The 576,716-nt window shown below is 44.6% G+C and overlaps 4 protein-coding genes across 4 annotated transcripts; 2 read left to right on the top strand and 2 right to left on the bottom strand.

The window, feature by feature from the left end:
* Positions 1–51,045: 51,045 nt before the first annotated feature.
* On the top strand, positions 51,046–78,449 carry NEDD9 (neural precursor cell expressed, developmentally down-regulated 9). Its single transcript, XM_040432321.1, has 7 exons — positions 51,046–51,165; positions 63,418–63,837; positions 72,747–72,845; positions 73,331–73,420; positions 73,970–75,100; positions 76,972–77,061; positions 77,151–78,449. The coding sequence occupies exons 1-7, from the start codon at positions 51,154–51,156 to the stop codon at positions 77,658–77,660; spliced, it is 2,352 nt and encodes a 783-aa protein (XP_040288255.1). The 5' UTR covers positions 51,046–51,153; the 3' UTR covers positions 77,661–78,449.
* Positions 78,450–122,962: 44,513 nt separating this feature from the next.
* Positions 122,963–144,466, bottom strand: SMIM13 (small integral membrane protein 13). Its single transcript, XM_040433374.1, has 3 exons — positions 144,379–144,466; positions 127,130–127,214; positions 122,963–124,511 (listed from the first exon to the last, which is right to left on the bottom strand). The coding sequence occupies exons 2-3, from the start codon at positions 127,203–127,205 to the stop codon at positions 124,318–124,320; spliced, it is 270 nt and encodes an 89-aa protein (XP_040289308.1). The 5' UTR covers positions 127,206–127,214; positions 144,379–144,466; the 3' UTR covers positions 122,963–124,317.
* An 86,785-nt stretch (positions 144,467–231,251) lies between these two features.
* ELOVL2 (ELOVL fatty acid elongase 2) lies at positions 231,252–365,054 on the top strand. Its single transcript, XM_040433078.1, has 8 exons — positions 231,252–231,421; positions 329,726–329,789; positions 332,148–332,335; positions 346,329–346,406; positions 347,541–347,712; positions 353,206–353,330; positions 355,348–355,482; positions 363,743–365,054. Exons 1-8 carry the CDS (start codon positions 231,419–231,421, stop codon positions 363,866–363,868), a joined length of 891 nt encoding a protein of 296 aa, XP_040289012.1. The 5' UTR covers positions 231,252–231,418; the 3' UTR covers positions 363,869–365,054.
* Positions 365,055–381,663: 16,609 nt separating this feature from the next.
* SYCP2L (synaptonemal complex protein 2 like) lies at positions 381,664–483,763 on the bottom strand. Its single transcript, XM_040432502.1, has 30 exons — positions 483,618–483,763; positions 482,055–482,082; positions 472,623–472,708; positions 472,426–472,514; positions 470,430–470,464; positions 459,613–459,755; positions 459,005–459,057; positions 458,550–458,595; positions 456,851–456,943; positions 456,612–456,672; positions 433,210–433,358; positions 425,730–425,784; positions 425,159–425,222; positions 424,500–424,548; positions 422,728–422,789; positions 422,272–422,329; positions 421,553–421,602; positions 418,436–418,478; positions 414,563–414,683; positions 413,708–413,760; positions 406,003–406,144; positions 403,182–403,267; positions 402,013–402,070; positions 399,616–399,735; positions 398,615–398,739; positions 394,082–394,176; positions 387,364–387,463; positions 386,368–386,426; positions 383,148–383,199; positions 381,664–381,772 (listed from the first exon to the last, which is right to left on the bottom strand). The coding sequence occupies exons 1-30, from the start codon at positions 483,747–483,749 to the stop codon at positions 381,725–381,727; spliced, it is 2,355 nt and encodes a 784-aa protein (XP_040288436.1). The 5' UTR covers positions 483,750–483,763; the 3' UTR covers positions 381,664–381,724.
* Between the last annotated feature and the right edge of the window lie 92,953 nt (positions 483,764–576,716).

Below are 576,716 nucleotides of genomic sequence, written 5' to 3'. Positions count from 1 at the left end.
GTTACTTTTCGCATTTTTCTTGTGATGTGACAGCCCTACGTTATTCTTGTACTGTTACTTCATGTGCATGTGACATCACTGTTGGTATAATTCCAGTGTTGTAATATCGCTGAGTAGATCATTCCTGTACTGTGACATCATTGTCTTTATTATCTCTGTATGATGACATCAGTGGGTGTATTTTGCCAATGTGTGCATTGTCCCTATACAGTGGCTTCACTGCGCACATGATTCCACTATTATTACATCACTGTGTACATTATGCTTGTACTGTGACATCAATATGTGCATTCCCTGTACTATTACAGGTATATCAATGTGTGCCTTAGCGCTGTGAATTAGAAAGACCAGTCATAAGCTTTATCTGAACATGTTGCTGAATGTGGTCATGCTGGAATGGGGCCCACATTTTAAGATTTGTATGGGATCCCATAGTTACTAGTTACAGCTCTGGCACAGAGTAATGACGTTTAGCTCTATCACATTTAGACGAGTTCTATTACCATAGGATGAGGCTAATGGTTTACCAACCAGGGTGCCAGGCCTTTCATCCGCTATGGGGCCCAGCTGCTGTGGAGACCTGGTTTTGCTGCTATACAAGCCTCAGAGTTGAGAAGTAGCTTTCTGATTCCACTGTTGATAGTGAACAGTGTCTAGAGGTTCCCATTCTAAGTTTTTCTATGGGACCTCATGGCTACTAATTACACCCCTGCTTTTAAATCTAAAGAAATTCAAGGTGACTTCTAGTATTCCTAATCATTTAGTGCATAAAAGGGATACATTTTTCCTCCTAACTCACATCTGCGTCAGAGTTTCCAGGAGGATCCTTGGTCACAAATTCGGGCCTACAAAAATACTAAACACCTCTGCATGCAGCAGTACTTTGTCTGGCAAAGTACAAGTATCCATTTATTATAATTATATATTTTTTTTTACTCACTTATATAGAGCTTCTATATTCCGCAGCACGTCACAGACATTAGCATCAAGCTGTCCCCAATCAGGCTCACAATCTAAGTTCCCTATCAGTATGTCTTTGGAGTGTGGGAGAAAACCTACGCAAACACGGGGAGAACATACAAACTCCATGCAGATGCTGTCCTTGGTCAGATTCAAACCTAGCACCTCAGCGCTACAAGGCACCAGTGCTAACCAGTGAGCCACATGCTGCCTAACATGCCAGAAAGCCAACAGGCCCCATTATAGCCAGGCACCGGCAGTGTCTTACAGATGCCCTATCCGGCAATTCTGGTGTTCTATTTCTATACTGAAACAGAGAACTGGAATTTCACTGCAGATGTGAACCTAGCTTTATACTGATCTCTGCAAAACCTTGCATCAAGAAGTAGTTATTCAGCCAAGTTGCACTATAACAATGTCTGTCGGCAGTTCCCATATAATAATGGAAGTCACAGTGCCAAGAGTTATAGTGTGGCCTTTCTTTCATCCTAGGTTCTGATCCAACAGGAAAGAGACATATAAAGCTTTCCTTTATCCATTTTTCCCTGTTGGATCTAACAGAGGGTTTCGCATTATTTTATTTATCACGTGCAGTGAATGCCACAATGCCAGATTTATTTATCACGTGCAGTGATAGCACAATGCCAGATTTATTAATTTTTTTATAATTATGCCACAAAAACAGTATCAATAAAAACTACAGCTCCACTCACCAAAATATCAGTCTACACAATAAAAAAATAATTTGGGCGCCATATATGGCTATATAGGTGGGAAAGTAAAAAAGGATGAGAAGGCGGGGAGGGAAACATGAAAACATTTTTACTTGGTCCTTAAAGGGGTTGTGTCACAAAACACATTCTACATTTTTCAAACCAGCACCTGGATTTTTATGCATGGACAATTAAATCTTACCGGTAATAGATAACAGTTATAGCATTCATCACTAATATCTGCATTTAGCAATACTTGTTTTGAGTGCAGTAAATAATAAAATTTTCTGTTCTGGTATAGTATGTATCAGAAAACAGCCTACTAAGCCTAAAAGTATGTCAGGACTACCTTTTCCGTACAGATCAGCAGTCAGCAGTCATCTCATTATCATCACATGATTCAAATGATAGATAACCACTCTGTATCGATAACACAGGATCCATTACTTATAATAGGCAATGGATATAGTAATCTACACCCTTCCGGAACATGGAGTATGTCTAGAAATTTCTCCTATAGAAGCCAACAAGTCCCCTCCAATCTATTGTGTCTATAGCCCTAATTATAGGTGGTACATTCCCTTTAAGTAGGAGTGATCTTTAAAAGCAGGCACAACTACTGCCACATTATTTAATCTTTTTTGTATAATTAAGTTGTAAAAAAAAAAGTTCAAGAAGTAAAGAAGCCAGAATAAATTAGGAAACAGATCATCTTGTATAACACAAAAACCACAACCCAGTTTCACATGAGTTTGCAATGTGTTCAGCAGTTAACACAATTTTCACACATTTGATGCAAAAACCCCACTGTAGTGCCTCTGCATACTTTATTCTAAGAATTTTCAATTGTTAAATGAAAAGGTTATAGCTAAAATACATTTATGTAGCCTAATGTGCAAACCACATACATGTAAAACAAAAAGTTATAAATCAAGAAAAAGCCTAAACCTCCTAACATCATTCTAGCAATCGTCACAAAGAATAAAGGTTTATTTTCCATGCATTTCATACAAGTACGGTAGTTCAGCTGCTTTGCTCCTTCTGGAGGTGATGCTGGTTGTATGTTATCAAATATGATTGTCAAGTCAATAACTTTAATTAACCCCATTACAACCAAGCAACATACATGTGAGCGTCAGATTTAAGCTCCTACAATCACTGACAGTCGGGGACCCAGAGGAAAAGACAGAACTAGTTTATTACCAATTATGCCTTCTCCTTTCCTTGGTGCATAGCGCTCAATTAGTTATATGCAGTGAATAGAGGAATGTCCCAACAGGAGGCTGTTTTCCCCTGTAATTGGGCTCTTTTGGATGCCCCGGTTAAAGTGGGTATAGTTCAAAATGCAGAAAAAAGTGTCCCGGATCTTATGGAGGCATCCGCATCAGTTAAAATTTCATCACACTGCACAGTGATGTAGAATTTGCTTAAAAATTTTCATGGTTGTCAGAGTGCCGCAAAATACAATTTTCAATAACACAGTGTTGGCTAGGAATGATGAATTTGGGTCCAATTGATGGAGTGATTATTCTGGAAATACCGTCGTAGTTCCGACCATAAACAATTGCAGACTAATTTTTTCACTAAAAGAGCGTATTAGTTACAATGAATTTGGGTCCAGGTGGTGGAGCAATTTGTGTGGTTCACTGAAGGGATTGCCGTGTGTCTAACCTTCGCCGACAGGTGGCGCTTATGCCTCAGCCTTGTAAGGGAAACAGCCGTCCAATAACGTCTAATTAAAGTTGCTGCAGTTAAAATGCTCCTCCTTGCATTTGTAACATAGTACATAAGGCCGAAAAAAGACATTTGTCCATCCAGTTCGGCCTGTTATCCTGCAAGTTGATCCAGAGGAAGGCAAAAAAAAAAACCTGTGAGGTAGAAGTCAATTTTCCCCACTTTAGGGGAATAAAAAATTCCTTCCCAACTCCAATCAGGCAATCAGAATAACTCCCTGGATCAACGATTCCTCTTTAGTAGCTACAGCCTGTAATATTATTACGCTCCAGAAACACATCCAGGCCCCTCTTGAATTCCTTTATTGTACTCACCATCACCACCTCCTCAAGCAGAGAGTTCCATAGTTTCACTGCTCTTACCGTAAAGAATCATCTTCTATGTCTGTGTACAAACCTTCTTTCCTCCAAACGCAGAGGATGTCCCCTCGTCACAGTCCTGGGGATAAATAGATGATGGGATAGATCTCTGTACTGACCCCTGATATATTTATACATATTAATTAGATCTCCCCTCAGTCGTCTTTTTTCTAAAGTGAATAACCCTAATTTTGATAATCTTTCAGGGTACTGTAGTTGCCCCATTCCAGTTTTTACTTTAGTTGCCCTCCTCTGGACCCTCTCCGGCTCTGCTATGTCTGCCTTGTTTACAGGAGCCCAGAACTGTACACAGTACTCCATGTGTGGTCTGACCGTAATAATGACACTAAGTTGAATACTACCAACTCTGTGTGAAGAATCAATTTATTTGCACTGCCCACACTGTGTTTAATAAGACCACTCTGTAACACTAATTTACAATAAGTTTGGCTAACAGAAGTGGTTAAATATCAATGTAGACACGCCCCAAACAATACAATGAGACAGGTGTATCATCCCAATTTGTGAATCAGGGACTAATAGAATTGATTTTCTATTAATGAATGTGGACACCCCAATATGGACATCATTCAGTTGGATTGCTCTGGTCCCTACACCGCGATTGATTCAACCTGCATGGTCCCTTATCCCTACAGCTTCAGATGATTGTCCCTGAATTGTCCCTTACACTCTCGCAATTCAGTTTTCTTATTTTTTTAACAGATTGTCAGCTAAGCTTCCACGTCTCTCCCTATGCGCAGGGAGAAATGGTGACAACCAAGCGGGATTAGGCTTTAAAAGGGCTGTGACATCGGTGGACAGCTCTGAATTGGCTGGCTGTGAGGCATTATGGGTGATCTTGCGTTCCCTGGCTTGTCTCCCCTACACTTACTTCCACTTTGTAACACGTGCAGCCACCATTTTAGGGAAAAAAAATCTGATTTGTTACTTTGAAGCACCAGGAAATTCAGCTTTGGATCGGATTCCACTTCATTAACTTAGATTCGCTCAACACTACCTGTAGCTGCTGACTGTCCTCACTAAGCTCATCCTCGCTGAAAAGTGGAGCAGAGTCAGCAGAATGTATTACTTGCTGAGCAGAAGGAGAAGCAAAAGAAAGAGGCAGTTGCAGGACAGGTGAGGGCACAGAGGTTGTTCCTGGGCCATGCCAACTAAGTGTGTGTCTAATGTCACTTGAGATGATGTTGAAGAGCGAGTCAACCATTCCAGTACAGTTGGATTGTTAGTCAAAACACGACCGCTGGATGACACTGGCAGCTCTGGCCTGTTGCTGCCGCTGTTTCTACCACCAACCCTTCTTCTGCTGCTACTTGTGCAGGCTGCAGCTACATTTTTGCCACTGCCCTTTCCTTTTGAGGGTCCATGCAAATGTCTGTTGGCCACAGTGTACAGTAACTGAATCAGTAATGTAACTATGTAACTAAGTATGAATGGCGCAGCAGTTGAACTAGATAAACACGCCTTTATATTAGACCGCCTGTTGTCAATGACTCTTAACGCACAGTAAGTCTATTTATAACATGCTGCACAGACGGATCCGCACCGATAATGCAAACGCTTGTATATGTTCAGAACGGATCCGTTTGCATTACCATGAACAAAAATATATATATATATATATATTTTTATTTTTTTCATGATAATGCTAACTGATCCGTTTTGACTTACACTGAAAGTCAATGGGAGGCGGATCCGTTTTCAATTGCACCATATTGTGTCAGTGAAAACGGATCCGTCCCCATTGACTTACATTGTAAGTCAGGACGGATCCGTTTGGCTCCGCATCGTCAGGCGGATATCAAAACGCTGCAAGCAGCGTTTTGGTGTCCGCCTGCAGAGCGGAATGGAGGCTGAACGGAGGCAAACTGATGCATTCTGAACGGATCCTTATCCATTCAGAATGCACTGGGGCTAAACTGATCAGTTTTGGGCCGCTTGTGAGAGCCCTGAAACGGATCTCACAAGCGGACCCAGAAACGCCAGAGTGAAAGTAGCCTAAGGGGCACATTTATTAAGACCGAAGTTTTAGACGCCTGTCTTAAAGAAGTTGTCCGGCCTTTAACTATTGATGACCTATCCTCAGGATAGGTCATCAATATCAGATCGGCGGGGGTCCGACACCCTCGCTGATCAGCTGTATGAGGAGACGGTGTGCTCAGTGTGCACATGCCGTCTCCCTACTCTCTTCCTGTCCGTTGCTGCTGTCTATGGTCTTTGCCATAGACAGCAGCAGCAGAGCAGGAAGAGAGAAGGGATACGACATGTGCGCACAGCGCATGCCATCTCCTCATACAGATCTGATATTGATGACCTATCCTGAGTAGCAGCGGAACTGTCTCTTCTCACACTGGAAACACAGGAGCTGTCTGGGCTGGGCTGAAGGATTAATGCAGCAGCTGAGCTTTCTCTTCTCACACAGGAATCACAGGAGATGTCAGGACTGTGCTGTAGCAGGGCTCACTTCTGTCTGTGGAGATCTCTCAGTCTCTCTATGTGCTGGCCATGCTGCTGTCTCTAAGATGGCTGCTGTTCCTCTTCCTTCCTTAGCCTTTCTCCCTGGTCCCCCTGCTATTGGCTGCAGGGAGGAGCAAGTGCTCATGGGATTTGTAGTCCACTTCACCTTATGGCATCATACTTAAAAACACTGAGGCTGTAATTGCTGCCAAAGATGACTTAAAGGGTTTCTGTCACCAGAAATACCTAAATTAAACTGGCTGACATTAGCGATGTGCTAATGTCAGCTGAACCTAACTAACCTATTCCTAATTGTATCCATGCCCCCGTTACTCCATAAATGTAACTTTCATAATATGCAAATTAGCCTCTAGGAGCGGGGGGAAGGGGGTTGCTCCTGCTCCTAGAGGCTCCGTTCTCCCACCTCTGTCACCTACCTCCAAGTCTTGATTGACAGGGCCAGGCAGCGTTTGCATGCTCCTGCCGGCCCTGAGTGCATGGTAAATCTCGTGCCTGCGCCATGCCGTTTAGTATTCGGCGCAGGCACAGTGAAGGAAGGATGGTCACTGGCTGCCGACTTCCTTACTGCGCCTGCGCTAAATACTGACCGGCATGGCGCAGGCGTGAGATTTACCATGCACTCAGGGCCAGCAGGAGGATGCGAACGCTGCCTAGCCCTGTCAATCAAGACTTGGAGGGAGGTGACAGAGGTGGGAGAACGAAGCCTCTAACATCCTTCCCTTTCTCATCATGGGATATTGAGTGCAGAATGATGAGAAAAACTAGATTTTTTTTTTTCTAGTACAAGGCCACAACATAACAAAATGTGAAACTTTCCAAATAATACATTTTTTACAGCATTCATAAAGCAGGATAAATAAGGTGATAATTTAATAAACTGGGTCATTACGGACGGAGAGATACCATTAATGTGTAGTATATACACTCACCTAAAGAATTATTAGGAACACCATACTAATACGGTGTTGGACCCCCTTTTGCCTTCAGAACTGCCTTAATTCTACGTGGCATTGATTCAACAAGGTGCTGATAGCATTCTTTAGAAATGTTGGCCCATATTGATAGGATAGCATCTTGCAGTTGATGGAGATTTGAGGGATGCACATCCAGGGCACGAAGCTCCCGTTCCACCACATCCCAAAGATGCTCTATTGGGTTTTGATCTGGTGACTGTAGGGGCCATTTTAGTACAGTGAACTCATTGTCATGTTCAAGAAACCAATTTGAAATGATTCGAGCTTTGTGACATGGTGCATTATCCTGCTGGAAGTAGCCATCAGAGGATGGATACATGTTCTCATTCTGTTTACGCCAAATTCGGACTCTACCATTTGAATGTCTCAACAGAAATTGAGACTCATCAGACCAGGCAACATTTTTCCAGTCTTCAACAGTCCAATTTTGGTAAGCTCGTGCAAATTGTAGCCTCTTTTTCCTATTTGTAGTGGAGATGAGTGGTACCCGGTGGGGTCTTCTGCTGGTGTAGCACATCCGCCTTAAGGTTGTGCGTGTTGTGGCTTCACAAATGCTTTGCTGCATACCTCGGTTGTAACGAGTGGTTATTTCAGTCAACGTTGCTCTTCTATCAGCTTGAATCAGTCGGCCCATTCTCCTCTGACCTCTAGCATCCACAAGGCATTTTTGCCCACAGGACTGCCGCATACTGGATGTTTTTCCCTTTTCACACCATTCTTTGTAAACCCTAGAAATGGTTGTGTGTGAAAATCCCAGTAACTGAGCAGATTGTGAAATACTCAGACCGGCCCGTCTGGCACCAACAACCATGCCACGCTCAAAATTGCTTAAATCACCTTTCTTTCCCATTCTGACATTCAGTTTGGAGTTCAGGAGATTGTCTTGACCAGGACCACACCCCTAAATGCATTGAAGCAACTGACATGTGATTGGTTGACTAGATAATTGCATTAATGAGAAATAGAACATGTGTTCCTAATAATTCTTTAGGTGAGTGTATATTTGTTGTTGTTTTTTTCACTTGAAGTCCCACTAGGAGAATTGCACTTAGAATCTTTTATCACTGGTAATATACATTACAATACTTCTGGCAGGGTCAGCTTCTGTACCTAGCAAGCCTGAAGGCCATCATTGGGACCCTGCATAAATTGGGTCAACGCAAGTGTACAATTGCAAAAAAAAATTACAAATGCAGCTTTTTCATAGAGAGTCAATTAATTGATTGTATTTATTTCACCATATTTGTCAAACAAAAATAAAATAATAACCTGCATAATAATTTTGATTATTGTACACATACATTGTAGCTTTGCTGGTAACTATGCACACCCAGAACATGAGAGAACATTGGAAACTAGTTGTTAGGTCATGACCTGACCCATGATCTGTCGTAGACAATCTGTAATTTCAGCAGACACCGTCTGCACACATGGAAACAGTATTTGTAGCTGCTTTGCATTACCATTGCAATACACTTTCTATTACTATATAATTATTTCCTACAAATTTTGCTGCACAAATACACTTTAAACCTGTTCTTAGTTCATGGTATGATTTTTGCTATAAAATTTACTTAGATAACAATGTGCAATTTGTTTAAAGCAATTTTACCAGTATGCTCTATGATTCATTGGACAACTCAGAACTAAATTTGCTCCTAGGATACCAAGTAAAGTGATTATATATTTGCATTATTTTTTATTGTATGCCACAAATACATAATGTAAACCATCAGCTCTAATAATGTCTGTGTTAGAAATAAGATGTGTAAAAAAAAAAAAATAAGAGAAAATGAGCATGAATATACAGTATATAATATTAATAATAATAATTATTATTATTATTATTTTATATAGTTCATGAATGTTTGTGGGGAAGGCAAATTGGGGCCTCCATGCTAGGGCTGATTCACCCAATTTCGCACTTTCTTAAGAATTTGCAGCACTATGAAGGTTGTATGTTACACAACTTCTACTGGTACAGAGGTAGAATCACTGTTCACATCTAAAAGTGGTATAAGAAATAAAGAAGCAGACTGGACACTTTAAGCTCTTTGTGCATGAAAGATTTGAATCTTACTGTGTTACCTATATAATAGGAACAATATGTCTGCAGTTATGGACACACTGGCTGACAGTTATGGTATGGCTATTACTGTTCACATGTCTCTGTTGCTGTCACTTTTATGACAATACTATAACTTTGAAAGCATGTTCACACATGGTGGATATGCTGTGGATCTGTCAGTGTGGCTTTTCAACAAATCCACAGTCATGTACATTACCAGCCAAGAAGATGGCATTTTAAGGAATCCACACGTGGGGGAGGGGGGGGGAATCCACAGTGTAAATTAACCTGCAGTGTGGATTTAAAATCTGCAGCATGTTAATTTATCCTATGGATCTCCAGTGAAGATTTCACTCTTTGCAATGCATTGGGTGAAATCCACAGCCATTTCCGAGACACTTTACATTTTAAGGCCCGATTGTAATAAGGCTGCCATAGAGGTGCATGAGGCCTCTTCTTATGCCTCAGATTTCACAGAGGCATACAGAGCTTTTTTTTTTTTTTTTTACTGTTTTTGATTCTGTATGAAGCAAAACTGTGGCTGAAATTTCTTGTATTTGTGGGCAATTCACATAATAAAAGACTAAAACTCACATGAGTTTCAGCTCTGATTTCTCTGTTTCACTTTGTAAGAATCCAACTGATAGATTGGTACAGAAAATATGAAAGTGGGCAAAAAGGAAATTCTATGTAATTCCACAATTCATTGCTTTGTACAATATGATTTTCAAATGTTCTTTCCTTGTGGGAGGACAGATCGAGTTAATAAATGCCAATTTACATCCATTTGTTTCCAGTTTCCTCTACAAAGACAACAATCAGCACAGTGTACCAGAGTGTGACTCAGGGATATTGCAATAAGAGTGGACGCTGATCGGTCACTCAGAAAACAATTAATGCTTTATGTAACATTGCAAAATAGCATTGGCATAGGGGCAATCATATCAAGGAAACACTTGCTCTTGAACACTCCTCTATTGTACAGAGGTAGCCTAGACAAACAGTGCATAAAGACATTCAAGATCTAGGACTAGAACGCGTTAAGATTTAAAGGAGTCGTCCGAGATTTTGATATTGATGACCTGTCCTCAGGATAGGTCATCAATAACTGAATGGTGGGCTGAGCTGAAAATAAAATGCTCAGGCGCTGTCCAATAGACGGCACTGTGCTTGGTAAGCTGCATGGAGGCTGTGGCACACACAGGAGCACCATGGCCTCCTCAAACAGCTGATTTGTACAGGTCCCGAGAGTCAGACCCAAGCCAATCTGATATTGATGACCTAACTGAAACACATAAAAGACCACTGAAATACTGAAGTCCTGAACAGAATCCAGATGGGCCTCATTATAGTCAATGGGGTCGGTTTATTGCTATTTGTCTCTGGCACTCCTGTTATTTTTGCTATTAAGCAACAGAAATCATTAGTGCCAAAGTGAACAAGTCAACATCATCCAAAATGCTGGAAATATTTTTGTAATTAACTGATTCCTTACCAAATTCATAGAGACCCCTGAGGTGCATGTGGCATAAGAGGCTGCCCCAGAATGTAAACATTTCTCACCATCTATAAGTATCAAAGGGACATCGTAACATGCCTTGCCAACTTAATGTACATTTCAGCTTCCTGTCATCACAAGCAGTTGGGCTCCATCAATTCTAAAATAATAGTTTTTGGGTTTTTTTTATTACAGAAAGGTGACATGTATTAGGGGCTAGATGTCGAAACTGTACATTGGCAAAAGTTATTAAGAGGTTTGTAGCATCAGGGCAAACTCAACTGCTTATATACAGTACCTCTTCTGACATGGAACTGATCACTGATAGTCCTTCTGCTGGAAACCCCAATGATCCGCTGTTCTTATACAGTGAGAGCTGCATTTCGGTGGGTTTAAGTGGAAAGTTCTTCTGCAATCACATCAATTTGCCCCGATAGGACTACTGTCACTAATACATATTAGGAATATTTTCTCTCATTTGCAAAAGCATATATCTTACTGATCTTACTGGAGAGTAAACATATAATTACATACATTTTATATGTATAGCCTAAGTTGTTAACCAAATGGTCCTTTTATATAGACCGATCATCCCCAATTATCAGGGATCAGCATTTGTAGAAACTCTCATTCCCGTCATCTGGGGAGCTGGTGGGCTCCTTATCTCTGCTCCTTCACATTATAAACACTCATTAAAGCTCAATCCTTATTTTACTGATAAAAATGTGGCTTAAATAAGTGTTTATGATGACATCTTAGTAGTTTAGCGATAAGGGTTGTTAAATGACTGGCACAAAGTGAAAGTGAAAGTACCAGTCACAGCTAGAAAAACTGTTAACCCTTTGTGACAGAACGGCTCAATATTTTTAATAAAGGCCAATTGAAAATATTATTTTAGCCAAAAATGAGTAAAATGCAATCATAAACAAAAATTGCCTCCAACTGGAAAAGTTGCTATGGCTATAGTTAAACCAAAAATGACTCATTTATGAGTATTATAACTATGCTAAGTTGATTTAAAATAGATCTAACCTCTTATGACTCTTTGTACTAGCAATTGAGTAAAGTATTTTGGCAACAGATGAGCAAATGATGCCAGAATAAATTAAAGATACTTTATTTATTTTACTACTTTTACTTGCCAAATCTCATCTGTTGTCAATTAATATACAAGAATCTCCAGTCACTGATCATTTACTAAAAATAGAAATCAGTGCAAAGAAAGTGAGTGCAGTGTTATTCTTAGGAAAAATACATTGTGTCATCTCCTCTTGATGACTCCTGTTGTAGTCAGTTTAGAGGTAAAAAGGGTTGTCCGCTTTGGACAATTTATATAGTTTTTAATGTTAGAAGGATCTCCCAGCAATAATCTGATCACAGAGTGTCCCACTACTGGAACCCTAAGTTATAAGCTGTAATATAAGTGGACGAACCCAGCCATAAGTGTTCAATTTCCCTACAGTGCCAACTCAGGGTAAACAAAGCATTGTACACTGTTTCCATTTAAAAAAGCACTCTAGAGTTTTTTTTATCTTATTTACATATATTACTAAGTCACCACCAGTATTCTAGCAGTGTAACCCCTCTCAACCATACTCAGTTGCATCCATTTATTATTGAACCTTTTCATTACATGAATGTGTATACAGGAACTTTGCCTCTCCCTGTGGCTGACTTCCTATGAACTACAGCATGACATCATCACCAATCAAATCCCTTCTGGCAGCTAACAGACCCCGCCCCCCCTCACTCTATGTTCTTATGTATATCTCTGTATCATGTAAAGTAGGTTTGTGTATACAGTGATTAGCTGCAGTTATATAGATCTTCTGACTCACACTGCCCATCTGTACTATCTGTGTGTGTTGACTCTCCAGTGTAGTTCTATGGGATGTAGCTTCACACTGGTCTCCCTGCCTCCTGCATGTAAAAGCTCACAAGGGAGAGAGAGATAACAGGGCAGAGAGAGCAGACAAGCTCAAGCTGCATCACATAGGAGAACATGGAGACCCTGCAGTGTCAAGGGATATCAGCTATGCCCTATCATAGCTGCCCTCAGAAGACACAGAATAGTGTGGTAATACTCCACCCCTTCTGTCTCTGCAAAGCCAGGCATGATGGGAAATGTAGAATTCATTAGGAAAACCATATCTCAGAGAAGGAGTTAAGTTCCTTTTGGTATTAGGCATGAGGGAGTCTCCTGTTCCTTCAGCTGGGAAGGAACAGGTCATCTCTTGTCCTGACACTATATCCAGGGCCCTTTAGGGTCAGATAGGGCTCTAGGTTCCAGTGTATGAACATTCTTACCATTGAAGTCTGTTCATACTAATAGTGGTCAGGGCTCGGTTTAGGGATTCACTAGGTGGTGACCTTTCCCCTTTCCCTAGTTTTCAAGCCTAGTACCTTTTCCCTTCCCTCTTGTGGTTGGTGTGGAGTTTACTCCCCACATCGCACCGTGACATTATCAACCGCATCAAACCGTCATTTTTGTTTGTGTCAGTGAGGCTATGGATCCAATCGCTGCACTGTCTGGACAATTGTAGGATCTGTCTATAGAGGTAGCTGACCTCCGCACACAGATCCAGGGATCACAGGCTGCTGGTGCCGGTAGTAGTTACTAGGCCTATCCTGAACCTAAGGTTGCACTTCTGGACAGATTTTTGGGAGGAACCGATAATTTCATTAGGTTCAGAGAGTTGTGTAAATTGTACTTTAAGTTACGTTCGCTCTCATCTGGGGATGAGAGTCAAAGAGTGGGTTTTATCATGTCGTTGCTTAAAGGGGACGCTCACTCTTGGGCTTTTTCTCTACCGACTAGATCACAGTCCCTCCGGTTGGTAGATTAATTTTTCAGAGCTCTAGGTCTTATCTACAATGACCCGGATCAGATCTCCCTGGCCCAGACGAAGTTACAGGGTTTACGGCAGGGAGAGCGTTCTGCGGAGATCTGTTGCTCTGAATTTAGGAGATGGGCTACGGATACGGCGTGGAATGATCCAGCTCTCCGTAGTCAATTCTGTCAGGGATTATCCGAGAGGCTAAAGAACACGTTGGCCTTTCACGAAAATCCTGAGTCATTGGAAGCGGCTATGTCCCTTGCTGTACTTATGGATAGACGCCTGAGAGAGAGATCTAAGGTCCCTCACTCTCAGGATGAACAATCATATAATGTGGCGGCTTCCTCTGGCACCTTGGATGGAGAGACTCCCAAGTTTATGCAGTTAGGGGGGAACTCTTCCTGGGCCTGCTTGCAAGAGTTTTAGTCATAAGAAGGGAGTATGTTTTTTCTGTGGAAAAAGACATTTTGTTAATGTTTGTCCTTACATTCAGCGTCAACGTGAAAAAGAAAAAGACGTTTAATTCCCATCTTACTCTTGGTGGCTTGGGTGGGGAGTCAGAGAACTTACTTTTGTGTTTACTTTGCTTTATTGGTTTTCAAGCATGACTTTCTAGAATATTGTATTCAAAATAAGAAGAAAAACTTAATTATAGGATCTCGCAGGATCCAAACATATTGTTATAGATAAAGAAATAAGTTTAAGCAATTGGGTTACAAGAAGAAACAAGATTGGAAGTAACTGTTCCGTTAAGTAAGTATATGACAAGATGAGCGTAAAACTATACGTGTTGTAAAAATGAGTGGAAAGCTAACTTCCGTGATCCAAGTTTACTTAAACCTCCATTTGAGGAACAACTTGTATATCTATTAAATAAAACATAAGCAAAACAGTCAAGACATAAAAAAAAGAGAAAGAGGGGAGGAAGGAGAGGAGAAAGAAGATAGGTACGAGTTACTAGAAGTAAATGGAATAGAGGACAGGAAAGATGGAAATGGGAGGGAGGAAAATTTGTATATATGAGGAAGTTCTAGCAATCTCCAGACATCACTCCGCCATCCAGATTGGTAAGTTCCCCTATCTTACTCAAGAATTCCGGAGATTGGAGAAACTCCACCAATGGATTCCACCTAGCGCAGAACAAGCCTTCCAGATTATGCGAATGTGCAATCAGTTCCTCCATTCTCAGTAGATGTCTGAGTTCAGTCACCCATGCACAGAGAGAGGGCGCTCTAACTGTTTTCCATTGTCTTGGGATTACCATTCGTGCTGCTGTAAGAAAGAATCTTAATGGATTTTTCTTCAAATTAGCGATAGAGCGTGGAATTAGCGATAGAAGAGAGATTTTGGGAGAGTTAGGTATGGTTTTTCCTGTGAATTTGTTGTAGACAAGGAAAACTTGGTCCCAAAATTTTTTTATTATTGGGCAGGGCCGCCAATTATGGAGAATTGAACCTACCTCAGTTTTGCACATCCAGCAAAGGTTAGAGACATTAGGGAACATTTCGTTAAGAGTCGAGGGACAATAGTACCACCTAGCTAGGATCTTGAAGTTCTTTTCCTTTGCCTGAGCCGCTATAGACAATCCATGAGAGAGTGTACACATCTTAAGGACATCTTCTGACGAAAAGGTCATTTGTAGTTCGGATTCCCATTTTTTAAAGAATGGAGCTATATTTGGATTGCTGCAGTCTATTAAAAGCTTATATAATTGGGATAGGAGCTTATAGTGAGCGTCAGGTTTTATGTAGATATTATCAAAGGCTGTTAGGTCGGGACATGACTTTTGATCAAACAAGCTGCGTATGAAAGATCTTATCTGGGCATACATTAACCACATGGAACCATTTTGTCTGTCCTCCGGAACAAGGGACTCATAAGTTTGGATATCTGCTTTTTCCATCATGTCTCGGACCCTGGGACATAAAGATTTGTCCCATATCAGTAAGTTTGTAGCCTTTTCACCAGGTAAAAAATCTGGGTTACCCATGATTGGGGTCATGAGACCCGTTTTTTGCGAAATCTGGAACCTCGAGGTCCAATAGTCCCAATAGGTCAGGGTAAGTCTCACTAAGAAAGGCCAGCTTTCTTGAGATGGTCTGTTATTCACCCAGGGGGCTACTGACAAGTTCATTGGGGAAAGTTCCTTTTCCATCTGAATCCACAGTTTCGGGGAATTCCTGTCTGACCAGTTTATGACTCTTAAAAGTATCGCTGATGCATGATATAGTTTAAGATCTGGCAGTCCCATTCCTCCTCTATTTCGAGGTTTGGTTAATACTGAAGTACTTATCCTAGCTCTACTGGATCTCAATATGAATCGTGTTATAGCTTTTTGTAGGATTACAAAGAACCCTCTAGGTACGCTTATTGGGACAGTTTGAAAGAGATATAAAAATCTCAGGAGAATGTCCATTTTAATGATTCCCATTCTTCTGAACCATGACAGGTGTTTCGAGGAGTATTTCTGTAGGTCTTCCAGTACCTTTTTTTGCAAGGTTAAATAGTTGAGGGGATATAGCAGATGTAGTTGTTTCGGAATTTGTAGGCCTAAGTATGTTATACTAATAGTCTGCCATTTAAAGGGAAAGTTACTTTGGATCTGAGAAGCTGTTACTGTCGAGAGTGAAATATTTAGCATCTCGCTTTTAGTAGGATTCATTTTAAAATTGCTAAGAAGGCCAAACGTTTGAAATTCCTGAAGAATAGATGGAACAGCCACGTGAGGATTTGAGATATACATAAGGAGATCGTCTGCATAGAGAGCTAATTTGTGGTGTGTGTTCCCTAAAATTATACCTGTGATATCTGGGTTGGCTCGCAAAGCATTAGCTAAATGTTCCATAGCTATTACATACAATAAGGGCGAAAGCGGGCAACCTTGGCGAGTCCCATTTTTAATATTAAAAGAAGAGGCGAGTATGCCATTGGTCCGAACTCTAGCTGAAGGATTCATGGATAAAGCACATATTTTCCCTATTACTGTAGGGCCCAGACCAATCTGTCTCAATGCAGCAATCATAAATCTCCAATTAACTCTGTCAAAAGCTTTTTCTGCATCTACTGCAAAGAGGCAAAAAGAGTCCCGTGAGCCTTTGCCCTAGAGATAAGATTGATCGTTCGAATGGTGTTATCCCTAGCTTCCCTGTCGGGAATAAACCCCACTTGATCACCATGAATGACACCAGGGAGTGCCTTGTTGAGGCGATTTGCTAGGAGTTTGGAGTACATTTTGATGTCACAATTAATTAGAGATATGGGTAGGTAGTTAGTGCAAACATTTGGGTCCTTATTAGGTTTTGGAATTACAACTATGTGCGCTTCCAGTGACTGCTTAGGAAAGGGGCAGGTAGGTGATATGCTATTGAACACTCTTAGAAGAAAGGGTATTAGCAGATCTTTAAAGTTTTTAAAAAAGGATGCTGTAAAGCCATCTGGGCCTGGGCTTTTCCCTCCTTTCAGGGATTTCAGAACCTCGCCTAATTCGTTGTCTGAAAAGTCTTCCTCAATCTCTGCCCCCATCTCTTTAGATATCATGGGAAGAGCTGTATCCTCTATATATGAGTTTATTCGCTTATCAAGTGCCTCCTCCTGCATGTCAGCAAATTGCCCTCGTATGTTATATAAGCTCTCGTAGTATGTTTTAAAGGTCTCTGCTATTTGCATCGGATGGCGTACTAGGGTACCTCTAGCATCCATTATAGTTGGGATGTAACTAGCCTGTTGTCGAGGGTGTATATACCGCGCTAGTGCTTTCCCGGGTTTATTGGAGTTTTCATGCAGATAACTTCGAAAGCGTTCAGTATTTCTATAAATAGAATCTAAGAGTAATCTTTTAAGCTGATCTCTAGCCGTAGTGAGTTCAAGAAGGGTGTTTGGGTCTAGTGATTGTTTGTGCGAATGCTCAAGGGTAGCTATCTGCGTCAAGAGTTGCCGTGTCTTTGCCCCCTTTTCCCTCTTGAGTCTAGCTCCGTGGCACACGAAGACACCCCGTATCACACATTTTAATGCTTCTCATTGCAGAGGGAGGGCTGTTTCGTCTAATGAGTGATTTTCCATGAATTGCTTAATGTTGGATTCTATGTCAGCTCTGCATACACTATCCTTCAACAGAGTTTCATTCAATCTCCATGTCCATTCTTTGGCTATCAGGCCTGGAAGATCCAGAGATAGGAATATTGGCGAGTGGTCTGACCAAACTGGGGTGCCTATGTGTGAGCAGGGCGAGAAGGATAACGTGTGATGGGAAAATAGAAATGTGTCTAGTCTGCTATAGGACTGGTGAGCTGAGGAGAAATAGGTGAAATCTTTGTCTTTAGGGTGGAGTATCCTCCAGACATCTACAAGCAGTCTAGCATGTAACAATTGTTTTGTTCTTGAAATTGTTGACCAAGGAACCGACGTTCTACCCGTAGAAAAATCCAACAAGGGCTCCATGATCATGTTAAAGTCACCCCCCAGCAACACCACTCCCTCAGCGAAGGTGTCTATTTTGGACAGAATACCTGAAAGAGCTTTGCTTTGTCTGGTGTTTGGTAAATACAGATTCCCGATGATGTACACTCTCTCATGGATCCTCAGCTTCAGAAACAGGAACCGTCCCAAGGGGTCCGTTTGTGACTCTAGAAAAGTATAAGGCAAAGATTTATGAAGAGCAATTGAGACTCCCTTAGATTTAAAATCTGGATTGGTGCTGTGGACCCAGTAAGTGTAGTATTTAGAGAAGATTTTTGGTATGTGGTCTTGTTTGAAATGTGTTTCCTGCAGCAACAATATTTGTGCTCTCTCTCTGTGCATGCCATATAAGACCCCCGAGCGTTTCTCCAGAGTATTTAAAACATTTAAAGAGGCAAGTCTAACACTAGGCGGACCCATTATCATAGGACCCTCAGGCGTTTACTCTCGTATGTGCTAGAAAATGTTGTGAAGGGAGAGAGTCAAGAGATAGCCCAAAACTCCCCAAAATTCGAAAATGCTTTAAGGAGGTTTTAGTGCTTCCTGACTAGTGGAAGTAGGGATTTAGGGTAAAGGAAGGGAAGGAACGAGAGAGAAAGAAAATAAAAAGTAAAGTAAAGAATCAGGTAACCGTCCCTAGTAAAGGGACTGACTCGTCTCTTACACAATTAGGACGAGAGTTACAGTAGGAGACGGACTTCCAATGACAGAACGAGGAAGCCGCCACAAGGCTGAGAAGCCTATTAGATCCATAACTATTAGTTAACATTACAAACTGTCTTGAACAGAAACTAACATTTGGCAATGCAGTGCCTAGGCAATTAGGTCTGGATAAGAGGTAAAGCCCTGTTAAACAAAAAGAGTTATCACAATATATGTATGAAACTCAATTGAAAAAAATAGGTAAGTAAATGAAGACTTGCAACAACACATGCATTATCTTTCATGGCGTCTAGTTGCTTGCTTCTGGAATTAACAGAGGGACTTTGCGGATGTTCTTATATAACAATCCCTGTGGCTAATTCAAATGGGTTGCTGCGGATTTGCCATCCTTGGGATAGATCTTCTAGATTTACCGCTTGTGGAACGGGATGAAAGAGCTGGAATAATCTGCCAGTCCGGTAGCTGAATGGATGGCAATTCTAACGCTGTGAGAAACATATCAAGGTCATCAGGATCTCGCAGTTCCACACGGTGACCATTCTTGCGGACTATCAGCTGGAATGGGATGCCCCAAGAATACGGGATGTCTTTCGTTCTCAGAAGATCTAATAAGGGTTTGAGTGCCCTTCTCTGGGCTAAGGTAGCTCTTGATAAATCTTGCAGTATCGTCAGGGTAGCCCCATCAAAATCGATCGTGGAAAAGTTACGTGCCTTTTTCATTATTTCCTCCTTTACCGCATAATAGTGGAGACGGCAAATCACATCCCTGGGCCTGGAAGGATCCGGACTAATGGGGGCTAGGGCTCTATGTGCTCTATCCAATTCTAGCCGTTCTGAGATAGGTTTCCCCAGGATAGTGCTGAATAGACCTTGCAATGTGGGGAAAAAGTCCTCCGTTTTAGTTGACTCAGGTAGTCCTCTGATTCTTATGTTGTTTCTTCTATTACGATTTTCAATCGTCATGAAGGCGGTAGAGGTGACTAATGTGACGATCTCTGTTTTCCCCTTGAGTTATCAGTTCATCAACTTGAGCTGCTGTGTGATCATGTAGAGATGCCACCTCCTCTAGTTTCTCCTCAATAGCTTGCACGTTAGCTTTAATTGTGGATAACTCTTGCTCATATGAGTTTTCCAGCCTTTCAACATATTTCTCCATCTCATGCTTAGTAGGTAGGAGTTTAATATACTCCTTTAAGTCCCAGTTTTCTCCTGAGTTCCCACCCTCTGCCATATTTATGGTACCTGGGGTCTGCGATTCAGCGTAGCAGGGCTGAGTGGATTGAGCTGCGTCCCAGGATGGCGACTGCCACGTGGTGCCGCTCTGCAGATGAACCTGCCTGGTCTTGGTCAAGTCAGGTGAGCGCTTTGTCTCCGTGCTTCTCGGGGTTTGTTGTTGTGCCTCCTGTGTACTCGGCCGAACCTCCGTAGCTGAGGAGATGATGTGTCGGTGCTCCGGAATGAAGGGAGCTGCGCCCGGGTTACGGCCTGACTGTGATTTGTCACCAGCCGTCCCCGCTGTAAAATATCTGTGTAGGCTGCCTTTATCGCCGGGGGATCTTGCTGAGGGATCACCCGCTAGTGACCCTTTGCGTGTGCGCACCATAGGAGCTTTTTCGGGTTCTTTGAGAAGTATTGCCCCTGGATTCTCAGCCTTGTGGCGGGAGCTCCACAGTCGTGCATCCTCACACTGCCATAGTCCGGCCACGCCCCCCAGAGAACTTACTTTTGTCATTTACTGGTAGTAATTGATTTTTCCTGTCTGCCGAGGTGGCGCTAGAGTTCAAAACTGCGGGAATTGAGGTGTTTATTGACAGTTGGGCAGGGGTTAACCTAGTTGATGGTCAGTTCGCCGTTTGCATGGATTGATGACAAGTGCATTAGAGAAAAATATTTCGGTGTTTGCAATAGACTCCGCTCCACTTACTCAGAAATGTTTGTCAAAGATAGTGCAGAACATCCCTTTAAGAGTGGGTGATTTTCATCAGGAATCCATTTAGTGTTTTGTGCTGGAGGGTCTGCCTGCTCCGTTGGTTTTGGGTTTACCATGGTTGAGCAAACATAATCATACCATTCAGGTAAGTAGATAAAAGAAAGTAGATGGCACTCACCGCTGCAGGGTTCATTCCTTTTATTCTTGACATATGCTGAATACAAGTTGAATGTATGCATCAGGGCTGGGGCGGACTGTTCCTACACAGAATACTGAATGGCGCCGGCCATTTTGCACTAACTACGCTTCCTCAGGCCAATAGCTTACGGCGCAGGTCTGCAGTCTTTTCTAGCATCATCACTCACGGTTGTCATAGTAACCAGTGACGCTTTTTTGATTAGTTAAAAACACACACATATGCTGCTACTTAAAACAATTCTCACTTTTCTATCATCATCCCTCAACCTAGAGTCCCCACAGTGTTATAGTGCTGCTCGCTGTGCCCAGGCCCCAATACCACAAATACTATCCTGAAGAAATAATAGTGCCCCTATAGTAATAGTGCTCCTCATAGTCCCACCAATAGTAATTCTCTTCTAGAATGCCTTCATTAGTAATACTGCCCCCTACACTGCCCCACATTAAGTAATTTGCCCCCCACACTGCCTCACATTAAGTAATTTGCCCCCCACACTGCCCCACATTAAGTAATTTCCCCCCCACACTGTCCTCCATTATGTAATTTGCCCCCCACTAAGTAATTTTGGCCCTACACAAGTTAATTTTGCCCCCAGACTACCCTCCATTATGTCGTTTACAGCCCCCCCCCCCCCCCCGTACTTGTGTCACTGATCCTGTACAGTCTGTACTTGCTGGCTGAGCGAGCATGAGTTCACCTCGGGAGGTCACGGGTCTCGTGGGATTGCGCGCCAAAGTGACTGAACTCATGCCCGCGCAGCCGGCAAGTGCAGGATCAGATCAGCGACACAAGTACAAGGGGGCGGGTGCTAGTGGTGTTGGGAACTTGGGTTTGGCGGGTTACACCCCATCAGACTGGTGTCACCCGGTGCAGTCCGTACCAGCCGCACCCACCTCGCAAAGCCAATGGCGGCCATACTCCAGAGCGCCCCCAGCAAGAGTGCGCTCTACGCGGTGGCCTACTCTGCTTATGGGTGACGCCGGCCCTTTATTTGGGTGTCACGGCTGAGGATGGGGGAAATCCTCAGCCGTGACAGTATGACCACAGAGGCTTCTCGCGTGGCGCTCCCTCGAAAGAGGGTAAAGCATGCACCGCTATCTACGGATGGGGTGCATGCGCGTTCTCCGGAGGGAGAGCGTTATGGGGCTTTCACCATTTACGGCGCGGTGAGTGGCATTCCCCGCCATTCCTTGCTCACCGTTGTCCGTGTTGGTGTCCCCTTTTGTTTGTCTTTCCCCTCCCCCCCTCCCATTGTTTCTTTTGCCTCACCAACTTTCCCCTTTTGTTGTTGGGAGGGGCTTTGAGGGGTGGGAGTATGCTTCCCTCGAAAGAGGGTGAAGCATGTACCGCCGTCTTCGTAGGGGTACATGCGCGCTCTTCGGAGGGAGAGCGTTCTGGGGGTTTCGCCTCTGACGGCGCGGTGAGTGGCATTCCCCGCCATTCCTTCACCGTGCTCTGTCTTGGCGTCCCCTGATATTTTTATGGCACGTGGTGTTTGTTTGGGTTGTGTTTTGCACACCTTCAAAAGAGGGTGCAGCATGCAGTGCCATTCGCTTTGTGGCCTGCATGCGCGTTCTCTGGAGGGAGAGCGTTCCGGGGGGATCACCGTTAACGGCACGGTTGGTGGCTTATTCCCCGCCACCTTACCTTCCGTGTCCGTGATCCCTCGTCCCTCTCCATGTTCCCATCTCTGGTCGTTTGCTGGCAGCACTCCGTAAGTGGTCCGGCTGCGTGCTGGTTAGGAGTGTCTGCTGGCAGCGACTGGAGTGGGGACGTGAGTGGAGAGTCCCCTCGTCCACTCTCAGTGGTTCCATTCCCGTGTCGCTGGTGCGGGCTGCAGGCCTCGTCGGACTGGCTGTGTTGTGTGCTGGGAGAGGATGCAGCTGACAGCGACTTCCTGGGAACCATGTCCTGAGAGTGGACGTTCCCTTCTCCTATCCCCTTGTGTTAGTCTCTCACCAGTTTTCTTTTTTTGGTGGGGGGCTTTGAGGGGTGGGAGTGTCACGGCCATGGCTATGACCGTGACTCCTTAACCGCATGCGGTTGCCTGCGGCTTGTTTTTGGTAGTTCAACCACAGGTGAGGGCTACTTGTGTGTTGCCTCACTTGTGGTTGCCGCTGGCAACATGTGGTTGGAGATTGTCGCAGATAGCAGCCTGAGCTGGTGCTAGGCAGCTTGCGGCATCTTCATGCGGTTACACCTAGCAACCTTTATGTTAGGTGTGTGTGTGTATGTTATGCACGTTGTATGTATTGTGTGCACTTCCCGTTTAAGTGGTGTTTTTCCCTTCTGTGGTGTTGGAAGGGTTAACTCCCTTCCCAGTGTGCGTGTGTGTCACTGGGTGTGTCTGACTGTGGGTGTGGCTACTTGGCCTATAAAGCCTCTCACTTTTACATGGCTCAGGAGGTTGCTTCAGTCATGCTGGCTGGAGCAGCCTCCTGTGTTTCTTCCTGCCTGAGAGAGCCACCCCTGTGGTCATAAAAATATTGTCGTTATGTTTATGTCTTCTTGTATGTCATGTTGTATGTGATGTTCTGTTGGGACCTTCCTTGTTACTTTGTGCAGTTTACGGTTCTGGATTCCTGTTGCACAGGGATCCAGTCAGCAAGGCTGTGGCAGGTTGGTGGAACTTCTAGTTCGCCTGCCATACCCGTAAAGCTGTTTGTGTTCCCCTTTTTCCCAACAGCTTGGCCAGTGAGACTCCTGCTCCTCCGCATCTAGGAGGAGTAGGTCGTCTTACCCTGACTCCTAGCGCAGGGACCGGACGGAGGGTGAGTTAGGGATCCGAGGTTCCTGCGCATGGGTCCTCCTAGCTTTAAGGTCGGCCCATGCAGTTAGGAGTTAGGGTCAGGGTAGGGACGCTGTTAGGAGGTGACCTGCTCCCTATCCTGTTCTCCTGGCCGAGTAGGCCAACAGCATCTGGCATCGCACGGCTGTGGATTTCCCCCATCCTCAGCCGTGACATTGGGTTAACGAATACTCCTGCGGTTTTCCAGCATTTTGTTAATATCTTTTAATCATCTGGTGGGGAGGTTTGTTGTTGTGTATCTGGATGACATACTAATTTATTCTCCAGATATGGAGACTCATCAGGATCACGTGAGACAGGCGTTACAGATCCTAAGAGAGAATAAATTGTATGCTAAGATGGAAAAGTGTGTATTTGCAGTTCAGAAAGTGCAATTCCTGGGTTACCTACTCTCATCTTCAGGTTTTCGTATGAATCCAGAGAGGGTCCGTGCTGTGTTGGACTGGGTTCGACCCAAAAATCTGAAAGCGCTTATGCGGTTTTTGGGGTTCCCCAACTACTATCGTAAATTCATTTTGAACTACTCAACTATAGTTAAACCTTTAACGGACATGACTAGTAAAGGTTCAGATGTCTCAGTCTGGTCTGATGCGGCATTACAAGCCTTTTCTGCGGTGAAGGAATGTTTTGCTTCTGTTCCTATACTGGTGCAACCAGATGTGTCACAGCCATTCATTGTGGAAGTTAACGCATCCAAGGTAGGGGTAGGAGCAGTCTTTTCGCAGGGTCCTTCATCTAGTAAATGGTGCCCATCTGCATTCTTCTCTAAGAAACTCTCGGCTGCAGAAAGGAATTATGACGTGGGTAATAGAGAGTTGCTGGCCATTAAGTTGGCTTTTGAGGAGTGGCGTCATTAGTTAGAAGGAGCAATTCATCCTATTACTGTGCTTACTAATCATAAAAATCTGGCTTAGCTGGAGTCGGCTAAACGACTGAACCCAAGGCAAGCCAGATGGTAGTTGTTTTCTACCAGATTTCCTTTCATCGCCCTGGGGTTAAGAACGTCAAGGCTGATGCTTTGTTGCGTAGCTTTCCTAAGGGAGGGATTCGGAAGATCCTGGTCGGATATTGTCTGAAGGGGTACTTATATCCGCCCTATATCCCGACCTTGGGGAAGAGGTGTTGGAGGCCCAGGGAGATGCACCGGATTCTTGTCCGCCGAGGAAGTTGTTTGTTCCTTCTGAATTACATCACAAGTTGTTCGAGGAACATCACTGTATGGTTCTCACAGGACACCCTGGGAGAAGATCCAGTGTCGATCTCATCTCTCGTAGATTCTGGTGGCCGTGGTTGCGTAAGTGTGCTGAGGACTATGTGTCTGCTTGCAGTATTTCTGCACGTGCTAAGGTGATACATACTGGGCCCTGTCGGATCTTTACTTCCGTTGCCTATCCCGTCCCGACCTTGGACTCATTTATCCATGGATTTCATCACAGATTTGCGTAATTCTTCAGGAAAAACTGTGATTTTGGTGGTTGTTGATCACTTTAGTAAGATGGCGCACTTTATAGCATTGCCAGTTCTACCTAATGCTAAAACTCTGGCACAAGTGTTTGTCGATAACATCGTGAAATTACATGGTATTCCTTCTAATTTGGTGTCTGATAGGGGGACTCAGTTTGTTTCCAAATTCTGGAAGGCATTCTGTACTCATTTGGGGGTACAATTGTCCTTCTCTTTGGCCTTTCATCCTCAGTCGAACGGACAGACTGAACGCACGAATCAGAATCTGGAGACTTACTTGAGATATTTTGTCTCAGAGAACCAGGATGAGTGGTCTTCATTTTGTCTTTGGCCGAGTTTGCCATAAATAACCATAGACAGGAGTCCACTGATAAGTCACCGTTTTTTGGGGCATATGGGTTCCACCCACAATTTGGCACATTTTCTGGTACGGAGACTTCTTGTATCCCTGAAGAAGAACGATTTTCCTCTTTTTTGTCTTATATTTGGCGGAAAATTCTAAATAATCTGAAAAAATAAAATGGGCAACAAGTATAAACAAGAGACGTATGAATGTTCCAGACCTGAGAGTGGGTGATTCTGTGTGGCTGTCCACAAGAAACATTAAAAAGTACCTTCTTGGAAGTTGGGTCCAATGTTTATTGGTCCATATAAGATCACTGTCATTATTTCGTCTTGATTCCTCAGGCTTTGAAGACTCATAATGTGCTCCATAAGTCGTTGTTGAAGAGATGTTTCGAACCTGTTGAACCGTCTTCCTTGCCTCCTGCTCCTGTCATGGTGGATGGTAATCCAGAGGAGAGGATGTGGGCTCCAGCGGCCGACGTTAATGCTAGTCGTCTGGTGAAAGCCTTTCAAAGAGCTCATCCGGATAAAGTCGGTCCTGGGTGTCCGGAGGCCACCCGTAGAGAGGGGGGGTATTGTCAAAGTCTCTCCTGTGACAGGGCTCAGAAGATCTAACAGACTGGCTGCATGTGATGTGATCTGACAGCCTTGTTGGTTTCACTTGTTTCTGTGTTGTTGCTGGGTATGACCACAACTCTTGTCTCAGGGGTAGCTTAAGTGGCCATTCCAACTCCTCTATTTAGTCTGGTCTCACCCATCTGGCTATGTAGTTGATAGCTCCTTTCTGGTGTTGAAGTGCTGGTGTCTGCTTCTCCTCTGAGTTCCTGCTCGTCTGCGTACGTTGGAGTTAAGTGTCTTTTCCCTATTTCTTGTTTGTTGTCTTCCCCTTCCTTTTGATATTAGGCCTGAGGGAGTCTCCTGTTCCTTCAGCTGGGAAGGAACAGGTCATCTCTTGTCCTGACACTATATCCAGGGCCCTTTAGGGTCAGATAGGGCTTTAGGTTCCAGCGTATAAACATTCTTACCACAAGGTCTGTTCATACTAATAGTAGTCAGGGCTCGGTTTAGGGATTCACTAGGTGGTGACCTTTCCCCTTTCCCTAGTTTTCAGGCCTAGTACCTTTTCTCTTCCCTCTTGTAGCTGGTGTGGAGTTTACACCCCACACCACGCCACCTACATAGCTTTTGGCAAACTGCAAACGGGACTTCTTATGGTTTGCTTTCAAAACTGACTTTCTTCTTGTCACTCTTTCATAAAGGCCAGGTTTATGGAGTACACAATTAATAGTTGTCCTGTGGACAGATTCTCCTACCTTATCTACGGATCTCTACAGCTCCTCCAGAGTTACCATGGGCCATTGATTTCTCTAATTAGTGCTCTCCTTGCTTGGGCTGTCAGTTTAAGTGGACAGCCATGTCTTAATAGGTTTGCAGCTGTGCCACACTCCTTCCATTTTCGGGTTAATTGATTAAACAGTGCTCCACAAGTTTATCCCTGACCTGTCTGGTGTGTTCCTTAGTTTTCATGATGCTGTTTGATCACTAATGTTTGCTAACAAACCTCTGAGGCCTTCACAGAACAGTTGTAGTTATACAGAGAATAAATAAAACACAGGTAGGTTCTATTTACTAATTACGTGACTTCTGAAGGCAATTGGTCATGCTGGATTTTATTTATGGGTATCAGAGTACAGGAGGCTGAATACAAATGCATGCTACACTTTCAGATTTTTATTTCTTAAAAGTTTTGAAAACCATGTATTATTTTCTTTTCACTTCACACATACATGCTGCTTAATGTTGGTCTCTCACATAAAATCCCAATAAAATACATTTTTGTTTGTGGGTGTAACGTGAAAAAATGTGGAACCGTTCAAGGGTATGAATACATTTTCAAGGCAGTGTAGATGCATGAAGAAGCTATAAAATGGGGGTCACCTTTCTTGTGAGGAGACAATCTGTTTACTGCCTGTGTATATCAGACAGAGGGCTCACAAACATTACTGTTGGCCATAGACATAAGATGCCAGATGTGTGAATGCCAGAAGCACAGACGTCGTCTGATCTTTAGGGATAGCATTAAAACATACAACTTATTAGACTCTAAATGCACAGGACTGTAAGTAAAACAAAGGCAGAAATAAATAAATGGCCTATTTCACCATGAACTTCAGCCAAAAACATCCGAAATGGTAGACTTATATTTTTACAGATCTGTCGTTACTGGTAATTTCCATGAATTAATGTAACTAAATAGTGGGCAGCAATGGAGATATCAGTCAGAATCATGTTTTCATCCAATGACTATTTTCTGTGACAATCTTATAATTAAAGAGAATCTTTCACTACATTTAAGATAACTAAACCACTGTGTCCTTGGGGTAGGGTCACATCTCCAGCACAAACTCTGGTAGACTGTTATGGCAGAGAAACAGACTTCCAGTGTTTACTGTATCGTTATAGCTGGATACCACTGCACAACTCCGTATCCCCATTGACTGTAAAGGGGTTCTAACGGGGATCAGTCGCTTTCCGGTATAAATGGCAGCTTTCGGCCTGATAAATATGGCTGCATGCAGCTGGGGTTTAGCTTTCTAAAGACGTCCCTAGCTATTTTAGAATTATGTAAAAAAAGAATAAAAGAACTTAAAAGTAATAAAAGAACTTATCCATTACTCAAGTGCAGAGATGAAGTCTGGGGGCTTCAGACCCATGCACATTGCACATATGAAGCTGAGGACAGTACACCTCAATTCAGTACTTCAATATCCCAGTACTATTCTGTTTATGTGCTTTTACTTATATTGGCTTTGTTTGATTGTTTCCTCTTATCACATTCTTATCTAAGTATTTCGGAAGGGTGGTGACCTAGACTCTGAGAAAAGCAGATTTTAAGAAACTTAATTCTCCTAATTTTGGCAAAACAATAAAAACATTATGGTCATTCTAAATATATCTGCAACAGAACATTTTCTATTACAAAGAGGAAGCAGACATTTTAGGAGCAAAATGACTTCTATGCTGGTTACTAAAAATAAGTGAAACCAGGTTCAAATAAGTGAGCTTCCATTAAAGGGAGTCTGTCACCAGATTGTGACCTTATAGACCGCTTACATAGCGCTCTAGCATAGCAGTCTAGGATTCTAATGGTACCTTTGAGGTTTGCTTGTGAAGTTCCCCCAAGGCAAAAACAGACTTTTATTCATATGTAAATTAGGGCTCGCAAGTGCCCAGGGCGGCGTTCACCTCGTTGGAGCCCAGGCTGTTCTGCCTCTTTTCGTCATATCCCCGCCCCAGCCTCTTCCTCTGCCCGTCCCGCTCTTCCTTTGCGTCCTCCTTCTCTGCAGCGAGATCCCGCGCCTGCACTATCCATTGCTTGGCCGGGGCATGCGCACTGCGATGCCCATTGTGGGCACGGCATCGCAGTAGCTACTACGCATGCGCCGGCCAACGGCGAGAAACAGCGGCGAGGAGGCGGACCAGAAACACCCACAATGAGCGGTCTATTAGGTCAAAATCTGGTGACAGACTCCCTTTAAGTAATTGGGTCATGTGTTCTCTATATCTAAAAATGTAGTTCCGTGCTGATTTTCTCTTTCCTAGCTTCAGGACTATATAATAAGGTTACTTACACACCAGCGGTAGCTACAATCCGCATGTTGTTCCAGCAGACAAGTGGAGGATCAGCTGGACACAAACCTCAGCTTGCAAGCCAGATCCAGACGTAATTTCCGCCGAACCCCATTATACTTAATGAGGCCGGTGGACATCCCGTCCATATTCGGCAGTGCCAGATCCGGTGAATTCAAGCAGGCTGCACTATTTTATGTTTATTTTCTTCAAGTAATTTGTGATCTTCATCTGTGTTCTCAAGCAAAATGGCTTCTTAAGAATATTCACTAGCATTTTGCTTCTTTTAACTGCAGAGGCCAGATTAGACTTTTTTGTCCTTTCTAAAAAATCACCTGAGAATAAGTAGCACAACAGGACAGTAAACAATGTCAGAGAAATCTAACCAACAATCATATAGCACAAATAGCAGAATCAAATGCACTTTCATTACATTGCAATAAAATGTTGTATGTAAAATAACATAAAATATTACTCAATAAAACATCATCTACAGTACACAAATGAGGAGGACAAGGGGCACTTTGCTCAACAAGTCCATCAAACTTGCACTGGGGTCTTTATTAGTCTGGATTCACATACATGGTTTTGCGTTGTTCTTCATAGGCTACATTCACATGACAGAGTTTTTATTGTCCATTTTAAGAACAATGATAGTCTATAGGGTTGTATACACGGCCATTTTTTATTTTTTACGGCCAGTGAATAACGTGAAAAAATAGAAAATGTTCTAATTTGCCAGTTTTCACTGACCAACAGCCCCATACAATTGAAGAGGACCATTTTTTACTTCCGTTACTCAGAAAGGCATCAGTGAAAAAAAACGGACATTAAAAATTGACAATTTTTTAACAGACTTTTTTTTTTTCATTCTGTGAATGTAACCTTAGTGTATGAATTTGCTTTTTTTCTGTGTTTTTAGTTAAAAAATTGTGCAGACAGAAATTGCATTAAAGACTATGGCAAAATGTCTACATACAATGTTTTTGTTGTTTTTGTGTAGCTTTTTGGGGTCAGTGGCATTTTTATCTAAATGCAGCATGCTCACGGGACTTCAACAAAGGCAGAAAAAAGGCTGTTTAACACCAAGGATGGGATGGCAATACAATTGAATCAAATGCACTGGACGAGCTGAAGGACCTGTGGTGACATCACAGGTCATGTGACCAGTAAAACAGGCAGTGGTTGAGAAGGACCTGCGATGATGTCACCATCATGTGACCACTGCAGGAGAGGATGGCAGTGAAGAGGAGAAGTCCTAGGAGAAAAAGCTATGGTGATGCCTGCTACATGAGGAGAGGTAAGTAAAGGGAGAGGCAGAACAATGCTGGGGGTCATGTTATTTACATGGGACTGTATGTTGATGGTGGCTGTAGGAGGAAGTGATGTCATTTACATGGGACTGAATGATGGAGGGGCTGGGACAGGGTGATGTTATTAACATGGGACTGTATGTTGAAGGCGGCTGTGGGAGGGAGTGATGTTATTTACATGGGACTGTATTGATTAGCGTTGTGGGAGTGAGTGATGATACTTACATAGGACTGAATGTTGGAGGGGGCTGGGGCGGGATGATGTTATTTACATGGGACTGTATGTTGATGGCGGCTGTGGGAGGCAGTGATGTTATTTACATGGGACTTTATGTTGGAGGGGGCTGGGGCAGGGTCGTCTCCTGGGACATCTCCTGTCATGTAGACGTTCTCTTTTCTCTTCTCCTTTTTTGACCCAGATCGCCATGACAGATTCTTTCAGCTGCATCTAGGCTCTGCAGAGTTTGTTAAAAACATGATAGATTTCTTAATTTTTCTATAAGCCTACAAGTAATGCCCATGTACAAAAAAATCCCGCCATAGTGCCCCAGGATTAAAATGCCGCCCAGTGCATCCAGTAATGTCCCATATAGTGCCCTCATTAAAGCATTTCCTGGTAATGTTCCCTGTAGGGCCTCAGTGTTAAAAGTCCTCAGTGCTACCAGTAATGGCCCTTATACTGTCACCTGTATTAAACATTCCTCTAGAGTCCCCCAATTATGCTGCCAGTTTTAATGTCCCCTAAAATGCTTCTCCATTAGTAATGTCCCCTACAGCGCCCTCCACTAGTAATGTCCCCCACTAGTAATGTCCCCCACAGTGCCCTTTCAACAGTAAAGCCCCCACAGTTCCCTTCCAGTACATATTTCCCCACAGTGCCCCTCCAGTAGTAATGTCCCCCAAAGTTTCCCTCCAGTAGTAATGTCCCCCACAGTGCCCCTCCAGTAGTAATGTTACCCACAGTGCCCCTCCAGTAGTAACATCCCTCACAGCTCCCCTCCAGTAGTAACGTCCCTCACAGTGCTCCTCCAGTAGTAACGTCCCTCACAGTGCTCCTCCAGTAGTAATGTCCCTCATAGTGTCCCTCCAGTAGTAACGTCACCCACAGTGTCCCTCCTGTAGTAATGTGCCCCTCCTGTATTAATGTCCCCCACAATGTCTCTCCTGTAGAAATGTCCTCCACAGTGTCCCTCCTGTAGTAATGTCCCCCACAGTGCCCCTTCAGTAGTGTCCCTCATAGTGCTCCCATTGAGTAATGCCCCAAAGTGCCCCTTCAGTATTATGTCCCCAATGCCCCCTGTAGGGCTATCCTTCCTGTTAGTTAAGGCCCCCAAGTTGGCAGTGAAAAAAAAAAACAACTAATACTCACCTGTAACATACGTTCGCCGGTGTTCACGATGCAGGCCATAACCTCTTCTGGTCTACGGCCACATCGCTTTACTGTGTGCCGACGCAGGCTGTCTAAATATATACTATGTATACTGTATAGCCTGCAGTGATTTGGATGATATTTCTGACTTGGATGATATTAATTTAGAATGTAGCAGGGTTTCTATGCCCTTGAGTAAAGGTAAACTTCTCTACTATCATCCAGTAGCACCTATTAAAAAGCAGTACACAAATACAAAGAAAAGTTAATGGAAGTTTCATCATTAGCGATATTGTACCAAAAACTGAAAACCCATAATAAATAAAGATGTGTACGGTGGCACCTATCCACCAATGTTTTACTCTCCTTCCCTTACATGCAACCAAAAAACATGCATACACTTGTGTGGACGTGGATGTTTACCCTGCATACATTTTCATTGAATATGTATTTGTCTCTGTATGTTAGAGTTCTTTACACTGGCAGATAAATTGCCCATAATGATATAGCAAGGCCATTGGTGCTCATATAATTGCAGAAATATGTTTTAGTTATCATCCCTTTTATAATCAAATATTAGTTATACCACCACACTATGTTGGATGTATGGAGGTATAATGTCACAACCCAAACTATTGTAAATAAATTGTGTGAACTGGGTATCTTAAAGAGGACCTTTCACCTGTATAAACTATGGGAACTGAGTATGCTGCCATATAGAGCGGCGCCCGGGGATCTCACTGCACTTACTATTATCCCCGGGCGCCGCTCCGTTCTCCCGTTATAGGCTCCGGTACCTTTGCTTCTTAAGTTATAGTAGGCGGGTCTTCCCTTGTCCTGTGGGCGTCTCCTTCTCCTAGGCTACAGCGCTGGCCAATCGCAGCGCACAGCTCACAGCCTGGGAGGTTTTTTTCTCCCAGGCTGTGAGCTGTGCGCTGCTATTGGCCAGCGCTGCAGCCTAGGAGAAGGAGACGCCCACAGGACAAGGGAAGACACCGCCTACTATAACTTAAGGAGCAAAGGTACCGGAGGGGATAACGGGAGAACGGAGCGGCGCCCGGGGATAATAGTAGGTGCAGTGAGATCCCCGGGCGCCACTCTATATGGCAGCATACTTAGTTCACATAGTTTATACAGGTGAAAGGTCCTCTTTAAAACATAACTTTTACTATATATTGTTAAAATAAGTATAAATTACACCACATTGTTGTGAGACAAAAATTGCACTTTGACTTAAGCGCCACTAACTGATGTCACAAAGTGAGTGAAAAAAGAATAATTGGGTGGATCTTACCACGTCCTGTAGGGAGATCCACACCTGGTGGCGATTGGTCATTTTGTGAGGTGGCAGAAGGACACTGGTGACCGGTACACTTGTGTTTAAGGCATACATTTGTTCTCCTATTTTTCCCTCACATACATCCCTACCTAGAAGGAGGGCTGGGGGCTGAACTGGTTACCTGCCTATCAGACACAGAGCACCCGCCCCGACAGGGGCGACCCCATACGGAACCTTTCCCTCTGTATGGGCCTAATCCTAAATTGTACCCTGTTTATAAAGCCCTACATGCCATGTTTCATTCTGATTTACCAGAAATCATCAGGGGACTTCAAAGAACATTCAGGGTTAACTAGAAAGGGAAATACAAAAATACACAGAATATTGGTCACTTACAATCCTGAGTGACGGATTATATACAGCAAAATGTTAAAATTATATGTTAGTATCTACTTACTAGAATCGAAGGTAAGTTCCCCGTCGTATTCTATAAATGGATAGTCAGTGGCTCATATCCATGCTGGGTATAGGGAAGTGTCCCATATAGACCTATGTCTCGCCGCAATTGGTGGTGGTTTGGGAGAGCAACTGTTTATGGTTAGTCCCTCCTACATATACTCTGTATCCGGCTAGTTCAACCCCCAATTACCTACCTCACCTGGCTCAAGTGGCGCGAACACTTTGCTCCGCGTCTGGAACGCACGCCATCTGCGTGCGTTCCACCGTGCCGGAAGTAGGAATCATGTGATCCCGGGTTGCCGGAAATGGGGTGGGAACCTGTGTGTGAGCGTCGCCCGCCGCTTAGCAACAACGCGACTAGTACAGACAGTGCCAACGTATGCCGCCAATGATGTTTTGACAGCTGGTAAATAATCGCAGAATCGCTTAAGTGGATTTAAAAGAACAAAATGGCTGAATACATTTTAAGATACTGATTAATTGTGATATACAGCAAAGGATTAGTCAATAATCATTCATTCAGGTGTCACAAAGAGGTGTTCCAAGAGAAGTATTACAAGGGAAAAGAGGACGAGGCAGCCTTAATTTTAAATGAAGCTGCTATAATTCAACTGCTCATTAAGTCCTAAGGGATGGGTGGTCTTGAGGTAAAAAATCCCTTTTGCCTCACACTGGAGGATTTTCCTGTCCAAATCGCCCCGTCTCACCCCTGGCTTAATCTTCTCAATGCCCATAAATGAGAGGCAATCTGTCCTCCCTCCATGTTCAGCTCTGACATGTTGCGAGACAGACGTGTCCCTAGCATTTTTTACGTCACCTATATGTTCACCTATCCTCCTCCTTAGTTCTCTTGTTGTTTTGCCCACGTACTCTTTACCACAGTCACAGGTGATTTTGTAAACCACTCCTGTGGTTTTGCAATTAATGAAATCCCTGACCGTGTACATCTTGCGGGTGTTGCTACTCTTAAATGTTTTTGCATTGGTCATATATCTACACGCCATGCATCCTCCGCATCTATAGTTGCCGTAGATGCCTCTCTCTAGCCACGTTTTATTTGTGGGTGCTGGTGTGAAGTGGTTGTTAACCATCAGATCGCGAACACTCCTACCTCGCCTGTACGTGATACTGGGGTACTCTTTAATGACTTTACAAATATCCGGGTCTATCCTCAGTACATGCCAGTGCCTAGAGATGATCTCCCTTATTGCAGTAGAGGATCCATTGAACGTACTGATAAGGCGAATTTCTCTTTTATTCGCTTGAGAGTGAACCCCCATTAGTTGTTCATTTTTAGGGGTAAGAAGGGAAACACAGTCACAGTTGAGGGCTGCTTGGTAGGCCGGTGTCAGTATACACGCCGGGTAACCTCGGTCCATAAATCTGGTTCTCAGATCATCAGCCTGTCGTATAAAGTCAGAGCGTCTGGAGCAATTCCTCCTTAGCCGCAAGTATTGGCCTCGGGGGATCCCTTTCTTGAGGGGGAAAGGATGGCTACTCTCCCACCTCAAGAGAGAGTTGGTAGAAGTAGGCTTTCGATAAATTGAAGTGTCAAGGGTACCGCTGTGGTTCTGGATGACACATATGTCAAGGAAGGGGAGTTGTGTTGGATGACATTCAGATGTAAAATGCAGGCCTATGTCATTGTCATTTAGGCTTCTGGCCCATGTAGAGAATGTCTCCAAACTCCCCTTCCAGATGACAAATATGTCATCTATAAAACGTGCCCACATTTGGACCCGCTGTAGTTCTGGTGTTTGTTCATCTCTGAACACTAACGTATTCTCCCACCAACCCAGGAACAGATTTTCGTACGATGGGGCACAGGGACTCCCCATCGCCGTGCCCGTGAGCTGGTGGTAGAATCGGCCATTGAACAGGAAGTAGTTCCTCTTGAGTGAAAACTCAAGCAATTTAAGAACAAAATGATTATGGGCTGAAAACTGCCTCCCCGTGTAGATAAAAAGTTAGCCACTGCATGCAGACCCCATTTATGCAGGATTGACGAAATTCAGTGAGAGGGAGAGGTCGGGGTAGAAGAAACTACAGAGGGGGCTCGTATAATAGAGGGGCCCAAGGTTTTTTAGATCTGAACCCTCAAGACTCATCAGACCAGGCAACATTTTTCCAGTCTTCAACAGTCCAATTTTGGTGAGCTCGTGCAAATTGTAGCCTCTTTTTCCTATTTGTAGTGGAGATGAGTGGTACCCGGTGGGGTCTTCTGCTGTTGTAGCCCATCCGCCTCAAGGTTGTGCGTGTTGTGGCTTCACAAATGCTTTGCTGCATACCTCGGTTGTAACGAGTGGTTATTTCAGTCAACATTGCTCTTCTATCAGCTTGAATCAGTCGGCCCATTCTCCTCTGACCTCTAGCATCCACAAGGCATTTTTGCCCACAGGACTGCCGCATACTGGATGTTTTTCCCTTTTCACACCATTCTTTGTAAACCCTAGAAATGGTTGTGCGTGAAAATCCCAGTAACTGAGCAGATTGTGAAATACTCAGACCGGCCCGCCTGGCACCAACAACCATGCCACGCTCAAAATTGCTTAAATCACCTTTCTTTCCCATTCTGACATTCAGTTTGGAGTTCAGGAGATTGTCTTGACCAGGACCACACCCATAAATGCATTGAAGCAACTGCCATGTGATTGGTTGACTAGATAATTGCATTAATGAGAAATAGAACATGTGTTCCTAATAATTCTTTAGGTGAGTGTATATGTTCTATCTATCTATCTATCTATCTATCTATCTATCTCATATCTATCTATCTATCTATCTATCTATCTCATGTCTATCTATATCTATCTATCTCTTATCTATCTATCTATCTATCTATCTATCTATCTATCTATCTATCTATCTATCTTATTATCTATCCATCTATCTCATATCTATCTATCTCTCATATCTATCTATCTATCTCATTATCTATCTATCTATCTATCTCCTATCTATCTATCTATTTCATATCTATCTATTTCTATCATTATTTATCTATCACATATATATATATATATATATATATATATATCTATCGCATATATATATATATATATATATATATATATATATATATATACAGTACAGACCAAAAGTTTGGACACACCTTCTCATTCAAAGAGTTTTCTTTATTTTCATGACTATGAAAATTGTAGATTCACACTGAAGGCATCAAAACTATGAATTAACACATGTGGAATTATATACATAACAAACAAGTGTGAAACAACTGAAAATATGTCATATTCTAGGTTCTTAAAAGTAGCCACCTTTTGCTTTGATTACTGCTTTGCACACTCTTGGCATTCTCTTGATGAGCTTCAAGAGGTAGTCCCCTGAAACGGTTTTCACTTCACAGGTGTGCCCTGTCAGGTTTAATAAGTGGGATTTCTTGCCTTATAAATGGGATTGGGACCATCAGTTGCGTTGAGGAGAAGTCAGGTGGATACACAGCTGATAGTCCTACTGAATAGACTGTTAGAATTTGTATTATGGCAAGAAAAAAGCAGCTAAGTAAAGAAAAACGAGTGGCCATCATTACTTTAAGAAATGAAGGTCAGTCAGTCAGCCGAAAAATTGGGAAAACTTTGAAAGTAAGGGCTATTTGACCATGAAGGAGAGTGATGGGATGCTGCGCCAGATGACCTGGCCTCCACAGTCACCGGACCTGAACCCAATCAAGATGGTTTGGGGTGAGCTGGACCACAGAGTGAAGGCAAAAGAGCCAACAAGTGCTAAGCATCTCTGGGAACTCATTCAAGACTGTTGGAAGACCATTTCAGGTGACTACCTCTTGAAGCTCATCAAGAGAATGCCAAGAGTGTGCAAAGCAGTAATCAAAGCAAAAGGTGGCTACTTTGAAGAACCTAGAATATGACATATTTTCAGTTGTTTCACACTTGTTTGTTATGTATATAATTCCACATGTGTTAATTCATAGTTTTGATGCCTTCATAGTCATGAAAATAAAGAAAACTCTTTGAATGAGAAGGTATGTCCAAACTTTTGGTCTGTACTGTATATATATATATATATATATATATATATATATAATTATCTAACTATCTATCTTTGCAATGTATAATGTATATTTATATATTAGCAATGTCACTTGTTTTTGGAAAATTAATAAAAACATGTAAATCTAATTAGACATCTTGGAGATAAAGTAGCTATCATAGGGCCACAAAGCTGAAAATAAAAGACAGCCCAACACTATCATTGAGATTGTTAAGAAATTTGAAGAACATAATGTAAAGAAGGCAAACAGAAAAAAGACAGAAAAGCAGAAAGAAAGCCTTCATCAGACATAAGCAACTTAATAAACAAAAGGGAATGAATTGGACCCTTTCTTAGCTGTGATTGTTTTCATTGTGCTGCATTCCTCTTTTTTGGCCCACGCATAGCTTGGATTCCTCCTGACTGCTTTGCTTTCCTTCCATAGTGAGGCTTAGCGTGCCAAGTAGACTTGAGGAGTCCAGGCAGACCAGACATGAGCTGCACACCAGCCATACCTCACCATTTAGCTCACTGTCTGACAGCTTTCAGACACAGCCTAAGCTTTCTTTATAGGCAATTGAGTGGAAGTTTGCAGAGTCTTGTTCTAGTTTTCTTTCTTTGTAAGTAAAAATACAAATTAATCTTTGTACAATTTTTTATTTTTGCTTTTATGATATATTAATACACATTTATCATATGTTGCTTATTGTATAAATGTATTGTAACAATTAATATAAAAGAATAATGGTTACATCTATTGAGGTTGTGAAATATACTGCCTGATGCTATGTACAGGGGCATTCTTTGTCTAACAGTGCATAGGCCGGGGCTACATGGTGACATGTAGTATGACAGCAAGTCGAAGAAAGCTTGTGCGACAGAAAACATTTGTGTGACTTGTCTGCGGCTTTCTGTCGCGCCAGTATTTTAGAGCCGTGATTTTGCTGGGAAAACAAAGCCGAGTGGCAGAAAAGTTGCATGTCACACGTGACTTTGATTGTGGTCTATGTGACAAACAACAAAAAATCCAACAGTGGTAGATTTTCTGTGATTGTCGCTTCGAAGCTACAGCATGTCATGTGTTGCACTGCAACTCCACTGACAATCATTAGATGCAATGTCGTGAGATTTTTCTTTTACGTGACACATGTCCCTGTGTAGTCCTAGCCTTATGGGGGCACTCTTTGTCGGATAATGTTTATGTGGGGAAACTCCAGTGTTGACAGTTTTTATAGAGTGCCTATGGGATCACTCTCTGGTTGACAGCAGTTATGCATGTCTGCTCTGGCCGACTATGTTTATGTGCCTGAACTGTATGGCTGACAATACTTATGGGGAAACTGTCATGCTGGCAATGTTTATTGTGGCAGTCTATGGCAGACTGTGTTTATGTTGGGGAACAACTTAGCTGGCAATGTGTATGGCACAGAGTCTGGCTGACAATGTTTATGGGGTATGCTACATAGAGCTCTGTCTTCAGGCACTCTCTGGCTCACAATGCTTATGGGCAGGACTGGTGCAAGGATTTTTGCCACCCTAGATGAAAGCTAATTTTGCCACCCCCCCTTGACTCAGCCCATTGACCACGCCCTTTGACCTGCCCCTTTTTCTCAGCCACTTATTTAATGATTGTTGCATGCAACATTTTACTTGACCAGCTAATTTTAGATATTCTAGATATTCTTGGTGGTCCTCTGTGCCATTTTGGCCTCAAAACACTATATGACCCCCTACACTACATTACATTATTGACAACTGTAAGTTTTTACCTTGACTGGTGGTGGCCTAGGTGTGTTTATCAGCAGGTCTGCTCCAGTCACTGTTATGGGGAATCTGTGGATGACACTGTTATGAAGGGGGATCTGTGGATGACACAAACCGTATATAGCATCTTATGCTATATGTGTCATCCACAGATCCACCCCATGACAGTGTCATCCACAGATCCCCCTCCCTATAACAGTGTCATCCACAGATCTCCCTCCTCGCCGCTCACAGGAGTATACATTTATAAACTGTAATCCGTATACTGCAGTAACTTTAACTTTAAATCAGCGCTCATCTCTTTACTACCTTACACTCAGCTCCAGTAACAGGCAGTGAGGGCGGCAGCGCTCACTCACTGATGTCACGTGCCTGCGCCGTCTAGTGGGAGGAGCAGGTGCGTGACGTCAGTGAGTGAGCGCCGCCCGTACTGCCTGTTACCGGAGCTGATTTAAAGTTAAAGTTACTGCAGGATACGGATTACAGTTTATAAATGTATACTCCTGTGAGCGGCGGGGCCGGTGTAGAGTAGCGCAGGAGAGTCAGAGCGGAGAGCGCTGTGACTTCTATTGCGGCCAGAGCAGCGCTCCCAGCAAGAGTGCGCTCTACACGGTGGCCTACCTTGCTTATGGGTGGCGCCGGCCCTGCTTATGGGGGCACCTCTGCCTGGCATTGTTTATGATGGCGTACTTTGTCTGCACTATTTATTGAGGTCTCTTTGGCTGGCTCTGTTAAATGAGACACTCTTTGGCTGACAATGAATATGGTAGACCTCTAGCCGTCCTTTTTAGGGTGAGGCTTATGTTTAAAAAATATGAACTATATTTTTGTGCAAATACATTTGATGAAATTAAGAAACATATATGTTTTGATACTGATGACCTCAGGATAGACCATCAATATCAGATCTGTCACCACATACCCTTGCCAATCAACCCACTAGAAATAGGTGTTGGACTACGCACAGGGCCAGTTTTAGACAAAGTGTGGCCCTGGGCAAAATTTTAAGTGGGGCCCCAAAAGAAATATTGCACAAACAACACATAGCCTGCCTGCACTGATTGCATATTACACATGTTTTTTCCACGCAGATTCTCGTGCAGAGAAACTGCAGTGTAATACAGTACCAGCAAGGTGTATAAGTTTATCTTTAGGATAGGTCATCAATATCAGATCGGCTGGCGTCCTTCTCCCGGGACACCTGCCGATCAACTGTTGGGAGGCCAGTGATGTTACTTTATATCAGTCACACGGCTTAGTTGCAGTTCAGTCCCATTCAATTAAAAGGAGATGAGCTGCAATACCAAGCATCGCTGCTGTCTAATGTACGGTGCTGTGCTTGGTAAGCTATAAAAAGACCGCAGTGCTTACCGGAGCTCTGGTGAGCACCGTGGCCTCTTCAAACAGCTGATCAGCAGGGGTGTCAGGAGTCGGATCTACAATGATCTGATACTGATGACCTATCCTGAGGATAGACCATCCATATCAAATTCCCAGGTAAACCTTTTAACTGAAAAAAACAAGAAGCAGGTTGGAAAGACAAACAAATATAGCCTTTAAAATGTAACTCTCTTTTAAAAATACTTTCTACATGTCATAGTGACCACATACCTCTTACATCCAGGGACATCTCCTGTCATGTAGACCTTCTCTTTCCTCTTCTCCTCCGTTTGACCCAGACCGCCATGACAAATTCTTTCAGACGCATCTCGTCTCTACAGAGTTTGTAACATAGACACGTTAGATTTCTCAATTTTTCCATCAACCTCCCCATCCTGGTGTCCCCACAGTGTCAACCCGCTGCCCATACTATGCCTGTTGTGCCCCCCAATGCCCCAGGTACTATACTGCTGAAAAATTAGTGACCCTAATAGACATAATTGGGGTCAGTTATCAAACTGGTGTAAAGTAGAACTGGATTTCCAAAAGAGCTGTCAAAAATTAAAGGTGAGATCTGATTGGCTGCTATGGGCAACTAAGCCAGTTCTACTTTACATTAGTTTGATAAATTACCCCAAATGTCCCTATAATGTCCACAGCAACTATAATGTTACCTAGAGTGCTCCAGGCAATATTCCCTGTATAGTGTCCCCAGAAATAATAGAATTGCCCCTACAGTGCCTCCCCAATAGCAAGGCCCCCCACGCTACCCCATATAGTAATTCCCCCATAGTAATTTCCCACACACTGCCCCCATAGTAATTTTCCCCCCCCACACAGTAATTTCCCCAACATAGTAATTTGCACCACACTGCCCCACACAGTAATTTCCACCACACTGCCCCACACAGTAATTTCCACCACACTGCCCCTATATAGTAGTTTGCCCCCACACAGTAGTTTCCCCACACTGCCTCCACACAGTAGTTTCCCCCACACTGCCCCCACACAGTAGTTTCCCCCACACTGCAGTTTACTCCACACTGCCCCCACGCAGTAGTTTACTCCACACTGTCCCCACACAGTAGTTTACCCCACACTGCCCCCACACAGTAGTTTCCCCACACTGCCCCCACACAGTAATTTCCCCCCCTCTGCCCCCACACAGTAGTTTCACCCACACTGCCCCCACACAGCACTTTCCCCCACACAGTACTTTCCCCCACACTGCCCCCACAAAGTAGTTTCCCCCACACTGCCCCACACAGTAGTTTACCCCACACTGACCCCACACAGTAGTTTACGCCACACTGTAGTTTACCCCACACTGTCCCCACACAGTAGTTTCCCCCACACTGTCCCTACACAGTAGTTTCCCCCTCACTGCCCCCACACAATAGTTTCCCCCACACTGCCCCCACACAGTAGTTTCCCCCACACTGCCCCCACACAGTAATTTACCCCCACTGCCCCCACACAGTAGTTTCCCCCACACTGCCCCCACACAGTACTTTCTTCCACACAGTACTTTCCCCCACACTGCCCCCACACAGTAATTTACCCCACACTGCCCCCACACAGTAGTTTCCCCCCACATCACCACATATAGTAATTTGCCCCCCACATAGTAATCCCTCCCATAATAATTTGCCCCCACATAGTAATCTCTCCCATAATAGTTTGCCCCCACAAAGTAATCTCACCATAATATTTTTTCTCCACATAGTAATTTGCCCCATACTGCAATTTCCCCGATGTACTATCTCTTCACATGTCCGCCCCATGTCCCCCAAAGTTGGCACATAAAATTAAAAAAGTAAATAAAAAAAAACTAAAAGCTAAATACCGTACACACCTATGTACAGGCGTGCACACTTCACTGTACTGCGTCCCGACACAGGCGCGCGTGATGACATCATCACGCACGCCTGTGCCAGGATTTCACTACCGCATAGGCCTCAGGCCTACTAGGCCTGAAGCCTGCGACTGGGTAGGGAACTACGCGCTCCCATGCCCCGACGCAGTATGTGGGCGTTTGGGTCGGCGTTGGGCCACCCGAATGTCATCCGCCACTGACTGGAAGGGGGCCCCTTTGGTGATGGGGGCCCAGGGCAATTGCCCAGTTTGCCCCCTTCCCCCCAAGCCGGTCCTCACTACGCAGCTCCATTTTCTGGATAGTGGACCGAGCTGGTTACTGCAGTGCCACTCACGTTCAAGTGAATGGAAGCAGCGCTGAAGTAACCTACTCCATCCCCCACAGTGGACAGAGTGCCTTCTGATCAGTGGGAGTGTGGGGTGTCAGATAAAAATCCTGGAAAACTCCTTTAAGCCATCATGTGGTGCCTGGTTCATATGCATTTATTTGTGGTCCAAAGGACAGCTTCCTAACTTTCAAGCGTTAAATTCATAAATTCATAGAACCAAAAATAAGTCTGCCTCTTCCTAAAATATAAAAACCACTTGCTTTGTTATTAAAATAAACAATTAATACAGGGGTTCACACAGGTCTCATAGGGCCCTATATCAAAACTTTGTATACCCCTCAATTTGTTGAGTTGTGCTCTACTTCACTCACTTTACTTGACTTCTATGTTGGAAAATGCATAGAAGGTGCTTCATAAATATGACGCTTTTCCTGAACACCATATTGTTGAATGTATTTACACCAGAAAATTGGGCATAAATACACTGATAAATCTCCCCCATACAGCTCTATGGGGCACATTTATTTAGGCCGACGTCTTAGACACCAGTCTTAATAAAGCCCTGGGCTGGTGGAGGGTTTTGGGTGTAGAAAATGATGAATGAGACAGGTCTGCCGGCCCGCCCCTTCTCTGCCCACAGCACACCCCCAATTTTAGAACCATCTGCGCCTGAAATATGCTTAATTTAGGCATTATGTTTCCTGCTTCAATAAATAACCGACAAGATAAAACTCCACCTCTAGGGGGAGCCCAGTGCACTGAAATTTATACTGTTACCATGGAAGTTGTGAAAATCTTTGCACTGATGTATGACCAGCCAACCATCTAAAGTGTATGGCCCAATTCTCTCACAAGCAGATGTCTGGGACTGGGAGGCTTTGGATCAGGCATGTTGGATTTCAACTGCTTGATTATCGGGATGATAAGTCGCTGCCATAGGAGTCTGACAGCAGCTTTTTCCATCCCTCTCCCTACTGAGAACACGTGTATGATCAGTCGAGTCACTGTGTATGAGGAGGATGTGTATGGAGGGATACGGAGTATAGCTGTCCTAAAAGCCTATTTCATTACTGTTAAAACCAGTAATAAAAACTGGCTATTAAAGGTTTGTCTGCTTTTTACTATTGATGACCTATCCGTCAATATCAGATCGGCGGGTGTCTGACTCCTGGCACCCCCGCCGATCAGCTGGTTGAAGAGAAGGCAGAGCTCATACAAGCACTGCCTTCTCTGCTCTGTTTACCTGCTCGCAAATGCAGTGGTGAGCAGGTGTAATTACAAGTATGGCATCCCCATTCAATTCTATGGGATGGATCCGTCTGTTCAAGTAAATACTACAGAGCTGTCCCATGGAAATGGAAAGAAAATACGTTTGTGTGCATGAGCCCTAAAGATCGCTGGTATGAGCTCTGCCTTCTCTTCAAACAGCTGATCGGCGGGGGTGCTTGGAGTCGGACCCCCGCAGATCTGATATCGATGACCTATCCTGAGGAAACAACCCCTTTAATACATCAAAATTTATGTTTAGGACATTGTTTAATAGTAAATGGTCATCCTCCGTCTTTTCTATTTAACTTCACTTTATGTATGATTAGAATTTGTCCTGGTCCTGAACTTAACGAAGTTTTTATGGAGGTGGGGACCTTCTCAGGGGTCTGTACATAGTGAAACATGTAAATGAACCTAATCTAACCTTCTCATGACTCCTTAAAGTCTACAGAAGTGAATGGCAGCACATTTCATGTAGCCTGCAGGCGCATTTTCAGTCCACTTCATTTAAAAAGGGTGGAGATGCACATTCATTTGCAATGTAAATTGAAGAGCTCAATGTAAGATGTATGTCTGCTGTGGCTGCTATTGTGCTGGAAGAGAGAAGTGCTTGGTATTGTGGGCAGGCTGGGAATCTGATTCCTACTATGCATATTTTGGTGAGGGGAGGATGTGCTTCTGTATTTCGTCATCTCTTTTTGGCTGGCTCCTGGTAGCCTCAGGGCCCACATTTGTAATACGTGATAAGCATAATGTTAACATTCATGCAAATGTACCAGAATTTACAAGGGGCAACAGGTGTTTACATCACTTACATAGGACCTGCACCTTTATATGAAGATGAAGTGATGGGAACATATGGGATTTGGAGGCTGTACTAGCAATGATGAAAAAATGACATTAAAATATATAAGACTGAAATACAAATAAATCGCCCTGATCCTAAATAGATGCAGTATGCCACAGTAAGTAGTTCATATGGGATAGGCATAAGGCTATCCTTCATATAAGATAGGGCCAGGGGCTATCCATAGTATTCAGTATATTGGGCAGACTAGATGGGCCAAATGGTTCTTATCTGCCGACACATTCTATGTTTCTATCTTGTTTTGCCATAAATAAATATTTTTTCCTATTTACTAAACAGTTGGGGTCATCAAACTGGTGTAAAGTAGAACTGGCTTAGTTGCCCATAGCAACCAATCAGATTCCACCTTTCATTTTTCAGAGCTCCTTTGGAAAATGAAAGGTGGAATCTGATTGGTTGCTATGGGCAACTAAGCCAGTTCTACTTAACACCAGTTTGATAAATGACCCCAAGTATGTTTGCCCCTTGTTCCTATTCTTCATTATTACAATAACACTGCATTTACCTTCTATATACACATACATTGGTTTGTATATTGCTAATGGACACCTCCTCTATGGGTGTGAGCGGTGGCAAGTTGTAATGACACTTCTATAAATATACCGTATTTGTCATAAATCGTCTAAAAGCCATCTATCAACAGGGCGGATCCCTTTATTTGAGGGAGTCGTTAAAGGGCTTCTGTCACCCCACTAAACAGTTTTTTTTTTTTGGTTACTTTTAATCCCTATACTGCGATTTATGCATACATACTGTAATTAATCATTTTGGTTCAGCAGATTATGTTAAAAACGTACTTTTAAAATATGCAAATTACCTTGCTACCAGCAAGTAGGGCGGCTACTTGCTGGTAGCAGCCGCATCCTCCTATCCTAAAGACGCCCCCTCCGCTTGTTGATTGACAGGGCCAGCGGATGGGATCTCTCTCTGCTGGCCCTGTTTGCATTCAAAATCTGGCGCCTGCGACCGTACCTGTCTTCAGTCGGCGCAGGCGCACTGAGAGGCGGACGCCCGCTCGGCGCTTCTTCCTCAATGCGCCTGCGCCGGGTGTAGATGTGACGTCATCGGCGCAGGCGCATTGAGGATGGAGCGGCCGAGCGAGCGTCCGCCTCTCAGTGTGCCTGCGCCGACTGAAGACAGGTACGGTCGCAGGCGCCAGATTTTGAATGCAAACAGGGCCAGCAGAGAGAGATCCCATCCGCTGGCCCTGTCAATCAACAAGCGGAGGGGGCGTCTTTAGGATAGGAGGATGCGGCTTCTACCAGCAAGTAGCCGCCCTACTTGCTGGTAGCAAGGTAATTTGCATATTTAAAAGTAAGTTTTTAACAGAATTTGCTGAACGAAAATGATTAATTACAGTATGTATGCATAAATCGCATTATAGGGATTAGTGGGGTGACAGAAGCCCTTTAAAGCTGGCCATACACTCATTTGGCAGACAGCTACCTCACCCCACTTCATCCATGTTTGGCTTTTTTTCACTAGGGGAAGTGAAATAAATCTTTTCTCTTGTGGGTAAAAAAAAAAGAGGAATTTATGATTCCACCCCATGCCAATGATGCCAGTTTTCTATGCGTCTTTATGATGGTGTAAAAGTCTGATATCTACGCCTGGCAGCGTAAAACTGCGGTCTTTGATAAATTCTCCCCCTGCCCCACAATGTAATGTGTAAGTTGCAATCCAAAAAGCCTGTCCTTTTTTGCCCCATTAGATCATTGGCCAATCCCATGGCTAGCCTCTCTGTAACGTGTCTAGCACAGTGGAGAGGACCAGCGGCTGAGTCTTTGGCAGCATTCTGATAATTCACTTGTGTAGGGAATGTAGAATTCGGTAAACCACAAACTTATCTAAAGGGACTGATTCTGACTCCCAGCACCCCCGCGGCAATCGCACAATGTTTACCTGCACGCTGTCTAGGTAGTAGTGGCGGTGCAATGTAATGACAGCTGTTCATCCGCTTCACTTGAACGGGAGCGGAAGTTGGAATTACTCTGCCATCATTACAAAGTAGACGCTGTGCAGGTAAACCTCATGCAAGCGCCATGGCCCCTCGAAACAGCTAATCGTTAGGGGTGCAAGGAGTCAGGCTCCCACCATTCTGATAATGATCACCTGTCCTGACGATAGGTCATCAATATCATGGTACTGGACAACCCCTTTCATTGCAGATTTAGACCCCATGCACACGACCGTATCTGTTTTGTGGTCCGCAAATCACAGATCCGCAAAACACGGATCCACCCGAGTGACTGCCGCCATTTTTTTTTTTACTTCTGTAGAAATGTCCTATCCTTGTCCACAAAATGGACAGCACACGGTGTGGTGTCTGCGTCTTTTGTGGCCCCATTGAAACAAATGGGTCCATATCCAATCTGCAAAAAATTCAGATCAGATGAGGACTGAAAATATGGTTGTGTGGATGAGGCCTTAAACTCCATTCACGTTAATTGAAGATTGACTAATAATTCAAAAACATTTCGCAAACTAATGGGCATGAAAGTATGATTTGCGTGACCAAATCCGCATGCCGATATCCGCAGAATTTACTTGGGGATCGGAAAAGGCTTGTATTGTATTGTACTTCACTGGGAGCATTTGCACTGCTGAATCTGCACCACAAATCTGCAACATGTGAACTTGGCCTTATGCTCTGTTTGTCAAGTCCATTTTTTCAGGTTTCTTTCTTTTTACTACATTATTCTGACAGTCAAAAAGCAAGGTAAACCTAAAACTAAAGCCTCATGCAGAAGTCCGTGGAACACGGTCCGTGAGATACTGGACAGGCATTTGTAGGAGCACACGCCGTCATAGCAACCAATGACGCGGTGCACTCCTGCAATGCCAGTCCGGTATCTCACGGACCGTGTTCCACGGACGTCTATATGAGGCTTAGGCCTCATGCACACGTTCCGTGTCCGTTGTTCCGTGATTTTCTGCGGACCCATTGACTTTCGGCTAATGCACCGTTTGTCATCTGCGTCCGTGATCCGTAGTTTCAGTCCGTCAAAAAAATATAACCTGTCCTATTTTTTTCACGGAAAACGGTTCGCGGACCCATTCAAGTCAATGGGACCGTGAAAAAACACGGAGGCACACAAGATTGTCGCCCGCGTCCATTTTTTTCCTATCCTTTGCATCGCAAACTTGACTTAGACTTTTTTTTACTTTCCTTCATGTCTGGTGGTCCTCCAAAAATAAAGGAAGACACACGGAAACGGAAACGGATCACGGAACCCCATTTTGCGGAACGGAACACAACAACGGCCGTGTGCATGAGGCCTTAAAGAGGTAATGCACGAGTCAACAGAGCCTTAGGCCTTATTCATACTGTATGTCCATGTCTGTGGTGAGGCCTGTGACAAGACAGTCAGTGTTTCATCTGCCAACATGTCTGTGTATCTGTTTTTTGCCTTCTGTGTGTAATCTGTAACCCATGTGCACTGCTAGGCTGAAAATGGGATTTCCAGAGCATCTCCTACCCCTGGTCTGTCACATAAAGTCCAGTAGGTGTGTTTGGTCTGCATCACGGACCAAAGTAGTTCACGTGTCCATTGTTTTTTCAGAACACATTAAGCCTCATGCAGATGTCCGTGGAACACGGTCCGTGAGATACCGGACTGGCATTGCAGGAGCGCACGGTTTCATTGGTTGCTATGACGCCGTGCGCTCCTGCAATGCCAGTCCGGTATCTCACGGACCGTGTTCCACGGACGTCTGCATGAGGCTTTAAGGGTCCATTCACACGTCCGTTGTTTCTTTCCTGATCTGTTCTGTTTTTTGCGAAACAGATCTGGACCCATTCATTTTCAATGGGTCCTGAAAAAAAATCAGACATTGAGCTGTCCGTTTTTTTTCAGGACCCATTGAAAATGTATGGGTCCAGATCTGGTCCAGATCTGTTCCGCAAAAAATGGAACAGATCAGGAAAGAAACAACGGACGTGTGAATGGACCCTAAAAGGGTTTTCCAAGACTTTAGATTTAATGACTTATCGTCTGGATAGGATCGGTCAGTGATCGGTGGAGGTCCAACACGATCAGCTGTTGAAGAAGGCACCGGCGCTCCAGTGAGCGCTGCAGCCTTCTTACCGCTTACCATGTACATTGTATCGCGGTTGTGCTTGGTATGACAGATCAGCTCCATTCACTTCTATGGCGCCTAGGCCACGTGACCAATGAAAGTGACGTCACACGGTTTAGAAAAAGCTGAGGAATGGATGCGGCACTACAGTGAGCGTGTCCCTGGTGTCAGACCCCCAACGATCCGAGGGCTAGCGATGAGCGAAGCGAGCTTCAGATGTTACATCCAAAGTCACTTCATTTAAAACTTCGTATTAATACTGTACGGAGATCCATCTATGTGCAATATTAGAATGTATGGGCTCCAATGAAAGAAAGTTAGCTATTTGCGAAGTCGCGTGTGACTTTGGTAATTGATTTTTAAAGTGGAAAACCACTTTAAAACTTGAAACCGAACTCGGCTGCGGTTCCGATTGGTACCTCGAGTTCGGTTTCAAGTTTGAAAGTCGTTTTCGACTTTGCGAATAACTAACTTTGGCTCATCAGAGCCGTACATTCTAATACTGTATGGAGATGGATCTTCGTACAGTATTATTCCGAAGTTTTGAACGAAGCGACTTCAGATGTAACATTCGCTTTGCTCATCTCTACTGATGACCTATTCTGAAGATAGGTCATCAGTATTAAAGTCTTGGAAAAACCCTTTTAGGGCTTGTTGACACAAACGTTTTTTTGCGTTCCGTATACGGGCCATTGTTTTTAGTTCTGTATACGGTCCGTATACGGAACCATTCATTTGTATGGGTCAGCAAAAAAAATGAAATGTACTCCATTTGCATTCTGTTTCCGTATGTCCGCATTTCCGTTCCGCTACATTTTGAGTCCTATTATTGTCCGCAAATCATGTTCCGTGGCTCCATTCAAGTCAATGGGTCCACAAAAAAACAGAACACATACGGAAATACATCCGTTTGTCTTCCGGATCCGTTCTGTTTTTGTGGAACCATCTATTGAAAATGTTATGGCCAGCCCAATTTTTTCTATGTAATTACTGTATATGCCATAAGGAAAAAGGGAACAGAAACAAAAAACGGAACAACGGATCCGTGACAAACAGACCGCAAAACACTGAAAAAGCCATACGGTCGTGTGAACAAGTCCTAAGGCCCCATTCACACGTCCGCAATTTCGTTCCGCAAATTGCGGACCCATACATTTGTGCGGCCCGGCTCCGGAAATGCGGACCCGCACTTCCGAGTCTGCATTTCCGTTGCCGAAAAAAATAGAACATATCCTTTTCTTGTCCGCAATTGCGGACAAGAATAGGCATATTCTATTAGTGCTGGCGATGTGCGGTACGCACATTGCCGTGTCCTGCGGATCCGCAAAACACTCTACGGACGTGTGAATGGAGCCTAAAGTCGATGGATCCGTGGAGAACAGAAACAGCACCCGCGATTCACCGACGTGTGAATAAGCACTAGAGAATAATCCTTTTTTGCAAGCTTTGATATCACTGGGTGCAGCTTATTCCACACTCCACATTCTTGTCCCTTTATGTCAGGACACTTTGCTGACACATGGCCGCTTGAGAGGCTTGACAGCTGCTGGACTTTGAAGTTCCAAGGAGCACAAACAAGAGCCTGAGGTAAAAAGACACAAGTATGGCTGAGGGGGCAATGGACAGACATTTCTTTGTCCCCCACAGCCTACCTACTACATAGCACAGTACTGCGAGGAGACCTCCACCAGGAAGCCATTTTGTCAGCACACAGGAATGCTGGCTGCCGTGTTGCGAGCGCATTTCTGTGCCCTGATATAGAGATCTCCTCACATCACCGCGACGTCAGGCAGTCTGTGCGCGCGCTCAGAGGGGACTAGAAGAGCCCGCTGCCGGGAAGCCCCGCCCCGACCAATCAGGCGCCAGTATGCTAATGACACTCACACTCTGCATTGTGCAACCCAAACAGAGTTCTCAGATCTCAGCGCGGCGCCCAGTGCGACAGACGAGCGTCCTCTGCCCCGCAGACATTGCTGCACACTTCACTAATGTGGACTTCTTAACGGCAGAGACCGGGAAACCTGCAAACATGAAGTACAAGGTGAGGGGGCTGTGAGCTCTTAGAGCCTATGTATGGATGAAAAGTGGGTGACAGAGCAGTTCTGCCTCTATGGCAGGGGCTAGCAACCTCCTAGCACTGGTGAAACTACAACTCCCAGCATGCTCCATTCACTTTTATGGGGGCTTTGGAGAACAGCCAAGCGCGTGTGCATGCTAGGAGTTGTAGTTTCACCACAGCTGGTATGCTGGGTACTATGTGGAGATGTGTGTAGAAGCCCCCCACCTCCGGTATGTGGAGGCTGAATGACAGAGGTTAACCCCTCGGAGGCGGCTGGCACAACCAGTAGTTTGATGGAATTCCGGCAAGTCAGCTACTACTAATGAGACCGCATGCCAAGTGACTCCGCTGGTCTCTTTGGTTGGAAGCTGGGCTACTTTGTTTTCAGTATTTTCCTAAACTTTTATCTATTAGTCGTTAGTGATGAGCGGCACAGGCAATATTCAAATTTTGCGATATTTCGCGAATTGTTGGCTGAATATTTGCCATGAATTCGTGATCTCGTCATTGTTTACTTAATTGTGAAAATCGGCAATGCAATATATTCGCGATTAGAATATTCAACACTATTCGCAAATAGGAATATATAGCACTATATTCTAAGTATTCGCGACTTCTTTACGTGGCGATATTCACGATTAGAATATTTGCGCTCAACACTATTAGTTGTCGGCGGAGGTTGCACACTGTTGGTAACTATTGTAGTCTTGTGCGATTTGCTTGTTGACCAACTTTTTTTCAAGGGAAATGAAAAAATTTCACCAACAAAAAGATTTACAAATGTACTATGCCGGATCCACCAGAAGTCTTCCTCCGACACATAAAACCTGGCATGCATGCAGTACGCCGGAGTTTTAATGTGTTTTAGACTCTTTTTGCGCCTCGCAAGGGGTTCAGAAAAGGAGTTTGGCTAAGTGGAGGCTTAAGATGATCAGTGATGTGCTCCAAAATGGTCTGAAGTGAGCCAACCAAGAGGTGGGGAAAGGAAGAGAACAGGGTCTGACCTGTCAGTCAAGGTGCATCAAAGCTATCTTATTCTGATCACTTTGGTTCTCGTAAGGTTTATGTTTTCTTAATTTTAGACAGTAGTAGTCAAGCTGTTTCTGTGTGTAGCCCCAGCCTTGGATAGGATTGATGGTGATCCTAGAGATTTCACTTTACCATGTGACATGACTAATAGTTATCATTATGCCTATAACACCTTCATAATTAGGGGTGCAGGTCTTAATGAGTTGAGTCTGGATGTGTTGTAAAGTTCTCAGGAGTGATGGTGACCTTATTTTGGCAACCTGACTAGCAGTGAGTGGCCTCCATGGCTCATTGAACATACTGGTTGAGCATCTTACCTAGACAATCAACAACTAAATGATCATTTAAAGGGACATCTCAAGCTGGCCAACCATCCAATGTGGACAGAGGCCACCAGACTCTCCCCAGATGACAGGTATCAGAGGAGAGAAGATTGGGGCTGTTTGATTTCATCTGCACAACATCTTGTTGGGGACATAAGAGGTGTCTGGCAGCAGCATTCTCCCTTTTTCACTCTTAAAGACATGCATGCTTGGTCGAGTGTGTATGGAGGGATACGGAGAGATAGCTGTTAGCTGAATGTTTGGCCAGCACCTACTGTATATAAGGTGTGAAAACCCGTTCGCATTGCATTTTTTGCTGGTGGAATTTTGGCACGGACTCCCACACCAAAGTTTTGCTGGTGGCTGCATGGTTTCTGTCTCCCTTTCATTTCAAATGGGAGGCAGCCCTGAAGATCGCGAAGCAGTGAACAGACGTGAGTCACCAGTATTTAATGCTGGAGATTTCTTGTACAAGTCATTCTAAGGGCTGTTTCACACGAGCGGATGCCGTGCGTGACATCCGCTCCGTGAATGACAGCTAAGACCCGATGCAGACTGCAGAAGCACGGAGCATTAACATGATTGATAATGCTCCGTGCCTCTCTGTGATCTCTTTACTACGAAATCACAGTGACCACTTTATCTCACTGTGATTTCGTAGTAAAGAGATCACAGAGAGGCACGGAGCATTATCAATCATGTTGAAGCTCCGTGCTTCTGCAGTCTGCATCGGGTCTTGGCTGTCATTCACGGAGCGGATGTCACGCACGGCATCCGCTCGTGTGAAACAGCCCTAACTGTGAAGTTCAGTTGGATGACTAGCGAAATGTCTTCAAGAGAAAATACACGTCCACTTGCTCTGACTTATTACTATGGACACCTCATTGAAAAGATCACCCCCTCATCTATATCAGATTTTTTTTTTTTTGTGCCAAATTTCCAGTTCCACCATATATTTTTCATGCTGGCCAAACTGTTTGAGAAGACCACCCACTAGAAGTCCACTTTTTCAATGTCATTTTTAGTGGTCCTCTCACTGTAGTGTGGTTTTCTGACTTTTTTTTTGGAGAAACAATGTGGCAGATATGAATAAATTTTTTTTCCCCCCACCTAGGCTTGTATGCGTGTTAACATCTTGCGTGTGTTGTATCGTTGTATGTGTGTAACTTTTGTCACTAATTGGAAATATGTCAGAATATGATGGATGCACAGCGGTGATAACACCGACCTAGTTTATGAATGCCTAAAGGTCAGCATTCACAAGCTGGTACAAGCTGAAGAGGTGAGGGATTCCAGTTTCAGCATGCGTGCATGTCCCTATCTACATGACACTGTGTCTACTGTAAGGTGCAGAACAAGCTCTTTGTGATTGTCGAGTAGATAACATGTTGAGTAGCAAAGACCAAGAGACACAATGAGCTACTTCTTATTCTTAAGGGTGTATTCAAGACCTTCAGGCAGTAGACCTCGCATTCATCTAGCTCAGGGATCAGCAACCTCCGGCACCTCTTAGTATGCATTTCATCTCAGGTCAATTAAAACTAGCACTTTACCATGGAATTTCACATCTTATTACACTCCTCAACATTGAAATTGCAAGACCAAGAAAGACGAGCTGTAAGGTAATGCAAATCAAGGAAGTAGCAGGACTGATCTGCAAATGATCAAATTTTCAAGCACCTAGCTCCAATCTGGCATGTGGGAGAGAACCTCAAAAATCTGATCAAGTCATGTGGGATTATTGGTCTGGAGACCACGTGGTCAACACCATGAAGAGGCCTTCACATGGGAACATCACGCCGGCCCCTCTCCCGGGATTATGGAGTGGGGTGGCATAATGTTCAGTAGCCAGTCCCCTATAGTCTTCATTTCAACAGCTTGGTGTTACATTGACTTGGTCATGGAACCAGTGGTATGGCAATTTCTCCAAAGTGTCCCACAAACCATTTTTAAACTGGACAATGCCAGGCCGTGTGTTACACTTGCTACTGAGAGCACATCTAGGATACCATTGGTCAACAGTTGCAAAGGGAGCTGCCAGCAGCAGATCTTGATGATCTGCGTGGCCAAGTGCATTCAGTGTGGCAGAAGGTTCCTCAGACAACCATTAATACCCTCATTGATAGCATGGCGTCTAAGGGCATGCGCGTGGCGCTAGTACTCCAATACTTAATAAATCAACATATTTTGAATATTTTGTTTCCATTTTTTTTATCATTTGCATATTATTAACACTTTTATCAATCCTGTGGTTTCTATAACACCTCTATTTTTTTCTTCTTGGTGTTGCAATTTCAGTGTTGAGGAATGTTTGTTCCTGCGTGCTGGATGTCAAAATACAGTCCTGGCCAGTGTCTTCCTTCGTATAGCATCATTGCATGGGTTCATTTCAGGGCATTCAAGGGCTTGTATACTTACAGGCCCCTCCTCGTCAGATTTACAAGTGTTATTTGGGGACATATTTCCTCTGAAGGTGCAGGCATGCTAGTACTAGTCACATTTATGAGAAAATAGCTTGGTTAGTATTTCCATTCGGGCGGAAGTGGGCAACAATAAAATGTCTCTCTTGACCCGTCGCTGACCATTTCAGATGGAAAGTTGTCTTTGGAGCTATTTTCATACTTAGAATTATGGCACATCACTGTTGACTTGGCACGTGGGATAAATTTTAGGACGGTATAGGATTGAATAAACTGTAACTGCTCTGATATGACGATGCAGATACTTCATGGTACCTTATACCAGTTACAGTGGATCATAATGAGAAAGAACACAAGTCCAATACCAAGTAAGTCTATGATACAAGTCTCCAGAAAAAAGAAATGGGATCATATTTCAAGTAATTTGGTGGTTTCCACTGATATGAGTGGTACAGAGGTGGTAAAATCCCCCTGATATACAGAGCTGTGGGGATTAGTGTATTGCCTGAGGCTCTGTTAATTATATGGAAATGATGGAGTAGGAGAGATAGCAGTTCTGCGTCCACTGCCACCTATCAACACCATTTGGTCAATCCTCTAAGCAAACTAAATGCAATTAGTGTAAAAGTGGCCATCTAGCCATGGGATCAGGTAGTTTGGGATTAAGTTCTGAGTTTCCGTAAAGCTCCACCTGGCAGCTACTATCAGATTTAACAGACTCCTACATAAGCTTCATGATGCATCATCTACAGTTTTGGTATGTGATGTGCAGTTCAAAAAACCAACATATAAAAAAGTTGTACATTGAATTATGGGCACTGTAAATCCACCTAAATCATGTGTAATGCAAAAAATTTGCAGTACCATTATCACCATCAACAAAATACTATTAGAGGTCAGCATTTCATCCATGAAGATGTCTGTGAAGGGTTTGTTTTTGGTGTTTTTTTTTTTTGCCCTCAGTGTATCATCTGTATTTCATTGCATTGGTAGACTGAAAATTTGATTTCCAGAGCATCTCCTACCATCAGTCACGGAAAATATGGATGTTCTGTCAATGGTTTTCACAGGCCCATAGACTTCACTGGGTGTGTTTGGTCCACATCACAGGCCAAAGTCGTACACGTCTCAATCGTTTGTTCATTGACCCATGGTCAGTGGAAACAACATGGATAAAACACATTCAAGTCAATGGATTTGGGTGAAGTCCGTGGAGAACAGGCAGGACATGTCCGTAATTAATTGACGTGTAAAGGAGTCATTAAAGTGATACTCTGGTTGTTAAAAGGTATTCCCTAGGACATAACCATTAGATTGGGGGGAAGGTTCCTATCAATTGGCCTGCCACCAATCATGAGTATAGGTACCAGAGCCCTCCAAAATGAATAGATCATCAGGTTAGGCACGTGAATTGTTGCTCTTTTAATCTCTATGGGTGTTTCTGGAAACTTCTGAGTGATTTACTTGGCTGTCTCCAGAATTCCCATAGAGATGAATGGAGCAGCAGTGAACATGCTCGACTTGTCTCTCTGGTCATTTCTGGGGGCTCAGAGGGGTTATGGGGTAGCTGTTCTCGGTGTGAGTCCCAGCGGTAGGACCCCCACCAATCTAATAGTTATCCTCCATTTGTAGGTAGGAGAAAACATTTCACACCCTGAATACCCCTTTAATTTACCCATATTATATAACTGTTTCTTAAACAACCCTACATGACAGCAGTCAAGTGACTTCTTTCCGAATGTGCTATTGTGGCTTTTACTGATTTACAGCATTTTGCCCTTTAAGTAGTAACAAAAGGCAATCTGCAGTGTTCTTGTGACAGATCGCTGTATCCAGACGCCATGATGACTAGATTAGATTGGAGTAGTAAATAAGGCTGCACCAGGAGACGTCTTCATGGCCTACAGTCTATTAGCCTGGGTTTCCAACCCTCTAATTAGTATGTAAAGAAATGGCAATAACTGCAAATGAGAGTTTTCTTAAAAAGTCAGCCTGGTTAACTTCAAACAAGTTTTGTAGTAACTTACAAAGTACCCAAGTCTGTAGCAACATGGGAACTTTTACTGGAGAGATTCACAGGAATAGCAGGAGAAGGACGGTAATTACCTAGGCAACACACGACTCAATGTATTTGCTATGTAGAGAGGAGAACAGCATGTGCTTTGTGGGCTCTGCGTCTCCCTCACATTCCTGGCCTCTGAGGCCGTTAAATGTCCACTAACTTTGTAAATAGGGCTGTGAACCAATTCTGGAGAACATCCCTTAGACAAACTAACTTCTCGTGAAAAGCATGACATAGCTCTTCACTTCAGACAGGCCGGATGCCAAAATAGATGTGTAATTCACATCTACTCAAGGTGATGTTATGGGAAATATGACTGCAATATCTGCATATTTAACACTCATTTATGTAGTCATATGATCAGCGTAAGAATCGAAATTTATTAAAAGGTGTTTCCAAGACTTTAATACTGATGACCTAGCCTCTGGATAGGTTATCAGTATCTGATCCTTGGGGGTCCAACACCTGGGACCCCTGCCGATCAGCTCTGTGCTTACCAAGCACAGTGAGGTACATTGTCTAGCTTGGTATCAGCCCCTTTCACTCCTATGGGACTGAAATGTGCCTAGGCCACGTGACCAATGAACGTGACATCACGCGGCCTAGGAAAAGCTGAGAGAAGGCCGCGCAGGTATTGCAAGCACCAGTGCCTTCTCAAACAGCTGATTGGCAGGGGCCCAGGTGTCGGACCTCCACTGATCAGATACTGATGACCTATCCTGAAAATTGGTCATCAGTATTAAAGTCTCGAAAATCCCATGCAAAAAGATCATTATTTTTTCACTGAAAAGTTATGAAGATCTAGATGAGATGAGATTATTTGACAAAGAAACATCTTAAAAGGATTTTCCAGGACTTTGACACCAATAACCCATCCTCAGTATCAGGTCGTGGGGTTTGGACTCTCGGCACCCCTAGCAATCAGCAACTAGCAGGAGCTGGGGCCATGGGAACTAACAGAGTATGGAGCTAGAAGCCCAGAAGTAGACTTCTCCGTACACTGTTTAGTGGCTGTGCCAGCTTATTCTATTCTTCAGAATGGGAGCTGAGCCATTACACAGTGTACAGAGCTGTCTGCTTCCAGGTTTCTGCACTGCTAGTCCTACTAGCAGCTGATCGGCTGGGTGTTGGACCCCCCACCAATCTGATATCCATGACCAATCCTAAGGATGCATCATCAATATCAAAGTCCTGGATAATAATAGACTTTTACTTTCCTGCAGCACTGTGTGCTTACTAATTCCATCTGGACGTATACTTTAAGACGTAATTTGAGATGTACAAATAGGTTTAGCAGATACTTCCCCAACAGGGAGAGATACTCATTGATGTATACTGAATGAAGTGACCCTTTTTGTAATGGCCTGATATTTTCTAAAAGTTGACAACTACTGCTCAATGCTCAAGTCAGTGCAGACATAAAGATCCAATGAGAGAATTGTTTTCAGGCGAAAGGAAAGAATTGGTCACGCTCATGCAAGCTTTATTCAAATTGAAGGTCTTTTAGGAAAAAGTGTCCTATTCACTTCAAATCTGGTTGCGGTTCCACGAATTTCAATGGTATAATGGGTGCTGAACGATGAAGTCTTACTGGGAATTTAGAAGGCCCGCGATGAAAGCCTTTGTGCAGCAGACATCCAAGAGTTACGTCACTGGAAGCCACCATCAAATAGCTTTAGGATTAATTATGAAAACATTTGGGCTCCCTGGCCATGGGTGAAAATTTTATGTTATGGTATTAAAAATCTTAATAAACAAGCTTTTAAAAATTATTCCATTCCTTTAAATATATGCAGACAACTGAAGCCAACAGTGAAAGGTGGGACATGTTGTACTGTACGTGTAGATGGATCACAGAGGAGGTCTACAGTTTTATTCTACTGTATAATTAGAGAGGTGGCCCACCCCATGTTCGCTTAAATGCAGCAGGTGTGAGTTCTAACCTCTCAGTAGCATTTGTATATCTTTTTCATCTTATTAATAGCCCCTTGCTGAATTAATTAGCTTCATGTTCCCTCTCCATCTGAAGAAGCCTTTGCTATCATCACCTTTTACTTTAAGTACATAATAACACACCTTGCCAGAGCCTGGGGTAATGAACCTACGACTTCACACACGCCTAGAAGGAGATGTTTGTGTTTTTACTTGGTGTGGCCTCTTTTAGTCATAGTGAGATCATTTACCTGTGTGATAGTGCTGTGTTTTTTGCTTTTCTAGGCTTGTGCAGTCATGGATTTGCAGCTTTTACTGAGTGAACATAAAGACAATACCATACATATTTTTATTAGCCTGTCAAACCCTGCCCTAGGTGTTGACTAATAATAGTGTTTCTGGTTTAGCCCTTAGGGCAGATCCTTCTGTAAAAGTAATGTGTATATTGTATCCCTGAGGATTTATCTATCTAGTCCTGAAATTGACAGACATCCCATTGATTTGAATCAGGAATGTGTAATACCCCATTTTTCCTGGGGTGGTGCTGCAGGGAAACTGAATATTTGCTGCCAGATTGCAGATTACAGCTGCTGCAGGGGGCACTTCTAATAATCTTATTGTCAAAGAACCCTTCTAACAAATAGCACTTGTCCTAAATAAATAATCCCTTTACTTTAGCATGCATATAGCTTTGTTCACATTTGCGTCAGAAGCTCCATTAGGGGCCTCCGTCGCAGATTCCGTCCCGAGCGGAAACCCAACAAGCCCCATGATATTCAAGGTTGGCATTCTTGCAGCTATTCTTTAGCTTCAATCCTATAGATTTTCTCATAAACATGCATTCTCAGTTGAGTACGCATGTTTATTTCACTAAGGAGATGGGCAGAAGGCACTGATAGACAACGCTGAGCTTTTGAACCCATATGTAGATGAAACTGTGCCAGTCGCCACACATTTGTGAAGGGAAAACCCTGGCTTTACCTGCAAAAACACGTGACCTCTGGCAACCAAGGGTTAGCTAAGTTTTGTCCATATGCCACGGCCGAACCATGTATGCCGCATATATTTCAAAAGCATAACAGTGGGCAGTAACTGATCAATCATGATCATAATGAGTCTCTATTACACCCCATTCTCATCCAGTTTTTTCTTCATCCATCCTTTTGGGAAAGGGAAAAATCGGGGTATGATCAACCCTAAATTAGTCATTTTTATTGTGTATTTTTTATGTCCATGAAAAATGTGCTATATCACCACAGGACATGATTTACTTCACTTTCATGGGACGTGACTATTTGCAGCTTTACTGGTTACACGCAGACGTATGTTTATGACAGTGTTTATTGTTCAAGGTGATTTAGATCAGGCACCTTCCTTTTTCAGAAGTGAATGATTGACTTTTTATTTTTCTGCTGCATTTGGACATTGCAATGACTCAATGAACTGTATAAATATCTGAATACCATTGGTCAGTGCGTCATAAGTTTCAATTTCACCTGAAAAACAGTAACCTTTCCATATGAATTCTAAATATTTTAACTTATGGGCTACTGTAATATCGAGAGGTCCCATACACACCAGGAAGAAGTTATCTATCATTGGCAAATTGAACCTTTTTTTATTACTATGGTTGGTAGAAAATCTTGTTTAAATCTTTATGCTCAATGTCTGATTTAAATGTACTCCAAAAATGATGATGGTTTTTATGGCATTGACCACCGGTAACAAACTATTATTCCTGGACATGTAGTATGTGGATGTGAGATCCACGTTTTTCTTTTTTTTCTGGATATTCCTCAACCTGTTTTTTTTTAAATAAAAAATAACTATCACAGTACATAACAGAATTCCATTAGCAGCATGGTGGCTCAGTGGTTAGCACTGGTGCCTTGCAACGCTGGGGTCCTAGGTTTGAATCCCACCAAGGACAACATCTACATGGAGTTTGTATGTTCTCCCCGTGTTTGCGTGGGTTTCCTCCCACACTCCAAAGACATACTGATAGGGAAATTAGATTTTGAGCCCCACTGGAGACAGTTGGATGCTAATGTCTGTAAAGCGCTGCGGAATATAGTAGTGCTATATAAGTGCATAAAATAAATAAAATCTTGTCTGGTGGTGTAGTCTCCAACCTCTCCTGAGCGATTTGGTCATAAATCAGCTTAGAAGATCATAGAGAAGAGCTGGAGACCAATCCATCAGACAAGCCTTCTGGTGGATTTCACGGAAAATGACCTGCTATATACTGTGATACTCAGAAGCTGCAAAAGCCAAACAAAGCTAATTTTTTATTAAATCCATATTGTAATACCGCTAGTCTGCCAACATTTCATGCATTTATGTAAAGAAAAAATGTCCCAAAGGTGTCCATAGTCTTGAATTATGGGTTTACATGGATCTTTTGGGTTGAGAATGTTTTAGGGGGTAGTTATCCATACAGACCTTCTGCTTAGAGCACTTATTAATAGACCCATCAAATTCTGTCTGATATTTATCAGCAGATTTCTTCAGACTCTATCATAATTCTTCCTAGTGATGTTGTTAGCTGGTCAGTTATGGTTGGCTTGTATTATCCTCTTTTGGACCTCATCAAAAGAAGTACTATGTTGATGTATCTGGTACATGTACCTGTATGAATCATGGAAATTCTGCTTGGCGCTTATCTGATGCCACTGGGTTGTGCAAGGAAAGAAGTCTGTGGTAAAGGTTAGTTTACCAAAGGTGTGAAGTTCCAATAGTAAGTGTCTAAGTATAGTAAGAGAAGTCACTCGGGATAATACAGGTATTTTGTTGTTGCTGACTAGCACTTGTTGCTGTATATTCTCTTCTGGTGGAGAACATACCCTTGGAAAGTAGTTTTCCTGCAACCTTTGCCAAAAAGTTATTGCATCTTCCAGCAGTAATTCTATTAATAATGAAATGAATGGAGTGATACATTTGTACATACCCATAATGCACTTGCTCACGTCAGTCCTATTGTTTACTGGTTGCTATCATTTGATCGGGCTGAGGAGCCAGTGCTTATATCCTCTTCAATATTGCAGTATTATAAGACTGTCACAAGGCTAAAGAAAGATGACTCCTGTTATTCTGCTTTTTTTGATCTTGCCCTTACTTGGAGAAGTTGCTGAAAGATAATTCTCCAGTCTGAAGCATTATGGCATTCCTGAGGATCACATTGTTTCTCTCAGTGAAGGATTTATTAAATGTGCTGCCGCCATTACAAAAAGGAGGGAGGGGGGGGGGGGGGTAATCACACTTTAATAACTTAGAAAAGAGCTTTAGTGGTGCACCTCAGTTCATTTAGGTTATTAATTTAGATTTTTTTTCAGACATGTTTAAAATAAACCACATCCAGTTGTAGAGAGGAGACTTATCTACAGAAAAATATGCCATTGTTCCCATGCTCAGTAGTAACCTGCAGTATTTTGTGTGAAATCAAGCATCAACTAAACATGCAGAACAAATAGGTGAATTGCTTACAGCGGTAACAGTAGGCAAGCATGAATATTCACTCAGCACTGACTATAGCCAGGTTCTGCATTGTAAAGTGGGTGCTCAGATGTTCAGTGATAACTAGCAACCTGCTTTTTCACATGGGAGTTAAAGGGGTAGCATTTATCATGTAGAGAAAGTTAATACAAGGCACTTACTAATGTATTGTGATTGTCTATATTGCCTCCTTTGCTGGCTGGATTCATTTTTCCATCTCTAGTCTAAGATAAATCTGTGATTTTTAAGATGAGGGTAAATGAAAACTACTTAAAGAAGCCCTCCATATTTAAATTCTCTGGCCTATTACAAAGGTACATGATGTAAATTATAGTGACGGTAATCTTATTACCAGTGAGTGTATTCTTGAGTTATCCTCTCCCTGCTGGTCCTCAGCTGTCATGTGACCGACACACTCCAACTGACACAGCATCTGTATTCATTCTTATGACAGCGACATAAGACACTGTGTCAGTTGGAGAGTCAGAGTCTCGGTCATATGAAACTGCTGAGGAGCAGAAGGGACAGTATAACTCCCGAATACAGTCATCAGTTAAAAGATTACATTCAGAACACTTTGGCCCATTAGAAAGATACATGATGTAAAGTGTTGTGAATGTAATCAGTTGGAGTGTGTCGGTCACATGAAACTGCTGAGGAGCAGAAGGGAGAGTATAACTTCCGAATATAGTCACCAGTTAACAGATTACATTCACAACACTTTACATCATGTATCTTTTAATAGGCCAGAGAATAAAAAGTTTTCTGGGAGTGCCTTTTGATAGACAAAAAAAACAACAACAACAAGAAAGTAGAAATAAGACGATTGAGATGTCTAATTTCATGTTCACCCATGGCGGATTTAGTAAAAATCCATGCAGGTTTACGAATCAGATAACGGTATATTACTATACATCTAATATATATATGATAAATAAATGTTTAATTAACCAAAATCATTTTCTTTTGTGTTTAGAATCTGATGGCGAGAGCTATGTACGATAACGTTCCAGAATGTGCCGAAGAATTGTCTTTCCGGAAAGGGGATATCTTAACAGTGATTGAGCAGAACACTGGAGGTCTGGAAGGGTGGTGGCTCTGCTCATTACATGGTCGCCAAGGCATTGCACCAGGAAATAGACTGAAGCTTCTCATTGGGCCTGTGTCAGACCCTTCTAAACATGATGATCTTCCAAAGCAGGAAGCGTCTCCTCAGTCCTGCTACCAACAGCAAATTTATCAGGTGCCACAAAGCTCTATTCAGGATTCTGTCTACCAGGTTCCTCCATCTCACTATAGTCCAGCCATGTTTAAGGCTTACAGGAGTCATGATTTAGAAGACCTAAAGAAAACTCCACAGTTTGTAGAAAGTATGGACGGTTCTCCAGGTGTCAAGGTAAATTGATATTATTTAAAATAAAAAAATATATATTTATTTTTTATTTCGTGAATTTACTTTTTTGTGTACTTGAAAGGTTAAAAAAAAATACTGAAATCTGCAGCAAAATCTGGGAATCAGCAGTGGAAATTCCAGCCAAATCTGCACGAGAAACGCTGCCCCTGCGGCCGTACCCTAAAGAGGTCATCTCCTCACAGACTAACTCCTTTAGTTTAGCTGGCCAGACTTCATAGACCATTGGCGAACAGCAGTTTTTTTTGCCAGGGGATGATTTGGTTGACTATGTACCGGTAGTATTCCATGGTGGCTATTCAGATTAATATATTGCATGAACGACCCAGGTCCTATTGTTAAAGGGGTTGTCTCATGAAGACAACCTTTGTCCTTATGTCCCCTCCATATGGACATCATGGAGGGAGGGGCTCTCCACTTGGGATTAGCCCTATGAGCCAGAACGGAGATACATACATTACAAGGATGGAGATTGATCACACTGATAATGCAACCCCTTCAATGACTCTCTGATCTGGCTCATAGGGATAGGGATCCGGGACCCCCTTCTGTGATGCCCAAGTGCCATTAAAGTGCATAGTGCTTATGCATGGCATTTTAACAGGGAGAATATTACAAAGTGCAAGCATTAAAGGGGTTGTCCCACAAATAATATTCTACAGTTTTCAAACCAGCACCTGGATCTGAATTATTTTGTAATTGCATATAATTAAAAATTTAGCATAGCCACTGATTTATTCAATAACATGTATCTGTATGGCGCCACCTGCTGTTTTTTCTTATCTTTGTCTGGCTCACTGAGATGGCCGCACATGCTCAGTTTCATCCTTCAACTGCCACCTGGGTTGTGAATGGGAGAGCGCTGCAGCAGAAAGGACACACCCTTTGAGCTGCAGCTTGATATGAATCTAGCTGAGCAGTGAATGGGGAGGTCTCTGGATCCATGTGAGGTACAGGGCTGGTTCTAGCTTTGTTATAAAGTGGCTGTCATGTACTATATGATGTCTGATTTTCGTTTTTTACATTAGTCAGGGGATAGCCCCTTTAAGTAAGTATAGGACATGTTAAGCAGCTTTTCAACAATGAAGAGTACAGTGGTTTGCGGTGATGGGTCTGTGTCTCAGCGCTCTGAAGCACCAGACTTTACAGACAGTTGTCAATATGTTTTCGCCATTTGCGAGCAGACGCCGGCAGCGCAGTGAAGGAAGTGCTTGGCTGCTATTGCAGTTTAGCCTTTGAAAGCCAGCTTATATTGGCAGAGAGGTCAGACGTTTTTCTCCCCAGCTCACAGACCTCTGTAATATTTCTTGTGGGACTTGTACTCCAGCCGACTTTTTTTTTTCCGCTCGTTCTAATGCATATTTGGAAAACCAAGGCTCCCATGTGGAATTTCTGTTTCATAACACTTGGAGAAGCTCCTCTTGGTTTTGATCAATGCCATGTGCAGAATTATTATTCCGACCGTGTATATTACCCGAAGACACACGAGCTACAGAGCCCTGTGTTACCCACAGACCTTCATCGCCTCAGTGAATGCAGCTGGGATCACTTGACTAGACATCAGGCCAGTTCAGGAAGAATCGGCCACATGGCGTGCCACTTAAGGATGGGCACATTGTAGGTGGCACAGCTGCTCCTGTCTTCACTGCCCTCCTTTTAAATAACCACAGCGGTGACTCCCTTTTAGGGGGCTCGGAAATAATGCATCATGCTTTGTGTAAGAAAATAATGCCTTTTACATTCATCTCTTTAAATGTGCAAAAAATAACATAAAAATTCACACGACAAATAAAGCAAGTAAACCAGAATAGATTTCTTTGCATTTTTAGAGCGTAAGCAAAACGGAGCAATTACATGGTGTTAATTCCAGCGAAATCCCTGCATAGTGAAGAGGGGATTAGGCTCAGCATTACTGAGACCTGGAGACTTATTTTGTGAACTTGTTAAGTTCAGAGAGAGTCGATATATAACACTCATCCATCTGTTCCAATGGAATGCAATAAAGGACTGATGAAAACCACCAACTAACCACACCGTGACCTTGAAATCCTCCCTCGCCGTCCGGCCTGGAACGGCTTGAAAGTGGTGGCTGTCCGTTCACACCCAGCCTTCAAAGTAAAGCCCCACTTCTGGGATCAGTTTCTGTTTTCTATTGAAACACATAAAGGAAAGTCATCCTTAGGCCTCTTGCGCATGCGCATATTATGCATCCGTGTCTCATCCGCTTTTACTTTTCTTTTTTTCTTTTTTTTGCAGATGTCACATGGATCCATTCATTTCTATGGGTCCGCCAAAAAAAAAGCGGATAGTGCGAATAGCAGAGTGTATAGAATAGCCATTTGCATTGATTGCGTTATGCACACAGAAGGTATCCATTATTTGTGGTTTGCACACCAAAATACAGATACAGTCCTGTGCACGAGGCCTTCATAGGATTGTTATCTAGTTTTGGTCCAATTGGACCATGGCGACAATAGCAGAAAACCGCTGGCAAGTAGGGGAAAGATCCTAGTGCATCAATACATTAATGGCATGGGCATAGCATACATATCGTCAACTTGGGGCGGGTTCGCATTGGCGTTAGTTTATAGGTTCCGTTATAACAGAGAGCAGCTACATCAGAGCATTGTAATGGAGCTCCACATGGTTGTGTCATGGCAGCATAGTCTCTGTGGTTTAGGTATGTTCTGGCCAAATTACAAGATAAAATACATTATCCTAGTCCAGTGTTTTACAGCGGACTATATCCCCTGCACTGCCAGATGTCCCTAACGTATGACGTGACACAGGCCTCGTCATAATTTAGGCAAATCCCTAGTCGGCCCTTGCGCCAGACTGTGGGCAAGGGCGGCGTACAAGTGCCATTTAATAAAATGTCTCAAACACAGTGTTTGCAGTGTTTTCTGGCACAAGGCAATGATAAATCTCCCTCATTGTGATCTCCACTAACATGAGAGGACTCTTTGATTTAGTTTGGAGTCGGGTCAGTCGGATTCCACCCCGTAGTATCGCACTGACACCTGCTGTCTGATGACAGTGACTTGATGCTTCTTGCTGAATTAGAATTGTAGGATTAGAAAGCCTTACATTTACATTCATATCATAAGACCTTGTTCCTCAGCAGTGATTAATAGAGGGAACGGTTATCTAGACACCACTGCTCTTATAACCAGCATGTGACGAAACGCTCCAAAGGTCTTCTTGATAATGGCAATGACTAGTTATTTTGTCCTTTTCTTGGCCAGTCCGGCCCATTTCCATAGTCCATTCCTGTGATGTAAGATGTGGCAACACTGGTCATCTCGCATTTTGAAGGGCCCCACTGGATTTCTGCAGCCATCAAATCTTTAATTGTTCCTATCTCACATTCTCCATAACCGTGCTGAAGCCTGTAGTGGTTTCAAGGACTCCAGCAATTAAGCAGGGTCTTCACCTATCTAAAGATTATAGTGATGGTCAGGTGGAAATTGTTGGCCATGAGGTGTCAGCCAAATGATGACCATGAATAGTCCTTCCTAGTTTATTCTTAGTATTGGAAGTTCTTCTAGCAGATTAGCTGGAGGACCTCAACTTCCCACTGCCTCCCTGGCTGCCCACCAGCAGACATGGGATGTTCCAGATCAATATACAGACTGTAGGGACCGTAATAAAAATTCTGAAGTATCCTCTGTAAGGAGAATAACATCAACATTATGTTAGCATTGCTGCTATATAGTCCCAAGTCTGCAGGGACTGTCCCTAATTTTCAGAGACAGTCCCTGCAAATTCGGGCTGTCCCAGGATAAAATTGGGTGGGGATTTGTCCCGGATTTACCAACTGAGTATTTTGGTTCTGCTCTTCCTAGTCTATTCACTTTAGGGATCATGCACACAGCCATGTCTGTATTTCAGTCCACAAAATCAGGCCTCATGCACACTAATGTATTTTCATTCAGTGTCCATTTTGGTTTTTTTTGCGGACCATATACGGAACTATTCATTTCAATGGGTCTGCAAAAAAGAAAAACTGGAGCTGTCCACGCTGATGTCGCTGCTCTTCGCCGGAGTCAGCGTTTTCAGAAGGCTGTTGCTATGTGTGCTAACAGATTGAATCATTACTACAGGCGGAGTGCTGCTTTTTTTTAGCCCCAGTGTCTGAGAGCAGGGTTATAGCTAACATGATTCAGATATTTGGCCACACAAGAGTAAAATCCACCCTCAGAGAAAACATAGCTGGTGGGATACTGATGGAAACGCCATTTGCTGCAGACATTTGGGTTTCGCCACAGCAAAGTAAACATGAATGTGATCATCTGAACGCTTGTAAAGTGCCCTCAAAGTGAAGGAGTTTTAGCAGTTCTCATCCACACAGGGGACTGAGCTGAAGTGCCGAATCTAAATCTGCAGCATGTCAGTTTATACTGCGAATTTTAATTGCAGATTTCACCCTTTGCAATACAGAGAGTGAAATCTGCTCATTTTCTGCTTCGTTTCCGCAACATGTGAACGCACCCTAAGGGCTCATGCACACGAGCATATGTATTTTGCTGTCTGCAAAACACGGATCCACAAAAAATACGGATGATGTCCGTGTGTATTCTGGAACAGCTTGGCCATAAAAGAACAGTCCTATCCTTGTCCGTTATGTGAACAATAATAGGACATGTTCAATTTTTTTTTTTTTGCGGAACGGACAAACTGAAATGGAATGCACATGGAGTAACTTTTTTTTGCAGACAAAGGTTTCGCATATAGTCCGCAAAAAAAACAAAACTGAACGGACACGGAAAGAAAATGCGCTTGTGTGCATGAGTTACAAGGTTTCAGGTTTATAAGCAGAATATTTCCAGGCGTTTCCACACCAAAAACTGCTTGTCTTTCTTCGATTTGATCTCACCCTTTCGTTAAAAAGGGTGAAATCTACACCAAAGAACTGCACAAAGAATGGACATCCTGCGAATGTCATAATCCCCTGAATGAGCTCATGCTTTTTGTCCACTTTCTTGTAAAGAGTTAACCTGAGGAGCTTGCGTGCATAGATAGGCCCTGTTCAGTCTTGACTGTTTGTACAGCGAGAACACCTGCTGTTTGCCCAGTCCCATACACTCCATTTTTTTACCTGGGGCAGCCCCGGCTATCACGGTGCCGTCAGTACGGCTTTTGTTAGTCATGAAACGCTTCTCAGAATATTATTTACCTGTTTGTTTTAGCGCAGGATATATGGAGCCGCTGTATGCGGAGCTCGGGCTTTTATCTCCTGCCAGGCCGTCGTTTACATTGCAATACACAGGATCACCCTATAGTGTTGTTCTTTTAGGGTATTTATTCTGATTCTGATCCAGGGAGTTATTCTGATTGGAGTCGGGAAGGAATTTTTTATTCCCCTAAAGTGGGGAAAATTGGCTTCTACCTCACAGGTTTTTTTTTATGCCTTCCTCTGGATCATCTTGCAGGATGACAGGCCGAACTGGATGGACAAATGTCTCTTTTTACGGCCTTATGTACTATGTTACTATGTTATTGAGGTTAATTTATGCATTTATTGACTCTGAGCAGAGTATGAAATCAATGGCTGGCGCTACCTTATAAAGAGTAAGGGCACGGCCACATGGTCAGGTTTTGGAAGCCGAAAAATCAGGAGTGGATCAATACAACTTTTCCTCTTTTTTTTGAATTCCAAAACTGTATCGGGGAAACTTGACCGTGTGGCCGTGCCCTAATGATTGCTGGACCATGGGGGCAAGTTTCAGATACTGCAGCTAGTTTTCTCTGTGAAAGACCCAAACTGCAGCCCGTACAATACCGCTGATCAAAGAAAAGCCAAAGCAGTTGAAAAAAATGTCATGCCATCAAGGACATAAGGCAGCACTGGTGGCATCCAGGGACACCTGTCACTGCCTGTAAGAAATGACAGCAGATCTTTCAGGGCAGGGGTCAGGCTGGAGGTTTACAGGCCGTCACCTTGCCTTTCTGATGTCTGGAGCCTGTCCAGCGGCGGAAAGAAATGATTTGTTTCACTATTTTCTCACACAAAATCGTGCATTGTTCTCCCCCTGCCTCGCCATGAGAAAATCGCCCTCTTAATGGAAGGACCAGGAACTGAAATGTGAGCAACAGGAAGTCTAGTAACCTCAGAGAGCGGAGGAAATTACACAGTACAGTGCATTACTTCAGTGTGGGCCGTTCCTGTACTTCTGATCTCTCACTGTGTAGGGCTTGTAAAGAGGCCGTGGGTGTGCAAACAGTGGGAGGACAGGTCATGGAAAAGTCTTTGTGAGAATTGACTGGTATATACACTGAAGGTGGGCGACATCTATTTTTTTTTTTTTTTTTTTCTAATATATAGAGACCAACACGTTTGAGGAACACAAATAATACAGTGACTTAAAGGGGTTGTCAAAGTTAAAAGAAAAAAAATGAATAAAGTTATATTCCTCGTTCCAAACGCCCTCCGCTCCAGCTTCACTGCTCCGATCCTCCCCGCAGCCATGATGTGACTGTGATCACTAGAATATGACACTACCACTGAGGCCAGTGATTGGCAGCAGCGGTCAAATACGTGGTATTTGGGCACATCACTACTACAGTCATGACAAAAAGCTGGCAGGGAAGATTGGAGTGATGGAATGACGGTATAACTTTTTTTAAATATTATTTTAGTGCCTTCCCTGCAATTTACAAAAAATTGTACTTGGTCCATCAAGTAAAGAGGACCTGTCGCTTCTCCTGACATGTCTGTTCTAGTAAGTACTTGCATTCCCCCATATAATAACAATTCTGGAGCATCTATAAGATCTATTCTTATATGTTATGTCATTCCTCTAATACGCACGTGGCCGGTATCCATGTTTTTGCGGATCTGCAATTTGCGGACCGCAAAGCAACAACAGCCATGTCATTAGCCCTTAAAATTAGCAATACAAGTAGGAACTGTCTGGGAAAGCTGCGTGACAACTAGTGCGTCTAAGAGAGCGGCCACCGAACTGTCCTAGAGTACTATGCGAAATATATCGCTATATGACAAAGCAGATAAGTCTACAAATCAGCGTGGTAGTCGCTATGGAAACTGGAAAAGCGCCGTATTGGTTATATATAATATATATATTTTTTATTTAATTTTTTTTCCATTTATTTTAAAGGGTAACCAAAGTAAATGATCAGGTCTGGACAGAATCTTGTATGTGTGATAGGACCCTGCTTCAGCCTAGCATGTGAGGAAAGTCCTCCTCTCAGATCCCGGCCTTCCCAGTCATGTGGCTGTGGTGCAGTGTTTTCTCATCTGGTCTTCTGATTTAGAGATGTAAAGCCCCAGTCCATCTGATAGCAGACACTGCTGCTTCTTATCTGTTCCGGCTACTTTAGCTACGTGCTCCCCGGCTACACTCAGAGGGGATGTTTGGGTTACGGCGTGCATTATGAGCAGGCTTTTCCAGCTGCTGCTTTGACTCCACAGAATTTACTGTTGTATAATTGAGGGGTTACCGGTGGGTTGTAGCACGTTATCATGGCAGTCAGGAAGTGCATTCCGAGGGACGGCGTACGCAAGTCTGGAATGTCCCTGGGTATTCTGTAATGGATGAGCAGTTTACAATGACAATATCCTCCATTCCAGAGACAGTATTGTCATCCCACGCAGATGTTGAAGTCTGCACTAGACACTTGTGGAAATCTTTTCTGCTGGTGAAGGGATTTGTTTAGAAGGATTACTGAAAGATGAGCCTGGATACCCATTATTCCTTTATTATCCGGTGCCCCTTATTGCAGGAGAATATACAAGAATGACCCTCCATATAGTAAAACTGATGGGACCTGTAGGGCTGTGCCAACCAAATTAACATCATAAGGGCTGTTTCACATCAGCGCAGTTCATTTCTATTCTTCTGCCCCGTTGTAGGAACGGAGCCTAACAGATCCCATGGATTATAATGGGATCCATTAGTTTTCCATTTGGGAGACTGTTTTTTGGCATGGGAAAAAGTCCTGCATGTAGGACTCTTCTCTCTGCCATTCTTGACTAACTCTGTGACAGAGACTCAGACGCAGATATGAACGTAGCCTAAGTGGTTGACTCGCTGATTTGTGTTCCAGTCTAGGAGTAAGTGGACCTAGTATTTCACCTTTTAATACTCAGTACCTGATCGGAGGGGGTCCGACTACTGGCACTCCCACTGATAAGCTGTTCGAAGAGGCCACTCCAGTGAGGATAGGTCATCAGTATTATACACTTGAACAACCCCTTTAAAGGGTTTCTCCCAAAGCAATATATCCCCAGCATAGGTGATAAATCCATTCTCTGTCTGTAGGACTGATGAAGAAGGTGGAGCGCTGTCCTCACCGTCTCCATCAGCCCCACAGGCAGTGAATGGTTGTCACACATGTACAATACTGCACCATTCACACTCTGGGACCCCAGTCTCATGATTGGTCAGACCCCCAGCGATCATCATCTATCCTGTGGGTAGATGATAAATGTTGTTTACAGGAAAAACGCCTTTAAAAAAAATAGATATCACTAATTTTGAAATATTAACCAGTCTTCCGACATTTTCATCGGCCTTGACCTTTAAGCTTTCATTTTAGATAATGATAATTGCAGAAACATGCCTGGTGCCCTAATTAGAATGAATTATAATTTCTCCCTGGCTTACGACACTGGACTCCTCCGATATGCAGTTAAAGCTATAATGATTCGCTCACATAATTATACCCGCTACATACGTCAATGCAGCCTTACAGAGAACAGCGATCATTACTGCGGAGGATCTTTAACCCTGTTTTGCCTGATAAACATCCCATACACAGTTCATACGTTTCAGTATAGTATATGTGACCTTTGCAATTAACAGCAGCAGGTTAAAAACGATATAATTATAAAGTTTTTTTAGTAAAACTGTAATTTGTTTGCATTTTCACAGGTCATAACACCCGTGAGGATAGGACAAGGGTACGGTTATGAATCTTCACCAAAGTGGCTGGTCAATGTCTATGACACCCCTCCTGCTCGACCTCAAGGGGTATGTAAGGAAATCAGTGACAAAGCAAACAGAAATGCTCAATCTGAAAAACATTCACTTTTAGTCTTATCTCATGTGCATTTTATAGTGTCCACTGGAATTATACGTTGGGAGGATCTCCTAGTATATACCTCCAATGGAATGCCATGGGCCCCGTTGACAAAATGCCTGTTCTTGTTTGCAAAACGGACAAGAATGGGACATGTTCCATATCATGCAGCACAGCCGCACGGATACAGACAGCACACAGATTACATCAATATGCTATGCACATTATTTGCTGACCCATAGAAATGAATAGGTCTGTGTGTGATCCGCAAAAAAATGTGGTCACGGACCGAAAATACAGTCGTGTGATTAAGGCCTTAGTGATGTATTCAGTTAAAGTACAGTACTATAATGTGCATATGTTTTTTCTTTTTTTGTGTAATATAAGAGTGCCCAAAATTCTCATATTAATACCATTCAACCTCATTTTATTCTAGGTATATGATGTTCCCCCAGCTACTAAAAATAACATGTGCTTAGGTCCAGCCAGAGAACAAGGAATTTATGATGTTCCTCCTCCCCAGGCGGTAAGTATCCATGTCTTTTAGGGGGCCGTATACAGTGAATTATGGCAGTCTGTTCCTCCGCCGGAACACACTGCCGGAATTAAGCGCAGATGTGAACCCAGCCTAAACTATACTTTAGCTACGCTGGGTCTCATATACACAGATTGTTACATTTACATGCCCCTGGACACAGGTTTATCTTGGGTGGATTCACTGTTCACATCACTTTTTTCTCATCCTTTTAACGTATAGATAAAACGTAAATGTTAAACGGATGCCTCAGACTGATGCCATACAGTGGCATCTGTTCACCATAGAACATTTTTCATTGTAAAAAATATTTATATATACTTTTTTGTAACGTATACGTCAAACTGAGGCATAAAAACGTGATGTGAACCCACCCTTAGTATAAAAGTATTTTTCAGTACAGTACTATTAATGAGAAATAACAATACTATACATAGTTGAATCAACTTTCAATCAACAAACCATATCAGTAAAACTTATATGGGCATTCCCATCTCCAAAATCCTGTAAATGATTAATTTGTTATACTTCTATTTTCAGGTTTACAACATATTACCCTCTGCTAAGGATAGAGCATATGACTTTCCATCATCAATGAAACAAAGGCCAGAAGCAACTTATGACACTCTTCCTCCAAGTTCCAAGACATGTCAAGAGCAGTGCAAGAAAATAAATGGTATTAGCCAATTGCACTCTGAGGTTGCTTCAAGGAAAGGCAGTGTATATGACTTTCCCCGTAACCAGCTCAGTCAGACAGCAGCAGATGACTATGACTTTCCTCGAGGTGTTCACATCTCTTGTGATACTGGATCAGATGACCAGGAGGGAATCTATGATTTCCCACCACAAGTTCAGCAGGACTGCAAGCGAATGCAGGATGTGACCGATGGTGTAAATAGGTTGTCCTTCTCTAGCACTGGAAGCACTAGAAGCAACATGTCTACATCTTCTACAACTTCCAAGGAATCATCTGTGGCATCTTCACCTTCTCAAGACAAAAAACTCCTAATGGACCCAGACTCTGCCATAGAATTGTTGCTGAGACTTCAACAAACGGTGGAAACGTGCGTGTCCAAGTTATTGACTTTTGTTAATGCCGAGTGGCGATCATACTCCTTCATGGAAAGACACATAAATGAAATACATTCTGCAGTAGACAAAGTACAGCGTTCTCTGTATGACTTTCTCCAATTCTCAAAAGGGGCTACAATAAATGCCTCTTTTATTTCAGAGCCTAGCCTGTATAATAAAATGAAAAGAGAATTGCAGAGACTGGACGATTCCCACCAAATCTTGGCTCAGACCAGCCAGGACCTCAACAACTGCAACTGGTCCCTCAATGTTCTGTCTTATAACAAAGCTGCCAACAAATGTGATGGCCTAGAAAGATTTGTCATGGTAGCCCGGACAATTGTAGATGATGCTAAGCAGTTAACCACCAGTATCAGTGTCAATGCTGATGTTTTATTTAGGCAAGCAAACCTCCAAAATCAGAAACCTTCAGATGCCATCAATAGTAATTCAGACTTTATGTTCAGCAGCCCAAAGCCCCAGACTATACAAGCAGTTCAACCACTGACACAAATTGGAAATGAGCTCAATCCAAACTTTAAGAGTCGGGAAGGTTCAGTAAGAAGTTGGATGGATGACTATGATTATGTCCACTTACAGGTAACAGAATGATAGGTTTCTTTTCTTGTATACATAATTGTGTATGTGGTAATTTATAGAACATCAAAAGTGGCCCCTGTGAAGGACCAGATATACTCCATATTTGTGAGCATTCCATGGTACCCCAAAGAAAGTTTAATAAAGAGGTGGCCACTAGTTAAATTTCTAAAATGCCATAAGTGGCATACCAAAGTGTAAATTCCTTACCACAGTACCCCGGTGGCCATAGATAGGATGTGTAAACACTGGTTTGTGGCGAGTGGCCTCATCAGTAGTGAGCAAGATGAAAGCCATCACTTGATTTACCCAGGTCACCACTACTCTGGGTCCTTCCTCTTCTCCACAGGTGCATATACGCTGATACAGACGGTAGACTCTCCTATATTCTTTCAGTGCCTGCATAGAAGAAGACACATATTTTAAAGGGGTTCTCCAGGAATGATTTAAATGGCCGCAACCTGTCCTAAAATGTGGGTAGGACTGGTTCACTCCACTTACAGAGCTGCCAAGGGAGGTATGGGGTCATGGCCTCACTCCACATTACAGTACTCTACAATACATGGTAATGATGTGATCTTGCCTATGATTTGCTATCATAGCTGAGCAGCCTGACAGGAACACTCACCAATAAGTAGTATAAACAAGTGCCAGACTGTAGTGTGTAGTAAGACCTGGCCACCTCACCCCACTTGGGCAACTCTGCAAATGGAGGCAACCAGTCCTGCTCAGACAGCAGCTAGACAGTGTTATACATTTAACAGCAGCATTCTTTTTACTTCACTGTCTCTGCACTTTAATGTGTCTAAATTAGCTGCATATTAGGGTGATAAAACGCCCCTTTTAATTGACCACAAATTAATGCCTGCTGCTTTTATATACAAGTGAAACTCGAAAAATTAGAATATCGTGCAAAGTTCATTTATTTCAGTAATGCAACTTAAAAGGTGAAACTAACATGAGAGATAGACTCATTACATGCAAAACGAGATATTTCACGCCTTTATTTGTTATAATTTGGATGATTATAGCTTATGAAAACCTGAAAGTGTGACACTTTGAGCCTAGAATATTGAACCTTTTCACAAAATTCTAATTTTAAGCTGCATTAATGCAATTCCTTTTAATTTGCATTACTGAAATAAATGGACTTTTGCTCGATATTTGAATTTTTCGAGTTTCACCTGTACACTATAGATTAGATTAGTTAAATTTAGGTTAGGTTCCCACGGCAAAAATCCGCCATAGCTTCTCGTTGACTTCAGTGTGGAAAATGGTGCACATGGAGGGTTTTTTTTGCCACTGCTTTCCAGTTCACTTCAGAAGTGGCATGTTACTTCTTTGAAGCGGATTTTAGTTGCGTTCCCGACTACTGATCTAACACAGTTTTTTTTACAGATTCCAATCAGATTCCACCTTTTAATTTTCCAAAGGAGGTGTGATCAATGAAAGGTGGAATCTGATTGGTTGCCATGGGCAACTAAGCCAGTTCTACTTTACACCAGTTTGATAAACATTGGGGCAGGTTAATCAAAACTGACAAAAAGAAAAACGTTCTTTGTCGTCGTCGTCCCCCCCCCCCCCCTAGCAACCAATCACTGTTCAGCTTTCACTTTACCCAAGCAATTTAAAAAATTAGAGCTGAGCACTGAAATGTTGTGATTGGTTGCCATCAAAGACCATTTTGTTTTTAGGTTTCATAATTCTTTATTTGCACACAAGTTGGCTACAAGATTAGGCTGGATCAGTTTTATTTCTTGCAATTTTTATTGCAGAACCCCCCCCCCCTCCTTTCTATCCTCTCTCTATAAGATCATTGTCATTTTTTTATGTGATTTGGCATTTCCCGTGTATAATGACGGAAATGTTTTTAGGGTAAAGAAGAATTTGAGCGTCACCAGAGAGAACTTCTAGAGAAGGAAAATATTATGAAGCAAGTGAAACCACAACTGGAGCAGCATCAGGTAAACTTTCTACCATTTTTTTTTCCTTTCTGCCGGCCTCTATTTTTAGAAAGGAGAGAGGCTCATGTTCTTCATTATCTGTGTTGCAGCTGAGTCAGTTCCAGCAGCTGGAGCAGGAGATTACCACACCGATGGAAAATGATATCTCAAAGTGGAAATCACTTTGCAGCGTTCCTGCTGAAAACAGCACTCTGACGCCTCAAGATAAGCAGCTACTGTCTTTCTACTCCGACCAGTGCGAGACCCTCTTCATCTCCCTCCTCAACTCCATCGACGCCTTCTTCAATTGCATGAGCACAGCGCAGCCCCCCAGGATTTTTGTGGCCCACAGCAAATTTGTCATCCTGAGCGCACACAAACTGGTATTTATCGGGGACACCCTTTCCAGACAAGTTTCCACAAAGGAAATCTGCCATAGACTGATGAATTCCAGCAACCAGCTGTGCGAACTGCTTAAAAATATTGTGTTGGCCACCAAAATGGCCGCCTTGAACTACCCAAGTGCTCCGTCCTTACAGGACATGGTGGACCGCGTGACAGAACTGGCCAATCAGGCGCAGCTATTTAAACTTTCCTTGGCACAGATGGCTTCTTTATGAGAGGGGCTACATACCCAATAGTTGTACATATTCTTAATTATTAGGATTTTACAGTGTACATATAAATATGATATTTTTGTAGATTTTTATTGTTTAAAGAACAAATGTGCCATTTTGCCTAGGCCTTGGGGTTTAGTGTGAGAATTTCTGACATACATATTACATGCTGATAGCCCCCGATGTCCACTCTTTGCACCTTATATCATGTGTATGTACATTAAATTAACATACCCACCGTTTACTACGGTAGGTCTCTGTAGATGTATTGATTTTGTTTCTTTTTACATTTTGAAATGGGTAGAAATCTGGAACACCCCCCCCCCCCCCCCCCCCCTCCTCCTCCCAGCACCATATATATTACTGTGCATAGGCTAGGTCAACAGAAGTGGATCATGTATTACTGGTGTTAAAGGGTGAGCATTATATCAGAGATACCGTATTGTGGTGATAAAGTAGGCGTAACTATTCCAGTGTACCCATGTAATTCCTGTACTTAAAATCATGCTTAGCCAGTATGTAAAATAGTAGATTTTCCTTATGGTAATTTAGACTTCATCTGGAAGAATTGTACAGAAAGTTTTTTTTATTTTTTATTTTTCAGTAAGACAGATGTTTAGTATGAATCTAAATCTCAAAGGAGCTTGTGGGAAACTGTGTCATAATTTATAAATGAGTGTTTATATGGTATTTTTATCAAAGTAATATTATTGAGGTAAAGAGTTAATGTGCACTGTGTCAAAATGTAAAAGCAAATGAGTTTTGTTTTTTATAAAGAAAGTTTCTAAAGAAGGCGTATTTTTTCTGTTTGTGATACTTTCATTGTACATTCACTTATTACGGTTTACCACATTTTGTGAACTCCACTTTACTAAAGGTGTTGTCTGGTTTAGAATAGCCATTTGTTAATAGACTGTTAGGGCCTTCTGATTATACAGGGATGAGTCGATGGGAGCAGCGCTGCAGTGCACTACAATGTGGACAGCGCTCTGTAGCTCCAACGACAGCGCTACACAGAATGGCTGATCGGTGGGGTGCCAGACCCCCACCAATCATCTAGTAATGGCCTATCCTGAGGATAGGCCATCTCTTAACCCCTTAAGGACGTAGGGCGTATCGGTACGCCCTATTTCCCGAGTCCTTAAAGGGAGTCTGTCACCACATTTGGGCATATTAGACTGATCAAATAGTGTTATATGTGCCACCCAGAACTTAAAAACAGTACCTTTGTTGTAGAAAACGGACCTTTCTTTTAGCCGAAAATGAACTTTTAACATTATGTTAATGAGCCCTCTCAAGTGCCCAGGGCGGCATCTCAATCCTCCGAGCCCAAGGCAGCACCTCCTCAACGGCTCATAACCCCACCCTCCGTGTGCCTCTGCCCGCCCGTTTACTCCCCTCCTCTGTCCTTTTCCACTGCAGCTGCGCGGTCAAATTCGTAGCGGGCGCATGCGCAATGCGATGCCCGCTCCTGGTAGGGCATCGCAATACCTACTGCGCATGCGCCCGCTACGAATTTTACCGCGCAGCTGCAGTGGAAAAGGACAGAGGAGGGGAGTAAACGGGCGGGCAGAGGCACACGGAGGGCGGGGTTATGAGCCGTTGAGGAGGTGCTGCCTGGGGCTCGGAGGATTGAGACGCCGCCCTGGGCACTTGAGAGGGCTCATTAACATAATGTTAAAAGTTCATTTTCGGCTAAAAGAAAGGTCTGTTTTCTACAACAAAGGTACTGTTTTTAAGTTCTGGGTGGCACATATAACACTATTTGATCAGTCTAATATGCCCAAATGTGGTGACAGACTCCCTTTAAGGACTCAGGGCGTACCGGTACGTCCTAACTTGAAATCAGTATTCCGGCGCCCCAGGGGTTAATCAGAACGGGATTTCGGCTGAAATCATTCAGCCGGCATCCTGTGACAACGCCAGGGGGTCTCATGTGACCCCCCTGTGTCGGCGATCGCAGCGAACCGCAGGTCAATTCAGACCTGCGGTTTGCTGCGCTTTTTGCAGTTTCTGATCCGCGGGGATCAGAAACTTTTGAGTGCCTAAAATCAATATTTTTCACCCCCCCCCCCTGCACGATTTGATGCCGGCGGGGGGGAAGGTGTCGCATGCGGTGGGGGCGTTGCAGGAGGCGGGCGGTGCGGCAGGCGGGATCGCGATCCCCCGCCCGCCTCCCCATGAATGATCGTTGGCTTCTAGTGGGTATACCAGGGTGCCAGCACATTGCTGGCACCCTGGTATAAACGGCTGACATCTGTGCAGATGTAAGCCGTTTAACCCTTTCCATACCGCGGTCCGTACGGACCGCTGTATGGAAAAAGTTAACTGTCATCGGTCAGGGAGCTCCCTCCCTCACCATCGGGGGGCTGCTGTGCCTTTGCAGCCCCCCGATGGAGAGGGAGAGAGCCCCCCTCAGCCCTGTGCTTACCCTTCCCCGTCTGTGAAGTTGTGGCAGACGGGGAAGGCTCCCATGGCAACAGGACGCCTGCTCAGGCGTCCTGCTGTCCATGGTGCTGAACAGATCTGTGCTAAAAGCATAGATCTGTTCAGTGTAAGTAAAATACAGTTCAGTACAATATATATTGTACTGTACTGTATTATACAGACATCAGACCCACTGGATCTTCAAGAACCAAGTGGGTCTGGGTCAAAAAAAAAGTTAAGATAAAAAAAAAAAAATTCATCACTGAATAAAAATTTAAAAAATAAAATACACTACACATATTAGGTATCGCCGCGTCCGTAACGACCTGATCTATAAAACGGTCATGTTACTTTCCCCGCACGGTGAACACCATAAAAAAATAAAAACTATGAGAAAATTGAAATTTTGCCCACCTTACTTCCCAAAAAAGGTAATAAAAGTGATCAAAAAAGTCACATGTACGCCAAAATAGTACTAATCAAACCGTCATCTCATCCCGCAAAAATCATACCCTACCCAAGATAATCGCCCAAAAACTGAAAAAACTATGGCTCTCAGACTAAAGAAACACTAAAACATGATTTTTTTTTGTTTCAAAAATGAAATCATTCTGTAAAACTTACATAAATAAAAAAAAAAGTATACATATTAGGTATCGCCACGTCCGTATCGACCGGCTCTATAAAAATATCACATGATCTAACCCCTCAGGTGACCACCGTAAAAAATAAAAACGGTGTAAAAAAAGCCATTTTTACGTCACAAAAAGTGTAATAGCAAGCGATCAAAAAGTCATATGCACCCCAAAATAGTGACAATCAAACCGTCATCTCATCCCGCAAAAAATGAGACCCTACTCAAGATAATCGCCCAAAAACTGAAAAAACTATGGCTCTTAGATTATGGAGACACTAAAACTTTTTTGGGTTTTAAAAATGAAGTTATTGTATAAAACTTACATAAATAAAAATAATTGTATACATATTAGGTATTGCCACGTCCGCGACAACCTGCTCTATAAAATTACCACATGATCTAACCTGTCAGATGAATGTTGTAAATAACAAAAAAAAAAAAACGTGACAAAAAAGCTATTTCTTGTTACCTTGCCGCACAAAAAGTGTAATATAGAGCAACCAAAAATCATATGTACCCTAAGCTAGTACCAACAAAACTGCCACCCTATTCCGTACTTTCTAAAATGGGGTCACTTTTTTGGAGTTTCTACTCTAGGGGTGCATCAGGGGGGCTTCAAATGGGACATGGTGTCAAAAAAACCAGTCCAGCAAAATCTGCCTTCCAAAAACCGTATGGCATTCCTTTCCTTCTGCGCCCTGCTGTGTGCCCGTACAGCGGTTTACGAACACATATGGGGTGTTTCTGTAAACTACAGAATCAGGGCCATAAATAATGAGTTTTGTTTGGCTGTTAACCCTTGCTTTGTAACTGGAAAAAAAACATTAAAATGGAAAATCTGCCAAAAAAGTGAAATTTTGAAATTGTATCTCTATTTTCCATTAAATCTTGTGCAACACCTAAAGGGTTAACAAAGTTTGTAAAATCAGTTTTGAATACCTTGAGGGGTGTAGTTTCTTAGATGGGGTCACTTTTATGGAGTTTCTACTCTAGGGGTGCATCAGGGGGCTTCAAATGGGACATGGTGTCAAAAAAACAGTCCAGCAAAATCAGCCCTCCAAAAACCAAACTGCGCACCTTTCACTCTACGCCCCGCTGTGTGGCCGTACAGTAGTTTACGGCCACATATGGGGTGTTTCTGTAAACGGCAGAGTCAGGGCAATAAAGATACAGTCTTGTTTAGCTGTTAACCCTTGCTTTGTTAGTGGAAAAAATGGGTTAAAATGGAAAATTAGGCAAAAAAATGAAATTCTCAAATTTCATCCCCATTTGCCAATAACTCTTGTGCAATACCTAAAGGGTTAACGAAGTTTGTAAAATCAGTTTTGAATACCTTGAGGGGTGTAGTTTATAGAATGGGGTCATTTTTGGGCGGTTTCTATTATGTAAGCCTCGCAAAGTGACTTCAGACCTGTAGTGGTCCCTAAAAATTTGGTTTTTGTAAATTTCTGAAAAATTTCAAGATTTGCTTCTAAACTTCTAAGCCTTGTAACATCCCCAAAAAATAAAATATCAATCCCAAAATGCTACAAACATGAAGTAGACATATGGGGAATGTAAAGTCATCACAATCTTTGGGGGTATTACTATGTATTACAGAAGTAGAGAAACTGAAACTTTGAAATTTGCTAATTTTTCTAAATTTTTGGTAAATATGGTATTTTTTTATGCAAAAAAATTAACTTTTTTGACCCAATTTTAGCAGTGTCATGAAGTACAATATGTGACGAAAAAACAATCTCAGAACGGCCTGGATAAGTCAAAGCGTTTTAAAGTTATCAGCACTTAAAGTGACACTGGTCAGATTTGCAAAAAATGGCCAAGTCCTTATGGTGAAATAGGGCTGAGTCCTTAAGGGGTTAAAAAGGCCGGACAACCCCCTGTAAAAAAGTTGTGACTCCCTTGGAAAGCGCAAAAACAATTTTCCTTTTCCTTAAGGCTGGTTTCACACAGGCGTTGCGGGAACACCCGCGATTTTTCCGCACGAGTGCAAAACATTGTAATGCGTTTTGCACGCGCGTGAGAAAAATCGCGCATGTTTGGTACCCAAACCCGAACTTCTTCACAGAAGTTCGGGCTTGGGATTGGTGTTCTGTAGATTTGTATTATTTTCCCTTATAACATGGTTATAACGGAAAATAATAGCATTCAGAATACAGAATGCAAAGTAAAACAGCGCTGGAGGGGTTAAAAAATAAATAAAAAATTTAACTCACCCTAGTCCACTTGATCGCGGCCCGGCATCTACTTCTGTCTCCTTTGTTGAATAGGACCTGTGGTGAGCCTTAAATAAAGTTGCAGGACCTTTGATGACGTCACTCCGGTCATCACATGATCCATCACCATGGTAAAAGATCATGTGACGTACCATGTGATGACCGGAGTGACGTCATCAAAGGTCCTGTAACTGTATTTAATGCTCACTACAGGTCCTATTCAACAAAGGAGACACAAGGAGATGCCGGGCTACGCGATCAAGTGGATTAAGGTGAGTTAAATTATTATTTTTTTTAACCCCTCCAGCCCTATTTTACTTTGCATTCTGTATTCAGAATGCTATTATTTTCACTTATAACCATGTTATAAGGGAAAATAATAATGATCGGGTCTCCATCCCGATCGTCTCCTAGCAACCGTGTGTGAAAATCGTACCGCATCCGCACTTGCTTGCGGATGCTTGCGATTTTCACGCAACCCCATTCACTTCTATGGGGCCTGCGTTGCGTGAAAAACGCAGAATATAGAGCATGCTGCGATTTTCACGCAACGCATAAGTGATGTGTGAAAATCACCGCTCATCTGAACATCCCATAGAAATGAATGGGTCGGTATTCAGTGCGGGTGCAATGCGTTCACCTCACGCATCGCATCCGCGCGGAATACTCGCCCGTGTGAAAGGGGCCTAAGGGATTAACGGATACCATAGAGAGGAAGACGTCATGCCAACACTAAGGGTCAGTGAGAAACCTGTCTGTCCTCGCACCTCTTTAGCATGAGTACAATCTACATTTAGAATACACCTAGCATACAGGAAAGCCTGTTTGAGCTTATCTGTTAGTTCCACTTGTTGTAAGCAGAAAATTCATCTATGGCTTAAAAACTCTAGTTAACTTCTCTACTTTGCCTTTGGATAAGGCCTCTTGCTCACGACTGTGGTTTGGTTCAGCATCCGAGCCGCATTTTTTTTGCGGCTCAGGTACGGACCCCTTCACTTCAATGGGGCCGCAAAAGATGCGGACAGCACTCCGTGTGCTGTCCACATCCGTTGCTCTGTTCTGTGGCCCCGTAAAAATTATAGATCATGTCCTACCTAATAGGTATTTCCATAATGGGCCGTCTGTTCCGTTCCGCAAATTGCGGAGGCACATGGGCGGCATCCGTGTTTTGTGGACCGCAAAACACGGCACGTTCGTGTGCAAGAGGCCTAAGGCAGTGCAGGTTACTAGATAAGGAATAAAAGCTGCACCTGATCATCCTCATCATGCTTACAATTGCAGACATCAAATGAGATGCTTGATCCAAGGAGTTGGATAGGCAAGTCTAAGGGCCCCTTTACACAACATTTTATGGCACTGTTTTTCACGGGGTTTTGCGCATGGAATATGCGCCCAAAAACAGCGTGGCAAAACGCAGCATCTTAGGTTGAATCCACATCGATTTATCCCATTGAAATAATTGGGAAGCTAAAAAAACATGCCAAAAACGCACAGAAAATCAGCACGGATTCCACGCTAATTTTTTCAGCGTAATATTCATAATTATTCATAATAATAGTATTCATAATATCTGTTCTGGTTTGGTGGCAGATTTAGGCTATTTATTTACAACTATGTCTGATTTGACACTAGTACAGGAAAAAAATATAAATAAATTCTCATTACTGGATATGTTCAGTCCAGGGGTGGACTGGGAACTTAAAGTGGCCCTGGAAAAAAAAACTAAAAGTGGTCCCATGCTGTAGGCAGGTCCAAATTAACAGAAGGCGGGGTAACATAAGTAGACGGGGTCAACAATACCATAGGTCAAAAATACCATCCCAGCAGAACCAAATAACAGTGTAGCACAATATACTGCCTCAAAAGCTGGCCCTCTGTGGTGGCCATACATGGCTACCATTTTCTGTCTTCCTCCACTAGTTATCTATGGAGCAGGGGCTTAGGAGATGAGGTAAGGGCCACAGCAGCTGAATTCAGGAGGACATGTGAGGCCGCTGGCTGGATACATGAGTACCTGATTCTCACAGCGTTAATTACTGTTGAGAGCTTAGTGTGTACCCAGTCAGTGGCAGAAAGGAGGGCTTGGGTGGCCCCCTGGGGCACCCACCCCAAAAAATTCCCTCTAGGGTTCATGGCCAATCCGCCCCTGGTTCAGTCATATTCTATGTCAAGAAAATGAGGTATTTGCCGAAGGGTTATGGGCCCAAGGTTTTGAAAGGCCGCTGTAACTCAAGTTAAAGGTATGGCTGCACGGCGACGTGTCGTTCAACATTTCGTATAATGTATTTTAAAGGTGTCGCAATGCAACATGCTGCAACACGACAGTCGCAACAAGTCCACCTGTGATACACTGAAAGTCTCTCCCTGGACCAGATGAGGGAAGAGCTCAGCAATGGACGTGATGTCAGTAGAAGCTCTGTGTGGAGCAGTGGACAGGGTCATGTGATTAGAGAGTGAAGGCTGTGGGATTCATGACAACCCCCTTCAGTATTGGATATAGTCAATATTCAGATTTGATTTCACAACTATGATGTCAAGGTCAGATGGCTTCTCCCGCAAATATAAAAGGTTTGAAATACCACACTGCTAATATGCTCATTGACAAAAAATTATAATAATGCACACAGAAATGTCGGATTGCTGCAATACTTGAAATGCAATTATGTCTCAGGCCATATGTAAATGATTATAGGTGTGGTCTGATTAGAAAGTTCATCCCTTGCTACCCTATAAAAAGTCTATCAGAGGCTACTTTTGAGTAGTGTACCTCTTGGTACGAGATCATTGATTGCTAGACATGCCTCTGTTACCCACTCAGACATTTCACACAGTTGACGGACTAACAGAGGTTGGCGCATCATTGGCCTGGGAGAAGAAGGATGGTCAGTTCGGCTAATCACTTGCCATCTAGGCCATTCTGTCCTAGTTGTTGCATGTTAATTTCACCACCCATGTCTCTGCCCAACCATTTCCAGGCACTTAGGCCCCTTGCAGACGAGCGTGTTCGGATGCATTGCATCTGCGATCAGGGAAAATCGTGCGAGTAGGTACGCAATTGCAGTCAGTTTTGACTGCGATTGCGTTCCGATGTTCAGTTTTTATTGCGCGGGTGCAATGCGTTTTGCACGCGCGTGATAAAAAACTGAATGTGGTACCCAGACCCAAACCCGGACTTCTTCACTGAAGTTCGGCTTTGGGTTAGGTGTTCTGTATATTTTATTATTTTCCCTTATAACATGATTATAAGGGAATATAATAGCATTCATAATATAGAATGCTTACTAAAATGTGGCTTTAGGGGTTAAAATAAAATAAAAAAAATTAACTCACCTCCTCCTGTTGTTCGTGCAGTCAGCATCTTCTTCTTTCAGGACCTGCCAAAGGACCTTTGACGTAATCTGAGCGCGGTGACGTCAGCGCAGGTCCTGCTGAATGAAGATAGAAATCTTCTATCTTCATTCAGCAGGACCTGCGCTGACGGGTGAGCGCGATTTCGTCATCAAAGGTCCTTTGGCAGGTCCTGAAAGAAGACAATGCCGGCTGCACGAACAACATCCTGTATTAAGAATGCTATTATTTTCCCTTAACCATGTTATAAGGGAAAATAATACAGCAAATTGACTTTTAGCAATTTACTTACATCATCTCCTAGCAACCATGCATGAAAATCGCACCTCATCTGCACTTTCTTGCGGATGCTTGCGACTTTCACGCATCCCCATTCATTTCTATGGGGCCTGTGTTGCGTGAAAAACGCAGAATATAGAACATGCTGCGATTTTTCACACAACGAATAAGTGATGCGTGAAAATCACCGCTCATCTGAACAGCCCCATTGAAGAGAATGTGTCCTGATTCAGTGCAAGTGCAATACGTTCACCTCACGCATTGCACCCGCACGAAATTCTCACCCGTGTGAAATGGGCCGTAGGAGAAGGAAATTTGGTGTCACAGTGCCCATTACATGTCCTGCCATTGACAGACACCCACTGTCTCCTTCATTTGCAGTGGTGTAGTGAACAAGAAACCTGGACTGCTATGGAGTGGAACTGTATCGTCTTCAGCGACAAATCCAGGTTCTGTTTGAGATCCTACAGCGGTCGGGTATAAATATGGAGGCCTGGTGGTGAGCGCTTTAATCCTTCCTTTGCTGTGGAATGACACAGTGCCCCAACTGCAGGTGGTTTCATGATCTGAGGAACCATCACATATTACAGTCGCCAACCCCCAGTAGTAACATGTGTTGCTTCTCTTCTCATGGCAGGGCTTCTAAGGGTCCATTCACACGTCCGCAATTTCGTTCCGCATTTTGCGGAACGGAATTGCGGACCCATTCATTTCTATGGGAACGCACATTGCCGCTGTCTGTGTTTTGTGGATCCGCAAAACACGTTGTGGAGGTGTGAATGGCCCCTAACTGGCACTTTTCAACAGGATAATGCTCACCCACACACAGTAAGGGTTTCCCAGGAATGTCTCCGCCAGATTGTAACAATTCCTTGGCCTGCCCGGTCACCAGATTGATCACCAATTGAGCATTTATGGGAACAGCCCGGGATGCCAGCTTCACCAACCTACAAGTGTGCAGGATCTACAGGCCCAGCTGTAACATCTGCGGACAAATGTGCCACAGGATACAATGCCCAACCGTATCTCTGTTGTATCCAGGCTAGAGGTGGCACCACAGGGTACTAGGGCCTCCTATTAATTGTACAGGTTTCCCCAATAAACGTAGGCCCCTTTCACACGGGCGAGTATTCCGCGTGGGTGCAATGCGTGAGTTGAACGCATTGCACCCGCTCTGAATCCGGACCCATTCATTTCTATGGGGCTGTTCACGTGAGCTGTGATTTTCACGCATCACTTGTGCGTTGTGTGAAAATCGCAGCAAGCTCTATATTCTGCGTTTTTCACGCAACGCAGGCCACATAGAAGTGAATGGGGCCGCATGAAAGTCGCAAGCAAGTGTGGATGCGGTGCGATTTTCACGCATGGTTGCTAGGTGACGATCTGGCTGGGGACCCGATCTGTATTATTTTCCCTTATAACATGGTTATAAGGGAAAATAATAGCATTCTGAATACAGAATGCAAAGTAAAATAGTGATGGAGGGGTTAAAAATAAATTAACTCACCGAGTCCACTTGATCGCGTAGTTGCGGATCTCTGTCTTCTTCTGTAATGTTGAGCTGCCGGCTAAGGACCTGTGGTGACGTCACATCACATGATCCAATCACATGGTCCCTCACCATGGTGATGAACCATGTGATGAGCACAGTGACGTCATCAAAGGTCCTATTCCTGTGCACAGCAAAGAAGACATAAGAGATGCCGGCTGCGCGATCAAGTGGATTAAGGTAAGGCTACTTTCACACTAGCATTCGGGTGTCCGCTCGTGCGCACCGTTTGAAGGGGCTCACGAGCGGCCACGAACCCATCCGTCTGGCCCCAATGCATTCTCAGTGGAGGCGGATCCACTGAGAATGCATCCGCCTGCCAGCGCTCAGCCTCCGCTCCGCTCAGTGAGCGGACACCTGAACGCTGCTTGCAGCGTTCGGGTGTCCGCCTGGCCGTGCGGAGGCGAGCGGATCCGTCCACACTTACAATGGAAGTCAATGGGGACGGATCCGCTTGAAGATGACACTATATGGCTCAATCTTCAAGCGGATCCGTTCCCCATTGACTTTCAATGTAAAGTCTGAACGGATCCGCTCAGGCTACTTTCACACTTAGAAAATTTTCTAAGTTTTAATGCAGACGGATCCGTTCTGAACGAATGCGAACGTCTGCATTATCGGAGCGGATCCGTCTGATGAAACATCAGATGGATCCGCTCCGAACGCTAGTGTGAAAGTAGCCTAAGTTAAATTTATTTATTTATTTATTTATTTTTATCCCCCTCCAGCGCTATTTTACTATGAATTCTGTATTCAGAATGCTATTATTTTCCCTTATAACCATGTTCGGGTTTGGGTACCAAACATGCCGATTTTTCTCACGCGCGTGCAAAACGCATTACAATGTTTTGCACTTGCGTGGAAAAATCGTGCATTTTCCCGCAACGCACCCGCATCTTATCCGGGCAAAAAACATGACGCCCGTGTGAAAGAGGCCTTATCATTTCACTCTAATATGGTGATCACTTACATAGATCATCATTACAATTCGATACTGCCCTGTACATTTTGTAGTGCCTGTGCCTGGTACTGCAGCTCTTTGCTGCTCAGTCTAGTGAATGGGTAAATACTCAGCCACACTGACAAATATAATGGATGAAACGCCTCATGATAGAAAACCAGCAGACAAGGTCTCTGATCTATAATACACACAGGTCATCTGTATTCCAACTACTAGAGTTTGCAACGTGGCAACTTCCATTTCCACTACATCTCCATTGTCTCTACCCCACTATAGTAACCCAAATCCCCACTTTGGCAGTAACCAGAAAGTGTGGTGGACACAGACAACAGAGGGCCCCCGTGTAAATACTGCATATGGAAATCTAACAATACCTCATGTCCGCAGTGCCCCCTTAAGGGCACCAGTTCTGTGTTTTTGACCCGCACCTCGTTTTTGGTCACAATCACTGATGGAAATAACTGACTAAATAACTGAAGTGTGAACTCAGCCTAAGGGCTCATGCACACGACCGTTGTTGTTTTGCGGTCCGTTTTTCACGGATCCGTTGTTCTGTATCTGAGGTTTTTTTTTCTCCGATTGAAGTCCTCTTCCGTTCCGTTATTCCACAAAACATATCCGTATGGTTTTCATATGCAATCCGTTTTTTGCAGATCAGAAATGGAAACAGTAACTTATTAATCACCAAACACATGAGCAATATGGGCTGGGCATAACATTTCTCCAGTATGGATCCGCAAAATACGGATGACATACAGATGTGTTCCGTGTGCGTTCTGTATTTTTTGCGAACCCATTGACTTGAATGGGGCCTCGGACCGTGATTTGCGGACAATAATAGGACATGCGCTACTTTTTTAAGGAACGGAAATACGCAAGCAGAATGCACACTGAGTACCTTCTGTTGTTTTTGCGGACCCATTGAAGTGAATGGTTCTGCATACAGTCCACAAAATAAACGGAAGCGGAAAGAAAATACGTTCGTGTGCATTAGCCCTAACAGAGTGTGCTGCAGAGCACTTCAACATCCCATTACTGTTAGGCCTCTTTCACACGAGCGTCACGTTTTGGCTCAGGGTGCGTCCCGCGCAAGTAGGTACGCAATTTCAGTCCGTTTTGACTGCTATTGCGTTCCGTTGTTCAGTTTTTATCACGCGGGTGCAATGCGTTTTGCACGCATATGATAAAAAACTGAATGTGGTAATCAGACCCGAACTTCTTCACTGAAGTTCAGGTTTGGGTTCGGTGTTGTGTAGATTGTATTATTTTCCCTTATAACATGGTTATAAGGGAAAATAATAGCATTCTTAAAACGGAATGCTTAATAAAATAGGGCTGGAGGGGTTAAAAAAATAAATAAAAAATTTAACTCAACTTAATCCACTTGTTCGCGCAGCCCGACTTCTCTTCTGTCTTCATCTGTGAGGAAAAGGACCTGTGGTGACGTCACTGCGCTCATCACATGGTCCATCACCATGGTGCAATGCTTGAGGTGGTGCAATGCATGAATGGGTCCGGATTCGGTGCGGGTGCAAGGCGTTCACCTCATGCCTTGCACCCGCGCAGAAATCTCGCCCGTGTGAAAGAGGCCTTAGGCTACATGCACACGACCGTATGTGTTTTGCGTCCGCAAAAAAGGTCTAATTTTTTGTATCAGTAAAATGTGATTTCTAAGGCTCTGTTAAGGTATTTATCAGAAGCTCTGTTCTCGGCCTCCGTTTCATGAAATTTAAGGCCAGTTTCACATCACTGTTTAGTTTTCTGTATTTCCGATCTTTCAGAACATAAAAAAAAAAACGGATCCCGTATTTAAAGCATCCGTTAGGCCTCATGCACACGACCGTTGTTTGGGTCCGCATCCGAGCCGCCGTTTTTGCGGCTCAGATGCGGACCAATTCACTTCAATGGGGCCGCAAGAGATGTGGACAGCACTCCATGTGCTGTCCGCATCCGTTGCTCCGTTCCGTGGCCCCGCAAAAAAAATATAACATGTCCTATTCTAGTCCATTTTTTGGACAATAATAGGCATGTCTACAATGGGCCGCCCATTCCGTTATGCAAATTGCGGAAGGCACACGGGCGGCTTCCGTTTTTTGTGGATCCGCGGTTTGCAGACCGCAAAAAACGGAACGGTCGTGTGCATGAGGCCTTATGCTCAGTTATTTCCGTCTGAGATCTGTTATTTTAGAAAGTATTTTTTTTTAGCAATACTTCTGATGCATACCTCAATACTTCCGATGCAAGCAGCATTTTTCTGTCCGCAATGTCTTTTCATGTATTGTGTTTTCTTGCTGGCTTGATTCTAGGTGACACTGACTCCGTCCGTATTTAGTGCAGGGAGTCGGTGGTCGTGTCCCCTCACTATTATAGAGTTTTCAGGTGTCACACAATCTTAGGTAAGTGGGCATGCAATCGTCTACCATTGAGACCCTTGCATGGGCATAGCAGTCAGGGAGAGCTCTTAGGGTTTTATAGGGCTCACCTATATGCTCCTTAGTTTGGGATCAAGCCAGTCGGACGTTTATTCATAAGTTCCAGCTATCTGCAACATCATCTGTGACATTAGTGTGGCGATGAGTACAGTATAAGTGCTGGAAGACGTGTATATCCCACCCAGATACCTCAGCTGGGTGAGATAAATAAAATCCAGAAAGCTGCAGGGGTTTCAGCAAAGCATAGTTTGCTAAGACAGTTTTGTTTACATTTTGTTCTGGGCAGGATTTCATTTGGACTAGTGTATAGATTTGGTAGTGGGATCCACCAGTCCACACACTTCCAGTCTGGGTATTGTATTTTAACTGAGGTCATCACTGGTGAGGCCTGCTGTAATCAAGGAGGGATAAAACCAACCCTCTGTGTGGCAGTCTAGAGAGAGAAATCTTTGAAAAGGAGACCTACTGAGGCTCTGTGTGGTCTCAGCCAGGAGGGCTGAGGGGCCACAAGGCTTTGTAAAGCCTGAACTTTGGGGAGCCCAGCAATGAGACAGAAAGAGGGTCACACGGTCAGAATCGGGAGGACTTCTGGACTATCTGCCCCCAAGGGTGCTGGTGTGGTAACAGCCTGGAGGCTGCAGGACCATATGTGGCTGAGGGACCACGAGGCTATGTGAAGCCGGATCCCTTACCGTATGGACCTGTGTCTGATGAGCAGACCTGCTCAAGCTTGGAGCCTGAGACCCTGTGCTTAGAGGTGAGTCAGGGAAACTACTATGTATTAGTTAGAGCCCAGACGGGCAGGTGTTTGTTTTGCGGTTTTGTGTGTGCTGCTGCCAAAATAAAGCACCCGTTTAGACATTAAATCCGGGTGTCTGCGGAAAAGTCTGTGACTGCGACCCCCGAGAGAGAGAGAGCGATCCCTTACAATAGAAAACCGTAATTAGTCTTACCGGTAATTCTGTTTCCTTGAATCCACTATGACGGCCACAATGAGAGATGACCCTTGACCTCTGTAGGGGCAGGAATACACAGAGAGAGTTTAAATTGCCCCCACCCCTCCTCCCCCTCCGTGTTTTTACAAATTACCAAGGTAGGAGAGAAAATATGTGTGTCCCCTTTGAGTATTACTTCATACCCAATAGACAGCATAGCGACTTAAAAATATTAAAATAGACAAATCGCCAGGACCGGATGGCATACACCCCCGTATCCTAAGGGAATTAAGTAATGTCATAGCCAAACCCTTATTTCTGATATTTGCCGACTCTATACTGACAGGGAATGTCCCACAGGATTGGCGCATGGCAAATGTGGTGCCAATATTCAAAAAGGGTCGAAAAACAGAGCCTGGAAACTATAGGCCGGTAAGTTTAACATCTGTTGTGGGTAAACAGTTTGAAGGTTTTCTGAGAGATGCTATCTTAGAGCATCTCAACGGAAATAAGCAAATAACACTGTATCATCATGGCTTTGTGAGGGATCGGTCATGCCAAACTAATTTAATCAGTTTCTATGAGGAGGTAAGTTCGAGACTTGACAGCGGCGAATCAATGGATGTCGTATATCTGGACTTCTCCAAAGCATTTGACACTGTACCACATAAAAGGTTAGTATATAAAATGAGAATGCTCGGACTAGGAGAAAACGTCTGTATGTGGGTAAGTAACTGGCTCAATGATAGAAAACAGAGGGTGGTTATTAGTTGTACACACTCAGATTGGGTCACTGTCACTAGTGGGGTACCTCAGGGGTCAGTATTGGGCCCCATTCTCTTCAATATATTTATTAATGATTTCGTAGAAGGCTTGCATAGTAAAGTATCAATTTCCGCAGATGACACTAAACTGTGTAAAGTAATTAACACTGAAGAGGACAGTATACTACTACAGATGGATCTGGATAGATTGGAGGCTTGGGCAGATAAGTGGCAGATGAGGTTTAACACTGACAAATGTAAGGTTATGCACATGGGAAGGAATAATGCAAGTCACCCGTACATACTAAATGGTAAAACACTCGGTAACACTGACATGGAAAAGGATCTAGGAATTTTAATAAACAGCAAACTAAGCTGCAAAAACCAGTGTCAGGGAGCTGCTGCCAAGGCCAATAAGATAATGGGTTGCATTAAAAGGGGCATAGATGACCGTGATAAGAACATAGTCCTACCACTTTATAAATCGCTAGTCAGACCACACATGGAGTACTGTGTACAGTTCTGGGCTCCTGTAAACAAGGCAGACATAGCAGAGCTGGAGAGGGTTCAGAGAAGAGCAACTAAAGTTATAACTGGAATGGGGCAACTACAGTACCCTGAAAGATTATCAAAATTAGTGTTATTCACTTTTGAAAAAAGACGACTGAGGGGAGATCTAATTAATATGTATAAATATATCAGGGGTCAGTACAGAGATCTATCCCATCATCTATTTATCCCCAGGACTGTGACTGTGACGAGGGGACATCCTCTGTGTCTGGAGGAAAGAAGGTTTGTACACAATCATAGAAAAGGATTCTTTACGGTAAGAGCAGTCAGACTATGGAACTCTCTGCCTGAGGAGGTGGTGATGGTGAGTACAATACAGGAATTCAAGAGGGGCCTGGATGTATTTCTGGAGCGTAATAATATTACAGGCTATAGCTACTAGAGAGGGGTCGTTGATCCAGGGAGATAGTCTGATTGGAGTCGGGAAGGAATTTTTTTATTCCCCTAAAGTGGGGAAAATTGGCTTCTACCTCACAAGTTTTTTTTTGCCTTCCTCTGGATCAACTTGCAGGATAATAGGCCGAACTGGATGGACAGGAGTATGGCGACTCCCCCACCATGTCTGCTCTCAGGTCTGGGGGTATGGGAGAAGGGTAGGCCGCCATAGCAAAGAGCAGCGGGGGAAGCCGTGTTAGATTCCTGAATCAAGGTTTCAGTAAGGGCCAGCAGATTAACAGAGTTATTAAGAAAGAAGTTATGAATGTAGGGGAGCTTGTTACAGACAGACCGTGGATTCCAGAGCGCACAAGTAAAAGGGGGCAAAGAAGGTGGACAACAAATATTAATTATATTTGCAGGGTTTCTATGTGAGATGAGGGAGGGGTTGACATTGTAAGAGGGTGGGCTGGAGTTAGGAGAGATATCCCTTTAAATAAGAACAGCAGTGTACTGATATGTGCGGTACGATGTATAAAAGATGCAGTGGGTATAAATATATATAGTATATACAGCAGTGTACTGATATGTGAAGTACTTGGTACCTCATCCACTCTTGTATATACTATATATCTATACCCATTGCATTTATATGTACAGTCGTGGCCAAAAGTTTTGAGAATGACACAAATATTAGTTTTCACAAAGTTTGCTGCTAAACTGCTTTTAGATCTTTGTTTCAGTTGTTTTTGTGATGTAGTGAAATAGAATTACACGCACTTCATACGTTTCAAAGGCTTTTATCGACAATTACATTACATTTATGCAAAGAGTCAGTATTTGCAGTGTTGGCCCTTCTTTTTCAGGACCTCTGCAATTCGACAAGGCATGCTCTCAATTAACTTCTGGGCCAATTCCTGAGTGATAGCAACCCATTCTTTCATAATCACTTCTTGGAGTTTGTCAGAATTAGTGGGTTTTTGTTTGTCCACCCGCCTCTTGAGGATTGACCACAAGATCTGGGGAGTTTCCGGGCCATGGACCCAAAATATCAACATTTTGGTCCCCGAGCCACTTAGTTTTCACTTTTGCCTTATGGCACGGTGCTCCATCGTGCTGGAAAATGCATTGTTCTTCACCAAACTGTTGTTGGATTGTTGGAAGAAGTTGCTGTTGGAGGGTGTTTTGGTACCATTCTTTATTCTTTATTTATCAAATTGTGAGTGAGCCCACTCCCTTGGATGAGAAGCAACCCCACACATGAATGGTCTCAGGATGCTTTACTGTTGGCATGACACAGGACTGATCGTAGCGCTCACCTTTTCTTCTCCGGACAAGCCTTTTTCCAGATGCCCCAAACAATCGGAAAGAGGCTTCATCGGAGAATATGACTTTGCCCCAGTCCTCAGCAGTCCATTCACCATACTTTCTGCAGAAGATCAATCTGTCCCTGATGTTTTTTTTGGAGAGAAGTGGCTTCTTTGCTGCCCTTCTTGACACCAGGCCATCTTCCAAAAGTCTTCGCCTCACTGTGCGTGCAGATGCGCTCACACCTGCCTGCTGCCATTCCTGAGCAAGCTCTGCACTGGTGGCACTCCGATCCCGCAGCTGAATCCTCTTTAGGAGACTATCCTGGCGCTTGCTGGACTTTCTTGGATGCCCTGAAGCCTTCTTAACATGAATTGAACCTCTTTCCTTGAAGTTCTTGATGATCCTATAAATTGTTGATTGAGGTGCAATCTTAGTAGCCACAATATCCTTGCCTGTGAAGCCATTTTTATGCAACGCAATGATGGCTGCACGCGTTTCTTTGCAGGTCACCATGGTTAACAATGGAAGAACAATGATTTCAAGCATCACCCTCCTTTTAACATGTCAAGTCTGCCATTTTAACCCAATCAGCCTGACAAAATGAACTCCAGCCTTGTGCTCGTCAACATTCTCACCTGAGTTAACAAGACGATTACTGAAATGATCTCAGCAGATCCTTTAATGACAGCAATGAAATGCAGTGTAAAGTTTTTTTTGGGATTAAGTTAATTTTCATGGCAAAGAAGGACTATGCAATTCATCTAAACACTGAACATTCTGGAGTATATGCAAATTGCTATTATAAAAACTTAAGCAGCAACTTTTCCAATTTCCAATATTTATGTAATTCTCAAAACTTTTGGCCACGACTGTATATGTGTTTATTATACAGTATATGCAGTGTGTGTATATACAGTACAGACCAAAAGTTTGGATACACCTTCTCATTCAAAGAGTTTTCTTAATTTTCATGACTATGAAGGCATCAAAACAATGAATTAACATATGTGGAATTATATACATAACAAACAAGTGTGAAACAACTGAAAATATGTCATATTCTAGGTTCTTCAAAGTGCCACCTTTTGCTTTGATTACTGCTTTGCACACTATTGGGCAGACTAGATGGGCCAAATGGTTCTTATCTGCCGACACATTCTATGTTTCTATGTTTGGCATTCTCTTGATAAGCTTCAAGAGGTAGTCCCCTGAAATGGTCTTCCAACAGTCTTGAAGGAGTTCCCAGAGATGCTTATCACTTGTTGGCCCTTTTGCCTTCACTCTGCAGTCCAGCTCACCCCAAACCATCTCCATTGGGTTCAGGTCCGGTGACTGTGGAGGCCAGGTCATCTGGCGCAGCACCCCATCACTCTCCTTTATGGGCAAATAGCCCTTACTTTCAAAGTTTTCCCAATTTTTCGGCTGACTGACTGACCTTCATTTCTTAAAGTAATGATGGCCACTCGTTTTTCTTTACTTAGCTGCTTTTTTCTTGCCATAATACAAATTCTAACAGTCTATTCAGTAGGACTATCAGCTGTGTATCCACCTGACTTCTCCTCAACGCAACTGATGGTCCCAACCCCATTTATAAGGCAAGAAATCCCACTTATTAAACCTGACAGGGCACACCTGTGAAGTGAAAACCATTTCAGGGGACTACCTCTTGAAGCTCATCAAGAGAATGCCAAGAGTGTGCAAAGCAGTAATCAAAGGAAAGTGGCTACTTTGAAGAACCTAGAATATGACATATTTTCCGTTGTTTCACAGTTGTTTGTTATGTATATAATTCCACATGTGTTAATTCATAGTTTTGATGCCTTCAGTGTGAATCTACAATTTTCATTGTCATGAAAATAAAGAAAACTCTTTGAATGAGAAGGTGTGTCCAAACTTTTGGTCTGTACTGTATATATATATATATATATATATACAGCAGTGTACTGATATGTGAAGTACTTGGTATGAATTATAACTCATCCACTCTTGTATATACCCATTGCATTTACTATATGTATGTGTTTATTATATATGCAGTGTGTGTGTATATATATATATATATATATATATATATACACTGCTCAAAAAAATAAAGGGAACACTTAAACAACACAATGTAACTCCAAGTCAATCACACTTCTGTGAAATCAAACTGTCCACTTAGGAAGCAACACTGAGTGACAATCAATTTCACATGCTGTTGTGCAAATGGGATAGACAACAGGTGGAAATTATAGGCAATTAGCAAGACACCCCCAATAAAGGAGTGGTTCTGCAGGTGGTGATCACAGACCACTTCTCAGTTCCTATGCTTCCTGGCTGATGTTTTGGTCACTTTTGAATGCTGGTGGTGCTTTCACTCTAGTGGTAGCATGAGACGGAGTCTACAACCCAAACAAGTGGCTCAGGTAGTGCAGCTTATCCAGGATGGCACATCAATGCGAGCTGTGGCAAGAAGGTTTGCTGTGTCTGTCAGCGTAGTGTCCAGAGCATGGAGGTGCTACCAGGAGACAGGCCAGTACATCGGGAGACGTGGAGGAGGCCGTAGGAGGGCAACAACCCAGCAGCAGGACCGCTACCTCCGCCTTTGTGCAAGGAGGAACAGGAGGAGCACTGCCAGAGCCCTGAAAAATGATCTCCAGCAGGCCACAAATGTGCATGTGTCTGCTCAAACGGTCAGAAACAGACTCCATGAGGGTGATATGAGGGCCCGACGTCCACAGGTGGGGGTTGGGCTTACAGCCCAACACCGTGCAGGACGTTTGGCATTTGCCAGAGAACACCAAGATTGGCAAATTTGCCAGTGGCGCCCTGTGCTCTTCACAGATGAAAGCAGGTTCACACTAAGCACATGTGACAGACGTGACAGAGTCTTGAGACGCCGTGGAGAACGTTCTGCTGCCTGCAACATCCTCCAGCATGACCGGTTTGGCATTGGGTCAGTAATGGTGTGGGGTGGCATTTCTTTGGAGGGCCGCACAGCCCTCCATGTGCTCGCCAGAGGTAGCCTGACTGCCATTAGGTACCGAGATGAGATCCTCAGACCCCTTGTGAGACCATATGCTGGTGCTGTTGGCCCTGGGTTCCTCCTAATGCAAGACAATGCTAGACCTCATGTGGCTGGAGTGTGTCAGCAGTTCCTGCAAGACGAAGGCATTGGTGCTATGGACTGGCCCGCCCGTTTTCCAGACCTGAATCCAATTGAGCACATCTGGGACATCATGTCTCGCTCTATCCACCAACGTCACGTTGCACCACAGACTGTCCAGGAGTTGGCAGATGCTTTAGTCCAGGTCTGGGAGGAGATCCCTCAGGAGACCGTCCGCCACCTCATTAGGAGCATGCACAGGCGTTGTAGGGAGGTCATACAGGCACGTGGAGGCCACACACACTACTGAGCCTCATTTTGACTTGTTTTAAGGACATTACATCAAAGTTGGATCAGCCTGTAGTGTGTTTTTCCACTTTAATTTTGAGGGTGACTCCAAATCCAGACCTCCACGGGTTGAAAAATTAGATTTCCATTTTTTTATTTTTGTGTGATTTTGTTGTCAGCACATTCAACTATGTAAAGAACAAAGTATTTCAGAAGAATATTTAATTAATTCAGATCTAGGATGTGTTATTTTTGTGTTCCCTTTATTTTTTTGAGCAGTGTATATATATATATATATATATATATATATATACACACACACTGCAGTGTACTGATATGTGAGATACAAGGTATAATAGATGCAGTGTGTATAGGTATATAGTATATACAGCAGTGTACTGATATGTGAGGTACGAGCTGTATTTCATAAATCGTACCTCACATATCAATAGATTGCTGTATATACTATATGCCTGCACACACATCTGTTATACCTCCTTTGTGTGCCAGTGCTGTTTTGTAATCCCAGTCAGGGGCGGTTTAAGTGCATGATAGGCCCAGGGCTGTCTACTCAACTCACGCCCCTCCCTCAATTTTAGTTTAGTTTTTTTTCTATATGAAGAGGCTGTGGTGCTTCGTGAGCGGCAAAGTCTCTTCCTAGGCCACATGACATCACATTCATCGCTCACGTGGCCTAGGTTCAGCTCAGTTCCATCCGATAGATTGGGGCTGAGCTGCAATACCAAGCAAAGTGCTATCAAATGGACAGAGCTGTGCTTGGTAACGAGCAAAGAGGATGCGGCGCTCACTGGAGCATCGCTGTTTCCTCAAACAGCTGATTGGCTGAGGTGCCAGGAGTCGGACCCCACCAATCTCATATTGATGACCTATCCTGAGGATAGGTCATCAATATATAAATCCCAGAGAACCCTTTTACCTTATATTATCTGTAGTGTTAACATAGGACTGCAAAAATACCGAGGTGCCATTGGCTCCTAAACTGAAACAGTTAAAATACATAATTATAATAAAAAAAAGACTTGGAGGAGAAGATGAGACGCAGGTCACAGTAGTGAGTCAGCACTACATATAGGAGAATACAGCACCACATACTTCTTACTTCCAGTGACATCTCCTGTCATGTAGACCTTCTCTTTCATCTTCTCCTCCGTTTGACCCAGTTTGATCCGTTTAACGGCATTACTAATTCTTTCAGCCGCATCTCGTCTCTACATAGTTTGTTACACAGACATGTTAGAATTCTGATAATTGGGGTCATTTATCAAACTGGTGTAAAGTACAACTGGCTTAGTTGCCCATAGCAACCAATCAGATTCCACCTTTCATTTTCCAAAGGAGCTGTCAAAAATTAAAGGTGGACTCTGGTTTCTATGGGCAACTAAGCCAGTTCTACTTTACACCAGTTGGATAAATAACCCCCAAATGTCCCTATAGTGTCTATAGCAATTAAAATGTCCCCTAGAGTACCCCCAGTGATAACATCCTATATTGTGCTCCAGGTAATAATTCCTGTATAGTGTTCATGAAAAATAATGTCCCCTAATATGTCTATGTAAATAGAAATGCCCCTATAGTTTCTCCCCAATAGCAACGTCCCCCACACTACCCCCATATAGTAGTTTTCCCCCTCACAGTAATTTTCCCCACACTGCCCCCACAGTAGTAATTTCCCCCACACACACACTGCCTCCACAGTAGTAATTTTCCCCACACTGCCCCCACAGTAGTAATTTTCCCCACACTGCCCCCACAGTAGTAATTCCCCCCCCCACACACACACACACACACACTGCCTCCACAGTAGTAATTTTCCCCCACACTGCCTCCACAGTAGTAATTTTCCCCATATAGCTCCACAGTAGTAATTGTCCCCCACACTGCCCCCACAGTAGTAATTGTCCCTCACACTGCCCCCACAGTAGTAATTGTCCCCCACACTGCCCCCACAGTAGTAATTGTCCCCAATACTGCTCCCTTTTGGTAGTTTTTTCCTCATGTAGTAATTTGCCCCCCAATGTCCCTTTAGTAATATCCTACTGTGCCCCCCAGTAATGTCCCCCAAAGTTGGCACAAAAAAAAAAGCTAATACTTACCTGTGTCCCAGACTCCTGGCGCTCGCTTGTAGATGGTAGGCAGGCGCGCACACTTCACTGTGCTGCGTCCCGCCACAGGGACACGATTACGTCATCACACCCGCCTGCGCCGGAATTTTACTACCGCATAGGCTTCAGGCTCCTGTGCCCTGCTGTAGTTTGTGGGCATTTGGGTTGGCGTTGGACCCCCCAGCGATCCTGGGCCCGGGGCTGCTGCCCCAAACGCCCATATTATAATCCGCCATTGATCCCAGTCCGGCCCTGATGGCACACAATATAACACGCAGCAGCAAGCACAGTTCATGGAACAAAAGGAGAAGCCCGGAATGGGTATTGGGATGTGCTATAAATGGGGCATGGGGGCCCAATTTAGATTCTTGCTATGGGCCTAGTGATTTCTGGCATAACCGGATACTAACTTTCCAGCTGGAGCCCATTGACTATTCTAGCATTAGTGCCAGGATTCGGCCAGACAAAAACCAACTAAGAAACAATGAATAGGCTTCAAGAAGAGTCATTAGTGTACCAATCATAGAAGGACACTACAAGCCAAGTTGTAATGCCTGACTGAGTGATTCAAATTAAAAGTCATAATACAGTAAATTTTTAAGGAGACGTGGTGCTGATTGACATCCTAATATATTTTTATAGCAAGAAGTGATCCGTTTTTTTGATACAGAGCTCCAAATCACCTGCATTACCATAGAGAAAAATGATAAAATCCTGCCACCACTAGAGGGAGCGTAGGAGCTTTCTGCAGACTGTACTACTTCTAAATTCAATTAATACATTTTATACTGCAAGCTCTAAATCTTACTCTAATGGTGGCAAAATGTTATCATTTAAAGGGGTTTTCTGGTACTTTTATATTGAACACTTATACTTAGTCCAGTAATATAAGCATCAGAGGTAGCTGCTACCTCTATACCCCTATAGCCACACCGCTAACTTTAACACTAGGCTGGCCCTTAATTTTTTTTTCCTTTCTTTTTTGCCATGTTTTTCTGAGTACCTTGCCTCTTGGGTCTCATCAGTTGTACTCCTCCCTTCTCTGAATACACTGGGGGAGATTTATCAAACGGGTGTAAAGGAAAGCTGGCTTAGTTTCTCACAGCAGCTCACATCAGATTCCACCTTTTATTTCCTAAAGAAGCTCTGAAAATTGAAAGGTGGAATCTGATTGGTTAAGTTTTGATAACTCTCCCCCACTGAGTTGCCCATTACAGACTAGGGGCCTGACTGACTACTTGCCATTGGTATACAAAGTGGGAATTTTTATCCTCCGGATTACTTGTGTGTTTTGCAAAAAATAAATAGCTCCCATCTCATGTGCATATGTGAGACACGGTGTGCTATACATGTCACCTTTGCTTCAAGTTCCTGACCTGTCCTGAGACTTCACAATCACACTCATTTCATACGCAGAGATAATTTCCCCCTTAGGGCTCATGCACACGACCGTTGCCTGTTTTGTGGATCCACAAAACACGCATTTTGCGGAACGGAACGTCCAGCCCATAATAGAACAGTCCTACCTTTATCCGTAATGCGGACAAGAATAAGACATGTTCTATATTTTTGCGGGTGTAACGGAATGGCATTTTTTGCTGCCCTTTTGAAGTGTGCATGAGCCCTTAGCCAGACCTAAAAAAATCATCTCTTCCTTGTCCACAATGGCCCACATTATAGATGAGCGAATCGATTCATCTCATCAGCAGGGCTTCTTCACCTGGTGGGGGGGAGCTGCTCCCACAGGTAAAGAGGCACCCACATGCTCCTAGATTGACATGGCCAGAAATTTAGGGTACGGCTACACGACATTTGTCGCGCAACAAAAGGGTACAATTGCACTGCAATGTCGCACAACAGCTTTTGTAATGATAGTCAATGGTGTTGCACTGCGACATGCTGTGATGCAGCAGTCGCACAGTAATCCAACTTGGATTAACTATCATTACAAAAAATGTCATTGTGTAGCCTTAGCGCCTGTGTAGATGCTACTCCAAAGCCGAAGCAGCAGCGCAGGCAGGAAAGGGTTAATTACTCTTTCCGGTAATTGGATTTTCCAATAGCCTCCCCAACGGCACTTAACAGGAGGGTGTCCCCGCCCCAGGACAGGAAACAACACGGAAGCTTGAAGCATAAAAGGCCTCCTCTCCTTACCTAAGTCAGTAAATAACAGAGTACACGGTAGAGATGCCAAACAAAAAAAAGATTTATATATTAATTCATATACAAACCACAAGACACTCAGAAAATATTGCATAAGGGAGGGAAATCCCAGTGGGAAGGCTATTGGAAAATCCAATTACCGGTAAGAGTAATTAACCCTTTTCCCGGCGCCTCCCCAACGGCACTTAACAGGAGGATTATCAGAGAAATAAATCTAGGGGGGACCACAGCAGAAAGAATTCTGCGTCCAAAAGAGAGGTCCTGGTTATGGACCACATCCAATTTATAATGTTTGAAGAAAGTCATCGGATTTGCCCATGCTGCTGCTCTACAGATCTGTTCGATAGAGACGGAGGCAGATTCGGCCCAAGAAGCTGACACGGCTCTTGTTGAATGGGCTTTAAGGCCTGCTGGAGGTTCTTGATTCTGCTGAGTATAACATAAGGATATAGTGTCCCTGATCCATCTGGCAATTGAGGCTTTGCTGGCTGCTTTACCTTTATTAGGTCCCTGGTACTGGACAAGGAGATGGTCTGAATTCCTGAATTTATCAGAACATTTTAGGTAGGCCAGAACGCATCGTCTTACATCTAAGTTATGAAACTTTTGCTCTTGATCAGATGAAGGCTTGGCACAAAATGATGGTAAGGTAATTTCTAGGTTACAGTGGAAACTGGATACAACCTTCGGGAGAAAGGACGGGCAGTGCTTCAGTATGATGCGATCGTCAAGAATCTGCAGATAAGGAGAACGGCAGGAGAAAGCCTGGATTTCCCCAATTCTTCTGGCTGTAGTGATTGCAAGAAGGAAGGTAGTCTTCAGAGTCAGGAGCTTCAGGGAGATTTCCTCAATGGGCTCGAAAGGAGGATTCATCAAGACCGAGAGGACTAAATTTAAGTCCCAAGGAGGGACAGAAGCACGGATAGTAGGAGAGTCTCTGATTGCCCCTTTAATGAAACGTTTGATTAAAGGGTGCTCCGATAACTTAGTGTCCAGGAAGACCCCTAGAGCTGTAATCTGGACTTTAAGAGTTGAAGGCTTGAGGCCTTTCTCCAGGCCCGACTGTAGAAAATCTAGTATTTTGGGGATATTATCTAAGGCTTCCTGGTGGATCTCATCTCCTGCAAACAGTAAAAAGACTTTCCAAGCCCTGAAGTATATTTTAGAGGTTATTTTCTTTCTGCTTTTCAATAAGGTGGATATTACAGCGTCAGAGAGACCTCTGTCCTTTAGACTTAGCCGCTCAATTTCCAGGCAGTCAATCTCAGATGAGCGACCTTTGGATGATAAGATAAGATAAGATGCCTTTATTGTCACTGTACAATACAATGTAATACAATGTACAATACAATGAAATGTTGTTTGGAGCAATCCTTGGAGCAATTTGAGGGACCGGGCCTTGGTGTAGGAGACCTGGACTCACAGGAAGGGTCCAGGATATTCCGGACGATAGACTCAGAAGCAGGAACCATGCCCTTCTGGGCCAGTAAGGAGCAATCAAAATTATTTGTGCATTTTCTTCTACTACCTTCATTAAGGTCCTTGGAATCAGGCTAAAGGAAGGAAATGCGTACAGGAGTCCCTGAGGCCAAGGGCAAGACAGAGCGTCTAAGATATCCGGATGGTCCTGAGGAGATAGGGAACCGAACCGCGCCACTTTCCCATTGACCTTGTTTGCGAACAGGTCTATAACGGGCATGCCCCATTTTTCCGTGATCTGAAGAAATACCTTGGTGTTCAAGGACCTTTCGCCCTCTTTCAGAGTCTGCCTGCTGAGGTAGTCTGCTATTAAATTGTTGCTCCCTTTCAGGTGAACCGCCGTAAGAGAAAGCAGGTGGCTTTCTGCCCATAGAAATATTTTTCTTGTTATCGATGCCAGAGCTTTGTTTCGGGTACCGCCCTGTTTGTTTAGATAGGCCACGGTGGTAGTATTGTCCGAAAGGACCTTTATGTGACCAAGAGGCCTTCTTTCCTGAAGTGCTAGAAGGACCTTGTGAACCGCTGTTAGTTCTCTTAAATTTGAAGAGGCGTCTGCCATAGAATGGTCCCAGATGCCCTGAACCACCTTATGTTGAGTATGACCTCCCCAGCCTCGACTGCTGGCGTCTGTAATAATCACAAGCTGATCTTCCTGACGCCAAAAGACCCCCGTCTGAAGATTTTTCTTTATTTTCCACCAGGCCAGAGAGTACTTCACTTGGGGGGGGGAATAATGACTCTTCTGTCTAAGGTACCTTTCTCGCCGTTCCATGTATCCAGTAGGAAAGCCTGTAGAATTCTGGTGTGGCTTTGTGCCCACCTGACTGCAGGAATTGTTGCTGTTAGTGATCCCAACAAGGTCATAACGTCCCTGATGGTCGTGGTTTTTAAATCGCAGAAACGACTGACTTTCTGATACAGGGCTGTCTGCTTTTCTTCGGGGAGAAAGGACATTAGTGAGCGGGAATCGAGAAGGACTCCAAAAAAAAAAACTTTCGCTGAGAAGGAGTGAAATCTGATTTTTTAAAATTTATTACCCATCCCAGAGCTGTGAAGGTAGCCTGGACCATCTTTAGATGGGAGATAAGATGGTCTTCTGAATCTGCTGCAATCAAAAAATCGTCCAGGTATAGGACGATTAAGATACCTTGTAGATGCAGGTGAGCTGTTACTTCCGCAATAACTTTCGTAAAAATTCTTGGGGCCGATGCTAGGCCAAACTGAAAGTGACTGAGGTGGCCTCTTAAAAAGACTGCAATTCTGAGGAATTTTTGATGATCTTCGGTTATGGGAACATGGTAGTAGGCATCTTGCAGGTCCATCGTTACAATGTAACAAAATTGAGACAGAAGATTTTCTGTCGATCTGATGGTTTCCATCTTGAACCTCTTGTAGGTCAAGGATTTGTTTAGATTTTTCAGGTTTATGATTAGCCTGAAGGAACCTCCTGGTGTTTGGACCAAAAAGACTGGGGAATAAAATCCCTGTTGATGTTGTGCTCTGGAACAGGAAGCAAGACTTATTTTTGGATCAGGTTCATTATTTCGGATTCCAGACACAGTTGTTCTTCTCTTCTGGGTAATGGATTGTTTATAATGAAATGCTGCGGTGGGTAAGAATCGAATTCCAGTCTCAAACCTTCTTGAATGGAGGCAAGAATCCAAGGGCAGGTTCTGATTTTTTTTCCCAGCTTGGGGCGAAACTTCTCAGTCTTGCCCCTACCTGACCTTTGGCGTCATTGGGAGGATCTGGACGATTTATCTGGATTGAAAAGGAACCCCTTTCCTCTTTCTTTTGAAGCCTACCATCTTCCTGAGGATTCTCTTCTTTTTTGGTCCCCTCTGGGCTTGTTTTGGGAACGAAAGGACCGTCTCTGGTGGAAATATTTTGGCTCTGAAGGGAAACCTTTTTTCTTGTCGGACGCTTTTTCCAATATGTCGTCCAAGACAGATCCGAAAAGTCCAACCCCCCTCACAAGGTATTGAGGACAGGCGATTTTTTGAACCTGTATCACCTGACCAGGATCGAAGCCATACAGCTCTGCGGGTGGCATTTGATATACAGTTGTGTTTAAAATTATTCAACCCCCAATGCTGTAAAGGGTTTTAGGGAATTTAGTGTACATTTGTAATTGTGTTCAGAATGAAATCTTACAAGGACTTTTTAAAGAACCAAATGCAACTAAAATGACATCAATTGTTTTTGTAATACAGTATTAAATGTTTTTTTTTGTGATTTCTTCATTGACACAATTATTCAACCCCTTAAAGACTACCACTCTTAAGAACAGAGGTTCATTCAAGTGTTTTCGATCAGGTATTGAAAACACCTGTGGATGTCAAGGAGAAGCAATCAAGCATAATAAGCACCAATTAGGCAGATTTAAAAGGACTGTGATAGTCAGCTCCTTCTAGACATTTACTGGTGTGTTTACAAACATGGTGAAGTCAAGAGAATGGTCCAGGAAGACAAGAGAAGAGGTGATTTCTCTTCACAGGAAGGGCAATGGCTATAAGAAGATTGCAAAGATGTTAAACATACCAAGAGACACCATAGGAAGCATCATTCGCAAATTCAAGGCAAAGGGCACTGTTGAAACGCTACCTGGTCGTGGCAGAAAGAAGATGCTGACTTCGACTGCTGTGCGCTACCTGAAGCGCAAAGTGGAGAAAAGTCCTCGTGTGACTGCTGAGGAACTGAAAAAAGATTTGTCAGATGTAGGTACTGAAGTTTCAGCTCAGACAATAAGGCGCACACTGCGTAATGAAGGCCTCCATGCCAGAACTCCCAGGCGCACCCCCTTGCTGTCTCCAAAGAATAAGAAGAGTCGATTGCAGTATGCCAAAAGTCATGTGGACAAACCACAAAAGTGTTCTGTGAACTGGTGAAACAAAATTAGAACTGTTTTGGCCCATGGATCAACGCTATGTTTGGAGGAGGAAGAACAAGGCCTATGAAGAAAAGAACACCTTGCCTACTGTGAAGCATGGCGGGGTGTCAATCATGCTTAGGGGCTGTTTTGCTTCTACAGGTACAGGGAAGCTTCAGCGTGTGCAAGGTACCATGAATTCTCTTCAGTACTAGGAGATATTGGATGAAAATGTGATGCAGTCCGTCACAAATCTGAGGCTTGGGAGACGTTGGACCTTTCAGCAGGACAATGATCCCAAGCATACCTCCAAGTCCACTAGAGCATGGTTGCAGAATAAAGGCTGGAACATTTTAAAGTGGCCATCGCAGTTCACCAGACTTAAATCCGTTTGAGAACCTCTGGTGGGACTTAAAGAAAGCAGTTGCAGCGCGCAAGCCTAAGAATGTGATTGAACTGGAGGCTTTTGCCCATGAAGAATGGGCGAAGATACCCGTAGATCGCTGCAAGACACTTGTGTCAAGCTATGCTTCACGTTTAAAAGCTGTTATAACTGGAAAAGGATGTTGTACTAAGTACTAAGATTGAATGTCACTTGGGGGTTGAATAAAACTGATATTCATGTGAGCACAGAAAAGACATTTGTGGTTATTTCATTATAAATGTTATGTTATATTTGTCTGACTTACAAGTGCCTCTTTGATTTAATTGTAAACAAGATGTCTGAAATGATCAAAATCAATGTCAAACTGGCCAAAACACTCAATTTCAGTGGGGGTTGAATAATTTTGAACAAAACTGTAGCTGCGGATCTTGCGGAAAGCTTTACCAAGTCAGCTGAGGCATCCGCTAGGAAATTTGAGGCTTGTTTGAGTACAGTGAGGGACGCCAGGATCTCTTCTCTGGGGTGCCCGCGGCCAAATGATCTTCTAGTTGAGACAACCACACCGATAAGGATCTTGCGGTACAGGTGGATACTAGGCCTGAACATGGCTGTATTCATCTCCCAGGCTCTTTTTAGCAGACTCTCACACTTTTTATCCATCAGGTCACGTAGTAGACCCATGTCTTCAAATGGTAGTGAGGATTTCTTTGAAATTCGAGCCACGGTCCCATCAATCTCGGGGGTTTTATCCCAGAGGCTGGAATCAGATTCAGCAAACGGGTATTTTCTTTTAAACGAACCTGAAACAGACGTACGCTTTTCAGGGTCCTTCCACTCTCTGGATATAAGTGATTTATTATTATTGTGCACTGGGAAAACCCGCCTTTTCCTCTCCCCCAGACCTTGGAACATCTGGTCCTGTAAGGAAACACTTTCCTTGGTATCTTCCAGGTTCATAGTAGCTCTTATGGTCTTCAAGAGACCCTGGGTGTCTTCTGGGAAAAATAACGGCCTGCCTGATTCGTCTTCTGAGGAGTCAGAATTATCACTGGAGGTAATCTCTCCCTCGTCTAACTCTGGCCCATAACAGGATACGAGAGATCTACGGGAAGTAGAGGCCTGGGGGGATGAAGGCGGCAGCCTGGATTCTACTGCTGCATTCACTTCTTCCTTAATAATATTGCGCATAAATTCCAGAATGGAAGGGGATTCTTCTGACACAATTTCTCAGTGCACTTTGAACATAATGATTTTTTGCCTTTGGAGACAAAGGATTTGTGGCAAATTGCACATTTTTTGCGGTTTGATTCCGACCCAGGCGCCTTGGCAATGGAGGTTTCTCTGCTCTAAGAGGAATCACAAGGGGTTAAAATGGAAATATAAGAGATTTCCTCCAGCACCGGGCACTCAGGGTGAAAAAAGGTATAATCCAGACATAGAGAGGAGGCTTACCGGGCTAAGGGCGACAGAGGCTGGATCCATTGGCTTGCGGGCAGAGTCTACTTCGATAGGGGCCGACATCCCAGACCTGGAACACCACAGGGAGGAAAACGGCAGGTTCCCGGTCTTTATTTCAAATGCCGGCGCCGCACGTGACGACGTCATCACGCATGCGCCGCCGCTCTGCCAATGGGACCGGACACAGGGAGACTCCGCACCCCGCTGAATCCTTGCTCCGCTTCAGGGAGCAAGCGACTTGAGCCCGGGGCTGCCTTATCAGGGAAGGACTTACAACGAGGATGGAGAAGGGAGGCAAATGCGTCCCCGAGGCCCCCTATCCCGTGCACGGTCCTCCCAGACTGGGGAAGAGACCAGGCCGCGCACCCATGCTATGATCCTGGAACGTATCAGGAGGAGCTTCCACGCGACCCAGGGACAGGAAACAACACTGACTTAGGTAAGGAGAGGAGGCCTTTTATGCTTCAAGCTTCCGTGTAGTTTCCTGTCCTGGGGCGGGGACACCCTCCTGTTAAGTGCCGTTGGGGAGGCGTCGGGAAAATTATCATGGCCGGGCTAAATGTTTGGTCCTGTCAAGCCAGCAGCAGGTGAGCACTTCTTTGCCTACAGGGAATGGCCCCACAGGTGATGAGACAAATTGATTCAGTAGAATTGATTTGCTCATCTCTAGTCCACATGTATTAAGCTCCATTTGCTTCATTTTTTGTGGAAAGTGGAAACAATGACATATACTTTCTGTGCAAGGATTGCAACTTTGGGGGGGGGGGGGAGAACTTTGCACTGTGAGTACCACTTTGTGATTAATATTAGCCAAAAGTCAGGTCGTTTTATCGAGATTTGAAAAAAGTTTGTAAAAATAAACAAAAAAATCTGATGTAAGAAAAAAAATGTAAAAAAAAAAATTGACTTAGGCTGCCACCTGGTGGCTGTATTAGCTATTTCTCTACTAAGACAGACATTGAATTTACCCATGTTAAACACAAGCTAAACACAGAATTGGGTATAAAAGTGAGAAATAAGTCTAGTGCTGCTCGATAACTTTGTCCACCATCATGTGACCAATCATGTGCAACCCAACAACATAATTAAAGTGAACGGGGTGGGAGCGCGACATACAGGCTGCTTCCAACGCGACCCCAGAACCGCAAAAATCCAACACTGCTGGATTTTTTGAGATTTTCAGGGTGCAGTCATGGCAACTTACCAGTCGCATTGCAAACGTATTCATTTCCATTATGTTTTGTGGTTGTACTGCTACACGGCGATCTTTGGTCGTGCGACAGTGAGTAGCCCCAGCTTAAAGCCTCACGCACTCTACCATATTTTCTTTCCGTGTCCGTTCCGTTTTTTTTTTGCGTTCATTTCAATTGGTCTGCAAAAAAATAGAACATGTCCTATTATTGTCCGCATTACGGACAAGGATAGTACTGTTCTATTAGGGGCCAGATGTTCCATTCCTCAAAATACGAATTGCACACGGACGTCATCCGTATTTTTTGTGGATCCATTTTTTGTGGACAGCAAAATACATACGGTCGCGTGCAAGAGGCCTAACAGTCTTTTCACGGACCTGAAAGGGCTTCCTTGAACTTCTGGGTCCATGCATCTGCACCGCAAAAGACAGGACATGTCCTATACAGTATCTGCTCACAACATGTGGAAAGCAAACTCATTGCGGGTTGCAGATGGCTGGTGTCCGTGTTTGTGGTCCGCAAAATGGATACGGCCATGTGAATGCACCCTTAACCTCACACAAATTTTACTGCGTATTCCATGCTGAAATCCACATGAAAACTGCAGCAGCGCTACATGCTAATCCTCCCAATGGGAATTAACATTCATAAGGCCATGAAGTTTTCATTTGCGGATTTTAAATTCACGTCAAGTAGGCTCATGTACACGCCAAAATTTTAATGAAAACCGTGGCAAAGCCTCGTCTCATTTTTTTAAAATGGGGAGCAGCATTGCCTTCATGCAACTTGCCCATCTTGGCACGGAATCAGACAGTTTTTACATACCGATTAGCCCAATCAAATAGGGCTAATCCACGATCGGATCCGCGACATGACAAGCGACAAATCCACAGCAGAAATCCAATGGTAAGCCTCGTATTTCACGCTAAATACACACTGGATTTTTCCCACATGTATTTTGGCCATGTGAGCATGGATTTAGTGGGATGGATACATGCAAAGCAATGCAGAAAACATGTTGTTAATACATTTTGCTATAATCAGAGTTGTGACTTTTTATTCTTGGATGTGAGGTCAAAATGGAAAAAAACATGACAAAACCACAATATAAAACCACAGCATAATCTAAAAATGTGTGGTGTCAGCCAAATCGTGTTCATGTAATTTCTCAAAATCCTTCAGTGTGAAAATCTGCATACCGCTGTAAATTACACACACAAAAAAAAGTTTACAAACTGTGAACGTACCCTGTGTGTACAGGAATGGCGGTGCTGTGGGAAACTAACAGACTACTAAGTCTGATCATGTGGCTGTATTTAGAGAACCTGACACATATCCGTTAACAAATGTGAATGTTTATTCCCATCTCGTAAATTAATGCCATGTGGCTAGTAGTATATGCCATCGCTTTATGATCCTAGAAATGGAGAGGATGCTGCGACAGTTTACCTCTATTTTCCTGCACTGTGGCGGCATGGTCACCTGATTGGCATGGAACTACAGCGTGGCCCCACTAAAAGGTACTAGGGACGCTGCAGGCAGTGGCGTGCCCAGAGTGTTTGGCACCCAGGGCGGGTCATTTCTCTGGCAAACCCCCCACCCCCCAATACTTGACCACATACCTCTTACATCCAGGGACATCTCCTGTCATGTAGACCTTCTCTTTCTCTTTCCTCCTCCGTTAGACCGCCATGAGAAATTCTTTCAGTCGCATCTCGTCTCTACAGAGTTTGTAACACAGACACGTTCGATTTCTCAATTTTTCCATCAACCTCCCCATACTGGTGTCCCCACAGTGTCATCCTGCAGCCACCCCCAATACTGTGCCCCCCAATGCCCCAGGTACTGCTGAAAAAAATTGTGACCCTAACAGACATAATTAGGGTCATTTATCAAACTGGTGTAAAGTAGAACTGGATTTCCAAAAGAGCTGTCCAGGGGAGTAGCTATAGGGGAAGCAGGGGAAGCGGCTGCATTGGGGCCTTGACCCAGAAGGGGGCCCATCCAGTAGGAGGAGAACTAAAAGATTTTGTCAGGGCCCCCTCAACAGTATTAACACAATGAAATTATATACAGTGACAGTATAGACAGGGTAGGAAACGGATGGAACAGCTGCCGGGCCTGGTCTGAGAGAGAGATCTTTACTAGTCACAGGAATGGGGGCAGCATGAAAGGAAGGGGTTGCTAAAAAATTACTGGGGAAGGGGGGCCCTATTCAAAAATTTGCTGTGGTGCCCAGTCATTTCTAGTTACGCCACTGTAGCTGTCAAATATGAAAGGTGGAATCTGATTAACTGCTATGGGCAACTAAGCCAGTTCTACTTTACACCAGTTTGATAAATTACCCCAAATGTTCCTATAGTGTCTACAGCAGTTATAATGTCCCCTAGAGTGCCCCCAGTAATAATAATCCCTGTATAGTGTCCCCATAAATAACAGAATGGCCCCTACAGTGCCTTCCCAATAGAAAAGCCCCCACGCTGCCCCCATACAGTAGTGTCCCCCACACAGTAGTTTCCCCAACGCTGCCCCCCACACAGTCGTGTCCCCCACATTGCCCATATAGTAATTTCCCCCCCACATAGTAATCCCTCCTATAATAATTTTCCCCCCACTGTGCCACACAGTATCCCACCATATCCTCTCCCCCCCCCCCCCCCCCCAAGTCCTCCTGTGTGCACCCCCCTCATGTCCCCCAAAGTTGGCACATAAAATAAAAATAAATAAATAAAAAAACTAAATACTTACCCGCGCTTGCTCGCAGAGTCCCGACACTGTGCTGCTGAGTCCCGGCACAGGCACGCGCGATGACGTTATCACACACGCCTGCGCCGGGATTTCACTACCGCATAGGCTTGAAGCCTATGGCGGTGATCGGTGGCAGGGCAGGGAACTATGCGCTCTGCTCCCTGCCCCCCTGCAGTATGTGGGTGTCAGCGCTTCAGCAATGAGCGCTTTCATCTGTATTGATGGAAGTGCTCATTGCTTCTGGGCCTGCTGGCACCCCCGTCAGAGCCGGCACCCGGTGTGGGGTGGGGCGGACCGGACCGCCCCCGCCCCTCCTGGGCACGCCACTGGCTGCAGGTCACTGCACAGCACTAAAGTAGCGCTGCATCCCCTTAATTTCAAAAGGTCTGGTTCCCACTGTTCATAAAGTGATGGCATGCCCTAGCAATATGCCATCACTTTAGAACATGGGAATATCACTTTAAGAGGGCTTACTTTCTTGTAGCTGTACTGTTTTTGCACAAGTTACAATGACATGCGTTAAGCAATTTAAAAACATTTTAAAAAATTCTAATTAGGCCTCATTCACACAACCGTATTTTCAGTCTGCATCCTTTGCGGATCAGATGCTGACCCATTAATTTCTAAGCGACCGCAAAAGAGGTGTAGAGCACATCATGTGCTGTCTACATCCGCACGTCTGTTCCGCAGCCATGCAAAAAAGATAGAACATGTCCTATTCTTGTCCATTTTACGGACATGGATAGGCATTTCTAACATAGGGCAGAATATAAGGGACCGCACACGGCCAGTATTTTTTATGGATCCACAATGGTTATGTGAATTGGCCCTTAAAGAGGTCCTTTCATCTGTTTAGCCCTAGTCTAATTAGGGTCTTACCTTATAGGGCGGCTCCTACTGATGTCATCGCACTTTAAAAAAAAAAAATAAATTCAGTTGAATTCGGCGCCTTATATTCTAATTGACCAACTTGGTTATACTAGGTGGAGACTGGAGTGGTTCTCTTCTCCCTGGCCGTGAGCGCATCCAATCAGAGCGCACCGCTCATAGATATAGAAAAAAAAGTGCGATGACATCAGTGGGGGCCGCCCTATAAGGTAAGACCCTAATTAGATTAGGGTTAAACAGATGAAAGGTCCTCTTTAAGTAGTAAGGGAGGAATGTGGCACATGTGATAAGCACACCCAGCTTCAAAGCTTCTCGTTCTGGCGCTGGTATAATCTGGGTAAAAACATTTTTCTGCAGTCTAGATATTAAAAGGGGTTATCACACAAAAAATATTTATCGTTCTCTACTATCTTATATCTACAGGATAGGTGATAAATATCAGACCACAGGGGTCTAACCAATTGGGTCCTTGTGATTCCAAGAACGAAGGGGTCTCAAGTCCCATCTATGAAGAGCAGTAACGCGGTAACGGTCCATTGCTCCTTTCACTTCTAGGGGGCTGATTGAGCGCTAGGTCACCTCTGTGGAGCGATGGAAAACCATGCACACTACCGCTCCATTCAGAGACAAAACTCAGGAGACCCCTGGTTGTCAGCTCCAGATGTTAGCTGAAGGTCTATGGGAAATATACAACTCAGTACACACTTTTTACTTTGATATTGGTGTTTTTGTTAATTGGGTGGCTTCTCTTGTTTTTCTTGCTTCTAAAACACAGAATGCTGGTGTTGTTTCAGGCGTTTTGCCAACACCATCTCCATAGGGGGAAAATGTCACTAAGGAAACACTAGTGGTAAGACACACGGGTCCAGATTTACAAATGTGTCCCAGCCTAAAATCCAGATGGGAGGGGGTGGACTACCACCACAGCAGCGGCTGCTACAGGGCCCACAATCAATCAAGAGTGCAGCGTTATGTACAGTGTATGTAACACCCCTCCTCGTAAGCTGCCTGGCACCGTGCTACTTCATCAAGAGGTTTGCACAATAGTGTGCAGTGCATTTTGGGGTGTAACATTAATGCTCAATAGATGGGGTCTTTTTAAAGGTTCGCTATGGGGCCCAGCCTTTCCTAAAATCTAACAAGTGCCACAATTTGGTGCAATATGTAGCAATTAGGGTTTGTACCCATTCTTCTGACTTGCTCAGAAAAGGGGCAGGCAGAGAATAGGGGCTACTATCTTCTCACTTGGTGGGCCTGCCCCATGGTCAATATATTTAGAAGTTTTGAATCTGTGTGGGCGCTGGTAAAAGCCAGGAACCGTCTCCAAAGGTATAGCTTTATTGCCATTTCCCTTGCTATTGGAAAGCCCAGTTTATTACGTGACTACCCTTTAATAAGGTATATACGATATATATGGGGTCATTTATCAAAGTGGTGTAAAGTAGAGCTGGGTTAGTTGCCCATAGCAACCAGATTCCACCTTGGAAAATGAAAGGTGGAATCTGATTGGTTGCTATGGGCAACTAAGCCAGTTCTACTTTACACCACTTTGATAAATGATCCCAATAGTGTGGATTTAAGAAGAATAACTGTAACCCATGCTGAACTATTACAACTGTGCATCATAAGGAAATAACATGTAAGAATAAAACCCTTCAGACAAATAGTGCTGACAGTATTTTCCCACGTGTACTAGATGTGCGCAAAGAAAAGCACTACAGAGAAATTAAGGCAAAAAGGAGAGAATGCAGTTTACCTTTAATGAATGCAAGGTCATCATAAATAAATCAGATAGCTAAAATTACAGTAAAACACACAAGGCTCCAAGTCACATCTCCCCTATAAAGAAGAACTGTTCTCCGTCACCTTTATTAATGGTTTATAACACTGAAGAGGCGTATTCTAAGACAAGACATTCCTCAGCGAGCCTTGACAAAATGCCCTAAGAGAGAACATAGACTTCGGCCAGACTCAGACGAGAGTTCAATGAGAAACACGCTGCCTGTTCTGACCTCTGCTCCTCTGACAGGACCGCACAGCATTGTAATGATTGCTGTGTATCTACTGAATTAGGCCTATGCATATGGATGTTGCCGTTTTTTTGCGGCCAGCAAACAGCGTATCCGCAAACCACAGATAACAGCCGTGCGCGTTCTGCATTTTGGGGAACAGAGAATCCTGCCCTCTGTAGAACTGTCCTATCCTTGTCCACAAAATGGACAGACATACGAATACGGACAGCACGCGGTGTGCTGTTCGCATCTTTTGTGTCCCCAGTCAAGTGAATGGGTCCGCATCCGATCCGCAAAAAACGTAGTTCGGAAGGGCTGATAAAACTACGGTCGTGTGCATGAGCGCTTACACTGACAGCATTATGTCAGAACCATTCAGTAGATTCCAGGTCTGGCAGGAACACACAGCCTTATAAATCACTATAATGCCGTGTGGTCTTGTCAGAGGAGCAGAGGTCAGAAGGGGAAATCACAATTAAACGCGCAGCGCATTTCTCCCATTGAACTTGCTCATCTGAAACTAGCCTTATATGGTGTAAACATACAATGACGCAGCAGGTAAAAGATTGTGCATAAGTCCGCTGCTCGATGCAATCATTATTTGCTATGGAGAATCTGCTGTCATTCCTGTAAGCCAACTATACACACACTACAAAAAGAAATAGAAGTCGTCACATCCAGGCAAGATGTCTACATCACGCTGTCCGCCTGTATGTGCAGAACGAGTTCATTTCTTACACCGCAGCTGTACATATAAAGTGCGTTTGGCGAGGCACAGACAAGTTATTGACACACGGTTACACAGGATTATTAAGAGGACACCATAATAACATAGTTCAAAACAGTATTTCTAAGGCATAGTTGCTGGATTACCCCCAAACAAAATTTACTGCATCCATATTGAAAATTCCTTTATACAAGATTTGGTCTGAAAATGTACTTGGGATGAAGAAAGGCTTTTTTTTAATTAAAGAAATGCCACCACACTACATAAAAATATAAAAAAAATAGTGGGTAAAACTGGCAGCAGCCAGATGTAAGGCGATGGGATAATAATAGATTGTTGGCTGAACCTGCCGATTGCGGTGGGACTTTCTTACCATCTGATGTGTGTGGGGCCCCCTGACTCTTCGCTGATGGTAGTCAGGGGAGATAAGGATCAGGTTGCTAGCTCTCAACATGTCCGATCCTTTGGTTCTCAGAGAAAAAAGTCGCAGAGATGGGTGTCTGACAGTAGTGTTCTCCCCTCTTCCCATCCAAGCGGTGCATGGCCAGCCTTAAAGGGAGTCTGTCACCAGATTTTGACCTTATAGACCGCTTACATAGCGCTCTAGCATAGCAGTCTATGATTCTAATTAGGGGTGCACCGAAATTTCGGCAGCCGAAAATATCGGCCGAAAATGCACCTAATCCACTTCGGCCGATATTGTTACATATCGGCCGAAAATATGGGGTGTGGGATTTGTCACCCACCATCTGCGGGCGGGCGGTTTACTTTGTCACTGCATCTTTATTTTACCTTACAATCGTGAGGCTCCAGTAACTAACAACTCTGCAGGCAGAGCGGAGGCCGGCGTAACGTCACTTACTCACGTGACGCGCCTGCTCCGCCTCCTTCATTCATAAAGTGGGCGGAGCAGGTGCGTCACGTGAGTAAGTGACGTTACGCCGCCCTCCGCTCTGCCTGCAGAGTTGTTAGTTACTGGAGCCTCACGATTGTAAGGTAAAATAAAGATGCTGTGAGCAGCAGGGCCGGGGCTGTTATGGGTAGGGGGGATCGGTCTATGGAACTGCTATGGGGAGGGGGGATCTGTGCACTGCTATGGGGAGGGGGGGATCTGTGCACTGCTATGGGGAGGGGGGATCTGTGCACTGCTATGGGGAGGGGGGATCTGTGCACTGTTATGGGGAAAGGGATCTGTGCACTGTTATGGGGAAAGGGATCTGTGCACTGTTATGCCCATAACAGTGCACAGATCCCCCTCTCCATAACAGCGCCACCCACAGATCCCCCTCTCCATAACAGCGCCACCCACAGATCCCCCTCTCCATAACAGCGCCACCCACAGATCCCCCTCTCCATAACAGCGCCACCCACAGATCCCCCTCTCCATAACAGCGCCACCCACAGATCCCCCTCTCCATAACAGCGCCACCCACAGATCCCCCTCTCCATAACAGCGCCACCCACAGATCCCCCTCTCCATAACAGCGCCACCCACAGATCCCCCTCTCCATAACGGCGCCACCCACAGATCCCCCTCTCCATAACGGCGCCACCCACAGATCCCCCTCTCCATAACGGCGCCACCCACAGATCCCCCTCTCCATAACGGCGCCACCCACAGATCCCCCTCTCCATAACGGCGCCACCCACAGATCCCCCTCTCCATAACGGCGCCACCCACAGATCCCCCTCTCCATAACAGCGCCACCCACAGATCCCCCTCTCCATAACAGAGCCACCCACAGATCCCCCTCTCCATAACAGCGCCACCCACAGATCCCCCTCTCCATAACAGCGCCACCCACAGATGAATTTCATTCATGAAAAAGAATTATTAATAAAATCATTAAAAAAAAAGTATTTTAAAAGTATTTGGGCAAAAAGGCAGTTTCGGTTTCGGTTTCGGTTTTCGGTCAAGGGCATCCTGAATTTTCGGTTTCGGTTTCGGACCAGAATTTTCATTTCGGTGCACCCCTAATTCTAATGGTACCTTTGATGTTTTCTTGGGAAGTTCCCCCAAGGCAAAAACTGACTTTTATTCATATGTAAATTAGGGCTCGCAAGTGCCCAGGGGCAGCGTTCACCTCATTGGTGCCCAGGCTCTTTTCGTCATATCCCCGCCCCACTCTTCCTTTCCGTCCTCCTTCTCAAGTTCTTTGCAGCAAGATCCCGCACCTGCGCTCTCCATTGCTTGGCCGGGGCATGCGCACTGCGATGCCCATTGTGGGTGTCTCTGGTCCGCCTCCTCACCGCTGTTTCGCGCCGTTGGCCGGTGCATGCGCAGTAGCTACTGTGATGCCATGCCCACAATGGGCATTGCAGTGCACATGCCCCGGCAAAGCTATGGATAGCACAGGATCTCGCTGCAGAGAAGGAGGACGCAAAGGAAGAGCGGGGCGGGCAGAGGACAGGGATGTGATGAACAGAGGCAGAACAGCCTGGGCACCAACGAGGTGAACGCCGCCCCTGGGCACTTGCGAGCCCTAATTTACATATGAATAAAAGTCTGTTTTTGCCTTGGGGGAACTTCCCAAGAAAACATCAAAAGGTACCATTAGAATCAGACTGCTATGCTAGAGCGCTATGTAAGCGGTCTATAAGGTCAAAATCTGGTGACAGACTCCCTTTAAAGGGGTTGTCCCATCTGGCCATTTCCACACCATGGGACTAAGCATCAGCCCCAGGTGGCTAGGCTTACAGAAACAGCCGAGTAGTGGTTGTCCACTTCAGACAATAATTTTTTTGTTAGAACTAGTCATCAACACTGGTTTGCCCTCTACTGAGACCCCAAACAATTTGTAGGGGAACTTGGTAGTAGGTGTTCAATTTCCCTTTACGCCAGCCACAGGGAAATGAAGCGATACACGGTCCGAAGTGTGAGTGCAATGGACAAACATACCAGATCCTCCAGAGTGAACGACACTCTGCAGCCGCTCTCTGCTCTGGCTAACAGGTAATGATTCTGAATGTTGGGACGCCCCCAGTTTAGGCTTCGGTCACATCTTCTTCAGAGGCTTCGTTAAGGGCCTCAGTTGCAGAATTCGTGAAAAATACAGAAAATAGTTCAGCATTCCGCACCATTTTGGTTGAGAAAACAGGATATAAAAATGATAGTTAATGGGGTCCGTTGGGCACTGGTAGTTTCACTGCTTCCGTTATTTCCACCGCTCTACTCCTACAATAAAAATACTGATGTGAAGTCAGCCTAAGGGCTCATGCACACGAACATATTTCCTTTCAGTGTCCATTCAGTTTTTTTTGCGGACCCATTTAAACAAGTCTGCAAAAAAAAAATATTCCGTTTCCGTATGTCCGTATTTCTGTTCCCGCAAAAAAATAGAACATGTCCTATTATTGTCCGCATTATGGACAAGGATAGGACTGTTCTATTAGGGACCAGCTGTTCCGCAAAATATGTAATGCACACGGACGTCATCCATATTTTTTGCGGATCCGTTTTTTGCGGACCGCAAAATACATACGGTCGTGTGCATGAGGCCTAACTCAAAGTTATTAAAAAAATGTTTTTCTAAGTTAGATGAAAACTTAACTACAGTATAGATCCTATTTTATTTAAAGTTACAACAATAAATTGTTAACAAAATCTATATTCTTCTAGATTTTCCTGAAGGCATTCATTTTATATCACCACCGTCCTCCACTTTCCTAAGAGAAGACTAGCAATAGGCTTAGGAAAATAGGAGGAGCTTAGGCTGTTAGGTCTCAAACTGGGAGGTAGTAAAAATGTCACCGAAAAAACACTAACCAAAATATGAAGAGATCCTAGGTGTAAAATGCAGTTTCTTCTGGATTTCTACAAGACTGCTTGCCTCTTTGTTCACAATCTTTTTTTCTTTTTATCCCTTGAAATTTTCCAATAACTGTGCATTATTGCTGCATTCTAAACACAGATATTCTTGATCTGGCTTTAAAGGGGTTGAATGATCCTCCACCGCTTACTGGTTCTCTCCTTCCTGGTCCCTAATGCCTGGAGATGTCTCCTCAGCAAATCACTGGCCACAGCAGTGACCTTCCTCAATCAGTGGTTGGCTGAGCAGGTATCTCCAAGGCATTTCCTTGTGTCAAGACAGGTCCAAGAAGCAGCAACCAGCAGGGACCCAAAAAGCGTAAAAAAAAAAAAAAGGTGCAGTAGGGGGATCGGTGAGGGAGACTATGACTTCTATTCTTTTATCCAACTCTGACGGGATAATTTTACCCCCTGAACATCCCCTTTAATGGCTCTTTAGTTCTATACCGACTTGTTGGGATTGACAATGGGACTTACCTGCCCAATGATGGACTTCATGTCTTCGAGGGCAGGGTAGTACAGCATGATTTCTACATATTACAGTCCCATTGGCATACATTTTGTTAGATTGCGCATTTTGGAAAACAATAACCAGTGTGAACGATGCTGAAACCAATTTACCATCTTATGAGAAAGTAAATGCTGATCTCTATAGTGTTCAACCTATGCTGGTGTCCTTACAAAAAGTCCAAAATACTCTAAAACCTAATTTAAAAACAAAAGAAACCTTCCATAAAAAATAAAAAAAACACACTAGTACATAGAGCAGTTTACATCTAGGTTTTTCTAAACAAATCAGTAATTGATAAGTTCCAAAGTATTTATTATCTGTGACCTTGCCCGGGGCCCTATTAATGACTGACTTACATAGAAGTTAGTGTAGACACGAATGTTAGCTTATTATAGAACATTTGACGTGGTCCATACAATACAGATAATCCATCCGTAACAATCATATCTTCATCTCACAAGTAAAATGGCTTTCTCCATTTTCTGGAAACCATTTTGTTCAAATTAAGGGATTGTCCGGGCTTTTTCATATTGATTACCTATCCCGAGGATGGGTCATCAATATCAGATTGGCGGGGTTCAACAATCAGCACCTCCGGCGATCAGCTGTATGAAGGAATGGCGCGCACATGCCGTCTCCCTTCTCTCTTCCTGCTCTGCTGTGTCATAGACCTACAGCAGGCATCCTCAAACTGCGGCCCTCCAGCTGTTGTAGAACTACAACTCCCGCAATGCCCTGCTGTAGACTGATACCTGTAGGCTGTTCGGGCATGCTGGGAGTTGTAGTTTTGCAACAGCTGGAGGGCCGCAGTTTGAGGATGCCTGACCTACAGCTACAGAGCAGGAAGTCTGCGCGTGCGTACAGCGCCCACCGTCTCCTCAAATAGCTGATCAGTGGGGGTGCCGGGTGTTGGACCCCCGCCGATCTGATATGGATGACCTATCCTGAAGATAGGTCATCAATAGAAAAAGCCCAGACAACCTCTTTAATGTACCATACATGCACCGTTATTCAAGAGTCATCCAAGAACCTATGCTCTGTATGATAACAGATACTATTCGTAATGTATAATGCGTTGAATGTCGCTTACAGTACTTCTGATTTAAAACTTTAGAATCACCCCCCAAAAAATCTATTGGGGTCATCAAACTGGTGTAAATTATATCTGGCTTAGGCTACTTTCACACTTGCGGCAGAGTGATCCGGCAAGCCGTTCCGTTGCCGCAACTGCCTGCCCGATCCGGCAAAACGTATGCCAACTGATGGCATTAGCAAGACAGATCAGGATCCTGATCAGTCAAAAAAAATGCATTGAAATGCTGGACCCGTCTTTCCGGTGTCATCCGGCAAAACGGATCCAGCATTTACTTTTTTCACCTTTTTTTGCGCAGACCGGAAGGACGGATCTGGCATTCCGGTATTTTGAATGCCGGATCCGGCACGAATACATTCCTATGGAAAAAAAATGCTGGTTCCGGCATTCAGGCATGTCTTCAGTTTTTTTTTGCCGGAGATAAAACAGTAGCATACTACGGTTTTCTCTTTTGCCTGATCAGTCAAAATGACTGAACTGAAGACATCCTGATGCATCCTGAACGGATTGCTCTCCATTCAGAATGCATGGGGATATACCTGATCAGTTATTTTCCGGTATAGAGCCCCTAGGACAAAACTCAGTGCTGGAAAAGAAAAACGCTATTGTGAAAGTACCCTTAGTCTCTCATAGCAACCAATCAGATTCCACCTTTCATTTTTGACTGCTCCTTTGTAAAATGAAAGGTGGAATCTGATTGGTTGCTATCTGCAACTAAGCCAGTTCTAATTTACACAAGTTTGATAAATGACCCCCATATATCTTTAAGAACTATGGCTACTAAAGGGGTTGCCTCATCATAAACAACCACCTCAGCTGATTGCTCCTTGCACCACCAGCAAACAGCTGATTGGGGGGGCACAATCAGCCAGGCATTTCCCCTAATATTACATGGTGGCCATTCAAGATGTATTAAACGGTTGACTTGAATCTGCCAGAATGGGAGACGCCAGAATAACTTTCAATTCTGGCTCATAGAGGCATGTCCAGAGCAGGGGAACAATCGATGACATCCATATGCCCTTACAGGACATGTGAACTAGGTTTGTCTTCTTTGTATGGGGGGTAAATATGACCTTAGACCTGTGTCTTACGTTACCAAGTATCGATATGAAGAGTTACAAAGCCATATACAGCGCTACCATCAATGGACGGCATCCATTTGATAGCGTTCATATTGCCAATATGCACGTCCAAACAGGAGATATGACTGCCTGGAATTCTGTATGGAAAGAGGAACATTTTGTCATGTAAACATAAAAAAGGAACAATTACACTGTCAATGTCACTGGTGGATGAGAATTTCACAGTAAGACAAGATAGTGCATCAGTACCACTGATAGACAAGCTATCATTGTCTTCTCGATGGCTATGTACTGTATGTGCCCATTATGGTGCAACATCCAGTGAAATTAGAGAAAAGCTTACGTCCAGGATCAAGATCTGAGGCTGATCAGTGGTGACGTTGTATCTTCCGTATTTATAACGCTTGTAACTCGTTGCCGTTTGATAATCCTGACTGAAAATGTTCCCACAGTGCTTCGCTCAAGACAGAGGATATAAGAACAAGGCAGGAATAGCAGCGAGGAAAACCGTAAACCTGCATGGCGGAGGCTGCCGTCACATTAAGTTCTACATGACATCAGGGCGACAGAACAAACCGATCAATGAATTCATTACAAGGCGTCAAAAGCTGGTGATTCGTTACCCTGAAGGTACTACTGGAGGCTCTGATATACTACAGAATCCAGCATTTATGTCGAGCAGATAAAGCTTGAGCAGCCAAGTTCAAACAGTAAACCGAGTCAGAATTGCTGCATGTAGGTTTCGTCTGCATGGCTAAGGTCATGCGATGAAGGATTTCTACCCACAGATGAAGCTTGTCAGGATTTCTCACAAAAAGATTGGAGGATCAATGTGATATAAGCTCTGGTTTATTCCCAAAGTCAAAGTGTTGCCTCCTTCAGTGCATTTGCTAGTATCAGAGATTCCCAGTGATGAAGTCCATGGATGATGAGAATCTTTAAGTTGCCTCGTCTGCTGGGACTCTCCGCTGTCTCGCAGTCTTTGGTCTGGTTCTTTGTGGTGTGGATGAAGATTCCGACTCTGCGACAGATTCTGATGACTCGCTATCTCCTTGCAGTGATCCACTGTCACAAACGAGTTCTCTGAGGAACTTAAACTTAGACAAGAATAGATGCCACACAACGTACCAGCCTAAGAGCAACAGAAAAAGGTTAGGTTACTAAGAAAAGAAAGTGGTTAGGTGCATGGGTTAATATATTCGGAAACTGTATTATATGCTACTCCCTAAACCAACAGCACCTGGGATGTATGTCGGAAGCAGCACAGTCAACCATGTAAAGGTGTTACACAGATTCCACATCATCAAAATGGGAGAAATACAAAATTTGACTCCTACTGAAAGTATGCAGTTTGAAATAAAATTCCTCAATGTATAGTAAGTTATTTTTTTCAATAGTTTCCCACTTTATTTAGAAGTGTGCTATACAGGTGCAGTCCAGTTGGGACATGGCCGGACATCATGAATCAGGCCTAAATAATAATATTAGGCTGAGGCTGCAGTTTGAGCTATAGCACTGCGGCATCACTACTAAAACGGGCGGTTTGGATTTCTTGCAGCTGCCGGGTCGTGGCAGCTTGCAGGTCACAATGTGAACCCCCTATTTTTTACGGTGAGTGGTAGATGGCCAAATCTTTTCCCTCTTCATTTCAGAAATATATTACTTATTTAGTGTTATGACTGCGAAGAAAATAGTTTTTCAAGCACAGAAAATTCAACCCTTCCAACAGAACAGGTCTGTAGTGTAATGGTAACTCTTCTGCCATACAAGAGGAATGAGGTTTAAATCCTGATGAAGACCTGTTAAATTATTTATTTTGTAAAAGAACTCCCCTGGTGTGATCAAACACAATTACTGCTTAATCTCCAGCGCTGCAGCTCTGCTCCTGACCTCCAATTTCTGTTCTCAGGCTGCAGCGGTGACGTAACTGCGGCCTGTGAACAGAAACCGGAGGGAAGACCAAGCTGCAGCGGTGGGGCATTAAGTAGCAATTGTGTTCTTTTATTGTTTTATCACATTTTGGACAACCCCTTTAACTACACCGTGTATTTAGTCAAAGGTTAAAGCTTGCTACAAATTCAAATATTCATAATCAATTTCAAATGTTTTACCACATACAAAAATAGAATTTTCCCAAAATGTGCATTTCATCAAATCAGCATGACACTCATACTAGTGCCATGTCAGAACTGAAGCTAAGCTGCAGTTCCCGACACAATGTCTGGTCGGTCTGGCAAGCTTTTGGGAAAAAGCACTTTAGCTAATGCAGAGACCCATTCAATTTGGGCACCCTGACCTAATCGATCAGACAGTGATGTCTGAAACTACCATTAACATTTCTGACAGCGATGTACATAATAGATATACTCATCAGAAGTCCAATTGTGGAAACTATAACTGGACATTAGTCCAACCAACCAAGTGACCATGCTGGATCTGTACGCCCTGTTATCTGTTATATGACCTGTATATAATGCTCAGTGGGGATGCCCGTGTTCTAAGAATGCAACTTTTAAACTATATGACCTACAGCAAAAATAATCCTAAACTCAATCTTTGTGACAATGGATTATTACTATGTGACCATGTCATTTCCATTATAAATGGACACCACAATGTAGTGCTAGATCCACAGTGCCAGATCTTCAGTGACCTGGGGTCTGCAGGGATCCAAAGATGGAAGGACTATTTTGCCTGTGAAATTGTACTGAATCTGCACTGGAGGCTCCAAACGGACCAGTAATTTCTTCAAACTCAATACCTTTAGGCCTCATGCACACGACCGTTGCTTTGGTCCACATCCTAGCCGCAGTTTTTGCAGCTTGGATGCAGACCCATTCTCTTCAATGGGGCTACAAAAGATGCGGACAGCACTCCGTGTGCTGTCCGAATCCGTTGCTCCGTTCCGTGGGCCGGAAAAAAAAAAATAACCTGTCCTATTATTGTCCGTTTTGCGGACAAGAATAGGCAGTTATATCAATGGCTGTCCGTGCCGTTCCACAAATGGCAGAACGCACACGGACACCATCTGTGTTTTGCGGACCGCAAAACACAACGGTCGTGTGCATGAGGTTTTAGCTGAATATCCACTGTGGATTTTGCAGCGGAAACTCTGCTGCACATTTGTTGCAGATGTGTTGAGGACCTTGCTACAGAATTCATCCTTTGATTCTGCAGTGGAAATCCGTAGCGTAAACTGACGTGCCGCAGATTTAAGATCTGCACCACAGGTCAATTTACTCTGCAAATTTTTTTTGCAGCGTGCGGATGAGATTTCTTCAAATCTCATCCATTCTACACATTACTGGCATGTATGTCCTATACATATTAAAGGGAACTTTACATTGAAAAGTGTGGAGTCTAATGCTCTTCAAATCTAACAGTCTCAAGCTTAGCAATCAACATGCATCACCTATACAAGGATAAATGTCTGATTGCTGAGGGTCCCCTTTCTGCACATCACAATAGGTGTTCCTTGTCCCCCTTTTCCCCCTCAAGTAAGAAGGGGCTTGAATGGAGCATTCACTGTCTATGGGACTGTCAAGGACAAGCCAAGTACAAGGCTCAGAGTGTACGCTCAACTATGTAATCTCCCTTTCACTGCTGGGGAAGGGGGGTCCAATGAGGAGGAAAGGGGGACACAGGATCCTGTTTTGGTAATGATGGGACCTCCAGCGATCACATATTTATCACTTATCCTGTATATACGTGATACACGTCCATGAGGAGCAGAAGTGACAATGTACTCACCACACAGCATGAACAGCAGGACACAGATTAATGTGGCCACGAAGACCAGAAACGTTAAACCAACACTCTGCCACATGCTTTGTTCCTGAAATACAAAATCGGAAATCACGCCACTGGTTGAACCAGAAAATACGCTCAATTATGCACATAGATCATCATTCTGTCAAGGATGCTACACAATATGACATGACCTAGAGTAGGGCTGCAGTTATCCATTATTTTAGTAATCAAGTATTCTACCAATAAAATTATTAAAAGAACGTTTTCTATAAAAACTCATCAGCCCCCTGCCATCAGTCTCCCCCCTGCCCCAGTGCCATCAGCTCCCCCTCCAATGCAATTAGTTCCTCCAGCAGTGCCACCAACTCCCGCCCAGTACCACCAGTTCCCCCCTCCAATGCCACCAGCTCCTCCCCCAATGCCACAGCACCCCCCAGTGCCACCAGCTTCCCCATGTCATTAGTTGCTCCCCCTCCCAGTGCCATCATCTCCTCCCCCAATGCCATCAACTCACCCCCAGTGCGATGAACTCCCACCAGTGCCACCAGCTGCCGCCACTGCCATCAGTTCCCCCACTCCCCCTTCTTAGCCATCAGTGCCCAGCCGCAGCACCAGTGAAATGAAATACTTACCTTTCCTGTAGGGGTGCTGCCGACACTCCAGAGATCCTCCATCCTCTTCTTCACGCGCTGCACTGGGACCTGATGTCACACAGCATTAAGTAAGGCTAGGTCTACACGACGACTAAGTCGCGCGACAAATAGGGCAGAACTACACTGCAACATTTGTCGTGCAACATTTTGTAGCACCAATGTCGCGCGACAATTTTTATAATGGTATTCTCTGGTGTCGCACTGCAACATGCGACATGCTACGACTGCAACGCGACAGTCGCAGAAAAATCCATCTTAAATGGATTTTTTGCGACTGTCGCGTCACAGTTGCAGCATGCACCATAGACTACCATTATAAAAATTGTCGCGCGACATTGGTGCTACAAAATGTTGCACGACAAATGACGTTGTGTAGACCTAGACTAATAGTGCGTGCTTATGTGCCCTACATCCTGACTGTGTGTATGTCAGAATCCAGTGAACCACTGTGTGGGCAGGCGGGGGACCACTGAGCGTGAGTAATAGCAAGCTCTTCACTCACACTCCGTGGTCACATGACACAAACGAATCATCGATGCAGAAAATCTGCATAGGATTTTTTTGTGTCGAGTTAGGCTGCTTTCACATTTGCGTTCATATTTTCCGGTATTGAGATCCATCATAGGGTCTCAAGACCGGAAAAAAATGCTTTGATTTTGTCCCCATTGTCAATGGGGACAAAACGTAACCGAATAGAACGGAATGCTCCAAAATACATTCCGTTCCAATGTCATATCGGAGTAATCCGCATCATGCTGCAGTTTTCTTTCCGTCCCGGGATGTGGAGCAAAACGGATCCGTCATGACCCTTAATGCAAGTCAATGGGGACAGGGTTTTCTCTGACACAATAGAAAACAGATCGAGTTAATGTTAACCTCCTCAGGACCGCCGTACGCAGGATTGCGTCTTTGCGGCGGTCCTGTTGTTCTGGGTGGACGCGCCGGTGCGTCCTCTCGCGAGACGCGAGATTTCCTGTGAACGCGCGCACACAGGCGCGCGCGTTCACAGGATCGGAAGGTAAGCGAGTGGATCTCCAGCCTGCCAGCGGCGATCGTTCGCTGGCAGGCTGGAGATGTGATTTTTTTAACCCCTAACAGGTATATTAGACGCTGTTTTGATAACAGCGTCTAATATACCTGCTACCTGGTCCTCTGGTGGTCCCCTTTGTTTGGATCGACCACCAGAGGACACAGGCAGCTCAGTAATATGTTGCACCAAGCACCACTACACTACACCCCCCCCCCCCCCCGTCACTTATTAACCCCTTATTAGCCCTTGATCACCCCTGATCACCCCATATAGACTCCCTGATCACCCCCCTGTCATTGATTACCCCCCTGTCATTGATCACCCCCCTGTAAAGCTCCATTCAGATGTCCGCATGATTTTTACGGATCCACTGATAGACTGATCGGATCCGTAAAAATCATACGGACGTCTGAATGCAGCCTTACAGGGGAGTGATCAATGACTGTGGTGATCACCCCATATAGACTCCCTGATCACCCCCCTGTCATTGATTACCCCTCTGTCATTGATCACCCCCCTGTAAAGCTCCATTCAGATGTCCGCATGATTTTTACGGATCCACTGATAGACTGATCGGATCCGTAAAAATCATACGGACGTCTGAATGCAGCCTTACAGGGGGGTGATCAATGACAGTTGGGTGATCACCCCATATAGACTCCCTGATCACCCCCCTGTCATTGATCACCCCCCTGTCATTGATCACCCCCCTGTAAAGCTCCATTCAGATGTCCGCATGATTTTTACGGATCCACTGATAGACTGATCGGATCCGTAAAAATCATACGGACGTCTGAATGCAGCCTTACAGGGGGGTGATCAATGACAGTTGGGTGATCACCCCATATAGACTCCCTGATCACCCCCCTGTCATTGATCACCCCCCCTGTCATTGATCACCCCCCCTGTCATTGATCACCCCCCTGTCATTGATCACCCCCCTGTCATTGATCCCCCCCCCCTCTGTAAGGCTGCATTCAGTCTTTTTTTTGGCCCAAGTTAGCGGAATTTTTTTTTTTTTCTTACAAAGTCACATATTCCACTAACTTGTGACAAAAAATAAAATCTCACATGAACTCACCATACCCCTCACGGAATCCAAATGTGTAAAATTTTTTAGACATTTATATTCCAGACTTCTTCTCACGCTTTAGGGCCCCTAGAATGCCAGGGCAGTATAAATACCCCACATGTGACCCCATTTCGGAAAGAAGACACCCCCAGGTATTCCGTGAGGGGCATATTGAGTCCATGAAAGATTGAAATTTTTGTCCCAAGTTAGCGGAACGGGAGACTTTGTGAGAAAAAAATAAAAAATATCAATTTCCGCTAACTTGTGCCAAAAAAAAAAAAATTTCTATGAACTCGCCATGCCCCTCATTGAATACCTTGGGGTGTCTTCTTTCCAAAATGGGGTCACATGTGGGGTATTTATACTGCCCTGGCATTCTAGGGGCCCCAAAGCGTGAGAAGAAGTCTGGTATCCAAATGTCTAAAAATGCCCTCCTAAAAGGAATTTGGGCCCCTTTGCGCATCTAGGCTGCAAGAAAGTGTCACACATCTGGTATCGCCGTACTCAGGAGAAGTTGCGCAATGTGTTTTGGGGTGTCATTTTACATATACCCATGCTGGGTGAGATAAATATCTTGGTCAAATGCCAACTTTGTATAAAAAAATGGAAAAAGTTGTCTTTTGCCAAGATATTTCTCTCACCCAGCATGGGTATATGTAAAAAGACACCCCAAAACACATTCCCCAACGTCTCCTGAATACGGCGATACCAGATGTGTGGCACTTTTTTGCAGCCTAGGTGGGCAAAGGGGCCCACATTCCAAAGAGCACCTTTCGGATTTCACTGGTCATTTACCTACTTACCACACATTAGGGCCCCTGGAAAATGCCAGGGCAGTATAACTACCCCACAAGTGACCCCATTTTGGAAAGAAGACACCCCAAGGTATTCCGTGAGGGGCATGGCGAGTTCCTAGAATTTTTTATTTTTTGTCACAAGTTAGTGGAAAATGATGATTTTTTTATTTTATTTTTTTTTTTCATACAAAGTCTCATATTCCACTAACTTGTGACAAAAAATAAAAACTTCCATGAACTCACTATGCCCATCAGCGAATACCCTGGGGTCTCTTCTTTCCAAAATGGGGTCACTTGTGGGGTAGTTATACTGCCCTGGCATTCTAGGGGCCCAAATGTGTGGTAAGGAGTTTGAAATCAAATTCTGTAAAAAATGACGAGTGAAATCCGAAAGGTGCTCTTTGGAATATGGGCCCCTTTGCCCACCTAGGCTGCAAAAAAGTGTCACACATCTGGTATCTCCGTACTCAGGAGAAGGTGGGGAATGTGTTTTGGGGTGTCATTTTACATATACCCATGCTGGGTGAGAGAAATATCTTGGCAAAAGACAACTTTTCCCATTTTTTTATACAAAGTTGGCATTTGACCAAGATATTTATCTCACCCAGCATGGGTATATGTAAAAAGACACCCCAAACCACATTCCCCAACGTCTCCTGAATACGGCGATACCAGATGTGTGACACTTTTTTGCAGCCTAGGTGGGCAAAGGGGCCCACATTCCAAAGAGCACCTTTCGGATTTCACTGGTCATTTACCTACTTACCACACATTAGGGCCCCTGGAAAATGCCAGGGCAGTATAACTACCCCACAAGTGACCCCATTTTGGAAAGAAGACACCCCAAGGTATTCCGTGAGGGGCATGGCGAGTTCCTAGAATTTTTTATTTTTTGTCACAAGTTAGTGGAAAATGATGATTTTTTTATTTTTTTTTTTTTTCATACAAAGTCTCATATTCCACTAACTTGTGACAAAAAATAAAAACTTCCATGAACTCACTATGCCCATCAGCGAATACCCTGGGGTCTCTTCTTTCCAAAATGGGGTCACTTGTGGGGTAGTTATACTGCCCTGGCATTCTAGGGGCCCAAATGTGTGGTAAGGAGTTTGAAATCAAATTCTGTAAAAAATGACGAGTGAAATCCGAAAGGTGCTCTTTGGAATATGGGCCCCTTTGCCCACCTAGGCTGCAAAAAAGTGTCACACATCTGGTATCTCCGTACTCAGGAGAAGGTGGGGAATGTGTTTTGGGGTGTCTTTTTACATATACCCATGCTGGGTGAGAGAAATATCTTGGCAAAAGACAACTTTTCCCATTTTTTTATACAAAGTTGGCATTTGACCAAGATATTTATCTCACCCAGCATGGGTATATGTAAAAAGACACCCCAAAACACATTCCCCAACTTCTACTGAATACGGAGATACCAGATGTGTGACACTTTTTTGCAGCCTAGGTGGGCAAAGGGGCCCACATTCCAAAGAGCACCTTTCGGATTTCACTCGTCATTTTTTACAGAATTTGATTTCAAACTCCTTACCACACATTTGGGCCCCTAGAATGCCAGGGCAGTATAACTACCCCACAAGTGACCCCATTTTGGAAAGAAGAGACCCCAGGGTATTCGCTGATGGGCATAGTGAGTTCATGGAAGTTTTTATTTTTTGTCACAAGTTAGTGGAATATGAGACTTTGTAAGAAAAAAAAAAAAAAAAAAAAATCATCATTTTCCGCTAACTTGTGACAAAAAATAAAAAGTTCTATGAACTCACTATGCCCATCAGCGAATACCTTAGGGTGTGTATTTTCCGAAATGGGGTCATTTGTGGGGTGTTTGTACTGTCTGGCCATTGTAGAACCTCAGGAAACATGACAGGTGCTCAGAAAGTCAGAGCTGCTTCAAAAAGCGGAAATTCACATTTTTGTACCATAGTTTGTAAACGCTATAACTTTTACCCAAACCATTTTTTTTTTACCCAAACATTTTTTTTTAATCAAAGACATGTAGAACAATAAATTTAGAGCAAAATTTATATATGGATGTCGTTTTTTTTTGCAAAATTTTACAACTGAAAGTGAAAAATGTCATTTTTTTGCAAAAAAATCGTTAAATTTCGATTAATAACAAAAAAAGTAAAAATGTCAGCAGCAATGAAATACCACCAAATGAAAGCTCTATTAGTGAGAAGAAAAGGAGGTAAAATTCATTTGGGTGGTAAGTTGCATGACCGAGCAATAAACGGTGAAAGTAGTGTAGGTCAGAAGTGTAAAAAGTGGCCTGGTCTTTCAGGGTGTTTAAGCACTGGGGGCTGAGGTGGTTAAAGATAATACAACCGGATCCGTTCATAACGGATGCAGATGGTTGTATTATCAGTAACGGAAGCGTTTTTGCTGAGCCCTGCCGGATCCAGTAAAAACGAAAGTAGCCTAAATCGAATAATTCGAGTAATCGTTTCAGCCCTAACCTAGAGTTTGTTGAACCAGGGCCATTTACACTTTTATGGTGCTGGCGTCATTGATGTGAGATAGTGTATCTCTGCTGGAATGTGCCTCCACTAAGGGAGACACTTCCTAATACTGGCAGTGTAGACAGTTGGGCAATGTGCCAGATTTATCACAGTGGATGATGCTGGACGACCTTTAGGACTAATTCACACGTCAGTGTTTTGGTCATTGGATTTCCATCAGTGATTGTGAGCTAAAACCAGGAGTGAGAGCTACACAGAGATGAGGTATGAGGGAAAGATCTGCACCTGTTCTGTCTTTTTCACCAGCACAATCACTGACCAAACACTGACCGTGAGTTGGCTTCCTTTACAATTGCATTTGCATTCTTTGGTGCACAGTGTCACATTTAAAGTCACGCCCCCACTTGTCAAAGGAGTCAAACAAAGGGGAGATTTATCAAAACTGGCTTAGGTTACTTTCACACTCGCGTTTGGTGCGGATCCGTTCAGATAATACAAACGTCTGCATCCGTTCAGAGCGGCTCCGTTTGTATTATCTGTAACATAGCCAATGGCGTTTGGCTCGGTTTCGTCAGACGGACACAAAAACACTGCAAGCAGCGTTTTGGTGTCCGCCTCCAAAGCGGAATGGAGACGGAACGGAGGCAAACTGATGCATTCTGAGCGGATCCTTTTACATTCAGAATGCATTAGGGCAAAACTGATCCGTATTGGACCGCTTATGAGAGCCCATGACGGATCTCAGAAACAGAAAGCCAAAACGCCAGTGTGAAAGTAGCCTTACCTGTCCATAGCAACCAGTTTCCAACTTTCTTTTTTTTAGAGCCCTTTTAGAAAATGAAAGGTGGAATCTAATTGGTTGCCGTTTTCCTTTGCACCAGTTTCGATACATCTCCCCCTATATGTGCCATATTTTTAGGAGCAAATTGTGTCTGGGGCAGAATGCCTCATAAACCATAAAAAGGCATATATAGGCCCACTACAGCTTATAGATTAGTACGACCCAAACGTCATGTCTGTGAGGCCGAAACATAAGTGTACGCTGCCATGAATGTACCACCTATAATGTCCTATATGGTACATACAGAAAATGGTATATGTATGCACTACTTTTTTGCGGTGTGGACGGATCACGGACCCATTCAAGTTGAATGGGTCTGGATCAGTCTACGGAATCCGCACAGATGTGTGCATGAGCCCTTAGAGAAATGCTTTACGTCGGCCCAGGGCCGTTTCTTGGACCGGGTGGCCGTCCGGGGAGCTGTCAGAAGGGGGGCGCCGTCAGGGCACAGCAGGAGATGAGCGCTGCGCTTCCATTGTGGAAGCGCTTACTCATCTCCACAGTCATCTGTATCGCCGTCCTCAGGAGAGGTGTGTCCCCTCCCTGTTCCTCTGATAGGCTGCCGGCCTAGTGCTGGCAGCCTATCAGAGGCCGGTGCAATGACGTCATCACGCCGCCTGAGCCAGCGAGGGACACAGGCCGGAAGAGGACTGCATCACATCGGTGGAGGAGGTAAAAAAAAAAAAAATTTTTTAATAATTTTTAAAAAAATTATATATAAATACTGGCACATGGGGGGACTACTGGCACATGGGGGGACTACTGGCACATGGGGGGCTACTGGCACTTGATAGGGGGGGGGTCATCTACGGGGGCACTGAGAAGGGATATTTTATATTGGCACATTATGGGAACATTAGCTCAACTGGGGGCATTACAAGGGGGTATGTTTTGCACATTATAAGGAGAATTATTTTTACTGGGGGGGGGGGGGGGGGGGATTATGGTGGGCTTTATTACTCCCCCATGGTATGACCCCCTAGTAGCAGCACCAGCCTCTGCTATCCCTCTGCCCTTTCTCCAAATCCTTATTATGAAATCTTTCTCATTAGGATAAAACACAACATCAGCTCCGCCGAGCCCCCGACCAAAGTGGTGAAGTGGTGTCCGAGATCCCCAAGGGCCAAGTCAAGTAATTGTAAGTTTTCATGTGGAGTATGTTTATGTTATACACATAGCATACACTGTGCCACACAATATACAGTATACCGCTACACTGTGTAGGGGTTATACTGTTTATTGTACAGCATGGCACAGAGGTTATATTGTCCGGCATGGTGTAACCTCCATACATTTTATGTACAGTATACAGTAATCCGCCTTGCCATCTATGCTTTGAATCTGGTTTTATATGTTACTTGGTTTTTGTACATTTATTTGCGTGTGCTAGTTGAGACCTGCTGTGATTGGGTTTTAGTTAGTTATTAAATGCTAACATGACAGTTTTTTGGTTTTGCACATTATTGATGATTGTATTTCATGACTACTCTTCTAAGGCCCTTTCACACGGGTGAGTATTCCGCATTGCACCCGCACTGAATACCGACCCATTCATTTCTATGGGGCTGTTCACATAAGCGGTGATTTTCAAGCATCACTTGTGCGTTGCGTGAAAATCGCAGCATGCTCTATATTCAGCGTTTTTCACTCAACGCAGGCCCCATAGAAGTGAATGGGGTTGCGTGAAAATCACAAGCATCCGCAAGCAAGTGCGGATGCGGTGCAATTTTCACGCACGGTTGCTAGGAGACGATCGGGATGGAGACCCGATTATTATTATTTTCCCTTATAACATGGTTATAAAGGGAAAATAATAGCATTCTGAATACAGAATGCATACTAAAATAGCGCTGGAGGGGATAAAAAAAATTTTTGCTAAAATTTAACTCACCTTAAACACTTGATCGCGGAGCCGGCATCTCCTTCTGTCTTCATCTTAGCTGTGTGGAGGAACAGGACCTGTGGTGACGTCACTCCGGTCATCACATGATGCATCACCATGGTGATGGATCATGTGATGACTGGAGTGACGTCACCACAGGTCCTGTTCCTCCACACAGCTAAGATGAAGACAGAAGGAGATGCCGGCTCCGCGATCAAGTGGATTAAGGGGAGTTAAATTATTTTATTTTATTATTATTTTTAACCCCTCCAGCGCTAGTTTACTATGCATTCTGTATTCAGAATGCTATTATTTTCCCTTATAACCATGTTATAAAGGGAAAATAATACAATGTACAGAACACCGATCCCAAGCCCGAACTTCTGTGAAGAAGTTCGGGTACCAAACATGCGCGATTTTTCTCACGCGAGTGCAAAACGCATTACAATGTTTTGCACTCACGCGGAAAAATCGTGCGTGTTCCCGCAACGCACCCGCACATTTTCCCGCAACGCCCGTGTGAAAGAGGCTTAGGGGTATTGCCTTCCTTTATACTGCAGTTCTCCTGTACCACTCTGCCTGCAACTTTTAGCAGTTTAAGCAGTAATTTATGATTTTCTTTTGCTCTCAATAAATCTTGTGTTAAGCATAAATTTTTTTATATATATATATATATATATATATATATATATATTTATTCTGATATGATTTCATCGAGCAGTTTTGATGGGGGGGGGGGGAGTTTTGACACTCGCCCTGAGAGAAATTTTACCTAGAAACTGCACTGCGTCGGCCACATGGGCCATAGACACAATGGACAGGAGTGGAGTCCACTGACTACCATGGCAGAGTTTTCCAGGCATGCTCTGTGACCTGTGTAGAGGTCAGGAGGGAGTAGATAAGCTGTCATATCACTTATTGTGAATGGAAAATCCTGCATTGTGTACAGAGGGGTTATCTTAGGGCAGTTTCAGACGAGCGTGTCCACTGCAGCAAGGAGTGCGATTTCGCGGACTGGACACTTCCTGAACTGAGACAGAACTGCACGGCACTAAAATGATTTATAAGGCTGTGTGTCTCTGCCCGACCTCCACTGTAATGATTTGTGCTCACATAATGAGGTCAGTACAAATCTTTACAGCGGAGGTCGGGCAGAGACACACAGCCTTATAAATCACTATAATGCCAGGTGGTCTGGTCACAGATACAGACAGGTGGAGTGTGTTTCACACAGTGAACATGCTTGTCTGAAACTAGCCTTAGGCCTAAGGCTTCATGCACACAACCGTTGTGTGTTTTGCGGTCCGCAAATCACAGATCCACAAAACACGGATGGCGTCCGTGCACGTTCCGCAATTTGCAGAACAGCATGGACAGCCTTTAATACAACTGCCTATTCTTGTCTGTAAAGCGCGGACAAGAATAGGACAGGTTATATTTTTTATGCAGGGCCACGGAACGGAGCAACGGATGCGGACAGCACACGGAGTGCTGTCCACATCTTTTGCGGCCCCATTGAAGTGAATGGGTCCGCATCCGAACTGCCAAAACTGCGGCTCGGATGCGGACCAAAACAATGGCCGTGAGGCCTTATTCAGATGTCAGTGAATCACGGATGATTTACCACAGTCCAGGGCGACACCACAGAAGCATGCCTGAGTTTATGGATCCATCACACCATTATAGTCCATGGGTCAGTGAAAAAAAAACAGACAACAGGGATGGCCTCTATGTTTCGTCTTGTTGCTAGGAAATGCTATTGAAATTCATTTTCAGCCTAGCAGTGTCCATGGAATACAGATGACACATGGAAGGCAAAAAACGGACACACGGACATCTTCACAGATGAACTACTGACAATCTTGTCACTGATGTCATCATAGACGTATGATTGAGGCCTGACACTGTAATCCTGCCTGTGATGATAATTCATCTGTACAGAACAGGAGGTGTCAGGCTGCTATGAGGATCAGAGTGAAAACTGAAGGATTTTTAACCCTTTAAGGACCAGGCCATTTTTTTGCAAATGTGACAGGTGTCACTTTATGTGGTGATAACTTTAAAACATTTACAATTTACATTTCCCATAGGTCTACTTTATGTTTGGATCATTTTGTAAATGACATTTTCTGTTTTTTAAGAAGTTAGAAGGTTTAGAAGCAAATCTTGAAATTTTTCAGAAAATTTCCAAAACCTACATTTTAAGGGCCAGTTCAGGTCTGAAGTCACTTTGTGAGACTTACATAATAGAAACCACCCATAAATGGCCCCATTTTAGAAACTACACCCATCAAGGTATTCCAAACTGATTTTACAAACTTTGTTAACCCTTTAGGTGTTCCACAAGAATTAATGGAAATGGAGATGAAATTTCAGAATTTCACTTTTTTGGCAGATTTTCCATTTTTTCCAGTAAAAAAGCAAGGGTTAACAGCCATACAAAACTCAATATTTATTACCCTGATTCTGTAGTTTACAGAAACACCCCATATGTAGTCATAAATTGCTGTACGGGCATTCGGCAGAGCGCAGAAGGAAAGGAATGCCATTTGGTTTTTGGAAGGCAGATTTCACTGGGATAATTTTAAGCTGCCATGTCACATTTGAAGACCCCCTGATGCACCCCTAGAGTAGAAACTCCAAAAAAAGACCCCATTTTGGAAACTACAGGATAAGGTGTCAGTTTTGTTGGTACCATTTTAGGGTACATATGATTTTTGGTTGCTCTATATTACACTTTTTGTGAGGCTAGGTAGCAAAAAATAGCTGTTTTGTCACAGTTTTTATTTTTTGTCATTTACAATGTTCATCTGACAGGTTAGATCATGTGGTATTTTTATAGAACAGGTTGTTATGGATGCGACAATACCAAATATGATTATTTTTTAGTGTCTCCATATTCTGAAAGCCATAGTTTATTTTTTTATTTTTTGGGCAACTGTTATGTAGGGGTTCCTTTTTTTTTTTTAGTACGAGATGACGGTTTGATTGGTTTTATTTTAGGGTGCATATGACTTTTTGATCGCTTGGTATTACACTTTTTGTGATGTAAGGTGACCAAAAATGGTGCTTTTTTGACACTTTTATGGTGTTCACTTGAGGGGTTAGGTCATGTGGTATTTTTATAGAGCAGGTTGTTACGGATGCGACGATACCTAATAGGTCTACTTTTTTTTGTTTATTTAAGTTTTACACAATAACAGCATTTAAAAAAAAAAAAAAACATGAAGGACCGCAGGACGAGAATGCTCGTCCTGGGGCGCAAAGTACCGGCCATTTAGGACGAGCATTCTTGTCCTGGGTCCTTAAGGTGTTAAATACATGTATTGAATGGAAAAAAATGTTTTCAAAAACATGTTTAACATAAAAACTTGATTTAACCCCTTAGGGACCCATGTCGTACCGGTACGGCATGGTTCCCGAGTCCTTAAGGACCCATGACGTACCGGTATGTCATCTATAGTTCCAATCACCACCGCCCAGCGGGCGGTGATCGGAACATGGTGCCTGCTCAAATCAACTTGAATGGGTCCGTGATTCGTCCGTGATTGTATTTTTTGCGGAGGCACGGACAGAAACAGCACGGAAGCACTCTGTAGTGGTTCCGTGGGGTTCCGATCCGTGATTGCGGACCCATTCAAGTGAATGGGTCCACATCTATGATGCAGAGTGCACACGTGCCGATGCCCGTGTATTCAGGACCCGCCGTATGTGGGCCGCAATACGGCCATGGGCACAGAACGGCTGTGTGCAAGAGGCCTTAGGTGGATGGGCATCACCTTCTGAAGACTCATTCCCTTTAAGGAAACATAATTTATCCTTCAGAAGAGTGACAGAGCGTTGATGACTTCTCCATTACAATGGCAGGAGCTTCCATTAGATTATTTGCAGCAATAGGCGTTATCCCAAAATGCCTGCTAAGCAAGTTAACCACTGCTTCCTAAAATATTAATGTGTGCACGGAAGCTCACATTATGGGCTAATTTGGAGCTTAGATATTAAAGGGAACCCTTCACCGGGATTTTGGGTATAGAGCTGAGGACATGGGTTGCTAGATGGCCGCTAGCACATCCGCAATACCCAGTCCCCATAGCTCTGTGTGCTTTTATTGTGTAAAAAAAACAAAACGATTTGATACATATGCAAATTAACCTGAGATGAGTCCAGCGTGAAGGAGCCCAGCACCGCCCCGCATCCTCAGAATCTCCTCCTTGCTCCCCGACGTCAGAAAGCCAGAGCGCCGTAATCTCGCGATGCGCAAGCTAGCGCATGCGGGGCGGTGCTGGGCTCCTTCACGCTGGACTCATCTCAGGGAGACAGGACTCATCTCAGGTTAATTTGTATATGTATCAAATAGTTTTTTGTTTTTTTTACACAATAAAAGCACACAGAGCAAAATGAATAAGAAAATCCCTGCAACTCCCTGACATTGCAGACACATGAAATCTGTGCCCTTCATATACTTCTATTACTTCCTAAAACTTTACAATAACTTCCCAAGCCAAGTAAAAGGGGTTTTCATGTACATAGACCACAATAACTATACAATGATAAGCCATGCAGCTTTCTAATATACTGGTGCACCAGTCCCTTGCCCTCTTACAGGCTTCCGCTTTCTGCAAGTGAATGGAAGCATTTATACTACCACATACCTTCAGTCTGATATCCTCGGGATAGGTCATTAACATCTGATCGGTGGAGGTCCGACTCCCAGCACCCCTGCTGATCCGCTTCAGTGAGCACTGCAGCTTCCTCACAGCTTACCAAGCACAGCGCCGTACACTGTATAGTGGCTGTACTTGGTATTGCAGCCTAGCTCCATTCATGGGAATGGGACTGAGCTGCACATCGGCCATGTGACCAACGAATGTCATGTCACCAGTCTAGGAGGAGGCTGTGGCACTCACTGATCAGCAGACCCCCCCCCTCCCCGATCAGATATTGATGACCTATCCTGAGGATGGACCATTCAAGGGGTTGTCCGGCCATTTAGATTGCTGACCTATCGTCAATGAACAGCAAGCAGCACCGTCTCCTCTTCAAACGACTGATCGGTGGGGGTGACGGGAGTCGGACCCCCGCCGATCAAATACTGATGACCTATCCTGACAATAGGTCATCAATATAAATGGCAGGCTAACCCCTTTAATATTCTACTCACAAAAAAAAAAAATATATAAACTGCTGGTATGTGGCTACAGTTCTCACCATGTCCTTGTTTAAATTTTCCATTTTACTATGATAGAGAAAAAGTTATAAAACCGCAATCAGGTCCTTATCTGGACAGTGCTGCAGCAGCGTCAAAGCTGTTAGTTCTGCCTTGACTGCCAACCTTCTGGGTATGCGAAGTCAGTGCTAGCTCTGCTGAGCGGGACATCTATCAAGACTGGGCGTGCCACTACACCGTGACTACAGCCCTACTGGCGAGTGACGCACCTCTTCTGATCCCTACAGTTACCTGCACACAGGGCGGAATATTCTGCCGCAAATGCGCAGTAAAACCAGTATGTACAGTCGTGGCCAAAAGTTTTGAGAAGGACACAAATATTAGTTTTCACAAAGTTTGCTGCTAAACTGCTTTTAGATCTTTGTTTCAGTTGTTTCTGTGATGTAGTGAAATATAATTACACGCACTTCATAAATTTCAAAGGCTTTTATCGACAATTACATGACATTTATGCAAAGAGTCAGTATTTGCAGGAGTCAGTCTTTTTCAGGACCTCTGCAATTCGACTGGGCATGCTCTCAATCAACTTCTGGGCCAATTCCTGACTGATAGCAACCCATTCTTTCATAATCACTTCTTGGAGTTTGTCAGAATTAGTGGGATTTTGTTTGTCCACCCGCCTCTTGAGGATTGACCACAAGTTCTCAATGGGATTAAGATCTGGGGAGTTTCCAGGCCATGGACCCAAAATGTCAACGTTTTGGTCCCCGAGCCACTTAATTATCACTTTTGCCTTTTGGCACGGTGCTCCATCGTGCTGGAAAATGCATTGTTCTTCACCAAACTGTTGTTGGATTGTCGGAAGAAGTTGCTGTTGGAGGGTGTTTTGGTACCATTCTTTATTCATGGCTGTGTTTTTGGGCAAAATTGTGAGTGAGCCCACTCCCTTGGATGAGAATCAACTCCACACATGAATGGTCTCAGGATGCTTTACTGTTGGCATGACACAGGACTGATGGTAGCGCTCACCTTTTCTTCTCTGGACAAGCCTTTTTCCAGATGCCCCAAACAATCGGAAAGAGGCTTCATCGGAGAATATGACTTTGCCCCAGTCCTCAGCAGTCCATTCACCAAACTTTCTGCAGAAGATCAATCTGTCCCTGGTGTTTTTTTTGGAGAGAAGTGGCTTCTTTGCTGCCCTTCTTGACACCAGGCCATCTTCCAAAAGTCTTCGCCTCACTGTGCGTGCAGATGCGCTCACACCTGCCTGCTACCATTCCTGAGCAAGCTCTGCACTGGTGGCACTCCGATCCCACAGCTGAATCCTCTTTAGGAGATGATCCTGGCGCTTGCTGGACTTTCTTGGACGCCCTGAAGCCTTCTTAACAAGAATTGAACCTTTTTCCTTGAAGTTCTTGACGATTCTATAAATTGTTGATTGAAGTGCAATCTTAGTAGCCACAATATCCTTGCCTGTGAAGCCATTTTTATGCAACGCAATGATGGCTGCACGCGTTTCTTTGCAGGTCACCATGGTTAACAATGGAAGAACAATGATTCCAAGCATCACCCTCCTTTTAACATGTCAAGTCTGCCATTTTAACCCAATCAGCCTGACATAATGATCTCCAGCCTTGTGCTCGTCAACATTCTCACCTGAGTTAACAAGACGATTACTGAAATGATCTCAGCAGGTCCTTTAATGACAGCAATGAAATGCAGTGGAAAGGTTTTTTTGGGATTAAGTTAATTTTCATGGCAAAAAAGAACTATGCAATTCATCTGATCACTGAACATTCTGGAGTATATGCAAATTGCTATTATAAAAACTTAAGCAGCAACTTTTCCAATTTCCAATATTTATCTAATTCTCAAAACATTTGGCCACGACTGTACAACACGCACAATTACACCTCATGCACACGTCCATAGATTTTTATTTTTTTGCGGATCCACAAAATACATGTTGCATCCGTTTTTTTTTTTTGCAGACCCTTTGACCTCAATGGGTCCGTAGTCTGCAATTTGCGTCCATTTGCAATTTGCGTATGGACATACGGAAAGCACGCGGATCATCCGCAAAATGCATACCGTCTTATGCACGATTGCACCCCTTGCCTGAAGTCTGTAGGGAAAAATCCACAAAATAAATTGACGTCTTGCAGATTTTAAAATCCGCCCCACATCTCAATTTACAAGCGGAACATTTGCGCAGCATTTTGGTGAGATATGTCACACGCCGGGGGATGGGATCCCATTCACGTTTATTGGCCCCCTACTGGGCAAAGTCTATTCATGAGGGCAATGTTTTCTGGGAAATGGGAGTATAGGAGTGGTCCTGGCCAAATACAACACAGACATCTGGAGAGGAGATAAGACCGAGCGCAAGCAACCCTCAGCCCTACCGTCATCAAAATATCCTCTGTGCCTTTAAGAGCCTAGATGTAGCTGCACCGGCTGTCACCCGCAGCACCTAGCGAGACCCGGAACGTGATACAACTGGGTGAAGAAGCTACCAGGTGAAACTAATATCTATACCGACGGCTACATGGAGTAGTGTACACTATGTCCATGGCCCAGGTCCAGTCTAATCACCGCTCCCCAGTTTTACCTTTGTTTCTTCCGCACAATGTTTGCAGGTTGCCTAGCAACCCAAACCCCAGGACTCTTCAGAGAACTTGCAACATTTTGCCAAATAGTTCCATTGTGTCACCGGACACAACGTTTGGCACCTCACAGGGGCATGTAGCGCCATCTACAGAGCTAGATGCATGACTACAGGTAGGCTTAGTGACAGGATGAGCATAAACTACAGATGTAGCAGGGCTGAGTCTGGCAACATTTTCCAGGGATGTATCAATGGGTTATCTGTAATTTTACATAGGACTGCAGGCAAACCTACTCCATTCTCAAGAGCTGGAAGCACACAAATTCAGCTCTGCTACATCTATTCCCACCAACCTGTGGGCACCATACAAGCTTATTACTGCACTGACCCCTCATGTGTGTGATGTGCAGAGCTGGGTGCCGCCCCCTGCTGGCAGTGCATGTATCAGCTGGGTGCTGCCCCCTGCTGGCAGTGCATGTATCTGCCAGGACTCAGACTCATTATTTACCACAGGCTTACAGGAGGGAAGGAGGACCTGCTTACTGTCACCTCAGGGGCAGAGGCATATGTCTGGGGCTCCATGAGGCTGGCATACACTTCTCCATGCCCTTGAGAGCCTTCCTGTGTAAGTCACACACATTCGTCAGCCTCAGCCACCAGCTGCTATAACACCAGCCCTCGTTCAGGCCCCGCACCCCATGCCCGGTGTTAAACGTGTGCGTTTTTACCTGTGCTCCTCCTGCCCCGGGGAACCGCAGACAACGCAATGGAAGCTTATCCCAGGGCCGCTCATGACACGGTCACCGCACGGCCCGCCCCCCGCTCGCACCTATTGGTCAAGGAGTCACTACCGACCAATTAAAAAGCGTTATTCTTCCGGCAGCTGTGACGCCAATAACCACGCCCACCGCCTGTCTCTTCAGCTTTGGAAGCGAAAGTATGTACTGCGGCAGCTGCACTGGGAGGAGCCTGCATCATGTGTGACAATAGCGACCGGCCACCAGAAGGCGCAGTGGTGCACTGACAGAATCATTAGCAGAGGAGAAAACTGATTGTGGCAGCTTGTGATAGTGACTGTATGGAAGCGATATGGTGTTATATGGGGATATTGTCATGGTGCTGATTAGGGGTATGTCATTGGTCAGTCTGCTTAGGGTTGTAATGGATAAGGTGGTGCCAATGGAATGATGCGATGCAGGTCTGTCACCAAAGGATTAAATGAAGAGACCCAATAAAATGGCAATAGGGCCAGGGATGGACTGGGAACTTACATTGGCCCTAGAGAACAAACAAAAAGTGTTCGCATGTTGTAGGCGGGTCCAGATTGAAAGAAGATGGGGCAACAGAAGTAGGTAGAGCCAGTAATACCACAGTGCAGCATAAATTATCTCCCAAGTAGAACCAAATAGCACAGTGCAGCCCAAAATACCGCCCCAGCAAAACCAAATACCACAGTGCAGCCCAAAATACTGCCCCAGTAGAACCAAATATCACAGTACAGCACAAAATACTGCCCCAGTAGAATCAAATACCATAGTACAGCATAAAATATCTCCCAAGTAGAACCAAATATCACAGTGCAGCATAAAATACTGCCCCAGCAGAACAAAATACCATAGTACAGCACAAAATATCGCCCCAGCAGAACCAAATAGCACAGTGCAGCCCAAAATACTGCCCCAGCAAAACCAAATATCACAGTGCAGCACAAAATACCGCCCCAGCAGAACAAAATACCGCCCCAGCAGAACAAAATACCAAAGTGCAGCCCAAAATACCGCCCCAGCAAAACCAAATACCACAGTACAGCAGAAAGTACTGCCCCAGCAGAACAAAATACCATAGTACAGCACAAAATACCACCCCAGCTGAACCAAATACCACAGTACAGCACAAAGTACTGCCCCAACAGAAGCAAATACCACAGTACAGCACAAAGTACTGCCCCAGCTGAACCAAATACCACAGTACAGCACAAAGTACTGCCCCAGCTGAACCAAATACCACAGTACAGCACAAAGTACTGCCCCAGCTGAACCAAATACCACAGTACAGCACAAAGTACTGCCCCAGCTGAACCAAATACCACAGTACAGCACAAAGTACTGCCCCAACAGAAGCAAATACTACAGTGCAGCACAATATACTTACCCAGCAAAATCCACAGTACAGCACAAAATACTGCCCCAGCAGAACAAAATACCACAGTACAGCAAAATATACTGCCCCAGCAGAAGCAAATACCACAGTACAGCCACCCCTGATGCAGTATTCAACTATATCACTGACGTAAAGAGAGTTGAGTTCAAGAGGGAGACCTGCAGCCGCCGGCCAGGAACGTACCTGATGTTCCTAGCATTAATACCGAGATGATCTGATTGTTATGTACCAGCAGACGTGAGCAGAGTTCAGGTGGCCCACTGGGTATCAGCCACGACAGGAGTCTACAGTGAATATTTATGGTGACTTTGGTGGTCTTACAGTATAGGGCAGGTTTTGCTCTTGAACGTTTTCAGTCTCTTTAAAGGGGGAGACTGTCCCCTCCAAAATTGGTTTCAAAATAAGCATACTGCCATGTAACGTAGGTGCCTCGAAACATAACCATACCTTTCTCATGAAAATCCAATTCTCTATTGCAGAGAAAAGGCTTGTAAGGCTTTAGGTGCACTGTGGGCCGGGCATCTCCAGTTGGTGCTCCTGGCTTCCCTTGCATCATCGCTACCAGCTCTGAAATCTCAGGGACTGTCAAGTACACTATAGGTGAAGGCCTGGTCAGCATTACCGGCAGATAGATAATGCACCAAATGCAGTGGCCCTGCCCCCGCTGCACGGAAAACCTTATTTGCATGAAAATAAAAAGCTGCATTTTTCACGATCAGAGAGGTGGAATTTCACAAGAAAGGTACGGTTATTATTTGAGGAACCTAGCCTACATGGCAGTATGTTTATTTTGAAACCAATTTTGAGGTGATAACCTCCCTTTAACACTTCACTAGTCCCAAGGGACATCTCCCTGATCAGGCCTACTGCTCTTCTCCCACCAGTGGGCTGTAACACCTCCTGAGACACTAATGCAGGAGGGAGATTCCCTCTCCTCCCGCAGATTGTCAGATCTTCTCTATCTGTGGCCGTCTCCTGGTGACCACCACAGTTATCCTCCTCTCCAGTTTCAGCAGACCTCAGTGACAGCCTCTCCCAGCAGGCAAATGCACGCTAACACATGGATATGCACCTGAACTCCCTGAGATGCAGCATCTCTATCCTAACCTTCCCAACTCATATGTATTGGGTCTCATCACCTCCTCCTCTTCTTTGTCTCCCCAGCAGAGCACAGCTGTCACGAACCAGCTGGAGTGAACCCACTGTGCCAGGTGTCCTACCTCCTCTAAGAGCATTGTCCAAGTGAACCCCTCAATCTTCACAGAACCCCTGATGGTGGGGATAGACTTTCCCGAGGGGAACACCAGGTCGCTACCTCTTCAAAAGGATTGGCACAGAAGGCAGCTGGTCCAGGCGGACCAGGAGGTACCTGAGCACCTGGGTATGAACATAAAGCTATCCAGCGATGTTTTAAGGCTTTTTATACTATTTCTCTTGTGAGTATAATAAATTGTACTTCTTTAACCTTTTGTGGCGGTACTTCACTATTGCGCACATCCCTTTAAAGGTTATACCATCTACCAGGAGGGTTGTGAAGATTCGTATGTCACTGCATTTGGAAAGTGCTGAAGAATCCTATTGTGAGAGGATACCCCTTGACGGAGAGTGAAGCAGCGCGGTCCTCTACTTAAAAGGTACCAGAGGTACAGACATAGTCAGCAGGCCAAGTCATAACCAGGAGCAACAGTGCAGGACCGAAGGATGAGGCAGAAGCAAAGTCAAACAAGCAATAGGTCAGGCAATCCGGTTCAGCAACAGGAGAGGAGAGTCAAGGAAAGCAGGCAGGGATCAAACAGGTAGTGGTGTCAAGGAACACAAGCACAGGTCAGGTACACAGGAACATAAGCAGAGATATCAGCAACCTTTGCAGGACACAAGGACCTTGACACTGAGGCATCTGGGAAGGGGGCTGAGCCACTTATATATGTGCAGGAGGGCTAGGATTGGTCAGCAAAGTCACATGATCTAACCCATAGAGCACAGGAAGTGACGCGCCCTGGCCCTTAAGGAAGTGCTGCAGGAAACAAGCAGCAAGCATGCTGCAGCCAGGGCTGAGAGGAAACTGTGGAGCGGATCCCAGAACAAACAGTACCTACAAAAACAGAGCCTAGGACTGCAGCGGTGAATGGGAAGCACTGGCAGCAGATCACCGCTGAACACGCCGCCTGAGACCACGGCTGTAAGCAGGGGAACAGCGGCGTACAGCAGCCTTCCTAACAGTAGTGTAGTGGCGTCCTCTAGTGGCCAGTAAACAGTGCAGCACCAACATGGTTGAACACTGTATTCAGCCACTACTTTAGGGAGCTCAATGCCTATTAGTTTATGCAATTCCTACTGAACTGACTACTAGCTCTGTAAAAACATATATAAGAAGCTCCACCTAGTGGCAGTCTCAGGCAGTAAGAATGTCACTATTTAACCCAATGATGCGAAGTAGAGCATTTGCTACTTTGTACAAGAACCCCCCCCCCCCATAAAAGGATATTTCAGCTGTGGGCCCCCATGGTGCTCTGGACCAGTCCCGGACTGGTTGTGTTGTCGACGAACATTCCTTCTTTATTTTATGCGGTACTGGGTGCAACAAATTGGGGGGTCTTTTATCAAGGGACTTGCAACTTTTTTATTTGTAAAATAAGGTTGTAAGGCCTCTTTCACACTTGCGTTGTTGGGATCCGGCATGCACTTCCGTTGCCGGAGGTGCCCGCCGGATCCGGTAAAACGCAAGTGTACTGAAAGCATTTGAAGACGGAACCGTCTTCCAAATGCTTTCAGTGTTACTATGGCACCCAGGACGCTATTAAAGTCCTGGTTGCCATAGTAGGAGCGGGGATCGGGGGAGCGGTATACTTACAGTCCGTGCGGCTCCCGGGGCGCTCCAGAATGACGTCAAAGCGCCCCATGCGCATGGATGACGTGATCCATGCGATCACGTGATCCATGCGCTTGGGGCGCCCTGACGTCACTCTGGAGCGCCCGGGGAGCCGCACGGACGGTAAGTATACTGCTCCCCCGCTCCCCACTACACTTTACCATGGCTGCCAGGACTTTAGCGTCCCGGCAGCCATGGTAACCACTCTGAAAAAGCTAAATGTCGGCTCCGGCAATGCGCCGAAACGACGTTTAGCTTAAGGCCGGATCCGGATCAATGCCTTTCAATGGGCATTAATTCCGGATCCGGCCTTGCGGTAAGTGTTCCGGATTTTTGGCCGGAGCAAAAAGCGCAGCATGCTGCGGTATTTTCTCCGGCCAAAAAACGTTCCGTTCCGGAACTGAAGACATCCTGATGCATCCTGAACGGATTTCTCTCCATTCAGAATGCATTAGGATAATCCTGATCAGGATTCTTCCGGCATAGAGCCCCGACGACGGAACTCTATGCCGGAAGACAATAACGCAAGTGTGAAAGAGCCCTTAGTCCCTTTTTTGATAAACAGTGTGATAATATTCAGTCACATGGCCAGTTTTAGATTGCGTTTGACAGTGTGATGGGGGCAGAGCCATTTACTTATTAACGCTGGTAAAACGTGTAAATGTGCGCAAAAATCGATTCCAACCAGGGGCTGGAGTCGTTTTTACAACAAGAGCATGGACTGTTGTTGATGCGCCTGATTTATAATGAGTCACAGGCCTCGTCATAAATTAGGCTAGTTTTATGGCAGCGTATGGGGTGGTCTAAGACCAGTGTAAAAAGACAGTCTTTGTAAATGACCCCCATTGAGTTCAATCACCGTCTTAAAGGGGCGTAAAAAGACAGGGGTTAAAAAATGTCCTCCATATGCCGGGCCCCTCACAATGAATATACTTACCTGGCTCCCCACGCTGCTCCTGGTCCCCGCACCGCCGCTGCTGCTTCTCCCCGTGCGCAGATGAAAACATCTGGTGTTGGGGGGAGCAGCCAATGTCAGGGGGTGACTGGGACGAGCCCCCCTAGCAACACAGGTGAAGCTAGGGAGGCTCGTCCCCGTCATCGCCTCCCATTGGCTACTCCCCCCCCCCCCCCCCACACACCGGATGTATTCATCCGCGCATGGGGAGAAGCAGCAGCTGCAGTGCGGGGACCAGGAGCGGCGCGGGGAGCCAGGTAAGTATATTCATTGTGAGGGGCCCGGCATATGGGGGACATTTTATAGTCTTAGATAACCGCTTTAAAGGGCTTCTGTCACCCCACTAAACTCTTTTTTTTTCTTCTGGGTACTTATAATCCCTATACTGCGATTTATCCATACATAATGTAATTAATCATTTTGGTTCAGTAGATACTGCAAAAAACGTACTTTTATAATATGCAAATTACCTGTCTACCAGCAAGTAGGGCGGCTACTTGCTGGTAGCAGCCGCATCCTCCTATCATAAAGACGCCCCCTCCTCATGTTGATTGACAGGGCCAGCGGACGCGCTCGTTCTCTGCTGGCCCTGTCTGCATTCAAAATCTGGCGCCAGCGCCGTACCTGTCTTCAGTCGGCGCAGGCGCACTGAGGGGAGGACGCTCGCTTGGCCGCTCCTTCCTCAGTGCGCCTGCGCCGGTTGTAGATGGGACGTCACTGGCGCAGGCGCATTGAGGATGGATCGGCCAAGCAAGCATCCTCCCCTAAGTGCGCCTGCGCCGACTGAAGACAGGTACGGCGCCGGCGCCAGATTTTGAATGCAGACAGGGCCAGCAGAGAACGAGCGCGTCCGCTGGCCCTGTTAATCAACATGAGGAGGGGGCGTCTTTATGATAGGAGGATGCGGCTGCTACCAGCAAGTAGCCGCCCTACTTGCTGGTAGACAGGTAATTTGCATATTATAAAAGTATGTTTTTTGCAGTATCTACTGAACCAAAATGATTAATTACATTATGTATGGATAAATCGCAGTATAGGGATTATAAGTACCCAAAAAAAAAAAAAAAAGAGTTTAGTGGGGTGACAGAAGCCCTTTAAGTTTGCATATCCTTAACCCTCATTACTGAACCTTCATAATTATAATGTTCTAATTGATTCCTGACGAAGAAAAGCGCATTATTTTCTGAAACACATTTTTGGTCCTTACAGCCTTCAGTAGCCCGAGGTGACGTCACTCAGTACTCTGAGAAGAGCACCCTCCGATTGGCTATTTGAAGCACCAATCACCATCTTTTCCCATCAAGTGAACCAAGAAACATAACTAAAATCAAGCAGTAAGAGGGAGAGTGGGACTGAGGTACTTGCAGGTAATAGGAGAGCGAACATACTCTGCAGGTGCAGTTGGGGGCTGTATACTGCAGCTAGTCTGGGACTGTAGACAATAGTGGTCTGCTAGATCTTAGGCTGCATTGGTCAGAGTTGATAGCGCAGAACCATTCTTGTTTTTAGTATTGTGAATGTTCTGATTATAACTGTTCCAAATCAGAGGGGAAATCAATCTTTCCCTCTGTTCTTTAGAGAGTAACCCGTGTTATTCCTCCTGGAGCACGGCGCTAATGGACGCAGTTGTTTATGTTGAAGTGATCCAGAACAAAAAAGCTATTTCCACTGTGAATAGATAGGCAGATATTATGGTGGCATCAGTTTCTTGTTAGCAAACATGACATAACATTTACCAGATGCAATGTACTAAATTGTTGCAGGTTTATATTTAATACACCTTTGGGGGCCTTTTTTGTATTATTGCATTATACTTAGATTTCTACACATTTTCATAAGCATTAATGTCATTTACTTTTAAGAATTTATTTAAGCCCTTTGTAAAACTATCCATTGTCCCTGCTGTGACCACGTCCTGAGGTGTCTATTCCACAGATTCCCAGTTCTTACAGTAGAGAAGCTTTGACGCTTCTGGAGACTGAACTTTTTCTTCTCAAGTCGGAGGCAGTGTGAGATTGTGAAACAGCTATTTCTGCATAATGTCTGTACTTAAACTGTCATTTGGCATTCCGGGCACTAGAGGCCACTGTTTTGCAGCTACAGCCACCACACTCTGAGATTTGAATATGCAAAACAGATGATGACTCATGCTGATGACTCATGCTGCTGCCTGTGAGTGAACAGGAAGTGTGTTGATCTGGCATGGTGGAAGGATTGTGCTGTGAGGGACTGAATCCGATTCCATCCTGGCTTGCAGATGTCTGGCAGTTAATGGACACTCAGAAGAAGGAGAGTAGCTGTTATACCCTGACTGAATCCAGCTCTTTTGAAAGAGAGGTTGTCCCAGGAAGACCAGTTCAGTGTGTGGACAGAAGGCCTAATCATCAAGCAAGGCCGCACGGTTGCTAAGAGGTTGGTGGCCATCCCTGGTAGGCTGCATCCTCGGGCCCAGAACGGACGCAGGTCAGTACACCTGGTTACTGATTGTTATATTGTGTGGCGCCTGAAGTTATAGAGACTAGCCTAGGCCTAGTATTAGTTAGTTAGTTAGGATTAGATTGTTTTGCTAGGCTGTACTGTACTGTACTGGACTGCAGCACAGTTATTGACTTGCAGGCTCTGCTGCGTTTATCATCAGCTAGGGGTGTCCTCTGTAGCGGCACAGCACGACTTGCAGGCTCTGCTGTGTCTGCCATTGGCTAGGCCTGTCCAGTGGGCAGGGACATTGACTGTGGGTCCGGGGATATAGCTTTTCTTTGCATGTTTGTATTGTTTTGGTGATGCTTATGTTATTACTCGTTGTCTAAGTAAAGTTTCTGTTCTTGCATAGTAAGCTGGTGTCAGTGTCGCTTTCCTTGTCTGTGACTTTGCTGTATTCTGGGGAGCCCACCCAGGTACACGGCTTACAACTTGGCGTAGTCGGCAGGATACAGCGACCGTTATGGACGGGAACGCGGCGGGAGATTGTCCCCCGGCGCCAGTGGTGCCGGATCAGGACCCAGCCCAGGGTGCACAGGCGCAAGTCCACCTTGCCCCAAATAATATGGCTACCCCAGTAGGATACATCCCTGTAGGGGCACTGCTGCGTCATCTGCCAAAGTATGACGGTAACAACATGACATTGCAGGACTGGACTGAAAGGGTGCGAAGTGCGGTTTAAAATGTGTAACCTGACCCCCGAACTGCGGGCCGAGGTTGCATTGGGAGCCCTAGAGGGCGACGTCAGGCGGACAGTGATGGTAAGGCCTGACTCTGAGAGGGATACCCTAGAGAAGATTTTTTCCCTGCTAGAGAGAGCCCAAGGGGGGCGGGCCAAAGTGGTACAGTTACGGAGTCACTTCTTTAACCGTCCCCAGCGAGAGGGCGAGACCCTGATGCAATATTCCAATGCTCTATAGGAGACACTGAATGAGATACAACGACGAGACCCTGAGGCTATGGGCGCCTTCCGGGAGGTGGACCGGCTTCTACGAGATCAGTTCATTGTAGGGCTCTCCAATAAATTCCTACAAGATAAATTACAAGAGATGACCCGAACAATGGCCAATATGACATTCTACGGCGTTTATTTAGCCGCCCGCCGTAGAGAGGGAGCAAGAGCCCATACCTGTGGTGAATAGCGCGCATATTACAAGGGACCGGCCGGGATCTGAAGAATCAGAGTCCTTAAAGGATGTGGTCCAGGCCCTGCGGGCGGAATTAAAAGAGCTTCGGCTGGAAGTGTCCCAGATGAAGGTAGAACCGTCCCGGCCTCCAGAAACTGTCCCCGCACCTTGTGTCACTCCACCCGGAACAACCCCGCTGAGGGAGCCGGGCAGAAGAGGGCCCCTCTGTTGGGTTTGCCGAAAGTACGGCCATATGGCCAGAGAGTGCCCAGAACAGGTAGTGTCAGAGCCGACGTTAAACTTCCGACCGCTGCAGTAGCTGGGCGTCCTGCGGCGGTGCACCAGAAATTAAGCCCTCTGTGTGAAGAACGTGATCTGTATGCCAGCAGCCAGGTTTGCTGCCTAGTTGATACAGGGTCACAGTGCACTCTAATGCCTTTGGAGTTCTTTGAGAGGCACTTCGGGCATATGATGGAGCCCGAAGATGAGAGCGTCATCAAGCTGACGGCTGCTGATAATAGAGAGATGGATGTTCGAGGGATAGTCTGGATGCGGGTCCGACTGTTTGGGCAAGACATCGGCAAGAAAGGGGTCGTGCTGGTGGACCATTCGTCCCGGAAAGGAATGGACGTGACCCTGGGCATGAATATACTGAGAGACCTAGATCATCAACTCTATACCAAGGAAGGGCCGAAGTACTGGCAACGGGCCACCGCACACCGGCCTACCCAGAAGGTCTTACAACAAATGGTGAGGAGCTGTAGCCTGCAAAAGAGTAACCTGTCCGGACAGGCCATTGGAGACGTGAGGGTGCTACGGAGGACTCCGTTGAAGATCCCACCTCGACAGGAGCGAATATTGATGCTGCCAGTGGGGGCTGGACGACGACTGAATGGACTGGAGGTCCTGATCGAGCCCGCTTATCAAGAAGAAACGTAGATTCGCCCACTGGTAGCCCGGGCCCTTGCCGTTGTGAAAGACGGATGTGTGCCTATACGCTGCTGTAATGTTAAGGAGTGCGAGTTAACCGTCCCTGCAAACACCCTGCTGGCCCAAGTTTATGTGTCCGAAGGGGGTATCGCTCGAAGAAGGGGCTTTACGCTGCAGCCGGATAGGAGATCAGCCTGGACCTATGCTGTGGAGGTCCATTCAAGGGAAACCCCGACAGCGGAGTGGAACGGTCGAGTGATCATGGCCCGTATGGGGGTGGACTGCAGAACCCTGACTCCGGGGGAACAAAAGCTGCTGGAAGACACCCTCTGGGAATTTCAGGAGGCCTTCTCAAGACATGATGAGGACTTTGGGTGTGCTACTGCCATCGAACATGAAATCCCAACCGGCGATGCTGCGCCGATCAGGGAAGCTACCGGCAGATCCCACCTAAGATGTATCAGGAGGTGAAAGATATGGTGGCCAGTATGTTGGAGAACCGGGTGATCCAGGAAAGTCAAAGTCCGTGGGCTGCTCCGGTAGTCTTGGTGCGGAAGAAAGACGGGAGTCTCCGGTTCTGCGTGGATTATCGGAAGCTGAATGCTCAGACCGTCCGGGATGCCTACCCCCTTCCGCGGATTGAAGAGTCATTATCAGCTCTAAGCCAAGCTAAATTCTTCTCAACTCTTGACATGGCTAGTGGGTACTGGCAGGTGCCGGTGGCCAAGAAGGACAAAGCCAAGACGGTCTTCATTCTACCTATTGGACTCTACGAGTTCAACCGGATGCCCTTCGGCCTCTCCAATGCTCCGGGGACATTCCAGCGATTGATGGAACACTGTCTGCGGGACCTCAACTTCGAATCAGTATTGATATACCTGGATGACATAGTAGTGTTCGGGGCCTCCTTTGAAGATCACCTCCAGAAGCCGCGACAATACTTGGGACGGCTACGAGACCATGGGCTCAAGATCAAGCCAAAAAAATGCCAGCTGTTCCGACAGCAGATAGAGTACTTAGGACATGTCGTCACCCAGGAGGGGGTAAAAACGGCCCTCAGCAAGGTGGAGGCCGTTCAGAAGTGGCCCCAGCCACTGGAGGTACGGGCGTTCGTGGGACTGGCCAGCTACTACAGGAGGTTTATACCCAAATTCGCTCATCTGGTGGGCCCGTTAAACGAGTTGCTAAGAGGCATGGCTGGGGGCCCGAAGAAACGCCCCGTCAACTGGGGGCCCCGGCAACAAGAGGCCTTTGAAGCGGTGAAAGAGGCGCTGACCAATGCCCCGATCCTGGCTTACGCACGGTTTGATACCCCATTCCTACTGTATACTGATGGAAGCCTACATGGTCTGGGGGCCGTCTTGTCCCAAGTGCAGGATGGATGGGAGAGAGTCATCGCCTATGGGAGCCGGTCCCTAAGAGAGTCAGAACTCAACCCTGATAACTATAGCTCCTTTAACCCCTTAGGGACCCATGACGTACCGGTACTTCATGAGTTTAAAATGAAATTGCGGCGCTGCGGGTGTTAATCTGAACAGGATGCCAGCTGAAATCATTCAGCCGGCATCCTGTCACAACGCCGGGGTGGGTCATGTGACCCCCCCGTATCGGCGATCGCAGCAAACCGCAGGTCAATTCAGACCTGCGGTTTGCTGCGCTTTCTCCCGATTCTGATTCCTGCGGTCCCTGACCGCGGGGATCAAACTTTAAAATGCCCCATATAAAGTTTTTTTCACCCCCCCCTGCATCCCTGAATAATATTATGGTGGCGGGTGGTGTAGGGGGGGTGTTGCGGGAGGCGGGCGGTGCGGCAGACGGGATCGCGATCCCCGCCCGCCTCCTCTTGAATAATCATTGGTGTCCAGTGGTATACCAGAGTGTCAGCACATTGCTGACATTCTGGTATAAACGGCTGACATCTGTGATGCGATGTCAGCCGTTTAACCCTTTCCATACCGCGGTCCGTACGGACAGCTGTATGGAAAAAGTTAACAGTAAGATGGGGCTCCCTCCCTCTCCCATCGGGGGGCTGCTGTGCCTTTGCAGCCCCCCGACAGGATGGGGTGACAGAGGGAGGTAGCCCCCCTCCTTACCCTTCCCCGTCTGCGCAGTTGTGGCCACAACTGAGCAGACGGGGAAGGTTCCCATGGCAACAGGAAGCCTTCTCAGGCATCCTACTGTCCGTGGTGCTGAACAGATCTGTGCTAAAGGCATAGATCTGTTCAGACAAAGTGTAAGTAAAATACAGTACAATACCCTATCTAGTGTACTGTACTGTATTATACAGACATCTTCAAGAACCAAGTGGGTCTGGGTCAAAAAAAAGTTAAAAAAAAAGTTAAAAAAGATAAAAAAAACATTTATCACTGAATAAAAAAAAAAATACACTACACATATTAGGTATCGCCGCGTCCATAACGACCTGAGCTATAAAATGGTCTTGTTACTTTCCCCGCACGGTGAACGCCATAAAAATAAAAAAATAAAAACTATGAGGAAGTTGAAATTTTGCCCACCTTACTTCCCAAAAAAAGTAATAAAAGTGATCAAAAAAGTCGCATGTACGCCAAAATAGTACCAATCAAACCATAATTTCATCCCGCAAAAATCATACCCTACCCAAGATAATCGGCCAAAAATTGAAAAAACTATGGCTCTTAGACTATGGAAACACTAAAACATGATTTTTTTTGTTTCAAAAATGAAATCATTGTGTAAAACTTACATAAATAAAAAAAGTATACATATTAGGTATCTCCGCGTCCGTATCGACCGGCTCTATAAAAATATCACATGACCTAACCCTTCAGAGGAACACCGTAAAAAAAAAAAAAAAAACGTGTAAAAAAAACAATTTTTGGTCATCTTATGTCACAGAAAGTGTAATAGCAAGCATTCAAAAAGTCATATGCACCCCAAAATAGTGCCAATCAAACCGTCATCTCATCCCACAAAAAACGAGACCCTACCTAAGATAATCGCCCAAAAACTGAAAAAACTATGGCTCTCAGACTATGGAGACACTAAAACATGATTTTTTTTGTTTCAAAAATGAAATCATTGTGTAAAACTTACATAAATAATTGTATACATATTACGTATCGCCGCGTCCGTTTCAACCTGCTCTATAAAAATACCACATGATCTAACCTGTCAGATGAATGCTGTAAATAACGGAAAAAAACTGTGCCAAAAAAGCTATTTCTTGTTACCTTGCCTCACAAAAAGTGTAATATAGAGCAACCAAAAGTCATATGTACCCTAAACTAGTACCAACAAAACTTCCACCCTATCCCATAGTTTCTAAAATGGGGTTACTTTTTTGGAGTTTCTAGCAAAATCTGCCTTCCAAAAAACGTATGGCATTCCATTCCTTCTGCGCCCTGCCGTGTGCCCGTACAGCAGTTTATGACCACATATGCAGTGTTTCTGTAAACTACAGAATCAGGGCCATAAATAATGAGTTTTGTTTGGCTGTTAACCCTTGCTTTGTAACTGGAAAAAAAAATTAAAATGGAAAATCTGCCAAAAAAGTGAAATTTTGAAATTGTATCTCTATTTTCCATTAAATCTTGTGCAACACCTAAAGGGTTAACAAAATTTGCAAAATCAGTTTTGAATACCTTGAGGGGTGTCGTTTCTTAGATGGGGTCACTTTTATGGAGTTTCTACTCTAGGGGTGCATCAGGGGGGGCTTCAAATGGGACATGGTGTCCAAAAAAACTGTCTAGCAAAATCTGCCTTCCAAAAACTGTATGGCATTCCTTTCCTTCTGCGCCCTGCCGTGTGTCCGTACAGCAGTTTACGACCACATATGGGGTGTTTCTGTAAACTACAGAATCAGGGCCATAAATAATGAGTTTTGTTTGGCTGTTAACCCTTGCTTTGTTACTGGAAAAAATGGATTAAAATGGAAAATTTCCCTAAAAATTTAAATTCTCAAATTTCATCTCCATTTGCCAATAACTCTTGTGCAACACCTAAAGGGTTATCAAAGTTTGTAAAATCAGTTTGGAATACCTTGAGGGGTGTAGTTTCTAGAATGGGGTCTTTTTTGGGTGGTTTCTATTATGTAAGCCTCACAAAGTGACTTCAGACCTGAACTGGTCCCTAAAAAGTGGGTTTTTGAAAATTTCTGAAAAATTTCAAGATTTTCTTCTAAACTTCTAAGCCTTGTAACATCCCCCAAAAATAAAATATAATTCCCAAATTGATCCAAACATGAAGTAGACATATGGGGAATGTAAAGTAATAACTATTTTTGGAGGTATTACTATGTATTATAAAAGTAGAGAAATTGAAACTTGGAAATTTGAAATTTTTTACAAATTTTTGGTAAATTTGGTATTTTTTTATAAATAAAAATGAATTTTTTTTACTTCATTTTACCAGTGTCATGAAGTACAATATGTGACGAAAAAACTATCTCAGAATGGCCTGAGAACAGCAACGCCGATGCACTATCTCGAGTTCCAGTAGGACAGTCGACTCAGAGAGCCGATGAGGAGTTAGAGGATACTGAAACTCCTGACCTTGGTCGCTTACCTCTGTTTCCGGATGTGGCACATTCAAGTGGGGTGGCGTCTGGAATGACGCTGGTGCTGGGGAAAACGTTGACTGATTGGGAGAGAGTCCAGGATAGCTGCCGGGATTTGTGGAAGGTGAAAGAATGGGTTCGGAGCAAGATCTGGCCTCGGCCAGAAGAATGAGTCCTCCTGACCCCAGAGGGTCAGAAGTTGTAAAGGCCGTGGGACAAGCTGACAATTACTCAGGGCCTCCTGTGACGGATCATATACTTGCAGTCAGAGCTGCAGTACCGGCAACAGATAGTCATTCCCATGTCGTTGGGACTGGAGGCCGCCAGAGAAGCTCATGAAAAGGGAGCTCATTTCGGGAGCGACAAAACGTTCAAGTGGCTCCAATGGCTGGTGTACTGTCCAGATCTGGCCGACATGGTGGCCGCGACATGTCTTAAGTGTCGATCCTGTGGGTTGAGTAAAAGTACTGAACAGCGGGCACCTGTGCAGACCATCCACACCTCAGCGCCCCTAGAACTTCTGATGATCGATTATGTACAGATCGGATATTCTACCTCGGGACACTCGTACTGTCTAGTTATGACAGGTCACTTTACCAAGTATGCGGTGGCTGTGCCCACCAGAGACCAAACCGCAGAGTCAGCCGCCGAAGCTGTCTGTAAACACTTTATACAGGTGTTCGGGTGTCCACGGAGGATATATTCTGACCAGGGAGCATGCTTTCAGGGTACTCTAATGAATGAACTGTACCAACTGTATGGGATTGAACGCTCCCGAACCACTCCATATCACCCACAAGGAAACGGGGCGTGCGAACGCTTCAATCGCACCTTGCTTCAGATGCTGCGGACTCTGGAAGACAGTCAAAAAGCCCAGTGGCCCGCATACCTACCTGAGTTGATGTGGGCCTATAATAACAGAGTACACAGTACCACCGGATATGCTCATGTTTGGACGAGCCGGACGGGAGATTGAAGATCTCCACATGCCTAACCCGATGGAGCCCCCACAAGAAGTACCACCGCATGGGTGCAGAAGCACCGCCGCCGGCTGAGAGCGGTACACAAGGTTGTGGGGGAGCGCCTGGGACAGGTGGTACACCCTAACCCAAGACCAGTGCAGAAAGATGGGTATATCCCTGGTGATCGGGTGATGGTCAAAGCCAAATGGCCATCAGGAAAGTTGGATGGACGGTGGGAGGCAGTTCCATACACGGTGAAGAGAAGGGTAGACCCTGCTATTCTGGTCTATGAGGTAGAACCAGTAGGGACAGGGGGACCCTCGCGTAACTTACACCGTAATATGTTAAGACGTTGCAATTTTGATGAGCCGGTGTGCGTAGAGGGGGTGCCTCCTCACGCTCAGGGTATGGAGGAAAGTCCCTCAGACGAGGAAGAGGAGGAATGGTGTGTCGTCCCTGCTCAAGTGTCCACAGAGGTTCCGGCCGTGGCAGGTTTGCCACCCAGATGCAATGCTGAGCAATCAACAGCTCCTCTCTTGTCAAATATGTCTGATGTCCCCAGTATTTCTGAAACCCCCAATCTGAGAAGGTCAGCGAGGCCCAATGCTGGTGTGCCTCCACAGCGCTATGCTCAGGATGAATTTGTATGGGGAGAGTTGCTGAGGGCGACAACTTCTAGTGGGGTGGCATATGAGATTGTGAAACAGCTATTTCTGCATAATGTCTGTACTTAAACTGTCATTTGGCATTCCGGGCACTAGAGGCCACTGTTTTGCAGCTACAGCCAGCACACTCTGAGATTTGAATATGCAAAACAGATGATGACTCATGCTGATGACTCATGCTGCTACCTGTGAGTGAACCAGGAAGTGTGTTGATCTGGCATGGTGGAAGGATTGCGCTGTGAGGGACTGAATCCGATTCCATCCTGGCTTGCAGATGTCTGGCAGTTAATGGACACTCAGAAGAAGGAGAGTAGCTGTTATACCCTGACTGAATCCAGCTCTTTTGAAAGAGAGGTTGTCCCAGGAAGACCAGTTCAGTGTGTGGACAGAGGCCCATCATCAAGCAAGGCCGCACGGTTGCTAAGAGGTTGGTGGCCATCCCTGGTAGGCTGCATCCTCGGGCCCAGAACGGACGCAGGTTAGTTCACCTGGTTACTGATTGTTATATTGTGTGGCGCCTGAAGTTACAGAGACTAGCCTAGGCCTAGCATTAGTTAGTTAGGATTAGATTGTTTTGCTAGGCTGTACTGTACTGTACTGTACTGTACTGGACTGCAGCGCAGTTATTGACTTGCAGGCTCTGCTGCGTTTGCCATCGGCTAGGGGTTTCCTCTGTAGCGGCGCAGTACGACTTGCAGGCTCTGCTGTGTCCGCCATCGGCTAGGCCTGTCCAGTGGGCAGGGACATTAATTATTTTAATCTTTCTTCATAACTGAGACCCTCCATGCCCCTTATCAGTTTAGTCGCTTTCCTCTGTACTTTTTTCAGCTCCAGAGCATCCTTCCTATGGACTGTTGCCCAGAACTGAACTGCATACTCCAGATGAGGCCGCACCAATGCCTCGTTTAATGCATGACAATATCCTGGTAGCCTTAGAAGCAGCTGATTCACATTGAATGCTGTTATTTAATCTATGATCTACAAGGACACCAGTGTTACATCCCCTAGGACATATGATGGGGCCCAGAACTAAACTGCATATTCCAGATGAGGATGCACCAACGCTTTGTAAAGTGGTAATATTACATCCCTGCCCCGCGAGTGCATGCATCATTAATAAAATTAAATAATAGAAGACCCAGCACTGAACCTTGGGGACCATTCTGAATAGGAGTCATTGACCACAACTCTCTAGACACTCACTGTAGGTGTCACATGGCTCATACTTCCTCTCACTCGTCTCTCCTTTCCCCTCTCTCTTCATCTCTCCTCTTTCTCTGTCTCACTGTCTTGTTATACAGTTGAGTTCATTCCATAATTCAATTAAAATGATAAATAGTCATCATTTTGTGGGAAAGCTGTGGATTTCACCGTTTTGAATGAATAGGGTGAAATCCAGAACAAAATCTAAAAATCCCCTGAACATGAAGGGGCTGAGCATGAAGGGAACATCTGGGCAATCAAGGTCATGGTGCTAGGAAGACAAAAACTTCAGTTTGGAGGTCATGCATATCCATCACTCTGCAGCGGCCTATTGCCAGCGTCTGGGGTATACCTTAGGAGGTTTCTATGAAATATGTCCCTCTTTTAGAGCAAGTAAACGTGACGCCAGTTGCAGTTAAGCAATGAGGACATGAAGTCCTCTTTGTAGATGGTAGTGTTGGTACCCAGATGTTGGATTGCCAGAGTGGTGTAGAGTGGCCTACAATGTCTCTGTAGATGTTGTATACACATGTCACGGTGCTTCTACCTGGATATCCTTGGATCGCAGACATGGTGTAGTCCAAAGCAAGTGCAAAGGGGGTGAATAACTTGGATGATGAAGGAATAATTAAGTCCAGACTTGTAGTAATGTTGAACACAGCTTTACTTGGCATAAACGGTAATCCAAATAGTTACCAGACTTTATCATGGTCATCAGCAGGTATTAGCTTAATTGGCAGGCAAACACTTCTGCAACAATCTCAGCTCTGCTATGCTGTAGCTTTCTAAGCTCTGCTATGCTATCTGGAGTAGATAGGAACTTTTCCTCTTCTGCAGGGACTTAGCTTAGTGGTCTGTAGTCTGTCTCTTACTTTAATCCTAGGAACTTCTTCCTGGCATCAAGCTCCCTTAGCTTGGGGTTAAGGCAATGCAAGCCCAGGAGGGGACAAGCAACCATATAGGCTTCAGAGGCAGGGCCTCTGGGCACAGCAGAGCAGACAGAGCTCTGCTGGCCGACACACAACCTCTCCTCAGGAGAGGAAGGCTAGACTGACTAACTAACTCCTCCCTCTCTAGAGAGGGCTGGAAGGAACTAGAAGGCTCCTCTCCAGAGAAACTAGCACAGCACACATTGCCGCCATCTGCTGGTGAACCAGGCACATTACACTTGGTCAATTATGAATACACACATTGCAGGATATGGCAATAAATATCTGAGATGACACAAGATCACACAATGCAGATAGTCGGGGGTACAAAAGGAGGTGGTAATGCCACTCTGGGGCGTTACAACTCTAATAATGTTAACACTGCTCTTCCTGACACCAATATAGTGATGTCAGCAGTTTAGAGGGTTTAAAACAGACTTCCTTTAAAATAAAAATAAAAAAACTAAGAAAAAAAAACATTAGTTAAAGGGGTTGTCGGATGAAAAATATTCTACATTTTTAAAACCAGGACCTGAATATGAATACGTTTGTAATTGCATATTATTAAAAACTTTGTATAGCCTCTGAGTTATTCACTGAAATCTATCTGTATAGCGCCACCTGCCGTTTTATGCTCTTTTTCAAAAAATTTTGTCCAGCTCACTTGCTCAGTGCCATCTTTCAACTGCCACCAGCTGCAGCAGAAAGTACACACCCCCTGAAAAAGGACATGTCCCCTAAGCTGCCAGCATGAAATAAATCTAGCAGAGCAATTGGAGCAATGAATGGGAAGATCTCTGGACCCGTGTGAGGTACAGGACTGGTTCTACATTTGTTAGAAAAAGATTGTCGTGTACTGTATGATGTCTGATTTTCATTTTTTACTTTATTTACAGGATAACTCCTTTAAGAGTAGTTTATTTGTTACCTTTTATGTATAAAGTGGCAAAATATTGCTCAGCATTGTACACAAAATTGTAAAAACTTACATTATTCCCTATCATCCATGAGGCATAAAATATAATCTCAAACATGTACCATGACCACACATGTAGAACACACAGACTTCATATACAATTTGCACCACATAGGATTTGAATTTAGGATCCCACTGTACTTCATGCTTCCATCTCACTTTGATATTTTATTGTCATTGCTTCACACCAGAAAACATATAAAAATAAGATTAGTAATACAGAAGTACAGCAGGTAATTATCTCTATGTGACTGAGTAATATGTACATTAATGTAGTATAACTCGTCAGTCTAGTAATAGATTATAGATTAGATTGATGGCTGATCTGATGTTATTGTCATACATGTCTAGCACTGGGCAGGTGCCCATTCCTCACTCCTCTCAAACTGGCAGAGCAGCTTTCATTGCCAGATTAATTAGGGGAATTTATTGGACCGGACGGGGATTGGAATATTCCGGGCACAGAACTCATTCAAGCCTCAGTTCAACTTCCCTTTGTACCTGTCAATGATATTAAGCTATTGCCACAATACTGCTCCCTGTGTATACTGGTTTTAACTTTTAGCCAAAGACAGACATATATTACGATGATTACTAACACTTTTATGAATTTACAACAATGCACAGTACTACACAGCCTGTATAATATCTAACAGGCGCTCCCATATTGCAGTAGGCGGCTTCACGCTACCCCTCATCTCCACCATCAGCTACTCTGCAGTACTCGACTTAGGGCTCATGCAGATGAACATATGGCCGCCGTGCCAGTGTTGCAGACTGCAAACAGTGGGTCCACAATACACGGGCACCGACCGTGTGAACTCCATACTGCGGTGCAGACCCATTGACTTGCATCGGTCCGCGATCCACAAGATACAACAAAAGATAGGTCATGCCTATCTTTTGCAGTGGCGGAGTGTTTCCATGGGCTTCCACACCGCAAAAGACTATCTTTTGTCATATCTTGCTAATCGATGACCCATTCATTCATGTATGGGCACAGCGGCCATACGGTCGTATGAACGAGCCCTTAGCACTAGCTAATACCTGAGGTGTTGTACCCTTCTTTCCAGTACTATTTGTACCTCCTCTTATCAAGCTGGTTCTCACAGGAATAGATACTGGCTATGTCTCCTGCAGCAGCCACCAGCTCTCTATTCAATTTCCTGTCTGAAACTGACCATGAGTTATGCAAGCATTCCTGTTTATGCTCTCATATATGTGCTTTCACTACATATCTGATTGCAGATTGCCGATGGTTGCCTTACAAAGGCTTCCGCGCCTGCCGGGTATGATGGCTTATGAGGCTCGGCCCCCAGGCTGGTTTTCATAGGTGACTGTCAGTGTGAAACTGACAGTTTCAATGCAGTACAATACGGTATTTATTGTACTGCATTGAAACAAGGATCAGACCGTCAAAAGTTGAAGTCCGATAGTGGGACTAAAATAAAAAAAAATTAAAGAAATTGAATAAGTGTTTTAGAAAAAAAAAGTTTCTAGTGTAAAAAAAAAGTGCCCTTTTCCCCTTTTCTATTTTACAATTGGAAAAATAGAAAAAAAATAGACCTATTATGTATCTCTGCATCTCTAATGAATGGCTCTATAAAAATATCTTTACATACCTGTCAGGTGAATGCCGTAAAAAAAAAATTAAAAAAATGGTGCCAGACATTTTTTGGTATCCATGCCCCCAAAATCATTACAGTATATCAAGCAACAAAAAGTTGTATGTAAAATTTCACCTCATTTCACAAAAAACAAGTCCACATAAAAGACCATTGCCAGATAAATAACAAAAATATGGTGACACAAAATTAAAAAAAAAATAGAAATATTTGTTATTGCTGAGTCTGTAATGACCTGCAATATCACATGATCTACCCTTTCAAGTGAATGCTGTAAAAAATAAATAATAAAAGCAATGCTAGAACAGCAATTTTTTGTGACCTCACCGTGCAAAAAACATAGTATCAAGCAACCAAAAAATCGTATGCGCCCCAAGAAAATACCAATGAAACATCAACTGATCCCGCAAAAAAACAAGCTCTCACACAAGACCATTGCCATGGAGAAAAAAAAAATATATATATACACATACATATATATATACACACAGTATATACTGTGTATATATATATATATATACTGTATAAATGTATAGCGACACAAAAATATGATTTTTTTTTACAAAATGTTTTATTTGTGTAAAAATACCAAAACTTTAAAAAAACTATATAAAATTGGTATCCCTGTAATCGTATTGACCAGCAGAATAAAGTTAACAAAATAAAACCCAAGAATCAATGACGGAATTGTTGACTTTTCTTTATCCTGCCTCCCAAAAAGCAAAATAAAAAACATCAAAAATTTGTATGTACCCCAAAATAGAACCAATGATAATAGCAACTCATTCCACAAAAAAATAAGCCCTCACACAGCTCCGTTGAGAGAAACATAAAAAACGTATGATTCCCAGAAAATGGCTGTACTGGTATCCCAGAGGCTGATCAGTGGCAACATGACGCCCGTAAACCAATCCATCAAAATCTTTGCTGAACCTTCTGAACCCTGCAGCGTTCCAAAACAGTAGTTTACGTCCATATTAGAACCCACCTATGAATTCAAGTATTGTGGTGTCAGTCTCAGATGGCACAGAATACTGGGTACCGAATTGCCATATCTTTGAAAAAAATCTCAGTTTTTATTTTGCATGGTCCACTGAGTATTATTTTATGCAAAATATCTGTAGCATTAGAATGCTCACTCCACCCCACAATACTTTGAGGGGCTGAGTTTCCAATAAGGGTCACTTCTCGGTGGTTCCAAATTTTATCTTATCCCAGAGCTTCAGTTTCAGTAAAAGATGCGTAAATCCCCACACTGGGCCTCAGAATGCACATGGTGCTCTTTTTCTCCTGAGAAATCTCATATGTTCAGGCAAAAAGAATAGGGTCACATGTAGGGGGTTTCTAAAACCATGAAAAACAGCATAATAATAAGAGGACTGCTTTTCACACTGGTACACACAAGATACAGCATATTGGGCACTCAAATTCCAAATCTGTAAAAATTGCAATTTCCACTTTTTCTTGACAATTTGAAAAAATGCTACTAAAATTTTAAGTCCTCTTATGTCCTAAAAAAAATTACATTTGCAAAATGATGCCAACATAAAATAGACATATAATGAATGTTAATTAAAGGGGTTGTCTGGGTTCAGAGCTGAACCCGGACATACCCTTATTTTCACCCCGGCAGCATCCCTGAGCCTAGAATCGGAGCATCTCATGTTCCGATGCGCTCCCGTGCCCTGCGCTAAATCGCGCAGGGCACGGGCTCTTTTGTTTTCAATAACACACTGCCGGGCGGTAACTCCCGCCCGGCAGTGTGTTCGGTGACGTCACTGGCTCTGAGGGGCGGGCTTTAGCTCTGCCCTAGCTGTTTTACTGTCTAGGGCAGAGCTAAATCCTGCCCATCAGTGCCGGTGACGTCACCGGGGTTCCTGTCAGCCCCATGGAGACCCCCGGTACGTCACCGGAACTCCTAAAAATGCCTTTGCCCTGCGCAATTTAGCGCAGGGCAAAGGAGAGCATCGGAGCATGAACTGCTCCGATGCTCATGTCAAGAGGGCTGCCGGGGTGAAAATGGAGGGATGTCCGGGTTCAGATCTGAACCTGGACAACCCCTTTAATAACTACTTTGTGAGGTGTTACCCTCTTAGTCTTAGGCTACATGCACACGACCGTATGTGTTTTGCGGTCTGCAAATTGCGTATGCCATCCGTGTTTTTTTTTTTGCGGATCCATTGTAACAATGCCTAAAACACACAAGAATAGGAGATGTTCTATTTTTTTTGCGGGGCTACGGAACGGACATACTGATGCAGACAGCACAATGAAATGAATGGGTCCGCATCCTATCCGCAAAAAAATGGAACGGAAACAAACAGCGTTCGTGTGTATGAGGCCTTAAAAGCAGAGAAATTCAAATTTAGAAAATTGCTACTTTTTCAAAAATTTCCGTAAATTGTGAAAACATTTTTATTAATAAAGGTAAACATCAATTCACATTTACGACTAACATGAAGTGCAATGTTTCACGAGAAAATAGTCTCAGAGATGGTTATCTAAGCAAAAGCATTCCAAGGTTATTAGTACATAAAGTAAAGCGTCAGATGCGTAATTGCAAAAATACGCTCGGTCCATAAGCTGAAAACTGGCTGTGTCCTTAAGAGGTGTCCATCACATCCTACCCAAGGTATATGACTCTCCCAGAGTGTCAGGACACTGTCTGCCCATGGCGTCATCACTACATGACTTCTCACCCACAGCACCGCACATACATTTACTCTTCCTTGCTGGGGTGTCACAGCTGCTTAAAGGCACACTACATGGTAAATCACATATCAACATAACATAGCATATCACATTGGTGCAAGTTATATGACAGCTGCTTGGAGATGTAATATGTATGAACATTGCATAACAGCAATGCTGGCATGGTCTAGCAGCAGGCACATTACAGTTCAACCAGGTGGTATTGCCACCTCAACAGGGTCAAATTGTAACTGAGTAATATGTGACTTACTCCCTAGCACTGCATGGATTCCTCTGCTAGTGTTACCGCTCTACTATTTGCCTCTGTATATAGTTGAGCTGTAAGCTGTGTACCGGGGTGGGTTCCCCAGGATACAGCGAAGTCACGACCGAGGAAAGCAACTCCGACACCAGCTTTTGCCAAAACAGAATTTTACTAACACGTGGTAATAAACACAACCACAAATGCTGAGAAAATAAAATAAAGTTACATACACCCAGCCCAAAGGCTGAGACCCCTGTGTTGCACAGCACGGCACCCTCTGATAGATGCCAGGGGAAATTTTTCGGTAATTTACCTACTGGCAGGCACAACTAAAACTGCCCCGCCATACCAATTATTACCCTGAAGCAAACACGAACAATTGTTTGGGTGCTTAGTATGGGCTACCCTGTGGTACAACACAACAGTTTACAATCTTACCGTGCTCTATAGTATTCCCCCTCTCATAACTATTCCGGTAGCATGTGCCTGATTATTACTCCTGAGCAAAACGCTGAACTGGATGGAGTTCTTGTTTTTTTTTATCAGCTCTCAAATGTGCAATGTCCCTTTTAGTAATGGAGTCCTTGTAGTAACAGTAGCAACACTTTAGGCCTGACACAAAGCAGAGACCCTAACTAGCTAACTACAGGCCTGGTCTCAGTCTATAGGTGCCAACTCTGCAATGAGGTGCGTGCACAATCTTACCAACCCAGGTCTGCTCTTCATTCGCTGATGACTTGAGCCGAACAACCAGTCTCTCCAGCAAACATGAGGTACCGAATGTAGCGAATTCAGTGATTTTAAGGAGGCCTCACAAGATTTAACATCAAGGCTGCATGAGAGGGGTTATCCCAAAAAGGTTGTATCTCAGGCATTTGAGAGGGCCAAGGAATCAAAACGTGAGGATCTATTTGTTCCCAAGATTAGATCACGGGATAACAAGGTACGCGTGATCACTAGATACAACAACCAGTGGTCCGATTTGTACAAAATCCTAATCACGCATTGGTTCTTACTCCAAGTAGACGGTTAATTAGCATCGCATGTTGACGAGAAACCAAGGATCATAGCAAGGAGGGCCCCCAATCTCAAAGATACCCTTGTATGCAGCCATTTTCAACGCCCGGTTGGCACCACGGGTCGAGGAGGCACTTTAAAAGGTACATATCCCTGTGGGGACTGCAATATCTGTCAATTCATGCTGAGTTCTGACAGCTTCTCCCATGGTGATGGCAATCGGGTGGATCTCAAACATTATGTCAACTTTCACTCCAAGAACGTAGTTTATGCCCTTCTCTGCCCCTGTAATAGGATCTACGTGGGCCAGACCATGCAGGAGCTCAGGAAGAGAGTCCAACAGCACACCTCGAATATTTGGTTGGCAGCGCGGGATAGAAACAAGGCGGAAAAACCCCTAACATCAGTAGCAACCCACTTCCTGGATAATCATGATGGTAGGTATGATGACCTACGGGTAGTGGGGTTGGATATTGTTCGAGGTAACATTAGGGGGACACACATCTCCAGGAGCTTGCTTCACTCAGAATCAAGGTGGATTTTTAACCTTGGCTCCCAGGCCCCAGGTGGTCTAAATGAGGAGCTCACCTTTACTGATTACTATACATAGGTTCTGTCGTATTTGCACAGACCTATGTATTACCCAAATGTTTTTTTTCACTGAGGTTTTTCTCACTTACACTTTGTTTTTCCTTTTAGGTTTTTAAAGGTTTGACGACACTGGAATGTGGGGATAGAGAACATATGGATTCTTCTTCGCCCGCTCCTTCTCACCTCCTTCCTCATTATTTTCCTTTGTGGTTGCCAGGGCATAATGGACATTCTTCATTCTGCCCATCTCTCACAACTACAGAGGCACAGTATATTATACAAGCACTTTGCACTTTAATTATTGGTGTCAGTGGAACATACTTTGAGCCTTTGCTCACTCTGTGTTCCACATGAACACCCCTTGCACTCACTGCTTTGCACTTAATTGATTATACCTCGGACATTACTTGGAATTGGTGATAATACTTTAGGTGATACATCTCCGCCTATACTAACTAATTACCTACTTGATTTTCTATATATATTTAGTATGTAGATTTGTGTATGTTGGCCCTCTTTGCATCTTTGCGCCTGCTTGGTCGGCCTCTCTCCCCGGTGCATGGTCGGCTACCCAATGGTTCGCGTACACCCCTTTTTTCATTGGTATGGATTGTCTAATGTTGGAGTGTTGGATATATATTTTTTATTATTAACTTAAGGTGAACAGTCAATGGGGCACGGGATAGAATTTGGCTTAATAATTTCGTCTGGAAATCCTATCACGAATATTGCTTTCTTGGATATCACGTGTTCATGAATTTGGCTATATTATTTTATCTATTTATGTAGTGCACCATGATATCAGATGTTTGTGTCTTCTCATCAATTATTATATTTTGTGGATTTATCATGGTTTAAATTATCGGTGTATATTTAAATAATCATGTGGTGATTTTATAAAATTAGATTGCCTCTTTTTATATAGTCCACCATATTGCCAGACGTTTGCATTTTCCCATTAATTACTGTACTGTGTGGGCTTATCATGGTCTCAATTACCTGTGTAATGTATTTAATTTATCATGTGGTGACTTTACAAAACTATATTGATTTTCGCTATATGTACTCAATTATAACTACACTGTATGGTTGCCGGTCTCTACTATAATTATATTGTTTGTACAATCGTGTAACAGACCTTGAACAGCCTTATTGCGGCAGTTTGAGATTGATGCAAATATCTGGCCGTAAATAGGCATATCATGTCAGTGCTTGATTCTATAATGTATTTGTATTCCAATGTATTTGTTTATTCACTTTCTGTCTGTTGCATCCCATTGCGCCTGCCCGTGCTCCATGCCTGTTTGTTTGCGTTCCACTGGGTGCCTTGGCTCGGGCCAGCGGCCAGTTGTGACGTCGACGCTGGGCTGCGTATCCGTTTTTTGGAACGCATCACGGCGCCGACTTCCGGACTGGGCGCCATCTTGCGCATGCGCACTTGCTTTGCCAACACGCCGGCTTGTTCCATCATATGCATCTGCGCGCGACCATGCACCGGGGAGGATCCAGGTAACATATACACTCCGTTACCCTCTCCCCCTTCCCTCCTCTTCCCCTTCGATTGGCCGTATCACAGGTTTACTCAATTATGATTTAATTTTGTCGATTATAAATGTTGAAACAATCATGTGAACATACATGGACCTCTGAGGAAGCTAGCATTTGCACTAGCGATACGCGTCAGGTTCTCTTGGCTCTCCTCACTGATGGACTTTGGTCATTCTATGTGCTACCACTGTGTTCCACGATAAGTATTTTGTTCAGGTTTTGCAGATATTTTACTGTTGTCCTGTTGTGGTATCATTATTGCTTGGTGGTTCTATTCATGCACTGTAGCACTTTATTCCTTCATCTGTGAGGTGTTCCCTGTTCATCCATGTTTTTAATCTATTTGTCTCAATAAAATCATGTTTTATTTTTTGGAGGTGCGGCTGAGTTTTGGTATTTCTTTCTCTAGTGTTGCTCATGTTTGCTTTTTTGATACCAGGCCTGCACTCCGTTTTGTATTGTTAGGTGTGCCCCTCGTTGTCTAGTTTAGCCCTGTGTTGCACAGCACGCTGCCCTCTGATGGATGCTGGTGAAAATTTTTCGGTAATTTACCTACTGGTGGGCACAACAAAAACTGCCCCCCCCCCACACACCTATTATTACCCTGAAGCAAACACGAACAATTGTTTGGGTGCTTAGTACGGGCTAGCCTGCAACACAACAGTTTACAATCTTACCGTGCTCTATAGTATTCCCCCTCCCATAACTAGTCCGGTAGCACGTGCCTGATTATTACTCCTGAGCAAAACGCTGAACTGGATGGAGTTCTTGTTTTTTTTTTTATCAGCTCTTAAATATGCAATGTCCCTTTTTGTAACGGAGTCCTTGTAGTAACAGTAGCAACACTTTAGGCCTGACACAAAGCAGAGACCCTAACTAGCTAACTACAGGCCTGGTCTCAGTCTATAGGTGCCAACTCTGCAATGAGGTGCGTGCATGATCTTACCAACCCAGGTCTGCTCTTCATCCGCTGATGACTCTGAACCGAACAACCAGTCTCTCCAGCAAACATGAGGTACCACAGGGTATGCAGCTTTTGTTCCTTAGCTCTTACCAGCCTTCCTGGAAACAGTCCTCCTTTCCCTGGACAAGATCTGGGTCTTGGACAACGATCAGCTTCACTCAGCTGCAGCTGTGGTCATTGAGGGGTCCTCTCACTGCTGGATCCATCAGATTCTCTGCTCACACACAGCTCCTCAGTCTCAGCTCAGCTTCTAAGATGGCTCCTGTGTCCTTTCTAGCAAATTCTCAAAACCCCACCTCCTTGAGATATTTAAATATCTGCAGTCTGTTAGCTGTGTTTAAGAAACAGCGGCATCTTGTGGCTAACCAGCAGAATGTCAGTCCAGAACATTTAATTTAATCCACACAAACAGTGTTCAAACAATGAGAGCTGTTTCCCATCTCACAGAGCCACATGTTAGTTTCTTATTGCTTACATCCACTGTAATCTAACTTCCTGAAAGGTTGCTATTTTGTATCACTGAAGACTTTATGCTGGTGTACAGTGATCTACAGTCAGGTCCATAAATATTAGGACATCGACACAATTCTGACATTTTTGGCTCTATACACCACCACAATGGATTTGAAATGAAACGAACAAGATGTGCTTTAACTGCAGACTGTCAGCTTTAATTTGAAGGTATTTACATCCAAATCAGGTGAATGGTGTAGGAATTACAACAGTTTGCATATGAGCCTATGACTTGTTAAAGAGAACCTTTCACCAGAATAAAACATCTAAACTAACTATACAGACGTGTAAAGCTGAGCCCAGGGATCTCCCTGCACTTACTGTTATACCTGGGCGCCGCTCCGTTCGCCCGGTATAGGCTCCGGTATCTTCATAGTTAGGCTCCACCCAGCGGAACCTGACGGCGTCTCTTTCTCCTATGCTGGCCAATCGCAGCGCTCAGCTCATAGCCTGAGAGAAAAAAAACCCTAAGTAAGTGCAGGGGGATCCCTGGGCACCGCTCTACACGTCTGTATAGTCAGTTTAGATGTTTTATTCTGGTGAAAGGTCCTCTTTAAGGGACCAAAAGTAATGGGACATAATAATAATCATAAATCAAACTTTCAGTTTTTAATACTTGGTTGCAAATCCTTTGCAGTCAATTACAGCCTGAAGTCTGGAACGCATAGACATCACCAGACACTGGGTTTTATCCCTGGTGATGCTCTGCCAGGCCTCTACTGCAACTGTCTTCAGTTCCTGTTTGTTCTTGGGGCATTTTCCCTTCAGTTTTGTCTTCAGCAAGTAAAATGCATGCTCAATCGGATTCAGGTCAGGTGATTGACTTGGCCATTGCATAACATTCCACTTCTTTTCCTTAAAAAAACTCTTTGGTTGCTTTTGCAGTATGCTTTGGGTCATTGTCCATCTGCACTGTGAATCACCGTTCAATGAGTTCTGAAGCATTTAGCTGAATATGAGCAGATAATATTGCCCGAAACACTTCAGAATTCATCCTGCTGCTTTTGTCAGCAGTCACATCATCAATAAATACAAGAGAACCAGTTCCATTGGCAGCCATACATGCCCAATGCCATGACACTACCACCACCATGCTTCACTGATGAGGTGGTATGCTTAGGATCATGAGCAGTTCCTTTTCTTCTCCATACTCTTCTCTTCCCATCACTCTGGTACAAGCTGATCTTGGTCTCATCTGTCCATATGATGTTGTTCCAGAACTGTGAAGGCTTTTTTAGATGTCGTTTGGCAAACTCTAATATGGCCTTCCTGTTTTTGAGGCTCACCAATGGTTTACATCTTGTGGTGAACCCTCTATATTCACTCTGGTGAAGTCTTCTCTTGATTGTTGACTTTGACACACATACACCTACCTCCTGAAGAGTGTTCTTGATCTGGCCAACTGTTGTGAAGGGTGTTTTCTTCACCAGTGAAAGAATTCTTTGGTCATCCACCACAGTTGTTTTCCGTGGTCTTCCGGGTCTTTTGGTGTTGCTGAGCTCACCGGTGCGTTACTTCTTATTAAGAATATTACAAACAGTTGTTTTGGCCACGCCTAATGTTTTTGCTATCTCTCTGATGGGTTTGTTTTGTTTTTTCAGCCTAATGATGGCTTGCTTCACTGATAGTGACAGCTCTTTGGATCTCATCTTAAGAGTTGTCAGCAACAGATTCCAAATGCAAATAGCACACTTGAAATGGACTCTGGACCTTTTATCTGCTCATTGCCATTGGGATAATGAGGGAATAACACATACCTGGCCATGGAACAGCTGAGAAGCCAATTGTCCCATTAATTTTGGTCCCTTAGCAAGTGGGAGGCACATATGCAAACTGTTGTAATTCCTACACCGTTCACCTGATTTGGATGTAAATACCCTCAAAATAAAGCTGACTACAGTTAAAGCACATCTTGTGCTCGGATCGGCTCATGCTGAGAGGGTCCCCTACCTACGCCTATACTCCACCCCCCCAACCTAGAAGCAGCAGAGTTATGCCGGAACTGCTTATCGAAGGGTAGCCTAAAGGGGGCTACCCCAATAATGAGACCTGAAAGAAGGGAGGGCTCCTGGGTGGGTTGAAATCGTTCGAACCGACAAGTGGGGGGAGGAGGGCCAGGTTTAAATAGTGAACGCCCCGCCTCCCCTCACACAAATACGGCACTCTTAATTGCCTACCACTTGTGCTCGGATCGGCTCATGCTGAGAGGGTCCCCTACCTACGCCTATACTCCACCCCCCCAACCTAGAAGCAGCAGAGTTATGCCGGAACTGCTTATCGAAGGGTAGCCTAAAGGGGCCAAAAGAACCATGCATAGGAGTTAGAAAACTTGATAACAGAAACTACAGACCAAAACTCGAAAGCCAATGATATTTCGTATAAGGATCCGGGATATTACGTATGGAACACACGGAACTGCGACGACCCAACCGTTTGATGACATGTACTGGCACCTTATGCATGGACGCCGCCGCTGCCGCGCCCATGCGGAAGGAATGTCCTGTGATCCAGCGAGGACCGACCCCTGGACCTGTCAACTAACCTGAAAGTACGTAAGAAAGGCCGCGGTGGTTAGCCGGGCATTGCCTAGTTCGAGTACGGGAGAACATGCCGCTTGGACTAAATACTACGCAGCCAAGCCTCCAAGGCCTGCACCGGACACCATCTGCTGTCCGTGGGAAAGTATCTGACCGCCACTGGTTGCCCCGGCCGTGACGTCTTGGACGAGGCCAAGGTGAGGACATAGATGGACCCGCGCCGGATGAGCTGACCTTTCCGCAGACACCCAGCCAGCGTATTGGTGCCCATGAGCTCGCCTGACCTGAGGAATCCATGGAAAGCCAGGTACAAGGCTGTTTCTACCAGAGCGCTAACCTGCAGCCCGAACGGTTTGCCCCTGCAGTTTGCCTGTCACGGCCTGAACAAGCTACCGGTAAATGGCTGACGCCCATGTCGTTTCACAACAGACATCTTGCGCAAACCCTTCAACGCCGCTTTGATCGGGTGGGCGGAGAAGAGTGACGGTAGGTCCGGATGTAGCCTGCACCAATGGTGCTGAATACCTGCCATGTATAGTTAACAATGCTATAGGACAGGTTTAATTGAGAGTGGCAAAACCCAGACGAAGCCCAATAGGTGAGTGATAGGTCCCCGGCCAGCGGCCGGGTAGGTGTTCTCATATCTCTGAAACAGGTGCCAAGCTGTCTTGTAAGCCCTCAGAGTATTACTGGCCAAGGAATTGGCCATCAGTCTCTTAGCTATGGTGAGATGGGAGACTAGTCCCAGTGCAGCTGGGCCTGGTGAGGAAATTTTTTATTTTTTTTTTTTAATCTCCATGCGTGAGAGACTCTAATGGCGGAGTCATATGTGTAAAACTAAAACGGAGAAGCTCTGCGTGAGGGACTCTAATGGCGGAGTCATATGTGTAAAACTAAAACGGAGAAGCCATGCGTGAGAGACTCAGATGGCGGAGTCATATGTGTAACCTAAAACGGAGAAGCCATGCGTGAGAGACTCAGATGGCGGAGTCATATGTGTAACCTAAAACGGAGAAACCATGCGTGAGAGACTCTAATGGCGGAGTCATATGTGTAACCCAAAACGGAGAAGCCATGCGTGAGAGACTCTAATGGCGGAGTCCTATGTGTAAACCTAAAACGGAGAAGCCATGCGTGAGAGACTCTAATGGCGGAGTCATATGTGTAAACCTAAAACGGAGAAGCCATGCGTGAGAGACTCTAATGGCGGAGTCATATGTGTGAAACTAAAACGGAGAAGCTCTGCGTGAGGGACTCTAATGGCAGAGTCATATGTGTAAAACTAAAACGGAGAAGCCATGCGTGAGAGACTCAGATGGCGGAGTCATATGTGTAACCTAAAACGGAGAAACCATGCGTGAGAGACTCTAATGGCGGAGTCATATGTGTAACCTAAAACGGAGAAGCCATGCGTGAGAGACTCTAATGGCGGAGTCCTATGTGTAAACCTAAAACGGAGAAGCCATGCGTGAGAGACTCTAATGGCGGAGTCATATGTGTAACCTAAAACGGGGAAGCCATGTGTGAGAGACTCTAATGGCGGAGACATATGTGTGAACCTAAACGGAGAAGCCATGCGTGAGAGACTCAGATGGCGGAGTCATATGTGTAACCTAAAACGGAGAAACCATGCGTGAGAGACTCAGATGGCGGAGTCATATGTGTAACCTAAAACGGAGAAGCCATGCGTGAGAGACTCTAATGGCGGAGTCCTATGTGTAAACCTAAAACGGAGAAGCCATGCGTGAGAGACTCTAATGGCGGAGTCATATGTGTAACCTAAAACGGGGAAGCCATGTGTGAGAGACTCTAATGGCGGAGACATATGTGTGAACCTAAACGGAGAAGCCATGCGTGAGAGACTCTAATGGCGGAGTCATATGTGTAACCTAAAACGGAGCAGCCATGCGTGAGACTCTAATGGCGGAGACATATGTGTGAACCTAAACGGAGAAGTCATGCATGAGAGACTCAGATGGCGGAGTCAAATGTGTAACCTAAAACGGAGAAGCCATGCGTGAGAGACTCTAATGGCGGAGTCATATGTGTAAACCTAAAACGGAGCAGCCATGCGTGAGAGACTCTAATGGCGGAGTCCTATGTGTAAACCTAAAACGGAGAAGCCATGCGTGAGAGACTCTAATGGCGGAGTCATATGTGTAACCTAAAACAGAGCAGCCATGCGTGAGACTCTAATGGCGGAGACATATGTGTGAACCTAAACGGAGAAGTCATGCATGAGAGACTCAGATGGCGGAGTCAAATGTGTAACCTAAAACGGAGAAGCCATGCGTGAGAGACTCTAATGGCGGAGTCATATGTGTAAACCTAAAACGGAGCAGCCATGCGTGAGAGACTAATGGCGGAGTCATATGTGTAAACCTAAAACGGAGCAGCCATGCGTGAGAGACTAATGGTGGAGTCATATGTGTAAACCTAAAACGGAGAAGTCATGCGTGAGAGACTAATGGCGGAGTCATATGTGTAAAACTCACACGGAGAAGCCATGCGTGAGAGACTCTAATGGCAGATCTGTATGTGTAAAACTAACACGGAGAAGCCATGCGTGAGAGACTCAAAAATGTATATATTATTTTTTTTTTTTATATATATATATATATATATATATATATATATACACATACTTTTTTTTTTTTTTTTTTTCACTATCAACCACTTAAGCAGCTCCCGTATGGGCACAGCTCTGAGTACGAGCATGAAGAGCATGGTATAACGCAGATCACCTGCACGGACTAACTAACATCTTGTGCCTAAATAACCCCCTTGGAACCTAATGTACGGCCGGCAGCAGGAAGCCAGCCACCGCCTATGATCTGCTCCCCCTGACCGAGCCTAGTACTCCTTCCCCTGATCCCTGCCTACCTAACGGCACGGCGGCCCGTGCCAGACTTTATTGAAGATGAGGAGCCTTACCCCCCAGCCGCGTGGGGAGCTCACGCTGCTCCCTGGCAGAATGCACCAGTGCGGGAGGGCCGACCCACCGCCGGCTGGACACTCGTACCGCGTGGGGAGCAGCGCCACTCCCTGGCAATGTGCACCGGATCAGAGGGAGCCCTTCCTTTACCGTGGGCCCCGGCCCGCGCTGGTTTGAACCGTGTGCCGTGTGAGGAGCCGCACAGCTCCCTGGCATTGTGCGCCGGTGCGGGAGTGCCCCCCCTCACCTAGGGGCTGGTTATTGTGACTGGAACCCGCTGGGAGACTGAAGCCTAACTGGACCTACCTGTGACCGTGAAGGCTGACCTCCCAGGCCGTGGCTGACCCACGTGCGTAGTCGTGACGCAACTACCCGTAGATGCCCACCCAGTGCCTGTAGTTAACGGGAGTGCGACCGAGTCTGTGGATGTGACCGACTAGCCCCTATAGTCGTGAGGGGACCCTACATCGAGAGTAGCGGTAACGGACCATCGCCTGTAGACGAGGTAGTATTACCTCATGAGTCTGTTGACATGAGACTAATGCCTGCAGTCGTGGCCGGTCTTAATAATGAGTCTGCAGTCGTAACGGATTTGTGCCTGCAGTCGTGGCAGGGCTTTAGAGCGGGTCTGTAGTCGTGACAGACTGATGCCTGCAGTCGTGGCAGGACTTTATAACGAGTCTGTAGTCGTGACAGACTGATGCCTGCAGTCGTGGCAGGGCTTTATAACGGGTCTGTAGTCGTGACAGACTGATGCCTGCAGTCGTGGCAGGACTTTATAACGAGTCTGTAGTCGTGACAGACTGATGCCTGCAGTCGTGGCAGGGCTTTATAACGGGTCTGTAGTCGTGACAGACTGTTGCCTGCAGTCGTGGCAGGGCTTTAGAATGGGTCTGTAGTCGTGACAGACTGATGCCTGCAGTCGTGGCAGGGCTTTATAAGGAGTCTGTAGTCGTGACAGACCTGGCAAAGCAACATTCCTATCTATACCGTTATTATAATTTTTATTTTATTTCCCCCCCCCCACCAAAGGCCACGACTGTAGGCGCCACCCTGTAAGAGATGCGCCAGAGGCCTGGACATAATAGACCACCATCCCCTGTCCCCCAAGCCTATGCAGGAGAAAAGAGGGGGTTGGCCCCCGCATGCACCACCCCTGACTCACCTGGCGGCCATGACAGCCACGAACCCCACAGTATCGTAAGTTAGCCCACCACCTGTGAACCTGAATAACCAAGGACAGACGTGTGAGTGAGCGCACGCCAGCTGGGCGACACTTCACTCATGCCACCGCTCCCTAGCTAACCACCGGATTATTGTGACTGCGCCCGAACCAACCCCCTGACTGACCGTATGGGCTTATGGGCGGCCCGGCTGCGTGCGCAAAGTGACGTGGCCAGCCCCCCTCCTTGAAGCCCTCTTTATATTTGATCCTTGAACATATTCCAAATTTTTTTAAATATATATATATTTTTTTTTTTTTACTCCTGCCTTAGTACCTAGCCACTGTGCCTGAGCAGAGGAGCCCTGCACCAAGACTGCAGTACCAGTATGGGCCTGTAGGTGTCGACCATCCCCCGCCCTCTCTCAAGCCAGGACCTGCTGGAGCGCAGCAAGCCAGTGATTCCCTTCTAGGTTAGAATTAACCATTGAAATCATAACTTGTTATACAGTGCACATGTCTGAGTATCTGCTTATCTCGTCTTGCCTGAGTTTGGCGCAGTAAAGAAGACGAGTTTATTCTGCAGCGGATTCCTAGACATGAATAAGCATGTCCACCTTCACAGCCTCGCTAATTGTAATTACCAGGAGAACGTGCATCAGGATCGGCTGCGAGGGATTTGCGCTCCGCCATGTGGAACATTGCATCCCGTGCCCACCGCTATCGACTATTTGTACAGGGAAAGCCGCGGCGTATTAATCGCCTATAGGTTTCGGCTTCCGTCCCCTGATCCTGCAGCTGGACCTCCGCTTACTGATTGCAGCTAATGAATAGATCCCTGTGTGAGCGGACGGCGTTTTCCTCTACGGCGGAACGTTCTGATACGGGAGTGAGTGATATATAACGCTGCGTTGTGGAGCCGACGGCCGGCGTGACCGATGCTCAAGGTATGCGAGCGGACGTCGTGACCCGTCGCTGCTGAGCCACAGGTGAGGGGTGCCTGCCTGGGGGACGCTGCATGTGGGAGCGGGGGTGCTTAGCGCAGGGCCTGGAGCGGATCGGGGTGCCTGTCTCGGGGTGCCGGAAGCGATCGGGAGTGCGGGCAGTCTCCAGCGCAGCTGGGGACCGGTGGCACGCTCGGCAGCCCCACATGTTATACATAGCGAGACGGGTGTGCAAGCCACCCTGCCTACCTAATCACCGTAGCGACGAGCTCGACGCAGCCGATCCCCCGATCCTCCAGTGACGCATGCCCTTCTCTGGCACCAACCCACAAGCCGATTCGAAATCGTTCGAACCGACAAGTGGGGGGAGGAGGGCCAGGTTTAAATAGTGAACGCCCCGCCTCCCCTCACACAAATACGGCACTCTTAATTGCCTACCACTTGTTTGTTTTATTTCAACTCCATTGTGGTGGTGTATAGAGCCAAAAATGTTAGAATTGTGTCGATGTCCCAATATTTATGGACCTGACTGTATATGGTCTGTTCCATTAGGATCATTATGTTATTACATCATTCGCTTTCTAATTCTGGTTTATCAGTAAAAGTTATATTTTAAGCTCCCTCATTACCTCTATTGTTTTCCTAGGTGCAATGAAGCAGTGGACTGTTTGTTAAATATACAGCCACTGGCTTCACTCGTACCAGTGGCGGATCCAGGGGGGGGCAACGGGGCAGTTGCCCCCTTCCCCGAGCTGGAATACAGATGTCTGTGCTGCGGCAGCGGAGGGAGAGGCGTGTCCCTATCCCTTCCTCTGATAGGCTGCAGGCACTAGGCCGGCAGCCTATCATCGCGCCGCTTGAGCCATACAGCGCAGGACACAGGCCAGAAGAGGCCTGCATCGCATCGCTGACATGGAGGTAAGTATGTGTTTGTTTGTTTTTTTATATATACAATGCTGTTATTACTGCCACAGAGGGGCTGTTATTACTGGCAGGGGGGCTGTTATTACTGGCGGGGGGGCTGTTATTACTGGCGGGGGGGGCTGTTATTACTGGCACAGAGGGGCTGTTATTACTGGCAGGGGGGCTGTTATTACTGGCGGTGGGGCTGTTATTACTCGCACAGAGGGGCTGTTATTACTCGCACAGAGGGGCTGTTATTACTGGCACAGAGGGGCTGTTATTACTGGCAGGGGGGCTGTTATTACTGGCAGGGGGGCTGTTATTACTGGCAGGGGGGCTGTTATTACTGGCACAGAGGGGCTGTTATTACTGGCAGGGGGGCTGTTATTACTGGCAGGGGGGCTGTTAATACTGGCACAGGGGGGCTGTTATTACTGGCACAGGGGGGCTGTTATTACTGGAACAGGGGGGCTGTTATTACTGGAACAGGGGGGCTGTTATTACTGGCACAGGGGGGCTGTTATTACTGGCACAGGGGGGCTGTTATTACTGGCACAGGGGGGCTGTTATTACTGGCACAGGGGGGCTGTTATTACTGCCACAGAGGGGCTGTTATTACTGGCAGGGGGGGCTGTTATTACTGGCGGGGGGGCTGTTATTACTGGCGGGTGGGCTGTTATTACTGGCGGGGGGGGGCTGTTATTACTGGCACAGAGGAGCTGTTATTACTGGCAGGGGGGCTGTTATTACTGGCGGGGGGGCTGTTATTACTGGCGGGGGGGCTGTTATTACTCGCACAGAGGGGCTGTTATTACTGGCACAGAGGGGCTGTTATTACTGGCAGGGGGGCTGTTATTACTGGCAGGGGGGCTGTTATTACTGGCACAGAGGGGCTGTTATTACTGGCAGGGGGGCTGTTATTACTGGCAGGGGGGCTGTTAATACTGGCACAGGGGGGCTGTTATTACTGGCACAGGGGGGCTGTTATTACTGGAACAGGGGAGCTGTTATTACTGGAACAAGGGGGCTGTTATTACTGGCACAGGGGGGCTGTTATTACTGGCACAAGGGGGCTGTTATTACTGGCACAGGGGGGCTGTTATTACTGGCACAGGGGGGCTGTTATTACTGGCACAGGGGGGCTGTTATTACTGGCACAGGGGGGCTGTTATTACTGGTGGGGGGGCTGTTATTACTGGTGGGGGGGCTATTATTACTGGTGGGGGGCTGTTATTACTGGCACAGGGGGGCTGTTATTACTGGCACAGGGGGGATGTTATTACTGGCACAGGGGGGCTGTTATTACTGGCACAGGGGGGCTGTTATTACTGGCAGGGGGGCTGTTATTACTGGCACAGGGGGGCTGTTATTACTGGCACAGGGAGGGGCTGTTATTGCTGGCACAGAGGGGCTGTTATTGCTGGCACAGGGGGGCTCTGGATCCGCCACTGACTCGTACCAATAATATTTCTGTGTGCAGTACTGGAATTGGTATCCACCAGGATAACTGCTCTCAGAATAGATACACTTGATGTTTGTAATGTGTATCAAGGGTTAATAGGTCAGTCAGAGCTAATGACAGCACTCACAAAGGGAGGGGGTGATTGCTTAAATGTGCGTTTGTAGCTAGCAAACATACCCCAAACAGCTGTCACACTTTGGGACCTAGTATAAGGCTCTTATGTGCATGGTCCCTGCCTAATGTAGCGTCCACTCGACGCGTTTCTTATGCTGACCAATAGGGGCAGTCTATCATTATACACATTACAAACATGAAGTGTATCTATACTGAGAGCAGTTATCCTGGTGGATACAAATTCCAGTACTGCACACAGAAATATTATTGGTACAAGTGAAGCCAGTGGCTGTATATTTAACAAACAGTCCACTGCTTCATTGCACCTAGCCTGATTTGTATTATTGGCGGGTAGCCACAACATTTTAACCTTTATCAGAATAAATTTATATTTTAAGCGTTCTTCTCAGGCAGTAAAAAGGGTTTAGTGGCCTATTTCAGTACAGAAAGAAAAATATATACGCATTTCACTGCTGCATTTATTTCTCAGTTCACGTCGGCGGTTATATGTCTTGAAAGCGTTTAGTGGTTTATTTCAGTACAAAAAAGAAAAATAATTCTCAGTTCACGTTGGCGGCGGTTATATATCTTCAAAGCATTTAGTGGCCTATTTCAGTACAAAAAAAAAATACAATCTCAGTTCAAGTTAGCGGTGGTTATATGTCTTGAAAGCGTTTAGTGGCCTATTTCAGCACAAAAAGATAAATAAATGCTCAGTTCACGTCGGCGGCGGTTATATATAGCAGTCAGTCAGTGCGGTGGTTATATGTGTTATTTTGTATTTCAGTACAAAAAGAAAAATACATTCTCAGTTCACGACGGCGGCGGCGGATATATGTGGTAAAATCTTTATTGAAGTATTTCGGTTAAAAAACTAAATTTATTCAGCGGTCAGCGCTGTGGTTATATGTGGTAAAATCTTCATGATGTCTCCATGATAAATCTGCAGCGTGGGGGCCTCTTGTGGCTTCTACACACTTTCAAAATAATCCTTCAGCGGGGCGAATAGATGCCTAATGACCGGACGCTCCATGACCTTTCCAGGAGCTTCTGTTGGGAGCAGAGGTTCATTTCTGAGACGTCCGTATAGAGCGGGGGGAATCCGAAGACCCTCTCCATCTCCGTGCTACATTATATGTGGTAAAATCTTTATTGACATATTTCGGTCAAAGTTATATGTGGGACATATTTGGGACATACTTCAGTCGAAAAACCAATTTTATTCAGCGTTCAGTGCTGCAGTTATATGCGGTAAAATCTTTATTGACGTATTTCAGTCGAAAAACAAATTGTATTCAGCGTTTAGCGCTGCAGTTATATGCGGTAAAATCTTTATTAACGTATTTCAGTCCAAAAACTAATTTTATTCAGAGTTCTGCGCTGCAGTTATATGTGGTAAAATCTTTATTGACGTATTTTGGATGAAAAACTAATTTTATTCAGTGTTCAGCGGTGCGGTTATATGCGGTAGAATCTTTACTGAAGTATTTCTTTCGAAAAACAAAATTTGTTCAGCAGTCAGCGCTGCGGTTATATGCGGTAACATCTTTAGTGACGTATCTTGATGAACTTCGCAACTCTTCCGGGCTCAAAACTATCTTGACGCTTTGTCTTCTCATTGTCTGTATCTACTAGAGGCCTGTTCATGCCAGGCAGGATCCCTCAGAAGTATCTGGGTCGATGAGCAGCCAATACCACACTTGCATCAATCTTGACAGGATTCGTCTCCAGGAGGAGAGAAATTGTTTTTTGGAATGCTTTCTCCATCATAACCACGTCGTTGAATAAACAGAAGACTGGCGGATTCTCTCCTGTCTTAGGCAACACTTAATTTTTATCATTAAATTTCATAAATATTGAATATTAAATCAAACCAAAACTTGATTAAAATTATAGGAAAGTAAACTTAAATTTGCCAATATATTATCCCAATCTTCGAAGGAAATTCACGGACCATCAATTTGCCAAGCCTTTTGTGCCGGAGAACGTGTATTATTAAATCATGTTTTAAGCAACAGTTTATAAAGTTGAGAAATTTTAACCTTCTGTTCTGTTCCATATAACCTTGTGAGACAGTGACAGGTCTCACTCAGGTTAGAGGCAAGGAAGGGGTGGATAGTGTGTTCCACCACAGGTGAGAGAAGCTGGAGGTAATCAGCCTGGCATAAGGCACCTCCCAGAGTGTCAGAAAGGGGGTAGTGTGTTACCTGTGGACAGAGGCCTGGAGGCTCTGTCTGTGTGGTCTCAGCTGGGCAAGGCTAAGGGACCACAAGGCTGGGAGATAGCCTGGAGTTGGGGGACGCAGCGACGCCTGGGAGGGTCGCAGGGCCATAGTCAGGCAGACTACTGAGCCCCAATCCCCCACAAGAAATACTAAACTGGAGACAGTGGGCGTACTGTGCTCTGTACAGCCAGGAGGCTGTGGGACATTGGCTGACAAAGCCGCATGAGTTCACAGGGTGTGAACTGGGACCTAGGTGAGTCAGGAAACTTTATGTTTAGTTAGAGCCTAGCCGGGCAAGTGTTTATTATTTTGTCATTTTATTGTTGCTGGTGTTGAACAATAAATGCGCTGTTTGGACCTGAAACCTGGTGTCCTAAAGGTGTATCTGTGAGAATGACCCCCGGTGAAGAGCTAACCCCCCACACCCTATAAATGAATAGACAAAGAGGCCACTCTGTGGCCTCCTCATGCTGCTGCCACCTCCACAATCTCTCGTCGTCGTGCCACTCTCTGACCCCTCATGCGGCTGCCACCTCCACAATCTCTTGTCGTCGTGCCACTCTGTGGTCTCCTCATGCTGCTGCCACCTCCACACTGTCACCTTGCCACTCTGTGGCCTCCTGATGCTGCTGCCACCTCGACACTATGTCACCTTGCCACTCTGTGGTCTCCTGATGCTGCCGCTACCTTCACACTCTGTCATTGTGCCACCCTGTGGCCTCCTTCTGATGTTTCTGCCGCCGCCACCTCCGCACTCTGTCATTCTGCCACTCTGTGGCCTCCTCATGCTGCGGCCTCTTCATGCTGATGCCACCTCCACACTATGTCACCTTGCCACTCTGTGGCCTCCTGATGCTGCCGCCACCTCGACACTATGTCACCTTGCCACTATGTGGTCTCCTGATGCTGCCGCCACCTCCAGACTCTGTCATTGTGTCACTCTGTGGCCTCCTCATACTGCTGCCACCTCCAGACTCTGTCATTGTGCCACTCGGTGGCCTGATGCTGCTACTGCTGCTGCTGCCACCTCCAGACTCTGTCATTGTGCCACTCGGTGGCTTTCTCATACTGCTGCCACATCCACACTCTGTCATTGTGCCACTCGGTGGCCTCCTCATACTGCTGCCATCTCGACACTCTGTCATTGTGCCACTCGGTGGCCTCCTCATACTGCTGCAAACTCCAGACTCTATCATGGTGCCACTTGGTGGCCTTCTTCTGATGCTGCTACTGCTCCTGCCGCCATCTCCACTCTGTCATTGTGCCACTCTGTGGTCTCCTCATGTTGCCACCACCTCCAGACTCTGTCATTGTGCCACTATGTGGCCTCCTGATGCTGCCTCAACCTCCAGACCCTGTCATTGGGCCACTCTGTGGTCTCCTCATGCTGTTCCCACCCTCCCCACTTGGCTGGGCCATTATTTTGCCTTTCGGCCTGGCTGACATCATCATTAGTTTGACCCTTCTTCTGATCTGTCAGAAGGAAGGAAAAATAAGACGCACAACTGATCCTGTCTGTGTAGCAGCTGTAAGGTCTGTATGGTCCCATCAGAATTGGCTTATGATTTGGTAGCCAAAAGCAGGAATGGGTACAAAACACAGAAGACATGCAAATATTCCATTCATGTGTCATCTCTGTTTTAGATCCAGTCCTGTTTTTTTTGGCATTAGCAATACTGATGGATTATTGAGCAAATGCTGACCGAGTGAAGGTGTATGCTCCACAGACAGGAACCGTTTATTGTGGGTTATTGTTAAACATAGAAACACAATTGTTAAACACGTCAACACAAACTTACTGCTGACACCCTCTCCACTCTGTCGGGGGGCTCTACTTGTATAATTGTTTAATAGAACAGGTTCTGATAACATCTATGTGGAATCAGCTGGCGATGGTGTAAAAGGAGTGCGCTTCTTCTTGACACGAACATCGACCTGTAAGACTGAGTTCATACTTGAGTAGTTTTGGTCAGTTTTGGCCCCCGTGACTGCCCTAATAAGTGAAGTGTGCAGTGATTCTAAGAGTGACGCCTGTCATCTGCATGTCATACGGACTCACAGTATCATTTCACTACCAAAGCAGACTCCCTATGCGTGTTACTGCAAGGCACAGTGTTCTACACCACTAACCACTATAAAGGCTCTCAGCAGCTAGGAAATAGCCGTTTTATTATGTAATTTTCTGTGAAAATATTCGGATCGAACCAAATTTTTCCTGAAAAATTCGGCAAACCGGCGAATCTCATTTTTTAAAAATTCACTCATCTCTAGTTATGACACGCAAATCAGCATGTCAACAGGGTGGCTTGAATAGCTGAAAAATAACACCTGACATTTCCGTCCTAAAGACCTCTCAAGAGATCAGAGGCCCTGCATAATTACTTGGTTTCCAAACTCCTCCTCTTCCCCAAAGGGGGAAGAAACAAGTACTTAAGGCTATTGTCTCTGATGGACTGCCTGGCCTGATACTGAGATCTCAACCCCATTGAGCATTTGTAGAATAAACATCATTGTAAGGTTGGGCAAATGCCCTAGTGCAGAATTGACAAATGTAAAGACTTTAGGCTACGTTCCCATCACCGATAACCTGAACCGAAAGGCTGTTCCGGGAAAGAACAGCCTGCCGGATTTCATTGGATCTAGCATTGCCAGATACTGAAAAATCACTGAATAAAGTGGCCAAAATGGGAGGAAATGCTCAACCCCAAGCACTGTAGCGTGTTTATAATCGGGGAGCAATTCCTCCGCAAGTGATCCGTTGCTAACGGCAATCCCCAGCAAAAATGCACACAATGGAGGATGCCGGCAGCGGACCAAATGCACCACAAAAACATCCTACACAAGGTGAAATAATGTGTGGATGAACATATAATAATATATAAATCACTGAAAAAAGGTGCACCACAATAATATGCCACTGACCATACTGGCTCCGATATGTTCCTGACTGGAATATATTGGCTAAATTCTCAGCTTTGAACATCAGAGTGAGGATTTAGCCAGTATGGTCAGTGGCATAGTGATTTTATTTCAAGGCACGGAGGCTCATATTGCGTTAACTTCCTTTACTGATACCACAGCAGCAAAGAAGAAAATCCATGGAATTAACATATCACCATGGCAACAAGCCTGCCCCCCTTCCCTAGACCCTATATAATGTCCATACAGAGGGCAGAACCTCCTCTTTCTTTGCTGCTGCCACAGATAAGTACACCATACTCTGCAGGTTCCTTTATCTGTTACAGTTTAGAATATATATATATTTATATTTCTTTCAGGTTTTTGCTTAGTCAGATATTCGGCCTTTGTTGTTTTTTACTGCCTATTCATCTGGCATTTTTCGCCTATTCTGTTGTGTTTACAGCCTTCTACTTTGCCTCTGGCATTACTTTGCCTTTGCTTATATTCTCGGTTTTTCACTTCCCCCTCCTTATTGGGGTTGTTCTTTCCCCCGTTATCCCTCCCGTCCGTTCCGTTCCCCCCTCTTCCCCCTCTCTTTCCCTTGGCTCACCGCCATTGCTGGTAGTCCCGTTCTCTTGTTCCTCACCTCGGCCGAAGTCTCGCGAGACTTCGGCCGCGCGCGCGCGCACGTAATTTCGCCCGTGCGATTTTTCGCGCCTCTCTCTACCCCAGCTCTCCTCTCGTCCTGCGGACACGCCCACTTCCGCCTTTGTCTGCTCTGGTCGGCTCCGACGCTGCTGCACGGATCCCTGCGCTCCTCTGGCCCTGCCATTTAGTTAAGTCTCCATCTTACTATCTCCCCTCCCTTATCCAGCGGCAACTCGCCCCTGGAGAGGTTATTTTTTTGCTTCCTACCATGTCTCTTCCCAGCAGGAACCCCATCCATGAGGAGGACTCTGACCCTGAGTCTCCCACTCCTATTCCTCCCCAGGATACCTCTGCTCCTCAGATTAGTCAGGCAGAAGCGCTGCAGCGCTCTGTTTCTGAGGCCATTTTTTCGGCCATGGGCTCCATGTCCCAGTCCCTGTCTAGGTCTATTTCTGATGCCATTAAGGCTATTCCCCTGGTGCCCAGTGGGACGACCCCGGTCCCTCCAGCCGCTCCTCATGCCTCCGGAACCACTAAGACTGGTGTGTCATTTTCCACCACAGATAGCGCACGTATTTCGCGCAAAAGAGCCTTATCCCGCCAGGCTGAAAAGGCGAGGAATTGGAAGTGCGCTAGAGCACAAATGAGTTCTGAGTCCGACTCCGAGCTCGGCTCAGATGAGGAGGCCAGATCAGAGGACCATGAGGTCCAGTATGATGATATGTACCTGCCAGAACCGCACCATTCCGCCCCCACCCCTTCTTGCTCTGCAGCAGGCACGTCCATTACTGAGACCCCTCAGGTGCCCTGTACCCATCAGGCGAGCCTCTATTTTACCCCGACTCCCTACACCACCCCAGGTCGGCGGAATGGCTCCCATTGGACCACGTTGCCCGTTACTTGGAGGCTCGGGTCCGTTGCCCTCTGAGTAAGGAGGCACGGAATAAATTGAGGGCTGAATGCCCCAGGCCTATATTGGCCAACAAATTGTGCGACACCCCAGTGGTCGATCCCAAGATGTCCCAATTCCTGGCAAAATCAGGATGGAACCCCCGCAAGGGCCTTGAATTCGCACTAAAAGCCTGCCAAGACAGGCTCCTTGACATGTTTGGGCCTCTCACCAAAATATTCGAGATGGCTGAGACCGCTAGGGCGGCTAATGAATCAGTCGATCCTGAGGAGCTTAGAGGCTGGATCCAGCGAGCTATCTGTCTCGCTGGTAATGTTAACACATCCCTGTCAATCGAGCGCCGCAAGGCTATTTTATTTAAAATAGAACCCAAGCTCACCAATCTGGCCCTCACTGAATCTGGCCCAGACTCTCAGGGTTTACTTTTCGGCGATTCCTTGATTAAGGAACTAGGCCGTTTCGTTGGGGCATTCACTGCCCTGGATAAGGCCCAATCGTCCATGCGTAGGGTGTTCCAGGGCCGTGTCTCTTCTAGGGCCGGCAGCTCCAGGGGCCGTCTGTCCGGCCGCTCCGCATCACAGACCCGCTCGGGTCGAGGCTCCTTCCTCACCGATCCTTCACCCAGAGGTCGACCTTCCCGGACTCAAGACAACCGTCCAGTTTCTTCCCGTCCCGTGGAAATCCCAGCCGTCGCGGCTTCAGAGGAAGTTTCGGATCACGACGACCTTTCGGTAAGTCTCCTATCTCCCCCTTCTTCGCAGGGTTGTGTAGGGGGCAGACTCCGTCACTATTTCCAGACCTGGACCGACATCACCTCCGACAATTGGGTCCTGTCCACAGTGTTGGGTTTCTCCATAGAACTAGTGGGCCCCCTACCCAGTCTGGCCCCTCCCTTCCCTCACCCTTTGTCTGGCATGACCCAATCCTGCATAGACGCGGAGCTATCAGAGCTTCTCAGAAAGAACGCCATCGAACGTTCCCCGGTTCCAGAGTCTACCTTGCTAAGCAACATATTTTTAGTTCGGAAAAAGGACGGCCAGATGCGTCCAGTGATCAACTTACGCCCCTTGAACCAGTTCGTCCGGTACCGCCACTTCAAGATGGAGGGCATCCATCTGCTCCAAGATCTCCTGCTCCGAGGAGACTGGATGACCAAACTCGACCTCAAGGACGCGTACCTTACAGTCCCGGTAGCGGAACCTTCTCGGAATCTCCTTGGCTTCCGATGGAACAAAGAGATCTGGCGATTCACGTGCCTCCCTTTCGGCCTATCGTCGGCGCCATGGTGCTTTACCAAACTCATGAGACCTGCCATGGCTTGGCTCCGCAGCCGCGGGATAAGATTGATCGTGTATCTAGACGACATCCTCATTTTGGCCCAGGACCCCAATACTCTCTTACGTCATTTGGAAATGTCTATCGACCTTCTCTCCCGTCTAGGATTCCTTATCAACTGCGAGAAGTCAATCCTCACTCCCTCCAGGAACATGGAGTTTCTAGGTTTCACAGTGGACTCCGTGCAGGAGACTCTCAGCCTGCCTACCACAAAGATCCGATCCATTCGCAAGGAATTGCGCAGGACTTTGACCATGAACCACCTCTCCCTCCGCCATCTCTCTCGGATCATCGGGCTGCTCTCCTCCTCGATTCAGGCGGTGTTCCCCGCCCCTCTACATTACCGGGCGCTCCAACGCCTGAAGACGGCACATCTACATGCGGGTGCATCCTACGCCGACATGATATCCCTCGACCAGGAGACCAGGGACGAGCTACACTGGTGGATCCACAATCTTTCGGCCTGGAACGGGAAGGCGATTTGTGGACCCCGTCCGGACTTCACTGTGGATTCGGACGCCAGCCTTTTGGGTTGGGGGGCACACTGCGAGGGTGTATCCACCGGAGGGCGTTGGTCGGAGGAAGAATCTACTCTCCACATCAATGCCCTGGAGCTTTTGGCGGGCTCCTTTGCCATCTGCAGTTTTGCCAAAGGCATCGCTCATGCCTGCATAAGATTACGGATGGACAATATCTCCGCAGTCCGGTATGTGAATTCCATGGGGGGCACTCGTTCCCCCATGCTCTCCTTCCTAGCCAAGGAATTTTGGACGTTCTGCCTCCATCAGGACATTACCATCGTAGCAGAGTACCTCCCGGGACTACGCAATGTCCAAGCAGACTGGAGTTCTCGCCATCTTTCAGACTCGAGCGACTGGAAATTGGACGTTCAGGTTTTCGCCTCCGTTGCATCTCGCTGGGGTCCCTTCTGTATAGACCTGTTTGCCTCCCGCCTGAACAGACAAATCTCCAGATTCTTCAGCTAGCGCCCGGATCCAGAAGCAGAAGCTGTAGACGCCTTTCTTCAGGATTGGTCCGGTCCACTGCACTACGCATTTCCACCCTTCTCCATGATTCCGCGGGTCCTCAACCAGGTCCGACACCAAGAGGCGGAGTTGACCCTCATAGTCCCCTTCTGGCGATCTCAGGCATGGTTTCCTCCATTACTGGAGCTCGTCATTCTTCCTCCCATTCTACTGCCGCAGTTCACAACGCTCCTAGTGGACCCAGCTGGTCGTCCCCACCCGCTCCTGCTGGACGGATCTCTTCGTCTTCTAGCTTGCAGAGTTTCAGGGTCTCCCAGCAAGGCAATCTCCTTTCGGACGCAGCTAGAAGATTACTGGACGACTCATGGGCTCCCGGCACTAGACGGGCCTACAGAGCAGCCTGGAGAACCTGGGCTGACTGGTGCCTGGCTCGAAGTGTGGATCCCATTTCAGCACCTGTGACGGACATTCTCAATTTTCTTACCTCCCTCTTCGAGGAGGGCAAGGCCTACAGAACCATCAACCTGTTCAGATCGGCCATCTCCTCCCAACACCTAGGTTTTGACGGTCGTACGGCGGGCCAACACCCATTGGTCTGCCGCCTACTTAAGGGTTCTAGGCTTTCTCGCCCTCCTAGACCGCGTTTTTCCGCCACATGGGATGTCTCCCTTGTTTTGTCCCTCTTTTCCTCCTGGCCGGCCAATTCGGACCTTTCCTTGCGCCAGTTGTCGGCCAAGTTGGTCACCCTCTTATGCCTCATTTCCTGTAAGAGGGTTTCCGATGTTCGGGCTCTGGACCACGATGCCAGATCCTTTTCCCCTGAGGGTGTCATTTTTAATATCACCCGCAGGACCAAGACTTCTATTCGTTCGGTTTTTTATCCAAGTTTCCCTTCGGTTCCAACACTCTGCCCAGTGGCATGCCTTCAAGAATATGAGGCTCGGACCATCCAACACCGATCTCCAGAGTTTCCGCATTTATTTTTATCTTATCGTCGTCCGTTTGCTCCTGTGACTACCGTTACGCTGGCACGTTGGGTTAAGTGGACCATGTCCCTGGCAGGAGTGGACACCTCCGTCTTCACGGCCCATTCCACGCGTGGAGCCTCATCCACTTCTATGCTCGTGTCTGGGGCCAAACTGGAGGACATCATGAGGACGGCGGATTGGTCCAGGGTCTCTACATTCAGGGAGTATTATTTTCGCCCGCAACAACAACAACATGTATTTACTTCAGTTATTGCACAGCTTTGAACTCGCAATATGAGCCTCCGTGCCTTGAAATAAAATTGCATGATTTTACTATTTTATGACGTAAAGTCATGATTTTATGAAAGACACGGAGGCGAGTATTGCCCTCCCCTTTTTCTTCCCACCCAGTTGGAATTTAATTAATTATGTTGCCGTTGATTGTCTTTATTACTTGACATGGTATTGTTTTTCTATTACTTGGTATCCAAGTGACAATTTTGAACTACCTAATATTACCGTCATGTACTCCATTTTCTTCCAGGGTGAATACCTCCCATGTGCTGATGTTCCAGTCTCTGGGTGAAGACCTGTTCTGCTGCGCCTAGAGTGTTCCAGTGGTTTGTTCTCCGGTTCCGGTTTCAGCTCCATGGTCCGAAGATACGTTGAAGTTGTTCCTGTTATGTTCCGGTTGGTGTGGCATCTGCCAAGAAAGAGGAGGTTCTGCCCTCTGTATGGACATTATATAGGGTCTAGGGAAGGGGGGCAGGCTTGTTGCCATGGTGATATGTTAATTCCATGGATTTTCTTCTTTGCTGCTGTGGTATCAGTAAAGGAAGTTAACGCAATACTCGCCTTCGTGTCTTTCATAAAATCATGACTTTACGTCATAAAATAGTAAAATCATGCAATTTTTACATGTATTGGATGTGCTAATGCTTGTCATTGGTAACATTCTGGTGCACCTGGTAGCCTGTGTCACATGGCCTGTTATAGGTGGGGCTCGCAGCCTCCTCCTCCCTCCCATTGTATTAGTGATCTTACTATGGAGGTATGTAGGGGCTTGGCTGTCAGTCGGCCCTAAGCACCTATCAGACTGTGTTGACATACGATAGATAGTTTAGCGGTAGGACCACGCCACACTGAGATACCTTGACGGGGTGCGCAGGGCTACGATATGTTCCTGACTGGAATATATTGGCTAAAGTCTCAGCTTTTAACATCAGTGTGAGGGTCTAGCCAGTATGGTCAGTGGCATATTATTGTGGTGCACCTTTTTTCAGTGATTTATATATTGCCAGATACTGCCAGACCCCATAGACCAGGGGTGGCCAATAGGGATGAGCGAACCCGAACTGTATAGTTCGGGTTCGTACTGAATTTTGGGGTGTCCGTGACACGGACCCGAACCCGAACATTTTCGTAAAAGTCCGGGTTCGGGTTCGGTGCTTTCTTGGCGATTTTTGAAAGGCTGCAAAGCACCCAATCAACAAGCGTCATACTACTTGCCCCAAGAGGCCATCACAGCCTTGCCTACTATTGGCATGGCTGTGATTGGCCAGTGCAGCATGTGACCCAGCCTCTATATAAGCTTGGGTCACGTTGCGCTGCACGTCACTCTGCTGATTCAAGCATAGGGAGAGGTTGCAGCTGCGACGTTAGGGCGAGATTAGGCAGATTAACTCCTCCAAAAGACTTCATTCTGTGATCGATCTGCAGCTGTGTATCATTGAAGTGCTAATATTGACTTGCTCACTTTTTTGAGGCTGCCCAGAGCGTTTTTAGATCACTTTTTTTCTGGGGTGATCGGCGGCCATTTTGTAACTTGTGGTGCGCCAGCACAAGCTATCACCAAGTGTATTTAACCATCAATAGTGTGGTTATTTTGTGCTATATCCTACATCAGCTGCAGGCTGAGCCTGTGTCACCGAAGTGCATTTAACCATCAACAGTCTGGTTATTTTTTGGCCATATACTACATCAGCTGCAGGCTGAGCCTGTGTCACCGAAGTGCATTTAACCATCAACAGTCTGGTTATTTTTTGGCCATATACTACATCTGGTGCAGGCTGAGCCTGTGTCACCCAAGTGCATTTAACCATCAACAGTGTGGTTATTTTTTGGCCGTATACTACATCAGGGGCAAGTTGAGCCTGTCACCCAGCGCCTAAAAAATAGACCTGACATTTCTATTCAACCAAATCTGTACTGTTTTAGCTGGTCAAGTTATTTGTAGTGACCGTAAAAGCAGACTTTTTGTTCTGGGTTGAAAAACTATTCCCAAATTTGCCATTCTCAAAATAACTAGTTTCTGGTATATGAGGCCTACTTGAAATCTATCCCAAAAAGGATATCTTACATTGAAGGTGCTGATAGTGTCATTCATAAAAACCTAAGACACACGCTACCGTGCAGATAGAAGTCTAATTCTGTAATTAAACCTATACTTGTCACATAGCGCAAAAAAAAAACAGGCCTGACATTTCTATTCAACCAAATCTGTACTGTTTTAGCTGGTCAAGTTATTTGTAGTGACCGTAAAAGCAGACTTTTTGTTCTGGGTTGAAAAACTATTCCCAAATTTGCCATTCTCAAAATAACTAGTTTCTGGTATATGAGGCCTACTTGAAATCTATCCCAAAAAGGATATCTTACATTGAAGGTGCTGATAGTGTCATTCAGAAAAACCTAAGACACACGCTACCGTGCAGATATAAGTCTGATTCTGTGATTAAACCTATACCTGTCACACAGTGCAAAAAAAAACAGGCCTGACATTTCTATTCTACCAAATCTGTAGTGTTTTAGCTGATCAAGTTATTTGTAGTGACCGTAAAAGCAGACTTTTTGTTCTGGGTTGAAAAACTATTCCCAAATTTGCCATTCTCAAAATTGTGGTGAACGGGAACAATGAGGAAAACATCTAATAAGGGACGCGGACGTGGACATGGTCGTGGTGGTGTTAGTGGACCCTCTGGTGCTGGGAGAGGACGTGGCCGTTCTGCCACAGCCACACGTCCTAGTGAACCAACTACCTCAGGTCCCAGTAGCCAGCAGAATTTACAGCGATATTTGGTGGGGCCCAATGCCGTTCTAAGGATGGTAAGGCCTAAGCAGGTACAGGCATTAGTCAATTGGGTGGCCGACAGTGGATCCAGCACGTTCACATTATCTCCCACCCAGTCTTCTGCAGAAAGCGCACAGATGGCGCATGAAAACCAAGCCCATCGGTCTGTCACATCACCCCCATGCATATCAGGGAAACTGTCTGAGCCTCAAGTTATGCAGCAGTCTTTTATGCTGTTTGAAGACTCTGCTGCCAGGGTTTCCCAAGGGCATCCACCTAGCCCTTCCCCAGGGGTGGAAGAGATAGAATGCACTAACGCACAACCACTTATTTTTCCTGATGATGAGGACATGGGAATACCACCTCAGCACGTCTCTGATGATGACGAAACACAGGTGCCAACTGCTGCGTCTTTCTGCAGTGTGCAGACTGAATAGGAGGTCGGGGATCAAGACTGGGTGGAAGACGATGCAGGGGACGATGAAGTCCTAGACCCCACATGGAATGAAGGTCGTGCCACTGACTTTCACAGTTCGGAGGAAGAGGCAGTGGTGAGACCGAGCCAACAGCGTAGCAAAAGAGGGAGAAGTGGGCAAAATCAGAACACCCGCCGCCAAGAGACTCCGCCTGCTACTGACCGCCGCCATCTGGGACCGAGCACCCCAAAGGCAGCTTCAAGGAGTTCCCTGGCATGGCATTTCTTCAAACAATGTGCTGACGACAAGACCCGAGTGGTTTGCACGCTGTGCCATCAGAGCCTGAAGCGAGGCATTAACGTTCTGAACCTTAGCACAACCTGCATGACCAGGCACCTGCATGCAAAGCATGAACTGCAGTGGAGTAAACAGCTTAAAAACAAGGAAGTCACTCAGGCTCCCCCTGCTACCTCTTCTGCTGCTGCCGCCTCGGCCTCTTCTGCTGCTGCCGCCGCCTCGGCCTCTTCTGCTGCTGCTGCCGCTGCCTCGGCCTCTGGAGGAACGTTGGCACCTGCCGCCCAGCAAACATGGGATGTACCACCAACACCACCACCTGCGTCACCAAGCATCTCAACCATGTCACACGGCAGCGTTCAGCTCTCCATCTCACAAACATTTGAGAGAAAGCGTAAATTCCCACCTAGCCACCCTCAATCCCTGGCCCTGAATGCCAGCATTTCTAAACTACTGGCCTATGAAATTCTGTCATTTAGGCTGGTGGACACACACAGCTTCAAACAGCTCATGTCACTTGCTGTCCCACAGTATGTTGTTCCCAGCCGCCACTACTTCTCCAAGAGAGCCGTGCCTTCCCTGCACAAACAAGTGTCCGATAAAATCAAGTGTGCACTGCGCAACGCCATCTGTGGCAAGGTCCACCTAACCACAGATACGTGGACCAGTAAGCACGGCCAGGGACGCTATATCTCCCTAACTGCACACTGGGTAAATGTAGTGGCGGCTGGGCCCCAGGCGGAGAGCTGTTTGGCGCACGTCCTTCCGCCGCCAAGGATCGCAGGGCAACATTCTTTGCCTCCTGTCTCCTCCTAACAACAGACCGACGAGTGGTTGCTGCCGGTGAGCCTCAAGCCCGGCCTGGTGGTGTGCGATAATGGGCGAAATCTCGTTGCAGCTCTGGGACTAGCCGGTTTGACGCACATTCCTTGCCTGGCGCATGTGCTGAATTTGGTGGTGCAGAAGTTCATTCGCAACTACCCCGACATGTCAGAGCTGCTGCATAAAGTGCGGGCCGTCTGTTCGCGCTTCCGGCGTTCACACCCTGCCGCTGCTCGCCTGTCTGCGCTACAGCGTAACTTCGGCCTTCCCGCTCACCGCCTCATATGCGACGTACCCACCAGGTGGAACTCCACCTTGCATATGCTGGACAGACTGTGCGAGCAGCAGCAGGCCATAGTGGAGTTTCAGCTGCAGCACGCACGGGTCAGTCACACTGCGGATCAGACACACTTCACCACCAATGACTGGGCCTCCATGCGAGACCTGTGTGCCCTGTTGCGTTGTTTCGAGTACTCCACCAACATGGCCAGTGGCGATGACGCCGTTATCAGCGTTACAATACCACTTCTATGTCTCCTTGAGAAAACACTTAGGGCGATGATGGAAGAGGAGGTGGCCCAGGAGGAAGAGGGGTCATTTTTAGCACTTTCAGGCCAGTCTCTTCGAAGTGACTCAGAGGGAGGTTTTTTGCAACACCAGAGGCCAGGTACAAATGTGGCCAGACAGGGCCCACTACTGGAGGACGAGGATGAGGAGGAGGTGGAGGAGGATGAGGATGAAGCATGTTCACAGCGGGGTGGCACCCAAAGCAGCTCGGGCCCATCACTGGTGCGTGGCTGGGGGGAAACTCAGGACGATGACGATACGCCTCCCACAGAGGACAGCTTGTCCTTACCTCTGGGCAGCCTGGCACACATGAGCGACTACATGCTGCAGTGCCTGCGCAACGACAGCAGAGTTGCCCACATTTTAACGTGTGCGGACTACTGGGTTGCCACCCTGCTGGATCCCCGGTACAAAGACAATGTGCCCACCTTACTTCCTACACTGGAGCGTGATAGGAAGATGCGCGAGTACAAGCGCACGTTGGTAGACGCGCTACTGAGAGCATTCTCAAATGTCACAGGGGAACCAGTGGAAGCCCAAGGCGAAGGCAGAGGAGGAGCAAGAGGTCGCCAACGCAGCTGTGTCACGGCCAGCTCCTCTGAGGGCAGGGTTAGCATGGCAGAGATGTGGAAAAGCTTTGTCAACACGCCACAGCTAACTGCACCACCACCTGATACGGAACGTGTTAGCAGGAGGCAACATTTCACTAACATGGTGGAACAGTACCTGTGCACACCCCTCCACGTACTGACTGATGGTTCGGCCCCATTCAACTTCTGGGTCTCCAAATTGTCCACGTGGCCAGAGCTAGCCTTTTATGCCTTGGAGGTGCTGGCCTGCCCGGCGGCCAGCGTTTTGTCTGAACGTGTATTCAGCTTGGCAGGGGGCGTCATTACAGACAAACGCAGCCGCCTGTCTACAGCCAATGTGGACAAGCTGACGTTCATAAAAATGAACCAGGCATGGATCCCACAGGACCTGTCCATCCCTTGTGCAGATTAGATATTAACTACCTCCCCTTAACAATATATTATTCTACTCCAGGGCACTTCCTCATTCAATACTATTTTTAATTTCATTTTACCATTATATTGCGGGGCAACCCAAAGTTGAATGAACCTCTCCTCTGTCTGGGTGCCGGGGCCTAAATGTGTGACAGTGGCCTGTTCCAGTGGTGGGTGACGTGAAGCCTGATTCTCTGCTATGACATGAAGACAGATTCTGCGCTGACATAAGGCCAGATTCTCTGTTAAGGGACCTCTCTCCTCTGCCTGGGTGCCTGGGCCTAAATATGTGTGACAGTGGCCTGTTCCAGTGGTGGGTGACGCGAAGCCTGATTCTCTGCTATGACATGAAGACAGATTCTGCGCTGACATAAGGCCAGATTCTCTGTTACGGGATCTCTCTCCTCTGCCTGGGTGCCTGGGCCTAAATATGTGACAGTGGCCTGTTCCAGTGGTGGGTGACGTGAAGCCTGATTCTCTGCTATGACATGAAGACTTATTCTGTGCTGATATGAAGCCAGATTCTCTGTTACGCGACCTCTCTCCTCTGCCTGGGTGCCTGGGCCTAAATATGTGACAGTGGCCTGTTCTAGTGGTGGGTGACGTGAAGCCTGATTCTCTGCTATGACATGAAGACAGATTCTGCGCTGACATAAGGCCAGATTCTCTGTTACGGGACCTCTCTCCTCTGCCTGGGTGCCTGGGCCTAAATGTGTGACAGTGGCCTGTTCCAGTGGTGGGTGACGTGAAGCCTGATTCTCTGCTATGACATGAAGACAGATTCTGTGCTGACATAAGGCCAGATTCTCTGTTACGGGACCTCTCTCCTCTGCCTGGGTGCCTGGGCCTAAATGTGTGACAGTGGCCTGTTCCAGTGGTGGGTGACGTGAAGCCTGATTCTCTGCTATGACATGAAGACAGATTCTGCGCTGACATAAGGCCAGATTCTCTGTTACGGGACCTCTCTCCTCTGCCTGGGCCTAAAAGTGTGACAGTGGCCTGTTCCAGTGGTGGGTGACGTGAAGCCTGATTCTCTGCTATGACATGAAGACAGATTCTGCGCTGACATAAGGCCAGATTCTCTGTTAAGGGACCTCTCTCCTCTGCCTGGGTGCCTGGGCCTAAATGTGTGACAGTGGCCTGTTCCAGTGGTGGGTGACGTGAAGCCTGATTCTCTGCTATGACATGAAGACTTATTCTGTGCTGACATGAAGCCAGATTCTCTGTTACGCGACCTCTCTCCTCTGCCTGGGCCTAAATATGTGACAGTGGCCTGTTCTAGTGGTGGGTGACGTGAAGCCTGATTCTCTGCTATGACATGAAGACAGATTCTGCGCTGACATAAGGCCAGATTCTCTGTTACGGGACCTCTCTCCTCTGCCTGGGTCTAAATGTGTGATAGTGGCCTGTTCCAGTGGTGGGTGACGTGAAGCCTGATTCTCTGCTATGACATGAAGACAGATTCTGCGCTGACATAAGGCCAGATTCTCTGTTACGGGACCTCTCTCCTCTGCCTGGGTGCCTGGGCCTAAATATGTGTCACAGCTGAGGATGGGGAATACCCTCAGCCGTGCGGTATCAGCAGATGGAGTGGTCGCTGCGCGGCCAGGACAACAGGATTAGGGAGCTGGTGACCGCCTAATCGCATCCCTAACCTGACCCTGACTCCTAGCTACATGAGCCGACCTTGATGGTAGGAGGGCTCATGCTCCGGAACCTAGAAGTCCCTGCTAGCCCTCAAGATGGCCCTAAACTAGGAGCTGGGTAGACAACCCGTTCCTCCTGGACACGGAGGAACAGGAGTCTAAAGTGGCCAAGTAACACAGACAAGGAAACATAAACAGACATATGGCAGTGACAGGTAAGTGAGCCTAGTACTACACTTACCTGCCACAGACACACAACCTGGAACCCAAGTGCTGCTGTCCACAAACACCAAAGACAGAGCACACAACACACATCACAGGAAACCAGGAAACCATATGCTGCAATAAGAAACGACCAAACAAACATCTACCAAACACCATACATGAAGTAAACACACAACCTCATAAACATAGAGAATCAACATTTATGACCACAAGGGTGGCCCTCATTGGCAGATGGAAATGTGACCAGGAGAGTTCCTCCAGCTTACAACAAGGCTGGAGTACCCCTCAGACATCAGGTCTAAACTGAGGCTTTATAGCCCCTGCAGCCACACCCACAAACGGACACACCCAGTGCACACACACACTAGGAAGGAGGTTAACCCTTCCAACACCAGGGAAGGGAAAACACCACTTAAAGGGGACGTGCACACAATAACATAAAACACAGTGCACACATACACACAAAACCGCATGCACAACATAGCAAGCTGCAATGGCACAGCTCAGACTGCTACGCTGTCACATACATACTGTTGCCAGCGGCAACCACAGGTGAGGCAAATACCACAGCCCTCACCTGTGATTGACAACCAAAGTAAACCGCTGACAACCGCATGCGGTTCAGGAGTCACGGTCATAGCCATGGCCGTGACAATATGTGACAGTGGCCTGTTCCAGTGGTGGGTGACGTGAAGCCTGATTCTCTGCTATGACATGAAGACAGATTCTGCGCTGACATAAGGCCAGATTCTCTGTTACGGGACCTCTCTCCTCTGCCTGGGTGCCTGGGCCTAAATGTGTGACAGTGGCCTGTTCCAGTGGTGGGTGACGTGAAGCCTGATTCTCTGCTATGACATGAAGACAGATTCTGTGCTGACATAAGGCCAGATTCTCTGTTACGGGACCTCTCTCCTCTGCCTGGGTGCCTGGGCCTAAATGTGTGACAGTGGCCTGTTCCAGTGGTGGGTGACGTGAAGCCTGATTCTCTGCTATGGCATGAAGACAGATTCTGCGCTGACATAAGGCCAGATTCTCTGTTACGGGACCGCTCTCCTCTGTCTGGGTGCCGGGGCCTAAATATGTGACAGTGGCCTCTTCCAGTGGTGGGTGACATGAAGCCAGATTCTCTGCTATGGCATGAAGAGACTGATTCTCTGCTGACATGAAGCCAGATTCTTTGCTATGGCATGAAGAGACTAATTCTCTGCTGACGTGAAGCCAGATTCTCTGCTATGGGACCTCTGTCTAATTGATATTGGGTCATTTTTATTTTTTTTATTTTTATTTTAATTCATTTCCCTATCCACATTTGTTTGCAGGGGATTTACCTACATGTTGCTGCCTTTTGCAGCCCTCTAGCTCTTTCCTGGGCTGTTTTACAGCCTTTTTAGTGTACATTTCCGGGAAGTTCGGCCGAACTTCTCGAACCCGAACATCCAGGTGTTCGCTCAACTCTAGTGGCCAACCTTACAGACACAAAGAGCCAGAAAAAAAAATCGTATGACTGCCAGGAGCCACAAGCTATCCGTTTACACAAATATGTGTGCACACGGCAGTATTACTGCAATTGAGTTATCAAACATTTAAAAGTGTACTTAAACCACCTTTCCTACCTGTAATGTAGACAGCTTTAGTGAGACTTCTGGCAATCATGCTCAGATGACCGCCCCATGCTCAGATGACCGCCCCATGCTCAGATGACCGCCCCATCCTCAGATGACCGTCCCATTCTCAGATGACACCCCATGCTCAGATGACCGCCCCATGCTCAGATGACCGCCCCATGCTCAGATGACCGCCCCATGCTCAGATGACCGCCCCATGCTCAGATGACCGCCCCATGCTCAGATGACCGCCCCATGCTCAGATGACAGCTCTATGCTCAGATGACCGCCCCATGCTCAGATGACCGCCCCATGCTCAGATGACCACCCCATGCTCAGATGACCGCCCCATGCTCAGATGACTGCCCCATGCTCAGATGACCGCTCTATGCTCAGATGACTCCCCCATGCTCAGATGACCCCCCCATGCTCAGATGACCGCCCATGCTTAGACGACCACCCATATGCTCAAACACACTTGGTGTGCTGGGCAGTGGCACCTGTGAAAAAAAAGGCAGAGCAGCAGTGACAGAGACTGAGGCCAGCAGCAGCCATTTCAGTCAGATTAGAGCCAAAGCTGCAGAGTGGCTGTAATCGGACTAAAATGGCTGCTGCTGGCCTCAGTGAGTCTCTCTGCCACTGCTGCTCTGAGTGCCCACTGCCCTGCTGTCCACCATTAACATTCATTAAAATTTACTATGGAGCTGGAAGCAGGTCCTCCTTGCTTGCTGCGCCATTTCTTGCCGCCCCCATAGACCCAGCCTGCGGTCTGATGAATCTGGCTGCTGGGCTGGCGCTGAGAAGACTGGAGGCGGGCATTAGGTCACACACAAACACACTCACAGATGGGGGTGTGGGGCCGTGGGCGGGCACATCGGCGGCTCGTGGCGGGGATAAGCACTGCAGCTTCGCCTTCTCCACTCTTCCACCTCGTTCCAGCCTTCCAGCGCTTCACTTACGTGCTGCAGAGAGGAGAGTAATGGCTGGCCGCACCGCTCCCCTGTGAGCCGCAAATGAAGGCTCAAGGAGCCGCATGCGGCTCACGAGCCGCGGGTTGGCCACCCCTGCCATAGACTATAATAGGATCCAGTGGGGATCTGACCGCTTTTCGGAGTGCTGGGTTTTAGCCGGACAGAAACTGTTGATGTGAACATAGAATTAAAGGGAACCTGTCACCTGGATTTTGGTATAGAGCTGAGGACATGGGCTGCTAGATCACACTAGCACATCCGCAATACCCAGTCCCCATAGCTCTCTGTGCTTTTATTGTGTCAAAAAAGATTTAATATATATATATATGTAAATGAGGCAAGTAAGAAGCTCAAGGAGCTGTTATTAACGTTTCCAGAGCCCAGCCACGCCCACTGTGACGGAGCCCAGCACCGCCTTGCATACTCCGAATCTCCTCCTTGCTCCCTGACGTCAAAAAGCTAGAGCGCCGTAATCTCACGATGCGCAAGCTAGCGCATGCGCAGTGTCGGCATAGTGTTCCTTCCCTGTGCTGGCATCAGCCTCAGGGAACGAACTGCTCCAGCTTTGTGACGTCGGGGAGCAAGGAGAAGATTCGAAGACAGGACTCATCGAAGGTTCATTTACATATTTATAAAATAGTGGACACAATAAAAGCACACAGAGCTATGGGGACTGGGTATTGCGGATGTGCTAGCGGCGATCTAGTAGCCCATGTCCTTAGCTCTATACCCAAAATCCAGATGACAGGTTCCCTTTAACTGATACATTCTGACATTTTCCCAAAAATTTATTGTTGGCGGTCGGTAAAAGGGTTAACTTCCAAGCTTTCACACTTAGAAATGGGCTGATTTAGGCCTCATGCACAAGGTCCTTGCCGGCCGTGGCTCGTATTGCGGCCTACAAACAACGGGTCCGCAATATGTGGGCACCGGCCATGTGCTCACCACATTACAGATAGGTCCGCTATCCGGAGCTGCGGTGCGGAACGGAGGCATTCCGCAGTACTTCCTCTGGGTTTTTGTCAGTACCTCAGTACCGCAAAAAAAAATAGAACTTGTTCTATTTTTTGGAGGTGCGGACGAATCACGGCAGTCGCACGGATGGTGCCCGTATTAGGGACCGCAAATTGCGGTCCCCAATGCACGGAACGGCCGAACAAGAGGCCTTATAGAAATTTGTGATTAATTAATTTGGAACAAATCAAATTTCTTGGTGAACTTCGGCAAATCAGCCGAATCAATTTTTAAACTTCGCTCATCTCTAAGCAGATCCATAACTTCTACAGTATGTACCATTATGGCAATGCCTCTATATAGCAGGCCGCATATTAGTAACATAGTACATAACATAACATAGTAACATAGTACATAAGGCCGAAAAAAGACATTTGTCCATCCAGTTCAGCCTGTTATCCTGCAAGTTGATCCAGAGGAAGGCAAAAAAAACCTGTGAGGTAGAAGCCAATTTTCCCCACTTATGGGGAATAAAAAATTCCTTCCCGACTCCAATCAGGCAATCAGAATAACTCCCTGGATCAACGACCCCTCTCTAGTAGCTATAGCCTGTAATATTATTACACTCCAGAAATACATCCAGACCCCTCTTGAACTCCTGTATTGTACTCACCATCACCACCTCCTCAGGCAGAGAGTTCCATACAGGGAGTGCAGAATTATTAGGCAAGTTGTATTTTTGAGGATTAATTTTATTATTGAACAACAACCATGTTCTCAATGAACCCAAAAAACTCATTAATATCAAAGCTGAATATTTTTGGAAGTAGTTTTTAGTTTGTTTTTAGTTTTAGCTATTTTAGGGGGATATCTGTGTGTGCAGGTGACTATTACTGTGCATAATTATTAGGCAACTTAACAAAAAACAAATATATACCCATTTCAATTATTTATTTTTACCAGTGAAACCAATATAACATCTCAACATTCACAAATATACATTTCTGACATTCAAAAACAAAACAAAAACAAATCAGTGACCAATATAGCCACCTTTCTTTGCAAGGACACTCAAAAGCCTGCCATCCATGGATTCTGTCAGTGTTTTGATCTGTTCACCATCAACATTGCGTGCAGCAGCAACCACAGCCTCCCAGACACTGTTCAGAGAGGTGTACTGTTTTCCCTCCTTGTAAATCTCACATTTGATGATGGACCACAGGTTCTCAATGGGGTTCAGATCAGGTGAACAAGGAGGCCATGTCATTAGATTTTCTTCTTTTATACCCTTTCTTGCCAGCCACGCTGTGGAGTACTTGGACGCGTGTGATGGAGCATTGTCCTGCATGAAAATCATGTTTTTCTTGAAGGATGCAGACTTCTTCCTGTACCACTGCTTGAAGAAGGTGTCTTCTAGAAACTGGCAGTAGGACTGGGAGTTGAGCTTGACTCCATCCTCAACCCGAAAAGGCCCCACAAGCTCATCTTTGATGATACCAGCCCAAACCAGTACTCCACCTCCACCTTGCTGGCGTCTGAGTCGGACTGGAGCTCTCTGCCCTTTACCAATCCAGCCACGGGCCCATCCATCTGGCCCATCAAGACTCACTCTCATTTCATCAGTCCATAAAACCTTAGAAAAATCAGTCTTGAGATATTTCTTGGCCCAGTCTTGACGTTTCAGCTTGTGTGTCTTGTTCAGTGGTGGTCGTCTTTCAGCCTTTCTTACCTTGGCCATGTCTCTGAGTATTGCACACCTTGTGCTTTTGGGCACTCCAGTGATGTTGCAGCTCTGAAATATGGCCAAACTGGTGGCAAGTGGCATCTTGGCAGCTGCACGCTTGACTTTTCTCAGTTCATGGGCAGTTATTTTGCGCCTTGGTTTTTCCACACGCTTCTTGCGACCCTGTTGACTATTTTGAATGAAACGCTTGATTGTTCGATGATCACGCTTCAGAAGCTTTGCAATTTTAAGAGTGCTGCATCCCTCTGCAAGATATCTCACTATTTTTGACTTTTCTGAGCCTGTCAAGTCCTTCTTTTGACCCATTTTGCCAAAGGAAAGGAAGTTGCCTAATAATTATGCACACCTAATATAGGGTGTTGATGTCATTAGACCACACCCCTTCTCATTACAGAGATGCACATCACCTAATATGCTTAATTGGTAGTAGGCTTTCGAGCCTATACAGCTTGGAGTAAGACAACATGCATAAAGAGGATGATGTGGTCAAAATACTCATTTGCCTAATAATTCTGCACGCAGTGTAGTCTCACTGCTCTTACCGTAAAGAATCCTTTTCTATGTTTGTGTACAAACCTTCTTTCCTCCAGACGTAGAAGATGTCCCCTCGTCACAGTCACAGTCCTGGGGATAAATAGATGATGGGATAGATCTCTGTACTGACCCCTGATATATTTATACATAGTAATTGTGGGATTTTACTAGTTTATGACGTAAAGTCATGATTTTATGAAAGACACGGAGGCGAGTATTGCATCATCTCTCTTTACTGACAACCACAGCAGCAAAGAAAAAGTTAAACCAAATTAACATATTGCCATAGCAACCGTCCCTCCCACCGTAGTCCCCTATATAATGTCCACTAGTCCGTAGCACATCCTCTTTCTTGGCAATGCCACTCCTACCGGACCGGACCTCAGAAATTCCAACCGAACTGCAACAAACCGGAACCATCCGAACGGGAAACACTCAGAAACCGGAGAGCAGGAGAGCCATCATCCGGAACCTCTGTCAAGAGGGGAACTCCTCGAAACTGCAACTGCAGAACTGTAACAGGAAACCGCCAGTCCACTGGAACCAGCGAGAACCACCTCAGGAAAGTCAACCTGCGAAAAGAATGAAAATGCATGAAAGGAAAATGTTCCATCCGCCTGACACGTGCAAGCACGAAGAACCATCAAAATTCCACAATAATACAGATCATCATGAGTAAAGAACATCACATTCCAGCAAGCAATAACCCAAGGGAGGGGAATTAAAGGGCGGGCAATACTCGCCTCCGTGTCTTTCATAAAATCATGACTTTACGTCATAAACTAGTAAAATCCCACAATTTTATTTCAGGACACGGAGGCTCATATTGCAAGTTTAAAGCTGTAACACAACCGAAGAGAAGGCATGTAGAGAAGGGCGAAAGTAGAATTCTTTAAAAGTCGAAGCCCGCGACCAATCCGCAATCCTCATGATATCCTCCAAACGAGCTCCAGAGACCAGCATGGAAGTGGAGGCAGCACTCCTAGTAGAGTGGGCCGTGAACACAGAGGTGTCCACACCCGCTAAAGACATACTCCACTTAACCCAACGCGCCAGAGTAGGAGTGGAAACCGGGGCAAACGGACGGCGATAAGAGAGAAATAGCTATAGGCTTCCAGGAGGTCTAAGCGTGGAAGTCCTAGCCTCATACTCCTGGAGACAAGCAACCGGGCACAGGTTCGGGATATCAGGAAAACTGGGGTAAGAGACAGAACGAATATGCGTTTTGGTTCGGCGGGAGATATTGAAAGTGACTCCCTCCGGAGAAAAAGATCGTGCATCAAAATCCAAAGCCCTGACGTCCGAAACTCTCTTGCAAGAGATTAGGCAAAAGAGGGTAACCAACTTGGCCGAAAGCTGGCGCAGAGAAAGCTGAGAATTAGATGGCCATGTAGAGAAAAGGTCCAAAACCAAGGAAACGTCCCAGGTAGAGGAAAAACGCGGACGAGGAGGCCGAGACATCCGAGATCCCTTGAGGAGGCGGCATACTAGGGGATGTTGACCCGCAGGACGTCCGTCGAACCCCTGGTGAAAGGATGAAATGGCCGATCGGAAGAGATTGAGAGTACGATACGCCTTACCCTCCTCAAATAAGGACGTCAAAAATTCTAGGATGTCCGAGACAGGTGCTGAAAAGGGATCCAGACTCCGAGCCACGCACCAACCAGTCCATGATCCCCAGGCTGCTCTATAGGCCCTTCTGGTGCCCGGAGCCCACGACTGATCCAGGAGTCTTCGAGCTGCGTCCGAAAGATCCTCGCCCTGGCTGGGGTGCCCGATATTCTGCAGGCCAGCAAACGGAGAGATCCCCCCACCAGGAGCGGGTGTCGCGCGCCTCCGGAGTCTAGAAGAAGTTCTGGGAAGTCCGGAAGAAGAAACGGTGGTAGGATGAGTAGATCCAGCAGGTGGGGAAACCACGACTGGGAAGTCCAAAACGGGACAATCAGCACCAATTCCGCCTGTTGACGCCGCACCTGAGCCAAAACCCGAGGCAGCATCGCGAACGGTGGGAATGCATAGAGGAGTGATCCGCGCCAGTCTTGTAGGAATGCGTCCACCGCCTCTGCGTCTGGATCCGGTCGCCAACTGAAAAAACGCGGTAACTGAGCATTCAACCGAGAGGCAAACAGGTCGATATAGAATGGACCCCAGATGGACGAGATGTCGGAGAACACCGTCCCATCTAACTTCCAATCGCTGTAATCCTTGAGGTGTCGAGAGTTCCAGTCCGCCTGAATGTTCTGTAGACCAGGTAGATATTCCGCCACCACCGTAATCTCCTGATTGAGACAGAAAGACCAAAACTCCTTGGCCAAATGAGACAACATGCTGGAACGGGTACCTCCCATGAAGTTTACATAACGGACAGCAGACACATTGTCCATGCGAAGGCGAATGCAGGCACTGACGATGTCCTTGGCAAAGCTGCGGATGGCAAACGAGCCGGCCAACAGTTCCAGGGCGTTGATATGGAGCGAAGCTTCCTCCCGAGACCAACGTCCTCCTGTAGAGACTCCGTCGCAGTGGGCCCCCCACCCTAGCAGACTGGCGTCCGAGTCTATGGTGAGGTCCGGACGCGGTCCGCAAATGGCTTTCCCATTTCAAGCCTGAAGGTTCGAGATCCACCACTCCAACTCGTCCCGAGTCTCCGAATCCAGCGAGATCGTATCCCCGTAAGAGGCGCCGGTCTGAAGGTGCGCATGCTTCAGGCGTTGAAGAGCTCGGTAGTGGAGGGGGGCCGGAAAAACTGCTTGAATCGAGGAGGAGAGAAGCCCTATGATCCGAGCTAAATGGCGGAGAGTAATCCGAGGGGTCACCAGCGTCTTGCGCAGCTCCTTGCGGATGGACCGGATCTTCGACAGCGGAAGGCTGAGAGTCTCCGAGACGGAATCCACCGAGAAGCCGAGGAATTCCACAATCCTGGAGGGTGTCAAAGACGACTTCTCGTGGTTGATGAGGAAACCCAGTCGAGACAGAAGGTCCATCGCAACCTGTAATTGCGAGAGAAGGACGGAAGGGTCTTGCGCCAGAAGAAGTAAGTCGTCTAGGTAAATAATCAACCGGATCCCGCGACCGCGGAGCCAAGCCACCACCGGACGCATGAGCTTGGTGAAGCACCAAGGGGCCGACGACAGACCGAAGGGCAGGCAAGAGAAACGCCATACCTGTCCCCTCCACAGAAAACGGAGAAGGTCCCTGGAGGGAACAGCAACCGGAACGGTGAGGTAAGCGTCTTTCAAATCCAGTTTCACCATCCAATCGCCTGACAGAAGAAGATCTCTGAGGAGGTGAATACCCTCCATCTTGAAGTGCCTGTAGCGCACAAATCTGTTTAGGGGCTTGAGATTTATTACGGGGCGCATCTGTCCCCCTTTCTTCCGCACGAGGAAGATGCTGCTGAGCAGGCCCTCTGAAGGGGACGTGACCAATTCGATGGCCCTTTTGTGAAAAAGATCTGTCAATTCTTTGTCTATGGCCCGAGATGCGGGACCTGCGGATGGGATGGGAGGAGGAAAAGGAATATGAACCGGAGACTGCACTAGTTCTATTTGAAATCCCCGAATAGTGGATAGCACCCAACTGTCTGACGTAATTGTCTCCCAGGCCTGGGAAAAATGTTGGAGTCTGCCCCCTACATAAATTGGAGAAAAAGGAGGACGATGAACACTTACCGAGGGGACGACGAAATCCGGAACCACCTCTGAAGGGTCTGCGGCTGGGAGCACCACGGGATGGGAAGAAACCCTGCGATTGCCTGGTGTCCTGGGGTGAGTATCGCTGAGAGAAGGATCTTTGACCGTAGGAGCCTCTGCCCGAACCCCGGGCGTGGAATGACGAACGGCCGGCAGAACGGCCCCTGTAATTGCCGGCCCTAGCGGAAAAACGGCCCTGGAACACTCTCCTCATGGATGATTGTGCCTTATCCAGGGCGGTGAAGGCACCCACGAACTTGCCCATGTCCTTAATGAAGGGCTCTCCAAAGAGCAGTCCCTGTGCCTCTCCTCCGGCCTCAGTGAGAGCTAAATTGACCAGTTTTGGTTCAATCTTGAACAAAATAGCTTTCCGTCGTTCTATTGACAGGGAAGTATTCACATTTCCTGCTATACATATGGCCCTTTGGACCCAACCTCGGAGATGCTCCGGATCAACGGGTGTATCTGTCTCTCTGGCGATTTCCGCCAACTCAAAGATCTTTGTCAAGGGGCCGAAAAGGTCCAGGAGCTTGTCCTGGGTCGCCTTAAGGGCCGACTCCAGCCCCCTTCTAGGGTTCCACCCAGACTTTGCCAAAAACTGGACCATTTTGGGGTCCACGGATGGGGTGTCACAGACCTTATTAGCAACAATGGGTCTAGGGCATTCGGCTTTGAGCTTGTTGCGAGCCTCCTTGGTCAGAGGGCAACGAACACGCGCTGCTAGGTATTGAGCAACGTGATCAAGCGGGAGCCATTCTGCGGATCTGGGGTGGTGGAGACTGTCGGGATCGAAAAGGGGGTCCCCTAGGGGATCCGTCAAAACCCCAGAAGGTCCCTGGAAGACATCAGCAGACGAAACGCCAGGAGGCGCCGGGGTAGGTGCCGGAGTAGGATCGGCAGGGGCAGAATCAGACAGACCTTCATCGGGGTAGTCAAGATCCTCACATCTAACCTCCTCGTCAGAGTCGACCTCAGAGTGTACACAGTACTCCATATTCCTATTACTTTATATTTTTTACATACCTCTGTCTCATAACTGTTCACATACAAAAGCCACCTCTCCCTGAACTACAGTGATCAGTAAATAGCCAAATCTACTTCTGCATTACTGTATTTTGAGAATTTTGTGGAGGTGAGTCTTTTTAAATGCAGAATATTCTCACACAGGAGCCAAACAAATTACTGTAGATTAAAACAAACCTCTGCAGAACAATACAGTTCCACTATAGGGTGACAGAGTCCAGTTCTATATGCCATCTGTACTTTCACTCTGAGTAATCCTTAGTTCACATCTGCATTAAGATTTTCTGTTTGTCTGATCCATCAGAAGAATGAAGAAAAAACTGATCCGCCTTATTTTGAGAATCCGCTGTGCTCAGTTTGCATCCATTTGTGTCAGTTCCGTCAGACATCAGGTGCAAACTGAGCGCAACTGATGCTCAAAATAAGATGGAGCACAACTGATGCCTATTCAAACAAATGGGGATTAAAATCGCTAAGTTATTTTTCCTTTTTCTGACGGATCAGAAGAACAATGCATATGTGAATGTGACCTAAGGGTAGGTTCATTGCTCTGTTAGGTAAATCCAGTAGTCTGTTCTGGCAGAGGAATAGACTACCGGGGTTACCGTATCCACCATAGCTGGACACCACCGGAGCTCCATTCACTATAATGGGATCCAGTGCACATAGTGATTACTACAATCTCATATTAGAAAGCTAATTTTATAGACTGTTTCTTGTAAAAAATGTCTTAGGCTACTTTCACAAATGCGTCAAAGTTCTCCGGATCAGTGCTGCGTGTCCGCCGGACACCATTGACTACAATGGGATGCGGCAGGGATTTGACCACTCCCAGCATATCAGCCGGGATTTGGTCAGACAAAAACTACTGTAAGCAACATATGTGCCAGGGAACGGCTGGATTCCTACTGCATACCATTAAAGTCAATAGGGTCCAGCGGACACGCAGCACTATCCAGATCCAGAGAACTCCAGCAGGCTGTTGTCCTCCAAATTCTCTGCCAGATTTCTTTGACACATGTAAAACTAGCCTTATTTTGCAACCCCCATACCGGTATAAACTATCATAGCTCCTTACATTGCTTAAGGATTCATGCACTGTTGGATGTTTTGTGGACCACAAATTGCGGACCCACAAAACACGGATACCGGCCATGTGCATTCTGCATTTTGCGGAACGGAACAGCTGGCCCCTAATAGAACAGTCCTATCCTTGTCCGTAATGTGGACAGTAATAGGACATGTTCTGTTTTTTTGCAGATCGGCCATGCGGACATACGGACACGGAATGAACACAGAGTCATTTCCGTTTTTTTGTGGCCTCATTGAAGTGAATGGTTCTGCATACGGGCCGCAAAAAAACTCAGAGCAAACATGGAAAAAAAATATGTATGTGTGAATGAGCCCTAAAGCTTAGGCTCCAAAATAGATAACCTGTAGTTGTCATTTCCATCTAAAACTGCTTCAAGTGAATGAGGCAGGTCTCTGGGAGTGCTGCCCTGCAGGGACAAACAGTGAAAGCTGGATTACAGTCACATTGTTATGACCACTTCCTACTTTCGATGTCAGCATCACGTAGCTCATGAAAGAAGTCACGTGTCGTTAGCTGGCTTGGTGGGTATACAGTCATGTGAAAAAATTAGGACACCCTTTGAAAGCATGTGGTTTTTTGTAACATTTTTAATAAATGGTTATTTCATCTCCGTTTCAACAATACAGAGAGATTAAAGTAATCCAACTAAACAAAGAAAACTGAAGAAAAGTCTTTTCAAGATCTTCTGTAAATGTCATTCTACAAAAATGCCTATTCTAACTGAGGAAAAAGATAGGACACCCTCACATGTATTCCCTCTTAAATTGGCTCAGATCTCACACAGGTATATCACACCAGGTGCACATAATTAGTAGATTGTTACTCTGCATGTTGAATGAGGCTTGCCCTATTTAAACCTCAGACATTTAGTTTGGTGTGCTCCTGACTGTTGAAGTGAGAGTGAGCACCATGGTGAGAGCAAAAGAGCTGTCAGAGGACTTCAGAAAAAAGATTGTAGCAGCCTATGAGTCTGGGAAGGGATTTAAAAAGATCTCAAAAGATTTTGAAATCAGCCATTCCACTGTCCGGAAGATAGTCTACAAGTGGAGGGCTTTCAAAACAACTGCCAACATGCCCAGGACTGGTCGCCCCAGCAAGTTCACCCCAAGAGCAGACCGCAAGATGCTAAAAGAGGTATCCAAAAACCCTAAAGTGTCATCTCGAGAACTACAGCAGGCTCTGGCTACTGTTGATGTAGAAGTACATGCCTCTACAATCAGAAAGAGACTGTACAAGTTTAACTTGCATGGGAGGTGTGCAAGGAGGAAACCTTTGCTTTCCAAGAGAAACATCGAGGCCAGACTGACATTTGCCAGCGATAAAGTTGACAAAGACCAGGACTTCTGGAATAATGTTCTTTGGACAGATGAGTCCAAAATTGAATTATTTGGACACAACAGCAGAGGACATGTTTGGCGTAAACCAAACACAGCATTCCAAGAAAAGAACCTCATACCAACTGTGAAGCATGGAGGTGGAAGTGTCATGGTTTGGGGCTGCTTTGCTGCAGCAGGACCTGGTCAGCTCACCATCATAGAATCCACGATGAATTCTACTGTGTATCAGAAGGTGCTTGAAGAACATGTGAGACCATCAGTTAGAAAATTAAAGCTGAAGCGGAACTGGACCATGCAGCATGACAATGACCCAAAACATACTAGTAAATCAACCAAAGATTGGCTGAAAAAGAAGAAATGGAGAGTCCTGGAATGGCCAAGTCAAAGTCCAGATTTGAATCCCATTGAGATGCTGTGGGGTGACTTGAAAAGGGCTGTACGTGCAAGAAACCCCTCAAACATCTCACAGCTGAAAAAGTTCTGCATTGAGGAGTGGGGTAAAATTTCCTCAGACCGATGTCGAAGACTGGTAGATGGCTACAAGAACCGTCTCACTGCAGTTATTTCAGCCAAAGGAGGTAACACTCGCTATTAGGGGCAAGGGTGTCCTATCTTTTTCCTCAGTTAGAATAGGCATTTTTGTAGAATGACATTTACAGAAGATCTTGAAAAGACTTTTCTTCAGTTTTCTTTGTTTAGTCGGATTACTTTCTAGGCAAAGGTCTTACCTTTTCGCCATCCTGTCATTTTGATCTATATAGAACCATATTGGACGTGAACAGACTGGCCCGCAGCTTAACCCTGCAGCAGCATTTTCAATCAATTGACTCACAGTTGTGTAGTCCATGCGATGCTGCGGTCAGTGTGCTCGCCTCCAATGTTAAACCAGACCTTGATGAAACTATTGCTTTGTCTATACCAGACCAGATATCCAATGTTACCAGTATGTCTTTCAATGAAATGTTACACATCTATGATTTAATTGAATTGGAAAACACTTGTCTCCCTCTTGATACTATGCACTGTTCATCAGACTTTAACCCCTCCAACCGTGATTTCTATCCGGTGCAATCTAGATCTCATGCACTGGATAGATTTCAGGAACTGGTTGAAAGGGATCTTGTCTCATTGAGCATCCTTGTAGCTTCACAGCATAATGACCTCTACACTGACAATTTGTCTAGGAAAGAATCATTAGCATTGCGCAATCTCCAAAATAGAGATGATATTGTTGTGAAACAGGCTGACAAGGGGGGAGCTGTGGTCATTCTTGATAGTGAACTCTATAGATGCCAAATTAATCGGATGTTACAAGATGACAAGACGTATATGAGTCTATCAAGTGACCCGCTCCCCTCTTTTCAATCAGAACTGAAAACTCTGTTGTTGCATGGTTTCAGCCTAGGCATTCTCAGTCAAAAAGAACAGGACTATATTTTTGTTGCCTTTCCTGTCACCCCCATCCTACATGCCCTACCAAAAGTTCACAAATTAATCTTTCCACCCCCCCTGAGACCAATTGTCTCGGGTATAGGGTCTTATTCTGAACGCCTCTGCCAGTGGGTTGACTCGTTACTGCAGCCTTTGATCCCCAACATTCCTGGTTTTTTAAGGGATACCAAATCAGTTTTACAAGCAATGCAGAAGCTTGAATGGTCCCAGAAATGTTCCTGGGTCACTGCGGATGTAATTGCACTTTATCCCAGTATCCCCCACAATATGATTCATACCTCCCTGTTTTGGTTTTTGGAAAACTTTGGGAATTTCTCTGTGGTGCTATCAGAGTATGTGGTGGCTGTGGTGGACTTCCTCCTGAGACGAAATTATTTTATGTTTGATGGAAAGTTTTTCCTGCAGACATCGGGGGTGTCGATGGGGGCCAAGTTCTCCCCCTCCATAGCTAATATCTTTATGGCATGGTGGGAGAGGAGCTTTCTCCTCATCGACACCAACCCTTTCTCGGATCATGTGAGGTGGTATGGCCGTTACATCGACGACCTGATCTTTATCTGGTCGGGTGATGTGGCGGCCATACCGCCATTCACGGATTATCTGAATTCGTGTGTAAATGGTATCCAATTTACCGTCCAACACAGTACTAACAACATTGAATTTTTAGATCTCAGACTCAGGGGGGACTCCGCCACAGCCTCCATATATACCAGCACACACAGAAAGCAAACAGCGGGTAACACATTATTGCATGCAAAATCATGCCACCCCATACACACCATCAGAAATATACCCAAGGGAGAACTAATTAGAGCCAAGAGAAACTGCAGTGACGAGTCAGCTTACAAAACAGAGGCAGAAAACATTACCAAAAGACTGACACATAGGGCTTATTCACAAAAAATGCTGGATAAATGCAACAGAGAAGTATCAAACATTGATAGGAATTCATTACTTAGTACAAATGCAAAAAATTACAATCACAACACTAGAGAGACATTGAATCAGGAAAGAAAAAATATCTTTGTAACACAATACAGTAAAGAATACACTCAAATCTGTAATATTGTAAAAAAACACTTTCCAGTTCTGGCATGCGACAAAGCATGGGCAGCAATGGCACAAAAAGGCGTAAAATGTGCAGCCAAAAAAGCACCTACCATTGCCAGCTCAGTAAGCCCCTCCCTCTTTAAAAATGATAAACTCCGCTCTACTCAAAGTACATGGTTATCTACAAAAGGGAACTACAAATGTGGTCATTCCATCTGTATTTGTTGCAAATACATGAAAATTAGCCAGAATTTTGAATCCACTGTTAACGGTCAGGTTTTCAAGATACATTCTTTTCTCAATTGTAATACCACCTTTGCCATTTACTGCATAACATGCACCAAATGCAAGCTACAATATATAGGATGCACAACAAATGCCATAAAAACGCGCATTAGAAAACATATATCAGACATACCGCACCATGCAAATCGCAATGTATCTGCGGCAAGTCTCCACTTTGCCACAGTGCATGGTGGGGATGTCTCATATTTGTCAGCACAAGGCATTGAAAAAGTCAAAAAACCTTTAAGAGGTGGCGACAGAAAACGCAAACTTTTAAATAGAGAATCTTACTGGATTTTCCAGTTAGAAAGTCGCCAACCCCATGGTCTCAACAAAAAACTTGACCTCATCCTACAATATTGATCCTCAATTTATCGATCATACATTATTCCTCCCTTTCTTATTTTCCTTATCCCGCTCCTTTATTACTATTTCTCTGAATATGTCATTGTTATTTCTCTGAATATATGTTTTTATGAACCACATAAATTTATGGTATGTTTTTAATCAAGTGTTGATTTGTGGATGGGAGTGGCTGAACCTCAACCTGATTACCTCAGGTGAGGAAGTCAGTCCCTCCCTCCTCTCTATAAAAACCTCTTTCAGTGTACTGGAAATTGTCATGAGTAAGGGCTAAGATTGTATTGTGCCCGAAACATGTAGACCTGCATTCCTGTACCTGGATTTTATACTGAATATTGAATAAAGCCTTTGGATTACCACGAATACAAGCTGGACCAACCAATTTATTTTCTTCATACTTATATTTCTCCTATTTCGGGTGAAGGAGCCGGTCCGTGCTATACCAGTGGAATCCCTGGCAGGTGAGAGCTGCTCAAACCTCTGATTTTTACACTTTAATCTCTCTGTATTGTTGAAACGGAGATGAAATAACCATTTATTAAAAATGTTACAAAAAACCACATGCTTTCAAAGGGTGTCCTAATTTTTTCACAAGACTGTATATGGTGTGTGATAGGCTGTCTGCACACATATCCCTCATTGTTGTCCTGGGTAAAAGGGGCAATATATCAGAGTTGCAAAAAGGAAAGATAATTGGCTTTCGGTTCAAGAGTGGCAGTATTTCTGACACTGCGCAGTTTGTGAACTGTTCACGTGCAGCTGCGGTGAAAGTGTATAGTGAGTGGGCAAATGGCCACCACTGTGAATAAGCAACGTGGAAAGTAGAACCACGTGCCATTGATGTGTGAGGTGAACGTCAGTTATGAACGGTGGCGGACTGACACACTACAGTGGAGCAGCTCACTACCTAAATGAACCAGGGGGCTACCAGACGTGTGTCTAAAACCACTGTTCAGTGAACCCTACTGTGTATGGGGTTCTGAAGCTTTAGTTTTCGGAGCAGTATAGGAATTCGACCTCCACTGATTGGCAAAGGTGGTGGTGGCTACATTATAGTCTGGGGAATATTTTCGTGGCATTCTCTGGGCCCACTCATCCATGTGGAAGGAACTCTTAACAGATTTGGGTAAGAATCACGTACACCCATACACGCTGATTGTCTTCCCTGGAACAGGTGGGAGCTTATATCAATATAATGAGACATTGGTTGCAGGAACATGACCAAGACTTGGAAGAACATGTACTATCCTGGTCCCCTAACTTCCCAGACTTGAACCTAATTCAGCATCTGTAGGACCACCTTGATCATCATATTCTCTCTATAGACCCTCCTCCATGCTGCCTCCAGCAGCGGTGGGATGGCCTGCAGTCAGCATGGCTCCAGGTACCTGTGCCAACCTACCAGGACCTTACCGAGTCACTCCCAGCCCGTCTAGCTGCTGTCCGTGCTGCACATAGCGGTTACTCTGGATATTAGCTGGTGGTCAGAATAATGTGACACAACTGTGGAGGGCTGCAGCACATTCTTTCTCAGGACTGATGGAGGAGCCAGGGGCATAAAGTGATGCCAAGTCCTATCGATATGCTATCAATTTATGAGAGGGAACACCCCTTTTATTTCACCACATTTTCATTTTCATTTTTTTTTTATTTGTCTAAATATTAATTGTGTAAAGAGCAAATTTGAAGTGGTTGTCCACTTTAGATGATAAGGGGCCACCAACAAGAAGCTAAACACTATGCCTTTATTTGTCTTAAAAACCATGGTTTTGCAACTTTTTAAATGCCATTGTGACTTTTTAAGTCACAACTGCCATTTGATGCCCCCCTCTCCAAGTCTAGGAAAAGAGGGTGTGGTGGGGGTGGGGTGTGGACGGGGCCATCAGCCCAGCACATTCATCATTATTTACTCTAGAATATGGAGTAAATAATGAATGAAATCTAAGGGTACTTTCACACTAGTGTTTTTCTTTTCCAGTATTGAGTTCCGTCCTAGGGGCTCAATTTCGGGAAAAAATGATCAGTTTTGTCCTAATGCATTCTGAATGAAGAGCAATCCGTTCAGTATGCATCAGGATGTCTTCAGTTCAGTCCCTCTTATGTTTTTTTTTTCTCTCCGGCCAAAAATCCTTAACACTTGCCGGAATTTCCATTGAAATGTATTAGTGCCATTAAAATTGCCGCATTGACGGATCCGTTCTTCCGGTCCGCGCATTCGCAGACCTTTAAATCTGTGGGAAAAAAATAATACCGGATGCGTTTTTCTGGATGACACCGGACAGACGGATCCGGTATTTCAATGCATTTGTCAGATGGATCCGCATCCGGATCCGTCTGACAAATGCATCCGTTTGTGTCCGGATTCCAGGGTCCGGCAGGCAATTGCGGCGGCGGAACTGCCTGCCGGAATCCTCTGACGCAAGTGTGAAAGTAGCCTAAGGCAGCTTGTAGTACAGGGCTGTACTCCGCCTCAATTAAATGACTGCTCCGGCAGCAAGACCGGCGGTGTGCTGTATTCATGTGAACGGGAGAGGCAGGTGTGATTATACTGCACCACTGCTACAATGGAGACGGCGAGCACTGCGGCCTCCTCAACCGGCTGATAGGTCCCAGATGTTGGGCCCCCGTCGATCTGATATTTATGACCGATCCTGAGGATTTTATCAATATTCTGACACTGCACAAATGGAACAAGGTGGTATTTCTAAGTCATTCTGACCGCTGGTATAATCAGACAGAAGGTATATATGTGCATGTATATATTAGGCATAGGCATATGTGTATACATGTACAGTACAGACCAAAAGTTTGGACACACCTTCTCATTCAAAGAGTTTTCTTTATTTTCATGACTATGAAAATTGTAGATTCACACGGAAGGCATCAAAACTATGAATTAACACATGTGGAATTATGTACATAACAAACAAGTGTGAAACAACTGAAAATATGTCATATTCTAGGTTCTTCAAAGTAGCCACCTTAAAAGTAGCTTTGATTACTGTAATCTTTGCTTTGATTACTGCTTTGCACACTCTTGGCATTCTCTTGATGAGCTTCAAGAGGTAGTCCCCTGAAATGGTTTTCACTTCACAGGTGTGCCCTGTCAGGTTTAATAAGTGGGATTTTTTGCCTTATAAATGGGGTTGGCACCATCAGTTGCGTTGAGGAGAAGTCAGGTGGATACACAGCTGATAGTCCTACTGAATAGACTGTTAGAATTTATATTATGGCAAGAAAAAAGCAGCTAAGTAAAGAAAAACGAGTGGCCATCATTACTTTAAGAAATGAAGGTCAGTCAGTCAGCCGAAAAATTGGGAAAACTTTGAAAGTAAGGGCTATTTGACCATGAAGGAGAGTGATGGGGTGCTGCGCCAGATGACCTGGCCTCCACAGTCACCGGACCTGAACCCAATCGAGATGGTTTGGGGTGAGCTGGACCGCAGAGTGAAGGCAAAAGGGCCAACTAGTGCTAAGCATCTCTGGGAACTCCTTCAAGACTGTTGGAAGACCATTTCAGGGGACTACCTCTTGAAGCTCATCAAGAGAATGCCAAGAGTGTGCAAAGCAGTAATCAAAGCAAAAGGTGGCTACTTTGAAGAACCTAGAATATGACATATTTTCAGTTGTTTCACACTTGTTTGTTATGTATATAATTCCACATGTGTTAATTCATAGTTTTGATGCCTTCATAGTCATGAAAATAAAGAAAACTCTTTGAATGAGAAGGTGTGTCCAAACTTTTGGTCTGTACTGTATATGCAAGTAGGCTTAGCAGGTCATGTGTGAATGCGCCCTCTTTTGAATGAAGCTTTGTAAAAGAATCAGTTGGAAGCTACAAGAAAGGCACGTCACTCTGACATTGTATGTTACCAGGGAACAGAGCAACAGTCAATGAGAAAAATGGCTACCAAAACAAACGCTTCATGGCCCGAGGGAGACCTTCCAACTGCCTTTACTTGAAGGATCTCCAAGCTTCCCCAGCAGATGTAAAGAGAATGTGTCTGCTCCCCTTACATGTCTCTTTTTGGAAACCATCATATTCCCCACAAAATAAGAATTCAGGAGAATTTTTTTCTTAGAACTCTGTGTTGTTCCTCCTAGAAATGTATGAATAAATCGCTAACTGGGTGTCACCAGTTGGGGATGTACCCCTACAGCCGGACACTGTCCAATCAGTGCTGTCCGTATCATACTCTGAAGGGGCCCATTTGACAAGGGGATGGTAACATCCAGTGTTTAACAGAGGAATGGCCCAGTGCAGAGTGCCCCAGAACTGTTATTTTATGACGGAAACAGAAATGATGACAGGTGGCCTATAACTGATCAGAATTTTGCCTTTTTTTTATTAAATTCAAATATTTTCCATGATATGCGCCCACAAGAGATGTTATGTGTTTAGGGTACTTTCACACTAGCGTTATTCTTTTCCGGTATTGAAATCCAGTAAAGGGTCTCAATACCAGAAAAAAAAAAACTTCAGTTTTGTCCCAAAAAATTTTATACCGGATCCGGTATTCTGGATGATACTGGAAAGACGGAACCAGTATTTGAATGAATGAAGTCTAACTGATCCGAATCCGTAAAAAAAATATGTCCGTTTGCATACGGATTTCAGGATTCTAACAACGCTAGTGTAAAAGTACCCTTATTTCTTTATATATATTGAATGGAGAGTTTGACTAGTACTATTCAAATCAGGAGTGATTTCCATAAAATGCTGGGTCGCCGGAACTGATCCGGCAATCTGTATGCAAATGGATACCATTTCTAGGTGGATCCGGATGCGGATCCGTCTCACAAATGTATTGCAATACCGGATCCGTCTCTCCGGTTGTCATCTGGAAAAACGGATCCGGTATTTATCTTTTTCACATTTTTAAAGGTCTGCTCATGCGCAGACCGCAAAACCGGATTAGTTTTTCCGGAACACTTAGGGTCGGATCCGGCATTAATGCAAGTGTTCCGGAATTTTGGACGTAGAAAATACCGCAGCATGCTGCGGTATTTTCTCCGTCCAAAAACCGTACAGTGACTGAACTGAAGATATCCTGATGCATCCTGAACGGATTGCTCTCCATTCAGAATGCATTAGGATAAAACTGATCAGTTCTTTTCCGATATTGAGCCCCTAGGACGGAACTCAATACCGGAAAAGAATAACGCTAGTGTGAAAGTACCCTAACATACAGGTTTGTGGAGCAGCTGCGGTGGCAGATTTGTAGAATATAACATCATTGGGGTCTGATTTCGTGGACCAATCCTGAAAAGGAAGGGGTTCTCCCTGCACAGCTATATAAGTCAGCACTTTACTCTGTCCTGTTCACTGAGACGGAAGCACATGCTCAGTTCCATCCTTCAACTGCCACCATCTGCAGCAGAAAGGACACGCCCTCTGGGAAAGGACACGCCCCATAAGCTGACAGCTTGAAATACATTTAGCAGTAGAACTGGAACAATGAATGCCGAGATCTCTGGATCCATGTGAGGTCAGGGCTGGTTCTTGCATGTACTAGATTATGTCTGATTTTCATTTTTTACATTATTCACAGGATAACTCCTTTCATAAAATAACATAAGAACCATTACTCTCCTGATGAATCCCCAGCCACTCCAGTGCCTGCCCGTCTTTTCACGTGACGGCTGCAGTCACTACGTACACCACTGAGACCAGTGATTGGCTGCAGTGTCACATATCAGTGTCCAGAAGGATCGGGAGGTACAGAGACGGGCGGGAGACCCAGGACACATTGGAACAATGGAAGCAGGAGATCTGGAAGGTTACTTTTTTATTATTTTAAACCATGTTGAGTGTTTTTTGTCGAAAAATGTAAGTGGTGGGACAAGTGGTAGGCAATTAAGAGTGCCGTGTTTGTGTGAGGGGAGGCGGGGCTTTAATTATTTAAACCTGGCTCTCCTGCCCCCACTTGTCGGTTTGAATGCTTTCGAATCGGCTCGTGGGTTGGCTGTCCTTCCAGAGAGGTCGCGTGTCTCGTTGTTAATTCGTGTGGTCGGCTGCGTCGGGCTCATCGCTGCGGAGTATAGGTAGGTCGGGGGGATGCCCACCCATCTCGTTTATTTATGTCATGTCACGCGGCCGAGCGTTGCCGTCTGTCCCCAGCCGCACCTGGGACTGCCCGCACTTTTCGATCCGGTTTAAGGCCCCCCCGCTCACATGCAGCGTCCCCCAGGCTAACGGTGCAATAGCCTCCTCGGTCACCCCTCACCTGTGGCTCCGCTGCGGTGAGTCACTCTCCCGCTCTCATACCATCGCACACAGCGCATCGTTCACGCCGGCCATCGGCTCTACAGTGCGGCTCACTGGCCTTCGGCGCTCCAGCAGGTCCTGGTCTGAGAGGGGGCGACACCTACAGGCCATGCTGGTACTGCAGTCCAGGTGCTGGGCTCCTTGCTCAGCACCAGTGGCTAGGCACTAAGGCAGGCGTCAGAAAAAAAAAAAAAAAAAGTTTTAAGTATTAAATAAAGAGATGGTTCAAGGAAGGGGGATGGCCACTTCGCCTTGCGCACGCAGCCTGGCCGCCCATAAGCCCATACGGTACGTCGGGAGTTAGTGGGTCGGTTTCGGGCGCAGCCGCGACAAACCGGTGGTTAGCTAGGGAGCGGTTGCGTGGGTGAAGGGTCACTCAGCCGGGGTTCGCTCACTCACATGTCTGTCCTTGTTTATTCAGGTCCACAGGTGGTTGGCTACTTTGCGATACTGTGGGGTTTGTGGCTGTCATGGCCGCCAGGTGAGTCTGGTGTGGTGCGCATGCGTGGGCCAACCCCCTCTTTACTCCTGCGTGGGCTTGGGGGACTGGGTATGGTGGCCTATCAATGCCCAGGCCACTGGCGCATGTCTTGCGGGGTGGCGCCTACTGTCGTGGCCTTTGGTGGGAAGTTAAAAAAAAATTTAAAAAATTTAATTATTTAGATAGAAATTTTGCTTTGCCAGGTCTGTCACGACTACAGACTCGTTATAAAGCCCTGCCACGACTGCAGGCATCAGTCTGTCACGACTACAGACCCGCTCTAAAGCCCTGCCACGACTGCAGGCACAAATCTGTTACGACTACAGACTCGATAGAAAGGCCGGCCACAACTGCAGGCAGTAGTCTTACGACAACAGACTCGTGAGGTAATACTACCAAGTCTACAGGCGATGGTCTGTTACCGTTACTCTCGATGTAGGGTCCCCTCACGACTACAGGGGCTAGTCGGTCACATCCACAGACTCGGTCGCACTCCCGTTGACTACAGGCACTGGGTGGGCATCTACGGGTAGTTGCGTCATGTCTACGCATGCGGGTCAGCTACGGCCTGGGAGGTCAGCCTTCACGGTCACAGGTAGGTCCGGTCAGGCTTCAGTCTCCCAGCGGGTTCCAGTCACAACAACCAGCCCCTAGGTGAGGGGGGGCACTCCCGCACCGGCGCACAATGCCAGGGAGCTGTGCGGCTCCTCACGCAGCACACGATTCAAACCAGGGGGGCCGGGGCCCACGGTAAAGGAAGGGCTCCCTCTGATCCGGTGCACATTGCCAGGGAGCGGCGCTGCTCCCCACGCGGTGCGAGTGTCCAGCCGGCGGTTGGTCGGCCCTAGCTGAGGGGGTGCTCCCCCGCACTGGTGCATTCTGCCAAGGAGCAGCGTGAGCTCCCCACGCGGCTGGGGGTAAAGGCTCCTCATCTTCAATAAAGTCTGGCACGGGCCGCCGTGCCGTTAGGTAGGCAGGGATCAGGGGAAGGAGTACTAGGCTCGGTCAGGGGGAGCAGATCATAGGCGGTGGCTGGCTTCCTGCTGCCGGCCGTACATAAGGTTCCAAGGGGGTTATTTAGGCACAGGATGTTAGTTAGTCCGTGCAGGTGATCTGCGTTATACCATGCTCTTCGTGCTCGTACTCAGAGCTGTGCCCATACGGGAGCTGCTTAAGTGGTTTATAGTATTAAAAAAAAAAAAAAAGATTTGAGTCTCTAATGCATGGCTTTCCCGTTTCAGGTTACACATATGACTCTGCCATTAGAGTCTCTCACGCATGGCTTCTCCGTTTTAGGTTTACACATATGACTCCGCCATCTGAGTCTCTCACGCATGGCTTCTCCGTTTTAGGTTTACACATATGTCTCCGCCATTAGAGTCTCTCACGCATGGCTTCTCCGTGTTAGTTTTACACATACGACTCCGCCATTAGAGTCTCTCACGCATGGCTTCTCCGTTTTAGGCTTACACATATGACTCCTCCATTAGAGTCTCTCACGCATGGCTTCTCTGTTTTAGGTTACACATATGACTCCGCCATTAGAATCTCTCACGCATGGCTTCTCCGTTTTAGGTTACACATATGACTCCGCCATTAGAGTCTCTCACGCATGGCTTCTCCGTTTTAGGTTTACACATATGACTCCGCCATTAGAGTCTCTCACGCATGGCTTCTCCGTTTTAGGTTACACATATGACTCCGCCATTAGAGTCTCTCACGCATGGCTTCTCCGCGTTAGTTTTACATTATAGGATTCCGCCATTAGAGTCTCTCACGCATGGCTTCTCCGTTTTAGGTTTGCACATATGACTACACCATTAGAGTCTCTCACGCATGGCTTCTCCGTTTTAGGTTTACACATATGACTCCGCCATTAGAGTCTCTCACGCATGGCTTCTCCGTTTTAGGTTTACACAGATGACTCCGCCATTAGAGTCTCTCACGCATGGCTTCTCCGTTTTGGGTTTACACATATGACTCCGCCATTAGAGTCTCTCACGCATGGCTTCTCCGTTTTAGGTTTACACATATGACTCCGCCATTAGAGTCTCTCACGCATAGCTTCTCCGCGTTAGTTTTACACATATGATTCCGCCATTAGAGTCTCTCACGCATGGCTTCTCCGTTTTAGGTTTACACAGATGACTCCGCCATTAGAGTCTCTCACGCATGGCTTCTCCGTTTTAGGTTTACACAGATGACTCCGCCATTAGAGTCTCTCACGCATGGCTACTCCGTTTTAGGTTTACACATATGACTCCGCCGTTAGAGGCTCTCACGCATGGCTTCTCCGTTTTGGGTTTACACATATGACTCCGCCATTAGAGTCTCTCACGCATGGCTTCTCCATTTTAGGTTTACACATATGACTCCGCCATTAGAGTCTCTCACGCATGGCTTCTCCGTTTTGGGTTTACACATATGACTCCGCCATTAGAGTCTCTCACGCATGGCTTCTCCGTTTTAGGTTTACACATATGACTCCGCCATTAGAGTCTCTCACGCATGGCTTCTCCGTTTTAGGTTTACACAGATGACTCCGCCATTAGAGTCTCTCACGCATGGCTACTCCGTTTTAGGTTTACACATATGACTCCGCCGTTAGAGGCTCTCACGCATGGCTTCTCCGTTTTAGTTACACATATGACTCCGCCATCTGAGTCCCTCACGCATGGCTACTCCGTTTTAGGTTTACACATATGACTCCGCCGTTAGAGGCTCTCACGCATGGCTTCTCCGTTTTAGTTACACATATGACTCCGCCATCTGAGTCCCTCACGCATGGCTTCTCCGTTTTAGTTTTACACATATGACTCCGCCATTAGAGTCTCTCACGCAGAGCTTCTCCGTTTTAGTTTTAAACATATGACTCCGCCATTAGTCTCTCACGCATGGCTCCGCCATTAGTCTCTCACGCATGGCTCCGCCATTAGTCTCTCGCGCATGGCTTCTCTGCTTTAGGTTTACACAGATGACTCCGCCATTAGAGTCTCTCACGCATGGAGGAAAAAAGAAAAAAAAAAAAAGATTCCTCACCAGGCCCAGCTGTGCTGGGACTAGTCTCTCTTCTCACCATAGCTAAGAGACTGATGGCCAATTCCTTGGCCAGTAATACTCTGAGGGCTTACAAGACAGCTTGGCGCCTGTTTCAGAGATATGAGAACACCTACCCGGCCGCTGGCCGGGGGCCTATCACTCACCTATTGGGCTTCGTCGGGGTTTTGCGACTCTGAATTAAACCTGTCCTATAGCACTGTTAACTATACCTGGCAGGTATTCAGCACCATTGGTACATGCTACATCCGGACCTACCGTCACTCTTCTCCGCCCACCCGATCAAATCGGTGTTGAAGGGTTTGCGCAAGATGTCTGTTGTGAAACGACATGTGCGTCAGCCATTTACCGGTAGCTTGTTCAGGCCGTAACAGACAAACTGCAGGGTAAACCGTTTGGGCCGCAGGTTAGCGCTCTGGTAGAAACAGCCTGGTACCTGGCCTTCCATGGATTCGTCAGGTCAGGCGAGCTCATGGGCACCAATACGCTGGCTGGGTGCTTGCGGAAAGGTCAGCTCATCCGGCTCGGGTCCATCTATGTCCTCACCTTGGCCTCGTCCAAGACGTCACGGCCGGGGGAATCGGTGGCGGTCAGATACTTTCCCACGGACAGCAGATGGTGTCCGGTGCAGGCCTTGGAGGCTTGGCTGCGTAATATTTAGTCCAAGCCGGCATGTTCTCCCATACTCGAACTAGGCAATTCCCGGCTAACCACCGCGGCCTTTCTTAGGTACATTCATTAGTAACAGGAGTCGTCCCGGAAGATTGGAAATTGGCAAATGTCGTGCCCATTCACAAGAAAGGTAGTAGGGAGGAATCGAGCAACTATAGACCAGTGAGTCTGACATCAATAGTAGGCAAATTAATGGAAACCCTATTAAAGGATAGGATTGTGGAACATCTAAAATCCCATGGATTGCAAGATGAAAAACAACATGGGTTTACTTCAGGGAGATCATGTCAAACAAATCTTATAGATTTTTTTGACTGGGTGAATAAAATAATAGACGGTGGAGGTGCAGTAGACATCGCATATCTAGATTTTAGTAAGGCTTTTGACACTGTCCCACATAGAAGACTTATCAATAAACTGCAGTCATTGAGCATGGACTCCCATATTGTTGAGTGGATTAGGCAGTGGCTGAGTGACAGACAACAGAGGGTTGTAGTCAATGGAGAACATTCAAAACAAGGTAATGTTACCAGTGGGGTTCCACAGGGATCTGTACTGGGACCGATTTTGTTTAATATCTTCATAAGTGATATTGCAAAAGGCCTCGCTGGTAAGGTTTGTCTTTTTGCTGATGACACAAAGATATGTAACAGGGTTGATGTTCCTGGAGGGAAACGCCAAATGGAAAAGGATTTAGGAAAACTAGAAGAATGGTCAGAACTCTGGAAACTGAAATTTAATGTGGATAAGTGCAAGATAATGCACCTGGGGCGTAAAAACCCAAGGGCAGAATATAGAATATTTGACACAGTCCTGACCTCAGTATCTGAGGAAAGGGATTTAGGAGTAATTATTTCAGAAGACTTAAAGGTGGGAAGACAATGTAATAGAGCAGCACGAAATGCCAGCAGAATGCTTGGATGTATAGGGAGAGGTATAAGCAGTAGAAAGAGTGAAGTGCTTATGCCGCTGTACAGAACACTGGTGAGACCTCACTTGGAGTATTGTGCGCAGTACTGGAGGCCATATCTCCAGAAGGATATAGATACTCTAGAGAGAGTTCAGAGAAGAGCTACTAAACTAGTACATGGATTGCAGAATAAAACTTACCAGGAAAGGTTAAAGGACCTTAATATGTATAGCTTGGAAGAAAGAAGAGACAGAGGGGATATGATAGAAACTTTTAAATACATAAAGGGAATCAACTCGGTAAAGGAAGAGAGCATATTTAAAAGAAGAAAAACTACCACAAGAGGACACAGTTTTAAATTAGAGGGGCAAAGGTTTAAAAGTAATATAAGGAAGTATTACTTTACTGAGAGAGTAGTGGATGCATGGAATAGCCTTCCTGCAGAAGTGGTAGCTGCAAATACAGTGAAGGGGTTTAAGCATGCATGGGATAGGCATAAGGCCATCCTTTATATAAGATAGGGCCGGGGGCTATCCATAGTATTCAGTATATTGGGCAGACTAGATGGGCCAAATGGTTCTTATCTGCCGACACATTCTATGTTTCTATGTTTCTATGTTTCTATGTTTAGTTGACAGGTTCAGGGGTCGGTCCTCTCTGGAGCACAGGACATTCCTTCCGCATGGGCGCGGCAGCTGCGGCGTCCATGCATAAGGTGCCAGTACATGTCATCAAACGGTTGGGTCGTCGCAGTTGCGCGTGTTCCATGCGCTATATCCCGGATCCTTTATACGAAATGTCACTGGCTTTCGAGTTTTGGTTTTGTAGTTTCTGTTATCAAAGTCTTTTCAAACTCCTATGCATGGTTCTTTTTGCCCCTTTAGGCTACCCTTCGATAAGCAGTTCCGGCATAACTCTGCTGCTTCTAGGTAGGAGGGGGAGTATAGGCTTAGGTAGGGGACCCTCTCATCATGAGCCGATCCGAGCACAAGTGGTAGGCAATTAAGAGTGCCGTGTTTGTGTGAGGGGAGGCGGGGCTTTAATTATTTAAACCTGGCTCTCCTGCCCCCACTTGTCGGTTCGAATGCTTTCGACCCACCCAGAAGCCCTCCCTTCTTCTCAGGACTCATCATTGGTGTGGCCCCCTTTAGGCTACCCTTCGATAAGCAGTTCCGGCATAACTCTGCTGCTTCTAGGTAGGAGGGGGAGCATAGGCTTAGGTAGGGGACCCTCTCATCATGAGCCGATCCGAGCACAACCATTTTACTCTATTGATGTAATCTTCTCCCATGTACCTCCTATAACAAGTGAGCCAATCATGTCTGGCTGTATTTCCCTTGTTAACCCCTCATCAAACTCACATTTCTTTTATAATATGTGAGACAATCATGTTTGGCTGTATTTCCTATGGAAATCCTCATCATACTCATACATCTATTTTATATTCATCCCTATGGGGTAAAACTGTGACTTCTACATGTTGGAAATATGAATGGAGGCAGCAGACCATTCATGGTGACGAGTAGGGCTTGAATAGTGTATTGATACAGTACCTTAGTTATGCTAATCAGTTACTGCAACCAGTAAAACTAGTTTGTTAATATATGTTAATGAGCTGTTTGGAGCACTGAGGGCGGGTCTCAGCACCTCGGTGCATTATCTGTACCTCCCTGGGTCCATGGAGCTCCTTCTTTCCTTAGGTGATTGACTGGACCAGGCATTTGAATCCTGCTCTTTCTTGGCCCGTAAACTCGCATCCAGGGTTGCCAAACAGAATTTTTCATTTTTTCTTGACAACTTATCCCAAAATCACAGACAGCCAACATTTTTTTTTACAGATAAATTGGAAAACCATAATGAATGATGAAGACAAGTAATCCATGTCTATAGCTCATTATACTGATGGGATCCCATTGCCAGCATTTACTGAGCTGTAAAATAACCATACTTACCACCGAAATCTAATCTAGTCAAGTACAACCAGCCTCAAAAATATCACGGACACATCTATTTTTTTTCACGGACACAGTTAGGAAGTCGTCTATTTTTACAGACTGTCCAGAAATTTCTGGACGAGTGACAACCCTGCTCGCAAAAGGGCCCGCCCTCAGTGCTCCAAACAGCTTATTAACATATATGAACAAACTACTTTTTCCACACAAAGCAGATACGGATTAACCACAGAGAACCTGTTTTAATAGACGGTTCAAGCCCTACCAGCCACCATGAATGGTCTGACAAAAACCTAATAAAACTGCTTTAAAGTGCTCCGTTTGTATGGATTTGGGGACTGACCCTGTTCTTTGGGACTGTGGTAGTGACCTACTACTGTACATAGAAGAGAGGAGGCTTCACAGTACAGATCAAAATGGCCGCCTCCTTCACTAGTTTTCTCCCCCTCCCCCACCTCATCCCTAGATCTATTGCAAAAAATAAAAGAAACTCTGCGGCACTTTCCGTGAATGTGCGTTTATTTACGCGGTATCATGCGACGTTTCAGTCCTCTCAGTGGGACTATTCTCAAGCAGTGGTTGCTTGGGAATAGTCCCACTGAGAGGAATGAAACGTCGCATGATACTGCGTAAATAAACGCACATTCCCAGAAGTGCCGCAATGTTTCTTTATTTTTTGTATTTTGGGGCATGAGGGATCGCCCTTCAGCCGCTGGCACTCCAGCATTTGCTTGATTTACAGCGGCGCTCCCTGATTTATTTATTTTAGATCTATTGCAGAGATGTTTCTTAAAGATCATAATAACAATAGAGTACCCTTTTAAATTCTGAATTTCACTTCTCATTCCCTCTATATATATACACAAAAACAGCCAGACTGCATATCCTGAAATGGTTAAATCCCGACCAGTCGGTGAGGGACTGCCACACACGCGTCAGGTGTAACTACCCAGCAACAAGCGTCCACCACAGCGTCATGCGCCCCCTGCTGTACACTATTGGTTCCACACCATTGTACTCTCCACTACTCACAGCAGCCGAGGACACGCCCCTCGGCTACGTCACAAAGCCAGCAGCGGCAGGAGCTTCACATTGTGACACAGGCCGGCCTCTCTGCCCTGGAGTCTAGCGGAGACGTCCTCCAGCCCGGAGCTGTCAGCAGCAGCGCCGCTTTGGATACCCTGGACAGCGCTCTTCCCATCGGCTGGAGTTCCCGGTGCTGGTGCTTGTCCCTGCCCTGCTGCCCTCACTATGGTAAGTGCATGGAGATGCCTTCATTCATTCATTACTGTGCACTTTACCAGGGGATGGAATGTAGTGGGTGTGCAGCGCCCATGTTATAGCGGGGTAGGCTATTACAAGGGGCTTTACTGTGACACTTGCCTTGAAGCAAAGTGATATGTAGCTGAGGTCCTGCTGAGTGCACATGGAAGAACCTGCACCTGCTCTGGCTCTCCTCTGGACACATTGTGGTACACTTTACCCTGCCATCCACATAGGATGAGATCACAGATCCCTATAAGAAGTGATGCCACCAGGACTGCACACCCACCATGGGATGATCCAGGGAATCGCATGGTCATTGGATATAGGCAATGCACTGTAAATGACCGCTGTATCTCTAATAACCTCTACACCCCACCATGAATGGTCATTGGCTTCTAGAGGAATAGATGTCCCTATGATCCTCAGGGCTGTGCCCACCTCCACCATTGTCTAGACCAGTGTAGATATCCATGGATGAGGTGAACCAGTATGACCTGTCAGGAGAACATAAGACCAGGCTGGACACTTGCTGGTCTGATCTCCATGAGTATATGGAGTGGGGCTGTACAAGGGGAGGGGAGCGTGGTGGGCTGAGGAGAGGTGCGGGGAATGCCTCATTCTGTGAATTGTATGAGGAGAAACTGAATCCAGCGGGATGACCTAAAAACATTGCCAAGAACACAATGCTGCACAGATAATACACCTCAGTCACTGGGCTGATTAATGGAGCTGCTTTCTATAGGAGTATTGTCTATGTGCCTTCCTATACAGCAGGGAGCGGAAAGGACCTGAATGTTTATGAGCCGTCAAGATTTCCAACGTTAAATGTGTTTTTATAGACTAGAACTGTGGTCATCAAACACCCTAACATAGGGGTTAGGGTGTTGGAGAACCCCAGTTCTAGTCTATAAGAACACATTTAAGCAAAGGGAACCCTAAAACTGTTCCTGAACTTACTGCGGTACCCTTATGTTACAGTCAACCTCCACAGAGCAGCAATACAGCCACAAGAAACACTCTAGTAGATCACCGACTGTATGAGACATAGAACAAGTAGCAAGATACACTTTATGGACAAAAGTATTGGTACACACCTCTTAATTATTGAATTAAGGTGTTCCATTCAGTCCCATTGCCATAGGTGTATAAAATCCAGCACCTAGCCATGCTGTCTGCCTTTACAGACATTTGTGAAGAATGGGTTAAAGAGCTCACTGAAATCCAGAGTGGCCCTGTGATAGGATGCCACCATTACAACAGATTCGTTTGTACAATTTCTTCCCTCCTAAATATTCCACCATCAACTATGAGTGGTATTATTGCAAATTGGAAGAATTTAGGCAACTTAGGGTATTTTCAGATGAGCGGTAGGGGAGTCCGGCAGGCTGTTCCGGCGGGTGAACAGCCTGTCGGATCCGTCCTGCCGCTAGTTCACGTGTGCCCCCTGACTGCCGCTCCATCCCCATTGTCTATAATGGGGGCGGAGTTCCGGCGGCAACGCACAGCGAGAGGCAGCCGGACTAAAAGTACGACATGCAGTACTTTTAGTCCAGCTGCCTCTCGCCATGCGCTGCCGCTAGAACTCTGCCCCCATTATAATCAATGGGGACGGAGCAGCAGTCCGGGGGCACACGTGAACTAGCGACAGGACGGATCCGACAGACTGTTCACCCGCCGGAACAGCCTGCCGGACTCCCCTGCCGCTAGTGTGAAACTAGCCTTAGCAACTCAGCCATGAAGTGGCAGACCACATAAAGGTACAGAGCGCGGTCACCTAATGCTTCATGGCATGGTTTCCATGGCTGAGCAGCTGTATGCAAGCCTCATATCACCAAGTACAATGCCAAGTGTTGGATGGAGTGGTGTAAAGCACACTGCCACTGGACTCGAGCAGTGGAAACGTCTTTTGTGGAGTGATGAATCACACTTCTCTATCTGGCAGTATGGTGGAGGAGTCTTGGCTTGGTGAATGCCAGGAGAACGTTACCTGCCTGACTGCATTGTGCCAACTGTAATGTTTAGTGGAGGTGGGATAATGCTATGGAATTGTTTTTCAGGGGTTGGTCTAGGCCCCTAATTTTCAGTGAAAGGAAATCTTAATACTTCAACATTCCAAGATTTTTTGGACAACCATATGTTTCCAACCATTTGGAGAAGGTCCAATTCTGTTCCAGCATGACTGTGCCCAAGTGCACAAAGCAATGTCCATAAATGCATGGTTGGGTGAGTTTAGGTGAGAAAACACTTGACTGGCCCGAACAGAGCCCTGACCTCAACCCTACCGAGCACCTTTGGAATGAATTAGAATGGAGAGCCAGGTCATTTACCCAACATTTATGTCTGACCTCACCTTTTGGATGAATGGGCTAAAACTCCAAGCCTTGTAGAAAGCCTTCCCAGAAGAGTGGAAACTGTTTTAGCTTCAAAGGGAGACCAACTCCATATTTTGATGGTTATAGGAATCAGGAATAGTTTCTCCTGTTGGCAAAGTGAACCCCATTTCTGTTGGGAGGAACTCTTGGCTGTAAGATAAAACTGGTGCCATGGACTCTTGAGATCCAGTGGCAGAACTTTGAGGGTTCTGTAGAACACACCCTGAGAAACATAGGACTAGAAGATTATATCTTGGGTGGAACTTCAGTTTTGGAGTTTCTGCCAGAGGTGTCTGATACCAGCTTTTTTTCCCCTCTTTCTGTTCACAACACCTGTATGCTTGGCAGAGGCACCTGGCACCTCTGCCAGTCAGCTGTTCGTGAGTAGTGCTGGAAGTAGGCATTGTAGAACGTCTCCACTGGATGGACCATGAACTAGTGATCAGGGCAAAATGTTGAGACCCACCTGATCATGAGAGAAGAATTGTCACTCTCCATTAAAAGGTTTCTCAAGGATTTAACAATTGATGACCTATTCCTAGGACAGGTCATCAATATCAGATCAGCAAGGGGGTCCACACCCTGCACTCCCACCAATCAGCTTCTGGGGAGTAACTGTGGTACAGAACTACACAGCTCCATCCATTGTGTAGTGAATGGAGCTGGTTAATGCAGCACTGCTCTCATTGAAGTGACTGGGAGCAGTTCAGCAGTAACCTTTTTCCGTCCACTACCCAATGGACGGAGCTGTGTACTTCTGCCACTGGAGGTACTGCTGATCAGTGGAGGTGTTTGGTGTAGGACCCCTGTCGTTCTATTCTAGGTCATCAATTGTTCAATCCTGGAGAACACCCCTTAATGGAGAGTGACAAATCTCTTCTCATGATCAGGTGGGAACCAACATCTAGCCCTGACCAGTATTTTATGGCCTATCCATAAAAGACAGGTGTGGGAAAATCATTTAAATGGCACCTTTGCACCCATTTTCTCTATTACATCTTATGGGAAAAAAAAGTAAAGCAACTTTTCGAATACCACCCCCTCCCCCATGTCACCAGACCTGTGGAGGAAAGCGTACTTACCTGCTTCTTGCTGCTGGCTTCATCAGTCTCCCGTCACCATCGCCACTCTCTGGTCCCTGTTCATAAATTCCCGTTTCATGGGGATCACATGCCCGCTGAAGCCAATGACTGGCCACCGCGGTGACATGCCACCCATGCGTCATATCACTGGGTCAAGCCATACATGCAGGACACGAAGGAGCCAGAACCCAGCACCAGAAAGCAGGCAAGTATGCTTCGCTTCACAAGTCCAGCGACTTGGGGGGTCTGGCCGAAAGGTCCTGTGTGTACATTCCCTATACAGATCTATGCACTGTATGCGTCTCCATGGTTATTGCTCACAGAAGCTGTGAAGAATGGGCCTGTAGTCATGTTCGACTCCACTCCCTCTGCCCCTTCTCCTTACTAACCTAGAGAAAACAATGTGGGTCTCCTGCTTCACTCATCTCCAATTCTTTTCATTACATTTTTAAAGGATTTCTCTATTCTCGCTAACCTACGGACATTAGAAGAAGACTAGAATCTTTGTTTAAAATGCAGTGGAGCAATAAAAAAGTGGAGACCTTGAAAACTTTTATGGTCCAACATATAATCCCAGCAGACGTTCTTGCTTCCAATACGTTATATTCTTTATTTCATCTTCAAAAAGTTACAAAGTTACAGGACGCGTTTCGGCCCGTCCAGCCTTTCTCAACTGCATGATACTAAATGACATTTTATAGATACAAATCCAAATCACCTGATCATGACATCATCAATTCATTAAACAAACAGGAAATGACATAGGTAAATCGTCAGAATGTTTCATCTTACTTTAATCCATATTTATCGCAAAGGAAACAAAAGTCCTGCAAACTATCAACGTGGTATTGCGGTCTGTAAGAAAATACACTCTACATTAAAAAACTATTAAAAACACATGACTTCATAACCCCTATTCAAACCCCTAGAGGCTGTAGGGTATCCAATGTATTGATCCAAAATGCCTCTCTCCTGAGTAACAACTTTTTCATATCTCCCCCGCTTCTTGGCTGATGAACCTGCTCTATTATATCTGATATTTCAATTGTGCAATAGAATGTTTACAGCCATGAAAATAAAAAGGTATAAGTAATAAAAGATTATTTTTACTAATGCAATCTTTAACTGTCTGCATGGTGTCCCCTATATACAACAAGCCACAAGGGCATTTTATAGGATAAATCACGTTTGCAGTATCACAGGTATAATAACCCTTGATTTTATAAGGTTTTCCAGTGCGCGGATGGTAAAAAAAAAAATCTGTCCCTTTAGTACATTTGAGCATTGCAGGGGAATGTTCCAAATTTCTGATGTGTAAGAGTTTTCTGTATCTGTCCCCCCTTTCATACTCCCTATGTCTGCAGGTACTAGTTGATCCCTTAAATTTGGACTCCACTTGTTGCAGATAAGGGGTGGATTTTTTAATTCCTCCACTGTTGGATATGATTTTCATAGACTATGCCAGTGCTTGCGTATGATATTATCAAAATGATAATTGAAAGGATGGAATTTATGTATGAACGCTATACGGTTGCTCTTATTTTTAGGGACAGATTGCTCTCCCATATCACTTCTAGCCTCCAAGCGTTCATTCATACATATTTGATGTGGGTGGTGGTTATAATCATGTGGGAGATATACTCCTGCCATTCTTTACAGGGGACTTGAAGTTGTCACCACTCCTGACGTGTCTCTTTTAGTTCTTACATTCCTCATAAAATAATCATTTTTGAACATCTTTTCTTATAGCTCTACATTTTGCCATTCCTCTTTTATTCCATCTGGAAAGTAAATACATGGCGCTACCATTGTCCCTGTTAAAGGGGACATGTCCCTACGCAGTTTGGCAGCACCTTTGGACAGTGCGAGACTGTGCAGTTTATACATAAACTTCTAGCAGCATAGAGTTATAACACGAGAATTGTTATTGCAAAAAGTTACTAAAACAGACATGTCAGGAGAGGTGAAAGTCCCTGATAAAAAGTTTCTCTTTTTATCTTCCTTTTATGGCACAGATAGGCGCCTTCTGCCGTTCAAGGCTCTATGTTGTGCTATCACAGTATGGTAAGGCTACATTCACTTCTGCGGTATACGTATTGACTATAATGAGATCCGGTGGAGATCCGGTGGCTTTCTGGCATATGTGCCGGTTTTCGGCTAGACAGAAATCGTTGCATGCAACGGGTTTTGTCCAGCCGAAACCCGTCATTCTGCTGGAAACCAGCTTAATCCCCGGCAGATCCCATTATAGTCAATAGGGTCCACCGGTTAACAGCAGTATGCGGCAAGGCCAGATCCGGTGAACTCCGGCAGTTGGTTTTTGGCCAGGACAGCCTGCCAGATAGCTGCTTGCAGTACAGCTGTCGCACCAGCTCTTTTACAGCATGCTAGTGTCATCATGTTAGCATGTTTCAATATCTCCCCTGCAAATTTCATATATGGCGTATCATTCGCCCCATAAAACAAACCAGTGTCCAAGCCACTTCTTTGTACGTAGTTACATAACTAGTTTAAAATTATATGGTGCACTAGGGCCAAATCTGTATATACACTCTGCACCTGATGGACTCAAAAAGTTTGAGCTCAACATCAAAAGCCAGGAAAGGCATTGATACTTGTTAGAAAACTCATATCCAATGAACAAGATAAGTAGAGCAATGAAATAAATACAATTTCCGCAGTGTTCATATACAAATAGGTATCTCACATTATTACTAAGAAAGGCTTTGATTAGATGTGGACATCAGTCAATATCAGATGAGACTTTGTAGTTGTACTGGTTTCTTCATGTGTATTATGGCGGTTACACTGCAACCTATAGACTGTAGATAACATAACCCTTGACTCCCGGGGAAGGCTTTGTTTTGTGTGAGGATGGTAACCAAGCAATGTTGCTGCCCAACACAACCTACTATGTATGTTAAAACCGTATTTACATACCAATGCATTTGAAAGGTCTTCAGACCCTTTTACTTTTTCACATTTTGTTAAGTTGCTGCCTTCTGCTAAAATGAAAACAATTCAAATGGATCAATCTGCACTGAATAACACAATGAGAAAGTGAAGAGAGAATTTTAGAAATGTTTGCAAATTTGTTAAAGAGAAAAAACGAAACGTTCACATGGGCGTAAGTATGCAGACCCTTTGCTATGACACTTAAAGGGCTTCTGTCATCCCCCATTGTGCATTTTTCATTAGCCGACATTAGCTATTTGCTAATGTCAGCTGAGTGCAATCATACATGTCCTACCTTTGTCTGTGGCTTATTTCTTGTAAAAATCATACTTTTATCATATGCAAATTTCTTCACTACCAGCAAGTTGGGCATGTACTTGCTGGTAGCCGCCGCATCTGCCGCGTCTAGACACGCCCTATCTCCTCTTGATAGACAGGGCCAACAAGCGCTCTCCTCCTCCCGTTGGCCCCGTCTGCTGCTGAATTCCCGCGCCTGCGCCGTAACGTTCCTCAGTCGGTGCAGGCGTACTGAGTGAAGGACGCGCGCTTGCCAGCTCCTTCCTCAATTCGCCTGCGCCGATTACATCAAACTACACCCGGAAGAGAAGACTGCCGGCATCAGCGATAATCAGCAGTCTTCTCTTCCGGGTGTAGTGTGACATAATAGGGGCCTCTTATTTCCCTTGATCATCTCTGAGATGTTTCTACACTTTGATTGGAATCCACATGTGGTAGATTCAGTTGATTGGACACGGGTTGGAAAGAGACATCCCTGTTAATATAAGGTCTCAAAGCTGACAGTGCATATAAGAGCAAAACAAGCCATGAGAAGAAAGAACTGCCTGTAGAGCCCACAAACAGGATTGTGTGGAGACACAGATCTAAACATGGGTACAAAAAAATTTCTGCTGCACTGAAAGGGCCCAAAAGCATAGCGCCCTCCATAATTCTTAAATGGAAGAAGTTTGGAACAACCAGGACTCTTCCTAGAGCTGGCTGCCCCACCAAACTAAGTAATCAAGGGAAAAGACCTTGGTAAGTGAGGCAACCAAGAAAACAATGGGCACTATAGCTAAACTCCAAAGATCCTGTGTGCAGATGGGAGACACTTCCCGAACGTCAGCCATCACTGCAGCATTCCACCAATCTGGGCTTTATGGCAGAGTGGCCAGAAAGAATCCTCTCCTCAATAAGACATGTGAAAGGTCCAGCGGTTTCGGCCAGCGCTTTTTCCTATAGCGTGCAAGCACAGCCACCACTGATGGATTGCAGGGTGATCGGAACCCCTGGAAACAAGCAGTGTATAGTGTGATGGAAAAATCAATCAGGCCAGCAAAGGAGGCAATATGGACAATCACAATACATTAGTAAGTGTTGTGTATTAACTTTGTCTACGTGATAAATGCAATGAGTATCCTACACAGTTTTATGTCATCAGCAAAATCTGACACTGTACTCTTAATCCCATCCAAAAGATCATTGAGAAATAGATTAAAGAGATCAGGGCCTAAAGCCTGTATTACACGGGCATATTGTCTGCCAGATCGTTAAAGAGCATTCGTAGTAACGCTCGTTAGCGATCATCTGGCAGTGTAATACTGCCGCCGATTACCCAATGAATGAACAAACGTCCAATCATCAGGCAATCCAAATCTTTAGACAGGTTTTAAAATTATCGTTTGCAGGCAACAGATTGTGATGTCTAATCACGACCTGCTGCCGGCAAACAATTCAGTATAGGGAATAAAAATCGCTGCTCCCTATACTGAGGAGGAGATAGCTACATGTAATAGCAGAGGTCTCCTCCATTAGCGAGCAGGCGATTGCTGGGAAGAAATGCTTCCTTCCTGACAAACACCGGCAGAATTGGACTGTCTAATACAGCCTTAACCAGGGCCGATCCTACACGGGGTGCAGTGGGTGCCCTGCACCCCAGCGCTGTCACCCGAAAGGCGCCGAGCGCAGGGCCGGACTGGCCTGCCGGGATAGCGGGAAATTTCCCGGTGGGCCGGCAAGCCTGAGTGCCGCAAGGCCGCGGCCCTGGTGACAAGTGGGGGCGGCCGCGGCCGGCGGCAGGGCAGAGCAGGAGATGAGCGCCTCCATTGCGGAAGCGCTCATCTCCATAGTCATCTGTATTGCCGTCCTCAGGACGGCAATACAGATGCCTGTGCTGCGGCAGAGGAGGGAGAGGTGTGTCCCCTCCTGTTCCTCTGATAGGCTGCCGGCTTAGTGCTGGCAGCCTATCAGAGGCCGGTGCAGGCGGCGCGATGACGTCATCGCGTCGCCTGAGCCGTATAGCGAGGGACACAGACGGAAGAGGCGGCCTGCATCGCATCGCATTGCTGGAGGTAAGTATAAGTGTATTATTTTTTTTATTTTTTTTATATAGGTACAATACTGGGCTGGCACATGATAAGGGGGGCTACTGGGCTGGCACATGATAAGGGGGGCTACTGGGCTGGCACATAAGGGGGGACTACTGGGCTGGGCTGGCACATGATAAGGGGGGCTACTGGGCTGGCACATGATAAGGGGGGACTACTGGGCTGGCACATGATAAGGGGGGACTACTGGGCTGGCACATGATAAGGGGGGCTACTGGCACATGATATGGGGGGGCTCTGGCTACTGGCATATGATATGGGGGGCTCTGGCTACTGGCACATGATGGTGGGGGGGCTCTTATTTCTGGCACATGATTGGGGGCACTCTGGCTACTGGCACATGATATGGGGGGCTCTGGCTACTGACACATGATATGGGGGGGCTCTGGCTACTGACATGATATGGGGGGGCTCTGGCTACTGGCACATGATGGTGGGGGGGCTCTTATTACTGGCACATGATTGGGGGCATCTATGGGGGCACATCTTACTGCAGATTATTGGGGGGCACTATAGGGGCATCTACTGAGGCTAAAAAAGAAGATATTTTATATGGGGGCTCTGTATAGGGGCATTTTATACTGGGACACATTATGGTGGGTACTATGGGGAAGGGGGGGGCACTATGGGGGTCATCTACGGGGGCACTGAGAAGGGGTATTTTATATTGGCACATTATGGGAACATTAGCTCAACTGGGGGCATTACAAATGTTTTGCATATTATAAGGAGAATTATTACTACTGGGGGGGCATTATGGTGGGCTTTATTACTCCCCCATGGTATGACCCCCTAGTAGCAGCACCAGCCTCTCCCTGCTCTGCTATCCCTCTGCCCTTTCTCCAAATCCTTATTATGAAATCTTTCTCATTAGGTTAAAGCACAACATCAGCTCCGCCAAGCCCCCGGCCAAAGTGTTGAAGTGGCGTCCGAGATCCCCAAGGGCCAAGTCAAGTAACTGTAAGTTTTTATGGGGGTTCTACAAAAGAGCTATCGTGGGGCAAAGTTCATATTCGTGTTTACACACGTGTTTTAAAATGAATGCTTTCTCCTATTATAAACAAGTAAATAATGACGCAATGCTGTGGGGCTGGTGTGCAACTTTTTCCAGGGCTGGTTTTTATCCCCAGTCCGGCCCTGGCCGAGCGAGCCGCCGGGACTTTTTTTTTTTTGACTTTTTTTTTTTTTTAAGCCGAGCAGCCGAGCCGCCGATTCGTGGGGCTGAAGTTGTTGCCATAGAAACATTGTAAAGGGGAGGAGTTAGTAAGATAACCACGCCCATGTGGGGGCACCAGAAATATTTCTGCACCCAGGCGCCTGTGACCCTAGGATCGGCCCTGGCCTTAACACAGATCCTTGGGGTACCCTGCTGCTGACTTTAGCCCATTTTGAGTATGTGCCATTTACTACAACTGGATTTGTAGCTTCAGCAAAGGCTCTTGTGTGGCACTGTAATAAATGGTTTTGTAAAACCCAGGTATATCATATGTGCCGTATGACCAATATACACTTACCTTCTCATAGAACCAAGCATGTTGGTTAGGCATGACCTGTTTTGCATGAATCCATGCTGGTTATCAGTTATTCATTTATTCAACTCTATATACTTTAGCTCATCTCTTAGAATATCCACAAATGTTTTACATACCACATGTGTCAAGCTTACTGGTCGTTATTTACATGTTTCTACCTTTTTACCTTTCTTATAAGGAATCTGTCAGCACTGAAATACTCCCCATACTAGAGCAAGCAGTGTATAGTGTAAGTGGCACCGAGTTCGGTTATGTCATTTCTATCTTCATACTCACTTGCATTTGCTCCAACAAACCAGCAGTAAAATGCATTGAGAGGACTCCCATGTTCCCTGGAAAATGGAGAAGACTCAAGAGAGTCCCCCCCAATGCATTTTACTGTTGGTTTGTCAGAACACAGCATCAGAATGCAATGTATGAAGATAAAAATTACATAATCTGACTAGTGTAAGCACCACTTACACTATACACTGCTTACTGTAGTTTGGGTGGGGGGGTGGGGGGGGGGGGGGGTGGAGCGGACAGATTCCTTTAAATATTGGTACCTCATCATCGATCCTCCAGTTCTGTGGTAGTGACCCTATTACAAGTGACTCTAAGAAGATGAGATACATGGTCTATTTAGTTACTGAGCTCAATTCCCTCAGTACCCATGGATGTATGCCATCTTGGCCAGGGGTTCTTTTAATATTTAAATTGCTCAAACATAGCTGTACATCTTCTTCTGTTAATATAGTGATATTTAATGGATAATCTTGATTACTGCCCTCCTGAATGATATCAGGCACTGGCAGCTCAATGGTGAACACAGATGACCAGTAACAGTTTAATATCTCTGCCTTCCCTTTGTCCTCTACAATTATATTCCCACGGTTATCTTTTAGAGGACCAGTATCATGACATTTTTTCTTTTTGGTATTTGTATATTTATAAAAGTTTTTGGGATTTGTTTTAATGTCGTCTTCAATTTGTTTTTCTGTGATTAATTTAGCCAACTTTATTTCATATTACATTTCCTGTCAAGCTCTTTGTTAGGGTACTTTCACACTTGCGGCAGAGGATTCCGGCAGGCAGTTCTGTCGCCGGAACTGCCTGCCGGATGCGTCAAAACGTATGGATAATGATGGCATTTGTCAGACGGATCAGGATCCTGATCCGTATGACAAATACATTGTAATGCCGGATCCGTCTCTCCGGTGTCATCCGAAAAAAATGGATCCAGCATTTATTTTTTTCACATTTTTTGCGGTCTGAGCATGAGCAGACCGCAATGCCGGATCAGTTTTGCCGGAACACTCGGGGCAATGGTAAAAAATGCCGGATCCAGCATTCCGGCAAGTGTTCTAGAACTTTGGACGGAGATAAAACCGCAGCATGCTGCTGTATTATCTCCTTCCTGAAAAGGCAAAAAGACTGAACTGAAGACATCCTGATGCATCCTGAACGGATTGCTCTCCATTCAGAATGCATTAGGATAAAACTGATCAGTTCTTTTCCGGTATTGAGCCCCTAGGACGCTAGTGTGAAAGTACCCTTAGCCGTCAATGTTTTCAATGCTCTTTGGTTTTGTCTTATTATGTTCAATACATCCTTTTAGGGCTCTTTCACACCTGCGTTATTGTCTTCCGGCATAGAGTTCCGTCGTCGGGGCTCTATGCCGGAAGAATCCTGATCAGGATTATCCTAATGCATTCTGAATGGAGAGTAATCCGTTCAGGATGCATCAGGATGTCTTCAGTTCCGGTACGGAACGTTTGTTGGCCGGAGAAAATACCGCAGCATGCTGCGCTTTTTGCTCCGGCCAAAAATCCGGAACACTTGCCGCAAGGCCGGATCCGGAATTAATGCCCATTGAAAGGCATTGATCCGGATCCGGCCTTAAGCTAAACGTCGTTTCGGCGCATTGCCGGAGCCGACATTTAGCTTTTTCTGAATGGTTACCATGGCTGCCGGGACGCTAAAGTCCTGGCAGCCATGGTAAAGTGTAGTGGGGAGCGGGGAGCAGTGTACTTACCTTCCGTGCGGCTCCCCGGGCGCTCCAGAGTGACGTCAGGGCGCTCCAGAGTGACGTCAGGGCGCCCCAAGCGCATGGATCACGTGATCGCATGGATCACGTCATCCATGCGCATGGGGCGCTCTGACGTCATTCTGGAGCGCCCCGGGAGCCGCACGGACTGTAAGTATACCGCTCCCCCGCTCCCCGCTCCTACTATGGCAACCAGGACTTTAATAGCGTCCTGGGTGCCATAGTAACACTGAAAGCATTTGGAAGACGGTTCCGTCTTCAAATGCTTTCAGTACACTTGCGTTTTTCCGGATCCGGCAGGCACCTCCGGCAACGGAAGTGCATGCCGGATCCCAACAACGCAAGTGTGAAAGAGGCCTTAGCCACATTGGTTTTCTTTTATACCTGATCATTTTGTTACCTATGGGTATAAATTGACTACAGGAGTCTTGTAATACCTCTTTGAAAACTCCCCATTTAGTGTCAGCATCCTTATTTACCAGAACGTGATCCCAGTCTACGAGACTGAGCTCTTCCCTTAGGGTACTTTCACACTAGCGTTATTCTTTTCCGGTATTGAAATCCGGTAAAGGGTCTCAATACCAGAAAAAAACGCATCAGTTTTGTCCTAATGCATTCTGAATGGAAATCCTTTCAGTATGCATCAGGATGTCTTCCGATCCTTCCCTTGTACGGTACCTGACTGGACTTTTTTCTGGCCAAAATCCCGGAACACTACCGCATTTGCTGGCATTCATTTCCATAGAGGTGTATAAAAGAGGACCTTTCACCGCTCCTGACATGCCTATTTTAATAGCTACTTGCATTCCCCACGTTCTAACAATTCTGGAACATCTATTCTTATGGCTCTATGTTGTGCCATTCCTTTATTATTTCTACTAGAATTTATGAATGAATTACTAGCAGTCTGCAGTAAGGGTACAGAGGGGAGGTAACCAAGATGCACACTTGCTTGGCTGTTCTCAGAACTCAAGAGAAATGAATAGAGCATGCTGGGAGTAGTAGTTTCACCACAGCTGGAGTGCCGGAGGTTAGCCATCACTGCTCTACAGTTTGAGGGACAGAAGTTCTATTACCCTTAGGCTACATGCACACGGCAGTGTTTTTTTGTGGCCTCCGATCCGTTTTTTTTGCGGATCGGATGGTTTCCCATTCATTTCTATGGATCCGTTAAAAATGCTGTGGACTCATCCATTTCTTGTCCGCGTCCACAAAAAAATATGCCATGTCCTATTCTTGTCCGCAAAAAAAGGTTTGCAGACCCCTAGAAGTCAAAGGGTCCGCAAAAAATGCGGATGACCAACGGAAGCCATCCGTATGTCATCCGCATTTTTTTTTTTTTGCGGATGGTTGCTGGGAAACCCGTATATATTAAATTATAAGAATTACAGCCTTCAGGGTTTTTTTGCGGACCGCAAAAAAAACCTGAAGACACACGGAAACACAACCTACAAAATTTGTGGACAAACGGAATGGATGTGGATGTAATAAAAACAGGAACAGGGATCCGCTATTTGCGGACCGCAAACATCTGTCGTGTGCATGTAGCCTTAGTGTGATGAGAGTACACCCAGAGTGGGAGATGTAGGCTGCATTAGAAGAACCATATCAAAAGGGAAGAAGGAAACAAAATGGCGGGCAACCCATAAATGGCACGACATCTAAAACACGGATCCACAAGAAACTCTGTATTATTTAATAATAGACTGCAAAAAAAAAAAATAAGATAAAAGATAAAGTCTAACTTTTCAAGAAAAATTTTGAATTTGATGCTTTTCTCAGCAGTTTTTTGTATAAGTTCAATGGCATTTAATTTATTTTCATTTTATAGTGATACCATTAGCAAAGCAGTTACCAGTGACCATGGGGACTCATTGTCAAATTGGTAATGGCAGCCCACTGGACTGCAGTCAACTTCATTTTCACTTAGATAGCGCCAACATATTCCACAGCACTTTACAGATATTCTCATCACTCGCTGTCCTCAGTGGATCTAGGTTTCCTCTCAGTATGTCTTCGGAGTGTGGAAGGAAACTGGAGTACCTGGAGGAAATCCAAGTAAACATGAGGAGAACATACAAACTCCATGCAGATGTTGTCCTTGGACGGATTTCAATGTAGGACTCCAGTGCTGCAAGGCACCAGTGCTAACCACTGAGCCACCGTGCGGCCTACCTTCAACAATAAGAGGTTTTAGCACATGAAAGCGTAAAATTACTTTGCTACACAGTAACATACCATAGTAACATACAGTATAGTAACATTTGTAAGGCTGAAAAAAATACATCATTCCATCCAGTTCGGCCTGTTATCCTGCAAGTTGATCCAGAGGAAGGCAAAAAAAAAAACTGTGAGGTAGAAGCCAATTTTCCTCATTTTAGGGGGAAAAATTCCTTCCCATTCAGGCAATCAGAATAACTCCCTGGATCAACGACCCCTCTCTAGTAGCCATAGCCTGTAATATTATTACGCTCCAGAAATACATCCAGGCCCCTCTTGAATTCCTTTATTGTACTCACCATCACCACCTCCTCAGGCAGAGAGTTCCATAATCTCATTAAAATGGAATTAAAAGAGGTGGCTCTACCTACAGGTAGGATGGGAAGGTGTTAGCTCCAAACACCAGAAAATGATTAGATAATAGCAGCTTGTGATATGGCACTCATATAGCTGAAGAGTCGGCTTCAACAATTATTGATTTATTATTAATTCATACATCATAACAGTAAGTAATAAAAACCATAAATTTCATCCATAAAAACATATGTTTTTATGGATGAAATGTATGGTTTTTATTACTTACTGTTATGATGTATGAATTAATAATAAATCAATAATTGTTGAAGCCGACTCCTCAGGCAGAGAGTTCCATAGTCTCACTGCTCTTACCGTAAAGAATCCTCTTCTATGTTTGTGTACAAACCTTCTTTCCTCCAGACGCAGAGGATGTCCCCTCGTCACAGTCACAGTCCTGGGGATAAATAGAAAGATCTCTGTACCGACCCTGATGTATTGTGTTTTATTGTTCTTTATTCTCCCAGTAATCTACATTTCCACTGCAGCCCTTTCACTGTCTGATCCCATCACTCACTGCGACTGACCTCTCCCTTGTGATCAGCTCCTTTGACTGTTGGGCCCCATGGCAGGCCATGTTCATATATGTTAGTACATGTTAGAATCTACACTATGTGAATGCTCCATTTGTCTTACAAAAGGTGATGAAGCCGAGCAGTATCAGTTTGCTTCTCTATTTACATCCTGTTCCATTATTGATTTCACCTTTAATTTTAGACTCTCATTAAGTGGCCGTGGCCGGCATTGCTTCCTGGTCATTCTATCTTTGGGTTATTTTGTTTCTTGGATATCTGCCTTGGAATCACCTATCTTGGAGCAGATGTCTGCTGTGTATTATCGGTATAAATTCTTGGTCACTTGGTGCCATGAGAGGATTGAGTTATATGTCTCTCTGCAGTCTTAAGGGTGTGCTCATGCCTACTTCTTGGTATCTTCTGGTATCTTCAGCGCATGTTTGAAGCTTTGTGGAGAAGCACTTATTGAATACCTTGTGTGCCATAAATTCAGGTGCATGCATTGTCTTAGGACTCCAATGTCAGCACTTAATAGGTTCTCTGCTAGAAAAAGCTCCGGGGATTACTACGTTCCATTTATCAGAAAGTAAAAGCATACATATTTTTAGTAGTGTGTCTCTTTTTTGCTGCTTCTACCTTTCTTTCCAAGGCATATAGTACAGCTCCATGAGAAAGCAGTGCCCTACTAGTCACTTAGGCCTACGGCATGGCATTTTCAGGGAGCATAAAAATAGGACAATGTTAGGACTGTATTTTTTTAAAATAAAATAGTGCCGGTCACCCCCATGTCCTCATGTCCACGTCCTCAGTGGGGATGATAATTTCAGTATGTATTCCTTCCACATATGATCACCTATTTCTTGAAGTGGCTGCTGCAGATGAATGGTAGAATTAGGGTGGTTCGCCACATGTGGCATTTCAGTGCACCTACCTTTCCGTGGCACACATGGAAATAAATGGATGAATAGTTACGGCGAGTCCAGAAGTGTGGGAACTATTTTTTTGTCACGACCTCCACTGGGTGTCACTTCTTTTTTTCTTTAGGGTATATGGGTAGTGGTCGCATCATTGAGATAATCCTTAAAGAGGTTTTCTGAAATGATGACCTATCCTTAGGGTCCGACACCTGGGACCCCCGCTGATAAGCTGTTTGAGGAGGCATCAGCGGCCTTCTCTGTGCTTACCAAGCATAGCGCTGTACATTGGATATCGGCTGTGCTTGGTATTGCGCTCAGCCCCATGGGGCTGATCTGCAATACCAAGCAGAGCTGCTATCCAATGTACGGCGCTGTGATTAGTAAGCTGTGAGGAGGCCGCGACGCTCACCAGAGCTCCGTGGCCTCTTCAAATAACTGATCAGCGGGGGTGCCAGGTGTCAGACCCCTAAAGATCAGATACTTATGACCTATCCAGGTCATTAGTACTAAACACTCGGAGAGGCCCTTTAAACAGCGTAATACCATGCTAATTTGCTGGTAATAAGCTTTCCATAGGGTTTTATGTGAAATACGTCACATGGCCACTTATTTTTATGCTGCTGATTTGGCACTTTCTAAAAGCGGCAAGCACTTCTTTATAGCTGAGTTTGCAGAAGGACATCCCAATACGTAGCTGAAAATGTTGCTAAATAAACGAGAACCTGAATTTCAGAGGGTAATTTCTCTTGAAATCAGCTTTGTATCAAAATGATGCTCGGGTGAAAACAGCCTTAAAAGCGAAAGCCCCTTTAATGTCTGCTCTTGTGTGCTTATATATGCAGAATGCAGAAAACCCAACGCACATCCCGTCTTTCACAGCAACACTATTCACACGTGACATTTTTCCAAATAAGAGGATTTTCTTCCTAAGGTGCTTAAGTCATTTAGTTGTTTGATTCGCTGCCTGAAAATGGAGTGATCAGATAGTTCTGGACACGCAGAGCTAATTTGCTTCGGGTTGTCCCCGAACAAGGGTAATGTGACCAGAGACTTTTTAATCAGATTGCGGTAACACTTTTATCTCATTTGTCAGCAGGTGCCGTGTTCTTGAAAAAACTGGTGTATTTCTCTACAAAGTTTTGCTATAAAAATGTATTAAAGCAATTACTGTAACGCTCATTCCTATGCCCCATCTCCCAAAAATGACCATACATTAGGTCCCCCAAAAGCTGTAATCATGCTCTTTGTTGCTTATTGAAAGTGCAGCATCAGCACAATGCTAGTAGCCCTTGGAGACATGGCATGCAGCCCCTTGGGTACACATAACTTAGGCTAGACTGCACTTTACAGGGCCGATATCCCTGGGAAGTGATCGGGAACGAGTGTTCATATGGATGTTCATTCCTGATCATGCCCACTCATTCAGCTGCATAGACATACAGTCATCATTGAGTCTGTATGGGAATGAATGATCATTACTACGTTCATTCATCCCCATAGAGTTTCACTACTTGTTGGCACCGCATCCCTGTTTGCACAGAGCAATGTGTTGGCGACAGTTGAAGACTCTTATTGTGCAGCATAAATAATCGGCTAACCTGACGAATAAGTGTATTGCAGATTTTTCGAGTGATCGCCGTCATATTTACACAGTCCAGTTATACGAAATGAGTATTCACGTTAACGTTCATTCCCGGTAATCTTCCCTATAATGTGTAAATGTGATCTTTGGAGTCCATTCACACGTCCGCAAAATGGGTCCGCATCCGTTCTTCAAATCTTGCAGAACGGGTGCAAACCCATTCATTTTCAATGGGACAGCAAAAGATGTGTGCTGTCCACATCCGCACTTCCGTTCCGTGGCCCCGCAAAAAAATAGAACATGTCCTATTCTTGTCCACAGACACGGACAAGAAAAGGCATTTCTATTATAGTGCCGGCCATGTGCGGTCCGCAAAATGCGGAACGCACATGGCCGGTGTCCGTGTTTAGCAGACGTGTAATTGGACCCTTACTTTATGATCATGTACAGTACAAAGATGGTTGTTTTGCCCCATATTTTGTTTTGGGGGCATTTATTAAAGGGGTTTTCCGTTACTTAAACTTTGGATAAACCATCAGTATCTGATCGGCGGGGGTCCGACACCCAGTTGTCATGCTATGACTAAGATCTTATGATTGAAACGCGTGAGAAAGATATTGAAGATGTATCCATGTTGATGTTTTGAAATAAAGTATAGAAAATGTTATTTTATGTTGTTTCGGATCAGAATAAAGGAGCAGAGTGGGTAAAGTCACCTAGACATTGGAGCAGTACAGAAAGGAAAATCATAGAAAGCATTGTATTTCGATTGAGATATTGCATAACTTGTTTAAGGCTATTAGTGGAGTCATAAACCAGTCTATCAGTTATATATGTCCTGTCATTGTATTATGACTATGTTGTCTTTCATGCACACAGACGAGAGCATTTGCATTTAATCCAAGTCCGATTGTCTTGTCTCATTAATGTAGCATGGATAACAGCCTGTCAGCTTAGATAAGCTGAATGCTATATGAAAGTAGGGTGGTGGGGACCAGAATAAACAATGAACGTGGAATAATAATTGGATAGATGTCTAGTTTCCGTACCCTAATCCAACATCAGTGCTATAAATTATATATCATGCAGAAAAAGAAAAAAAAGTATAAAAAAATACTTTCAAGGATAGAGACTATCAAAGAAGACAGAAAACCTCAGCCAAACAGCAGTGGCTTGTAAATGACAGTGTTAATGTCCTAGAATGACCAAGTCGTGATCCAGACATCAATTGAGATTCTGGAACTGAACTTAAAAATAGCTATTCACTCACATTCCCCATGCAAAGTGACTGAGCATGAATAGATTTGCAAAGATGAATAGGGAACAATTGGTGTCTGTGTGGGGACAGCTGATAGAGAGGATTTGGGAGTGGGGTGAGGGATCAGTGAGGTGAGTATTACGTCTTATTCTTTAACCCATTCTGAGCCTTTCAAAAAAATAAATAAAATGACCCAACGGACAACCCCTTTAAGTAGAGTTTGAACAAACAGACATCTTATCGTTGGCCTAAATTTGCAGTTTTTACCTATATTGCCCACTAAAGGTATGGCTCCAGCTCCCATGCGAGACACAGAGAGGGAAGAATGAGTTAATAAAAACTAAAAAGTTCCCAAAGGGGTCTCACAATAGGATCAAAGACAGATTTGCAGTAGCAATATTTTAGTCTATGCCTAAAAGAGGATTGTCATAAAAAGAAAGTGGCTCCAGCAGTCAGCCCTGGGTCTGGATTCTGACGTACATGGTCTTATGAGCCGTGCAGAGATCTCCTTTAGAAGCAGTCATCTCCACCAAACGTTTCTTGTAGCTACAAATAAGATTTGCACAAGTTTGAGGAGGAATTTTGGACCATTCCTCCTGGGAATGTGTTTCATGACATCAGTATTTCTGGAAGGTCTTGCATGTACAGTGCTCTACAGGTAAAGCCAGAACATCCAATAATGTTAAACTTAGGACTCCGACCAACAATTCTTTTTCTCAACCATTCTTTAGTTGTGTGCTTTAGGTCATTGTTTTGTTGCAGTGGTTCTTCAGCTTGAGGTCATGGACTGCTGCCCTTAAATTCTCCTTCAAAATGGTTTCATACACCTTAGAATTCATTGTTTAACCGTTTCGAACCATGTATAATTTGTCTAACCATGAGTTGATGCACACCCAGGTCTTTAGCAATGAGTTTGTAGCCTTTTTCAGCATAATATGCCTCTATAACACATGTTCAGAGCTCCGGTGCTCTGCTGTTTCAGTAGCTCTCATTGCCGTGCAATGGACAACCCGTCTCATTTACCATTTTCTACGCCAGTTTATGGCGTGGAAAATATTCTTAAACTAAGCAGCAAGGGAGCTGGCATAGTTAAAATTATGTCGCATGGCCAGCAGAACCATGCAGGCAGCTCTACATAACTTTGGCGCATCAGCGGCCAGCGCATGGGTATTAAGACCAGCGTATAAATCACTGGCCTTAATAAATGAACCCCATGATTCAAATGGTAGAAAATGATAAATGAGGCCGGCCTGTCCCCTTCCCCACCCACGCTATGCTCCCTGCATGGCATGTGCGCGGAAGGGGGCATGCAATCTGTGACAGATATACTTTAGAAAACTGGCGTATATCTAAAAAAAAATTACCCCCTATGTGTCGTAAATGACCCCCTATGTGTCACCTCTCAAGTTTTAGTACAGTGTTTGTAATAATTAGTTGAGGCTTTTATTTATATAGTATAATCACATTACTATTATTATTGAGGAAGAAGTAATAATGGATCTTTTTGGTTTATGCTGTGATTGCTGTGCAGTACAGAGTATATCGGAGGCAGGCACGTACTTATGTAGGGCAGCCTGTTGCATGATTTACCCCCCCAGTTTGTGCTGATGTTTGTTTGTTCAAAGTGCTTGAGTACTTTACGTAGGCATGAGGTGATGAAATGCTTTATCATTTGTATTGTATCTTCATTGGGCAATACACTATGGCCAGGATAAAGAAAATGTATCAGGTGAGGTTCGCAGGTCAGACTTTATAGACGGTGACAGCACAGATAAGTACTGCCTGCATAGAGAACCACGTATATCTCAATTCAATGTACAAGTAAGAAAAAACTGTCTAATACCTTAAAGCAAAGCTCTCCTTCACTGAAATATCCGTATACTTATTAAAAATGTATCAGCAGTTACTATTAAGAACAAGTGAACGAATGAAAAGCAAAGACTTGATATTAGAAATGTTAAAGGCATTAATTTTTTAAGCACGTTAACATATTTTTAATATAAAAGTTGGTGGATGGTTTTCTAGATATCATTTTGTAAGTTACTCCATTTATTTTATTTCCTGCCATGGCTCTTTAACCCCTTAAGGACCAGCGCCGTACATGTACGGCGGGCCGATCGGACGGGTGCAGGTGCTGCGCCCGCCCGATCAGCGGCAGGGGTCCGGCAGTCACTGATAGCCGGACCCCTGCTGTGTGCGCCTTCAACGGTGAAAACACCGATGCAGGCGCATTAACCCTTGCACTGCCGCGGTCAGTGCTGACCACGGCACGTACGGCAGGGAAGGCAGCCCGATGCCTTCCATAGGCATTATGGCTGCCTTCCGGATTACAGGAAGCTGTAAGTGTATTAAGTGTGTAATACACTTACAGGCAGTGCATTACAATTAGGGCTGCAACGATTAATCTAAGTTAACGATAATATTCGATAACGGGATTCGTTGTCGACGAATCCTGTTATTGAATAATCAGCCGATTCGTTTCTATGCGGGAGGGAGCGGGCGGTTAGGTGCTATGCCTGCGGGTCCTTGAACTTTAAATCAGCGAATCTTTATTACCTTACAATGAAGCTCCAGTAACAGGCAGAGCGGGTGGCGGCGTAACGTCACTTACTCACGTGGCGCGCCTGCTCCGCCTGCTTCATTCATAAAGTGGGCGGAGCAGGCGCGTCACGTGAGTTAGTGAGGTTACGCCGCTGCCCGCTCTGCCTGTTACCGGAGCTTCATTGTAAGGTAATAAAGATGTGCTCATTTAGAGCTCAAGTAAAAGTTACTGCCAGTTAAGTTAGTCTACTGCTGTTATGGGGAGGGGGATCTGTGCACTGCTATGTGGAGGGGGATCTGTGGATGGCACTGTTATGGGGGGATCTGAGGATGGACACTGTTATGGGGGGATCTGTGGATGGCACTGTTATAGGGGATCTGTGGATGGCACTGTTATGGGGGGATCTGTGGATGACACATATAGCATAGGATGCTATATAGTGTCATCCATAGATCCCCCCATAGCAGTGTCACCCACAGATCGCCCTCCCCATAACAGTGCCGTGCACAGATCCCCCTCCCATAACAGTGCCATCCACAGATCCCCCTCCACATAGCAGTGCACAGATCCCCCTCCCCATAACAGTGCCATCCACAGATCCCCCATAACAGTGCCATCCACAGATCCCCCATAACAGTGCCATCCACAGATCCCCCCATAACAGTGTCCATCCTCAGATCCCCCCATAACAGTGCCATCCACAGATCCCCTATAACAGTGCCATCCACAGATCCCCCATAAGTGTCCATCCACAGATCTCCATAAGTGTCCATCCACAGATCTACCATAAAAGTGTCCATCCACAGATCCCCCCATAACAGTGTCCATCCACAGATCCCCCCATAACAGTGTCATCCACATATCCCCCGTAACAATGCCATCCACAGATCCCCCATAAGTGTCCATCCACAGATCCCCCATAAGTGTCCATCCACAGATCCCCCATAACAGTGTTCATCCACAGATCCCCCCCATAACAGCGCCATCCACAGATCCCCCATAAGTGTCCATTTACAGATCCACCCATAACAGTGTCCATCCACAGATCCCCCCCATAACAGTGCCGCCATCCACAGATCCCCCATAACACTGTCCATCCACAGATCGACCAATAACAGTGCCATCCACAGATCCCCCATAACAGTGACATCCACAGATCCCCCATAAGTGTCCATCCACAGATCTCCCATAACACTGTCCATCCACAGATCCCCCCCATAACAGTGTCCATCCACAGATCCCCCCATAACAGTGCCATCCACATATTCCATAACAGTGCCATCCACAGATCCCCCATAAGTGTCCATCCACAGATCCCCCATAAGTGTCCATTCACAGATCCCCCCATAACAGTGCCATCCACAAATCCCCTATAACAGTGTCCATCCACAGATCCCCCCTATAACAGTGCCGCCATCCACAGATCCCCCATAACACTGTCCATCCACAAATCCCCTATAACAGTGTCCATCCACAGATCCCTCCCATAACAGTGCCATCCACAGATCCCCCATAACAGCGCCATCCACAGATCCCCCATAAGTGTCCATTCACAGATCCCCCCATAACAGTGCCATCCACAAATCCCCTATAACAGTGTCCATCCACAGATCCCCCCTATGACAGTGCCGCCATCCACAGATCCCCCATAACACTGTCCATCCACAAATCCCCTATAACAGTGTCCATCCACAGATCCCTCCCATAACAGTGCCATCCACAGATCCCCCATAACAGCGCCATCCACAGATCCCCCATAAGTCTCCATTTACAGATTCCCCCCCATAACAGTGCCGCCATTCACAGATCCCCCATAACAGTGTCCATCCACAGATCCCCCATAACAGTGTCCATTCACAGATCCTCCATAACAGTGCAATCGACTATTTCTTTTAATATGGCCTTTGAACATAATTTTTCAAGTAAAACCCATTTTTTTGTCATTTTGGTGTTTTTTCCCGATTAATCGATAAAATTATCGACAACTAATCGATTATTCAAATAATCGTTAGCTGCATCCCTAATTACAATACAGAAGTATTGTAATGCATCGTAAAGGGGATCAGACCCCCAAAAGTTGAAGTCCCAGAGTGGGACAAAAATAAAAAGTAAAAAGAAAGTTAAAAAAAACATTGTTTTCTTTAATAAAAATAAATAAATAAAGTTTTAAGTAAAAAAAAAAAAATCCCCTTTCCCAAAATGCATCAGTCTGGCAGCGTTCAGCCTCTGCTCCGCTCAGCAAGCGGAGCGGAGGCAAACGGATGCAATGTAAGTCAATGGGGACGGATCCGTTTGAATTTGACACTATATGGCTCAATTTTCAAACTGATCCGTCCCCCATTGGCTTTCAATGTAAAGTCTGGACGGATCCGTCTGAAGCTACTTTCACACTTAGAATTTTTTCTACAATATAATGCAGACGGATCCGTTCTGAACGTATCCCAAGTCTGCATTATATGAGCGGATCCGTCTGGGCAGACCCCAGACGGATCTGCTCTGAACGCTAGTGTGAAAGTAGCCTTAAACACATAAAATTGTAAAAAAAAAAAATGAAAAACAGACATATTTGGTATTGCCATGTCCGTAACTACCAGCTCTATAAAAATATCACATGACCTTACCCCTCAGGTGAACACTGTCCAAAAAATTAAATAAAAACTGTGGCAAAAAATATATATAAATAAATATTTTTTTGTCACCTTACATCACTAAAAGTGCAACACCAAGCGATCAAAAAGGTGTATGCCCCCCAAAATAGTACCAATCTAACAGTCACCTCATCCTGCAAAAAATGAGCTCCTACCTAAGACAATCACCCAAAAAATAACTGTGGCTCTCAGACTATAGAGATACCAAAACATGATTTTTTTTATTTGTTTCAAAAATGATATTATTGTGTAAAACTTAAATAAATAAAAAAAAGTATACATATTAGTTATCACTGCGTCTGTAACAACCTGCTGTATAAAAATATCACATGAAATAACTTGAATGGAGCTTAGCCCCGCCCAGGCCATTGATACTAGTCGTGATGTCACTGGGCCTGCGGTAAACAACGAGAAGGCCGCGGCGCTACTGCCAGCGCCGCTGCCTTCTCAAACAGCTGATTGGCAGGGGTCCCGGGTGTCAGACTCCCGCCGATCAGATGCTGATGATCTATCCAGAGGATAGATCATCAATTTAAAAAAACTGCAGAACCCTTTTAATAAATGGGGTTTGAGAAACACTTACAATTGTCCACGGTGCGATACACCTGAGGCTGATCATCTACATATGTTCTGGACCTGTATAGAATTAGAAGAATACTAGAGGGCAATACACAACTATACCATTCAAAAACTGAAAGTGGCGATCCCATTTATGGTAGAGTCCTGGATTTTGAGTGATCTATCCAAGGTTGGGTGCCATAAATATAAAAGGATTCTTTTGCTAAAGATAATGTCTTTGGCAAGACTCTTGATTGTATGAGCTTGGTTTTCATCTAATGCTCCAAATATCGATACATGGCTAAATCTTTTAACAAGATTAAAAGTTATGAAAAAAATCTTATATAAACAAAGAAACGCTAGGGATAAATGGTTAAAGATATGGGGCGATTGAAAATCTTAATGATTCCTGTCTCAACCTTCTCAATATCCCCGTTCCGCCTTGTTGTCAGCGGGGAGGGGAGGCGCATCGCAAAAGGGGGTGGGAGGTTGGGGTTTGGGAGGGATTTGGGGGAGTAAGATTTAAGAAATGAGAAAATGGATTATATTGATGTTTTATGTTGTATGGAAATATTATTCCTTAATAAAAAATAAATAAATGCTGTTATTGTGTAAAACTTAAAAAAATAATAAGTATACATATTAGGTATTGCAGCGTCCATAGGAACCTGCTGTATAAAAATATCACAGAACTAACCCCTCAGGTGAACACCGTAAAAAAATAAAGCCATTTTTTGTCACCTCACAAAAAGTGTAATACCAAGTGATCAAAAAGTCATATGCACCCTGAAATAGTACCAATCAAACCATCATCTCATACCGAAAAAAATGAGCCCTTACATAAGACATTCACCCAAAAAAAAAAAAAAATATGGCTTTCAGAATATGGAGACACTAAAAATATATTATTTTTCAAAAATGCTTTATTATGTAAAACTGAAGCAAACAACCAAAAAAGTAGTCATATTTGGTATTTTCGCGTGCGTAACAACCTGCTCTATAAAAATACTACATGATCTAACCTGTGAGATGAACATAAATTTGTAAATAACTAAAAAAAATCTGTGCCATAATAGCTATTTTTTTGATACCTTGCCTCACAAAATGTGTAATATAGAGCAACCAAAAATCATATGTACCCTAAAATAGTACCAACAAAACTGCCACCTTATCCCGTAGTTTCCAAAATGTTATTTTTTTTGGAGTTTCTACTCTAGGGGTGCATCAGGGGGTCTTAAACTTCCAAAAACCATATGGCGTTCCTTTCCTTCTGTGCCCTGCCGTGTGCCCGTACAGCAGTTTACGACCACATATGGGGTGTTTCTGTAAACTACAGAATCAGGGCAATAAATATTGAGTTTTGTTTGGCTGTTAACCCTTGCTTTGTTACTGGAAAAAATTAATTAAAATGGAAAATCTGCCAAAATAGTGACATTCTGAAATTTCATCTACATTTTCCTTTAATTCTTGTGGAACACCTAAAGGGTTAACAAAGTTAGAAAAATCAGTTTTGAATATCTTGAGGTGTGTAGTTTCTAAAATGGGGCAATTTATGGGTGGTTTCTATTATGTAAGCCTCACAAAGTGACTTCAGACCTGAACTGGTCCTTTTTTTTCTGAAAAATTTCAAGGTTTGCTTCTAAACTTCTAAGCCTTCTAACGTCCCAAAAAAGAAAATGTCATTTACAAAATGATCCAAACATGAAGTAGACATATGGAAAATGTAAAGTAATAACTATTTTAGGAGGTATAACTATCTGTTTTAAAAGCAGAGAAATTGAAATTTAGAAAATTGCGAGTTTTTCCAAATTTTTGGTAAATTTGGTATTTTTTTTATAAATAAAAATGAAATATTCTGACTCAGATTTACCACTGTCATGAAGTACAATATGTGACGAGAATGGCTTGGATGAGTAAAAGCGTTTTCAAGTTATCACCACATAAAGTGACACATGTCAGATTTGCAAAAAAAATGGCCTGGTCCTTAAGGTGAAAAATGGCAGGGTCCTGAAGGGGTTAACATCTTCTTTGTTTGGACATTTATCCCAGCAAACAGTCTTGCTTTAAAGGACATCTGTCAGCAGATTTGTACCTATGAAACTGGCTGACCTGTTACATGTGCGCTTGGCATCTGTGTTGGTCTCATGTTCATATGTGCCCACATCCGCATTGCTGAAAAAATTATGTGTTAATACATTCAAATTAGCGTCTAGGAGCAATGGGGGCATCAATGTTATACCTAGAGACGCTGATTTCTCTGCAACTATTGCACCCTCTGCACTTTGATTGACCAGGCCAGGCAGTGAAAACATCATAACGCTTGGTCCTGTAAATCGAGGTGCAGAGGACGCGGCAGTTGCAGAGAGAGCTGAGCCTCTAGGTGTAACAGCAATGCCCCTGTTGCTCCTGGAGGCTCATTTGGATATATTAAAACATCATTTTTCTCAGCAATGAGGGCACATATGAACATGGGACCAACGCAGATGCCTTCAGCTGCTAAGCACTCATGTAACAGGTCAGCCAGGTAGCTTGTATGCCTAAACTCCTGTACCAACCAAGTGTACTCACTTTGGTGGCATAGCACCAAATTTCCACTGTCTATAACCACCATACAGACAAATCAACTTATTATAATTGTAATTTATAGTTAGTTTATTGTTCCACTAATTATGATTAGCTCACCAGTTGTAGACATAGGCCACCATAAAGAAGTAGTTGCGGCAGCAATAGTCTCATGCTTGGCTTAGTAAAGGCAGTTCCCTCTTCTCTTCATATACGTATAAGGTGCTCACCTTCAGAGAACGTTTCTTTGTGTCTAGCTGTGGTAGTTATTGTCTGTGGCCCTCCTAGCAAACATGGCCAAGGCTCAACAATACTTCAAGAAGCTACCTGGCAAGTGTTGACTGGGATTTTAGGCATTTATGGGGGCATTTGTGGCACATACTTAGAGAACCTGGCTGAGCTACTTCTGGTGGGAATCTGTGTATGCAAAATAATTAGAGCTGTTTGCAACCCAAAAGATGTGGCTTGAAAATATGCTGCATGCTTTAAAGGGAACCTGTCGTCTGTGAAACACCCCCCAAACTAGAGTAAATGGTGTATGGTGTAAGTGGTTATGTCATTTTTATCTTACTCACTTGTATTCCGACGCTGTGCTCTGACAGACCAACAGTGGAATACATTGAGAGGACTCCTGTGCTCACGCACATGATAGGGAGGACTCAAAGAGGAGTCCTCTCAATGCATTTTGCTACAGTTTTGTTAGGGTAAAGCATCGAAAAGCAAGTGAGTATGTAGATAACACTTACATAACCGGAATCAGCACCACTTATACTATACACCTCTTACTCTAGTTTGAGGGTGTTTTAGAGCTGACAGATTCCCTTTAAATACTTTGCTCACCTGGCAGGGAAGGGTAAGGTTTTATGCAGTCCCTGTGCCACCTACAACCAGATATCAGCTGTCATGATTCTAAAAGTGGTATTATGTATCCATGACACTATGATATCCATGGACATAGCAACTAAATCTGACGGTGACCTGACATCAAAAAAGTTACTTAGTAGTCAGTGGAATCCCTGCAGACCTAATTTAAAGCATGCATATTTAAAGGATATCTGTCGTCTTAGATATGTTTTCAGAATATGCTGCCAAATGTGTATACATGATTAATAACACTATATCTGACCAATGACTTGTGTCTGGCATTTTTACCGTTTTCCCCTCTGCAGGCAACATCCATATTCCTCAGTTGTCACTGAGCTGGTGGGTGGAGACTAGCTGTAATGATGTCTGCCCATAGACTACACATAGAGATAGGAGACTCTGCTTCCTAATACTCGCAGAATCACTCAGAAGCATCATATAAGACATTAAAGAGAAGTACTGAGCAGTAGTGATGTGAATAGAGCACTTTGAGTGAAATATAACACCTGCTCTTATTAGCTGCTCCAGCCTTTGTGTCTGTGCCAGTGTCTAAGGGCCCTGTCACGTATGTCCTGTGATCCTGATAAGTTTTCCTCTGGCGTGGTAGAGAAATGCGGGAAAGGAAACTAAAGCTGTAAGTGATTCCATAGTTTTCTTTAAAGGGCTTCTGTCACCCCCCAAACAGCAATTTTCAGTATTGGACTTAATATATTTGCTAATGTACGCAGAGTCCATATATACCCCTCTTACCTCTGGCTGTGCTTTAAATTCTTTAAAAATAGTACTTTTGTGATATGCAAATCTCTTCACTACCAGCAAGTTGGGCGGACTTGCTGGTAGCCGCCGCATCCTCGGTCTAAAAAAACGCCCCCTCCTCCACTTGATTGACAGGGCCAGCGAGCGCTCTCCTCCTTCCGCTGGCCCTGTCTGCAGCTGAAATCCCGCAACTGCGCCGTACCGGTCCTCTTCCGGCGCAGGCGCTCTGAGAGAAGGACGCTTGCTTGGCTGCTCCTTTCTCAGTGCGCCTGCACCGATGACGTCAGCCCTACACCCGGAAGAGAAGACGCCGGCATCGCTGGTAAGGAGGCGGAGAGTCCGGTGACGTCGCTGGATGCTTGATTCAGGTAAGTATTTGCCTAATAAGCATGCAGCCACTACAACCACCAACGAAATGGGGTGCCATTATTTTACACAAAGTATATTTAGACACACTATACCACCAACGCTTATAAATAATGTTTGGGGGGTGACAGAAGCCCTTTAAAAAAGTGTGGGGATTCGCTCCGGTAGACAGGATAAGCGGACACAGTATAGAGGGACCAACCAGTTCTTAAATCAAACAGTTCAGTATTTATTCACACTCTTGGCAAGTTCATAAAGTTCATAAACAAAAAAGTCACATTCAACACAAAAAGTCACCTTTTGGTTTTGGTGTTAGTTTACACCCAGCTGGCAGTTCTGCCTCAAAGAGTCCATGAACAGACTTTAGGCGGCCTGTTTCCCCTCACACTGGTCTCAGACCTCCAAGCCCAGCACAAGCCTCAGATCCCAATACAGAGATCCTTTCTGCTGAACCCAGCTGTCTTTTAAAGGCAGCTAGGTCTTGTCAAAACCCGGACCGGAGTCCAGTCCGGTGTTTGACCCCACCTGGCCGCTAATCAGTCCAGCAGCACACACCGGGAGGAAAATACCTGCCTCTCCATACATCTCCCTTTACTGTGTCACAATAGTCATAATCATTAAGCACTTAAGTTGTGATGCTTTATATCAGATAGCAATAGATTGAAAAATGCTGCACACTGGTGCTATGAGTCTATGAATGCTAGACCTGTGCACTAAAGGACACATACAGAAATATCATCCCAGTACACATATGTGCATCTCTGCAAAAAACAAACAAAAAAACAACTGGCCAGATGCAACTGACATATGTGCACCCAGCATCGCTCTGCTGCTCATTGCTTCTTCCCTGTCCATAGACTTCTATGGGATGATGTAATCTGATCCTTTAGTGAGCAGGCATCCATGCTAGATCTCTTAAGATATATTGCAAAGTTTCTTATATTACTGTTACGGTTTATGCAAAGTTGTGTGAAACGACAGTGACCATTTAAGCAAGGCAAGGTAAACTTTACATTTTTAAAACATACAGTATGTAATATGCCACCATGGATGATTTTCCATAGTGTTGCAGTAAACATGGGTCTTACTACTTTGCACATAAGCACTGTACTATTTCAGCACTGACAACCTAATCTGTGTGATTATATTCTTCTGTGTTCTCATCTTCTGTTTTGAGCTCATATTATTAACAGTTCCTTCTGTTTGCAGTATTTTATATGTCTGCTTATATGTAGTTTATTTTGTACACTAAGTCCTAAGTTCTGAAAAGACAAATTACGCCTTAGGGGTCATATTTGCTTGAACATTTCCTTCTGGTGTTTCCCCCGCCATTAAGATTCATATAATCTACGTTAAGAACCAAACAGGCCTCGATGTTCAGAGGGAACCACATTTGATTGTAGTCGAGTGGCAGTAAGCTCCATCACCTAGCGTGCTCTGTAAAACATAAAAATCTTCTAAGTGGGAGCGAGCATCAGGAGTGCACTAAATCCATTGAAAACCATTACTCCTAAGCTCCAAATTTGCTAAGTTCAGAGAACTATTAGTATGCACACATACATTTTTAACATGGTTTGAGTAATGGGTTTGCTCTTTGTAGCAGAGCGTTAGGCTTTCTATTTCTATTCCAAGGGTTACTTCGGGATCAGGTTATTAGCACAGGAAGGAAGCATCAGTTGTAAATAAAACCATTCACAAATATCCCATCACTCTTCCCAGTAACTGGACGACACACAGTATCAGGAGCAGGACACTGTTTAATGCCACATACCCTACTTTTATGCCACTCTCCCATGCAAGGGAGACACCTACAGAAAATTATCCATTCCTCAATCACAGATGTTACAGCCCACACATCCCCTCTCCTCAGCCTGAGAAGTAATTCAATCAACAGTCCAGTTGAGACATACATTGTTGCCATTGTGTTTCTACCGCACAACCAGACGAATACTCAGCAGGTTACTGATTACTTTTTGTCTTACAAGTAATGAACCATAGGGAATTAAACATAACATTGCAAATCCAATCAACAGTCCAGTTGAAACATCCATTGTAGCCAAACGCAATCCGCTACACTCTTCTTTCTATCCCTTTATATTTGCTACAGAATAGATATTCTGAGGAACCGTTGAAAACAGTGTAGAACTGTGTTAGGCTGTCGCACAGCCAAAGGGAGGATGCGCCAAATCTATAAAAGGTGTGCGCTTCTGCATAAATTTGGTGCATCCTCCGGCGGCGCAGTGAAGAAAACGCTGTTCTGGATAAATGTCCTCCATAATGGCTAAATATAGTTATTCTAGAAGCTCATCAGAAACAACAGGTCCATTTTAATTTTAAGCAGTGTGACCTCTTCCCCTGCCAAACAATGTGTGCCATAATAGGGCAGATAGCAAGGGTTCTCCAGTCCATACAACCCATTTAATCCTTACCATTCTCATGCGAGGAAGAGCAGTAGACAGATAAATGTTTTGTATTGGGGCAGTGGATAAAATACCAGTAATGCTTCTGTAGGCCATGCTACCTACCACATAATCGCTGTTGCCTTCAGTGAAGAACACATATGTGGAATGCCATCGCACTAATGGGTCAGAAGAGCTGCCATGCGTTAAGCACAGGATGACAAACATTTGATAAAATATCAAATTGCAGTTTTGGCAAATGCAGTTTTGGCAAATGCAGAGGATGAGAAAACACTGAAACTATGGAGGGTACATAGAGTACACACATTCCATTATAACAGATAGGACTGAGTATTAAAAGAAAAATCTGATAAACACCTTACTAATGTGGTAAATGTATCTATTAAAATATTTACTAGCAGTTACTAGTGAGAAGAAAAGAACCACACAAACATAAAAAAGCCAAGTGGTTGTGATATTGTTCTGCTGCAAACTCCAGTTGGACATTGCTGCCTGTAGGGTCAAGGACCTGTTACGTGATGCTGACTACTGGAGCCAAATGATACGGCTCTGACTCTGGTGCCAAGTTCCAGTAACTCTGTGACACTTCTAGATCAGCTATTGTACAATGCCTGAGGCCAGGGGTTCGAAGAGATGCACACATTTGGTTTCTGACCAACAGGTTGGGTAAGGGCTCAACAGTGCCATATGCACAAAGCATGCACACACTGCCATATGGTTCTGCAGTCTATTATGGAGGTATTATCTCCTAAAATGAATTCATCTAGGGGAGAAAATCTTAGTAAGGAGGACCTGTCACCACCCCTGACATGCCTGGTTTAATAGCTTTATGCATCCCTCATGTAATAACAATTCTGGAGCCTCTATTCTTATGGCTCAGTTTTGTGCAATTCCTTTATTATTTCTACTAGAAGTTATGAATTCATTACTAGCAGTCTGCAGTAAGGGTACAGAGGGGTGGTAACCAATTGAGGGAGTGTGCCTGCACAGTCTGGCAGCACTGATTGGATAGAGTGAGTCTGTGCAGGTACACACCCCCAACTTGTTACCTCCCCTCTGTACCCTTACTGCAGACTGCTAGCAATTCATTAATAACTTCTAGTTGAAATAATAAAGGAATGGCACACCATACAGACATTTATTTATTATATGCACTTATATAGCGCTACTATATTCCGCAGCGCTTTACAGACATTAGCATCCAACTGTCCCCAATGGGGCTCAAGAGTGTGGGAGGAAACCGGAGTACCCGGAGGAAACCCACGCAAACACGGGGGGAACATGCAAACTCCATGCAGATGTTGCCCTTGGTTTGATTCGAACCTAGGACCCACTGAGCCACCGTGCTGCCCTGTAAGAATAGATGCTCCAGAATTGTTGTTACATGGGGAATGCATGGAGCTAATAAAACAGGCATGTCAGGAGTGATGACAGGTCCTCCCATTCAGTGAAACAAGGCATATTTTTTCTGTTGGATTCTGTATGAATCAGACAGATAAAAACCTCAGTATACAGTATGGCCCCATAGACTCTATAGGTGCCATAGTATGGCTCCATACAACTCAGAGCATGTACAGAGCCATAGTACGTCTATTACACTGTTTTTAATAGAACTACATCCAATGTAATTATTACGTTGATACCTACCATTGGTATTTGTGCTTAGAGGGCATTTTCTTCCTACAGAAATATACAGTATCAGGGTTATTTGTGTGCAAAGTGTCAATATTTCAACTGAATTATATTTTAGTGTGTATTTGGAGATCTACAGTATATAAATAGGTTAAATCTGCCTTTATTTGTCTACATAGTTAATACTGTTGAAAAGTTCAAGTTCAAGTGAGGGATGGGTGGAGAACCAAGGGATGGGTCTACTGCAGCTTCTTTGCAGTACTTGGTCCTGCTGATAATAATTCCGCAGCGCTTTACAATCAAAGGGTTCATGTATAAACAGATTCATAAATAACAATGCCCATTCAACTGGAATGGGACTGATGTGCACCTAGGCCATGAGACTGATGAATGTGGCCTAGGAAGAGGCCATGATGCCCTTCAAACATTTGATCAGCGGGGTGCCGGTTATTATACTCCTACTAATCAGATACTGATGCCTATCCTGAGGAAAGGTCAATGACATAAAGCACTTGGAAAATCCCTTTAAATTACAAATGGAGCAAAATTATTTTGAGATTCCTTATCAGTTTTTCTGAAGTAAATACTCCTGTAGGTGTTGTGAGGCAGTGACAGGCCTCATATATGAAGGACGGTATGTATCTCCGAGAATGGTGCAAGAAACCTAGTATGCCTGAAACCCCTGAAGAAGCCAGGTTAGCTGGCGAAACATGTCGGGGGGCAGTTTTAGGTTTTAGGAATCTGTTGATTGTTGTCCTTGTTCCAGCATCATGCAGCAGCAATAATCATACTAGTGTGATCCATCTTCTTAGTGAGCCAGCGAATTAACTGGCCATAAGTTGAGTTGTTAGCATCACTTGAGTGGTAGTGCAGGGAGTGTGCACATCCCTACCACCATCAAATCACTCATACATGTAAGATTAGCGAGTTTGGGACACAGTCAATAGCTATTTTTATTATCTTTTTGGTTAGCTAACTTTTTTGATCTTTTAAGTTATATTCTAACATAGCCAAATATATCTTGGTCAACCTGGGTAGTTGGCCTATCTAGGCTGTTTTGTGAGTATTGTTGAATACACCTATACCCAGATAGGGTCCTTCTTGGGCATTTGTAGAAACCTATTAAGGAGATGCATATCAAGGTTTTCTGTGGTGCACTTGAGACATGCCACCAAAGTACCCGGCCTTGGTGGAGTAAAAGCCGTTAGTTTGTGTGTCCACTAGAATAGATAGTGGACACTCTTGTTAACTACCATAGATGGTTTCAGCTAATCCGGGCCTGACTTTTACTGGGAGTAAGCAAAGAGCTGGGTGGGTGCTTAATCCCCCATGTTCCTCTCCGGGTTTTGTACGTGGCTGATGTCCACGATTGTGTTTAAAAGTCAGCATCATGATGCAGAGTGTGTCTGTTGTGTGAGAGGCTGAAGATCACACCTTGCAATGCGCGTGTGAAGCAAACACTAGCCTGTGGATGTCTCTAAAGTTGCCCGAGCTTGCATGACCTTATTGTGGATGACATGAACTGATTACTTGTCCCGGCTGCGATCCGGCTGAACTGAACTGTAAGTTGGCTGGAACAAGCATTAAACTGTATTGAAGTGACTTTGTTGTGTCTTTAAAACTGGTCATAGGAGCCCCTGGCATTACAGTGTCTTGAGTCTAGAACCAATGTACCATACTACTCTAGATTTCAAAACAATATATATATGTATATATATATATATACACACACACACACATACAGTATATATAAATATTGTGTTGTTTTTTCATTGGGATGGGGCCATGATTATTTCTACATTCCTTGACACTCAGCTGTTTACATATATTGTAACTTTCAACTGATCTATGGCAGAAAACTCAGAAATTAGAACATACAATTTAGAAATCCTATTCATACACTATAAAGAACAAAAAATTATTTTGTGGGCACATCCATGGCTATTTTAAATAGTACTGTAGTCTGTCCTTTTTTTTTTTTTTTTTTACAGATTTTTCCAAAATTAACTTTAGTGGGAGGAAAACACAGCATGATACGCCACATGTACGCACTGCAATCACTATGATGTGGTTTACCAGTTCTAGAAACACTTTTCTACAACTGCTTCTTTAAGAGAAATCCGTGCTGCAGACCACAGCAGAACCATGTGTAATAACAAGCTTTTTTGCTGCTTTTTTACATGTGGTTTGAGTTGTACAGTTGTGCCACCTACCTTGTTATTTCGGTCTAAAGGGTTTCTGTCACCACACTTTTCACTTTTAAACAGGCTGACATTACAGATGTGCAAATGTCACCTGAATTTAACTCTGCTATTCTTTTTTTCAGTGTGCCCCCGGTTTTTGTGCAATTATAACTTTTATAATATGCTAATTAACCTCTAGGAGCGGGGGGGCGTTGCACCTGCTCCTAGAGGCTCCGTTCACCCACCTCTTTCCACGCCCTTCTTCTCTTGATTATCAGGGCCAGGCCAGCGTTGGTCTCCTACTGCCGGCCCTGTCTGCCGGGGAAATCTCTCACCTGCGCCGTCCTGGTGAGAGATTTTCCCGGCAGACAGGGCCGGCAGGAGGAGACCAACGCTGGCCTGGCCCTGTCAATCAAGAGTAGAAGGGAGTGGAAAGAGGTGGGTGAACGGAGCCTCTCGGAGCAGGTGCAACCATCCCCCCCGCTCCTAGAGGCTAATTAGCATATATTAAAGTTATAATTGCACAAAAACGAGGGCACATTGAAAAAAATAGCAAAGTTAAATTCAGGTGACATTTGCACATGTATAATGTCAGGCTTTCAGCCATAATGAAAAGTGTGGTGACAGAAACCCTTTAAGTAAGTATCTTGGTTTATTATAATACGCAGCAGTATGTGGACCGGCAATGGCAAATAGCACTCTATAAAATCACGAGAGAGATGCTTTTATTTCCTTTTAATTCACAAGCCAAGAATCTCATCCAGAAACTCCCTCTCATGGGGCCCGAGAGGCATTAGACAAACAGTGATAACATATTTCCATGCTGTGTCCTACCATCCAGCGCATTCAGCAAAACAAAGCTTGAATACCGTAGCAGATATTACAAAGCTTAGGACTGAGATTCCTTGTACATGTACACCTACCTACATCACCTACCTGTCTTACACGTACAATGACCTACCTTGCTGAATTTTGATGGTAGAATTCTATATACTATCAGTATGACCCAAATAAAGAAAAAGAACATCTTTGTATTTCATGTGATAGGATTGTCATCAGAAATCTCATATCTTGACCTATTGATGAACAGTGTATAAAAAAATTTGTGTAAGAATTTACAGTCTGTGGGGTTTTGCTCTGGTAGATAGGGTAAGCGGGCGCAGTACAGAGGCAAAATACAAGTTCTTAACTCAAACGTCAGTGTTTATTCACACTTGGGGCAATTGCACAAAACGGCATGTAACTTTGCAGTCTTGGTGTTAATTCACACACAATGGAAAGTTCATAAAACACAAGTCACCTTGCTGGCAGTTCTGCCTCCAGTAGCCCACAGCAGGCTTTAGGGGGCCTGTTTCCCCAGCATGCGGCTCTCAGCCCTCCAGCACGGCACAAAGCCTCAGATCCCAAAAACAGAGACATCTCTGCTGAGCCCAGCTGCTTATTTAAGGACAGCCAGGTGCTGCCAAAACCCGGACCAGCACTTTAACTCCGGTCCGGTATTTGACCTCACCTGGCTGGAAACCAGCCCAGCCGCACATGCTGGGAGGTAAAATACGTGCCTTGCCAGTCACAACCCCTCACTGTGTCACAAGTCTTATAGTGTAATGCTAAGATAAAGCCAGCATTGTAATATAAAAAACAGCATTAGAGATGTCTATTTTAGTAATTGCTAGTATTTTCATGAAATAACAATTCTGTTGCATGTTTTCTTAAAACTCTGCATTGTGCCATTCCTCTGTTATTCCTCCTAGAGGTTTCTAAGTAAATTGACCACTGGGTGTTACCAGCTGGAGGTGTGTGTCTATATACTCCAATATACTGTCTAATCAGTGCTGTCAGTGCGAGTGTAGGGACATGCCCCTTTTACAAGGTAGTAGTAACACCCAGTTAGCACTTTGGGGGTCATTTATTAAGACCAGCGCCGGCCAGTACATAACTTCGGCGTATCCAGCGCCGGTCTAAATGTAAGCCAGCTTCCTTGCTGGCTTACATTTAGACCATTTTCTACTCCTAAAACAGGCGTAGAAAATGAGGAATGAGACGGGCTTGCCAGCCTTTCCCCACCCACACCATGCCCACTTTTTTAGACCTGGTGTGGGCGGGAAAAAGTTGCAGATTGCCGCGCAAATAATCTTTGAGCCACAATCTGTGCCAGAGATACGCCTAATATCGTCGTATTTCTGATTACAAATGACCCCCTTTATTCCTAAATACTCAGGAGGGATAATAGATGATTGACACAACGCATAGATATAAGAAAAGACGCTCCAGAGTTGTTATATCATGGGTATTTTCATGCCAGGAGTGGTGGCAGATATATACACCTGAATATTTTTTCACTGTCCCAATCTAAGCCAATTTGGAGGAACAGGGCATCTTCTTCAATCTGATCCTCCAAAGTAGGACAATGTTGACTGTTGCAGTGTTTGGGATTCTGCCTTCGGCTGCAAAAACGCATTTGGATAGAAAGAGGCGCTCATGGAGAATTTAAGCAGGAGCAGAGCCTCACTGGTATTCTTGTCCAAAGGGAAAGAAATGGAGATGGCACGCTATAGAAGTACAACTCTTAAGGGATCTTACACACGAGCGGATGCCGTGCGGGTAATCCACTGCGTGAAAGAGTGCCAAGCCCAGCTCTGGACAGCAGACACAGAGAATTAACATGATTGATAATGCTCCGTGCCTCTCTGTGATCTTTTTAATACAAAATCATGGTGACAACTCACTGTAATTTTGTAGTAAAAAGGTCACAGAGAGGCACGGAGCATTATCAATCATGTTAATGCTCAGTGTCTCTGCTGTCCGGAACGGGGCTTGGCACTCTTTCACGCAGCGGATTACCCGCACGGCATCTGCTTTTGTGAAAGAGCCCTTATGGTTTATTCCAGATGCAGTGTTAAGGTTAACAAACCTATTCTTGGACTGTTAAAAAATAGACAAAACCTAACCTAGTAATACATATATTAAACATTGTAAAATTATGGCTGTTACAATCACTCCCTATGGCCCTATGGTCCCTTGATCTGCAAGGCGGCCATTGTTTGAAAGACCACATATTGTCCTTCCTTAAACAATCTTCCTGCAGCCTCCAAAATTATTGTGCAGGGACTGAATTAAAGACTTTTTTTTAACAAATTTATTACGGTGTTTGAACACATTGGCACTGATTTACTAATGCATGTGCACCTGGAATCTGTGTAAAGTGGCACAAATTGGCACAGTTTTGGAAACTATGGTTTCTATACCAATATATATTTTTTCCTGACTTGCTCAAAAAAGGGTGGGGCTTAGCTTAAAGGGGAAATGGCGTGATATACTCCACAATTCTGGAGTAAAATTTAGTCTCAAAGTAAGCCAGCCAATAGTTGGAATAGAGTAGAATGTCTATCCATGCACCACATTTATTGTCCTGAGCCGCTGTAATAATTCTGGTGCTGGTCTACTGGTCTAGGTTTACAGATTCTACAGTATTAGCAACCATTCTGTGGTTTTCTGCTGGGATTTTAATATATATATATATATATATATATATATACACTGCTCAAAAAAATAAAGGGAACACAAAAATAACACATCCTAGATCTGAATTAATTAAATATTCTTCTGAAATACTTTGTTCTTTACATAGTTGAATGTGCTGACAACAAAATCACATAAAAATTAAAAATGGAAATCAAATTTTTCAACCCATGGCGGTCTGGATTTGGAGTCACACTCAAAATTAAAGTGGAAAAACACACTACAGGCTGATCCAACTTTGATGTAATGTCCTTGAAACAAGTCAAAATGAGGCTCAGTAGTGTGTGTGGCCTCCACGTGCCTGTATGACCTCCCTACAATGCCTGTGCATACTCCTGATGAGGTGGCGGACGGTCTCCTGAGGGATCTCCTCCCAGACCTGGACTAAAGCATCTGCCAACTCCTGGACACTCTGTGGTGCAACGTGACGTTGGTGGATAGAGCGAGACATGATGTCCCAGATGTGCTCAATTGGATTCAGGTCTGGGGAACGGGCGGGCCAGTCCATAGCATCAATGCCTTCGTCTTGCAGGAACTGCTGACACACTTCAGCCACATGAGGTCTAGCATTGTCTTGCATTAGGAGGAACCCAGGGCCAACCGCACCAGCATATGGTCTCACAAGGGGTCTGAGGATCTCATCTCGGTACCTAATGGCAGTCAGGCTACCTCTGGAGAGCACATGGAGGGCTGTGCGGCCCTCCAAAGAAATGCCACCCCACACCATTACTGACCCAATGCCAAACCGTTCATGCTGGAGGATGTTGCAGGCAGCAGAATGTTCTCCACAGCGTCTCCAGACTCTGTCACATGTGCTCAGTGTGAACCTGCTTTCATCTGTGAAGAGCACAGGGCGCCAGTAGCGAATTTGCCAATCTTGGTGTTCTCTGGCAAATGCCAAACGTCCTGCACGGTGTTGGGCTGTAAGCACAACCCCCACCTGTGGACGTCAGGCCCTCATATCACCCTCATGGAGTCTGTTTCTGACAGTTTGAGCAGACACATGCACATTTGTGGCCTGCTGGAGGTAATTTTGCAGGGCTCTGGCAGTGCTCCTCCTGTTCCTCCTTGCACAAAGGCGGAGGTAGCGGTCCTGCTGCTGGGTTGTTGCCCTCCTACGGCCTCCTCCACATCTTCTGATGTACTGGCCTGTCTCCTGGTAGCGCCTTCATGCTCTGGACACTACGCTGACAGACACAGCAAACCTTCTTGCCACAGCTCGCATTGATGTGCCATCCTGGATAAGCTGCACTACCTGAGCCACTTGTGTGGGTTGTAGACTCCGTCTCATGCTACCACTAGAGTGAAAGCACTGCCAGCATTCAAAAGTGACCAAAACATCAGCCAGGAAGCATAGGAACTGAGAAGTGGTCTGTGATCACCACCTGCAGAACCACTTCTTTATTGGGGGTGTCTTGCTAATTGCCTATAATTTCCACCTGTTGTCTATCCCATTTTCACAACAGCATGTGAAATTGATTGTCACTCAGTGTTGCTTCCTAAGTGGACAGTTTGATTTCACAGAAGTGTGATTGACTTGGAGTTACATTGTGTTGTTTAAGTGTTCCCTTTATTTTTTTGAGCAGTGTATATTGTGACACAGTGAGAGGTTTTGTCTGGCAAAACAGGTATTTTCCTCCCAGCATGTGCTGCTGGGCTGATTTACCGGATTTTAAGTGCCAATCCCGGTTTTGGCAGCACCTGGCTGTCCTTGGCTCAGAAGTCTCTGTGTTGGGATCTGGGAGCCTTGTGTCTGGATGAAGGCTTGCTACCTGTCTGGCGTGAAAACTGGTTGGTGCTGCTATGGTCAAGGACTCTGAGGCAGAATAACTGCATGGTGTGAATTACCACCAACACCGCAAGGTGACTTTTTGTTTGATTATGACTGTTTGTTTTGTCACTTTCCTAAAGTGTGAATAAAACACTGAACTGTTTAAATCAAATAACTTGTTATTGCCTCTATACTGCGTCCGCTAATCCTGTCTACCCGGAGGCGGTGCCACTGCGACATACCTCGGCCAAACTCATAGCTAAGGAATTAATGTTTTCCCGAGTAGGACTACCTAAAGAGGTTCTGACTGACCAAGGGACCCCTTTTATGTCCAAGGTGATGAGGGAACTCTATAAGTTGCTGCACATAAAACAGCTATGGATGTCCGTTTACCATCCACAAACAGACGGTCTAGTAGAAAGGTTTAAGCAAACATTAAAAAATATTTTGAAAAAGGTAGTGTCTAAAGATGGGAAGGACTGGGACCTCCTTCTGCCCTATCTCATGTTCACGGTGCGAAAGGTACCCGAGGCCTCTACTGGGTTCTCACCCTTCGAACTGCTATATGGCAAACACCCTTGTGGTCTCTTGGACGTGGCCAAAGAGGCGTGGGAACGACAACCCACTCCACATAAAAGTGTCATTAAGTACGTTCTACAGATGCAAGATCGGAGAGACAGTGTTGCCTCTTGTTAGGGAGCATATGGAGGCAGCTCAGCGAGCCCAGAGTCGGGTATATAATCGGCAGGCTCGGGTCCGGATCTTTAACCCGGGTGATCGGGTTTTGGTTCTGGTGCCGACTGTAGACAGTAAGTTCCTGGCTAGGTGGCAGGGGCCCTACGAGGTACTCGAGAAAATTGGAGATGTAAATTAGAAGGTACACCAGCCAGAGCGGCGAAAGCCGGAGCAGGTTTACCATGTGAATTTACTCAAACTGTGGAAAGATAGGGAAACCTGTACAGAGGACAGCCCGCAGCAGGGTTTTCTAGGAGATGAGGTACCGGCCCCTCTGATGCAAGAGAGGCGGCTGCCACAGTAAAAATTGCTGACAGCCTCTGCTCTAAACAGACACAGGAGGCCAGGGATTTCATTAGTCGGAACACGGATGTGTTCTCGGACCTCCCTGGACACACTTCCATAATCCAGCATGACATTGTCACTGAGCTTCAGGCAAAAGTCAGATTAAAACCATACCGGGTACCTAAGGCTCGGCAACAGGCCAGGTCGGAGGAGGTGCAGCTAATGTTGCAGCTAGACATCATTGAGGAGTCAAAAAGTGAGTGGGCCAGCCCGATAGTATTGATACCCAAGTCGGACGGGAATTTGCGGTTTTGTAATGACTTTCGAAAGCGTAACGAGGTTTCCAAATTTGATGCGTATACCTTGCCCTGGGTGGATGAGCTCATCGAGAGGTTAGGATAAGGCCCGTACTTTTCTGTTTTGGACCTCACAAAATGGTACTAGCAGGTGCTCTTAAAAAAGAGAAAACTGCCTTCATCACACCTGAAAACCCTATAATAGTGAGGGGACACGACCACCGGCTCCCTGCACTTAATACGGACGGAGTCAGGGTCACCTAGAATCAAGCCAGCAAGGAAACACAAATAAAGGAAAAGGACTTATCTGAGGAATCAGCAGTAGCAGCCTCCAGCAGTGAGCAACTCATCCAGGAAGAAGTATAAACCGCAAAGTGAGGCAGTATGGGAGGGAATATAAAGGGAGACAATTAGTGTAAATAGGTGACAGCTGGGAGAAGGAAAGGAGATGACAAAGTGAAACCAAAAAAAGAACCTCATGCAAGAGGTAGAGAAGAACGTCTAACAGACCTTCTCACAGAACTGGCGGTGACAGTAGGTCTCGGTGCTGTATTGTCTCAGGAAGTCAACGGGGAGGAGCATCTCGTTGTCTTCCTCAGCCGTAAGCTCACCTAAGCTCAGACCCGGTATAGTATAGTGGAGAGAAAGTGCCTGGCTATCAAGTGGGCACTCGAGTCTCTCCGCTATTATTTATTGGGGAGAAAATTCCCCTCTCAAGTGGATGAGCCAAACCAAGGACAGAAATGCCCAGGTCATCCGATGGTTTCTCTCCCTACAAAACTTTAAGTTTTCAGTGGAACACAGGGCAGACCTGTTACAGGGAAACATGGATGCCCTGTCCTGACGTGTGTTCACTCCCTCAGGTTACATATATAACAAGATTCCCTGAGCTGGTGGAGGAAAGCTGAGAAAAACAAAAACAACAAAAACAACAACTCTCCATATTTGCACTATATTTGGCGAGTCTTAAGAATTACTCTGTAGTTGAGACTTAAAGGGCTTCTGTCACCCCACTAAACAGCTTTTTTTTTTTTTGGTTACTTATAATGCCTATAGTGCGATTTATGCATACATACTGTAATTAATCATTTTCGTTCAGCAGATTCTGTTAAATACGTACTTTTAAAATATGCAAATTACCTTGCTACCAGCAAGTAGGGCGGCTACTTGCTGGTAGCAGCCGCATCCTCCTATCCTAAAGACGCCCCCTCCGCATGCTGATTGACAGGGCCAGCGGACGGGATCGTTCTCTGGCTGGCCCTGTCTGCATTCAAAATCTGGCGCCTGCGCCGTACCTGTCTTCAGTCGGCGCAGGCGCACTGAAAGGAGGACGCTCGCTCGGTCGCTCCTTCCTCAATGCGCCTGCGTCGGGTGTAGATGTGACGTCATCGGCGCAGGCGCATTGACGATGGAGCGACCGAGCGAGCGTCCGCCTCTCAGTGCGCCTGCGCCGACTGAAAACAGGTACGGCGCAGGCGCCAGATTTTGAATGCAGACAGGGCCAGCCAGAGAACGATCCCGTCCGCTGGCCCTGTCAATCAGCATGCGGAGGGGGCGTCTTTAGGATAGGAGGATGCGGCTGCTACCAGCAAGTAGCCGCCCTACTTGCTGGTAGCAAGGTAATTTGCATATTTTAAAAGTACGTTTTCAACAGAATCTGCTGAACGAAAATGATTAATTACAGTATGTATGCATAAATCGCATTATAGGCATTATAAGTAACCAAAAAAAAAAAAACTGTTTAGTGGGGTGACAGAAGCCCTTTAATTTTTTCATAGCTCTTCACTTTAATATTGATGGCGTATCCATAGGATCTATCATCTGTATCAGATCAATGGGGTTTTCGGGGGGAAGTTTTCATTCTCCCCATGCCAGTTTTCTGGTGTAAAAAGTCACAAACCCTGTGTTTGTGACTTGTTGAATGCCACTTTCGACAGATTTTTTTCAGGAACGGCAATTCTATGCCACCCTCACCACTTGCCTGTGATTTGCCACATTTTAACTGCATCTCTATACAGTGCTGCCTCCAAGATCTTTGCTTATGGACTGCATTGTTTAATACATTTAAAACCTAGTGCAGTCTACATGATGGGGCTATTTGGTCCCAGTGTCATCTTCTAGAATGTATATTATGCCTCCAGCAGCTACCTGTATGGTAAATGTCTGTGTATTCTAAAATTCTAGTATTCATGTTGCTTTTGCTCCATCTAGTGGCCGTTCGTACAAATGAATTTCTAGCTAGCTAGCATTTATTTTTGGAATGTCCCAAGCAAGCCACTGTATTTTATTACGTATGACCTGGGCGGACATCATCAGCTCAGCTCATAGCAGCCATTTCAACCAAGATCAGCTAAAGGACAAAGTAGGATGAATAATCATTGTCCATATCCAGACTTAATGTGACATCGCTGGTATGTTTAGACTGTTAGCATTGCAGGATTGCATATTCATGCATATTGATAAGCTGAATGTATCCTGTATTCATGCGTGTGTATGTTTGCATAGCTTTGTACTGTAATGTGTTATAGCATGTTTCCATTTGCATTCACTATAGTAAGTACATATTCCTTCTGTTCTCAGTTTCACCCTATCCTTGCAATCAAAGTTGAATTTGCTTCTGTGTCAATGAGTTGCTATGAGGGAGTTTAGCTAACTGTCAGCTTATGCCCCACTCACACATATAAGAAGGACAGAACAATGTATATTCTACCTTTTAATGCATTTATTATTTTATACAAATGGAAACTATTAGGCCATGTGCGTATTTGCTTGCTTGCATTGTGAGATTCTATTCTGGGTGTATGTTTGGTGAGATTATAGTCAGAAATACTTTTGAATGCTCTCTGCATTCTGCAGCTCTTTTATTCATGATTGCACAGTTGAGAGCCAATAATGAAGGATGCAGGGATAGCATAAGATATTCCCAGAGGTTTTGTACTTTCCAAATAGAGCTTTGTTCACATTTGCGTTGGAGGCTTTGTAAGGCACCTTTGCCGCGGGTTCCATCCTATTCACCAGGAAGAAAAGCACAGCATGCAGTGCTATTATTTCCATTAATTTGAATCAAGAATTATAAGACAATAGGAGCCGTTGGGTGCCGTGGTGTCTGTCGCATGATGGATCTGGCACTCCATCATTTTCGGTTTTCTGCTGCTGTGATAGAACAGAAAACTAGAAAAGACAATGCAGGTGTGGAATCAGCCTTAAAGGGTTTGTCGCTGGACCTATGGAGGGAAGCATAGTTACCTGCTCCCTGCTACTGGTTTCCACATCCTTCAGTCCCCAGTGCCGCGCACTGGTCCCGCTGGGCAACATCCAGTGACGTGTCCCCCATGCGTCACCTAAATGGGTCATGTGACACATGGGTGACTTGTCAGCTCTGCGTGAGGTGAACGCATTGCACCCGCACTGAATCCGAACCTATTCACTTCAATGGGGCTGTTCAGATGAGGGGTGATTTTCACGCATCACTTGTGCGTTGCCTGAAAATCGCAGCATGTTCTATATTCTGCGTTTTTCACGCAACGCAGGCCCCATAGAAATGAATGGGGATGCGCGAAAATCGCAAGCAAGTGCGGATGCGGTGCGATTTTCACGCATGGTTGCTAGGAGATGATAGGGATGAAAGCAACCCCGAACCGCATTAAAGTGTATTCCCTGTATTATTTTCCCTTATAACATGGTTATAAGGGAAAATAATATCATTCTTAATACAGAATGCTTAGTAAAATGTAGATTGAGGTGTTATAAAATAAAAAAAATTAACTTACCTGTTCCAATTGATCGCGCAGCCGGCGTCCTCTTCTTGCTTCTTCTTTCAGGACCTGCAAAAGGACCTTTGGTGACGTAATCGCGCTCAATCTACAGTTTACTAAGCATTCAGTATTAAGAATGCTATTATTTTCACTTATAACCATGTTATAAGGGAAAATATTAAAATCTACAGAATACCTAACCCAAACCCGAACTTCAGTGAAGAAGTTCGGGTCTGGGTACCACAGTCAGTTTTTTACCACGCGCGTGCAAAATGTATTGCACCCGCGCGCTAAAAACTGAACATCAGAACGCAATCGCAGTCAAAACTGACTGCAATTGCGTACCTACTCGCACGATTTTCCCTGAACGCAGACGCAACGCATCCGGACCTAATCCAGACACGCTCGTCTGCAAGGGGCCTTATTGGCTGAAGCAGCACATGTGACCCCCGTCATACCGGCTGTTGAGGCCAGGAACGAGAGAGTGCAGCAGCCGTAGCAGGGGACTGAAGGAACCAGAACCCAGCAGGGGGGAGCAGGTAAGTATATTTCCCCCCACAAGTCTGGCGATGTGGGGGAGGTCAGACCGAATGGCCCCGAAGGTGGACAATCCCTTTAACTGTGTCATGATATTTGTGTTTACTTACGAGATGTAAACTATGTAAAAAGAAAGAGGTACAATGCCTCAGGGAATCTGTCAGGTTTGTGCTATTATGGAAAAGACATTTCAAGGTAGAGGTTTTCCATGGCCCACTGAGTTCTAGAAGCATGTCAAATGTTTAGAACAATTCAGAGAAAATATCACATTAGTAATGGATCAATAAGTTTGATTTTCGGATAAGGCTGAATAACTCATCATGCCTGGCTAATGCTTTCTCCTAGAGAATAATCTGACAAGATATCCTATTAATTTACTGAGGAGAAGGCATAAAACCCTATTTTATTCAAGACATAGTACTAGTTATATTAAAATAGTAACAAATTTTACCATTAAATAATTCTTGAACCAGTTAAAGGCTTAGGTCTCTTGCACACGAATGTTATTTTTTCTGTTTACATTCCGTTTTTTGCGTTCTGTATACGGTCTGTATACGGAACCATTCATTTCAATGGGTCCGCAAAAAAACGGAAGGTACTCTGTATGCATTCCGTTTCCGTAGTTCTGTTCCATTCAAAGATAGAACATGTCCTATTATTGTCCGCATAACAGACAAGGATAGTACTGTTCTATCAGGGGCCATCTGTTCCGTTCCGCAAAAAAACGGAATGCACACGGACGTCATCCGTATTTTTTGCGGACCGCAAAAGACTGAAAAAGGCCTCTTTCACATGATCGTTTTTATTTTTCCGTTTACGGGACGTTTTGTTTTTTTGCGTTCCCTATACGGAACCATTCATTTCAATGGTTACGCCAAAAAAAACGGAATGTACTCCGTATGCATTCCGTTTTTTCGTATTTCCATTTTTCCGTTCCGTTGAAAGATAGAACATGTCCTATTATTGCCCAAAAATCACGTTCCGTGGCTCCAGTCAAGTCAATAGGTCCGCAAAAAAAACAGAACACATACGGAAATGCATCCGTATGTCATCCGTTCCGTTTTTGCGGAACCATCTATTGAAAATTTTATGCCCAGTCCAATTCTTTCTCCGTTCCCGATATAGGTGCAGGTGCCAGCGGTGGGACCCGCACCCATAAGACAATGGGGGCATATCCTAGCTATAAGCCCCCATTGTCTGTGATGAGACAACCCCTTTAAAGGCATAACATGTAAATTGTATAGGCTTTGATACTACTAGTTGCCAAGCAACCTTTCAACTTCCGAACTGGGTGACCACTGTTTTGAGTCTTAGTTGTCACTGTTTTATTGCAGCATAGGCCATCAATATTCTACACCTGGGAAACCTTTTAAAATTCCCCAGGAAATTCACTATTAAACCAGGCACAATGGGGGCGTTTATCAAGACTGACGGTTCCCATTTCATTTGAAAGAAAAGTACCTTTAATCAGGGCCGGCCTTTGGGGTGTGCGGGCTGTGCGGCCGCACAGGGCGCCATAGTAACAGGGGCGCTGGGCGGCCGACAGCTCGCAATGTAATCTGCGGCAGGCGAGGCTGCACTTGTGTTCTCCCTCGGGGCGCCCCCTCCATCTCCCTCTCCCCTGTCTGACCTGCCTGCTGCCCCCGCCGCTGCCAATAAGAAGAGAGGCAGGAGGAGGAGGGGAGGGGCTGTGGCCACTGCGCCACCAATGAAAAAAACTGACCTGAAATACAAATACAGGAGGCGGGTGCTGGAATCAAATAGCCGGCACCCGACCTCTGTGACAGGGAGCTGCGATCAGCTGCAGTTGAGTTAACCCTTCAGGTGCGGTACCTGAGGGGTTAACTGCCGCTGATCGCAGCTCCCTGTCACAGAGGTCGGGTGCCGGCTATTTGATTCCAGCACCCGCCTCCTGTATTTGTATAAGAAACGTTGGTGGCACAGTGCGCCCCCCCCCCCCCCAACACTCTAGTATAAGAAACGGTGGCACAGTGCGGCCCCCCCCCCCCCAACACCCCAGTATAAGAAACGGTGGCACAGTGCGGCCCCCCCCCCCCAACACCCCAGTATAAGAAACGGTGGCACAGTGCGGCCCCCCCCCCCAACACCCCAGTATAAGAAACGGTGGCACAGTGCGGCCCCCCCCCCCCAACACCCCAGTATAAGAAACATTGGTGGCACAGTAAGAAGTGCCAGTGAGGGTTAAAAATTAATTAAAAAAAATTAACTCACCTCCTCCAGTTGATCGCATAGCTGCCGGTCTCCTGTTTTCTTCAGGACCTGTGGTGACGTCACTGAGCTCATCACATGACCCATTACCATGGTGATGGATCATGTGATGAGCACAGTGATGTCACCACAGGTCCTTTGACAGGTCATGAAGAAAGAACAGAAGACGATCAATTGGAGGAGGTGAGTTAATTATTTTTTAACCCTCATTGGCACTGCCCACTGCGCCACCAATGTTTATTATATTGAGGGGGGGCGCACTGCACCACCAATGTTTATTATATTGAGGGGGGGCGCACTGCACCACCAATGTTTATTATATTGGGGGGGGCGCACTGCGCCACCAATGTTTATTATACTGGGGTGTTGGGGGGGCGCACTGCGCCACCAATGTTTATTATATTGGGGGGGCGCACTGCGCCACCAATGTTTATTATATTGGGGGGCGCACTGCGCCACCAATGTTTATTATATTGGGGGGGGCGCACTGCGCCACCAATGTTTATTATACTGGCGTGTTGGGGGGGCGCACTGCGCCACCAATGTTTATTATATTGGGGGGGCGCACTGCGCCACCAATGTTTATTATATTGGGGGGGCGCACTGCGCCACCAATGTTTATTATATTGGGGGGGGCGCACTGCGCCACCAATGTTTATTATACTGGGGTGTTGGGGGGGCGCACTGCGCACCAATGTTTATTATATTGGGGGGGCGCACTGCGCCACCAATGTTTATTATATTGGGGGGCGCACTGCGCCACCAATGTTTATTATATTGGGGGGCGCACTGCGCCACCAATGTTTATTATATTGGGGGGGCGCACTGCGCACAACGATGGGTTAGGGAAATTTCACAGCAGAGTGCGCATGCGCTGGGAGCCTCGCCGGCGGTTAGGGTAGGGAAAAATTATGGGCCAGTGCACAGGTGCGGTGATCGGATGGATGTTCTCAGCTGGACACCGGCCGACACTGCGCATGCGCTGGGAGCCTCACCAGCGGTTAGGGTAGGGAAAAAGCACTGGCCCGTACGTAATTTTTCCCTTCCCTAACCGCTGGTGAGGCTCCTGGCGCATGCGCACTCTGCTGTGAAACTTCCCTAACCTGTCGTTGTGCGCCTGCGCGGCGCTGCACACCTCCTCACGTCATGTCCGGTGCGACTGGAAGTGACGAGGGTAGGGAAATCTCACGAAGTAGGGAAGTATAACATTACACCGGCCTTTGGGGTGTGTGGGCTGGTAACTACTTGGTTGGATAGTCAGCCAGCCTATGCCATGATGCCAGCAACAAGCAGTGTTTTGTTTTTTTTTTTGGGGGGGGGGGGGGCCCACAAGGTTAGCTCGCACAGGGCGCCTGAACACCTAAGGCCGGCCCTGCCTTTAATCCATATGCAAATGTACGGTTAAGTGCACCAATAGCAGGCCCAAGCCACTCTGTGCACCTTTGCTGCTCCTGCTTCCTCTACCACCCCCTCCCTCTCCTTCACCATTGACAGGGCCAAGTTTCTGCATAGACATCTTGCCTGGTCCTGTCAGTCACGAAAAAACCAACTATTTTTTTGCCCCTCTTTTTACATTTTTCTCGTTATTAAAAAAAAAGAAAAAAATACTAAAATAAAAAGACATAAAAATAAACCCCCACATATGCATACATAACCGAACTGGAAAAAAAAGAAAAGTTATGTCTGGTCAGGAAGAGGAGTAATTGGCCCGGTCTGGAAGTAGTTAACACCAGATATTGTGTAATTGCCTTTTCCTTTTATGTTTTTACTAAAGACATAAGTAATCCAGGCCTGAAGTTTTGCTCAGAAGTGCCACTACCCCTACATTTTTCTTTGCCGTCTTCAACTGTATCTGGGGTCCCATTATCTGTATTAGGCTACATGCACACGACCGTTGTGTGTTTTGCGGTCCGCAAATTGCGGATCCGCAAAACACGGATGGCGTCCATGTGTGTTCCGCAATTTGCGGAACGGCACGGACAGCCATTGATATAACTGCCTATTCTTGTCCGTTTTGCTCACCTTAACTCACCTTCTCCTCTTGATCACGTAGCTGCCGGTCTCTTCTTACTTCTTTAATCATGAGCTGCCGGCAAAAGGACCTGTGGTGACGTCAGATCACATGGTCCAATCACATGGTCCATCACCACGGCGATGGACCATGTGATCTGACGTCACCACAGGTCCTTTAGCCGGCAGCTCATGATTAAAGTAGTAAGAAGAGACCGGCAGCTACGCGATCAAAAGGAGAAGGCGAGTTAATTATTTTTTATTTTTTAACCCTCAATTGACCACCTACTAAGCATTCTGTATTAAAGAATGCTATTATTTTCCCTTATAACCATGTTATAAGGGAAAATAATACAGTGAATAGACTGTCATCTTAGCAACCATGCGTGAAAATCGCACCGCATCCGCATTTGATTGCGGATGCTTGCGATTTTCACTCAGCCCCATTCACTTCTATGGGGCCTGCGTTGCGTGATAAACGCACAATATAGAGCATGCTGTGATTTTCACGCAACGCATAAGTGATGCGTGAAAATCACCGCTCATGTGCACAGCCCCATAGAAATGAATGGGTCCGGATTCAGTGCGGGTGCAATGCATTCAACTCACGCATTGCACCCGCGCGGAAATCTTGCCCGTGTGAACTCAGCCTTAGGCTGAAAATGCAAAGTCATATACGGATACCTAAATGCATTTCAGTATAGCTGAATATGAACTTTGCAGAGTAATCCAATATACTCTGAATGAGGTGAGTGCAGATAAGCATGAATTATTTAACTGGACCTCTGTGGAAAGTGAAACTATTGCAATGTATTACTGCTGAAAGATATACCCTTAATCTCATGTAACGTGCTATATACAGTATCTCACAAAAGTTCATACACCCCTCACATTTTTGTAAATATTTTATTATATATTTTCATGGGACAACACTGAAGAGATGACACTTTGGTACAATGTAAAGTAGTCAGTGTACAGCTTGTATAACAGTGTAAATTTGGTGTGCCCTCAAAATAACTCAACACACAGCCATTAATGTCTAAACCACTGGCAACAAAAGTGAGTACACCCCTAAGTGAAAATGGCCAAATTGTGCCCAATTAGCCATTTTCCCTCCCTGGTGTCATGTGACTCGTTAGTGTTACAAGGTCTCAGGTGTGAATGGGGAGCAGATGTGTTAAATTTGGTGTTATCGCTCTCACACTCTCTCATAGTGGTCAATGGAAGTTCAACATGGCACCTCATGGCAAAGAACTCTCTGAGGATCTGAAAAAATATTTGTTGCTCTACATAAAGATGGCCTAGGCTATAAGAAGATTGCCAACACCCTGAAACTGAGCAGCAGCATGGTGGACAAGACCATACAGCGGTTTAACAAGACAGGTTCCACCAGGGGCGTACAGAGAAATCATTGGGCCCCATAGCAAGAATTTAGATTGGGCCCCCATGCCCGTTCCTAGTCCCTCCCACTATATGCCCTGGCTCCTCTCACTACCCTCCCTAACTTCTTGACCTGCCCCACCTCATGCAGCAGTATTTTGTTCTACAAAATGGCAGTACTCATGCCGGAACCCAACAGACCCATTATAGTGAATGGGATCTGGTAGGTTATGGGGTTATGGTGGTGTTCAGCATATATTGACAAGAATCTGGGGCATTACATGATGTAATAGCGCCCAGCTTTTCTGCTGTCCTGCATGGCACATGTGGAGAGACATGAGAATAGTCTGAGAAAGCTGAGTAACACAACTCCCACCTTCCCTCATATCTTCTCCTGCCTCTGCACTTGTGCCATGCAGGACATCAGGAAAGCTGAGTCACATTACATAATGTAGTGACAACCAGCTTTTCTCCTGTTCTGATTGCTATATGTGCAGAGGAATAGCCTGGGAAAGCTGAGTCTCACACACACACACACACACACACACTGTCCTCACCTACAAGTCGTCACTTACTTCATTACTGGTGGGGTTGTAGGCGTGGCAAGCCAGAGGAATCAGGCGTGGTGGAGGCGGGGCTAGCAGGCGGGAGGCGGATCTAGGAGGCAGGGCTAGCAGACGGGAGACAGTTAGGAAGATAGACGGGGGCGGGGACTCTCCTCCACTGCGGGCCCCCCTTCCTCATGGGCCCCATAGCAGCTGCGTGGCCTGCCTATATGGTAGGTACGCCACTGGGTTCCAACCGTTCCACTCAGAACAGGCCTTGCCATGGTCGACCAAAGAAGTTGAGTGCACGTGCTCAGCGTCATATCCAGAGGTTGTCTTTTCAAAATAGACGTATAAGTGCTTCCAGCATTGCTGCCGAGGTTAAAGGAGCGGGGGTCAGCCTGTCAGTGCTCAGACCATACACCGCACACTGCATCAAACTGGTCTGCATGGCTGTCATCCCAGAAGGAAGCCTCTTCTAAAGATGATGCACAAGAAAGCCTGCAAACAGTTTGCTGAAGACAAGCAGACTTACTGTAGGCTTCTTCCACAGTAGCGTTTTTGCTGGATTCGGCAAGGCTCAGCAAAAACGCTTCTGTTACTGATAATACAACCGCATGCATCCCTAATGACCGGATCCGGTTGTATTATCTTTAACACGGCCAAGATGGATCCGTCATGAACTCTATTGAAAGTCAAGTCTTGCTCCGCATCCCATGACGGAAAGAAAACCGCAGCATGTTCTCTAGTCTTAGAACGGAATGGATTTTGGAGCTCTCCGTTCTGTTCAGTTACGTTTTGTCCCCATTGACAGTGAATGGGGACAAAACGGAAGCTTACCCATGACGGATCTCAATACTGGAAAATATTAATGCTAGTGTGAAAGTAGCCTAAGGACATGGATTACTGGAACCATGTCTTATTTGGTCTTATTTGATTCAAATTGTGTCAAGCGTGTGGCGGCAACCAGGTGAGGAGTACAAAGACAAGTGTGTCTTGCCTACAGTCAAGCATGGTGGTGGGAGTGTCATGGTTTGGGGCTGCATGAGTGCTGCCAACTGTGGGGAGCTACAGTTTATTGAGGGAACCATGAATGCCAACATGTACTGTGACATACTGTAGCAGAGCATGATCCCCTCCCTTCGGAAACTGGGCACCAGGGCAATATTCCAACATGATAACGACCCCAAACACACCCCCAAGACGACCACTGCTTTGCTAACGAAACTTGGGGTAAAGTTGCTGGACTGGCCAAGCATGTCTCCAGACCTAAACCCTATTGAGCATCTGTGGGGCATCCTCAAGCGCAAGGTCTCCAACATCTACCAGCTCCGTGATGTCGTCATGGAGAAGTGGAAGAGGATTCCAGTGGCCACCTGTGAAGGTCTAGTGAACTCCATGCCCAAGAGACTTAAGGCAGTGCTGGAAAATAATGGTGACCACACAAAATATTGACACTTTGGGCACAATTTGGGCATTTTCACTTAGGGGTATACTCACTTTTGTCGCCAGTGGTTTAGACATTAATGGCTGTGTTTTGAGCTATGTTGAGGGCACACCAAATTTACACGGTTATACAAGCTGTACACTGACTACTTTACATTGGATCAAAGTATCTTATTTTCAGTGTTGTCTCATGAAAAGATATTTTAACATATTTACACAAATGTGAGGGGTGTACTCACTTTTTATATATACTGTATATATCAGTGGTGTCTGAAAGTTTGTGAACCCTTCAGAATTTTCTATATTTCTGTATAAATTTGACCTAAAACTACATCACATTTTCACACAAAGTCCTAAAAGTAGATAAAGATAACCAAATCAAACAAAATAAGTCAAACAAAAGAATATTAGACTTGAAAACCCAAATACAAGCATATGCCAAAAATGGGCGCACACCAGTAAATGAAAATATATATAGTTTATTAGTTCAAGCTCAAAAACAATAAAAAAAAAAACAGAAAAGGACTGGAGGCCTCCAAGTGAAAGGCTGAAAAGTCAGCCTGAATTTGTGGGAGGGGCATATTACCTTTTTAAGCTCCAGCCCCCAGCTCCTCAGGGCGCTTCTGTTCACACGCTGGATAGGTAGTACCACAGCTGCTGCCGCCTTGTACGTCGCAGTTTTCTCCCCAGGGAAGGTATCGTATGCAGGCACTTCTTGTTCCCTACACTGGGCTCCCCGAGCAGCGGCACAGGCTCCGGCTTCCGGTCACGAGGTCTGCGTGCGTTCCAGCTTGGAGCGCACGCCGGAATTCACTCTAGGCCCGGCGGTCTCTCCACGGTCAGGCGGCTTCAGGACAGGTAAGCGCTGTCCCCACAAGCTATTTCCCCCCCACAGGAGCCCTCCGACCCGGGCCCCCATGTTCCAGGCTTCCGGTCGCGGGTCCGGCGTGCGTTCCACGCTGGAACGCACGCCGATATCTGCTCTCAGACCCGGTCCCCGCTACCCACACACGGCTCGTCCCGCAGTTCACCCCCAACCATGACGCAACCAACTACTACTAAGCCCACCACTCATGTCACAGCTACCACATAACTCCCCCCAAGCCATCTTCACATGTCTCCCTGCTCTGGGGGAGGCCGGCGCGTGCGTTCCAGCATGGAACGCACGTCAGATAAACCACTACCCCACATATGGTATAGGTAGGGGTGTCCGCACGTCAATATTCGCTCCAGAGCCGAGCGCTTCGCCTCGCTCATGCGGCGGCGGGATGGGCAGGGTACGGCCTGCTGGTCACCCCCTCCACAGGGCTTCACCCGTCCCGTCCTCTGGCTTGGGCGCAGTCGCAAGGCCGCCGTGCATTCCAGCATGGAGCGCACGCCGGAACCCTCGTCCAGGCCTAGGCTTCCGGTCACATGACCAGCCTGCGTTCCAGCATGGAGCGCACGCCGGAATCCTCGCACAGGCCTGGGCTTCCGGTCAAATGCTCGGCGTGCGTTCCAGCGTGGAGCGCACACCGGAATCCTCACTCAGGCCCGGCAGCTCTAATCGGCCAGGCGGCTCCAAGGCAGGTAGGCTCTGTCCCCACTGGGTTCCACCTTACAGGAGTCTCCGGGCCCCATGTCCCGGGCTTCTGTTGATCGAGCTAGCGTGCGTTCCAGCGTGGAACGCACGCCGATAGCTGCTCCCACATCGGGGTCTCCCCCTCCACAGGGCTTCACCCGCCCCGTCCTCTGTCTGGACTTGTTTGGCGTGGAACGCACGTCAGACAAGTCCATATACGAAGTAGGCAGGGGTGTCTAGCTCCTGAGCAACAACTGTTCATGTCTTTAAGCAGCCATTTTATAAATTGTGGGCACAAAAAAAAAAACTCAGCAGGGTTACCCAGCAACCAAAACGGTCAGAAGCGCACACCCGCCGTACCGCGGTGGGATGAAGAAAAAGTTATCCTCTGTCCCCACTCTTAGGGGATCAGGGGGAGGGCTCCTGGGTCCCCGTTAGTCCTGGTGGGGCACTAGCTTTAGTTCTGAGGCCGAAGAGAGCTGGGGGTCTCACCAGGTGTAGGTTAGGTCTTTATCGCACCCCATACGCGATCATCCGTCACTAATCGTTCACTGCAATTATCTGTCGGCCTTACTATTAGGTCTACGGCCCCCAGACTGGCACCCCCGTCGAAACAGGCCACACGCGGCAAGCAGGGGTATCTAGCCCCTGGGCAACGACTGCCCATGCCCACAAACAAAACAAAAAAAAAGAATAAAAAATATATACAATGAAATCGGTAGGTTCTAATCACCAGCCATTTTATACGCACTCCCGCCGTGCCGCAGCAGGAGGAAGGCAAGTCATCCTCGGTTCCTCATTTAGGGGGAGGGCCCCGGGGTCCCTGCTGGGTGGAAGGGACCTAGTTTCAGCTCGGCGTTCAAAGAAACCGGGGTCTCACCACGAGTAGGCCAGGTCATCATTGCACGCCATACCCATTCAGCGATCACTAAACGCTCACTGCAGTCATCTATTCTATGGTGGCAACAGTGCCATGGGTTATATGTATGTACTTCACGTTATATGCTGCTGTCTCATCTACTAGTTCGCCAGGCTCACACCTACTTCTGTCTCCTGGATCACCCAGGCTCACACCTACTTCTGTCTCCTGGTTCGCCCAGGCTCATACCTGCCTCTGTCTCCTGGTTCGCCCAGGCTCATACCTGCCTCTGTCTCCTGGTTCGCCCAGGCTCATACCTGCCTCTGTCTCCTGGTTCGCCCAGGCTCATACCTGCCTCTGTCTCCTGGTTCGCCCAGGCTCATACCTGCCTCTGTCTCCTGGTTCGCCCAGGCTCATACCTGCCTCTGTCTCCTGGTTCGCCCAGGCTCATACCTGCCTCTGTCTCCTGGTTCGCCCAGGCTCATACCTGCCTCTGTCTCCTGGTTCGCCCAGGCTCATACCTGCCTCTGTCTCCTGGTTCGCCCAGGCTCATACCTGCCTCTGTCTCCTGGTTCGCCCAGGCTCATACCTGCCTCTGTCTCCTGGTTCGCCCAGGCTCATACCTGCCTCTGTCTCCTGGTTCGCCCAGGCTCATACCTGCCTCTGTCTCCTGGTTCGACCAGGCTCATACCTGCCTCTGTCTCCTGGTTCGCCCAGGCTCATACCTGCCCCTGTCTCCTGGTTCGCCCAGGCTCATTCCTACTTCTGCCTCCTGGATCGCCCAGGCACGCACCTACCTCTGTCTCCTGGTTCGTCCAGGCTCATACCTGTCCCTGTCTCCTGGTTCGCCCAGGCTCATTCCTACTTCTGCCTCCTGGATCGCCCAGGCACGCACCTACCTCTGCCTCCTGGATCGCCCAGGCACGCACCTACCTCTGCCTCCTGGATCGCCCAGGCACGCACCTACCTCTGTCTCCTGGTTCGTCCAGGCTCATACCTGCCTCTGTCTCCTGGTTCGACCAGGCTCATACCTGCCTCTGTCTCCTGGTTCGCCCAGGCTCATACCTGCCCCTGTCTCCTGGTTCGCCCAGGCTCATTCCTACTTCTGCCTCCTGGATCGCCCAGGCACGCACCTACCTCTGTCTCCTGGTTCGTCCAGGCTCATACCTGTCCCTGTCTCCTGGTTCGCCCAGGCTCATTCCTACTTCTGCCTCCTGGATCGCCCAGGCACGCACCTACCTCTGCCTCCTGGATCGCCCAGGCACGCACCTACCTCTGCCTCCTGGATCGCCCAGGCACGCACCTACCTCTGTCTCCTGGTTCGTCCAGGCTCATACCTACCTCTGTCTCCTGGTTCGTCCAGGCTCATTCCTACCTCTGCCTCCTGGATCGCCCAGGCACGCACCTACCTCTGCCTCCTGGATTGCCCAGGCACGCACCTACCTCTGCCTACTGGATCGCCCAGGCACGCACCTACCTCTGCCTCCTGGATCGCCCAGGCACGCACCTACCTCTATCTCCTGGTTCGTCCAGGCTCATACCTACCTCTGCCTCCTGGATCGCCCAGGCACGCACCTTCTTCTGTCTCCTGGATCACCCAGGCTCACACCTACTTCTGTCTCCTGGATCACCCAGGCTCACACCTACTTCTGTCTCCTGGATCACCCAGGCTCTTACCTACTTCTGTCTCCTGGATCACCCAGGCTCACACTTACTTCTGTCTCCTGGATCACCCAGGCTCACACCTTCTTCTGTCTCCTGGATCGCCCAGTCCCGTCACCCTCCTCAGTTATGTTCTCTTTTCCTTCCGAACCTTATGATTTGCCCTCTCAGGAACGTGTCCTGATCGTTCACTTATGCGACATTTGGATCAAGGTCAGGTGACCCAACACATCGATACAGGTAGTAACCTCTAAGCCAGGTACGTTGCCCAGACCGACTCAAACCTTCTCGTAGGCACCAGTCGTACTACGTTCCGATCTCATATCCCTCATTGCTCACGCCAGGAACCTGGTTCAGCACTCCCTCTCCCCCAATACCATCAGGAACTACCAAGCCGGTGTCAGGGTTTACGAAGGTTTCGCCAGGTCCCACCCGCAGGTGGCTTGGACGATGTCTCCTACACCCTGGCGGTTATAGCCCACTGTCACCGCAATCTCAGGCTGTCATTCAACACCATCAAGCTGTACCTAGCGGGGAGACAGCACTGCGCAATGCTTCATAACCCGAATGGAGGTTCCATTTCTTCAGTGCAGTCGGTAAAAGCTGCCCTTAGGGGGATCCAGAAGTGCGGGGACGTCCCTCCCGCCCGTGGGCAGCCTGTCTCCGGCGAGATGTTTAGGCGACTCTCGTCCGCGCTGGATGGATTTCCTTTTTGGCCACTCTCCTAGTTTGATTATTAAGGCAGCCATGTATCTCGGGTTTTACGGGTTCCTCAGGCCAGGTGAGTTCACCAGCACCTCCCCTAAACGTCAGGGGTCGCAGGTGCGACAGTTGTCCTGGGCCCGTGTCCATTTCATCCTCTGGCTCCCTTCCACGAAGGCCAATCAGCATGGACCTCCCTCGGAGGCCAGGTTTTAAAACCTCCAACGATTGGTGGCCAGTCATGGTCCCCCGTCAATTGCTGGCCCTGTTGCAAGATGCCTTCCCAGAGGCCCCGCTGCTTCCTTGGCGTGGGGGGGGGCCCCTGTCGTCAATCTAGTTTGTGTCCCACATCAGAACGCTGCCCTCAGGTCTCGGTTATAACCCGCTGGCCATCACAGGACACTCTCTCCGAACCGGAGCCGCGTCCTCAGCATCAAAAATGGGGTCCCGGCGCACGTGATTAAATGCATGGGTAGGTGGCGCTCTTCTTGCTTCACGAGATACATCCCGAACCCGCAGGTTGAGATTTCCCAGGCATTTTGTAATCTTGCTCTCTGGGTGGTATTAAAGGCTTTTGGTCACTTCTCTGCTCTCCTCGTTTATTTTGCCCACTACTAGGCTTACCCTCGCTCCTGGCTTCCGGCACAACATAGCCAGCTAGGTCAGGGGAAGCGCTTCACCCACTCATCACAGTTAAGCCTCTCCCATAAGTAATATATAGGAGTGCCTCCCCCCACAGCATGGTACAATTTATGCCCCAGAACGAGGTATTAGGGTGCCAGTCAACCTACTAGATAACTAGAATCTATAATAGAGGTGCCAACCTTAATAAACAGCACATAATTATGCATAATATACCAATAGAATTGAAGACATGATAAGTGAGATAATAAAAAAAGACATGATGTGACATCAAATGTACAAATATAAATTATGTGCCAATGCAAAGTGGTAATTGATGAAAGTGCTGGAGAGCATATGACATGGAAATAACAAGAGAAGCCTCTTTCAATTTGTCGTGAGGCTGTACTCCACACGTATTGCCACCGCAAGGTATATGCAGCTTCATCAGGGGTAATACACAGACAGACGTGATCCCATATATAGCCAACATAATTAGGCCTCATGCACACGAACGTGCTGTTTTTTGCGGACCGCATTGTAGACATGCCTATTCCGCATTGTAGACATGCCGCATTGTAGACATGCCGCATTGTAGACATGCCTGTCCAAAATGGACAAGAATAGGACATGCTATATTTTTTTTGCAGCGCCTCGGAACGGAGCAACGGATGCGGACAGCACACGGAGTGCTGTCCGCATCTTTTGCAGCCCCATTGAAGTGAATGGGTCCGCACCCGAGCCGCAAAAACTGCGGCTCAGATGCGGACCCGAACAGCGGTTGTGTGCATGAGGCCTTAAACAAATGCATAAGGTATTTACATACATGATTGATCAAACAACATGGCGGCCAATGCGCAGGGTTGAAGTGGAGCACAAGAGTGTGTAATACTAAGACTGAAAGATGGACCATGCGCTTTTTCAATAGGAAAACATACCAGAGCGTAAGCCCACAGATGAACAGCGCATGCGTCAATAAGCAAATGTATTCATGAAGAGTATTCATCAAAAATGACAAATTACGCATATATTGCATGCGCCAGCAAGAAATAGCGCCTGCGCATAAGATTGAAGATCAGAACTATAAGCTATCACATATGTTGCAGGCAGTGGTCAATATCGTAATCAGTCAGGAATGAAAAAAATAAAACGAAAATGATCATTATAAAGGAAATAATTATGGAAATAAATATAATGACAATGCTCAATGAATACAATTTAAACGTAAATGAAAATAGATATATGGCGATACTCAGTAGGTGGTAGATGGACGGCAAACTTACCAAATAAAGTAGGGGCCCCCCCCAAAATAAAGTTATTATTGACGAATATGTATACAAAAATGAATAGACCATTTTATAAATCCGAGAATATATAGAAAATATACTAAAGTTAAAAAGATAATAATAAAGCTTGCGCAAAAGTCACAGAAATTGCCGTATATTTGTATAAAATACGGTATACCATATGATCAGTGCCCTATGTAATGAACAAGTACTTGCGGTTAAAGGCTATCCAGCATGCATGTGCTGCTGCCTCTGTTATTGCGCTTCACTCCCTTAGTATGTGTACCGAAAGTTCCAGGAATATATGTGGAGCAATACATAAATAATCATGGTAGATTGTTAGTAAACTGCAATGCAGGGTAAGAAACCTTGGGCGGCGGGCTTGGGCACTTTGAAAAAGGTAGACCGTCCAGCTGGGATAAGGGCTCATGCACACAAACATATTTTTTGTCTATGTCCGTTACGTTTATTTGCGGCCCATAGGCGGAACCATTTCAAAACGGAAATGACTCAGTGTTCATTCTGTATCCATATGTCCACAAGTCCATTCTGCAAAAAAACAGAACATGTCCTATTCTTGTCTGTTTTGTGGACAAGGACAGGCATTGTTACAATGGATCCGCAATAAAAAACGGATGTCATCCATTTTTATTTTGGATCCGTGTTTTGCGGACTGCTTTTCCTGGACATTGAATGTGTACACCCAGATGACATAAAGGTATGGTTATATGCTTTTACGACATTCTGATGGCCATTACTTGTAGTTATATTAGTGACTTTAATGTGACACACTCCTTTTAAGAGACAAAGAAAAGGTAAACAGAGCAATATTTTAAATTTTTGCATGGATCTGGACACTAACGAGGCCCAGGTCTTCAGTCAAAAGATTTTGAGAAGCCCAGCCATAGAGTAATTGCAGTGTGCATGTGCTGGGCGGTAAGTTCGCACAGGCAGTTCTAGGACTGACGTCAGGCTAAGGCTACTTTCACACTAGCGTTCGGAGCGGATCCGTCTGCATTAAAACTTAGAAAATTTTCTAAGTGTGAAAGTTGTCTGAGCGGATCCGTTCAGACTTTACATTGAAAGTCAATGGGGAACGGATCCGCTTGAAGATTGAGCCATATAGTGTCATCTTCAAACGGATCCGTCCCCATTGACTTACATTGTAAGTCTGGACGGATCCGCTCGCCTCCGCACGGCCAGGCGGACACCCGAACGCTGCAAGCAGCGTTCAGGTGTCCGCTCACTGAGCGGAGCGGAGGCTGAGCGCTGGCAGGCGGATGCATTCTCAATGGATCCGCCTCCATTGAGAATGCATTGCGGCCGGGCGGCTGCGTTCAGGACCGCTCGTGAGCTCCTTCAAACGGAGCTCACGAGCGGACACCTGAACGCTAGTGTGAAACTAGCCTAAAATAACGATATCAGGAAAATGGTAATGGTTGCTGAGAAGTGCCGGTACTCTGCCGTACTAGGTTGTGACTGGTGAACGTGCAGACGTTGAAGTCAGCATGGTTTATCATGTTTTGGCCGTGGGGCCTAAACACTTCTAAAAACATCACTATCTCATTATGAAAAATGGCTTTAATTTAAGTTGTAAAACTGATATAACAAGTGCAACGGGCCTACTAGGGACCTGGGGTCTCTTCTACAGGTGTTATTAGAGTTTTTGTTGTGATGCCAGTTGCATTTCAGCAACGAGGGATTAGATGCCCCTATGTAGAAGGTAGTGGTGGAACCCAGGTGTAGGATTGCCAGAGTGGTGTAAGGGTTGCCTGTAGTGTCCCTTCAGGTGTGGCTTTAGCACTTGTCACGGTGCGCCTACCTGGATATCTGGAACCCCAAGCGTTGTAGTCCGAAGCAGTGCAAATAGGGTTGTGGATGAAGTGGGTGAAGAAAGGAATTGAGTCCAGACTTGATTGAGGTAATTAAATGTAGCTTTACTTGAATAAACTTGCATCAGAATCCAATCTTCCAACTGTATCTTGGTTACCAGCAGGCTTTGGCTTAAGTTTTGGCAGGCAAACACTCTCAGCTTTGCCACACTTTCTGCAGTGGCTATGCCAGGTATTACAGCTCATTCCCTTTTAGTTGAGCTATATAGGAGTGCTGCAGTCAGCTGATGGAGAGAGTGCTAAGAGTCAAATCCCCAATGATTTGATATTGATAGCCTTTTGTAAGGAAAGGCAATATATAGTGTAGTCTCAGGGAACACCTTTAACCCCTTCCCGACACATGACGTACTAGTACGTCATGAAAGTCGGTGACTTACCGCATCGTGACGTAATAGTACGTCATGGATAACTCCGGTCACCGCGGCGACCAGAGTAAGCTGACTGCACTAATCGGCAGTCAGCCATCTTAGATGAAGGTGAGGAGGAGTTTTTCCGCCCCCCTGCAGCCCAGATCGCTGCGATGGGCTGGTCTTCACTAGCCAGCCAATCGCAGCGCCGGCAATGAATGGAGCTGCAGCGGGGCTCGGCTAGAGGTGGGAGGGGGCTGATGACATCAGCCCATGTCTCCTCCTAGGTCAGGGAGGGGGCACCAGACACAGGTGTCCCTTCCCAGCGCTGCGATTGGCTGGAACAACGCTCCAGCCAATGGCAGCGCTATACAAGTATTAGCCAATCTGTGGTGCTGCTGGTGGCTGGGACCGAGGTGATTGGGGCTGATTACATCAGCCCATGTCACCTCCGAGGTCAGGGAGGGGACATCAGACACTGATGTCCCCTCCCAGCGCTGCGATTGGCTGGAACAACGCTCCAGCCAATGGCAGCGCTATGCAGCAGAAAGAACCGTTGGTGCCTCTCTGCAGGCAGCCATTCTAGCTTGGTGACTTATATATATATATATATATATATATATATATATAAAAGTCAATTTTAGTTAGTACTAGTCTTGATTTTTTAACCCGCACACGTGCCATCTGCGTGCGTGGGTCCTGCACCTGCAGAGCGCCGGTCAGTACTGTCAATTACTGACTGCGTCTGCTCAGGTTTAGTGCCTTTTTTCTTTTTATATAATTTTTTTTGGAGCCTTTTTTTCAAAATTTGTATCTAATTCTTTCACTTATCTTTTTCTCTTTTCTTTCTCTCTCTTTTTTCCTTTATCATAAATTTTATTTTCATTAATTCATTACTAGTCCCCTCACGTGTTAAATCACTTCATACACCCCCCTGACACTTTTCACTTTACATACACCAATAAAAATAAAAATGTCCAATTCATCCTAGAGAATGTACTCCGCTGAAGAGGCATACGCCATCCTTGCCTCTGAAACGGAGTGAGGGAGAAGAGGATTCCACATTCCTCTACTCCTCAACTCCTTCATCATCATCGTCATCCGGTGATGAGGGACCCTCAAGGAGACGCCCCAGGAGAGATAAAGTAGCCCCCCCCCCCCCCAGTGATCCCCTATGGTCCACACCGCCTGAGGATTATGAGCCCCAAATTCCAGAGTTTGTGGGAAACTCTGGAATCCAGATTGACTGCGCGGGCTTCACAGAAATAGATTTTTTCAAAATCTATTTCTCTGACGATCTCATAAATTTGATCGTGACCCAAACAACGCCCAGCAGTTTATTTCTTATTTGTACGCCCAGCAGTTTATTTCTCAAAACCCAACATCCTCATATGCTAGACCCCTAGGTTGGACCCCTGTAAATGCAGCAGACATTATGAAGTTTTGGGGGCTGTTGCTGCATATGGGCCTTGTAAAAAAAAAAACTGAAATGAGACAATTTTGGAGTTCAGATGTCTTGTACCACACTCCAATTTACAATATGGCCATGTCCCGCTCAAGATTTGAATTCATTTTGAAATTCCTACCTTACAATGATATGCACAGTGCCCCCCCCCCCCCCCCCCCCCCAAAAAAAAAAAATTACCCAGTACGGAATAAAAATGTACAAGCTGTGCAAGAGTGCCTCTGGGTGCACCTACAGGTTCCGGGTTTATGAGGGGAAAAATTCCCGGATACAACCCCCTGAATGCCCCCCCCCCCCCCCCCCCCCCCCCGTCTTAGGAGTTACTGGCAAGATTGTGTGGGACTTACTGCACCCACTTTTGGATAATGGTTATCACCTCTGTGTAGATAACTATTACACCAGCATACCCCTATTCATGTGCATAAAAGCCCGAGGTACTGTGGCTTGCCGCACAGTGCGAAAAAAAATCTGAGAGGGCTCCCCAGGGCAACTACTCTGAAAAGGTGACAGTAAGGCTCTCCTCCATGAGAACATGCGGTTAAGTACAAGGACAAGAGGGATGTCCTTGTACTAACCACCATTCACACAAACACCAGTTCTCCTGCCCAAGTGCGAGGTACCACTACCCCTGTCAACAAGCCTGGCTGCATCCTTGATTACAACAGGCACATGGGAGGGGTTGATCTGTCCGATCAAGTTCTGAAGCCCTACAGTGCCATGCGTAAAACTAAGGTGTGGTACAAAAAGCTTGCCATATACATTGTACAATGCATACATTTTACATAGAACTGCAGGCCAGACAGGAACTTTCCTTCAGTTCCAAGAGGCGGTAATCAAGGCCCTAATTTTCCAAAGTCAGGAAGGGGAGGGCCCGAGTACTTCAGGAGGTCATGGTGCCCGTGTTGTACCAGGACAACATTTCCCTGGTGAAGTCCCACAAACAGCAAAGAGGGGAAAGACCCAAAAAAGATGTCGGGTTTGTTACAAAAGGTAAATACGAAAGGACACCATTTATCAGTGCGACACCTGCCCTGATAAACCTGGCCTCTGCATGAAAGAATGCTTCCGAACCTACCACTCATCCATGGATTTTTAATTTTATCCTTTATTCTCCTTGTAATATTTCCATATCTCTGATTTAGTCCACCTCACTTGCATACCCACTTTCCAACAACCACTACATAATCTTTTCTGTGAGACACCTGTTTGGTAAAATGTACCCTTTCCACCACTTAAAATGTCTGTACAGAGGTGCTCTTTCCAAAATGGGGTCACTTCTTGGGGTTTTTCATTACTGGGGACCTCTGGAAATTTTTTAAATGCGACATGGCAGCTAAAATCCATGTCTGTCAATTCAGGCCTGCAAATTGTACTTTGCCTGTAGCGCCCTGCTGTGCGCCAATACAGCAGGCTACGAGCACATTTGGGGTGGTTGCAAAATGGGGAGAAAATGGGGTACATATACTGGGGTGCATTTTCTCCTTTAACCCCTTGTGAAAGTGAAAAATTGGGGTCTGCTAGTAATTTTTACAAATGTGTGCTTTGAAACTCTCTCTCTAGTATTTCTGCCTTTTGTGAGACACCTGTTTGGTAAAAAGTACCCTTTCCACCACTTAAAATGTCCGTACGGGGGTGCTCTTTCCAAAATGGGATCACTTCTTGGGGTTTTTCATTTCTGGGGACCTCTGGAAATTTTTTAAATGCGACATGGCAGCTAAAATCCATGTCTGTCAATTCAGGCCTGCAAATTGTACTTTGCCTGTAGTGCCCTGCTGTGCGCCAATACAGCAGGCTACGAGCACATTTGGGGTGGTTGCAAAATGGGGAGAAAATGGGGTACATATACTGGGGTGCATTTTCTCCTTTAACCCCTTGTGAAAGTGAAAATCTGGGGTCTGCTAGTAATTTTTACAAATGTGTGCTTTGAAACTCTCTCTCTAGTATTTCTGCCTTTTGTGAGACACCTGTTTGGTAAAAAGTACCCTTTCCACCACTTAAAATGTCCGTACGGGGGTGCTCTTTCCAAAATGGGATCACTTCTTGGGGTTTTTCATTTCTGGGGACCTCTGGAAATTTTTTAAATGCGACATGGCAGCTAAAATCCATGTCTGCCAATTCAGGCCTGCAAAAAACATTTTGCACTTTGCCTGTAGCGGCCTGCTGTGCGCCAATACAGCAGGCTACGAGCACATATGGGGTGTTTGCAAAATGGGGAGAAAATGAGGAACATATAATGGGGTGCATTTTCTCCTTTAACCCCTTGTAAAAGTAAAAAATTGGGGTCTGCTAGTAATTTTTACAAATGTGTGCTATGAAATTCTTGTCTCAAGAAATTCTGCCTTCTGTGAAATACCTGTTTGGTAAAAAGTACCCTTTCCACCGCTTAAAATGTTCGTACAGGGGTGCTCTTTCCGAAATGGGGTCACTTTTGGGGATTTTTCATTTCTGGGGACCTCTGGAATTTTTTTTTATGTGACATGGCAGCTAAAATCCATGTCTGCCAATTCAGGTCAGCAAAATCCATATTTATCTGTTTGACTCTAGAACCCTGCCATGCGTTCATACATCATTTTATGAGCACATATTGGGTGTTGGCGTATTCGGGAGGAAATGGGGAACAAAATGTGAGGTGCATTTTGTCCTGCTACCCCTTGTGAAAGTGAAAAATGTGGGTGTAAAGCTACTTTTTCTGGAAAAAATTGACATTTTTTATTTTCACAGCCAAGCGTTTCCTAATTCTGTGAAACGCCTGATAGGTCTAAGTGCTCACTACACACCTTGAAATATTCCTTGAGGGGTGTAGTTTCCAGAATGGGGTCACTTTTTGGGGGTTTCCACTCTAGGGGTACCTCAGAGTGTCCTCACATGCGACATAGCTCCCAATTACCATTCCAGCTAAATCTGCTCTCCAAAAGCCATATGATGCTCCTTCCACTATGAAGCCTGCTGTGCGCTCATACATCAGTTTTTAAGGAACATATGGGGTGTTTCTGTAAACCCCAGATTCAGAGTAATAGATTTTGAGTTTTGTTTGGCTGTTAACCCTTGCTTTGCTACTGGAACAAATGGATCAAAATGAAAAATCTGCCAAAAAAGTAAAATTCTGAAATTTCATCTCCATTTGCCATTCACTCTTGTGGAACACCTAAAGGGTTAACAAAGTTTGTAAAATCAGTTTTGAATACCTTGAGGGGTGTAGTTTCAAAAATTGGGTGATTTTTGGGTGGTTTCTAATATGTAAGCCCCAGAAAGTGACTTCATAACTGAACTGATCCTGAAAAATGTAAGTTTTGGAAATATTGTTAAAAATGTTAAGATTTGCTTCTAAACTTCTAAGGCTGAGTTCACACGGGCGTGACGGATTTGTTCAGGATGCGTTCCGGGTGTACTGCGGCAAACCCGCGCGAGTAGGTACCCAATTGCAGTCAGTTTTGACTGCGATTCCGTTTCGTTGTTCAGTTTTTATCGCGCGGATTCAATGCGTTTTGCACGCGTGATAAAAAACTGACTGTGGTACCCAGACCAGAACTTCTTCACTGAAGTTCAGGTTTGGTTAGGTGGTGTGTAGATGTTATTATTTTCCCTTATCACATGGTGATCAGGGAAAATAATAGCATTCTTTAATACAGAATGGACCATGTGATTGGACCATGTGATGTGATGTCACCACAGGTCCTTTAGCCGGCAGCTCATGATTAAAGAAGTAAGAAGAGACTGGCAGCTACGCGATCAAGAGGAGAAGGTGAGTTAATTATTTTTTAACCCTCAATTGACCACCTACTAAGCATTCTGTATTAAAGAATGCTATTATTTTCCCTTATAACCATGTTATAAGGGAAAATAATACAGTGAATAGACTGTCACCTAAGCAACCATGCGTGAAAATCGCACCGCATCCGCACTTGATTGCGGATGCTTGCGATTTTCACTCACCCCTATTCACTTTTATGGGGCCTGCTTTGCGTGATAAACGCACAATATAGAGCTTGCTGCGATTTTCACGCAACGCACAAGTGATGTGAAAATCACCGCTCATGTGCACAGCCCCATAGAAGTGAATGGGTTCGGATTCAGTGCGGGTGCAATGCGTTCATCTCACGCATTGCACCCGCGCGGAAATCTCGCCCGTGTGAACTCAGCCTAAGCCTTCTAACTTACCAAAAATATAAAATGTCATTTTCAAAATGATCCAAACATGAAGTAGACATTATTACTATTTTTGGAGGTATTACTATGTATTATAGAAGTAGAAAAATTGAAATTTGGAAATTTGCTAATTTTTTCAAATTTTATAAATAAAAAATAATTTTTTTGACTCCATTTCACCAGTGTCATGAAGTACGATATGTGACGAGAAAACAATCTCAGAATGGCCTGTATAAGTAAAAAAGTCACACATGTCAGATTTAAAAAAAATGGCCTGGGCAGGAAGCTGAAAACAGGCCCAGGGTGGAAGGGGTTAAAGGGGTGTTCTAGGATTTTAATATTGATGACCTATCCTCCCTATCACCCTCCGAGGTGTGATAGGGAGTACGGAAACACAAAAAAAGAACACAACTCATGAACTGTGATAGAAAGAAAGAGCAGAAAGGGCACCGGCACCTCCTCCTGAGAAAGGACCTAACCCCATGAGTCATGAGTGGAGATGCAGCAGAAAGGACACACCCCTGATATGCCAGCTTGAAGTAAATCTAGCAGCAATTGGAGCAATGAATGAGGAGATCTGTGGATCCATGTGAGGTACAGGGCTGGTTCTAGCTTTTTTAGAAAGAGATTGTCATGTACTATATGATGTCTGATTAATCTGTTACATCAATCATGACATAATCCCTTTAAGGGTCCACAGTATCATGGATTAAATGTTTGTTAAAGCTGGGGCATCATTTGTCAAGTCAGCATTTCAAGCAGAGGGATCCTGTGTTTCACCGTCTGGGTCTCTGCTTACCGGTGACATGAGAAATGCGCCTATAATCCGGCATTCCGCTGTGAAACAAGGTCATGCAGTGCTGTACGATACAGTACTGGAGTCTAGCAGCATGTGTTAGAAAATCCCCTGTTATCCCCCGAGCTGTAACACGAGGGGCTCTCTGCTGTACAGTAATCACAGTTTTTGGGATGTAGTATTTGCTTTCTACCTCGCATTAACAAATCTTACACTTAAAGTTTGCTTTGTTTCTGGATTTAATGGAGCATATGAGGAAACTCGCTTTAAAGGGAACCTGTCGCCAGGATTTTGTGCATAGAGCTGGGGACATGGGCTGCTAGACGGCCGCTAGCACATCCGTAATATCCAGTCCCCATAGCTCTGTGTGCTTTTATTGTGTTAAAAAACAGTTTTCCAGAGATTAGTCAAGCGGAAAGGAGCCCAGCACCGCCCCGCGTCCTCCGAATCTCCTCCTTGCTGGCTGACGTCACAGAGCTGGAGCGCCAAAATCTCGCGATGCGCGAGCTAGCGCATGCGCAGTGTCGGCATCATGTTCATTCCCTGTACTGGCATCAGCACAGGGAACGAACTACGCTCGCGCATCGCGAGATTTCGGCGCTCCAGCTCTGTGACGTCAGCCAGCAAGGAGGAGATTCGGAGGACGCGGGGCGGTGCTGGGCTCCTTTCCGCCTGACTCCTCTCCGGATACAGGACTCATATCAGGTCATTTGCATATGGATCAAAACAGTTTTTTTACACAATAAAAGCACACAGAGCTATGGGGACTGGGTATTGCAAATGTGCTAGCGGCCATCTAGCAGCCCATGTCCCCAGCTCTATACACAAAATCCTGGTGACAGGTTTCCTTTAATACGAGCTTTGGCAATACTTTCTAGTGAGTCTATGCACTATCACCTTGTTCTTGAAGCAGCATCACCGCCGCCGGCCCAGAATCAACACTTGCCTGCCCCTGATGTGTGCCACAGCTGAGCCGCCCACAGTAAGAAGAGTAAAAAAAAAGTTCATGTGGGTATTCTTGATGGGGGGAGGGCAGCAGCAAGCAAGCAGAGTTCCTGTGGGGTTGGGGGACGACGACGACACTGTAGGCTCAAAGATAGAGGACTCAGGACAGTGTGCCCCCCCCCCCCCATAAATACTGCTTGCTGATAGATGACAGTGTGCCCAGCCAGCACAGCAGCAGATCCCCACTCAGTCACCTTGCAGGGTTATGCAAACTAAGCATCAGCAGAAAGGAGTTAAAGGGGTTATCCAACCCCTATAATGCCCTCCAAAACGCCTGGGCACCTCATACAGGTTATGCTTACCCCACTCTCAGTCACCCACATCCCTCCTGATGCCCGCACGGCCGCCACTGCATCCCCCTGTCACATGGATGAAAACATCCGGCGATGTGGGGGCAATAGCAGGCCACGATCGATGGGAACTAGGCTCCCTAGCATCACGGGTGACACTAGGGAGGCTCATTTTCGTCACGGCCTGCTATTAGCTGCACCACCGCCCCAGGCATAAGTATTACCTGTATGTGGTGCCCGGGATTTTGGGGGGCATAATAGGGGTTGGATAACCCTTTTAACCAATAAGATACCAGAGGTTTTTTCGTTTTTGCATTTTCATTTTTCTTCCCTATCTTCCTTGAGCCATAACTTTTTTTATTTTTCTGTTCACATATCCATATGAGGGCTTATTTTTTGCGGTACAAGTTGTACTTTTAATATGGCATACAATGTAGTGGGAAGTGGGCAAAAAATTCCTAACGGGGTGGAATTGGAAAAAAATAATAATAATTCCTCCACCGTTTCACGGGTTTTGTTCCTACGGTGTTCCCTTTGAGGCAAAACTGACCTGTGCCCTTCATTCTCTGGGTCAGTAGGAATACAATGGGGGTGTGGCAGTGGAGGAGCCAGGGGTGGGTAGTGGGCGGAGTTAGGGGGCCCAATTCAGATTCTTGCTATGGGGCCCAATGATTTCTATGTACGCCCCTGGTTGGACTCCACTGATCAGATAATGATGAACTATGTTGAGTATAGGCCACCAAATCAAAATGTCTGACAGCTTCTTGAAGTGGTATAAAGAACACTGCTGTACCTTGGAGCATTAGCAGTGCTTTCTCTAGGGTGATTAATTGTGCTTTACCATATGCCGAGAATGCCTAATGTCATCTGTTAAAAGGACCTTCTAATAGGCACCACTTTTTGTTCTTTCCAGATCACATTACTGCAGTTATCTGCTTATCATTACAGGCAGGATTACAATCACGGATATGATCTATATATAGAGATAACACAGGATCCATCTTTCACAATAGGTGATATCACAGCGTATCTACTCCCTCCTGACCTCTGCACAGGTCACAGAGCATGCCAAGAAAACTCTCCCATAAAAGTCAATGGGGTCCCCACCTGTCCATTGTGTCAATGGCCCAAGAACAATTAAGAACAGCTCACACAAGATGGCAGCCCCTATAATCATGTTTAGGAAGTAGAATAAAATATCTAGTTACAATAAAAATAAAAAAAAATGATTAGAAAAAAAGGATGTGTGTTGCTATCTGGTTTTAACTAGCAGAAAAAAAAAATCCTTTCAAGAGTTGGGCACTGTTTCTTAACTTTAAAGGGGTTGTGTCACTTCAGCAAGTTTTATCATGTAGAGAAAGTTAATACAAGTCACTTACTAATGTATTGTGAGTGTCCATATTGCTTCCTTTGCTGGCTTGATTAATTTTTCCATCACATTATACACTTCTTGTTTCCATGGTTACGACCACCCTGTAATCCAGCAGCGGTGGCCGTGCTTGCACACTATAGGAAAAAGTGCTGGCTTCTTTAGTGGCCGGGACCATGGGAGCTCACATAGGCTGGTGCTTTTGTTTACAGTGTGCAAGCACGGCCACCACTGCTGGATTACAGGGTGGTCGTAACCATGGAAACGAGCAGTGTATAATGTGATGAAACAATGGATCAAGCCAGCAAAGGAGGCAATATGGACAATCACAATGCAGTAGTATTAACTTTCTCTACATGATAAATGCTATTTGCTGAAGTGACACAGCCCCTCTAATATATCTGCTGGAAATCGCACATAAAGCCACTTACTAATATAATGCCCATAGAACATTTGTGGTGATGTCATCATTGGCATTCTGCCACCCGCTGCCACGACATCACCACCAATCTTCTACTATGAACCGGAGAGCCATAAATCATAGGTACAGGTTGCGGCAAACAAGTGGGCGTCAGTATACGGCATTATACCTTATATCAGTAAGTATGTGCTGTTTTAAGCATATGTGTGAAAATAAAGTAACATTGCCCTACCCCTTTATCTGCCAATGATTAGAAATATGAAAGGCGCCAGCTGTGGTAGAAATTATTGTGTCTGTTCTGCTTTTCTCCCACTGATTTCTGGTTTGCTTTTTATCTGACCCTGACATTGTTTTAGAAAAAGGCACAGTCTGGACACCCAGTCAGATTTCTAAAATGTTTGTTTTGTTTGTGTGGCATGGTTGGTGTGGGTCAAAAAACAGATATAGATAGATTTTTTTTAAAGACTTCAGTGTCTGAAGCTGGTCATACACATCAAACAAAAATCATCTGAACCCACCAGTTTCACCTCAGTTATTCCCCTCTCCCCACAGAAATAAACTTGCATGCTTGGCCAATCCAAGTGTGCATGTGTATATTTTAGTCATTCAGGAGAGATACTTGTCTAATATGTATGGCTTGTTTAAAGGGTCATTGAGTTTTCAAAGAACTTTTGATATGTTATAGATACAGGGCCGGTGCAAGGATTTTTGCCGCCCTAGGCAAGATAAAAATTGCCGCCCCCCCCCCCCCTTTTTATCAGATGATCTGCCCATATCATGACATCACATATGTTCCACCCCTTTCTCAGCATTTAAATTAGAAGAACTGCTATGTTTCCCTTAGGGTTAATCCAGCTTCTTGTAGCTGTCTCCCTGACAGCCGCTAGAGGTGCTTCCGCGATTCTCACTGTGAAAATTACAGTGGGAAGACGCGGAACATAGTTTTGAATGCGTGCGCATGCGCATTCGCAGCTGAGAGGAGGATCGGGGAGAAGAGTTCCCAGTGCCGGCGCTGGAGAAAGGTAAGGGGCTGAAGGGGTTTTAACACGAGGGTGCCCCACTCCTAACAACTATATAGTGCCAGGAAAATGAGTTTGTTTTCCTGGCACTATAGTGCTCCTTTACCACCAGTACTGCACAGTGTCTTTTCTCTGCAGGAACAGGCTATAGACACCAGTACCACTACATTAAACTGTATTGGTTCTGGGACTATAGTGTCCTTTTAGGCTCCATTCACACGTCTGCAATTTCGTTCTGCATTTTGCGGAACGGAATTGCGGACCCATTCATTCCTATGGGGCAGCACGATGTGTTGCCCGGACACGGAATTGTGGATCCTCACTTCCGGGTCTGCACTTCCATTCTGCAAAAAAATAGAACATGTCCTATTCTTGTCCGCAATTGCAGACAAGAACAGGCATATTCTATTAGTGCCGGCAATGTGCGATCCGCAAAATGCGGATCGCACATTGCCGCTTTCCGTGTTTTGCGGCTCCGTGTATCCGCAAAACACGTTGCGGACGTGTGAATGGAGCCTTAATGTGAGGTAAATTAGTTTCCAATGTAGTATTAATAACTAAACAATTACATAATAAACATATTGCATTGTCTACTTACCACCAGGACAATAAGATGATCTGGTCTCTGGCTGCAGTCTGGCTCTTGGTCTGGCTCTGGGGACTCCCTTGTCACTCTCTTCTCCCCCCTCCCTCCCTTGTCACTCTCTTCTCCCCCCTCCCTCCCTTGTTACTCTCTTCTCCCCCCTCCCTCCCTTGTCACTCTCTTCTCCCCCCTCTCTCCCTTGTCACTCTCTTCTCCCCCCTCCCTCCCTTGTCACTCTCTTCTCCCCCCTCCCTCCCTTGTCACTCTCTTCTCCCCCCTCCCTCCCTTGTCACTCTCATTTACTTCCCCCCCTCCCTTGTCACTCTCTTCTCCCCCCTCCCTCCCTTGTCATTCTCATTTTCTCCCCCTCCCTTGTCACTCATTCCCCCCCCACCCTTGTCACTCTCATTCCCCCCCCCACCCTTGTAACTCTCATTCCCCCCCCACCCTTGTCACTCTCATTCCCCCCCCCCCCTTGTCACTCTCATTTCCCCCCCCCACTCCCTTGTCACTCTCATTTACTCCCCCTCACCTCTAATGTAGCGTGGCCGAGCTCTGTTCGGTCTGCGGTACAGGAGCATTTGTTTCCTATACCCGGCCGGACTGATAGGAAGTGCACACTAAGTGAGCACTTCCTGTCAGTCCGGCCGGGTACAGGAAACAAATGCTCCTGTACTGGGGACCGAACAGAGCTCGGCCACGCTACATTAGAGGCGCTTCCCTCCTGTCAGTCCCTCTCTTCAGGCTGCGCCCGGGCGGTGCACAATCATAGACAGGCCCGCCGCCGTACTTTAAAAAAAAAACTTGCGGCAACGCTTTTTTTTTAAAACCGCACGGGCCGACGCCCCTGCTAAATTGCACCCTAGGCGGCTGCCTAGGTCGCCTTACAGGTGGCGCCGGCCCTGTATAGATACAAACGGTTCAAAATGGATCAGTTCAGTCCCAATGCATTCTTAATGGATAAGGATCCGTTCAGAATGCATCAGTTTGCCTCCGTTCTGCCTCCATTCCGCTCTGGATGCGGACACCAAAACGCTGCTTGGAGCGTTTTGGTGTCCGTCTGGCTATGCGGAGCCAAACGGATCCATCCTGACTTACAATGTAAGTCAATGGAAGCGGATCCGTTTTCACTGACACAATATGGTGCAATTGAAAATGGATCCGTCCCCCATTGACTTTCAATGTAAGTCAGGACGGATCTGTTTTGACTTTGTTCTTCATAATGCATTATAGGTGCATCCGCACCTAACGCAGGTGTGAAAGTAGCTTAAAACTGGTAAAAAGTAAAATAAAACTTTATCAGCTTGGTATCTCTGTAATCATCCTGTTTTCCTGAACAGTTAATGCCGCAATAACAAGACCCAAACTCAGTGACAGAATTGCTGCCTTTTCTCTATCCTGCTTTCCAAAAAGTGAAATAAAAAGTGATCAAAAAGTTGTATGTAACCCAAAATCATCCTGCTAAAACATAAGCCCTCACACAGCTTAATGACGAGATAAATGCTTCTCAGAAAACGGCTGTACTGGTGCCCCAGAGGCTGTTCAAAAGCAACATGGCCCCGGAAAACCAATCCATCAAAATCTGTGCTGCAAAAGCCAAAAGCTGGTCTTTCCTGAACCCTGCAGTGTACCCACACAGCAGTCCAAATTTATGGCATTTCAGTACCCAGTAGAACCCGCCTAACAGTTTAAAAGGAGTGATGTGTCTCAGATTATACACGCTGGACACAACATATTGAGCACTAAAAAGCCATATCTGTGGAAAATTAGCGGTTTTCACTTTGCACGGTCTGCTGCGCATTAACTTCTGCAAAATGCCTGTGGCATCAAAATGCTCACTCGACCACTTTATACCTTCCAAAATGAGGTCAGATCTTAGGGATTCCATTTATTACTTCTATAGTTGTCACCACATTGGGTCTCAAATCTGCATGGTGCTCATTTACTACTGAGCCCTGTTGTATGTCCAAGCAAAAAAGATTAGGGCCACATGTAGGGAGTTTCTAAAACCAAGAAGCACATCATAATAATAAAAGGGGGTGCTTTTCACACTGGCACAAACCGGATACAACATACTGGGGACTGGAATTGCATATCTGTGGAAAAATTGCAGTTTTCACTTTGCACCATCAGCTTTGGGGTCAAAATGTTCATTACACCCCTTGATAAATACTGTAAGGAGTGTGATTTCTAAAATGGACTCACTTCTTGGGGGTTTATTTTACCTCAGAGCCTCTTTTCTGAACCTTTTCTGAACCCTGCAATGTGCCCAAACAGCAGTTTACGACCACAATTTTGTGGAACGGGTGCGGACCCATTCATTTTAAATGGGGTCGCAAAAGATGCGGACAGCCTGTGGGGTAAAAGCACTCACTACACAACTCAATCAATTCCTCGAGGGGTGTAGTTTTCAAAACGATGTCACTTTTTGGGGTTTTCCACTGAAGGGGTGTCTCACGGTCTCGCATGCAGTGACCTGGCACCGGAAAACTATTTTAGCTAAATCTGCCCTCCAAAAGCCATATGGCACTCCTTCCCTTTTGAACCCTGCGGTGTGCTCATACAGCAGTTTATGACCACATATGGGATGTTGCCGTATTCAAGATAAAATGCTTGCCAAATTGTGGAGTGCTCTTTTCCTGTTACCCCTTGTAAAAATTATAAATCTGAGGCCAAAGCAACATTTTATTGGAAGAAATTACATTTTTCACTTTTCGGGGGGTTGCACTGTAGGGGTACCTCAAGGTTTTAGCCAAACTTATAACGTATAAGAAAAAAATTACTGTAAGTATCAAAAGTAGTGATAGTAATACCAGTAAAATTCATTAACTATATAAAATAATTATGAAAGGCACTTACATATCACATCCTCCTCATTTCCTGCTCTAATACAGTAATATAAAGAGTCAATATTTATCCTTACTACATTCACACACACATCCAAAAGGATGTTTGGTCTTATAGGCCAGTATTTTATATATGTCAGATTGGCAAGTTGTATATGGTCATCTCCACAAAATATTAATTACTTGGTGAATCATATATGGGGATTTCCCTATCTAACTGCCAACACAGTTGTCTATGTCATATTCTATGTAATATGTTTATATCACAAATTCTGCTTTTCTTTGTGGATGTAATTGACGGTCATGCATATTTTTTTTATATCAATAGAAGTATACATTTTTGTATGTCAGTGATATGTTGATACTATATTCCCGGACAATCAAACCTTTTCAGTAATATATAGAAACCATTCCAGCAAAATCTGCTCTCTGAAAGCCATATGCGCTCCTTCCCTTCGGAGCCCTAAGGGTAATCAATATTGGTGTTTGTTTCGCTGTTAATTCTTGCTGTATTGCAGGAAAAAAAATATTAAAATTGAAAATCTCCCCCTCAAAAAACTGAAATTTTTTAATTTTACCTCTATTTTCCTTTAATTCTTGTGGAACACCTAAAGAATTAACAAAGTTTCTAAAATCAATTTTGATTAATTTGAGGGGGAAAGTTTGTGGATTTATGGATTTTTAAAAAAAATTATGTAAGTGTCTTAAAATCACCACATAACTGAATTGGTCCTTACAAAAATTGGATTTGGAAATTTTCTTGAAAATGTAAAAAATTGCTTGTAACGTCCTAAAAAATAAATTACATTTACAAAATGATGCCAACATAAAGTAGACATATGGTGAGTGTTGATTAATAACTGTTTTATGAGGCATCAGTATGTCTTAAAAGCAGATAAATTTAAATTTTTGAAAATTGCAAATTTTTCCACATTTTCTGTAAACTTAAAAATTTTTTTATAAATAAAGATAAAAAATAGCAACCCAAATTTTCCACTAACATGAAGTACAATGTGTCATGAGAAAACATTCTCAGAATTGGCTAGGCTACTTTCACACTAGCGTTTCTATTTTCCGGTATTGAGATCAGTCATACGGTCTCAATACCGGAAAAAAAAAAAACGCTTCAGTTTTGTCCCCATTCATTGTCAATGGGGACAAAACGTAACTGAACAGAGCGGAATGCTCCAAAATACATTCCGTTCTGTTTGGTTGCGTTCTCATATCGGAGAGCAAAACGCAGTATGCTGTGGTTTTCTTTCCGTCATGGGATCCGGAGCAAGATGGATCATGAATGCAAGTCAATGGGGACAGATCCGTTTTCTCTGACACAATAGAAAATGGATCTGTCCCCCATTGACTTTCAGTTTAGTTCATGACGGATCCGTCTTGGCTATGTTAAAGATAATACAACCGGATCCGTTCATAACAGATACAGATGGTTGCGTTATCAGTAACGGAAGCGTTTTTGCTGAACCCTGCCGGATCTAGCAAAAAAAGCTAGTGTGAAAGTAGCCTAATTCTCATCAATGCTTCTACAAATAGTTGACATGGAAAGCCCTCTGTTATCCCATCAGGGGAGAGCAGAATAGCTTATGGCAGATTTGCAAAAATAGGCCAGAATGGCTTATGGCAGATTTGCAAAAAATAGACCTGGTCAGGAAAGTGAAAACTGGCTCGGTCTAGAATGAGTTAAACTTGTCCCCTATCCAAGTGTCTGATTGGTAGGGGTCCTATTGCTGGAGCCCACGCTGTTGACGACAATGGGGTACTGTGTCTCCCTGTATAAATGGAGCCATTTGTCTATATGGGACTGCCAGAGAGGACTGAGTGCCATACTCATCTATCTCCGACTGTGCTTCGTCAGCTGAGAGAAGGTTGCGGCGATAATGTGAGCGCCGGGCTTTTACAAACAGCTGATCGGTGGAGGTCCTGGGTGTCGGACTCCCACCAATCATATACTGATGACCTATCCTGAGGATAGGTCATCCGTATAGAAGTCTCAGAAAACCCCTTTTAGAGATAATAACTTCTGTATCTACTATATATATATGTCTTTGTAAAACTGTTTGATAATCTATGCTATGTTTCAATAATATTATACTGTATATATGTAGGCTTAATATCATAAATTACTTTGACGTTTATTCACTGTTTTATGTTCATTAATTCAAATCGCAGTTGCTGTAGTCTGTTTCACTAGGAAACTTCTAGTTTGGGATTGATGCCCTAAAGGGTGGCGACATGCTGTCCCGAGGCTCCCTCAGGGTATATTTAATTTCTTGCTGCTTAAGCTGTTAAATAATCAGCAGATAAAACTGCATTATTAACAGCCCTTCTCTTGAGATCCAATGGAGTGTCATCATACTGCATGTTCAGTAGGCCCTAGAGTCCCAGAACACCGTTTTCTACCAATTCAGCATAAGAAAATCTATGCTTCCTTAAAAGTCACGCGAACATAAATAGCAAACCTAGATAACAAATGTTCCATTAGACTCTCTGGGCTTTTACAGCTACGTATTCAGAAGATGAAATTCAAAGGGGTTGTCCAGGAGGTCAGCAGTCTGGTGCCCCTAGCAATCAACTGTTTTAAAGGGCTGCAGCGCTCAGATGAACTCAGTGGCCTTCACACAGCATTCCAAGCACAGCCCTGTGCGCTGTATAATGATTGTTCTTGAAATTGTAGCCCACGCCGTTTACTTGAACAGGGTTGGACTCCCACTGATCTGATATTGATGACCTATCCCAAGAATAGGTCATCAATATTGTACTGCTAAAAAAAAACTTTAAAGGGAACCTGTCACCGGGATTTTGTGTATAGAGCTGAGGACATGGGTTGCTAGATGGCCACTAGCACGTCCGCAATACCCAGTCCCCATAGCTCTGTGTGCTTTTATTGTGTAAAAAAAACGATTTGATACATATGCAAATTAACATAAAAGAGTCATATCTTACTTGTGTGACCAGAGAAGAGTCATATTTTCAAGCTCTGACTCATCTCAGGTTAATTTGCATATGTATAAAATCGGGTTTTTTTACACAATAAAAGCACACAGAGCTATGGGGACTGGGTATTGCGGATATGCTAGTGGCCATCTAGCAGGGAAGGGCTGGCAGCCTTAGTCGTGGTGGGGCAAATCCAGTCAAGTGGCCCATTTTAGCCCCGCCCATTATTAAAAGCCCCTCCTACTTATAGTAGGCCACTCCCAACAAACACTGTACAGCTGACATTCTATAGTTGCGGCCTGTCTCTACATATCATACGGAGAGGGGAGACCTGTCCTGGCTGCACTGCCTGCTTCACATTATACAATAAACAGCAGGCTACAGCCAGGAAGCTCCTCCCTCCACAGATCCTGCTCAAGGCTTGTGGTTCCCTCCACCATCTGCCACCCGCCGTGGCCTGCTGCCCCCTTTCGTCGTCCTCACCCAGCTCTGAATCCTCCTTCTGCAAATGGCAGGAGGAGGAGCCGGAGCATCTCCTCTCTTACATAGCACCACATACCTCTTACATCCAGTGATGTCACCTTTGTTGTAGACTTTCTCTTTCTTTATCTTCTCCATTCAGACCTGACCGCCATGATGATTTTTCTGCCATCTCCCGCCTCTGCAGAGATTGAGAAACAGACATTCGTTTCCCACATTTCCATCATCTTCACATCTTCTGAACACCCTTTCCTGCCACCCCCAATACTATACTGCAGAAACAGTCCCCCTGGAAATACTACTACCACACAGATAGTGCCCCAATACTGTGCCCGCTATGCCCCCAATACTATACTGCAGAAATAGTCCCCCTGGAAATACTACTACCACACAGATAGTGCCCCAATACTGTGCCCGCTATGCCCCCAATACTATACTGCAGAAATAGTCCCCCTGGAAATAATACTACCACACAGATAGTGCCCCCTTAAACAATTATTGGCACACAGTGCTCTAAAAAAATAACTGCGTCCAGACACTAATAGTATAAAGATAATGTCCCCCAAAAATATTTGTGCTTAGCTGATACTATGCCAGGGTGCCCCCAAAGTAACAGTGCTCCCTAAAATCCCACCAATAGAAATAATTCTCTGCCAGAGCACACTTAGTAGTAATAATGCCCCTATAGTGCCCTAGTAATCATGTTCCTCATAGCCCCCCAGTAGTAGTAAAGCTCCCCATAATACCCCCTAGTAGTACTAATTCTCCCTATAATATGACAGTACATGAAATACCCCCGCTTAGTGCCCGCAGTTGAGCTAATGTCCCCATAATGTATGCCAGTATAAAATACCCATATATAGTGCCCCAGTAAATGCCCTCATAGTGCTCCTCTCCCCCTTCCCCATAGTGTCCCGCATAATATGCCAGAAAAAAAATGCCCCTTCTTAGTGCCCCCAGCAGATGCTCCTCTCCCCCACAATGTGCCAGTAAAAAATGCCCCTTCTTAGTGCCACCATATGCCCCAATAGTACTCCACTCCCCTATAGTGCCCCCAAATAATGCCCCATAGTGCCGCTCTCCCCTATAGTGCCTCCCATAATGTGCCAGTAAAAAAATGCCCCCTTAGTGCCACCAAATCCCATAGTGCCCCCCATAATGTGCCAATACAAAAGGCCCCTTTAGAGCCCCCACTTCCCAATAGTGCCCCCAAATAATGCCCCTATAGTAACACCAGATGCCCCATAGTTGTCATGACGGGGAGTGGGGAAAACCCCCTACCGTGCAATGACAGTGGCTGCAACGCCAGATAGCAGGGAACAGGGAGCAGGTCACCTCCTAGTGCAACCCTGAACTCTCCCTAGACTCCTAACGCATGAGCCGCCTCAGAAGGTAAGGGGGCTCATGCTCACCAACCTTTGACCCTGCTATCCCTGCAAAGCCCTAGGCCTTATGACAGGTCAGAGACCACCCATTCATCCTTCACCACGGATGAATGGTGTCTCCAGAGGCCCAGTGGCAAACAGGATGCAAGACCATGGGCTAAACAGTACGGCAGGCAAGTAACAGCAACATAACAATGCTATCCACACTTACCTGCCGCAGCCGTGATGAAAGGGGGCTCCAAGCTGGAAAACCCACAGTCTAGTATTTGCTTAAACCCCTCCGGGAAAGCACGCCCCTTCCGGAGCCACATACCACAATCAAACCTCCAAGCAAAACCCACACCATAACTACATACACCAGGTAGGGGGAGGAATGACAGAAACACACCGGAGGGGACAACAGACAGAGCAAGGTAAACAAAATAACAAATAGGGATAGCTCACACAGACATAATCATTCAGCCAGGGAGCGAAGCTCCTACAAAGCAAAATCAAACTGACCTTCAGGCTCCACCACACCAACATATAAGGAGGCCTGAGGTCACACCCACCACATCTACCAAGCACACCTTAACCCCGTGCACACCAAAGCAGGGAAAGGAAACATCCTTAAAGGGAAAGCGCACACACATGCATATCAGCAAGTTGCCACCGGCAACCAGCATGCGCGGCGAAAGTGTCACGGCACACACCAAAGGCTGTGATAGTGCCACTCTCCCCTATAGTGCCCCCCATAATGTGCCAATAATTTAAAAAAAAACTTTAGAGCCTCCAGATACCCCCATAGTGATCCTCTCCCCCATGGTGCCCCCCCATAATGTGCCAGTAAGAAATGCCCCCATAGTGCCCCCCCCATAGTGCCAGCTCCTCCCATAGTGCCAGCTCCCCTCATAGTGCAAGCTCCCCCCCATAGTGCCAGCCCCCCATAGTGTCAGCCCCCCCATAGTGCCAGCTCCCCCATAGTGCCAGCCCCCCCATAGTGCCAGCCACCCCCATAGAGCCAGCTCCCCCATAGTTCCAGCCCCCCTATAGTGCCAGCTCCCCCTATAGTGCAAGCCCCCCATAGTGCCAGCTCCCTCATAGCCATAGTGCCAGCCCCCCACCATAGTGCCAGCTCCCCATAGCCATAGTGACAGCTCCCCCCGCAAAGAAAAACAAAACACTAATACTTACCTCCATCAGCAGCGATGCAGGCCTCTTCCGGCCTGTGGGCTGCCCGGCTCAGGCGGCGCGATGATAATGACGTCATCGCGCTGCCTGAGCCGGCCTCTGATAGGCTGCAGGCATTAGTGCCTGCGGCCTATCAGAAGAACAGGGGAGGGACACGCCTCTCCCTCCCCTGCCCCACAGCACAGCCATCTGTATCGCTGTCCTGAGGACGGCAATACAGATGAATATGGAGATAAGCGCTTCCACAATGGAAGCGCTCATCTCATACTGCCCGCTGCAATTACATCCAGGGCCGCGCCGCCTGTGGTTATCGGCGGTGCGGCCCTGAGGAATAAAAAATATAAATACATTTTTTGTTAAAGACGGGCGGCCCAGCGGCCGTTTTTTTAGGGCGGCCTGGGGGGCAATTGCCTCCCTGCCCCCCGGCCCAGCCCGCCCCTCAGCTCTATACCCAAAATCCGTGTGACAGGTTCCCTTTAATAGTATTGATGACTTTATTGCAATTTTGTAGTGTATCAGTATTTAATCTATTCATTCGGATGTAGTTCCGTGTGTAACATGGGGTTTTTGTGTGGTTGCCCATTAAAAATAAGGTAATCACAGGCCAAATAAAATTAAAATAATAAGTAATTCAAATTGACTTTACTGAATACAACTGCAGATACAGTGGCACGCAAACACACCTATTGTTTACCATACTCAAATAGGCACACAATCTTGGTGGTCTTAGTACACACAAAGTGACATGCTTTTCCAACATTGCAGAAATAAGCCACACCCAGACTTTGTTACTTTACACATTCACATGAAGCCAGGGGCGGATTGGGAACTTAAAGTGGCCCTGAAAAAAAAACCTAAAAGTGGCCCCAAGTTGTAGGCGGGACTAAATTGATAGAAGACAGGGCAACATAAGTAGGCAGGGACAACAGAAGTAGACAGGGCCTGCAATACCATAGTGCTGCACAAAGTACCGCCGCCACAGCAGAATTAAATACCACAGTGCAGCACAAAATACTGCCATCTCCACAGTATTCAACAGATTTTAGAAGGGCAACTGAGGCCATTGAGCATCAGATCACTATGTACCTGGCCTGTGGCTATCAGAAGAGCTTGTGTGGCCCCGTGGGCATCGGCCCACTGTAGGGTCTATGGCAAATCCGCCCCTGCACGAAGCCCTTGTTGTCTGGCGACAATCTCTCAATAAGACCCTACTGTAAAGGGCTTTGTTTCTCTGCCACATTTCCTTCATCTCAAGGCTTCTGTCTATCACAGGCTTTGTGTTTCAAGGGTTCTGTTTACTCATTACCTTTTAGAGTGCCATGGATTAGGTACTATGCGACACTTAGACCCCACTTCAGGTCCACTCCGCATTCACTAATAAAAATTTCCTTAGCTTATCCAGACCTTCCAAGTGCAGGCCATACTCAAGTTCTATGTGCTGTCCTACTGCCCAGCATGTAACATATGTACATAGTAACATAGTATATAAGGCCGAAAAAAGACATTTGTCCATCCAGTTCGGCCTGTTATCCTGCAGGAAGGCAAAAAAACAAACTGAGAGATAGAAGCCAATTTTCCCCACTTAAAGAATCGTAAAGAATCCTCTTCTATGTCTGTGTACAAACCTTCTTTCATCCAGACGCAGAGGATGTCCCCTTGTCTCACAGGGAGAGATCTCTGTACTGATCCTTGATAGATTTATACATAGTAATTAGATCTCCCCTCAGTCGTCTTTTTTCTAAAGTGAATAACCCTAATTTTGATAATCTTTCAGGGTACTGTAGTTCCCTCATTCCAGTTATTACTTTAGTTGCCCTCCTCTGAACCCTCTCCAGCTCTGCTATGTCTGCCTTGTCTACAGGAGCCCAGAACGATACACAGTACTCCATGTGTGGTCTGACCAGTGATTCGTAGAGTGGTAGGACTATGTTCTCATCACAGGCATCTATGCCCCTCATGATGCAAGCCATTATCTTATTGGCCTTGGCAGCAGCTGCCTGACACTGGTTTTTACAGCTTAGTTTGCTGTTCACTAAAATTCCTAGGTCCTTTTCCATGTCAGTGTTACCCAGTGTTTTACCATTTAGTATGTACGGATGACTTGCATTATTCTTACCTATGTGCATAACCTTACATTTTTCAGTGTTAAACCTCATCTGCCACTTCTCTGCCCAAGCTTCCAATCTATCCAGATCCATCTGTAGCAGTATACTGTTCTCTTCCGTGTCAATCACTTTACACAGTTTAGTGTCATCTGCAAAAATTGATATTTTACTGTGCAAGCCTTCTACAAGATCATTAATAAATATATTGAAGAGGATATGGCCCAGTACTGACCCCTGAGGTACTCCACTAGTGACAGTGACCCAATCTGAGTGTGTACCATTAATAACCACCCTCTGTTTTCTATCACTGAGCCAGTTACTTACCCATTCACAGACGTCCTCTCCCAGTCCGAGCATTCTCATTTTATATACTAACCTTTTATGTGGTACAGTGTCAAATGCTTTGGAGAAGTCCAGATATACGACATCCATTGATTCGCCGCTGTCAAGTCTAGAACTTACCTCCTCATAGAAACTGATTAAATTAGTTTGACATGACCGATCCCTCACGAAGCCATGCTGATATGGCGTTATTTGCTTATTTCCGTTAAGATGCTCTAAGATAGCATCTCTCAGAAAACCTTCAAACAGTTTACCCACAACAGATGTTAAACTTACAGGCCTATAGTTTCCAGGCTCTGTTTTTGGACCCTTTTTGAAAATTGGCACCACATTTGCCATGCGCCAATCCTGTGGAACATTCCCTGTCAGTATAGAGTCCGCAAATATCAGAAATAAGGGTCTGGCTATGACATTACTTAATTCCCTTAGGATACGGGGGTGTATGCCATCCGGTCCTGGCGATTTGTCTATTTTGATCTTTTTAAGTCGCTGTTGTACTTCTTCCTGGGTCAGACAGGACACTTTTAATGGGGAATTTATTTCAACATTCAGCATTTTATCTGACAGTTTATATTCCTCAGTGAATACACTGGAGAAAAAAATATTCAACAGCTTTGCTTTCTCCTCGTCGCTCTCTGCAAATCCCCCCTCATTACTCTTTAAAGGGCCGACACCTTCAGATTTATACTTTTTAACATTTATATAATTGAAGAACATTTTAGGGTTAGTTAATCAGAAAGTTATGTGTACCACCAAAATGGCGCCATTAAAAACTACAACTTGTCCCGTAAAAAACAAGCCCTCATAAAGCTATATAGATGAAAAAATAAAAAAGTTATAGCTCTTGGAACGTCTCATAAAAAAAGGAAGAAAAACGCTTGGTCATAAAGGCCCAAACAGGCTTGGTCACTAAGGGGTTAAATGCTTTCTTTTTGTCATTTATTGCTTTCTTTACATTCTATTTATCCACATTGGTTTCTTCTTGTTCCTTAACCTTTTATTCCCATAAGGTATGTACCTCTCACAATTAGATTTTAGGATGTTTTAAAAAATCTATATCCCATTTTGTGGCTGTATTTTTATTTTTGAGGACTTTGTCCCAGTTAGTTTAGCTTTTTTGGAGTTTGGTATTTTTTTCCTCCCTGAAGAAAGACTCTTGAAAGGTTATTACTTATTATGGTCATTATTTCCCAGGTGTCCCCCAACCTGCACATCTGTTGTTCTGTCAGGTCTATTGGTTAGTACTAAGTCTAGTATGGCCGTCCCTCTAGTTGGGTCCTGAACCAGTTGGGAAAGGTAATTGTCTTTGGTTATTACCAAGAACCTGTTTCCTTTATGAGATGTACAGGTTTCAGTTTCCCAGTCTATATCTGGGTAGTTGAAGTCCCCCATAATAACGACCTCATTATAATTTGTCGCCTCGTCTATCTTGTTTAGTAGTAGATTTTCTGTGGTCTCTGGTACATTAGGTGGTTTATAATAAACTCCTATTAGTAATTTATTATTGTTTTGCCTCCATGTATTTCTACCCACAGTGACTCCACATGTTCATGTCCCTCACTTATATCTTCTCGGACTGTGGGCTTTAGACAGGACTTTACATAAAGGCAGACCCCTCCCCCTCTCCGGTTTTGACGATCCTTTCTAAACAGACTGTAACCTTGTACATTACCTGCCCAGTCATAGCTATCATCCAGCCATGTCTCAGTTATTCCCACTATGTCATAGTCCTCCTCACACATCACAAATTCCAGTTCCCCAGTTTTATTAATCAGGCTTCTGGCATTAGTATACATACATTTAACTGTTCTAGTCCCTCCATCCATTCCTCCCCCAGTTCTATTACCTTGCCCCAAGTCTCTATCTGCACTATCTTCCCCTCCTATAACGTAAGTACCCTCCCCCCCAGTCCCTAGCTTAAACACTCGTCCAACCTTCTAGCCATCTTCTCCCCAGAGTCACTTGTTAACCTCCCTAATCTCCCGCTGCCTTTCTTGTGTAGCTCATGGTACAGGCAGTATTTTGGAAAATACTACCTTTGAGGTCCTTGCCCTAAGCTTTTGACCTAAAGCCCTAAAACGTTGTCATTGGTTCCAATATGGACCGTGACCGCTAGATCTTCTCCAGCCCTTCCCAGTAATCTGTCAACCCGATCCACTATGTGTCAAACTCGAGCACCAGGAAGACAATACACCGTTCGACGATCTTGGCCTTTGTGACAGATCGCTCTATCTGTACCCCTAATAATTGAGTCTCCCACTACCAGCACCTGTCTGGCCTGCCCTGCTCTCCCAGTCCCCTGCTTACTGGAGCCGACATTCCCCTGACTGGCAGAGGAAGGGTCTGGCTGCAGCAGTGCTCTCCCTGAACTGACTTCCCCCTCATCTACCAACCGTGTAAACTTGTTGGGGTGTGTCAGATCAGGGCTAGCCTCCCTGACACTCTTCCCTCTACCCCGCTTTCTAACTGTTACCCAGCTAGCTACCTCACTTTCCTCAGCCTCCTCTCTGTCACCCTCCCCCCCATCTACCCCAAAGAGTGCTTGCTCAGTGAGCAGCAAACTCTTTTCCAAATTTTCAACGCCTCTCAGTGTGAAACTCGCCCGTTTAGATACTCGATGTGCGATTCCAAATGAGTAATTTGCTCACATTTTGAACCGTCAAACGGCTGTTCCAGGACTGCATACATTAGACAAGATGTGCACTGGACTGAGCTGTCAATGGAACACATACTAAGTAGGGATTATGTAACAAAAGAGAAAAATACAATATAATGCAGTGATAAGAAACTGATTTACTGCAGTCCCCCACTAAAATCCCTGAATCTGAAGTCACTTAATCTAAAGTCACACACTTAATACAAACACACACTTAAAAATCAAACACGTGAACGCTCACAAACTCGCATTATTTGCCTGCTTGTATAAATGCAGATCTCAAAACAGCTTTTTTTCCTCTGGATGGTGGCTGTCATGCTATGGGGAACTGTATGTGTATCTGGGTACTGTAGGCAATTATGCATAATTTATCAGACTGTATGTGACCAATGAACGACTATATGGGGGAAGCATGTCGGGCTCTCTGTCTGCACAGTTTGACAATATGTATATCTTTCAAGTAATTAATGCTCTTCAACAATTGCTCCCTATATAAAGTTAGGATGGGTTTACACGTTCAGTTTTTTTTATGCCGTCTTTTAAGCCAAAGCTAGAAGTGGATTAATAAAATAGGACAGGACTCTCACTTTCCTTTGTTCCTGTGTCCTTCATTTATGATCCATTCATGGCTTTAAAAACAGCATTAAAAAACCAAAACATGTACATGCAGCCTAAAAACTCATGGATACGTTTTTCATCCGTGTGCACTTTTTTTTTTGTGTGTGGATAGCACACTGATCTATTCATTTCCATGCAAACATGCACATCCATATTTTTTGCAGATTCGTCTGGCCATTCCACAAATTATAAAATATGTCCTATTCGGGCCCACATTGGGAATGAGAATAGTCCTCTCCATTGATGGGAGTGAGAATAATGCGGAGTGCACATGGAAGCTATATGTATTTTGCACACATTGTGTGCATGAGGCCTTAATTAGTGGATCATCAGGATAATGCAATTTGCTTCTATTGCTGTTAATAAGAGAGAAGCACAAGTTGAAATAGGGTTAAAGCTGTCTAATCTTGAATGGAGCTCCATGTGAAGCTCTGGGATAAAACAAAACAGAGTTGAGGAGGATTACTTCTAAAAGGATTGTATTGATCTGCCTTGTAAGCAAAACTGTTCTGCATATAGAGAGGTTCAAGTACTGCAAAGCAGCAGATAATGGTGATATAGTATAACGGTAATGTAATATGTTTGTAAAAGGGTACGGTTCTGTTCAAATCTGCACTACCGGTAATTATTTCTGTTGTTCCTCTCGTAGGAGCAGAACAATAGAAATGAAAGAAGTGTTGCATCCATCACATGATGGACACCAACGGCACCTGATGGATCCCATTAATCATAATGGGGGCTTGTTCCGTTTCTGTTATGGTTTCATTTTACCAGACTAAATAGCTTTGCATGCATTTTGTAAGGAATTTGCGGCAGGAGCCATCGACATATTGATCACAGCCTATAGCAGGGATGTCAGACTCCATTTTACCAAGGGCCACATCAGCCTTATATTTGTCTGCAAAGGGACATTAGTAATTCTGCGACTGTGTACGGTAAATGTAACACTGCCAGTTAGGCGTAGTTACATTTATAGCCCATTGAAGGTAACCCTAAGGCTGATGTTAACATAAGTTCCTCCTCAGAAAACCTGCTGTCACATAAACCCCCCATAATGATCCTGCTGTCACATAAACCCCCCATAATGATCCTGCTGCCACACCACCGTCAAAGAGCCTGCTGCCATATTGCCTCTAGTGTGCCGGCTTCCATATTGCCCTAGAGAGCCTGCCTCCATACTGCCCCCAAAGAGCCTGGTGCCATATTTCCCTCAGTGTGTCTGCTGCCATATTGCCCCCAGAGAGCCTGGTGCCATATTTCCCTCAGTGTGTCTGCTGCCATATTGCCCACAGTGTGTCTGCTGCCATATTGCCCCCAGAGTGACTGCTGCCATATTGCCCCCAGAGTGACTGCTGCCATATTGCTCCCAGTGTGCCTGCTGCCATATTGCCCCCAGATAGCCTGTTGCCATATTGCCCCCAGTGTGTCTGCTGCCATATTGCTCCCAGAGATCCTGCTGCCATATTGCCCCCAGAGTGACTGCAGTCATATTGTCCTAAGTTTGTCTGCTGCCATATTGCCTAAGAGCCTGCTGCCACCAGTCATATTTACCTTCTTCTCCCCTCCTGCTGCAGGAGGGCACAAGAAAAAAATGGCTCCCAGCAATGACCTGTGCTCACCAATCCCGTCCTGGCTGCTCAGCAATCATGTTGACGCATTGTGCCCTGCTCTGCTACTACTACATTGCGTGGAGGTTGAGCCGAGGTGCGCTACTTCGGAGTGATTGTTAAGCATCCTGCTCATAGGAGTCTCGCTGCTGCGGCACTACTCACACTTATTTCTCATCAACCACCCATAACACCAGTGGGCCACAAAACACAAGGCCACGGGCCTAGTGTTTGATACATGTGGCCTATAGTATAGGAAATATTTCACATCCATGTTACAGTTCTGGTTGCACCAGTCCATTTCATTTATTCCATTCACCTGTTTTAACCAGTAGACTCAAAAAAAACATTACAGCGGATTCATTTGGTTGGAATTTTATCTGAGCTATCGTGATGATGGATTTCACATGCAACATTCTTCTGTCCATCTATTTATTTTGCATAACAAGCTGCCATACGTGGATGGTGCCGTGTCTTTAAATGCAGGGTCTGATATTTCCTCTCTAGGACCAAATTTGTAGAACATGGAAATGAAAGGCCGGGTCTTGGTTATTTCTGGCACCTCGTTAGAGATGAGCGGCATGGCAGTGTGCATGGCAGACCTGCTCCTCCATTCATTTCAGGGGAAGGATCCCCATTCTTGTGATCAGTGGTTTCGCGGTGATAGGACCCACACTGATCTAACAGTTATAGGGGGTAACTGGAAATGAACGGAATACACATTTAGGATTGCCTAATACAGTGGTCGAACATAGGCCCAACCCAGGTTACTCTATTTTTTTCCTTTTCCCTGTTCAGGGCTTCCATTGTCAGGGGAACTACAGTCGTGGCCAAAAGTTTTGAGAATTACCTAAATATTGGAAATTGGAAAAGTTGCTGCTTAAGTTTTTATAATAGTAATTTGCATATACTCCAGAATGTTATGAAGAGTGATCAGATGAATTGCATAGTCCTTCTTTGCCATGAAAATTAACTTAATCCCAAAAAAAACTTTCCACTGCATTTCATTGCTGTCATTAAAGGACCTGCTGAGATCATTTCAGTAATCGTCTTGTTAACTCAGGTGAGAATGTTGACGAGCACAAGGCTGGAGATCATTATGTCAGGCTGATTGGGTTAAAATGGCAGATTTGACATGTTAAAAGGAGGGTGATGCTTGAAATCATTGTTCTTCCATTGTTAACCATGGTGACCTGCAAAGAAACGCGTGCAGCCATCATTGCGTTGCATAAAAATGGCTTCACAGGCAAGGATATTGTGGCTACTAAGATTGCACTTCAATCAACAATTTATAGGATCATCAAGAACTTCAAGGAAAGAGGTTCAATTCTTGTTAAGAAGGCTTCAGGGCGTCCAAGAAAGTCCAGCAAGCGCCAGGATCGTCTCCTAAAGAGGATTCAGCTGCGCGATCAGAGTGCCACCAGTGCAGAGCTTGCTCAGGAATGGCAGCAGGCAGGTGTGAGCGCATCTGCACGCAGAGTGAGGCGAAGACTTCTGGAAGATGGCCTGGTGTCAAGAAGGGCAGCAAAGAAGCCACTTCTCTCCCAAAAAAACATCAGGGACAGATTGATCTTCTGCAGAAAGTTTGGTGAATGGACTGCTGAGGACTGGGGCAAAGTCATATTTTCCGATGGAGCCTCTTTCCGATTGTTTGGGGCATCTGGAAAAAGGCTTGTCCGGAGAAGAAAAGGTGAGCTCTACCATCAGTCCTGTGTCATGCCAACAGTAAAGCATCCTGAGACCATTCATGTGTGGGGTTGCTTCTCATCCAAGGGAGTGGGCTCACTCACAATTTTGCCCCAAAACACAGCCATGAATAAAGAATGGTACCAAAACACCCTCCAACAGCAACTTCTTCCAACAACAGTTTGGTGAAGAACAATGCATTTTCCAGCACGATGGAGCACCGTGTCATAAGGCAAAAGTGATAACTAAGTGGCTCGGGGACTAAAACATTGACATTTTGGGTCCATGGCCTGGAAACTCCCCAGATCTTAATCCCTTTGAGAACTTGTGGTCAATCCTCAAGAGGCGGGTGGACAAACAAAAACCCACTAATTCTGACAAACTCCAAGACGTGATTATGAAAGAATGGGTTGCTATCAGTCAGGAATTGGCCCAGAAGTTGATTGAGAGCATGCCCAGTCGAATTGCAGAGGTCCTGAAAAAGAAGGGCCAACACTGCAAATACTGACTCTTTGCATAAATGTCATGTAATTGTCGATAAAAGCCTTTGAAACGTATGAAGTGCGTGTAATTATATTTCACTACATCACAGAAACAAAGATCTAAAAGCAGTTTAGCAGCAAACTTTGTGAAAACTAATATTTTTGTCATTCTCAAAACTTTTGGCCACGACTGTACACTGCAGGCAAACATGATGACATCATGTGAGTACGGGCAAAACATGCCTGAAGTAGGTTGTGGACATTATGTCATATGTTTACTTACAGAGAGGACCCGAACCAGTAGAGATCTGATGGAACATAATTAATGAGTTAAATTTATTACAAGGTGTTTTATATTTACATTATATACATATATACCTCTATAACTAAGTAGATAGTGGACTGTTTTGTTAGAGTGGATTTCCCCTTTAAGAACCTGATGGAAGATAATAGAGATGAGCCACAATACCACTTACACCCTGTGGACAGGTGTGACACTGTTTTTAAAAGATATTACGGTATTCATTTTTTTTCTCACTGTGGATAACCCCTTTAAGATGTTACATGCTGGAGTAGCATGAATAGATATCATCTCCATTGTTTAGCTATCAACCCTAAAGACTTCAACACTTTCTTTTCCACCAGAAATAAAGTACTGAACTTTTGGTTATAACTAGGCTTGAGCAAATTGAGCTTCATATCATAGATCCGAAGTTTCAATGCTGTCAGAGACTTGTCTCTGTACAGCATTAAAGTGTATTGCCTCCGTGGAGGCAAAATTGCCTTTGTTTCAGCCAAAGTCACGCAAGACTTCAGTGAATGAATTTGCTGCCAAACCCGACTGCGGATTGCTGACTTGCTGACTAAATATTTTTAAAGATGCAGAAATGAATACCAAAATTATTCACCGAAGTCTCATGCAGGGGGGTCTCGTGCACGGGGAGAAGCAGCAGCGGTGGTGCGGGGACCAGGAGCAGAGCGGGGAGCCAGGTAAGTAGAATCAGTGTGAGGGGCCCCGCCCGGCATATGAGGGAGCATTTGTTAGTGTCAGATAACCCCTTTAAGGTAACACTGGGACCAGAATTCTAATGTGGATCCTTTCAACTACTTAAAAGGGTTGTATCATCTCAGACATTGGGGGCATATTGCTAGGATATGCCCCTATTGTCTGATAGGTGCGGGTCCCACCTCTGGAGCCCGCAAAGTGAAGGATAGCGTACCATGCATGGGCGGCCACTCTCCTTTCATTCCTATGGGAGCACTGAATATTGCTGAGCGGCTCGCTTGGCTATTTTCGGCAGTCCCATTGATATGAGCGGAGAGTGCACCGCTCCATTCACTTCTATGGGGCTGACGGAACTAGCCGAACCAGCGCCCAGAGGTGCACCCAATGTCTGATATGATACAACCCCTTTAAGAAGGGAACCTGTTAGTATGGATACACTGGCCTCTCTGCATGAAGTAGTGACAGATATGCTGAATTTACCAGTGTGTCATGTGTGACTGTGATATAGTTTTCGGGTAACTTACAGCTTACTAGTTGCAGCACGCTACTTATTAATAGCTTTCTCCCCATCATCAGGAATTGGAAGAAAGCCGTCAATCAGCGGTGGGTGTGCTTAGGGAACTCGCAGCCCGTGAATGTACTTTGGCTGAATATTTCAATATCGAACTGTGCCGAAGAACGATTGTTGACTTACAAAGTTTACTGATGTAAAATGATAAGCATTTGTCTAAAAAGCTGTTTGGTGTCCAGCGTATCTGTGCTGACAGGTTCTCTTAAAGATTGAAGCTTTAATCACAAAACTGGAGGCCCGAGGCTTGTACTTAAGGCCCATGGCTGTATTATGTGTTCGTAACATACATAATATGGCTGCCATAGAGGTACTCCGGGCCTCTGCTTTAGCTCCATATGCCTCCAATTTCAAATCCGTGGTTCACCAGAGATTATTTTAATTTTTTCAAATTGAGACATATTCCATGTGACGTTTCGACCTACACCGGGGTCTTCAACTAGAACGTAGTGTCATCATTATAAGGCAATTCTGTCTCTCTTCCCTGCACAGATCCTCTCTTTCCTGTAGATCTTGGAAGACATGTGTGGCTTTGCGGCTGCTTCTTATATTTCTTTTATGTCAGATAGAGCAGGCGGCATAGAGGCAGGCATAGGTAAGGGCAGGGCACAGCGGAAAACGGTGTGCCTAGTGCAACCAGGGCCAGAGTGTGGCTGGAACTGTAGCTTGCACCATTAGTGAGCACTGTGGCTACCACTTCTGTGGCTCAACGTATGGCTGGCACTATCAAGGGTGGCATTGTTGTCTGCATTGTATATATTAAGCAACTTAAATCCAGACAAAACTGGTATTCTCTTTGGTGCTCTTCAAAATGTGTCATGCGCCCTGGCCTAGGCATAACACAGGGTGCCAGTTTTACCCATAATGATCTTTTAAAATGGTATTCCTACATGAGATTCTAGGGCATAGACATGGCATATGTGATACGCGGGGCTTCCATCTCTAAGGCCCTCATATAAGGCTGCTCTCTCCATTGTAGTTTATGGAAGTTGGGAAACGCTCATTTGCTTCTGTTTTTCCGATAGGTGAAAGCCCCAAAAGTGGCCGCCTACCTGTCAGATATTTATAGCATATACTGTTGATATGGTATAAATATCTGAGATGTGGGTACACTTTAAAGGAGTTGTCCGGATTTAGAGCTGAACCTGGACATACCCATAATTTCACCCAGGCTGCCCCCCTGATGTTAGCATTTCATGCTCCGATGCTCTCCCTTGCCCTGCTCTAGATCGCGCAGGGCAAGGGCCCTTTTATTTACAATAATACACTGCCGGGCGGAGGCTTCCCCCCAGCAGTGTGTTTGGTGACGTCACCGGCTCTGATGGGCGGGCTTTTGCGCTGCCCTCGCCGTTTTACAGGCTAGGGCAGCGTTAAAGCCCGCCCATCAGTGCCGGTGATGTTACCGGTCTCATTGCTGGGTGAAAACCTCCGCCTGGCAGCCCTATGGAGAGCACGGTACATCACCGGAACTCCAGAAAATGCCTTTGCCCTGCGCGATTTAGCCTGTTGGGTTGATACATAGTAAATCAGCTAAAACGTATCCCAGTGGGTTTATGTAGTCTAAAGGTAGATAACCTTTTTACATTTTTGCAGTCTTCTTGTATGTGTGTTGTGCTGTGGTAGCAGTGTAGTAATATAGTTTTTTTTATACTGCACGCCTTTTATTTCACAGTTTGGTAGAAAGCTTAGATCATCAAACATGACTGAAATGGCCTAATTAGAAACTGGAATGTACTTTTTGTACTGGATCTTTGGGAGCTCTTAGTTTGTCCTGCAAGGTTAATTAGTCTTAAATTATTAACTTTCTTATTATCCTGTGTGTCCTAGGAAGGAGGGCAATTGTCTACATTATGTATGTATGATAGATGTATAGTACAAATTGTATGTTTTGAGATGATTTGCTTGATCTCCAGCCTAAACGCAGTTTTCAGGGCAGTTGTTTGTGTCACTCCCTAACATACAGCGGGTCGGGGGGGGGGGGGGGATTAGGAAGGGGAGCCCAGCTCCCTGCGTTACCCAGCTTCAGCTATACTTGGCAATGGCAGGGAACAGAGTTCTGTATCATTCTCATCAATGCTTCTACAAATAGTTGACATGGAAAGCCCTCTGTTATCCCATCAGGGGAGAGCAGAATGGTTAATTGTAAGTTGGAGCACCTCCATAGGCCTTCTACATCTGTTGATGTGATCCCAGAGATCCCCTTTAAGATGATAGCATTTGGAAGAACTATGTAACAAAATTGGTCTCCAAGTATTTTCCTACCAGCAAATTATGCATTATTGCAGGGCAAAACTGAGAGACATTTCTAGAGAGGCTCCCTCAAATGCCTTTGATACCCTTTTTCCCTCTAATACCAGACGTTCTATTACAGATTTGTACTCCTTTCTTAGAAGCGAGTTGTTATGGGGAAATATCCATACAATATATAAAGGCTGGGCACGACAATTGGGGGGTCAGGAGATAGGAAGCTCTACTTGGAACCTTGTTAAGATCCAGCCATGCTAAATATGATTTTTTGCCATTTTTCAAGTGGTCCTAAACTTTTGCTCAGGACTGTGTGTGTGTATATATATATATATATATATATATATAAAATTCCTCAAGATACAATGACCTCAGGATACAATATTTTCAACATACAATGGTCTTTTCTGACCCATCGTAAGTTTAAACCAGACTCGACATACAATGCCTCAGACTCAGATCCAGCCAATCAAGGACACTTCTCCGGTATAATAGCTGCATTAGATGCTATTTAACAGCTATTCCTGACTATTATATGTAAGGACTTGTTTTATCTCTCTTAGGCTACTTTCACATTAGCGTTTTTGCTGGGTTTAGCAAAAACGCTTCCGTACTGATAATACAACCATCTGCATCTGTTATGAACTCTATTGAAAGTCAATGGGGGACGGATCTGTTTTCTATTGTGTCAGAGAAAATGGATCCGTCACCATTGGCGGTCATGCTGGATCCGTCTTGCTCCACATCCCAGGACGGAAAGAAAACCGCAGCATGCTGCGGTTTGTTCTCTGGTCTGAGAACGGAACGGAATGTATTTTGGAGCACTCCGTTCTGTTCAGTTACGTTTTGTCTCTATTGACAATGAATAGGGACAAAACGGAAGCATTTTTTTTTCCCGGTATTGAGACCCTATGACGGATCTCAGTACTGGAAAATATTAAACGCTAGTGTGAAAGTAGCCTTAGTTATCTGCTTATTTTTCTTAAATCTTTATTTTCTCTTATGTTGGATGACATTTTGGGGCTTTGGAACCAATTACTCAGCTTGCAACGGTTTCAACATACAGTGGTCGTCCTGGAACTAATTAATATTGTATCTTGAGGGACTACTGTATATATATATATATCGTGAGGCAGTGATAGGCCTCATATATGAGGAGGGAAGATATGTGTCTCCTAGAATGGTGCAGGAAACCTATTAGAGGAGATGTATGGTATGATTTGATGTGTTTTCCCCACGATTACCTGGCCTGAGGTGAGGTCAGGTGCGATGATCACTTGGGGATAAAGCAATCCTCAGAGTGGGAGACTGAGGAGGGGATTGAGAAGGAAGCCTGCAGAGGTTCTTTGTGGTTCCAGCAAGGAGGGCTGGGCGGCCACAAGGCTGAGGAAGCCTGAGTGTGGGCGACCCAGAGACGCTTGAAAAAGAGAGGGATTGCACGGTCAGAGTCAGGAGGACTGCTGGTCCATATCCCCCCCCAAAGGTATTTCGCTGCTTCCACCAGGAGGACTGGTGGGTTGCACTGGTCACAGCTAGGAGGCTGTGTGACCAAAGCCAAATACTGCAGTGTGAACACTGGCCTAGAAGTGAGTTAGGGAGACCCTTGTATAGTGAGTGCCTAGCCGGGCAAGGGTTTATTGTTTTGTGTTGATGTAACACATTGTGAGGTGAAGCTGCGACTTCATTGTGCCAAGTGATGCCAAACTTGGAAGTGTGATGTGCTGTGTGACAAATAAAGCAACGTTTGAGCTTGAAAACCCCCTGTTTGATGAGAAGTCTGTCATTGCTGACCCCTGAGAGAGAGAGCGATCCCTTACAATATATATATATATATTGTATATAATGTAATAATATATACAAATATAATTAATATCTTTTTTTTCTTTTTCAGGATCACATACAGACACTAGACCGAGAAGTAAATGCATTTGTGGATTATTTGTTTGGCCCAAGGGGTAAGTAAGCTGAATATAAATTGGCATTTAAGGAGGACCTGTAACCTCTTCTGTCATGTCTGTCATCGCAACAACTTGCACTCTCATAATAACAAATCTAAGCATATATTCTTATGAATCTATGATATGCCATTCCTTTTTTATTTCTACTAGAAGCTACTAATGAATTGCTAGCAGTTTGCAATGAAGGTCCAGACGGGTGTTACCAGTTGGGCGTGTTTCCCTGCACCTGAACTAGCCAATAAGTGCTGCCAGTGTCAGACTGCAACACCCTCAACTAGTAACACCTATCTGGATTTTCATTGCAAACTGCTATGAAGAGGACCTATCACTAGCAAGTACATATGTATTTTACTGCAGAAAATATTAGTCCCATTTTTCTAAATACGTGCCATAAGCATAAGTAAAAAAAATAAATAAAAATTTAACCCCTGGGTCCTGTATGCAAATGACCCACAGGAGTCAGGTCAGAACTTCCTGGAGAGCTGCTTCCCACAAACAAGCACTCTCTACAACATTAAAGAGATTGTCCGAGTTCAGGGCTGACCCCGGATATAAGCCCCCCTTCATTCCTTTACCATGTAGGAGTGGAGCATCTCAGCATTTCCTTGGATGCTCACAGCTAATGATATCATTGTTAGGCTCCATTCACACGACCGCAAAATGGGTCCGCATCCGTTCCGCAATTTTGCGGAACGGGTGCGGACCCATTCATTCTCTATGGGGACGGAATGGATGCGGACAGCCCACAGTGTGCTGTCCGCATCCGCATTTGCGGTGCGCGGCCCCGATCTTTGGGTCCGCAGCTCCGCAAAAAGATAGAGCATGTCCTATTCTTGTCCGCAGCTTGCGGACAAGAATAGGCATTTCAATGGGGGTGCCGGGCTGGTGTGTTGCGGACCCGCAATTTGCGGACCGCAAAACCCATACGGTCGTGTGAATGTAGCCTTATACGTATATTGTACAATTTGGCTAATAGAAGTGATCAGTCCTCCATATTCATGAGGGCCCTTGTGAGCATATAGTGATGGACTGCTGTAATTGTAGCTACACAGCAGCCAATTGTCATGAATATAGTGGACTGATAACTACATCTGCATTATTGTTTGATTTCTACTATTAGTCAATATTTTTTGGGGCCATTTGGGCTTATAGGAGAGTGGGCCCCTCAGAAGAGTATAATCATGCAGCGAGCCCAGCAGAGGAGAGGATAGGAGTGATAGTAGCAAGAATGGTGGTTGTAGTTAGTATGCACTCTGGGCCGTGCAGTGATGTGCCCCTTTAGGGCACACTCTCGTTCTCGGGTTCTTCTGCCTGATGGTGTTTTGTGGTCCCCTTGATGGTGATGAATTGTGAGGTGCAAGGCAGGGTCTCCTGTAGCAGTGGAGGCAATGATGAGGCAGGTTTTGCAGTTCTTTACTGAAGATTCAAGTTCAGGTACATCAGTTATAGTTCTCAGCATCCATGGACTGGCAGTTCTTATACAAATGCAATTTCCACAGTTCTTATGGGTTACATGGCTGCAGTAATAGTTAATAGGCAAATATGTCTCTTTAAGACTATTTTCCTCTCACTGCACTTCTCCCTTAAGCATAAACATCCTGAACATCCCCAATGTCAAACTAAGCTCTGCACCTTTTTCACAGGTTGCCATAAACACAGTTTATGTTACTACAGGTTTCCTTAGCAGGTTGTAGTATGGCGTGCATATCGGGATTCTGCCCTTTAGTTTTGTCCAGAGCCAGAAGCCTTTCTCTTTCTGAACGATATTTGCTATGGAGTCTATAAGCTTCTGCTTAAGCAGTTTATCTCTACAGGGCTTCTACTCGCACCTCCTTTTGGCACTGGTATGCTTCCCAAAAATATCCCTGCATCTAGACTTATCACTATCCAGACATCCACTGTGTTTACAATGAATCTATTATCCACACACACACTCCGCCTCTAGACTGTTCTAACTCTTCCTCCCTATGGGTAGAGGTATACAGCCCCACCTAGTGGCTGGTAATTGCATCCTATTAACTGTTATCTACCTTTTTACTCAGAAAATGCATATGCTATCTTTTTACAGCGTATGTATCAAAATTGTAGGGGAACCACTGCTGTAGCAGAGGGACACTGCATTCAGGTGACAGATCTGCTCCAAGTATTTCTGCGAGGAACATTACCTCTCCATCAATGTATTTCTCTTTATTAGAAGTAATATGAATATTTTTTTAATTATCTGTTTCTAATTGTACTATGACTGTTTACTTCAGATGAGTATTTTACATGTAAGGATAGAAACACAATTTAGTGCTTATAGCTTTCGATCACTGTAACTATATTAGAGTCTCATTATCTCCTGTATCTTTCCAGATCCCAGGGTTAGAGGATGGTTTATGCTGGACTCCTACCTTCCCACTTTTTCTTTGACCATCCTCTACTTCTTTTCCATATGGTTGGGGACCAAATATATGAAGAACAGACCACCATTCTCTCTCAGGGGTCACTTAATTGTTTACAATCTTGCAGTCACTTTGCTGTCCTTGTACATGTTGATAGAGGTAAGTGGCTAGCCTATTTTGCATCACTTAATTTCCTTATTGTAAAAATGAGTGGAATTTGTAGACTTTCAGGAGTAAAAATTCTGACGATTAGATTATGCAAATTAATTAAAGGCACTTGATATGTCCATCTTCTGACCACATTGTGTAGGAAGCCATCCGTATTAAAAGCATGAATGTTCTCTCTTGCTGTTAGTACAGTGGTTGCACATGAGCACTCGTAAGTGCCTGGGTTACATAAATCGTTTTTTAAATTTTAGATTCACCTAGAAGACTAGAGGTAGCCTGGGAAAAGGGTTCAAGATGAAGCAAAATTGTGCATACAAATATATAGTTCTGTATGTATTTATATTTTAGGTACTTTCAGTGCTTTTAGGGAGAGGAGAACCCCCAGGGAGAGACAATGGGAAGTCTTCAGAGGGTGCTAGATTATCTAAAAAGCACACAACAATGTTCTTTATTTTATAAGAGCAGAAAGACATTTTAAAGCCATACATGAATAATAATAATCTTTATTTATATAGTTACAACATATTCCGCAGCGCTTTACAATCAGAGGGTTCATGTACAAACAGAATCATACATTACATAGCAACAAACAAGTCAATAAATAAAACAAGAGGAATGAGGACCCTGATCCCAAGAGCTTACAATCTATAGAGACAAGGGCAGGGGTGCACCACCAATGAGGCCAGTTAAGGCGATCACCTCAGGCAGCACCAGGTAGGGGCAAGTGGGGGGCAGCGGAAGGGCCATGGGCAATGAGCGCTTTCATTGTGTCAAACAGGTTAGGGTAAGAAATTGGCATGGGGGGGGGGGGGGGCACCGTTTCAGTTTTCGCCTCAGGCAGCAGAAAGGCTAAGTGCACCCCTGGATAAGGGTGACACAAAAGGTAAAAAGTGCTTGTTTTGTACAATGATCTGGCCATCTTATCACAATAGGGGAGTAGATATAAAGATACATGAGCCACTTACCAGCCAATATCTGTAGTGCTTCTCAGTGCATGGGGTGTGGTAGATAGTGTTTGATGGTGGATGAGGTTCAGAAAAATCATGTTGAAGGGGGAAGGGTTATGGGAACAGTTCGATTAGGGGGTTCGATAGGCCATCCTAAAAAGATGTGTTTTTAGGTAGCGCCTAAAACTGTGGATGTTGTGAATGAACCTAATTGCTTGGGGTAGAACTGGTGCAGCTCAGGAGAGAGAGGTTTGGATTATGGTGGATCTTAGTCATAAATCATTTGCAGATCGTACAGCATGGGTAGGGTGGTAGATAGAAATGAGAGGACATGTAGCGGGGCGTAGCACTGTGGATAGCTTTGTGGGTGAGAATGGCCAGTTGGCTATTAACACATTTGCAGTGAATTGTTTATTTGCTTCCTAAATGTAGTCTTGTTATGGCGGCGTTCCGTACCTGTCGCCGCTCTGTTCTTCCCAGTTGGCACGGCTGTTGGTCTGGTCAGCTTTGCCCTTCTGGGTTCTGGCAGCTGAGACCTGCTGGCAACCCACTCCTGCTTCCCGACGGGCCTTGCCTACAGAGTAACTTTGCTATTCCTCCCATGCAAGAATGTCTTACTTTGTGCATAGGATGCGCGTTCATGCCCTCTCCGGTTTCTTATTAGCCAGTATGTGCACGTCCTCATCTTCCCAGCCAAAGGCACCTTCCCCTGCAGGAAATTTATCAGTTGGTTCTAGTTTGCTACTGTCCTGCAAAGGTGTGCTGTATCTAGGTTCATCTGCCTGTGTACCGACTTCTGCCTGTTTCCTGGATTTGAGCCTATGCTGCATGACTTGACCTCTGCCTGATCTCTGTTATGACCCTGAGCCGCCTACCTTGACCTCAGACGCTATCGGATCACACAAACTCTGCCTGTCCTTAACTACGGTGTCTCTTGACCACTGTGGGTCAGCAGTCACTTGAACAAAGACTGCAGTGCAGTCTAGATTTTTTTTCTTCCATATCATAGCATTTAATGTTTTTGCGAAGGTGGAGTCTAAGGTGCCAGACTTTCTTTGCCTATTCTTAAAATGTAAATCTGGTGCCAGATATAACAGTTGTGACAACCATTCTCATCTTCATGAAAACTGCCTCTTGGCATTACTGTTCACCATATTTGGTGCTCAGGGGTATCAAAAGCAAATCAACAGATTCGGAGTGTATAATAGTCACTTTGTGAGACCCCGATGTTTATGCTTTCAGGACCCCTTTCTTAATATGGCATGACGAGTCTTTAGGTGTAGCGTTTTTTTTCATGTTGTGGACCTTCAAGATGCTATTACACGTGCTGAGCTGTGGTACCTGCATGTGGTTTACCTGCGTTTGCCGCACTGCATCTGTAATTAATGATATGAAGCCGCTTGAGCCAGATCCATTCGACATGGGACACTTTGTAACATTCAGGATTTCAGGCTCGGGTTCACACGGTAATTTATGTGTGCTAGAGTTATGCTGAGATGAATTTTCCAAATATCTTACTGTGTCTTTGTGACAAAACAACGTGAACAGCAAACTAGACAAAATGGATTTCATTTTTATGTTGCGTACAGACTTCTCATTTAAATAGTTTGAACATTTTTTGCACAATGATGTGACCTCTGGGTCGGTTTTAATTCAATAATCTTTTGTCCAGAAAACACATAGAGCATTCTGTACTAGCAATTTCAACCAAGATAGGAAATGAATGCAGATGAAAAGAGAAGCATGTAGTAATCCATTTGCAAAGTAGACAAAGACCCACTTAAAAGTGTCCATTCAATAAATCCATTTCATAGCTAATGTGAAGAAAATGTTACTAATGAGACTCCTAACTGCTGTTAAAACAGAACTCCAGGACCCCATCCCTTTTACTAAAGCTTCATGTATATCTCTCATCCATGTGTCCCTTCCGAAAATTATAGAACATGTCCTATTTTGGTCTGTATAGTCATTTGTAGAGAAAAATGCGGATTGGAATAACTGAGACCGTTTAGTGGGATTATTGATGTAATTTACTCATACAACAGTTACCATAGGCTTATATATCAAAACAACTCACAGAAGGTATCTGTATTTTGTGGATCTGTGGGTTGCAGACCACAATATATAGATAAAATTATGTGCTTGAGGCCTTAAAGCAGTTGGCCCATTTCATACATCGGTGGCATATCGTTAGGATACGCCACCAATGTCTGATAGGTGCTGGTCCCAGAGGTGAGACACAAATCTGTCTCTAGAATGGAGCCCTCAAAGTTGAAGAGAGTGGACTCTGCATGTGTGGCATCACTCCATTAATTTCTATGGGAGTGCCAAAAATAGCAGAGCACTGGCTAGGCTATTTCACTCAGCTCCATAGAAGTGAATAGAGCAGTGGATGCACTTGCGCGGTGAGGAGTTAAAGGGTTAGTCCTATCTCGTACATTGGTGGCATATTGCTAGGGTATGCCACCAGTCAGATCGGGACCCACACCTATCTCCAGAACGAGTCCCCCAAAGTTAAGGAGAGCATATCCCGTGTGCGAGTGTGCTCTCCATTCACTTCTATGGGAGTTCTGAAAATAGCTGAGCGAGCACGCTCAGCTATTTCCGAAACTCCCATAGAAGTGAATGAAGAGCAAACCACAAATGCACGCCACCTCTCCATTCACCTCTGTGGGAGTTCCGTAAATAGCCGAGCTAATGCACTCTGCTTCACTTTGGTGGTCCTGTTCTGGAGATAGGAGCAGATCTCATAGCTGTGACCACACTTATCTGACATTGGTGGCATATCCAAACAATAGGTAGATAGCGTTAGATAGATGAAAATACACCTTTAATAAGAGCTGATTGCAGTGCATCCTGGGAGATGTAGGTGCTCGATTGTCTTGTGTGACAAGTTGCTGCTGCTCACAGAATTCGACCGAATAATGAGTAAAATAAGCAAAAAAAGTGTAAATTACACTGGATACCAATTAATAGTATTAATAGTATTTTTTTGTTACTATGGGGCACAGTTGAACTGCTGCTGTCCCCATTTACAGATCACTGACTAGGCAGGGTGCTAAATCTCCTTAAAGTGATCAGTCCTGTATGGAGACTTACTGGAAGTGCTCCACGGTACGGAGACTCATTGGCAATGCTCCATGAGAAATGAATATGCAAAGAGGTATCTCCCAAGAAAGAGAACCATCTCACCAGTGCCACCTATTTGAAGTGGATCCATATGAGTTGAGATCTGACTTTTCAAAAAGCCTTGTCAAAACCTATTGCTTGTTGGAAAGTCGGATCTTGACTGGCGCTGGCGAGATGGTTCTCTTTCTTGGAGATACCTCTTTGCATATGACTGATAAATGGTAACAGTTACTAGAGATCTATATATATATATATATATATATATATATATATATACACTGCTCAAAAAAATAAATGGAACACAAAAATAACACATCCTAGATCTGAATTAATTAAATATTCTTCAGAAATACTTTGTTCTTTACATAGTTGAATGTGCTGACAAAATCACACAAAAATAAAAAAATGGAAATCCAATTTTTCAACCCATGGAGGTCTGGATTTGGAGTCACACTCAAAATTAAAGTGGAAAAACACACTACAGGCTGATCCAACTTTGATGTAATGTCCTTAAAACAAGTTAAAATGAGGCTCAGTAGTGTGTGTGGCCTCCACGTGCCTGTATGACCTCCCTACAACGCCTGTGCATGTTCCTGATGAAGTGACGGACGGTCTCCTGAGGGATCTCCTCCTAGACCTGGACTAAAGCATCTGCCAACTCCTGGACAGTCTGTGGTGCAACATGACGTTGGTGGATAGAGCGAGACATGATGTCCCAGATGTGCTCAATTGGATTCAGGTCTGGGGAACGGGTTGGCCAGTCCATAGCATCAATGCCTTCGTCTTGCAGGAACTGCTGACACACTCCAGCCACATGAGGTCTAGCATTGTCTTGCATTAGGAGGAACCCAGGGCCAACCGCACGAGCATATGGTCTCACAAGGGGTCTGAGGATCTCATCTCGGTACCTAATGGCAGTCAGGCTACCTCTGGCGAGCACAGGAAGGGCTGTGCGGCCCTCCAAAGAAATGCCACCCCACACCATTACTGACCCAATGCCAAACCGGTCATGCTGGAGAATGTTGCAGGCAGCAGAACGTTCTCCACGGCATCTCCAGACTCTGTCACGTCTGTCACATGTGCTCAGTGTGAACCTGCTTTCATCTGTGAAGAGCACAGGGCGCCACTGGCGAATTTGCCAATCTTGGTGTTCTCTGGCAAATGCCAAACGTCCTGCACGGTGTTGGGCTGTAAGCACAACCCCCACCTGTGAACGTCGGGCCCTCATATCACCCTCATGGAGTCTGATTAATTCATATGGTGTGGTCCAGAAGTGATTGAGTGCTCACACTGGAACCCAGTCAGGTCCCAGTGTCAGCACCCAAACCAGTGACTGTTAGTTACAGTGATACCTATGCTTGTCCACTCGCTGGTGGAGGAGGTACTGTACATATACATCAGTTATGGAAACTGGCGCTCTGCAAACGGCTGTATATTCGTGAGGCATAGTTAGGTAGGGGTGTTTCAGACACATGTGACATAATACAATATCATATTACATGACATACATGTATTGTACATACAGTATATTTATCCCAGACTTTTTCTATCCGAGAACTTCATTATTTTGAGTTCACGTTACTGATTTAAATAAATTAGTCCCCCTTGGCCAAACCTGTAAAGGGAAGCTTACTTACCTGCTCCTGGTGCTGGCTCCCCGCTCCTTCTTCTCCTGGCCTGTGATTCTCTGCTGGGCTCCCTCGCTGCAAATATCCAGTTTGATTTTACTGTCAACTGGCTGTGTCAGCGACCAGTTCTCCTTGCGTCATGTGACCATTTGTCATGACGTAAGGGGAACCGGTCACCACCATAACCAGTGATTTGGCTGCAGGTGAAGTCAAACCGGATGTTTACAGCAAGGGAGTCCAGCAGAGCATTGCTGGCCAGGAGAAGGAGCGGGGAGACAGATAAGTAAGCTTCCCTTTACAGGTCCGGCCAAGTGGGGAGGTTTGCTAAAACCCCTTGAATCTTCCACAACCACTATAATATCAGTTCATCTGCAGGACCCCAGTTCACCTTCTTTGCAGTTGAAAAGAAATGGTCCTGCCGTTATTTGCTTAGCTAAGTACATGGTTCATCTCACTAAGTTCTGTGCCAGGCTGGAAGCCATAGCTAGTTACAAAGGTATGAGAGCTGGGCGAGCTGCCATAGGTAGTATTCATTTACTCTTACATCAGTGATTTCTGTGGTACAAATGGTGACATTCAAGGTCAATGCAGGTCAGCGGGGAGAATATGAGATGTGCTAACTGATTTCCAGCAGGAAGGGGCCATGCAGAGTGATACGTATAAGATACAAGGACATTTACAGAGCATTCCTCTATAAACCCCGAGTCATTCCTTTCGTAAAACCCAGAGCTCCTCTGAGGGGTGAATCTAGAAGTGCCTCGTAAGAATGTTTTTTTTCTACTGTGTCTGAAATGCTGATAGTATTACATGGAGTTTAATTGTATCCCATATAACCTCATAAATCACTGATGTAGAAGGTCCATCATATAACTGAAAAGGGGCAAGAACAACTACACTCAATAGTCAAATCCTATTTTCTATACAGCAGTTTTTTTTCTTTTAACAAACTGGTTTACCATGTAGGATAGGAGCATTGGAGCATTTCTTGCTCCGTTGCTCCCCCTTGCCTTCTACTGCATTGAGCAGCGCAATGCTGTTTGTTGTGAGCTGGTGACGTACTGGGCTTCACAACACTATGCTAGGTGGAGGCAATACTCGCGTCTAAAACCGCCCAGAACAGCACTATAAACCGCCCACTTGAGCTGGTGACATCACTGGGCTCCCTGCTAGGTGAAAGTCTCTGCCTAGCATAGTGTTGTGAAGCCCGGTACGTAGCTAAAGGCTCATGGGCTCTGGTGCAAAAGTTCAGCTTGGGCCCCCCTTCCCTCAGTGCTTTGTGGCCAGAAAAGTACATAGCCTTCGTGCTGCCTGAGACAAAAATTGAAATGGCACCGATTCCCCCCCCCCCCCCCATATTATTGACCTAACCTCTTCCCTCCAGCCAGAGTGTAACTTGACCATCAGGCACTTTCTATAATATTGGGGTCTTTTTAGGTGGCACAAGGGTCTTTGGGCCTCCTCAGGCTCCAGGGCCCGGTGACGACTGCTACCTATGCACTCCTTATAGCTACGCCCCTGAGTCCAACTCCCGGTACCTCTGCTGGTCAGCTGATCCCAGGGGCCGCAGAACACCTCAACCAGGCACAGCTCCACACACTGCGCAGTCTTTTTGCCTGGTTACTGCAGCTTTTGCTCATTCACTTGTATGGGGCTGTGCTGCACTACACAGTGTATGGAGCTTTGTTGTCTTCTGATGTTTTGTGGCCTCTTGTAAGGAATCTGTTGTCGTCTGCTAATTGACCACTAGAGACTGCTGTTTTACACCTTGAGGAATGGTGCTGCACTTCCACTACTTACCACTGGATGCTGCTGGTTGCCCTGTTACTTGCCCTTACTCACAAAGGCCAATATTGTGTGGAATGGGAACCATTTTGCTTTCTGTTTGGGCCTATTTCAGTCCATGCAGTTTATGCAAACATTGCTTGAGTATTTTAACTTTTTCCAGCCTCCTGCCCCCCTGAGAACTTTACCAGACAGTTCTTACTCCTTGTTGGACTTTTACTTTACCTTATCTCCTGGTCTAACAGTTTCGTTGAGGACATCTACAATCAGTTCTCCACCGTGCTCAGCTCATTCCTTCTGCCTTTTATTCTAGCAGTGTTCACCAGTATTGTAATACCCCTGGCGATCTGATATTGATGACCTATTTTAAGGATTGGTTATCAATATTAGTTTGAGACAAGCATGTCCTGTGTGGAACTCGCGCTCCGTGTGTGAGCATGATTTACTGTTATGGACACTGCTCATTTCACAGGAGCACACGGCATTGTAATGGTTTATAATGCCGTTAGTCTCTGCATGAACTTACTTCTACAGAGTCATACTGATATAATGCTGGCAGTATAATTTAGTAGATACAGGTCATGCAGAGACGTACAGCATTATAAATCATTACAAGGCCGTGTGCTCCTGTGAAATGAACAGTGTCATAACAGGATATCACGCTCACACACTCGTCTGAAACAGGCCTTAAAGGGAACCTGTCATCAACTTTATGCTGACCTCACTGAAGGCAGCATAAAATAGTGACAGAAATGAAGATCTCAGCGGTGTGTCACACATGAGCTAATAGTAAGTGGTTGCTGAGAACCAGCATCATATTCATTGCAGCCCAGGCCCTAAAAAGAGTCCAATCTACTTGAGAAGAGTCCTGGTTATTCATAATCTCCTGCTCTCCCGCCCATCTGCTGATGATTGGCAGTTCTCTCCTAGAGAGAAAGGGAGAAAACTAGGTAGAAGACTGTCAATCATCAGCAGGTGGGCAGGGAGAGCAGGAAGTCATGAATAACCAGGACTCTTCTCCGGTGGCCGTGACTCTTTTCCAGGCCCAGTCTGCAATAATTGTGATGTTGGTTCTCGGCAACCACTTACTTTTAACTTTTAAATGACAGACCGCTGAAATCAACTAACCTGTCTCTGCTTCATTCTGCCGTTAGTATGGACAGCATAAAGTTGATGACAGGTTCCCTTTAAAGTTCTGGAAAATCCCTTAGAGACTGAAGCCACGCCATGGCTTTTTTTCTTGACCAGGAAATTCATGCATTATTTACAAGCATTTTTGGGGGATGGCATTTTATAGTTACACAAGGTTTTACTTTTTTTTTTTTTTCTATAGAGAAGTCCATGGGAAAACACCTGAAAAATGCCAAACCCAGAGCATTCTGCAATTTGAAATAGCCCTCAAGGGACCAAAACATGCATCTTAGGCCTCTTTCACACGAACAATACAGATTGTGTCATGATCTGTTCAAGAAAAAACTGATGGTTTGGCACCCAAGTTCAGTTAGTCTTGTCTGCGATTGCGTTCAGTGTTTCAGTTTTTTCCGTGCGGGTGCAATCAGTTTTTGAAGAATTACAAACTACATCTCCTAGCAACCATCAGTGAAAAACTCATTGCAATCTGTTTTTCACACAAGCCCCATTCACTTCTATGGAGTCAGCGCTGCATGAAAAACGCACAATATAGAACATTCTGCGATTTTTCCTGAACGCAGAAATGATGCGAGAAAAACAACGCTCATGTGCACAGACTCATTGAAATTAATGGATTAAGGATTCAGTGCAGGCGCTATGTGTTTGCTTCACGCATCGCACCTGGACAGAAAACTCGCTCGTGTGAAAGAGGCCTTAGGATCTGTTCACTGAAAAACTGAAGTTCCATCAGTTTTGTCTGCGATTGTGTTCAGTATTTCAGTTTTTAATGCATTTTCCACTAGTGTGAAGAAAAATTTAAGAAAAACAATCTACATCTCCTAGTAACCATCAAACACATTGTATCTGGATGCTTTTTGTGTTTCACACAAGCCCCATTCATTTCTACAGAGCCAGAGTTGCGTGAAAAAAAGCAAAATATAGAACACACTGAAGCGGTAAAAAACAACAACTTTTTTTTTTTTAAGAAAAGCATTGTAAAACCACCCTAATTTCCATATCAAAATGTCTCCAGTGTGTACAGTGTCTGGACTTGCAGAATATAAGCATTTGTCATGTCCATGCTAATCATGGCCCTGTGCAGAATCCATAATTAGGATATGCCCTGGTGAATACTGGTGGTAGTAATCCGGTGCTGGGTGAAGAGCGGACAAAGCCTCACATGTGTTTTAAACGTTTTTCAAAGAAATCAACTGGCAGTAGTACTTTATTTTCATACAGAGTCTTATATTACAAGCCGGTTGTGCGTTTGAAGCCTTCTAGAGAATTGACTAAAGATACTGTTAGGCTGGGTTCAGACCTGAGCGTCTTTGATATGCGCGTTTAACGCGCGTTTTTGACGCGTGTTTTTTGCAATAGTAAACGCGCGTTTGACGCGCGTTTGTGTGATTGACTGCAATGTCATATGGCCACAAACGCGCTGTAAAACGCCCCAAAGAAGCTCAAGTACTTGTTTGAGCGTAGGGCGTTTTACAGCGCGTTTTTCAGCGCTGTAAAACGCTCAAGTGAGAACCAGGGCCATAGGGAAGCATTGGTTTTCATGTGTTGAGCGTTTTACAGCGCGTTTGAACGCGCTGTAAAACGCTCAAGTGTGAACCCAGCCTTACTGCAGGCCGAGAGACAGAAAAGGATCGGCTTGATTCTTCATACACCCAGCAGCAGCCCTCAGTGCTACATGCAGAGCATGAACAAGTTCTGTGCCGCGGTCTCATAGTCTGGCTGTTTCTAGGAGTAATGCTATGTGTGCCAAAGGTCAGATGCCCATGAATACACGGATAAATGCCAGCTCAGGCACAGACTGTTTCCTCTCAATGAAGAGGGAAGAACTATTTTTATAGCATGCAAATGTTATCTCTGTATTCAGGACGTTTTATAGTAGTGGGACTGTAACTAGAATTTAAAGGGGCCATGCCATAATGAGGAGCAGACTTTGCTTGAGCAGTCATATAGGAGCATCCAGATGATATTGGGAGATATCAGAAAGCCACCACCATGGATTTCTCCCCCATTAATAGGAACATGTATAGAGTGTTATCTGTGTGTAGTTATACTGCCGTACCAAGGCTTCCAACAACACGAGAGCGGTTATTAACATACAGACGCTCTAAAAATGATATTTTATCCTAATGTTATGCTTCAATATATAGTAAAACAGAGAACGGAACGGAAAACAGTATCAGCATATTGTGCTTGCTTTAGAGGCCAGTGTGAAGACTGGAATATAATAATATATTTTTTTAAACACAAAAATATATTTTTTTAAACACAAAAATATATTTATATTAAAACACAAAATATATTAAAACAAAAAATATTTTTATAATAAAAAACATTTAATGACTCATTTTCTGACAATACATCCCTATTACGAGAGCCTCATCATACTGTACTTGCTGTACTCTTACCAGAAAGTGATAGAGCTGTTGTCCTTTATATAAAAAAAAACTCCCCCATCTCACACTGTAGTCTCCCGATGATTAAAATTAGAGATGAGCGAATTTCATATTTTGAAATTCGTTCACGCTTCGTTTAAAAGGTGAATTGCGTTATGGATTCCGTTACTACGGACCATAACGCAATTCTATAACGGAATGCCTTTAGAGGCATTCCGTTATTCATTCTGTCATAATAGAAGTCTATGGGCTGCAAAACGGATCCGTCCTGTTTCCGTTATGCAGGGGAGTCTTCTCCTGCATAACGGAAACGGGACGGATCCATTTTGCAGCCCATAGCCTTCTATTATAATGGAATGCCTCCAAAGGCATTCCGTTATGCATTCCGTCATAGAATTGTGTTATGGTCCGTGGTAACGGAATCCATAACGCAATTCACATTTTACCAGTAAACGAAGCATGGACAAATTTCATAACCTGAAATTCACTCATCTCTAATCAAAATGTTTCTTCCCACCATTAACAACTAGTGATGAGCGAAGTATTGGAAAATTCGATTCGGCTGCTTCGCCAAATTTTACTAAAAAAATTAGCTTTGTGACAAATCACAGTACCTAGTCCCGAAGCGCATTTCTTTTGTAAGTAGTGGGTTCAATGACTGGGAAAGGCGATTGTACCAATCATTGTACCCCTCAGATGCCGGGTTCAAAGCTGATTGCGCCATCTGACATCAATATTACAGTGTAAAATAAAAAAAAATTATAAAATCATACTTGCCCTCAAGCCCGAGGAAATTCTAATTTGCGGCTAATCGAATTTTCCCTGAAATTCGGATCGGATTCACTTTGTGGACACTCAACACTACCAATTACATTACGCTTTTGCAGTGCTTCACTCCAGCTTTCTCCTACCTTAGGAGGCATCTCAGTGATGTCAGGGCAGAGGGGGAGGATGCTGGGCATAGTATACGGGAGGAGAAAGCCAGGGGTGGAACTCAGCAAGGGAAAGGGTGTCAGACTTGGGCACTTTGAAAGCCTAATCCCGCCCCGCTGGGCACTTTGGAACCGTTATCAGGGTGATTAAAACTACTTTTTTCAGACAATCCAAACATTGTCAACCGTGTAAAAGGTACGTCTAGAATGCATCTGCAACCATCTGCTGGCCAGTACAAGTGGTTCAATAAGTAAAAATTTGTTGACAGACCCCCTTTAATAGGGTTGACACGACTGGCAGATGCTGTGTATTTATAAAGTACTAGCTGAAGGACCCGGTTTCGCACGGGTATATTTCATTTAATGTTTCTGTGTGTCGTTAAAAGATATCAACAATATCCCCCATAATAGTGACCTCTACAGCACCCCGCCCCCTTAACAGTGAACTCCACAGTCCCCCACCCCTTAACACTGAACCCCCCCTCCTTAAAATGGGACCTCCACAGCAGCCCATCCCTTTAACAGTGACTGCCACAGTACCCTGTTCCCTTAACAGTAACCTCCACAGTACCCCGCTCACTTAACAGTGACCTCCACAGCAGCTGCCCCTTTAATAGTGGCCCCTGCCCCCTTAACAGTGACCTCCACAGCTCCCTGTCCCTTTAAAGCTAGGGCTACATGTGTCGCGCGACATTTTGTCGTACCAATGTCACACAACAATTTTGTAATGATAGGCTATGGTGTCGCACTGCGACTGTGACACGACAATTGCAAAAAATCCATCCAAGATGGATGCATGTAGCAGCGTTGTTGTGCCCTATGTGTTGTGCGACTTATTGTCGTCCTGTAGCCCTAGCCTAAAGCTGACCTACAGCAGTGAAGAAAAATGGCTGGGTTGTTATTGAAACCTGGAGTAAAACTGTGTGTATGTGGAGACTAAGGGCCTGCGAGCTTCTATTGGCTGATAAGGGACATGTGACCGTATGCATGGCAGTTGGGATGAGTGAAAGACTTGCAGGCTTCTATTGGCTAATGCAGGTCATTTTTTGGGAATATCTCAGGAACTGTACGTCCTAGAGGTCTAAAACCTTCCCGGACACCTGATGTACCTGTGTGCTAAATTTGGTGAAGATCGGTCCAGTAGTTTGGTCGCGCATAAAGGACAGACAGACAGAAACTCATTTTTATAATATAAGAGACTAGCAGAAGGACCCGGCTTCACACGGGTATATTTTATTTCATGTTTTTGTGTGTTGTAAAAAGATATCAACAGTATCCCCCATAACAGTGACCTCTACAGTACCCGCCCCTTTAACAATGAAATCCACATTGGCCGCCCCTTTAACATTGACCTCCACAGTGCCCGCTTCTTTAACAGTGACCTCCACGGTGCCCGCTTCTTTAACAGTGACCTCCACAGTGCCGGCCCCTTTAACAGTGACCTTCACAGCACCTGTCAGTTTAATAGTGGCCCCTGCCCCCCATGCATGTAGCAGTGTAGTTGTACAATCATTCCTCATATGACTGAATATTTAAGGACCTGCGAACTGCTAAAACCTGTGATCAGTTGTTATGGCAACCTGGAGTAGGACTGCGAGCTTATATTGGCTGATAAGGGACATGTGACCGGGTAAATGGCAGTTCGGATTTAAGTGAAAGGCTTGCTGGCTTGTATTGGCTATATGTGAGTAATTTTTTGGGAATATCTCAGGAACGGTACGTCCTACCTGAGAGCTGAGACCCGGTCTAAAACCTTCCCGGACACCTGATGTACCTGTGTGCCAAATTTGTTGAAGATCGGTCCAGTCGTTTGGTCGCGCATAAAGAACGTCTAGACACGGACAGAAATTTTTATAATATAAGAGATAAAGTAATAGGGACATTTTGTTGGACACCCTTATGTGAAAGATGCTGTTTTTTGTTTTTTTTCTGTGCTTTGCAATATAATTTATTAGCTGAATGGTATGCTTACATAATTCTAAAAATCTATATGTACTTAATTCATTTACATTTTTTTTTTACAGCTCATTCTTTCAACATGGGAAGGTGGCTATAACATACAATGCCAGAACCTGGACAGTTCAGGTGAAGCAGATGTGCGGGTAAGGCATGACATTTTGTCTTCCGTGTGCTTTCCGCATCCGTATATCCATTCCACAAAAGATTAAACATGTGGACCATGGACCTATTGAAGTCAATTGCTCCACAAAATAAAATGCAGATGCAACCTAGACAATATCTGTATTTTGTGGACCGCAAAATATATACGGTAGTGTGCATGAGCCCTTAAAGGGAGTCTTTCACCTAAAATCACCATTATAGAACACTAACATCAGGATCTCCATTACATTCCCCATATTAGAATGCTACCTTCCATATTGCTGTCCATCGCCGATTTTCTCAGAAAAACACTTTTATTCAAAATGTTAATTAGCTTCTGAAGGTGCCCAGGGGCGGAGTTCATGCAGGAGTTCTGCGTTATGAAAGAGATATCTATTTGAAAAGGAAATGCCCAAATAAGTTTATGGCTGTGTGGGGGAGTTGGGTGTCCGATTCTGGATTGGTTTCGAGGGCACTAGCTGAAGAATATATCCGGGATCAAATGTCTGGATTAGGTAGATTACAGTAATCCTGGTTACACGTTATAGTCCACAATGTATTGTGATGAATAATTGAGAAATAGAGTTAGACTCCGTGGAGTGTTCCATACTAGTAGTGAAATATAAGATATGCGCTGTTAAAAATGACAGGATGCCATGTAATGTTGGTTTGGCCGTCTCACCGCACATTGTATTATATTGTTATGTGAGGTAATGATGTATTACACTAAATAATGCAATGCACTTTTTGTTATGGGTTCGGGGGGTGGTGGGTAATAAGAAATAGGGAGGGGGGGGAAATAATAGTATAAAAAAGAATGTTGTCAAGCACATGAAATAATGAAGACAATAACAAATAGATATTGTATTATTGATGTACTTTATTGTATAGACAAATGTTACTTGCTGATTGTCATTTAGTTACAACTTGTTTGACAATAAAAAAAAATGCACTGATTTAAAAAAAGAACCTAGGGCGGGCCAGAGGGGTGAAAGGGGAGGGGTTTATGAAAAGCACCGAGGGGCCTGGGCACCAGCCGCATGAACGCCTCCCAAGGCAGGGGTGGATGCTTAGTACTTGGTACTAAGCATGTGCATAGCCTTAACTATCCTTTTTTTTTTTTTTACTTTATACAGGTGGCCAAAGTTTTGTGGTGGTACTATTTCTCCAAAGCAGTTGAATTCATGGACACAATTTTCTTTGTTTTACGGAAAAAGAACAGCCAAATCACATTTCTCCATGTATATCACCACGCCACAATGTTCAATATATGGTGGTGTGTCATGAACTGGATTCCCTGTGGTCAGAGTAAGTTTCTGTTTGCGGCATAGCACTGGTTAGAAGCAATAAGAGCTGCCATAGGTCCTGGAGACAACACAGGCACCTCAGAGTGTTGGCAGAGTTAATTCCTACTTTGTGATGGTGCATGTAAATCATTACTCGTAATTAGAGAGTAGTTCTGCTTTGACATACACAATTGTGTAATACAGACAATGGAATACGTGGTAGAGTTTTAGACACAGTGAAGTCAAAGCGAATGTCCATGACTATTATGGATTTGTGTGACGACACACAGATCTATAATGCAGCATCCATAGCCTGCTGTTGGCCTATACCTTTTTATTATGTATTTGAAAGTGGAAGCAAGGCATGGCAGTATTCTATAAGCAGTATATGAGCTATCTATCTATCTATCTATATATATATATCTATATATATATATACAGTGGGGGAAATAATTATTTGACCCCTCACTGATTTTGTAAGTTTGTCCAATGACAAAGAAATGAAAAGTCTCAGAACAGTATAATTTCAATGGTAGGTTTATTGTAACAGTGGCAGATAGCACATCAAAAGGAAAATCGAAAAAATAACTTTAAATAAAAGATAGCAACTGATTTGCATTTCATTGAGTGAAATAAGTATTTGAACCCTCTAACAAAAAAAGACTTAATACTTGGTGGAAAAACCCTTGTTTGCAAGCACAGAGGTCAAACGTTTCTTGTAATTGATGACCAAGTTTGCGCACATTTTAGGAGGAATGTTGGTCCACTCCTCTTTGCAGATCATCTCTAAATCCCTAAGGTTTCGAGGCTGTCTCTGTGCAACTCTGAGCTTGAGCTCCCTCCATAGGTTTTCGATTGGATTAAGGTCCGGAGACTGACTAGGCCACTCCATGACCTTAATGTGCTTCTTCTTGAGCCACTCCTTTGTTGCCTTTGCTGTATGTTTTGGGTCATTGTCGTGCTGGAACACCCATCCACGACCCATTTTCAGTTTCCTGGCAGAGGGAAGGAGGTTGTCGCTCAGGATTTCACGATACATGGCTCCGTCCATTTTCCCGTTTATGCGAATAAGTTGTCCTGTGCCCTTAGCAGAAAAACACCCCCAAAGCAAAATGTTTCCACCCCCATGCTTGACGGTGGGGACGGTGTTTTGGGGGTCATAGGCAGCATTTTTCTTCCTCCAAACACAGCGAGTTGAGTTAATGCCAAAGAGCTCTATTTTGGTCTCATCAGACCACAGCACCTTCTCCCAGTCACTCTCTGAATCATTCAGGTGTTCATTGGCAAACTTCAGACGGGCCTGCACATGTGCCTTCCTGAGCAGGGGGACCTTGCGAGCCCTGCAGGATTTTAATCCATTGCGGTGTAATGTGTTTCCAATGGTTTTCTTGGTGACTGTGGTCCCTGCTAATTTGAGGTCATTAACTAACTCCTCCCGTGTAGTTCTAGGATGCTTTTTCACCTTTCTCAGAACCATTGACACCCCACGAGGTGAGATCTTGCGTGGAGCCCCAGAGCGAGGTCGATTGATGTTCATTTTGTGCTCCTTCCATTTTCGAACAATCGCACCAACAGTTGTCACCTTCTCTCCCAGCTTCTTGCTAATGGTTTTGTAGCCCATTCCAGCCTTGTGCAGGTCTACAATTTTGTCTCTGACATCCTTGGACAGCTCTTTGGTCTTTCCCATGTTGGAGAGTTTGGAGTCTGCTTGATTGATTGATTCTGTGGACAGGTGTCTTTTATACAGGTGACTAGTTAAGACAGGTGTCCTTAATGAGGGTGACTAATTGAGTAGAAGTGTCTAACCACTCTGTGGGAGCCAGAACTCTTAATGGTTGGTAGGGGTTCAAATACTTATTTCACTCAATGAAATGCAAATCAGTTGCTATCTTTTATTTAAAGTTATTTTTTCGATTTTCCTTTTGATGTGCTATCTGCCACTGTTACAATAAACCTACCATTGAAATGATACTGTTCTGAGACTTTTCATTTCTTTGTCATTGGACAAACTTAAAAAATCAGTGAGGGGTCAAATAATTATTTCCCCCACTGTATCTATATATATATATATATATATATATATATAACTAATAACACATATAATATATGTACAAATAAACATGAGGTTCTTAGAAAATATATTATGATCAAAAAATATCTGTGCCCATCCACCACAGCAAGGTGACTTCAATACGGATAGGAATCTAACTCTAAGCATATCTCTATGCCACTCATGGGCATCTAAATTCAAGGATAGCAAAACATGTAAAAAGACTGTTAGCTCTGTAGCAGTCACAGTTGCTATGTGGTTTCTATTTAAATGCCTGTGAACGGCATAGAGATACGTTTAGAATAAGATAACCTTGCTGCGGTGGATGGACACAGATTATTATAATTTTTTTAAAATCAAAATATATTTGCCAAGAACATCATGTTTAATTGTATATTAGATGTGGTATTAGTTTAGATATAATTTACTGTATGTCTATAGAATGCTGTACCCTGCTGCCTTAACAGTGACCTCTACAGCAGTTGCCCCTTTAACGGTGACCTCCACAGCATTTTGTCTTAACAATTTTTATAATGATAGGCTATGGTGTCGCACTGCGATACAACAGTTGAAAAAAAATCCATCCAAGATGGATTTTTCTGCGACTGTCGCGTCACAACATGTTGCAGTGCAACACCATAGACTATCATTATAAAAATTGTTGCGTGACACCTGTAGCAGTGTAGTTGTGCCCTATGTGTCGTGCGACTTATTGTCGTGTGACCCTAGCCTAAAGCTGACCTACAGTAGTGTAGAAAAATGGCTGGGTTGTTATGGAAACCTGGAGTAAAACTGTGTGCATGTGGAGACTAAAGACCTGCAAGCTTCTATTGGCTGATAAGGGACATGTGACCGTGTGTATGGCAGTTGGGATATGAAGAGAAAGACTTCCAGGCTTGAATTGGCTAATGCAGGTTATTTTTGGGGAATATCTCAGGAACTGTACATCCTAGAGAGCTGTGACCCCCACAAGATTTCTTTCCAGGTAGCAAGGGATGTGTATACCAAGTTTAGTTGAAATCGATGGTTGTGTTTTTGAGTGATCGTGGAACATTATTATATATATATATATATATATATATATATATATATATATATATATATATATATATATATATATTATATTATAATATATATATATATATATATATATATATATATACATATACATATACAGGGTGGGCCATTTATATGGATACACCTTAATAAAATGGGAATGGTTGGTGATATTAACTTCCTGTTTGTGGCACATTAGTATATGCGAGGGGGGAAACTTTTCAAGATGGGTGGTGACCATGGCAGCCATTTTGAAGTCGGCCATTTTGAATCCAACTTTTGTTTTTTCAATAGGAAGAGGGTCATGTGACACATCAAACTTATTGGGAATTTAACAAGAAAAACAATGGTGTGCTTGGTTTTAACGTAACTTTATTCTTTCATGAGTTATTTACAAGTTTCTGACCACTTATAAAATGTGTTCAATGTACTGCCCATTGTGTTGGATTGTCAATGCAACCCTTTTCTCCCACTCTTCACACACTGATAGCAACACCGCAGGAGAAATGCTAGCACAGGCTTCCAGTATCCGTAGTTTCAGGTGCTGCACATCTCGTATCATCTGAAGGCAATAGTCTATGCTGTGAAGATACGAGATGTGCAGCACCTGAAACTACGGATACTGGAAGCCTGTGCTAGCATTTCTCCTGCGGTGTTGCTATCAGTGTGTAAAGAGTGGGAGAAGAGGGTTGCATTGACAATCCAACCCTATGGGCAGCACATTGAACACATTTTATAAGTGGTCAAAAACTTGTAAATAACTCATGAAAGAATAAAGTTACGTTAAAACCAAGCACACCATTGTTTTTCTTGTGAAATTCCCAATAAGTTTGATGTGTCACATGACCCTCTTCCTATTGAAAAAACAAAAGTTGGATTCAAAATGGCCGACTTCAAAATGGCCGCCATGGTCACCACCCATCTTGAAAAGTTTCCCCCCTCACCAAGTTAATATCACCAACCATTCCCATTTTATTAAGGTGCATCCATATAAATGGCCCACCCTGTGTGTGTGTATATATATATATATATATATATATATATATATATATATTTCACACTGCAAATACAGTTTTATTACAGTACATGACACAGTACTAACCAATTTAGAATCATAACTGTGTGTTTCAAGCACTGCTCAATACAGGCGAGTTCACATCTGATCTGCGTTGGAGGCTTCCTTTGGGGCTCCGTCACAGATTCTTTAAAAAAAAATAAAAAATGGATAAAGTCCACTTTTTCTTCCGGTAGAAGATCAAAATTCAGAACATAAACTGAACGGACTCCATTGTAGTCAATAGAGCCTGTTTAGCTCCGTTTGGGTCAGTTATGTGCCCTATCCGACAGTTTTTCTGCTCCTCTAACTGAACAGAATGGGAGAAAAAGCAGTGATGTGAACATGCCCTTAGCTGCTTTCAACCAAACATTAATGAGTACTAGTGTTGAGCAAAGTCGCCTAATTCAAAACTTCAGAATAATACTGTACAGAGAACTGTTTCCATACAGTATTCGAATGTATGGGCTCCGATGAGCCGAAGTAAGTTACTCGCGAAGTCAAGCGTGACTTTTTAAAGTGGAAAACCATTTTAAAACTTGAAACCGAACTCTGCTTCGGCCCATGTGCACTCCTCTGAACGAAGCCGAGTTCGGTTTCAAGTTTTAAAGTAATTTTCCACTTTAAAAATCAACTACCGAAGTTATTCAACAGTCACGAGCGTCTTCGTGAATAACTTACTTCGGCTCATCGAAGCCCATACATTCTAAGGCTACTTTCACACTCGCGTTTTGGGCGGATCTGTCATGGATCTGCAAAATCTGATCAGTTACAATAATACAACCGCATTCATCCGTCATGAACGGATCCGGTTGTATTATCTATAACATAGCCAAGACGGATCCGTCATGAACTCCTTTGAAAATCAATAGGAGACAGATCCGTTTTCTATTGTGCCAGAGAAAACTGATCCGTCCCCATTGACTTACATTGTGTGCCAGGACGGATCCGTTTGGCTCAGTTTCGTCAGAGCGGAATGGAGACTGATCGGAGGCAAACTGATGCATTGTGATCGGATCCTTTTCCATTCAGAATGCATTAGGGCAAAATTTATCAGTTTTGGACCGCTTGTGAGAGCCCATGACTGATCTCACAAACGGAAAGCCAAAACGCCAGTGTGAAAGTAGACTAATACTGTATGGAGACGGAACTCCCTACAGTATTATTCTGAAGTTTTGAACAAAGCGACAACACTAATGAGTACCTTTCTCATGATGCTTACTTGCTAAGAACGAGTAACTTAATGACAGCACATCACAATAGCATTTCCAGCTGGATGCCAGACACAATTTACAGCCCGTGAACTGCTGAGAGAATACTACTGAACTGTGCAACACTATCATTTGTTCCATTAGGTTTCTTTGGACCTACACTAAACAGTTTCATCCATGTCCTCATGTACTCCTACTATGGCCTCTCAGTTATACCATCCATGCACAAATACCTCTGGTGGAAGAAGTACCTCACACAGGCACAGTTGGTAAGTGATACACCATCTATTTCTGATTTCATGATTAACTACTTATAGCATAACATTTAGTCTACTTTCACATGTACCAATCTTGTCCAGTCAGTTTTGGAAACTGCATTTTTTTTAGCTGATTTTTCTTCGTGCTTTTAGCATATTTATTTTGCCACCTCCCATGGCCAAAAGAGGGCATACAGAAATGACTGGTTTTAACAGTTCTTTTTATTATAGTTATTCCTTTCTATAATTCAGCAATTTTTCTGCAATTTGTTTTAGTATTATTCAGACACTATCACTGAGCCGTTTGATAAACCAGTATATTCATATGACCAAAGGAATATGGGAAAACACATTCACACAGATATATCATTAATAAATAATCTTTATTCACAAAACAACATTAAAAACTGCATAAAAATGGAGTGGTCACAGGATATAACAGGTGCTGGGGTAGTTACGTTAAACATATACCACTGTGTCTGGTGCAAATAATTTTATGTAATGCATTTCACAAATAAAATTTAATCCCACTGTGAAAATAAATAATATATTAGAACAATAGTACAGATAATGATACCAACCACACAACAGCTTATTGCTCTAACACGTTTTTGTTTGCTTCCCATATTTCTTTGTTAATACAGTCTCAGTTTAGTCATGGGAATCCTGTTTAAGATATGGCTATTAGGCCTCTTGGTTTGTTTCTTATAGGTGCAATATATTCATATATGACAACCATAAAATGTTGAATTTAATAGATGATCGTTCTCAGGCTGATTGAGACACTTTGTTACCCAATAATGCCTCCTATTTGGGACAGTTTAAGAAGTTGTCTCACTTCAGAAAATGGCCTTCACCATCTAGAGAAGGTTAATACAAGACACTTACTAATGTATTGTAATTGTCCATATTGCTTCCTTTGCTGGCTTGATTCATTTTTCCATCCATGGTTATGACCACCCTGCAGTACAGCAGCAGTGGCTGTGCTTGCACACTATAGGAAAAAGCACCAGCCCATGTGCACTCCTCTGGTTCCGGCCACCAGAGGGGCCGCTGCTTTTTTTTCTATAGTGTGCAAACAGAACCACCACTGATGGATCGCAGGGTGTTCATAACCATGGAAACGAGCGGTGTATAATGTGATGGAAAAATAAATACAGCCAGCAAAGGAGGCAATATGGATAATAACAATACATTAGTAAGTGCCTTTGCTAAAGTGAGACAACACCTTTAGGCCTCATACACACAGCCGTGGCCATCATACGGCCCGCAAACGGCGGGTCGGCAATCCACGGCCACCAGCCATGTGCACCCCGCATCATGGATGCGGACCCATTCACTTGAATGGGTCAGCAATTCCGGAGATGCGGAACGGAGTCACGGAACACTGGAAGCACTATGGATTGCTTCCGTGGTGTTTCTTTCCATGGTTCCGCACCGCAAAAAAATATGACGTCATATTTTTTCGCAGTGCAGACATACCACGGACCCATTCAAGTTGAATGGGTCCGGCCTGCTGCACGGATGTTGCCTGTGCATTGGGGACCGCAATTGCGGTCCCCAATGCACGGAACGGCCGCACAACGGCCGTGTGCATGAGGCCTAAAGCTGAGGCTATGTGTCGTGTGACAGCAAGTTTCAGAAAAAACCTGTCTGACTATTTTAGATCTGTGATTTGGCTATAAAACAGTGAAATTGCAGAAAATTTTTAGTTACACAAAAATTACATTGTGGTTGTGTGCTACTTGCAACTAAAAATCGGACAATGTGGATTGTTTCCAACAATGTTGGATTTTTTGCAATGGTCACAGTCGCAGCATGTTGCTTATTGTATCGCAACCCCATTGGCAATCATGAGTTGCGATCTTCATGTCACACGACACATGGCGTCTTGTAGCCCTAGCCTTACATATCTGCAGACTCAAGCTGATAAAAATTATTTTCTTATAAGTACACTACAATTCTGGAGATGCGGATAGTGACTTACTGAAATAGAAATAGTCAATGGCCTCTTGTTTGTATATTCCAGATCCAGTTTCTGCTCACCATTTCACACACACTGAGTGCAGTGGTTAAGCCCTGTGGGTTTCCTTTCGGCTGTCTCATATTTCAGTCCTCCTATATGACTACATTGGTCATTTTATTTGTAAACTTCTATCTAAAGGTAAGTTATCCAGAAGGACACCAAGTACCTTTTCATTTTGTATTAAAATAAGCTCAGTCCTAGTTTTGGATAGCCCTGACATAAGGTTACATGGAACCGCTAAAATAAATATTTATATAAATGTAGAAGAACCAACATTTACATAGCATATGTTTTGGATCTCCGTTTTTACATGGACAAGGATTATACACTGTAATAAAGTATGGCCGCGTTCACATCTCCGTTTATGAGACCTGGCTGTCAGACGGACAAAGAACTGTTGCGAAATTTGGCAGTTATGCCAGAAATCGCTGGATCACCACCAGACCTCATTGCAGTCAATGGGGATATGGCAGTAAAGTACAGTGACAGCCTGTGAGATCCAGCCCCCTGAATCTCAAAGGCAAGCAAGCTGAAGTGTATTACAGAAGTATTGTAATGCATTGTATAGGGGATCAGACCCCCAAAAGTTGAATTCCCAGAGTGGGACAAAAAACTAAAGTTAAAAAAAGTAAAAAAAAATTAGTTTTACCAAAAATTTTAAGTTTCAAGTAAAATAATAATAATAAAAAAAAGGCGTCCTTTTCCCAAAATAAAGTTAATTAAAAAAAGAAATAAATAGAGAATAAGACAAAAGTAGACATATTAGGTATCGCCGCGTCCGTATCGACCAGCTCTATAAGGCTACTTTCACACTAGCATTCGGGGCTCCGCTTGTGAGCTCCGTTTGAAGGCACTCACAAGCGGCCCCGAACGGATCCGTCCAGCCCTAATGCATTCTGAGTGGACGCGGATCCGCTCAGAATGCATCAGTTTGGCACCGTTTGTCCTCCGCTCCGCTCAGCAGGCGGACACCTGAACGCTGCTTGCAGCGTTCGGGTGTCCGCCTGGCCGTGCGGAGGCAAACGGATCCGTCCAGACTTACAATGTAAGTCAATGGGGACGGATCCGTTTGAAGTTGACACAATATGGCTCAATTTTCAAACGGATCCGTCCCCCATTGACTTTCAATGTAAAGTCAAAACGGATCCGTTTGCAATATCATGAACAAAAAAATAAATAAATATATATATATATATATTTTTTTTGTTCATGGTAATGCAAACGGATCCGTTCTGAACGGATCTAAGCGTTTGCATTATAGGAGCGGATCCGTCTGTGCAGATACCAGACAGACCCGCTCTGAACGCAAGTATGAAAGTAGCCTAAAAAGATCACATGATCCACCACGCCAGATGACTGCCGTAAAAAATAAAAACAGTGCGAAAACAGCAATTTTCTGGTCACCTTGCCTCACAAAAAATGTAACACCAAGCGATCAAAAAGGCGTATTCAGCCCAAAATGGTACCAAACAGTCATCTCAACCTGCAAAAAATGAGATGCTAAGACAATTGCCCAAAAAAAAAAAAAAATATGGCTCTCAGAAAATGGCAACACAAAAACAAGATTTTATTCTGTTCAAAAAGGCTTTTACTGTGTAAAACGTAAAAATATAAATAATATAGACATATCGGGTATTGTCGCGTCCATAACAACCTGCGCTATATTAGGCTACTTTCACACTTGCGTTAGGAGCGGATCCGTCTGGTGTCTGTACAGACGGATCCGCTCCTATAATGCAAACGCTTGCATCCGTTCAGAACGGATCCGTTTGCATAACTGTTTTTTTCAGATCTGATTTTTCACTTCGTGAAAACTCAGATCCGACAGTATATTCTAACACAGAGGCGTTCCCATGGTGATGGGGACGCTTCAAGTTAGAATATACTAAAAGAGCTGTGTACATGACTGCCCCCTGCTGCCCCCTAACTCATTAGTGGCCAGTGCGGCCCCCCCTCCCTCCCCTATATTTAACTCATTGGTGGCCAGTGCGGCTGCGGCCGCCCCCCCTGTTTTTAACTCATTGGTGGCCAGTGCGGCCGGCCCCCCCTCTCTCCCCCCCCTGTTTTTAACTCATTGGTGGCCGGTGCGGCCGCCCCCCCTCCCTCCCTCTTTTCCCTGTTTTTAACTCATTGGTGGCCAGTGCGGCCGGCCCCCCCTCTCTCCCCCCACTGTTTTTAACTCATTGGTGGCCAGTGCCGCCGGCCCCCCTCCCTCCCCCCCCTAATTAAAATGACCGACCCCTATCATTGGTGGCAGCGGAGAGTTCCGATCGGAGTCCCAGTTTAATCGCTGGGACTCCGATCGGTAACCATTGCAACCAGGACGCTACTGCATTCCTGGCTGCCATGGTTACTTAGCAATTTTAGAAGCATTATACTTACCTGCGATGTCTGTGACCGGCCGGGCGCTCCTCCTACTGGTAAGTGAAAGGTCTGTGCTATAAGCAATGACCTTTCACTTACCAGTAGGAGGAGCGCCCGGCAGGTCACAGACATCGCAGGTAAGTATAATGCTTCTAAAATTGCTAAGTAACCATGGCAGCCAGGAATGCAGTAGCGTCCTGGTTGCCATGGTTACCGATCGGAGTCCCAGCGATTAAACTGGGACTCCGATCGGAACTCTCCGCTGCCACCAATGATGGGGGGTCGGTCATTTTAATTAGGAGGGAGGGGGGGCCGGCCGCACTGGCCACCAATGAGGTGCAGGGTGTAATCATGTACACAGTTCTTTTAGTATATTCTAACTTGAAGCATCCCCATCACCATGGGAACGCCTCTGTGTTAGAATATACTGTCGGATCTGAGTTTCACGATCTAACTCAAATCCGATGGTATATTCTAACAGAGGCGTTCCCATGGTGATGGGGACGCTTCAAGTTAAAATATACCATCGGATTGGAGAAAACTCAGATCCGATGGTATATTAATAGAGACTCCTGACTTTACATTGAAAGTCAATGGGGGACGGATCCGTTTGCAATTGCACCATATTGTGTCAACGTCAAACGGATCCGTCCCCATTGACTTGTATTGTAAGTCTGGACGGATCTGTTTGGCTCCGCACGGCCAGGCGGACACGAAAATGCTGCAAGCTGCGTTCGGGTGTCCGCCTGCTGAGCGGAACGGAGGCCAAACGGTGCCAAACTGATGCATTCTGAGCGGATCCGCATCCACTCAGAATGCATTGGGGCTGTACGGATCTGTTCGGGGCCGCTTGTGAGAGCCTTCAAACGGAACTCACAAGCGGAACCCCGAACGCAAGTGTGAAAGTAGCCTTAAACAAATATCACATTATATTCCCCTTCGGGTGAACGCTGTAAGAAAAAAATAATAATAATAATAAATAAATAAAAATGCCAAAACAGACATTTTTTTCACCTTGTCTCATAAAAAGTGTAATACCAAGCGATCATCCCGCAAAAAATTAGCCCCCACATAAGACAATCACTTAAAAACCAATGGCACCTGTAAACCAATCCATCAAAAGCTGCGCTGAAAAAGCCATATGGCATTCCTTCCGTTCTGAGTCCTGCCATTTGCCCTCACAGCATTTTGCTACCACATATGGGGTGTTGCCGTATTCAGGAGAAAATGAGTAGCAAATTATAACAAATTATAGGGTGCTTTTTCTCCTGTCACCCCTTGTGAAAATAAAAAAATTGTGGCTAAAGCAACATTTTATCGGAAGAAATTAAACTTTTCATTTTCACAGCAGAGTGTTTCCAAATTCCGTAAAACGCTTAGGGGGTCAAAGTGGTCAGTACCCTCCCCCCCTTAATATATTCTTTAAGGGATGTATTTTCCAAAATGGGGTCACTTTTTGAGGGTTTCCACTGTAGGAGTACGTCAGGGTCTCTTCAAATACAAAATGGTGCCTAAAAACCATTCTAGCAAAATCTGCCTCTGAAATCCATATGGCGCTTCTTTCCTTCTAATCACTGCCACGTGCCCATAAAGCAGTTTACTGCCACATATGGGATATTTCTGTAAACTGCAGGATCAGAGTAATATATTTTAGGTTTATTTTGCTGTTAACCCTTGCTGTGTTGCAATAAAAAATTAACATTAAAAAATCTACTAAAAAAGTAAAATTTTCATTTCACCTCCATTTTCCTTTAATTCTTGTGGAACACCTCAAGGGTTAACAAAGTTTGTAACATCAGTTTTGAATAATTTGAGGGGTGTAGTTTCTAAAATGTCATTTAGGGTGGTTTCCATTACGTAAGCCCCTCAAACTCACTTTATAACTGAATTGGTGCTTAAAAAAATGGTTTTCGAAATTTTGTTGAAACTTTGAAAAATTGCTTCTAAACTTCTAAGCCTTCAAACATCCTAAAAAAATTAAATGACATTTACAAAATGATGCCAACATAAAGTAGACATATAGGGAATGTTAAAGAGGTTGGCTCATCATAGACAATGGGGGCATATCGCTAGGATATGCCCCCATTGTCTTATAGGTGCGGGTCCCACACCTATATAGAGAACGGAGCCCTGCAAGGTGGTGGCTGGAGGACTTCGGTCCGGCCACCACCAAGCCGGCTCCCTATAGAAGTGAATGGGAGCGTACCGTGCATGCGCGGCCCCCTCTCCCATTCATTTCTATGGGGTTGATGGAAATTTTAAGTAATAAATATTTTGAGGTATCACTTTGTTTCAAAAGCAGAAAAAAATGTAAATTTAAAAAATTGCGAATTTTTCAAAATTTTGGGTAAATTTTGGATTTTTTCATAAATAAAATGTGAAATATATTGACTCAAATTTATGACTGTCATGAAGTACATTGTGTCACGAGAAAATCTCAGAATGGCTTGGATAAGTAAAAGCGTTATAAAGTTATTACTACATAAAGTGACATGTCAGACTTGCAAAAATTTGCCTGGGAATTAAGGTGAAAAGTGGCTCGGTACTGAAGGGGTTAAACAAAAATTATATATAACACATAAAACATGCTTTATATAATGTATGTAAAACATGCACAATTGTTATCACCACAATTGTAACAACCTGAAATATGAAATTATCACATTTCACCTGTATGGCAAATGGAGTGAAAAAAGCCAGAATTTCTGTTTGTTCGGCCATCCCAAAAACCGAATAAAAGGCAATCAAAAAATTGTATGTACCCCAATAAAAATGTCAACTTCACAAACCCTCACACAGCTCCATTGACAGTAAACTAAGATATGGCTCTCAGAAGTTTGATACAAAATGAAGTTTTTTTTTAAATACATTTGTAAATACTGTAATTGTGCTGACCTGCAGTGCAAAGCCAATATCATTTATACACAACTGTAAGAACTATACACAAAACCCCAAACAATGAGGAAATGCAGTTGTTTTTTTTTTAACACCCCCTCCCCCCCAATTCATTATACTAAATAGTGCCATTAAAAATACAACTCATCCCACAATAAAAAAGCCCTCATATAGCTTATGTACAGTGGATATAAAAAGTCTACACACCCCTGCCTGTTAAAATGTCAGGTTTCTGTGATGTAAAAAAATATTACAAAGATAAATCATTTCAGAACTTTTTCCAATGTGACCTATAAACTGTACCACTCAATTAAAAAAACGAACTGAAATCTTTTAGGTGGAGGGAAGAAGAAAAAAAAAAAAAAATAATAATAATAATAATAATAATAATAATAATGTGGTTGCATAAGTGTGCACACCCTCTTATAACTGGGGATGTAGCTGTGTTCACATTCAAAATCATGTTAAATAGGAGTCAGCATACATCTGCTATCATTTAAAGTGCCTCTGATCAACCTCAAATAAAGTTCAGCTGCTCTAGTTGGTCTTTCCTGAAATTTTCTTAGTTGCATCCCACAGCAAAAGCCATGGTCCACAGAGAGCTTCCAAAGCATCAGAGGGATCTCATTGTTAAAATGTATTAGTCAGGAGAAGGGTACAAAAGCATTTCCTAGGTATTAGATATACCATGGAACACAGTGAAGACAGTCATCATCAAGTGGAGAAAAAGTGGAGAAAATATGGCACAACAGTGACATTACCAAGAACTGGACGTCCCTCCAAAATTGCTGAAAAGGCGAGAAGAAAACTGGTCTGGGAGACTACCAAGAGGTCTACAGCAACATTAAAGGAGCTACAGGAATATCTGGCAAGTACTGGCTGTGTGGTACATGTGACAACAATCTCCCATATTCTTCATATGTCTGGGCTATGGGGTAGAGTGGCAAGACGAAAGCCTTTTCTTACGAAGGAAAACATCCAAGCCATGCTACATTTTGCAAAAACACATCTGAAGTCTCCCAAAAGCATGTGGGAAAAGGTGTTATGGTCTGATGAAACCAAGGTTGAACTTTTTGGCCATAATTCCAAAAGATATGTTTGGCGCAAAAACAACACTGCACATCACCAAAAGAACACCATACCCACAGTGAAGCATGGTGGTGGCAGCATCATGCTTTGGGGCTGTTTTTCTTCAGCTGAAACTGGGGCCTCAGTTAAGCTGGAGGGAATTATGAACAGTTCCAAATACCAGTCAATATTGGCACAAAACCTTCAGGCTTCTGCTTAAATGCATAACATGAAGAGGAACTTCATCTTTCAGCATGACAACGACCCGAAGCATACATCCAAATCAACAAATGAATGGCTTCACCAGAAGAAGATTAACGTTTTGGAATGGCCCAGCCAGAGCCCAGACCTGAATCCGATTTAAAGTCTGTGGGGTGATCTGAAGAGGGCTGTGCACAGGAGATGCCCTCGCAATCTGACAGATTTAAAGTGTTTTTGCAAAGAAGAGTGGGCAAATCTTGCCAAATCAAAATGTGCCATGCTGATAGACTCATACCCAAAAAGACTGAGTGCTGTAATAAAATCAAAAGGTGCTTCAACAAAGTATTAGTATAAGGGTGTGCACACTTATGCAACCATATTTTATTTTTATATTTTTTCTTCCCTCTACCTAAAAGATTTCAGTTTGTTTTTCAATTGAATTGTACAGTTTATAGGTCACATTAAAGGTGGAAAAAGTTCTGAAATGATTTATCTTTGTCTCATTTTTTTTACATCACAGAAACCTGACATTTTAACAGGGGTGTGTAGACTTTTTATATCCACTGTATGTATGTAATAGCAGTTCTCTGGCACCTTGTCTTCAAACTCTACATTGTGCTGTTCCTCTGACAACTGGTTTTTTGGATTCTCTTTATCAGTAGGGTGCGTTCCAAGACAGGCTGACACTGGCAGCACACAATGTTACAGTGTGTAGTGACAAGCCCCACTGACCAATGTCCAGTTGTCAATTTATTAAAACATTTCCAGGAAAAAGAACAGAGGAACAGCACAAAGCACAGCTCTTCCATTCAAATGGACAAAAAAAAAACACCTTATAGAGGATATGTCGGCAACCCTAACTTTTTTTTTTAAATAACTCTGAGGCTGGGTTTATACAGGGCATTTATATCGCCTTGTAACACCATCTGCACAAAAAATGTAGCTGGGAAAATGTTAAAAAAACGCATACATTGTTACCAGTGTGGTTTTTCCAGCAGTTCCAAAATGCATCTAAAACGCCCTGAATAAACCCAGTCTGAAGCACTGTATCTGTTAGTAAGCAGAAAACAAGAAGCTTTATATTAGCTGGAATTATTTATGTAAAGGAGGTACAAAAATATAGTATACTGTACATTTTTGGAGAATAATATCAATATCAATTTGAAAAAAACTAACAAATTTAAAATACATTACCAGGGATGCCCTATTTCGGCCTTGCATGGCTGAGAGGAATAACCCACAGTAAGCTCCAGCCCAGTGCTCTACTGTTTCCATAATTCTTATAGCATTAAAGGAGAGCTGCTATGGGAGTCTGGAAACATTGGAGTGCCAGCCACTCTGTCTCCGTAAGGCCTAATTCACACCATATCACAGATGCGGACCCATTTACTTGAATGGGTCTGCAATCTGGGATATACAGTGTGGGATAGAACAGAGGCGAAGATCGGAAGCACTGTGGAGTGCTTCCGTAGGTTTTCTGTCCGTGCCTCCACACTGCAAAAAAGTAGTGTATGCAGTACTGTTTTGTGGTGCGGAGCATCGGAATGCGGATTCAAGTGAATGGGTCTGTGTCTGCGGCCACACGGTTGGTGCCAGTCCATTGTGCAGCACGGGCATGGCCGGCACACAGTCGTGTGCATGAGGCCTAACTTCACCTTCTCAGGCCATAAAAGCGATAATTGGAACAACCCCTTAAAGTGTAATACTAATGTCTTCTGTTTGAGAAAAAAAAAAGCTGCAATATGACAAATACTTTATAACAAAAAAAAAAAGCACGACATGAAGGCATGTCTTTGCTATATAAAACACTTTATACAACATGGAAGTTAAATAACGTGAGAAAATAATGTAAACTTATTCTCTTCTTTAGGCTTACAAAGCAAAACCATCAAAATCAGATGCAAATGGAATTACAGCCAGCATAGAACTGAAGAACGGATTTCACAAAGACTTGGTGCACGCTAGCAATGGTGCTGTGCACAAGAAACACAACTAGAACATGAAGAGATGGATTATTAAGAAGCGGCCTCCGTTTGAAGTGATATTTGAACATGCTTCTAGGCGTCCTCCTAACAACTGAACAATATCCGTTTCCGTTAAAAGCATTTTTTAAATAAATCACTACCCCAGATTATTATAATCTTTTGATATATAGAGTATGAGAAAATTATGACATCAAAAGGCTTTTATCCAAATGTCATCATAACAATACTGCAAATGGAAAGTACTTAATTGTAGTCCAGGAAATGCCTTATAACATCCTAATGACGTTCTTTTACATGGTTAAACAATTTTTAATTTAAATGTAGGACTTTGTACTTACTAAAGTTTAAATTATGTGAAAATAGACTTTTGTTGTATGTTACTTTCAGCTAAATGGTTATTATAGATTATAATTTTTAATTCAGAGTTTCAAAGAATTTTAAAGTCAAACTCAAACCACAGTTTGAGGATTACAAACACTCAAGTAGTCAGTTTATACTGGTACACATATAATCCTATTTGTATTAAGAAAGTCACATAGCAGCACAATACATCAAGTACACATGATCCAAAGATTAATTTTTCAGACCAGATAAAAGAATGGGAACGAAATGGAACTGGAATAATGAATTGTGGTGTTTTCACTGCAGAACTGACTGAGAAGGTTGCACAAAACATGCACACATGTCTATCGCCTCTATTTCTCTGTCAGGGGATAAGGGGACCTTAGTACTTCCAATATATGGAGGTCCCACTCCTGTCAGACATTTATCAGTTAAGTATCTTAAATGGGGATCTCACTTTAAGCCCTTAACAACATAGGACTAATATATCAGTCATACACTTAGCCCACTCCATATGCAGCAGGTTCCAGCTGTGTAATACAGCCGACACACGGACACCGTTAACAGGATCGGGGACAACTGCAATCTAGGTCATTTAACCCCTAAGATGCCGTGGTCAATAGCAACTGCAGCATCTCTGTGGTTAGACAGAGGGTGGGCACCCTCTGATCTGACCCCCTGCACCAAATTACAGAGATCTGATTGGTTACTATCACAGCCTGGGCCTTGTGACGGCCTCCTGTCCTGCCATAGGAACCTGCCTGTAAAAATCCCATAGAGTGCAATAGTGCAATAAGCAATCATAGGATCGCATGTTCAAGTTCTCTAAGGGGATAAACAATTGCATTAAAAAAATTCTCCAAAGTTTTTTTAAAAGTAGTAAAACATAATAAGAACATACATTTGTTAACACTGCAATCATACTGACCTGCAGAATAAAGTTGTCAGTCTTCATGCACATACAAATTTTGTTAAGTTAAATGGCCCAACATAGTATTATGAGGGCTTATCTTTTGCAGGTTTATCCAGAGAATCACTCTGGGTAAAAATAAAGCTGACAGACCCCGCAGGACCAGAGGGAGAAGTGACCTGGGAAATAAAAAAGCAGCAAAAAGGATGCCATTAGTGGCAGCCACACAGTGCACCACTAGCAATTACCTTGACCCTGCGCTGCACGTCTTAACTTGTCACTCCTTTTCTTTCTGACATGGAAGATGCATGTGAGCAGCCACCAGAGGGCACTCACGTGCATCTTCTAAGACCTGCACTGATACTTACAGTCAGAGCTGGGAGGACAGAACAGAGCTGCTGTCTATCAGTAGAATATGCCTTATGTCTTTTAACAGTGTCTTTCCAAACAGACAAGCATGTACTGTATGTATCCTGATGGCTGGCGACTGCAAAGAATGGCATCATGGACCATATATTGAGTACCACTGGTATTGGCAATATGTCCTGGATATCAGATGAGTATTCTACAGACTGGTACAGAGGTAGAGAGGACCCTGCCTGCAAGAGCTTACAATGTGCAAGAGAAGGAGACAGAAGGTGAGGGTATGATCTGCTCAGATAGTAATAAAGGAATATAAAAGATTGTATACTTTCCTGAAAAAGTGGGTTTTCTGGTTAATTTTGAAAGTTTGGGTCACAGGAGAGAGATCCAGATTATGTTGGGCACACGTGAGAAATCTTAGAGATGAGTGTATGAAGTGAAGACAACAGAAGAGCATAGACATCCGTTGAGGGTTGGATATTGCAATAGGGAAGTTATCCGAATGTTAGGTCAGATGTGTGGAGGGGAAAGGCTGTGGATGGCTCTGTAAACACTTTGCAATCTTACTAAATTTGACCATTGGTGTGCAAAACCCTCAAAATCAATCAGTTCCACAGTAGGTTGCAGATCTTCGAACGGATGGCAAATCCGTTATATACAGTCGTGGCCAAAAGTTTTGAGAATGACAAAAATATTAGTTTTCACAAAGTTTGCTTCTAAACTGCTTTTAGATCTTTGTTTCAGTTGTTTCTGTGATGTAGTGAAATATATTTACACACACTTCATACGTTTCAAAGGCTTTTATCGACAATTACATGACATTTATGCAAAGAGTCAGTATTTGCAGTGTTGGCCCTTCTTTTTCAGGACCTCTGCAATTCGACTGGGCACGCTCTCAGTCAACTTCTGGGCCAATTCCTGACTGCTAGCAAATCATTCTTTCATAATCACTTCTTGGAGTTTGTCAGAATTAGTGGGTTTTTGTTTGTCCACCCGCCTCTTGAGGATTGACCACAAGTTCTCAATGGGATTAAGATCTGGGGAGTATCCAGGCCATGGACCCAATATGTCAACGTTTTGGTCCCCGAGCCACTTAGTTATCACTTTTGCCTTATGGCACGGTGCTCCATCGTGCTGGAAAATGCATTGTTCTTCACCAAACTGTTGTTGGATTGTTGGAAGAAGTAGCTGTTGGACGGTGTTGGTACCATTCTTTATTCATGGCTGTGTTTTTGGGCAAAATTGTGAGTGAGCCCACTCCCTTGGATGAGAAGCAACCCCACACATAAATGGTCTCAGGATGCTTTACTGTTGGCATGACTGATGGTAGCTCTCACCTTTTCTTCTCCAGACAAGCCTTTTTCCAGATGCCCCAAACTGTCACCACCAGATCTCTGAGGAGTTCTGACAGACGTTCTTCAGTACCTCCTGCATGATGTTCTTTTGTTTTGCTTTCGCTTTGACATCTCTTCTCCCTCTCTCAGCTGTCATCTATTAGCAGTGATTGCCTCCCTATATATCTCCTCCCATACTGCTTCACTTTGCGGTTTATACTACTTCCTGGATGGGGTTCACTGCTTGAAGTTGCTACTGCTGGTTCCTCAAGATAAGTTTATTTCTGTATTTGTGTTTTCCTGTTGGCTTAAGCATGGATCCGGTTTTAGCCTTGACGGACCGCATGCGGGGTCTTTCACTGGAGGTCGCAGCGCTCCGTAAAACTGTATCTCAGTTTCAGGTGACCGGTTCTGCTTGCGTTCATGGAGTTTGTTCTGAGCCTAAGATCTCGTATCCAGATACCTTCTCTGGGGGTAGTGAGAATTTTGTTCGTTTTAGAGAGGCTTGCAAACTCCATTTTCGCCTACTTCCCCATTCCTCTGGTGATGAGGAGCAGAGGGTGGGGATCATCATCTCACTGCTCAGGGATAACGCTCTGTCTTGGACTCTTTGCTGCCGGTGGGGGCACGGCCCCTGCGATCAGTGGACGAATTTTTTGAAACCCTGGGTCAGATATATGATGATCCGGTGCTGAATCTAAACTGCGTCTTTTATGCCAGGGTACACAATCCGCAGAGTTATACTGTTCAGAATTTCGGAGATGGGCAGCTGATACTGTAAAAATCAGAGGTTTGAGCAGCTCTCACCTGCCAGGGATTCCACTGGTATAGCACGGACCGGCTCCTTCACCCGAAGTAGGAGAAATATAAGTATGAAGAAAATAAATTGGATGGTCCAGCTTGTATTCGTGGTAATCCAAAGGCTTTATTCAGTATTCAATAAAATCCAGGTACAGGAATGCAGGTCTACATGTTTCGGGCACAATACAATCTTAGCCCTTACTCATGACAAGCTGATACTGGTTGGAATGATGCTGCACTCCGAAGTAAATTTTGCCATGGTCTTTCAGAGGGATTGAAGGATGCATTTGCCTTTCATGAGAGACCTACCTCCTTGGAGTCCGCCATGTCTCGGGCTGTTCGTATTGACAGGCGTCTTAGAGAGGAGAGATTACTCCTTCCTGTCATACTCTGTCCAAGGACAGTGGGGCGGTCTCATTCAGTGCGCAGGGGTCTCAGTCTCTCTCAATCCCCTTTGAGCAGGAGCCCATGCAGCTTGGTTTGCTTGCCTCTAACAACAGAGGATTCAGCTCTCAGAGGAGGGTTTGTTTCTGTTGTGGAGGTATAAATCATTTGGCAAATGTTTGTCCCTCTAGGAGATTCAGGGAGTTTTTAGAGAATAATAAAGAAACAAAAAGAAAAAAGTCCTCTAAAAACGTTCCATCTGTTACTATTGGCAAGGTTGATGCGGAAATTGAAGGTTTTCCGTTTGCTTGTAGTTCCCGTTTTGTCCTACCTGCCAGGGTGGCGCTAGAGAGCAAGAACATTGTTTGTGAGATTTTTGTAGATAGTGGAGCAGCTGTCAATCTCATTGATAATCAATTTGCTATAATAACACATGGTTTCCAGGTATGCACTTTGGGAAAGGACATACCTGTTTTTGCTATTGATTCCACTCCACTTTCTCGAAAATCATTAAAGGGCATAGTTCACAATATCCGTTTGATTGTGGGTGATGCTCATGTTGAGGATGTGTCATGTTTCGTCCTAGGCGGGTTACCTACTACTCTAGTGTTGGGGCTACCCTGGCTCACTAAACATAACCCCACCATCGATTGGCAAGCGAGGCAAATAAATGGTTGGAGTGACTTTTGCAGAGAGAATTGCCTCTCGACGTCTCTTTCAGAGACTGTACCATCTTTTCTTTCTGAATTTTCGGATGTGTTTTCTGAGAGTGGTGTTCAGGAGCTGCCCCCTCACCGGGAGTACGATTGCCCTATTAATCTCATCCCAGGCACCAAGCTGCCTAAATCTCGTTTATACAATCTCTCCCAACCTGAAAGGGTCGCTATGCGTTCTTATATCTCTGAGAGCCTGAGAAAGGGACACATACGTCCCTAGAAGTCACCTGTTGCCGCTGGTTTCTTTTTTGTTAAGAAAAAAGATGGTTCTTTAAGACCATGTCTGGATTTCAGGGAGCTGAACAGTATCACAATTCGTGACCCTTATCCGCTTCCTCTGATCCCGGACCTGTTTAACCAGATTGTTGGGGCTAAAGTTTTTTCCAAGTTGGATTTAAGAGAGGCATTCAACCTGGTCAGGGTCAGAGAAGGGGACGAATGGAAGACGGCCTTCAATACCCCTGAGGGCCATTTTGAGAATTTGGTTATGCCTTTTGGTTTGATGAATGCCCCAGCCGTCTTCCAACATTTTGTGAACAGCATTTTTTATCATTTAATGGGGAAATTTGTACTAGTGTATCTAGATGACATTTTGATTTTTTTCTCCTGATTTCAAAACTCATAGGGACCACCTACGACAGGTCTTGCTCATTCTGCGGGAGAATAAATTGTACGCTAAACTGGAGAAATGTGTGTTTGCGGTTCCAGAAATTCAATTTCTGGGTTTTCTTCTCTCCGCTTCTGGTTTTCGCATGGACCCCGTGAAGGTCCGCGCTGTGCTTGATTGGGAGCTTCCTGAGAATCAGAAGGCGCTGATGCGCTTTTTAGGTTTTGCCAATTATTACAGTAAGTTCATTTTGAATTATTCCTCTGTTGTTAAGCCACTGACTGATATGACTAGAAAGGGGGTAGATTTTTCCTCCTGGTCGGTAGAGGCGCGTAAGGCCTTTTCTAGTATCAAAGAGTGTTTTGCTTCCGCTCCCATCTTGGTACAACCTGATATCTCTCTGCCCTTCATTGTTGAGGTAGACACTTCTGAGGTGGGTGTGGGTGCGGTCTTGTCTCAGGGTCCCTCTCCTGCCAAATGGCGACAGTGTGCCTTTTTCTCGAAGGAACTCTCCTCCGCAGAGAGAAATTACGATGTGGGAGATAGGGAGTTGTTGGCCATCAAGTTAGCTTTTGGGAATGGTGCCATTGGCTAGAGGGAACCAGACACCCTATTACCGTGTTTACCGACCATAAGAATCTGGCCTACTTGGAGTCAGCCAAACGTCTGAACCCGAGACAGGCCAGATGGTCTTTGTTCTTTTCAGGGTTTCATTTTGTTGTCACGTTCCGCCCTGGGGTTAAGAATGTGAAGGCGGATGCCCTGTCATGTTGTTTTCTGGGAGGGGGGAACTTTGAAGACCCGGGTCCCATTTTGGCTGAAAGGGTGGTTGTGTCTGCTCTTTATCCTGAATTGGAGGCAGAGGTTCAGGCAGCCCAGTCAGAGGCTCCTGATCTTTGTCCCCCTGGGAGGTTGTTTGTGCCTCTCACTTTACGACACAAGGTTTTTAAGGATCACCACGATACTGTCCTTGCTGGGCACCCGGGGGGTAGAGCCACAGTGGATCTCATTGCTCGGAGATTCTGGTGGCCAGCTCTTCGTAAGTCGGTTGAGGGTTTTGTGGCAGCCTGCGAGACCTGCGCTCGTGCCAAAGTCCCTCATTCACGGTCATCAGGTCCTCTCCTTCCGTTACCCATTCCTTCCCGTCCTTGGACAAATCTGTCCATGGATTTCATTACGGACCTGCCTCGTTCCTCAGGGAAGACTGTGATTCTGGTGGTGGTGGTGGACCGTTTTAGCAAAATGGCGCATTTTATTCCTTTTCCTGGGTTGCCCAATGCTAAAACGCTGGCGCAGGCATTTATTGATCACATTGTCAAATTGCATGGTATTCCTTCAGACATAGTCTCTGATAGGGGCACGCAGTTTGTTTCCAGATTCTGAAAGGCTTTCTGTTCTCGCTTGGGGGTTCGGTTGTCATTCTCTTCTGCTTTCCACCCCGCAGTCGAATGGCCAGACAGAGCGCGTCAATCAGAATCTGGAGACATATCTGCGCTGTTTTGTGGCGGAGAATCAGGAGGATTGGTGTTCTTTTCTCTCCCTTGCTGAGTTTGCTTTAAATAACCGTTGTCAGGAGTCCTCTGATAAGTCACCATTTTTTGGTGCATATGGGTTTCTTCCGCAGTTTGGGACATTCTCTGGAGAGGGGGCTTCTGGTTTACCTGATGAGGAGAGATTCTCCTCGTCTTTGTCATCTATTTTGCAAAAGATTCAGGATAATTTAAAGAGCATGAGTGAGAGATATAAGCGTGTGGTGGAAAAGATACGTGTGCCTGGTCCGGACCTGAATGTTGGTGATCTGGTGTGGTTGTCTACAAAGAATATCAAATTGAAGGTTCCCTCCTGGAAGTTGGGTCCTAAGTTTATCGGGCCTTACAAAATTTTGTCCGTCATCATCTTCCTCAGACTTGGAAGATCCATAATGTTTTTCACATGTCCCTATTAAAACCTTATGTCCAACCCACTGTACCCTCCTCTTTGCCTCCTCCTCCGATTGTGGTTGATGGTAATCTTGAATTTCAGGTCTCTAGGATTGTGGACTCTCGTATTGTCCGCGGTTCTCTTCAGTACCTCGTTCATTGGGAGGGTTATGGTCCTGAGGAGAGGATGTGGGTTTCAGTGGCAGACATTAAGGCCACTCGTCTTCTCAGGGCATTCCATAGATCCCATCCTGAGAAGGTGGGCTCTGAGTGTCCGGAATCCACTCGTAGAGGGAGGGGTACTGTCACCGCCAGATCTCTGAGGAGTTCTGACAGACGTTCTTCAGTACCTCCTGCATGATGTTCTTTTGTTTTGCTTTGACATCTCTTCTCCCTCTCTCAGCTGTCATCTATTAGCAGTGATTGCCTCCCTATATATCTCCTCCCATACTGCTTCACTTTGCGGTTTATACTACTTCCTGAACTGCTTGAAGTTGCTACTGCTGGTTCCTCAAGATAAGTCTATTTCTGTTTTTGTGTTTTCCTGTTGGCTTGATTCTAGGTGACCCTGACTCCCTCCGTATTAAGTGCAGGGAGCCGGTGGTCGTGTCCCCTCACTATTATAGGGTTTGCAGGTGTTACTCAGTATAAGGTACGTGGACATGCAACTTTCTATCATTGAGATCTTTGCATTGGCTGAGCAGTAAGGGTGAGCTCTAGGGCTTTAATAGGGCTCACCCTTTTGTTCCTTAGTTTGGGATCAAGTCAGTCGGATCTTTATTTGTTACTTATTGTTTCCTGCAACACCATCCGTGACACAAACAATCGGAAAGAGGCTTCATCGTCACCATGGTTAACAATGGAAGAACAATGATTTCAAGCATCACCCTCCTTTTAACATGTCAAGTCTGCCATTTTAACCAAATCAGCCTGACATAATGATCTCCAGCCTTGTGCTCGTCAACATTCTCACCTGAGTTAACAAGACGATTACTGAAATGATCTCAGCAGGTCCTTTAATGACAGCAATGAAATGCAGTGGAAAGTTTTTTTTGGGATTAAGTTAATTTTCATGGCAAAGAAGGACTATGCAATTCATCTGATCACTCTTCATAACATTCTGGAGTATATGCAAATTGCTATTATAAAAACTTAAGCAGCAACTTTTCCAATATTTATGTAATTCTCAAAACTTTTGGCCACGACTGTACAATTGCCGAAGCAAAATACCCTCTCTACGAACAGCAAAATCCATGGTCCTAAGCAAGCATTACCTTTGCTATCATGCACAGTCCCTTGTGATCCTAAACAGTCTATAGATGTCTCTTCTCTTTCTCCCATTAGTTTGACACTTGTCCTCAGCATAGAGGAAGGGAGAGCGCTTTGGATCACATCAAAGTACAAAAAGATGATTAAGTCAATTTTTTCAATGTTGAATTTTAGAATGCGGGAGGAGAAGGAGGCTACAGCTGATAGGCTGGAATTCTGGATAGTAGGGAGGCAACATCTGGGTCAGAGGTAAAATTTTAAGGTCATCAGCGTAGACGTGGTCCTGAAAGTTTTGAGACTCCATGAGCTGTCTCAGACCTTAGGTATACACTAAAGTGAAGATTTGCAAAGACTGGAATTTATATGTACTGTAAGTTACAAGCTTGTTCGAGAATATAGGAGTGTGAGAATGAACAAGAAACTGCTTGTGACTGGTATGACTTGATTGTGTCGGTAAAGAGGGATTTGGCCATTAACAAATATACAGGTGCATCTCAAAAAATTAGAGTATCAAAAAGTGAAAGGGATTCGGTCATGAGATTTTAGCCCTATAAGCTAAACATATGCCCATGTCCGTACTAATAACATGAATCCTAAACTGGCCTTATTAAACCTGCTTGTGGCTCTATTAGCCCAAAAAACAGGTTTTTATAACCTGTCAATCACCTACCTAAGGTGCCCAAGGGGTTTTCCGTTAATACCGGGTGCCTGGCCGCACCCATGGCCGCCTTCCCAGTCTTAATCGCCACCCTCCCTGTCTACAGTGCCGCCTTCCTCACCTCAGCACCGCCTCCGTAGTCCTCCCGTTCTGGTGTGCATGCGCCCGGCCTGATGCGCACTTCGCTCAACGAAGTCGCTGCCAGGAGTCCGTGGCGCTTCAGGCTGAGCCTAGTGCGCAGGTGCCGGATCTGGCAGGAGGGACGGGAGGACTGCGGAGGCGGCGCTGAGATGAGGAAGGCGGCACTGTAGACAGGGAGGGTGGCGATTAAGACTGGGAAGGCGGCCATGGGTGCGGCCAGGCACCCGGTATTAACGGAAAACCCCTTGGGCACCTTAGGTAGGTGATTGACAGGTTATAAAAACCATTTTTTTGGGCCAGTTTAGGATTCATGTTATTAGTACGGACATGGGCATATGTTTAGCTTATAGGGCTAAAATCTCATGACAGAATCCCTTTATTTCAGTAATCCAATTCAAAAAGTGAAACTCATCGTATAGATTAATTACACAGAGTGATCCATTTCAAGCATTTATGTTAATGTTGATGAGTATGGCTTACAAATAATGAAAACTCAAAAAAGGCAGTATCTCAGAAAATTTGAATATTGTGAAAAAAGTTTAATATTGTAGACTCATTGTGTCACAGTCTAATCAGCTAATCAACACGAAACACCTGCAAACGTTTCCTAAGCTAGGTCATCACTATTTGATTGTAGTACATACGAGAGTGGAGACACACAATCCAATCTGCTTGAGGTTCAGTATGAAGTTTCCACAGTCTGTGATGGTAATGATTGAATGAATACATTTCACACACACATTTCACTTTTTGAATTGAATCACAAATTAATTTTTCAAGGATATTCTTATTTATTGAGTTGTATCTGTACTTGGTGGTTTTCCGGGTTCAGGGCTGAATCTTTGTTATACGCTGTTCTTTATTCATAGACTACATATGGTGGACCATATGAGCATTTCCTTGCTCCGATGCTCCCCCTTTTCACACTGCATCACAAGGTTCTGTTTGTTTTGGGTCAGTGACATACCGGGCTTCATCACTATACTAAGCAGAGACTTCTGCCTAGCAGTGAGCCTGGTGAGATCACCGGCACAGATGGGTGTTCTCTAGCGCTGCCGGAGGCCGTTTTGGAGGTGGGTACTATGCACCGGGCTCACGGCTAAGCTCTACTTAGCATAGTGATGAGAAGCCTGGTACGTCAACGGCATAAAAACAGATCCATGCACTGCGCGATGCAGCTTGACACTGGGTGAGCAACGGAGTAAGAAAATGCTCATATGCTCCACTCATATGTAGTCTATAAATTAAGAGTAGCTTACAGTATAACCAAGAATCAGCCCTGAACCTAGAAAACCCCTTTGAAAGGTGTGTACACCTTAAGGAGAGGATTGTGGAACATCTAATATTCCCATGGATTGAAAGATAAAAAACAGCATGGGTTTACTTCAGGGAGATCATGTGAAACTAATCCTATTGATTTTTTTGATTTGGTGACTAAAATAAAAGATGGCGGAGGTGCAGTAGGCATCGCTTATCTAGACTTCAGTAAGGCTTTTGATACTGTCCCATATAGAAGGCTTATCAATAAACTCCAGTCTTTGAGCTTGGACACCCATATTGTTGAATGGATTAGGCAGTGGCTGAGGGACAGACAACAGAGGGTTGTAGTCAATGGAGTATATTCAGACCATGGTCTTGTTACCAGTGGGGTACCTCAGGGATCTGTTCTGGGACCCATATTGTTTAATATCTTTATCAGCAAAATTGTTGAAGGCCTCAATGGTAAGGTGTGTCTTTTTGCTGATGACACAAAGATTTGTAACAGGGTTGATGTTCCTGGGGGGATACACCAAATGGAAAAGGATTTAGGAAAACAAGAGGAATGGTCAGAAATCTGGCAACTAAAATTTAATGTTGATAAGTGCAAGATAATGCACTTGGGATGTAAAAACCCAAGAGCAGAATATAAAATCAGTGATACAGTCCTAACCTCAGTATCTGAGGAAAGGGATTTAGGGGTCAATATTTCAGAAGACAAAGGTAGGCAGACAATGTCAGAGCAGCAGGAAATGCTAGCAGAATGCTTGGGTGTATAGGGAGAGGCATTACCAGTAGAAAGAGGGAGGTGCTCATGCCGCTCTACAGAGCACTAGTGAGACCTCATTTGGAGTATTGTGCGCAGTACTGGAGACCATATCTCCAGAAGGATATTGATACTTTGGAGAGCGTTCAGAGAAGAGCTACTAAACTAGTACATGGATTGCAGGATAAAATTTACCAGGAAAGGTTAAAAAGACCTTAAGGCCCCATTCACACGTCAGCAATTTCGTTTCGCATTTTGCGGAACGGAATTGCGGAACTATTAATTTCTATGGGGCCGCACGATGTGCGGCCCAGCTCCAGAAATGCGAGCCCGCATTTCCGTTCCCGAATAAAATAGAACACGTCCTATTCTTGTCCGCAATTTCGGACAAGAATAGGCATATTCTATTAGTGCCGGCGATGTACGTGTCCGTGTTTTGTGGATCCGCAAAACATGCTACAAACGTGTGAATGGAGCCTAACATGTATAGCTTGGAAGAAAGACTAGACAGAGGGGATATGATAGAAACTTTTAAATACATAAAGGGAATTAACAAGGTAAAAAAGGAGAGAATATTTAAAAGAAGAAAAACTGCTACAAGAGGACATAGTTTTAAACTAGAGGGGCAAAGGTTTAAAAGTAATATCAGGAAGTATTACTTTACTGAGAGAGTAGTGGATGCATGGAATAGCCTTCGTGCAGAAGTGGTAGCTGCAAATACAGAGAAGGCGTTTAAGCATGCACGGGATAGGCGTAAGGCCATTCTTCCTAAAAGATAGGGCCAGGGACTATTCATAGTATTCAGTATTGTGGGTGGAAAATCTGCAGCCTGTTACGGTAGAAACAAAGTGCATGAGATTTTAACAAAGATCAGCATGAAAATTGACATGCAGTGCAAATTTTAGTTTCAAGGGTTATTTATTGAGGTTTTAAGTACAGCTAACGATTTCACATAGGAATCAAGATGTACAATAAAAGATACAATACAAAAAGAAAAAATACAAATATTGGATAACATACCAAGAACAGTACAAATATAAGTGAAGAAATAACTGGGTTCAGTATTTATGCAAGTCACCACACAAGGCTAGTATATGTACAGTCGTGGCCAAAAGTTTTGAGAATTACATAAGCAGCAACATTTCCAATATTTAAGTTTTTATAACAGCAATTTGCATATACTTCAGAATGTTATGAAGAGTGATCAGATGAATTGCATAGTCCTTCTTTGCCATGAAAATTAACTTAATCCCAAAACAACCTTTCCACTGCATTTCATTGCTGTCATTAAAGGACCTGCTGAGATCATTTCAGTAATCGTCTTGTTAAAGGGCTTCTGTCACCCCACTAAACTTTTTTTTTTTTTTGGTTACTTATAATCCCTATACTGCGATTTATGCATACATACTGTAATTATTCATTTTGGTTCAGCAGATTATGTTAAAAACGTACTTTTAAAATATGCAAATTACCTTGCTACCAGCAAGTAGGGCGGCTACCTGCTGGTAGCAGCCGCATCCTCCTATCCTAAAGACGCCCCCTCCGCATGTTGATTGACAGGGCCAGCGGACGGGATCTTTCTCTGCTGGCCCTGTTTGCATTCAAAATCTGGCGCCTGCGCTGTACCGCTCTTCAGTCGGCGCAGGCGCACTGAGAGGCGGCCGCTCGCTCGGCTGCTCCTTCCTCAATGCGCCTGCGCCGGGTGTAGATGTGACGTCATCGGCGCAGGCGCATTGAGGATGGAGTGGCCGAGCGAGCGTCCGCCTCTCAGTGCGCCTGCACGGCGCAGGCGCCAGATTTTGAATGCAAACAGGGCCAGCAGAGAAAGATCCCGTCCACTGGCCCTGTCAATCAACATGCGGAGGGGGCGTCTTTAGGATAGGAAAATGCGGCTGCTACCAGCAAGTAGCCGCCCTACTTGCTGGTAGCAAGGTAATTTGCATATTTTAAAAGTACGTTTTTAACAATCTGCTGAACCAAAATGATTAATTACAGTATGTATGCATAAATCGCAGTATAGGGATTATAAGTAACCAAAAAAAAAACTGTTCAGTGGGGTGACAGAAGCCCTTTTAACTCAGGTGAGAATGTTGACGAGCACAAGGCTGGAGATCATTATGTCAGGCTGATTGGGTTAAAATGGCAGACTTGACAAGTTAAAAGGAGGGTGATGCTTGAAATCATTGTTCTTCCATTGTTAACCATGGTGACCTGCAAAGAAATGCGTGTAGCCATCATTGCGTTGCATAAAAATGGCTTTACAGGCAAGGATATTGTGGCTACTAAGATTGCACCTCAATCAACAATTTATAGGATCATCAAGAACTTCAAGGAAAGAGGTTTAATTCTTGTTAAGAAGGCTTCAGGGTGTCCACGAAAGTCCAGCAAGCGCCAGGATAGTCTCCTAAAGAGGATTCAGCTGCGGGATCGGAGTGCCACCAGTGCAGAGCTTGCTCAGGAATGGCAGCAGGCAGGTGTGAGCGCATCTGCTTGCACAGTGAGGCGAAGACTTTTGGAAGATGGCCTGGTGTCAAGAAGAAGCCACTTCTCCAAAAAAAAAAAAACATCAGGGACAGATTGATCTTCTGCAGAAAGTATGGTGAATGGACTGCTGAGGAAGTCATATTCTCCGATGAAGCCTCTTTCCGATTGTTTGGGGCATCTGGAAAAAGGCTTGTCCGGAGAAAAGGTGAGCGCTACCATCAGTCCTGTGTCATGCCAACAGTAAAGCATCCATTCATGTGTGGGGTTGCTTCTCATCCAAGGGAGTGGGCTCACTCACAATTTTGGCCAAAAACACAGCCATGAATAAAGAATGGTACCAAAACACCCTCCAACAGCAACTTCTTCCAACAACAGTTTGGTGAAGAACAATGCATTTTCCAGCACGATGGAGCACAGTGCCATAAGGCAAAAGTGATAACTAAGTGGCTCGGGGACCAAAACGTTGACATTTTGGGTCCATGGCCTGGAAACTCCCCAGATCTTAATCCCATTGAGAACTTGTGGTCAATCCTCAAGAGGCGGGTGGACAAACAAAAACCCACTAATTCTGACAAACTCCAAGAAGTGATTATGAAAGAATGGGTTGCTATCAGTCAGGAATTGACCCAGAAGTTGATTGAGAGCATGCCCAGTCGAATTGCAGAGGTCCTGAAAAAGGGCCAACACTGCAAATACTGACTATTTGCATAAATGTCATGTAATTGTCGATAAAAGCCTTTGAAATGTATGAAGTGCGTGTAATTATATTTCACTACATCACAGAAACAACTGAAACAAAGATCTAAAAGCAGTTTAGCAGCAAATAATATTTGTGTCATTCTCAAAACTTTTGGCCACGACTGTATATGGTAAGATGGCACAAAGAAAAGGAAGCAAGCTATAAGGTAATACGCTATTGTATTATCTTATAGCTTACTTCCTTTTCTTTGTGCGATCTTACCATATAGATCAGTAGAATGGTAGGACATCCAGGGCTCCCAGAACTTCTCAAAGGCCACAAAGGTATCTGTGCGAATGGCATTAAGCCTTTCGTAAAGAAGTATCCTATTGACTGTCCAGTACTGCCTGAAAACTAAGTGAAGTCAACAGTCATTTGAAAGCTACATGGATTCTAGCTGCTAAAAGTATATACTGTGATAGCTTAAATTTGGCATAAGGGATTTAGGGGTCATTATTTCAGAAGACCTAAAAGGTAGGCAGACTGTCATAGAGCAGCAGGAAATGCTAGCATAACGCTCGGGTGTATAGGAAGAGGCATTAACAGTAGAAAGAGGGAGGTGCTCATGCCAAGGGCAGACATAGGATAGAGGCTTCCCAACACCAAGGATAATAGAGTGCATATTCGGCTCCTGAATCTCCTCACAATTGGACAGGCCCACCATATGTGAAACATTGTGCCCTCCTCATCACATCCACGGAAGCACCGTGAAGAGACCTCAGGGTATATGTGGTGTAGTCTAGCTGGGACCATCTTTATTGATGTTTCTGCTAGAGTGGTCTGCCAAGATCCCTTAGTGAGAGTCTAGGAGCGCTGGTACCACCTAGAAGCTGAATATTCTACCTCCAAATCCTCCTCCCATGCTTTCATATATAGTAGTGTAGATCCTTCCGTTACACCATTAAGTCATTAAGTGTCCCATACATCCTAGATAATAGACCTTGTTTGTATAAATAATACGTTACAGAGCATTCAAAGGGTGTGAAATCAAAGGAGCCGTTAGATGTCTGAAGAGTGTAAAAAAGAGAAGATTCGGTTAGCATTAAACATTTCCCTCATGGGGAGGTCATATCTGTCCTTAAAGTCAGCTAACGAAATTAGTTAACCTCGGACAAGAAACGTGTGAGGAGCAGAGCTTATTGGATCTCCACCAATTAAATGTGTGAGCCTGCAGCACCGGTGGGATCGCAGGGTTTCCCAAAATATATTCTAACGGGGAGTTTTTGGGCAATGCAAATTTTAAATCCACACCATGTCAGTTCTTTCTGCAGATTTTAGTCATTTTGATTTAAGCAGGATGGAATCCATGGTGAATATGCAGCAAAACCTGCCACAAAATAAACAATACATGTGGATTTTGCCAGTATTTGCTGTGGAATTTGAGACAAAATGCATACAGCTGAATAGAAGAGGTGCTGGAGTCGGCACCGGGAATCCAATATGGAGTGGCGATACTAAGGATAGGTCATCAATATAGGAAACCAGCCAACCTCTTTATTGTTCTGCTCTGGCATGCAGGACTTTTTCTCTCAAAAATAACTGATGTCTTATGGAACTGACAAAAACTGATGTAAACGGAGCACAACTGATGCTCAAAATAAGATTTTTTTTTTCTGCTCTTCTGACAGATCAGAAAAGCAGAAAGCTCAACGAAGATGGTAACTCTTAGAGGTTTCACAAAAGGAGAGGGGCTCTTTGTAACCTCATTAGCACCCCAAAACATGATTTTGAGGGCCACTGGTCCCCTCAGGTGAAGAAGCGCTCCCCTGCCTGTTAATGGACAGAGCCGGATATCGCGCCCAGCCCTGACAATATGGGCCCTTCACCGCTGCTTTGAGTAACGGCACAGGCAACGAAGCTCAAAGTCAGCTGATGAGCCCAACTATGTATGGGTGAAACGCGTCGGGATCATGACGTGATAAACTAACAGCATGTTTTTGCTATAATATAAATTTTACTATAATAAGGATCGGTTTACGGTAGTGATATACAAACTTTGACTGTTATTTCATCAATTTATTATTTTCTGGGTATATTTTTTTGAGAGTATATTGAGCTCCTAATCGTGATAGTGACATTCTTTCAGTTAGCATATACTAGTTGTTAGCTTTACCCCTATTCAGGGCCATCCTAGGGCACTCAGGAGGTTTCTTATACGGGATCGCCCCTATCAGGGTGGCCATTCCGTTCTTAGGCAGGGCATTAAATAGTCAGGGCCAGTTTGAGGGTCAGAGCCCAAAGGATATTATATTTGGCCCGCACCTGCCTATCCGTCTCTATAAGTGCAGAGGATAGACTCATTTAAAATCAATATTTGAAGGGGCTCACAAGCGGCCCCGAACGCATCCGTCCAGCCCTAATGCATTCTGAGTGGAAGCGGATCTGCTCAGAATGCATCAGTCTGGCAGCGTTCAGCCTCCGCTCCGCTAAGCAAGCGGACACCTGAACGCTGCTTGCAGCGTTCGGGTGTCCGCCTGGCCGTGCGGAGGCAAGCGGATCCGTCCAGACTTACAATGTAAGTCAATGGGGACGGATACGTTTGAAGATGACACAATATGGCTCAATCTTCAAACGGATCCGCCCCCCATTGACTTTCAATGTAAAGTCTGGACGGATCCGTTCAGGCTACTTTCACACTTAGAATTTTTTTCAAACTATAATGCAGACGGATCCGTTCTGAACGGATACAAACGTCTGCATTATAGGAGCGGATCCGTCTGAGCAGACATCAGACGGACCCGCTCTGAATGGTAGTGTGAAAGTAGCCTAAAGCATCATGCTCATTTAGTATTTAGATTGGAAACCAACTGCTGTAACATGTTAGCATTTCAATGCCTGTATTATGGCTGCAACAAATAATATCCCATGATTGTAGTGAACCAGATAACTATAATCTAAACTCAGTTCAGTAGAACTGCAGGAAAGACTGGGGGTTGCTGCTGTAATTCAGGCATAAATTGCTGCCACAGTATAGCCATCTGAAACTGGCCAAACTTTCTTACACACAAGTCATAATATTCAGAGAAACAAAAATAAAAAAATATATAAAATTTACATGTTTGAGAGTCAGGTTTATTATTAAACAATTAGGACAACAAAAGATTAAATAAGCCAAACTGAAATTTCACTTCATAAAGTTGTCAGTTTGGTTAAGGAATGAAACATTACTAGATTCAGTCACATTTTCTGGAGGCTCTCCTTGATGTCTGTGGTTTCTTCTTTCTTCTGAAAAAACAAACATACATACATGGTGAGGTATCGGGGGGAAAAAAGTAATAATTTGACAAACATGTAGAAATTGAGCTTGTAATTTCTTGAAGAAAATATACCCTATATAATATGAAAGGAACACACTTAACAAAATTCTGCTTCTATCTTTTTACATTTTGAAATACTTGGGTGTAAATGTTTATAGATCTCCATTCAGTCTTTCAGCAATGAGAAGATCCACAATATATGTTGGGCATGATAATCCACTCACAAAAGAGACAAATATATGTCATGAGGCAATGGTATGTGTATTACAAGGCACAAGACCATCAAGTTGTACTAAAATGCAATAAGAACGGTGAGCATGTTAGGCTACTTTTACACTAGTGTTTTTTGCGGATCCATCATGGATCTGCAAAAACGCATCCGTTACAATAATACAACTGCATGCACCCGTCATGAACAGATCCGATTGTATTAGGTCTTCTATAGCCATGACTGATCCATCATGACCACCATTGAAAGTTAATGGGGGACAGGCAGGCAGCGTTTTGTGTCCGCCTCCAGAGCGGAATGGAGGCAAACTGATGCATTCTGAGCGGATCCTTTTCCATACAGAATGCATTAGGGCAAAACTGATCCGTTTTGGACCGCTTGTGAGAGCCCTAAACGGATCTCACAAACTGAATGCCAAAACGCTAGTGTAAAAGTAGCCTAAAGAGCTGCAGCCTCCTCTTTGAGCATGAAAAGTCAGAGCAGAGCAAGCTGCAGGGAGCAGAGCTTGAGCTCCACAGAGTCCGAGCCAGTGAGAGCTTTGCTGGAGTGACCAGGGATGGCCATGCAGAGCCTGCAGGCGGCTGTTTGTACAGAGAGGATGAGCTTTGTGTCTGTCATCAGTCAGAACCGAGAGCTGCAGCATACAGACACAGCGAGAGCATCCAAACACTGTACGCTGCTGACCCTTTACGAGGATACACGCAATTAATATGCACAAGATTCTGCCTCCATATTACTATAAACTGAGCTGATGGGGCCATCAATTGCTAAGCAGAGTGAGACAAGTTGCTTTTCTAAGAAAAATTATTTGTATTGTTTAAATACAGAACATTGTCCTGAATGTCTTTCTTGGCGATAACATACTAAAACTATGATTTAACCGTTATTACTGCTGGCCAAGGAATCATAAATGTTGGTTGGAGCATATTTCCATTCGTTGGAATCAATCAATTTTAGGTCCATGCACATTAAAATGATTTCTAGCCGGATGATAGGAGGTATAAAAAGAGTACTTGCATCAATCAGAAGCAAATCAATTTTGTTCAAACTCCTTTATCAATAACAGATAAACCTGATACATTTAGAGTCTACAGTTAAAGTTTAAAAAAATTACCTTTTTAAGGGTGCTCAAAGACTCCTTAATCATACGATCCATAGCTTCAATTCTGAAAGGAAAAACCTTCAATATAGTGATTACTCTGACATGAGAAGATGACTGACATTTACTTTATTACAGTACATCACACAGCTGTCTGTCACAGAAGTCTGAAAGCACATAAAATTCAATGGATCTGTGCTGTGCGTCAATCATAAATGTATGAATAAGCAGCCCTAGTGCTTTATTTATGCTTACTCTGTTTTTATTAAAGGGGTTATCCCATCTTAGACAATGGGGGCATATCGCTACGATATGCCCCCATTGTCTGATAGGTGCGGGTCCTACCTCTGGGAACCGCACCTACAACGAGAACGGAGCCGGGGAGAGTTGTGGCTGGAGGACCCCGGGTTTCCCAGGATCCGTCCACCACCAGGCGCAGCTCCCCGCCTCTCCCATTGAAGTGAATGGGAGCGCACCGCGCATGAGCGGCCTCGCTCCCATTCATTTCTATGGGGCCGACGGAAATAGCCGAGCCAGTGCTCGGCTATTTTCGGCGGCTCCATAGAAATGGACGGCGGCTGCGCATGCGCAGTGCGCCCTCCTCCACTTTCTCCGCTCCGTTCTCCTTGTAGGTGCAGGTCCCACCTCTGGGACCCGCACCTATCAGACAATGGGGGCATATCCTAGCGATATGCCCCCATTGTCTAAGATGGGATAACCCTCTGTATTTATTTTATGAAATATAACAAATGAGCCATCAAATAGTTAAACAGAATTCCATGAGGTCACGCAGGACCCATATAGATATGGCATCAGACAATGATGTAAATCAGGATTGTGAGTTTTGCGCACCAGTGTGCAACAATGTGTAATTACATATCGAGTCAAAGTCAATTTGTAGATAATAAACTGCAAAAAAGCTAACTGCAATAAAATCTATCTTCTATTTTCCCGCAATTTCGGGACGTTGATGTGTCTTGTATATATACACCCTTTAAAATATAAATATAAAATATATATTAAAAAAAGGTGGGGGGAGGGGGGCAGGAATAGGGAAGTCATGGGAGGGAAACTGTCATGATCACCCGCCTAGCCTGTATATGCTAAAAAGGGTCACAGCATGTTCAGACACTCAGGAGAATCCAAAAAAGTGAGCAGGGGGTAACATCTGCTCATGAATATCTGACCTCTCCTGTTGATCCGCTATCAGTTCTTCCGTACGTAAAATATACCGAAGTTCCCTAGTGCACACAGAGGGTGGGTGGAAAGGAATCTGGTTCTCCAATGCCTGGGAATTACCATTCTCGCTGCAGTCTGAAAATGGCTTAGAACCCCTTTCTTACCTTCAGCCAAGAAGCCCAGTATAAGAGAGTAGGGTCTTATTTGGAATCGTCTTACCAGAGTATTTGGCATATACTTGTAAGACTCAATCCCAAAAGGAGCAAATTGCAGGGCAGCTCCACAAAATATGTAATAGAGAACCCCTTTCTCTCTCACATCGCCAACACAAATCCGACACTGAGGGAAATATATGGTGTAATGTAGTTGGACAATAGTACCATATAGAGAGAATTTTTTAATTCTTTTCTTTGGCTTGTGCCACCAATGATATTCCACGGGACATCGTACACATTTTGAGAACATCTTCCGTGAATTGGACCTGTAAATCGGATTCCCAAATATCAAAGAATGGGGCCCTGTACGTGCCGCACAAGTCTAGGAGAACCTGATACAATGCAGACAAAGTACCCCTTCCATCCCCCGATTGTAAGTACATCTTGTCAAACTCCGTCAGAGGGCCAGTCGCGGTGTTAGGTAACGTGGCTTCTAAAAAATGAACGCAGCTGAGCGTATCCTAACCACAAAACCATACAAAAGGTAGCGCTCGTACGCAAGGCTTCAAATGAAGTCAGCTTCGCTAAAGTTAAGACATCCTATCTTCTCAGAAAACCGTTGTAATTAGAAACGATGAGGGATCTAATCCCCGGCTAAAAGCTGGGTTGCAATATAACAGTCATAGGGCCAGGTCTATACGAGATCTGTGATCTTGAGATCCAATCATCCCAGACTGCTAGAACATGTCTCAAGATATGGCCAATCCAATCTGGGTGGTCTGTCTCCCAAGGTGACCCAGGGCGCAGCTTTAAGAGATAGTGGAGACAGATTGTTCCAGGGAGACCCTCAACTTCTGTGAACCCCTGTGCGTCCAGTCTAGTATCCTAGAAAGTATACTGCGTTGTGATAAAGGTGAAAATCTGGGAGGCCAAATCCTCCAAGAGATTTAAGTTTAATTAGAACCCGCTTGTTTAACCTAGGCTTACTGGTATGCCATAGAAAATCTGGTGAGGGCCTTTTGTATGGCCGAAGAATAACTCCTCTGAACATAGATGGGTATGGTCTGAAAGAGGTAAAGGAATCTGGGAAGGATATCCATTTTTAACAGTATTCATACGGCCAAACCACGACAGGTGTTTCAACTTATACAACCCTAAGTCTTCAAGGGTCCTCTGCAGTGGCAAGTAATTCAGGGGGAATATTAAATGTACTTGCGCTGGAATTTGGATGCCCAAATGTGTCAGACTTTGGTCTTTCCACTTAATTGAAAAATTGCTTTGGATGGATAAAGCCTCTGTCTGGGATTGGGAGACATTTAATAGTCCTAGTGGGATTCACCTTAAAATTACTAAGGTGATCAAACCTGTCACCAAAAGCTTTATTTATATCAATACTGCCCAGTTCTTCTCTGTCCTATACGGTGCTTCTGAGGGGGAGAAAAATTGAGATTCTGCTCCCTCTCTATGTGCTGTATATGGGGAATATCAGGCAGTTAGTCCACTCACCAGCTCAGGGAAAACTGAGAATTGGAGATTAGAGAGAGTCTGTAGAGGGGGAGACTACTACATAAAGCCAGATCCAAGTCCTAATGGTCAGAAATAGTTTTATTCCTCCTAACAACTTATTTTGAAAAGTCAACTCTAAGTGTAGGCATTCTTTAAAGAGCAAAACAGGATGCTTGCAGACACTAGTATACAGCACCCACTGAACTCAATGAAACACCAATATCCGTAAACTGCAAAGCAAGGGATTTTGGGCTTCATCAGAAACATTCAGTTCTCATCTCTATAAACATAAAGCTGAAATTAGTCAACACAGACTTTTGGACCTAAAAGTTAAATTGTGTTTCAGGTTGGTGGTATTGTACACTGTAAAGTGTTTGCAACCCACAACAAATCACCTTTGCTGTTGACTGGTGCAGAATTCATTAATTTTCACAGTCTGTGCTTCCCAAAAATCCTGTTTAAAAGAAAAGAAACAACCACCTTTAGACATGTATAATGATTAAATGACCCACGCTCATTAATGATGACATTTTGCCCCAATACAATCAGAGGGTAGTTTGCAAATTAAGCCTCATTTTCTTTAGAGCTGCATACTACTTAATATGTCTGGTTTAGATCACTGCAGCAGTTCCATACACAGCGTACACCCCTGCATCTCATAAATAGGACGACTCTCTGGCACGCGTTGTGTACTGGACAGCTCCAGCGTTTGGCATGCACTGGAGCTGTTCGGTACAAACCCGCTTAGTCAAAACAGGTAAGTCACCCAGAGTTTCTCTAAGGGTATTTGACACCAATTTATGCCGCCCTCAGATAGGGCACCATAAACCGGTGAGAGGTTCCCTTTAAGCCACTACGCTTGCCTTCGATAAAAGAGTATAAAAGTAAATTAACAGCTTTACTACATGTACTTTCCTTGGAAGCTTAATTTTTTAAAGAAACATCAAGCACAATCTAAATAATACATTTGGGCAATATTTTATAGCAGTTGGTTTAAGCGCAAGTGCACAACGCTACTCTGCAACACTGACTGAACTATCACCAATCTACTCGTCAGCCCTCCACAATCATCCTGCCACTGCTATAAACAATATATTGGGGTATATACGGGTGTCGGCAACCTCTGTTATGAAACTACAGCTCCCAGCATGGACACTTGCTAGGATGTTCTTAAAACTTATAAAAGTGAATGGAGCATGCTGGGAATTGTAATTTTACAACGTCTGGAGTGCTGGAGGTTACTGATCCGGTCATAGGGAGACAAGGTAATACTGAACTTCAAGTAATTGCTGGAAAGCAAAAAACAAACAACTGCCTCTGTGGAAGCTACTTTCTTACAAACAATTCCAGTTTCCAGAGGCTTCGTATTTGTATGTAAGGGAACAGCGTACCAAAGTCTCCTTCTCCAGCTCTTTTAAAGCATGAGTTTCAGCTTCAAGACTAGAGAGCTCTTGTGCGACTATTGTGCGAAAATGATCTAATTTCCGAAAGCTGAAGATAAAAAGAAAAGAAACAAAACACATAGGTCGTGCCTATAAATACACTTGGCTCTGTCTGTGGTATTCAGCAAATGTGCAATTAAAAGCAATATTAAATTATATATATATATATATATATATATATATATATATATATATATATATATATATATATATACACACACATACATACACATATACATACACACATTAGCTATGAACAGCTTTGCATCTTTTTGTTAATGACTGCAAATGTACACTACATACTTTCTAAATAGTCAAACATGTCTTACCATTTTGCTTCTGCATAGTGTGTGAAAGGGTCATTTTGTATTAATCCGTGTCTAGCCACAGTGATGATCGATGCTTGTTTAAAGGGCTTTTTATACTGCTCAATGCAAACTATAGGAGGACAAATCCACATTGCTCAGTCCCCATAAAATTAACTGAAAATATGTTAGCAACGATGATAGTTAGGCCTGCATAACAGATGTGATCAGATGACAATTGAGCGTTTCTTAGTTTGTCCCCTGATCACTGCCAGGGCCGTCCTTGGGGGGTGTGTGTGACCTGTGCGGCCGCACACGGCACAAACCTTCACTCCCTAACAAGGCGCCAGATGATGCCCTGGGTCGATTCACCCAGTTTCTGGGCGCCCCTGCACCTAATCATGTCTGCACTCACAGGATGCATATAAAATGGAGCAGCCACCTCAACACTGGCAGTACAAGGGAACCACTGATCCCCTGTCCTGGCATTCAGTGCTTTGTCGTGTTATGTCATTCCATTGCCTGTGACTTTCTGCAGATGCCAGTCTGCCCTGAAGAGACTAGGGCTGCATAACGTCATAGGACCGGGGAAAGGGGAATAAATTATATATATATATATATATATATATATATATATATATATATATATATATATATATATATATATAGTGCACTGTATACTAGGGCACTGCACAGAGCATGGGGCCCAATCCTGAGGCTTATTTCCTCCATTAGCCAATACTTCGAGTTGAGGCATGGTTAATAAAGCCTGCCGAAATCAGATCAGATGTAACATCTTATTGTCATGGGAGACCTTCGAGCACATCCTCTCAGGTAATGTCACATCCGGTCTTCGGAATTACTCATTTTTATTTTAACAAACAAATAAAAGCTATATTTTTTATTAGAGAGAGGGATAAAATTACATGCTGCCGATAGAAGTATATGGAGAGGAAGGGAAGCAAAGGGTGCTGGCGCTGTCGAGACACACAAATGTAGAGGGAAGGGGAAAGTAAGAAGAGGATCAGAGTGAGATACAGATGGAGATGCTGAAGCAGTTGTGTGAATTTTCTATTACACCCCAATTGCTTTATTGACATCAATGCTGTTCTCTGTAATGTCCTATATGGGCTCAGAAGAAAGTCTATGGTCCCATCTTGATTCAGTCTCCTGCAGTGAGGAGATCATACATGACTGCTGGGGGTCTCACCACTCAGACCTCCACCAATCAAAACCTTTGTTAAGTTACTGTGATAGTGACAATTTAAGCGTGATATCTGACACACAGGGATGTTTATACAGTCTTCAAAGAAAGGGCAGATGGCAATCAGTCAGCCCAAACTGAACATCTCTCTACTATGGTTAGGTAGGATTACAGGAAAATAACTGTGGTTATTTGTGGTACCCCCCCCCCCCCCTTTTATATTGACTGTTCCACATTTTTTCCTAATAAGTTTGTGGGCTGTTCCAAACCAGAGACTAAGAGTGACCCAATAAACACTTTTTGAACAATAACGCTTGTTTCCTATTATGGGGGTCAGGCAAATATGAGGCGTGTTCCCTTGTTATACCTGCCCTCAAAAGAACAGAAAAAAAGACTATAAAACTTGTGTTAGATCTTCCTGTCATTTTCTTCATCTTATTTAACTTTTTTTTTTTGTACTTCTTAACGATACTGATTGGGTCACCATTGCTAGTTGGGTGCCACAGTAGTCAGCACTGGGCCCTATTAACTTTAATATACTGCATTTATAAATGACTTGTACAATGATTGTATAGTAAAATATCAAGTTTCAGATGATACTACACGTGTAAAGTAATTAACTGAAAAAAGGAGAAAAATACTGCTTCTGCAGCAGCCAGAGATATGGGCCTAGTCTGGTTTATAAAATGCTGACAATTTAAGCTTTAAAGCAAGACCAAGACCACAGCATTAGCTCCACTACATCAGGAGATATAGGGGTCATTTATTAAGACCGGTAATTTAGACCCCGGTCTTAACCCCTATATCTGGATCCACCAAAGTTATGACCAGATACACACACACATACACACAGTGGGGAAAATAAGTATTTGATACACTGGCGATTTTGCAAGTTTTCCCACCTACAAATAATGTAGAGGTCTTATCGTAGCTACACTTCAACTGTGAGAGTCAGAATATAAAAAAAATATATATAATAATAATAATCCAGAAAAATCACATTGTATGATTTTTTAATAATTAATTTGTATTTTATTGCATGAAATAAGATTTGATCATCTACCAACCAGCAAGAATTCTGGCTCACAAACCTGTCAGTTTTTCTTTAAGAAGCCCTCCTACTCTCTCATTACCTGTATTAATTGCACCTGTTTGAACTCGTTACCTGTATAAAAGACACCTGTCCACACACTACAACCTCTCCACCATGGCCAAGACCAAAAAGCTGTCTAAGGACACCAGGGAAAAAATTGTAGACTTGCACACGGCTGGGATGGGCTACAGGACAATAGGCAAGCAGCTTGGTGAGAAGGCAACAACTGTTGGCGCAATTAGTAAAAGGAAGAAACACAAGATGACTGACAATCTTCCTCAGTGTGAGGTTCCATGCAAGATCTCACCTTGTGGGGTAAGGATGATTCTGAGAAAGGTCAGGAATCAGCCCAGAAGTACACGGGAGGACCTGGTCAATGACCTGAAGAGAGCTGGGACCACAGTCTCAAAGATTACAGTTAGTAACACACTACGCCATCATGGATTCGAATTCTGCAAGGCATGCCAGCACATGTCGAGGTCTGTTTGAAGTTTGCCAATTTCCTATTGTATCAAATACTTATTTCATGCAATAAAATGTTAATTATTTAAAAATCATACAATGTGATTTTCTGGATTTGTTTTATTAGATTCTGTCTCTCACAGTTGAAGTGTACCTACGATAAAAGTTACCTCCATTCTTTGTAGGTGGGAAAACTTGCAAAATCGCCATTGTATGAAATACCATATTTTTCTCTTTATAAGACGCAGCCAAAAGTAGGGGGAAAATGGCCGTGCGTCTTATAAAGCATACACTAGCGAGTGCTTCCATTATGGAAGCACTCACTAGCATGCATTAGGTGCCGTGAGCGGGGAAAAAGCGCTCACCCTCCCTGGTCTTCTTGCTAGGGCCCGGCTCCATTGTCCTGACCCCGTACAGCGTCACGGCGTAGTGCGCACACTATGACCTGACGCTGCATGCAGTCAGGTGACAGTGCAGCGCGGGCCAAAGAAGATAGGGGAGCGGAGCCGCGGCGCAGGAGAGGTAAGAGAAGTTTTTTTATTTTAGTCTGATGGGGGTCTGAAAGAAAAGGGCTGATCTGAGGTCTGAAAGAAAAGGGCTGATCTGAGGTTTGTTTGGGGTCTGACATGGAGGGCTCATATGGGGGTCTGATGTGATGTCCTGATATTTATGGGGGTCTGATGAAAAATATTTTCTTCTTTTCCTTCTCTAAAATCTGGGGTGCATCTCATCATCGGTTGTGTCTTATAAAGCAAAAAATATGAGATATATATATATATATATATATATATATATATATATATATATATATATATATATATATATATATATATGAAAATATGAGACGCACAGGAGTGGATGAAACCACTGAAGGAGGTGCTCACAGTAAAAAGGATTCGCCCCTCCTCTGAAGAATTTAAACAGTGTGATATAAAATACTGGGCACTCGCTCTATAGGTAGAACCATGCGGTTTGAAGAAATATGCCAATTTACAATTGATGGATTTATTAACGTACACTTGTACACATATACGAATAAAAAATAAAATTATAAAAATATCCCCACAATTGAGCGCATACGTCTAATACATATAATAATGGTATGACCTAAAATTGTGGTTAAGAATACCTAAAATAGTGGATAAATGAACATCAGTGCTACAATATAATAATATTCATCCTGCGGCTCAAACCAGTTAGATCGCAACTAGTGACTTTGATATTATAGGAGCTGTTGGATTGTTGTTGGGAGATTGCTAAATCTCCTATATTTACTTAGTTAAAGAATTTGGATCCGCTAATAGGGACAAAGTTACTGAGTCTACGAGCGGCGTCCCGCTATTACTCACTGCTCACTAGTTGCTGTTACGGTCTTCCACTGCTGAAGTTCTGGTTCTCTGTGTATGAAGAAAACTTGCTCCCAGGTTGTTTCTGCCGCCGGTCTGTATGGCTCTGGGCACCGCTCCGTAATACTGAAGAGCCGGTGTCCTCAGAGTCTTTAGATTACCTGCTTCCACGCTGAATTCTGTCTGCAGTCACGATACGTAGTATCCTCGTGCTGCTATCTTAATTGGTCAGCAATCTTGGTTAGTCAGCGTGCCAGGTCCTCGTTTCTTTACAGAATACTCCGGTCTTCTACAACATCAACCTGGGATATTTCAAGCGTATAATCAACACAAGTTCATATGGGTGAAATGGGGGTCATGGACCAAGACCCCCATTTCACCCATATGAACTTGGGTTGATTATACGCTTGAAATATCCCAGGTTGATGTTGTAGAAGACCAGAGTATTCTGTAAAGAAACGAGGACCTGGCACGCTGACTAACCAAGAACGCTGACCAATTAAGATAGCAGCACGAGGATACTACGTATCGTGACTGCAGACAGAATTCAGCGTGGAAGCAGGTAATCTAAAGACTCGGAGGACACCGACTCTTCAGTATTACGGAGCGGTGCCCAGAGCCATACAGACCGGCGGCAGAAACAACCTGGGAGCAAGTTTTCTTCATACACAGAGAACCGGAACTTCAGCAGTGGAAGACCGTAACAGCAACTAGTGAGCAGTGAGTGTGAAGTGTACAATCGGAGACTCAGTAACTTTGTCCCTATTAGCGGATCCAAATTCTTTAACTAAGTAAATATAGGAGATTTAGCAAGCTCCCAACAACAATCCAACGGCTACTATAATATCAAAGTCACTAGTTGCGATCTAACTGGTTTGAGCCGCAGGATGAATATTATTATATTGTAGCACTGATGTTCATTTATCCACTATTTTAGGTATTCTTAACCACAATTTTAGGTCATACCATTATTATATGTATTAGACGTATGCGCTCAATTGTGGGGATATTTTTATAATTTTATTTTTTATTCGTATATGTGTACAAGTGTATGTTAATAAATCCATCAATTGTAAATTGGCATATTTCTTCAAACCGCATGGTTCTACCTATAGAGAGAGTGCCCAGTATTTTATATCACAATCTATATATATATATATATCTATCTATCTATCTATATCTCAGAATTCTCTCAATCACTAAATATAAAGGGGGCACAGAAGGCCCTCTATATAAAGGGGACAGAGGAGAGGCACAATGATTTTCACAGAGTGTGGCACTATATACACAGTGTGCATCTGTGTATATGACTACCATCGGGGCACTGTGTGTGACATTTTATTTTCAGGGGGTATAGTATGAGTCTTTCAGGGGCACAGTGTATGTTACTATTATATTCAGGGTACAGTGTGTGCCACTAATAGGAGCTTATTTTAGCATACAGGGTCTGATGTGTTAGTAAAGCAAGAGGCTGAAGACATCTGGGAGGGAAACTCTGCAGACACAAGTTGTGGCCATGAGAAGATGAGTTCTATAATTAAATTATGCATCCATTGAGTGTTTATGAGTATGTATGTAGTAGCCATTACATCTATAGTAGGGTGTGGCCATTCTGACCTAAATCAAAATTAATATTTGACATCAATTATGATTCATGAATAATTTTTTTATTTTATTTTTGCCTTCATAGATCATTGTCAACAAATGGAGTGGTGGGATAAAGTGTCCACAGTTGGCGCAGTGAGGGGAGGTGGACACAATTGAAGTGAGTGGAGAAGCCTGACAAACATCTAAAAAGCAGGGGTGGGGATGAACTCAGTAGAGCAGCACTGGCTGTAACCAGATTAATTTCTGTTAATTTTCGATTAATCACCCAACCCTAATGATATAATACAAGCTTACCAGCTCAACTGGAACATCCAGGAGGTTCCTGGAAAAAGGGGAGACCGCTAAAATCCCAGAAGTGTTGGTAAATTCCCCACACAGGGCTTGGATGACACATCATGAAAAAGATGGGGACATACATGGAAGGAGGTGGAGTCTCTTCACACCTGAAAACATCTTTGCATGCTGCACTCTCCTCTTCTGCAGTACAACTCGTTCATGTTGCCAAGTAAGCTACAGTATGGTGCATGCTGTGCTAAAAATTCCTCCTGGTTTACTCCAGAGCGGTCTACGACTCTTACTAATTTTCCTTTAGTATGTGGTGGAGGAGGGCCCAATGAATGGAGTGCTGAAATTCTGCTGAATTACTTACTTGCTCTGTTGTATCTGATTCATTAAATTAGAGACGTGCAGATGAGATGTTGTCAGCACGTGTTGAGCCCGAACTTCCATCCTTTTATACCTAGTCTGAAGGCAAGAAAACAGAAGTAATAACTATATTCATATTTAGGAGATAGTCAGGTCCATAAATATTGGGACATCGACACAATTCTAACATTTTTGGCTCTATACACCAGCACAATGGATTTGAAATGAAACGTACAAGATGTGCTTTAACTGCAGACTGTCAGCTTTAATTTGAGGGTATTTACATCCAAACCAGGTGAACGGTGTAGGAATTACAACAGTTTGCATATTTGCCTCCCACTTGTTAACCTCTTCAGGACACATGACTTACCGGTACGTCATGTATAGTTCCGATCACCGCCACCCGGAAAACAACTGTGGTGGATGACCGAAGAATTCTTTCCCTGGTGAAGAAAACACCCTTCACAACAGTTGGCCAGATCAAGAACACTCTCCAGGAGGTAGGTGTGTGTGTCAAATTCAACAATCAAGAGAAGACTTCAGCAGAGTAAATACAAAGGGTTCACCACAAGATGTAAACCATTGGTGAACCTCAAAAACAGGAAGGCCAGATTAGAGTTTGCAAAACTAAATCTAAAAAAGCCTTCACAGTTCTGGAACAACATCCTATGTACAGATGAGACCAAGATCAACTTGTACCAGTGTGATGGGAAGAGAAGAGTATGGAGAAGGAAAGGAACTGCTCATGATCCTAAGCATACCACCTCATCAGTAAAGCATGGTGGTGGTAGTGTCATGGCATGGGCATGTATGGCTGCCAATGGAACTGGTTCTCTTGTATTTATTGATGATGTGACTGCTGACAAAAGCAGCAGGATGAATTCTGAAGTGTTTTGGGCAATATTATCTGCTCATATTCAGCCAAATGCTTCAGAACTCATTGGACGGCGCTTCACAGTGCAGATGGACAATGACCCAAAGCATAGTGCAAAAGCAACCAAAGAGTTTTTTAAGGAAAAGAAGTGGAATGTTATGCAATGGACAAGTCAATCACCTGACCTGAATCCGATTGAGCCTGCATTTCACTTGCTGAAGACAAAACTGAAGGGAAAATGCCCCAAGAACAAGCAGGAGCTGAAGACAGTTGCAGTAGAGGCCTGGCAGAGCATCACCAGGGATGAAACCCAGCGTCTGGTGATGTCTATGCGTTCCAGACTTCAGGCTGTAATTGACTGCAAAGGATTTGCAAGCAAGTATTAAAAAGTGAAAGTTTGATTTAAGATTATTATTCTGTCCCATTACTTTTGGTCCCTTAACAAGTGGGAGGCACATATGCAAACTGTTGTAATTCCTACACCGTTCACCTGATTTGGATGTAAATACCCTCAAATTACAGCTGACAGTCTGCAGTTAAAGCACATCTTGTACGTTTCATTTCAAATCCATTGTGGTGGTGTATAGAGACAAAAATGTTAGAATTGTGTCGATGTCCCAATATTTATGGACCTGACTGTACAAAAGGAACTCAACTGTATAAAGCTAGTATCACATGATGCGGTTATATGGCCAATACTATGTAATTGAAATCAGTCAGTCAATATCTTAAGGGCAACAATATACATGATTTCTTCTTAAAACAGGATTATTCTACATTTTGGGTAGTGTGATCACAATGTTAGGTGTTTTTATTTTTATTTATTTTTTTAACTTTCAACTCACTGCTTTTGTTAAAGAGGTATTTTCCTCTTGACTTGGCCAAGATGGGAATAACCTGAGTAAGCGCTGGCCGGCAGAAGTTACGAAGTGTCCGAGTCAACTGTGCTCCACTGTACACCCATAAGAGTATGGTGCATGCGGTGCTAAAAAATCCTCCTTGTTTACTCCAGAGCGGTCTACGCAAGGAGCCTAGAAAAGCAAGCTACACAGTTTCCGGTAACCTAGGAGTTACAGAAACCATTTAGCTAGGTCTGCTATACTGTTTGCGTATCTCCCATTCACTGCTATGGAAATTACAAAAACAGAGGAGCACACAGCTGGATTGAATGTTTCCATAACTGTCTATCTCCTGCCAAGATGGGAATTACCCTTTAAAGAAGTTTTTATAGGCAAACCCTGCCCATGTGTCCTATTAGGGCATGTGGACATAGCAGATGGGGGCCGTTACTTAGGATCCTCCACTATGAGCCAGAATTGACAGCAGCTTTGCACGAGCGGTTCACATTTAGGCAGACTTAAGACATCCTTATATGAAGACATGCTTTGCATGAACTGACATCACATAATACCACACTTCAACAGATGTTTTCCTGAGCAGGAACCAGGTGGCACATTTTTTTTTTTAAACAATTCTTTATTGTTATGTCAATGCGATACATCAGTAAAGTAAAATGCATATAAGGTGTACAGAAGAACAATCGGTTCACAATTCTTTTCTTCCAAATATATGATGAAAACATGACAAACCTATATTTTTTAATTTCACCCCCCCCCCCCCCCCACCCCTCCTGTACCCCCCCCCCCCTCCCTTCTCTGGATGTCCCGGCTACTTCTGAGGAACATTTAAACTTTCAAATTTCCTAATCGATCCCTCACGTCTTCTTGCAGATACCACTCTGTATATTTAAAAGGTCCCATTACTGAGGGGTATTCAGCATGTGGAATGTATTGCAGGATAAACCTTTTCCAAGTTTTATATAACTTCTTTCCCAGGGTTTCTTTTTTAGCAATAGCATTTTGCTATTCTATCTGAAAAATACGTCTGATCTGGGTTATCAATAGATCCAAACTAGGGACCTCTGCAGTCAACCACTTCGTCAGCAAGCACCTTTTCGCTTCCAACACTACTGTATGAGCTAACAGTCAGTTTCTTTTCCTCACTGTTCCCATTGACTTCACCAGCCTCCTTTTCATCTGCTTGGAGCACCACCAGTGATGGCGTTAGACCTGTGAAGTTACACCTAGCTTGGGGCATTCCCATTATCCATGAAACAGATCAGATTTTGGGACCCCACACTTGGGACAGGCTGTGAGTCTGTCAGGTTTAACTGTTGATACCGGAAAGTCGAACCCATATATGGCATGGTGCAAGATTTTGAACTGAGTTTCTCTCATTTTTTCATTTGAGACTGCCCTGTAAACAGCTTGAAGCCCCGAGAGAGCCACCGGACCAACATCCCTTATGTCCAGCTGGGTGCCCCATTTTTTGAATAAAGACCCTCGTAGGGATTCCTCCCAAGAATCTCTAAGAGTATTATAAAGCAAGGAAATTGAAGTCTTGTTTTTATTGCCTATTAGGGAGTCAAATCTGTTTTTTTGCCATTCCTTAGAAAGGTCCTTTAACAACCCTCTCACATAACTCCTGACCTGCATATAAGGGAACGAATTCGGCCCCTGGAGAACCCATCTTTCCTCCACTTCCTTTAACGTCGCCCATCTGGCTTCCTTCTCATGGAAGAGGTCTCCCATCTTAATTACCCCCTTGTTAGCCCATGTTTGAAAAGACTTGTCTGTGTTTCCCGAAATAAAAGCAGGGTTGCCCCTAATGGGTAGGTGTTTAGAGAACTTAAATGATAGGCCAAACAACTTCCTAATGTTCTTCCATGCGATAATCGTGTCCCTCAATATCAATGATTTTCTCGCCACCACTGGAAGCTGAGATACTCTCGTATGTACCAGAGCCATCAAATTCCAAGGGGCCGCAAGTTGGCGTTCTACGTGTAAGTTAGAGTAGTATGCTGATTCGTTGGCCCAATCAATGATATGCCTGCTGAGACATGTCAAATTATAACCCCGTAGGTCTGGGAAGTTAAGACCCCCATGACCTCTCCTGAGCTTTAGTTTTTTTAAAGAGATCCTCGCCCGTTTCCCTCCCCAAAGAAATTTGACAAACCTACTTTCCATTTCAGTTATATCCGCGTGGCGCAGAAGAGTTGGAATCGTCTGGAGAGGGTACCAGGTGGCACATTTTGAAAAGGGTTGTCCCTAATGAGACAACCCCTATAATATTGCTAGGATATCCCAATTATTAAATGGTTGGTTGTCAAGTTGCTATATTTCCATTAATCCTAAGAATGAAGGAGTAGCAGCACAGGTTGAATGCTGCTTCTTCTCGGATTCTCCCTGTTCTGGGACACTTCTCCATCCATCAGTTGTGCAGGAATCTACTAGGATTCTAGGGATATGCCATAACATTCTTACAGGAGAATACCCCTTTCATAGTATCAGAAAATGGCAGAATGTGCACATTTACCAAACATGACTAATATTAACAAGAAAGGAGCATTCCAAAATGAATAAGAAAAAAATATAAGTCTGTGTGTGTATAATTTTACATAATTCATGAGCTAGTTTTGGGCTGAATTCATATTTTTTCTCAAAGTGGCAGGATATTGCACAAAAGAGGATGCAGTGTTCCAACGGTTTACACCAACTCTACCAATCTTGTATACTCAAGCACAGATATGGAATATATAGACATTTTAAATTACAGAAATGTATTAGAACATATAAAAAAAATTAAAAAAGGTATATACGTTACCATCATTTTCTTTTTAAGGCCTTCAGTAAAGTTTTCAAAAGATGAAATGAAGCTGCATTCTGTTAGGTCTGATTCATGAGAGTCTGACTTAAATACATCATCTTCCATATCTGCTGAAACGGTGGCTGCATAGATATTAACACAGATATTATAACACTTGTGTCAAAGGCTGACATTCACACTGCGTTTGTCGTATCTACCGGAAAAACTCCCTATGCATACCTCAAACGACCTGTGTTGCCTTTTAGTCCACCGCACTTTTTTTTAAAATTGGGAATGTCATATGAATTGCCCGTCTTCATAAATTCCACACTTTCCTCCACCAAGGTGGTGGTGGAATGTCAGTGCGTCTTATGGGGTGAATACTAATAAGCGCTTCCATTATGAAAGCGCTCATTAGTACAGGAGGATCAGGGAGCAGCAATGCTGCACTCACCGCTTTCTGGTCTTCCTCGGCCTCACACTGTGCTGTGTACTGCAAACATCGCAAGGACATCGGTGCTCTGTGACCTCACGCTGTGCAGCATCGGATCACAGCACAGCGCGCCAGGAACAGCCAGAAGAGCAAGAGATGGGTCTCAGGAGCGGCAGCATCCTAAGCAGGAGCGGTAAGTTGGTTGATTTAATTTTTTTCCTCTGATCTAAGGTCCGATTAGTATGGGGGTCATTAACATGGCGGTCTGAATTAATATGGAAGTCTTATTAACAGGGAGGTCTGAATAATATGGGGGTCATTAACATGGAGGTCTGATTAATATAGGGGTCTGAATAGGGACCTTATTAACATTGGGAGTCTGATGTAAGGTTTGATTGTTTTTTTTTAAATTAACAATGGGGGGGGGGGGCTGTTCTGAGGTCTGATTAAAAACAATTTTTTTCTTATTTTTCGCCTCTAAAACTTAGGTGCATCTTATGGGCAGGTGTGTCTTATAGTACGAAAAATATGGCACATAGATCAGATTGCTGTGAACTGGATTAAAATCTATGTATTTTTTTCTCACCAGAAGTAAAAAGTTTACGTGGTTTAAAAGCAAATTCCTCTTCATCCTCATTGCTTGATCGCTTCCTTTTGTTTTTTAAATCCTCATCTTTGCCTGAAGGATGTCCTCCTTTACTATTCCCTAGCAAGATATAAAAGATTAAAAGAAAGCAGTGCTGCTACATTGTACAAAGCAAAACAAAATCAGTTTACCCCCAAACAATACAGTAATACTTCAATATGAGATGCACACTAAATAGATTTTATAAAAAAAACTAATGTACTAGATAATGGGCATAACATGCACTGCATATACACAAACTACAAAGTCGTTTTCAACAAGGGGTTAGCAGATGGTTTCCTATTCTGAGGCTGTCTAATCAGAGCTTATTTCTAAACATAACTAGAACCCAATGCCACACTGGGCTAGAGGTTGTGTGTGGTACTGCAGCTCAGAACCATTTACATTAAAAGGGGTTGTCCCATGAAAAATATTCTACATTTTCAAAATAATACTTTTGTACTTGCATGTAATTAAAATTCTGTCCTTTACTGCCACCAGCTGTATCTTGTTAGAGGTTGTAACAGTTACAGGAAGAGGGCTGCAGCAAAAAGGACATGCCCCCTGAAAAAATATGTTCCCAGAGAAAGGACATGCCCACTAAGCTGCAAGCTTGGAATACATCTAGCAGAGTAATTCAAACAATGAATGGGGAGATATCCAGATGCATGTGAGGTTCAGAGATGGTTCTAGCTTTGTTAGAAAGAGATCATTATGTACAACACCTTTAACTCTATTGTCCTCAGCATTTCAGTGGTCAATAGTATTGAGACAAAATGGTTTGGACTACCTCTTCTACGGAAACAACCACTGACCGAAAAAAATAAAAAAATAAGATGTTTTTCTAATCAATCCGTATTTTAGTTAAGCAGCCAATCAGGCCAATTACTAGTATACTTCAGAAGCTGGACAGCCCTTCTAATGCAATTGTAAGCATTTCAAACACTATTAGGCCGCCTGCACATGCTGCAGAATACACACAGTTTTTCCTTGCGGATTCCCATGCAGAAAAACACAGCGTAGTACAATAGCAGCAAAGTGTACAATAAACAAATCTCATGTACACTTTATGGATTGTTTCTGTGCAGAAATTGACCTGTGGAGTGGATTTCCCCATCTGCAGCTTTTCAATTAGGTTTGCGATTTTACCCTTTTCCAATAAAGTGTGAGATCTGCAGCAAAACCGCACCAGAAAAACACATAAATCTGCATGAAAATTGCTGTTTTTTCCTCTAATTTACTTCCACTTCCTTTACAATCCACTACTAAAGCCAGGAAACTATACTCTACGATAGATTGTAACTCCAATACACAAATCTTGCTGGTCAATACTGACCACAAGTTCTAGGGTCAAAGTTAAACAGTTATCCTATGATACACAGAGGCATAAGGCAGTTTATGGAAAGTCTAAGGCCTCTTTCAGACGGGAGTTGCGGGAAAATGTGCGGGTGCGTTACGGGAACACCCGCGATTTTTCCGCGTGAGTGCAAAACATTGTAATGCGTTTTGCACTCGCGTGAGAAAAATCATGCATGTTTGGTACCCAAACCCGAAACGGATCAGTGTTCTGTAGATTGTATTATTTTCCCTTATAACATGGTTATAAGGGAAAATAGCATTCTGAATACAGAATGCATATTAAAATAGGGCTGGAGGGGTTAAAAAATAATAATTTAACTCACCTTAGTCCACTTGATCGCGGAGCCCGGCATCTCCTTCTGTCTCCTTTGCTGAACAGGACCTGTGGTGATGGGTCACGTGATGACCGGAGTGACATCATCACAGGTCCTGTTCAGCAAAGGAGACAGAAGGAGATGCCGGGCTGCGCGAGCAAGTGGATTAAGGGGAGTTAAATTATTATTTATTTATTTTTTTAACCCCTCCGGCGCTATTTTACTATGCATTCTGTATTCAGAATGCTATTATTTTCCCATATAACCATGTTATAAGGGAAAATAATAATGATCGGGTCTCCATCCCAATAGTCTCCTAGCAACCGTGCGTGAAAATCGCACCGCATCCGCACTTCTATGGGGCCTGCGTTGAATGAAAAACGCAGAATATAGAACAAGCTGCGATTTTCATGCAAAGCACAAGTGATGCGTGAAAATCACCGCTCATGTGAACAGCCCCATAGAAATTAATGGGTCAGTATTCAGTGCGGGTGCAATGCGTTCAACTCACGCATCGCATCCGCGCAAAATACTCGCCCGTGTGAAAGGGGCCTAAGGGTAGTTACAGCAGCGGTACAAGCTTTACAGCACCCCAAACTAAAGTTATTTATTTTCAAAAGGAATGAGCGCGCAGTAGCCATTATTTATATATTTTTTTTAAAAAAGGAGAAAAATTCCTTCATACCAAGCGGATCTTCACTGTTTTCAATCTCCATTTTGCTAGTAATGTCACTTTGAGATGGCTAATTGGATAAAAAAAAAAAAAACAATAATAAAAAAATATATATATAAGTAAATATCTCGATTTAAACTAAATTAGCACAAGAACATAATCTACATCCTTCTGAAAGAAGCAACACTCCACTGCATCCAATTCCCAAGTTCATAAAGCATGAAATAATTGAAAACTTCACTTTATGAACTTGAAACGTAGTCAAACTGCAAAGAGTTAGATGATCCCGGCGCTGCCGTCCTCGGGAACCGCAAGATTCAATTTTGTCGCTGCTGGGTGAACAAATAACTGGGTAGACTGCCAGTACCCCCCATAATATGCATATAGAAATCGTTCAAAAACGTGAACCCGCACTGACCAATTGAGTATATTATTATAAGGCACACTAAAATACACTCGCCTTGCAAACTGTAGGATCAGTCTTTTTTTCCTTTGATCTCCTCCAAAGAGATACATAGGAACGGATGCAAAAAAAAATTCAGCTTCTAACCTCCGGCAGGTAGCACGCACGTGCAGGGAGAAGCTACACTGTAACCAAGAAGACGGGTATTCAGTGTGATGTCACACGCTCTACTGGTGCCTCCTGAGTCTGAGTATTCCGAAACGCGTTGGAGGAAGTGTGGACTCAGGAGGCACCAGTAGAGCATGTGACATCACACTGAATACCAGTCTTCTTGGTTACAGTGTAGCTTCTCCCTGCACGTGCGTGCTACCTGCCGGAGCCGCACGTTGGGGTTAGAAGCCGAAACTTTTGGATCAGTTCATAGATAGAGATAAAGAATAATAGAGATTATAATTATTATATATATATATATATATATATATATATATATATCTATCTATCTATATCTCTTTGGAGGAGATCAAATAAAGACTCACCCTACAGCTTGAAAGGCAAGTGTATTTTAGTGTGCCTTTAGTGTGATAATTAGTCAGCGAGGGTTCACGTTTTTAAACTATTTATATATGCACTTTATTAACTTTGCTGAATATACTTTATTTCAGTTAAGTGCTGCTTCTTGGGATATTGGAAGCATGGGTACCCCATCTTTTTAGGTGTTTTGCTCTGATTTGGTGTGATAGATAGATAGATAGATAGATATATTTTTAAAAAAACTTACCTTTATAAAGTTAATTATCTCAGGGGAAGACATTTCTTGTACAGGGTCCATGGTGTCTTCATCCAAGTCAGACAAATGTAAAGTGCCTAAAACATTTGCCAATTCACAGAGTTAAGATATAGTATAGATCTATAAATCTGAATTTAGTAAATTCAGATCAAGACAAACCAATCATTCTGGTAGCATTAACAAAACCATCATAAAGCGGCTAGTAACATTAATGATTTTATTAAAGGGGTAAGCCACTTTCTGGCTACTATTGACCAATGTGTTTGTAAGACGATGAAATGGCACTTACTAGTATGACTTTTGTTGAAATTCTACTCCATTTTCTATATTTCATAAGGTATGCCCCCTTGTTTGCCAAGTCTATTATGCTGTCCATAAAATGGCGGCATATGGAGGGTCATGTGACCAGGCAAATCGCCTCTATGTGATGTCTCCCCCATTCAAATACACTGCATCTGTCCTATCAGGAGTTTAGTGCAAGTGCAGTGTGTTTAAATGGAGAAGACATCACATGGAGGAGATTTTCCTGGTCACATAACTCTCCATCAGCGGTCATCTTATGTACAACACCTCTCTGTGGAGAGCACAAAATAATTTTGTGGGGGCATACTTTACGAAATATAGAAAACGGCACAGAGTTTCAACATAGGCCATATTAGTAAGTGCCATATAATCATCCATTCAAAAAGCATAGCTAAACATTTTTTGTGGCGACACTGAAAACAAATGCAATTCATCCATTATTTTTAGGGTCTCTTTTTTTAGGGCACTCACTGCACAGTAATGACATTTTAACTTTACTCTGTGGGGTAGTATGATTCTAAAGATACCACATATGCAGTATGTTTTTTTTAGGTTTTACTTTAAAAAAATTAAAAAGCACATTAAACAAATTGTCTCACCATATTCGGATACCCCCAGCTTTTTTTCTGCCGACTGAGCTGTACAAGGGATCTTGTTTGTGGGGATAGATATAGGTATATGGATAAAATTATGGCATTATTTTGATAATTTTTTTAAATTTTTTGGGAAGGCTAGGTGACAAAAATGGACAATTCTGGCATTAGCAATTTTTTTTAAAGCATTCACTCTGTATGTTAAATAAAAGGGATATTTTTAAGAGATTGGGTTGTTGTGGACAAGACAACACCTTTATCCTTTATATAAACAAATAAGAATTTGGGAAGGGGGTTGAATTTTTTATATAAAAAAAAAAAAAAATCAAACTTTACTTTTTTGCGAACTTACAATCTCATGATTTCTTTACTATACACTGTAATACTCCTGTACTACAGTGCATAGTCATTTTGATAGGCACATAAAGGGTCCATTCACACGTCTGTAAAATGGGTCCGGATCCGTTCCATTCTCTATGGGGCCGGAAGTGATGCAGACAGCACACAGTGTGCTTTCCACATTCGCATTTACGGAGCGCGGCACCGATCTTCCGGTCAGCGGCTCCTGAAAAATATAGAACATGTTCTATTCTTTGGTGCTGGCCGGGTGTATTGCGGATCCGCAATACACTCCGGACATGTGAATGGACCCTATCTCAGAAGCAAAATGTATTAGTGGCTGGAACATGGCTGTCCTAGGGCCCTTCAGAAGGCGCCCCAGCTGCCATGCCAAGTGCTAGGCACACCGCAGTTTCTCTAACTGCTGAGATGCTGCAGACGCTGAGTGATTAAGCCACCGGGATCAAAGTTATTTCCAACCCCAGCGAGAGTCGAGTGCCTGCACTATAATACAGCCAGCACCCAAAAGCGATGGCATGGCCCCAACACCAGCGCCCTATGGCATAAAAATACGTCAGTGAGCAGGAAGGTGTTAACACAGTATATAAAAACTTAAAGCAGTATTCCGGGTTAAGTTATCCCCTAACTACAGGATAACTATTAGATTGGGGGTCCTAGTTGTAGGACCCTCACCAAAGACAACGAGAATAGGCATCCTATACCCATCGGAGCACCCCAAAATCAAATGGCAATTTGGGCATGCAACTCATTTTAGGGCACTCCAAGGGGTACATGGTACCCGTTCTCCTACTACTGGGACCTCCACCAGTCTAACAGTTATTCCTTATCCTGCGGATAGGGGTTAACTATTAACCAGAATACCCTTTTAATAGGACTTCTTGATAAATTGGAGTAACAGACACACAAACCTATTATAAGACATCATGAGATTCAAATAAGCTAATAAAACAGTCTCTACATTAAAGATGTTTTCCCATAGTTTTTTTTTTAATCACATGCCCGCAGCATGTCCCCTGAAACAGAAGATTCATTCCTACGGTACCTACTCCATGCCACTCCATCTTTCGTTTTACATCCGGCTGGCCATGGTAACATGCACCGCTCCAGCAATGATGTGCTGCTTGTGGTTACATCACCACGGAAGCCAGTCATTGGCTGGAGCGGTGCAGGTGACCGGATATAGACAGCGTGGGGACTGGAAGATGGAGACAGTGGGGGAAGAGTGGAGGACCAGAGAGGTATGGAGCAGGTAAGTGCGATTCCTCTGTTTAAGGGGGAATGCTGCAGGAACTTGATACAAAATATTAACGAAAAATCCCTTTAAAAGGGTTTGTTCACATGTGGGAGATTTGTTGCAGAAATGGCTGTGGTTGTCACATCCATGCAAATGCTGCAGAAACACTACTCGTATGTGTGTCACATATGGTTCACAAAAACTAAGTGGCTAATTGCATCATGTACATACCTATAAAATGCTGTTGCCAGGAGCAATGAGTTTTTTTCTACAAATTTCACAGAAAAAAAATGAATATCCCGTCAACTGAGCCAAAACCAACCTGACGTTTGTGGATTTGAGTGCCTGGGAGTTAGAAGGCCCGAGATACCAGGCAGTTTTAATTCTGAAAATGAAAGACTTTCCGCTACACCTTTTCCTTCTCTAGTTCCCTTCAGAATTCCTGTAAATTTCAATGGTTGACCCTTTATAAATAAAGAAAAAAATTATTAATATTATTTACTTTAAAAGAGACATTGTCAAACATAGCTCTGCACACCTTCTTACATCCCCTTGCAGGGATTATATCCTTTTCTATGGCTGAAAATATATAGTTTCCACTTCATTGTGTATATGACTGTAGACTAAGCGTTAGGCTGAGTTCACACTTCAATTACTTGGTCAGTAATTTCCATCAGTTATTGTGAGCCAAACCAGTAGTAAAGCCTATTCATAGATTAGGTATAATGGAAAGATTTGCTCCCGATTTTGTCTCACAATCACTGATGGAAATAACTGGCCGAATAACTGAAGTGTGATCTCCGCCTTCGGCCTCATGCACACGACCGTGCTGTTTTTTTGCGGTCCGCAAACCGCAGATCCGCAAAAACCGGAAGGCGACCGTGTTGCCTTCTGCAATTTGCGGAACGGAACAGGCGCCGGCAATATAAATGCCTATTCTTGTCCGCAAAGCGCGGACAAGAATAGGACATGTTATATATTTTTGGCGGGGCCGCGGAACGGAGCCACGGATGCGGACAGCACACGGAGTGCTGTCCGCATCTTTTGCGGCCCCATTGAAATTAAATGTTTTGGCGGCTCGGATGCGGATCCAAACAACGGTCATGTGCATGAGGCCTTATTCAGACAAACATACAGAGGTATTTTTGTGGGCCCCTCCTAATATTTGGACCTGAAAATGAGCAAGAACTACAGAGAAGAGAAAAATAATCTAAGTAGGTGAGGTCAGAACATGATTTCAAACAAATTCCTCTGAAAGAAGCTCATCCAAATGGTAAGAATGTTTGTGAGCAAAGTGGCATAATCCTTCAAAACAATGTATGCCTTGGTGTGTCTAGGGAAGGAAGGTGAATGTGTAATTTAATCCCTGTTTAATATCTTGTAAGAAGAAGGGGGTATGATGAGAATGACCCTTAAAAGGATTTTCCAGGATATTTACATTGATGGCCTATCCTCAAGATAGGTCATTACTATTAGACCGGTGGGGTCTAACACCAAGCACACCCGATGATCCACTGTTCCAGAGTAGCCCAATCCCGAAACTGCTCCATTCATCGCGTAGTGGACAGAGCTGGTTACTGCAGCATTGCTCCCAATGAAGTAAATGGGACCTGTGCTTTAATAACCAGTTCTGTCATTGCTGTGTAGTTCTCTGGAACAGCAGATCATGGCATAGGGCAGTCATGGCGAACCTATGGCACGAGTGCCAGAGGCGGCACTCAGAGCCCTCTCTGTGGGCACCTGCACCCTGGAAAAAGTCTGTGGTGCACCAATATGGCTTACTGAACTGTAGTATTCAGGTTAAATTGCAGTGTTAGCACTTTGTGATAAATACGTGGGTTTTGAGTTGCAGTTTGGGCACTCTGTCTCGTTTCGCCATCACTGGCAGGGATGTGCACACATAGGGCTCAAAGGGGGCTTGAGCCCCTGCCCCCTTCTGCCCCTGGCCCCTTTAATGCCCTTTTTTTTTTCACTTACGCAATTGCCGTGCGTGCGCCCGCCTTGGCCGCCCAGTCTGCGTGGGCCAGGCCCGTGCGGCGCTTTCAAGCTGCAGTGTTCAGCGCTTCAGTCAGGGAGGTCACTAGTCACGTGGGGCGGCGCGGCGAGCAGGGAGCCTGTCTGGAGCAGTGGAGCCGAGTTGAGTTGCCAGGCCCATGGGGGGGGGGGGGGGGGTTAAGATGTGCTGCTGCGCTGCCAGGCCCATGGAGGAGGAGAAATGTGCCATGGAGGGTGGGCACTTTTTACTGGCACATTAGGTGGCACTATAGGGGCATCTACTGAGGCCACAAAAAAGGGGTATGTTATATGGAGGGCTCTGTACAGTGGCATTTTATACTGGGACACATTATGGTGGCTACTATGGGGAAGGGGGGAGAGGAGTACTATGGGGTCATCTCCAGGGGGCACTAAGAAGGGGTATTTTATGCTTGCAAATTATGGGGGACAATGAGGGCATCTACTGGGGCATTTTATCACCATGGTGATGGATCATGTGATTTTATCATCCATCACCATGGTGATGGATCATGTGATGGACCATGTGATGAGCGTAGTGACGTCATCAAAAGGTCCTATTCCTCACAGATGAAGACAGAAGAGATGCCAGCTGCGCGAACAAGTGGATTAAGGTGAGTTAAATTATTTATTTATTTTTAACCCCTCCAGCCCTATTTTACTTAGCATTCTGTATTCAGAATGCTATTATTTTCCCTTATAACCATGTTATAAGGGGAAATAATAATGATCGGGTCCCCATCCCGATCATCTCCTAGCAACTGTGCGTGAAAATCGCACCACTTGCTTGCGATTTTCATGCAGCCCCATTCACTTCTATGGGGCCTGCGTTGCATGAAAAACGCACAAAATAGAGCTTGCTGCGATTTGGACACAACAACGCACAAGTGACGCATGAAAATCACCGCTCCATGCCATTGTGCCTAAACTTAAAAAAAAAAAAAAAGAAGGGGGTCAAGGGGGGGGTGACAGGGCTATGAAATGGGCATAGCCATCTGCACTGACACATTCGCCATCATTTATACCAGTAGACTGGTGTAAATGATGATCGCAGCCTACGCCAGCTACAAACTGGAGTAGATTTGTAGATGGACTGACAGAGGACAAGGCCTGTGCCTTGTCATAAATTAAGTGCATGCTCAGGTGGATATAAAGAGCAGTGTAGAAATGCCGGTCTTGATAAATGACCACTGTACCTGCCACAAAGACTCTTCAGTGCCAAGAGTAAATTAGCAAGTCGCTAATTGTTTAGCCTAATTAACAAAGCAGCAATCATCAGTATTGCTCGTTAATACGATCATCCACGTACATCCCTGTTTGCATGAAACAATCTGCTACCAGGGCTGTGGAGTCGGAGTTGAGGAGTCGGAGTAAATTTTGGGTACCTGGAGTCGGAAAAAAATTAACCGACTCTGACTCCTACTAGATTTAAATTGGAATAAAAAAATAAAAAAAAGCAAGTTTAAATCTCCCAATTCACAAAAAGTTTTAATTATCGTATTTTTCGCCCTATAAGACGCACCTAGGTTTTTGAGGAGTAAAATAAGAAAATAAATATTTTTAACCAAAAGGTGTGCTTTTGGTGGGTTTTGAACTAATGGTGGTCTGTGGATCGTGGATGGCACTGTTATGGGGGAATCCGTGGGTGGCACTGTTATGGGGGCATCCGTGGATTGCACTGTTATGGGGGCATCTGTGGATGACACATATATAGCATCTTATGTTATGTGTCATCCACAGATTTCCCCCCCCCATAACAGTGTCCCTGTGTAGTGAATGGGGGCCGGAATCTGTTTCTGTAATGGCAGCGGGGCCCGGTGCCTGCTTCATTCATAAAGTGGGCGGAGCAGGCGCGTGACGTAGTGAGCTACGCTACGAGCGCCCACCCGGCCTCCTGACTGCCAAGAAGTTAATAGTAAGTAGTACAGCGCTAGATTTAAGATGATTGGAATACTTTAACAATACCCACAAGTTAGATATGATTACCGTATAGTACAGTGAGCGGGGCCCGGTGTAGTAGAATACAGTGACTGCACTGGGCCCCGCTGCCATTACAGAAACAGATGCCGGCCCCCAGCCCCTCCTCCCTCTCAGCCTATTAACCGGACGGTCGCAGCATTCGCCCCATAAGACGCACTGCTATTTTTCCCCCACTTTTGCGAAAAATACGGTACTTCTCTACTGTAACAATAAAGGCCAATGCATGCAGTGCGTCACGTTATCGCAAAACGAACACATTAAGTGACCATGAAGAAGCATGCTTTTCACATGCTTCACTATATGGCACGCAACGCAAAGTTAAGGAGCGGCAATACTTATTCTTTCCATTGTGTTGTCTTCTGCTGTTACAGGGAACGCAACGCCCATGGTTAACCTAGCCTCCCACTGATAACTGATTAAGTAAATATGTTTTTTGCAGGACTAGACACTTGTATAAGTGAAGGGAATGGGTAGTCAATAGCTCAAGACTGAAGCTGTAAACCATTTGAAAAACTGCTGTCATTCAGTTAGGCTAAAAAACTTGTAAACTCAGATTGTTAGCTTAAAGGGGTTCTGCACTTTCATTTAACTGATGATCTATCCTCTGGATAGATAATCAGCTTCTGATCGGCGGGGGTCCGACACCCGTGACCCCCAGCGATCAGCTGTTTGAGAAGGCAGCGGCGCTTTAGCAGCGCCGCGGCCTTCTCACCGTTTACCGCCGGCCCACTGACGTCACGACTAGTATCAACTAGAGTGGGGGCGGCTAAGCTCTGTTCACTTGAATGGAGCTTAGCCGCAACTACACTAGTTGATACTAGTCGTGACATCAGTGGGCCAGCGGCAAACAGTGAGAAAGCCGCGGCGCTGCTGGAGCGCCGCTGCCTTCTCAATCAGCTGATCGGCGGGGGTCCCGGGTGTCGGACCCCCGCCAATCAGAAGCTGATGATCTATCCAGAGGATAGATCATCAGTTAAATGAAAGTGCAGAACCCCTTTAAAATTTAAACATGACTATGGGATTCTACTAGGGAAATCATGTTTTAAAATAAATGCCCCTTCCTGGATCCTCCCACTGCCCTATCTTCAGCAGAAGATCAGCACACAAAGGAGAGGGCAGCAGCTTCCTAGCCAGTAGTTCTGTGGTAATGACATGTATGTTGCCTTTCTTTCCTTCAAGGAATGTATAAAATACATTCACATATTAAATAGAGGAGTCGGAGAGTCTGAAGTACCAAAAACTGAGTCGTCGGAGTGGGAGCATTTATCTACCGACTCCACAGCCCTGTCTGCTACTAACAAAAAAAAAAAAGATTTTTATAGTTGCACAAAATAAACATGTTTGCTTCTTTGCCAGCTGACTGTTGGATATGTTTACACTATACAATGGCTGGAACTGGATGTTTGCACCCCTAATAATCAGTCTATGTAAAAAGAGCGATAAAGGGAATGTGTCGCCTATAATTTTTCTCTGCCAGCTTTATTTTAAAAAAAATATATAAAATATATAAAATATATATATATATATATATATATATATATATATATATATATATATATATATATATATATATAGATAGAGAAGAAAAAGTCCAGTGGGAGCACCAGCCAGCATGTGGGTGCAAGGTCCAACGTAGGGTAACGGCAATCCCCAATGGTATAGAGAACAAAGAAGTAGGACTGCACTCCAAGATAGTGATAAAATCAGCAAGTGGTTTATTCACCCATAATATGGCAAGTCTTGCGACGTTTCGGCTTACAAGAGCCTTCCTCAAGCATGGTAACAGTGAAAGTGAGAGCATTATAAAGGCATTTACAAAGTGTCCAACCCATAAGGGTGTGGTTACAATCAATTACAATTGCAAACATACGATGCATAGCAATACAAATAAAGTGCATGTGCATAAAGTGAGCAGTGGTATACAATTCATGACTAAGGGATGCCATCCCTACAAAGTGTATTAAAATGTATGTGATACTTCATCTAAGCTAAAATCACAATTATATAGGTGATAATATGATGAAGGTGGATCACAGAAGTCAAACCGTAGGAAGCAATGGGGCCCGCACATACCATGGCGTTCTTTGTGCGTCTCCAGGTCCTCATTGCGCATGACCACACTGACATCACAGTGTAAAGGTCAAGCGCTCGCGCTCTGCCTGGGTCGACATGAGAGCGCCATTTTACATAAGGGAAAGACACCTAAAGGTTACGTACAGGTTATCTATTTAACTGTTGTCCACACGGAACAATCATATCTCCGACCGCTGCAGGGATCTCCTACATATATCAGCAAATGGGCGGGACACCTGACCAAAGCGCCACTACAAGCACAATTGCCAAAAAAAATAAAAAAATAGCAGTCGTATATATATATATGTCTATCACACTGTTTTATATAATTTTTATTTTACAGTTGTAGATTTATTATATTTCTTGAACATGATTATGGGAGCAGCCATTTATCCTGAGCTTTTGCCAGCAGCTTTAGACATACGCTTTACTGTAGCCACAATGGGCCATAGACAACAGACTGGGGAGGGCTCATTGACTTCTATGGGAAAGTTTTTTTAGGTATGCCATGTGACCACCTGTGCGGAGGTACAGGGATGAGGAGATCAGCTTTAACAATCACCTACTGGTAATGGTGGATAATGTGGTATGTACACATACGTGATATTTGTGATGAGGTGACTGCTCTGTAAAGTGATCTGTCAGACCAAGAAGCAGCCTAGTGGACAGTGTGAAAACAGCAGCATTTTAGGATTCTTAAAGGGCTTCTGTCACCCCCAAAAAGCAATTTTCAGTTTTGGACTTAATATATTTGCTAATGTGCGCAGATTCCCTATATACCCCTCTTACCTCTGGCTGTGCTGTAATTTCAGTAAAAATCGTACTTTTGTGATATGCAAATTTCTTCACCCAAGTCCACCCAACTTGCTGGTAGCCGCCGCATCCTCGGTCTGAAAAAACGCCCCCTCCTCCACTTGATTGACAGGGCCAGCGAGCGCTCTCATCCTCCAGCTGGCCCTGCCTGCAGTTCAAATCCCGCGCCTGCGCCGTACCGGTCCTAATTCGGCGCAGGCGCTCTGAGAGAAGGACGCTCGCTTGGCTGCTCCTTCCTCAGTGTGCCTGCGCTGATGTCAGCCCTACACCCGGAAGAGAAGACTAGCAAATATATTTGCTAATGTACGCAGATTCCATATATACCCCTCTTACCTCTGGCAGTGCTGTAATTTCAGTAAAAATCGTACTTTTGCGATATGCAAATTTCTTCACTACCAGCAAGAGTCTTCTCTTCCGGGTGTAGGGCTGACATCAGCGCAGGCACACTGAGGAAGGAGCAGCCAAGCGAGCGTCCTTCTCTCAGAGCGCCTGCGCCGAATTAGGACCGGTACGGCGCAGGCGCGGGATTTGAACTGCAGGCAGGGCCAGCTGGAGGATGAGAGCGCTCGCTGGCCCTGTCAATCAAGTGGAGGAGGGGGCGTTTTTTCAGACCGAGGATGCGGCGGCTACCAGCAAGTTGGGTGGACTTGGGTGAAGAAATTTGCATATCACAAAAGTACGATTTTTACTGAAATTACAGCACAGCCAGAGGTAAGAGGGGTATATAGGGAATCTGCGCACATTAGCAAATATATTAAGTCCAAAACTGAAAATTGCTGTTTGGGGGGTGACAGAAGCCCTTTAATATAGCAAAATGGAAAGTAAAAAAAAAAAACATTTTAACGAATTTTAGGTGATGTTGAACAAACGCATAATTTAAATGTCTGGTTGTTTCCTGATGACACATTCCCTTAACTACAAGACTGTTGAAGCACACTCCACACATTTGTTTGAAGTAACTAAAGAGCAGTATCTGCTGAAAACTAGTGCACAAAGGTCTCAATGGGAACTTTACACAGAGAACGATCTATTGGCAAAACATGTTTTAGTTGCAATGAAGCAAACAAAAAAAAAAAGCAAATACTGTAGATGTAATAGCATAAGATACATCTTCATTGGAAAAAATAAAAATGTGAATAAAATTGTACCTTCTTTTTGGGTTCCTTTCGCTCATCAGAACTTGGTGACGACAAGGGAAGTACTGAAAGGGTAAAAAAAAAAAAACTAGGAGTACACAACATTGTCAATCTGCACTAGATGCCTATAGGTTACCCACAAAAAAAAACAGAATGGGTGGAAGGAAGAAAGGTCTTTGTAGAGATTTTACAGGCTAAATTATACAAATGCATTGCACCAAAACAATAAAAAGTATCTAACAGAAAAATGGGTCTAGTGGTCTACAGCAACCACTGGGCAGCCATCATCTTTCAAGAGAAGTTAAAGAAATGAAATCGGAGCTATTATTGATTGCAAAGGAATCATAACATTTTCAGCGTTGATAAATAATTTGCTCTGAATAAGAAGATGCGCTATATGGCTTTTACCTATAAAGAGAACTCGAAGCCACACCGAACAGCACTACTACAGCACAGTAGCCATGTTTGTATTTTACCAGCACTGCACACTCCCAAACCAACTCAAATAGCTTTAAAGAGCGTGATCAACCCTATTAAATCAGTTATACTGCCTGGTAGGGCTGATCATTCTGATTAAAACCATCTCTAGTTTTTAGCTCGTACTGCTGCAGAGATTTTATTACTTTTATATTTATGCAAATTAGTTAGTTGGCGCACCGTGGAGAGGGCTGTAGCGCTAGGAGCTACACATCAATGCTCAGCATACTCCGCCCCATATTTGATTGGCTGGGCAAGAGATCTGTGTGTGGGCCCTGTTAAAGAGGCGACTTTATGATTTTCATATAATACCAATAAAAGGATAATTTCATGAGCATCAAAGATTTGTGTCATTTTAAGTTGTCAAATTACCAAAATAAATTGTGTTACCTTTAAGCTTACTTTTACGTCTTTGCTTTTTTCGGCTATAGTCTGCAGATATTGATGAGGGTTTCCTTCGATATTCCAGGATCCAACTCATATCACTTCCCGAGTCTTCATGGTTACCAGCCTGCACAAGTGGAGAGGGGGGAAGTTATAGGTTGCAATGAAACAAAGGACACCCTTTATTAAAATAAAAAGTAATGAGCAATGCAAATCGTGTGTATGGTCTGTTCACACTAGTATTATGTCTATGACTGATCCAAACCAAGACTGACAGTACCAGCCAACTTTAATCTGTTTCTGTACTTTGACAGCAAGAATTGTGCTGTAACCCATGCCATTTTTGCTAGAAAAAATAAAAATGGTAATGGCCAATAGAACCCTAATGGCAGGAGGCTATGAGTGTGAAATGAAATCGGACCACCTGTTGTAATTACACTCAGTCATCTGTACTAAGTAGATGATGCACAAGTAATTTTGAGGCGGTAGTAGTGTTCGCAAAAGCGCTGCTAACCCTTCAAACAGCTGGTCTTATCGGGAGGTGGACCCCCGCCAATATGATAATGATTACCTAATATGAGGATAGGTCATCAATACTAATCCAATAAAAAAAACGTTAATAACAAGATGGCAGCACCCATAATAAAAAAAAAAAAAAAAAAAAAAAAAATTTTTTTTTTTGTAGAAATGACAAGAATGTGTTGTTATATGGTTTTAACTGGCAGAAAAAACTGCATTAAAAAATAAAAAAAAATGATTAAAAATGGCACTAAACAACCACACATAGGCTTCGAAAACAGCAGGTGCTTTTTCGAGCTTTATTTACAGGGATTTAAAATAAAATATATGTTGGAGGAAATTCAAGGTGATCAATGAGGAGGATTTGTCATTATTACATACAGTTAAGATTTCGCATTCATTCTCCTGTTGTTCTTGTCCCATTAGGACTCCAAATCTTATTTTCTAGGACTTCTATTACATCATCAGTATGCATTTAACCTATGGGCGGTAACCAGAACTGCATGCAGATACTGTATGAATCATACTGCAAGGCAGCCACACAAATTAGTGTCTGGATGCATTGTGAATGCGTTCAGTGAAAAGTGCGTGATTTTGCAGGCAAAGTCATTCAGTTTTGCCTGCGATCGTGTTCAGTTTTTATCACGCGGGTGTAACGGGATTTAGGCTCCATTCACACGTCCGCAACATGTTTTGCGGATACACGGAGCCGCAAAAACACGGAAAGCGGCAATGTGCGTTCTGCATTTTGCGGACCGCACATTGCTGGCACTAATAGAATATGCCTGTTCTTGTCCGCAATTGCGGACAAGAATAGGACATGTTCTATTTTTTTGTGGAACGGAAGTGCGGACCCGGAAGTGCGGATCTGCAATTCCGTGTCCAGGCAGCACATCATGCTGCCCCATAGGAATGAATGGGTCCGCAATTCCATTCCACAAAATGCAGAACGAAATTGCGGACGTGTGAATGGAGCCTTAATGTGTTTTGCACGTGCGTGATAAAAAACTGAATGCATACAAATATCTCTTAGCAACCACACGTGAAAACTTGCTTGCACTTGCTTGCGGATGCGAATTTCACGCAGCTCCATTCCCTTCTATGGGGCCAGCTTTGCGTAAAAATTGCAGAATATAGAACATGCTGCGATTTTTCCGCAACGCAAGAGTGATGTGTGAAAACCAACGCACATGTACACAGCATCATTGAAATTAATGGGTCCGGATTCCGTGCGGGTGCAATGCATTCACATCAGGCATTGCACCCGCGCGGAAAACTTTCTCGTGTAAAAGGGGCCTATAAAGGCGTTGGGGCATGGCACGTGGATTCAAAGAACATAAAAAGACCATGCATAACACTTAGAATTTTCTGGGAAATTTACAGTCAGCATAAAAAAAAACTGGCATTTAATATTTTTTTTTTAAAAAGTACAATATAATCCACAGAATACTTTTGATGGAGTTCATACTTTCGGTAAGAGAAAAGTTAGGTTAGGTATGCCTTTTGCAAGTTGATTAACTAAATCATCATTAGCTTACAAGAGTGCAGATTGAAACTAAAATGAACACACATACATCTACGTTTGAATGGAGAGGTAAACAGCCAAATGAAAACCCAGCTATACAGGGAGTGCAGAATTATTAGGCAAGTTGTATTTTTGAGGATTAATTTTATTATTGAACAACAACCATGTTCTCAATGAACCCAAAAAACTCATTAATATCAAAGCTGAATATTTTTGGAAGTAGTTTTTAGTTTGTTTTTAGTTTTAGCTATTTTAGGGGGATATCTGTGTGTGCAGGTGACTATTACTGTACATAATTATTAGGCAACTTAACAAAAAACTAATATATACCCATTTCAATTATTTATTTTTACCAGTGAAACCAATATAACATCTCAACATTCACAAATATACATTTCTGACATTCAAAAACAAAACAAAAACAAATCAGTGACCAATATAGCCACCTTTCTTTGCAAGGACACTCAAAGGCCTGCCATCCATGGATTCTGTCTGTGCAGCAGCAACCACAGCCTCCCAGACACTGTTCAGAGAGGTGTACTGTTTTCCCTCCTTGTAAATCTCACATTTGATGATGGACCACAGGTTCTCAATGGGGTTCAGATCAGGTGAACAAGGAGGCCATGTCATTAGATTTTCTTCTTTTATACCCTTTCTTGCCAGCCACGCTGTGGAGTACTTGGACGCGTGTGATGGAGCATTGTCCTGCATGAAAATCATGTTTTTCTTGAAGGATGCAGACTTCTTCCTGTACCACTGCTTGAAGAAGGTGTCTTCCAGAAACTGGCAGTAGGACTGGGAGTTGAGCTTGACTCCATCCTCAACCCGAAAAGGCCCCACAAGCTCATCTTTGATGATACCAGCCCAAACCAGTACTCCACCTCCACCTTGCTGGCGCCTGAGTCGGACTGGAGCTCTCTGCCCTTTACCAATCCAGCCACGGGCCCATCCATCTGGCCCATCAAGACTCACTCTCATTTCATCAGTCCATAAAACCTTAGAAAAATCAGTCTTGAGATATTTCTTGGCCCAGTCTTGACGTTTCAGCTTGTGTGTCTTGTTCAGTGGTGGTCGTCTTTCAGCCTTTCTTACCTTGGCCATGTCTCTAAGTATTGCACACCTTGTGCTTTTGGGCACTCCAGTGATGTTGCAGCTCTGAAATATGGCCAAACTGGTGGCAAGTGGCATCTTGGCAGCTGCACGCTTGACTTTTCTCAGTTCATGGGCAGTTATTTTGCGCCTTGGTTTTTCCACACGCTTCTTGCGACCCTGTTGACTATTTTGAATGAAACGCTTGATTGTTCGATGATCACGCTTCAGAAGCTTTGCAATTTTAAGAGTGCTGCATCCCTCTGCAAGATATCTCACTATTTTTGACTTTTCTGAGCGTGTCAAGTCCTTCTTTTGACCCATTTTGCCAAAGGAAAGGAAGTTGCCTAATAATTGTGCACACCTGATATAGGGTGTTGATGTCATTAGACCACACCCCTTCTCATTACAGAGATGCACATCACCTAATATGCTTAATTGGTAGTAGGCTTTCGAGCCTATACAGCTTGGAGTAAGACAACATGCATAAAGAGGATGATGTGGTCAAAATACTCATTTGCCTAATAATTCTGCACGCAGTGTACTAGCCAAATCTGACTCCTTCGATTGATCAAGTGCAATAAGTATTGTCCATCTGAACATACTCCACTGTCAGAGCAACAAAGACAAAATAAAAAATATATGGGGAGATAAATTATACCCCCATTATAGTACATCTGCATCTAAACAAGTAAAAGTACACCATTACCATCAGGGCTAAAAAAAATAAAAATAAAAATAAATACCTTTTTGGCTTCAGTTATCTGGCAAGACCGTGTTCTTCGCCGGCTGCAGGTATGGTTAGTTTTCCAGTGTTTATGACAAAATCAAATATTAATTATAATATTCTAAGTTTATCATAAATAAGTTGTAAATTGAAATTTTAACAAAATGGTTGTTTCTTTACTCCAAACGGGTCCCTGTAAGCGTATTTACACATCTTTTTTATAATTTACAGTGTAAACCAAACTGTGCGAGTATTAAAAGAGGTTGTGTCACTTCAGTAAATGGCATTTATCATGTAGAGAAAGTGAATACAAGGCGCTTACTAATGTATTGTGATTGTTCATATTGCCGGCCTCTGTTTGCTGGGACTGTTGGAGTCCGCACAGACTGGCATTTTCTCCTATAGCGTGCAAGCGAGGGCACCACTGTTTGATTGTAGGGTGGTCGGACCCCAGGATACAAGCAGTGTATAATGTGATGGAAAAATAATCCAGCCAGCAAAGGAGGCAATATGGACAATCACAATACATTAGTAAGTGCCTTGTATCAGCTTTGTCTACATGATAAAACGAGATTTTTGTGGACTCACCTGTAAAATCTCTCGCAGAGTTCATTGGGGGACACAGGACAGTGGGTATAGCTGCTGCCACTAGGAGGCGACACTAGGTTAAAAAGTGTTAGCTCCTTCCGCCGGCTATATCCCCTCCTGCCTAGAGAGAGCATATCAGTTTATGCCAAGCAGTAAGAGAAAAATAAATCAGAAATGAAATATCACAACAATAACCAATGGAGCAACACTAGGAGATGTCGCGCTCATCCACAGGAAGCCAGGAGCCTGGACCTCGCCCTGAACCTTAGGCGCACAACGGATCCCAATAAAAAGAAAGACGGTCCAGCTTCACTGAAAAATACTTGAGGCTTTATTTAATCCCGTGCAGATAAAAACCAACATACAGCAATGCAGAAAATCGACCGGTTTCGGATCACTATAGATGTGGATCCTTAGTCATGATATCATGACTAAGGATCCACATCTATAGTGATCCGAAACCGGTCGATTTTCTGCATTGCTGTATGTTGGTTTTTATCTGCACGGGATTAAATAAAGCCTCAAGTATTTTTCAGTGAAGCTGGACCGTCTTTCTTTTTATTGGGAACAATAACCAATGGGTCCGAACCCAAAACGGAGGACCCTACCAGTTAATCAACTGTCGTCACCTGCGGCAAAATTTGAAAAAAATAAATAAATAAACGGGTGGGAGCTGTGTCCCCCAATGAACTCAGCGAAAAAGAGATTTTACAGGCGAGTCCACAAAAATCTCGTTTTCTTGCTCGTATCATTGGGGGACACAGGACCGTGTGACGTTCCAAAGCCGTCCACGGGGAGGGAAGAAACCACACAACCATGGAAGACACAGTCGCAGGAGTCTAACATACCGCAGCCCACAAGACCTTGCGACCCAGAGCGGCATCTGCCGACGCAAAGGTATGCGCGCGGCCCTTGGAGAAAGGTCTTAACCGGGGCCTCTTGCGCCAGAGGTCGCTGGAAAAATATTGCAAGCGCCGACACCTGCCTCTTTAGGGAACTAAGACCAAGCCCCAAATCCAGCCCCTGTTGCAAAAAGGAGAGGATTGTGGGAAGGGAGAAACTGAGCGGAGGGAGGCAATGGTCCGCACAGAAGCGCAGGAAAGACTTTCAAGTCCTGTGATATATCTTGGACGACGTCGGCTTCCTGGCCTTAATCCACGCCGCTTCAGAATTGTGGTTTCAATAGCCACGCTGTCAAACATAGCAATTCTAAATGCTGGCGGAAGACTGGTCCCTGAGAGAGAAGGTTGTCCATGAGCGGAAGAGGCCACGGAGCGTCTCCTAGAAGAAAGGATGAGATCGGTGTACCAGGCTCGGTGCGGCCAATCCAGGGCGATGAGAATCAGGAAAAAGGGAAGCGGGCAGTGGGGAATTGGGGGGGGAGGGGGGAGACACAGCATTGCTCACCCAATCCAGCCTACTACTCACCCTATCTTCCTCCTCTTTTGTTCACCCTCCCTCAACGGGTCCAGCAGGGTCACCTCCACAGCTACTGGCACCGAAGTGGCTGGCGGGAAGCAGGGGAGCAAGGCTGTCCTGGTCGTCCTTCTTGGAGGAGCTGGACTGGGAGGGAGCCGACCCGGGAGAACAGGGAGGCCAAGTGGCCCTGTTCCCCCAGCCTGGAAAGGAAACGAATAAAAAATAGCAGAATTGATCCTGCAGAGCAGGGAGGTCTGCCTCCTACGACACTAAGCTAAAAGACAGATATGCTCTCTCCAGGCTGGAGGAGCTGACACGTTTTAGCCTAGTGTCGCCTCCTAGTGGCAGGAGAAGCTATACCTACGGTCCTGTGTCCCCCAATGATACGAGCGAGAAAACGCGATTTTTGTGGAGTCGTCTGTAAAATCTTTCTCGCCGAGTTCATTGGGGGACACAGCTCCCACCCGTTGTTTTTTGTTTTTAATTTTGCCGCAGGTGACGGCAGTTGATTAACTGGTAGGGTCCTCAGTTTTGGGTTCAGACCCACTGGTTATTGTTGTGCTATTTCATTTCTGATTTCTTTTCCTCCCACTGCTTGGCACAAGCTGCTATGCTGTCTTCAGGCTGGAGGGGATATAGCCGGCGGAAGAAGCCAACACTTTTTAACCTAGTGTCGCCTCCTAGTGGCAGCAGCTATACCCACTGTCCTGTGTCCCCCCAATGAACAGCCAGAAAGAGATTTTACACCCCTTTTAATGAATACTTAAAAGGACATATGCGCCTCAAGAAGCAATGGGGATGTTGCCTTTACTCCTAGAGGTTCTGCTCTCTCTGCAACTGCTGTGCCCTCTACACTTTGAATGACAGAGCCAGGCGTGATGACTTTTACAGTGCCTGGCTCTGTCAAAGTGCAGAGAGCGTAGCAGTTGTAGAGAGCGCAGAGCCTCTAGGTGTAATGGCAACGCCCCTTGATGCTCAAGTTTTATAGGTACAAATATGCTGACAGATGCCCTTTAAAAAGTACAGTGCTCAGATATCATTTCTAAGTATACAATGCATATATTTTTTTTAAACTAAATTTACATACATAAGACATTTAAAGAACACTGTACGATAGCCCAACATGTACCTGCTGCATGAAGCCATTGGACTTAGAACATCGTCCTTTACAACTGACACCTGAAAAGCAAGAGTGTACCTTTGTTTTATATTTTGTTAAACCTTTAAAAAAAAAAAAAATCTCTGCTTACTACCAGTTCATACAGATTTTCGACACTACTGCATAAACTGACTGCTATTTCTACTACATACCATTTTTTGTTAGTCCAACATCCCACTACTCCATTGTTTTATTTATTGCCCAAAATTAATAAAAATGTACAATGTCCACCAGGTAGGCCCATAGTTTCTAGCAGGGGGTCTTTATTGAGCAATGCTTGGATTTTCCTGGATAAAATATGACAATATGCTACAAAAGCAAAATCTTATATACAAGATACCACAGACTTCCTCAAAAAATTAACTACGGTTGACATACTGGAGGGGGCCATTTTGGCAACCTTCGATATTGTCTGCCTGTATACCTCTATCCAACATTACTTAGGTATGACAGCTGTTAGGGAGGCTTTGAATACTTGTGATTTTACTCCAGAATGCAGCAATTTTGTTTTAGCTTTGCTGCATCTGATACTTAATTATTTTTTATTTAGAGATGCCTACTACATGCAAATACGGGGCTATATAATATCTCTCTCTATATACACACACACACACACACTAATAGAGATATAGATATCTATATATTTCTATAAACACTGTTCTGCAAATTCAACTGTAAGCAAATCTTACCTCTATATCTGATGGAGACTCGGATGATTTTGGAAAATCAAAAATTTCAACTGCTTTCCTGAAAAAAATTTGACTAAGGATTAGATACTTTAATTATTAATACAGTACATGTACATATAACAAATATAGTATATCGTTGTATAATAAACTGCTTTTTGATTGCTCATCGTTATCCTTACTTATTCCACCATTTTTAATGCATTAGGGTTATTTCCTGGTTTCAAAGAAAATGTGTGCGGTCCTAAAGTAGAATCCACTTGTGGATCACTGCTGTCAGGCTGCAATATATTTTCCGACCTGCGCCTTTACATGACATTTGAAAGCAATAGCATATATAAGTGCAGCCCGGCAATTAGCTGATCCCACGATGGACTGCGCCATGTACGTGCAGAGTTAAAAACATCTAACCCAATTAAATCAAAGTTTAAAAATTAACATTGATAGAGAAAATGTTACTTTTCTGCTGGCTGCTGCTTCAGGGGATGCCTTCTCGTTTCACTAGTAGTTGATATTGAATTCTGAAAAAAGCATAGAAAAAAACACAAAAAAAACAACATTATAGCTAATTAAGGATTAAACCGGAAAGAGACACAAGACCAGTTGACAACACAATTAGGTGTTAGTGTAAACGAAAAAAAAAATGTTTTGTGGAAAATCTGAAACAAATCTATGGCAGAATCTGACTATACTGCCACAGATTTGGCTATGGACTTCAGCTAAATTTACAGGCTGCAGATTTTGGCTACATGCACACGAACGTTGTTCGTTTCAGTGTCCGTTCCATTTTTTTGCGGATAGGATGCGGACCCATTCATTTCAATGGGTCCGCATCAGTATGTCCGTTCCTTAGCCCCGCAAAAAAAGATTGAACATGTCCTATTCTTGTCCGTTTTAGGCATTGTTACAATGGATCTGCAAAAAAAATAACGGCAGGCATACGAATGTCATCCGTTTTTTTGTGTGGATACGCAATTTGCGGACCGCAAAACACATACGGTCGCGTGCATGTAGCCTTAGTTCACATGTTGCAAATTTCTTGCAGACTTGCAGTGAGGATTCTGCAATGCAAACGTGCACCAAAATGCATTACAGCACATTCGATGGTATTTTCTGATCCCCGTATACATGCTGAAGGTTTTTTATTTTTTTTAAACAAGCAGATTTAATTTTAATATTGGGTTTTATTTTATTTTTTTAAATACTGTAATTTTTTGTCCCCTTACAGAACTTGTACATGCGATCATCTCATCGTTTATTCCATGGACTGTAATAGAATACTATTGCAGTCTATGGGATTTTCACAGGCTGCCCGATAGGCGATGCCTCAGACACAGTTTCCCAGGCAGTTTGATATGATAGCACTGGGAACCTTTGCAAGGCCCAAGGTAGTCAAAGCAACAGATCAGAGCCTTGTGATTTCGCGATTGGATGCCCCCTCCCTCTGTCTAACAGCTCATCACTGAGGGTCTGAGAAGCTAGACGCAGGTTTCTTTTCAATAGACAAACCCATTAAAATTATGTTTCTAGCATATACTGTAGGGCTAATGCGGTGTGAAATGCTCCCAACATTTATAGTGATCATGTCTATAGGTTATAATTGCCATATAATAATTGTATTCCACTGTTCCCCCACAGTGTTACAGCAAAATGTGGCCACAGGAAGAAAAAGGCGCTCATAGGGTAAATAAGTTAAAAATGAGCCAGGAAGAGTGGTACTGCTCACCTGTTGCTGTTGCACCTATTGTTCAGTGCAACTGAAATGAAGGTGAATAAGAGTGATTACGTCTCGCTGGTTGGTGCTGCCGACTGCGTCCGCGTTCACCTTTGGCGGGGGCCAAGCCGCCGTCTGGGTCAATGAATGAGGTATATTTCCACTGGACTCGGGGGTCGAGTGGAGGGGTGGACCATAGGCGCAAAAACGCAACCAGAGTTTTTACAAACCAATATTTGTTTGTAAAAACTCTGGTTGCGTTTTTGCGCCTATGGTCCACCGCTCCACTCGACCCCCGAGTGCAGTGGAAACATACCCCCAACAGTGTTGAGAAGCACAGTTGACTAAGGGCTCCTTATTAGAAAAAAAAATATTACGGTATATACAGCAATATAATGTACAAAAGCAACCACTAGAATAGAACCCATTTGATGTTGTCTTCAAGAGCTTAGGCAATATTTCTCAAATGAACAGAGCTTTAGCAATACATCTACTGTAACAGAGTATAACATCATACCTTGCTAGAAACCTCAGAAGGTTTATTCTCTTCAGTGAACTCCAGAACCCTATAGACAAATGTTGCTTGCGATCAATAATGGAGTGACCTCAAGCCCAGATAACACATTATAAAATTCTAGCAAGTTACCACATTTTTTCAGTTTCTAATATGTCACTATTATTGGTGAAATGTTTATCAACCATGTAGTAGCTTGGTATGGTGTATCACCACTAGAGAGCAGACTAACATTTAAAACCAAACTTCCTTACTTTTTTGCGAGTACAAAGACGAACGTTTCCCAGATGCAGTTAATGCAAATACAACATAACCCAAAAGGCCCTTTTACATAGACTGATATAGTGGGCACGAGGAAGTTCATTCCTGATCATTGCCCCGATGTTAACTACACGGACATGAAGCAATGCTTGGTGATGTATGGGTATGACCAATCTTTGGGCAGCAAGACCCTATTTTTTACCGCAGCTGACAAACAAGGATCTTGGGTTCTGCAGGAAAGATGCACATTTGTCGGTTGATTTGCAGCACTTTAGTACGGCTAGTTATCGGGAACACTCATTCATACGAGTGTTCCTGATAATTGCTCCAATTGTTGGCCTGTGTAAAAGGGCCCTAAGTTTCAGTGAGATGCGTTTTGTAACAAAATGTCAATATCTCACCTAGCGGTATCACTGACAACTGAGGCAGACTCTTGTTCCCCAATGCAGACTACTTTTTGACAATCTGGAAGCAAATAAGGATTAACAAAAAAAAAATAATTATTTTTTTTTTTATATACTGGGAAGTTTTTTTTTTTTTTTTTACATTTTTCAAACTTCATATAAAGAAAAAATATTAGCTGCAAAATGACTTGTGGAAGATAATTAGAAGAAAAAAAAATAATCATTTGAAAAGAAATTAAAAAAATTAAATTAAAAAAAATTAAAAACACAAAAAACATATGTTCCTCACCCCCCCCCCCCCCCCATCGAAACACACAGTAATAATAGTTCCACTTTTTAATTAAATGTATGTTCTTAAAACTTTTGAATTGAAGATCACTTCACAAGCGGCATATAGAGATTTTAGAACACTTGCATTCTTGTTATACAGCACCTGAATCTAGAGCGGTCAGCTCCTCCCATGACACGTTACAGGATCAGTATAGAGTCAGGGAGCACAAATATCAATGGCAAAAAAATAGAAAATACACAGTATACACTAGGAAATTGTAGAATACATCATACATACCTGTCAAACCAGCTTGTAATTTGTCAGTTTGCTGAGGTGATTCAATATGCACTTTCTGCACAGTGAGAAAAAAAAATAAAAATAAAATAGTATACAATAAAAGTTGCTTTACGTCCTTTACAGGCCGATTATACTAATATGCTAGCAGCACACTTTCTAAATTTTAATCACATCAACCTTGTATATAATCACCTGTGTGAACTATCCAACTGTTTACTTTAAAAGGGTTTTTAAATTTCCAACCCAGCCTGTGGAAATATTCATACTCCCCATCTGACTTAAGTGCCACTTGGAGACATGTCGCTGCTGAGGCCAGTCATTGGCTGCAGCAACGCATGTGACCTCATCCATACAGAAGTTTACAGAAGAGGACAGGGAGACCAGTGAAGACAACCAATGAGCCAGAATAGAGGAGTGGGAAGCAGGCACGTATGAATTCCTCCACAGGTACTGCAGGCTTGGAGGGATGAAGGAGATAAAAAAATAAAAATCACACACACAAACGCACATACTGCCTGTCCAAAAAAAAAAAAAAAAGTTGCCATCACTCTGGAACAGGGTAAATCTGGACTCAGACCACATGACCTCCTTCCATTGCTCCAGAGTCCAATCTTTATGCTCCCTAGCAAATTGAAGCCTTTTTTTCTGGTTTGCCTCACCGATTAGTGGTTTTCTTACGGCTACACAGCTGTTCAGTCCCAATGCCTTGAGTTCCCTTCGCATTGTGCGTGAGGAAATGCTCTTACTTTCATAGCCCTGAGTTCTGTTTTTCTTCAATTTGATTTCACCAAACGTTTAAGTGATCGCCGATCACGATCATTCAGGATTTTTTTTCCCCCGCCACATTCCTTCCTCGAAAACTATGGGTCCCCACTATCCTTCCAGTTTTTAATAATGCCTTGGACAGTTCTTAACCCAATTTTAGTAGTTTCTGCAATCTCCTTAGATGTTTTCTCTGCTTGATGCATGCCAATGATTTGACCCTTCTCAAACAGACTAACATCCTTTCCACGACCACGAGATATGTCTTTCGACATGGTTGTTTAAGAAATGAGAAGCAACTGATTGCACAAGTTGCTTCTAAATAACTTATTGCCAGCTTAAAGATAATCGCCCATGCAGTAATTATCCAATAGGAGGCTCCCAACTATTTGCTTAGTAAAATCCAGGTAGCGATTTTTTTTTGGACAGGCAGTGCATATATCCTAAGGACAGATCATCAACCTAGGTTTCAAACAGTTGATCAACGGAGCTGGAAGTCAGACCCCCACCAATACATTGATGACCTATCCTAAGGTTTGGCCATCAATATTTAAAAAGGGTCACTGCATGATCTCTATTAATTTCTATGGGAGTTCTGAAAAGGAGATTTTTGTACAACTTACCAGTAAAATCTCTTTCTCGCTCTTCATTGGGGGGACACAGGAACCGTGGGTATAGCTATGTCCTCAAGGAGGCGTTGACACTAGATAAAGCTGTTAGCTCCTCCCCTGGCAGCTATATCCCCTCCAGCCTGGAGAGAGAGCTTCAGTTTGTGCACAAGCAGTAGGAGACGCAAGCCAAAGAAAAAACATGGAACACCAACCATGCCAAAAGACCCAACTGGGTTCTAACCAGCAACTGCCACAACTGTGGCCAAAAAACAATACTGGGTGGGTGCTGTGTCCCCCAATGAAGAGCAAGAAAGATTTTACTGGTAAGTTATACAAAAATCTTTTCTCACCCATATTCATTGGGGGACACAGGAACCATGGGACGTCCAAAAGCAGTCCACAGGGAGGGAAAAACCACAGACCCATGGAAGCAAGCGTCCCTGCAGGCATCTAAGAAACGGACGACTGCAAGACCATGCGGTATAAGGCAGCGTCCTCTGATGCATAAGTATGCACCTGGTAAAATTTTGTAAATGTGTGTAAGGAGGACCAAGTAACCGCCTGACAACTGTGCACCCGAAGCGCGATTCCTCCGAGCCCAAGAAGCGCCCACCGCTCCGGGCGCGGTATGCTTCAGCACTTGCAGATCAAATCCAACGTGCAATTGCCACCTTGGAGGCCGCCAATCCCTTGCGAGGACCCACCGGACGACAAAAAGGGGTTCCGTATGCCAGAAGGGACTGGAGGCTGCCAATAATGATCAGAGCCCTCACAATGTCCAATGATGTAACTCCCTTCCCTAGGGTGTGAAGGAGAGGGACAGTGAAGGAAGGACAATTTCTTCATTGATATAGAGGTCAGAGACCACCTTCGGGAGAAAGAAGGAATGGGCCGGAGAACCGCCTTATCCTTGTGAAGAACTAGGAAGGGTTCTCTGCAAGAGTGCACCCCCAACTTGGACATGCGTCTGATGAATGTGATAGCCACAAGAAAAAACTACCTTCTAGGACAGGAGCCGGAAAGAGATCTCCCGCAAGGGCTCAAAGGGAGAAGACTGGAACGCTGAGAGAACTATATTCAGATCCCAAGGCGGAAAAGGACAGTACGGAGGAACCGTATGTGCCACTCCCTGAAGGAAGGTTTCTTTGGGCACCAGAGGACGCTGGAAAGCTGCCCCAGGATAGAAGCGCCAATACCTGACCCATCAAGAAACTAAGGGCTAAACAAAGGTTCAACCCTAAATATAGAAAGGATAGGACCGTGGTGAGAGAAAAAACGGAGTGAGGGGATGTCCCGGCTTTCACAGAAGCCCAGGAAGGACCTCCAGGTCCTATAATAGATCCTGGGCGATGCAGGCTTCCTGGATGACGTCCGCCGAAAACCCTCTCCACATCAGAATGTTTTAATAGCCACACCGTCAAACCAAAAGACCCTAAAATGCTGATGCAAGACCGGACCCTGTGAAAGAAGGTAGTGTCTGAGTGGCAGTGACCAAGGGACGTCTCCTAGAAGGAGAACGAGGTCGGCGTACCACGTGCGACGGTGCAGAGCTACGAGGATTTGTCGGAATGCCCTCCATCTTGATCTTCTGTAGAACCCTGGGTAGGAGGGGGAAGACACGTAAAGGAGGGAGAACTCCCGCCAAGATATCAGGGAGTCCATGCCGCATGCTTCCGGATCTCTTGCTCGGGAGAGAACGATGGGAAGCTTTCGTGTAGATACCGTTAGCACACCCGGAACCAATGGAAGGATTCCCTGTAGAAGGAGGGATGTGGTGGGCGCCACAGCCCACCAATCGGGACCGGAGCGTGTCTGGAAATGGAAGCCACAAAACTAATACCCCGTGCAAATGCAGATGAGGGAAAGGTAGTAACGTAGGAGCTACCAAGGCTTGCGGGGGGCTATGAACCATGAGCCAGAGGGGAAGAAGACAGGAGAAGAATGTGATAGGTCTAAGCCTATTCCCAGTCTGAGACCGGTGCTATACAGACTATCCGTGGAAGCCACATACCATACTGCTCCAGTTAAGTGTAGAGCTAAACTTAAAAACTCTACCTGGAAGGGCGCTGAACAGGAGCTGCCAAGCTAGCGCCAGGGTAGGACCCCTACCTGAGGGGGATGTCCCACTGCAACGACCATGAACTCGAGCATTACCGAAAAACTGCACCTGTGTAGGAGAACGCGCTGTAGTAGCTAAACCAGAGTGCCAGCATAACCACTTTCCCAAAGAAGGAGTGGTGGATAGAGAATACAAAGTCAGTGAAACACTCGACTTGCTGGAACGTACTCACCATATATGTGCAATGGTGTACGCACTACGCATTGATGCGGACAATATGACTGACTGGAACAATGGAGGCCCATGGAGATGGGGGTCTCTAGGACACATAAGTGATGCTAGGAAACCCCCTGAGAAGACAGAGGATGTTATAATCATGCGCAAACCAGCACCAAAAGAAAAGGATACAATGAGGAATAGCCACCGTATCCACTGGCGGCACCCATATAGCACCGGGCACCCGTGAGTACCGACTGTTGCCACACCCCCTTGTGAAATAAGTGAAGGCACCTAGAGCCGTGGTGCAGTTGAATTGCAGCATCTGAAGATGTTTAGTTATTTCCCCGCTAGTGGATGACTTGTGGAAGGGAGTATTGCAACAAGAAGCACAGTGATGTGCAACACTCCGCCTATGGAATCATAGCGCGACAGTCGGGACCGTATTCAATGGTAGTGCAATTACCCTACCTATGGAAGGTGGAATGCATACGGCAAGTACTTAAGCCAGTGGCAGGGAAAATACTCCACCTACGAAGGGGGGCGAATGCCCACGGCGAGAACTAGTGCATATGGAGAGTCCTGTACCCCGTGGGAGTGCAATTATTGCACCTAAGGGGGTAATGCATACAGCACACATTGTAACCAGTGAGAATGTCATCGCGCCACTTAAGGAAGGGGCTAATGCATACGGCAGGTACTGAACCCAATGGAGATGCAATTCCGCCACCTACAGAAGGGGGAATGTATATGTCTTATTGGTATTGTACTTAGTCCACCTATGGCAGGGGACAATGTATAAGGCAAGTACTATATCCTGAAGTAGTGCAGTTACTCCGCCTAATGAAGGGGGTAATGCATACGACAAATACTGCCGGCCACCGCAGACGCAATCTAGGTAGATTGCTTCGGACTCGTGTCAGGGTCTGAATCAGGGATTTCTGTATTGCGCAGGTGGAGAATTATCAACCAAACTGCCCCAGAGGACGGATTGGAAATCCTTCAGAGGTCTTTCACTGGATTGCGCAGGTGGAGAATTATCAACCAAACAACCCAGAGGGTGGATTGGGAATACTTCAGCTGTCCTCCACGGGATTTGCAAAAGTGGAGAATTATTAACCAAACGGCCCCGGAGGGCGTATTGGGAACTATGAGAGGTCCTCCTTATCCGAAATAGGACACGGGCCCAGTCTGACAGGGTGGTCCTGCAGTGATGATGGCTGAGGAGGGGGACCCGTATAGACGCACTTTTTTTTTAACTGAAACTAGGATCCCAGCCTCAAGTGAACAAGAGGCAGGAAAGGGGTTAAATTCCTCCACATTACAGCACACTGCACTAGAGGTAGAACCCCAGATAATCCGTGCTGGCCTAAAGAAGTGGCTGGCCAGGAATGGGTTAAGGCTGTCTTGAGCAGCAGATTTCTGGGGAGGGGGAAGTAGGGTGGGAATAATTGCTCCCCCCCAACCAGGGGACGAAAGCTGCACCCCAGCAGGCTGCGAAACGGCGATTCAAAGCCCCTGCGCACAGCCGATCAGGTGCACCGGCCGGACGCGGACGGGGGCGTCCACCCGGCGGGCTGGGCAGACAACAGCACGGGCCAAAACACAAAAGCGGTGCGCGGCGGTGAGCACCCCGGGGCGGCGCGCCCAGCGTCCGCTCCTGAAAGGGGTGGATCATGGCAGTAGGTGTGGGGGAGCGGGAGCCTCCTCCGCTCCCCTCTCTGCATGTCTGACCATGCGCTCCCGGTCCACAGCGGTGCGCTCAGCCTCCCGTTGTTAGAACAGCACCCGCCAGGGGGTCCCATGCATTAAGCCCCTATGTGCCGTTGTAGAGGATGAGTGAGAGGGAATGGCTTCAGGGGTCCTGGGCTACGCTAAATGAAGCCCTGTGCCTGTTAACCCCTGAAAACTATTGCCACCAACGATGGAGGGAGGGAGGGGGAAGAGGGTTAAACATACTTGCCTAGTCCCATGTACTCACCTCATCTTCATCCTCTTCTCTTCTCCTGCCGCCATCTTCACCCTTCCTCTTCTCCAGCAAAGTCACCTCTTCAGCTACTGGCACCGTAGTGGCAGGACGCTGGAATAGGGACTTGGATGGGTGACCCTTCTGCTGTCGGAATGCACCAATGCAGGGGAGCCTTGTCTTCCTGTGGGGACCAATGCTTTCCCACCTGAAAAAGAAGGGGGGGAAAAAATAAAATTAAAAAAATTAAAAATCTTCAGGAGCTACCGTGCAGAGCAGGGAGGTCTTGCCTCCTATTGACACTAGAAAAAACTGAAGCTCTCTCTCCAGGCTGGTATGGGTATTAGCTGCCAGGGGAGGAGAAAACAGCTTTATCTAGTGTCAACGCCTCCTAGAGGACATAGCTATACCTATGGTTCCTGTGTCCCCCCAATGAATATGGGCGAGAAAAAAGCCAAGCACTGGCTCTGCCATCTCTGGCTGTCCCACAGAAGTAATCGGGGCGGTGTCCAGAGTTACGCGGTGCACTCCATTCAGTTCTAGTTTACTTCCGAAAATAGTCGAACACACTCGCTCAACTACTTTCTGAACTCCCATAGAAATGAATCGAGAGCACGGTGTGCTCTCCTTGGTTTTCAGGGTCCATTCTGCAGAGAGGTGCCACCAATGTCTCAGATGAGACAACCCCTTTAAGTCCCAGAAAACCCATTTAAAAGGTAGCTGTATCGTACTACTATTGGGTTACATAAGACATGGGAAACTTACAACAGCATTTCATATGCCTGTCTAAAGTGTGAAGATGTAGTTTCTGATCATTTGGACTCCATTTTGTATTATATGTGTTCTTATGAAAAAGGACAACGCTTTTAATTAATAATAAAACATTACAAAAGCTGGATACCTTTGCAAACAAAATACCAAATGGTATGATGTGCATGGTAAACTAAAATACCACATGCACTCCATCTATGTCTGCTATGAGTAAGCATAGATTTGCACTATAAATTTATGATGTTATAGTAAATCTGTCCATCAGTGAGAGGACCATTAAATAAAATATCCATGTAAGGCCATGTTCACACTGTTTTGACACTGGAAATGTGCGCAGATTCCGTCTCAGAGTTAGTGGTGGATCTTTATGTCCTTTTTGTGCACATTCCCAGCTATAAACCGCCAGCCGTATAAATAATCACATGGCCTCACATTAAAAGCAATGAGAAGAGGACTACATGCAGAAATTAATACATGGCAAATTTCTGGTGTCAAAAAAGACAAAGTGTGAACTGAACCTAAAAACATTTGACGTGTGTACAAGGAACAGTACAAATGTTACAATAGTAAGCAAATACACCTAAAAACACATTTTTTTTTTACACAAAACAATGGCAAATATTTCTAAAATTGTATCCAATATGACAACAAAGTCCGTCTTCATGTGGCATAGACACTACACTACAGCACTTTATCCAGTTAAGGCTAGTTTCACACATGGAGTTAATCGCATCCGACATAGCTAGATACTGTCATTTCCTGCCGGAAACCCACTGACTATAATGGTCCAGCCGAATCCTGGCACCAATGCCGGATCTGAGCCGGGTCTGTCCCTTTCTGGCTACGCAGAATACAATGAACTCAGACCAGATGTTCCGGCAGAGTATTTTATGATGAAATTAGTGCTGGTGTGAAACTAGCCCAAGTCATCTGGGCCTGCTGATTTAAAACAAAGATCTTCACAAGTGATTCGTGAGTGCCCTCTTTGTACATCCTGTACTACATTTTTCAGCTTTCTTTGGTTTTCTGTTGTCAGGGTTGAAGAGCAGGAAAAACTTAGTGTGGTCAGTTAAAGATGTTATAATGTGGTCATACCATTTGAAGATCCTCTCCATACGTTTTAATAGCAGCATTTTGAATGTCATGCTCAAGTTCAAATTTTATCATGATGCATTTGATCTCCTTGTTATCGATACAGTGAGGGATCTGAAGGTGTATACTTAAGAGTTTCTTCCCACTGCATTCTAAAAAAAATAAGTTTTTCACTTTTATGACAAGTATATTGAGGTTATGCAAAGATTCAATATTTACAGTGATAATATAGTGTGGACCCTCCTTGACAGCTTCTGGGAAAGTTCTGACTGTTGGAAACCCATTATTTGCCTAATCAGTGCTTGGAGTTTATCCATTCAATTTCTATGTTTTTTTGACCACCCGCTTTTTGAAGATTGACCATGGGTTCTCTATGGCATTGAGATCTGGAGAGTTTCCCGTGCGTGGTCCCAACATATGAATGTTTTGTTCACCAAGCCAATTAGTTATCACTTTTAAGAGATAAACTAGATAGACAGCAGCTCAACCGATCTGAGAAATTATGGTTCGGTGCACTCCCCAATGTCGATGAGGAAAAGACAATAGAAATTATTGGGGGGCACTCACCTATTCAGTACTGCATAGAATTAAAATAATATATATAAAATATTGAATTTATTAACCACTTCACATATGGGCCATTTCCACCCTCCTGACAGAGCCTAATTTTGCAAATCTGACATGTGTCACGTTATGTGGAAAACACTTTGGAATGCTTTTGCTTATCCAAGACATTCTGAGATTGTTTTCTGGTGACACATTGTACTTCATGACAGTGGTAAATTTGAGTCTATATATTTCACCTTTATTTATAAAATAATCCAAAATTTACAAAAAAATTCTATTTAGAAGCAATTCTTAAAATTTTTAAGAAAATTTCCAAAACCCACTTTTTAACCACCTCAGCTCCCCTAGCTTAAACCCCCTTAAAGAGGACCTTTCACTTGTTAAAACTAAGTATGCTGCCATGGAGAGCGGCGCCCGGGGATCTCACTGCACTTATTATCCCCGGGCGCCGCTCCGTTCTCCCGTTATGCCCTCCGGTACCTTTGCTCCTTAAGTTATAGTAGGCGGGTCTTCTTTTTTCCTGTGGGCGTCTCCTTCTCCTAGGCTGTAGCGCTGGCCAATCGCAGCGCACAGCTCACAGCCTGGAAGAAAAAAACCTCCCAGGCTGTGAGCTGTGCGCTGCTATTGGCCAGCGCTGCAGCCTAGGAGAAGGAGACGCCCACAGAACAAGGGAAGACCCGCCTACTATAACTTAAGGAGCAAAGGTACCGGAGGGCATAACAGGAGAACGGAGCGGCGCCCGGGGATAATAGTAAGTGCAGTGAGATCCCCGGGCGCTGCTCTCCATGGCAGCATACTTAGTTCACATAGTTTTTACAAGTGAAAGGTCCTCTTTAATGACCAGACCACTTTTTACAATTCTGCACTACACTACTTTCACGGTTTATTGCTCGGTCATACAACTTACCACCCAAATGAATTTTACCTCCTCTTCTTCTCACTAATAGAGCTTTCATTTGGTGGTATTTGATTGCTGCTGACATTTTTACTTTTTTTGTTATTAATGGAAATTGACCGAAATTTTTGCAACAAAAAAAAAGACATTTTTCACTTTCAGTTGTAAAATCTTTCAAATAAAACTACATTTCTATATAAATTTTTCTCTGCATTTATTGTTCTACATGTCTTTGATAAAAAAAAATGCAATAAGTGTATATTTATTGGTTTGCGCAAAAGTTATAGCATTTACAAACTATGGTACAAAAATGTGAATTTCCGCATTTTGAAGCAGCTCTGACTTTCTGAGCACCTGTCATGTTTCCTGAGGTTCTACAATGCCCAGACAGTACAAACACCCCACAAATGACCCCATTTCGGAAAGTAGACACCCTAAGGTATTCGCTGATGGGCATAGTGAGTTCATAGAAGTTTTTATTTTTTAAGTTAGCGGAAAATGATTTTTTTTTTCCTTACAAAGTCTCATATTCCACTAACTTGTGACAAAATAAAAACTTCCATGAACTCACTATGCCCATCACGAAATACCTTGGGGTGTCTTCTTTCCAAAATGGGGTCACTTGTGGGGTATTTATACTGCCCTGGCATTTTAGGGGACCTAAAGTGTGAGAAGAAGTCTGGAATACAAATGCCTAAAAAATGCCCTGTGAAATCCTAAAGGTGATCCTTAGAATTTGGGCCCCTTTGGGCACCTAGGCTGCAAAAAAGTGTCACACATGTGGTATCGCCGTACTCAGAAGAAGTAGGACAATGTGTTTTGGGGTGTATTTTTACATATACCCATGCTGGGTGAGAGAAATCTCTAAAAGTCAACTTTTCCCATTTTTTTTATACAAAGTTGTCATTTTAGAGAGATATTTCTCTCACCCAGCACGGGTATATGTAAAAAGACACCCCACAACACATTGCCCAACTTCTCCTGAGTACGGCGATACCACATGTGTGACACTTTTTTGCAGCCTAGGTGCGCAAAGGGGCCCAAATTCCAATGAGAATCTTTTAGGAGGGCATTTGGATTCCAGACTTCTTCTCACGCTTTAGGGCCCCTAAAATGCCAGGGCAGTATAAAAACCCCACATGTGACCCCATTTTGGAAAGAAGACACCCCAAGGTATTCCGTGAGGGGCATGGCGATTTCATAGAAGTTGTTTTTTTTTTTGGCACAAGTTAGCGGAAATTGATTTTTTTTGTTTTTTCTCACAAAGTCTCCCTTTCCGCTAACTTGTGAAAAAAAGTTGAATCTTTCATGGACTCAATATTCCCCTCACCGAATACCTTGGGGTGTCTACTTTCCAAAATGGGGTCATTTGTGGGGTGTGTTTACTGTTCTGGCATTTTGGGCGCGGCTAAATTGTGAGAAACCCTGTAAAGCCTAAGGGCTGTTTCACACGAGCGGATGCTGTGCGTGACATCCGCTCCGTGAATGACAGCCAAGACCCGATGCAGACTGCAGAAGCACGGAGCATTAACATGACTGATAATGCTCCGTGCCTCTCTGTGATCTCTTTACTACAAAATCACAGTGACAACTTTATCTCACTGTGATTTCGTAGTAAAGAGATCACAGAGAGGCACGGAGCATTATCAGTCATGTTAATGCTCCGTGCTTCTGCAGTCTGCATCGGGTCTTGGCTGTCATTCACGGAGCGGATGTCACGCACGGCATCCGCTCGTGTGAAACAGCCCTAAAGGTACTCGTTGAGATTTTATTTTTTGTCACAAGTTTGTGGAATATGAGACTTTGTAAGAAAAAAAAAAAAGAAAAAAAGAAATCAAATTCCGCTAATTTGCGACAAAAAAAAAAAATTCTATGAACTCGCAATGCCCCTCAAAAGTGATCTTTTTATAGCGCCGCAGCGATTTTACGGTGTTTTTGCAGTAATCAAAAAAAAATTCTGTCACTGCGGTGGGGCGGACTGAACGCAAGTGTGCGCACAAGATCAGGCGAACACTGCGTTTTTTGTAGAGCCTATAGAACATGTCCTATTCTTGTCCGCAATTGCGGACAAGAAAAGGCATTTTCTATATAGTTCTGGCAATGTGCGGATCCGCAAAATGCGGAAAGCACATTGCCGGTGTCCGTGTTTTGCGGATCCGCGGTGTCCATGTTTTGCGGATCCGCAAAACACATACGGACGTCTGAATGGAGCCTTACAGGGGGGTGATCAATGACAGGGGGGTGATCAGGGAGTCTATATGGGGTGTTCAGGGGTTAATAAGTGACCGGGGGGTGTAGTGTAGTGATGTTTGGTGCTACTTACAGAGCTGCCTGTGTCCTCTGGTGGTCGATCAAAGCAAAACGGACCACCAGAGGACCAGGTAGCAGGTATATTAGACGCTGTTAACAAAACAGCGTCTAATATACCTTTTAGGGGTAAAAAAAATAAAAATAAAAAAAATAGCATTTACAGCCTGCCAGCGAATGATCGCCGCTGGCAGGCTGTAGATCCACTCGTTTACCTCCGGTTCCTGTGAACGCGCGCCCCTGTGTGCGCGCGTTCACAGGAAATCTCGCGTCTCGCGAGAGGACGCATCGGCACGTCCAGGAGGAATAACAGGGCCGCCGCCAGGTCGCAATCCTGCGTATGGCGGTCCTGAGCTGGTTAAGGACCAGTTCAGGTCTGAAGTCACTTTGTGGGGCTTACATAGTGGGAAACCCCCCCATAAATGACCCCATTGTAGAAACTACACACCTCAAGTTACTCAAAACTGATTTTACAAACTTTGTTAACCCTTTAGGTGTTCCACAAGTATTAAAGGAAAATGGAGAGCCAAACAAAACTCAATATTTATTACCCTGATTCTGCGGTTTACAGAAACACCCCACATGTGGTCGTAAACAGATGTAAATGCACACCGCAGGGTGCAGAAGAAAAGGAACGCCGTATGGTTTTTGGAAGCAGGATTTACCTGAACTAGTTTCTAGATGCTATGTCTCATTCAAAGACCCCCTGATGCACCCTTACAGTAGAAACTCCCAAAAAGTGACCCTATTTTGGAAACTAGGGGATAAGGTGCCAGTTTTGCTCTATATTAAATTTTTTTGTGAGGCAAGGTAACCAAAAAATGGCTGTTTTTATTTTTTATGACATAAAAAAAAAATTATGTTTTTGTGTATCCATTTTCTGAACGCCATTTTTTTTTACCTTTTTCTGCCGATCGTCTGGTGCAGGGGCTCGTTTTTGCAGGAAGGGTTGACGTTTTTATTGGTACCAGTTCTTGGGTACATGTGATTTTTTGATCATTCATTATTTCACTTTATGGGGAAAGGGGACCATAAAATTGGTTGTTTTAGCACAGTTTTTATTCATTTATTTTTACAGCGTTCACCTGAGGGGTTAGGTGATATAACATTTTTATAGAGCAGATGGTTATGGACGTGGCAATACTTCATATGTATACTTTCTTATTTAAGTTTTACACAATAATAGCATTTTTGAAACCAAAAAAAATTATGTTTTAGTGTCTCCATAGTCTGAGAGCCTCAGCTTTTTTTATTTTTTTAAGGCCTCTTTCACATGGGCGTTGCGGGAAAATGTGCGGGTGCGTTACGGGAACACCCGCGATTTTTCCATGCGAGTGCAAAACATTGTAATGCGTTTTGCACTCGCGTGAGAAAAATCGCGCGTGTTTGGTACCCAAACCCGAACTTCTTCACAGAAGTTCAGGCTTGGGATCGGTGTTCTGTAAATAGTATTATTTTCCCTTATAACATGGTTATAAGGGAAAATAATAGCATTCTGAATACAGAATGCATAGTAAAACATCGCTGGAGGGGTTAAAAAAAAAAATGTTTTTAACTCACCTTAATCCACTTGTTCGCGGCCCGGCATCTCCTTCTGGCTTCATCTGATCTCTGTGCAGCAACAGGACCTGTGGTGACGTCATTCCGGTCATCACATGGTATGTCACATGATCTTTTACCATGGTGAATCAGCATGGTAAAAGATCATGTGACGTACCATGTGATGACCGGAGTGACGTCATCACAGGTCCTTGAACTATAATTAATGCTCACCACAGGTCCTATTCAGTAAAGGGGACAGAAGCAGATGCCGGGCTACGCGATCAAGTGGATTAAGGTGAGAGAGTTAAATGATTTTTTTTTTTTTTTTTTTTAGACCCCTCCAGCCCTATTTTACTATGCATTCTGTATTCAGAATGCTATTAATTTTCCCTTATAACCATGTTATAAGGGAAAATAATAATGATCGGGTCTCCATCCTGATAGTCTCCTAGCAACCATGCGTGAAAATCGCACCGCATCCGCACTTGCTTGCGGATGCTTGCGATTTTCACGCAACCCCATTCATTTCTATGGGGCTTGCGTTACGTGAAAAACGCACAAAGAGGAGCATGCTGCGATTTTCACGCAACGCACAAGTGATGTGTGAAAATCACCGCTCATGTGAACAGCCCCATAGAAATGAATGGGTCAGGATTCCATGCGGATGCAATGCGTTCACCTCCCGCAACGCATCCGCGCGGAAAACTCGCTCGTGTGAAACGGGCCTTACAGATTGTCTTAGTTAGGGTCTAATTTTTTGCAGGATGAGGTGATTGCTTGATTGCTACTATTTTGGGGGGCATACGCCTTTTTGATCGCTTGGTGTTGCACTTTGTGATGTTAGGTGACAAAAAAATGGCTTTTTCTGGCACTGTTTTATTTTTTTACGGTGTTCATCTGAGGGGTTATTTCATGTAATATTTTTATAAAGCTGATTGTTACGGATGCAGCAATACCTAATATGTATACTTTCTTTAATTTATTTCCCTTTAACACAATAACATTTTTGAAACCAAAAAAATGATGTTTTAACCCCTTCAACCCCGGGCCTGTTTTCACCTTCGTGCCCAGGCCATTTTTTGCAAATCTGACATGTGTCACTTTATGTGGTGATAACTTTAAAACGCTTTTACTTATACAGGCCATTCTGAGATTGTTTTCTCGTCACATATTGTACTTCATGACAGTGGTAAAAATAAGAAAAAAAATGTATTCATAAAAAAATACCAAATTTACCCAAAATTTTAAACAATTTGCAAATTTCCAAAATTTCAATTTCTCTACTTTTCTAATAGATAGTGATACTATTTTTGAAGGTAATTACTTTACATTGCCCATATATCTACTTCATGTTTGGATCATTCTGAAAATGACATTTTATTTTTTGGGAACGTTAGAAGGCTTAGTAGTATGGAAGAAAATCTTGAAATTTTTTGGAAAATTTACAAAACTCACTTTTTAAGGACCAGGTCAGGTCTGAAGTCACTTTGTGAGGCTTAAATAATAGAAACCACCCAAAAATGACCCCATTTTAGAAACTGCACCCCTCAAGGTATATAAAACTGATTTTACAAACTTTCTTAACCTGAGGCTGGATCTCCTCGGCTCCCGTAGAAGGCAGTTCCCGATTCAGTGCAAGGCATTGGGCAGCCTCTGCACGGCATCGGGCTGCCTTGTGTCGCATCGGGTCCCCGCCACAGCAGCGCAGGGACTCTATGCTCTCCCTCACCCGACACAAACCTTTTCTATGTCGCGGTCAGCGCGGACCGCGGCATAGAAGGGGTTAATCCGCAGGCATCGGCTTTTACAGCGATGCCGGCGGATACAGCAGGGGCCCGGCTACCACGGACTGCCGGGCCCCTGCAGAGATCGTGCCCGCGATTTTCTTATGTAGGGGCTCATTTTTTGCGGGATGTGGCGACGATTTTATTGGTACCACTTTGTGGGACATACGCCTTTATGATCACTTGGAGTTTTGCACTTTTTGTGATTTAAGGTGACAAAAATGGCTTTTTGTGACAGTTTCTATAAAAAAAAATTATGGTGTTTATCGGACGGGGTGGATCATGTCATTTATAGAGCCAGTTGTTACGGACGCGGAAATATCAAATATGTCTACTTTATAAATTTCTTTCCATTTTAATTTTTTTTTTTTAATTACTTAATTTTGTCTTTTAAAATGTGAAACTTTAAAAAAATAAACACTTTATTATTTTATTTTACACTTTGCATCCCCCATAAGGTCATACAAGACCTCTGGGGGACATTTGCCTTCACTTTTTTTTCACCATTGATTTCTCCTGTAACAGGGTAGCCCCAGTTACAGGGGAAATACAGTCCTCATAGAGGCTGTACAGCCTCAGTGCAGGGCTGATCGAGGTCTGTAGAAGACCCGACAGCTCCTGCACTCTCCCGGCCCCGGCGGTCACATGGCCATTGAAGGAGCAACTGAAGTAACTCCGAAACGAGTTTGGTAAATACATTATTAGCAGGGAACTAGCGGTAATGATTACAGACTACAACCTCTAATTTGGGCAAGATGGACGGTCCATCCTGATATGTTGGTAGCGATAAGCACCGCAACATTTATCATCAGCAAATCATCCTCCTGTGACTAAATAGCGCTACAACCGCAGCATTCACCATCTACAAACAAACCAGCCTCCTGTGATTGAATAGTGCTACAACTCCTGGCCACGTGAGGAGACACGTGACAAGCCGGTGTATTAAGCAGCAAACACACAGTGAGCCTACTTACGTACGGATAGGAGATACAAGCCTCCCCAATGGGAGTGGTCACTTATCAATAGTGCCTTAGAAAGCACTTGTTAGTAAGAGATTATCCATCACTGCAAAGTCTCGATATAGTGATTTAAGAAATACTAACCATTGCTTGATATAAAGAGGATCTTCAATTGCTCTCCACCACTTAACAGACATTGTTGCTCTTTATATACAATTATAAATGGTTGCCAAAATTCATACAGCATATAGACCTATATAACAATGCCATTTGGAGTTCTAAATAGATGCTGTATCTGCGATCAATTAATCATGATCTGATAGCAGACCCAATATATATTGGAGCACTGCATTGAACAACTTGGACACGGCAAACATAGCTATATTGTATTTTATTTTTGAATTATTACAATTTTCCAACTGCTCATTTATTTCTATTTTTATTCCAATCAGCTGATCTACTAGAGACAATTATATTAATTGGGGTCTATATCTCATATATATAAAAATGAGTTTGTCTGTCTGTCTATACGTTCTTTATGCGCGACTGGACCGATCTTCACCAAATTTGGCACACAGATACATCAGGTGTCCAGGAAGGTTTTACCTTTAGGCCTCTTTCACACGGGCGTTGCGGGAAAATGTGCGGGTGCGTTCCGGGAACACCCGCGATTTTTCCGCGCGAGTGCAAAACATTGTAATGCGTTTTGCACTCGCGTGAGAAAAATCACGCATGTTTGGTACCCAAACCTGAACTTCTTCACAGAAGTTCGGGCTTGGGTTAGGTGTTGTGTAGATGTTATTATTTTCCCTTATAACATGGTTATAAGGGAAAATAATAGCATTCTGAATACAGAATGCTTAGTAGGTGATCAATTGAGGGTTAAAAAAAAATAAAAAAATTAACTCACCTTCTCCTCTTGTTCGCGTAGTTCCCGGTCTCTTCTTTACTTCTTTAATGATGAGCTGTGGGCTAAAGGACCTTTGGTGACATCAGATCACATGCTCCAATCACATGTTAAATCACCGTGGTGATGGACCATGTGATTGGAGCATGTGATTTGACGTCACCACAGCTCCTAGCCGGTAGTTCATCTTTTAAGAAGTAAAGAAGAGACCGGGAACTACGCGAACAAGAGGAGAAGGTGATGCGGCACCTGAGGGGTTAATTGTGCGGATCAAAGCCCCCTGTAAGAGATCGGGTGCTGCCAGGCAGCAGGGGGCAGTCATGTACACAGTTCTTAGTATATTCTAACTTGAAGCGTCCCCATCACCATGGGAACGCCTCTGTGTTAGAATATACTGTCGGATCTGAGTTTTCACGATATAACTCAAATCCGATCGGTGATGGGGACGCTTCAAGTTAAAATATACCTTCGGATTGGAGAAAACTCAGATCCGATGGTATAATAGGGACTCCTGACTTTACATTGAAAGTCAATGGGGGACGGATCCGTTTGCAATTGCACCATATTGTGTCAACGTCAAACGGATCCGTCCCCATTGACTTGCATTGTAAGTCAGAACGGATCCGTTTGGCTCCGCACGGCCAGGCGGACACCAAAACGACTTTTTCCTTCATGTCCGTGGATCCTCCAAAAATCAAGGAAGACCCACGGAAGAAAAAACGGACACAGAACTTCGGAACCCATTTTTGCGGACCGCAAAAAAAAACGGTCGTGTGCATGAGGCCTTAGGCTGGTGTTTCATAGGTCACTATTAAAAGGAAGTCTGTCACCAACCTCACCGGTTTTAAACCGATTTCATAGTTTAGTGGGACACAAACGTTAGTGTTACCTACATAACGTAAACCAGACTGATCAGTTATGCTTGCCCATAGACTTCTATTATGACAGATCAAAACTGAATGACTCTTAACCGTCTCCGGACCGCCTAACGCAGGATCGCGTTCCGGAGGCGGCAGCGCTGCGCAGAGTCACGCATATACGCGTCATCTCGCGAGACGCGAGATTTCGCTCAAAGCCGGCCCGCGCATGCGCATCGCGGGCCGGCAAAATTTAAAGAACAATTTCGTCACCAGCCTGCCAGCAACGATCACTGGCTGGCAGGCTGGCGATTTTCAAAAAATCCAATCACAAGCCATATAACAGATCATATTAGTAAATATGATCTGTTATATGGCTTCTCTGCTGGTCCTTTTCGTCGGTTGGATCCAGCAGAGGAGCAGACTTCACAGTGAGTAGCACCAACACTACACCTTAGCCCCAGATCACCCCCCTGCACCCCAATTAACCCTTTGATCACCCCTTTGATCGCCCCTGTCAATCACTAGTGAAAGACAAAAAGTGATCAGTGTAAACGGTCACTTTTTTTTTCACTAGTATTGGCTGTTAGGTTTTAGGGATAGTTTAGGCCCCTTGGTTAGGTAGTTTAGCGCCAGTTAGCGCCCACCCCACCGCACCGCAGTCACTTATTCGCTGATTAGCGTATCGCTAATGAGCATTTGTACTTTTATAGTATCTGTAAGTGATCAAAACTGATCACGGTCAGATCTATAATAGTATTAGTGTCACTTTAGTTCGCCCTCCACCCAAAACGCAGTGTTTGCCCGATCAGGCCTGATCGGTCGCCCACACGTGCGTTCACCCACGCCCGTCCCACCACAGTGACAAAAAATATATATTTTTTGATCACTGCACATTCACTTTACACGCACTGCGGCGATAAAAAAATCAGTTTTGATATTTTTTATCAACCGCAGCGGCCTCCGGTACTTCGCTAGCCTCCCCTTTGTCAGACAGGCTTGCTTTTTTTTCTTGGGTAGTCTCAGGGAATACCCCTAAATTTAGTAGTCCAAAATGTCAAACAGGGGGTATTCTTCTGAAGAGGCCTACAGGATTCAGACCCAGTCGGATAAGGAATGGGAACCCTCATCTGACGAATCTAGCGGGTCAGAATATGAACCTGTGGAAAGCAGTGGCTCTCTGACCCAAAGTTCGGACGAGGAGGTGGAGGTCCCTGATAGAACCAGGCGTACCAGGCCCCATGTCGCTAGACCACAGGTTATGCAGGATCCGCTTCAAGAGCAGCAGAGTGGGGCTGTCGCTGCCGGATCACGTGGTGAGGCATACACCAGCAGCGCAGCCCTCCCTGGACCTAGTACCAGCACTGCCGTACAACATGGTGATGTGGCGAGCACCAGAAGGGCAGTTGAAGCTGGTACGGTGGCACGTGCAATAGTCACCCCGTCGCAGCCACCGCACAGACAGGCCCGTAGAGCCCCTAGAATCCCTGAGGTGCTGGCAAACCCTGATTGGCAGTCACCAACTTCAGCCGCACCTGTAGTTCCCCCTTTCACCGCCCAGTCTGGAGTTCGGGTTGAGACAGCTCATATCGGTTCGGCCCTGGGATTTTTTGAGCTGTTCTTGACTGCGGAGTTCTTGGACTTAGTCGTGGCAGGAAACCAGTCCAAGTTTCCGAAATTAAAAATTTTCTGGGCCTTCTCCTCAACATGGGTCTAACTAAAAAGCATGAATTGCGGTCATATTGGTCCACGCACCCGATTCATCACATGCCCATGTTCTCTGCTGCTATGTCCAGGGCACGATTTGAGGCCATCCTCAGTTTCCTGCATTTTAGTGACAACACCACCTCCCGTCCCAGAGGCCACCCAGCTTTTGACCGGCTCCACAAAATTCGGCCCCTCATAGACCACTTCAACCAGAAATTTGCAGATTTGTATACCCCCGAGCAAAACATCTGCGTAGACGAGTCCCTAATACATTTTACCAGGCGCCTTGGCTTCAAACAATACATCCCAAGCAAGCGTGCCCGGTATGGGGTCAAATTGTATAAGCTCTGTGAAAGGGCCACAGGCTATACCCACAAATTTCAGATCTATGAGGGAAAAGATCAGACCCTGGAGCCGGTCGGTTGCCCTGACTACCTGGGGAGCAGTGGGAAGACAGTCTGGGACTTGGTGTCACCCTTATTTGGCAAGGGGTACCATCTTTATGTGGACAATTTCTACACAAGTGTGGCCCTCTTTAGGCATTTGTTTCTAGAACGGATTTGCGCCTGTGGCACCGCGCGAACTAGTCGCGTGGGCTTCCCCCAACGGCTCGTTACCACCCGTCTTGCAAGGGGGGAGAGGGCTGCCTTGTGTAACGAAGAACTGCTCGCGGTGAAATGGAGAGACAAGCGTGACGTTTACATGCTCTCCTCCATTCACGCAGACACGACAATCCAAATTGAGCGAGCAACCCGTGTCATTGAAAAGCCCCTCTCAGTCCACGACTATAATTTGCTCATGGGAGGGGTGGACTTCAATGACCAGATGTTGTCTCCGTATTTAGTTTCCCGACGCACCAGACGCTGGTATAAGAAGGTGTCTGTATATTTGATTCAATTGGCTCTGTACAATAGTTTTGTTCTCTACAGTAAGGCTGGGAGAACAGGATCCTTCCTCAAATTCCAGGAAGAGATCATCGAGAACCTTCTGTATCCAGAAGGTTCCGTGGCCCCATCCACCAGTGTAGTTAGCCGTCTACACGAGCGACATTTCCCCAGTGTCGTTCCTGGTACCTCAACCCAACCGTCACCCCGAAAAAGATGTCGTGTCTGTAACAGGAGTGGAATAAGGCGTGACACCCGCTATTTCTGTCCTGACCACCCTGCCCTATGCTTTGGTGAGTGTTTCCGGAAGTACCACACACAGGTACACCTAGCATAGGGATTGCATCTCACAGGACAGGCACACAGGGCTATTAGGGCCCTTTTACTCACAGCTGCTGCAAACCTCTCCTTTCACCTGGGATAAAGTGCATAACGTACTTCGCCACATCTTTGGGTGATTTGCGCTTTGCACATTGTCCCATGGGGAAAGAGAGGTTTGTTCTATAAAAGGTAAAAAAAAAACAAAAAAAAAATACCGGTAAGTAAAAAAGTTAACGTTCAGTTAAAAAAGTAAAAAAAAAGTTTATATGTTTGGTTCAAAAGTTAATAAATTTATGGCGTTGCGGCCTCTTTTTTTTTTTTTTTTTTTTACCTTCCAGGTGGACCAACCGATCGACTAGCTGCAGCACTGATGTGCATTCTGACAGAAGCATTGCGCTGCTGTCAGATTACACGCAAGTCGGTGTGTGCGGCGCTGCAAGACGAGATTTCTTCTCTGCAGTAAAAGATACGTTTGCCGAGGCATATGAGCTGAGGAGGTGGCGGTGTTCATAAACTTTGGCAAACACTTTGTATATATATAAAAAAAAAAATCCCGGCAAGGATTTATTCATCCACATCGATTGATGTGAATGGAGAAATCTGGTTTGCCAGGGCATACGAGCTAAGTGGGTATGGATGTTGGGCGGAGCTCCTATGTCCTGGCAGACGCCTTTCCCCTCCTTTTTCTTTTTTTGGCAGAGATTTTTTCATCCACATTGATCGATGCGAATGAAGAAATCTGTGCCGTTCATTTTTTAATTTCAGCCCAGAGGCTGAACGGAAAAAAATCTCATTACCCGTATGCTCAATATAAGGAGAATAGCAGAAACTCCTAATGCTGGGCATACATGTAATGATTGCGGAGACCCTCAAATGCCAGGGCAGTACAAACACCCCACAAATGACCTTAATTTGGAAAGAAGACACCCCAAGGTATTTGCTGAGGGGCTTATTAAGTCCATGAAAGATTGAAATTTTTGTCCCAAGTTAGCGGAAAGGGAGACTTTGTGAGAAAAAAATCAAAAAAATCAATTTCCGCTAACTTGTGCCAAAAATTATTTTTTTCTATGAACTCGCCATGCCCCTCATTGAATACCTTGGGGTGTCGTCTTTTCAAAATGGGGTCACATGTGGGGTATTTATACTGCCCTGGCATTTTAGGGGCCCCAAAGCGTGAGAAGAAGTCTGGTATCCAAATGTCTAAAAATGCCCTCCTAAAAGGAATTTGGGCCCCTTTGCCCACCTAGGCTGCAAAAAAGTGTCACACATGTGGTATCTCCGTATTCAGGAGAAGTTGGGGAATGTGTTTTGGGGTGTCATTTTACATATACCCATGCTGGGTGAGAGAAATATCTTGGCAAAAGACAACTTTTCCCATTTTTTTTTTTATACAAAGTTGGCATTTGACCAAGATATTTATCTCACCCAGCATGGGTATATGTAAAATGACACCCCAAAACACATTCCCCAACTTCTCCTGAATACGGAGATACCACATGTGTGACACTTTTTTGCAGCCTAGGTGGGCAAAGGGGCCCACATTCCAAAGAGCACCTTTCGGATTTCACCGGCCATTTATTACAGAATTTGATTTCAAACTCCTTACCACACATTTGGGCCCCTAGAATGCCAGGGCAGTATAACTACCCCACAAGTGACCCCATTTTGGAAAGAAGACACCCCAAGGTATTCGCTGATGGGCATAGTGAGTTCATGGAAGTTTTTATTTTTTGTCACAAGTTAGTGGAATATGAGACTTTGTAAGAAAAAATAAAAATAAAAAATCATCATTTTCCGCTAACTTGTGACAAAAAATAAAAAGTTCTATGAACTCACTATGCCCATCAGCGAATACCTTAGGGTGTCTACTTTCCGAAATGGGGTCATTTGTGGGGTGTTTGTACTGTCTGGCCATTGTAGAACCTCAGGAAACATGACAGGTGCTCAGAAAGTCAGAGCTGCTTCAAAAAGCGGAAATTCACATTTTTGTACCATAGTTTGTAAACGCTATAACTTTTACACAAACCATTTTTTTTTTACCCAAACATTTTTTTTTTATCAAAGACATGTAGAACAATAAATTTAGAGCAAAATTTATATATGGATCTCGTTTTTTTGCAAAATTTTACAACTGAAAGTGAAAAATTTCATTTTTTTGCAAATAAATCGTTAAATTTCGATTAATAACAAAATGTCAGCAGCAATGAAATACCACCAAATGAAAGCTCTATTAGTGAGAAGAAAAGGAGGTAAAATTCATTTGGGTGGTAAGTTGCATGACCGAGCAATAAACGGTGAAAGTAGTGTAGGTCAGAAGTGTAAAAAGTGGCCTGGTCTTTCAGGGTGTTTAAGCTATGGGGGCTGAGGTGGTTAAAGGCTTTTGCTTTGATTTCTGTCTTATGGACTCCGTTATTTTCCGTTAGAACGGAAAATAACAGAATGCTTAACGGTGATGTGAACCCGGCCTAACAAGTAGGTTAAGAGTGGATAGAATTTTTCTTGCAAAAATATGCTCCGACTGCACCATCATACCTGAAGGATATGGGGCAGGTAATTAATATCTTAAAAAGTCTAGGGCCAATGGAGGAAGACATCAACCTAGTGACACGTCTCTATATATCATCATCCCCCAAAAAACTGATTTTTGGGGGGTGGACACAGGCGTGCTTTTCTCATCCGTATCATTGGGGGACACAGGCTTGACCATGGGACGTTACAGAGCAGTCCCAAGGGTGGGCATAACAAGAAACCCTCCTGCCAATCAGAGAACCGCCGTCTGCAAAACCCTACGCCCCAGAGAAGCATCGGAAGACGCAAAGGTGTGTACCCTGTAAAACTTGGAAAAGTGTGGAAAGACGAACAGGTAGCCACCTTGCATACCGTACCTGAAGGGCCAAAGCCCCATGATACACTGCCCAAGAGGCCCCCACTGCCCGAGCAGAATGAGCAGTAACCTGGAAGGGTGGGGCCTGGTCACTGACTCGGTACGCTTCCACAATGGCCAAACTAATCTATCGGGAAATTTAAGTTTAGACGCAGCCAACCCTCGTCTCGGCCCTTCTGGAATCACGAACAGCGAATCCATCCACCGGAAAGATGACGTCTGGGACAGATAGATGCGAACGGCTCGTACCAAATCCAGAGTGTGGAGCGACTGCTTCCGAGGAGGAGACAGGTCAGGACAAAATGAAGGGAGAATAATCTATTTATTTAGATGGAATACCGACACAACCTTTGGAAGGAAGGACAGAACAGGGCAAAGGACTACTTTGTCCTGATGGAGGATCAGGAAAGGCGACCGACATGAAAGAGCCGTGAGTTCCGACAGATGGAATGGATTGCCACCAAAAAGGCCACTTTGTAGGACAGGAAGCGAAGCGACACCTGCTGCAAAGGCTCAAACAGTTTAGACTGGAGAGCGTTAAGCACTAGATTAAGATCCCAGGGATTCAACAGAGGACGGAAAGGGAGCACAGCATGCGCAACCCCCTGCAGAAAAGTCCAAACTGCAGAAAGCGATGCCAAGTTCTGCTGAAAAAGAAAGGAGAGCAGAAACTTGCCCTTTGAGGGATCTGAGAGCCAGCCCGAAGTCCATGAAACAAACGGGAGACAGCTGATGACACTCACACCAAATAAAAGTAGGACTTCCAGGTCCGTCCGTCGGTAGATTCGGGAAGACTAAGGCTTTCTGGCACGAATCATGGTCTGGACCACAGCATCTGAGAAACCCCGAGCTATTAATACGGCAGCTTCAACAGCCATGCTGTTAAATGTAGCAACCCTAAATTAGAGTGAAAGATCGGTCCCTGCGACAAGCGGTCCTCCTGAAGAGGAAGACGCCAGGGTTCGTCGGCGAGGAGGGCGACTAAACACTCTGCATGGCCAATCGGGGGCCACGAAAATGACGGGCATACCTTTGGACCTGATCTTCCCGAGGAGACGCGGAATGAGAGGAAGAGGCGGGAACACGTAAGGAAACTTGAACTGACTCCACAGAATCACTAGAGCGTCGCACGCCAGGGCCATGTGATCCCTGGACCGCGCAACTAAGTCCTTGACCTTGTGGTTGAAGCAAGAGGCAATGAGATCCACGTCTGGCCGACCCCATCGCTCGCAGATGGCTAGAAAAACCTGAGGATGAAGAGCCCATTCGCCAGGATCGAGACACTTCCTGCTGAGGAAGTCTGTGATCCAGTTGTCGACGCCGGGGATGTGAACTGCCGACAGCGCCGGAACATGGTTCTCCGCCCAGCTGAGGATCAGAGTTGTTTCCACCACAGCCGTGGAGTTGTCGGACTAAACTCGAACCTGACGTGCCCGGAGATGGCCGGTCCAATGCTGCAGAGAGACGAATCGCTCTCAACTGCAGAATGTTGATTGGGAGGGGGCGCTCCTCACGTGACCACACGCCTTGAAGAGATAGATTTCCCAACACTCCCCCCCAACCCCGGAGGCTTGCGTCCATTGTCAACACCATCCAATGGAGAGGAAGGAATAAGCGGCCGGATGTCAGCATTAGGGAAGCCAACCACCACCTGAGGGCCCGGCGGGTCGGGGCAGAGAGACGTATGGGCCGATCCAGGGAGGCTGGGGAACGGTCCCAGTTGGATAGAATGGCTCGCTGAAGAGTTCTGATATGGAACAGAGCATGGGGAACTACTTTGAAGGCAGCGACCATGTGACCCAGAACCCGCATGCAGTGACGAATGGGAAGAGGACGGGCTGCAACAAGGAAAGAATCTAAAAGACTGAGCGTGGATAACTTCTCCGAGGGCAAGAGTACCTTGGCCTGAAATGTGTCTAGCACCATACCCAGATAGGTTAGCCAGCTGCGATGGATAAAGACAGGACTTCCACCGGTTCAGGAACCATCTGAAGCGTTCCAGGGTGTCCAGGACTATGCGCAGGCTGTCCGCAGTCGCCCGGAATGACGGACCCTTTACCAGGATGTTGTCTAAGTAAGGGATCGCCATAACCCCCCTGGCATGGATTAGGGCCATGACCACCGCCAGAACCTTCGTAAAGACTCTGGGAGCTGTGGCCAGGCCGAACGGTAGGGCTACAAACTGGAAGTGAAAGGGACCCACTGCGAACCGGAGAACATGAAGATAAGCATCCTTGATGTCTATCGAGGACAGGTACTCCCCCGGTTTCATGGACGCAATGACCGATCTCAGGGATTCCATCCGGAAGCGGGGGATCCGAAGGAAGTGGTTGAGTGCTTTGAGGTCCATAACGGGATGGACCGTTCCCGCCTTTTTGGGGATCACAAAGAGATTGGAGTAAAACCCTCGAAAACGGTCTTGCGCAGGAAGCGGGACAATCACTCCCTGCTGCAGAAGTGTGTGAATAGCCTGAAAAAAGGAATTTGCAGCAGAGGGAGAGGTCGGAGGAGATGACCGAAAAAAATCAGGACGGAGGGGAGGACCTGAATTCCAGCTTGTAGCCCCCTGCGATGACCTCTTTCACCCAAGCATCAAATGAAGCAGGCCGCCCACCTGATCAGAGGGTGCCAGAAGCTGAACGTCATGCAGAAGTGGTCTTGGGGATTTAGGACTTGGAGCCCTGTTGGCAGGGAAGCCAGGAAGGGCGAGGTTTGAAGGAAGGCTTGCGCTTCTGATCCGGGGCAGACTTGTCGGCTGGCCTCTTGGGGCTGGAAAAACTCTGAAAAGGGGAGAAAAAGAGGCTTATGCTTTTTTGACTTGTTGAAACGAACCCTGTTCTGTGGTAAATGAGTGCTCTTTCCACCTGTAGCGTCAGAAATGATATCCAGGCGATTACCAAAAAGTCTGCTGCCAGTAAAGGGGAGAGCCGTCAGGGCCCGCTTTGAAGCATTATCTGCCACCCAGCAGGAGAGCCATAGGGTAAGGCGAATAGCCACCAACAGGGCTGACAAGCGGGCCACAAGCCTGGCTGTGTCCAGAGAGGCTTCACAAATATACGGACTGGCATTAGAGAGCTGCAGGGCAATATTGGCCAGTTCCCCAGAGGGGACCCCCGAGGAGAGACCCAGACGTAAATTATTTGCCCACTCCCCCGTAGCTTTGCTCACCCATTTAGAGGCAAACACCGGTTGCAGTGCTGAGCCCACTGCTTCAAAGGACAATTTTGCAAAAGCTTCCAGTTTCTTATCCCTGACATCAGAGAAAGAAGCCCCATCCGCAATTGGCAAGGCAATATGTTTAGCCAAGCGGGAAACTGGCGGGTCCACTATAGCCGAGGAAAACCATTTCTTAGTCAAATCCTCGGGAAATAGATAAAGAATGTTTAAGCGTTTCGGCAAGGCAAAACGTCTATCAGGAAAATTCCACTCCTTGGAAAGAGAGGAATCAAAATCCTCGTGGTTGGGGAAACACTTGTGCGAGCAACAGGACTTCCTAAAGGAAAAACCTGAGCTGGCCGATGAGGGTGCATGGTCCTTAACCTGTAACGTCTCGACAACTGCTATAATAAGATTGTCCACCATGGAGGACAGTTTGGACGAGTGACCCTCAGAAGAGACAAAATCCTCATCGGAAAACCTCTCCTCAGAACATGACTCTTCCACGTAGGACACGTCAGAGTGAGACCCTCGACATAGACACCCTTTTGGGGGGGGGGGGGGGAGGGAGGATGGTGTGGTCCGTTTAGCGGGATTGCGGCAATGGGAATGAGCCCCAGGATCCCCAGAGTCGGACTGGTCAGGACTGCCTTGCCGACAAACAGCCCAATATTTCTACAATAGCTTTGTTGGTATTGGAGATGTCCTGTACGATCCTTGACAGGGAACACGCCCACTCCAGCTCTACCATCAGCTGGGCAGTAGAGGCGATTGGGTGCCACTTGACGGTGGAGCAGCGCACGCAGAGCAGAGGGGATCTGACTGAGCAGATGGAAATTTTGCGCGACACGACGCACAAGCAAAATGGAGCACAGAACTGACCGCCTGCTTTGGGGCCTGGGGTCTGGGCTCTGACATAATGAGAACCCTGTAGTGACTGGAAGGAGGATGAGGGGGGGTAGGTTAAACCCTGTAGGAAGGAGAAACAGTGCTTAACTGGCCTGCATTTAAACACAGGATGTGGGCGGAGGCAGAAAACAGCGCCCAGATTCGCCCCAGCTAACGGCGTGGGGAACTCTTGCCCTGCCCCCAAAATAGAGTCTGTCACTGGCACAGGCTTGATTCTCCTGCTAGCCTCCCCCCCGCCCCGTGAAAAATGAGGTAGCGCTAAAGCCCCGGCGGAATGGAGACGCCGGCCGGGAGATAAGAACACATGGGGAGCCGATGACTTAGAAGGCCACAAAAAAGCCGGGGCCTCAATTAGTAGCGGCCCCGGCGGCACCCCGGAGACAACGCGCAGAACAGGAAAGGGCCTCTGGAAAAGGGTGCTAAAGCTGCAGAGCACCCCCCCCCCCCCCATCCCGACCGGAAAAAATGCCTGGAGGGAATCAGCTCTGTGGGGGGACAGGTAACCTGAGAAGGGAAGGATATTGGAAGGAGGGGAGCACTTTGGGGCCAGGAATACTTACCCGTCCGGCGTCTTCTGCCCTCCTGGCTCCAGCCAAATCAACATCTTCAGTGTGGGAAGGGATGTTACAACGGAAACAGAGGGGACTTGTGGTGGCTGGCCGTGGTAATTCGAAGGCTGGCGGGATGCAGAGGCTTTAGAAACCTCTGGTCCTCCTTTGCTTCTGGAGAACGGGAAGGGCCCTGGTCTCCCGTCTCCTGGGTAGGAGTGCAGGCAGCTAAGACTGCCTGAAACTCCAGCTAGAAGAAAAGAAAAAAAAGAAAAATAAATAAAATAAAGCAGAGGAGGTCTGCCTCCTACAGACACACCAAGCTAAAACTGATTTAGCTTAGTCCCTGTAGGAAGGATATAGCTGAAGGGAGGAGCTCACACCTTTGTTGCCACTAGGAGGCGGACACCAAGTCCAGCTATACCCATGGTCAAGCCTGTGTTCCCTAATGATATGGATGAGAAATAAAGGGATATTAGCTGTAAATTATTATTTGGAAAAAAGATGATCAGATCAAAGAAAAAAAGCACCTTTTTATATTGAAGTGCAACAAATTTCTGCTTGACAATTATTTTTAGTTTGGTCTGGGTCATTCTACCTGCAGGAAGTTGGAACAGCGATGGGGGTGAAATTTGTGCCCAGTTTTGCCAATATATTCATGCGGGCAAGACAATGATGTGCGAAGGCACGGGATTTAGGCTACAGGGAAAAAAGATGTCACACAGACACAGGGCTGGCCGGAGAACACTGAGGGGAGGAGTTAGGTGTGAGTAAGGCAGGGGACCTGGGCACCTGCGCACCTGCAGTAAACTCTCTGGCCCTGGGCACTTGCAATGACTCATTAGCATATAATAAAAACTACTTTTTGGGCGATTTGAAGGATCTAAAAATCTAAACACAGGTAACATCTGCATCATGTCTGTGTCCCACTGAAATACACAATCTGTTTTAAACCGGTCAGGTTGGTGACAGACTCCCTTTAACCCCTTCAAGACCAAGCCTTTATCTTAAGGACCAGGCCATTTTTAGCAAATCTTATGTGTCACTTTATGTGGTAATAACTTTAAAACACTTTTACTTATCCAGGCCATTCTGAGATTGTTTTCTCGTCACATATTTTACTTCATGACAGTCGTAAAATGTAGTCAAAAAATTTCATTTTTATTTATTAAAAAAAAATACCAAATTTCCAAATTTCAATTTCTCTACTATTATAATAGACAGTAATACCTCCAAAAATAGTTATTACTTTACATTCACCATATGTCTACTTCATGTTTGGATCATTTTGAGAATGCCATTTTATTTTTTGGGGATGTTACAAGGCTTAGAAGTTTAGAAGCAAATCTTGAAATTTTTCAGAAAGTTTCCAAAACCCACTTTTCAAGGACCAGTTCAAGTCTGAAGTCACTTTGTGAGGCTTACATAATAGAAACCAATCAAAAATGACCCCATTTTAGAAACTACACCCCTCAATGTATTCAAAACAGATTTTTAAAAACTTTGTTAACCCTTTAGGTTTTCCACAAGAATTAAAGGAAAATGGAGATGAAATTTCAGAATTTCACTTTTTTAGCAGATTTTCCATTTTAATCAATTTTTTCCAGTAACAAAGCAAGGGTAAACAGCCAAACAAAACTCAATATTTACTACCTTGATTCTGTAGATTACAGAAACACCCCATTTGTGATCGTAATGTGCTGTACGGGCACACGGCAGGGCGCAGAAGGAAAGGAATGCCATAGCTCTTTTGGCACCTTTTCAATTTTTTGTTATTAACAATGTTCATCTGACAGGTTAGATCATGTAGTATTTTTATACAGCAGGTTGTTACGGATGCGACGATACCAAATAAGACTACTTGTTTTGGTTGTTTGTTTCCGTTTTACATAAAGCATTTAAAAAAAAAAAAGTTTTTTTTAGTGTCTCCATATTCTGAAAGCCATAGTTTTTTTTTTTTGGGTGACTGTCTTATGTAGAGCCTCATTTTTTGCGTCATGAGATGACAGTTTTATTGGTAAAATTTTGGAGTGTATGAATTTTTGATCGCTTGGTATTACACTATTTGTGAAGTAAGGTGACAAAAAATTGCTTTGACAGTTTTTTTTTTTTTTTTTACGGTGTTCACCTGAGGGGTTAAATCGTGATATTTTATAGAGCAGGTTATTACGGACGCGGCGATAACGAACGTGTATACTTTTTATTAAAGTTTTACACAATAACAGCATTTTTAAAACAAAAAAAATAATAATCATGTTTTAGTGTCTTCATAGTCTGAGAGGTAGGGGCTCATTTTCTGGTGGGATGAGGTGACTGTCACTGATGTAAGGTGACAAAAAAAAATGTTTTTTAGCACAGTTTTTATTTTAATTTTTTTAGTGTTCACCTGAGGGGTTAGATCATGTGATATTTTTAGAGAGCCAGTCTATACGAACGCAGTGATATGCAATATGTCTGCTTTTCTTCCCCCCCCCCCTATTTTTTACAAAAATGTTTTAACTTTATTTTACTTTTTATATTTGTCCCACTTGGGACTTCACCTTTTCAGGGTTTTATCTCTGTTTCAATTCAGTACAATACATTCTGTATTGTACTGAATTGAACTGTGAGATGCTGACAGTTGCCTAGGAGACCCAGCGCTCAGGCTGAATCTCCGGGGCTTCCGTAGGCTGGCAGCTCCGATGCCTGTGTAAGGCATCGGGGCTGCCATGGCAACCATCGACCCCCTGCCAGCGCAGCGCGTGGGGGGGAACAATGGAGTCAGAGGGAGCACCCTCCCTCTGTAAACCCCGCACGTGCAACGGTCAGCGCTGACCGCCGCACGTGAAAGGGTTAATCCGCTGGCATCACCGCACACAGCGATGCCGGCAGATGCAACAGGGGCCCGGCAGAGAGCCGCATTCGCTCATGTACATCGGGAAGGGGTTAAGAAGTGATCTGGTTTAAGATTAAGGTGAAGGCCTCTTAATAAATTAGCCTCATCAGCTGGCAGATAGTGTGCCAGATAATTTTAGGCCACTAATTTAAAAGACTGGATAAGCCTGTAACATTAGGTAATGTGCTGTCTAACTGTTAGCAGGTCTTATTGAGCCTTCACTTAGATTTGCATTTCTAAATATCCTACATTATGGCTTCATTATGTTTGTATCCAACAAGTGATAGAATTGCACAATACTACCTTCTAAGCTGTAACCACTTAGAGATTCCTTTTGAAGTCTGACCGATTCCCAAAGATAATCCTAGAATAAAGAATCTTGGAGTTAAATACTCTGCATATTACATATCCGGTAAGCCAGAAGATCATATACTACACCACAATATATTTCTGAATGGCAAGAATTTGGAAATCAAGGAATATAGGGGCTGTGCCAAGTACAAACAAGAAAAGTAGGCCGTCTACATACAATATGTATTTACCTTATTTTGGTGTATGTAGAATGAGATACTATCGCTTCCAACATTGAAATCAATCCAGAAGTGTTCAAGTTTATCATCCTGAGGTTTTGTCAGCTAAAATAGACAAAGCAGAATTAAATCATTCAAAAGGTTATGTTTAGAACAAGATTTACATTTAAAAGTTGATGGGGATCTCTAAGATTAGTACATTAGCACTTCACTGCAGTACCCGGCATGGCCACTTATACAGACTATATGCTGTGGCCAGGTAAACCATGAAAGCAAGCTTGTTCTGACTGGCAGGGATCCTAGAAGTCTGATCCTACCAAGCAAACACGGATGGCTACCACAACTAATATTTCCTTCATAATTCTTCAGTTTGGATCCCAAAACTAATTTATATAAAATAATTGTATTTTTCAAGACTGGGGTACTGGGGTTTGATTAGCAGTTTTCAATCCAGATATCTTCTAATTAGGCCTCTTTTACATAAGCGATACAGACTGTGCCAGGATCTGTTCAAGAAAAAAAACTGATGGTTTTGCACGCAAATTCAATTGGTATATTCTGCGATTGTTTGCACTTTTTCCCTCCGAATTGTATTTATTTTTCACGGCCATGGAAAAAATAAATAAAATGAATTACCATCTACATGCTTATATGAAGGAGCTCTTAGGAGTAGTGTAAAGCGAACTTCTGTTTTAAGTTCGGCGTCTAAAGTTCGGCTTCCGGTTAGCGGAGAATCCCGATATGGATTCCGAATTCAGTTGTGGTCCGTGGTAGCGGAATCAATAATCGGCCATTATTGATTCCGCTACCACGGACCACAACGGAATTCGGAATCCATATCGGGATTCTCCGCTAACCGGAAGCCGAACTTTAGACGCTGAACTTAAAACAGAAGTTCGCTCAACACTACTTAGGAGTTCAAAAATGCATTAAGGAGGAGTGTGGGACTTGTGGAAACAGACAACTTTAGTCCTTCCCTACCAAAACCTTACTTAGGTACTTTATACTTGAAGAATGGTCTGGGGTGAAGGTGGTTCTCCAAGAAAGGTATATTAATGTCCTCCAGCAACCAGTGCTAGAATGTGACTAGGATGGACAGTCACTTTTACAGCTGCTTGGAGAGGAGTCGACTCATCACACTGCCCTGTGTGTTCATTTTACACAGGAACCGAACCAGAGTTCAGGAAATGTTTTATTTTTTACAGTATAAATTAATTTATGAAGTTATTGAGAGGTCGCGAAGCAATAACTTCAGCTCATCGGAGCAAATACATTCTAATACTGTACGGAGCTCCTGCTCTGTACAGTATAAGAACAAAATTTTAAGCGAATCGACTTCGGATGTTTCATCCAAAGTCGATTCAATCCCTAGTCATGACGGATCCGTCCTGCTCCGCATCCCAGGACGGAAAGCAAGCCGCAGCATGCTGCGGTGTGCTCTCCGGTATGAAAACGGAACGGAATGCATTTTGGAGCATTTCGTTCTGTTTAGTTACGTTTTTTCCCCATTGACAATGAACGGGGACAAAACGGAAGCGTTTTTTTATTCCGGTATTAAGACCCCATGACAGATCTCAATACCGGAAAATATTACGCTAGTGTGAAAGTAGCCTTAATTATGTACACAACCTGGTCAAAACTCCAAATAATCAATCAATAACTGATCAATTACCTCAAGCTGTGAAGAAAAAGAAATAGAATGAAAGCTTACCTCACCCATATCTGTTGATACGCTAATGCATGGAAACGTGTGGACCCTACAAATACACAAGATTTATGTCTAATCAAAAGAAGAAACAATATTACAATTCAAATTGATTCATGTCCAATAATGTTCACAAATTGTCAAATGACTCATTTATCTCAGCTTCCATAGAGCACACCCACCCTGCTGTACACAAACAATACAAGATGCATTGTGCCTTCAATTTGGCCATCCCAATGGACTTTGAAAAATAAATAGCTATATTCAAATCACACAAATTCTCCGCTATAGAATTAGATTTAATTCCATTGCTAGATTTAGCATACAAGTTGTTCAAAAGAGTACGGAACGGATAACCCACATTTTGAATCCTGTTGGACACTGAAGTTGTTATAGTGCTTTGCTGCAACTACACTGAAATCTACTTAGGCTATTCTACTGGTTAACAGAGATATACATACCTTTTGGTTTCTTCTAACCTCGAATTAACAGAGTTCAAAAATTTACGACAATCCTTATAAAAAAACAAATCAGGCATAAGTTTACAGTTCAACTTTTGCACTACTAGAATATTAGACATTTTAATGTTTTAGGTGGACAGTCTCAAAAACTGGTATGAAAGGTTTTTTGGTCCATTTAGATTGATGGCCTCTCTAACACCAAAACCACAATCAGCTGTTCTGTAGTAATTCCATCCATGTGTGTAGTGGACAGAGCTGGTTATCGCAGAGCTGCTACCACTTACTTCAAAAGGGAGAAATGCTGCAGTAACCAGCAATGTCCAAATATACAATGGATGGAGGCTGAGTAGTTATCACACCAGAGCGACGGAAAAACAGCTGATTGGCGGTTGGGCGGGGTGTTGAATTGCCCCAAATCAGAAATTGGTGGCCTACCCTGACAATAGGTTATCAATATAAAAAAAAAAGGACTGGAAAACTTAAACCGAAAAATTATAAAAATCTGCTTTCAAAGCCAGTGAAAACTAAAAACAAAATAACAGTTAAAAAAAAATTAAAAATTGAAAAAAATAAAAAAAAAACACTGTCACAGAGCACATGGAAAATACCGTTTCAAAATCCTTATCATTGATTTCTTTGAAGGCTTCACCAAAGAAACGATCTTCAAACCACTTCTGAGCAAAATTCTCTCTTAACTTTTTTGTTGTCATCCTGCACAGGGCTTCAGTAATGGTAACTTGAATGTTATAGTCTATATTGAAAAAGAGAAACATAAATACAATGCATTTTCCATGTGAAAAAAATTGATTTTTGTAAAACTTACTAGTAAAATCTCTTTCTCGCTCTGGATATAGCTATGTCCTCTAGGAGGCATTGACACTAGATAAAGCTGTTAGCTCCTCCCCTGGCAGGTATACCTCCCTCCAGCCTGGAGAGACAGCTTCAGTTTGTGCACAAGCAGTAGGAGAAGCAAGCCAACCAAAGAAAAAACATGGAACACCAACCATGCCAAAAGAACCAATGGGGTTCAAACCAGTAACTGCCACAACTGTGGTCGAACAACAATACTGGGTGGATGCTGTGTCCCCCAATGATGAGCGAGAGAGATTTTACTGGTAAGTTTTACAAAAATCTAATTTTCTCGCCCATATTCATTGGGGGACACAGGAACCGTGGGACGTCCAAAAGCAGTCCACAGGGAGGGAAAATACCACAGACCCATGGAAACAAGTGTTCCTGCAGACATCTAAGAAACTGACGCCTGCAAGACCATGCGGCCCAAGGCAGCGTCCGCCAATGCGCAAGTATGCACCTGGTAAAATTTTGTGAATGTGTGTAAGGAGGACCAAGTAGCTGCCTTACACAACTGTGCAGGCGAAGCGCGATTCCTCTGAGCCCAAGATGCGCCCACCGCTCTGGTGGAGTGAGCAGTGACATTTAAGGGCGGAACCCTGCCCTGAGAGCGCCCCCAAGATTGCCACCTTGGAGGCCACCAATCCCTTGCGAGGACCCTCCCGAATGACAAAAAGGGAGTCCGTATGGCGGAAGGGACCAGAGGCTGCTAAATAGATCTTCAGAGCTCTAACAACGTCCAAATGGTTTCCTTAGGGAGTGAAGGAGATTGACACAGTGAGGGAAGAACAATTTCCTCGTTAATATGGAAGTCCGTGACCACCTGCGGAAGAAAAGAAAGGACGGGCCGGAGAACCACTTTGTCCCTATGAATAACCAGGAATGATTCTCTGCAAGAGAGCGCCGCCAACTCGGACACCCGTCTGATGGAAGGGATAGCGACAAGAAAAACTACCTTCCAGGACAGGAGTCCGAGAGAAATCTCTCACAAGGGCTCAAATGGGAAAGCCTGGAGCGCTGAGAGGACTAAATTCAGATCCCAAGGCGGTAAAAGATGACAGTATGGAGGAACCGTATGTGCCACTCCCTGAAGAAAAGTCCTTACAGGCCCCAGGGAGGCCAGAGGGCGCTGGAAAAGAATAGAAAGCAATGAAACCTGACCCTTCAAAGAACTAAGGGCCAGACCAAGGTCCAACCCTGACTGAAGAAAGGACAGGACCGTGGGGAGCAAAAAACGAAGTGGTGGAATATTTCAGCTTTCACAGAAACCCAGGAAGGACCTCCAGGTCCTGTAATAGATCCTGGATGACGCAGGCTTCCTGGCTTGAATCATAGTGCGGATGACATCCGCAGAAAACCCTCTGCGGGTCAGAATGGCGGTTTCAATGGCCACGCCGTCAAACGAAGAGACCTTAAATGCTGATGGAAGACCGTTCCCTGCGAAAGAAGGTAGTCTCTGAGAGGTAGTGACCAAGGGACGTCTCCTAGAAGTAGAACGAGGTAGTGCGTACCACGCGCGACAAGGATGGTCGGAATGCCCTCAATCCTCATTTTCTGTAGAGCCCTGGGTAGGAGGGGGAAGGGGGGTGAAACACGTAAAGGAGGGAGAACCCTTGCCAAGGGGAGATCAGGGCGTCCACGCCGCAAGCTTCCGGATCCCTTGCTCGGGAGAGGAAGGTGGAAAGTTTCCGATTGAGCCCATCAAGTCCACGTCGGGGCGACCCCAACGTAGACAGATCGCCTCAAATACCTCAGGGTGGAGGGACCACTCGCCCGGATCTATTGTCATCCTGCTGAGGAAGTCTGCAGTCCAGTTCTCCACACCCGGGATGTAGATTTCTGAAATTGCCGATACATGGGCCTCCGCAAGATCTTGGCAGATTCCTGCATCACCGCAAGGCTGCGTGTTCCCCCCTGGTGGTTGATGTACGCCACCGCCGTGGCGTTCTCGAACTGGACTCTGATGGGGCGACCCTTCAGGAGGTGGTTCCAGTGCCAGAGGGATAGAAGAATCGCCCTGAGCTCCAGGACATTGATCGAGAGCTTGGACTCCGACCGAGACCATGTGCCTTGGACTGTCCTGGGAGGGAACACTCCTCCCCAAACCAGCAGACTGCCGTCGGTAACAACCGTCCAGGATATCAGAAGGAAAGACCTTCCCAGAACTGGAACAGACAGCCACCAACAAAGGGAAGACCGCACCTGGGGAGAGGCAGATGGGATAGTCCAGGCTCTCTGACGATTTGTCCCAGGATAGCTCTCTGGAACGTGCGAGAGTGGAACTGGGCAAAGGGAATCGCCTCGAAACAGGCGACCATCTTCCCTAATGTCCTCATGCAGAGGCGAATGAATGGAAGCCTGCAATCTTGAAGAACCCTCACCGAACGGTGCAGTCGCTTGTCCGGAGGAAGGCGAACCTGTGCCGCTTCCGTGTCCAGAAGCATACCCAGAAAGACCAGTTGTCTGGAGGGAGTCCGACATGACTTCTGCAGATTGACCAGCCACCCGAAACGTGCAAGGGCTTCCGGCGTGATCCGTACGCTGCTCGACGCCTGAGCGAAAAAGAGGGAGCCTTGATGAGGATGTCGTCCAGATAAGGCATAAGGAAGATGCCTCTGGAACAGAGCAGGGCGAGAAGAGGGGCCAGAATTTTTGTGAACACCCGAGGGGCAGTTGCCAGTCCGAACGGGAGGGCGACAAACTGGTAGATGGTCTCCTATCGCAAACCTCAGAAAGCGCTGGTGACCACGCGATGGGGATGTGGAGGTATGCGTCCTGGATATCTACAGCTGAAAGGAATTCCCCCTGTTCCAGAGAAGCAATTACGCAACGAAGGGATTCCATCCGAAACCGCTGGAGACAGAGGAACTTGTTCAGCCATTTGAGGTCCAGGATTGGGCGCACCGAGCCCTCCTTTTTGGGGACAACAAAAAAGGTTCAACTAGAACCACTTGAACCTCTCTGCTGGGGGAACAGGAGAGATGACTCCCCGGTCCATTAGGGACTAAATGGCCTGGGAGAAGGCAGCCGCCTGCTCGGGGTCCCGTGGAAGACTGGATTGAAAAAAACCTGTCTGGGAGAAGAGACAGGAACTCGATCACGTATCCCGAGGATCCAATCTCGAGTGCCCAAGTGTCGGAGACGTGCGCCCGGGGGCGCACCTTCAGGCTGAGGACTGCTTAACCGCAGAAGGTCGAGCGGCCTGAGACGCTAGGAGAGCTGTGCCCGAAAGGACTGTTTTTTGCGTCGATCTTGGGAAGTAAACCCGCCCCCCACAGCGGAAGAGCTCATCGTGGGGCGGGAACTAGCGAATCAATGAAAGGGCCTACCACGTGAGGAACCTGACCTAACGTGAGAGGCCCGCTTGGCTCTAGTCTGTGGGAGATGGGTGCTCTTGCCTCCCGTGGTTCCCTGGTCCACCTTGTCTTCTTGTGGGGGGAGGAGGCAGCGTGGCGGACCAACGCTGGCGTGCTCCCCGGGATAACAGGGAGGCTAGGCAACCACCGTTTCCTGAAAAAGGAAAGAAAGAAAGAAAAAAAAAAAAGGGACACTATTCTATTCACACTAGAAAAAAATTGAAGCTCTCTCCAGGCTGGAGGGGGTATAGCTGCCAGGGGAGGAGCTAACAGCTTTATCTAGTGTCAACGCCTCCTAGAGGACATAGCTATACCCACGGTTCCTGTGTCCCCCAATGAATATGGGCGAGAAACAGTAATTAAACTAGACATTTCAAATTATATAATTCATTCTACTGAAGATACAAATTGAAAATATGATGACAATAGGCAAGCATTTGAGGTCTCGTCGGGCATGGTGAAAAACTATCTGAAGAGCCATATTTCTATACAAATGATATAAAAAGTGTGTTACATAAAGACAAGTGATATAAAGCAGAACCCTTAATTTCAGAAGGGTTAGTAAACACTAGGTGAGAAGTGTGAAAGTTTTATTGCCCTGTGACTGAGCTGTTGTCTAAAGATTACTGCTACAACGGAGTACTTTTCTGTCCCCATACCAGTACGGTAGTTATGCTTTAGATCACTTGCAGCATAAAATCCCAAAGGTTCCCTCATGACAGAGGAACTTGAAAACTATGGTGTTTCAGGGGGGAAAAAAAAAAGTTAACAAACGAGAATTTCAGGAAGAAGTATCCACTGTGCAGCTTCTCTGTTCTGCTCTGCTTCTGATGCCTGGACTTACCTCCCTATACCAGACTCATTTTTAAAACCATGGGGGAATTTATCATAGCCTTTCCATCCAAAAACGGTTGCAAAAGTGTTACAAAGTTGTGCACAATTACCATTTGTACAAAAAGTATGTTTTTATGCCACTCAAGTCACTTTTTTAAAAGGTAGGAAGGGATTAGCGGTATGGCCTCCCACTGTCTGGCAAATTTACCAGGGCTGTGGAGCTGGAGTCGAATTTGATTTATTAACTTTCATATTAGTTTACAAAACTTTAGAAATGTTAATCAACTGTTATACCAAAAACAGTGATAAGCAAGGTGTTCTAGTGGTGATAGAAAATCAGTTCTCACCTCTTCGGTCCCTTATTTTCATTCTGCTTCAAGGCCCTTAGTTACAATGACTGAAACTGAGCTGCACATGCTCAGTAGTGAAGACCAGAGGAGGAACTTCACTACTGGACATGCCTTCAGTTATCTTAGAACTGCTAGACAGAAGGAGGACAGCATTAAAGGTGTTATCTGGGTAGAAGTAACTTCTCTTAAAGGGGTTCTCCATGAAAATGCTTAAATATTACTTTATTATAAATATATTCCCAAATACCCTTCATCAGTTATGATGGCTTGTTTTGTCTAGGGAGCAATCAGGAGAAATAAAATGGCCGCTGTCCTATTAGTATACAGAAAACCTGTCCTAATCACACAGTAGGACATGCTACTTCAGAGCAGGGAGCCAAAAAGATGCCTCATCTTCTATGATCCTGAATACAGTTTAATATGATCTTCAGCTAAATCTCTGTAGGAATGGAGTTCATGAGGATGCATGAAGTACAGAGAGGAGTGTGGGGGTGATGTGGATAATGTGCAGCAGCACTTGTATGCATTCTCCATTACCACAGTCTGTCCTGTCTGTCTTCTCTGTACTTCATGTCTCCTCATGAACTCCATTCCTACAGAGTTTCAGTTAAAGTTCTTATGATTCGTATTCAGGATAATAACCCCTGACAAGTAGGAGAGGAGGGTGAGGCAGCTCTTTACCTCAGTGCTCGGAAGCAACTTGTCCTCCTGTATGATTAGGACAGGTTTTGTGTTTATTAATTGGACAGCGGCCATTTTGTTTCTCCTAATGATTGCTCCCTAAACAAAATGAACCATTATAACTAGTGAAAGGTATATGGGAATATATTTACAATAAAGTAATATTTAAGTATTTTCATTTTCTAAATTCCCGGAGAACCCCTTTAAGTGCCCACAGCCTGCTGCTACTATGGAAAGAATCATACTTACCTACTTGCTGCCACTTTGGTCCTGCGTGCCGGCTTCCCAAGTGTCCATCTTCTGGTCCACTGCTGGTTTACTTTCTTTCCAGCATGGGCACGATCATCTTCTCCACTGCAGCCAATAATTGGCTTCAGCTGAGATGCGTCTCTTGTGGGCAAGCCACTGCTGAAGCCAGTCATTGGCTGCAGAGGAACAGATGATCACGCCCATGTCAGAGGAAGTAAACAAGCTGCTGACTGGAAAATACATAGGAGCCAGTGCGCGCAGGACAGGAACTGTGCATGCCAGCTAAGTATGAATCCTTCCATAATGGAGTCAAGTTGTGGACACCTATGAGAAGTTCTTATGTTCCCCAAATGGTACCAAATCGGTCATCTCATGACAAAAAAAAAAAACACATACATACATACTGTATGCAGAACAGAGTGCATGTTGTGACCACATGAAAGCTGTTAGTGATATCTTTATCATGCTTATAATGCCATGGTTGTGACTGTAGAATGCTGCACTAATGTTATCAGCAGAAATATCTATTGCTATCTACAAATAATGGACTTTACAGAATAGAAAGTGATAAATAGATCTGCTGATTACAAGTTGTAGCACACAAGTGGCTGATAGCTGTGCTATGCAAAAGGATGTGGGGAGGGGCTTTGTTATCTTAGAGCAGGGAGGGGGAGCAGAGCTGTGCTGGTGCATGTGAAAACAGACAGGGGAGAGGCAATGTTACCAGAGAAAAAACACCACAGAGCCTCACCAGGAGAGGAGAACAGCGAGTGAAAATCATAAGAGCATTTCTGAGGGCATGTGAAGCAAAGCCAATACCAATAAACAAACAAGTGTGATTTTATTATGTGCTGCATTACAGTAAGATATGGGTTTATTGCTTTTTAAGGCACAAATGGTGTCCAAGGCCACGCATACCTTCGGGAGCAATTTTTTTAATGATTGCATTTTACTCATTTTGGGCTAAAAATAGTTTTTTCAGTTGGTCTTTATTAAAAATACTGAGCTGTTCTGTCACAAAGGGTTAAACGTTTTTCTAGCTGTGTGAATGGTACATTCACTTTGTAAAGGTCATCTAATAACCCTTTAAAAAGGTCATGAACACTTAAGACACATTCTTATCAGGAAGATAAAAACTGAACTACTGTATAATGGGTGTTTATAAGGTCAAAGATCAGGAGCAGTCAGCTCCCTGCCTGATGGAGCAGAGACAATTCAGAACCAACTACTAGATAAACTCAAAGCTGTGCAAGGAAAACTGCTCAATATTTTTAATAAAGACTATTGAAAAAAAATATTTTTAGCTCAAAATGAGTAAACTGCAATAAATAAATATATATTTTTTTTTTTAAAAGTCACCAAATTGTGTACATAGTCTTTAAGTGCATTTCTGCTTTTAGTATATATAAATGAGATAGGCAGTAGCCTCCTTGATTGGTAGGTTGAGACACTTCGATTTTCAGGTGTCCTGATTTTTAAATGAGTAAGAACTGTATCCACTGGGCATTCCGGATATTTGTTCTTTGTAATAATCTTGCCAGCACTGACTAATTCTTTGTAATGGATATTATATTTGTTTCCTAAAAAAAGGGCTAACAGTTTCAGGCTTTGTCTTGGTTCCAGCAGGCTTTAGCATTTAACTGGCAGGAAAACTCAACTCTGCTATACTGACAAGCTGACTTGGTATCTTGGCTTCTTTATGCTGCACTTCACATTTTAGTCAGACTTCTCTTCAGTCAAGGAATAGGTTAGAATCCTGACAGCTCCAACATGGAGTCTCAACCAGCACTAACCAGAACTGCCCCACCTTTATCTGGTAGCAAGCAGGACCAACAGACTTCTGACGAAAGGAAGGGGGAGAATGGAATGGGGAGTTCCATTCTATCTAACTATAGCTCTGCAGTGTTTGCTGTCACATTCAGGGGCGGATTAAGTGCATGATAGCCCCGGGGCTGTCTACCCAATTCGTAAGCACCAAAGTCTCTTCCTAGGCCATATGACATCGTTCACATGGTCTAGGTGCAGCTCTGTCCCATCTGAGTGATTGGGGCCGAACTGTAATACCAAGCGCAGTGCTATCAAATGGACAGCGCTGTGCTTGGTAACGAGCAAACAGGCTGCAGCGCTCACTTTAACATCGTGGTCTCCTAAAACAGCTGATTGGTTGGGGTGCCAGGAGTCGGACCTCCACCATCTCATAACTCTGAGTACCGATGTCATAGATGTTACCTGCAGTCCTATGTAACACCCCACAACACAGTGAACTATTGTGTTATGTGGGGTGTTACAAAGGACTGCATGGAACATCTATTACATTATCTACAAACAGAAAGTTATCACTGTTATCTGGGCTGTAACATAGGACTGCAGGTGACAAATTTTAGTTGCCAAATTAAAAATACATACGATTATGATTAAAAAAAAAAGAGACTTGGAGGAGAAGAGGAGACACATGTCACAGTAGTGAGCCAGCTCTACATATAGCGGAATACAGCACCACATACCCGTTACATCCAGTGACATCTGCTGTCATGTAGAACTTCTTTCCTCTTCTCCTCCGTTTGACCCAGACCGCCATGACAAATTCTTTCAGCCGCATCTCGTCTCTACAGAGTTTGTTATAGACACATTCGATTTCTCATAATTGGGGTAATTTATCAAACTGGTGTAAATTACAACTGGCTTAGGCACCCATAGAAACCAATCAGATTCCTCCTTTCATTTTCCAAAGGAGCTGTGAAAAATGAAAGGTGAAATCTGTTGCAATGGGTAACTAACCCAGTTCTACTTTACACCAGTTTGATAAATTACCCTAAAGGTCCCTATAGTGTCTACAGCAATTATAATGTCCCCTGGAGTGCCCCCAGTAATAATAACACCCTATATTGTGCTCCAGGTAATAATGCCTGTATAGTGTCCCCAAAAATAATGTCCCCTAATAGAAACACCCCCCACACTGCCCCCATATAGTAATTCCCCCCACACTGCTCCTATATAGTAATTCCCCCCCCCCCACACTGCTCCTATATAATAATTCCCCCCACAAAGTAATTTGCCCCTACACTGCCCCATCAAGTAATAACCCCCCACACTGCCCCCCATGAGATAATTTGCCCTGACAATGCCATCCATATAGTAATTTGCCCCCACACTGCCATCCATATAGTAATTTGCCCCCACACTGCCCTTCATTAAGTAATTTGTTCCCCACACAGTATTAATTTCTCCACACTGCCCTCACAGTATTAATTCCTCCCCCATGGTAGTAATTTGCCCCCACAGTATTAATTGTCCCCCACACTAGTAGTTTGCCCCCACCTGTCCCTTCAGTAATGTCCCCCAAAGTTGGCACAAAAAAAATAAATAAGCTAATACTTACCTGTGTCCCAGACGGCGCTCACTCGTAGATGGTGCAGGAGCCAGGTGCGCTGCACACACACGTCAGCTTATTTTTTTTTACGTAATCACGCCCGCCTGCATCGTTATTTTACTACTGCATAGGCTTCAGGCCTACTAGGCCTGAAGCCTATGGCGGTGATCGGCAGCGGGGCAGGGAACTATGCGCTCCCGTGCCCCGCCGTCGTTTGTGGGCGTTGGGCCCCCCGCCGATTCCGGGCCCACAGACCCAAACGCCCCAATTATAATGTGCCACTGGTCACATTACATTAACAGTTACAGAACATTAATATAAATGCATAGTGTTGAGGGACCTGGAAATATATAGATGACATACATTACAGATAGTAGCAAGGTGCAGAAGTGGTAACACCACTGTCAGATAGGTGTGGGTCCCTGTAACACCCCATTGATGACATATCCTAGTGATAGGTCATTAGTGTCTGAGCTGGGAATAACCTTTTAAAGGCTCAGGATTTTTTTTTAATGTTGTTAATATACAATCTGTGGGGCAAATAGCGTTTTTTAATGACACCATTTTGTGTTACATCAGGTGAGCTGCAATTCTGGCATTGTTTCAGGGTTAAATTTTTTAGGGTGCACGCTACGTGGTAATAATTACATTCTAGCTTTATTCTGCGACAGTACGATTATGGAGACACCACATTTATATGTTTTTTTTTGTAATGTTTTACTACATTTAGAAAATTGAAAATTAAAAATAAATAAAAATTAAATAGTTTTGCGACAATTTGATGCCTATATCTTTACCTGTATGAGCTGTTAGAGGGTTAATTTTTTACAGAGCCAGCTATATATTTTATTGCTACAATTTTGGACTACATGGGACCTTTTGTTTACTTTTTATTCAATTTTTTTTGGAAGAGCTGAATTAACAAAAATAAATAATAATTCAGGCTTTTTTTTTTATAGTGCTCCCCAATGCAGGTTAAGTAACAAGATATTTATAGGATTGGGTCATTAAGGACACTGCAATACCAATTATGTTGTAATACTCCTTGGTTGTTGTAGACAGTGCAAAGTTATTCTTCCAGAAAACACCCATGGAACATGGGTGGCTTGGGACCCTTTAGAGGGCTGCCATGACCAGTACAAAACATTTTATTCTTGGGGTGCTGATGAGAAGAGGAGGACAGAGGGTGCCCTCTCCCTATCTAACTGATCAGATGCTGCCCTCACTATTGAATCCAGCATGAGGGGTTAAACTGCCAGGCCCACCTCTGGAGGCTGTGCCATCAAAGTGACAAACTATTACGGCACAGAGCATTATACCAGCGCTCTGATGTAATAAAACTTCAGAGTAAGGAGTTAAAGGGGTTGTCCACTCCTTTACTGCTGATGGGCATCGATATCTAATGAGCATGTAAATGCAGTGCTGCTCCCATTCACTTTAAAAAGTCAGGTGTAAAACCACATTTAAGGTGGTTAATACTCAATGCCGTACTATTTTAGCACTGTGAAATGGCGTGGGTTCAGGAGCTGTACCTATGCCATCACTTGCAAGTGCCAGTTGTGTTACAGAGCTGGCACGTAACATCCGTGTGCTGTCCGAATGTTTATTTTTTTTTGCGGTCCCATAGAGATTAATGGCTATAAATGAGTAATTACGCTATGGGCAATGGCAACCATTTTTACTTTTGCACTCTATATATACTCATCCCCAATATAGCTGCAGAACTAGTATACCTCCAACGTCAAACAGTTCTCTCGCCAAGGCTTGCCTGCAGAAAAAAAAAATGGAAAGCATTCAAAACAACATGGTGTAAAAAACTAAAAAAAACAAACACACACACAGATATAACTAAAGCCACCAAAATTAATCAGACGCAACACAGGCGATTATTATTTTTTTATTTTTTGCTCAATCACTGCTAAAAGTCTGTAGTATGCTCACAATCACCAGAAGAAGCAAAATTTCCCAACAAGTAATGAGAAAAAAAATAAAAATTTTAAAAAATAAAGTAAATCTCTTTCCTCATTCTGAAGAGCAGGGGGTTCTCCTTTTAGCTACTTAGTGATTAATTTGGGATATTGAGGTACTCCTGGCAATTGTATCACAAATTGCCAAACATTCGTTAAATAGCTTCAAGAGGTTGACCAGAATTTTAAAACTGGATAAAAGCCAGAAATGTGACAACAAAAAATAACCAATATTCATTTGTTCAATCCCCTGAATCTCCAGCGCCAACCCTCTATTGGAAATCTTTGTTTACTTCCTGGCAGCAATGACATGTTGTACATGAACTTAACCACTGCAGCCAAGCACTGGACCACTGAGGCCAGTAATTGGCTCCAGTGCTCAGCACAGATGTATATGATATCATTGCTGTATAGAAGTGAAGACCACTGGGGACCACCTGATCTACAGCAGGTTGGGGAATCACCCTTAGGCCTCATGCACATGTTCATATATTGTATCCACACCAGATCTGCATTTTTATTCCGGATCGCACATGACCCATTCCCTGGGGGCGCAAAAAGTGTGGACAGCACATGGATGTCATCCATGTGTTCTCCACAACTGTGTGGCCGTTCTGCAAATTATACAACATGTCTTATCTTGTCCGTTTTGCAGACAAAGACATTTCTACAACAGGTCCTGAGGAAAGTGCAGGATGCACATGGCCAGTATCTGTACTTTGTTGATACGTGGTTTAGGGACTGCAAAACGGCAACGGCCGTGTGCATGAGCTCTAAGACAAACTGAAACGGATGTAAAAGATTTAAATTGCATTTAATACATTCCAAGGGGGTTTTGCAGAATTTTAAAATATTGATGACCTTATCCCTTGCTCAGCTGTTGAAAGAGGCCACAACATGGGCAGACTAGCCATAGAGCCTACAGGGAAATTTCCCAGGATGATGATAGTTTCATATGGTGGCGTGGGTGGCAGGATTTTGTGCTGCACTGTAGCATTTGATTCTGCTGGGGCAGTATTTTGTTCTGCTCTACGGTATTGCTGGCCCTGCCTACTTCTCTCATCCAGCTTTCTGTCAATTTGGACCCTCCTACAACATGGGACCACTTTTAGGCTTTTTCTAGGGCCCCAGTCAGCCCCTGGGCCACAACACTGAAGTGAGCTCCTCCTAGGCCTGCGACGTCACATCCATTTGTCACATCTCCTTTTGCAGTTCAGCCTCATTCTAGTGAAAGGGACTAAGCTGCAATTCCAAACACAGCTGCTCGTCCGAGTGGGGTGGCCCCTTCAAATAGCTCATCTGCTGGGGGGCCCATCTGATACTGATGACCTATAATGCAGTTACCATAGCTCCTATGCTCCTAGAAGTGTAGCAACTGCAACCAAAAAGGGGTCTGTAGACTTTCGTTGCATATTCTTATAAGAATTTAACCCGATGCGGAGAAGCCAAGCACCCCTCTAATGCACCAACAGGATCGTTGAATTACCAGCTGGGTTGTGGTGAGCATAAACAGAAACAGTCATATTTTTTTTGATGTTTAGTATATAACTTTTTATGCATCCATGCACCACAGCACTGGTTAAAATAAAAGCGGCATGGAGCTCAGCAGCCCCTTTGTTTTACTGATCAGTGGAGGTGTCCGCACCAAGACCCCACCAATAAAATAAAATGTTAAAATAATAGGTACCCTTAAACAATATAAGTAAATGTTTCCAGGTAAGTTACAAAAAAATAAAAAATAAAAAAAAGTGCCAGCACTTACATTAAAGTACACACTTCCTCTGAAGAATTCAACTTTTTCTTTTCTTCCCTTGAGGTTTGATCAAGAATGAAGTTAATAGTCTTTACGGCCTGTCCCCATGATCAGAGTGTTGGGGGAACAAAAAAAAAAATGGCATTAACAGGATGTTTTCAATAGAGCTACTGAACAGGACATCCAAAGCAGAAAACACGGCTCACCTCCAGTCTAACCTGATAAGGGGGCCACTTTTGCATGATTATAAAACCAAGTGTAAATAAAAAGGTGTCAAGCAACTGCTTTACTCCTACAGAAAAGACAACAATTTTACTCAAAAACAACAGAAATCTTATTTTACATAGGCATATACTGATATCATACCAAAAACTGCAATAAATATTTTGAACTGATTTCTTGCCCTGCATTTAAAAGGGGTTCTCCGGGAATTAAGGTGGTCACGATACCAAAACTTTGATTCAATGTCGATACCATAAAAAAAAAAAAAAGTATTGCGATACTTGATGCCACTCGAAAAAAAACTAACACCAAAAAAGACGCGTGCATTCCACATTTTATGGAACAACGTCTGGCCCATAATAGAACAGTTGTATCCTATTTTTTAGGGGGACAAGGTGACTAAAAAAATAAATAAATAGCGAATCACGCGTTATGCCGTTCACCGCATGGAGATATTTTTTTAGATTTTAATAGTTTGGATTTTTCGAAAGTGGCGATAAACATATAAAATATATAAACAATAAATATGTAATATGTAAAATTGGGAAAGGTGGGCGATTTAAACTTATTTTGGTGTTTATTTTTTTTTAAAAACTTTTTATTTAATATTCATTAGTCCCCTTAGGGGCTAGAACCTGGGATCTTTTAATCCCTTGTCCTATTCAACTTAATAGAGCTCTGGCTGCCATGGTAACCGATCAGAGCCCCACCATTTCACTGTTGGGGCTCCGATTGTAACTGGCACTGCCACCAATGAAGGGGTGGGGCCCCTTTGGCCACTGCCACCAATGACTAATACTGGGGGGCGCACTGCGCCAATGTTTATAATACTGGGGTTGGGGGAGGCACTGCATCACCAATGAAGATAACCAACTTTTTAACACAAATATAGGCGGGTGCCGACGGCAGAATCACATACCTGCCACCCGACCTCTATGACAAGGCGCTGCAATCTGCGGCAGTTAACCCCTCAGGTGCCGCACTTAAGGGGTTAATTGCAACGGATCGCAGCGCCTGGTCATAGAAGCCGCGTGCCGGGTATGTGATTCTACCGACGGCACCGCCTATATTTGTATTAATGGATTAGTTACCTTTATTTGTGACGCAGTGACGACAGCCCCGCCCCTCCTCCTCCCATCTCTAGTCATTGGTGGCAGCTGCAGCAGCGGCACAGTGGTGAGAGAGGGAGAGACTCCCAGCCCACGCCATGTTCTCTGATATTAGGCTGCGCAGTAGCGCAGCTTAGTATCTGTGAATGGCAAATCCTGGTATCTAAATCAATCCGTGTACAAAAGTATTGATTGGGTATCGATAATTTGATACCTGGTGCAACCCTACTGGGAATAAAGGAAATGAAAATACTTAAAATATTACTTTATTATAAATATATTCCCAAATAAGTTTCATTAGTTATAATGGCTCATTTGGTCAAGAGCAATCATTAGAAGTAAAATGGCCACCGTCCCATTAGTACACACAAAACCTTTCCTAATCACACAGCAGATCAAATTACTTCACAACACTGAGCAAAGGAGCTGCCTCATCCTCCTCCCTGCCCTGCTTGGCAGGGATCATGATCCTGAATACAGCAGATAAGATTTTTAGCTCAACCTCTGTGGGAATGGAGTTCATGAGGAGACATGAAGTACAGAGAAGACGGACAGGACATGGTGTCATAAAACCTAAATATGATCTATCCCTGTTTGACAATAAATAATAAAGTAGACACATCTTGAGCAAATAATTAAGTTTATTTATTAGTGGAATATAATTGGCCACGGTGCCTAATGTTACCTGTATTTATTACATAAAACTCCATTGATAAAACAAATTAATATATATGAATAACCAATAACAATTAGTCCGCTCCTGAGGGAGACTTTACCCCATACTGCCTTATAGCAAAGCTAAATGGCTAACTGGCACCGCAACCTCCTTCAATCACATTTTGGAATCAAACATTAAGTATATCTAAACCAATTTCAGATAGTAACTTTCCGGAATCATCGTACAATCCATTGACAAATCCTTCCAACTCTACCTGCAAGTTTTACCTTTAAAAGATCCTATGAATTTTTCAGTACTCTTATTAATACGGATTGTGATCTTTTCCATGAAGATCATATTCTTACCTCTCCAGGCCCATCTGGGTCTTATTTCTGAAAAAATTAACTTGGCTATTGGGAATTCAACATTTATATCCTCCAGCGTATTTTTTAACTCTTATTAACTAATGGGTTTTTAACTTGCCCATGTCAAAAGAACCAGCATGTATAATCATCATGTTAGGCGACGGCCATATTTTTTATGCTGAAATACATTGAGTAAATTTATTTTTTTCGCATTCCAGCTGTACTTTTCCAAAAAATTTTAACCTCATCATTGAAGCTTAAGTTGTACAAATTAAATTGCATTGTATATAGTTTAGCTGCTGAAATGAGTTCATTTCCAATAATCCAGATCTTCACTGAATCCGGAATTCTTTTAAAATTAGTAAATCTGGTCTACTATACAATATTTATCTATTTAATGTCCATCTCCCTATTTTCTTTATTGTTTTTCTTTTAAACCAATTTTTGATGCCAAAGTAGCTGCTCCAATTTGGAAAGAATGAGCAGAAATTCTCATTTAAAGAGGACCTTTCACCGATTATTACACTATGAACTAAGTATACAGATATGTAGAGCGGCGCCCGGGGATCTCACTGCACTTACCATTATCCCCGGGCGCCGCTCCGTTATCTCCGTTCACCAAGTTATGGTAGGCGGAGTCTGCCCTTGTTCTTCTGTAGTGCTGGCCAATCGCATTGCAGAGCTGACAGCCTGGGAGAAAATAACCTCCCAGGCTGTGAGCTCTGCGCTGCGATTAGCCAGCGCTAGAGCAGAACAAGGGCAGACTCCGCCTACCATAACTTAGGGACTGAAATCTCTGCCTACTATAACTTAGTGAGCGGAGATACCGGAGGGCATAGCAGGAGAACAGAGCGGCGCCCAGGGATAATAGTAAGTGCAGTGAGATCCCCGGGCGCCGCTCTACATGTCTGTATACTTAGTTCATAGTGTAATAATCGGTGAACGGTCCTCTTTAACCCAGCTTTGTTTTTACATTCCTTTAGAATAAAATTGAACTGAAATTTAGGTGACTTATTAGAATGAACAAATCGAGGGCCTTGGATGTAAGACCTTACCCTTAAAGAGGACCTTTCATCGGGCAAAACATTGTGAACCAAGTGTCATGATCTGTACAGCGGCGCCCAGGGACCTCACTGCACTTACTATCCTTGGGCACCGCTCCGTTCTCCTGCTATGCCCTCCGGTATGTTCAGTCACTTGGTTATAGTAGGAGGAGACTGCCCTTGTTCTCCTAGGAGTCTCCTTCACCCAGGCTGTAGCGCTGGCCAATCGCAGCACAGAGCTCACAGCCTGGGAGAAAAACAAAAAACAAAACTGCGATTGGCCAGCGCTACAGCCTGGGAGAAGGAGACACCCAGGAGAACAAGGGAAGTCTCCTCATCCTACTATAACCAAGTCCCCTAAGTCTCCGCCTACTATAACCAAGTGACCGAACATACCAGAGGGCATAGCAGGAGAACAGAGCGGCGCCCAGGGATAATTGTAAGTGTGTAAGACCGTGAACCGGGGAGGGACCCCCAGGATACAGCGAAGTCATGGAATAAGGAAAGCGACACGGACACCAGCTCCTGATGCAAAAACAGTAACTTTACTGAACAGGGGGATAAACAGTAGTATTAACAGTAATGACAACCATGGTTACAGAGAGTATATATCACATATATATCAAATACAATAAACACCTGACATTCCTTTCTCTTGCCCCCAAAGGACACTGTTCATGTGCCCTGAGTACTCCCAGCCTGGACGCTGGAGTGGCCTTGTAGTGTAGCAACAGTGGAGTGTCCAGAATACCCTATACCTCAGGCTCAGAGTCACGGTACCAGCTCAAATGAAAAACCGTACCCAAAGCGGCATACACAGCAGAGCCCGCAAGTCGATACTGTGCCGCAGGGTAACGGACCTGACCGCTGGTGCACACGGTAGAGCCTACAAGTCAATAACCGTGCCAATAAGTCACTGACCTGGGTATGTCCTATGTTTACTGGTTGCTCCAGACAGACAGCAAGTCCCTGCCACAACATGTGACCCTGCAGAACCTGTACCCTGACCCTCTGTTCTGATCAGCTTCCTGACGCCGATACTCATTCCTGCGAACAGAATCCGGATCCACACGGTTCTTTCATGCAGCTCACAAAATGGCGGACTAATTCTTCTCCAAGCTGAGCAACTCCACCTCTCCTGGTAGCTCCAACAGTCCCACGGCTCTTCCAGCCTTCCAGGACCCAGACCTCTCTCTCTCTGGGAAGCCTTCTGGATCGCTGACCCTGGTCCTTATCGCCTGGTCCTTATCCAATGGGGACTTACACCAACTCGCAGGTCCTTCCATCCACCATGAGGCCTCACAGGGTCTGTAACCACATTCCAACTGACCTTCCGGGAACAGATCCTTTCTCCCTTGGCAACATCTGCATTGCTGACAGGCATCAGTCACTTCTGACAGAAACTTTGACCAGTCTAAGTCCCACAGACCTGAGGATGGCCCTGGATCCTGTATTCAGACTCAGCACAAGCATGTCTCCTCATGTCACCATTTCCTGCTCAGTCTGGCACACAGCAGCATGAGTCATCATCTGTTTTGCATATCTAGATCCGACAGTAACTTCGCTGTGTGGGGAAACAGCAGCCTCTTGTGGCAGAAAAACGAAATGACAGTCTCAGAAACAGCATTCAAGAATCAGTGGCTGTTTCTCCATCTTACAAGTGCACCGAGATCCCTGGGCGCCGCTGTACAGATCATGACACTTAGTTCACAATGTTTTGCCAGATGAAAGGTCCTCTTTAACCATTCTTTAATAGCTAGAACTGGACAAAGAATAGATTAAGTGAATTCATTTAAATTTTATCCAATTGCCAATTCCTGATTGGTCTGTTTTTGATCTTTTTATGAACAATTTGATTTAATTAGCATGGATCTGCAGATAATTAATTAATAATGGTGCATCTGCATTTTTATTCGCAGCTGCAACTTCGTTGATACGGAGTGCTCCAAAGAAAGTAAAAATGCAGCTTTGAACCTTGTAAGATCATATGAGTGCAGGACAATAGCCCCGACGTGCACAGCATCATTGTAATCTATGATGCTGTATACTCCAGTGTGCACGATCAATGCCGCTCCAGGACATATGGCCCGCTCAAGGACCTTATGTTGGAGGGCATACGGTCGTGTACAAGATCATAGAACAGTTGGAAATTTCCTTCCATAGCTGATGAGAGAAAGGGATTCCTGTCTGTTCTGCATCTGGTATCAATTGCCTGAATATTGAGAAGTTCTGCCAGGATAAAGAATCAGCTATTATATTGTTCTTACCTTCTATATATTTAGCTTTCAGCCAAATATTATTTAGGCAAGTTATAGTAATAGTAATATGTCTCAAAACATTTATGACTGCTTGAGATTTTGCAGCTAAACAGTTTATTGCAAAAACAACACCTTTGTTGTCAGAAAATAGTCAAATACGTTTATTGCGGAATTCATTATGCCATATTGATAATGCTATTAAGACTGGAACAAGTTCTAAGAAAACCCTATTTTTTAAGAACGCTTTGTCTAGCCATTATTTTGGCCATAATTCAGCTGGCCATTGTTTATTGTAAAATACACTGTATCCCAGATGCGCCCGCATCTGTGTACAGTTGCATGGCATCTGAGTCTATAAATTACTTTTGCCAGATTGTTCTACCATTAAAAGTTTTCCAAGAAGTTTAGCCATATATTTATATCATCCTTTGTTTTGACAAGCGAATGTGGTCAAATGTGATTTTTTTTCCCCTAGTAGCAGCGTACATACGTTTTGAAAAAACTCTTCCAATTGGAATGACTCTGGCTATGAAATTTAAACGAGCCCAGGGCAGATTGTAATTTTTTAACGTAGTTTTCTTAGACTATAATAAATTCCGCAATAATATTTGAGATGCCACTATTTTTTCCTCTGGTAATTTAAATTTCATATTTACCATATCTATAGAGATACCTAAAAAAAATATTAGTGGGAAGAACTGTCTTTTCTTCAGCTAATGGTATATTGAAATAACCTGCAATATTTTTGAACATATTTAGTAAGTTGGAACAATCGTTAGTGCCACAGCTACCTACAAAACAAAAAATCATCCAGGTAGTGGATTATAAAACTACCTTTTGAATGACTTTCTACCATCCATTGCAAAAAACTTTAAAATGCTTCAAAGTAAAAACAGGAAAGTGAAAATCCCATTGGGTGTGCTTTGTCATAGTAATAATTTCCTTCAAAATGAAACCCCAGTGAATTATAGCCCTCAGGGTTAACTGGTAGTAATCTGAAGGCCGATTTTTTATCTGTCTTTGCTAAGAAAGCATTTTTACCTGCCTTATTTAGTAATTGCAATGCTTGATCAAAAGACGTGTAGTGTACTGAAGTGATATTATCGATTAGATCGTTTAATGAATGGTCTTTTGGATATGATAAAGAATGGATAAGACCATAACTGTTAGTCTCCTTTTTGGGGACTAACCCCAATAGGGATATTCAAAAAATTTTGAACGGGGGAGATTTAAATGGACCTGCCACCCTATTTTCAAGAATTAATTTATTTTATCTAAAACTGCATATTTATTCTTACTTACAGATTTCAAGTTGTCTACAAACGAACAACCCGAACCTGTAAACGAAGGTACGTAAAAACCCCCCCAAAAAAAACTGTCAATTAGTACTTGGGCCATCGTTTTGTTTGGATAGAAGTTTAAACATTGAATGATTCTTGGTATGATCAGTGGTGTCACTTGCTCTATTGGGTTCATGTTTTTTTTTTTTAATCTTGCCAATTATGCTTTTTATAACATTTCGTTGCTGGGTGATTCCCTGAGCAAAAGGTGCACTCATGTTTGTATTTGCAATTGTTTTGCCATCTGCATACTGACTCATTATAAGCAAAGCAGATTTCGTGTTTTGGGAATTTGCTGACGAAAAAGATTCGACCTCTGTGGTAACATAAGATTAATCCATAGGCCTATGTCTTTTGACCCCCCAATTTAAATTCCGGATATGCGGCAAGTTTTTGACGGAAGGACTCATATTTATACCAAGCGGTACCTCCGAAATTTTTGTAGGCTTCCAATATGCTATCTAGATGATGAAACAATCCACAGCATAGGTCTGGATGTGTCTCACCCAGAACAGCTGAGAATATGCAGAAGGCTTGCAACCAATTAAAGAAAGTTTTTTGCTGAAGTCTTTTTCTCTCATCCTCATCTATTTTGTCTGTTTTTAGCATTTCTTTTGCCGATGGGAGGAGATAGAACTTTTCAATGAATTCTTTATTCCAAATGTTTTCTTTTATCTGGTTAGATAGATGAAAGCTAAAACTGAGATAATTGGCAGGGCATAATTTCTTTTACTGATGGGATAAAATTTTTGTCTTTATTTGTGTTTTTTGTTTTGTTTTAACTGAATGATGTGTCATAGGATTGAAGTAATCAATCATTCTCTTTAATACTATCAATATCAGATTTTCTGTCTGGGAATGACCAGACAGGGATGGGATTTCTGATCGTATCTTTTTGCTCCATGAATGAAATGCATTCTTCAAATGTACCTTTTCCGCAGATAAGGTATCTTAATTAAAAGAAATTCCATTAATAAAAGTTTTAGTGCACTGCAAATTGCAGTCACTTTGTTCTGCGGGTGTAATATGTGATATCTCACCCTCCTGTGAGTTTTTTCTCCCTGGCTGTGAGCTCTGCGCTGTGATTGGATAGCGCTACAGCCAGAGAGAAGGAATGCCCAGGGAGAAACAGGGCAGACTCCTCCCTGGTGAACCGATAGTAGCAATTACCATACAGCACGGGAGAAGGCAACGGGGCCACAGTGGGCGAATGGAGCCGTGCCCAGGGATAATTAGCAAGTGCAGTGAGATCCCTGGGCGCCGCTCTACATGTCCAGATAGTTATCTTACAATGTTCGGACCCATGAAAGGTCCTCTTTAAGGCTGGTGCGCAGACCGGATTAGTTGAATGAAGAGGCTGATCAGTGCTGGATCCTTCCTGCTGCAGACATCTGAGGAGCCACTGTTCATCCCCGTGAGTTTCAGCTTTTCTGATCTACTGTTTTAATAATTCTTCAATTTTTCTTTTAAGTGCAGGTTGCTTTTTCTTCCAGGTTTCTTCACTGCTACTTACTTGAGTGAGCAGTAATGGTCTTTTCTCCTCTTTTATAGGTACCGTCATGTGACCAACAGATGCTGTCTCCTCCAATCAAGATTCTCCATCGCTGACTTCTGCCTGTACCATCCCCATCTGTATCCAGGTGAGTGATAAAAAACTGTAATACTTGCAACATGTAAATAGGGGGTTCATGACACCATGACCCCTCCTATTTGCATCCGCAAACATGGATTAGCCAGACTGTAATAATGTGGGGTCCTGTAATGGAGACTGCATACAAGAGCTGCTGATCATTATCCACCTCCTCTCTGTACTTCATGTCTCCTCATTTCCTACAGAGATCCAGCTGAAGATGTTATCAGCTGTATTCAGGATCATAATCACTGACAACCAGAGCAAAGAGAAGGATGAGGCAGCTCTTTATCTCAGGGGTGTAAAGTAACTTGTCCTGCTGTGTGAATAGGACAGGTTTTATGTGTACGAATAGGACGGCAGCTGTTTCAATTTCTCCTAATGAACGCTCCAGAGACAACATGAGCCATTATAATTAATGAAAGATATTTTAAAAAATGTATAATAAAGTAAGCATTTTCTTAATTCCTGGAGAACCCCTTTAATGTATATAAATATAATTTTACAGCATCTGTCACCATTGGGCTCCACTGTATAAATACAAAACATACATTTAACGTTATGTTTTTTTTTTCTAAACTCTGCAAGATGGAAAAGTATAGTATATTTACACTTCTGCATCTTTTTTCCCCAATGCAAATGTTTAACATGGGACAAAAATGTTATGTGACCACAGCTTAAGTATAATATACGTCCATGTCCCTAATGTCACCATTAGATCAGAACAACTAAGCTAAAGAAGAAAGCTTTCCATACTAAAGTGAACAATCTTTCACGTCACAAACAAAATAACATTTGTTGGCTTGCTTACAACAATATTTGTGCAAAAAGTTTCAATAGAAGTAAGCACAAGTGGACAGCAAGTATTATTCATTTACTGTATATATCAGCCACATGCTGTGAAGCCTCTTAGTGCATCTGTTTTCATTCTACACTATAGCTAGCATCTACATCTAACCAGCTTTGTTTAAAAGAGAAAAAGACCAGAATGAATATAGAAAAAGAGTACTCACCATCCTTACTCTCACATTTACAGATCACCTAAGTCATAAGAGAAAACAGGTCACCTTGTTTGCCTGTGAACTGACTTTCAATGACATTCATATACTTTACTAGCCCTAATGTATAAAAACTACCTGGCTTCAAACTAACAGCAGGAGAAACATATCCACTTTAGTATGAGATTCAGTACTGACCTGAATTATAATAAATACTCAATTGATTAAAAAGTATATCTGCTGTAAACAATATTGCTTTCATAATTATCGGTATGTACTGTGATCATGTGACCAGGCATGAGATAATGATATACCATTATTGCAAGTCCCCCTATCAGTAGAGCACAGCTTCTAAAGTCACTCTATAGGTTAGGGTCCTTTTACACAAGCAGATCCTGGACCATGACAATGAGCATTAATGGACCATAAAACCAGTTGATCGCAACTCGTTTTTACACGGGCGATGGAAAGTGCATGTGGGACAAACAATTACTAGGATCATTAATCCCCCATACTTTTTACATTACGCCAGCATCTCCCCCCCCCCCCCCCCCCCAAGGACAAATGTGCTGCCGACCAGAGAGGATTTTCTGGCTCGCATAAAAAATTTGTTTGCCCATTTGTCAGCTGATCAACCGCACATTCACAGAGGCCAATTAGGAATGAGAATTCATGCGAACGTACATCGTTTTATCAACTGCTGGTATAAAGGTCACAAATGGAGTTACAGCATCTTTCAGTCTCAGCTCATGCAATTTGCTTTGTTTTGTGGGCCGTAGAAAATATCATCCAAGCTAGCAAGTGGAAAGGCGATGAGCAATGAAGGATTCTCATGATTTGTATTGCTGTTTGGGTGCATTCAGAGATGAAGGTCTTGGGTGACACCAAAGGCTGATCGAATGTAAAAAGATATGTAATGATCTTTCATATCCTGGGTTAATCCAGTGAGTGTGTGAATCATATTAAGGTATCCCACACAACAGTAATGGATGGGGTCACCCTAAGAGCAAAGGAGGGGATTTAAAAATTGCCCACAAACACTCAAGGGCGGTGGGCACACAGTTGGAGGGAGAACAGAGGTGACTGTAGGGGTGTGTAGCCTTAGGTCAAAATATGAATGTCATAGATTCACTGCCCAACCATGATCAGTCATCGATCATGGTTGGGCAGTGTAGTTATGCCATCTACAAAGACCAGTTGCTGAATGGGCCCCACTTTCCCCAACTCACAGCAGACTGAAAGAGGCCACTGCTATAAAGGCAGACCGAGAAAGGGATCCTTTCTTGATGATCCTGCAGATGCAGGTGATTGCAGAAGTCTATCAAGAGATCTAGAAAGCAGGGAATTTGGACAGGCAAAACCAGCAGAAAGGTCCATGTCGAAAGGCGGGGTATGGTATGAAAATACAGCCACCGATTAGCCTCCACACACTGACCCATAAAAATGTCTACACCTTAGGGGTGCCTCCTTAATGAATTCATGAGTAGCCATTTTATCTTAGAAACCACATTGAAAAATGCATTTACACCAGATGCTATTAAATACCCACATTCTTTTAGAAACACGCTAAAAACATACCAGTGTTGTGTCAAAAAAGTCTTCCACCAGTGCTGAAATGATGGAGCTGCTTTCCTTGCAAATCTTGAGAAACTCCAGGGTTCTTTCAAACCACAAGACCATGTAATGGTAAGAAAAGAGCATGGGAGACATGCAAATAAGAACACATTTACACTACTAAACTACTATATTATGTACCATGTAAAACAGCCAAGAGCAGTTTGACTACAGAAATAGTATTGTTCTCTGACAGATCTCTGAATACTAGTGTGAAACTAGCCTTAGAAAACAAGATTTGATCTTGTGCTAGCCATATCAGCCAATACCTTATGATTCACATTTCAAGTACATTCTTCCATCTAAGGACCCTTTTACTCAAGCTAAGGCTAGTTTCACATACGCGTTAAGAGATCTAGCAGGCTGTTCCAGCAAAGAACAGCCTGCTGAAGCTCTCTGGATCCGAAATTGTTGGGCTGTACTGAAATGGGGTCTGGCAGAGATCGAGCCGCTATCTGGCAAATATGCAGAGAATGGCCAGACAAAAAAAACTCTGCATGTGGCCAGATCTCCACCGAACCCAGACATAACCCCTTCTACCCCACTCAGCTCCTTTGACATCAGGATCAGAGCACAGAAAAGACTGCGTGTGAAAATACCCATGGCATCAAGCAGTGAATTATCCCCATCTCGGCCATGAAGTGGCAAGATAGGACAACCCTTTCCCGACATGTGACATACTAGTACATGACATGTCGGGTCTTTAAAAGAGGACACCCGCTCCAGAGCAAAGTGGGCGCCATAGCAACCGGGTGGCTGCTATTTGCTGCGGTTAATGTCAGAGACCGATGGTAATGTCAGTTGCAGACTCTTAACCCTTCGGAGGCTGTGGTCAAATGTGTTGATCATCCTTTCTTTCCTTTGTAGCTTGCATGGTTGTGGAGAATGAGTACTTTTAGCTTTATGCAAATCAGCCGTTGGGACAGGCTGCAGTGTTCAAGCAGCGCTATAGCTAAGGTAAGTATTATCTCCTTCCTGCACACTGCTCGCTCTGCTGCCAATGACTCCATATAGCACTGGACCACTAATGATTATCAGTGTGTCACAGGCACCATCACACAGGGAGTATTATAGGGGCATGGCTATAGAGGTGCTCGAATTCTAGAGCCCACGGAAGGAAGGAAGGGCCCATAACAGGCTGGTCACTAAGGGGTAAATTGTGTTGGTTGTGCTGACAGAGGCTCTTTAAGGTCTGTGTCATATGTACACCATAACAGTATTGGTAACACATATGGGAAACAATTGTTACAAGGTGAGGTGTCAGAAAGAGTTTAAAACAGCACTTATCTTAGAAACCAGTCCTTGTTGAATCAATGACCAACCTTCATGACAGCAACTCTTACAGAAATGCTGAATGCATTTCATTAATAAAGATACATGCTTGAATTCATTCCGATCTAACTCCTATGAGGCAAAAAGAGTACTTTTACAAAATAAAGACAAAAGACAGCTGGGCGACACAAAAAAACAAGAATATGGAGTCAAGATTTGGTGGAAATGTGCAGTGTTCCACTGCTAAGGGTTAAAAACGTGCTTTCATATGTGAAATGCCCATTTTCTGTATGCATGATGTCCAAGGGGATAATGGGCCTTAGATACAGTTACTAGATGTGTCTGTTTCCACCCTCACCCACAGTGAGTGGTTAAAACTCAGAGTAGAGGAGTCAGTTTCCAGTGATGGAGAGGCAACTGATAACAGCCCTGGATTACAGAACCAGCCAGAGATGAGGCTTAAAAAAACTGCCTTAGAGAGGAAAAGAGAAACCTATACATTTGAGGAGAACTCTATACATTTGAGGAGGTGCATGCAGAAGTTCTGTGGAGATAACTTGTCTGAAAACAATCTTAGAGGCTACACAGAACTTTTTAAAGGGGTTCTGCGGTTTGTTTAAACTGATTATCTATCCTCTGGATAGATCATCAGCATCTGAACGGCAGTGGTCCGACACCCGGTACCCCCGCTGATCAGCTGTTTGAGAAGGCAGCGGCGCTCCAGCAGCGCCACGTCCTTCTCACTGTTTACCGCTGGCCCAGTGACATCACACATAGTATCACTTGCCTGGGCGCGACTAAGCTCTGTTCACTTGAATGCAGCTTAGTCCCGCCCAGGCCAGTGGATGCTAGTCGTGACGTCACTGGGCCAGTGGTAAACAGTGAGATGGAAGCAGCGCTGCTGCCTTCTCAAACAGCTGATCGGCGGGGGTCGGACCCCCGTCGATCAGATGCTGATGATCTATCCAGAGGATAGATCATTAGTTTAAACAAACTGCAGAACCCCTTTAAAAGGAGATTTAAGTCTTAGGCTATCTGGACATACTTTAAAAAATAAAAATAAAAAATCTGAAAAGATCCACTTCCTACAGAAGACATTGTGGAACGATTTCCTGTGATTACAGCAACCTGTGAAAAGGCTGCAGAGCTTAGTCTAACATTGGGGGCCACCCAATGGCTGCATAGTTAAGGAAGTGTTGCAACCCCTATTTCTGATACTTAAAAGGGAAATAGTTGAAAATGGTATCTGAGCTGAAGGCAGCATGTTACAGAGCAGGAGAAGCTGAGCAGACTATAAATAGTTTTTTGTATTAATGGTCATTCTGGGCTTTGAAGTCAAGGAGGCAGTCCTATCAGTGACTGACAGTTATCTATATACAGAGTCATAGAGGAAAGGCTGTCAATCACTGAATGAAATACAAGTTAGGCTACATTCACACGACCACTGTTTGGGTCCGCATCCAAACCGCAAAAAATCCGGCTCGGATGCGGACCAATTCACTTCAATAGGTCCGCAAAAGATGCAGACAGCACTCCGTGGGCTGTCCGCATCCTTTGCTCCATTGCGTGGCCCCGCAAAAAGAATACAACATGCCCTCCATTCATTTCATTGGGGTCGCCGAAAATAGCAGAGAGCTGGCTCGGCTATTTTCCGTCTGCTTCATAGAAATAAATAGGAGCAGGGGACGCGAGTGCGCGGTGCGCTCCCACTCACTTGTATGGGAGCAGCGTTTGGTGGTGGACGGACCCCGGGAAACCTGGGGTCCTCCAGCCACAGCCCTCCCTGCTCTCCTTGTAGGTGCGGGTCCCAGAGGTGGGACATGCACCTATCAGACAATGGGGGCATATCCTAGCAATATTCCCCCATTGTATGCAATGGAAATACCCCTTTAATTTTTGGAAAGAAAACTACATTGCCTATTAACTACATCACCACCTTGAAAACAAAATTAGTCTTACCAGTAATTCCTTTTTCATGACGGCACCTTAACCATGAGAAGATCCTCCTCCCACCAGGCAGGGACAGGAAGCTTGAAAAGAGCCCTCCATCTTCTCAGTGTATTCCAAACCTGACAGGCCCTAAAGACTCACAGCATACAAAGTTTCATTCTCTCTAGGAACTTGCTCTTCTAATTACATATATACAAACCCATTAGGCACATTCACCATGAGATCTTCCAGATAAATCCTAAATTTTAAGATGTGACCATAGCTTGTAGGACCTTCCTTCTGAAAAGGCAGATCTTGTTCAGAATAAATATCTACTCTGTAGTGTTTAAGAAAAGTATGAGGGCTGAACCAAGTTGCAACCCTGCAAATCTGCTCGAGAGGCAGAAGCTCTCTGCCCATAAGGTTAAAACTACTCTAGTTGAAACGTGGTTCTTTCTCCATGGTTATGTAGGATTCATAAATGGTTGACATTAACTACCTAGCAATTCAAAGATTTTGAATCCTTCATCCTATTTCACGTTCAATGAAATTTAATGAAAAGACTATTGGTCCAAGATTACGTGGCTGCCAAGCATTGAAGAATACATCTCCTAACTTCCAATTTATGGAAAACATTTTATGGCTGTTTTTGGATTCTCACAGAAAGAAAGAATAACTTTCTCCAATCTAAAAATCGGTTACTACTTTAGGAGGAAAAGAATGATCAAATCTCAAAATCACTGTCTTCCCTAACAGACAAAAAGGCTCTTTAACAGAAAGCCTGAATTTCATTTATCCTCCTAGCTGAGGTTATAGCAACAATAAAAACATTTTAAGTGTTAGATATTTCAATCCAGTCCCCTAATGGATGGAATAGTCAACTCAGATAAGACAAGATTCAAATTCCAAGGAGAAATATAAATCCTAACCTTAGGTCTAAGCCTATATGTTCCTTGCAAGAACCCATTATCTATGGATGTTCCACTAGTCTCTCATTCCTTGGCTGAGCACCAAGAAGGTTAGTACAGCCCCTTGGGCACCGTACCAGGCTCATTTACATATCTATAAAATCTTTTTACAAACAATAAAAAGGACACCGCTTTATGGGACAGGTATATTGCGGACATGCTAGCGGCGATCTAGTCGTGCATGTCCGCAGCTCTATAAGCTAAAACGAGGTGACAGAATCCCTTTAAAAAGAGGGGAGAAAAAGCCTTCCGATTGTTCCTTGTGAGGGACAGGAATTAAGACCTCTTTCTCTAGCGATTCTCAAATTTCCTTTATTATGGGGAAGGACCCCTTCACACCACAATGTTTTGTAGTTACAAATCTTTTAGGTGGTAAGGTGCGAAATTTTCAGGTCGTGATTAATAACTTCCAAAACCCATGGCCCTGCTACCTTTTCCCATGCAGAGAGGAAAAACCTTAACCTTCCTCCCACCTTTGGCTTGGCGTCATTGTTGGGCCGATTTTTTATTTGATGAGGAAGAGTTTCCAAAGAGGAAACCTCTCTCTGCCAAAATTCTGGACCTGTATCTCTCTGGTCTTAATCTCTAAACTGCCTCCTTCCCGTATTTCCTCCCAAGGACCGAAAGGACCATCTAGGACTAAAAGAAGAAAATGCGGAAGGATTTGGGGTGGGGGGGGGGGTTAAATCTTTTCTTGCTTTCCGCCGCCTTCTCCAACAGATCATCTAGATCTGGAGATCTGGGCGAAAAAGAAATTCACCCCGACAGGGAATACCGCATAACTTTTGTTTTGAGGCCACATCTCCTCCACTCCAATTCTTAAGCCAAAGGGCTCTACGAGTGGAGTTAGTAAGAGATAAAAGCCTGAGCGCCAAGCCTAACCGCATCTACAGAGGCATCCACCAGAAAGTCAGCAGCTTTTGCAGCCTTCTTATCCAAAGAGTTTATCTTCCTTAAAGGGATTCTGTCACCAAGTTTTGGGCTAGATCGCCGCTAGCATATCCGCAATATACCTGTCCTATAGGGCTATGTGCTTTTATTTTCTTTAAAAAAGGATTTTAGAGATATGTAAATTAGTCTTGTAGGTGCCCAAGGGGCTATACAAACCTTCCTGGTGCCCAGCCATGCCCGCCTGTGAATAAGCCCAGCACCGCCTAGGTCCTCCAAATCTCCTCCTTTCATCACCGATAGATTGCCGTAATCTCGCGATGCATGAGCTCACGCATGCGCAGTTCTTTCCCTGAGGCTGATGCCAGCACAGGGAAGGAACACTATACCGGCACTGCGCATGCTCGCACATCGCGAGATTACGGCAATCTATCAGTGACGAAAGGAGGAGATTCGGAGGACATAGGCGGTGCTAGGCTCCTTCACAGGCGGGCGTGGCTGGGCACCAGGAAGGTTCGTATAGCCCCTTGGGCACCTACAAGACTAATTTACATATCTCTAAAATCCTTAAAAGAAAATAAAAGCACATAGCCCTATAGGACAGGTATATTGCGGATATGCTAGCGGCGATCTAGCCCAAAACTTGGTGACAGAATCCCTTTAAGGAAGATAAACTCTTTGGATAAGAAGGCTGCAAAAGCTGCTGACTTTCTGGTGGATGCCTCTGTAGATGCGGTTAGGCTTGGCACTCAGGCTTTATCTCTTACTAACTCCACTCGTAGAGCCCTTTGGCTTAAGAATTGGAGTGGAGGAAGGTTCGTATAGCTCCTTGGGCACCTACAAGACAAATTTACATATCTCTAAAATCCTTTTTTAAAGAAAATAAAAAGCACACAGCCCTATAGGACAGGTATATTGCGGACATGCTAGCGGCGATCTAGCCGTGCATGTCCGCATCTCTATAGCCCAAAACTTGGTGACAGAATCCCTTTAACCTCTTCAATGTTCATAGTAGATCTAATAAACTTAATAGTCTTTCCGTATCTTCTGGAGGAAAAAAGGCTCTTCCTTCAATTTCTTCCTCTGAGGGAGAATCCGAAGAAAAGGCATCCAGAGGGGAGTCACTGCCATCAGAATAATTGTCTTGGGATAGGCTAACCCTTTCTGCCACCTTATGCTTCTTACTGGATTTAAGAGCATTTTTAAATTCCATCCGAATGAGTTTTTATATTCTTTAAAAAAAAAGGACGGAAATGACTAACCGTTTTGTCAATACAGTGCTGAAATAACTTTTTGTCATATGAGGATGAAAGTTGTCCTACATAAGGCACATTCTTTATTCTTTCTTTTAGCCAGCATTTTCTTAGGCTTACAAAAAAAAACAAAAAAACAGTGAGAAAAAAAATGCCACAGCAGTACAACTCACCCTGAAAAAAAACTGTCCAAAGTACCGGAATCGGTGCTACATTCTCTCTCTCTTAGCAGATTCTTGTGTCTTGTTTTCTTCCATAATAGCTGGTGACAGCAAGAAAAGCCTGCTTATGGGTCAGAAACTATAATAATTCAGACCAGCATTGAGCTTCATGTAACCCCTTTCTGCCAGAAGTTATGGCCAGGGAAATGGGGAGAGAGAGGGAGACAATTATCACGCCTCCACCTACCGGAGGCTTTTAGCACACCTTTTGGGGTATGGTAACCGGTGAATGAATCCTCTCCTTATCATAGGAGTCACATGTGAGGCCTTCTCTGCACATCCATGCTACAAGCCTCCGCCACGTAACGTAATATATAATTCTTTTGGGTATCTTAGTTTGAGGAGCCCAGTATAAATAGTTGGTATTTCCCTAAGCAACCCTCTGATGAACCAAGGTGGGAGAAACACGTTAGGGTACGAGGGAAACCCAGTCTGTCTGAGGGCCTACTAGGGTAACCCAGGGGAGGCACGAGGACGTAGAGATTTCACCTTCAGGAGTCATCCCCGGGCAGAGGTATTAGTAAGGAAAACATTAGGGATAACAGTCCCTCCCTTCACCACTAACTCTGTTCATCCTCCCTCCACAGTGTCTGGTGATCGCCAGTGTTCCTTTCATATTGATCATTTAGCAACTCGTTTGTTATCGACATTCCTATACGTTTATCAGGATTACACTTTCCTTGTTATATAGTTGTGTTTAAAATAATAGCAGTCAGACATCACTAACCTGATCAATCACTGTTTTTTGGTAGAAATTATATTTCTACATGGCAAATAATTTACTAGCAGGTGTAGTAGAGTAATAGAAACCCAACAGTCATGACATGCATGCTGCCGATTATAGGGAAAGGGAAAAAAAAAAAAAACTTTATTTCTTCCAGACCATTGAACATATGATTATGAACAGTCCTCTAAACTTTGACATCCTTAATCTCCATTGCTGCTCTCACTGCCTTCAACAGTTCATTATGATCTTCCGAAGAAAATAAACCTCTCATATTCGAGTCAGACGAAATACCTGAATCCAACCCAGAAACTCTGAATTCCAAAATGATGTGGTGGTGGTGGATGTACCTCTTATTGCTCTGTGTTTGGAAGTAGAAAGCCGACATGCCAATGAGCCAAATCCGCCAAGGCTGTATACATTTCTTGACACACAAGCCCCTTCTCAAGGAAGGAACCTCTTCTATATCAATGTAATCTATGTATTTTTATAGACTTTATTAGTGGATTTTTCAGGTAATTTTACAGGAGATATCCCATCTTATAGGAATGTGACTTCTTCACATTTTTTTCAGGTCTTACAGATGCATCCTTATCACTAACACCACCAATATAAGTAGTATCTGCTTCCTGGGTCAGAGGTAGACCTAACCCGTGCACCACAAAACCAGCCAGGCAGAACACCTATGACATCATGAGGACTCAGAATCCTCTCAAAACAGGGATTTCAATAGTCCATCCAGGAAGCCCCCTTGGTTATGTCAGAGCAGAGATTATCAGGTAGCGGGCTGTCAGTTACAACAGGGGGGACACAGTTTGCAGTTTGCCATGGCTTCTCCCGCTCCACTGGCACACGAAGGCTACGGGATCTGGAGCATCACACTGGGCATAATGAAACCTAGACCTACTTGCCCAAGGTGGGGCTCTACAGACTGCACTGTAGTCAGTCTGTTGGTCTTCTCCCCACCTGAAGGGCCAGGAAAACGATGAGAAAATGGAGGGCCCCTTTAACTTTCCCTTCTCTACCTGGTGAGAAGGGATGGTTAAGGTTCCGTCATGGAGACTAGAGTGAGAAGGGAAACCTGTATGATCTGTGACATTGCAAAATTGTATAAGATCTGCCTGTCCCTGCAAAGTCTTAGAACTTAACTGCTGTATCTGAACATTATTCATCAGTAAAGAACTGGTCTACTGTTAGCATGGTGTCATATTTGTCTGCACCAACACCAACATCCATTTGCTTCCAGGGACCCTGCCTTGCATCTCACAACTCATCACCGTCAAGGGAACCACCACCAGGCAGGAGATACCCCAGAATTAGGGTGTGCCCTGAAGGGAAGAAAGGTGCGCCCTTCTCATCACTGCACGGCCCAGGGAAGAGAGTCAGAGTGACAACCATCATTCTTGCTACTATCACTCCTATCCACTCTTGGGCTCATTGCAAATTTACCGACTACAATGCCTGCTGTAAAAAAAAAAAAAAAAAAAAAAAAAAATATTTAAGAAGAAAAATATAACAATGATGAAGACTCTGAAAAGCCTGGTAAAACAGGAGTCAGCTTGCCAATTCCACTGCTCTCTCTCTCAACTGTATTGTTACACCCACCTTATTTATTAATCGGTCAAGTTGGTTTAAGAGAACCTTGCTGTGTCTCTGTGATGAGCATACTACCTTTTTCTCAAATAATTCACTAATTTTCTGAAATCCTTTGCCTTTAAAAGCATCAGTGATGAGCGTCTCCAGCTAGAAAAAAGAAAATAAAAAGAAAATTACAAAAGGACTTTACTTTCTTAGTAAAGATGCTAGTTAGTACTACTACCACCTATCTACTCATGCTACCTACAGTACTTAGCCGTGATAAACCGTACTGTTGTATCCACAGTAATAGTAGACACTTATGAATCTGCATGCTACAAACTGTACTCACAGTATAATAGCTTTCACATACTTAAAGGGGTTGTCCAATTTAAAAACTTATTGGGAGCAAATTGCAGTGAGACTACTTAATGAGCCCCCTCCAATTCACCCTCTCATCCAGGCTCCAACAGGGAAGTCATGTATACCACTGCAGCCAAAGCAACAGGTCATGGCTACAACCCTGCAAGGAGTGCATAGAGGCGACCTGAAATGGAGGGGTGCTCAGGAATGAAAAACAAGACTTGTGAACTCACCTGTAAAATTTCTTTCTCGCTTAGTTCATTGGGGGACACAGGACCGTGGGTATAGCTGCTTGCTGCCACTAGGAGGCGACACTAGGCTGAAAAGTGATAACTTCTCCCCTGCAGGCTATACCCCCTCCAGCCTGGAGAGAGCATATCAGTTTGTGCCCAAGCAATAGGAGTAGGAGAAGAAAAAAAAATAAAAAATAAAAAGATACGGTAAACAACCAATAACTGACAAATGTCAGTCGGATCGAACCAGAACTGAGGACCATACTGTCCCACCAACCGCCATCATTTGCGGCAAACAGAACACTGGGTGGGAGCTGTGTCCCCCAATGAACTAAGCGAGAAAGATTTTACAGGTGAGTTCACAAAAATCTCGTTTTTTCGCTCGTATCATTGGGGGGCACAGGACCGTGGGACGTCCTAAAGCAGTCCACGGGGAGGGAAACAAACCACACGCGCATGGAGAAAAACGCCCTCGAGGATACGTAATCCGCTGCCGCCTGCAAGACCTTGCTGCCCGGAGCAGCATATCAGTCGATGCCTAGGAAAGCACCCGGTAAAACTTGGTGAACGTGCCGGAAGACCAAGATGCTGCCTTCTACCACTAGAAGCAATGCCTGGAGTAGATGAACCCTAGAAGTGCCGACCGCTGGTCGGGTAGGCCATAACTCCGCTGGGCAGTGCTACGTCCACGAGCGGAGTGCCCAAGCAACTGTCAGGCAGACATACCTGGAAAAACATCCCTTTGGAGGTAGTCAGCTATGACAAGGACCTCCAGGAAAAAAAACTGGTAAAAGTCAGTACAGCGGAAAGCGCTAGTTATGAACCAGCAAACCTCAGAGGCCAAATTAGAAGGCGGATGGAGAGCCCGGTCTTTAAAATGCGAGAGAGAAAGAAGAGAATACCATGTCCGAGATGACTTGGAAAGCGGCGACTACCTTATGCAAAGAAAGAAAATACTGGGCGGAGCACTGCCTTATGCAAATGACAGAAGAAAAATGTACAAAGGCGCCATCAACTCAGAAAGCCGCCGGGTGGAAGATCCCGCCACCCGGAATGCCACCTTCCTAGAAATAAAAAGGAGAAGAAGAAGAAGAAGTCCCAGAGGGAGGACTTGTTTCTCACTGAAACACCTCCAGCAATCCACAGGTTGTTGGGACGAAGCCGGCTGCTGGCCACAACTGTGGAAGCAGAACCAAACCCTGTCCGCAGGATCCTCCTCTAGTTAAGAGAAAACCCCTTAGCAAGCGGAAATCGGTAGACTAATGCCCCTAGAGCCTTCGGGGCTTGTGGTGAGACTTCTAGCGAGAGAAGCTGCTTGAGAAACTACTGAGAAAAAAAAATCCTGAGCCAGGCATGCCAAACTGCAGGCCAAAGAACCAATACGTCGGATAAAGGTAGAAGCAAAAACCGATGTGAGCATCACCGGTGATGGGAAGCCCCTTAAGTGACATATATTGACCATGCGGAAACACTGCCTGGAAGGGCAGATGACCAAGATGAGAGAATACTCTTCGTGGAAAACATAGATCTCGGATTCCATAGCCGTACAACCCATTGCTACTGGTCGAGTAGACCGAAAGGGAAGATTGTCAGCCATCCAGCTAGAGGAAGGACAGGAAAGAAAAGGGTGTTCCGTTCCAGGAACGAAACCCCTACCAGTGGTGGCATGGCGTGACAGACACCCACTCTTCCCGGCGTGGGGGGACCCGTAGTCCACCCCCGGAATGAGCAGTGAAAGGAATGACCACTATCGGCTTGAGGTGACACAGACAGTAATCCTATCTGAAGAAAGGTATCACTGTAGTGGTAGACGAGTGCCGCAGGGACTAAGCTACCCAGTAGAGCGCACCCAAAGGAAGGTGCTGATAGATATGGTATTTACACCATTGCAAAGCCCGAGTTGACGACACAAGAACAGTTGTCAGAGCAACTGTCAATTAACAGTAGTGTAGACCATTAAGAGGCCAGGGCTAAAGCCCATTGCCATCAAAGACTGTCACTCTACCGAATCTCTTGGTAATGCAATACACCGCCTGAGGAGGAGGCCATACAAGGGAAGCCACAAGAGTAATGCTAACACCATACTCCAGCTGAGGAGGATGCCAAACCGTAGAGGATACCGATTCCAGAGTCAGAAGAAACAGTCATCTGACGAAGGAACTGTGCAGTTGGAACCCTAGCATGTAGTGAAGGTGCAAATACCCCTTGTACAGTAGGAGCTACAGCATGCTCCGCCAGCGTAAAACTGAGGGAGAGGCCTAAGGATACCCAGAAGTAGCATGGTACCATGCTGTCTCAGTTAAGTAGAGCCATCCTGAGGCACTCAGTCTAAAAAGGGGGCTGAACAGGAGCGACTGCCGAAGCAGTGCCAGGGTAGAACCCCTACATGAGGGGGGCGGTCCCACTGCAGCGACTACGATCTCCGGCCCTAGTGTGAAAACTTGCCCTGCTTAGAAGAACACGCTGTAGTAGCCATTGCAGATTGCCAGCAAAACACCCTCACCTAGATAAGGAAGAGTGGTGGCAAAGAATACAGAGTTAGTGCAACCTTGGGCTCGCTGGATCGTAATCACAATACTTTGCAACGTGTGGTGTGCACGCCATTACACAGAGGACCAATTCATGACCGACCTGAACGGTGAAGGCCCATGGGGATGGGGGTCTCTAGGGCACCTAAGTGTTGCTGGGTGACCCCCCTGAGAGAACAAAAGTTGACATATCTGCGCCCCCAACCAGCACCGGAAGAAAAGGGAGGATACAATATGGGAGTAGCCACAGTATCCAGTGGCAGTATCCATATACCACTAGATGAAGAGTACAAGGCACCGACGGTAACGACTGTTGCCACGGCCCACCTGTGAAGGAAGCCAAGGTATCTAGTGTCGTGGCTTAGTTGAATCAAAAAAGTCCAGCAAGAAGGATACCAATATTCTACCAAATCAGAGTAATTGTATTAAAGTCAATAAGTCCAGCAATGGTACCCTGTTAAATCATAGGATAACTAAATCTAATGAGAAATATAGACATAAACAAACAAAACTCTACATAATCAATCCGAGGGGAGAGGCCAGGATACAGTCAGATGCACTGGGTAAGTGGTGGGGAGTACAATCCCTAGCACTGATACCCTGAACTGGTCCTCTGCCCAGGGACGTCTCCTGGTGGTGGGGACGCCCTGTCCACGTACCTAGTCTCAACCTCCTGGCTGTCCCTGGTAAGGTGACGGGTGGAGAGAGATAGGTATCCGAGTGGTACCCTAACGGATGACTAGCACAAAATCAAAGAAAGACTGAAAGGTGTCCACTGTATAAGGCCCTCGTGACAGATCGCCAGGAGGTACAGGGTCCACCTAGAGGATAAAATACACAGACAGACACAGAAATCATAACAAAGGATAACCTACGAACCCGACGCGTTTCATCCACACCAGTGGGATCATCAGGGGGTGATACGGGGTAGGTATAGATAGGACGGGAAGCCCGTGACGATAAATACAGCAGGCCCAGTCCAATAATAAATGCGTAAATAAATGCATTTAAACGATATACACAGATGACGCGAAAACAGACCCGAAATTGATAAATAAATGCCAGAAGGCAGATTACATACGGTCACTCGGCGGCACAATTAGTGGAGTCAGCCGACTAGATGCAAAGTGCAAATCTATATAGAAAACAGAGGCAAGGATAAGAGCATATAAAACAAAAAAGGAAATGCACACGTAGCGTTAGGACAATAAGAAAGTAAGGCTGCGTTCACACGGGCGAGATTTCCGCGCGGGTGCAATGCGGTAGGTGAACGCATTGCACCCGCACTGAATCTGGACCCATTCACTTCAATGGGGCTGTTCAGATGAGCGATGATTTTCACGCATCACTTATGCGTTGCGTGAAAATCGCAGCATGCTCTATATTCTGCGTTCCCCATAGAAGTGAATGGGGTTGCGTGAAAATCGCATGCATCCGCAAGCAAGTGCGGATGCGGTGCGATTTTCACGCACGGTTGCTAGGTGACTGTCTATACACTGTATTATTTTCCCTTATAACATGGTTATAAGGGAAAATAATAGCATTCTGAATACAGAATGCTTAGTAGGTGGTCAATTGAGGGTTAAAAAATAAAAAAAATTAACTCACCTTGTCCTCTTGTTCGCGTAGTTCTCACGGTCTTTAGTTCTTTAAAAAGATGAACTATGGGCTAAAGGACCTTTGATGACGTAAGATCACATGCTCCAATCACATGGTCCATCACCGCGGTGATGGACCATGTGATTGGAGCATGTGATCTTACGTCATGAAAGGTCCTTTAGCCCAGTGTTTTCCAACCTTTTTTGTGCAAAGGCACACTTTTTTCATGAAAAAAATCACGAGGCACACCACCACTTTTTTGACTTAGCTATAAGTTCAGCAACGTGATAGCTAGCTTTAAGAGCTCTTTCATTTACCTTTGTGGTTTTTCTCATGAAAGTTGCCTGTTTCTCTGTGTTTTCACGCAGGCGAACAAAATAGTCCGCAGTCTTGTTTTGAAGCGAAGGGTGTTTCGTTTGGAGATGGCGTTTAAGTTTACTTGGGACCATAGCACTGTTAGATAGCTTTTCACCACACACCAAGCACAGTGGAGTTGGTTTCTTTGCATCTCCGGTGAAAGTAAATCCAAATGAAATATAGCTTTCGCTATATTGCCTTGTGCCAGAGAATTTGCTTGAGCTAACCATCTTTGCTTTCTTTTGATCCCCACTCATACTTGGGCTCTCATCTGGCTCCGAATTTTGTTCAGAGTCCAGTTCTTTCCTTTTCAAAAACTTGTCCATCACTGTATCTGCTCCTGTCTCACTGTCACTCAGTACTTACTGTGCTTGTCTCCTCCAGATAGCCGCTGTCCGTCACACCTAAGGCGCGCTTCTCCATCCAGATCCATTAATCAGCGCTCTTCTGCTCATGTCTCCTCCAGATCCATCACTCAGCGCTCCTCTGCGCTGCGACGCGATAATCAGATCCATCGGCGCTCTTCTGCGCATCGGTGATCTACTGCGATGTCTCCTCCTGTCAGACTGTAACAGGACAGTGACACCGGAGCTATATAGTCCGTAACATGCGGCTTCAGCTCACAAATAGACCAAATTGGAATTTTTCCCCACGGCACACCAGACAATATCTCACGGCACACTAGTGTGCCGCGGCACAGTGGTTGAAAAACACTGCTTTAGCCCATAGTTCATCTTTTGAGAAGTAAAGAAGAGACCGGGACTTACGCGAACAAACGGAGAAGGTGAGTTAATTTTTTTTTTTTTAACCCTCAACTGATCACCTACTATGCATTCTGTTTTCAGAATGCTATTATTTTCCCTTATAACCATGTTATAAGGGAAAATAATAACATCTACACAACACCGAACCCAAACCTGAACTTCTGTGAAGAAGTTCGGGTCTGGGTACCACAGTCGGTTTTTTATCACGCGCGTGCAAAACACATTGCACACGCACGATAAAAACTGAACAACGGAACGCAATCGCAGTCAAAACTGACTGCAATTGCATTCCTACTCGCGCGGGTTTGCCGCAACACACCGGGACGCATCCGGAACTAATCCGGACACGCTCGTGTGAACCCAGCCTAATAAGTACCTGAGATTAACGAGGGCACAGGGTCACATAAGGATAGGATGTGAGGATGCTCATGAAGGGGCATAGAGGATAATCACCCCGAACCTACCTAGATATAGCTGTAAAAGACACACAGGATGAGCATATCGCTCCTTGTATTCATGACCCTCACCCCTAACAAGTAAAACCGGAAAGAGGAAATATTGTGTAAATACCTGAGCGCACTCCAGGAATAAGATGATACCACAGCGCATAGCTCCTAAGGTGTAGGGCTACCTGCCAGATGATGCCTAGAATGCATACAGGCCTGGAAGTTGAACTCAGGAACTAAGCCATAAAGATTGTGTAGTAGAAATGGTGAACGGGTACTTACATGGTGCCGCCGTCCTCTGTTTACTCCCCTCTGCCATTTGTTCCTTTTTTTTGTGGATTGGGCGCAATAGGTATTTAAAGGGCGGGGGAATTCATTTTGATCGCCTCAGACCCATCTATTCACATTGGCGGCAGCACCATGTAAGTACCCGTTCACCATTTCTACTACACAATCTTTATGGCTTAGTTCCTGAGTTAAACTTCCAGGCCTGTATGCATTCTAGGCATCATCTGGCAGGTAGCCCTACACCTCAGGAGCTATGCGCTGTGGTATCATCTTATTCCTGGAGTGCTTATCAGGTATTTACACAATATTTCCTCTTTCCGGTTTTACTTGTTAGGGGTGAGGGTCATGAATACAAGGAGCGATATGCTCATCCTGTGTGTCTTTTACAGCTATATCTAGGTAGGTTCGGGGTGATTATCCTCTATGCCCCTTCATGAGCATCCTCACATCCTATCCTTATGTGACCCTGTGCCCTCGTTAATCTCAGGTACTTATTACTTTCTTATTGTCCTAACGCTACGTGTGCATTTCCTTTTTTGTTTTATATGCTCTTATCCTTGCCTCTGTTTTCTATATAGATTTGCACTTTGCATCTAGTCGGCTGACTCCACTAATTGTGCCGCCGAGTGACCGTATGTAGTCTGCCTTCTGGCATTTATTTATCAATTTCGGGTCTGTTGTCGCGTCATATGTGTATATCGTTTAAACGCATTTATTTACGCATTTATTATTGGACTGGGCCTGCTGTATTTATCGTCACGGGCTTCCCGTCCTATCTATACCTACCCCGTATCACCCCCTGATGATCCCACTGGTGTGGGTGAAACGCGTCGGGGTCGTAGGTCATCCTTTGTTATCATTTCTGTGTCTATATGTGCATGTGTCTGTCTGTGTATTTTATCCTCTAGGTCAGGGTTCCCCAACTCCAGTCCTCAGGGCCCACTTGCCGGTCAGGATTTAGAAGTATCCCACAGAATGAATACCTGTGGTAAATCCTGATGGATGGACACTAATTATATCAGCTGCCCAATACTAAGGAAATCCTAAAAACCTGACTGGTAGGTGGGCCCTGAGGACTGGAGTTGAGGACCACTGCTCTAGGTGGACCCTGTACCTCTGGCGATCTGTCACAGGGGCCTTATACAGTGGACACCTTTCAGTCTTTCTTTGATTTTGTGCTAGTCATCTGTTAGGGTACCACTCGGATACCTATCTCTCTCCACCAGTCACCTTACCAGGGACAGCCAGGAGGTTGAGACTAGGTACGTGGAAAGGGAGTCCCCACCACCAGGAGACGTCCCTGGGCAGAGGACCAGTTCAGGGTATCAGTGCTAGGGATTGTACTCCCCACCACTTACCCAGTGCATCTGACTGTATGCTGGCCTCTCTCCTCGGATTGATTATGTAGAGTTTTGTTTATGTTTATGTCTATATTTCTCATTAAATTTAGTTATCCTATGATTTAACAGGGTACCATTGCTGGACTTATTAGTTGAATCAAAGCATGCAAAGATGCTTAGTGATTTCCCAGTTAGTTGTAGAAGGGGGTAATGCCACAACTGTTGAATAGTATTCAGTGGTAGCGCAATTCTCCAGTCAAGAAAGGGGGGTAGCGAGATAATCAGAACCGTATCTAACAGGAGTGGAATTACCCCACCTATGGAGGGGGGTAATATCTACAGTAAGCACTGCACTCAGTGGAAGTGTAATTACTCTACCTATGAAGGGGAGAAAAATATACAGGAAGTACTGTATCCTGAGTTTGCGCAACTACCTCACCTATTGCAGGGAGTAATGCACCCAGCAGGAACTGAATCCAATGGTAGAGAATTACGCCCCTATGGAAGGGGGTAATGCATATGATTAGTCCTGTACCTGGTGGGAAGAGAAATTCCTCCACCTATGTAAGGGGGAAAAGCTTACGGTAAACGCTGCCACCAGTGATAATGCCATAACGCCTCCTATGAGAGAGGCCAATTCATACGGCCAGTACTGTACCCAGTGGAACAGCAATTCCGTCAACTACGGAAGGGGGGACGCCAATGGCTGGCACTGAGACCAGCGCTAGTGCAGTTAGTCCACCTGTGGAAGGAGGGAATACATAAAGTACTGTATCCAATAGTAGTGCAAATGCCGCCTAAGGAAGAGGGTAATGCATACAATCAGTACTGCTAGTATGGATGCAATCTTAGAAGATTGAACTGGATTCATATAGTCCGAAGAACAGATCCCCCCCCCCCCCCCTCAGAACCAACCCCTGCCGGAAGGGAGGGTTCTGAACGTAACCCTAGTGAGGAAGAGTGGAGGTGCGGAGGAGACAGGAGGAATTATGTCCTGCTCTGGACAGCTTGTGCGCAGTTCTACCTCTCAGCATCTAGCCATGGCAGTTGCAGGCTGTGCCGGGGGTGATATAACAATTAAACAACCCAGGAAGTGGAATCGGAACCTCTACAGGACCACGCACTGGAATGTGTGGGCGGTACTTAAATCAACCAAACTGCCCCGGAGGGCGGATTGGGAATCCTTTAGATGTGCTCCCCTGGATTTGCGCGGGTGGAGTATTATCAACAAAACGGCCCTATAGGGCGGATTGGGAACTTAGAGGTCCTCCACTGGATTGCACAGGTGGTGACATATCAACCAGACGACCTAGAAAGTTGGTTTGGGAATTCTTCGGATGTCCTTTATCAACCAAACGTCCCCGGAGGGCAGATTGGGAAACTGTGAGCAATCCTCGACTGTCCGGGATAGGACATGGGCCCAGTCGGGTACCCCACCATCAGGGTGGTCCTGCGGTGATGTGGGCTGAGGGGGGCAGGACTACCTGTGATGCCCCCACCAAATGGACAAGAGGCAGGAAGGGGTTAAATTCCTTAAACAAAGGTATTTGGCCTGCGGAAAGGGAATACTGGATAATCCAGTGCCGGCTGCAAAGAGGCGGCTTACCATGAAGGGTTAACCCAGCTTAGAGGACCGGAGGCGGAGCTCAGCGGGCAACTGGGGGAGGGGGACAGCTAGTCGGGGAGAAATAGCGCCTGAGGGACGAACCCAGCCCCTCCATAACTGGAATGAAAGTTGAGGCCCAGTAGGCCGCAAAGCCGGGGCATAAAGTTCGGCGCACTGACAACCGGGACGTACTGCCGGTCGGCTACAAACAGAGGGACTTGGATCGGTGGGCGGATGTGCCCGCTTGCTTCAACCTGCCGCAGGAACCCACCCCGTGGCCGCAAGAAACAGGTAGGCCCGAAGAGAAGCCAGGGCCTAAATTTTCGGCGCCAGGCCGAACGAATAGTCAGCCAGGAAGCGGAGTGTCTGGAGCGGCGCTCTCAAGCGCCCTGGTTGCATACCGGCCGTGGATGCTCATCCCGCAGGCTGGATAACGTGAGGCCGCGGAATGCTAGAAAATGCGCCCTGTTAGATAGCAGACACAGCCCCCGCAGGCCGGGACGAATATCCGGACTTAAATAACTAGATAGGGGAACCCAGGCCCCCAGATATTGACAGAAGCCCAAAACCTACATCAGGGGCTGAGGTAACATGGGGCCCTCACCAGGGAATGGACAGAAAAATTTCCTCCATTTTATGACGAGGATACTTACCTAATCCGGACTACTCACCCCATCTTCATCCTCTTCTCTTCACCCCTTCTCAGAGTACCAGCAGGGTCACCTCTTCATCAGATGGCACCCGAAGTAGCAGGAGACTGGAATGGCGGAGGGTCTCGCCGGATTCAGGTGACCCTTTGGCTGGCGGGAAGCAGGGGAGCTGGGCTGCCCTGGTCCACTTTTGCTTCTTGGGGAGGGCGAGCGGTGAGGGATTCCAACACCGGCCTTGCTCCCGGGGTAGACAGAGTGGCTAGGCGACTGATTCCCCAAACCTAAAAGGAAAAAGATAAAATAAAGTAAGTCGCCCTGCAAAAGCAGGGAGGTCTGCCTCCTACGACACTAAGCTAAAAACTGATATGCTCTCTCCAGGCTAGAGGGGGTATAGCCTGCAGGGGAGGAGTTATCACTTTTCAGCCTAGTGTCGCCTCCTAGTAGCAGCAAGCAGCTATACCCACGGTCCTGTGTCCCCCAATGATACGAGCGAGAAAGCCGGAATTAGACTTACCGGTATTTCCGTTTCCACGAAATCACCACGACGGCCACGAGATTGACCCCTGACCTCTGTAGGGGCAGAAGCAGAGAGAGGGTTTAAATCCCCCCCCCCCCCTCCCACCACCAGTGTGTCCAAAATTACAGAGACAGAAACAAAGGTGCTGAGAAAAAAAAAAAAAAAAGTCAAGAGGATATTACTTCATAACCTCCAAGCTCAGGAACAAATTTAGGGTAGGGAATATATGTGCCGTCGTGGTGATTTCGTGGAAACTGAATTACCGGTAAGTCTAATTCCGGCTTTCCACCTCATCACCACGACGGCCACGAGGAGATATAAAAAATTATAAACTAGGGGGGGGGGGCGACCGCCTGGAGGACTTTACGTCCAAAAGACAAGTCTGAACTACTAGATAAGTCTAGTCTATAGTGCTTCATAAAAGGTGTGAATGCTGGACCATGTGGCAGCTTTACAGATGTCCTCTAGAGAAGCTCTGGGCCTCTCTGCCTGGGAAGAGGACATAGCTTGGGTAGAGTGGGCTCTTAGGTTTGAGGAACAAGGTAGGCCCTGGATTTCATAACAAAAGAGAAATAGAATCCCTAATCCATCGTGCTAGAGAAGACTTGGAGGCTTTTAGACCCTTATTCTTACCTGAAAATAAGACCAACAGGTTATTGATTTTACGGAATTCTTTTGTAACCTCAAGGTACCGTAAAACCGAGCGTCTCACATCTAGTGAATGGAAACTGGATTCTCTACTGTTAGAGGGATTACTACAAAAAGGAAGGCAAAATTATCTCCTGGTTTCGGTGGAAATCAGATACCATTTTAGGAAGAAAACCGGGATCTAGCCTAAGAATCATCGGTGATACGGAGGGTTCTTGTATTGATAGGGCTTGAATTTAACCTAGTCTTCTTGCGGATGTGATGGCAACAAGAAAAGCGTTTTTTAGAGATAGGTGTTTAATGGAACAATCTGACAGGGGCTCGAAAGGGGCAAGTGTCAGGCCTGTGAGCACTGTATTTAGGTCCCAGGTAGGGATCCGGGATTTTAGAGAAGGACGAGCCGAGAAGCTGCTTTCATAAATCTTCTAATCCACCGGTGGTTGGCTAGATCTTGATCGAAGAAACAAGCTAGGGCCGAGACTTGTACCTTCAGGGTGGAAGGTCCAAGACCTAGCTCGAGACCTTGCTGGAGGAACTCTAGGATTTTCTGAAAGTTAGGAGGCCCCAAGTTCGGAGGCCCCAAGTTCGGGGCAGGGTTACCGATCCAGAGAACCTCTTCCAAATTTTCAGATATATCGAAAAGGTGACCTTCTTTCTACTTGCTTTCACGGTAGAGATTACCCGATCAGAGAGACCTTGTGATTTCAACATCTGGACCTCAAGATCCAGGCTGATAATTTGAGGAAACCCGGGTTTTGGTGTGGGAAAGGCCACGGGTTCTCTACGGATAGGTTCTTTAGGGAAGGGAACCAGCTCCTCTTTGGCTAATAAGGGGCTATTAATATTAAGGTTGTATCTTCTTGGTTGAGCTTCTGGATTATCTTGGGAAGTAGAGGCAGGGGTGGGAATGCATAACAGAGGTTCCAATTCCACTGTATCGGGAGTGCATCCAGCGCCCAGGGATTGTCTCGTGGATTTAGGGAACAGAACGCTGGTACCTTGGTGTTCTTCTTTGAGGCGAACAAGTCTATTTGAGCTGTCCATTAGCATCTGGAACACATCCTGGTTCAGAGACCATTCGGTTTGGTCTATTAGCTGTCGACTGAGGTAGTCTCTCTGAAGTTGGAGGATTGAGAGCGAGTTGTTGGCGGCCAGGAACCCTGGAAATAATGATCCCCCACTTTCGCTCCCCATCCTTTTTCACTTGCGTCTGTTAGGACTTGGATGTAGGGAGTCTTCTCCCAAGGAACTCCTAAGGACAGGATGTTTGCGCTCATCCACCAAAGGGAGGCTTTTACTGTTGGAGGGATAAGCACCTTGTGATTTAAAGAATCCTGCTGCCTGTTCCAGATTTTGAGAATCCACGACTGGAGGGATCAGAAGTGCGACTGACTCCAGGGGACAGAAGGAATGCAAGACGAGAGGAGACCCAGAAGGCTCATGGCTTCCCTTATGGGACAAGACCTCCTGTTCTGAAACCGTCGGATCTTTAACTGAAGGTTTCTGATCTTGTCTGATGGGAGGAATGTATGTTGAACCCGGGAATCCAGGATGACCCCTAGAAACTTGATTGTGCTGGAAGGTAGAAAATGTGATTTCTTCAGATTCACCAACCACCCTAGATCCTGAATGAGAGACAGGAAGGTTACTAGGTCTGTTTTGAGCTGGATCTCCGAGTTTCCAATCAGGAGAAAGTCGTCCAGGTATGGTACGATCACCAGGCCCTTGTGTCTCAGGAAGGCCACCATCTCGACCACCAGTTTCGTGAAGACTCTGGGAGCAGATATCCCAAAAGGGAAGGGCCGTAAACTGGAAGTGAAGGGTTACTCCCCTGTGATCTTGAATGGCGAATCTTAAAAACTTCTGAAAAACCGGATGGATTGGGACGCGATAGTAAGCATCCCGTAGGTCTACTGTACACAGAGCGTTTCTCCTTATTAATGGTATCAGGGATTTTAGGGATTGCATCCTGAATTTTCGATATACTATAAACCTGTTCAGGGTCTTTAGATTTATGATGGTGCGAAATTAACCTTCTTTCTTTTCTACCAGGAAGAGATTTGAGTAGAACCCCTGTCCTAGCTGTGTTGATGGTACCTGAATTACCACTTCCATATTTAGAAGGTTCTGAATCCCCTGCAGGATCTTCTTGCGTACATTGAAGGAGCTCGGGTTGGTTACAATGAAGCGGTCTGGGGGAGATGAAGAAAATTCAATCTGGTATCCGAATTTTATGATGTCCCGGACCCAAGGGTTCGGAGTAATGGACTCCCAAGGAGCCAGAAAATTCTTCAATCTCCTCCCGACTTTGGCGTCATTGTTTGTCAGAAGATTTGTTCTGGGAAGAGGGAGTGGTACCTCTCCCCCTGCCCCCTTTAGGGTAGCTCCAACGCCCCGACTTTCCTTTATCCCCATAGGGCCTATTCTGGCTAGTGGGGGCACGAAAGGGATATTTTCTTTTATAGGGTCGTTCCTCCGGTAAGCCCTTTTTCTTATCCGCTTTCTCTAAAATATGGTCTAATACAGGGCCGAAGACGTACTCCCCCGAGAACGGGATGGAGCACAACTTCATCTTTGAGGTGTTATCCCCTAACCAGCATTTCATCCACAGAACCCGGCGGGCCACGTTGGAGAGGCCGGCGTCTTTAGCAGCGAATCTGACAGATTCTGCCAAGGCATCTGCCATGAATGCCGTGGCGGATTTTAGTAAGGGAAGGGACCTTAAGATTTCTTCTCTAGGGTTGTTGTCCCTAATATGAGACTCCAAGTCGTTCCACCACAAACCCATAGACCTGGCCACCGAGGTGGCGGCAATATTCAATTTTAGGTTAAACATAGCGGCCTCCCAAGAGTTCTTTAACAGACTATCCGCCTTCCTGTCCATGGGGTCGCGTAACTGGGAGGTATCCTCAAAGGGCAAGGCAGTCTTTTTATTAACTTTTGCTACTTGTACATCAATTTTAGGTGTTTCATTGAAAATTTTACATTCATTTGGATCGAACAACAGACGATTCCTGAAAGACTTGGACACCCCCACGCGTTTCTCAGGATTTGACCACTCATCGAGCACCATATCGCGTATATTTTCATTAATCGGGAAGTCCCGGGTCTTCTTAACACGAAGTCTCCCGAACATCTCATCCTGCACAGAGTGAGCTTTTGGAGCTTCTTCCACCCCCCCTCTGACTGCCCTTAGGTCTGGCATCTCGTCCGAGGAGAAACAAAATCTTCTGTCCGATTCGGAAAATTTCTATATCAGAGGAAGCCTCCTCATCATCCCATGGTCTGGAGGATGAAGCGTTTTCCGCAACCTCTTCCGAATCAGAGGAAGAAAAAGACGGCCTTCTCTGTCTTTTAGATGGAGGTAGATCCCTGGGTAAGGAGGAGAGCTGGGATAAGGAGGATTTTACTTCCTCGTGTATCATAGATCTAAGCTCCTCAATTAAGGAAGGCTGTTCTTCTCTTATAACGCTAGAGATACAATCTTTACATAATCTCTTGCGGTAATCGTCCGGAAGTCGCTTAAAACAGGATACTCATTTAGCAGGCTTCCTGACTTTCTTCTGAGCCTCCTTAGGGACCCGGGGGGGGAGGGGAGGGGGAGAAATAGCCCCAATCAGGCTAGCTGAACACATACATATATAGAAAAGTATGTAAGCCCCAAGCCTGAAGAGTGGAGGAGGAGGAGGAGGAGGAGGATGAATGACAGGTAACCTGAAAACAGTGCAGACACAGTTAACAGCGCAATAGCGCTTTCCCCACAGGGGAACCTACGGCAGGCGGCATAGAGGGGTCTCCTGGGGAGCGGGGTTCCGCAGACATGTCGGCACACACAACGGCTGTGTGCTAGGTCTTAGACCTTCCACCCTGAAGTGCTGTGCCAATGTTTTGAAGGAGACGCATTCTAAATTAGTCACTTCCTCTATCCACCGGAAGGGACGTATGCCGCATACCTGAAGCGATTCGGCGCTACAGCCATAGGAGGCCCGGCGGGAGATCGCGACCCGAGGAGCAGACTCACGTATAGTAACGGAGCGAGGCCTCCCACATCACCCCCCCCCCCTGCCCAGCATTAGTACAGAGACCGCAGGAGGGCAGGTGAACACCAGGTAACCGGAGGTGTTTTAGAATGACATCAACTTCATCTCTCTGGGTTAGGGAGACTCTCTCTCTGCCCCTGTCCTCTGTAGGGACAGGAAACACTGGTGCTGGTGGTGGGAGGGGAGATTTAAACCCTCTCTCTGTTCCTGCCCCTACAGAGGTCAATCTCCTCGTGGCAGTCGTGGTGATGAGGTGGAAATAAGATTATTATTATTATTTCAGCATCCCTGCAATTTGCCTCCAAGAAATTTCAACACAGCCAACCCCTTTTAGTTAATCCACTATCAATAGTTCCAACGTACTCGAACACCTGGATAGATCATTTTCTGATAGATTATAAACTTGGAGGCTGAAAATCAGCCTCTGCGTGTTGCGCCTCTTATGAAAATTAACAGATATTTTGCTGTCCTTCGCAAACATTAAAATTTCTATTTTTAGAGCACAGGTTAGATTTTCTTGAATACTAGGGTCAATACTAGTTTTAATGTTATTTCTAAATAAAATCTCTCACCTGTATGTGACCCAAACCTCAGACTCATTTTCAACAGGCGGCAAAGTGCTATTCCCATCTTATAAAGTGATCGCTAAGTAATGCGCTTCTGTGGGGACAGGGGGTCTGACTTCAGATTCCCACCACTTAATAGAAAAAAAGGGGCAGCAGAGCCAATTTAGCACTACCCCCCTTCATCATTTTTCCTGCAGTCGGCTGTGCAGAGTACACGAGCAAAGACCCATTCACTTGAAAGCAGTTGTACTGTAGTTCCTTGCAAAGCACGAAGCCTGAAGTACTGCTGTGCAGGGAGAAACTAAAAGGAGTACAGGGCTAAACCTACATTCCGATGATCGGTGGAGCTCAGACCCCCCCACACACAGATTATGAAGTGACGGCATATCCTAGCATAATTACATCTCTTTATACAAAAGCCTTAACCCTTCAATACACATAGGTAACAAATAATTGTTTGGAATGGTTTTCTGATTTGAATATACCACTTTGATTAGTTGAGGTCTGACTTCTGGAACTCCACCTCTCAAAGAGGACCTTTCATGGGTTCAGACATTATGAAATAAGCAGCAGGTTGTGTAGGGCATAGAGCAGGGATCTAAGAGCGCTTACTATTTCTTCTGGGCGCCACTCCGTTCGCCCGCTGTGCCCCTGTTGAATTCTTCCGCCTGGTATGCTAATGAATAGCATTGATAAAGGGAGAAACATAGGCTGTCGGCAGATAAGAACCATTTGGCCCATCTAGTCTGCCCAATATACTGAATACTATGGATAGCCCCTGGCCCTATCTTATATGAAGGATGGCCTTATGCCTATCCCATGCATGCTTAAACTCCTTCACTGTATTTGCAGCTACCACTTCTGCAGGAAGGCTATTCCATGCATCCACTACTCTCTCAGTAAAGTACTTCCTGATATTACTTTTAAACCTTTGCCCCTCTAATTTAAAACTATGTCCTCTTGTAGCAGTTTTTCTTCTTTTAAATATTCTCTCGTCTTTTACCTTGTTGTTTCCCTTTATGTATTTAAAAGTTTCTATCATATCCCCTCTGTCTCGTCTTTCTTCCAAGCTATATATGTTAAGGTCCTTTAATCTTTCCTGGTAAGTTTTATCCTGCAATCCATGTACTAGTTTAGTAGCTCTTCGCTGAACTCTCTCCAAAGTATCAATATCCTTCTGGAGATATGGTCTCCAGTACTGAGCACAATACTCCAAATGAGGTCTCATTAGTGCTCTGTAGAGCGGCATGAGCACCTCCCTCTTTCTACTGGTAATGCCTCTCCCTATACACCCACCCAAGCTTTCTGCTAGCATTTCCTGCTGCTCTATGACATTGTCTGCCTACCTTTAAGTCTTCTTAAATAATGATCCCTAAATCCCTTTCCTCAGATACTGAGGTTAGGACTGTAACAGATTTTATGTTTAAATCATATTTTATTAAATGATTTTCATAAAATTAAAATATACAAAACAGCAAAGGAACACCTTTGTATTAGGCGCTCCGTATTAGATTATGATAATTCTGAGCCATTACAGTATATCATTAAATACACAAGTAAAGTGTATGACAATACCAATTCAAACATATCATGGCGCAATTCAACAACCAGTTTGTCATCAGAACATTGGTATAAATTCAAAATGAAAATCTAGGAGACAGAGAGAGAGAGACAAGAAAAGAAGAAGGGGGAGAGCAGAAGAAGGAGGGTGGAGGGAGAGGGGAAGGGGAGGAGGGAGGTAGAGGGAGGGGGAGAGGGAGCAAATATATCTCCATCACAAGGAGAGATTCACAATATAGTGTTTTCAGCACAAAATGAAACATAAGTCTGCCTGCCTTATACCGCTAGAAGAGAGAGGAAGTCAGAAGATTCTAATGCATTAACCCAACATGCCCAGATCTTGCAGTATTTAGTAGACAAATCAGACGCCTCAGCCGAAATCTCCTCCATCCTAGCTATCTCTTGCATTTCTTGGAACCAATCCCTCATAGTGGGAACATGTGTCGAACGCCAGTATCTAGGAATCACTGTTCTAGCGGCTGTAATAAAAAATCTTAGCAGGGACCCTTTTTGGGACGATACAGAACCTGGAACGATGGAGAGGAGCGCTATTTGAGGAGAATTGTCAACCTGTTTTGGTGAGGTTTTATTAAAGGCTTTAAATACTGAGTCCCAAAAGGGTTTAATTAAGTCGCATCCCCACCAAACATGAAGCATCGTACCTCTTTCCCTACAACAGCGCCAGCACAGCTCTGACACTAAAAGGAAGATTCTATGAAGTCTAACTGGGTATCTGTACCAACGGGATAAGATCTTGTAATTATTTTCTTGGGCGGCACAAGCCATAGAAAGCTTATGAGAGTATAGGAATGCTTTTTGACGATCAGCCTCTTCTATGGCAATACCTAAATCTGATTCCCAGCCACTAATACAATTAGGACTGTCCTTGTGTGAGCCCGTTAGAAGAATCTGATACAGATGGGAGACGAGGTGAGTCGGAGGAGAGGATACCATGAACAACTTGTCTATCACTGATTTTATATTCTGCTCTTGGGTTTTTACGCCCCAGGTGCAATAATAGGAGACTGCCCTGTTTCTCAATGGGCATCTCCTTTTCCCTGGCTGTAGCAAGGTCCAATAAGGAGAGCGTCACAGCCAGGGAGAAGGTGAGTTTTTCTTCCCTCCCTGGCTGGCTGTGACGCTCTCCTTATTGGACCGTGCTAAGGAGACGCCCATTGAGAGACAGGGTGGTCTCCTCATCCCAGTACCGATGCTATTCATTAGCATACCAGGCGGGAGAATTCAACAGAGGCACAGCAGGCGAACAGAGCGGCGCCCAGAAAAAAAAAAAATAGTTAGCGCTCTTAGATTCCTGCTCTATGCCCTACATAAATCTGTCTTTCCGGTGTCATCCGGCAAAATGGATCCGGCATTCCGGTATTTTGAATGCCGGATCCGGCACGAATACATTCCTATGGAAAAAAATGACGGATCCGGCATACAGGCAAGTCTTCAGTTTTTTTCGCCGGAGATAAAAACCGTAGCATGCAATGACTGAACGGAAGACATCCTGAACGGATTAGGGCTCTTTCACACTTGCGTTGTTTTGTTCCGGCATAGAGTTCCGTCGTCGGGGCTCAATGCCGGAAGAATCCTGATCAGGATTAACCCCATGCATTCTGAATGGAGAGAAATCCGTTCAGGATGTCTTCAGTTCCGGACAGGAACGTTTTTTGGCCGGAGAAAATACCGCAGCATGCTGCGCTTTTTGCTCCGGCCAAAAATCCTGAACACTTGCCGCAAGGCGGATCCGGAATTAATGCCCATTGATAGGCATTATTCCGGATCCGGCCTTAAGCTAAACATCGTTTCGGCGCATTACCGGATCCGACATTTAGCTTTTTCTGAATGGTTACCATGGCTGCCAGGACGCTAAAGTCCTGTTTGCCATGGTAAAGTGTAGTGGGGAGCGGGGGAGCAATTTACTTACCGTCCGTGCGGCTCCCGGGGCGCTTCAGAGTGACGTCAGGGCGCCCCACGCGCATGGATGACGTGATCGCATGCGATCACGTCATCCATGCGCGTGGGGCGCCCTGACGTCACTCTGAAGCGCCCCGGGAGCCGCACGGACAGTAAGTATACTGCTCCCCCGCACCCCACTACTACTACTACTACGGCAACCAGGACTTTAATAGCGTCCTGGCTGCTATAGTAACACTGAACGCATTTTGAAGACGGATCAGTCTTCAAATGCCTTCAGTTCGCTTGCGGTGTTACGGATCCGGCGGGCACCTCCGGCAAATGGAGTACACGACGGATCCGGACAACGCAAGTGTGAAAGAGGCCTTACTCTCCATTCAGAATGCATGGGGATATAGCTGATCAGTTTTTTTCCGGCATTGAGCCCTTTTGACGGAACTCAATGCCAGAAAAGAAAAACGCTAGTGTGAAAGTACCCTTAGGCTACTTTCACACTAGCGGTTTTACTAGATCCGGTAGGGTTCAGCAAAAATGCTTCAGTTACTGATAATACAACTGCCTGCATCCATTATGAACGGATCTGGTTGTATGATCTTTAACATAGCCAAGACGGATCCGTCATGAACTCCACTGAAAGTCAATGGGGGACGAAACAGTTTTCTATTGTGGCAGAGAAAACAGATCAGTCCCCATTGATTTGCATTGGGGGTCATGCCAGATCAGTCTTGCTCCGCATCCCAAGACGGTAAGCAAACTATAATATGTTGCGGTTTGCTCTCCGGTATCAGAAAGCAACTAAACGGAACGGAATGCATTTTGGAGCATTCCATTCTGTTCAGTTTTGTCTCCATTGACAATGAATGGGGACAAAACTAGCGTTTTTTCCCGGTATTGAGCCACTATGACGGATCTCAATACCGGAAAACTAAAACGCTAGTGTGAAAGTAGCCTAACTTTACTGGGATTGCACTCAGAGGTCGCTCTTCATTTTTTGGCAGCAGAGTAAAAAATACTCCTTAGTATGGGTTCACACAGGCGTTGCGGGAAAAGGTGCGGGTGCGTTGCGGGAACACGCGCGATTTTTCCATGCGAGTGCAAAACATTGTAATGCGTTTTGCACGCGCGTGAGAAAATGATACACCGGTAATCGGATTTTCCTGACCCCACGACAGCACCTTAGAGAGATGGCTCCGCCCCAGGACAGGAAACCTGCAGCATAAAAAGGTGGAGCCGCTCTCCCACCTCAGTGAGTTTCCAGAGCATGAGAGGGACTCCCCCTTACGTTAGTTCAGTTTAACTTTCTTCTTTTTTTTTTTTTTTTGCAACACCCGTGAACACACAGACTTACACCAACAGGGAGGGAATAAAGAGGTGCTGTCGTGGGGTCAGGAAAATCCGATTACCGGTAAGTGTAATCATCATTTTTCCCCTCCCCCACGACAGCACCTTAGAGAGAGATTTCAGAGATCAGCCTCAGGGTGGGAAACAGTACTCAAGACTTTTGTACCAAAGAGAAGGTCAGAAATAGAGTCAAGTTGAAGCCTATAGTGTTTATAGAAAGTGGACGGAGAAGACCAGGTGGCAGCCCGACAGATCTGTTCAATGGATACGCTGGCCCTCTCAGCCCAAGAAGTGGACACCGCCCTCGTGGAGTGAGCCCTCACAGAAATAGGGGGAGACACACCGGATACTGAATACGCCAAGGATATAGCTTCTCTGATCCAGCGGGCAATAGATGCCTTAGAGGCAGTATTACCTTTCCTAGCCCCGCCGAACAGAACAAATAAGGCAGAAGACTTCCTCCAGTCCTTAGTCACCTCCAGGTACTGCAAAATACACCTCCTGACATCGAGGGAATGCATCTCCTTCTCTCTGTCATCTTTTGGTTCTGAAAAGAAAGCTGGAAGAGCTACCTCCTGAGCCCTATTAGTCCTAGAAGGAACCTTCGGCATAAAGGCGGGATCTGGTCTGAGAACTACCCTGTCTTCTCTGATGGACATGAAAGGGGGGTTAATGGAGAGGGCCTGAATCTCCCCAACCCTTCTGGCTGACGTTAAGGCTACCAGCAAAACTAGTTTAAGGGAAAGCACTTTAATTGAGCAAGAGACTAGAGGTTCAAAGGGATGTTTAGTTAGGGCATTTAACACCAAGTTAAGGTCCCAAGGAGGAAATCTAGGGCCTGCTACTGGCGTAATCCTATCTACTGCCTTAAAAAACCTAACAATCCAAGGGTCCATGGCTAAACTCCTTCTCCCTAAGACCGACAAAGCTGACACCTGCACTTTTAATGTACTTTTTGCCAACCCTAGGGACAATCCCCTCTGTAGAAAATCCAACACCTGAACCACTGAAAATTCTAATGGCCAGGAAACACTTTCTGTGCCTATAAAGGATAGGAACTTCCTCCATACCCGTGCATAAATAATATTCGTCACCTCCTTTCTACTTTTCATCAGAGTGGAAATGACCTCCTTAGAGAATCCCTGACTGGCTAAAAATGACCTCTCAAATTCCACGCCGAAAGATGCAGAGACTCTACCTCCGGGTGGAATACTGGACCCTGTGACAATAGGTCCGGAATTCCCGGCAGGATCCATGGATCCGAAACCGACATGGCCCTCAACAGGGAAAACCACGCCCTTTTCGGCCAGAAGGGAGCTATCAGAATCACTCTCGCCCTTTCGTATCTGATCTTCCTTATCACTAACGGAATCATTTGTAGCGGGGGAAAGGCATAACCTAGCGGGAAGTCCCATCTCTGGAGGAAGCGTCCACCCCAGATGGGCACTCTTTTGGACTGAGGGAGAAGAACTCCGGCACCTTTCTGTTCTCCCTTGTGGCAAACATGTCTACCGAAGGCAGACCCCATAAATCTACTATCTGGGAGAATATCTTTGGACTTAGTGACCACTCCCCCTGACGTAGCCTGTGGCGACTCAGGAAGTCTGCCTGAAAATTCTCGACCCCTCGAATATGAATGGCCGAGAGATGAAGCACTTTCTCCTCTATTTCCTCGAAAATCCATCTTGTCTCCTTCTGTAAGGAATCTGACCTGGTTCCTCCCTGACGATTGAGATATGAGACCACTGTCCGATTGTCGGACATCACCCTCACATGTCTGTTCTGTATCATAGGAAGAACTGCCCTCAAGGCCAACAAAACAGCTCTCAGCTCCTTTCGATTTGACGAGAACAGCTTCTGACCCTGGGACCACTCTCCCTGAAAGATCTGATCCTCCACGTGAGCCCCCCATCCCCAGGGGCTGGCGTCCGTAGTCACAACTACCGGTTCCGGAAAGGACCAGGGAAGTCCCTGAGTCAGATTCTCTTCTTCTTTCCACCAATTTAGGGATGAAAGAGTTACGTCGGACAAACTTATAACTGACTCCAGAGACGTCCCTGCTCGCCTTGCGGCAGCCAAAATCTCTCCCTGTAACTGGCGAGAGTGTCGCTGCGCCCACTGGACTGCTGGCATGCAGGATGTTAAGACTCCTAACAGGGACATAGCTTTCCTTATAGACAGGGTTCCTCCTGACTGAACCCGCCGAACTACTCCCTGAATCCTGGCTACCTTCTCCTCTGTGAGGAAAGTTTTCTCCAGCCTGGAATTTAAAACCAGACCCAAGAAAACCTGGCTTGATGATGGCTCCATCCTGGACTTCTGGGTATTCAAAAGCCACCCCAGGGACTGAAGTACCTCCATCACCCGATTCAGAGCCCTGACACACTCCGCTTGAGTTTGGGCCACCACCAGAAAGTCGTCCAAGTAAGGCAGAAATGTGATGTTCTCCTTCCTGATGAAGGAGGCCATCTCCGCCACTACCTTCGTAAAGATTCGAGGTGCCATGGAAAGGCCAAAGGGGAGTGCCTGGAACTGGTAATGAAGAAGCCCAGTCTCGGTTCTTACAGCCACCCGGAGGAATCTCTGGTGATCTGGATGAATCGGAATATGATGGTACGCATCTTTTAAATCCAGAACCGCCATATGACAACCCGGAGATAAAAGAAATATTGCTGACCTGATGGTTTCCATCTTGAATTTCCTGGCTTTCAGGAATTTGTTCAGGTATTTGAGGTTTATTATAGTCCGGTATGACCCATCTGGTTTCTTCACTAGAAACAGGGTGGAATAAAAACCTCTCCCTATCTCTGACTCTGGGACAGGAAGTAACACTTTTTTGTTTATTAGTTTTTTTATTTCTTGCAGCATAATGATAGAAAACTTTGAAATCACAAATTTTTCTGCGGGGTATCTCAAAAATTCTAACCTTAGACCTTCCCGCAGAAGACCTATCAACCATCTGCCCGCCATCTTTTCCCAAGCAGGAAGAAAGAATCTTAATCTTCCTCCTACTGGGATCACAGCGTCATTGCTTTCCTTGTTTCCCCCCACGAGCTGCGGCTGATCTAAACAAAAAGCCCTTACTTCCTGATCTAGGCCTTGCTCCCTGCTCTCTGTCCCCCGTCTGCTTTTTATTCTGAAATCCACTCGGGTTCCGAAAGGGCCGTCTATATTGCTTAAATTGAGTGAAAGATTCTTGGGGAAACTTTTTCTTTCTATCTGCCGCTTTTTCGAGTAAGGAGTCAAGTTCAGACCCAAAAAGGAACTGGCCATCACAGGGAATGCTACACAATCTCAGCTTGGACGGCATATCCCCCCCTTTCCAATTCTTAAGCCACAAAGCACGTCGCGCGGAATTGGAAAGGGATGCGGCTCTCGCTTCCAGCCTCACCGAGTCCACTGCGGCATCTGCAATAAAGTCTGCGGCCTTCTGGAAAGTGGGCATAGATGCCAACAATTGCTCTCTAGGGCATTTATCCCTAATCTGCCCCTGTAGCCTATCCAACCACAGTGACATAGATCTCGCAACCACTGTGGCGGCTATACTAGGCCTGAAAGCCGCCGCAGAAGATTCCCATGAATTCTTAAGGGCAGAATCTATTCTTTTATCTAAGGGATCCCTCAAGAAACCCATGTCCTCAAAGGGCAGAGAGGATTTTTTAGAAATCTTGGAAATGGCTACATCCAGCTTCGGGGCCCTGTCCCAAGATGTAGATGCCTCTTCCTCAAAGGGGTACTTCCGCTTAAAGGTTTTAGAAATAAACGGTTTTTTATCCGGTTTTTTCCATTCTTTTTCTATCACAGCTGAGACCGATTTATGGACAGGGAAACACCTACGCTTCTTTTCCCTAAGTCCCCCAAACACAACATCCTCTACAGATCTATTTTCCATAATGAAAGGTAACCTGCAAAAATATTGCCCAGGTTATCTACTGCCACCAAGAATTCCTCTCACCTGAGAGATACATAGTTACTGCAAACCTCTCCACGCCAAGATAGCCCAGGAACTTGGTCCACTTCAGGCACACCGAAAACAGACAACGGCGTCCAATAACTCCAGCACCCTCATACCTGTATGTAGTTGGTTTTAAAACTGCCGGGCAGCCGAACTTCCGGTCACCTGACCGGAAGCGCACGGCCGTGGAACGCATGGCACTTCCTGTCCAGACGCCACCCACCAGCGTCTACATCCGGTGGCGTCCTGGCTGGTTTGCAGCAATACTGGGGCCTTCTGGCCACCCTAGATCCGTTGGTGCGGTCCTCCTCATCTGAGGGACCAGCACCTTCTGCCCTTGTGACCCGGGATCTTCTCACCGGTATCCTGCCCCCGACGCCTGTGGGGATGATCGGACAGGTAAACAAGCCGCCTCCAACCCTCCGGCATCTACCGGGACTTCCAGGTCAGGACGACAACTGCAGGCTCCCGTACCAGGACAGGAAACCTCACTGAGGTGGGAGAGCGGCTCCACCTTTTTATGCTGCAGGTTTCCTGTCCTGGGGCGGAGCCATCTCTCTAAGGTGCTGTCGTGGGGGAGGGGAAAAAATTGGCATGTTTGGTACCCAAACCCGAACTTCTTCACAGAAGTTCGGGTTTGGGATCGGGGTTGTGTAGATTGCTATTATTTTCCCTTATAACCATGTTATAAGGGAAAATAATACATTCTTAATACAGAATGCATAGTACAATAGCGCGGGGAGGGGTTAAAATAAAATAATTTAACTCACCTTAATCCACTTGCTTGCGCAGCCGGCATCTGTCTTCTTTGCTGTGTACAGGAAAAGGACCTGTGGTGACATCACTCCGGTCATCACATGGTCCATCACCATGGTAAAAGATCATGTGATGGACCATGTGATGACCGGAGTGATGTCACCACAGGTCCTTTTCCTGTACACAGCAAAGAAGACGACAGAAGAGATGCCGGCTGCGCGAGCAAGTGGATTAAGGAGAGTTACATTTTTATTTTTATTTTTTAACCCCTCCAGCGCTATTGTACTATGCATTCTGTATTAAGAATGCTATTATTTTCCCTTATAACCATGTTATAAGGGAAAATAATAATGATCGGGTCTCCATCCCGATCGTCTCCTAGCAACAGTGCGTGAAAATCGCACCACATCCGCACTTGCTTGCGATTTTCACTCAGCCCCATTCACTTCTATGGGGCCCGCGTTGCGTGATAAACGCACAATATAGAGCATGCTGCGATTTTCACGCAACGCATAAGTGATGTGTGAAAATCACAGCTCATGTGCACAGCCCCATAGAAATGAATGGGTCCGGATTCAGTGCGAGTGCAATGCGTTCACCTCCCGCATTGCACCCCCGCGGAAATCTCGCCCGTGTGAACTCAGCCTTAGGGTATGTTCACATCATTTTGAAATCCAGCAGGCTGTCCTGGCAGAGGAGCAGCCTTCCAGACTTCTTTCGGGCCAGTTTTTAAAAATAACAGATTCCAGCATTATGCCCAAAAACTATTCAATGGGGATCCGACATTTCCCGGCATTATCTGGCTTTGCTGGACCCAGTCCTCTGCCGGATTTAAAAATGGTAACGCAAACGTAGGGTTAGTATTTTCGAGGAGTATTTTTAGCCAAGGAGGAGTACAAAAATTGAAATAATTCAAATAAATAATACTTAGGCTCCATTCACACGTCCGTAACAATGGGTCTGCATCAGTTCCTCAAATTGGGGAACGGGTGTGGACCCATTCATTCGCTATGGGGCAGGAATGGATGCGGACAGCACACAGCCTCTTCATACAACTGACTGTTGCCGGCTCCGGAAATAAATGGAACGTCGAATTCTTGTCCGCAATTGCAGACAAGAATAGGCATTTCTATGGGGGTGCCGGCCGGGTGTATTGCAGATCCGCAGTACACTACGGACGTGTGAATGGACCCTTAGGTATATATAACATTGAGAGTTCGCCATATGTGCAGAAAATGCATTAAAAGATTTGCACTGCCATATTATACAGTATTATCCATATAGTTATATTTCCACCTATAGAGCTGTCTGAAGGTTTGTTTTTTTAAAGGGCAAGCTGTCGTTTTTATTGGCATTTTGAGGGGGGGGGGGGGGAGGTAAAAATGGCAAATACAGTCCTTTACTATACATGTGATTTTGCAGTGGGTTGTCCAATCAGATGGATGGAGTCCTCTTGCTCACCTATCAGATGCAGTGGTTGCTATTGACTGTGGCATCTGATGGGTTACAAGACCAGGATTTGTGTTGAGTTATCGCCAATCCTGGTCATTGTGGCTAGGTTCAGCTGTATTACAAAGCTGACACCCACCATATATGGAGCAGGCTCTGCTAAAAAGCCCGCTCCATATGTTCCTTACATACAGTTACGTCATTCTGGATTAAGGGGTCAGTAACAACAAGCTTTATTATTGGATGAGTTGGGACTCTGCAGTCTTGTTGTGGCAGTCGGAGCACTCGTCAGTGCAGGGAAAGTCCCATATTATTAAAGGTAGTTTTTAAAAAAAAATCTGTGAAGACAATAAGGAAAATGACAAAAGTGAAATGAGGAAAATAAGATAGTTACATACATAATATTCAGTCAGAATTTTTTCACCAGGATTCAGCCTGTCTTCATCCTGTAGCAAATCAAACAATTTAATGGTAAAAAAAATCATTAAATAATCTGTAAGGCAAACATGTGCAGATGAACTCAAAGCATGTATTCATAACAAATGGGTTTTTCAGGATTTTCATATTGATTACCTATCCTCAGGATCGACGGGAGTCTGACACCCGGCACCTCCACCAATCAGCTGTTTGAGGGAGCACCCGTGAGCGGCGTGGCAATCCTTTCAACTAACCAAGCACAGTGCCACCCATTTGCCAGCAGCTGTGCTTGGTATTGCAGATGAGCCCCATTCACTTGAATGGGACTGAGCTGTGCCCAGGCCATGTGACTGATGAACTTGACGTCACAAGACCTACGAAGAGGCCTAAGCGCTCATGGAGCACGACAGCCTCTTCATACAACTGACTGTTGCCGGTGTTGGGAGTAGAACGCCCATCGATCTCATATTGATGACCTAGCGATAGGCTAGGTCCTAGCCTATCCTGAGAATAGGCCATCAATACAAAAACCTTGGAAAACCTGCTTAAATAGGTATTCTGGGGGCATAATTTTATCCAGTTCCAGACCAGGCCATTTAGCCCCCTTCCTGACCAGACATGTGGCCTGGAAAGTAATAACTTTTTTCAGTTACTTATTTAACTCCTTAGGGACACAGCCATATTTCACCTTAAAGGGATTCTGTCATCAGAAATTAGGCCTATAACCTAAACATATGGCGAGGTCGGTACTAATACACAGAATCCTAAATTGACCTTATCAAATACGCCTGTGGCTCTATAATCATATAAAACAGGTTTAAATCACCTGTCTCACGTCAAAATGTGTCCAAGGGGACGGCTCATGATGCAATGTGCCCGGCTGCAGCCATCTTCTTTCGGTGCCCAGCACCGCCCTCCTTTTCATTAGAGCCGCCTACCTCAGTCATCGCCGCCTCTCTAACGTCCGCTCTCCTCAGCCAGATCCCGCACGTGCGCACTAGGTATCACCTGATGCGCCCGTGCGGACTCCTGGCAGCGGCCTCGTTATGCGAAGTGCGCATGCGAAGAGTGGACGTTAGAGAGGCGGCGATGACTGAGGTAGGCGATTTCAATTCTGAAGTCACTTTGCGAGGCTTACATAATAGAAACCACCTAAAAATGACCCCATTTTAAAAACTACACCCCTCAAGGTATTCAAAAATGATTTTTACAAACGTTGTTAACCCTTTAGGTGTTCCACAAGAATTAATGGAAAATGGAGATACAATTTCTAAATTTCACTTTTTTGGCAGATTTTTCATTTTAATATTTTTTTTCCAGTTAGAAAGCAAGGGTTAACAGCCAAACCAAACTCAATATTTATGGCTCTGATTCTGTAGTTTACAGAAACACCCCATATGTGGTCGTAAACCACTGTACGGGCACACGGCATGGCGCAGAAGGAAAGAAATGCCATACAGTTTTTGGAAGGCAGATTTTGCTGGACTGTATTTTTGACACCATGTCCCATTTGAAGCCCCCCTGATGCACCCCTAGAGTAGAAACTCCAAAAAAGTGACCCCATTTTAGAAACTACGAGATAGGGTAGCAGTTTTGTTGGTACTATTTTAGGGTACATATGATTTTTGGTTGCTCTATATTACACTTTTTGTGAGGCAAGGTAACAAGAAATAGCTGTTTTGGCACAGTTTTTATTTTTTGTTATTTACACCATTCATCTGACAGGTTAGATCATTTTATAGATCAGGTTGTCACGGACGCGGCGATACCAAATATGTGCTTTTTTAAATTTATTTCAGTTTTACAAAATGATTTCATTTTTGAAACAAAAAAAAAAATCATGTTTTAGTGTTTCCATAGTCTGAGAGCCATAGTTTTTTCAGTTTTTGGGAGATTATCTTAGGTAGGGTATGATTTTTGCGGGATGAGAGGATGGTTTGATTGGCACTATTTTGGGGTGCATATGACTTTTTGATCGCTTGCTATTACACTTTTTGTGGTGCAAGGTGACAAAAAAATGGTTTATTTAGCACAGTTTTTATTTTTTACGGTGTTCATCTGAGGGGTTAGGTCATGTGATATTTTTATAGAGCCGGTCGATATGTATACTTTAATTTTTATTTATGTAAGTTTTACACAATAACAGCTTCTTTTTTTTTTTTTTTAAATGATGTTTTAGGCTCCATTCACACGTGCGCAAATGGTTCAGCATCCGTTCCGCAATTTTGCGGAACTGGTGTGGACCCATTAATTTTCTATGGGGACTGAATGGATGCGGACAGCACACAGTGTGCTGTCCGCATTTGCGGAGCGCGGCCCCGATCTTCAGGTGCGCAGCTCCGCAAAAGATAGAACATGTCCTATTCTTGTCCGCAGCTTGCGGACAAGAATAGGCATTTCTATAGGGGTGCCGGGCGGGTGTGTTGCGGATCTGCAACACACCACGGACGTGTGAATGGAACCTTAGGCCTCTTTCACACAGGCGTTGCGGGAAAATGTGCGGGTGTGTTACGGGAACACCCGCGATTTTTCCGCGCGAGTGCAAAACATTGTAATGAGTTTTGCACTCACGTGAGAAAAATCGCGCATGTTTGGTAGCCAAACCCGAACTTCTTCACAGAAGTTCGGGCTTGGGATCGGTGTTCTGTAGATTGTATTATTTCCCCTTATAACATAGTCATAAGGGAAAATAATAGCATTCTGAATAAGGAATGCTTAGTAAATCATCGCTGGAGGGGTTAAAAAAATAAAATATTTTAACTCACCTTAGTCCACTTGATCGCGATGCCCGGCATCTCCTTCTGTCTCCTTTACTGAACAGGACATGTGGTGAGCATTCATTACAGGTCAAGGACCTGTGGTGACGTCACTCCGGTCATCACATGATCTATCACCATGGTAAAAGATCATGTGATGGATCATGTGATGACAGGAGTGATGTCACCAAAGGTCCTTTACCTGTAATGAATGCTCACCACAGGTCCTGTTCAGCAAAGGAGACAGAAGGAGATGCCGGGCCGCGATCAAGTGGACTAAGGTGAGTTAAATTATTAGTAATTTTTTTTTAACCCCTCGAGCGCTGTTTTACTATGCATTCTGTATTCAGAATGCTATTATTTTCCCTTATAACCATGTTATAAGGGAAAATAATAATGATCGGGTCTCCATCCCGATCGTCTCCTAGCAACCGTGCGTGAAAATCGCACCGCATCCGCACTTGCTTGCGATTTTCACGCAGCCCCATTCACTTCTATGGGGCCGGCGTTGTGTGAAAAACGCAGAATATAGAGCATGCTGCGATTTTCACGCAACGCACAAGTGATGCGTGAAAATCACTGCTCATGTGAACAGCCCCATAGAAATGAATGGGTCGGTATTCAGTGCAGGTGCAATGCGTTCACCTCACGCATCGCATCTGCGCGGAATACTCGCCCGTGTGAAAGGGGCCTTAGTGTCTCCATATCCTGAGCCATAGTTATTTTTTTTTTGGGGCGATTGTCTCAGGTAGGGGCTAATTTTTTGCAGGATGAGGTGACAGATTGGTACTATTTTGGTGGGCATGCGCCTTTTTGATCGCTTGCTGTTGTACTTTTTGTGATGTAAGGTGACAATTATTTTTTTTATTTCGCACAGTTTTTTTTTTTTACGGTGTTCATCTGAGGGGTTAGGTCATGTGATGTTTATAGAGACGGTTGATACGGACGCCGTGATACCTAATATGTCTTTTTTCCCCCTATTTTTTACCTTTATTTGGGGAAAATTATGTTTTTGTTTATTTTTACTTAAAACTTAATTTTTTGGGGTGGACTTTATTTTTTTCAACTTTTTTTTTCACTTTATTTTTTGTCTTACTTTGGGGGGTCTAATCCTTTACAATGCATTCCAAAACTTCTGTATTGGAATGCATTGGCTGTATGAGTAATACTGTGTGTATTACTTATACAGCTTCCTGCCTGTGAGATCCAGGGGGCTGGATCTCACAGGCTCGTCACAGGAAGGCAGTGCCGACCCCCCCGCGCATTTAGCCAAGGTGCCTGCTCAATGATTTGAGCAGACACCGGGTTCCGATCAGGGTTGGGCAATATACCGGTATCACGATATACTGCGGTATTAAAAAAACTGCGATATCGCTGTTTCCTAAATACCGTGGTATTTTGTGACGTCATCAAAGCGGTCAGCGCACATTGTGCGCTGACCGCTTCTAAACGTGCGTCCGCTGGCCCCTGCACCTTGCATAGCGCTGAGTAACATTACTTCCTCTCGCTCCTGGCTCTTTCTTGCTCCGCCTCCCTTAGTCAAGTCTCCACCCACCATCTGACATCACCGTCGTCACCCACCAGTGCCGACTCTATTGTATATGTGGCGAACTCTGTGCGAGTACTGGTGTCTCTGGAGAGACTTTTCCTGCGGCTGCCTCGCTAGTGTGTGCTCTGATGACGAAATTACAAACGTATTACTTCCCGGAGCGGCCGCCCCGGCTCTCCCTCCTCCTGGCTCCCATATTCAAATCTCTGCCCACCGGCATCTGATGTCAGAATCGGAACACACAAGCGAGGCAGCCGCGGGAAAGGTATATCGCAAAGTATTACTGCATGTATGGTGGCCTGTGGCCACAAGACCTTTATTATAACGCCTCCTTGTGGCCCCGCCCCCATACAGTCCAACGTCTCCTTGTGGCCCCGCCCCCATACAGTCCAACGTCTCCTTGTGACCCCGCCCCCATACAGTCCAACATCTCCTTGTGGCCCCGCCCCCATACAGTCTACCGTCTCCTTGTGGCCCCGCCCCCATACAGTCTACCGTCTCCTTGTGGCCCCGCCCCCATACAGTCTACCGTCTCCTTGTGGCCCCGCCCCCATACAGTCTACCGTCTCCTTGTGGCCCCGCCCCCATACAGTCTACCGTCTCCTTGTGGCCCCGCCCCCATACAGTCTACCGTCTCCTTGTGGCCCCGCCCCCATACAGTCTACCGTCTCCTTGTGGCCCCGCCCCCATACAGTCTACCGTCTCCTTGTGGCCCCGCCCCCATACAGTCTACCGTCTCCTTGTGGCCCCGCCCCCATACAGTCTACCGTCTCCTTGTGGCCCCGCCCCCATACAGTCTACCGTCTCCTTGTGGCCCCGCCCCCATACAGTCTACCGTCTCCTTGTGGCCGCCCCCATACAGTATAACGTCTCCTTGTGGCCGCCCCCATACAGTATAACGTCTCCTTGTGGCCGCCCCCATACAGTATAACGTCTCCTTGTGGCCGCCCCCATACAGTATAATTTTTTTCAATATCGTTATCGTCTGAATATTTTTGATATCGTCCAACCCTAGTTCCGATCACCGCCCGCCGAGCCACCATCGGCCGATATTCAGGATGCTGCTGTCATACTCTCCTTTAGGCCTCATGCACACGACCGTTTTCATGGTCCGCATCCGAGCCGCATTTTTTGCTGCTCGGGTGTGGACCCATTCACTTCAATGGGACCGCAAAGGATGCGGACAGCACTCCGTGTGCTGTCCTCATCCGTGTGCACCGTTCCGTGGCCCCGCAAAAAAAAAAATATAGTATGTCCTATTCTTGTCCGTTTTGCGGACAAGAATAGGCATTTCTACAATGGGCCGACCGTTCTGTAAATTGCGGAAAGCACACAGGCGGCTTCCGTTTTTTGCGGATCCTCAGTTTGCGGACCGCAAAAAACGGCACGGTCGTGTGCATGAGGCCTAAGGCTAGTTTCATATTAGCGGCAGGGGAGTCCGGCAGGCTGTTCCAGCGGGTGAACAGCCTGTCGGATCCGTCCTGCCGCTAGTTCACGCGTGCCCCCGGACTACAGCGGCAGCACGGCGAGAGGCAGCCGGACTAAAAGTACTGCATGTCATACTTTTAGTCCGGCTGCCTCTCGCCGTGCACTACCGGAACTCCGCCCCAACCCCCATTATAGTCAATGGGGACGGAGCGGCAGACTGGGGGCACACGTGAACTAGCGGCAGGACGGATCCGACTGGCTGTTCACCCGCCAGAACAGCCTGCCGGACTCCCCTGCCGCTAATGTGAAAATACCCTAACAATCAGATGAAAAGTTTGGTGTATAGCTAGATACTACTGATGTGTCCATATTGCCTCCTTTGCTGGCTTGATTCATTTTGCCATCGCATTATACGTACATGTCTAGTTTCCAGGGGTTATGTCCACGGCTGCAGCGCAGATGAGGTGGCACTGGAGCTGCTGCGGATGCGTTCTTCCGTGGTCCCAGCGACCAGTAAGGTCGGCGCTTTTTCCTATGGTTTGCAAGCACGACCACCACTACTGAATTGCAGGGTTGTCATAACCCCTGGATACGAGCAGTGTTTGGAAAAATTAATCCAGCCAGCAAAGGAAGCAATATGGATAATCACAATCCATTAGTAAGTGCCTTGCATTAACTTGATAAATGCCATTTGCAGAAGTGAGACAGCCCCTTTAAGGCTACTTTCACACTAGCGTTAGAAGAATCTGGCAGGCAGTTCCGTTGCCTGCCGGATCTGGAAATCGGTATGCAAACGGATATCATTTGTTTCCAGATCCGTCTGACAATTGCATTGAAATACCGGATCAGTCTCTCCGGTATCATACAGAAAAACGGATCCGGTATTACATTTTTTTTTTCACATTTGTAAAGGTCTGCGCATGCACAGACAGGAAAAACTGATCCGTCAATGCGGCAATTTCATGAACACTTGGCATTAATACATTTCAACGTAAATTAATGCCGGATCTGGCAAGTGCTCTGGAATTTTGGCCGGAGAAAATACTGCAGCATGCTGCGGTATTTTCCCTGGCCAAATACCATAAAAGGGACGGAACGGAAGACATCCTGAACGGATTGCTTTCCATTCAGAATGCATTAGGATAAAACTGATGCTTTTTTTTTTTCCGGTATTGAGCTCCGTCCTTTAACGCTAGTGTGAAAGTAGCCTGTCACCTGCTCCACCTTGGAGGGTGAGCTGCCGCGGAGTCATAATAAAATATATATATATATATATATATATATATATATATATATATATATATATATATATATATACACACACACACACACACACACACACACACACGGTGACACTGCTCCTTCCATTAAAAGGCTGTACTGCTACACAAAGATCATGTGGCAGATGTTGTGGCCAAGTTCACCGTGTAGCCGGGCCACGGGGTGCCACGTATAAACCTTTTTATGACAGTTTTGGTAAACATTTTGCACAACCTTCTGATTGCCTGTGCAACAATATTTTATAGGTTGTTTTTTTTTCACTGAAGTATTAAGGGCGTGCCAGGGGCACAGACTGTGGCACCAACAAGTTTATCAACATTTACAAACGCCAGACTTTGTAAATGACCCCCATTGCGTGCAATATGTCGCTATATTGTCGAAATACATCCTTATAGATACATTAGCCTGGAGACGGCATGATACTGTATGGGGCACAAAGTTGCTGCCCAAAAAAATAAATAAATCACATGCAAGTATTTCACTGGTTTCTTTGCAACCTCCTAAAACTCCATTATCCTGTGTATGATCAGACTGCATGCCCTGGGATGTGCACCTACAGCCCAATCATCACCATGGAGCCCCAGTCAGGTCCTCTCAGATACCTATGGCTACATTAGGTGGTCATAGATACTGCCTCGTATATTATACAACCACAGCTAGACTGATAACATTATACAGTAACGCATCGCACTGCCCGCCAAGGTACACTTCAGCCTAGAGCCGCCTGCTGAGGAGAACGTACCGCCATCTTGCCGGCCTGCACGAGCTGCCAGTAATGGCGCCACCTGCGATCCCTCACTAAATAACTGCCTGCTCTGGGCGGGATCTCCCCGGGCGCCCTTCACCCGACCCCGAGGGGATGTTCAGTGACGGGTGCTGGCAGCTTGAAGACTTCTATGTGTGCCAGGTGCTTGACATGAGGTGGAGCTGAGCACCTGAGCAGGTTATTTTGGTCAGGTCGCAGTCATTATGGGACATATTTATGGAGTCCGATATGCAGGTTCTTGTCAGTCTCATGTGCACTGAAAGCAGATGATGCTAATATTTATCAGTATATTAACCCCTTAAGGACCCTGAGAGTTTCCATTTTTGCGTTTTATTTTTTCACTTTTTTTATTTTTTCCATTCACATAACCTTACCAGGGCTTATTTTTTGCAGGACACGTTGTACTTTCTAATGGCACCATTTACGTTTTCATACCATGTAGTAGGAAGCAGAAAAAAATAATCCAAATAGGGTAGAATTGGGAAAAAACGCAATTCTGATAAAGATTTTTATTTTTTTTACACTGTACACTATGCGGTAAAATTGACCTGTTATCTTCATTCTCCAGGTCAGAACAGTTACAACGATACCACACTTGTATAATTTTTATTGCGTTTTAATACTGAAGAAAAAATTAAAACCTTTGAGGAAAAAAAATAATTTTTTATAACCATATTCTGACCCCTATAACCTTTTTGTAGTTATGTGTACGGGGCTGCGTGAGGGCTCATTTGTTGCGGGACGATCGGTTCTTTTTAGTGATACAAATTTGAAGTGTGTGCGACTTTTTGATCAATTTTTATAAAAAAATTATTGGGTAGTTGAAGTGACAAAAAATGGCAAATTGGCTGTTTTTATATTTTTTTTCCCGTTACGCCATTTGCCATTAATATTATTATATTTTAACTGTATGGGCATTTTCATACACAGCGATGCCCGTGATGTTTATTTTTTTTTTATTGGTTACGTATTTTTATTTTAAGAAAAGGGGGGTGATTTGAACTTTTTATTTTTTTTATATTTGTAAAAACTTTTTTTCTTTTTTAAAAAAAAAATTTAAGTCACAATAACTGCCAATCATTTGATTGCCCATTTTGTTCCTTGATGGCTATTGTATTTGCAATTGACTATACCAATACAATGCTGCCACCTAGTCGCCTGTATTGGTATAGTCCTGAAATAAGCTCCAAAGCCTGCTTGAGGCTTCAGGCTATTAAATAGATAATAACGTGTTCCCCGACTGACATCGGGGAACCTGTTACCGGAGCGGAAGTGCGCGACTTCCGCTTCCGGACTGCGAAAATGCCATGGTCACATTTGACCACTTCATCTAAAGGGGAAAATGTATGCGATCAGCCTTATGGCTAACAGCAGAAACCCGGCGGCATTGGCGCCAGCTGCACGTGCGAACAGGCGCCATGCTTTGGAACCGGACGTCCGCATATACGGCAGAGGTCCTTAAGGGGTTAAAGGCTCAAGTGCACAAACATTTTTGGTCAGCATTTTTTTGCAGTTCAGATGTTGACCCATTCACTTCGGTGGGGCCACAAAAAAAGCGGGCAGCACACTGTATGGTGTCTGCATCTGTAAATAGAACATGTCCTATTGTCCGTTTACAGACAAGGATAGGACAGCTCTATAGAGGGCAGGAGATTTTATTCCACAAAATGCGTAACTCACACGGCAGTGTTTTGCAGATCCGCAATTTGCGCACCACAAAACATGGCCCGGTCGTGTGCATGAGCACTAATGCTTGTTCACACGACCGTATGTATTTTGCGGTCCGCAAAAAATACGGATGACATCTGTGTGCATTCCGTATTTTGCGGAATGGAACAGCTGGCCCTTCATAGAACAGTACTATCCTTGTCCGTAATGCGGAACGGAAATACGTACATACGGAAACGGAATGCTCATGGAGTACATTACTTTTTTTTTTGCGAAACCAATGAATGGTTCCACGTAATATCTGCAAAAAAAACGGAATAGAAACAAAAAAAATATACGGCCGTGTGTAGGGTTGTTTCGGGTATCGAATTTTCGATACCCAATCAATACTTTTGTCCCGGTATCGTATGCCTTTTATCAATACTCTCAGCGCGGCCATGTTCCCGCAGCAGCACGGGGAGAAGGAGTCACTCTCTCCCTCCCCTATGCTGCTGCTGCCACCAATGAGAACGAAGGGTTGGAGAGGGCGCACTGCGCCACCAATGATAACTAATGTTATGTTTAACCCCTTCCTGACACATGACGTACTACTACGTAATGGAAACCACTGCGTTCCTGCAATTTGACGTAATAGTACGTCATGGTGATCGGGCGGGCATCGGAGCGGTGCGCGCGCGATCACTGCAGGGGCCCGGCAGTCCCTGGTAGCCGGGCCCCTGCTGTATCCGCCGACATAGCTGTAAAAGCTGATGATGGCGGATTAACCCCTTCTATGCTGCGATCCGCGCTGACAGCAAAATAGAAGGGGTTTGTGTCGGGTGAGTGAGCGCATCGAGTCCCCGCGCTGCTGTGGCGTGGACCCGATGCGTGACAAGTCAGCCCGATGCCGTGCAGAGGCTGCCCAATGCCTTGCACGGCATCGGGACCTGCCTTCTACGGGTGCCGAGGAGATCCAGCCTCAGGCTGGGTCTCCTAGGCAACCTGTTTGTGTACTATTCACAGGCAATGCATTACAATACAGATGTATTGTAATGCATTGCAGAGTGGATCAGACCCCTAAAAGTGAACTTTAGAAATAAAGTAAAAAAAAGTAAAAAAAAAAGTGTTTAATAAAGTAAAAAAAGAAAAAAAACGCACCTTTCCCCTTATTTTATAATAAAAAACAGAAAAAAAATAAAAACACACATATTAGGTATCGCCGCGTCCGTAATGACCGGCTCTATAAATATATCACATGATCCACCCTGTCCGATAAACACCATAAAAAATAAAAACGGTGTAAAAAAAAAAGCCATTTTTGTCACCTTACATCACAAAAAGTGCAACACCAAGCGATCAAAAAGGCGTATGTCCCACAAAATGGTATCAATAAAACCGTCACCTCATCCCGCAAAAAAGGAGCTCCTACCTAAGACAATCGCCCAAAAAATAAAAAAAACTATAGCTATCAGAACTTGGAGACACTAAAACATAATTTTTTTTGTTTCAAAACTGCTATTATTGTGCTAAAGTAAAATAAATAAAAAAAAGTATACATATTAGGTATCGCCACGTCCGAAACAACCAGCTCTATAAAAATATCACATGACCTAACCCCTCAGGTGAACACCGTAAAAAAAATAAAAACTGTAAAAAATAGCGCATGATCTAACCTGTCAGATGAATGTTGTTAAAAATAAAAACGGTGCCAAAACATCCATTTTTTGGTTACCTTGCCTCACAAAAAACGTAATATAGAGCAATAAAAAATCAGATGTACCCCAAAATAGTACCAATAAAACTGGCACCTTATCCCGTAGTTTCCAAAATGTGGTCAGTTTTTGGAGTTTCTACTGTAGGGGTGCATCACGGGGGCTTCAAATGGGACATGGCATCTAAAACCAAATTCAGCTAAATCTGCCTTCCAAAAACCATATGGCGTTCCTTTCCTACTGCGCCCTGCCGTGTGCCCGTACAGCAGTTTACGATCACATGTGGGGTGTTTCTGTAAACCGCAGAATCAGGGTAATAAATATAGAATTTTATTTGGCTGTTAACCCTTGCTTTGCTACGGCAAAAAATGGATTAAAATGTAAAATCTGCCAAAAAGTGTAATTCTGAAATTTTATCTCCATTTTCCATTAATTCTTGTGGAACACCTAAAGGGTTAACAAAGTTTGTAAAATCAGTTTTGTATACCTTGAGGGGTGTAGTTTCTAAAATGGGGTCATTTTTGGGTGGTTTCTATTATGTAAGCCTCACAAAGTGACTTCAGACCTGAACTGGTCCTTAAAAAGTGGGTTTTGGAAATTTTCCGAAAAATATCAACATTTGCTTCCAAACTTCTAAGCCTTCTAACGTCCCCAAAAAATAAAATGTCATTTTCAAAATGATCCAAACGAAGTAGACATATGTAAAGTGATAACTATTATATGAGGTATCACTATCTATTATAAAAGTAGAGAAATTGAAATTTGAAAATATGAATATATTGACTCAAGTTCATGACTGTCATGAAGTACAATGTGTCACGAGAAAACAATCTCAAAATGGCTTAGATAAGTAAAAGTGTTCCAAAGCTATTACCACATAAAGTGACACATGTCAGATTTTCAAAAAATGGCCTGGGCAGGAAGGTGAAAACAGGCCCGAGGTTGAGGGGTTAATACATTACAAATACAGGCGACAGAAACGCTTTGTCGGCACCCAACCTCTGACAGGGCGCTGCGTCCTCAGCAATTAACCCGGGGTTAACTGCCGCTGATCGCTGCGCCCTGTCAGAGGTCGGGTGCCGGCAATGTGTTTGTGCCGCCGTCTGTATTTGTATTAAACGTTAATTATCATTGGTGCGCCTCCCCCCGAGTATTAAAAATATTGGTGGTGCAGTGTGCTCCCCCACAGAGTCCCCTCACCTCCTCTCATTGGCGGCAGTGGCAGTTTCTGATCGGAGCCACAGCAGTGTAATCCTATAATCTTGACTTACCCGTGGATCTGCGCTTGCGCAGCGCCGCACACCCCCCTTCTCCAGCTGATTCTCGTCACTTCCGGTGCGGCCACATATAGCATTCTGATAAAGTATGGTATTCTGACAGAACACCTCCTATACTGACAGAACACCTGCATTAGGCTTCAGAGTGAGGAGGCGTGTCTCTCAGTAATCCAATCTGATTGGCTGGGAGGAAGCTGGTGGCTACAGCAACTGTGTATGGGAAGTGAGTGAAGGCAGTTTTGGTCTCAGAAAACTGGCAGAGGAGCCATCTTGAGAAGATCCTTATATTAGAGCAGGCGCTCTGAGATAAGGAGGCTCGCCTCCTCAGGACTCCCTCAATGCGCCTGCGCCGATGACGTCTTCTCTTTCGGTGACGTCATCGGCGTAGGCGCACTGAGGGAGTGCTGAGGAGGCGAGCCTCCTTCTCTCAGAGCGCATGCGCCGAATCAACACAGGGGCGCGATTTTTGAAATGCTGACAGGGCCAGTCGGAGGAGGAGATCGCGGCTGGCCCTGTCAATCAACAGGAGAGGGGGCGGTTTTTTGCGGCTGCTACCAGCAAGTAGACGCCCTACTTGCTGGTAGACAGGTAATTAGCATATTATAAAAGTACGTTTTTAATAACATAATGTATAGATATATCGCAGGATAAGGATTATAAGTACACAAAAAAAAAACATGAGTTTAGTGGGGTGACAGAAGCCCTCTTAATTTAGAAGGCTGCCTCTTCTCCCTGAGCTCTGTGCGGAGCGGTCTCTGCTCCAGCTGTACTTCTAGCAGATGTATTCCCCAATACTGAGAGGGGCAGGGGCACAGCAGTTGAATACCTGACCGACCAGAGCGGTGCCCTTGTCCTAATCTCAGCAATAGCAATTAAATCAGCCAGAAGCACTGTGGAAACTGAGATCACGGCGCCGGCATCAAGAAAGTGTTCAGCCGTGTAGAGGGATGCCCCCTTTACCAAGGAGCAGGCTAACCAATGAGCGCTTCTATCCTGAGATCCTGAGACTGAAGTAATCATTGGTTGTTTCACTGACCAATCAGGATACTAAGGGAAGCGTTGACACTACTGAACGGCTCCTGCACGGATCCTCCCTCCTCCTCCCCTTCCCCCAAGTGCCTCACTGATCCTCCTGTTCGCCCAAGTGCCTCACTACCCCTTCTGCTCCCCCTGCTAGCCCTCTGCTCCAAATGTCTCAGTTACCCTCCTGCTACCCCCTGCCCCATGTGCCTCACTGACCCTTCTGCTTCCCCTGCTCCAAGTGCTTCACTGCCTCCTCTGCTCCCCCCACCCCATGTGACTCACTGACCCTTCTTCTCCCACCTGCCCCATGTACCTCACTGACCCTTCTGCTTCCCCATGTGCCTCACTGCCCCCTTTGCTCCCCCCTGCCTCAAGTTCCTCACTGACCCTTCTGCTCCCCCTGCCCCAAGTACTTCACTGCCCCCTCTGCTCCCCCCGCCTCAAATGCCTCACTGCTCCCCCCTGCCCCAAGTGCCTCACTGCCCCCTCTGCTCCCACCTGCCCCAAGTACCTAACTAAACCCCAACTCCCTATCCCCCCTTCCCGGCCCTAGTGTCTCACTGATCCTCCCTTGCAGCAGACTGCCAACTACGAACCTCCACTGAGGCTGTATGCTCCGCTGGTGGCGAGTTATCCCTGTGTGTTTCTGTAAAAGTGTGCCTGCAGGTGTATGTCTTTATTAAAATGTGCTGAGGCAAGTGATTGGCTGCAACGGTTCAAGCGGCCCCGTCGGTGCAGGGGCTGGTGTACAGATGTGGGGACATTTCAGGAGAAAACCTTCAGGAGAGCAGACAGGCTTATCAAAGAAGAAAGCTTTACTCACCAGATAAAGATCCCTCCATTCCAGTGCTGTGGACCCGGTCTCCATTGAATTGGAAGTGATGACATCATGTGTGTCATTTATGTGACAGCTCAGCCAATCACTGGCCTCTATGGTAACGTACTTGAATAGCATCTGACCAATGAGGCCAGTGATTGGCTTAATGTTCACGTGAACGATGGATGTCGCATCATGACTTCTGGTCCGACTGGGACCGGAAGCCCTGGGGATAGAACCCACAGCACTGATACAGAGGGACCTTTAGGTGAATGAAGCTTTTTTCTTTGTTTTACAAGCTGTCTGCTTTCCTGAAGATTTAAAAAACTGTCAGATAGCTGCTTTAGGCTACGTTTACATGTGACTAAGCCATCACCGTGTCCCCTTTCTGTTGACTTGGCGAGGGAGGCGAAAAATGCACATTGTGTCTTCAAAAGTCACAAATACATTGGAAAGTTAGAAATCCTGTGAATTTGCAACTTTTCTGCGCCAAAAACAAGCATTAGGGCAATAATAAATCAGGTCCCAGAGGTGAGACCCACATCTATCTCCAGCACAGGCCCCCGAAAGTGAAGGAGAGGTTGACACGCATGCCTGGCGTGAGAGTTCAGAAAATAGCCAAGCAAAATGGATAGAGAGTGCACCACAGCCGACACCTCCCCATTCACCTTTATGGGACTTGCTTGAAATAGCCGAGCCAGTGCTTGGCTATTTTTGGAACTCCCACAGAAATTAATGGAGGGAGACCATTATCTGTTCACTTCAGGGGTCCCATTGATGTTTTTGTGCCCTGATACCGACCATTTGTGTTCCACATTTTGTGGAACGGAATGGCCGGCACATAATAGAACAGTCCTATCCTTGTCCGTAAAACAGACAAAAATAGGACATGCTCTGTTTTGTTTTGTTTTTTTGCGGGGCTGCGGAGCTGACAAACTGATGTGGGCAGCACACGGTGTGCTGTCCGCATCTTTATCGGCACCACTGAAGTGAATGGGTTTGCATCCGACCCAAAAAAAATGCGGATCAGATGCATAAGCCCTTTGGTGTGGGTCCCACCTCTGGGATTAACTCCTATCTGACATTGATGGCATTTTCTATTTAGTTGCAATTGGTGGCAATTTTTCCTATTTTAGACTGTCTCATTTTTTTTTTGTAGCTTTTACTAATGAATGTGTGCCTATTCTGGAGGCATTTGCACTTCGTTCGACAATTTTTAGTTTTAACCACTTCCCATCTGGGCCATTTGCCCCCTTCCTGACCAGGCCAAATTTTGCAAAACTGACATATCTCACTTTATGTGGTAATAACTTTGGAACGCCTTTATTTATCCAAGTCATTCAGAGATTGTTTTCTCGTCACACATGGTACTTCATGATAGTCATAAATTTGAGTCAAAATATTTCACCTTTATTTATGAAAAAATCCCAAATTTACCCAAAAATTTGAAAAATTCGCAATTTTCTAAATTTCAATTTCTCTGCTTTTAAAACAGAAAGTGATACCTCATAAAATATTTATTATTTAACATTCCCCATATGTCTACTTTATGTTGGCATCATTTTGGAAATGTCATTTTATTTTTTTAGGACGTTAGAAGGCTTAGAAGTTTAGAAGCAATTCTTCAAATTTTTAAGAAAATTGCCAAAACCCACTTTTTAAGGACCAGTTCAGGTATGAAGTCACTTTGTGGGGCCTACATAGTGGATACCCCCATAAATGACCCCATTGTAGAAACTACACCCCTCAAGGTATTCAAAACCGATTTTACAAACGTTGTTAACCCTTTAGGCGTTCCACAAGAATTAAAGGAAAATGGAGATCAAATTTTTAAATTTCACTTTTTTGGCAGATTTTCCATTTTAATCAATTTTTTTCTTTAACACATCGATGGTTAACAGCCAAACAAAACTCAATATTTATTACCCAGATTCTGCGGTTTACAGAAACACCCCACATGTGGTCATAAACTGCTGTATGGGCACACGGCAGGGCGCAGAAGAAAATGAACTCCACATGGTTTTTAGATGCCATGTCCCATTTGAAGCCCCCTGATGCACCCTTACAGTAGAAACTCCCAAGAAGTGACCCCATTTTGGAAACTAGGGGATAAGGTGCCAGTTTTATTAGTACTATTTTTGGATACATATGATTTTTTGATCATTCATTATAACACTTTATGGGGCAAGGTGACCAAAAAATTGGTTGTTTTAGCACAGTTTCTATTTATTTATTTTTACAGCGTTCACCTGAGGGGTTCAGTCAAGTGACATTTTTATAGAGCAGATTGTTACGGACGTGGCGATACCTAATATGTATACTTTTTCTCATTTATTAAAGTTTTACACAATAATAGCATTTTTGAAACAAAAAAATTATGTTTTAATGTGTCCATGTTCTGAGAGCTATAGTTTTTTTATTTTTTGAGAGATTTTCTTATGTATGGGCTCATTCTTTGCGGGATGAGGTGACGGTTTTTTTGGTACTATTTTGTGGGACATACGCATTTTTGATCACTTGGTGTTGCACCTTTTGTGATGCAAGGTGACAAAAATTGCTTGTTTTGACACCGTTTTTTTTTTTTTTTTTACGGTGTTCACCCGAGGGGTTAGGTCATGTGATATTTTTATAGAGCTGGTTTTTACGGACGCGGCAATACCAAATATGTCTATTTTATTTTATTTTTTCTATTTTAAATTTTTTTTTTTTATTCCTTACTTGGGAACTTTTTTTTTTTTTTACATGTGAAACTTTATTTTATTTTATTTTTTCAACCCTTTATTTTTTTTATTTATTTTTTACACTTTTCGTCCCCCAAAAGGTCATACAAGACCTCTGGGGGACATTTGCTTCACTTTTTCTTTTTTTTTTCACTGTTGATTTCTCCTGTAACTGGGGCTGACATAGTAGCCCCAGTTACAGGACAAATGCACCCCTATAGAGGCTGTACAGCAGCAATCCAGCGCTGTACAGCCTCAGTGCAGGGCTGATCGAGGTCTCTGAGAGACCTCACACAGCCCCTGCACTCTCCGGTCACGGCGGTCACATGACCGCCGGGCCGGAACAGGAAGCGCACAGCGGGCAACCCGATCAGCAGCTGCACGATTAGCGTGCAGCTGCTATTTCTGACAGGACGTTCTAAAACGTGCTGTCAGAAATAGACGTCCACCCATAGGACGTTTATATCCTATGGGCGGACGTGAAGCGGTTAAGATAATAATAGGTTGTGGTGGCTCACTCGTTAATAGTTATGGTATGGTGCTGCAAGCTCATATGGAGGGAATCACCCTACCCTCTAGTGAAAAGTGAATGTAAAATCGAATAATGAGCGGGCACTCATACACTTGGCAACCAAATTGAGATATGCAGAAAGTGTTTATTACTATATCCCCATAAAATCAAATCATAAAAATATGGTAAAAACAGTGCAATAAAAATACAGTAACATATATTAAAAACAATCACATATACTAAATGATCGGTATAATCGATAATATGAATCGCACCGAAAATCTTCAAATTGTATACCCAGACTTTCTATATAGTTGTTTTACAGGAAGAGGTATTTCTTTTGTGTCTCTATCCCAGATTGGGACGGTGAATGTCACTTAAGATGTTGCAGATACATTAACCATGTAAACGCAATATGTTCATGTAGCGTCCAAGGGAATCCAGTCGTACTAAGCTTAAAGTCTCTTATAACATTTCCTTTGTAAATAGAGGTAAACTTTTGATCAATGTTCAGCTTACCATCTAGTGTCTGCTGTCTCCCGGTTGCTTGAACGGAGCTTTCAATGTTCGCCGGCTTATTTAATCGCTCCTTGAGGCAAGCTAGTTTGAATCCCGCGGGAGTTCCAAAGATCGCGGGGGTTCACACTCTGTTCCGCGATTTCCTTCGGTACAGCGTTCAACGACAAAGGTATTTAGTCCTTTCCTGTAAGAGTTTTTCTGTATGGCCATACAGTTATATCGGAGGATTTTCAATGCAGGTACATCACTTATTTCACCATACGCGTTTCGGGTAGATTTGCTCTCCCTTCCTCGGTGGTCCCACTCCCGCGGGATTCAAACTAGCTTGCCTCAAGGAGTGATTAAACAAGCCGGCGAACATTGAAAGCTCCGTTCAAGCAACCGGGAGACAGTGGACACTAGATGGTAAGCTGAACATTGATCAAAAGTTTACCTCTATTTACAAAGGAAATGTTATGAGAGACTTTAAGCTTAGTGGATTCCCTTGGACGCTACATGAACATATTGCGTTTACATGGTTAATGTATCTGCAACATCTTAAGTGACATTCACCGTCCCAATCTGGGATAGAGACACAAAAGAAATACCTCTTCCTGTAAAACAACTATATAGAAAGTCTGGGTATACAATTTGAAGATTTTCGGTGCGATTCATATTATCGATTATACCGATCATTTAGTATATGTGATTGTTTTTAACCACCTCACATCCGCCCATAGGATATAAACGTCCTATGGGTGGATGTTTAACTCTGAATAGACGTTCTGGAACGGCCATTCAGAGAACACAGCTGCACACTAATCATGCAGCTGCAGAGTTGGTTGCCCGCTGTCAGTGACAGCAGGGCAACCCAGAGAGAAGGCAGATACATTTCCCAGGTATCTCTGCCTTCTAGATCACTGTTTACACAGCACGCAGCGTAAAAAAAAATTCCCCAAATAAGTAATTTAAAAATAAATATTAAAAATAGGAAGAAATAAATAAAAATATACATATTTGGTATTGCCGCATCCGTGATGGCTGGCTCTATAAATATATCACATGATCCACCCTTACCGATAAACACCATAAAAAATAAAAACTGTGTCATAAAAAGCCATTTTTGTCACCTTACATCACAAAAGTGCAACATTAAGTGATCAAAAAGGCATATGTACTACAAAATGGTACCAATAAAGCAGTCAACCTCCTCCCACAAAAAATGAGCCCCTACATAAGAAAATCGCTCAAAAGATAAAAAAAATAATTATAGCTCTCAGAACATGGAGACATTAAAACATAATTTTTTGTTTCAAAAATGCTATTATTGTGTGAAATAAATAAGAAGAAGTAGACATATTAGATATTGCCGCGTCCATGACAACCATCTCTATAAAAATATTACACGATCCAACCCCTTAGGTGAACGCCGTAAAAAATAAATAAATAAAGCCACGAAATAAGCCATTTTTTGTCACCTTACATCACAAAAAGTGTAATAGCAAGTCATCAAAAAGTCATATGCACCCCAAAATAGTGCCAATCAAACAGTCATCTCATCTCGTGAAAAATGAGATCCTACCTAAGACAATGGCTCAAAAAATAAATAAATATGACTCTCAGAATATGGAGACATTAAAACATGATTTTTTTCTGTTTCAAAAATGATATTATGTAAAACTTAAATAAATAAAAGAAAGTATACATATTAGGTATTGCCACGTCCATAATGACCAGCTCTATAAAAATATCACATGACCTAACCCCTCAGATGAACACCGTCAAAAAACAAAAATAAAAACTGTTCTAAAAAACAAACACTTTTCACCTTACATCACTAAAAGAGCAACACCAAGCGATCAAAAAGGCGTATGCCCCCCAAAATAATACCAATCAAACTGTCATCTCATCCCACAAAAAATATACCCTACCTAAGACAATCGCCCAGAAAATAACAAAAACTATGGCTCTCAGACTATGGAGACACTAAAATGAATATTTTTTGCTTAAAAAATAATATTATTGTGTAAAACTTAAATAAATAAAAAGTATAGATATTAGATATCGCCACATCTGTAAGAACGTGCTGTAAAAAATATTACATTACCTAACCCCTCAGGTAAACACCGTAAACCCTAAAAATAAAAAGTGTGTCAACAAAGCCATTTTTTGTCACCTTACATTACAAAAAGTGTAATACCAAGCGATCAAAAAGTCATATGCATCCTAAAATAGTACCAATCAAACAGTCATCTCATACCGAAAAAAATGAGCCTCTACATAAGACAATCGCCAAAAAAACAAAACAAAAAATATGGCTGTCAGAATGTAGAGACAAAAAAATATATATATAAAAAAAAAAAAAGCTTTATTATGTAAAACTGAAACAAACAACCAGTCATATTTGGTATTGTCGCGTCCGTAACAATAGTACATAATCTAATCTGTCAGATGAACAATGTAAATAACAAAAAATAAAAATGGTGCCAAAACAGCTTTTTTTTTTGTTACCTTGCCTCACAAAAAGTGTAATATAGAGCAACCAAAAATCATATGTACCCTAAAATAGTACCAACAAAACTGCCACCTTATCCCGTTCAAAATGGGGTCACTTTTTTGGGAGTTTCTACTCTAGGGGTGCATCAGGGGGTCTTTAAATATGACATGGTGTCAAAAAACCAGTCCAGCAAAATCTTCCTTTCAGAAACCACATGGCGCTCCTATCCTTCTGCGCCCGTACAGCAGTTTATGACCACATATGGGGTGTTTCTGTAAACTACAGAATCAGGGCAATAAATATTGAGTTTTGTTTGGCTGTTAACCCTTTGTTACTGGAAAAATTTACTAAAATGGAAAATTTGCCAAAAAAGTGAAATTCAGAAATTTCATCTCAATTTTTCATTAATTCTTGTGGAACACCTAAAGGGTTAACAAAGTTTGCAAAATCAGTTTTGAATATCTTGAGGGGTATAGTTTCTTAAATGGGTTCACTTTTTTGGAGTTTCTACTACGGGTGCATCAGGGGCTCTTCAAAATCTGCCTTCCAAAAACCATATGTCGTTCCTTTCCTACGGCGCCCTGCCGTGTGGCCATACAGAAGTTTACGACCACATATGGGGTGTTTCTGTAAACTATAGAATCAGGGCAATAAATATTGAGTTTGACTGTTAACCCTTGCTTTGTTACTGGGAAAAAATGGATTAAAATGGAAAATTTGCCAAAATATTGAAATTCTGAAATTTCCTCTCTATATTCCATCAATTCTTGTGGAACATCTAAAGGGTTACCAAAGTTTATAAAATCAGCGTCCTGGCTGCCATGGTAATGATCGGAGCCCCAGCGATTAAACTGGGACTCCGATTGGAACTCTCCGCTGCCACCAATGATGGGGGGTGTCGGGTATATAAAGCAAATGCTTTATATAAAGATAAAAAAATTTAGCGGATCAAAAGAAAAATTATGCAAAGGATATTGATCCGGGAGATGGACATAATTCATCTCCACACGAGTTCGATCAAGAACCTGATTATTTTGTGCAATCAGTAAAACAGGGTACAAGCGTCTATGCAAAAATATAAATGGTTTATTATACTATAGTTTAATACAATCAAAAATGAATCAACATAAATTTCAAGAATATACAATGATATGCAGTACCCAGAATTCACCACTATATGATGCCAACAAAACAATACTCAACCAACACAAGAATATTATGCAATACAGCTTTAAATCTGTGAGAGAGATACAATCAATGGATTATGCGGAAAACTCAATCAAGAAGATGACAGATACGAGCCCTTGCTCCGCCCAAAAATGATGACCAATCTCAGATATGGGGTAGTATGGTAGTATTGCATAAAACTTATAAATTATTGGCTTGATGTCAAACTAGGGAATACTAAGATTCCCAACAGGAGAGTTTCTCCAATATTATCCCCTTTATTCAGTTATATGCATCGTAACTGAAACAAGAGAGAATACTGATGTGGCAACTAACGTTACACGTCCGCAAATGAGCGGGTATCTGACTAAGTATCAAGCCAATTAATTTAGATCAATACTACATAAAACAAAAATATACATTACCCAAGGGTCAAGTGGTGTGCAGAGTCTTGGGGCAGCCAGCTCTCGAGAGTTTTTCCCGATAATCCCAATGATTCTCCAGAGATCTATAATCCCAATGTTTCTTTGTTTGTTTGTTTTTTTCCTTTCCCTCCTTTTTCTTTCTTTTCTGGTAACTGGTTTCTTAACCCAAAACTTATCAGATGGACACGCCCTCTGAGTTTGGAACTTCCAATCATTGTTGGATGGGTGTGGGCATTGATAAGGAGCATGACGTCATAATACTACCCAGAATGCACTTTTGCTACTGATGTAGTATTAACTGCTCATATCTAGGTGGCACTGTTGTGTAAGCAATAGGCATCATACCATTAAGGGTTAACTCATACATGCCTGATATTTTCCCTACTACACCTCTGACGTCTAGAGGCCTTGTCTCAGGGCCGAGGGACAAACTTGGATACATGAATGTATACTTTGAGGAACATCTAGACAATTCTCACACTGTGAAATTCATGTTCAGATATGAAAAACAATGAAGTATCAGAATCTGCAGGTGCGGTGTATCTTCTAACTTTCTAAATGTATAATATATTGTTACTATAACACTAGCTTTTGAACAGCACAGTAATCTTCTCATGGACTTACTTTGGCCTACATGAAAATCCATACAAAACAGTGAATATAAATCAACATTGCTCTTAAAGGCAATGAATACCCATTATAACTAAAATAAGTAGATATAACTGTTTACACTTATGAAAAAGCACAACAAATCCCCCTTCATTACAATGTAATCCAATAGAGAAGTTGGACTACATTGGAATGTCACAAAGGGCTTTTCATTCGGATTCTTCAGAGACATTAGTTCTTGTTTAAACTGTTCGTGACTCCCATGAAGATTTATTGAATGAGTCAATAATTTTGAGTGTAAGTCGGTGGTAACGACAGTACCCTCTACAACGGAATATTAGTCCGATAAATGTTTTTTTCTGATTCTCCATCTCTGCATGAATACTCATTAGGTTCCTTTTCAGTGAACCAATCTCAAGTTCCAATGTCTTAATGGAGATGGAATTAACAGCTGATACACCGGTGGCAATGACAGTGCCCACTACGGCAAAGATTATGGCGGCTGTAATCGCAGAAACGAACCGCTTTGGTCGTCGACTTGTTGAAAACTGTTCTCTAGTCATGGTTTTCCTTGTCTGTTCCAGGATCTGTGTAATCCTTTCTTGGGAATAGCCGATGTGCATTTGATACCAAATCTTTATCTCCGGAGACGAAATCTCGGAAATGTTGAACTGTCTTTCAATGAAGACACGTGGATCCAAACTGACGTAGATCTTTTGGGATAGAATCCTCTTATTCGTCAAGAGGAATCCCGCGGTATCCTGTAGCATGATCCCAGATGAAGGGCCTGGTACAGCAATCGGCTCGGCCTGGAACTCCTTCCCCAAGATCAGGATGATGTAGATAACGGCAACAACACTCGACGCCATCTTGCGCCTGAAATATATTGTATGACAAATATAAGTACATACATATTCCACTTTTTATCACTCCTGCAAGAAAAGAGTTAATACGACCATACATCTTTGATTTGGCATCGTTTCTTTTCTTGGACAGAGCAAGTTCTCGATACAAAAGTGAGTCAAGAGATAATTAGTTACAGAGGAAAATACATGAGGATAGGTTAGTACATTTGTATGTTCATACTATACCAATCCTGGGTTTCCATCTTTAGCTGGAACCTTGATATCTCTTTACTCTTCATCATCCGGTAATCCTTCCATTTGGCGAAGTTGTGACCTAGGATGACAAACACGTAATTGATTAATATGCACCCATTTCTCTATAAATTCATCCCCCTTTGGAATTTTGATCTTGTAGACCACAGGTGACAATTTGTCAATGACGACATAGGGTCCCTTCCAGGAAGGCAGGAACTTCTTCTCCTTCACCTGGTCCCGGGCGAAGTTATAGAGATAAACCTGATCGGAAATTTGGTACTCCTTTTGAGTAGTCTTCAGATCATAGTAGGTTTTGGCGCTTACGGCTGCTTTCTCTAGATTCTTCTGGGCAAAGGCAAAAGCATATTGAAGGTGCTTACGTAGATTCTCTATGTATTGATGGGCTGTTGAAGCATTTATCAAATTTTGGTCTGTTGTCCGGTAGAGTAAATGCTGGGGTAACACCATCTTCCTTCCTGTGATCATTTCGAAGGGAGAAAGTTTGGTTGCTGCGCTTGGAGTGGCTCTGATGGCCATGAGAACCAGAGGCAACTTTACATCCCAGTCCTTACCGGATTCATTGACAAATTTCTTTAGAATGTTGACAATTGTTTGGTTGTAGCGTTCCACTCCACCACTAGAGGCTGGCCGGTAAGCTATATGTAGCTTCCTTTTTACTCCCAGTATCTCCCACGTTTTTGTCATCACCTCACTAGTGAAATGACTTCCGCGATCGGACTCTATGCGTTGGGGAAGACCGAACCTGGAAAACACGTGGTTAATGAGTAGAGACGCACACACACTTGAACTGCAAGTCTTGCAAGGCAAACATTCTACCCATTTTGTGAATAGACAAGTCACGGTTAACATATATCTGTTGCCTTTTGATGAAGTTGTTACTGGTCCAATAAAGTCAATTTGGATGTCTGACCATGGCATGGACATCCCCCTTTTCATCAGCGGTGCCCGATGAGTGCGTGATTGCGGCTGGAATTGAGGGCATATTAAACATCCTTGACAATATGTGCGAACGTCTTGCAACATATGAGGCCAATAAGCGTAATCCCGTAGTAATTCATACGTTAACTTCTCACCTCGATGCCCAGCCGTTGGGGCGTCATGGGCGTGTTGTAACATCAAACCTCTGTATGCTGTGGGTACCACCCATTGTGAGATACCATTCTTCGAGGTTCTTACCAACAATCCATCCTGTAACGAGAATTGGGACTTACCCTTCATCAGAATTCGTAACTCTTCTTTGCCTGCACAGTCTTCCATAGTTATGGGACAATTCTGCGGATCTTCAATGTGTTTGTAAAACATACCAATGACTGGATCCCCCTTTTGACTCGCGATGAGATCCTCACTAGGGGAATCTTGGCTCCATTGTGCCACATTGGCTTCGGTTTCCTTTTGGGCCTGTCTTCTTGTCATTGCATCAACGTGGATAGTTCCCATGAGGTCATCAACGTCCAATACTTCTCCATTAATGGCTGCTTGTTTAGCGAGGGAATCTGCCAAATCATTCCCCTCTTTATCCATACCTGGAGATTTTGAGTGACCTCTTACCTTCTTCCAGTAAATGGTGAGACCATGGGTGGTAACCATGTCGTCGATCTTACAAAACATTTTACCATGCTTGACAGGCTTATTGTTACTTCTTGCCATATTAGACCTTTTCCATCCAGGAAAGTACTCCACGAAGCTACTGCGAACATAATTAGAATCTGTGATTATAACAAACTCTTTAAGACCAGAATCAATAGCCATTTGTACAGCTTTATACACAGCGGTGAGCTCCGCGAACTGGCTACTTTTGGAACCAATTTTATATCCGACGGAAATGTCTGGGAATGTGTTATTCCATACGATTCCGATACCTGCAACCAATTTGCGTTCAGTTTCTACATCGGTATGGAAAGAACAGCCATCAACATATACACATGGTAAGGATTTGCAGTATTCTTCTTCATAAGACTTGTATGGAGATGCAGATTGCTCTTCCAGGAAATCATTTTGTGGTGATTCACCTGTATGTCCTGAATTGGAACAATCATGAAGTTCGGCTAATCCTTGAGCAACTGGATTCTTATTATTTTGTTTGTACCTGATTTCCAATGGCCATCCCATTAAGGACATCGTCCAGGCGGTTATCCTGCTGTTTGATAAATTCCCATCCTTGATTCTATCACTCTGCAAATATTGCAGGGGTTGGTGTGCAGTTTCCACAATGATCTTTTCGCCCTGGATAAAACTCCTGAAATATTGCAAAGCCCACACAGTTGACAGTAATGCTTTTTCACAGTCATTGAATTTTACCTCAACCGGTGACAAGGACTTGCTGGCATAGGCGATGATCTTGTTTAGGTTGTCCTGTTTTTGGAAAAGGACTGCACTCACGCTTTTGTCGGTGAAGCCTGTTTCAATGTAAAAGGGTTTTCCACCTTCTGGATAGGCAAGGCATGGGGCCTGGATAAGTCTGGTTTTGAGCTCATTCACAGCTTGCTCATGACGCTCACTCCACTCCCATTTTACTCCTTTCTTCAGCAACTGCAAGAGAGGTTTTGTAATCTCGGCATAGTTATCTATGAACTTACGTGAATAGTTCATCATGCCCAGGAAGGATCTCAACTCCTTGGTATTTGTAGGTGACTTTGTCTTGATCACTGCTTCCACCTTCTTCTTCTGTGGGTTAATTCCATCGGCAGTGATTTCGTGACCTAAAAAATTGACTTTGGTACGACACCATTGAGCCTTCTGTAAAGAGAGTTTTACACCAGCGTTTCTCAGTTGGGTTAGTACATGCCTCAGTTCCGTAATATGCTCCTCAAAAGTTGTGCTTTTGATTAGGATGTCATCCACATAGGATAAGGTACCTCGTTCAGTGGCATCAGGCATTGCCTTATGCATGAACACAGCAAACTCATGACCCGCATTTATGTACCCGAAAGGTAATCGGGTCCATGCATATTGTTGCTTTCCAAACGTAAAGGCCAGTTTGTATTGATCCCTCTCGTCCACTTTAATTGTCCAATATCCTTGCGCACAATCCAGAGCAGTGAAAATTTTGGATCCCTGTATTTGCGCCAAACTCTGGTCAATATACGGCACGGGCCATCCGGACATGTATACACGTTTGTTTAACTGCCTTAGGTCCGAACAGAGACGGAATTGACCATTGGGTTTGAGAATCCCAAGCACAGGATGGTTGAACGAGCTGTGTACTGGACGGATGATCCCCCGCTTCTCCAAGTTTTTGACGATTTCCGATAGCGACTCATATGCCGCCAGCGGAAGTCGGTACTGTTTAACATATACAGGGGGTGCATTGGGATCCGTTTGAATTCTTGCAACGTGTAGGTCAGTTTCCCCACAGTCGTAAGAATCCTTAGCAAACATGTCCTGGAATTCGGCGAAGAGCCCCTTTAGCTGTTGACGCTCCGACTCCTCGGAACATGCGTCAGCCACAGAGATTTGCTCTTCCACCCTTTCCTTAAATTCTGGAAAGATTTCAGGTTGACTTAACTCGTAAGCTTCTTCAAGCTCACTAGTTAAATCGTTTTGAGTATTGCGTACCTTATCCTTTCTTTGTTGGCATGACTCGTACTCCTTTTCATCGATCTCATGGTTGAAAATCAATGATGATTCTTCGATGTGGCATGTACCTTCTTCAGAGCTGAAAGGATAAACAGAGTGGATATTAAATAACCCCTCAGGTGTTGAGGAAAAATGTTGCTCCACTACCTGTTTTTCTGTCAGGTATTCATCAGGAATAAGTCCAATGACATCATTTTGGAAACCAAAAGTGTAATACTCCGAATCCATAGCCAGACCAATTATAGTGTTTTTTTGTAGAGATATACTATGGGGAGCCATGTTATGAATTACCATATGCAATGGATCCTGATGAATGTTTACCATAGGAGTCGGCTTTACCTTCAGGCCGAGTTGCTGCATCCGGTTGGACAAACAGATCAAAGCATCTGCATTCTTCAGTCTTTGTCCCTTCTTTATTTAAATGGGAAGAAGAAATGGTTTACATCCTTCAGGGATTTTAACTTCATCTGTAACCACGATACTCACGGCATAGGGCATCTGTTGTCCCCATCTCAAGGCTTGTTCTTCATTCTGGAATCCCTCTGGGTTCCCAGGTAATCTGGACCATAGAGTATTGTTGATCATATCAATCTGCACGGCAAATCGGTGTAGAAGGTCATTACCTAAGTACATCTGGTACCGTGGTTCATTCAACACAATGAATAAATGTTCTGTGGTTTTATCTCCTATGGAAATAGACAAAAGACATCTTGCAATCACATTATGACTCTGTGAATCTCCATCCAGATCATGAACCCATTGGTCCTGTGGAGAGGAAACTTTAATCATTTTAGGATTAGCAATCTGTTTCAAGAGACTCAGGCTTATGTAACTGGCTTCGGATTTCAGATCCAATTTGGCGTATTTCACCCGGGCCATATTGTTCACCTGTACGGGAATCAATAAGTTATCATTAACCTTCTCAATCCGTACCATGGATTGAGTATGCCTGGTCAGGTCCGCGACTTCGTAACTTCTTCCTTTAAGAGAAATAGTTAATGCATCCCCATCCAGGGTTACCTTTTCAATTCTGTCCTTCTGGATGGTTATGGTATGTGCGGCACCGTTGACGGCTTCCTCGGACTCACCATTTTTCAGGATCGTGACATCCGGCGTTTGATTGTTCCTAAAATGCACTTCAACAGAGTTAAACCTTTCCTCAATCACATGACAATTACGTTGGGATTGTGCATTGCAAGAGTACTCATAGGCAATGGGTGCCTTCACCTGAGTCCAGACGGCTTCATTGATGAAGTCTACTATGGAACTCAATCTTCTCAGGAGGTCGATTCCTATGATCAGCCGATCATAGGGAAGGTCCACAATCAGTGTGGGATGTCTAATTATCTTCTTGCCAATTTTGAATTTTAACCATGATGTACCTTTTACCTGCAAAGCGTCTCCGCCGACACTTATCAAAGAGCCATCAAACGATTTCAGTTTCGGCTTCTTTGCTGTCACCTCCAATACTTGTTGGAAGTAACTATATGACAATATAGTGGCTTGTGATCCTGTGTCAAGTAAACCCCTGATTGGCCCAATAAGTTCATCTTGGAGATAGGAATCAAGAAAGTATCGGCCTTTGATCTGAAACAAATCACATAAAAAATTAGGGTGATCACTTATTTGACATTTGTTAAGGATTTGACCTTTCTGCAGCGTCGCGACCTCTGGTGAATTCTTAGAATTCCTGCTGCTCGCAGCGGCAGCAGCAGCCCCCACCTTTGGAGAACACTGGATCACATCACAGCTTACAGACGGCAGCTCGCAGGTTGACGCTGAGAGGATAGGATCACTCACTGGAGAAGACACATTAGTGCAGGAATCATCATGATTAGACTGTAAGATAGACAACATGTTAGACATCTCCTCCTTGGCCTCAATTTTAGGGTCAAGAACACTGCAAGGCAAAGTAGGATTAGAAATCATATTAGATTCTGTTACAACCATCTCTGTAGCCTTGCACCGGCCTGGGCTCTTACCCTGCCCTGCCTGCATTATGGGGCTGAGCTGGGTCCTGCAGTTGCCCCTAAAAAAGACTCAGGCTGTTTTCCAGTTGACACCAGGGACATTTTACTAATGATCTCCTGTAATTTGGCTACTTGATCTGCCAAATGATCCAAACGATTGTTTGGTTTGCGCACAGTTTGGACTTCTGGTGTTCCCTTATTAGAAGTGGGTGACCGACCTCTAGGTGAGGTAGGGGATTCAGGCCTATTTTCCTTCTGTTGTCTGGGCCTGTTGTTCCAGCGCCTGTATCCTTGGGGACCTCTATTGTAATATTGGGGACGGTAGTTAGACCTCCCAGCACTGGAGTTATCCCCCTCTGGCCCCTTGGGGCTCTGAGGTCTTGCTTGCTTGGGTCCTACCTGTTGTCGCTGGGTTTGTTGGACAGGTCCTGTAGACTGAGTGTACTTACGTTTCTGCGTTTCAAATTTGAAACCAGGGTTTACCCTAGCTTCTGCTACGCTTTGTTCTGGGGACTTTTTGTATCTCCTCTCACCTGTAGCATGGCATTCACTGATGTTATACAGTGAGGTGGCAGCCGTCACCAACCTGTCCAAGGGAGCTTTGAGATCAAGATCTCTAGCCAAGCTAAGTTTAATTTGCATGGGCATTGCATCATAAAACAGCTGTTTGAACTCCTCAGACTCCCAGTTTGGGGATCTATACGCCAACCCATAGGCATTTTTAAGGATGGGGAGGAATTCCCGGGGACTCTGATTGGGTCTACATGTGAGTTTATAGATATCACGTTTTGCAGCAGTCACAGTACGGTAAGGGCCAAATTCTAATTTGGCCTCATGCAAAACATTCTGCCAATCCAGAATTCCTCTCTCCCTAAATGAAACAAAGTAGTGGCGATATTTACCATCAAATGCCCATGGTAGGAATCTGATCCTGTCCGCATCAGAATACAATTTTAAAGAATCCATGGTGGACTGGTACAGTTCTAGGTGATTGGCAATTTCAGCAGAACCCTTTTTAGAGAATTTGGGCACAGTGACATTTAGAAACTTAATGATACTGGAGGAGTTCTGATCCTTTTCTGAACACTGAGTATTTTTTTTTCTAGAGACCACCTCAGCATATGTTGGTCGTCTGAAACTCTCATCCCCCTGATGGGCAATCTTATGCCTGCGTGGTAGGGAATGGATCACACGCTTTCCCACATCACTGTCACAATCACTCACGCTCCGCTCACTTCCATCAGACCCTCTTGGCACAGGTGACTTAACCCTAACATTCCTCTCTAGAGGAGGACGTGGAGGGGCACTTCTGTACCCTTTTGCGTCGCTAGCGCCTAGTAAGGCGGTTACAGCTTGAAACGCCTGATTTAATTGGTTTAAGGCCTCCTGTTTAATCATGCCATCAACCTCGGGTGGCTTAGGGTCTCGGATGGATTGCGCTTTAAGAGCATGTGATGATGACATATCTACATTTTGGGGTGTGAGAATTGGAGGGTCCGGAGATCCCTCATGATCAGACAGATCACTTTGAACATTAGCTACAGTTTGGCTTAGTTCATTTGTTTGCTGCAGACTGCTATAACGGATGTGTAGATCCTCTGCCTCACTTTTTAATTTGCGATAGGCAGCATGGCTGTGATCGAGCTTGCATTTTAAATCCTCGATCGATGCCTTTGCAGATTCTAATCTTTCTTCCATATGGGATACATATGCTTGCACTTTCGTTATATGCACATGTCTACTCTCTGAGAGAATGCTGACCTCTAATAATGCATACAACATTGATGGCAACATCTTTAAGAGGTGTTGGTTTTTACTGGCATTATTTTTAAGCACATCAAGATAAGTTAGATGTCTCCTGACTGTGCCAAGTGGCGTCCATACATCCACACATTCTCTCTTGGCTTCTGCCTGCAACTCATTTATCCATGCAGCCACATCATGATCCAATTTTAAATGTGAATTTACATATTCAACAACGTTCTGGATTAACTGCTCCGGGCTAGATGGACTATCTCCTGTTGCAACGTCACTACCGGCTTCACTACCGGCTGTACTCATTTTCTTGCAATAAAGTTATACACAGATTTATGAGTAATCTGGTTAGCCAAGAAACGTATGGAACGGTTTACTATTTGCACAAATAATCAAAGAATTAACTCGATCTCGCTACCGGGGCCTCCATTTTATGTCGGGTATATAAAGCAAATGCTTTATATAAAGATAAAAAAATTTAGCGGATCAAAAGAAAAATTATGCAAAGGATATTGATCCGGGAGATGGACATAATTCATCTCCACACGAGTTCGATCAAGAACCTGATTATTTTGTGCAATCAGTAAAACAGGGTACAAGCGTCTATGCAAAAATATAAATGGTTTATTATACTATAGTTTAATACAATCAAAAATGAATCAACATAAATTTCAAGAATATACAATGATATGCAGTACCCAGAATTCACCACTATATGATGCCAACAAAACAATACTCAACCAACACAAGAATATTATGCAATACAGCTTTAAATCTGTGAGAGAGATACAATCAATGGATTATGCGGAAAACTCAATCAAGAAGATGACAGATACGAGCCCTTGCTCCGCCCAAAAATGATGACCAATCTCAGATATGGGGTAGTATGGTAGTATTGCATAAAACTTATAAATTATTGGCTTGATGTCAAACTAGGGAATACTAAGATTCCCAACAGGAGAGTTTCTCCAATATTATCCCCTTTATTCAGTTATATGCATCGTAACTGAAACAAGAGAGAATACTGATGTGGCAACTAACGTTACACGTCCGCAAATGAGCGGGTATCTGACTAAGTATCAAGCCAATTAATTTAGATCAATACTACATAAAACAAAAATATACATTACCCAAGGGTCAAGTGGTGTGCAGAGTCTTGGGGCAGCCAGCTCTCGAGAGTTTTTCCCGATAATCCCAATGATTCTCCAGAGATCTATAATCCCAATGTTTCTTTGTTTGTTTGTTTTTTTCCTTTCCCTCCTTTTTCTTTCTTTTCTGGTAACTGGTTTCTTAACCCAAAACTTATCAGATGGACACGCCCTCTGAGTTTGGAACTTCCAATCATTGTTGGATGGGTGTGGGCATTGATAAGGAGCATGACGTCATAATACTACCCAGAATGCACTTTTGCTACTGATGTAGTATTAACTGCTCATATCTAGGTGGCACTGTTGTGTAAGCAATAGGCATCATACCATTAAGGGTTAACTCATACATGCCTGATATTTTCCCTACTACACCTCTGACGTCTAGAGGCCTTGTCTCAGGGCCGAGGGACAAACTTGGATACATGAATGTATACTTTGAGGAACATCTAGACAATTCTCACACTGTGAAATTCATGTTCAGATATGAAAAACAATGAAGTATCAGAATCTGCAGGTGCGGTGTATCTTCTAACTTTCTAAATGTATAATATATTGTTACTATAACACTAGCTTTTGAACAGCACAGTAATCTTCTCATGGACTTACTTTGGCCTACATGAAAATCCATACAAAACAGTGAATATAAATCAACATTGCTCTTAAAGGCAATGAATACCCATTATAACTAAAATAAGTAGATATAACTGTTTACACTTATGAAAAAGCACAACAGGGGGGGTGATTTTAATTAGGGGGGGGAGAGGGGAGGCCGCACTGGCCACCAATGAATTTAATACTGGGGAGGAAGGGGGGGCCCGCACTGGCCACCAATGAATTTAATACTGGGGAGGGAGGGGGGCCGCACTGGCCACCAATGAATTTAATACTGGGGAGGGAGGGGGGGCCGCACTGGCCACCAATGAATTTAAAACTGGGGAGGGAGGGGGTGCCGCACTGGCCACCAATGAATTTAAAACTGGGGAGGGAGGGGGGTCTGGCCCCTCTCTTACAGGGGGCTATGATACGCACAATTAACCCCTCAGGTGCGGCACCTGAGGGGTTAATTGTGCGGATCACAGCCCCCTGTAAGAGGTCGGGTGCTGCCAGGCAGCAGGGGGCAGTTATGTACACAGTTCTTAGTATATTCTAACTTGAAGCGTCCCCATCACTATGGGAACGCCTCTGTGTTAGAATATACTGTCGGATATGAGTTTTCACGATCTAACTCAAATCCGATGGTATATTCTAACATAGAGGCGTTCCCATGGTGATGGGGACGCTTCAAGTTAAAATATACCATCGGATTGGAGAAAACTCCGATCCGATGGTATATTAATAGGGACTCCTGACTTTACATTGAAAGTCAATGGGGGACAGATCCGTTTGCAATTGCACCATATTGTGTCAACGTCAAACGGATCCGTCCCCATTGACTTGCATTGTAAGTCAGGACAGATCCGTTTGGCTCCGCATGGCCAGGCGCTGCAAGCTGCGTTTTGGTGTCCGCCTCCAGAGCGGAATGGAGGCTTAACGGAGCCAAACTGATGCATTCTGAACGGATCCTTATCCATTCAGAATGCATTGGGGATGAACGGGGCCGCTTGTGAGAACCCTCAAACGGATCTCACAAGCGGAACGCCAAACGCAAGTGTGAAAGTAGCCTTATGTAGGTGGTCCTGTTTACGAATGAAATAGGTGAAAAAAAAACGTTTTAATTTTTACTCCACTCCACAGGTGGATTCGTTTTTTCGTCAGCCTTGAGTGGTACCATGCGACAATTTTATCAAAATAGTCGCATCTGCAGGTAGACTTGCTCCTTTTCACAAACATAAACGTGTATATGGCTGCACTTCTTTATACCATATATGCGTCTTTTTGTCTATTATACTCCTGTGAGCGCCACTGCCTTCTCACAACTTTTCCTAGGCCAGTGATGACACATTCATTGGTCACGTGACCTGGGCGCACCTCAGCCCCATTGAAGTGAATGGATCTAAGGTGCAATACCAAGCACAGCCTCTATACAATGAACGGCACTGTGATTGGTAAGCTGCAAGACGGCCATGGTGCTCACAGGTCTCCATAGGAACTTAGTGTAATTCTCATAAACTTCAATGCTAGTGCATTGAAGTCTATGAGAAAAGCAATCTAATGCTTGTTATATTTCACTAGGGGAACTATTACAAAATAAAAAAAAGTTTTAAAAATATATATATAAAAAAATTTTAAAATCCCTTTCCCCAAAATTAAAATAGAAATACATAAATAATGTAAAAAATTAACATCATGGGCATCGCCGTGTGCGAAAACTATTAAAATATAAAAATATTTGTTCCACACGGCTTAAAAGTAAAAATGGCAGATTCACCATTTTATGGTCACTTCACCGCTCACAAAAATAGAATAAAAAGTGATCAAAAATCGAAACACAGAAGGTAGCAATGAAAACTACAGATCGCCATTTAAAAAAAACTAGCCCTCACACATAAAAATAAAGTTATGGCGTTCAAAATATGGCAATGCAAAGGAAAAATTATTTTTTTCCAAAGTTTTTAATTTTTTGCAGTATAAAAACGCATGACAAACTACACATACATTGTATCATCGTAATCGTAGTGACCTGGAGAATAAAAGTTAACAGGTTAGTTTTACTACTTATTACAAGGTGTAAAAAGAAACCCCATAAAACTGCGGAGGAATATTTTATTATTATTATTTTTTTTATAATTCCACCCCATTTGAATTTTTTTTCCGCTTCCTACCACATTGTATGCAACCGTAAATGAATGCATCTTGTCCCACAAAAAAACAAGCCCTTTATATGGCTTTGTGAATTAAAAAATAAAAAAGTTGTGGCTTTGGGTGGGCTGGGAGGAAAAAACGGAAATTCACCCGGTCTTAAAAGGATTAAAGCCACAGGTTACACTGGCACAGATTTATTAATGTGTCTACAGCTAGAATGTCTTAAAAGTGGTGCATGGGATTGAGAATGAAAGAGGTGTGGTGTAAGATGCTACATTTTTTGTCAAGATTGCTCCACAATTCTGGCGTAAATTCTGTCTCAAAGTACGTTATAGAGCTAGACAAAAGTGTCTATCCCTGCACTACATTTATCATCCAGCCTGAGCCCCTGTGATAAATCTGGTGCAGGTGTAAACAGCCTGGCTACATTTATGCCATCTGTATGATCAGTAAATGTGATCTACAGTAAGGGCAGACACACATGAGCGAGTTCAGTGCGAGAAACTTGCTGTTTGTGGCAGTGAGAGTTAGGCCTCATGCACACGACAGTATTTTTTTGCGGTCTGCAAAAAGGTGTTCCGTTGTTCCGTGATCTGTTTCCATTTTTGGTTCCGTTGTGTTTCCGTGTGTCTTCTGTTTTTTTTGCGGACCGCAAAAAAACAAGGAATGGTCCAAAACAGACAAATAAAAAAAAATATATTATATCCACACCCAGGATACAGGTATAAATGCTGTTCACCTGTGGTTAGGTGGCCATTTTCTGTAGTCTTTACAGGGTACAGAGGTGCGTTTGGTTGCTTTGCTGTTCTTTGCTTTTTTCTTGTTGCGTCTTGGTTTCACTATGGCGGATGACTCTGAGGAAGAGGTCGTACTCCACTGGCTAGTTTCTTGTCGATGAGGACAGCGCTCCCTTTTGTTGGACGAGGAACCGAGTAGAAGGCGGCGATTTTGGGTTCATCCGATTGTTTCCCAACGCTACCGGAAAGGACACTTTCATACACTCTACCAAGATCTACGGCAGCATCCTGAGAAGTTTGGGGGGTTCTGTCGGATGTCAGTGTCTACATTTGATAGCTTGCTGTCGTCTCTACGTACTGTCCTTACCTTCATGGACACCAATATGAGGCGCAGCATTTCTCCAGAGGAAAGGCTCATTGTCACGTTGAGGTAAGCTATATCTTTTATTCATAGTTCAAACAGTAATGTGCATAGCTTATGTCATCTGTTACTTTTTTCACGAAATGGCTGGTGTTAGACATGTGCTTTTTTTTGGGCTAAATTACCTTTCTTGGGCCCGAATATGTTTGTACAATTGTATAATATATTTTTGGTGTTAAATCAGTAACACATAACATGGCCTGGTTAAAGGTAGACGTGTATTTTAAACAGGTAAACTATTTGTTTGCCTAATGTCATCATCATGCAGAATGTTCACATCATCGTTTCATTCGCCCATAAATTCTGCATTTAAATGTCGTAAACACAGTTTCTGTAGCATAGCTGGTGTGAGTAGTGCCCACACCGCAATTTTGGAAAGTGTTTTGGTGAGTTGTAGCCATATGTCTCATATCAAACATTAGCCAAAAATAATGTATTTTTTAAGCACTTATTTAAGCTGGTTACTGATATGTTTTGTTTCTGGATTTTTCAACAGATTCCTTGCAACTGGGAACTCATTTGCATCCCTGCATTTTGAGTTTCTTTTGGGAACCTCAACCATTTCTCGGATTGTGCATCACACTTGCCATGTCATCTGGCACCAACTCCGAGAGACGGTGATGCCACAGCCCAAGACGGACGATTGGATTCGGATCGGTGAGGGCTTCAATCGTTCAGCGCAGTTCCCCAACTGCCTTGGGGCAATGGATGGCAAGCACATCCGTGTGAAGAAGCCTCCTCACTCAGGGTCCTGATTCTTCAATTATAAGCAATATTTTTCGGTAGTGCTTATGGCTGTTGCTGACAGTAACTACCGGTTTATAATGGTTGATATCGGGGCCTATGGAAGCACAGCAGATGCACACATCTTTAGTGCTTCTAGAATGGGTGAGCGGCTTCATGCCAACCAGCTTGCCCTGCCCGAGTCCAGAAGACTGCCCGGATCTGCAGGTCCGCCGGCTCCATTTGTCATCGTAGCGGATGAAGGCTTTGCATTGACTCACCATGTTATGCGGCCCTTTCCAAAGCATGGATTGGATGTCAGGAGGCGTATTTTCAACTACTCGTGCCCGTCGGTATGTTGAGTGCGCTTTCGGGATACTCTCTAGCAAGTGGAGGGTGTTTTTGTCATCCATACAGATGGATCCGGAGAATGCTACCCTGGTGATTCAAGCTTGTGTTGTTCTACACAACTTCACCAGGATTCACGAGGATTCCTCTTCTGTTGACATGGAAGATTTTCCTCCGTCAACAGGTTTGGGTTTGGATAGGACCCTGCATAGATGACCTGGGACTGCAGGCATTGCAGTTCGGGAACTCTATGCAGACTACTTTTTAAGCCCAGAGGGGTCCTTGCCATGGCAGAGGGACGCAATTTGTGGCAGTGTTTAATTTCTTCTGTGCTCGATAGTTTTGTTTATTGTTTTCTAGGTAGCTTGTGTAATTTATGTCGTAGTTGAGTGTAGGGACTCGCAAGAGAATGAGGACCCTTGACATGGGCTTGCGGGCTGAGGTTTTTGGATCCAAAATATAATAATCGATAATCTAATTACTAAAGATTCTTATGTTGGTCTACTTTTAAACACATAATGATGAAATTTTATATATGCTTCCAAAAACCTTCTAATACCTCATTTAAATATTAATCATTAACCAATTATGTAGCCTAATAAAGTGATCGTACTTGAAGTATTGTGTGTGTCTGTTTTGATAAAAATTGTAGTAGTGTTCTAATATGTTGTAGACTAAAGAACATAAGCCAATTGACATTTTTCAAAAATAATTTACTGTTACCCAATCACCCCTTAAAAAATAAACCTAATTCCGCTGTATATGCCAAATGCAGATAAATGTTTCAGACAAAATAAAAATAAATATATATCATTTACATTTCAAATAACTCTCGAGTGAAGGGACCAGGGGCATAGGAAGATCCTGGGCGCAAAATACATGCCCACATTAATGGACTGGGCAAGGGGGGGGGTTGCGATCTTGGGACCCACGGAAAGTTGGTCCTGGCAAAGGTGGACCATGGGGTGGATATGTAGGCTGCTGGAAGCTGGTAGGCTGCTGAGAGGCAGACATTATTTTCTGCAGCAACTTGTTAATCTCCAAATGTATGTCTCCCTGATATGGGGTAGAATACATTTTTAACACTAGCACAAGGGAGGCAACACAATGATGATGGCTCTCTCTCGGGACATGCCTCATAAGTGGCGCAAGCCCCCTCAACATTGCTTCTTCTTGACCATCAGTCCTCCTCTGAGCTAGGAACTCGATAACTCGGGCATCTATCATTTCTCGAGTTACTAGCTCAGAGGAAGACTGGCGGACATTCCTCCTTCTCCTGGGCTGCTGTGATGTTTGTGGCCTTTCTTGTTCCCCGCCGCTAGTTGCCATGGGCAGTTCTGTGGCCTCCACTGCTGGTGTTGCTTGTGGGCTGGATTCTGGTGAAAAAACGGCTGGGGTTTCTTCACCACCCAAATCCGATTCTTCCGTCTCTTCCAAATTGTCCACAGTACTGTAGTTTGAAGAAAAATTGTAATATATATTAATGTATTCAAAAATCACAGAACCAACATAAAGAATCCTATTATTTTTCCAAAATTATATATGCCTACTATATATAAGGTGAGGCAACATATATCCAAAAAGGGTTCAAAATGTTGAAGTCAGAAAAACTTAAAAAAAGGACACATAGCATTAACTAAACATTGAAGAACTGTTGCTTTGTACTGTGTGCCAATAGCATAAGTTATCCCCAAAAATGTTGGGGTGTTGGTTGGTAGCCTGATCAGAAACTTGTAGACACATTCAGGAGCTAACCAAGTGCTGATATTCTGTCCTTCTATATCTGGCCTGCTCAACCAATGTGCCTCCAGATGTTTGTAAAATTTAACTCCCAGCATCTCCTAATAGCTGTAAGCTATCCAGGCATGCTGGGAGTTATAGTTTACCAGCAGCTTGAGGGCTGCAGTCTGGACATGCCTGGCGTAAATGAATCAGCCTACACAAGGGCCTGGTGGGAGTTGTATTTTTCAAAAAGCTGGAGCAACGCAGGGTGAGCATCCCTGGTTTAGTTAAAAATGAGAGAATGAGATTGACATTATTTGTGAATACTTTGAAAAACAGACAATTAGTTTTTTTTTACTTTGGGGGGTGTGAAAAAAACATTGAACATATTTTAAAGTCCTAAACAGTAATGGAATATATCCAAAACACGTAAAGTTTAAAAAAATAATTGCAACCACATCCGGTGCATCTCCAATTGAACTGTAGAAATTTGAAAGGTGTATTCCCATCTTATTACACAATGTCGGCATATTGCTCGGATATGGCCACATTGTCTGATTGGTGTGTGTCCCACCACTGAGACATGCAACTATTTATGGAGAACGGAGCACGGAGTGCTGTGGCTGGAGGACCCCAGATTTTCCAGGGTCCGTCCACCACCAAGCGCTAATCTCCTCCTCTACCACAGAAGTGAATGGGAGGGTGCCGCACATGCACGGGCCATGCTCCCATTCATTTATATGGGGCAGACGCTAATAGCGGTGCCAGCGCACAGCTATTTTATGCGTCCCCATAGAAATGAATAGAGGTATGTTGCGCATGCGCAATGCGGCCTCCTTCTCTTTCAGGGCTACGGTCGAAATATAGGTGCGGGTCCCAGCGGTGGGACATGCACCTGTAAGACAATGGGTGCATATCCTAGCAATATGCCCCCATTGAATGAGATGAGTAAACACCTTTTGAAATTAACTACCAACAATGTCTTTGCACAATTTTGGGCCTAACCTCAAAAAAGGAGTAACAACAAAAGTGAAGTGAGAATTAAGACATATTTGATTGAAAAATTGGTGGAACAGGGCATCCTGTCTAAAAGCACCCCTAATCTTAAATACACCACCAACATCATAGATAGCAGACCAAACCTGGAAGAAAGGTCTGCTATATATATTCGCATTGTGTACAATGACATATATACAGTTCAATACATTGATTGTTAAATAAACAAGACTTACGGCCTCAACTCCATCACAGGGCGTAGAAAACGTAGTTGCTCAGTATATACACTCGCCTAAAGAATTATTAGGAACACCTGTTCTATTTCTCATTAATGCAATTATCTAGTCAACCAATCACTGTCACAGCCACTATCTCTGGCTGTGACCTTCCGTCATTGCTTGTTCGGCACTCCTCGCTGAAGTTCCGTTCCTGTGTCATTTGTGGTTCTGTATGGGTTAACTCCCCTGTGTTCCTATTAGGAGTTAATCCTCTGTCTGCTCCATGGGTGTGGTCTCTCTGCTGCACCCATGGAACCTGTATATAAGGCTGAGGTTTCCTCAGTTCTGTGTCAGCTCTCCTGGTGTGTGTTGTCTGTCCTGCTCCTGGTTTGGTCTCTCTCCCATGCTGCTGACCCATGGGATCCGTGTCTGTCTGCCTGTGCTCTGTGGGTTTCCCTACTTGTTCATTTGCGTCCTTTTTCCTGTTCTCTTTCCTGTCTTTCTGTTCTGCCAGTTATGTTTTAGTTACTTTGTGTTTATTCTGATGTCTGTGTTCAGCAAGCCTTTGCAGCAGAGTGGCATGACAAGGCCATGCAGTTTACTACTGGTGGAGCAAGTCCTTCTCTGCTTATTGCCACTCCTGCTCCCTTGCGTGAACTCCTGCTTGTATCATTAGTTGCTCTGTTTTTATTTGCCTTATGTTTTGTTTGCCTATGTGCCGTCGGTACCTTCTGGTACCTGTTGTCCATTCGCTCCTGCTGTCACTGTCTAGTTCACGCTCCAGAGTGGACCCTGGCAACTTCCTGCGGCTAAGTCTAACCCTACCATCTAGGGCTCTAGTGAAAACCAGGAGTTGCTTAGTTACGCCCCTCTGGAGTATTACTAGACAGTGGCGCAGTGGGGGTTTTCTCCCACTGTGCTGACGGTACATAGAGCTCATGTTTTATCTGTGCTGCTTTCCATGTTTCTGTTTGTGCAATAAACTCTTATGTGTCTGTACCTGATTTCCATTTGTTTATTGCATGACGACGCGGTGGTCTCTCCTGGGACCTCCAACTTGTGACAATCACATGGCAGTTGCTTCAATGCATTTAGGAGTGTGGTCCTGGTCAAGACAATCTCCTGAACTCCAAACTGAATGTCAGAATGGGAAAGAAAGGTGATTTAAGCAATTTTGAGCGTGGCATGGTTGTTGGTGCCAGAAGGGCCGGTCTGAGTATTTCACAATCTGCTCAGTTACTGGGATTTTCACGCACAACCATTTCTAGGGTTTACAAAGAATGGTGTGAAAAGGGAAAAACATCCAGTATGCGGCAGTCCTGTGGGCAAAAATGCCTTGTGGATGCTAGAGGTCAGAGGAGAATGGGCCGACTGATTCAAGCTGATAGAAGAGCAACGTTGACTGAAATAACTCGTTACAACCGAGGTATGCAGCAAAGCATTTGTGAAGCCACAACACGCACAACCTGGAGGCGGATGGGCTACAACAGCAGAAGACCCCACCAGGTACCACTCATCTCCACTACAAATAGGAAAAAGAGGCTACAATTTGCACGAGCTCACCAAAATTGGACTGCTGAAGACTGGAAAAATGTTGCCTGGTCTGATGAGTCTCGATTTCTGTTGAGACATTCAAATAGTAGAGTCCAAATTTGGCGTAAACAGAATGAGAACATGTATCTATCATGCCTTGTTACCACTGTGCAGGCTGGTGGTGGTGGTGTAATGGTGTGGGGGATGTTTTCTGGGCACACTTTAGGCCCCTTAGTGCCAATTGGGCATCGTTTAAATGCCACGGGCTACCTGAGCATTGTTTCTGACCATGTCCATCCCTTCATGACCACCATGTACCCATCCTCTGATGGCTACTTCCAGCAGGATAATGCACCATGTCACAAAGCTCGAATCATTTCAAATTGGTTTCTTGAACATGACAATGAGTTCACTGTACTAAAATGGCCCCCACAGTCACCAGATCTCAACCCAATAGAGCATCTTTGGGCTGTGGTGGAACGGGAGCTTGGTGCCCTGGATGTGCATCCCTCAAATCTCCATCAACTGCAAGATGCTATCCTATCAATATGGGCCAACATTACTAAAGAATGCTATCAGCACCTTGTTGAATCAATGCCACGTAGAATTAAGGCAGCTCTGAAGGCAAAGGGGGTCCAACACCGTATTAGTATGGTGTTCCTAATAATTCTTTAGGTGAGTGTATATATATATTCTTGGATGCACCATCCCCACTGCGGCTCTTTTCGTTTAGCTCCCTCCGGAACTGGTCCCTGCAGCTATTCCACCTCGTCTTGGTGTTTTTAACTGTGAAGCCAACCAAAAATGTTAAAATTATACCCCAAAAAAAATTATAAACATCCCCAAATCAAAAGTCAAATAAATAACTTTACAATAATGGCAAAAGGGGATATTACACAGCACATCGTACAGTCGGGCAGTTGTGGGTATCATATAATGTACAAAAATTACTGGAAGGAGGAAATTGTTTGTGCACTGACTTGAAAAAAGACTACTTTATGATATTGGAAGTAGACAGATGTTTAATGATCAATTCCAACAGAGACGAAAAAACGGTCACGGAACAACGGAAATCCGTTTTGCGGACCGCAAAAAAAACGTCCGTGTGCATGAGGCCTAAAACTGTTGAGGGGGCCCTGACAAAGTATTTTACTCCTCCTCCTCCTCCTCCTCATTCAGGATGGGCCACTTCAGGGTCAGGGTCCAAAAGCAGCTGCTTCCCCTATAGCTATGCCCCTAGATGTACATACCACTAGAGCAGGGATGCTCAACGTGCGTCCCTCCAGCTGTTGCAAAATGACAACTCCCAGCAGGCCTACAGCTACTGCAGGGCATGGTGGGAGTTGCAGTTTAACAACAGCTGGAGGGCCGCAGGTTGAGCATCCCTGCACTACACAATTAAGCCTGGCCACAAAAGGAACATGATTCTGAACTCCTTGAAGTAGCTGCAAAATCATTAGGGACAACACAAGGACAGTACACCAAAACGACATAGCTTGCACTTACCTAATTCTGCACGACATCGGTGATCCGCTTTATCCCATTTGCTCGGCTTTAAGCGACGGGCCACTTTCTCCCACGAAACTTCCTTGCGCACACGGTCCAGATACACAGGGGACCGTGTGTCCCACTGCTCGGGCCTTTCATGGACAAGAGTGATGAGTTTGTCAACATTCCACCTTGGCATTTTTTGGTGGTACAGGAAAATATCCAAATTATTACAGCCAAAAATTACGGTATGTGTCTGCCAAATCACCACACAAGGCTTGCCAATCTGGTCGTTTAAACTTCCTGTACTTTTTTTTTTTTTTTTTATTGCCAAAGGGACTTGGAGACAGGTTGCCAGGCAACTGATCTGCAAAAAAATGCGGATGCGGATGACGTATGGAAGGCTTCCAATGTGCATCTGCATTTTTTGCGGACCCATTGACTTGAATGGGTCCGCGAACCGTTTTCCGCAAAAAAAATAGGACAGGTTATATTTTTTTGACCGACTGGAACCACGGATCACGGACGCGGATGGCAAACTGAAAATCAATGGGTCCGCAGAAAATCACGAGAAACGGAGCAACGGACACGGAATACAACAACGGTCGTGTGCATGAGGCCTTATAGTGATTTATAATGCTGTGTCTCCCTCTGAGACCCGCAATTTATTGTATTAAACTGACAGCATTATGTAGGTCTCACCGGGACACACAGCCTTAAAAATCATTATAAGGGCTCATGCTGTGGCCGTATTGCGGCCCGCATACAGGGGGTCTGCAATACACGCTAATCGGCCGTGTGCACCCCAATGGGTCCGCAATCACGGTGATGCAGAATGGAGGCACGGATCGGAGCCCCACGGAAGCACTACGGAGTGCTTCCGTGGTGTTTCTGGCTGTGCCTCCACACCGCAAAAAAGTAGTCCATGCACTACTTTTTTGCGGTGCGGATCGTGGACCCCATTCAAGTGAATGGGTCCACGATCCGCATGCGGCTGCCCCACAGGCATGAGCCCTAATGCTGTGCAATCCCATCAGAGGAGCGGAGTTCAGAACTGGACCTCACACTGACACAGGCAGCGAGTTTCTCGCACTGAATTTGCTTGTGTGTGTCTGCCCTAAAGACCTTTTTACACAGGCTGAGGATTGGAACAGTTATTGGGATGAGCATTCATATAGATGCTCATTCCCATTAAATGTCCCATATGAAGATGCCACTGATCAGCCAACACGATCATCGGGTGATCGCATCTTTTATGCTGCACATAAAATACTCATTTGTTGGCAGCACATTGCCCTGTGTAAACAAGGAAGTTCTTGCTACAAAGAAGGAAATTATGGGAATGAATGGTCAAGGTAGCGATTGTACAGCCCTGGTAAGGGCTCTTTCACACTTGCGTTCTTTTCTTCCGGCATAGAGTTCCGTCGTCGGGGCTCTATGCCGGAAGAATCCTGATCAGTTTTATCCCAATGCATTCTGAATGGAGAGAAATCCGTTCAGGATGCATCAGGATGTCTTCAGTTCCGGACCGGAACGTTTTTTGGCCGGAGAAAATACCGCAGCATGCTGCGCTTTTTGCTCCGGCCAAAAATCCTGAACACTTGCCGCAAGGCCGGATCCGGAATTAATGCCCATTGAAAGGCATTAATCCGGATCCGGCCTTAAGCTAAACGTCGTTTCGGCGCATTGCCGGATCCGACGTTTAGCTTTTTCTGAATGGTTACCATGGTAAAGTGTAGTGGGGAGCGGGGGAGCAGTATACTTACCGTCCGTGCGGCTCCCCGGGCGCTCCAGAGTGACGTCAGGGCGCCCCACGCTCATGGATGACGTGTCGCATGGATCACGTCATCCATGCGCATGGGGCGCTCTGACGTCATTCTGGAGCGCCCCGGGAGCCGCACGGACTGTAAGTATACTGCTCCCCCGCTCTCCACTACTACTATGGCAGCCAGGACTTTAATAGCGTCCTGGGTGCCATAGTAACACTGAACGCATTTTGAAGACGGATCCGTCTTCAAATGCTTTCAGTTCACTTGCGTTTTTCCGGATCCGGCCTGTAATTCCGGCAAATGGAGTACACGCCGGATCCGGACAACGCAAGTGTGAAAGAGCCCTAATTGCTGCAAGTACATGTTGCTAACAATTGGGAGCAAATTGTTCATAGAAATGTTCATTACTGATCAATGGCCTCTCCATTGGCCGATATAAAAAGGATTTCATTAGCCAATGCTCTCTCTGTCTCATTTACAAAAGTTGTATTTCAGTTTTTCATTGCTTTTTATTTTGCTTTTTTCAGGAGGTGGAATAAATAAAAAACAGCAATTTTGGCATCACTTTTTTTAATTTAACAATGTTCACAATACAGGATAAATGGTGTGTTAATTTTATTGTACAGGTCAGTACAGAGGTAAGGGTACCAATTATGTCCAATTATGTAAAACAACATTTTTCTCAAAGATTTGTGACTTTTCACTCTTGACATGTTGTTTTAAATGGGTGGAGCTTAGTGGAAGTTGGCAGAGTCACCATGAACCAACATGGGGCACTATTATTGCTGGAGGCACTGTAGGGGCATTATTATTACTGGGGACATTATAAAGAGCATTATTATTACTGGGGACATTATAGGGAGCATTGTTATTACTGGGGAAATTATAGGGTACATTTATTACTATTGCAAGCACTATTTTTTCTACAGTATAGCATTTGGGGGCATTGGGGACGACAACAGGCACAGTATTGGGGATGGCAGCAGGAAGGGAACTTTGTGTTGAGAAGGTGGGGAGGATAATGGAAAAGTAAGGAACCTAAGATGTCTGTGTGGCAAACTCTGCAGAGACAAAACCTGGCTGAAAGTAGTCATCCTGGCATTCTGAGCTAAATGATGAAGAAAAGATGAAGGAAGAGAACATCTATGTCAGAGGAAACATCTTTGGATGTAGTAGGTATGTATTTCCAGTTCTTCCCTCTAGGGATCGACCGATATAGATTTTTTAGGGCCGTTACCGATACCGATAATTTGTGAACTTTCAGGCCGATAGCCGATAATTTATACCGATATTCTGGGAATTTTCATTTTTGACAAAAAAAAAAAAAAATTCCTACACAAATCTGCTGCAAATTAATATGTTTATTGTTAACGTGTATTTTTTGAATTTTTTTGTAAATCTTTCTTTTTTATTTATACTTTTTTTTTACTAACTTTTAGCCCCCTTAGGGACTAGAACCTTTGTCCTATTCACCCTGACCCTAAGTTCACACTTGCGCGTTTTACAGCGCGTTCCTACGTGCTGTAAAACGCTCAATAAGGAGAAACCAATGCTTCCCTATGGGAATGGTTCTTACCTGGGCGTTTTACAGCGCGTACGATCGCGCTGTAAAACGCCCGACGCTCAAAAAAGTTCTTGAGCTTCTTTGGGGCGTTTTGTCGCGCGTTCCCGTACATAGACTTTCGGGAACGCGCGACAATGGGCGTTCGCTTGTCTCTGTATGCGCGATTGTAAACGCCGGTACAATCGCGCATACAGACCGCTCCATCGCGAACGCTTAGGTCTGAACCCAGGGTGATAGAGCTCTATCAGGGTGAATAGGACTTCACACTGTCTCTGCTGCTCTGTGCTTTGTGCACACAGCAGCATGGCGCTTACCATGGCAGCCAGGGCTTCAATAGCGTCCTGGCTGCCATGGTAACCGATCGGAGCCCCAGGATTACACTGCTGGGGCTCCGATCGGAGGAGCAGGGGAGAGGGGATCCTGTGGCCACTGCCACCAATGATTAATAATGGAGGGGGGGCTTGGGTGGGGGGGCGCACTGCGCCACCAATGTTTTTAATACTGGGGTGGGGGTGGGGGGTGCACTGCGCCACCAATGATTAAGGGGGGGGCTTGGGGGGGCGCACTGCGCCACCAATTATTAATACTGGGGGGCTTGGGGGGGCGCACTGCGCTACCAATGAATATAAATCTCTCATTTATTCATATACAGGAGGCGGGAGCTGGCTGAAGAATCACATAGCCGGCTCCCGACCTCTATGAGCGGTAGCTGTGATCTGCGGCACCTGAGGGGTTAACTACCGCAGTTCGCAGCTATTGCTCATAGAGGTCGAGAGCCGGCTATGTGATTCTGCAGCCAGCTCCCGCCTCCTGTATATGAATTAATGAATTAGTTATCTTCATTGGTGGCGCAGTGGCCACAGCCCCTCCCCTCCTCTTGTCCTCCCTCCTCTCATTGGCGGCAGCACAGGGGGGAGGGAGACACTGCTTCCTTCTCCCCTGTGCTGCTAAGGGAACACGGAGAACGCTGTCAGCAGCCCGATCTGTGTTCCCAATACGTTATCGGAATATCGGCAAAATAGATGCCGATACCGATAATGGACAAAATACTGAATATCGGCCGATAATATCGGTAAAACCGATAATCGGTTGATCCCTACTTCCCTCATGACAGCATCGTAGGAGGATGTTCCCCTTTGACCTTCTTAGGAAAGGAAACAGAGAGATCAAAAAGACCCCTCCCACCTCCACCCTCCAGTGTTTCCTGTCCCTACAGAGAATAGACACAGAGAGGTTCCCTGCTTTGGGGACGAAGTCTTTCAGGCCCTAATGACTAGGATCAGGAGATGTCTAGCCTTTCCTTCCAGTTCCTGAATAGCCTTGCTAACACATCTCGGGGTAGATGTCCCTTAGCAGCCTGGAACCCACCTGGCTGTGTGCAGAGCCTATAGGTGGGTTCTCTATGTTCGATCGGGGGGTTGATCCTCTTCCTTCTTACCATATAAATGGCCGTGCCAGCACCTCCTCTGGTGGGGGTCCCCTGGCTTGCTCCTAACCCTGATGAGTGAGTAATGCAGCGGGTGGTAACTTCACTATTGATGGCTATGGGTCATGGAGCTTAGATCCGCTGTTCCCTGTAAGGAAGAAAAAGGGATCGCGCCTGCACATGAAGCAGTCAGTAGCTGGAATGGGGGTGATTCCCCTATTCTGACCAACGCTTCATATGCAAGGGTTGACAGAAGCTGCATGATCATATTGGTGCTTGCAGGCAAATTTTCAGGTAGCTAGACTGATGGCCCTAAGGCCCCTTTCACACGGGCAAGTATTCCGCGCAGATGTGATGCATGAGTTGAACGCATTGCACCCGCACTGAATACTGACCCATTCATTTCTATGGGGCTGTTCACATGAGCGGTGATTTTCACGCATCACTTGTGCGTTGCGTGAAAATCGCAGCATGCTCTATTTTCTGCATTTTTCACGCAACGCAGGCCCCATAGAAGTGAATGGGGTTGCGTGAAAATCGCAAGCATCCGCAAGCAAGTGCGGATGCGGTGCAATTTTCACGCACGGTTGCTAGGAGTCGATCGGGATGGAGACAGACCTTATAACATGGTGCATAGTACAATAGCGCTGGAGGGGTTAAAAAAATAAAACTCACCTTAGTCCACTTGATCGCGATGCCCGGCATCTCCTTCTGTCTCCTTTACTGAACAGGACCTGTGGTGAGCATTCATTATAGGTCAAGGACCTGTGGTGACGTCACTCCGGTCATCACATGATCCATCACATGATCGTTTACCATGGTGATGGATCATGTGATGACCGGAGTGACGTCACCACAGGTCCTTGACCTGTAATGAATGCTCACCACAGGTCCTGTTCAGTAAAGGAGACAGAAGGAGATGCCGGGCATCGCAATCAAGTGGACTAAGGTGAGTTAAATTATTATTATTATTTTTGTAACCCCTCCAGTGCTATTTTACTATGCATTCTGTATTCAGAATGCTATTATTTTCCCTTATAACTATGTTATAAGGGGAAATAATACAATCTACAGAACACCGATCCCAAGCCCGAACTTCTGTGAAGAAGTTCGGGTTTGGGTACCAAACATGCGCGATTTTTCTCACGCGAGTGCAAAACGCATTACAATGTTTTGCACTCGCGCGGAAAAATCGCGGGTGTTCCCCTTTCCTGTAAGAGTTTTTCTGTATGGCCATACAGTTGTATCGGAGGATTTTCAATGCAGGTACATCACTTGTTTCACCATACGCGTTTCAGGTAGATTCACTCTCCCTTCCTCAGTGGGACCACTGAGGAAGGGAGAGTGAATCTACCCGAAATGTGTATGGTGAAACAAGTGATCTACTGTACCTGCATTGAAAATCCTCCGATACAACTGTATGGCCATACAGAAAAACTCTTACAGGAAAGGACTAAAGACCTTTGTCGTTGAACGCTGTACCATAGGAAATTCGCGGAATAGAGTGTGAACTCCCGCGATCTTTGGAACTTCCGCGGGATTCAAACCAGCTTGCCTCAAGGAGCAATTAAACAAGCCGGCGGACATTGAAAGCTCCGTTCAAGCAACCGGGAGACAGCAGACACTAGATGGTAAGCCAAACACTGATCAAAAGTTTACCTCCATCTATAAAGGAAATGTTATAAGAGACTTTAAACCTAGTACTATTGGATTCCTTTGGACGCTGCATGAACATATTGCGTTCTCATAGTAAATGTATCTACAACATCTTAAGTGACATTCACCGTCCCAATCTGAGATAGAGACACAAAAAGAAATACCTCTTTCTGTGGAATAACTACATAGAAAGTCTGGGTATATAACTTGAAGATCTCCGGTGCGATTCATATTATCGATTATACCGATTATTTAGTGTATGTGATTGTTTTTAATAACTATTATTTTATTGCATTGTTTTATCATATTTTTATTATTTGATTTTATGGGGATATAATAAATATTTTCTGCATATTTCAATTTGGTTGCCAGGTGTATGAGTGCCCCCCTCATTTTTCCGATTTTACATTAACTTTTCACTAGAGGGTAGGGTGATTCCCTCCATATGAGCTTGTAGCACCATACCATAACTATTACACTGGGTTCAGACCTGAGCGTATTTGATATGCGCGTTTAACGCGCGTTTTTGTCGCCCGTTTTTGTCCATAGTCAACGCGCGTATTACGCGCGTTTGTGTGATTGACAGCAGTGTCCTATGGCCGCAAACGCGCAACAAAACGCCCCAAAGAAGCTCAAGAACGTGTTTATGCGTCGGGCGTTTTTCAGCGCGTTCGAACGCGCTGCAAAACGCGAAAATGTGAACCAGTCCCTTAGGGAAGCATTGGTTTGCATCGGTTATGCGTTTTACAGCGCGTTCGAACGCGCTGTAAAACGCGCAAGTGTGAACTTAGGGTTAACGAGTGAGCCACCACAACCCATTATTACATGTTCTGCACAAGCATTAAAAAAATTATGCCTAGACAGGGGCAGAATGCCTCTGCATATTTTTGCAGGTGGAAAGGGTAAGGTCTAAGGTATGTTAACCCCTTCACGCCCAGCGCCGTACATGTACGGCACTGGGGGGGTGTTTAAAGATGGCGCCCGTTCCTGCCCGCTGCGGGCGCCATAGCCGCGGGTGTCCGCCTGCTTCTTCAAGCAGACACCTGCAGTTCATGTCTGCAACCGGCAGTAATGCTGATTGCGGACATTTAACGCCTCAGATGCCGTGGTCAATCCTGACCACGGAATCTCAGCACGCCGAAACCGAAAGTGCGCACTTTCGGTTGTGCTCCGGCTCCCCCGTGTGGCGATCGGAGGAGCCGGAGCGTGTATACAGCAGCCCCTGTCTTTATGAATGACACGAGGCTGCTGCATAGTATTTCCTATGGAGCCCTTGCCTGTAATAGAGCTCCATAGGAAACTGGTAAAATCATCATAGATTCCAATGCAAATGCATGCGCAGACCTTTAAAAAATTTGAAAAAGATAAATACCAGATCCGTTTTTCCGGATGACAACCGGAGAGACGGATCCGGTATTGCAATACATTTCTGAGACGGATCCGCATCCGGATCCATCTACAAATGCTATCCGTATGCATATAGATAGCCGGATCAGGCAGGCAGTTCCGACGACGGAACTGCCTGCCGGAATCCAGCGACGCTGGTGTGAAAGTACCCTAACAGAGATGGGCCTCCTGGTCAAATATGCAGGCGGCAAGTGTCTGTTCACCAAAAGCTGCAGCAAGCTGTGTTCATAGTGTATCCCAGTAATACAGAAATGTGGTCTCTCTTTTGGCAACAGCAAATCATGCCCCCATTTTGCTTTAAAAGCAAGGGTCTAAAATCGTGGCTATCCAGTAAGTTTGCTTAATAATTGCTTGATGCTAATGATACGCCTGTTAATACAAAAGCAAGCGAACATACTGCTTGCCAGCATGCCCAATGTCCCAGTTATTTCTGGCTTTGCCCCAACTGCGAAGATTGGTTGTTATGGCCAGTGTCGTTTTCGTTATCATCAGCCTCATGCTCCTCCACCACCAACTATTTTTCCAGTGGTAGCTCCTCATCCTTCTCCAGGAATTTGTCCTTGCAGGTCCCCAAAATCAATAAGGCTGCCAGTGAAATGTGGAAGTGCAGTGATCCCATGAGGAGTCAGAACGGAGGGTGAGAGTAATAGTGGCTCTGACTGTCACAGTCAATCATAGCAGCTGTCCACACACTGTCACTCTTTAGCCCTGTGCAGTGAAAGGAGTGGGCAACCTTTCTTCCCACAGGGCACACCCCGATTCTGGGTACTGCACATCCCCCTACTGAAATGCAATCTGTCCTCGGATTGGTTCTTGTATCCATCTGTGGCAGCAGGTTGCATAGTCTCAGAGATGCAGGTCCTAGCTGACTCTCTTCTCTCCCTATGCTACGGTTGTTGAGAGAAAGAGGATTAAGGGCATATGCACAACATTAACACATTACAAAGCCTAGGCACTAGCTGACAGTGGCATAAATAAATGTAGGTGCTAGATGACAGTGGGATAAATTAAGTGCTTAAGTCCTGAGTGACAGTCCATTGATAGGGTAGCAATATAACTAGCTAGCTATATAGGCTCATGTGCGTTTGAGTCCAAGTCTGCAGCATGAATCTATTAGAACCTGGATCTGTGGCTCTGCTGATGTTAGAGTCCCGGAAACACAAAACCCAGGGCACTCTGCAGCTCCAATAACTTTAAATTCCTTAGCAATGAGTACAAACTTCAAACATTACTGGAACGGATGATCTCAAGGAGCTCAGGTCACGTTTGAATCCTTTGATTCAGAATCAGAGTCTTTGGGCACTTAATTTGGTTGCACTTAACCTGAGAAGGGAAGGAGAAGTACGTCGTACACAACTCAGAATTTTTGGTAGCACGATGTAGTCCCTTTAAAGTGGGGGTGCATTAGGGTGGCCATTTAAGGCCAACAAAATACACACAACAGGCATTAGTTTCTCACACCAAATGCTCAGAAATGTGACATGGTGTTTCTGAATAAAAATGGAGAATATTGGAGGAAGTAAAAGGAATAGATGAACAGCAAATTAAAGCTAGGTCACTTCAGAGAGAAGTATTTTGGATACATTCTTTGGACAGTCTGATTACATGAAACTTGGAATTGGAAGGTCTTTTTATATGTATTGTTACTGTTTGTTTATTTGTAATTAGTTTTATTGTGGATTTTTGAGATTGGTGCTCTGACTATTAAAACCTACAGGACCAATACAGCTCATGCCTGAGGAAGGGGTCGTGACTTTCCCAAAACATGCCTGTGTGAACGCTGTCTCTCCACCTGAACTGGCTCTTTGAATGGATAAGAACTAATGGAGTGTCTTAGACTGTATTCAGATGCTATAGGAAAAAGCTCTGGCCCCTCTGGTGGTGGGACCGTAGGAGTGCCCATAGTCTTGCACTTTTACCTATAGTGTGCAAGCAGGGCCACCGCTACTGGATTGCAGGGAAATGGAAAAATGAATCAACCCAACAAAGAAATCAATATGGACAATCACAATATATTAGAAAGTGCCTTGTATTTACTTTCTCTACATGATAAATAAAGATTATCATCTTCAGACAGTCTGAACCAAGAAAGCTAATCTTTGGCGACTAAGAGCTGGCATTACATTGCAGTAACTGACTGACGGAGGCCCCCGCCACCTCCTGCTAAGCCCTGCCTACTTTTTTGAAAAATTGATAACAGGAGTAGAATTATTTTTTTTTAAAAAGCATTTTTTTTCTGTAAAATTTTGCTTGCACTAATATTTATAATGTTTGTCTGCCAATTCATACAGCCTTAAATTAATTCCCCTTGCCCTTGTCCTGGGAACGCTATCCTGAAGAATTTCAAATTTTCTCACAACCAATTTTCCGTCAGACTCTCCCCGCTTGTGTTATGATAGTCAAGTACTAATAATACTACAGCGGTTGTTGCAGGGGAGGTTGTCAATCTAAAAAGCCCTGGTAATATAGGCGGACCCACATTAAATGACCCCTGAGGGTTTTTCTTCAGGTAACAGGTTGTTGTCTTGTTAAGAATACTTCATTATGATTGCACTACATATCCATGATTTAACATATACAGTAGTGTCTGGTTATTTATCTCTTATCTTTATTACACGGAACTTCGGAAACCCTAAAATTCTGAAAAATAGTAACAACTGACTATGGCGGAGTGAACACGCGACTGATGTGAGCTCCCTCCACGACACTGCTAGCAAGCTGCTACTCACCCTCCTGGCGGTCCTTTTGGAGCCTTAATGGTCCAGACGAGGAAGGGCTCCACGGCTGGTTCATCAGCACTGGTCCCAGATCTTTGCCGCGGTGGCATTCAGCATTTTTTCAAACAAGAGGGGCAGACGGTAACAGGCCACAATCCCCACGCGGAAGTTTTCTCCCCAATGGAGCACAGAACGAGCGCAGCCACACAGCAACACTCTCCCCTCACATCTGCTTGTCCAGCAATGCCGGGCTCGAGTCCAGCTGAAGGGGAACAGGAAGGGCCACTGCTGGTCTCAGAGGCCCCTCTTTCCAATCAGGCAAACACGCGGTGGCCGCCATCTTGTACAACGGCCACAGAGCCCCAAGCCTCCATGCACCATTACACAGTGCAGTCTCCCTCTGCTCCTGCCTACAACACCCCACCTCGCAGGACGAGGCGGCATGGTACTGGAGAGAGCATGTAGGACAACTACCGACCAAACAAGAAATGGAGCAATTTATAGTGTGCCTGGAGACATCTTATAAGGAAGAGCTGTACACAATCTCCACTAATTTACAAATCATAGAGGAAAGGGTGGAAGCAGTGGCCTCTCATCAGGATGAGCTAGCAACCAGAATGGTTGACTTAGAGAATAAAGGGGACACTAGAGATCAGCATATAAACCAACTTTATAGTCTCCATGAGGATTCTGAAAATCGAAGTAGAATAAACAACATTAGGATTAGAGGCCGCCCAGAGTCTGTACCCACTGCAGATTTAGTGTCCACCTTACAAGACTTTTTCAGGAAAATACCGGACAGGTCTATCTCAGATGATTTTTTAAATCGATAAGGCGCATAGAGCATTTGCGCCTCCTAACCCCGATGCCTCCAAACTAAGAGACGTCATTTGTCGTTTGCATTACTACACTGTAAAGGAGGAAATTATGCGGAAAGTGCTCAATCAACTTCCTACTATTGAATATGATGGTGCTCGCATCTCTTTAAGACCTATCCCGCACCACTCTTCTGCAACGAAAAGCGTTGTGCCCTTTGTTGGACTGCCTTAGGGAGAAGGAGATTCAATATATGTGGGGTTACTCCCTTTAACTAGTTGTTCATCACAATGGCAAACACTTCAAGTTGAGAGATCCATCAGAATTGGTGGACTTTGTGGCGGCTCTTGGTCTACCCGAAATTTTTCTCCCAGATTGGCACACCATCTCTCCTCTGCCATCCCATTTTTCGGTCTGGAAGGCGAATAGATCTGGGCCACGAAGGCTTTCTACTGCTAGGGGGCATCCAACCTGATCAGCGCAAATCCTGAAGGACACTTCTTGATCTGCAGCATGACATTACCATCGCTTTATTGTTGACTTTTGTTAGGCAGTCGTGCTTGATCATCTAGGGACCCTTCTGAAGTTATGATAGATATCTATGTGGTGCCCTTCTTCTCAGATGTAAATGTTCTGCTCTGTGTTACACTAGGGGCAGTTAAGAGAGATATAGAGGTCCTATAGAGCTACTTTTCTGAGTTATGTTCACATTTTCATAGCTCTCACATCTATCCATACTATAATTTTTGACCAGATCGGCTTAGACCATTACTGGTAATAAGGAGGAGTGGGAGCGGGTATTAGATAAACATTGTTTTGCAATAGTCTCGTGGTGGCCTCCTCACTTGCTGTTGGAAGACCGACCCTATTTAGCTAAACGTTCCATGTTAATTTCCTATTTTCCCAGGTTTCATTTAGGGTATACTAGAGTATACACCTTATAGTGTACTAGTGCATCTTTTTTTTGTTTTATATTATAGGATTTTTTTTTTTTCTCTCTCTTTTCCTTTCCCTTCCCTTGTCTCTTGATTCACCGTTGCAGGCTGCAATACTCTATGATGGTCACTACAGGTTCCGTTAAGATAGTGTCTTTAAATGTCAGGGGGTTTAATATCCCAGAGAAGAGATCGAAGATATTATCTAATTTACAAAAAGATAAAGCTCAGATAGTATTATTTGAGGAGACTCACTTTAAAACCCACCACGTCCCTCACATTCTCTCTAAAAGCTATAATACTTGGTTTGCTACCACAAATTCAGAATCCAAATCCAAAGGTGTTTCCATTGCTTTACACAAATCTTTTCCTTGTTCTGTTATAGATTCTTGAGTGTGCGAGAAAGGCAGATATGTCTTCGTCAAGCATTGGAGAACATACATGATTGGTAATGTATATCTGCCAAATTCAGGACAGGGTAAGGCATTTGCTACTACAATGTCTAGATTGGATTCCTTCATAGAGGGTGCACTCCTTCTTGGTGGGGACTTTAATATGACATTGGATCCAAAGGTTGATACTTCCATAGGCAGGTTCTTAGTGCCATTCTCAACCATCTCCAGGGTACGTTCGGTCCTCCTTGGTAGGAAATTGGTGATATCTGGAGAATTCTGCATCCCCTTGACAGGGATTATACCTACTACTCACAATCCCACTAATCATATAGCAGGATAGACTGTTCGTTATATCTCATCACGCTCGTACTTTCCAACTTACAGCTATCTGCTCAGCTTTAGGGTCTGATCATGCACCCATATTCCTCGCACTCAAACTTCCCGACCTGGTGGCTAGAGAATGGAAATGGTGCCTCAACGAGGCCCTGCTGAAAGATGTTGTTTGCAGACAGGCAATAGAGAGAACAATCAGGGATTTCTTGGAGACCCATGCTTCTGACACTACAGCTCCTCCTCTGCAGTGGGAAGCCTTGAAATGTGTGATTAAGGGCACACTTATACAGCACAGTGTCAGATTGAAAAAGGAAAGAAAAGCACATATTAAGGCCTCTTGCACACAACCGTATGACCTCGGAGACATACGGTCTGTGAGCGGGCCATATGTCCGACATTGATCGTGCGCACGGGAGTACACAGCATCATAGATTACAATGATGCTGTGCACATCGGGCCGCCCGAGGGGCTATTGTCCCGAACTCATTCGATCTTATTATTGAAGATGGGAGAGATCTCTGTACTGTCCCCTGATATATTTATACATAGTAATTAGATCTCCCCTCAGTCGTCTTTTTTTCTAAAGTGAATAACCCTAATGTTGATAATCTTTCAGGGTACTGTAGTTGCCCCATTCCAGTTATTACTTTAGTTGCCCTCCTCTGAACCCTCTCCAGCCCTGCTATGTCTG

Source organism: Bufo bufo, chromosome 5, assembly GCF_905171765.1.
Source record: "Bufo bufo chromosome 5, aBufBuf1.1, whole genome shotgun sequence".
NCBI lineage: Eukaryota > Metazoa > Chordata > Amphibia > Anura > Bufonidae > Bufo > Bufo bufo.
The sequence above is the reverse complement of the archived record's forward strand: the minus strand, read 5'-3'. Positions and strand labels throughout refer to the sequence as shown.

Excerpts from the sequence above, each read along its gene's own strand:
- NEDD9 (XM_040432321.1), top strand. Across the intron at positions 75,101-76,971 it reads ATGATTATGTCCACTTACAG|GGTAAAGAAGAATTTGAGCG; the intron begins GTAACAGAATGA and ends AAATGTTTTTAG. Across the intron at positions 77,062-77,150 it reads CACAACTGGAGCAGCATCAG|CTGAGTCAGTTCCAGCAGCT; the intron begins GTAAACTTTCTA and ends TCTGTGTTGCAG.
- SMIM13 (XM_040433374.1), bottom strand. The coding sequence starts at position 127,205 with ATGTGGCAGAGTGTTGGTTTAACGTTTCTGGTCTTCGTGGCCACATTA. Across the intron at positions 124,512-127,129 it reads CCTGCTGTTCATGCTGTGTG|GCTGGTACGTTGTGTGGCAT; the intron begins GTGAGTACATTG and ends TGTTGCTCTTAG.
- ELOVL2 (XM_040433078.1), top strand. Across the intron at positions 329,790-332,147 it reads TTATTTGTTTGGCCCAAGGG|ATCCCAGGGTTAGAGGATGG; the intron begins GTAAGTAAGCTG and ends GTATCTTTCCAG. Across the intron at positions 355,483-363,742 it reads TTGTAAACTTCTATCTAAAG|GCTTACAAAGCAAAACCATC; the intron begins GTAAGTTATCCA and ends TCTCTTCTTTAG.
- SYCP2L (XM_040432502.1), bottom strand. The coding sequence starts at position 483,749 with ATGTCTCCCATGCTCTTTTCTTACCATTACATGGTCTTGTGGTTTGAA. Across the intron at positions 470,465-472,425 it reads GAGGAAGTGTGTACTTTAAT|GCAAGCCTTGGCGAGAGAAC; the intron begins GTAAGTGCTGGC and ends TTTTTTCTGCAG. Across the intron at positions 398,740-399,615 it reads ACGTAAACTTTTTACTTCTG|CCACCGTTTCAGCAGATATG; the intron begins GTGAGAAAAAAA and ends ATATCTATGCAG.